The 556,157-nt window shown below is 43.1% G+C and overlaps 6 protein-coding genes across 8 annotated transcripts; 4 read left to right on the top strand and 2 right to left on the bottom strand.

Moving 5' to 3' along the window:
- The first annotated feature begins 150,659 nt into the window (after nucleotides 1–150,659).
- mdga2a (MAM domain containing glycosylphosphatidylinositol anchor 2a) lies at nucleotides 150,660–240,413 on the top strand. Its single transcript, XM_079262764.1, has 17 exons — nucleotides 150,660–150,809; nucleotides 174,091–174,230; nucleotides 181,243–181,417; nucleotides 182,889–183,082; nucleotides 187,013–187,145; nucleotides 188,736–189,008; nucleotides 192,383–192,712; nucleotides 198,631–198,948; nucleotides 211,001–211,273; nucleotides 214,686–214,834; nucleotides 214,920–215,097; nucleotides 216,566–216,586; nucleotides 216,721–216,876; nucleotides 237,861–238,028; nucleotides 238,114–238,244; nucleotides 238,598–238,697; nucleotides 239,761–240,413. The coding sequence occupies exons 1-17, from the start codon at nucleotides 150,692–150,694 to the stop codon at nucleotides 239,841–239,843; spliced, it is 2,940 nt and encodes a 979-aa protein (XP_079118890.1). The 5' UTR covers nucleotides 150,660–150,691; the 3' UTR covers nucleotides 239,844–240,413.
- An 11,904-nt stretch (nucleotides 240,414–252,317) lies between these two features.
- Nucleotides 252,318–253,379, bottom strand: hikeshi (heat shock protein nuclear import factor hikeshi). Its single transcript, XM_079262192.1, has one exon. The coding sequence runs from the start codon at nucleotides 253,239–253,241 to the stop codon at nucleotides 252,648–252,650; it is 594 nt and encodes a 197-aa protein (XP_079118318.1). The 5' UTR covers nucleotides 253,242–253,379; the 3' UTR covers nucleotides 252,318–252,647.
- A 6,059-nt stretch (nucleotides 253,380–259,438) lies between these two features.
- Nucleotides 259,439–314,608, top strand: hectd1 (HECT domain containing 1). The gene is given in 44 exon segments (XM_079262223.1): nucleotides 259,439–259,662; nucleotides 262,670–262,802; nucleotides 264,118–264,267; nucleotides 264,381–264,615; nucleotides 269,260–269,487; nucleotides 271,888–272,166; nucleotides 272,254–272,524; nucleotides 272,679–272,755; nucleotides 274,049–274,147; nucleotides 275,007–275,121; nucleotides 277,372–277,546; nucleotides 277,690–277,828; nucleotides 277,906–278,076; nucleotides 278,472–278,694; nucleotides 278,774–279,037; nucleotides 279,762–279,973; nucleotides 280,062–280,208; nucleotides 282,342–282,436; nucleotides 283,161–283,266; nucleotides 283,373–283,507; nucleotides 283,846–283,985; nucleotides 284,553–284,765; nucleotides 284,871–284,981; nucleotides 285,127–285,293; nucleotides 286,410–286,586; nucleotides 291,004–291,978; nucleotides 293,429–293,650; nucleotides 295,271–295,440; nucleotides 295,442–295,634; nucleotides 301,780–301,850; nucleotides 302,154–302,305; nucleotides 302,417–302,471; nucleotides 302,547–302,763; nucleotides 304,660–304,742; nucleotides 304,874–305,001; nucleotides 306,097–306,298; nucleotides 306,378–306,515; nucleotides 307,483–307,985; nucleotides 308,322–308,480; nucleotides 311,975–312,053; nucleotides 312,130–312,223; nucleotides 313,435–313,585; nucleotides 313,668–313,812; nucleotides 313,932–314,608. Coding segments are annotated over 42 exon segments (7,794 nt in total). The 5' UTR covers nucleotides 259,439–259,662; nucleotides 262,670–262,802; nucleotides 264,118–264,127; the 3' UTR covers nucleotides 314,070–314,608.
- An 8,256-nt stretch (nucleotides 314,609–322,864) lies between these two features.
- Nucleotides 322,865–466,109, bottom strand: ehd4 (EH-domain containing 4). 3 transcript variants are annotated; one of them, XM_079262386.1, is made up of 8 exons: nucleotides 465,531–466,109; nucleotides 452,681–452,857; nucleotides 448,252–448,349; nucleotides 434,995–435,161; nucleotides 434,775–434,908; nucleotides 433,916–434,027; nucleotides 337,911–338,075; nucleotides 322,865–325,846 (listed from the first exon to the last, which is right to left on the bottom strand). In XM_079262386.1, exons 1-8 carry the CDS (start codon nucleotides 465,758–465,760, stop codon nucleotides 325,289–325,291), a joined length of 1,641 nt encoding a protein of 546 aa, XP_079118512.1. In that variant the 5' UTR covers nucleotides 465,761–466,109; the 3' UTR covers nucleotides 322,865–325,288. The 3 variants fall into 3 exon arrangements, with proteins under 3 accessions (XP_079118512.1, XP_079118514.1, XP_079118513.1); XM_079262388.1 differs by lacking the exon at nucleotides 465,531–466,109 and adding an exon at nucleotides 462,278–462,387; XM_079262387.1 differs by lacking the exon at nucleotides 465,531–466,109 and adding an exon at nucleotides 456,821–456,837.
- Nucleotides 466,110–471,453: 5,344 nt separating this feature from the next.
- On the top strand, nucleotides 471,454–483,036 carry g2e3 (G2/M-phase specific E3 ubiquitin protein ligase; the record flags this gene model as incomplete). Its single annotated transcript, XM_079261664.1, has 16 exons — nucleotides 471,454–471,511; nucleotides 472,427–472,524; nucleotides 473,356–473,457; nucleotides 473,540–473,664; nucleotides 474,757–474,925; nucleotides 475,090–475,196; nucleotides 476,038–476,154; nucleotides 477,547–477,671; nucleotides 477,754–477,847; nucleotides 477,923–478,093; nucleotides 478,173–478,327; nucleotides 478,804–478,988; nucleotides 479,068–479,240; nucleotides 481,043–481,082; nucleotides 481,192–481,363; nucleotides 482,750–483,036. 16 exons carry the CDS (start codon nucleotides 471,454–471,456, stop codon nucleotides 483,034–483,036), a joined length of 2,178 nt encoding a protein of 725 aa, XP_079117790.1.
- Nucleotides 483,037–489,623: 6,587 nt separating this feature from the next.
- scfd1 (sec1 family domain containing 1) lies at nucleotides 489,624–536,235 on the top strand. The gene is made up of 25 exons (XM_079262271.1): nucleotides 489,624–489,666; nucleotides 493,536–493,606; nucleotides 495,967–496,055; nucleotides 500,073–500,163; nucleotides 508,961–509,083; nucleotides 511,722–511,809; nucleotides 512,046–512,135; nucleotides 513,644–513,699; nucleotides 516,907–516,992; nucleotides 517,087–517,186; nucleotides 519,417–519,556; nucleotides 523,080–523,170; nucleotides 523,602–523,675; nucleotides 524,564–524,645; nucleotides 525,209–525,305; nucleotides 525,721–525,791; nucleotides 527,349–527,428; nucleotides 529,202–529,264; nucleotides 529,895–529,970; nucleotides 530,385–530,438; nucleotides 533,673–533,725; nucleotides 533,828–533,861; nucleotides 534,669–534,734; nucleotides 535,846–535,914; nucleotides 536,057–536,235. The coding sequence occupies exons 1-25, from the start codon at nucleotides 489,636–489,638 to the stop codon at nucleotides 536,078–536,080; spliced, it is 1,899 nt and encodes a 632-aa protein (XP_079118397.1). The 5' UTR covers nucleotides 489,624–489,635; the 3' UTR covers nucleotides 536,081–536,235.
- Nucleotides 536,236–556,157: the final 19,922 nt, after the last annotated feature.

Below are 556,157 nucleotides of genomic sequence, written 5' to 3' on the forward strand. Positions count from 1 at the left end.
ACCAGTCCACAACGTCCATGCTGACTGGCCGATACTCCAGCTCGCTGCAGACAGACACACAGCGCACAATGGCCGAGTCATCGGAGAACTTCTGGAGACGACCGCTCCGAGGTGTAGAGGGTGAAGAGGAATGGTGAGAGCACCGCTCCCTGAGGGGCCCCAGTGCTGCGGACCACCTCAGGCACACAGTTCTGCAGATGTGTGTTCTGAGGCTGGTTGGTGAGGTAGTCGATGGTCCATGCAGCTTCCTCCAGCTTCCCCTGCAGCAGCGCCGGCCGGGTTGTGTTGAACGTGTCATGACTCTCACAGTGCTTCGGACGGCCTCCAGGTGTGCCAGCACCTAGCAGTAGCTAGGCTCTGTCTGTTTTCATTCATGCTACGCAGACCAGAATCTGTTAGAAAAGAAGAAGTTAGACGGTAGGAACAAGACGAGGACATGGAGGGCTGAACGGTGAGACAAACGATGAACCACACAGATGGGAAGAGCTGATGGTGAGTCTGGAAATGAGGAGGGTGAAGGTGAAGTCACCTGCAGGGATAAAATCAGTCTGGTCCCAAAGGTCAGATGGACCACTGGAGGTCTGACAGGGTTTGTTCTCAACAGGACTGAGGCACAGATAGTCCAGCAGAAACCAGAAGGATCGGTGGACTGGGAGGTTCTCCTTCAGAGGATGGCCTTTCAGGACCTCAGGTCTGGAGGCCCTGAGCCAGAGGGCTCAGAGATTCTGTGGCCATGACACAATGTTTGGTGGTCTGGGGACGGTTTCTCGGGCGAGGGCTTTAGTGGAGAGAAGGTCGACATGCTGCAGGGTTGTTGAGGTGATGAGGACCAGCTACCTGCTCAGAGAGACCCCAGAAACCTTCTGATCCGTCTCCATCTGATCATATGTCTCCATTTTCATCTTCTCCTCATTGGCTCCCAGTTAGGAAGCAGAACCTTCAGTTACCAGACCCTGTCTGTGGAACCGGATCCCAGTCTGGGTTCAGGAAGCGGAACCGGATCCCAGATGATGGTGATGAGTCACCGAGGATGAAGCACACAGTCTGAAGGAGAATTTTATTTACAAACAACAAAGCAAGGCAGGAAAACTTCTCCCTGATCAACTCTGGGACGCATGAAAGAAAAATCCACTTGATATTTCTGCACAGTCCGGCGTTTAACACTCTGGGGACGCCGCCATCGTCGGCGATGCCTAGGACCATGTTGTGTTTCATCCAGCATAGCTGTCGAACCATAAAAGATAGAAATGTACTTTTCCCCTCTTAATCGGGAGACTCCGGGCTTTCAGACGGTAGTTCCGGCATCACTGTAGCCCTTTCATAGGTGATACAGTGTTGTGTCAAAATAGGTGTTCCAATCAGAGCCTTTGTCTTTGGCGCATGACACGTGTTTTTGTCCAATCAGAGCCGATGATGCCTCAGGAAACGCCTCCAAACAGTGTCAGACACTCTGCATCGGTGTCATTAGCAGTCAGATAGCTGCCTTCTGTATTTACAAGGCTGATAAATTATGAAAACAACAGCTTTTATGCACGCATACCATGTGTAACTGCTCAAACAAACATTTGCATTACTAAAGTAGTTTATTTCAACATAAACAACACGACAGCGTCGTAACAGATGTATAACTTGGTAACAGATACAGTGTGTGCAGCTGAAAGCTGCGGTGCTTCAGTCCTCTTCAGTACCTTTAGTCGTGCTTCGATATTAGAATGCTCTTTATTTCAAGCAAAGGAGCCTCATTTACATAGCAGTTTATGATATTTCAATTCAAAATTAAAAAAAACAAGGTACAGGACATTATGGGGCATTGAAAGGTGGTGTTTATTAGCATTTAAACTAAAAAAAAAAGTCAGGTTTATTTCTCTAAAATACCCTTGGTCCCCAGAGGGTTTACAGAGGAAACCTGCCAGCCGAGGGACGGTGCAGACTCCAGTGAGGATGAGGAGGTCGTAGAAGGAAGTAACCTGAAAGCATGTCCTCCCTCTCCCAGCAGGCTCTGTCTGTGGGGAAGATGGACCAGTCATGGAGTCTCTGCAGAGATGCCTCCCTCCCAAAACAACGACAGAAACAGACTATAAATACATAAAATGCTAAACATTTCCGTCCATTTTTCCAGCCTTATTCCAACCATGTAGATCAGAGGTGTCAGCAGTCCTGGAGGGCCGGTATCCTGCAGGTTTTTGTTGTCTCCATGCTCCAACACACACCTGACCGACACTCAAACAGGTTGACGAGAAGCTGCTGGATCCATTGATTTGAATCAACTGTGTTGGTGGAGGGAAACAACAAAAACCTGCCGGATTCTGGCCCTCGAGGACTGGATTCTGACACCCTCTGATGTAGATTGTCCGACATGTAATCTGCTTCATGCTTTCGTTTCAAACAGAGTAGTTTTGTTCCACAGTCATCACATAGTAGCATGTCTACCCTCAGGCAAAGGCCGCCTCCCCATCCCCATCCAGCCCTCCTGGCCCCAGCCTGCCAGAGGAGACGGAGGTTGATGCCAGCCAGGCCAGCTGTCTGCACAAGTCCTGGCAGATGGCCCGAGGGCAACATGGTGCAGGCAGGAAGCGTGGAGGCTGACTGGAGGGGCAGGAAGCTGGAAGGAAAGAGTTGCTTCTCTACTTTTGGACCGAGAACATTACCAGCGTAACCAGTACAGCACCAGTACAGGATGAAGATAAAATATGCCTGGCTCGCCTTCTGCCCTTCATGTGTCTTCAGACCACGAGGCTAAAGCTACACAAATCCTCACGCAGCACACTGAACCTCAGGATTGAACGTTTTATCTCCTTCCTTTGGTGTCTTCTCCATTGTCCTGACGGCGGCTACAGCTGGCGTTCCCCGCCGGTCTTCCGACCAGTCTGCAGCTCCGTTTGTGATCTCTGACTGGACATTAACGGGGCCTCAGAAGGACCCGAACCTTTTGACGCTGGTAACAAACACGCTAGGTGTTTGCATTAGCACCACGCAGCCAAACATCACGTTATGAAATGCTGCTAATATTGTCTCTTTAGATTTGAGGTTCAGATTCGGATCATGTTTTTGTGTGAAGCTTCATTCGGTTTGGATGTTTTGCAGGGGAGTTACCCACTTAACCAGCTGAACTAACCTAACGCAGCCATCTGAAGTGGCTCCTTGCCGCCAGAACGGACACAGACGGATTTAAACGTCCGGCTTTTGTCTCGTTCTTGTTCAGCCATGAATCTCCTGCATGTTGTGTCCTCGCTGCTACCGTGGTAACAGCCATCATTTTGTTCCTGTCTTCATGTTTTTTCCATTTATTCACAACCGTGTGTCAGTGTAGAGTCCATTCAGTCAAAACGCACACACAAACACACACACACACACCTACAGGTGTTTATTGGAGCTTCCTCTGGCTTGTTTATTTGTACATAAGATGGTAGAAGAGAAGAGAATAGTGTTAAAGGAGCAGTTTGTGTGATCTCCGTTGGCTAACACACTGCATCCTCTGCATGACACATACATACCAAGAGACATTAGAGACTAATAATAATGTTTGTTTGTTGGTTATAAAATATCAGGTAATGACTCATAATTTATTTATTATTCGAACCGCTTAGTCCGATGAAAGGAGGCGTGAAGCTGGAGCCTATCCTGCAATCATTGGGTGAGAGGCGGGTACACCTGGACACGTCACCAGTCCATCACATGGAGACACAAAGAGACAAACAACCATTCACACTCACACACACTCCTAGGGACAGTTTAGATTAACCAACTAACCCAACATGCATGTCTCTGGGTGGTGAGAGGAAGCTGATACAATACAGCCAATACAACCCCCCCAAAAAATAACATAAAATAGCGATAGAAAATGACACCCGCTATTCAAACTAGCGTAACTCCGCAACCATTTACGCTATCAACATAGTTCCAACAGATTCTAAAAGCTGAGAAACGTAGCTTTCTGTTGTTTTGTGACATGCTATGGTTTTCGTGGGGGTGCACACGAGAGGGCGGGGTAAAGTGAGCAGCGCGGGAAGCAGCGGCAGAGACTGAGCTAACATCTGCAGCATCGTAGCGGTGATTTAGCAGTAATTTAGCGGGTATTAGTGGGTTCTTTCCAGTGTTTTTGTCCAGATACCTCCTGTAAATAATATTTTGTAATCATAAATAATTTGATTATTTGAGATTACTGGAGGATGGAGAGGAGGAGTCAGCTGCAGCATCTCAACCACATAATACAGTTTGTATACACTGAATATTCCCAGGTTCATCACAGCAATGTGTTTTCATTTTCTAGTCCATGTTTTTATTGGCTTTGTCTGAAATGTCTTCATCTCTACTTGATAAGTTTTCCCTATTCTGTCTATTCATGAAGGCCTTAATTATTCTCTAGAAGTCTTTTCTGATTTCACGTTATGTTCATATTTTTTAGATATTACTCTGATAAACGTCCATTCAGTAATGATGACAAAAGGCAGGGACAAAGTCAGATCCGTGGCTAAGGCTGAAGGAGCAGAGGTGATGATGCTGCTGGTGATGCCCATCGTAGCAGGTCACCACATCATCATCAGGCCTGGAAAACGGAGGCAGACCATGACACTGGCAACCCTTACCCACCCAGATTTAGCACAAAACGTACCACTGGTGTCCAACCCCCTCTGACCACTGGCACACATGCACCAGATGATATTTTTTCCCTTCTTTTTTGTCACTGAGGTGCTCCGGCTGTTGTGTGCAAACACAAACAAAAATGTCCAGAAAAATTTGGAGAGAGGGAAGAAATTTGTTTGGGCTGACCTAACCATACGGGAGCTCTCAAAATACCTGGGCATGATGCTGTTTATGTCTGTCTGCAACCTCCCAAAATGTCTGACTATTGGAGGACGAAAACTATTTTTCATGTGGCTTTTCCTGCTTCAGTCATCTCAAGAGACAGGTTTCGAGCAATCACCTCTAACTTGCACATAAGTGATCCAGAAAAGGACGCCATCAACGAACTGAAGAATGGTACAGAGGAATATGACACCCTGCAAAAGGTCAGGCCTCTCATGGAAATGATCAGAAACCGATGCAAGGGTGTGTACCATCCAAAGCAGCACATCTCGGTTGATGAAAGCCACAAAAGCAAGGCTCAAACTGAAGCAATAAATGAAAGACAAACCAACAAAATGGGGAATTAAAGTTTTTGTGTTAGCTGATGTAAACTGGTACACAGTTGACTTCAAGCTGTACCCAGGGAAAAATCTGGATGCTTCAGGTAATGGGCCTTCTTTTGGTGTGGTGACAGAGTTGGTGAATAAGGAGTACCTGGGGAGTGGCTACATTGTTTACTGTGCCAAGCCCTCTCCTGTTCCGTTATCTCAGCCGGCAGGGGTTTGGGGCTGTGGAACCCACAGGCAGGGCAGAGCTGGAGTGCCAACGATTCAGGAGGACAAAAAATCTAAGAGAGGCTCCATCAGGTGGATCAGGGATGATGACCTCTTCATAAAATGGATCCATGCCACTCTCCATCCTGTCTACATGGAAAAGTGTTGTCGAGACTTTTGCTGTATATAGTTTATTGGTGTCAGCATGCAACTGGTTTAACTTGAAAGTTTTTGATTTTTTTTTATTTATAGTTGACACAAGCACAAAATCAGCTGAGTGGAAGCTGCCATGGCCTTGCTAGCTAGTGCCTAAATCCAGCACGACGTACCAGTCATTACTTTGTCATCGTGGCATCAATGGTCAAGTACACAGCTGCAATAATGTCAAGTAAATCACAGTAAAAGTACCACTATAAATTTCTTATACAGACCCACCAAATTACCTGGACTGGTTTTGAAAATGTGAAAAATTAAACAAGTAAAAAAACAGGCAAAGAATACAACCCCCACAATGGTGAACCCAAAGTTACGCCCTTGTGTAGATGCATAAAAATAACTCATTACTAAGTACAGAAAGACACATCTAACTTTTCCCAAGATGGTAGGAAACTGTAATTACTCATTACAGCTATTCTATTAAATAATCTCTTTAAATAAAAGCGTATCTTCAAATTATTCAGCTGTTCACAATCTTTGACATCCGACAGTCGAATCCAGTCACAACAGAAACATGAAACCATGACCTGCTCCAGTAGAGCAAAATGAACATTTCAGTGCAGGTTAGAACCGCTGTTAAGACAGATGTTTGCTTAATAAACGGAATACAATCTACTCATATTTTATTCCCAGTAGAAGACCAGCAGCATCACATCTGTACGCAGCTAGAACAGCAGCGAGAAAAGCTGGGAAAGTGACTGGTAAGAATCAGAGGCAACTGTAGGAGCAGTTAACAAACTGGTTTAACTGGGAACAGCTCAGCTCCACACAGCTTTATGAAGTCTTTTAAACTACCACAGCTGAAGCAAAATGCTGCACATAATAAGACAAAGCATCATATCTGGGTATAAAAGGAGCATTTCAGTGAGGCAGAGTGTCTCAGACGGAAAGACGGACAGAGATCCACCAGTCTGAGACTAACTGGGTCTAAAATTTGTGGAACAATTTCAGAAAAAGACTTTGAAGATCCCAACTAATGCTGGACATGAGTATGCAAAGAAATTATTTTTTTAAAAAAGGCAGTTATTTGTGCAGGTTTTTATTGGTTGCTTAACTCGGGAAATGTACTGTTATACCGGTAGTTGGATATTTTGCATTATGTTTATTGTTATGTTTTAAAAAGATCTGAACTGCAGAAAGTGTTGTCTTCACCATGGTGAAGACTTGTTCAAGCTGAAGTTGAATTTCATTTATCGTCAATGAAGCTACAAAACTGTAATAAGCCTGTAATCAAGACGAACAGGGATCCACAATAAGTAAGGATTAAACAACAAGGAGCCGTGCACGACACGCAGTCTAGAACACCACAACGTGCAGTGATTCCTCTGCAAAGTGCAGTGAAACCGCGAAATATTGTTTCATCTGCTTATACCACAGTCCCAACATTTTAATACTAATGTTTGTTTTTTACAGCACGTCCTAATTATGCTAAAGTACAGGAACTATTTTATGTTGGCCTTGATTTAGTTTCAATGCTAAACAACCGTTGTCAAGCTACAGCGCATCTCTCTCATTCACTTGTCAAAAGCAGCTGATCTGAACCAGTTGTATATCGTGTTGCTATGGTGACGCCTGTAACAGAGTGATATTACAGGGATTTAACTTGCCGAACTACGTCTGTGTGTATACACACATAATGCACACCAGATGGTGTGTATTATCACTGACTGAGTATAAACTAAACTACTCCATCCAAAGTTTATAACGTCATCTACAGATTCAGAGAATCAGAAGGAATCTCTGTATGTAAAAGGACAAGGCTGGACGCTGGTGATCTTCTGCATTATAACATGATTCTCTACTGGAAACCAGTGCATGGACTCAGGAAGCTTCCAGAAACCAGTGTGAACCCAGTTCAGGCTGAAATCCAGACATGCAGGTTAAAGCTCCATCATATGTGAAGAGGATCCAGAAACACGCCGTCTTCTCTGGACCAAAGCTCATTTAAAATGTTCTGAGTGGAAACCTGGATGAAGATGTGGAATTGTTTGTGGACAGCATGGACGGCGTGTCCTGCAGACTAAAGAGGAGAGGGTGCATCCAGCTTGTTATCAGCCTGCATCTCTGATGGGATGGGGTTGCATTAGTGCCGATGGTGTGGGCAGCTTCCACATCTGGGAAGCTCCATCAATGCTGAAACATCTGCTCCCATCCAGACAACGTCTCTTTCAGGGAAGACCTTGCAGGTTCCACCATGCTGAACCACATCCTGATGGTGGAACAGGAGAATTGGTCCAGCGGGACCACGCTGAACCACATCCTGATGGTGAAACAGGAGAACTGGTCCAGCGGGACCACGCTGAACCACATCCTGATGGTGGAACAGGAGAACTGGTCCAGCGGGACCACGCTGAACCACATCCTGATGGTGGAACAGGAGAACTGGTCCAGCGGGACCACGCTGAACCACATCCTGATGGTGGAACAGGAGAATTGGTCCAGCGGGACCACGCTGAACCACATCCTGATGGTGAAACAGGAGAACTGGTCCAGCGGGACCACGCTGAACCACATCCTGATGGTGGAACAGGAGAACTGGTCCAGCGGGACCACGCTGAACCACATCCTGATGGTGGAACAGGAGAACTGGTCCAGCGGGACCACGCTGAACCACATCCTGATGGTGGAACAGGAGAACTGGTCCAGCGGGACCACGCTGAACCACATCCTGATGGTGGAACAGGAGAACTGGTCCAGCGGGACCACGCTGAACCACATCCTGATGGTGGAACAGGAGAACTGGTCCAGCAGGACCACGCTGAACCACATCCTGATGGTGGAACAGGAGAACTGGTCCAGCGGGACCACGCTGGACCACATCTTGCATCATCACAGCAACATGGCTTCATGTAGTTTTAGAACATTTTTTCTGAAGGTCGTTTGCAGGAGGAAATATTTCCTCTTGTAAGTTCTGAAATTTTCAATCATCTAAAAAATTAGAAAACATAATTGGAGATCTTCGTCACGGCAGTGAGCATGCTCAGGACTCTTTTTATACTCACACACACATACATGGACACACTCTCACTCTGGTTATTCACACGCCATTATGGAAAAACAAGCACACACTGTTTACTCACATACATGAACACACTGCTTTTTCACACACAGGAACACACACACGTTGTCAGGACAAACACACTGACAGATTTGACACCCGCCACCCGTTGTTAGAGTTTTGCAGCCCCCTCCTCTCTCCATGGGTGTTATTCCCGTCACTGTGGGATATGTGAAATGCAACCAAGTGCTAAAAAGCTGCCGTCTCTTCCCAGTGAATTTGGTGTATTTGTTGTATGTTGTTGTGCAAATGTTTTGAGGCCTTTGCGTGGTGGTGAACAACAGTAGTCAGAGGGCAGCAGTTGGAGGAAGCTGGATGATGTTCATCTGTGGTCCAAAGGTCACACCTTCCACATGCCAGTTCAACAGAAACTTACTTTTACAAATCAATAAAAACATTGTCAGTGTGTGACTGCAAGCATTTTTACACAAAAGAATTCTTCAAGTTGACAACTGCTGCAGCACTCCATCATACCTAATCACAGCGGAGACGTCTCCAAACAGAGCCTCGTTTCTCCATTTCGACAGGGAGTCGCTTCCTAACGAAGGCTGATTCTGCATCCATCTTCTTCCTGTCTCTTCTCTGAGCCTTCTCAGAGAAAGCCACTGTTGCCTTGCCTCTTGCTTGTTGATATCTAGTTGATAGCCAGTGAAACATCGGGACGCTGCAGTATGACAACGGTCCTATTTATACTAAATAAATTCTATTCTATTCTATTCTATTCTATTCTATTCTATTCTATTCTATTCTATTCTATTCTATTCTAGAGTCATTTAGCAGACTCTTTTACCCAAAGCGACTTACATATGAGTGAGAACAACACAAACACAAAATTAAACAGTAGAGGACATGGTAGGAAGATGCTAGTGGACTGTCCACTTGGATGCAGATCCTTGCATGAAGTGCTATAGGCTTTTTTTTTTCTTTTTTTTTAAAAATGTTACAGTGCCAACAAAAGGAGTGAAAAGCCCTGAGATTTAGGTTAGAAATGATGTCGTGCTGCTTTAACAAATACATATCAGGGTGTGACAGCACATGAACCCAGATTCAGATTTTTCTGTGCAAAAAGAAGCATGTCGACTTCCCACAGGGCCTTGCACGTGCTTCCTCCTAAAACCGCGAAACATCTGGGAGAAGGTCATCTGGTCAGAGGAGACCACCCAACATCTAATCGCCGTGCAGAAAGGTGTCTGTCAAATCAATCAGAAATACTTTCATAAAGTGTCCATTTCTTTTCTAATGTGACATTTACTTCTTGACCGTACAGGCGGTTGCGGGCCACGCGCTTCTCGACTGACGTCTTTTCAACTTTATGACGCTCGTTAACGTGAATGACAAAAACAGAGCCAGTGTTGAAGAGGTTCAGGATATGATATCTTATGAGGCGAGACGTGGAGGCTGAGACAAGCCTCAGTGTGTGTAGAATTCATTTATTTTAACTGTCTATTTTAATAGCCTGTACTGTTTTTCCATTAATATGATGTATAATATATGTATTTAGATAATTATTAGGGATTAAGGAAGTATTTAGGGGGGTTTTAATGGTAAAAATCTGACTTGGGCTGATTTCCGGGTTACACTGCTGTTTAGGAACGTTAACCGAAGACCGCCTGTATGTATTTATGGCATTAATATTCAGATTGGGGAATGAGCAGCAGGAAAAGATCCATCCGACACATCCGTTAGGTTAGTCCTGGTAATGGACTTAGACCATTTACATTTTTATTAAATCTAAAATAAATTATTTAAAAGGTTTCATTGCTCACGTGAGATGGCTACTTGTTAGCTTTAGCATCGTTTCTCTGTGCTCACTAACATATACATCATGCTACAATTTCTAGTGAAGCTTCTCTCATTCGCATATTTTTCTCTCTCTGCAATCAGTGGAACAAATCTGTAAATGTTTAGTAAAACGTGTCTCATTAAGGCAACGTGTCCACCTGCTGTCCGGCTCGGATCCATCCGGGACGCTTGTTCTGTGGCATCATTGTCATGCATCTTCTCCGGCTGTGGATTCTGGGTCCACATCATGCTGGGAGGCACTGTTGGAGTTTCACTTTGTGCTTGTTTTGTTGTTTCCATGACAACAGGATCTTACAGCCGCTCCATAGCCTACATCTTTACGTTTAACTGCTGTTAACCACAATCCAGCTTGACGTGTATTTATCAGTTGCATATTTTCCACAACGAGCATCAAATGCAGGAAATTTGGGTGTTAACTGAAAAAAATGAGTATCAGAGCAGATGTCTGACCTGCTCAGGAAACTAGCAGCTGCAGAAAACACAAACATTTCAAATGGAAAGTGTAGAAGAGACAAGGCCCAATGCAGGATCCCTCTGAATGTGTTTGTGCACATCTTCAGAAATTAACGCTGCAAGTTCACAAACTGCAATATGAGAGTGGCCATAGGGGGCGGTGTGGGCACTGGTTTGACCACATGTTAGGTCACTGGCTGGTCAGCAATAAATATGAAAAATTCTGACACAAACCAGCAAAGTCGGTTCCATGCCACTGCTGTTACTTTCTCTGCTGTGATTTTAAAATGAACAGAAATGAGCCTTAACTCTCAAAGCTCCAAGTTTTTTTTTTTTATTTATTTCCATGCAGACATGATGTTTCCATGCAGAAGTGATGTTTCCATGCAGACGTGACGTTTCCATGCAGATGTGATGTTTCCATGCAGATGTGATGTTTCCATGCAGACGTGACGTTTCCATGCAGAAGTGACTTTTCCATGCAAATGTGACATTTCCATGCAGATGTGATGTTTCCATGCAGATGTGATGTTTCCATGCAGAAGTGATGTTTCCATGCAGACGTGACGTTTCCATGCAGAAGTGACTTTTCCACGCAAACGTGACATTTCCATGCAGATGTGATGTTTCCATGCAGACGTGATGTTTCCATGCAGATGTGATGTTTCCATGCAGACGCGACGTTTCCATGCAGACGTGATGTTTCCATGCAGACGTGACGTTTCCATGCAGACGTGACGTTTCCATGCAGACATGATGTTTCCATGCAGACGTGACGTTTCCATGCAGACGTGATGTTTCCATGCAGACGTGACGTTTCCATGCAGATGTGACGTTTCCATGCAGACGTGACGTTTCCATGCAGATGTGACGTTTCCATGCAGACGTGACGTTTCCATGCAGATGTGATGTTTCCATGCAAATGTGATGTTTCCATGCAGACGTGATGTTTCCATGCAGACGTGATGTTTCCATGCAGATGTGATGTTTCCATGCAGACGTGATGTTTCCATGCAGATGTGATGTTTCCATGCAGACGTGACGTTTCCATGCAGACGTGATGTTTCCATGCAAATGTGATGTTTCCATGCAGACGTGATGTTTCCATGCAGACGTGATGTTTCCATGCAGATGTGATGTTTCCATTCAGACGCGACGTTTCCATGCAGACGTGATGTTTACATGCAGATGTGACGTTTCCATGCAGACGTGACGTTTCCATGCAGACGTGATGTTTCCATGCAGATGTGATGTTTCCATGCAGACGTGACGTTTCCATGCAGATGTGATGTTTCCATGCAGACGTGACGTTTCCATGCAGACGTGATGTTTCCATGCAAATGTGATGTTTCCATGCAGATGTGACGTTTCCATGCAGATGTGATGTTTTCATGCAGACGTGACGTTTCTATGCAGACGTGATGTTTCCATGCAAATGTGATGTTTCCATGCAGACGTGATGTTTCCATGCAGATGTGATGTTTCCATGCAGACGTGACTTTTAAAATGCCGATGTGACATTGACGAGCAAATGTCACGTTCCCATGCAGATGTGATGTTTCCATGGAGGGTCACATTTCCATCCCAGAGTTTCACACTGCCGTTCCTGAGACGCTGATGATGACATACATGATAATGTTTATGTCTTGTCAGCCGTGTTTACCACCACATTAGTATGTAGCCTTTTTCTTTTTTTTTTAATCAAAGTCGACAGGCTCCAGTTTATCCTTTGATTTTTGTTTTTTGTTTATCAGTTGAATGTGTATTTCTTGTTTTTGGTTGTAAGTTAGTCTCACAACTTTGAACCTGTCAGCCCTTCAAGGAGCATGTGAAAGCAGCTAATTGTAGATGGAAGAAAACAGCACCATTAAAACAGGAGTTGATAAACACTCTTTCAGTCCTCAGGTGCATCATCCTGCAGTGGATGTGGAGTTGCTTCCCTGGTGCTCATGCAGACACACACAGCAGCATGTTTATCCACGCTACTGCCAGTGGATAAACATGCTGCCGTTTGTGTTTGTCTGTGTGTGTTGTCAGACAAACATCTTGTGGTGGTGAGCTTGTGTAGTGTTTTAGTGCCCTCTTCCGTTCACCACCAAAACTACCGCTCAGAATCTCAACTCACTCACACACACACACACACACACACACACACACACACACACAAACACTGATTTAGTGTGATTAATGATTAATTAATTGACTGAGACAAAAACAAGAAGTTTCTTTCCCATTTGATTCCACCAGAGCGAACAAAACATCATAGCTATAAAGACCAAACAACTCTTAGAAATGACACCCCGGGCTTGAACCCAGCAGGTGAAAAGTCAGTGAAGTAGACATTCAGGGAGCCTTTATAAAAAATAAGTTATTATAAATACTGACAGAGATCTTCATTTTCTGACCTCCAGCAACATCATTTATCCAGCAGGTGTTACTGAAAAGTGTGTGTATAAAGTTTGTAAGCTCTTTCACTTTTGACTTTAGGCTTAATAAACCTATTTTGGCTGCTAATCAATTCAACTCAGAAGCCGTATATTGATGCTGTAAATGGAATTAAACATCATCCATGTGATACCTGATTAACGTCCGGATCTACTGAAGGTTTGCATGTACATTTGCAAACTCACTGCATTTCGTGTCGTGTTGGGTCGTGTCTTTAAAAGATGCTAAATAGCACATCTGCCTCCGGGGAGCACATCTGCCACAATGAATATACAATACGAGGCGTTTACTTGCTACTCTGCGTGTTGGGAGGAGAAAATGTAAATATATTATTTACACAGCTGCAATCTGATCTATCAAACCTGAGATCAATGTTGTTGATAGAATCTGCATCTATATTTAACGCATTTCAAAACGACGTGTAAACAGTGTGTGTGTGTGTAAGTGTGCACACGGCTGCAGTTATCTTCACAAGAAGGAGACGTGGAAACAAAGCAAGGAGACGTAGAGAACACCTTTTCACCCTCATGGGAATATTTCTGGGATGAAGGAGGAAACAATCATCAAAACATATGGCTCATCCAGCATGTTGGAGCTGTTGGAGGAACTCCGGATGTAACTGGAGAGGAGTCCCGCATACCTGCAGATGACAGATATTACGTGTCAAAGCTCGGATCCTCCAGATGTGCTGTCTAAGTCGCCATGTGTCACTGGATGATCATATTTTTAGGTTTCTTCTCTGCATCATTTCCTGCGACCAAACACGTTATTTTCAGTCTCTGGATTTCTTAGAGTAACAGGAGCAAATGATGGCGCCCACGTACAAAATAGTTCAGGTCAGATCACGATTCTTTTTAAAAACAGTCTTCCGTTCTTTGAGCTGGTGAGTTTCAGACGGCGGGCTTGTAGGTGGGTCAGTTGATGAAATCTTTAGTAAAAATAAATGAGGCCTTTATTAAAAACAAGAGACTCATCGTATTCATCATGTTTTTTTTTCTTATAAGGTGACAGTACATCCACCCTACACCCCCACTTGGTTTATTCTTTTGTTCACCTTCTGATGTCTTTATATGTCTTTTACTTCATCCCCTGTTTGCATAATTTTACAGACAACATTAACTTTATCATAATTTTGCTCCCATACAGCATTTATTTGTGTCAGATTTCTCCATGTTTTCTCTCCAGACTCCCCATGATGCACACCATGTCACATGTAAAACCCTCATTTAAATAGCGTCTGCAATACGTTTGCACCTACTGTCCATTTATGTAATCACTCTCTGTACATATACACAAATTAGTACATGGAAGTTGGGATCTTAGTAGATCTGACCTGTTACACTCATTAACATACATTTTCATATATTTTCTGTTTCAGTCAGACTGATGCATTTAAGTTATTCTGTAAGTGAAAAAAAAGTAGAATAATAGAAGCATTCAGTGGGGAGCGTTGTCTGCAAGGCTATTTAAATCTTCTTCTCTCTTTTTTTTTATTCATTATTTCTTGGCCAGTGACTTTTGTGTGTCATTATAGCTTCTGCTTTTGTCAGAAGCTCTAATGACAAAGTTACCAGTTTGTCACTATACTGAAAAAATCTTGGAAGGAAACTCTGGGTTCAGACGTTGATCCTGATCACCTCCAAAATGTTTTGATTCCATTTCTGGAATTGCCTGAAAATTTTATCAAAATCCATTTGGAATAATTTTAGTTATTCTGCTGACAAAAAGAAAGATAGACAGACAGACCAAAAAACAAAAAGATAGACAGACAGACAGAAAAACAGAAAGATAGACAGACAGAAAAACAGAAAGATAGACAGACAGACAGAAAAGCAGAAAGATAGACAGACAGACAGACCAATGCTGCCGCCCTTCCCCAGCAGTTTACGTTGTATTGACGCTTCATGTCTCTTAACTAGCGATGCAGTGCTTCTAACCGGTGCTGGTTGTAACTTTGGCATTGAAGGGGTTAATCCTCATTTAACTCATTAATCCCATACACTGATCTACCTTCAAGAAATACATGAATACACAGATAAACAATGATTTCAGGAAATGGTTTCACCATCAGTCTCGTGCTGTGTGGTTTTGTTTGCTCGAGTTGCTTCATTGTTTTCACTCCAAGCAACAACAACAGCGAGTCCTGAAGTTTCAGCAGCACAATCTGCAGCGGTAACCCAGGGGCATGCAAATGCAGACACTCATTACTGTGAATATCAGGGTGACGACGACACCCGCTCCTCCATGTTAGCTGTTTCCCCTGTGAGTTTTATGTAAATATTGATGGGTGGCAGTGCCTGCAGCTGAGCTGCAGATCAGGAGCTGTCAGCTTCCATGTTTCACTTCCTTAGACATATGTTGATGCATGATGAGATGGAAATGGTACCTAGAGTGGTGACAAGACTTACAAGTGATTTGATCTTCTGTCAAACTCAATTTAGAGATGGACAAGTAGCTTCTGTTCATTTTCTCTGATATTTGCACTGGAGAATAACGTCGACATTCAGGCCGGCCCCTGATTTTCCAGTTTCTGTTGTTCTGAACGAAGTTCATTCAGCATGGGATTTATTATTCATAACTTTCCAGAGACAGTAAACAGCGGCATAGATAGAATAGCATATTATATTATATTATATTATATTATATTATATTATATTATATTATATTATATTATATTATATTATATTATATTATACACAGTGCAGGTCAGATAAAAAAATGAAATGAAATGAAAAATACTTTCATGGTCTGGCAGGGAAATTACCAGTGTTCAAAAATGTAAATCAGGTGTTGGGGATGTGCAGTTAATCAATGAGTTTGATTTGCTAATGACACAAAGAAGTCATCAGGAAACAAGCGGTCCTTCCCGGTTCGGTTCTTGCGGATTGTGCGTGAGGCAGGAAAGCAGAGGCACCAGTGTACCATCAGGTTTCTGAGTATGCGGTGATGCAACCGACAGCAGAAAAAGGTGACAGTCTCACAGCTGATTAAATAAAGGCTGTTTGGTAATTTATTCCAACGTGCTGCAGAGGAACATATGCTGTGAGAAAAAACTCTGAGTTTTTTTCTTAAGAGCCCTTTTGTTACAGACATGTTAATGGACTTTAAAAATAACAAGTGAGGACTAATGTACATGCACAGATCACGTCCTCGCCTCACATGCTGTTTAGTTATATGTTTCATACACTGTTAGAAATGTCATATCAAATCAAACTGTTTCAAAGATTTCAAATATCATTTTATTTCTTCATGTACGATTTATGTATCCTTTCTTTAGTGATCTGACCAGAAGTGTATTTATATCCTGACAAAGTAAAGTCTCTCCTCCTGAGTAAAATAATTAAACTCTAAAATAAATAAACGTTTAATTAAACTCTACTATTATTGTTCTGTGTAACACTGTAAGTAAATAAACTCATTGTTATGGATGATTTCTTTCATGCAACAGTTTTAACATCCATTTTTGGACATGCAGTGTAGCATAAAAGCTTTTTCCATGTCATCACACTCAGGCCACATTTCTGTAGTTTTTTGCAAACAAAATGTCTAAGATTTAGTTTCAAGCTCATCGGTCTTTTTCAGCTTTTTTCTGTTTTTTTGTGAATGTTTCAACCTAACATTTCTGAGTTTGCTGCAGCTATTGTGAAGTTGATTTGTAGTGGAGGGTTTTATCTTGCAAAAAAGGAAAAATCAAAATTTAGCAACTGAAATTCAAATTCTAAGATTACATAATAATAATAATAATAATAATAATAATAATAATAATAATAAACTGTTCAACAGTGAAGATGGAACTTAAATAAAACATCAGATCATTCTCTGGTCCTCATAAGACCTGGACTGTGTATGTGGTGTTGCAGCTCTACATGTCAGTTAACTTCAGTTTAGGATGGTTGGTCCTCTGATGCAAATATTGACCAAGGTTGTTCAATTCTGGTCCTTGAAGATGACAGGTCTGTAGGTCTGATGTGTCTCTGCTTCACTGGATGGAAATGAATGCATCATAAAAAGGCTGGTGGAGAACTTGACAACTGTCCTGGTCATTTCATTTAAATCAGGTGTTGGAACAAGGAAATATCTAAATCCTGCAGGACAGTTACTTTTGAGCAGTGGAACTGCACATCTCTGTGTGAAGTCCCATTCTGTGTCCATTACAAACATCACTCCTGTCATACTAAAATGCAGATTTCCACGTCCAGGTCCTCTATGTTGGATGTTGTAGAGGACTGGTGTCCAAGGTCAGTCCTCGAGGCCATGTCCTGCAGGTTTTAATGTATCCCTGATCCAACACACATGGCTTGTTGAGGAATTTTGTTAACCTCAATCAAGTGTGTTGGAGTAGGAACATGTCTATGACATGCAGGCCAGTAAGTCCTGAAGACTGCTGGTGGAAGTCCCACGATGTCCAACAGTGTCACATGTCACAAAGCTCACATCTCCACCATGACGATGAATTCCCTGTCCTCCAACGGCCTCCACAGTCACCAGATCTACATCCAGCAGAGCAGCTTTGGGATGAGGTGGAACGGGAGATTGTCATGGTGATGTGGTGGTACATCTCTGTGACGTCACCCGCAGGTTTCTGAAAAGCTGAATTGAAGCTCGGTGGGCGGTTCCTACTGTCGCCATCTTGGCAGGGACATGCGCGTCATCTTGCCCAGAAAATATGGGCAAAGAGGTGGAGCTGAGAGGGGGGCTGTGAGCGTCATGGTGGATGATTGACATCGAGCGAACACCGAGCTTTCTGTAGCTAAGAGCTAACCGAGCTAACCCCGAGATAACAGGAGCTAACCAGCTAAAGGAGGTAAGCGGACTAAAGCTAAGTCACGTTGTTAACCGGCCAAAAACCCCGGTTGTTCTACATTCTTCTTATTTGAAGCAGGAGATCGGGTACCTGTCAATCAAAAGGACACGTTTCTTAAATATGCGAATTTCAGAATTAAATTACTTTTAAACGGGCGAGTTAGAAAAAAAATTCACTCCCACCACAGTTGTCATGAAGGTAAACCTGACCTATTAAACCTAACGTGGATTTTTGAACCAGGCTGTGAAGTTGGTCTTTTGAACATGGGAGTCGATGGGGATTTGTTGTGTTTTGCAGCCCCTAGCGGATAAAGGGGGAACTGCAGTTTTATGCACTTCTGCATAGGCTTCACTTTTAACCGCCGGAGGTTGCTGCTTGGGTGGAATGAGAGATTCTCATCATGATGTAGTGGAATGGGAGATTCTCATGATGATGAGGTGGAACGGGAGATTCTCATGGTGATGAGGTGGAACGGGAGATTCTCATGATGATGAGGTGGAACGGGAGATTCTCATGATGATGAGGTGGAACGGGAGATTCTCATGGTGATGAGGTGGAACGGGAGATTCTCATGATGATGAGGTGGAACGGGAGATTCTCATGGTGATGAGGTGGAACGGGAGATTCTCATGGTGATGAGGTGGAACGGGAGATTCTCATCATGATGAGGTGGAACGGGAGATTCTCATGATGATGAGGTGGAACGGGAGATTCTCATGGTGATGAGGTGGAACGGGAGATTCTCATCATGATGAGGTGGAACGGGAGATTCTCATGGTGATGAGGTGGAACGGGAGATTCTCATGGTGATGAGGTGGAACGGGAGATTCTCATCATGATGAGGTGGAACGGGAGATTCTCATGGTGATGAGGTGGAACGGGAGATTCTCATGGTGATGAGGTGGAACGGGAGATTCTCATGGTGATGAGGTGAAACGGGAGATTCTCATGGTGATGAGGTGGAACGGGAGATTCTCATGGTGATGAGGTGGAACGGGAGATTCTCATGGTGATGAGGTGAAACGGGAGATTCTCATGGTGATGAGGTGGAACGGGAGATTCTCATGGTGATGAGGTGGAACGGGAGATTCTCATGGTGATGAGGTGGAACGGGAGATTCTCATGGTGATGAGGTGAAACGGGAGATTCTCATGGTGATGAGGTGGAACGGGAGATTCTCATGGTGATGAGGTGAAACGGGAGATTCTCATCATGATGAGGTGGAACGGGAGATTCTCATCATGATGAGGTGGAACGGGAGATTCTCATCATGATGTGCAATATCTGTGGGATTTTCATGTTATTATGCAGCAAAATCTCTCAAGGATGTTTCCACCTTTTTGAATCCATCTTTGCATGGCAAATTAAGGCAGTTCTGGAGGAAAAGAGGGGTCCAACCTTCTACTTAAAGATGGACGGTGGATCTAGTTTTGTTCAAAAACTTTCGAAGCTTTACAAATCACTGTTATTTCCTGTAACATGAAATGTCTGACTCATCTATTTCTAACAATGGCTGGCTGTCTGAACCTAGTGTATTATAAGCACTGAAAACTGTGATTCATCAAGATAACTCAGAGGGATGCTGGAGTTTGAGAAATTCTGTTTTCAGACTGACATCCCATGTGTACGCAGACTGAGTCACAGTAATTGTTTTTTTTACTAGTGTGTTCTTTGTGTTTTTTAGTGTGTAATTTCAGCTGCCCTGGGAGACAGGGTGTTCACAGCAGCTCCCAGTGGGGTCCACACATACAGCTACTGAAGCCTTGTTAGACCTTATAATGAGCCATAAAAGGGCTCAGCTGTATCCAACATACATGTGAATATCACCTGTCTACACACACACAGACACACACGGCTCCCCTCCAGGAATAAATAAAGGCATATTGTCCCTGGTCTTATTGCTGTGATAATTAATGTAGCATACGATGAGAAAAAACACACTGAGACCAATTAAATCAGAGAGGGTGAAGAAGACAGGAGGACATGGGGAAATGAAGGGTGGAAAAAGAGACAGGCTGAAATGGAGTGAGAAAAAGAAGGTTGTGAAAGAAAAACAGAAAAAAAACCTCTAAAAATTCATGTTTAACTAAAGTTTCTTCTTTCCTTTCACAACTAATGGCCATCAACACCAAACATAAAAATAAGAAGAAAATGAGAATAAATGTCTGGTTCAGCTTTGCAGTGTTTGGAACATTTATTGTGGCTCTGGTTTCCACCGATGTGGTCATCCCACTCTTCTACTAGGTCATTCCTAGATGTTCGGACTTTATCGTCCCCGTTACATGTTTGAATATCTGAGAAAGAAAGGAAATTATTCTGTTTCCACTTTACCACATCGTCGCTTGCTGTGGGCACAGTTTGTGAATCCTGATATGGCAGACTGGATCCTGATGTGGTAGTAGGGGATCAGGTCTGGTCTACTGTCTGGTGGTGGTAGACTGGACCCTAATGTGGTAGTAGGGGGATCAGGTCTGGTCTACTGTCTGGTGGTGGTAGACTGGATCCTGATGTGGTAGTAGGGGGATCAGGTCTGGTCTACTGTCTGGTGGTGGTAGACTGGACCCTGATGTGGTAGTAGGGGGATTAGGTCTGGTCTACTGTCTGGTGGTGGTAGACTGGATCCTGATGTGGTAGTAGGGGGATTAGGTCTGGTCTACTGTCTGGTGGTGGTAGACTGGATCCTGATGTGGTATTAGGGGGATTAGGTCTGGTCTACTGTCTGGTGGTGGCAGACTGGATCCTGATGTGGTAGTAAGGGGATCAGGTCTGGTCTACTGTCTGGTGGTGGTAGACTGGACCCCGATGTGGTAGTAGGGGGAGCAGGTCTGGTCTACTGTCTGGTGGTAGACTGGATCCTGATGTGGTTGTCATGACTTTTCCCAGTCATCCCTGAAGGCACCCTCCTGTGCTGATGAGCTGATAATTACCACCTGTGCCTTCTATTTAAGCAGCGGGCCCAGTATTGTTGGTTGCCAGATCGTCAGATTCTCTCTGTTCTTTGTGACTCAAGACAACCCTGTATTCCTGCCCTGTTTCCCTGTCTCCCGAGAACCTGCCTGCCCAGAGTTTTTCCCTTGCCTCTTCCCCTCGCGTTACTACTCGGTGTATGGACCTTGGACTGGACTTTGGACTTGGATTTTGGATTCTGGAGGAGCTGCGGCAGGTTTTTGATCCTAGGAGACCTGAATATGACGCTTCAAGAAACCTGTTCTCCCTCTCTCAGTCCGGCAGGTCAGGTACGGACTATATTATTGATTTTCACACCATTGCTGCAGATAGCAAGTGGAATGCTTCTGCATTGTTTGACGCCTTCTACCAAGGACTATCAGAGAGAATAAAGGATGAGCTCATGGCCAGAGAACCCCCTACTGACCTTTGTTCTCTCATGGATGTGGCTGCCCGTATAGACCAACGGCTAAGAGAAAGGCGGAGAGAGAGAGTGCTCGGGACTCCAGGGTAAGCCGATACAAATCACCGGTCAAAGCATTCAATCACCTCTCTACTGCTAATCCACCACCTGAACCGGTTAATCCCGAGTCCGTGGAACCCATGCAGATCGGCCGGTCTAGACTATCTCCAGCAGAGAGGGAGTGGAGGATGACTCTGTTTATATTGTGGTCAGCCAGGACACTTGGTGTGTATTTGTCCAGTAAAAGATCAGGCTCAGCAGGGAAAGAGAGGACCCTGCTGAGCCAAACTCTGTCGGATTTCTCCGTCTCTCGCCCTTTGTTCCACATAAAATTATCTGCTGCATCCCAAGAACATTTGCTGTCCGTTTTCATTGACTCTAGATCAGACACAGAGTTCATGGATAAGGAGTTGGCCGAACAACTAGGTCTAAGGGTCTCATCTCTGGACAAGCCCATATGGGTCCGAGCCCTAGATGATCACCTGTTGCACCAAGTAACCTCAAGAACTGAACCGGTCCAGCAGTTAACGATCATCAAGAGTTAATCAGCTTTTATCTGATTTCATCACCACGTATTCCAGTCATATTTGGTATTTCCTGGCTGCAGCGTCATAACCCACACACAGATTGGCGGAAGGGCAGAGTAATTAACTGGGGGGTGAACTGTTTGACTACTTGTTTACATTCCTTCCCTGGGACAAAAGAAATGTCCCCTTCAGTCTGAAAGTGTCTACCCAAGTCTCTCTAAGGTACCTCCCCAGTATCATGACCTGAAGGAGGTGTTCAATAAGGTACGGGCTTCATCTTTACCACCTCATCACACATACGATTGCGCAATTGATCTCCTTCCAGGTTCTTCACCTCCTCGGGGTAAGTTGAACTCATTGTCAGCTCCAGAAAAAGATGCCAAGGAGAAATGTATTACCGAGTCACTTTCCGCAGGACTGATTCGCCCATCTTCATCTCCAGCCAGGGCAGGTTTCTTTTTTGTGGAGAAGGATGGTTCTCTTCGCCCTTGCATTGATTACAGGGGTTTGAATGAAATCACAGTCAGGAATCGCTATCCTCTACCACTTATGTCCTCATTGCTAGAACTACTACAAGGGGCCACAATCTTCACCAAACTGGATCTCCGCAACGCCTATCACTTGGTACGCATTCGAGAAGACAAATGAAAAACCGCATTTAACACTCCCACAGGCCATTACGAATATTCGGTCATGCCATTCGGGTTGACTAATGCCCCTGCAGTGTTTGAGGCCTTGGTAAACGACGTGCTGAGGGATATGTTGAACAAGTTTGTCTTTATTTACCTGGACGACATTTTGATCTTTTCAGACCATGGAGGAGCACATTTTTCATGTAAGAACTGTGTTACAGCAACTTCTCCAGAACCAGCTCTAAGTAAAAGCTGAAAAGTGAGTTCCACTGCGCTACCGTGACCTTCCTGGGGCTGATAATCTCCGCTGGTAGTTACAGGATGGATCCTTCAACGGTCTCTGCCATCAGAGAGTGGCCTGCCCCAGAAAACCGTAAGCTGTTGCAACGTTTTTTAGGGTTTGCCAATTTTTACCGGCAGATCATTAAGAATTACAGTGCCATTGCTTCTCCACTCCATCAGCTAACCTCCGCTAAGGAGCTCTGCAGGTGGATAGATAAACTGGAATCTGCATTCTCCTCTCCCAAACAGCGTTTTTGTTCTGCTCCTGTGCTTCGCATGCCAGACCCTCAGGTACAATTCATTGTTGAAGTGGACGCATCAGACTATGGTGTTGGCACTGTCCTGTCCCAAAGGTTTCCCAACGACTCCAAGGTTCATCCCTGTGCTTTCTTTTCAAAAAGCATATCTCCCACAGAACGGAACTACATCGGTAATCGAGAACTCCTTGTAGTAAAGGCAACACTGGTGGAATGGCATCATTGGCTGGAGGGATCCAAACATCCCTTAATGTGGACCGATCATAAGAATCTGGAGTATTTGAAAACTGCTAAGAGACTCAATCCACACCAAGCCCGTTGGGCCTTAACAGGTTTAACTTTTCTTTAGCTTATCGTCCCGGTTCCAAGAACATTAAACCTTGTGCTCTTTCTCGGCAGGTTATTCCACTTGAAAAGGAGACTGAGTCTGATGATTTCGTTCTCCCATCCCATGTCCGTCTGCAAATAACCCGGGTACAACTTGAAGAAGAGGTCAAACAGGTTCAGCAGTCTCTTCAGGTGCCCAGTAGCTGTCCTCCTGGTTGTTTGCTTGTTCCCCCTGATCTCCGTTCCAGGGTACTCGAGTTCTGTCACTCCTCTCATCTGGCTTGTCACCCAGAGTTAACTCACCCCCTTCATCTGTTGTCTCAACGGTTCTGGTGGCCCACATACAGACGTGACACCCAGGACTTCATTTCTGCCTGTCCAGTGTGCTCTCAGTCCAAAACATCACGCCAGCGGCCAGTTGGTCTGCTCCATACTTTGTCTATCCCACGGTGGCCATGGTCTCATATCTCGATGGATTTTGTCTCTGGCCTCCCTTCCTCTGATGGCAAGACTGTGATTCTGACCATTGTGGATTGATTTTCTAAGATGGCTCACTTTATGGCGCTTCCCAAACTTCCTACAGCCAAGGAAATGGCTGATCTCATGGCAGCTCATGTTTTTAGGCTTCATGACCTTCCTCAGGATATCGTCTCAGACCGTGGTCCCCAATTCACCTCGAAGTTTTGGTCTGAGTTTTGTCGTCAGTTGGGGGTTAGCATTTGTCTCTCTTCTGGTTTTCATCCACCGTCAGATGGTCAGACGGAGAGGACCAACCAGGATTTGGAGACTTGTCTGCGTTGCCTGTGTTCTGGGGAGCCTTCCTCGTGGGCTAAGAATCTCCCTTGGGTGGAATATGCGCATAATTCTTTGCCTTCATCAGCTACTGGTTTCTCTCCTTTCCAGATAGTCACTGGATTCCAGCCTCCCCTATTCGAACCTCAGGAGGAGGAGGTTCGTGTTCTTTCTGCCCATGCAGCAGTCCTCCATTGTCGACGTGTGTGGCGCAAGGCTAGAGCTGCCTTGCTATGGTCATCACAGTGGTATATGACCTCTGCTAACCGCCGGCGGTCTGCAGCCCCTTCCTACCAGGTGGGTCAACGAGTTTGGCTGCCATCAAAGACCTCCCTCTACGTGTGGAAAATAGAAAGTTGGCTCCTTGATTTGTTGGTCCTTTCCCTATATTGAAGGTGATCAATCCTGTGGCGGTGCGTCTCCGCCTTCCTGGCTCCCTGCGGGTTCATCCCATGTTCCATGTCTCTAGGGTGAAGCCTGCTATTACCTGTCCTCTGGTTCCCCTCTCCAGGCCTCCTCCGCCCGCTCGGTTTTTTGAGGGGGGCCCTGCCATTCTCGGCGCCGGGGTCAGGCAGTCCAGTACCTGGTGGACTGGGAGGGGTATGGTCCTGAGGAGCATTGCAGGGTTCCTGCTCGCTATGTCGTGGATCCTGCTCTGCTGTCTCACTTCCATCGTGCTCATCCTGCTCAGCCTGGTGGGTCACCGTGAGTCGACCCTTGCGGAGGGGGTTCTGTCATGACTTTTCCCAGTCGTCCCTGAAGGCATCCTCCTGTGCTGATGAGCTGATGATTACCACCTGTGCCTCCTATTTAAGCAGCAAGCCCAGGATTGTTGGTTGCCAGATCGTCAGATTCTCTCTGTTCATTTCCAGCCATCTGTGACTCAAGATAACCTTGTATTCCTGCCCTGTTTCCCCGTCTCCCAAGAACCTGCCTGCCCAGAGTTTTTCCCTTGCCTCTTCCCCTCGCGTTACTACTCTGTGTATGGACCTTGGACTGGACTTTGGACTTGGATTTTGGATTCTGGACAAACCCCAATAATCTCGGGTGAGAGGAACTCCTTTTCTTCCTTCTTGGGCATTTTTCCCTGGAGTTGAATTCTCCCTGTGTGCCATCTTTCACTAACCCTCCTGTCATCACCAGAAGGACCCAGTTGGGATCCTCTAAAAGGACTTCAAGCCGTCCTTGCGTGAGCCTCCTGCTTCCTCATCCCCCGTTATTGTCAATAAAATCTGTAACCAGTCCTGAGGTCTTTTGGGTCCCATCTCCTGTGCCGTTACAGTACGATCTGGCCATAACCATGGACCCAACAGCACCTCAGGATTGGCATGCCAGGGTAGAGGCTGCCATCGGGCAACAAGAAGCCGGACTGAGTGAACTGGTCTCTAGTGTTAATTCTTTTGGTTCCTTTGGGTCCCATCTCCTGTGTCGTTACTTACAGTGGTAGTAGGGGGATCAGGTCTGGTCTACTGTCTGGTGGGGGTAGACTGCATTCTGATGTGGTGGTAGGGAAGCAGGTCTGGTCTATTGTCTGTTGGTAGACTGGATCCTGATTGGGTGGTAGGGGAGCAGGTCTGGTCTACTGTCTGGTGGGGTAGACTGTATCCTGATTGGGTGGTAGGGGGAGCAGGGCTGGTCTACAGTCTGGTGGAGGTCTATAGATGCATCAGGACTAAATTAAAACCAGCAGATTAACAGCAGCCAGTTTGTTTTGAACATGGCGTCGTCCACCTAATCTGTCTACATTTGAAAGCATTTTCAGTTAAGACTTTCTTGGGTATAATATAACATTTATAGAATTGTCATTTTCATTCAGAATAAGAAGTTAACAAGGTCATTTTCATCACTTTAAGCCGGATTTAACTATTATTCCAAATTAAAGAGGAATTAAAGCACTCATGTAATGTGATGTGCAATGTGATGCACCTGATGAAGATGCTGATGATGAGGATCAATGGGTCAGTCTCGCTCAGTCTAAGCAAATGTCTTAATGTCAGTGTTTTCTCTACATCTCTTCTTTGGTTACATTGAGGTTTTGGGACTGAAATCCAGGTGTAATTACAAACAGAAAAGCCACTTTAATAATACTGCCTTGAAACATGTGGCAACTTGTTAATTTACCTTCATCCCTCCTGCTTCGCTTTCCCCCTCACCTCCTCCCTCTAAGTCCCTGGAGAGCAGACAGATGGGCTGAGAAGCATCTGCACAAATGATTAAGATAATTCTATCTATCTATCTAGACGGTGTTTAAAGTTGAACTTAAGGGTTTAGGCTTTGAAATATTTCTGTATTTCATGTTTCTTAATTCTTCACAAAAAGAGAAATTAAATTGGAGGCTGTTGAAGATGATTTCTTAAAAATCAGTTAATATCAGTTATAATCAGTTATTTATTAAAAACTACTAAACAGAACTAAGTTATAACTGGATCATAATTATAAATTAATTTCATTTAGTTGGGTCTGAATTGAATTTGTTATTTTTTCTGACATGTCATGAGATTATTTTGTTCACATGTTGAGGGCACGCTTTTAGTCTTATTGAATTAGTTATGGAACCCCTTGCCAAAACAATGTGTATCCAGACAGACATATATGGATATGAGACTCAAAATACATGAACCAAAATGTCACTTTATGCTGATGATATGCTACTGTTCACCTTGAAGCCTCAGATAACATTTGCGACTTAATCAAAATCAACCAAAGTGTTCAGCTCTTTTTCAGGTTATAATAAAAAGTGAGTTAATGGCAATTTGTTGTAGAAATTTAGGAATGATAAATCATATTCAGTTAAAACTTAATGAAAATTTACATACTGAAGAATCTCAGAGACAAAAATTCAAATCATTTTATTAAAAATTAAGTAAAATACCTTGAGAATTTTGAGTCTCAATTAGAATACAGGAGAGCCCTCCTTGTATCACTAACTGAACGAAAGAGTAAATGCAGTTAAGATGGTTGTCCTCCCACAGGTCCTCTATTTGTTTCAAAATATCCCCACACCACTAACTAGGTTTTTTTTAAGAAGCTAGATTAATCACTCTTGGATTTAATATAGAATTATAAATATCATAGAATTAGAAAAGCACATTTGTGCAAAAGGAAAAGAGTTGGCGGTCTTGCCTTAGAAGGTTTTTCAAAAGTATTTAAAAGTAAATCTCCATAAAATGTCACTTTGGCTTGATGAATTCATTATTTCTTGTAGAAAGCTGGATTCAGAACAGGAAGACTGTTTAGCTTTTGTAGTAGGGACAGTTTTACTTTTTCCCCTACAACCCAAGAAAATTTGGTAGAACTATAATCCTATTATTGATTCTGTAATTCTAATAAATAAATCAATTAAAATTGAAAAACAAACATTTTATGATACACATTGGTGTTAATCCAGCTTCATTCCCCCTTCAGCACTGGATGGCGATGGACAGAAATAAAGCTGGAACAGACAGGTGACCTTTAAATTCAGGAGACCTTTGAATCGCTTTGGGAACCTGATTTATCCAGATACTTAGAGATGAGAAATTTAGTGAAGACACATTTAATTGGTCTTGAGCCATCTGTACTGGATAAATTAGATTACTGTCTGAAGGAGGTTCTTGACAGAAGCCATGTGTCATTTTTGTATGATTGACTGATGCACTGTAAAACCTGATGAGTTAGTTGAACTCAAATGGTTTGAGGAAACCGATTGCCTTAAATGATTTAAATTCATTAACTCAAATATTTTCAGTACAAAACACTTTTTTACTAGCATTAAAGTGACTTCAACCATTTAAGTTCTAAATACTTTAATAAATAAAGTTAAATAAAATACCTAACATATTTTATTTCTTCAACTCGTATGAATTTAGTTCCATAAACTTAAATGTGTCTCCTTTACCAAAATTATACAATTAAGTTAATCTGACTTTGTTTTTCTTTGTTAAGTTCAATCACTGCATTCTAGTTGTGACAACTTACTGTTGTGCTGTGGCTACTCAGTCCATTTAAGGAAACTGATTGCCTTAAACAATTTAAGTTGTATGAACACAAATAAAACAATACTTTGACCAAGTTTGACTATTTATTTAGTGAAACTGCAAGCATTCATTACAGGACATTCCATTTTCCCTGTACAAAACTCCTGGATGACTTTATCAAGTCAAAGTCCCCAAGCCAAAATGAACTTTTAGCATTTTGTTTATATGTATTCATTAACAATACCTATATAAAGTAAATGAAAGGAGGAGGAACCCAGATGTATTTAGCAAAAGTCCATATTCAAGCTACTTTTGACAAACATAAATCACATGTCCTTCTGAATATTTTTGGAAATAGCATGTGGAAAGATTTAAGTGCACGAGAGCACAAAAAAAAATGTTAGACTTAAATCCACCAGTTTGTTTGGCAGTGCCAACGTATTGCATTTAAATTGTAAAACAACATATTGACTGTAATGATCATAGATGTCCAAGTAAGCTAATCAACACACCTTTAACACAACAAAAACTAGTTTTTATAAATGGCAGACTCCAAAACACATTTTCAACATTTTTCATGGTGATCTTGCATTGATCTTAAAGAGATTTGGGTTAAAAAATAAACAAAAAACTTGTTAATTGTCCCTTACAGGTGTGTCAAAGTAAAGTGAAATGAGTTTTACCAACGCTGAAAATGATAAATCAACTGGAAAAAACAGAATACAAAATGGAAAATCTTTTCATGAGGTATTGGAAATAGAATTTAAACATTCTGTAAAAGCTGAATGGTGCAAACCTACAACTTGAACTGAAAGCATTTCCTTAAATGAGTTCTGCAGTGTTTTATCCAACATGCATCTACAAGAAGCTATTTAGAATGATGCATGTAGACTGGATGTTTTTTTTCAAAGTAAAGAACACTTTTTGATGCGTCCTTAAAAGCCAAAATCTACACCATTTTATTCAAGCTCATTTTTCAAGGCCTGCAACTTAGGTTTCAGCTCCTTTCTACCATCATCAAGCTTTAGGAGGACAATTTGTATAAACTCAAAAAAACCCAATCAGTTTTTGTGGGTAGTCCAAATGAAGTGCATAAATCAGTCTGAATAAAATCACAAGTGCATCAGGCCAAGATCTGTGAGACATTACAACCTGACCCTCGAGAATGACTGACACGTGTTGTGCTTCCAAAGGAATTCCAGCTTGTATGTCCTCATTAACCAGAGCCACCAGAGCCAATGCTTTGCCTTGCGTTGCCTCCAACTCATCCTGTAAAGCAAAAAGTTTTTAGTATAGCAATTTAGTTCATTTAGTTAATTATGTTTCAGCATCTATAAGACATTTTCAGAACATAAACATAATAATAAAACAAGCTAATTCAAGGGCTTGTGCTTTCAGACTATAAATTTGAAATATCAAATTAACTAATGAGCAAAAAAGAACATCTTAGGCTGTTCACAGAGAAAATATTAAATCTACTTAAAGGCAAGACTTTTGTTGTGTAACTTAACCATGCTTTGTATTTCTTAATAAACCAAATTGTATCATTTGGTTTCTGTTGGTGATTACCAATGAGTAGTGATTAACTTGGAAAAATAAAAAAGCTCAATGTATATGTGAAAGATGCTGTATAATACCTGGCAAGTTTTAAAGACCCCTGAAGAATCCTCCTTTAGGTGGAGTGGCCCTGGCTGCAACAATATTGTTCCTGTCCTGTATTACACATAAAAGACAAGATGTGCATATAAGGCTATGAAGTCGTGTAAAGTAGTGTTCAGTTGATTATTAAATTACTGTATATCAGTTACATCCGTACCTGCTTGCCATGTGCCATCAGAAGTTTTTGCATCTTCTCACCACAACTTTAAGCCATCTTTGTTTTGTAGAGCCTTAGAAGCCGAGGTGTATACTTGTCCAGTGCAGCAAAGAAGACGAATGGAAAATTCTGATTGGTGATCCTGTGGAATTCACAATAAAGCTGCATGGAAGACAAAAAAAAAAAATTCAAGTAATGAAAATGAATTTATTATTCAATTAAATGTCCAGTTAACCATTACATTTCTGTTGTTTCCCCTTGACACTATTTTCACTGTGTACTCTTGACAAATATACCTTCAAGGAATTAAAAGTACTAAATATACACATGCATTTGCTGTATAGGCATGGTAAGGTTGAAACCGTGGAATACTGGCCATGAAACAGTCTATAATGTCGCAATAACCACACTTTCATAGAGCTACAAAAATCACACAACTTACATTTCCACATAATTTTTCTCCAAGCCCAACGAACTCCCTCAAAGTTGAGGCTGCTGTGGTTGCCTTACTATCCTGAGAATAGAACATTTGTATCAGACTAAATATTTCCTCATTCACTTTTAAAGTTTGGCAAATCAAAACACATTGATAGTGACAAAATTTGCTACACAGGTTAAGGAATCTACAAAAGTCATTTAATGGATTGTTTATTAATATTTAGAAGCCATGGCTAAATTAGCCAAGGCACGTGCTAATTAGCGTTAGCACGCTAATCAACTTACTGGCCTTTAACAACATTTTCTCTTTTTTTTTTCCAATGAAACAAGGTTTTAGTTTGATTGCACACTAAATGGAATATATGCTAAACTATGGCAATTAGTTTTATGGTCTAACCTAAATTTAGTGAAAAGGCAGCCATTGAAAAAAAAAAAATAAAATAAAGGAGACTTTTTTCCTTGCCAAAGAGTAGGCCTGGTGGGAGCTGGTTTCCACAACATTGAAGAATATATTTAGCCCAAAACGTTGAGGGCAGTTTAGTTCGGGTATCCACTGTATTATGTTGATAAAATATTGAAATAGTGCATGAAATAGTGCTGCTGAGGCTGCGTGAGGGTGTGAACCGAGCAGGTGCAGACCGGTTCCACAGGTTCCAACACGTTCAGTTTGATTCTGTTCAGTATGGCAAAATCAAATTAGAGTAAATAAGTTAGTTTAACTACATGGATTTATATAGTCTCTACTTAAAATGCTTTGCAACTTTAAGTACACTAAAAATAATTGAGTTATTATAACGCTGGGTTAGTTTTAAGTACACTTAATGTATTTAAATTAATTTAGAGTAATTTTTTTTTTTAATTTAGCAAAGGTAACTTAATTGCTTTATTGAGATTTGCTGTTAGGTTATACAGCGTGGATAATGACCAAGTTTCAACAGAACAAACTAAAAATGGATGGGAACAGGAATGGCAGATTCCTATTACAGAAAAAATCCGGAATAAAATTTTGGAAAAAGTTTGTACTTGTTCAATTAATTCCAATAATGTTTTAATTCATCTTCCTAGAACTACAGGTTTAGTGGCAGCTATCTTTAAATCAGAGCTATGGATTAGTCCTAGATTAAAAAATAATGATAATACCCTTGAACACCTGACTCTTAGTCTATCCCACCCGAGATGGAAATCAGAGAAGCCACTTCTCCTAGTAGTAGTCTACCGTCCACCTGGATCTTCCTCACAGTTCCTAACTGACTTCTCAGACCTCTTATCAGACTTAGTGCTGAATACTGATAAAGTTATTGTTCTGGGTGATTTTAACATTCATGTTGATGATGAACATGACAGTTTAACCATTGCCATTAACTCTATATTAAGTTCAAATAGATTTTCGTAAAATGTCCACAGACCGACTGATTCTCATCATCACACAATCTTCTTCTGACATATGGCATCAAAAGTGATCAACTAGCAGTTTTTCTTCATAACCCTGTTCTGTCTGATCATTTTTTAAAAACTTTTGAGTTTACTTTGCTTGACTACACAATGGCTGAGATGAGAATTAATTATAGTCGATGTTTATCAGATAGGGTTGTTAACAGATTTAAGATGTCCATTTCAGCAGTATTTCCTACAATACCATGTGTTAATATGACAGAAAACATCCGTCCATGCTTTACTCCAACACAGGTTGATGAATGTGTTGCTATAGTGACAAAAAAGCCTTGCGTGTGGCTAGAACAGCTTATTATTCATCATTGATATAGGAGAACAAGAACAACCCCAGGTTTCTTTTCAGCACTGTAACCAGGCTGACTAAGAGCCATAGTGCCGTTGAGCCATATATTCCTTTGAACCTCAGCTGTGATGACTTTGAGTTTATATACTTATATATAATAGTTTATATACTTATATATAATAGTTTCTATTAGGAAGGAAATCAGTGATAACATTATAACTACTAATGCTATTTCATCTGCAGCAACCTTTAGAAGCTGATTTTCATTTGGACCATTTCTGTACAGCTCTCCGAGTTAACCAACATAATAACTTCATCTAAACCTTCAACCTGTGTTTTAGACCCCGTCCCAACCAGATTATTCAAGGAATAATCAATACATCTGTACTGGACCTGATCAAGTCATCTCTATTAATAGGATATGTACCTCAATATTTTAAGACAGCTGCCATTGCTTAAAAAAAAACAACAACTCTGGATCCAGGAGTTTTAGCTAATTATAGACCAATATCTAATCTCCCCTTCTGGTCTAAAATTCTTGAGAAAACAGTTTCAACCCAACCATGCGCCTATCTGAGCAGAAACAATCTGTTTGAAGAGTTTTAGTCAGGATTTACAGCTCATCATAGCACAGAGACAGCACTGGTGAAAGTCAGTAATGATCTTCTCATGGCCTCAGATAAAGGACTTCTGTCTGTACTCATTCTTTTAGATCTCAGTGCTGCATTCGACACTATTGATCACAATATTCTGCTACAGAGGCTGGAACATGTTATTGGGATTAAAGGGACCGCATTAGGCTGGTTCCAGTCATATTTATCTGATAGATTTCAGTTTGTAAATGTAAATGATGAGTCTTCCTCACACGCCAGGGTAAGTCATGGAGTTCCTCAGGGTTCTGTACTTGGACCAATACTTTTCACATTATACATGCTTCCCTTAGGAAATATCATCAGGCAGCATGGTATAAATTTTCATTGCTATGAGGATGACACTCAGATCTACCTTTCTATGAAGCCAGATGAAACCAATCAGTTTCTTAGATTACAAAGATGTCTTACAGACATCAAGATCTGGATGACTCTGAATTTTCTCCTTTTAAACTCAGACAAGACAGAGGTCGTTATCTTCGGGCCTGAAAAACTTAGAACAAAATTATCCAGTTATGTAATTAATCTGGATGGCATTAATCTGGCCTCCAGTACCACTGTGAGAAATCTTGGAGTCATTATTGACCAGGACTTGTCTTTTAGCTCACATTTGAAACAGGTTTCTAGAACCACCTTCTTCCAACTGCATAATATTGCAAAAATTAGGGGCATCTTGTCTCAGAAAGATGCAGAAAAATGCGTCCATGCCTTTATTACTTCCAGATTGGATTACTGCAATTCCTTATTCATGGGTTGTCCCAAATATGCCTTGAAAAGTCTCCAGATGATCCAAAATGCTGCAGTGAGGGTTCTGATGAGGACTAGCAGGAGAGATCATATTTCACCAGTTTTAGCCTCTCTACACTGGCTCCCTGTTAAATCCAGGATAAAGTTTAAAATTCTTCTCCTCACATATAAAGCTCTCCATGACAAAGCTCCATTGTACATAAAAGATCTTATAGTTCCATAAGTTCCAAATAGAGCACTTCACTCTCAGACTGCAGGTTTACTGGTGGTTCCCAGAGTCTCAAAGAGTACTATGGGAGGAAGGGCCTTTAGCTATCAGGCTCCTCTCCGATGGAACCAGCTCCCACCGTGGGTTCGGGAGGCAGACTCCCTCCACACCTTTAAGATCAAGTTGAAAACCTTTCTTTTTAACAAATCTTATTGTTAGGATATGAGCATCTCCTGAGTTGGAGTCTGCATGTACGGGACCCAACTGTCCAAGTTTATGCTCATTGCTCTTATAGTTATGGGTAGTCTAGCCAACCATTACTTATGTAGCAATGGGGATGTTACCTGATGCTCTGAGAAGTACCTCGCTCTATTTCTCTAATATATTAATGTATAAATATATGCCAATATTACCGTCTGTAACATATTTCTCCTTTTTTCCACAGGTCTTCCTGAATAAGTGCAGTTGTACATGTTGATCTGTCTTTCCTGTCCTCTCCACCCCAACCAGTCAAGGCAGATGACTGCCCTCTCTGAGCCGGGTTCTGCCAGAGGTTTTCTTCCTGTTAAAGGGGAGTTTTTTCCTTCCCACTGTCGCCGCGTGCAGCTCAGGATGGGGGATTGGATTGAAGTCACGATTCAGTGCAATTAGTTGGTTTCTATTATAGGATATTTATGAATTGGCTTAAAATGATGTGTATGTAAAGTGCCCTGTGACAACGTTGTTGTTAAGTGGCGCCATACAAATAAAGCTGAATTGAATTGAATAGAATTCCGTTCAAGGTTTCATGTAAGCTACAGGTTAGAATCCATAAAATCTTTCCAGAAGCTTGATGATGTCAATTATGTCACTTTTATGTTTTATACCACAAACTTTATAACTGTTGAGAAGATTTTTTGTATTTTTGTCTCAAACCCAGATGTCCCCAGACTCAAAGCTAATTGTTTTGGAGTGCTCAAAAATGGAAAACACTTTTAAAAATATTCAACTACTATTTATATAGTATAATCTGTGCATCTGGCTGGGAGTGGGTGACAGCAATGACAGAAACTCTTCATTTTAGAGAGTATAAGAAACATTTTCAGATGGATTTGAACATTTTAAAATTATTTGGAATCTATTTTTTATTTAGCTTGATATGTAGAAATCATGCACTTAGATATTATTTAGAAGAGGCATAAGCAGCACGTAGCTGGGAGTGTGGGTAGGGGAGTTTTTGTGATTGTTTTGTGTTTGGTTTTTGTAATGGTCAATGTCAATTCTATTTCAATTTTAATTTATTTTCTGTTAAAATCAAATAATCCAAAGCATTAAGTGAAAAGTCAGTTTAATTTGACTTTATTGTGCTTTGCTATAAAATATTTGAACTCAAAGCTTTAGAAAGTTGAGTTGAGAAGTCTATGAGTTTATGCTCCGTGTGGATGTGGAGACGCTCCCTCCTGACAGGTTAATGTCAGGTCATAAAGAGGGAGAAGGTGAACTCTTCGCTGTATATGAACTGGACCGGACCGATACAGATGCAGTTCACAGGCCAAACACAGGAAACACAGGTCAGCTGAACTTCAGGGTCCTTCTCTAGACTGTTGTGGCACCAACCACCTGGTCTACTGGACCAGCAACATTTTGATTCAGTCAGTCAGACTAGAGTTCTGTGGAAAAGGCAAAATGACAATCATATTTATGTTGACAACTGAGTGCATTGTATTTCCTGTTGGGTGAGCGAGGACATACTGGTTTCCACATGGACATAGCTGAACTGGCAGGCAGGTGGCCACACCATTTGCTGTTCAAGTTGATGACTAGCTGCAATCAGCAGCCCAATGCAGGTAGGCTGTGGCTGCTTCCTCTGCACTAACAGGCCTAGCCGTTGCTATTCACTTAGACAGGGCAAAGCCAGCAGCCAACAGCAGTGGTGAGGCCAGGAAAGCCATGAGCAACTTCGCCCTGCAGAACTTAGCCTCTCATTTCATGCTACGAGGTAAATCAGACTTAATGTAGCAAAAGAAGCACTCTGCTGATTCCCTGTATTTGTTCACTGGGAAACTGAAAGTATCTCTCTGTTTCTACAATACCTGGTTCAGAAACATGGAGTTACTAGCAAGAGGAACCACAACCGGTTTCACACATGAACCAGAGATTTTCAGGTTCAAGGTCCAGACAGGCAGATGATAGCAGGACTCTGCTGGAAATGTGCTGATTGGAAATGGAAGAGAGGAGATGTGATGGAGTTAGACTGTGCAAGAGCCAACACGTGCAGAAATTACACTGTGTAAATTTTTGCAATGTCTTTACAGCATCTCAAGGAGAGCGCATGAGACTGCCATGATAACATCAATGCTTCGTATTTTCTGCCTCAGCAGGCAAAGTTAATATAAACAACATTCACAAGATTAAAACTGAAATGAAATGCATGACTAGAATTCTGCGCAACTGTGTCACATGCAACAAACTCTGTGGCAGTTTTGCAAAGAACTTCAAATCCTTCTGCAAGATAAGAACAACGTATCGAGATATCTTAGTGTAGAAGGATGCACATGGTTTAACTCACCCCACTCTTCTCACATGGGAGGGGTGTGGGAGAGAATGGGGTTTCCAGATGAATCCTTGACTTGATGCTATCTCAGATCAGCCCTTCGCATCTCACCCATGAAGTGCTCTCAACCTTTATGGCTGAGGTTTCTGCCATTATAAATGCAAGACCTCTTACACCCATCTCAATGGATGCAGACTCCCCTTGTCTTTTGACTCCAATGATGATCATGACGCAGAAGGTCTGCACCCCTCTTTCTCCGCCAGAAACTTTTGATAATGCAGATATTTATTGTCAGCAGTGGAAGCGCATTCAGCACATGGAAAATGCCTTTTGGGACAGATGGAGGCGAGAATGTCTCTCCACTCTGGCAAGATACACATCCCATTGTCAAAGAAGGAGATCTGGTGCTACGCAGAGACAGTCAGGTGAAGAGAAGCCTTTGGCCCATCGTCATCAAAACTCACTGGCAGTGATTAAAAAGTCAGAAAACTTGAGCTGAAGGTAACCAAGGGTGAGACTGTGAAGACTTTCCTCAGGCCAGTGACTCAGGTGGTTGTACTTATGTCTTCCTAAGCTCCTGCCTCCTTCATTACATTGAATTTTATGACTGTTAGATTTCTTTTGTAAATTTCATGGAATTTTTATTTAATATTACTTATTACTTGTGTTTTTCAGTCATTGATGGTAGGAAACCATGGCTGTATATGACATATATATATATATATATATATATATATATATATATATATATATATATATATACACTGCTCAAAAAAATAAAGGGACTGTTTTTACTGTCAATAATTGCAGAAGCACCTCTGAAGCCAGTTCTCTTCCATTCCTTCCTTTCTTGCTCCACCACCAGCCACAGCTTGTTCCTTCCATCCTTCCTTAGTAAGCTCCTCCATTATTTTGATGTTTCTTTCTTTGAGTAAAGTGGAGGTTCTGGTGTCCTTCCAGACCTTAGCTCTGTGGAACTGAGAATAGAATCTGGACAAGGATCCGGCAAGTGGAGCGCACTTCTCCGGAGCAAGGACCCTGCCTGTGTGCGATGTCCACGGAGAATGGCAGCTGGTCTCTCTTCTCGGGGGAAACCTGGCTGAAGGAGTCGACAGTGATCTTTTTTATGTTTTCCCGGTCTGTTTGGGGATCCCTGCAATCCAGAGGTTCCATCTCCTTTTGTAGTCGTCAAAGTTTCTGTATTTCTCATAAAACATAATGAGAAATTATGAGCATATATGGTCTTTCACCATTGTTTCCAGTGATTACAGACATCTAAGGGATTCTTCTTGCAACTTTTCAGCTCTCTCCATAGCTGACAGCAGCCAGGAATTGCTTTTGCACTGTTCACCTTCCTTGTTAATGCGTGTCTTGGATTTCTTAGACAGTGGCAGCTGATTAAAAATGTCTGATAAAGAGTCTTGACATGGCTCATCCAAGTCCAGAATCTTATCCAGATGCTCAATCTGGTCTTCCAGTGCAGTTTGTGCATATGAGTGCATGTTGTCATAAAGTGGTTTCGTCTGCATGTCAGTGGTTTTTAGTCATCCGATTAGCAAGTAGACTATACGCAGGAGCCTGATGCAGGTAAAATACTTGGTCTGACCTCGTGTTCAATCAACTGTTCAGAGCCAGCTTTTCCCTTCAAATTAACAGATGAGATGGAATGAGCGCAATTTTGTTGTCAATCTTTAAGCATTTCAGGTACACATACTGAGCCCTCATGATAATAAAGTAAAGGTTCCATTCATCCTCCCATAAACCACTTTACTCCTCCTTAAAACCACAAACAAAACTCCAATCAAGAATCAGTCTTTTAGCTTGGTAAACCATTCTCTTGTCATAGAGAAAACAGGAAGTTCCCATTGCATCACTTCCTGTGGCTTACTGTTGGCTGAGTCTGTTGTTCTATCCTACATGAAAAAAGTATTGCAAAAAGACTGCCCCCTAGAGGCATGAACATATGTAAAACAAATTAACTGTTCCAATCCAACTCAACAAATTCTAAATCAAGTTGTCTTACTTCAGTAGAACACTGATTTCCCTTGTTGTGGTTCAGTCAAGTTAGGTGAGTCACTGCTTGACTTTTTGTTTTGGATCGGGGCAGGGGTGTTCAGCCCCAGTCCTCAAGGGCCACAATCCTGCAGGTTTTTCACGTATCCCTGTTCCGACACACCTGGCTTCTGTTCAATGGATCCAGCACCCAATGAAGTTCTGCACGATAACTGCTTAATGTGAGTCTGGTGTTAGTAAGCAGGGATACGTGAAAAACCTGCAGGATTGTGGCCAAGGACCGACTTTAGACACCCCTGATTTAGAGCTATTGTTAGCACTGCTAGTGTTGAGCTCTGTTGCTCGCACTTGTCTCTGCAATCTAACTACAGCTGAGTCCATGATGCATGTTTACTGCTCAGGGCAAGCAGAAAGCCATCAGCTGTGTCAACTCCAGGTAATTCACTGCTAAAGCATTAGCAAGGTGTCAGCCAATAGCTTGCAAGTCTAACCTGCGTAAGTCTACCAAGGAGTTTCATAAGATATCACCCCAGTAAAACAAAGTCAACGCACAATGTGCTTCAAACCTACAGTTGTCCTCATATTTATTCATACCCTTTATATTTTTTGTTATCAATATATGTTGCTTTCCAGGCAATAATTGTTATGCAACTAAATACATCAAAGAACTAATACACTTACCTGAACAAAAAGTGTGTTTTAGGGCGATTACTTTGAACATTTTGCTTTATTTAAAAGATGATGGGAAAAAAAAACATGTTCAAAAATATTCATACCCCTAATGATAACACTTCTTAATAATCAGTGGCAAAGCCCTTATTTGCAATCACAGATTCAAGACGTCTTCGGTAGTTCACTACCAAGTTCTGCCATGTTTCCACTGAGATTTTGGCCCATTCCTTTGAAAATTCCTTTGAAACCTTAGGTTCCTTCCACAAATTTTCAATAGGGAGGTCAGAGCTTTGACTTGGCCACTTCAAGACATTGATGGCATTGTTCTCAAACCATTTCCTAACTACTTTGGGGTCATTATCTTGTTGGAAGACCCAGTGTGACCCCAAACTCAGTTTTGCAGCAGACTGCTGGATGTTCTCTCGGAGGATCTTGATGTGCTGTTCCTTCTTCATGATGCCATCCACCTTAACAAGGTTCCCAGTCCCACTTGCAGAGAAATTGCAGAGAAACAGCCCCACATCATTATACTTCCTCCTTCATGCTTGACATTTGGCATTGTGTTCTTTGGTTTAAAGGCCTCACTCTTCTTTTGCCAAACATAGGCAACCTCTTTGTGTCCAAAGAGATCTGTCTTCATCTCATCACAAAACTGACAACCAGTAGGCCTCATCATCATCAAGGTGACCTTTGACAAAGTCCAGACGTGCTCTTGTGTGGCTAGGTTTAAGGAGTGGAGTCTTCCGTGGTCCATTCAGTGCTGCCCTGTTCATTGTCCGCTGACGTTTTTGCCTCAAGAACGAAGTTCCCTTGTCACAGAGATCCTGCAACATCTTATTCATTCATTCATTTTCCTAACCGCTTAATCCAATCTATCCCAGCAGTCTTTGGGCGAAAGGCAGGGTATACCCTGGACAGCTCGCCAGTCCATCACAGAGCCACACAGAGATAAACAACCACTCACGCTCACACTCACTCCTAGGGGCAATTTAGAGTAATCAATTAACCTAACATGCATGTCTTTGGACGGTGGCAGAAAGCTGGAGTACCCGGAGAGAACTCATGCATACATGGGGAGAACATGCAAACTCCACACAGAAAGGCCACTGACCAAACCCTGACCCAGCCAAAGATCAAACCAGCGACCTTCTTGCTGTGAGGCCACAGTGCTAACCACCTTGCCAACGTGCAGACCCTGCAACATCTCCTTAGTGGCAATAGGTGAGTTGATGGTGGCGGCCCGTACCAATTTTCTGTCAAGCCTGGCTGAGATTTTTTGCTTTCTTCCTGGTCTTTTAAGACTTTTCACTGTGTTGAACTTTTTGTACTTCTTAACAATGCTCTGCGCTGTGACTGCATGGACTTGAAAACGCTTTGATATTGCTTTGTAGCCCAAACCATCCTTGTGCGCATCCACAATACGCAACCTCAGGTCCTCACTCAGCTCTCTTTGCTTTACCACTGTGTAGACTTTGGTGCTAGCAATCATCTATTTGTGATCTGAACAAAGCCCCTCAATTTATAGGGCTGATTGATTAATTGAAAACCAACCTGGCTTTTAATTGATGCATGGCATTACAGGGTTTAATTGGACATGTGGTTTGCACGTGGAAAAGTAATTGAACAATGGAAAAATTTAGCCTAGTACTTGGAGGGTATGAATACTTCTGAACAGGGTGGACACTTATACATCAACAAATATAACATGACCAACTTGAGCACTTAATGTCAGATGTGCCCTGGATTGTTATGTGACACCTTTGCTTCCCCAAGTTTAGGTGTACTTGCAAAAATGAAGCTTAATTGTGGAAGAAAAGGGGGGTATGAATAATTATTGGCACAACTGTGCCTCTTTCAGCTATGGGTACAATCTGAGACGCATTGCCCATACACATCGGAACCTACAAAACCTGCCCTGTTCCACATCCTTCCTTATCTTCAGTCTCTGGAACTGTTTGTCTGCAGTAAAAACAGAATTCATCAGTTCGTCCATGAGTCTCTCAGACATTTAGGTCCTAGCCCTGATTGAGACCTTGATCTGTCCATAAAAGAACCGCGCCCCCCTTTCTGTCGATGCAGGATTCACCAAGACACGTCACCCTGCTGACAAGGAGGTGGTATGGGCATTTTTCTTTCAAAGAAGTGGAACTGTACCTCGCTCTGTCCTGTGACTATGTGCTTATCACTTGAGTAAAGGTCTCTACACCCATAAGTCCATACATTCTGGTCATATTTGGCCCCCAGGAGGCAAGATAAATGAATTCATCTGTGATCTGGACATGTTACTTTCTGACATACTTGACAGACACCACTAGTTGTCATGGGATACATAAATATACACATTTGCAAAACAGACAAATGACTTTATGGATATCTTTCAGTCTCAAACTGGTCCAGACTCCTCCAACCCACAAAGCTTGCAACACTTCGATTTGGTACCGATCAGAAACTGGTCCACAGCTGATCTGTCAGTCACTCCACTGCACCTCTCAGACCATGTCCTGGTCACATTCTCAGCCCTCCTTCCTCATGACACTCAAGAGGCTCCAAAACTGGTTTCCTACCACAGAAACCTGAGATGTGGCAGCCCTACACAGCTGTCTGACCAGGTTTCCCCTACCCTCCCTTCCCACTCAGGCTTAATCTAACTGTCACAGATGTCACAGAGCAGGTCTCAGAGCAGCAGAAAGAAAAGAACTCTCTGACTTGTCAGACTACCAGCAGAACATCTGTCTTCACATCCAGCCTAAAGGCTACCATGATAGACTTTTATCAGAACCAGATCCACAATGCTCTCAACACACAACAGCTGCTCATGGCTTTAACTCTCTTCTTTCTCCACCACCTGCTCAGCCTCCCACTGTGCTGACTCCAGAAATGTTTGCATCTTACTTTACCGTGGCTCAGTTGCTAGAGCATCTGCCTCGGGTGCTGTGATGACGAATGGGCTACTGGAACACGAAGTAGACAACACTGGACACGAGGCAAAAAAGGCTGGAGACTGAACAATACTGGAAAGGCATAAGGGAGAGGGAGGCATCACATAAAAGTGAAGCACCCCTGAACAAGGTCCAGTTAACATCTCGGTTGCAGATGTCCAGACTCTCAAGTATGAAGAACTGGTTAGCGCCTGGCCCTGATATGATCCATGCCTACTGGTTAAAGAGGCTGACTTCACTACATAAACACCTGGCAGCACGAATGAAACAACTCTTAAGGGATGGGACTCACCCTGAATGGCTGACCAAGGGACAAACAGTCCTGATACTGAAAGACCCCCACAAGGGATTGGTCCCATCCAACTACAGGACAATAACCTGCCTCTCCACGACATGGAAGCTCTTGTCAGGCATCTTAGTGGCTAAGGTAAGTGAGCACATGGCATAGACACAGAAAGGCATTGGCAGAGGAACCAGAGAAGCCAAACACAGGCTGCTGGTTGACAGAACAGATGCCTGAGACTGCAAAACCAGACAGACAAACCTGTGCACCGCCTGGATTGACTACCAGAAAGCCAATGACTCAATGACATACACATGGATCGTGGAATGTCTGAAGCTGTACAAGATCAATAGCATCTTTGTTGGAAACTCAATGAGGCTGTAGCAGACCAACCTGGAGGCCAACTTCAAGCCAACTGCACAAGTCTCCATCAAATGTGGCATATATCAAGGAGATGCCCTGTCCCTGCACAGAGGCACAGATCATGGCAGCACAGGAGCAGGCCCTGAGCAACAGAGCGATCGAGGCCCAGATCTACCATACCAGGGAGGATCCCAGGTGTAGACTTTGCAAAGGAGCTCTTGAAACAATCCAACACCTCACAGCAGGGTGCAAGATACTGGCAGGCAAAGAATACATGGAGCACCATAACCAAGTAGCTGGCATAGTGTATAGGAGCATCTGTGCAGAATATGGACTGGAGACCCCTAAGTCCCAGAGGGAAACTCCCCCAAAGGTGGTGAAGAATGAGAGGGCTAAGATCCTCTGGGACTTCCAGATCCAGACAGATAAAATGGTGGTGGCCAACCAAGCGGACATAGTGATCATGGATAAGCAGCAGAGGAAAGCTGTAGTGATCGATGTATCCATCCCCAATGATGGAAATATCAGGAAAAAGGAGAAACTGGAGAAGTACGAAGGCTTCAAGGAAGACCTGGAGAAGGTCTGGAGGGTGAAAACAACAGTAGTACCCATGATGATGGGAGCACTGGGGGCCGTGTCCCCCACACTGGAGAAGTGGCTCCAAAAGACACCTGGTGAGACATCAGACATCGCCGTCCAAAAAAGCTAAGATACTGCAAAGGACCCTCAAGTAGAGAACCCAACCTTGAGAGATGAACAGCCACCTGCGCTACCCTGGGGAGATGGGAGGGGTGGGTGAGGGAGGAGTATTTTTTATTTGTATATATATGTGTGACTGCGTGTGTGAGTTGGTGAGCTCTGACCACCCCTTAGCAGAGGAATTTGTTCATCTTTCTTCTGGGTGGTTTTTTAGGCATCCTAAGATTGGATGCAACAGGATTAAATTCTCTTAAAGTCCCAGAGTAATTCACGTTTTTCACTGTCAAATGAATTTGTCTGCAGTTTTGGAAAGTTTGATCTTGCCTTTTCTTTTTTTTTTTATCTATGGCTGTGTTATGTGTGTTGCTGTGTTTGACTGTATATTTTCACTGCACTGCAAACCAAATTTTCCCTTGAGGGATAATAAAAGTGACCTGAACCAAACAGTTTTAGGCATTTCTGCATAAGCTTTACTTTTGTTCACAGGAGGCTGCTGCTGGGTCTACACTTAAAAATATAATAAAAAAATATATAATCAAACCAGTTTTGAGAAACATAAAACATATTCAGTTCATTCAGACAATATTACCATAATAAGTTTTTATCTTCTGCAAGAAATAAAATTTGAGTGTTTGAACTTCTTAAGAATATTTCTCATAACATCTAAGATATTATTTCATGAATTAGGACATGCGACGCATGTTATCTTGGATTCTGTGGTGGAGTGTGTTCATTAACTTACAAACTGTGCTCTGCAGTGTCTCACTGTTCTAATCAGCAGTTATACCTTCCTCGTCCTCATTTCTTAGCATAGTAGCACTCCAGCAACAATCCTCAGTGATGAGCAGACTAAAGGTCCATTTTTTGCTCCATTAAGACTGTAAACAGGGACGTTTGCTTCAAACTTTGTCGTCCTCATATTCCTCACATCTTTCATGTTGCCATGGTTCTGCTGGGGGACTTCAATGCTCACGTGGGCAATGACAGTGAGACATGGAGGGGAGTGATTGGGAGGCATGGTCCCCCCCCCTCTGAACCCAAATGGTGTTTTGTTATTGGACTTCTGTGCTCGTCGTGGATTGTCTATAACGAACACCATGTTCCAGCATAAGAGTGTCCATATGTACACCTGGCATCAGGATTCCCTGGGCCGCAGTTCAATGATCGACTTTGTAGTCGTATCGTCGGACCTGCGGCCACATGCCTTGGACACTCGGGTGAAGAGGGGGGCGGAGCTGTCAACTGATCACCACCTGGTGGTGAGTTGGCTCAGATGGTGGGGGAGGAAGCCGGTCAGAGCTGGCAGGCCCAAACGTGTTGTGAGGGTCTGCTGGGAACGTCTGGCTGAGTCCCCTGTCAGAGCGAGCTTCAACTCCCACCTTCAGCAGAGCTTCGAACATGTCCCGGGTGAGGCGGGGGACATTGAGTCCGAATGGGCTGTGTTCCGTGCCTCTATTGCTGAGGCGGCCAGCCGGAGATGTGGCTGCAAGGTCGTTGGTGCCTGTCGTGGCGGTAATCCCAGGACTCGTTGGTGGACACCAGCAGTGAGGGATGCCGTCAAGCTGAAGAAGGAGTCCTATCGGGCCTTCTTGGCCTGTGGGACTCTGGAGGCAGCTGATCGGTACCGGCGGGCTAAGCGGCATGCGGCTTCGGCCGTTGCCGAGGCAAAAACTCGGGCATGGGAGGAGTTCGGCGAGGCCATGGAGAAAGACTTCCAGACGGCTTCGAGGAGATTCTGGTCCACCATCCGGCGGCTCAGGGGGGGGAAGCAGTGCTCCATCAATACTGTGAACAGTGGAGATGGGGTGCTGCTGACCTCAACTCGGGACGTTGTGGGTCGGTGGAGGGAATACTTCGAAGACCTCCTCAATCCTACCAACACGTCTTCCCATGAGGGAGCAGAGCTGGTGGACTCGCTGAAGTCGCTGAGGTGGTTAAAAAGCTCCTTGGCGGCAAGGCCCCGGGGGTGGATGAGATCCGCCCGGAGTTCCTTAAGGCTCTGGATGCTATGGGGCTGTCCTGGCTGACACGCCTCTGCAGCATCGCGTGGACATCGGGGGCAGTACCGCTGGATTGGCAGACTGGGGTGGTGGTCCCCCTTTTTAAGAAGGGGGACCGGAGGGTGTGTTCCAATTACAGGGGAATCACACTCCTCAGCCTCCCTGGTAAGGTCTATTCAGGGGTCTTGGAGAGGAGGGTCCGCCGGATAGTCGAATCCCGGATTGAGGAGGAGCAGTGTGGTTTTCGTCCTGGCCGCGGAACAGTGGACCAGCTCTATACCCTCTCTGGGGTCCTGGGGGGGGCATGGGAGTTTGCCCAACCAGTCTACATGTGCTTTGTGGACCTGGAGAAGGCATTCGACCGTGTCCCCCGGGGGCTCCTGTGGGGGGTACTCCGGGAGTATGGGGTACCGGACCCCCTTGTACGAGCTGTCCGGTCCCTGTACGACAGGTGTCAGAGCTTGGTCCGCATTGCCGGTAGTAAGTCGGATTCGTTTCCGGTGAGGGTTGGACTCCGCCAAGGCTGCCCTTTATCACCGATTCTGTTCATAACTTATATGGACAGAATTTCTAGGCGCAGCCGAGGGGTTGAGGGGATCCGACTTGGTGGCCTCAGGATTGGGTCCCTGCTTTTTGCGGATGACGTGGTCCTGTTGGCTTCATCTGGTCGTGATCTCCAGCTCTCGCTTGAGCGATTCGCGGCCGAGTGTGAAGCCGCTGGGATGAGAATCAGCACCTCAAAATCTGAGACCATGGTCCTCAGCCGGAATAGGGTGGATTGCCCTCTCCGGGTCGGGAGTCAGGTCCTGCCTCAAGTGGAGGAGTTTAAATATCTCGGGGTCTTGTTCACAAGTGAGGGAAGGATGGAGCGTGAGATCGACAGACGGATCGGTGCGGCGTCTGCAGTAATGCGGGCTCTGCGCCGGTCTGTCGTGGTGAAGAAGGAGCTGAGCCAGAAGGCGAAGCTCTCGATTTATCAGTCGATCTACGTTCCTACCCTCACCTATGGTCATGAGCTGTGGGTCGTGACCGAAAGAATGAGATCTCGTATACAGGCAGCTGAAATGAGTTTCCTCCGCAGGGTGGCCGGGCTCTCCCTTAGAGATAGGTTGAGGAGCTCAGTCATCCAGGAGGGGCTCAGAGTAGAGCCGCTGCTCCTTCGCATCGAGAGGAACCAGTTGAGGCGGCTCGGGCATCTGGTCAGGATGCCTCCTGGACGCCTCCCTGGTGAGGTGTTCCAGGCACGTCCCTCTGGGAGGAGACCCCGGGAGACCCAGGACACGCTGGAGGGATTACATCTCTCGGCTGGCCTGGGAACGCCTCGGGATCCCCCCCGCAGAGTTGGCAAATGTGGCTGGGGAGAGGGAAGTCTGGGCTTCCCTGCTTAGGCTGCTGCCCCCGCGACCCGACCCCGGATAAGCGGCAGAAGATGGATGGATGGATGGATGGATGGTTTCCGCCAGTTCATCCACTAGTGGGCAGTGCTGAGTTCAGAGTTACGGGTAGGGCACCCGTTTAGATTGTTTACAACTGTCTAACACCAGAAGAAGAATAAAACATCAAAGCTTTTTTTTTTTTTTTTTTGGCCATTCAGGGCTTCTTCTTCAGGTGCTTTTTCTTTGACAATTTTTTTCTTCCTTTTACTTCTCTTCTTTTATGGTTTGTGCCTTCCACTTGTTGTGTGTCAGCTACAGAATTTAATGCTGCCACCACAATACCTGGTTATGTTGCTCCATTTTCTGCATCAAGTGACGGATAAGTAAACCCTTTAAAACAGACCAATTTCCCTCCGCAACTGATGTAGGAGATGGCTGAAACTGTCTGTTCGTATGTTCATCCAGCATAAACGGGCCTTTCGACAGCAGACACAACCGTTACTGTCTGAAAATGTTTTACTTTCAGACATTCACTTTAAATTCATGTATTTCTGGGTGGAGGGATGAGTGACGGCAGCTTCTGAAGCCTGATGTGTCTGCTGTCGGCTTGAGGGTGTTTTAGCATCGAGCTGATCAGCAGCAGCCTGGAAGCTGCTCAGAGGACTAAAACACAAACATGTGGCCAGATGTGGAGCAGTTTACCTGATGTTGTTATACCTTCCCCTGACACCAGAAACCTGGTCCAGCTATTGAACTGCCCCCAGAAATCCTGAAGCAGCATTTCTGCTTGGAAGTGAGAAGCTTTGAATGAACAGGAGCTGTGACTGCAACTGTCATGATCTGGCACACACACACACACACACACACATACATAAATTGATGTAGACAGGGCTCTGACTGGATATTTCCCTTGCATGGTGGTGAAGGTTTGGAGCAGTGAGTTGGTTTTACTGGTTCTACAACAGAAACATGTTCTACAACTGATTACAGAAAAGTACATCATAGTTCTACATATACTACTACCGCAGTAGTTTTTTTCCCCGTTTTTAACAATTATTTCTGATATAATACTTCTCTATCAGAAAACAGTTGGGCTATAAGGACCTAATTTATTTTAACAGTCCTTCTCTTGGTCTGGTCTGACCAAACAAACTACATCCGGCAGTCTGCCAATCACAGAACGTCTAAACACAAAACCAGTTCCAAACAAACTGGTATGGTGTGTAAAAATATACTGGTGTTTAGTATTGTCAGTATCTCATCTAACATCTGTAAACATCTGGAAGTGAGGAGAGCAGCTGCTGGAATGTCGTCCTGTTCTGGTCTGATTCAGGATTCCAGCTGCTCTACTGGACCTTGTTGCTGGTTTCTGCTTCCATGATGCTCCAGATGTTTGTACTGGTTAAAACATCTGGACTGCAGCAGACCAGTTCTCCTGTTCCACCATCAGGATGTGGTTCAGCGTGGTCCTGCTGGACCAGTTCTCCTGTTCCACCATCAGGATGTGGTTCAGCGTGGTCCTGCTGGACCAGTTCTCCTGTTCCACCATCAGGATGTGGTCCAGCGTGGTCCTGCTGGACCAGTTCTCCTGTTCCACCATCAGGATGTGGTCCAGCGTGGTCCTGCTGGACCAGTTCTCCTGTTCCACCATCAGGATGTGGTCCAGCGTGGTCCTGCTGGACCAGTTCTCCTGTTCCACCATCAGGATGTGGTCCGGCATGGTGGAACCTGCCAAGTCTTCCCTGAAAGAGACGTTGTCTGGATGGGAGCAAAACATACAGAGATTCCTTCTGGTTCTCTGAAACTGTAGATGTAGATGGTCTGAGGAACATTTTTCTAAACGTTTGTCTCAGACTGGTGAAGCTCTGTCCATCTTTCCATCTAAGAGACTCTGCTTCTCTGAAATGCTCCTTTCGTACCTCGTCATGTGGCTGACCTGTTAATCATGAATCTAACTAGTTGTCGAAAGCTCCTCCAGATGTGACTTTTTCAGCTTTTTACAGACGCGTTTTCACAATTTTCCATCAGATGATAAAATGTCTCATTTTCATCATCTGACATGACGTTTATCTTCTGCTGGGAGGAAAAGATGTTGATGAGGTTTGGGAATCTCGGATTTAGTTTTTATACACAGAGTTCAGACTTTTTGGGAGTTGAGCGTGTAGATCTGAGGTGCTTCTGTATGCGTCCATGCCCTGGTGAGAGGCAGTGTGGGGGCAACAGAGTTGGCATGGATACTTCTGTATAACACCTGGGGAATCCAGGAATCGATCCACTGACCTTCCTGCTGCATCATGACTGCTTTTCCTGCAAAGAGCAGCTGCCTGTCAAGAACTTGTCTTTATCCACTCACTATATTATATTTTCTTTTCCTGTCCGTATCTCACCTAAAGTAAACTTCCCATTTTATGTCATTAACCTAACCTGGTCAGAATATAAAGGTATGATGCGTCTGAAGGTACAAGTTCTCATCACGTTGCCTGAAATCACTCCGAGTATCCGATCATCAGCAGGAAGGCTGCTGCATGAGACCAGCTGGGAAATCTTATTATGCTTTGATTTACTCTACTTTTAAAATGACTCTGTGAAATATTTCAGTATCTCTCTCTCTCTGTGTGTGTGTGTGTGTGTGTGTGTGTGTGTGTGTTGAGCATGTCTCTGTTCGTAGTGATTATAAATACACTGACATGTTGGCTGGTTAATTAAGGTGTATAATTCTTGTTTTTCAGAGCTGTCACATAAAGAGAGATGATAATAGATTGTGTGTGTGTGTGTGTGTGTGTGTGTGTGTGTGTGTGTGTGTGTGTGTGTGTGTGTGTGTATGTGTGTGTGTGTGTGTGTGTGTGTGTGTGTGTGTGTGTGCATGATGATAATTGGATGAAGGTTGGTGCTGTGGAATAATTGAACGCCTGAACTACAAACACAACAACAACAGCAGCGGCTGTGGGCTTTGTTTTCTTTGTTGTGAACATAAAGTGAACAAACAGCAGCAATGTTTTGTCCATCTGACTGTAAACACACAAAATAAACAAGAAAAGCCAACACACCACTCTGTGTCCCCGTCCTCCACGTCTGTCTTTGACAGAAACTGTGGAACAAAAACTGTTGACTAAAAAACCCTGAAAATGCAACAAATCTGTGAATATGTTGTTTACTCGTGTAAATAGTTCGCATTACATCATCACACATTTCTAGAGGCGAAAAAAAAAAAAAACAATCCAGCAGAAAAATCAGGCCTCATCAATGCAAATGTTCGTTTCCAATTTAAATAAACTCAATTATTTGCACACATAAATAAATCCGCAGCCTTTAACAGCAGATGTAAACATAAAATACGTCATGATGTATGAGATGATGATCAGGATGGATGTTATGCAAATAAGGGAGAAAATAAGTTGTTTAATATTGGAAGCGAAAGACTAGAAATGTCTGGATTGGGTTGGAATGCTGCTGCACGATTGTGTGTTCTCTGCTGCCATCTACAGGCTGAACCGTGTTTCCCTCCTCCAGCGACCAGCTGAGAGGAAAGATCTCGGCTTGCTGATGACTCAACACGTGTTTGAAGACTTCAGTCTGCACTGTGGACAGATTTCAGAGTCAAGCTGGAAACATGCTGATGTAGGATGATTCTGTGAAATCAGCAGGAACCATCACTGGATGTTTGGATCTGATCAGAAGTCTGCAGATGCGCCACAAGTCTCATTATTATTTCTTTTATTAGGTTTATATTTTGTTTTGATGCATGTGGTTGTTAGCGCTTCCCAGGTCATGCAGGGCGAACATGCTGCGGCTGAAGCCGGCTGCAGACTCCCAGGGTTAGCTTGCAATCTTTCAAGCTGACAGAAATGAGTGTAAATGCAGCAGACGCTGCACGGCGCTGAGAGGATCGTCATATTGATGAGGAGATTAATACACGCTGATTTACTGGGTTTAAAAGCTTCTGCTTGATGACAAAAGGGATTGTTTAACAGCTGATTTATATTTGGATGATGGAAGTGTGATAAAATTTCCTTTCTTGTCATCATGATTCATGACGGTGAGGACGGCGTATTGATCCAGTCGTGGCTTGGATCTGCTGTACTCATACCGCAATGCCATTTTGTTCACACACATCTGTTTTTTACTTGGAGAGTTCAGGCAATAAAAATTCCTGTATTCCCTTCACACGATTATGCCAGCCTATGAGATGAAATGGTGTCTTCATGATGATGATGATGATGATGATGATGATGCAAGTGGTAGTGATGATGATGTTTTGTTATATTTTACTGGTTTGATGCAGATTCTTGAACACCTTTAAGGAGCAAAAGAGCATTTGCATTGGTATCTGTATCTGTATCGGTGTTGGCGTCAGTATCGGTATCAGTGTCGGTATCGGTGTCGGTATCGGTGTTGGTGTCGGTATCGGTGTTGGTGTCGGTATTGGTATCGGTGTCGGTATCGGTATTGGTATCGGTGTCGGTATCGGTGTTGGCGTCAGTGTCGGTATCAGTATCAGTGTCGGTATCAGTGTCGGTATCGGTGTCGGTATCGGTGTTGGTGTCGGTATCGGTGTTGGTGTCGGTATTGGTATCGGTGTCGGTATCGGTATTGGTATCGGTGTCGGTATCGGTGTTGGCGTCAGTGTCGGTATCGGTGTCGGTATCGGTATTGGTGTTGATATCGGTATCGGTATCAGTGTCGGTATCAGTGTCGGTATCGGTGTCGGTGTTGGTATCGGTGTCGGTGTTGGTATCGGTATCGGTATCAGTGTCGGTGTTGGTATCGGTGTCAGTGTCTGTATCGGTGTCGGTGTTGGTATCGGTATTGGTATCGGTGTCGGTATCGGTGTTGGCGTCAGTGTCGGTATCGGTGTCGGTATCGGTGTCGGTGTTGGTATCGGTGTCAGTGTCGGTATCGGTGTCAGTGTCGGTATCGGTGTCGGTATCGGTGTCAGTGTCGGTATCGGTGTCGGTATCGGTGTCGGTGTTGGTATCGGTGTCAGTGTCGGTATCGGTGTCGGTATCGGTATTATATCTGTATTTGTATCTTATCAGTGAAAGATGACCAAAAACTAACAGTATAATAAAAAAGAAAATATTGCTGGTATCTTCCATCCTTGGTTGTTAAACAAATCGTCTCCTGCACATGAAACTTATTCTAAAGCATGAAAATAATAATTTCAAATGGAATTGTTTCTGTAAATAAAGTTTATCTACATGTGCGGCCTTGTGCAGTGATTTATTTGCAGGGGACGGGATCAGAGGATGAGACTGGACTGTCAGGGTTTTGTTTATGGTTTGTGTATTTGCTCCTGAGGTAATTTGTTTTTCCTTTTTTTCCCCCTCTTTGTTTTAGGCTGTGCAGCAGCCCTGGGCGTGTCAGCACACCTGCATTTCATCATTGCTCCCTCCAGTACTTAAGGAGGGCTGCCTCTCTCAGTCTTTGCCAGATGGTTGTCAGTGGTGCACAGCTCTTGGGTGTGTGTGGCTGCCCAGGACTGCTGCCTGCATTGCTCCTGTGTTAAACTTTGTTTTTCTCTAGTGTTTTGGTGATGTTGCTCATTTTTGTTTTTTTGAGCAATTAAAGGAAGTATTGCCCTCAGTAACCTTCTGTGGTTGTGTCTCTGTCTGGCATTTTTGGGTCTGGTTCCGGCAAGTATGACATGGACCCTGTAATGACCTGCTGCCATCGCTGAGCCATCAGAACCAAATGAAACCCGATAAAACGGATCCTGATGTCGGCTCCATCTTGATGTCGCAGAGTGGTTTCAGGAGGGAAACGTGTGCACATGAACTCTGAAGCCTCACAAGATTAGCAACCAGGTCCAGTCAGCCCTTAATAACCTTTTAAAAAGTAATAAATTCCACTTTTAAGGTTGAATGTTGTTAAAACCTGATAAAAACAACAAGAATTTCTGTTTTTCCTCTTTCTAAATATACACTTTTTCTTTTTTTATGGTTGCTTGGTTTCCACCTGCCACCATCTGTGTCATCCATATGATTATGTACCTTATTCTTTATGGTCAAAGGTGTCGTGTCAGGTGGGAATTGAACTGGCGGTCTCTGAGGGAGTGGAGGGCAGATTTCGCACTATAATTCCATTTTAAAAAGGAGCTCTGTCTCTATTTCTTTTACAGCTCTGATTAAAGGTGTCGTCACCATGTCATACCTATGATTATATCTGAAGTCAATTGGGGAAGTGTGTGTGTGCATTTCTGTGTGTGTGTGTGTGCATGTATGTCTGTTAGACAGGTCAGTCCACAGGGAACCTCTCCAGTAATGTGACCAATATATTGTGCATCACAGCGGAGTGAAGCTTGACAACATTAATAATAGTTTCTCCAGTCAGAGGAGGAGCGACCTGCCTGGATGGAACTGTAGACCTCCTCCAGACCTCCTGTAGACCTCCTGTAGACCTCCTCCAGACCTCCTGCAGACCTCCTCCAGACCTCCTGCAGACCTCCTGCAGACCTCCTACAGACCTCCTGCAGACCTCCTCCAGACCTCCTGCAGACCTCCTCCAGACCTCCTGCAGACCTCCTGCAGACCTCCTACAGACCTCCTGCAGACCTCCTGCAGACCTCCTCCAGACCTCCTGCAGACCTCCTACAGACCTCCTGCAGACCTCCTGCAGACCTCCTCCAGACCTCCTCCAGACCTCCTGTAGACCTCCTACAGACCTCCTACAGACGTCCTGCAGACCTCCTGCAGACCTCCTGCAGACCTCCTACAGACCTCCTCCAGACCTCCTGCAGACCTCCTCCAGACCTCCTGCAGACCTCCTGCAGACCTCCTGCAGACCTCCTGCAGACCTCCTCCAGACCTCCTGCAGACCTCCTGCAGACCTCCTCCAGACCTCCTGCAGACCTCCTGCAGACCTCCTCCAGACCTCCTCCAGACCTCCTGTAGACCTCCTACAGACCTCCTACAGACGTCCTGCAGACCTCCTGCAGACCTCCTGTAGACCTCCTCCAGACCTCCTGCAGACCTCCTCCAGACCTCCTGCAGACCTCCTGCAGACCTCCTCCAGACCTCCTCCAGACCTCCTGCAGACCTCCTCCAGACCTCCTGCAGACCTCCTGCAGACCTCCTGCAGACCTCCTACAGACCTCCTGCAGACCTCCTGCAGACCTCCTACAGACCTCCTGCAGACCTCCTGCAGACCTCCTCCAGACCTCCTACAGACCTCCTACAGACCTCCTGTAGACCTCCTACAGACCTCCTACAGACCTCCTGTAGACCTCCTACAGACCTCCTACAGACGTCCTGCAGACCTCCTGCAGACCTCCTGTAGACCTCCTACAGACCTCCTGCAGACCTCCTCCAGACCTCCTCCAGACCTCCTGCAGACCTCCTGCAGACCTCCTACAGACCTCCTGCAGACCTCCTGCAGACCTCCTCCAGACCTCCTACAGACCTCCTACAGACCTCCTGTAGACCTCCTACAGACCTCCTACAGACGTCCTGCAGACCTCCTGTAGACCTCCTACAGACCTCCTCCAGACCTCCTGCAGACCTCCTGCAGACCTCCTGCAGACCTCCTGTAGACCTCCTCCAGACCTCCTGTAGACCTCCTGCAGACCTCCTACAGACGTCCTGCAGACCTCCTGTAGACCTCCTGCAGACCTCCTCCAGACCTCCTGCAGACCTCCTGCAGACCTCCTCCAGACCTCCTGTAGACCTCCTCCAGACCTCCTGTAGACCTCCTGCAGACCTCCTGTAGACCTCCTGCAGACCTCCTCCAGACCTCCTGTAGACCTCCTCCAGACCTCCTGCAGACCTCCTGCAGACCTCCTCCAGACCTCCTGTAGACCTCCTCCAGACGTCGTGCAGACCTCCTCCAGACCTCCTGCAGACCTCCTCCAGACCTCCTGCAGACCTCCTGCAGACCTCCTCCAGACCTCCTGTAGACCTCCTGCAGACCTCCTCCAGACCTCCTACAGACCTCCTCCAGACCTCCTGCAGACCTCCTGCAGACCTCCTCCAGACGTCCTGCAGACCTCCTCCAGACCTCCTGCAGACCTCCTCCAGACCTCCTGCAGACCTCCTGCAGACCTCCTGTAGACCTCCTGCAGACCTCCTCCAGACCTCCTGTAGACCTCCTGTAGACCTCCTGTAGACCTCCTGCAGACCTCCTGTAGACCTCCTGCAGACCTCCTCCAGACCTCCTGTAGACCTCCTCCAGACCTCCTGCAGACCTCCTGCAGACCTCCTCCAGACCTCCTGTAGACCTCCTGCAGACCTCCTCCAGACGTCCTGCAGACCTCCTCCAGACCTCCTGCAGACCTCCTCCAGACCTCCTGCAGACCTCCTCCAGACCTCCTGTAGACCTCCTGCAGACCTCCTCCAGACCTCCTACAGACCTCCTCCAGACCTCCTGCAGACCTCCTGCAGACCTCCTCCAGACGTCCTGCAGACCTCCTCCAGACCTCCTGCAGACCTCCTCCAGACCTCCTGCAGACCTCCTGCAGACCTCCTGTAGACCTCCTGCAGACCTCCTCCAGACCTCCTACAGACCTCCTCCAGACCTCCTGCAGACCTCCTGCAGACCTCCTCCAGACCTCCTCCAGACCTCCTGCAGACCTCCTCCAGACCTCCTACAGACCTCCTCCAGACCTCCTCCAGACCTCCTGTAGACCTCCTGCAGACCTCCTCCAGACCTCCTGCAGACCTCCTGCAGACCTCCTCCAGACCTCCTCCAGACCTCCTGCAGACCTCCTCCAGACCTCCTCCAGACCTCCTCCAGACCTCCTGCAGACCTCCTCCAGACGTCCTGCAGACCTCCTGTAGACCTCCTGCAGACCTCCTGCAGACCTCCTCCAGACCTCCTGCAGACCTCCTCCAGACCTCCTCCAGACCTCCTGTAGACCTCCTGCAGACCTCCTCCAGACCTCCTCCAGACCTCCTCCAGACCTCCTGTAGACCTCCTCCAGACCTCCTGCAGACCTCCTGCAGACCTCCTCACGACCTCCTCCAGACCTCCTGTAGACCTCCTCCAGACCTCCTACAGACGTCCTGCAGACCTCCTGTAGACCTCCTCCAGACCTCCTACAGACGTCCTGCAGACCTCCTGTAGACCTCCTCCAGACCTCCTACAGACGTCCTGCAGACCTCCTGTAGACCTCCTGCAGACCTCCTCCAGACCTCCTGCAGACCTCCTCCAGACCTCCTGTAGACCTCCTCCAGACCTCCTGTAGACCTCCTGCAGACCTCCTGTAGACCTCCTGCAGACCTCCTCCAGACCTCCTGTAGACCTCCTCCAGACCTCCTGCAGACCTCCTGCAGACCTCCTCCAGACCTCCTGTAGACCTCCTCCAGACGTCCTGCAGACCTCCTCCAGACCTCCTGCAGACCTCCTCCAGACCTCCTGCAGACCTCCTGCAGACCTCCTCCAGACCTCCTGTAGACCTCCTGCAGACCTCCTCCAGACCTCCTGCAGACCTCCTGCAGACCTCCTCCAGACCTCCTACAGACGTCCTGCAGACCTCCTCCAGACCTCCTGCAGACCTCCTGCAGACCTCCTCCAGACCTCCTGTAGACCTCCTGCAGACCTCCTCCAGACCTCCTACAGACCTCCTCCAGACCTCCTGCAGACCTCCTGCAGACCTCCTCCAGACCTCCTCCAGACCTCCTGCAGACCTCCTCCAGACCTCCTACAGACCTCCTCCAGACCTCCTCCAGACCTCCTGTAGACCTCCTGCAGACCTCCTCCAGACCTCCTACAGACCTCCTCCAGACCTCCTGCAGACCTCCTGCAGACCTCCTCCAGACCTCCTCCAGACCTCCTGCAGACCTCCTCCAGACCTCCTACAGACCTCCTCCAGACCTCCTGCAGACCTCCTGCAGACCTCCTCCAGACCTCCTCCAGACCTCCTGCAGACCTCCTCCAGACCTCCTGTAGACCTCCTCCAGACCTCCTACAGACGTCCTGCAGACCTCCTGTAGACCTCCTGCAGACCTCCTGCAGACCTCCTCCAGACCTCCTGCAGACCTCCTCCAGACCTCCTCCAGACCTCCTGTAGACCTCCTGCAGACCTCCTCCAGACCTCCTCCAGACCTCCTGTAGACCTCCTCCAGACCTCCTGCAGACCTCCTGCAGACCTCCTCACGACCTCCTCCAGACCTCCTGTAGACCTCCTCCAGACCTCCTCCAGACCTCCTGCAGACCTCCTGTAGACCTCCTGCAGACCTCCTCCAGACCTCCTCCAGACCTCCTCCAGACCTCCTGTAGACCTCCTGCAGACCTCCTGTAGACCTCCTCCAGACCTCCTGCAGACCTCCTGTAGACCTCCTGCAGACCTCCTCCAGACCTCCTGCAGACCTCCTGTAGACCTCCTGCAGACCTCCTCCAGACCTCCTCCAGACCTCCTGTAGACCTCCTGCAGACCTCCTGTAGACCTCCTCCAGACCTCCTGTAGACCTCCTGCAGACCTCCTCCAGACCTCCTGCAGACCTCCTGTAGACCTCCTGCAGACCTCCTCCAGACCTCCTCCAGACCTCCTGCAGACCTACTCCAGACCTCCTCCAGACCTCCTGCAGACCTCCTCCAGACCTCCTGTAGACCTACTCCAGACCTCCTCCAGACCCCCTGTAGACCTCCTGCAGACCTCCTGCAGACCTCCTGCAGACCTCCTGCAGACCTCCTGCAGACCTACTCCAGACCTCCTCCAGACCTCCTGCAGACCTCCTCCAGACCTCCTGTAGACCTACTCCAGACCTCCTCCAGACCCCCTGTAGACCTCCTGCAGACCTCCTGCAGACCTTGCGGTCATCAGGACATCTTGGAGATTCCGAAGGTGAGAAATTTGAGTGGGCGGGGTTTGTGGCTGTTGGCGCCGTTTCCTCTGATGCATCCGTCACGCTGCGTCTGTTTTCTGCTTCCTCTGATCCACTTTCAGGGTTTTTTATACTTAAAACTGCAGATTTCCCTTCTTTCAACTTCGCTTTCTTGATTTTAGCTGAATCCAAAAAGCCATGAGATCATCATAATGCGCCCATGACCATCAAAGTACGGTAGCAGAAAGTAATCAGATTACTGCAACCATCTGAAACGTGAATGTGAGTTTGTACGTAGTGATGTAACTTGTTATTCTCAAAGCATCCCGTCTTTGCTGAACGGGTTGTTAGCATCAGCTGCTAATGTTGGAGCTGATAAACTGACGAGTCGACGTAACGTGTAACTTTCCTGTCGCCACGTTTCTCTTCACACTTCTCACAGGTCGGCGTCACTTCCGCCTTCATTCTTTCATTCGTACAAAAGGCAGACTGGATGCATCAGTGTGTGTGGTTTGAGACGGGAGTGGACGAAGCAATGCGTTTACATTTCCACAACAATCATCCACACACAACGCAGTAACATGAAGACGAGACAAACACACAGAGCCACAGGCCACGCCCTCTCCGGCCACGCCCCCCCATCTGTAATATATGTCTGTACAGTATACGGTCTCGTGCTAAAAGCATCGATCTCTCCTCCTGACACCCCTTCATGGCTTCCTTTTTAAACAGTCTGTTAAACTGAACACGGTTTGTACAATTTTTCATTTCTTCGTCTAGAATGACTCCGTTCTCTGTGACACGTAGATCTTAGTGGTTCTTACTTGTGTTTGATATAATTTATGCTTTCTTCTTAAATCCTACTCATGGTGTGCATCTCTGTCTTGAAGGAGGTTCAGAACACTGGCTGGAAGAGAGTTTTTGATGCTTTAAGCATCATTTGGGCAGTTTTATAATTTACCAAATTTCTTTATTTTGAACTAAATGTTTTGATGAAAACTGGATTATTATGATTATATTGAACCTTGTGAACTTTTCTGTCAGATCTTTTCTGTAGAGTAACTCATGGTAATAAGTGTGTCTTGTAGCAGTTGCCCCAGAAATCTAGACAATAGTTTAAATATGACATGACAAGTGAATGATGGAGAAGACCCAGATTCAACACATTACTGACTCTTTTCTTTACAGCAACACATTTAGCAGCCTGTCTGTAAATAACATTCATGGTGTTTCCAAGAGATCTTTTCATCCAGTTCAACTTCCACTGGACTTTTTCAGTGTTTATGTCATCAATAGTTGGTTGCACAGATATATTACTTGTCCCATTTCCAAATAAATTAAATTGAGTCTTTTTTAGGTTCAGTGATAATTTATTTGCATTGAACCATTTTTTTATTTATTAATTTTCCTTTATTTTCTTTATTTCATCCAAAAGTTGCTCCATATTTTCCCCTGAACAAATAATATTCATATAATCTGCAAACAAAACAAACTTCATGGCTTCTGATACTTAGTAAATGTCATTTATGAACAGTGAAAACAACATTGGTCCTAATATTGACCCTTGAGTTACTCCACATGTAATGTACTTATGTTCAGATTTATGCTGATCAATCTGGACAACTGCTGTCTTTCCTCCAAGTAACTTTCTAGTCCTTAATTATTCCTCTGAAGCCATGTTGCTTCAGTTTATGTATCAACATGCGATGATCGATTGTATCGAAGGCCTTTTGTAAGTCAAGAAAAATACAAATTACATATTTCTTTTTTCTATACAGTTTTTCATTTCATCTATTAACTCAGTAAAAGCAAAGCTAGTCGATGGATTGTGACTGAAACCATGTTGACTGTCAATTAACAAATGATGTTTTTCAGTAAAGTTATGCACTCCATAACTTCCTGATATCTTAGCAAACTGAGACAAAAAGGAGACAACCTTTTTCATGGAAGGCTCTGAGAAGAAGGAAGCAACTCGGTTTTCTTTACTTGCACAGATGTAAAAATCCTGAATAAATCCCACGCTTGGTTCTACGGTGTGTAATCGGTACTGGCTGGCTCCGCTCTCCCTCGATGACACTCTGCCATGTGTGTGTTAAAGGTACTGAGGCAGTGGTCTGGTCTCGCCTGCAGAGTACAAAGTTCTGGTCAGGCGTGGTTAACATGCAGTCGGGTGACATGACACCGTGAGGGAATGAAGACACTTAGACACGCAGCGCTAAACAAACCCGACTTGCCTCGGACGCATCTGTCCCAACCCTGGCGACAATCAGGCTTATTGATGACGCCAGTAAGCCAGCAGTCAGGAGGAACGAGAGCCACCACACGCACAGTGTGTAATGCAGCCCAATACGACGACAAGTGGAATACACAATACACACATGTTCCACGTGCACGGAGCGTTGGGGAGAAATCTAGGTGCATTAACCAGATTTCACATCATCTGATTACTGCTAGTACCATAATGGCATAATCAAAGTATACTGTGTGACTGATCACATGAGTAATCTGACCTCTAATCAGATTTTTAGTGTGCATGTAAACAGACTGAGTTGTCATGACAGAGCGACGGCTGACAGCTTCAGCTGAGCCTGCTGGAAGCAAACGGCCGCCTGCCTTGTGAGGAAACATCTGCTCCTCTCTGTGAACAGGGGCTTGCAGAAGTCTTCACACCGCTGGAACTTTTCCACATTTTGCCACATCATACGCCTCAAACATGAACACATTTTATTGGAATTTTATGTGAAAGATCAACACAAAGTGTCACACAGTTGTGATCACACGATTTCATTTTTTTTTTCCATAAATAAAAAGCTGAAAAGTGCAGTGTGCAAATTATTTTACTTTCCTTTATTTTAGTTTATTTATCTTATGTCATTTTATTTATTTAGTTAGTTATATAACCTTTTTTTTTAATTTATTTTATTTTATTTGAAGCACTGAATAAAATAATTTTGACAAATAAAATTATACATTTATTTATACATTTATTATGCAATTAATTATACTTTGTATTTTTCATTAAAAAAATAAATAAATAAGCGACTAAATCCATACAAGTTCATATCTCTGCATGAACTGCAGATGCAGAATTTATCCAAAGACAGATGAGAATTTAACCTCCGACCATCTTAATCGGATCAGGAATGAACTGGTTTGACTGGTCAGAAGAAAACGGAAAAGCTTGGAAGTTGCTCTTCAGAAGGCTGCGTTTGTGTCTGTGTGTGCATGCTGCAGCATGCTGGCTGCACATCACAGCAGTTGTCCAATCGCTGCCCTGGATTCCCAGGGTCTCTGGAGCATCGAATGAATTTGGGTTGTTCCCTGCTCAGCAGCTCGCGCCGTGCACTGCAAAAAGGAAATCTAAGTAAGATTAAAAATCTTAAATAGAGAACATATATGCTTTTTTTTTTTTAAAAGGTAAGAAAATTCTTTGTAGGGCTGCACGGTGGCGCAGTGGTTAGCACCTGTGGCCTCACAGCAAGAAGGTCACTGGTTCAATCCTTGGCTGGTTTGGTCAGTGGCCTTTCTGTGTGGAGTTTGCATGTTCTCCCTGTGTATGCGTGGGTTCTCTCCGGGTACTCCGGCTTCCTCCCACCATCCAAAGACATGCATGATAAGTTAATTGGTCACTCTAAATTGCCCCTAGGTGTGAGTGTGAGCGTGAGTGTGGTTGTTCATCTCTCTGTGTGGCCCTGCGATGGACTGGCGAGCTGTCCAGGGTGTACCCTGCCTGTCGCCCAAAGCCGGCTGGAATAGGCTCCAGCTTCCCCGCCACCCTGAATGGAATAAGCGGTTCGGAAAATGAATGAATTCTTTGTTTTTATGCCAGAGAATTTCTCTTGTTTTAAGAGTATTTTTTTTACTTGTTTTGGGAAGTCTTGACAAGTCAAATTTTCTTGTTCCATTAGCAGATAATTTATCTTATTTTAAGCAACATTTACCTAATTTTTTTGTTTTTTGTTTTTTAAGGCTGAGTTTTTGCAGTGTGTGGTCCAGTTTCCTCAGGGATCCGGGATCTGGTCTCCAGCTTGTAACCGGCTGAAATGTCAGAATTAAACCGGACGGCTGGTGTGTCGTCTCACGGATTCCTGGTAAATTCTTTTAGTTTTTGTTATTTACACCTGGATGTTTTTGTCATTTGAATAAATGATTAATTTCTGCAATTTATTTCCATTGACTCTTTGAATGGATTTATTAGTTTCTTTTTCTTCTGCATTTCTTCATTTAGTATTTTAAAGGAGCAGGTTTGACGTTAAAAGTCCGGATTTGAGCTGTGAAACGTGTGTTTCCATCAGACATGAGCTGTTGCCATGTTTGTCTTGTTGTCTGCAGCTCCACACACACAATGAAGAAAGGTTTTCGCTTTGACCTCGTTGCATGGGAGTGTGACAGCGTGCAGATGCTAACACGGGGAGGGTTTTGCTTTACATATGAATCAAACCTCTAAAACAGAATGAAAGTGTGGATGGGCCCCTGAAAAAGTGGCCCTGGGTGTGAAGTGCGGCCTGAGCTGGATGTGTTGCAGACATCACCGTCGAACTGTGAGAATTTATTGGTTCAGTGTTTTAAACGTTTCTATAGATCCGTTTTCAGCTGCTGGTTAAACGCCGTAGACACGGCGGTTCAGAGGGACCCACGGCTGCGAATGTTTAAAAGATGAAGAAAAGCTGAAGTAACATGCGGATAGGAAGATGGTAAGATGGAGAAGTCAGACGGATGAATAGCTCGATAGGATGAATAAATGGATGGATGCAGCTTGACTGCTGTGCCCTGCTCTGAATACTCATTTGTACTAAATTAGGGAGAGTGTGAAAAGAAAGAAGAAGAGAAAGTGGCTGCTCTCTCTTTTTGCTTCTTGTTGTGTGCTTTAATTTCCCCCAGCACCGGTGCTTCAGCTGAAATCTAATTTGAGTGAAAAATGGCAATCCAGCTGTTCCGTTGACAGAGCCCAACCAAAACATGGTTTTCTTTCAGCGCAAAAACATGCGGTGGCCATCTTCATCTGCACATCAATGATTGCTGAGCGGAGGCTGAGCTCCGCGCAGGGTACTAATTACAATGTTCCTGCATGTGTGCATGTGTGTGTTTGCGCTCTCAGAGTGTGTGTGTGTGTGTGTGTGTTGCCGTGACAGCAATTTGCAGCGATGCTCCTCCTCCTCTCTCAGTCATGGTGGATATGAAAAGTGAAGGAATACAGAGAGAGAATTGAGGTATTGATGCTGCAGTTATTCAGATGAGAAGGAATGGAAATTATTTAGTTGGTGCTCTCTCTCTCTCTCTCTCTCTCTCTCTCTCTTTTCTGCTTACCTCTCTCTCCCTCCTTCTTTGTCTCATCAGGCAGGATGAGTTGAAATTAAATAGCCCCCATCTACCTCCACCTCCTTTCCAAATCTATTATGCAAACAGAAGTGGTTAATTGTCCATATATTTGCATGCACCGGATATATGAATTATGAGGGGTGTCTGTTGCTTAGCAACAATCCTGGGTGAGAGAGGAAGAGGAGGGGGCCGGAGGGGTGGGGGAGTTTGTTGAGCGAGGTTTCAGAATGACATTAAGGTGTGAGAGAAGACGCCTGGATTTTTACATATGAAACCAAGAGAAGCTCAAAGTTTGGTTTGTTCTTCCACCTGTTAGCGATGAAGAAGAGGAGCGAAGGGGAAGAGAGGAAGAGGAACAGTCAGCAGGAAATGTAGGCTGTTTGTTTCTGTTATTTCCAGTAATAACCCATCCCTCCCCTCTCTAACCTGGTCCCGTCCCCCTGGAGGGGCCCTGCAGCCAATCCCCAGCTTCCAACACCAGCAGGTACGGCAGGCCCTTCCAGATGCAGCCCTCTGCATTTATCTGCACCTGGCCCGCCCCACAGAAAACACCTCAGGGCTGCAGCGAAGGGGGGCAGGACTCAAACCGCCGATCTTCCAATCACAAGCTCTACCACTCAAGCCACTGTCCTGATTGGACATTACCGTCAGTTTAAGCTCTCTGATTGGTGGGAAGTCTTCATCATCATGTCCAGGTGGAAATAGAGGTCTCTTAGCAACATGGTAGTGATGGTGATAAAAATGTGATAAATAATGATGTCATCATGGGCGATATGATGATATACACTATTCACAAAAAGTTAGGGATATTCAGCTTTTGGGTGAAATTTCACAACAAGCCTAAAATGCATTCAAACCTGTACAGGTGAACTTAATGTGATCTTCTCTAAGCTTTTAAATGCACATGTCCAATTGTTAAATGTTTCAATAAATTTTGCACAAGTTGCTGTTCTCTAACAAGGAACGGCAAAAATCACGGCAGGTGTGTGATCCTTGAATTGACCAATAAATGTCCTGGTTCAATTAGAGCTGGTGTTTAAACAGTTGTCCTCATCATGCTGTTCACATTTTGACATCATGAGACCAAGACGACACCTAACAATGGAACAACAGTCCCTTGCCATTGCGATGCTTCAAACAGGACGTTCTCAGACAGAAGTGGCCACTGAGCTTGGAGTGTCACAGAGTGTCATCAGCAGGTTGCAACAGAGATATGGAGAGACTGGAAGAGTCACAGAAAGGCCTAGAAGTGGACGTCCTTTGGCCACATCCCGTGCTGATGACCGCTACATTGTGAACACTGCCCTGAGAAACCGGATGATGAATGCCAGTCAACTCCAGGCACGTTTAAGAGAGGTGAGAGGCATCCAAGTGTCACGTCAGACCATTCGAAACCGTTTACATCAGCGTGGTCTGCGTGCTAGACGACCTGCACGGGTACCTGACCACACCAGCAGGCACAGGCATCATCGTCTTGCATGGGCCAGGGAGCATTTACGCTGGACGAGGAACCAGTGGGCCTCAGTGCTGTTCTCTGATGAAAGTCGATTCACACTGAGCAGAAATGATGGCCGGCAACGATGTTGGAGACGTCAGGGAGAGCGCTATGCATCAGCCACTGTTGTCACCAGGCGAGCTTTTGGTGGTGGCGGTGTTACAGTGTGGGCAGGGGTGTCCACTTGGTACAGAACTGCCCTACACTTTGTGAATGGTACAGTGACAAGTCCAAACTACCTGAATAACATCATTAATCCAGTGATTGTGCCCCTACATGAACAGCACAGGCCTAATTTCATCTTCATGGACGACAATGCTCCTACTCATCGAGGCCGCATCATCAGGGAACGGCTGTTGGAGACTGGTGTACCTCAAATGGAATAGCCTGCACTCTCTCCAGACCTGAATCCCATTGAAAACCTGTGGGATCAGCTGAGCCGTCGTGTAGAGGCTCGAAACCCTGCACCCCAGAACCTCAATGACCTGAGGGCTGCCCTTCAAGAAGAGTGGGATGCCATGCCTCAGCAGGCAATAAGTTGCCTTGTGAACAGCATGAGACGTCGTTGTCAAGCTGTAATTGATGCTCAAGGGCACATGACGAGATACTGAGACGTTCAAATTTTTTGTTGTGGTGTAACTACCATTGTTGTTGCCTTTTGTGTTGAATGAATTTTTTGAGATGAGGAAATCAGTAGTGCATCCTTCTACTTAAATGTCTTACTTTTATGATATTATATCACTGTAGCATGAACATATTGCATTTTCCATAAATTTCACCTGAAAGCCAAATATCCCTAACTTTTTGTGAGTAGTGTATATCATCGTCATCTTCATCTTCATTTTCAGACCTTGAACTCTGAATTTCCCCTCGAGGATGAATAAAGTATCTTTGATTTGATTTGATTTTGATTATCCGCGGTCGGGTCACGGGGGCAGCAGCCTAAGCAGGGAAGCCCAGACTTCCCTCTCCCCAGCCACATTTGCCAACTCTGTGGGGGGAACCCGAGGCGTTCCCAGGCCAGCCGAGAGATATAATCCCTCCAGCGTGTCTTGGGTCTTCCCCGGGGTCTTCTCCCAGAGGGACGTGCCTGGAACACCTCACCAGGGAGGTCCAGGAGGCATCCTGACCAGATGCCCGAGCCACCTCAACTGGTTCCTCTCGATGCGGAGGAGCAGCGGCTCTACTCTGTTCTCCTCCCGGATGACCGAGCTCCTCACCCTATCTCTAAGGGATATACCGGCCACCCTGAGGAGGAAACTCATTTCAGCCGCCTGTATATGAGATCCTGTTCTTTCAGTCTCAACCCACAGCTCATGACCATAGGTGAGGGTAGGAACGTAGATCAACTGGTAAATCGAGAGTTTGGCCTTCTGGCTCAGCTTGGTGGAGTCAAACCCTCGGCGGAAACGATCCGACTTACTACCAGCAATGCGAACCAAGCTCTGACACCTGTCGTACAGGGACCAAACAGCTCATACAAGGGGGTCCGGTACCCCATACTCCCGGAGTACCCCCCACAGGAGCCCCCGGGGGACACAGTCGAACACCTTCTCCAGGTCCACAAAGCACATGTAGACTGGTTGGGCAAACTCCCATGCCCCCTCCAGGACCCCAAAGAGGGTATAGAGCTGGTCCACTGTTCCGCGACCAGGACGAAAACCGCACTGCTTCTCCTCAATCCGAGATTCGACTATCTGGCGGACCCTCCTCTCCTGGACCCCTGAGTAGACCTTACCAGGGAGGCTGAGGAATGTGATCCCCCTGTAATTGGAACACACCCTCCGGTCCCCCTTCTTAAAAAGAGGGACCACCACCCCAGTCTGCCAGTCCAGCAGCACTGTCCCCGATGTCCACGCAATGCTGTAGAGGCGTGTCAGCCAGGACAGTCCCACAGCATCCAGAGCCTTAAGTAACTCCAGGCGGATCTCATCCACCCCCGGGGCCTTGCTGCCAAGGAGCTTTTTAACCACCTCAGTGACTTCAGGCCCAGAGATAGGTCCCCCAGCTCTGCTTCCTCATCAGAAGACGTGTTGGTAGGATTGAGGAGGTCTTCAAAGTTTTCCCTCCACCGACCCACAACGTCCCAAGTTGAGGTCAGCAACTCCCCATCTCCACTGTACACAGTGTTGACGGAGCACTGCTTCCCCCTCCTGAGATGCCGGATGGTGGACCAGAATCATCTCGAAGCCGTCCGGAAGTCTTTCTCCATGGCCTCGCCAAACTCCTCCCATGCCCGAGTTTTTGCCTTGGCCACACCCGAAGCCGTATGCCGCTTAGCCTGTCGGTACCCATTAGCTGCCTCCAGAGTCCCACAGGCCAAGAAGGCCCAATAGGACTCCTTCTTCAGGTGACGGCATCCCTCACTGCTGGTGTCCACCAACAAGTCCTGGGATTACCGCCACAACAGGCACCAACGACCTTACAGCCACAGCTCCAGCTAGCCGCCTCAACAATAGAGACATGGAATACAGCCCATTCGGACTCAATGTCCCCCGCCTCACTCGGGACATGGTTGAAGCTCTGCTGAAGGTGGGAGTTGAAGCTCGCTCTGACGGGGGGACTCAGCTAGATGTTCCCAGCAGACCCTCACAACACGTTTGGGCCTGCCAGATCTGACTGGCTTCCTCCCCCATCATCTGAGCCAACTCACCACCAGGTGGTGATCAGTTGACAGCTCCGCCCCCCTCTTCACCAGAGTGTCCAAGGCATGTGGCCGCAGGTCCGACGATACGACTACAAAATCGATCGTCGAACTGCGGCCCAGGGAGTCCTGATGCCAGATGCACATATGGACACTCTTATGTTGGAACATGGTGTTCGTTATGGACAATCCATGACGAGCACAGAAGTCCAATAACAAAACACCATTTTGGTTCAGAGGGGGGGAACCATGACTCCCAATCACTCCTCTCCAGGTCTCACTGTCATTCCCCACATGAGCATTGAAGTCCCCCAGCAGAACTATGGAGTCCCCAGAAGGAACACCCTCCAGCACTCCCTCCAAGGACTCCAGAAAGGGTGGGTACTCTGAACTGCGGTTCGGTGCATAAACACAGACAACAGCCAGGACCCGTACCCCCACCCGAAGGCGGAGGGAAACTACCCTTTCATCCACCGGGGTAAACCCCATCGTGCAGGCACCAAGCTGGGGGCTAATGAGAATGCCCACACCTGCTCAGCACCTCTCACCATGAGCAACTCCAGAGTGGAAGAAGGTCCAGCCCCTCTCGAGGGTTCTGGTTCCAGAGCCCAAGCCATGCGTCGAGGTGAGTCCAACTATATCTAGCCAGAACTACTCAACCTTGCGCACAAGCTCAGGCTCCTTCCCCACAAGAGAGGTGATGTTCCACGTCGCTAAAGCCAGTTTCTGCAGCCGGAGATCGGACCGCCAGGGTCCCCGTCCCTTGCTGCCACCCAGCTCACACTGCACCCGACCCCTACGGCTCCTCCCGCAGATGGTGAGCCCACGGGAGGTTCTACCACTCAAGCCACCGTCCAGTGTTATATATCGTATGGACGATAGAAAATGTCTCGTTTCATATGAGGCTCTATTGTTTACGCCACGATAAGCTGCTTTACTGCAGTAATTTACATCAAGATGCGCTTTACGGCACGCTGCAATATATAAACAAAATATAAACATGGAGGCAGACGGTAGCAGACGTGTTTCAAAGCAGGATAATTCACTAAAAGATGAGCAGCCAACCCAAACTGATGAGCTTGTTCCTAAAAAAGGGGAAATTTCTGTCTGGATGCGGTTGGGAGATAAAAAGAGCGCTGTGGAACCGACAGCAGACTAGCTCACAGTCCCAACAACGGACTCTGACACAACTAACTCATTTTATCACCTGCACAGGAATCAGGATAAAGAATACAGAATAAAGAATGGAGTCAACCAGCAAAAGCAGCGTCAAGTGGAGGAGAAAGCTCAGAATAAACTCCAAACGCTGCAGCAGGTATTTACCTGTGGAATGTCATACGGCCATAGTTTCCCCAGATGGAAGGCGATCACTGCTGCTGTTGCTTAGCAACATCTGATACATAACTGATGACTGACACAACATTACAGAGTTTATATCAGGGGTCGGCAACCCAAAATGTTGAAAGAGCCATATTGGACCAAAAAAACAAAAACAAATTTATTTTTTTTTTGCAAAAAATTAAAAGTCTAATATAAGCCTCATCATGAAGGCAACACATGCTTTATGTATCTATATTAGCTATATTAGCCTACTATCAAAATGACTAAGTTGGCTACAAATACATAATGAGCCTTAATGATGAAAATGTTTATTTTCCCCGCTGCACATCCTGTAGAGAATGTCGCACCACGTGACTTCTCTGTTGTACAATGCCGTCTCTTGATTAACTTCATTACTTTATTGATGAGTAATGTTTCGTTGCTTTGATGAAATTTAAAAAATGCAATAAAGAAATTTGATTTTTTTTTTAATGTAATTTTTATTTTGAGGATTCAAAAAAAAAACAAAAAACAACAAAATGGAATGTGCATAACGCGCCCCTTATCTGGGCAACAAACAGAGCACAATAAAACGCAGCCTGCATTTATAAAAAATAAACCAATAAATAAAATTAATACAGTTTGATTTCTGTGCAAATGCCAAGCAAGTCAGTGCAAGGGTAAAACGCAGCAGCATCCTCTTCTCTTTTGACACGCAACCAATGTAGCTATCCTCCGACCTGAGCACCATTACCAAGTTTCATTCCAAATATATACTGACAAAAATCAGAAATAATTTTATAAGAACATCCACTTTGTTACTCAGTCTGTGTCTATGAAGGATTATGTTCTTACCCGTTTAATGTGACTTCTGTTGTCGGACATCACTGGTCAGCTTCTCAACATCGGGCATGTAAGATGTAACTTGTGCTGAATTAATGTCCTTGATTTGCTGATTGGTGATGTTGCCGCCATTTTAATGGTCCTTTCCTTCACTGTCTTCGCGGGGAGGGGCATGTCTTTGATTTTCTGTATTATCTCGGTTTTGTTCTTGAAGTTAGCAAATACGTGTCCTGATATGTTGATGACTGACTCCTTCATGTAGTCACCATCTGTGAACGGTTTTCCACGCTTTATTATCTCCCGGGTTGCAACAAAACTTGCAGCAGTAGTGGAGTTTGGGGATGCAATCCACTTAAACCTATTTTTTGCACTTCTCTAATTTCTCCAGAAGTAATGCAATCGCACTTTTTGTGTCACTCCCAACATTCAGGCAATCCTTCTGCATTGGCAATGAATGCAAATGATTCGGTCCATGAAACGTTGAATCCTCTGTTCTCCTCGGTTATTTTTCTCTTTTTCCCTTTGGGATCCATGGCGCATCACACAGCCCCGGTTTGTTTACAACGCCACCTGCCTCCTCCCGCCCTGCTGATAGGCTGTGTGTGTCGCAGGCCATGACGCAAATCTTCCTTGACAGAAATGTTGAAATTTAATATTTATTCTACACATTTTTACAGCATTGGAAAACGTTAAGAATGTTTGTGCTCCTACAAAACCAGATCAAAACAAATACATATATCTTTTTCCATTTTTAAAAAAAAACATTTTTGAAAAAGCTCCAGGGAGCCACTAGGGTGGTGCTAAAGAGCCGCATGCGGCTCTAGAGCCGCGGGTTGCCGACCCCTGGTTTATATGGTTACTGATATTGTTGTGGAGAAGTAAGATGAGCAATATGAAGATAAGAGGTTCTGATTGTATCGCCTAGTCCTACGTGGATTGTGGTGGATTTACCATCTAGAGTCTCTGAATAAACACTACATGTTTTGTCTGGATTGTAAACCTCCTGGACAGATAGAAACACTGGAAAACCTCCGCAGACATAACCATTCACGATTGTTGACGGTATAGGTGATGGCGCTTGGGGCGCCGGGGCTTGGGTCGGGTCATGGGGGCTCCAGTGGAGGCTTAAAGGTGAGAATATTATTTTATATTGTTGTAAAACCTCCTCAGAAGATCATTCCAGGACTGGAAACTGGTCGAAACAACTGGTCCCAACATCTAATCACTTGTTTCCTGACTGACATGACCTCGAGGCTCCAGTGATGGTGTCCAATGTTTCGTCCATATCTTGTGACTGCTCCAGATGTGCTTTCAGAATCCTCACAGATTCTGGAGATCTGTTTTTACTCCCGAATCCAGAGATCTTTTGGCATTCAAACCATTTTCTTCTCCTCAGAAGTACACCGCGAAAGTTGTCCTTCATTCTTGTTTCCTCATGCGTATCCTCCGTGTTGGGGGCGGGGTCGTCCTGCCCCCCCCCAAACAAAGCGTTCCCACGCTACGTATCCTGCTACGTTGCCAAATCAGTAACATTCAGCTTTTTAGCAAGGAATGGTTATCCTAAATATTACACAGAGTAACGCCGTTCTTATGCAACAGTATATGGTGAAATACAATAAGGCCTCCAGAATGTGGGCGTTTCTTTTTAATTATATATATGGAGCTACCGACGGAGCAGCTCTTTGGCGGAGTTCAGTGCAGCTGAAATCAGCCAAAACTGGCAACTCTGACAGGGTCAGTTAGGGCCGTTAGGACAGCAAAGTTTCTGCAAGCAGCCTGCAGCTCTTGTTTGTGGAGAGAACTGCAGTGTTGAGGATCATTATGACTTGTTTAGATGCATTTTCAGAAAGCCAGCGGCTGCTTCACGAGCCGCAGGTCAAGAGTCGGTGAGCCGCATGCAATGAGGAACACTGGTCTAGAGGGTCAGGGGAAGGATGGGGTTGTGTGTGTGTGTGTGTGTGTGTGTGTGTTTTATGTTGTAAAGCACTTTGGAATGCATCTGTATGAAAAATGCTATGTAAATAAAGTTTTTCTTTGATTTAAAAATGTTGTTTTTTATTAATTTATGCACAATGATGCATGTGGGTTTTTCCCAAAGTCTGCTGCTCATCGGCTCTGAACAGGTAAACCTCATGCAGACCCCCCCCCATGAATTACCCATTCATGTGCTCTAAACTTCAACATGGCTGCTAGGTATTTATCTGGTTCCCATGCAAACTGCCACGCCATTACACGTCCTGACGGCACGATGGATCCATGTTGTCATGATGTTTCCAGCAGATTCTGATCCTACCATGTGAATGTGGAGCTGAAATGGAGACTCATCAGACCAGCAACGTTTCTTCTGCTGCATCCTGGTCCAGACATCTGCAGCTCGCTGGAAGTTTTGTCTTCTTCAGACCTTCTCTGGAAACCCTACAGATGGTTGTGTGTGAAAATCCCAGTAAATACTCCGAGCAACAACCTTAAATCTCCTTTCTTCCTCATTCTGATGCTCAGCTTGACCTTCACCATGTTGCGTTCACCATGTGACTGCATGCTGTCCTGTGATTGGCTGGATGGAGTTTCCAGGTGCAACAGTCTCATGATTTGTTTTGTCTCTGCTCAACTTCCTGAACATCAACAGAGAAGCGTCTCGTGCACACACAGCAGCCTCAGCATGGCACCCAAAAGAAGGTGGAGCCAAACCTGCACCAACAGGAGCCAATAAGAAGTGAACTAAATCAGTGTCCAGTCTAATCAGTAGAAAACTGAAAAACACATCCAGAAAAGCCCGCACACACACACCACACACGCTCAGCATCCACCTCCGACTGGGAGGGAAAAACACCACATTCCACACTATATGACTGGGTCAGAGCAGCAGGAAGCGCTGCACACCGACACTGCCGCCAGTTTCTCAGGCCTGCCGTCAGTCCGGCCCGTCAGTCAACCGCTTCCCTGAAAGGACATGAAGTCAGATGCTAGGCTAACGTAAACACACAGTGTTTTATTCCATTTGACTCTCTTGGGGCTGCAAGCCCAGATTGTTTCGGCTGCAGATGAACATGAAGAGCCACTTTTCTCATGTTTAAACAGCTCAACTGATCAGGTGCACGGTGAGCAGCAGAAAGAGCTTCTCTTCATCAGGATCACATGAGCTTTAGGCTGAGTTAACGTTTAGCAGGCAGTTCTGAAGGGTTGGGAAAAGCCGTGTGGAGCTTCACCACCTCGTTTCTTTGGCTTCGTATCTGGACCCAAGTCCTGATCTCTGTCAAAAGTCTTGCCTGAGCTGCTCATAAGTTCAGCCTTCAGCTGCATGTATGATGCTTTGTCCAAGATGAGACAATGGACTTTGCGTGTCAGTCTTTAGCACCTCCTAGATCCTCAGTTTAAAATGGCCGACGCTGAGCAGAACACTTGCCTGTTCTGTCGTGGCAGGATGAGGATGTCCACATATCAGCAGTCAGGGTAAGTGCTTCAGACTTCTCCACGGCTTTGATGGCATCTCCCTTTGCTTCTCAAACAGTTCTTCTAAAGCCTGGTGAGTCTGCTGCAATGAGACACAGGTCCAAATAAACGCACCGTGGTCGACAGATTTAATACGAAAAAACAATGTTTTGTTTAACAATTCCTTAAAATGAGGAATTAAAATTCCCCCCCATGTTAATTGTAAAAATAGCCCAACCCAGTTACTGCCCTGTGAACAAAAGAAGAATCATTCAAAAGAAACTAAACATTCACACATCAGCATGAATAAAGTGTGCAGGCAACAGACAAAACACAAGTCCTGTTAAACCCCAGGCTGCAACCCATCGATTAGAACCTGATCAATTGTCTGCATGAATAATGGTCAAGGGTCCCAGTGGAGACAAAACTTCAGCTCTTTCCTCAGGCCTGATGTTGACTTTCCCACATGGAGGAGAAGGGAAGCCAGGAGTACCGCTGTTCCGGCACCCGCTCCGATTCAGCCAATCCGTACACCTCAAAGGTGAAGCTGCCCAACTCCACTGATGCACAATTTAGTTGCCACTCGGATGCCACACTGCAGAAAGTAGCTGGTATGACACCCTGAACCCATCAAAACCAAAGTTGGCAAGAAAAGGATGTTGGTACATACATGCAGAGCAGTGGGGTTGAAGTTCAGGCTGCACCAACCACGCACCAACCGCACACCAATCGCACACCAACAACCGCACACCAGCCACGCACCAACAACCGCACCAACCGCACACCAATCGCACACCAACAACCGCACACCAGCCACGCACCAACAACCGCACCAACCGCACACCAACAACCGCACACCAGCCACGCACCAACAACCGCACCAACCGCACACCAACCGCACACCAACCACGCACCAACAACCACACACCAACCGCAGACCAACCGCACACCAGCCACACACCAACCGCACACCAATCGCACACCAACCACGCACCAACAACCACACACCAACCGCACCAACCACGCACCAACCGCACACCAACCACGCACCAACCACGCACCAACAACCACACACCAACCGCAGACCAACCGCACACCAGCCACGCACCAACCGCACACCAATCGCACACCAGCCACGCACCAACCACACACCAACAACCGCACACCAGCCACGCACCAACAACCGCACCAACCACGCACCAACCGCACACCAACCACGCACCAACAACCACACACCAACCGCAGACCAACCGCACACCAACCATGCACCAGCCACGCACCAACCACACACAAACCACGCACCAACCGCACACCAACCGCACACCAACCACGCACCAACCACGCACCAACCACGCACCAACAACCACACACCAACCGCACCAACCACGCACCAACCGCACACCAACCGCACACCAACCACGCACCAACCACGCACCAACCACGCACCAACCACGCACCAACAACCACACACCAACCGCAGACCAACCGCACACCAGCCACGCACCAACCGCACACCAATCGCACACCAATCGCACACCAATCGCACACCAGCCACGCACCAACCGCACACCAACAACCGCACACCAGCCACGCACCAACAACCGCACCAACCACGCACCAACCGCACACCAACCGCGCACCAACCACGCACCAACCACGCACCAACAACCACACACCAACCGCAGACCAACCGCACACCAGCCACGCACCAACCGCACACCAATCGCACACCAGCCACGCACCAACCGCACACCAACAACCGCACACCAGCCATGCACCAACAACCGCACACCAACCACGCACCAACAACCACACACCAACCGCAGACCAACCGCACACCAACCATGCACCAACTGCACACCAACCACGTACCAACTATGCACCAACCGCACACCAACCGCGCACCAGCCACATATCAACCACGCACCAGCCACATACCAGACATCAGTCTGCCTCAGACCAGGCAAGGGAGACACGCTGAAGGAGAAAACACCTGGCTGGATAAGAAGCAACCCAGCTCTGCCCAGTGTCAGTTAGCCGTCTGTCATATGATTAATATGAAGAGGCATGAGACTGCTTTATAATCCAACAATGAGTATGACTCTTTATTTCGATGTACTTTCCAACCAATAACACATTCCACACAGATACAGCAGGCTTTTACACTCTCTTGCTGTCAACCTTAAGAGATCAGCCCATTAAGGTGGGGCTACAATTACCAACCACAAAATACTAATACCTATTTAAAAGCATTAAACACAACAAAGCATAAATATTTACATATAAACATCTCTTTTTATATATACCCATCAGTCAGTGACTATCAAACCTTGTTACATACATAAAACTATTTAATCTTTAAACTACATCCCCCTCCTTGTTAATATGGTCCATTCCTGCAGCTCTTAAGCAGGTAGTTGAGCCTACTTCCCTCTTTTAGCTCCTGCGCTCCTCCAAGACCACAAGAGGTAAGTAGTAACTTTAGTTGTTAAGAAAATAAACAAATGTATAGGAAGTTTTCTAATCAAACAATGCTAACTAAAACTCTCTTCACAGAGGAAGGATGGCCAGTCCCGCTCCACAAACACCTATCAACATTTGATTTTAAACATTTTCAATAAACAATTGATCAGTGTGCTTACTCATTGTCATCACATCATTACCTTTTGCATCAACTATAAAGCAGTACTTGGTGATGGAGTCACACATGTCCATCACACCAGCAAGAATTGCTGATGTGCTGCAGGTTGGAGGTGCAATGTGGGAGGGAGGAATCCCACTCCACCACATTTTCTTATCCAAATGTGTGGTGTTCCTGGGACTCCTTCGATCTCTCCTAAGGGAGGAGTTGGAGGTGGGTTTTTCTGTGTGGGGTTTGCATGTCCTCCCCATACGTTCGCCTTCAGCTGCCTTCCACAGTCCAAACACATGTTAGCTTAAATAGTCTCTAAATTCTGGAGCGTGAGCATGACTGGTGGCCTGTCCAGGATGTAGCCCGCCTCTCACCTGGAGGCTGTTGGAATAGTTGCCTCATGGCAGGATTATGGAGGCAGTGAGTACCTGGACTAGACTACAGCAGGATGTGATTGTTTGAGTATTAGCATGTACAGTCATAAGCACCAGCTGCAGCCACATCTAAACAGGTTAGCATTTAGCCTGGATGCTAACTGCACTGCTGTCCATCGGGACAGAAGCAAGCGAGCGACTGTCCATTTACCATTTTCTGGGGAAGCGTTTGGACCCAAGTAGCAGACGGGAAACCAGAGTGAAAGAATAAAATCTATAGTTGTGCAGATGATTGCCCCGAGAGTTTCACTGAGTGGCGAGCAGGCAGACCGAGAGACACCTGGCGAAGACAGGTGTGGCGCAGGACTGGAATGAGGTGGTGAACGCTGGAAGGAAAGGATCTGACAGGATTCAGTGTGAAGAGCAAAACCCATGTTCAACATAGATCTTAAACTAGACAAAAACCTGTGATTCACCAGGACCAGATCCCACCGGTGGCGATTCACCAGGACCAGATCCCACTTGTGGTGAACAATCTGCCGTCGACTGCAGGATGAACTACATACTGCTGGAGGAATGGGCTGATGAAAGGCATCTGTGTCAGAGAATCTAGAAGAAAGCCATACCTGTATGCGCACACACACACACACACACACACACCCTCTGTGGAAAGGACAGACCAGTCTGTGTGCTGCTTCTACAGCAGCTCAGAAACATGAAGTGACTCCCACATCAGGACCTTTGTAGATGTTTGCAGCAGAGTGTTTTACCTCCGCTGGCATGTTGATACACTTCCCACACCTGCTTGTTTTCACAAAACATTTACCGGAAATGCAAGGAAACGTCATCGGTTTGAAGATTCGCCCGACGTCTGGTGGAATCCGCGCTGGGTCACGGTCCTGCTGGATTATGGATAATTACACTTCATATATAATTTCTCATTAAAAAGAAATCAGATGGTCAGCGGGACTTCAGGAGCTCCGGTTTCATGGTGTTTTACACATCTGTCAGTGTAACCGGGGAACTAAAGGTAAACCAAACACGTCTTATTGGTTGATGCAGTGAGAGATTAAAATACCGTGGAAAAAAAGAGCATCTCTTTAAAAACAACTTTCCTGTTTTCTTCACACAAACACCTGTCAGTTTACAAGACTTCTGCTGCATTTCTGCAGATGAGCAGCTCAAACTGTGTCTCTGCAGGTCTGCCAGCTTTATGAGCCTCATCACCATTAATGCCATCAGTCTTATCCTGCCTCTAATTGACTCTGCACCCCAATTAGCTCTGGCTGTTAGCACCTGCAGCTCCCCCAAACCACGAGCGGTGCTGACTTTAAGGCCCGACAATTAATGATTATTAAGGAGGAACGATGCTGCCACCGTGGGACTTAAGTCTGAGGTGTAACATTTCCGTCACCGTCGGAAGCAGTTCAGGTGTCAAACAGTGTTGAAATGTGAGTCATTTAGCAGTGTGAAATATGAATTAAAGAGAGAGGGTTACTGTTCTCACAGTGTAATCATTTCAGCGGTGAAAGCGTACTTAGTGATAGATTTGTCAGAGAATCACCAGCTGTGAGAGCAACGCTGCAACGCTTTGACTTGTGATCGCAGCTGATCTGGAGACTGCTCTTAAACACACCTTTTAATTCATTTTTTGTACAGGTTCATTAACTATCCCGACACTTCCGAGTAGAGTTCTGGTACATTTAGAGATCTTTTAAGGGAATTCTTATTTTAGATCAGGTCAGATTGTGTCTCTCAGTCTTCAAGTTAAACCATTTTAAACGATTTAATACCAATTTCCTTCAACGGCAATTTTTCCATCATTGTGGGCAAGCTGAAGAAAGAGCCTTTAACTTGGAGGTGTTACGCTAAGACCCCGCTCTTCCATACCTCAGAAATCATCTTTCATGGTATTTACATTCACCGTGGCTCCAAAGACACCTACGCCGGGTGTTTGGCAGGGTGGAGCATTTTTAGGTTTGTGTTTGGAAAGGTTTCACACGAGGTGGGTGTGGAAAGGGTTTGTCAGGGTTATGGGGTCTGGATTTCTGTGTGTGTGTGTGAAGGGATGTGTTTAGAACATATACACACATGCATACACATGCACTTTAGTATAGGCATATACTAAAGGCCAGGGCCCTGTGTACTTTTAATCCTGCCCTGCTTACAGGGAGCTCTTCGAGGGGGCGGGAGGGTATACCTCCCTACAGAGAGTCCAGGAGGAAGGTCTGGTCTCGTCAGTGGGATCCAGACAGAGATGATCCCAGAACCTGCAGGTTCAGTCATGTGAAGGTGATATGAGAGGAGGTGTGGTAACGTACAACTTTATCTGGAAATGTGGTTTTTATTTGCTTCCGTCATGAAAAAAAGAGCTGCAAAATGTAAAAATTGGCTTCATTCTAAAACATTTGAAACTGATTTTAAAATGGATTATAATTCCTGAATGAGTCAAAGATCAATCGTTTCTTCTGCTAAACATTTTTATTTCCAGCCACTCGGCTTGGCCCAGATCGGCTGCGAAGAGTCGCTGCAGGTCATTACTGTGGTTTTGTGCAACGTTTGCGCCTCCCTGAAAGCTCACTTACACGTGAACATCCTGGTTCGTAGACCGAAGACACGGACACTGAAGTTGACAAACACACATGCTGTAAACACACACATTTAGCTCAGATAGTTCCTGCTCCGCTGCTGCTGCACAAAGTCCAGGGAGGAGAGAGATTTTCTCCTCCCCTGCTTCCATCAACAGGCTTGTCAAACAACATCCACATCACTATCTGCATGTGTGTGTGCAGACATGCTGCGAGTCTGAACCGGATCACCTGCAGGAGAACTTTAACTGCTAAATACAGAAAAACACTTCCAATTTATTCTTTTTTTTATATACAATCATATAATTTGTTTCACAACAGCAAACCTTTTTCCAGCTCTCCAGAACCAGTTCTTGTCCTTGTTTGGTGTTTTTATACCAGTTTAATTTACTGTGGATCTGCAAACCTACTCAGATGAGCTTGATCTTCACTCTGCCGATCTCATCCTGAGGCTAGAAACAGTTTTTAGTGACCACACGGCTAAGGACAAGAAAGTTCACACGATCCCATCAGGAAAACACCCAGTGTGTCATGTGACTGTGCTAATCCGTCTGCCTTGTCTCTGCTGTTTTTCCTCCAGGTTAAACAGAGCCTGACTTATTATCTCTGACCTGACGTAGACCTCTCTCAGGGTCCACCAGCATTGGTAATGTCTCGCTGACTTCTTCCACTGCTGTGTTAGGAAAAGCTTTTCTCAATGGTATAAATTGGGTTTCTGTCTTTCCATCACTGCATGCCTCCATTAGCAGTGGATCTTGAGCTTTGGGAATGTGAACATCTAGTTTTAGATTCAGGTTTGGAACTTTCAAACACATAAAGTTAAGAACTTGGTTAAACTGTGATGGATTTTGTAGACTGTAGGTGAAGTTTTCCAGTGTTTCTATCCGTCCAGGAGGTTTACAATCCAGACACAACATGTAGAGTTTATTCAGAGACTCTAGATGGTAAATCCACCATTATTTATCACATCTTCATCACCATCACTACCATGTTGCTAAGAGACCTCTATTTTCACCTGGACATGATGATGAAGACACTTCCTGTCAGACTTTCCACCAATCAATTATAAATTCTGTTTTCTGATTTTGATTGTCTTTATGCTGTAGATATAGATATGTAATCTATATCTATATCTATATCCATATCGATACCGTAGACTGTATATAAAAGATGGGCGGAGCCTCCGTGACGCCACCCGTAGTTTTCTGAAGAGCTGAATTGAAGCTTGGTGGGCGGTTCCTACCATCACCATTCTGGCAGTGGCATGCGTGTCGTCTCACCCGGAAAATACAAATATGGACAAAAAAGTGGAGCTGAGAGGGGGGCCGTGAGCGTCATGGTGGATCATTGACATCGAGCGAACTCCGAGCTTTCTGTAGCTAAAAGTTAACCGAGCTAACCCGGAGATAACAGGAACTAACCAGCTAACAGAGGTAAGCAGGCTAAAGCTAAGTCACGTTGTTAACCGGCTAAAAACCGCGGTTGTTCTACGTTCTTCTGACTTGAAGCAGGAGATCGGGTACCTGTCAATCAAAAGGACACGCCCCTAAAAAAGCCGAACTTCGAAATTAAATTACTTTTAAACGGGCGAGTTAGAAAAAAAATCCACTCCCCCCACAGTTGTCATGAAGGTAAACCTGACCTGTTAAATCTAAAATGGATTTTTGAACCAGACTGTTAACATGTTTATTTCTGCTGTAAACATGTTTATTTCTGCTGTAAATATGTTTATTTCTGCTGTAAACATGTTTATTTCTGCTATAAACGTGTTTATTTCTGCTGTAAACGTGTTTATTTCTGCTGTAAACGTGTTTATTTCTGCTATAAATGTGTTTATTTCTGATGTAAACATGTTTATTTCTTCTGTAAACATGTTTATTTCTGCTGTAAACGTGTTTTTTCCTGCTGTAAACATGTTTATTTCTGCTGTACACATGTTTATTTCAGCTATAAACGTGTTTATGTCTGCTGCAAACATGTTTTTTTCTGCTGCAAACATGTTTTTTTCTGCTGTAAACATGTTTATTTCTGCTGTAAACATGTTTATTTCGGCTATAAACGTGTTTATTTCTGCTGTAAACATGTTTTTTTCTGCTGTACACATGTTTATTTCTGCTATAAACATGTTTATGTCTGCTGCAAACATGTTTTTTTCTGCTGTAAACATGTTTATTTCTGCTGTAAACATGTTTATTTCTGCTATAAACGTGTTTATTTCTGCTGTAAACATGTTTATTTCAGCTATAAACGTGTTTATGTCTGCTGCAAACATGTTTTTTTCTGCTGCAAACATGTTTATTTCTGCTATAAACGTGTTTATTTCTGCTGTACACATGTTTATTTCAGCTATAAACGTGTTTATGTCTGCTGCAAACATGTTTTTTTCTGCTGCAAACATGTTTTTTTCTGCTGTAAACATGTTTATTTCTGCTGTAAACATGTTTATTTCGGCTATAAACGTGTTTATTTCTGCTGTAAACATGTTTTTTTCTGCTGTACACATGTTTATTTCTGCTATAAACATGTTTATGTCTGCTGCAAACATGTTTTTTTCTGCTGTAAACATGTTTATTTCTGCTGTAAACATGTTTATTTCTGCTATAAACGTGTTTATTTCTGCTGTAAACATGTTTATTTCTGCTGTAAACATGTTTATTTCTGCTATAAACGTGTTTATTTCTGCTGTAAACATGCTTATTTTTGCTGTAAACATGTTTATTTCTGATGTGAAGTTGGTCTTTTTAACATGGGAGTCTACTGGGAGTTTTGGAGCCCCTAGTGGATGAGGAGGGAACAGTTTTATGCACTTCTGCATAGGCTTCACTTTTAACTGTCAGATATTGCTGCCTGATCTATATTTGTATCTGTATCAATATCTATATCTGTATCTTTATATCTAAATCTGTATCTATATCCACATCTGTCTCGATATCATCGGTATCTGCATCTTTTTCTTTATCTAAATCTGTATCTGTATCTATACATCTATATATATTTTTTTATCTGTGTCTATATCTGTATCATTATCTATATCTATATCTAACTCTATATATCGATATCTATAGTTATATCTGTATCTATATATAAATATAATCTATATCTGCATCGTTATCTAAATTCTCCCTCTCTCTCTCTATCTATATATACATATCTATCTATATATATATATATATATATATATATATATATATTTGCTGACTGGGTTTTTCTACTTGCTGGTTTTTAGATGTCTGAACAGATAAGACTACATCCAGATGGAGCAAAAGAAGCATAACATGGTGTGTTTTCGGGGTTTGTTTAGAGCGTGTTTCATAAGCCAACATGATGTCCTGAGAAATGATGAAGCAATGGTGTGTGTGTTAGTGTGAGCTCAAATACACGCAGGAGTTTACAGATTGAGCTTAAGCCTGAGGGATCACCATGTTTGTTTTCAGAGAGCTGTGCTGTTATTGTAGACACATACACTCACACACCTCTTCTTCTTCCTTCATTTCTTTCTGCCTGCTCTTAGCTCAGTTTTTATCCACATTTGCCAGTGTCGTGCACCTCCCTGACAGCAGCGTCCTCCCCCTCCATCTTTCCTGCAGCGTTGCGTGCTAGCTGCTCTCCTCTCTGCCCGGCCTGCTGCTCTGATGTTAACATGCTGTGACATGTTACACTGAAACTACTTTATAGAATCAATATTAAATTCACAGCCTATGACACTGAGGGCTAAACACACTGCCTGACTGCATGCGTGTGTGTATGCCTTTCATGTGTGTGTAACACTATTTATTCATGTGTGTGTCTGGGAGTGTAAAGAGACACTCGTGTCTTCTCTGTGTGTATTTCTTATTATTCTAAACTTATAAGGAAGCAATGAAATAAAGATGAGGAAAAACACATCCATGTTAGTATTTTTATCATTGTTTGTGTAAAAAGTGTAAATAAAAACAAGAGCAAAGGAAGAACAACTGAGCAGGCCCATCAGGAGGCATCGCAGGTTCATTCCAGTTTATTTCTTCTGTTATGGTCAGGAATGAACCTTTTAGCCTGGAGTAGCAAACCAGCTCCATCGTGAGCATCGTTGCTCACATGCTTGTGTACCACGTTTGTTTGCGAAGGATTCCACTAGGGGGCGCTCTCAGAAACTAAACCCGAATAGAGTTTATATGTAGGATGGAAACAAAACAGAAATGATGGAAATGGCAGATGAGGTTAATGTTTGTTAACTTTCTGGGTTGTTGTGTTGGATTTTACGTGCTGCGTTGTTTCATTCTTTCCAAAACAAATTCTGATGTGATTTTAGTTTTCATTTTGATATCTTGCATTGACACACTGGACATAAAATCACAAAAATTAAAAGTAAAAAAAACTGTCAAAACTGAACAGGAAACTGTGAAAAGAATAAGCATGTTAAACGAACCATGTTTATTTTAATTACAAATCAAATTCTGAATAGTTTGTTCATAAAAATAACAGCATAGCTACACACTACTACATTCCGTCTGAAAGCATGGCAGACATATTACCTTACATGTACTTTGGATAACTTTTCCAGCAGTACACTATCAACTGGATATCAACACACTGACCGAGATCTCAGAGACACGATGCCGGATTGACCGTCGTTAGGGGAGATCTCAGAGACACGATGCCGGATTGACCGTCGTTAGGGGAGATCTCAGAGACACGATGCCGGATTGACCGTCGTTAGGGGAGATCTCAGAGACACGATGCCGGATTGACCGTCGTTAGGGGAGATCTCAGAGACACGATGCCGGATTGACCGTCGTTAGGGGAGATCTCAGAGACACGATGCCAGATTGACCGTCGTCAGGGGAGATCTCAGAGACACGATGCCAGATTGACCGTCGTCAGGGGAGATCTCAGAGACACGATGCCGGATTGACCGTCGTTAGGGGAGATCTCAGAGACACGATGCCGGATTGACCGTCGTTAGGGGAGATCTCAGAGACACGATGCCAGATTGACCGTCGTCAGGGGAGATCTCAGAGACACGATGCCAGATTGACCGTCGTCAGGGGAGATCTCAGAGACACGATGCCAGATTGACCGTCGTCAGGGGAGATCTCAGAGACACGATGCTGGATTAACCGTTGTTAGGGGAGATCTTAGACACACGATGCCAGATTGACCGTCGTTAGGGGAGATCTTAGAGACACGATGCCAGATTGACCGTCGTTAGGGGAGATCTTAGAGACACGATGCCGGATTAACCGTGGTTAGGGGAGATCTCAGAGACATGATGCCGGATTAACCGTCGTTAGGGGAGATCTTAGAGACACGATGCCGGATTAACCGTCGTTAGGGGAGATCTTAGAGACACGATGCTGGATTAACCGTCGTTAGGGGAGATCTCAGAGACACGATGCCAGATTGACCGTCGTTAGGGGAGATCTCAGAGACACGATGACGGATTAACCGTCGTTAGGGGAGATTTTAGAGACACGATGCTGGATTAACCGTCGTTAGGGGAGATCTCAGAGACACGATGACGGATTAACCATCGTTAGGGGAGATCTCAGAGACACGATGACGGAATAACCGTGGTTAGGGGAGATCTCAGAGACACGATGCCAGATTGACCGTCGTTAGGGGAGATCTCAGAGACACGATGCCAGATTGACCGTCGTTAGGGGAGATCTCAGAGACACGATGCTGGATTAACCGTCGTTAGGGGAGATTTTACAGACACGATGCTGGATTAACCGTCGTTAGGGGAGATCTCAGAGACACGATGCCAGATTGACCGTCGTTAGGGGAGATCTCAGAGACACGATGCTGGATTAACCGTCGTTAGGGGAGATCTCAGAGACACAATGACGGAATAACCGTGGTTAGGGGAGATCTCAAAGACACGATGCCAGATTGACCGTCGTTAGGGGAGATCTCAGAGACACGATGCCGGATTAACCGTCGTTAGGGGAGATTTTAGAGACACGATGCTGGATTCACCGTCGTTAGGGGAGATCTCAGAGACACGATGCCAGATTAACCGTCGTTAGGGGAGATCTCAGAGACACGATGCCAGATTGACCGTCGTTAGGGGAGATCTCAGAGACATGATGCCGGATTAACCGTTGTTAGAGGAGATTTTAGAGACACGATGCCGGATTAACCGTCGTTAGGGGAGATCTTAGAGACACGATGCTGGATTAACCGTCGTTAGGGGAGATCTCAGAGACACGATGCCAGATTGACCGTCGTTAGGGGAGATCTCAGAGACACGATGACAGATTAACCGTCGTTAGGGGAGATTTTAGAGACACGATGCTGGATTAACCATCGTTAGGGGAGATCTCAGAGACACGATGACGGATTAACCATCGTTAGGGGAGATCTCAGAGACACGATGACGGAATAACCGTGGTTAGGGGAGATCTCAGAGACACGATGCCAGATTGACCGTCGTTAGGGGAGATCTCAGAGACACGATGCCAGATTGACCGTCGTTAGGGGAGATCTCAGAGACACGATGCTGGATTAACCGTCGTTAGGGGCGATTTTAGAGACACGATGCTGGATTAACCGTCGTTAGGGGAGATCTCAGAGACACGATGCCAGATTGACCGTCGTTAGGGGAGATCTCAGAGACACGATGCCAGATTGACCGTCGTTAGGGGAGATCTCAGAGACACGATGCTGGATTAACCGTCGTTAGGGGAGATCTCAGAGACACGATGCTGGATTAACCGTCGTTAGGGGAGATCTCAGAGACACAATGACGGAATAACCGTGGTTAGGGGAGATCTCAAAGACACGATGCCAGATTGACCGTCGTTAGGGGAGATCTCAGAGACACGATGCCGGATTGACCGTCGTTAGGGGAGATTTTAGAGACACGATGCTGGATTAACCGTCGTTAGGGGAGATCTCAGAGACACGATGCCAGATTAACCGTCGTTAGGGGAGATCTCAGAGACACGATGCCAGATTGACCGTCGTTAGGGGAGATCTCAGAGACATGATGCCGGATTAACCGTTGTTAGAGGAGATCTTAGAGACACGATGCCGGATTAACCGTGGTTAGGGGAGATCTCAGAGACACGATGACGGATTAACCGTCTTTAGGGGAGATTTTAGAGACACGATGCCGGATTAACCGTCGTTAGGGGAGATCTCAGAGACACGATGCCGGATTAACCGTGGTTAGGGGAGATGTCAGAGACACGATGCCAGATTAACCGTCGTTAGGGGAGATCTCAGAGACACGATGCTGGATTAACCGTCGTTAGGGGAGATCTCAGAGACACGATGCCAGATTGACCGTCGTTAGGGGAGATCTCAGAGACACGATGCTGGATTGACCGTCGTTAGGGGAGATCTCAGAGACACGATGCTGGATTAACCGTCGTTAGGGGGGATTTTAGAGACACGATGCTGGATTAACCGTCGTTACGGGAGATCTCAGAGACACGATGCTGGATTAACCGTCGTTAGGGGAGATCTCAGAGACACAATGACGGAATAACCGTGGTTAGGGGAGATCTCAAAGACACGATGCCAGATTGACCGTCGTTAGGGGAGATCTCAGAGACACGATGCCGGATTGACCGTCGTTAGGGGAGATTTTAGAGACACGATGCTGGATTAACCGTCGTTAGGGGAGATCTCAGAGACACGATGCCAGATTAACCGTCGTTAGGGGAGATCTCAGAGACACGATGCCAGATTGACCGTCGTTAGGGGAGATCTCAGAGACATGATGCCGGATTAACCGTTGTTAGAGGAGATCTTAGAGACACGATGCCGGATTAACCGTGGTTAGGGGAGATCTCAGAGACACGATGACGGATTAACCGTCTTTAGGGGAGATTTTAGAGACACGATGCCGGATTAACCGTCGTTAGGGGAGATCTCAGAGACACGATGCCGGATTAACCGTGGTTAGGGGAGATGTCAGAGACACGATGCCAGATTAACCGTCGTTAGGGGAGATCTCAGAGACACGATGCTGGATTAACCGTCGTTAGGGGAGATCTCAGAGACACGATGCCAGATTGACCGTCGTTAGGGGAGATCTCAGAGACACGATGCTGGATTGACCGTCGTTAGGGGAGATCTCAGAGACACGATGCTGGATTAACCGTCGTTAGGGGGGATTTTAGAGACACGATGCTGGATTAACCGTCGTTACGGGAGATCTCAGAGACACGATGCCAGATTGACCGTCGTTAGGGGAGATCTCAGAGACACGATGCCGGATTAACCGTCGTTAGGGGAGATTTTAGAGACACGATGCCGGATTAACCGTCGTTAGGGGAGATCTCAGAGACACGATGCTGGATTAACCGTGGTTAGGGGAGATCTCAGAGACACGATGACGGATTAACCGTCTTTAGGGGAGATCTCAGAGACACGATGCTGGATTAACCGTGGTTAGGGGAGATCTCAGAGACACGATGACGGATTAACCGTCTTTAGGGGAGATCTCAGAGACACGATGACGGATTAACCGTCGTTAGGGGAGATCTCAGAGACACGATGCTGGATTAACCGTCTTTAGGGGAGATCTCAGAGACACGATGACGGATTAACCGTCGTTAGGGGAGATCTCAGAGACACGATGCTGGATTAACCGTGGTTAGGGGAGATCTCAGAGACACGATGACGGATTAACCGTCTTTAGGGGAGATCTCAGAGACACGATGACGGATTAACCGTCTTTAGGGGAGATCTCAGAGACACGATGACGGATTAACCGTCTTTAGGGGAGATCTCAGAGACACGATGACAGATTAACCGTGGTTAGGGGAGATCTCAGAGACACGATGCTGGATTAACCGTGGTTAGGGGAGATCTCAGAGACACGATGACGGATTAACCGTCGTTAGGGGAGATCTCAGAGACACGATGCCAGATTGACCGTGGTTAGGGGTGATCTCAGAGACACGATGACAGAATAACCGTGGTTAGGGGAGATCTCAGAGACACGATGACAGAATAACCGTGGTTAGGGGAGATCTCAGAGACACGATGCCAGATTGACCATCGTTAGGGGAGATCTCAGAGACACGATGCTGGATTAACCGTGGTTAGGGGAGATCTCAGAGACACGATGCTGGATTAACCGTGGTTAGGGGAGATCTCAGAGACACGATGCTGGATTAACCGTGGTTAGGGGAGATCTCAGAGACACGATGACAGAATAACCGTGGTTAGGGGAGATCTCAGAGACACGATGACGGATTAACCGTCTTTAGGGGAGATCTCAGAGACACGATGACGGATTAACCGTCGTTAGGGGAGATCTCAGAGACACGATGCTGGATTAACCGTGGTTAGGGGAGATCTCAGAGACACGATGACGGATTAACCGTCTTTAGGGGAGATCTCAGAGACACGATGACGGATTAACCGTCTTTAGGGGAGATCTCAGAGACACGATGACGGATTAACCGTCTTTAGGGGAGATCTCAGAGACACGATGACAGATTAACCGTGGTTAGGGGAGATCTCAGAGACACGATGCTGGATTAACCGTGGTTAGGGGAGATCTCAGAGACACGATGACGGATTAACCGTCGTTAGGGGAGATCTCAGAGACACAATGCCAGATTGACCGTGGTTAGGGGTGATCTCAGAGACACGATGACAGAATAACCGTGGTTAGGGGAGATCTCAGAGACACGATGACAGAATAACCGTGGTTAGGGGAGATCTCAGAGACACGATGCCAGATTGACCATCGTTAGGGGAGATCTCAGAGACACGATGCTGGATTAACCGTGGTTAGGGGAGATCTCAGAGACACGATGACAGAATAACCGTGGTTAGGGGAGATCTCAGAGACACGATGCTGGATTAACCGTGGTTAGGGGAGATCTCAGAGACACGATGCTGGATTAACCGTGGTTAGGGGAGATCTCAGAGACACGATGCTGGATTAACCGTGGTTAGGGGAGATCTCAGAGACACGATGACAGAATAACCGTGGTTAGGGGAGATCTCGGAGACACAATGCTGGATTAACCGTGGTTAGGGGAGATCTCAGAGACACGATGCTGGATTAACCGTGGTTAGGGGAGATCTCAGAGACACGATGCTGGATTAACCGTGGTTAGGGGAGATCTCAGAGACACGATGACGGATTAACCATCGTTAGGGGAGATCTCAGAGACACGATGACGGATTCACCGTCGTTAGGGGAGATCTCAGAGACACAATGACGGAATAACCGTGGTTAGGGGAGATCTCAAAGACACGATGCCAGATTGACCGTTGTTAGGGGAGATCTCAGAGACACGATGCCAGATTGACCGTCGTTAGGGGAGATCTCAGAGACACGATGCTGGATTAACCGTCGTTAGGGGAGATCTCAGAGACACGATGCTGGATTAACTGTCGTTAGGGGAGATTTTAGAGACACGATGCTGGATTAACCGTCGTTAGGGGAGATCTCAGAGACACGATGCCAGATTGACCGTTGTTAGGGGAGATCTCAGAGACACGATGCCAGATTGACCGTCGTTAGGGGAGATCTCAGAGACACGATGCTGGATTAACCGTCGTTAGGGGAGATCTCAGAGACACGATGCTGGATTAACTGTCGTTAGGGGAGATTTTAGAGACACGATGCTGGATTAACCGTCGTTAGGGGAGATCTCAGAGACATGATGCCGGATTAACCGTTGTTAGAGGAGATCTTAGAGACACGATGCCAGATTAACCGTCGTTAGGGGAGATCTCAGAGACACGATGCCGGATTAACCGTGGTTAGGGGAGATGTCAGAGACACAATGCCAGATTGACCGTCGTTAGGGGAGATCTCAGAGACACGATGCCAGATTAACCGTCGTTAGGGGAGATCTCAGAGACACGATGCTGGATTAACCGTCGTTAGGGGAGATCTCAGAGACACGATGCCAGATTGACCGTCGTTAGGGGAGATCTCAGAGACACGATGCCAGATTAACCGCCGTTAGGGGAGATCTCAGAGACACGATGCTGGATTAACCGTCTTTAGGCGACATTTTAGAGACACGATGCCGGATTAACCGTCGTTAGGGGAGATCTCAGAGACACGATGCTGGATTAACCGTGGTTAGGGGAGATCTCAGAGACACGATGCTGGATTAACCGTGGTTAGGGGAGATCTCAGAGACACGATGACGGATTAACCGTCTTTAGGGGAGATCTCAGAGACACGATGACGGATTAACCGTCGTTAGGGGAGATCTCAGAGACACGATGACAGATTAACCGTGGTTAGGGGAGATCTCAGAGACACGATGCTGGATTAACCGTGGTTAGGGGAGATCTCAGAGACACGATGACGGATTAACCGTGGTTAGGGGAGATCTCAGAGACACGATGACAGAATAACCGTGGTTATGGGAGATCTCAGAGACACGATGACAGAATAACCGTGGTTAGGGGAGATCTCAGAGACACGATGCCAGATTGACCGTCGTTAGGGGAGATCTCAGAGACACGATGACAGAATAACCGTGGTTAGGGGAGATCTCAGAGACACGATGCCAGATTGACCGTCGTTAGGGGAGATCTCAGAGACACGATGCTGGATTAACCGTCGTTAGGGGAGATCTCAGAGACACGATGACGGATTAACCGTCGTTAGGGGAGATTTTAGAGACACGATGACAGATTAACCGTTGTTAGGGGAGATCTCAGAGACACGATGCTGGATTAACCGTGGTTAGGGGAGATCTCAGAGACACGATGACAGATTAACCGTTGTTAGGGGAGATCTCAGAGACACGATGCTGGATTAACCGTGGTTAGGGGAGATCTCAGAGACACGATGACGGAATAACCGTCGTCAGGGGTGATCTCAGAGACACGATGACGGAATAACCGTCGTCAGGGGAGATCTCAGAGACACGATGACGGATTAATCATCGTTAGGGGAGATCTCAGAGACACAATGACGGAATAACCGTGGTTAGGGGAGATCTCAGAGACACGATGACGGAATAACCGTCGTCAGGGGAGATCTCAGAGACACGATGACGGATTAATCATCGTTAGGGGACATCTCAGAGACACGATGACGGATTAACCATCGTTAGGGGAGATCTCAGAGACTCCATGACACCATGAGATTAGCTGTTAGCAGCAGCTTGGTACCAGATACACCGAGGACATGATCTTCAATAATGAGACAGATTTATGTATAATTCTGTCATGACGGGACCATTGACTTGTGCATTTTTTTACTTTTTGCAGTTAATGGCTCTCTGCAGCTTCGGTAGCCGCAATAACATACTATAATGGTGAGGCGTTTGAGAGCACAACTTAGTTGTTTGCATTAAATTAGCGCACTGCTAGATGGGAGTGATTCTCAAACTGGGACTTTAAGACTTTTCTTTCAAAGCAATCTTGTACATTTTTTTATTTTAATGTTGCAACATCTATTGATAACTTCATTTGACATCATTTTAGCCTCATAATCTGACAACTGAGGCTAAAAACATCATGTCTGCAGACTGACTGGGAGTAAAAGCTTCAGATTGAAGAAAAAACAAATAAATGGCTGTTTCATTCCATTCTACAGTCATTCAGCAGACGCTTTAATCCAAATCGACTTATATACACACTCATCTCCCAATAGGCACATCGGATGACAACTTGGGGTTTTTGTGTCTTGCCCAGGGACACTTCGGCACATAGTCAAGCCTGGAATTGACCTCCCAAATTTCCAGTTGGAAGACTACTGCTCTCCTGCTGAACTTAAGCCGTTTTAAGGATTAACAAGTGTTGGAATCTGGACTGAGGCTCGACGGAGTCGGGATCACATGTAGTTCATTGTATACTTATAGAAAAATAAATGTAAAGTCCTCACTGCTCTGATGAAAGTCTGCTTGCACAGATCACACTGTTTATGTGTGTGTATGTGTGTGTGTGTGTGTGTGTGTGTGTGTGTGTGTGTGTGTATGTGTGTGTGTGTGTGTGTGTGTGTGTGTGTGTGTGTGTGTGTGTAGAGAACTTGAAAGTGTGTCTGTGTTTGGAGAAAGAATGTGTGTGTGTGTGTGTGTGTGTGTGTGCGTGCGTGTGTGTGTGTGTGTGTGTGTGTGTGTGTGTGTGTGTGCGTGTGCATGTGTTCACTGAAGTGTGTGAGAAAGCGAGAAGCCGTGTGTATGTGTGTGGGTGTCCTGGGGGTGAATTAGAGCAGAGGCAGTCATGTTTGATAGCAAGGTCTCGACATCAATGAAAACACTCTAAAACGGCACGCAAACTTTGAGCAAAGAAAAAAAACGGCCACGAGGGCGAGAAAAAGAGGGAGGGCAAGGTAAGATGAAACTAGGAAGAAAGGAACTAAAACAAGGAAAATATGAAGGAACAGGGAATGGCAGGAAGGAAAGGAAAGAAGAAGGAACGTTAATGAGAAAATGATGGGATGAGGACAGAAGAGTCAGTTCCATCTGGACTGGATGCTCCCTCTCCTCTTTAGTCTGCAGGACATGCCGTCCATGCTGTCCACAAACAATTCCACATCTTCATCCAGGTTTCCACTCAGAACATTTTAAATGAGCTTTGGTCCAGAGAAGACGGCGTGTTTCTGGATCCTCTTCACATATGATGGAACTTAATCTGCATGAACTGGGTTCACACTGGTTTCTGGAAGCTTCCTGAGTCCATGCACTGGTTTCCAGTAGAGAGAGATCACCACCATGCAGCCTTGTCCTGTGCATACAGAGATTCCTCCTGATTCCTTGAATATTCTGATGATATTCTACATTGTAGATGTTGGATCTTTAATGTCTGAGGAACATTTTTCTGAACTTTTTGATCCAGTCTGTCTCATATTAGCGAAGCTCTGTCCATCTTTCCATCTGAAATGCTCATTTTACACTCAGTCATATTAGTAACCTGTTGCCAGTTAAACCAGTAAAAGCTCACCAGATGTTTTCCAGCCTTTTGTTGCTCCTATTCCAACTTTTCCCAGGTATGTTGCTGCATCAGATTCCCAGTCAGCTCACATTTTGCATGTAAAATGTCTCAGCTTCATCATCTGATATGTTGTTTATCCTCTACTGGGAAGAAAATATGACCTGATGACGTTTACTGATTCTGCATTTATTTACATTTTACCATGGGTAAATAACAACGGTCTCACGCAATATCCAGCAACTCCTGTGTTCCTGTGTTTTCTGTCTCACAAACAGCTGAAGGTTCAGTCCTCCCAGTTAGCAATATCACTGCTAAATGTTCTGATCCAGTCTGCTTCTCAGTGTCGGCTGTCCGAGCTGTCAGAGCGAAGCAGTGGTGTAGCCCAGGGTTTGTGCAGGTATGTGGGGTATTCCCACTTACTTTTCACTCAGCATTGAGTATACCTACTACTAAACGCTCCCCTAACCACATAAACGTGAAATGATTCCATGTGGGGATAGAATGGTGAATAACTTACCAAACATCCACCGTGGTCTCTCACTGGTCTGTGGGCCGGTGTAGTCGTCTCATCTTCCTCCTGGAAACTGAAGAGCAGAAATTATGTGACAATGGCCACATTTAATTCGGAGTTTTATTTCTTCTTTAATTCTGAATAAAAGTTAATACCACTTTAAAGAGATTAAAAATGGCCATGTAAACACCTAATTCCGAATAAAAAAGTCAGTTCGGAATTTAACTTTATTCTGCAGAAAGTGGCTGGTTTATTCGCATTTTAAATCTGAACACAGCTGTGAATCCGAAGTTAATTCCCAGCGTCCTGCATGCTCCGTACCTTGTCCCATGCCGATGAACGTTGTTCATTTCCGGTTAACGGAAGTACGTACGCCCGGCCCCTGTCAAATCAGAACCCTTCCCAACCCGCCCATCTGAATAGAAGTTAGAAAAATATCAGATCATCTCATGAGTGGATTTGTGGATTTATAGGTGTAAATAGCTACAGTTTATGAGTCATCAAAATATTGTAATACCAATAGATGAAATCAAACTTTATAAAGAACTTTCATGCCAAAGTTTTTTAAAAAGCATATTAAATAAAACAGGTTTTAACTCACCAACTCACAGAATATTGAAGACACAATTTTTATTTCACGCCGCTATACACAGACAACGTTTTTCCCCCAAAAAACTTAATGTAGATGAAAATACATAAAATAAAAATAATACATATCGGACTTGATGCAAATGTGACAAAACATATATTTCAGATCTATACACGCCAGAAGTCAGACCCCTATAGCCACAGAAGCTGTTGCCATAGCAACCACCCAGCTAAAAGCAGGTGGAGGTCCACACCTCAGCGGTAACATGTAGGACCCTCCACCACCGGACTTTACAGGAGTAATAAAGTAAATGGTGACTAAACACACTACAGCCTCTGGAACACAGATAGTTCACCAGCTATTTTCAGTCAGAATTATTAATTAGTCCTAAGCTCTAAATTAACTATAACTCCTTTGAATTCCTGACATTAAATTTATCTCATCCAAAATGGAATTCAGAGAAACTGCTCCTTTTAGCATTAGTCTATTGCCCACCTGGACCTTACTCAGAGTTTCTGACCAAATTCTCTGATCTCTTGTCTGAGTTACTGCTGACTACTAATAAAGTCATTGAACTAGATGATTTTAATATTCATGTTGATGATGAAAAAGATAGTTTAAAACTTTACAGTATTAACCAGCAGAAGCTAACATGTCTTCTCCTGTTTGAACGGAATCCGCCCAGATAAGCTAGCGGCTAGCTTATGGAGCAGTTCTGCTAACGACTGCTGAGTGAAAGCTGTTTGTGTTTAAATGTTGAAAATGTGTAGCTTGCCTCCTCCATAAATCTACAACATACTACACAACACTAGTCACCACTTCCCATACCATTTCAACTTAATTTAAATAAAAACTTACCTGCGTGGAGTCCAGCTCGAGGCAGCACAGCCAAGTGAGACTTCAAATGAAAATTGCAAACTCAAAAAGTTGGTTTTCCCGCATTTTACAACAAAGAAATTAAAGTTAGCAGAACTGTTGTCCCTTGAATTGAACTCCAACTTAAAGTTATCATTTTTAACAACTCACCTAATTGTTTTGGGACAAACAACTTGCTTGTTTTGTTGGGATTACTAACATTATTGCTTTAAATGCCATTAATACATATTTTCAAATTTTACCTACTTAAATGACTGTTTCAGGCCAACCAATACAAGTTGGATTTTTTGCAGTGTACCAATAAAATTCTGTGAATGCAAGTATTAGCCTTGGGTCCTGTTCATTCTGAACACTAACCTGTAGATTGGTGGGTGGGGACTAGTGTTATCTTGATATTACATATAATGTGAATTTGTTTTTTGTTTTTTTAAACTTTGTCAAATTAAAATTTGTTCTTTAATTGTGAATTGGTTTTGTTACTGAATATAACTGAATTAATACATCCCCCAAACAGGATGTAGACACAGGTTTGACCCTGGAAATATGAAAAGTGGGGCATACCCTAAAGGTTAAAGGCAGCTGAAGGCGCACTGCCACCAGATTAACTACCTTGGTAATCGGAAAGGACAGATGAACTGGGAGCCAACTTGCGAGTCTCCACACAAAGCGGAAGATCCTTGGTTGAGAGCCACACCTTCTGCTTGTCTTGATATTCCGGAGCGGGAATTCTCTGCCAGTTGGCAATCCAAAAATACACAGCCGAAGTCTTCAACAAGGCAGCGTGAGCTTGTCTCCAAACCCACTGACATTGCAGGGCTGCTGTGTGGGCAGAGGGAACTGAGGCGGTGCATTTCTGGAGGTCAAAGACAGATGACTGAAACCCATAAACAGTTTAAAATGGAGACAAACCTGTGACACTGGAGGGAAGCGAATTCAGAGTGTTTTCCACCCAAGGGAGAGTCTGCGACTATTTAGTATCCCTTTCACACAGCATACGGAGCTTAGTTTCCACTTCTTGGTTGAGACGTTCCGTCTGCCCATCAGTCTGTGTATGACAACCAGATGAAAAGCTCACCTGGACCCCCAACAAGTTCCAGAACTCCTTATAGAACTAGGAAATTAACTGAGGACCCCAATCCAAGACAATGTCTAGAGGCAGTCCATGTAAACGGAAAACCTCCCAGGCTAACATCTCCCCTAGCTCCTTAGAAGAAGGAAGCTTGACAAGAGGGACCAAGTGAGTCATCTTAGAGAATTGATCAACTATGGTAAGTATTACAGAGTAGTTATCAAAAATAGGCAGACCTGTGATGAAATCCATGGATCGGCGAAACCATGGATGACGAGGAACTGGGAGTGGTCGTAGGAGGCCAACCAGCGGGCAATAAGACTTGGCTTGGGAACAGACCCTGCATGTTGTGACAAACTGCTTGACATCTGTGACTAAGGTCTCCAACCAGAATCGGCCCTGGATCACTGACAGAGTCTTGTTCACTCCTGGGTGACAATACAGGCGTGAACCATGGCAAAGGGAAAGAACCTCCAGAACTAGATAATTAGGGATGAATCATCTTCTTAGGGCAGTTTTCAGAAATGGGGTGTTGCGGGTGGGCCTCCTGTATCTTCCTCTCCATGCCAAGTCTGGTGACACCCAACCACACAGATTGGGGAAGGAGTAGTCATTTTTGTCTTCTGCCTGCCCCTCTACAGAACCCTCATGAAGTCTTGAAAGGGCATCTGGCTTTGTGTTCTTAGATCCAGGTCTGTAAGACAGGGAAAAGTTAAATCTATTGAAGAACAGGGACCATCTTGCCTGTCTGGGGTTGAGCATCTTTGCGGATTTCAGGTATTCAAGGTTTCTATGATTTGTCCATATGATAAACAGATCCTTAGCTCCCTCCGACCAGCGCCTCCACTCCTCAAATACCAGTTTTACTGCAAGCTCACAATCGCCAACATCATAATTCTTTTCAGCTGCAGAGAGGCTTCTGAAAAAGAGAGCACAAGGATGAGTTTTGCAATCGGCCGATGTGAACAGTTCCTTCAATTGGGAGAAGGACTGATTGGCTGCCGGGGTCCAGACAAACCTGTTCTTGGAAGAAGTAAGAGCATGTAAAGGTGAGGCAATGGAACTGAAACTTTTTTTTCCATTGAATTTAATTGATTTCAAACATGTAAAGGCACATAATAGTTATACAGTATTAACAGACAAAATGGTAGTGCTTGGATAAAGCAAACATAAGTGACACAATTGACAACTACACATTCTCTTTACATATCTTAACAAGGACAGGCCCTTTCAATTTCCTCCCTTGTTTCAGCAGTGCAATCTTCTGTTTTCTGTTGACAAACCTCAAGATGACAGTTGGTTTGTCTCTGGCATTTCCTCTGGGCGGGAGGTGACAGGCCTCAATGTTGCCACAGTCCAGCTCTATGTCCCTGGTCTGCAAAAAAATGGCCACTTACTGTTCAATGGAGCTGTCATCCAGGTTGCTGGGTCCCTCCCCATTGTTAGCGGTCGCTGCCCGAGTGTATTTTCATGGTTTGAAATCAAGCCCAGTGACGATGATGTTGTTAATCTTTGTGTACTGCTCCAAGTAAGAAAGTCTGTTCTCCAGGAAAGCGATTCTCTTGTCCTTCACTTCATTCTGGATGAAGAGAAATTTTACCTCCTCCACCAGTGCCAAGATTTCCTTCTGCTGCAGCCTGGCAGCAGAAACTTCTTCAGAGAGGAAGTCGAATGACTTTTTAATGTCATTGACCTCCTCAATTACAGAAGACTTCTTAAGAACCATTGTTTGTCTGTTTGCACTAGTAGTCCTTAATGCTGTTGGCAGTTACCTTGGTCAGCTGAACAAGCTCTGCCATTGCTACTGTTATTGTCCTTACAGCCCATGTAAAAAAAAAAAAAAAAAAAAAAAATAGAAAGGATCAAACCAAGTGATCAAGCAATTAATCCAGTGTGCATAAAAAAAAGTCAAAAAGTAATCGAAGCAGTGCACCTGCACCACCCACAGCACCACCAACCTCAAAGTTTCTGATGAATCTGCTCTAGAAATTGGCAAAACCCAGGAATCTCTGAAATTCACATTTCTCTGCTATGATGAATAGATTATTTTGTAGGTGTCATAAAATAATGCGGGACCTCACTTCCACGTGTCTCACTTCTTTATTGTCAATTCCCAAAAAGCAACGCAGCCCCCCTACGGTAGTCCCACATACACATTAAACTATCTCACAAACTATCCAACAGTCGGAGACAGAGAAGGACGGTTCAGACATGTCTTTGGTGTGTGGGGGAGGTCCTTGGAAAAATCAGTATGTCATCGAGATAAACAAAAACAAACACCTCAACCATATCCCTGAGTACATCATTACATCAAGAGCCTGGAACACAGCATTAGTTAGGCCAAAAGGCATCAAAGGGTACTCTTAATGCCCTGTGGGGGTGTTAAAAGCAATCTTCCAATGCTCTCCCTCTTTGATATGCACAAGATAGTAAGCATTACTGAGATCGAGCTTGGTGAAGATGGTGGAAACCTGGATGAGATCAAAAGCCGTGTTCATAAGGGGAAAGAGGGTAGCGGTTTTTAATAGTAATATCGTTCAATCCTCTGTAGTTGATACAGGGTCTCAAGGTTTTGTCCTTCTTATTCACAAAAAAGAATCCTGCTCCAGCAGGGGATGATGAAAATTGTATCAGACCTGATTTTAGTGCACCTTCAATGTATTCCTTCATGGCTTGGGTCTCGGGCATGAACAGGGAATATAGCTGGCCTTTGGGAAGGAAAATGCCAGGTATAAGATCAATGGAGCAGTTATACGGATGATGAGGAGGAAGAGCAGTTGCCAGGTGCTTGTTTAAAACCCTCTTCAGGTTGTGATACTCAGAAGGAACCCTTGACAGAATGGGATAAGTTTCTAGGCTCACAGCAGGTTGAGTAACTGGAGAGTTTGCAGTCTGCAAGCAGGTGGCATGACAACGAGATGACCAGTTCAAGATCTCACTTGTCTTCCAGTCTATGTGAGGGTTATGGTCCGTAACCAGGAGCCACCAAGGACAAGTGGTAGGTCCGGAGAATGTACTGTATTATCAAAAAGGAGATGTAGTCATGGTGATTTCTCCCACATTAAACTTGATGGGGACAGTCTCCTGAATAATCTGGTGCAACACATGACCATCTAGCGCCAAGACATTCTGTTTTTTTGGAAGTGGATTGAAGTTGCACATTGAGAAATTAGGCTAACCCAGCATCCATACATTCAGCATCAGATCCAGAGTCAATAAAAGTTTTAACCTTCTGAGACTGACCATTTATTTGCAGTTGTGCCTTAACAGAAGTTAACAGGGAGGATTTGAGCTTTTCTGGCTCATTAGAAGCCTCACCCCTTCTACTGAGCCTGATATTTTAACAGGCAGTGGCAAACCTGATGAACCTCCTTTCCACAATAAAAGCACAAGGCCTCCCTCTTTGAGTGTCAGGCATGTTCAGCCAAGCTGCATGGATTTCACAGTCAGTCAGCAGAAGAGATGTCACAGGAGATGATGGCATGGATTCAGAATGCCTCCAGCTCCAGGGTGCAGAGTGAGGACTCAGACAGTTTTAACCCCTCTCCAATTGCTATTCGTAAAGTCTTTGATCAGTCCTGGAAGATAGTGTCTCCAACTTGGCTAGACTCCTGAGAGCGTCTCGGGTAGCAAGCTCATCCTTTATCTCCTCGTTCAATCCTTGGTAAAAAAAAACAAAAAAGCAAAAAAAAAAAAAAAAACCGTTACACAGGGCCTCATCATTCCATTGGCTGTCTGCAGAGAGAGTGTGGAAATCAATTATCTGTACTCATTGACATGTCGTTTGCCTTGTTTTAGTATTAACAAACCCCGAACTGCCTCTCTCTGACAGAACAATGTCCTTATAGCTGTAACAGACATGAGAGTCCCTCTGCCACTCAGTGGTTCCCAACAACTTAGCTTTACCAGAGAGAAGTGAAATTGCAAAAGCAATTCTTGTCCCGTCCATTGGGAAGGATTATGGCTGGAGTTCAAAATGTATCTCACATTGAGTGATTAAAGGGCGACATTGGTTTCGATCACCTGTACATACCTCAGGAGGGGTCGGATGTGGTTCATGAGCTGGTGAAACCTGGCAGAGATATGAAGCCTCAGGAGTTTCGGAGGAGGAAGCAGCCTGTGAATCAGTAGCAATCAAGAACTTGGTTAGCATGGTCATTATCTCCTGCATGTTCTAATCGGTTAATAGATCCTTCGACACATGAGCGCCACTCCTGTGTGATGGGTCCATGGTGGCCAGATTATACTGTAATAAGTGAATGTGAGGACCCGGAAATTCAACCACACACAGGAGTAGTTCTAGAAAAGACACAGCTTTATTAGAGCCAGATTCAGATGACAGCTTGTTTTGGGTCATGCTGAGCGTTGTTTGACTCCTTCTTTAGTCCTTAGCACTCACAATCTCCAAGATGTTCTCCAAGGAGGAAGTTCAGACCGCAGATATTAAAACACGGAAGCCGTTCACCATGCATGGAGGGTTCCACCCCAAGTCCAGTGTCCACAGACTATACGCTAAACACAAACAGGGAGGCCAAAGACTAGTGAGCATCAAGGCCCCTATCCAAGATGAAACATCCAAGCTCCATGAATACATCAGAAGGAGGGCCACAAGGGATGAAGCAAGGGGTGAATGTTTCGGACAATGGAGCCTGGAGGAGACCGAATTAGAGGAAGAACCATCATGGAAGAAAAACCCCCTGCATGGGATGTACCACCGACGGATCGTTGAAGTGGCGATAGGGCATAGTGTACAGGAACATCTGTGCAGAATATGAGACCCCTAAGTCCCAATGGGAGACACCTCTCAAGGTAGTGGAGAATGAGAGGGCTAAGATCCTGTGGGACTTCCAGATTCAGTTGACAAAATGGTTATAGGAGCCAAATATGTATAATGAAATGAATTAATGTAATGGGGTTCATGTACTGTGCACTGGGTGGCGCTGTCACCATATCTATATTGGTAAGTGCCAATGAGGTGGGGGCAGGTGTTGACCCGGAAGGGCGCACAGGTTTTTGACCGCTTCGGCGGAGTTATTTCATATATGCTCTCCTGATTTGTGGATTTTATCTTGGGATGATAAAATAAAGATCGCACTGTTTTGATACCTTTCTAATGGCCTCTGGATTTCCCTTTTTTGATGGACACGGAGAAGCAACAGGTAAACATAGCCGCCAGGCGCGTCAGACCTAGCATTACCGGCAACACTTCATTAGCCCAGCACTAGGCTGGCTATTATACTGTCAAAAACCTGCCCGATTGGACTAAGTTTGGAACCCCAAAGGGGCCTATCTTTTGAAGACGGCATGGGGACGAGCCGTGTGTGAGCCGCGGTGTGGAGACGCGTCCTACTATCACAGACTTTACAGCAGCCAGCTGTGGTGGTTGCTAACGTGGCTAATCTGAGGAGCGCTGGTGACCTGGAGCTGGACTGGAGCAACGCAGACCATCGCTTTGGATTAATAATAAAGGCGCCCAACGAGGTATGTGTAGCGCTACACCATCGATGGCCTAATTGTGTGCACACATTAAAATAAAATCCAATGCATTGGTGATAATCGCGCGTTTGGAATATATTGGAGAGTTGCGCTTCGCATATTGCGCCGGATCACGTGACTTATTGACCTACTTTTGCGTTCACCTTAATTGAACTCTGCCTTTCACGTACAATGGATGCGTGCGCGTTGGACACGGACATAAATACTGAAAATGAACAATTGTCTAATGGTACTGTACATCAAAAACGCATTGTGAAATTAACAGAAAGGGCATTGGCTGAAAAGCTTGATAAGCTACACAATACAAGAAAGTCTAAGCTAAATAAAGCAGGTGATATTAGAAGAGTTTTAAATGATTTGATGTCAGAAGGTAATAAAACAAAGGTGGTAAATGCTTTTGATGAACTAAAACTGATGTGTGATGATGCAAAATGTATACATGAATCATTGATTGGTTTAGTGTCTGTTGAAGAGGGTGAAAATCATGAAATATGGTTTAAAGCAAAAATGATTCCAAATAATGAGTGTTTTTCCAAGGTAAATCAATGGCTCTCTCAAACTGAAACACAAGGGCAAATAAATACACATGCACAAACAAATGGAAATACAAATGAAAATGTGGAAAACTGTGACAATGATGAACTCTCTCCAGAGGATAGTATGTCTAATTTCAGTAACAGAGGCAGTCAAAGGAGTAACAAATCCAGCACTTCATCAGCCAAGTTACGGGCAGCAGCGGACAGGGCTGCAGTTTTGGCCCGTGTTAAAGTATTAAAGGAGCGGCATGCTATTGAAGAGGAAGAACAAAAACTAAGAAGAAGAAAAGAGATGCTTGATTTGGAGGCTGAACTGGCGGCATCAGAGGCAAGAATGGAAATTTATGATGCCAAGGAAGAGTGCCAGTTACAAGCATACTCAAATGCCAACAGTATATGCAACAAAGGTGGAACCAAACAAGAACAAATGTTAATTCCCTCTGCCCAAGAGTTCATACCTCAAAATGACAATAACAAACAAATATTGCATCAAAAGGAGAAATCTAAAGTGTGTTCAATGGAAATTAAAACAGCGGATGTGAGACCAAAGCAATGGAATGCATCAAATACAAGACAACAGCACCGCCTAGTGGAACACGATGAACGTAAATGTGACACAAGTCAAGGACACCCTGTAATGGGACAACGTGGAAATCAATGTAAAACAAACGCACAGCACAATTTGCTGGAACACAATGGAAAAAGCATGCAAATAAATGATCAAATTAAACAAAATGAAACACAATCTCAGTCGCCAACCACTCTGCAGATGCCTGGAGACTTTCTTACCATCATGAGCAGACAAACTGAGATAACAGCAGCTCTCATGAACCAGCAGCGGTCAATGACACTTCCACCAAGAGACATTCCATTTTTTGACGGAGATCCTCTGCACTACAGGACATTTATAAAAGCATTTGAGCAAGGAGTGGAAAGTAAGGCCACTGCAGCAGACAGTTTGTATTATTTGGAGCAATTCACTCGAGGCCAACCTCGTGAATTGGTGCAGAGTTGCCAACACATGAATCCTGATCGTGGCTATGCTGTGGCCAAGGCTCTACTGCAGGACCACTTTGGAAACCCTTACAAAACTGCCACTGCATATATCAGCAAGGCTTTAACATGGCAAACAATAAGAGCAGATGACACAAAGGCACTTCAAAGCTATGCACTATTTCTGCGAGGTTGTAGTAACATCATGGAGGAGCTGGAGTATGTGCAGGAACTGGACATGCCTGTAAATATGAGGGCAATTTTGGCAAAGTTGCCTTACAAGCTAAAGGAGCGCTGGCGGAGCAAGGCTCTTGACATTATGGAGTCTACTGGATATAGAGCTGGATTTAATGATTTGGTGGAATTCATAGAGCGTCATGTGAGGATCCTTTCAGATCCCTTTTTTGGAGATCTGCAAGACTACAGCTCCAACACAACATCTTTAAGCCAGTCCAAGTCACATCCCAGCAATAGAAAGAAGGGTAATGTGGTGGCTAGTACAGTGACTGCTATGGACACTCATAAGGAATTTAAGCAGCCATGCTCACTCAAAGAAAATGAAAAGGAACTTTGTGTTTGCTGCTCTATGGAACACTCTTTGGAAAAATGCAAGCAGTTCAAGAAAAAGAGACACATGGATAAAGTGTTCCTTTTGAAAAGAAAGGGAGTGTGTTTTGGTTGCCTTCATCAAGGCCATATCAGCCGTAACTGTGGAGCAAGATTGAAGTGTGATATCTGTAATCAAAGCCATCCTACAGTGTTACACATAAATCGACAGACATCTGCTCCAGAATGTGGATTGGAATCACCAGAACCCAAGCCCATCTCTCACACAACTTGCGGGCATACAGGGGCCGGCAAAGGCCGCACCGTGCTGTCAGTGCTTCCTGTTAAAGTCAAGGCTGCCAAGGGCAACAGTGTGATCCAAACATATGCATTCTTGGATCCGGGCAGCACAGGAACATTTTGCTCTGAACAGCTGATGCATCGCCTGAACCTCTCTGGTAAAAGAACTAAAGTCCTGCTGCGAACCATGGGTCAAACAAAATTGAGTCCAGCCTTTTCCTTGTTCTGTCTTGAGGTGGCTGGCTTGGAGAGCTCAGAGTTCTATCCTCTCCCAGAAGTCATCACACAAAAACAAATGCCAGTTTCCACAGATGATATGGTAACCTCGCAAGATCTGTTGAAGTGGCCATATCTGTCAAAGGTTCATATGCCATCCATTCACGCAAAGGTCGATCTGTTGATTGGTACCAATGCACCCAAGCTGCTGGAGCCATGGGAAGTCATCAACAGCCAAGGAAATGGCCCATATGCTGTGAGGACTGTGCTTGGCTGGGTAGTTAATGGCCCGATGGATGGGAATGGTGAGTTTGACTCTGGAACAATATCAGTGAATCGAATTGCAGTCAGCAAGCTAGAAGAACTTCTGATGAACCAGTACAATCATGATTTCTGTGAGAAGCAAATTGACAAACAAGAAATGTCAAGGGAAGATCAAAAGTTTCTCAACATAATGGAAACATCCGTAAAATTACAGGATGGAAAGTACATTATGAATTTACCATTCAAGAAAAATGAGGTCTACTTGCCAAACAATTTTGCTGTGGCTCAACAAAGATTACAAGGTTTAAAGAAAAGGTTTAAGTTCAACCAGCAGTTCCATCAGGAATATGTAAATTACATGAATAACATCATTGCTTGCAATTATGCAGAACAAGTACCCGTGGAACAAAGAGACCTTCACAGTGGAAGAGTTTGGTACATCCCCCATCATGGGGTACATCATCCGAGAAAGGGAACCTTACGTGTTGTGTTCGACTGTGGTGCCACATTCAAAGGTGTTTCCCTCAATACTGAATTGCTGCAAGGCCCCAATCTCACAAGCACACTGCTGGGTGTTCTCCTAAGTTTCAGACAACAGCCAATAGCCTTTATGGGAGACATTCAAGCAATGTTTCATCAGGTGCGTGTGCCAAAGGAACATCGGGATTTCTTTCGCTTTTTGTGGTGGCCTGGCGGAGACACAACACTAGAACCAGTGCCCTACAGAATGATGGTGCACTTATTTGGAGCGGTCTCATCACCGAGCTGTGCAGCCTATGCTTTAAGAAGAACTGCCCGAGACAACCAGTTGGAGTTTCCAACCATTGTCACAGAAACAGTCCAAAAGAATTTTTATGTTGATGATTGCCTGAAGAGCTCAGTCACAGAAAATGATGCAATCCAGTTGATACATGGTCTCATTGCTCTGTGTGGAAAGGGAGGCTTTGCTTTGGAAAAGTGGATAAGCAACAGTCGTGTTGTTCTGCAAGCCATCTCAGAAGAGCAGAGAGCCAAAGAGCTGAAGACTCTGGATCTGGATATTGATAAGCTTCCGATGGAAAGAGCGCTTGGCCTCCAGTGGTGTGTGGAAACTGATGCTTTCAATTTTAGAATGGAAATGAAACATCAGGCCCTAACCAGGCAAGGAATGCTGTCAGTCAACAGCTCTGTTTATGATCCACTGGGATTTTTGGCACCAGTGACGCTGCAAGGCAAAATGATGCAACAGGAGCTGTGTAAAAGAGGCTGTAACTGGGATGATCCTTTGCCACAAGATATTTTAAAGCAATGGAGAAGGTGGTTGGAGGAGTTGAGCCAGCTCGCGGCATTCAGTGTGGACCGGTGTATCAAGCCAGCTGATTTTGGACCTGTGAAGCAGGCACAGTTGCACCACTTCTCAGATGCCAGCGAAGGAGGCTATGGAACAGTTACATACATTCGCTTAACGAATGAAAGGGACAGAATCCACATCTCCTTTCTCCTTGGTAAAGGCAGAGTAACACCTATAAAGGCTGTGACCATTCCCCGACTCGAGTTGTCTGCAGCTGTCCTGGCTGTGAAGATCGATGCTATGATCAAGGCTGAGCTGGGAATGCAGCTCAAAGAATCTGTGTTTTGGACCGATAGCACCTCCGTGTTAAAGTATGTAAATAATGAGGATCGGCGTTTTCACACATTCGTAGCAAATCGAGTTGCCACAATCAGAGAGTTGTCAGAACCTGGGCAATGGAGACATGTGAGAACGAAAGAGAACCCAGCTGATCATGTGTCCAGAGGACTGAAAGTCTCAGATTTCCTGAAAACCAAAGGATGGTTGAGAGGACCAGAATATCTGTGGAAGGATGAGGAAAGGTGGCCTGACACTCTGATGGATATCACACTGGATGTGGGAGATAAAGAGGTCAGAAGGGAGGTCGCTGCTGATTCTATCAAAATGGACACTCCTGCACCTACAGACCAGCTCATCTCATTCTTCTCAGACTGGAGGAGACTCAAAAGAGCAGTGGCCTGGTACTTAAAGCTGAAGTCGTGGTTGAAAGAGAAGTGCAAAGGAGTCAGTCAGTCACTTCCTCCAGGAGAACCAGCACCACGTAAGAAAGCCACCAGTCAGTCCCAAAGAAGCAAAGAAAGAGTCTGTTTGTCTTTTGAGGATTTACAAAATGCTGAAATTTCCATCATTCATTACTGTCAGCATCAGAAGTTCAAACAGGAGATTGACGCTCTTTTAAGTAGCTCCAAAGTGAGCCGCCACAGTCCTATCTACAGTTTGGATCCTGTATTTGAGGATAGGCTGTTGAGAGTTGGAGGCAGACTTCACAAAAGTGCGATGCCCGAGGAAGCCAAGCATCCAATTATTCTTCTTAACGAACAGCATATTTCCAGCCTCATGCTCAAGTATGCTCACCAAAGCCTTGGGCATGCTGGACGATCTCACACTTTGTCATCTGTGAGGAGAAAGTTTTGGATTACCAAGGGCAATTCTGCCATAAGAAAAATCATAGGAGAATGTAGCTTTTGTAAGCGCTACAATGGCAGACCCTTACAGCAAAAGATGGCCGACTTGCCTGCTGCAAGAATTTTACCCGACCATCCCCCTTTCACCAACACTGGGGTTGACTACTTTGGTCCAATCGAAGTAAAAAGAGGAAGATCTTGCTGTAGAAGATATGGTGTGATATTTACTTGCATGGCAAGTCGAGCTGTTCATCTCGAGATGGCATTTACACTGGATACTGATGCATGCATAAATGCCCTGAGACGTTTTATTAGTCGAAGAGGACAAGTTCAACATCTGTGGTCCGACAATGGAACAAACTTTGTGGGAACTGAGCGAGAACTTAAGAAAGCCCTCGCTAAACTGGACCAGGAAGCTATAGCAGGACACCTAGCGCAGGCAGGAGTTAATTGGACGTTTAATCCGCCTGCAGGCTCCCATTTTGGTGGTGTTTGGGAGAGGATGATCCGCTTGGTGAGAAAGGTCCTTGGCTCAGTGCTTCGCCAGCAGACCCTGGATGATAATGGGCTAACTACAGTATTGTGTGAGGCAGAAGCAATTTTAAATGACAGGCCGATCACCAAACTGTCAGATGACCCCAATGATCTGGAGCCGCTCACGCCCAACCATCTGCTCCTTTTAAGAGGAAAACCCTCCATTCCGCCTGGAGTCTTCACAACACAGGACCAATATGGAAGAAGGAGGTGGAAACAGGTGCAATACCTCGCTGATTTATTCTGGAAGAGATGGGTCCGGGAATATTTGCCATTGCTCCAGCAAAGACAAAAATGGAATGAAAAGAAAAAGAACGTTGCTGTTGGAGATATTGTGGCCATTATGGATCAAGCTGCTCCACGGGGATCTTGGCTGCTGGGAAGAGTCTTGGAAGTTTATCCAGATACAAATGGTCTAGTGAGATCAGCAAAGCTGAAAACTAAGTCCAATACAATTGAAAGACCAATTTCAAAACTATGTTTAGTGCATGAGGTCTAATTACTAATTTGTAAAGGTCAATGTAGTATTTGTCTCCTTGTCTGTGAAATTTTGAGAATTGCCATGTTTGAGTACCATGCCAATTAGGGGCCGGTGTATAGGAGCCAAATATGTATAATGAAATGAATTAATGTAATGGGGTTCATGTACTGTGCACTGGGTGGCGCTGTCACCATATCTATATTGGTAAGTGCCAATGAGGTGGGGGCAGGTGTTGACCCGGAAGGGCGCACAGGTTTTTGACCGCTTTGGCGGAGTTATTTCATATATGCTCTCCTGATTTGTGGATTTTAACTTGGGATGATAAAATAAAGATCGCACTGTTTTGATACCTTTCTAATGGCCTCTGGATTTCCCTTTTTTGATGGACACGGAGAAGCAACAGGTAAACATAGCCGCCAGGCGCGTCAGACCTAGCATTACCGGCAACACTTCATTAGCCCAGCACTAGGCTGGCTATTATAATGGTGATGTCCTACCAGCCAGGCATAGTGATCATGGATAAGCAGCAGTGATCGATGTATCCATCCCCAATGATGGAAATATCATGAAAAAGGAGCATGAGAAACTGGAGAAGTATCAAGGCCTCAAGGAAGACCTGGAGAAGTCCTGGAGGGTGAAAGCAACAGTAGTACCCATAGTGATGGGAGCACTGGGGACCGTGTCCCCCACCCTGGAGAAGTGTCTCCAACAGATACCTGGTGACATATCAGACATTTCAATCCAGAAAAGATCAGTCCTAGGAACAGTTAAGATACTGCGTAGAACCGTCAAGCTCCCAGGACTCTGGTAAAGATGAACAGCCCCCTGCCCTACCCTGGGGAGGGGTGAGGGAAGAGTTCTTTATATATGTACGTATGTATATTTGTATGTATGGATATGTATGTGTGATATGTATGTATATGTATGGATATATGTATGTATGTATGTATTTGTATGTATGCATGTATATGTATACATACCACTTGTATGTATACATACATACCACATGTATGTATGCATATGTACGTATGTATAAGTATGTGTACATGTGTATGTATAGGTGTATGCAGTGGTTAAAGTGGGATTTGGCGGGTGGTGGAGCCCTTAAATTAAATGTTGCCATGTTGTAGGGAAAATTACATAAATGTTTGCAAAAGTTCATATAGGCTATATTCTCAACAGATAAATACAGGCTGGATCAACAAGGAAAGTACACATAGAAAATCTAACACAGCCAACACAGAAACACAGCAAACTGAAAGCCTAAAAAAAAAGACTAAAGAGAAAACCAAACTTATAAAGACACACAGGTGAAAATAGACAGATGAAACATGTCAGATCAACTAAGGTGGGGGTGAACACAAGAAATCAAACTGACTACATAATCTACACAAGGACAAAGTATAATTCAAATTACAACAAATTAGGAAGGATGTGACGATGCAGCAATCGAAATTATCTCCAAACTGAACTGACAACACCTTGCTAAAAAGAAATCAGCACAAACTGGGCTGTAATGAACCGGGCCGACCCAGACCCTTTCTACTGCCGGGCCGACCCAGACCGGGCCGACCCAGAACCTTTCGCCTGCTGAACCGACCCAGACCCTTTCTACTGCCGAACCGACCCAGACCGGGCCGACCCAGACCCTTTTTACCGCCGGGCCGACCCAGACCGGGCCGACCCAGACCCTTTCTACTGCCGGGCCGACCCAGACCGGGCCGACCCAGACCCTTTTTACCGCCGGGCCGACCCAGACCGGGCCGACCCAGACCCTTTTTACCGCCGGGCCGACCCAGACCGGGCCGACCCAGACCCTTTCTACTGCCGGGCCGACCCAGACTCTTTCTACTGCCGAACTGACCCCGACCCTTTCTAGTGCCGGGTCTACCCAGACCCTTTCTAGTGCCGAACCGACCCAGACCGGGCCGACCCAGACCCTTTTTACTGCCGGGCCGACCCAGAATCTTTCTACTGCCGAACCGACCCAGACCGGGCCGACCCAGACTCTTTCTACTGCCGAACTGACCCCGACCCTTTCTAGTGCCGGGCCGACCCAGACCCTTTCTACTGTCGGACCGACCTGGACTGGGCCGACCCCGACCCTTTCTAGTGCCGGACCGACCCAGACTGGGCCAACGCAGACCCTTTCTAGTGCTGGACCGACCCAGACCCTTTCTAGTGCCGGGCCGACCCAGACCGGGTCGACCCAGACCCTTTGTAGTGCCGGGCCGACCCAGAATCTTTCTACTGCCGAAACGACCCAGACCGGGCCGACCCAGACTCTTTCTACTGCCGAACTAACCCCGACCCTTTCTAGTGCCGGGCCGACCCAGACCCTTTCTACTGTCGGACCGACCTGGACTGGGCCGACCCCGACCCTTTCTAGTGCCGGACCGACCCAGACTGGGCCAACGCAGACCCTTTCTAGTGCTGGACCGACCCAGACCCTTTCTAGTGCCGGGCCGACCCAGACCGGGTCGACCCAGACCCTTTGTAGTGCCGGGCCGACCCAGACCCTTTCTACTGCCGGACCGACCCAGACTGGGCCAACCCCGACCCTTTCTATCGCTGGACTAACGCAGACTGGGCCGACCCATACCCTTTCTAGTGCCGGGATGACCCAGACTGGGCCGCCCCAGACCCTTTCTACTGCTGGGCCGACCCAGACCGGGCCGACCCAGAACCTTTCGCCTGCCGAACCGACCCAGACCCTTTCGCCTGCCGAACCGACCCAGACCCTTTCTACTGCCGAACCGACCCAGACCGGGCCGACCCAGACCCTTTTTACCGCCGGGCCGACCCAGACCGGGCCGACCCATACCCTTTCTAGTGCCGGGATGACCCAGACTGGGCCGCCCCAGACCCTTTCTACTGCTGGGCCGACCCAGACCGGGCCGACCCAGAACCTTTCGCCTGCCGAACCGACCCAGACCCTTTCGCCTGCCGAACCGACCCAGACCCTTTCTACTGCCGAACCGACCCAGACCGGGCCGACCCAGACCCTTTTTACCGCCGGGCCGACCCAGACCGGGCCGACCCAGACCCTTTCTACTGCCGGGCCGACCCAGACTCTTTCTACTGCCGAACTGACCCCGACCCTTTCTAGTGCCGGGTCTACCCAGACCCTTTCTAGTGCCGAACCGACCCAGACCGGGCCGACCCAGACCCTTTTTACTGCCGGGCCGACCCAGAATCTTTCTACTGCCGAACCGACCCAGACCGGGCCGACCCAGACTCTTTCTACTGCCGAACTGACCCCGACCCTTTCTAGTGCCGGGCCGACCCAGACCCTTTCTACTGTCGGACCGACCTGGACTGGGCCGACCCCGACACGTTCTAGTGCCGGACCGACCCAGACTGGGCCAACGCAGACCCTTTCTAGTGCTGGACCGACCCAGACCCTTTCTAGTGCCGGGCCGACCCAGACCGGGTCGACCCAGACCCTTTGTAGTGCCGGGCCGACCCAGACCCTTTCTACTGCCGGACCGACCCAGACTGGGCCAACCCCGACCCTTTCTATCGCCGGACTAACGCAGACTGGGCCGACCAAGACCCTTTCTAGTGCTGGACAGACCCAGACCCTTTGTAGTGCCGGGCCGACCCAGATCCTTTCTAGTGCCGGGCCGACCCAGACCGGACAGACCCAGATCCTTTCCAGTGCCGGGCCAACCCAGACCCTTTCTACTGCCGGGCAGACCCAGACCCTTTCTACTGCCGGGCCGACCCATACCCTTTCTAGTGCCGGGATGACCCAGACTGGGCCGCCCCAGACCCTTTCTACTGCTGGGCCGCCCCAGACCCTTTCTACTGCCAGACAGACCCAGACTCTTTCTAGTGCCGGACCGACCCAGACTGGGCCGACCCATACCCTTTCTAGTGCCAGGCCGACCCAGACCGGGCCGAACCAGACCCTTTCTAGTGCCGGGCCGACCCAGACCCTTTCTACTGCCGGACCGACCCAGACCCTTTCTACTGCCGGACCGACTCAGACTGGGCCAACCCCGACCCTTTCTATCGCCGGACTGACGCAGACTGGGCCGACCAAGACCCTTTCTAGTGCTGGACCGACCCAGACCCTTTCTAGTGCCAGGCTGACCAAGACCGGACAGACCCAGACCCTTTGTACTGCCGGGCCGACCCAGACCCTTTATAGTGTCGGGTCGACCCAGACCCTTTCTAGTGCTGGACCGACCCAGATCCTTTCTAGTGCCGGGCAGACCCAGACCCTTTCTACTGCCGGGCCGACCCATACCCTTTCTAGTGCCGGGATGACCCAGACTGGGCCGCCCCAGACCCTTTCTACTGCCGGACCGACCCAGACCCTTTCTAGTGCCGGGCCGACCCAGACCCTTTCTACTGCTGGGCCACCCCAGACCCTTTCTACTGCTGGACAGACCCAGACTCTTTCTAGTGCCGGACCGACCCAGACTGGGCCGACCCATACCCTTTCTAGTGCCAGGCCAACCCAGACCGGGCCGACCCAGACCCTTTCTAGTGCCGGGCCGACCCAGACCCTTTATAGTGGTCTGGGTTGACCCAGATCCTTTCTAGTGCCGGGCTGACCCAGACCGGACAGACCCAGATCCTTTCCGGTGCCGGGTCAACCCAGACCCTTTCTACTGCCGGGCCGACCCATACCCTTTCTAGTGCCGGGATGACCCAGACTGGGCCGCCCCAGACCCTTTCTACTGCTGGGCCGCCCCAGACCCTTTCTACTGCCAGACAGACCCAGACTCTTTCTAGTGCCGGACCGACACAGACTGGGCCGACCCATACCCTTTCTAGTGCCAGGCCGACCCAGACCGGGCCGAACCAGACCCTTTCTAGTGCTGGGCCGACCCAGACCCTTTCTACTGCCGGACCGACCCAGACCCTTTCTACTGCGGGACCGACCCAGACCCTTTCTACTGCCGGACAGACCCAGATCCTTTCCAGTGCTGGGCCGACCCAGACCCTTTCTACTGCCGGACCGACCCAGACTGGGCCAACCCCGACCCTTTCTATCGCCGGACTAACGCAGACTGGGCCGACCAAGACCCTTTCTAGTGCTGGACCGACCCAGACCCTTTCTAGTGCCAGGCTGACCAAGACCGGACAGACCCAGACCCTTTGTACTGCCGGGCCGACCCAGACCCTTTATAGTGCCGGGTCGACCCAGACCCTTTCTAGTGCTGGACCGACCCAGATCCTTTCTAGTGCCGGGCAGACCCAGACCCTTTCTACTGCCGGGCCGACCCATACCCTTTCTAGTGCCGGGATGACCCAGACTGGGCCGCCCCAGACCCTTTCTACTGCCGGACCGACCCAGACCCTTTCTAGTGCCGGGCCGACCCAGACCCTTTCTACTGCTGGGCCGCCCCAGACCCTTTTTACTGCTGGACAGACCCAGACTCTTTCTAGTGCCGGACCGACCCAGACTGGGCCGACCCAGACCCTTTCTAGTGCCAGGCCAACCCAGACCTTTTCTAGTGCCGGGCCAACCCAGACTCTTTTTAGTGCCGGACCGACCCAGACTGGGCTGACCCAGACCCTTTCTAGTGCCGGGCCAACCCAGACCCTTTCTAGTGCCGGGCCGACCCAGACCCTTTCTACTGCCAGACCGACCCAGATCCTTTCTAGTGCCGGGTTGACCCAAACACTTTCTACTGCTGGGCCGACCCAGACCCTTTCTACTGCTGGGCCGACCCAGACCCTTTCTACTGGTGCCGCTACAGGCCATGACTTTGGCTTTCTTCCCTAACCAGAGCTAAAATATGGTATTAATCAGGTAATAGTATAGTAAATTTACTAAAGGAATACATTTTAAATTCACAAGAGCCAATGATAAATGAAAACATGAAACATTCTGTCCAAAGAAATTTGTGACATTTTAGTCAAGTAATGTCAATAACACACTTAAATATTTTGATAAGAGGTGGGACTCAATTAAAAGAAATAATCTTAAGTATTTAAATTGACACAGAGTTCACAATATGCTACAGGACATTTTTGTTTAATATTTTAATCACACACTTTATTTATACATACTAATATGTAACAGTCTGGTCCTATACATATATACATATATATATATATATATATATATATATATATATATATATATATATATATATATATATATATATATATATATAGAAAGAGAGAGAGAGAGAGAGAGAGAGAGAGCGAAGCAGTGGTGTAGATATACACACACACACACACACACACACACATATATATACATATATATATATATATATATATATATATATATATATATATATATATATATATATGTTTGTGTTTGCGTATGTGTGGTGAGAGGCTAATTTGTTGATTGTCATCCTGACTCTGGTCCAGATCTGTGTCTGGACTTGAGCATCACCTTTGAGGCTTTTTCTCTTGTTTCTACTCACCTTTTCAGAGAGGATCGCTACTGGTAGGGAGTTTTTCTGGAATAATTGGACAGAAACATTCCCAGGGAAACGGATGAGTCGTGTTATTCTGGATAAAATTCTGGAAAAACTGGAACGATGGGATTTTCTTTGGCAAACACAGCAAGTGGAAAGCCCACTCTGACAGCAGCCATTCAAACCATGACATTGTGGCGCCAAAAGAGACTAAATGTTTTTTCTCTCCCACTGAGGCATTATTTCATTTATACCAGCGACACACACACACACACACACACACACACACACACACTCACACACACACACACACACACACACACACACACACAGATCATTAATGACCAGAGGTCTGAGCTGAGAGCTGAAGAGCGCCAGACAGCTCGTTAAGATCGTCATCACGCTGAGGCCTGGACCTTGTTAGTGCAACACACACACACAAATACAAAACACACACTGACACACACACACTCACACTCAATTACAAAACACACTCACACACTTACAAAACACACTCAGTGTTTTTTCAGACATGCTGGGTTTAGGTCCTGGGCTTTGTTAGTTAGACTGAATAGAGGACCCCGAGGGGCCCGATTGTCTACGTGTGTGTGTTGGGTGTGTGTGGGTGTTTGAGTGTTTGTGTGTTGGGTGCACTTGTCTGTTCGTTATACATCTTGAGATGAGATACAATATTTTTGGACTGGGAAAGACAAACAAAGTGATTTTTTTTTCTAAATAAAGATAAAAACATTGGATTCTTTATAAAATGTGAATCCATCTGATCTGCCGATCAATAAATGTAATAAAGATGATTTATGACAAATGAGAGAAAAGGAACAAGATAAACAAACAAATAAAACATCAAATAAAAAGTTTATCTTTTATCTGAAACAAAAGAGACTTTATTGGGTAAAAACATGGATTATTTATTTTTATTTGGTTCAAACGTGAAACTTCTTTTATTTGTGGGACAGCAACGTTCGGGTCTGTTTGGTTGTTTTATTAACATATTTTTGTATTTATCCGTTTTGGGACATGTTCATATTTTATATTATTCTTTAAATTTCTGTCCATTTTGTTTTCTGTTTAATTTTGATAATAAATTTCTTTTTTTGATCATTTGATTGCTCTTAAATAAAATGTTTTTGTTTAATTTATTGAACAAAATATAGATGTTGGAGAAAAATTAGCTGATTTTTTTAGCATACAAAAACCGGAATCAAAAACAGGATCATCTTTTTTTTTTTCTTCCTCTCTTTTGATCATTTTTTGTTTTCGCTCTTGATGAAGTAAAACAGCAGAAATCAGATGTTTGAATTTACAGACGGGGTTTTGGAAAGATGGAGCTGGTCCTGTCGAGCTGCTCAACATTTCTACAACCTACATGATAAATGATATTATTAAAGATTAACTGTCTGCAGTTTAGTTTGATAAAAATTAAACTTAAACTAGTTGTTTTTATTTCATCTTCCAGAATAATTGGATGGTTTTTGTATCAGCTCAGATAAACATCTCTGTGTGACATCATACTTTATTTATAGAAAATTTAGAAGAAAAAGCAGATTTTCACACGATGAACAGTAAAAATTAATTTAATAATTGAAAGTTTTTTGTTGTTTTTTTACTTTAAAAATTATTGAAGCGTTTCACCAATTAAAGTTAATTTATCCATCCGTTTATACACACTCACACACATATGATTTTGTCTGCCCTTTCCCTCTCTCGCACTCTGTGTGTGTGTGTGTGTCCGTGTGTGTGTGTGTGTGTGTGTGTGTGTGTGTGTCCGTGTGTGTGTGTGTGTGTGTGTGTGTGTGTGTGTGTGTGTGTGTGTGTGTGTGTGTGTCTCTAATTGGATTGAGACATCAGGAGGTGTCAATCAAACGTCTTTTTAAACTGACAATCTTTTCAAAAAGCCATTATGTACACCAGTGGGCCCTAGAGGCCGACACACACACACACACACACACACATAGTAATGGTGAGAAAGGAAAGGAAGGTAATAATTAGTTGTTGGTGGTTTGATGGATCTCTTGACACCTTGAGGCCTCAAGAAAATATTCTCACAGCTTTTGGCCTTGTGTGTGTGTGTGTGTGTGTGTTTCTGTGCGTTTGTGTGTGATACCTCAGCCTATCCCATCTCTCTCACCAAAAGCCTCAAATAAAAGGTTCATATGTGGTTTTGGAAGTTGAGGCCGGAATCAGGTTGGCATGTGTCTCCACTTCTTAATATTATTATTATTATTATTATTATTATTATTATTATTATTATTGTTATTGTTATTATTATTATTATTATTATTATTATTATTATTATTATTATTGTTATTTTTTTATCATTATAATTGTTGTTGTTGTGTTCCCTGATACATTTTGACGGTGGATCAGCAGAGGTTCTGACTTGCCAATTTGGACCGTATATGGATGCTATGACGACCTCGCTGCTGCACCGTATGAGTGGAAATATAGATTGGACCTGGTTCGACCCTTCGTCTGTCCCTGCTGCCGTCATCCTGAGCTGAGTGGAAAACATTTCTACTTACAATATTTTTCTTGTTTTGCCCTAAACTAAACATATAAACAGAAGCTTGTGTTTGGAGGCTGTAGAGGTGTTTTGGACAGGGTGTTTGGACCAGACGGGATTTATCTGAAAGTAACGCATATCATTCCTCCTCCAACACAAAACCAAACCATCTTGGTTATTTTTACCCACAAACAGCAAGTTCAGTTCATTTTGCAGGAGTTTGAGTTGGCAGTGATGGCCTGGCGACCCGTCCAGGTGTACCTGCCTCTCGCATGGCGGGTGCTGGGACAGACTCCAGCTTCCCGCCACCCTAAATTGGACGAAGCAGTTGAGAAAATGGAAGGATTGGGAAATGAGATTAAATCTAAATTTGTCCAGTCTCCAATCCAGTCCAGTCTGTGCTGACGATGTGGACGTCTTCCGTCTCTGGTCCAGGATTTATCTTCCTGTTTCTTCCCTCCGTCTCATGGATATTTGCTGCTGACCTTCCTTCATGTCTTTGATGTGTCTTTGTCCTTCCTGTGGACCCCAGCAGCGAGCTGAGCAGCATTAAAACTGATCTGAGCCCAGTTGTCTCTAACGAGGACATACTGTGTTTGTAATGGCTGTGACTCCAGAGACACAGTGTTGGTCCACAGATCAGAAAGCTGCCACTTCCATGTCAACGGCATGCTTTTAATTACGATTAAGCTGAAAGAAAATATTGTTTTCCTGATCTGATCTTAATCTTCCAGCTGGCTGGAAACCTTTTCATCAAGGACTGTTAGTCTTCTTGGGACTAACCAGGAGACCTCTGGTCTCGATGGGAGGATTTTTCTTTAAACTTGGCTCTGTAGGAGACCGGGGAAAGGAAGACAAAACAGTAATCTTCCCAAAACAGCTTCAAAATATCAGACATTTAATATTTGTCTCCCTTTTCACTCAAATCCATTCATCAACTTGAGTCCCATTTAAAAAGTTAAAACTATGTAATTATTCATCCCGTCAGTATTTTGAGGACAAGTTAGTTTCCAGATAAGCATATTTGGAGGGTCTGAATTTAATTTCAACTCAGTTTGTCAAGAAAACGATTATTCATACTGAAGAAAAAAGCCAAAACAAAACGGGAAAGGATTGACAAACAGATGCATGAGAAAGATAGACACATAAACACACAAATACACAGTATTTTTTTTATTTTAGATAATTATAATAATAACAATAATAGTCCACCAGCATGTATTTTAGGGCTTAAAGAGTTTAAATAATTGAATTAAAGGTTTTGGTAGTTTTAATTCAGTTAATGAAAACATTTGAGCAAAATAACAGAATCTGTAATGTTTTCATAGCAGCAGAGGACTTACAGTATTAGTTTCCCTAATAACGGTGAGGGAGTAAATGAACGCGACCTAGAGGGGTTACAGCAGAATCCTTCCCGTTCTTCTCCTTACAGCCATGAGAGGCGCTTAGCGTGTTGAAACTAAATATGCCACCTTAAATCACCATGTTGCAGCAGCTGCAACAACACTTGACACAAACTAGCAGCTGCAGACATGTTTCCTAACAGACTGTCAGACAGAATCTGCTCAGCCGCACTGGCTTCAGAGCTGCATGACGGCGATGAAGAAGCCACTGTCTCCGTCCAACCACACGTCACTTCTGAGTCAGTCCGCACCACAGAAAGCCTTTTTAAATTAGACAGAGAAGTTGTTGCATGCAACCATGGCAACCAGCAGTGGCACTGGGACTGCTGATGGAAAACCACACAAAAATTAAACAAAAACCAAACATTCGATTACAAGCTGATGCAGATTATATGAGAAAAGACAGGCAGAGTCAGAGGAGCTGTTGTGTGTAACTACCCCCCCCCCCCCCCCCCCCCCCCCCCCCCCCAACATGTAGCATAGCAACATGTAGCATGCAGCATGCAAACCAAACACAGTTCAAACCCCAAACATGAGAACATCACTGTTACTTCAGGGCTTCTGATCTTTTCTCCACACGGTGTCACGTGGAAGCAGAGACTCTGCTGGTTACAAAGACGTCTGTCTCGTCTCTGTGGGACAGAAACTCTGGCAGCTAGCAGCCACAATCACACATCATGTTTTACTCAAAGACATACATGAAAGATGGACGGAGACTCAGGCGGTTAAAAGTGAAGCCAATGTGGAAGTGCCTAAAACTGCAGTTCCCCCTACATCCACTAGGGGCTGCAAAACAGAGCAAATCCCCATTGACTCATCAATTCATTCATCTTTCTTACAGCTTAATCCAATTCAGGGTCGCATGGAAGCTGGAGCCTATCCCAGTCGTCTTTTGGGCGAAAGGCAGGCTACACCCTGGACAGCTCGTCAGTCCATCGCAGTCCCCATAGACTCCCATGTTAAAAAGACCAACTTCACAGCAGGAATAAACATGTTTACAGCAGAAATAAACATGTTAACAGCCTGGTTCAAAAATCAATTTTAGGTTTAATAGGTCAGGTTTACCTTCATGGGAGGAGTGATTTTTTTTTCTTTTTTTTTTTTTTTTATATACTTGTCCTGTCCAGTGTCAGTACACAAAAGCAAAAGTAGAGAACATGCCACAGCAACTGTCATGTTTTCTCTACAGAACAAAATCTTTTACATTGTTTGAGAATCACGTATCTAAAATTTCAAAGAAAGCACAATAGACATCCTGAGTAAAAACCATAAGTAACTAACAGAGCAGCAGCTGGTATGTGTACAGGGATGTGGGTGTGTGTTACCGTATATGTATGTGTGTAGGGGAGCACTTGTGTAATTGGGTGTGTATGTGTGTGGTGTGGGTGCATGGATGTGTGTCTGTGCTCCCATGTGCATGGGTGTGTTTTTCTATATTTTAGGGATGAGCTATGTTAGGTGATCATAGCCTAATAGGGGATCAGAGTGAATTTTTTTCCAACTCGCCCATTTAAAAGTAATTTAATCTCAAAGTTCTGCATATTTAGGGGCGTGTCCTTTTGATTGACAGGTACCCAACTTCCTGCTTCAAGTCAGAAGAACGTAGAACAACTGCGGTTTTAGCCAGTTAACAACTTGACTTAGCTTTAGCCCGATTACCTCCGTTAGCTGGTTAGCTCCTGTTAGCTCGGTTAGCTCTTAGCTAAGAAAGAAAGAAAGAAAGCTCGGAGTTCGCTCGATGTCAATCATCCGCCATGACACTCACTGTCAAGGGGGGAAAAGGGGACCCAATCGCGGAAGCGTTAGCTTGCGGTAACAAAGACAGTTTATTTGCAAAAAGGTGGCAAATGGAGTCGGCGGAGCAAGTTGGCAGGCGGGCAGGCAGGAATGGCAGCTGAGGGACTGGTGGTTGGTTAACAGAAGGGTTTCTGAAACAAGAAGGCAAAGTTCTTTCAAACAGCAAGGACAAAAGAAAACACACGATCACAGAGACCAGACGTTACCAAAGAAGTGTATGCAACAATCCGGCGGAGAGTAGTGCTCAAACCAAGGTAGATATACTGTGGCCATAAAATGAGATGATTGCCTTCAGCTGTGAGGAACTGCTAACAAAGGCTCCACCTGAAACAAGACACACCCACACACACACACACCAGGGCCCTCAGACCCATGACACTCACAGCCCCCCTCTCAGCTCCACCTCTTTGCCCATATTTGTATTTTCCGGTTGGGACGACACGCATGACGCTGCCAACATGGCGACGGTAGGAACCGCCCACCGAGCTTCAATTCAGCTCTTCAGGAAACTACGGGTGATGTCATGGAGGCTCCGCCCATCTTTTTATATACAGTCTGTGGTTTTACTGCAGCTGTTTCTATTCCAGCTCTAAAATCTCTGCTAATGTGTCTCCTGTGAGTCTGCCTTTCTTTGACATGAACCATGAAGGTCCTGCTAGTTTCCATGGAGATGAAAGCTGGTGGCTTGTGGAGCCAGGCCTCAGACCTGGACGAATGTCTGGAGGGAGAGCAGGAGGATTTTTTCCTGGGGTGTTGGCTGAGTTGGTGGCCCGAGGCAGGAGTCCTTCTTCCCCACGTCCCTTTCCTCTACCACCACCCGACATCATACATGCCACACATACGGCATACGGTGGAGCCAGCGAGCCTGACCCAGTGGGAGGATCCCTATGTGGACCCCTGCGCCCCCCCCACTAGATTTTAATCGCAACATAAACTTCAATGTACATTTTGGGCCTCTTTGGGATGGGCTGTGGGTGGGTGGACAGCAGCCATGGTGGTGGCCCTTCCCCTATATCCTCCCTCTGTGGCCTATCGTGGTTTTGCTCTGAGCGGGCTGTTTTGTATGTTATGATGTTGGACAGAACTGGGTTAAAAAGAATCCTATACTTATTGTAAGATAACTTATTTTTATGGTTATTTTACTCATTACTACTCATATTCATACTTTCCTTGTAGTTTCTATCTTCTGGCTTTTACTGAAAGTAATGGGGTTCTCTTTAGGAAGGAGATAACTTTTACACATTTTACTGGTGAATTTAGGACACATCCACATGAGCCCTTTTGATCCAAATCTGAGTCTGTTTGTTTGGAAAGTCGCTTTGTTTGGGGACATGTGAATGCTCCAAATGAATTCTGATTCGGACCAAAGAAGCGGACTCGGTCTGCCTAAACAGAGGTCTCGGCCCGTTTCAATCGGACCAAATACAGGAAGTGGACTACAAAAAAAGTCCCTTCCAGCATTTGACGTTGCATTGTGGGTAAATACATCCACTGAAAAACGGAAAAAGTTGAGTGAACTTAAAATTTCAAGGCAACAAACTTCGATAAAATTTTAAATTGGACAGCTAAACTAAATATTTTAAGTTTTGCTTTTGAGTTTGCTCAACTCTAAATTAGGATTTTTTACAACTTAATTGTAAGTTCCACTAAATTATCATTTTATGTTGTAATAACTTTTCATCTTTAGCTCTGGTAACTTTTCCACAAGTTTTACCAATTTAAAAATGTACATGGTTATAACTTTTAATCCTTACTTGCTCTAACTCTTAAATAAGTTGTAATAATAGATCATTTTACGCTGTAATAACTCAAATTCATTCACAAAATCCACTTGAATTTGGTTAAGTTAGTAAAGCAGAATAATTTAAGAGTAATTTAAAATTGCACACTGCTAATGTAACTCAACTTCATAATTTAATTTCAGTAACTTCTAATCAAATGCATAAATAATTACAAATGCAACATACATCCTCAAGACCTTAGTTTAATTTAAACTAGCAGCACTGAATCCCTTCCAACTTGGGCGAGGCAAATGAAAAACAGCTTGTGCTTTTATCAATATAAGGAAAATGAAAGACAACTTGTGCTCATAAAAAAAGAACAGTTGGACAGTCGTATGCAATCTTGAAAGGTGTGATTTCAAGTGATGGTTCTGAAAGTGCAGCAGTCCCTGTTTGCAAACCCATGTTGACCCTCCATGATGTAGCCGGTAATGTTTCAGCTGAACGTCTTCCATGGCGTTGGTAAACCCGCAGAACATGAACTGCATTCATTTCAATCTGAAAAACAAAGATGACAATTTGCAGGGAATTAGTAAGGCTGTCAGTCGAAATGTTAAACATTACACATAACATTTTGTAAATTTAATGACGATGCAAAGACTAGACTAGACCCTTGAGCTGAAAAGAGTACACATTCAGTGTTTTTATTTTTAATACATTTTGCTGCAGTAAACATTAATTACAAAAAGCATATACTATTTAAGGTTATCAACCTATATCTATACCTAAACCCAACACCTACGTCAGTTTAGGTTAAGAAAGTCAGCAGTCAGTATAAAACAGGGCAGTCAATTAAATGCATTTCAATGTTTTTAAACAGAAGGAAAATATAACCAGGCCTGGGAGCCCACAGTGGGTCATAGTAGAAATATTTAGACCTTTTTTTAATCAAAAGCAATGTAGTAAATTCAGGGCAGGCCTATATTATGACCAACACAATGTTTTAAATAGGTAGATTGGCCTTTCCTACCATTACACTGTAATAATTTTATCAGCTCTGACATCTAATCATTTTTATATGTAAATGGTAGCAGCAGGAAGTGTTTTATTGAACTCGGCATGATGTAAATGTTACTACAAAGAGGTGTTACACAAACTGCTCCATGTTGTCCTGATACTTAGTACATAAAATATCAGCTAATGTGTTAGCATTAAAACCCTAACGGCTTCTCCTTTAGCTGCAGCTAGTAGGCGAGCATGAATTAACTGAATACTAACCAGTAGAAGCTAACATGTCTTTTCCTGTTTGAATGGTACTAACCAGTAGAAGCTAACATGTCTTGTCCTGTTTGAACGGTACTAACCAGTAGAAGATAACACGTCTTGTCCTGTTTGAATGGTACTAACCAGCAGAAGATAACATGTCTTGTCCTGTTTGAACGGTACTAAACAGTACAAGATAACACGTCTTGTCCTGTTTGAATGGTACTAACCAGCAGAAGCTAACATGTCTTGTCCTGTTTGAACGGTACTAACCAGTAGAAGATAACACGTCTTGTCCTGTTTGAATGGTACTAACCAGCAGAAGATAGCTTGTCTTGTCCTGTTGAACGGTACTAACCAGCAGAAGCTAACATGTCTTCTCCTGTTTGAACAGTACTAACCAGTAGAAGATAACACGTCTTGTCCTGTTTGAATGGTACTAACCAGCAGAAGATAGCATGTCTTGTCCTGTTGAACGGTACTAACCAGCAGAAGCTAACATGTCTTCTCCTGTTTGAACAGTACTAACCAGTAGAAGATAACACGTCTTGTCCTGTTTGAATGGTACTAAACAGTACAAGATAACACGTCTTGTCCTGTTTGAATGGTACTAACCAGCAGAAGCTAACATGTCTTGTCCTGTTTGAACGGTACTAACCAGTAGAAGATAACACGTCTTGTCCTGTTTGAATGGTACTAACCAGCAGAAGATAGCTTGTCTTGTCCTGTTGAACGGTACTAACCAGCAGAAGCTAACATGTCTTCTCCTGTTTGAACAGTACTAACCAGTAGAAGATAACACGTCTTGTCCTGTTTGAATGGTACTAACCAGCAGAAGATAGCATGTCTTGTCCTGTTGAACGGTACTAACCAGTAGAAGCTAACATGTCTTGTCCTGTTTGAACGGTACTAATCAGCAGAAGCTAACACGTCTTGTCCTGTTTGAACGGTACTAACCAGCAGAAGCTAACATGTCTTGTCCTGTTTGAACGGTACTAACCAGCGGAAGCTAACATGTCTTGTCCTGTTTGAACGGTACTAATCAGCAGAAGCTAACACGTCTTGTCCTGTTTGAACGGTACTAATCAGCAGAAGCTAACATGTCTTGTCCTGTTTGAACGGTACTAACCAGCAGAAGCTAACATGTCTTGTCCTGTTTGAACGGTACTAACCAGCAGAAGCTAACATGTCTTGTCCTGTTTGAACGGTACTAACCAGCGGAAGCTAACATGTCTTGTCCTGTTTGAACGGTACTAATCAGCAGAAGCTAACATGTCTTGTCCTGTTTGAATGGTACTAACCAGCGGAAGCTAACATGTCTTGTCCTGTTTGAACGGTACTAACCAGCAGAAGCTAACATGTCTTGTCCTGTTTGAACGGTACTAACCAGCGGAAGCTAACATGTCTTGTCCTGTTTGAAAGGTACTAATCAGCGGAAGCTAACATGTCTTGTCCTGTTTGAATGGTACTAACCAGCGGAAGCTAACATGTCTTGTCCTGTTTGAACGGCACTAACCAGTAGCAGATAACACGTCTTGTCCTGTTTGAATGGTACTAACTAGTAGCAGATTACACGTCTTGTCCTGTTTGAATGGTACTAACCAGCAGAAATAACACGTCTTGTCCTGTTTCAACCGTATCAGCCCAGATAAGCTAGCTGCTAACTCATGCAGCAGTTCTGCTGAGTGAAAAGCTGTTTGTGTTTAAATGTGGAAAATGTGTAGGTTGCCTCCTCCAAGGATCTACAACATACTACACAACACTAGTCAACAATTCCCATACCATTTAAACCTAATTTAAATAAAAACTTACCTGTGTGGAGTCCAGCTCAAGCCAGCAACTTCAAGTGAAAATTGCAAACTCATAAAGTTGGCTTTCCCGCATTTTACAACAAAGAAATTAAAGTTAGCAGAACTTTTGTCCCTTGTATTGAATTCCAACTTATAGTTTGTCATTTTTAATGACTCACCTAATTGTTTTGGAGCAATCAACGTGCTTGTTTGGTTGTGATTACTAACATTATTGCTTTAAATGCCATTAATACATATTTTTAAGTTTAACCTACTTAAATAACTGTGTCAGACCAAACAATACAAGTTGGATTTTTTGCAGTGTAGCGATGGTGTTAATGGTCCTCTGCGAGGACTGTGGCTTCCTTTAACTTCTACAATTTCCCAGCATTTCAGTTTATTAAACAGGTGAAACTTAATTGAATCAACTTGCATGTTTTAGTAAATCAATTGCTAATATTTTACAGTACATCTCCTTCCAAGCTATAAATCCAGATGTTTTCAACCTGTTAATCATTTCATGATCACCTCATAAAATGCCTCCACTTTAGTCCTTTGTGCTTTTTGCTTTGTCCTCTCACGCATTTAAAAATGAGGTTTGTATCAAAAGTAGGATTTGGTCTTCATGCAGGCCGTCTGTCCTGCAGTGAGATTGTGTTGGGAATCCAGTGAAGGAGAGATGGAGCGAGTGGGTGTGAGGAAGCACTGGGTCATGTGAATGTAAAACCCGACATGTTCCTCCACAGTGTCTGCAGAGCCACAGTGAAATCCCATTCTCATGCAGAAACAGGCTTATTTACATGCAGCTCCACCTGTCAGACACCATCCTGCTGTCTCCCGGAAGCGGATGGATCTTCCACTCCCAGTGCTCCCCAGTAAACCAGGAACTATTTTTCCACAGCGAGCAGCACGATGAGCAAATCTGTGGCATACGAAAGTGGAGGGGTCGTTTCATGTCTTGCATGGAGACAGAAAGTACTGAGAGACGCACAAGCACATTGTTGGTGTGAGACAATGAACACAGAGGAACACTCACTTGTATTACTCACACACACACACACACACACATCTGAGATCTGCTTCTCCACATAGAATAGTAGTTCAGGAAAAACTGTGTATTTGATGGATGTGATATTTAAATGTGTGTGTGTGTGTGTGTGTGTGTGTGTGTGTGTGTGTGTGTGTGCGTGTGTGTGTGTGTGCGTGTGTGTGTGTGCTGTTAAGATTTATGTTTGTGTGTGTTTCTTTGAGGCCACCTGCTGTGTGTATGCCTGTTCAGCTGCTCTCCCACTGAGTCTGCAGCCAAATAATACTTCATTAAAATACCAGTAAATGCTCCCAAAATCTCTCAAACTGCAAGCAGAAAGAAACTTAATTAAAATACCAATAAGCAATTAACTTAATTTCATCAGCCAGCAGATAATCATGAAAATACCAAGCAGGAGACGACTTCATTCAACAACATTCACTCAAAGAAACATGTGTTGGTGCAGTTTGTGTTTGTGCAACATCCCCTGACTGCATGGCGGCGTATGTGTGATTTACATGGTAATAACCGGGCCGTGCTCCTCCTGCAGGATGAGATCCGCTTCATTCTTCCTGCGTTCACTCCATGTTCATCTCACAGCTGGACCTTTGTGCCTCTGCATCGCCTCCCCCACCCGCTCTTTCTCTTCTTTCCTGATCTGTGTCGTACACACACATCCAGGCTGAAGGATCGACTGGTGTGGAGGAAAGTTAAATATATATCAGTCACATGTCAATCTATAGATGCTCTGCAGGAACGTGTGGAGCTTAATGAGGAAAACGTTACATCAGAACAGATGTTATTGTGGAGAGCAACAAAGATCTACAACCCAAACTGTGTCAAATGTCAATAAAAGCCTCATCAACTCATATTTTCTTTCCAGTAGAAGATAAACAACATGATGATGATGGAAAATATGAACTGATTGTGATGCAGCAATAATTCTGTAAAAGGTTGGATCAGAAGCAACAAACTGGAAACGTGACTGGGACAAATCAGAAACAAGTCGATGAGAATTTGACAATGACTGGGTAGAAAAGTCTCTTCAGAGCTTCACCAGCCTGACACAAACTGCATCTAAAAGTTCAGAAAAACGATCCTCAGACCATCTACAGTGAAGAATATCATTTTCTACAGGTTCAGAGAATCAGGAGGAATCTCTGTATGTTTGGGACAAAGCAGGATGCTGGTTGTGATCCTAAAGCAGACATGCTTCTCTACTGGAAACCAGTGCATGGACTCAGGAAGCTTCCAGAAACCAGTGTGAACCCAGTTCATCATATGTGAAGAAGATCCAGAAACACGCCGTCTTCTCTGGACCAAAGCTCATTTAAAATGTTCTGAGTGGAAACCTGGATGAAGATGTGGAATTGTTTGTGGACAGCATGGACGGCGTGTCCTGCAGACTAAAGAGGAGAGGGAGCATCCAGCTTGTTATCAGCCTGCATCTCTGATGGGATGGGGTTGCATTAGAGCTGATGGCGTGGGCAGCTTCCACATCTGGGAAGCTCCATCAATGCTGAAACATCTGCTCCCATCCAGACAACGTCTCTTTCAGGGAAGACCTGGCAGGTTCCACCACGCTGGACCACTTCCTGCATCCGTCACAGCAGCATGGTGGAACAATAAGAATGTGGCACCATCAATGTTTGGTCCTTCTCTCTCCGTCTCTCTCGCCCTATACACACACACACACACACACACACACACACACACACACACACACACACACACATATATATATATATATATATATATATATATATATATATATATATATATATGTATATATGTATATATATATATATATACATATATATATATATATATATATATATATATATATATATATATATATATCTATATATATATATATATATACATATATATATATATATATATATAGATATATATACATATATCTATATATATATATATATCTATAGATAGATAGATAGATAGATATAGATATGTGTAAATATACAGATCAAGGCTCTTAACGTCCTTCCCCTTCAGGTCCGTCCTGGACGTTTATGCTGCTGTAAGAATGGAGGGATGAAACGAAGGAATAGCAGATAAAAAGACGCAGACAGAAGCTGTTATGAAATACTTCCATTCAAACAAACACACTCAGGTCTCCATCAGGATCTCTGCAGTCGGGAAGGAAAAGCGTGTGAGGAAATAACGAGGGACTGATTTGACTTCATGGGGAATGTGTGTGTGTGTGTGTGTGTGTGTGTGTGTGTGTGTGTGTGTGTGTGTGTGTGTGTGTGTGTATGTGTGTGTGTGTGTGTGTGTGTGTGTGTGTGTGGGTGGGTGGGGTGCATACATGTGTGTGATGTTGCAGGTGTGTTTCAATCTCACAAAATCTCAGATCACATGAGCCACTAATCAGGTCCCCACACTTTTTACATAGGTGGTGGTTGATGGGGGACGGTGGGGGTGAGCGGGGGGGGGGTGGGGGAGGAACAGGGGAGTGCAGCTACGAGGTGGCAGAAGATAATGAAGCCCGGCCGTCTCCTGTGTTTGTGGTGAGTGCAGGCCTACAGCTGGAGCAGGAAGGCAGCAGCGAGATGACCCACGGCTGGTTTGAGACACTTCATCAGCAGACACACACACACACACACACACACACACACACACACACACACGTTTGTTTAAAAAACTGGACTATTTATTCATTTCAATGTGCATGTGTTTAAAGCTCGTTTGGGTGTGTTTGTGTCTGGAGAGGATGTGCATCCTGGTTCATTGATCGGCTCCTTTACCTGAAGTTTACAGCAGTAAACACACACACACACACACACACACACACACTGATTGGTCCTGACGCAGACCTGCCGTAACCTCTTTATTTATGTGAGCGGTGGGTCTCCGTGTGACAGATAGACTGACAGATCCATCTGTCTGGGAGTGAGTGTGGAATAATGCCTTCTGTATGGACAGTCTTCAGACGTCCATTCAGACACACACACTCTCTGACGGCAGGAATGTAGATACGGAGGTTACCTCCAAGTACCAATTTATTTTTCTTGGCAGGGTGGGAAGACCCCTGAGACATGTTTCATATTTCTACAGAAGTCTCAATAATGAAATCCTTTCAAAGTGTGTTTCTATCCGGACACATTTTAGCCCGGCGAGGTGACTGGAAGGTGGTCGCCTGGATAATGACCAACTCCATCAGCCCCCCTCTCATCTCGCCACCTTCTTTATTTTTCTCGCTGCTTGTGAAAAAAACAAGCTCGCCACACAGGCAAGGGCTTGTTTTGCACGTGCACGGCGTGCAGCAGGCTGTGGATGGCGGGAATGCAGAGGTAGGTGTTGCTGCAAATGGCAGCATGGTGCTTCTCAGGTTAGCAGGTTAGATGCTCGTTTTAACCCTTTAAGGCCTGGAACTAGATTTATAATCTGAAGTCTTCATTTTTTTCCCTTCAAAAAATGTAAAAAATGATAATTATCTAAATTATTTTGTGCATATTTACAGTTTATCACCATGTGAAGTGTTAACATCTTTATAGCACAGAAAGTGTCCACTGGAGGGGCAGAAGACGTGTTTTTGCTATAAAGCGATGCAGAAAGTCTCAGAAACCATGAATCAGATATGATCCAGGCATCATTAAAGGGTTAATGACAGGGTTAACGCTTTAAAACAGAGAGAGACGTTCACGGGAGGGAAAGCTGGACGGGAGAGGAGCCCGCCGTCTCGTTCTCACAGCGTTTCTCTTCAACAAATCTTCATTTCTACTATTTTTACAAATAAATGACAACATAAAGTGTTTTTGTGCCAATAAGACGACATCATTCCCAACAGGATCGAACATGTTTGGTACGCAGACACAGAGCAGCTGAAGAAGGATTTATTTACACCACTGATCCTTCCTTCTAAAAGCATCTGGAAGGTCAAATAAAATAAAATAAATACATTTTTATAACATGTTAAATAAAAATAATTGAAAATTGGTAAAAACAATTATCTAAAACTAGAAACTAAAAGAGAAAGCATTAAAATGATGATGATATGTTGGAATAAAAGAATAAAGATTCTTTCTGAAAAGCTTCATTAAAGGTCTTCAGCTTTCTGTTTTCACATCCTCCAGCTGTTCCGCAGACGACAGCGATAAAAACTTACAGCTTCTCTCGGCTTTAGGAAGGAATACGAGACCTGGATGGCGGTCTCTCAGCAGGCCCGAGGACGTCCCTGGTTCCAGCCCCTTCCTGCGACGGTTCCTTCACAACGCGGAGCTTCCTGCTTCCTCCGGCCTTCCTGCTGAGGAGCTGACCACGGAGCGGAGAACCCGGTGGCTCCTTCCCGTTGATTCCCAAATTAATGATGCATCTGCTCCATTAGCAGACGTGGATGTGTGCGCCCTCCTCCATCACACACTAGGCACCGGTGTTCCTGCAAACAGGCCTCTCAGGCCCAGTGAGACAATATGAAGTTCCATTTGATGATGCATGATATGTGTACAGACGTCGGTCTCTGCTGAAGGTGACTTGTCATGTTTGCTTGCTCCAGTATTTGTTGTCCTTTAAACGGAACAGCTGGGTTTATGAGGTTTATTTCAGCCGTAGCTCAGAGTTCAGACTCTAATGTTCACAAAACCAGAACAAAACACGGAGCATTCATGTTTGGTTGCAGAAGGACGTCTGTGTGGATGGAATCCTGTTGGCATGATGTCATTCTGGCAGATGGGGGGGTAGAAATGTCACATTCTCCCCGATGTTGCTGTAATTTACTCAAAGTGACAGATCCAACATTCCTGACTCTTAGACAGCGAGAACGTGATTATGGTGGAGACTTTCTTCCCTGACTCATTCCATGCTTTCCAGGAGGTTTTTCTGCCCTCAGGAGCTCCAGCTGGAGTAGTTTCATGTGGTCTTGGTGCATCTGCAGACGATGATGCTCCACCCTCGTTGTTTGTCAGTATTTCTGCAGAAACAGGGAAGAGTTGGAAAAGGAAGCTCCATCATGGCTCTGGTGGTGCTGCGGCGCTGCTCCAGCCTCGCCTGCTGACGATGAAGCCATCGCTTTCTAATCTTTCACGTTAACTCAGCTCGTTATTAAAAATCCTGGTTGGCTCTTTAATATCCAACTTGTTTGTGGGTTTTCCAGCTTTTGGCTTCTTTGTTTCGTGTGATGTGATATTACAGGAGCTGCTTGTGCAGAGACATTCTCCCCTTTCAGACGACTCAAACATTTATGGTGGCCTCTGTCTGTGCTGACTTCTTTCTGTTTTTTGAAAAACTCTCCTCCTCTCCTCACACAGTCTAACAATGACACATCCAACCCTGCCGCCTTTGAAAACAGCTTCACGTAATTATCCTGCCGCACCAAAAGTCTGTTTTCCTTTCTTGCAGTAAATTGCAGCGTATTGCTGAAAATCCATTGAAAGCTGCAAACAAAGAAGAGAAACTATGTCTGAAGCCTTAATTCCTCTACTTACACACTGATACATATACACACACAGATTGTCCACTGCCTTCTCTTGTATCATCAAAGCCAACAGTTTGTGTTTTTCTCTTTTCTGTGTGTGTTTTGTGGTGTCAGTGGAACCGACACCCAGTGGGAGAGCCCGTCTGCCTGCAGGGGGACAGATGAGTGTAATTATGCTATTTTTACCTCCTCCAGGAGCTGGCTGCCAGCTCGGGGAAATTAGCATCACACCTGCGTGTAATTGGCTAAATTAGCTTGTCAAGCAGCAGAGCTGAGACAGAGGTGGACGGTGAGGTGTGTGTGAGTGTGTGTGGGAGGCAGGTAAAATCAGGAGTTGTTTAGTGTGTGTGTCATCCAAGAGGCTGTCAGGGGAGCGAGATGTCACACCTGCGATGGAAAATGTCACCCGGCAGCTCAACACACTAAAACACACTTTGTCACACAGTAACACAACCGAAAGACGCGTTAAACAACAAACGAAGAAGAAACCGAACAAAACAAACAGAAACAAAAGCAGAGAGAGAGAATGAACAAGATGGATGGACAGAGCTGACCTCCAGTAGAGAGAGAGAGACAGAGAGAGGTAGACAAACAGACAGACAGATAGATAGATAGATAGATAGACGGACGGACGGACGGACGGACGGACAGACAGACAGACAGACAGACAGACAGACAGACAGACAGACAGACAGACAGACAGACAGACAGACAGACAGACAGACAGATCATTTAAAATGTTAAATATAAATAGAAAGGACTGAATGGATAAATGGACCTTCAACAGGACCAGTTTCTCCTGACTGACAAACGATCCTGCAACATGTCTGATCTGTTGGCGCCACCTGGTGGTGGCTGTGAGCACAGTTCATGCTCCACATGATGAAGCCAGTTTTTGTTCTTACAGAAACTATCAATGAGTTTCATCACTGAGGATTTTTGTGTTTAAAATGATGTTTACTTACAAACCCGGAGGCATGACAAAGATAAGACAGAATGACACAACATTGTGTTCAAGGATAGACGATTAAAAGACAAACGATGCAGAAAAATGTTTAATATCTGGAGGAATAATCCCACCATCCACTCTACCAGCTCCCCCTGTTCAACTTCCTGCTAACCAGCCAATCACATGACAGTATGTAATCATGCAATGTCAGAGCAGTTGGAGAACTTGGCCCAGTTCTTTGCAACAAATATTATTGTGTTCATTCTTTGTATTTTAGCATTTGGAACATTGCGGGGAGAGGGAAAAAAACACACAGCCTGTAGCTCTACATGTCAACACCTGCATCCAACTGGACTCGAAGCAGTAGAAGCTGAGCATCAGAATGAGGAAAAAAGGAGATTTAAGGTTGTTGCTCAGAGTATTTACTGGGATTTTCACACACAACCATCTGTACGGTTTCCAGAGAAAGTCTGAAAAAGAGAGATGTCTGGACCAGGATGCAGCAGAAGATGGAAAAACTGGTCTGATGAGTCTCCATTTCAGCTCCAGATTCAGATGGTAAAATCAGAATCTGCTGGAAACATCATGACAACATGGATCCATCCTGCCGTCAGGATCAACGTTTCAGGCTGCTGCTGGTAGGATAGTCCACTTTGGGCCCCTTAGTGCCAATATGAACCGACCCTGTCAGGCTTATTGTTGCAAATTACTTCATATTTTACATTTATCCAAGTACGGTGATGGACTGCAGCATGTCCAGGTGTAACTGTCTCTCACCCAGTGATAGCTGGGATAGACTCCAGCTTCCCATGACGCAGAATTGGACTAAGTTGTTCACAAATGACTGACTCAGATTTATCTATCAAAATATTTCTTAAATCATAAAAAAAAAAAAAATTATATGTAGAAAAATGAAAAAATTCATGTAGCTAACCCTAAACCCAAACCCTAATCCTTGAGGGTTAGGGTTGGCAGCTGGAGGTTTGGTTTTTGGGGTTGGGGTTGGAGGTTGTAGTTGGGGGCAGGGGGTTGGAGGTTGCGGTTTGGTTTTTGGGGTTGGGGTTGGAGGTCCTGCTCTACTCCGAGCAAGGCAACCCCCTGGTCTGAGGTTGTGGTCCGCAAACGCAGAAGGAATCCCGGTGGGGCTCCATACCCGGTGTCGTCGTCCTCCGCCATTCTCCTAAACAACAAATTCTCGGTTCTTGACGGGAATGTGGACACGCAGGTCCACCCGTCGGATCAGGGGATTTCCCCAACTTTTCCCCAGACCAACGTTGCGTCGGTCACTGCCGCCTTTCCCCCGCTTGCCGCTGTCCCCACGAACGGGGGTCCGATGCCGGGTCGCCCTCCGCCGTCCTCCCGCCCCTCAACCCACCGAAGGCGGCTCCTAAGAGACGCGGTTAGATGGCACTCCGGGCGTCCTCAGCCACGGGAACGTGACGGGGGGACTGAACCTGCAGCGACAACCATCCGACAACAAGCCACCACGCTCGTCATCGGAGACTCCATCATCCGGAACGTCCGTCTGAGGGGAGCTCTCACCCTGGTGTTTCCCGGCGCCACCGTGTCAGACGTGGCGGAGAAACTCCCAGACGTGCTGGATTCCAACCCTCAGGTAAAACGTGTCATCATCCACGTGGGCACCAACGACACCTCCAGGCAGCAATCTGAGCTTTTAAAGCGTGATTTCATGGAGCTTTTTAATAAACTGCCATCACTCCAGTGTAACGTTTTCATCTCCGGCCCCACCCCCACCTGCGGCAGAGGAGTGGGCCGCTTCAGCAGGTTGCTCAGCCTGAACACCTGGCTCTCCTCTGCCTGCAGCACCCACAACGTCAACTTTATAGACAACTTTGACGTTTTCTGGGAAAGGCAACATCTTTTTGGTGCAGATGGCCTCCACCTGAACCGAGCTGGCACCCGCGTTTTGTCCGCCAACCTGGCCTATGGATTACAGCATGCACGTTCCGCTCATCTTCCCACACCTGCACCAACTAACCCGTCCCCCACCGATTGATGTCCCCCAGGTCCCTGTTCCTATGTTTTCCACCTCTGGCACATATAATACTGGACTTGGATCTTCTGTTCTTATTCTTAATCATCCAATCCCTGTAATCATTACTCAAAGATATAAAACCAGATTCCATCATAGTTCCTCTGCTAACCTTAATAATCTCAGAACTCCTCCAAAGCATCAACAATTCAACCCTACAGTCCATAAGTCACCTGTCACTGTAAACATGGCACTTTTAAATGTACGTTCCCTTTTTAACAAGTCTTTTATTATCAATGACCTGATATTAGATAAAAAGGTTGATTGCTTATTTTTAACTGAAACATGGCTGGGTACAGATGCACCAGTTATTTTCACGGAGGCCTCACCACCAAATTTTAATTTTTTATTCTCCTTTAGAAGCAACAAGAAAGGTGGTGGTACTGCATCAATAACAAATAGTCTCCAAAATAATAGACAAATACTTTTAGATCAGTACACCACCTTTGAGCATCATGCTTTTGTTTTTAACAGTCCCCCAATCCTCTGCATCACTTTTTACAGACCACCCAAACATGATGCTGCTTTTATCAGTGAATTTTCCAAACTTTTATCAGCAATACATGCCGCCCACAATCTTATCATCATATCTGGTGATTTTAACATACACATGGACAATCCCTCTGATTCAATGACAAAAGGGTTTTTAAGTCTATTAGATTGTTTTAACTTTACACAACATACTAAACAGCCGACTCACAACCGAGGACATACATTAGATTTAATTATTAGTTATGGCTTGTCAGTTAGTGTGTCTTCTATCGTGGATTTAGCCATATCAGACCACTACTGTGTTTTTTAACGTCACCAGTTTTAACCAGCAGGGGGCCCCAGTGAGAACCGTTAGGAAACGATGTATTACTTCTGAAGTGGCTGAGAATTTTATTGAAATTTTATACCAAACACCTTCTGAGATCTTACCTGCTTCCTGCGATTCAGTTGTTGATCAGTTTAATAATAGGTTAAAATCAGCAATTGATACAGCAGCTCCACTTGTATTGAAAACCGTTAAAACCAAACTGAAGCCACCGTGGAGAACTGAAGAAATAAAAAAGCTGAAACAAAACTGCAGGAGAGCAGAAAGACGATGGAGAAAAACTAAACTTGTAGTGCACTATGAAATCCTGCGTGATCACCTAAGAATCTATAATAACACAATAAAACAGGCAAGAACTGATCACTTCTCAAAACTCATAACTGTCAACAAAAGTAATCCAAAGTTCCTTTTTAAAACCATTGATATTTTAATAAACACTGGTTTTAATAAGTCCTCCATGCAACCATCACAAACAGCATGTGAGGACTTTGCAGACCACTTCAGAGGTAAGATCAATGCTATCAGATCCGGTCTTTTATCTAAATGCAGTGTTGATTTTAACAGATCTGAAGCATTGTTTTTACCCGAGGAGAAGCTGGAGAGTTTTGTCCTGGTTGATACAAAGATGCTTGGTCGAGTTTTCTCCCAGCTGAACCCAACAACCTGCCTTTTAGACCCTATTCCCACATCACTGTTCAAGAAATTTTATGGCTTCTTTGAGTCTGAGTTTTTACTTATCATAAATTCCTCTCTTCAGACGGGTGTCTTCCCCACTGCCTTTAAAACAGCGGTGGTGAAGCCCCTTCTGAAGAAGAGTAATCTGGATCCCAACATTCTTGATAACTACAGACCTGTATCCAACTTGCCGTTTCTTAGTAAAATGATAGAAAAAGTTGGTTTTATTCAGCTAAATGAGTTTTTAAACAGGAATAATATCTTAGAAAAATGTCAGTCTGGTTTTAGGACAAACCACAGTACTGAGACGGCCCTTTTAAAGATTGTGAACGATCTAAGAGGCAATCTGGATGCACAAAAACTTTCTGTCCTGGTGCTGCTGGATCTCAGTGCCGCTTTCGATACAGTAGACCACCAGATTTTATTAAACAGACTCAGATGTCTGGTGGGCCTCTCAGGTACTGTTTTAAAATGGTTTTACTCCTATCTCACAGATCGACAGTTTTTTATAAGTATGGATACATGCTCCTCAAAGACCCATAAAATAAAATGTGGGGTTCCCCAAGGATCAATTTTAGGCCCATTACTTTTTAACCTGTATATGTTGCCACTTGGGGACATCATCAGGAGACACGGCATTGATTTCCACAGCTATGCTGATGATACACAGCTTTACATCGCCGTGTCTCCTGATGACCTGGAGCCAGTCAACACCCTTTTAAACTGTATTTTAGATATAAAGTCATGGATGGCAGAGAACTTCTTACAGCTCAACCAGGACAAGACTGAAGTTTTAATCATCGGTCCTGAAGAGAGAGATAATTTCATGCAAACTGCAGAGTTTTAAATCCTCCCAGTGTGTACGAAATCTGGGTGTTATTTTTGACTCTGAGCTGAATTTTATTCAACATATCAGAAATGTTACAAAGACAGGATTTTATCATCTCAAAAACATCGCCAGAGTCCGCCCATTTCTCTCTCTTGCCAGCACAGAGGTACTAATGCATGCTTTTATTTCTAGTAGACTAGACTACTGTAATGCCCTGCTCTCTGGTCTTCCCAAAAAGAGTATTTCTAGTTTACAACTACTGCAGAACTCGGCGGCACGAGTTCTGACAAGGACCAGGAGGCGGGAACACATTACACCAGTTTTAAAGTCGCTGCATTGGCTCCTCGTGCAATTCAGGATTGATTTTAAGGTTCTTTTAGTGGTTTATAAATGTCTTAATGGTCTTGGGCCTTCTTATTTATCTGATCTGTTTTTAAGGTATGAACCCTCGCGGACCCTGAGGTCCTCAGGTACCGGCCTTTTAGTTCTTCCTAAAGTTCGTACCAAAACATATGGCGAGGCCACATTTCAGTATTACGGGCCTCGCCTATGGAACAGCCTGCCTGAGGGCCTCAGGGCTGCAGAGACTGTTGATGTTTTTTAAAAAAAAGCTCAAGACCTACCTTTTTAGTTTAGCTTATAACTAAGTTTTAACATTCTTATATTAACCCATATTTATCTTTCTTTTTAGTTAATTTTATTTATTTATTTATATATTTTATATATTGATTTACATAGTATAGATTTTATTATTTTATTTTAATGGATTTTATTTTTGTTTAGTTATCACTCCAGCTCTCTCCTCATCGGGGTCCTCTTCGCCGAGGGCTGCCCCTGCTCTGACTGCATGGGTGTTGCTGTGGGGGCTGTCCCTGTCTGGTGGGTCGGGATCCAGCGCTGCAGCTTTACGGTTGTGGCGTGGGTCCTGTCTGCCCGGACCCAGGTGGCCCCCATGGTGATGGCCTGGGTGGTCTTGGTTGGGGGTAGCCCTTTGTGTAGAGGCTCCCTGAGAATACCGTTTCCTTATCTGGTGCACATCTGGTGCAAATGCACCTGGCCATTCATTCATCTTCTTTTAACTGTTACAGGGCAAATAGGGCATGGGTGAGGGTGGTTGTGGGTGGGTGAAAGGGGATGTGTATGTGTGTTAGTGTTTTATCTATTTTGATGTAAATTGTTTTATAATGTAAAGCACTTTGTATTGTTTTTAAGCACGAAAAGTGCTATACAAATAAAGTTTGATTTGATTTGATATGATTTGTAGTTGGGGGCAGGGGGTTGGAAGTTGCAGTTTGGGTTTTGGAGGTTGGAGGTTGTAGTTGGGGATTGAAAGTAGGCAGTTGGAGGTAGGGGGTTGGAGGTTGCGGCTTGGTTTTTGGGGTTGGGGTTGGAGGCTGTAGTTGGGGGCAGGGGGTTGGAGGTTGTGGTTTGGTTTTTGGGGTTGGAGGCTGTAGTTGGGGGCAGGGGGTTGGAGGTTGCAGTTTGGTTTTTGGGTTTGGGATTGGAGGTTGCAGTTTGGGTTTTGGAGGTTGGAGGTTGTAGTTGGGGATTGAAAGTAGGCAGTTGGAGGTAGGGGGTTGAAGGTTGCGGTTTGGTTTTTGGGGTTGGGGTTGGAGGTTGTAGTTTGGGTTTTGGGGTTGGGGTTGGAGATTGCAGTTTGGGTTTTGGAGGTTGGAGGTTGTAGTTGGGGATTGAAAGTAGGCAGTTGGAGGTAGGGGGTTGGAGGTTGCGGTTTGGTTTTTGGGGTTGGGGTTGGAGGTTGTAGTTGGGGGCAGGGGGTTGGAGGTTGTAGTTTGGGTTTTGGGGTTGGGGTTGGAGATTGCAGTTTGGGTTTTGGAGGTTGGAGGTTGCAGTTGGGGATTGAAAGTAGGCAGTTGGAGGTAGGGGGTTGGAGGTTGCGATTTGGTGTCTTTTTTGTTGGGAAGGTGGCAGAGTAGTATATGTATGGGTCTTTGGTGGAGTAGGGGGGGGTTATTGCATTTAATTGTTACTTGAGATTTATTTATGAGATTAAGTTATTCTCAGTTTTTAGGTAGTTTTTGGGGGGGAAACGTTTTAGTTGATTCTTTGGGATTAAGTTAGGTTTTACTTTTACATGGTAACTTGTTTTGGTAAGTATGTTTTGAAGGGGATTCTGTCAGAAGTTAAATAACTGAGGGGAGAGAATAAATTAATGTTTGAATTCTTATTTTTTTCTAAGGGGGGTCGTGTCTATTTCAAATGAGTGATGTGTGTTGTGCAGTCAGCAGTTAGTTCATGTTGGTGGAAATATGCTACTTGTGCATCTTGTATGCGTTTTCATTCAGTCCCTCTGGGAATTTGGTTCCGAGTTGGAGAAGTCATTTGTTTTCCGTTTTTCTCCTGTCTGTTGTAGTCCAGTTGGGGTCATGGTCCACGCCTCTGATTGTGCTTGTGTAAGCCGTGTGTCCTGAAGTGTCAAACCAAGTGGGCGGGTCTTCAGGTTGTGTCTGTTGTTGGATCTGTGTGTCTGCAGTCTGGGGAAGAGGAATGTGTTCTGTGGTCAGGTGAGATTTGGTGCTTCCTACAAGGATTGTCCACCGAAGAGGGAGTGTCCGCTAGGTGTATCAGCCACATCGTAGTGAAATAAACTAAAGTTTGACTCTGCCGTGGTTGTTGTGCAAGTCTTGTTTAAAAATTTCACGGCCAGTCCTGTGAAGGGAATCAGCCACTTCTGAATCTGAGACCATGGTCCTCAGCCGGAATAGGGAGGATTGTCCTCTCCGGGTCGGGAGTGAGGTCCTGCCTCAAGTGGAGGAGTTTAAATATCTCGGGGTCTTGTTCACGAGTGAGGGAAGGATGGAGCGTGAGATCGACAGACAGATCGGTGCGGCGTCTGCAGTAATGCGGACTCTGCGCCGGTCTGTCGTGGTGAAGAAGGAGCTGAGCCAGAAGGCGAAGCTCTCGATTTACCAGTCGATCTACGTTCCTACCCTCACCTATGGTCATGAGCTGTGGGTCGGGACCGAAAGAACGAGATCTCGTATACAGGCGGCTGAAATGGGTTTTCTCCGCAGGGTGGCCGGGCTCACCCTTAGAGATAGGGTGAGGAGCTCAGTCATCCGGGAGGAGATCAGAGTAGAGCCGCTGCTCCTCCGCATCGAGAGGAACCAGTTGAGGTGGCTCGGGCATCTGGTCAGGATCATAAATCAAGGCAGGAGAGAACACACACACACACACACACACACACACACACACACACACACACACACCCTGCATTATCCTGCATGATTGGAGTTCTTCTCTGGGTTCAGAGCTTTGAATCTGAAAACTGTTGTATAAGTTTTTATAACAGTAGAATGCTGAAGAATTCAGATTTTAATCACAGATTTCTTAATAAAATCTCTAACTTCATAGTGCTTTGATGGATTTTGCATTTCAGAATTTATAGAAATTCAATTAGAATTTTCCTGCAGATATAAATGTGTGATTTGCATGTTCTACCACTAGGTGGAGTACCTCTGCAGGGAAAACAACATCCAGGCTGAGTTGAGTCTGAGTTGCACATTAAACTACTGGTAGGATGAGAAAGCATTCAGCTCTTCTCATGGTAGTGAGTTAAACATGTTCTGCAGGAGATCTCTGGATGCTTGTTAGTCCCTGTTCTGCTCTTTACTTCACTGTCACCAACCAGACAACGTCTCCTTGGTCCTCCCATCTGTACAACCTTCAATGTTTGAATTTACCGGATGGGAAGATGCCACATTCAGATGAACAGAACAATAAACCAAAAATTAATTCATTAAAAATATAAAAAGTACTTCAACTTAATTCTCTGGAAGTAGAAAACTATCCCAGATCAACAGCCATTTGACTCTAATTTAGTTGAGTATTGTCCGAAAATGATCCACACTCTGCCACTAAGTACATATTATTAAGTAATTTCTTTCAAATATTTAAGGAAAAAGTGAGAAAGAAAGTGAGATATTTCCAGATAATTCGTGTTCAACGTCTGAAAATTATTCCACATTAAATTTCCATTCATTTCTGCTACAGATCAGCAACATAGCGCAAGATGTTGCCAGTATTTCCAGTAGAGTACTACAGATGCTAGTACAGAGAGTAATACAGAGGCTGCATCTCCAGTCTGGTTGTAGACAAGGACCTTTTCAAGTCCTTGTCAAGCTGTTTGTGAACCAACATTATTTATAAAACACTTTATCATGGTCTCATGAACTGAACCAAAATGCTTCACTGAGTCAGAAACAAATATGAAAGAACCAACAAGTAAATCAAATCAAACTCTGCCCTTGGGGTTGAGTTGCTTTTAGGCTCCTGGGGCCCTGCCCACCTCTGGTTGGCTGATGCCTGGCGGGGCCAGCGGCTGCTGTCCTCTGGGCTGGGCCTCTTTGGGCTGGCTGGGGGTCATGCCTTATTACAATACATGATGACTACACTTGATGTTTAGGAATGTCTAAAACACTGTAAAAGTTAAATGGCCCCACCATGAGGTGGCTCTGTGGAAGACCTGGCAGGGACCATGTCTCTCGGTTGGCCTGGGATCTCATCGGGAACCTGCAGGTGAGCTGGAATGGGATGGGGAAGACTGTTTAAATTGCAGCTTCCACGATCTAAATTCAGATAAACGGCAAGAAAATTGATTTTTCACGATCAGGTATTTAATATTTAATCAATAAATTTCATTATTAGAGGTATTTTCGTTTTGATTCACATCACAACAGAGATAGGTTTGGTTTACATTTATGATTTATATTTTTTATCATAAAACTCAACAGGAAAGCTCTTTGTCATATTTACACATCATGTCTACATGCTGCGCTGTGCACACAGGGAAGCTGCACTGGCCAGCAGACCGGCCAGGTGTTGTGTGGAGATGTGTTTCCCCGCCAGCTGCACCAAAGTCCCCATCCCGTCCACAGAGGAGATAGCTGCAGACTTCCTGCATGTTCAGTGTAATGTAGAAAAATGTTGCTGTGGTTTAAAAGTTTATGTTTACAATGTTTTGTAAAACAATTTTTTACTTTTTGTAAAGATGATTTCACTACATCATTTAAGGTATTATGATGCCATAGCATCTATTTACAGATGATCTGCTCATTTGTTAGCGTTGATTTGCTCCCTCAGGCTGATAACTGGTCTGTTCTAGTGAGAGGACATCCCAGTGGATGGGAATTCACTGACTGATGTTCCTATGTTTAGGAGGCATTCCTGCTGCTCACTTTTAACTTTTTAAAAAATAAATTCAGAATTTTTACCCTGGGTGATAACTGGTCTGTTACAGCAGAAGGAGTACATCTCGGTGGGTGTGCTTTGGTGGAGCTGGAAATGGGAAAACTGGCCTCGATACAACATGAGGATCTAAGAACTGCATGTCTGTCAGGGGAACATGCAGAGCTGAACAATCACAATCTCCTTCAGGTCTCCATACTTCTTTCCTATTGGGTGCCAAGTGTTCCAAACTTTGACTGCTAGTGTGTATAAATGTATATACATATACATATATTTATATTTATATACATATATATATATATATATATATATATGTGTGTGTGTATAGTGTATATCCCTCCACTCACGGACAACGAGTTGTCCATTTAGTGTGTTGTCCATCGTCTGAATTTGTGCTTATGCTTAGAGGTGTGTTGATTTTTTTTGTTGCATCTTTAGGTGCACCCCCTTTAGGTGAAGTGTAGAGATACTTCTTTTTTTTCCAACAGCCACCCATCCTTCCTCATGTCATCTTTCCTCATTTATAAGGCGGCGCCGCAAAAAACTCGCAACAGGGCCTAAGTATTAGTTTCGTTCGAACTTGTCAAATGTAAATATCTGTATGTCTAACCTTGGACCAGCTGGCTTGAACCTTGAATTTCTCCTTGGGGATAAATAAAGTATCTTTGATTCGATTTGGATTTGATATATATACACTGCTTCAAAAAATAAAGGGAACACTTAAACAACACGATGTAACTCCAAGTTAACCAGACTTCTGTGAAATGGAACTGTCCACTTAGGAAGCAACACTGATTGATAATCAGTTCCACGTGCTGTTGTGCAAATGGAATAGGCAACATGTGGAAATTATAGGCAGTCGGGAAGACACACCCAATAAAGGAGTGGTTCTGCAGGTGGTGACTACAGACCACTTCTCAGTTCCGATGCTTTCTGGCTGATGTTTTGGTCTGAATGCTGGCGGTGCTTTCACTTTAGTGGTAGCATGAGACGGAGTCTACAACCCACACAAGTGGCTCAGGTAGTGCAGCTCATCCAGGATGACACATCAATGCTAGCTGTGACAAGAAGGTTTGCTGTGTCTGTCAGCGCAGTGTCCAGAGCATGGAGGCGCTACCAGGAGACATACAGTACATCAGGAGACGTGGAGGAGGCCGTGGGAGGGCAACAACCCAGCAGCAGGACCGCTACCTCCTTCTTTGTGCAAGGAGGAACAGGAGGAGCACTGCCAGAGCCCTGCAGAATGAGCTCCAGCAGGCCACAAATGTGCATGTGTCTGCTCCAACAGAAACAGACTCCATGAGGGTGGTATGAGGGCCCGACGTCCACAGGTGGGGGTTGTGCTAACAGCCCAACACCGTGCAGGACGTTTGGCATTTGCCAGAGAACACCAAGATTGGCAAATTCTCCACTGGCGCCCTGAGCTCTTCACAGATGGAAGCAGGTTCACACTGAGCACATGTGACAGACGTGACAGAGTCTGGAGACGCCGTGGAGAACGTTCTGCTGCCTGCAACATCCTCCAGCAGGACCGGTTTGGCAGTGGGTCAGTAATGATGTGGGGTAGCATTTCTTTGGAGGGCCACACAGCCCTCCATGTGCTCGCCAGAGGTAGCCTGACTGCCATTAGGTACCGAGATGAGATCCTCAGACCCCTTGTGGGACCATAGGCTGGTGCGGTTGGCCCTGGGGTCCTCCTAATGCAAGACAATACTAGACCTCATGTGGCTGGAGTGTGTCAGCAGTTCCTGCAACACGAAGGCATTGATGTTATGGACTGGCCCGCCTGTTCCCCAGACCTGAATCCAATTGAGCACATCTGGGACATCATGTCTCGCTCCATCCACCAATGCCAAGTGGCACCACAGACTGTCCAGGAGTTGGCGGATGCTTTAGTCCAGGTCTGAGAGGAGATCCCTCAGGAGAACATCTGCCGCCTCATCAGGAGCATGCCCAGGCGTTGTAGGGAGGTCATACAGGCATGCGGAGGCCACACACACTACTGAGCCTCATTTTGACTTGTTTAAAGGACATTACATCAAAGTTGGATCAGCCTGTAGTGTGTTTTTCCACTTTCATTTGGAGTAGAACTCCAAATCCAGACCTCCATGGGTTGATACGATTTTCATTGATCATTTTAGTCTGATTTTGTTGTCAGCACATTCAACTGTGGAAAGAACAAAGTATTTAAGAAAAATATTTCATTCATTCAGATCTACAACGTGTTACTTTTGTGTTCCCTTTATTCTTTCAGCAATATATAAATATATATATATATATATATACATATGTGTATATATATCAATGCTATATCTTAAAGTTACATTTTTAATCTAAATGTTTATGATATACGTGAATGTTATAAGTCATATTTAAAGGTTAAATGCTAAACCCAAATGTTTCAAATGTATGGTAACTGACCCCTCAACCAATAAACAACCTGAGACACCCCAGCGCGTCCGCATGCATGCACAACCACTCCCACACGTCTTCATCGTCTACGTGTTGACAGTATAAACTTTGGGCAGCGTCGATCACGGCAGGTTATTCTAACTTTTGCAGTGGCTCAGGTGGTGGAGCTGCTTGTCTTGTGATCTGATACTCTGTGGTTCGAGTCCTGCTCCTCCTACACTTCCGGTCTCAAGCCTGGACAAATGCAGAGGGTTGCGTCAGGAAGGGCATCTGGCATAAAACGTGTGCCTAAAACTGCACTGACTTGCTGTGGAACTGATTCAGATGAGCTGAAAGGACAAGAAGATTCTAGCTTTTCAAACTATATTGAGGGGATTTATTGCTAGCTCGCTACTTAGCTTCATAGAAAGTTTTTTTTAGGATGCTTGGGATTCTGTGCATGGCACCACACCACACAGCTGTGATGTGATTTAAATATTATTCCAGAAAGGAAAGGATTACTGTGATGTAAAAAATAAATAATTCAAAGTCAAACCGGGCCTTTGTGCTCTGCTGGAAACACCTGTGAGTTTTCCTTGTTGTATTGACATGGAGGTGTGGACCCAAAAACAAGGGGAAGGGAGCCAGAGTTGCAGAACTAAGAGGGTTTAATCCAGAAAACGATGGAAGGCAGAACTAACACGAGGAACAGAATTAACACAGGGTTGTAACACATGGGAGATTAACAGAAGGAACTAAACTAATACACGGAAACCTGATTTAACACAGGGAGTTGACACAATGATCCAGTGACTGGGAACAGAAACCAACCGTACACAAACAGAACGAGACACTGGTGGAATGACTTAACTAATGAGACCAGGTGAGCTAATGAACAGGAAACTAGACATAAGGAAACCAGGAAACTACAAACTAAAACAGGAAAGCATAACTAAAAGACATACAAGAAACCAAGACTAAAACCACGGAACACAGAACATGACAATCCTGTTGTCCTAGGTTAGCATGTTAGCATTATCGGTTTCTTTTCTTTACTTTCCTTCCTTTTTCTATTAAAACATTGTCAAGGACAATGTTAATTCAATCTTCATATTGAATGTTATATTTGACGTCTAAATGTGTGAAAGTGTATATATTTAAAAATGTATGAAAATGTGCAAAATTTGAGAGAACTGAGATAAATAATGAAAATGTGTCTGCAATATGAGTATTGCTGTTTTTTTACACTTGGCCCCCCATACTTTCCCGACTCCTGAAACAACATGCATGTGGGACTTTTCCAGCTGGACGGGGGAGCGGGGTCTCGGCCAGCTGGAAGTGAGTGAAGCTAAATTACCAAGAAAACCAGGTGTAGACGGCTGAAGACACTGCTGTGGCTAGTAGTACACAATTTTCATCTATTGCATGCAGAGCAACTTGGGATACATGGAGGATATTCAGTAAAAGGTTCCTAGTTCCACCCACCATCGCTGCATTATGAACCTTTAAACATGCAAGGCCACAAAAGACCCCTAGTTCTCCGATCTTCTGATTCTCAGCCCAGGAGAAGAAGGATGCATTTGTAGGCTGCATTCAGATGATCCTTCAGCACAAGACAGGCGTCTCTGCAGAACAACCAGCCTTCAGATGCAGCTTAGCTTTTCCTGACCAGAAGCCTGGTGGAAGAATTATAAAAACTTACTTTGGTTCTCTTTCATTCATTCATTCCGTTTCTGTAACGCTTAGTCTGATTAAGGCTCGCAAGGAAGCTGGAGTCTATGGCAGCAACCATTGGGCAAGAGGCAGCTACAGCTGGACAGGTCGTCGGTCCATCACAGGACTGGTTCTCCTTCATCTTGTTGGAAAAGGTTCTGCTGGCAGAACATTTCTGAGAGATTTACAACCGACCAGAACAAAGTCCAGATACTTTGTTCTGGTCTTTTCCCACAGCTGCCGTTCAGACAAGTCCATCGCAGCAGGAGCCTTTCAGTGCCGTCTTAGCCAGAGATGTGTGGGAGGAGGTGAAGGGTAACAGCTGTACAGATGCAGCACATGATGCAGAAATGCCTGTTTCCTTTCCAACTCGCCGAGAACAGCAGATGAGGCTCCTCACTGTGCTGACACAAGTCCTGCATGTATCTGATTGTGTCCACAGCAGCAGGAAGGCAGAGGAAAGCAGCATGAACACACACACCAACACACAGGCCAGACTGGAGATGAGAGAAAGACACCAGGAAGTCCAGTCAGCACTGGTTCCGACCCAAATCTGCAGAACATCATGTCTGAACACGTCCAGCCTGGAAGCAGATGGTCTCCAGCAGCAGAAGACCACACCGGGTTCCCTCCTGTCAGTAAGAACAGGAAACTCAGGCTACAATTCCCACAGACTCACCAGAACTGGACAATAGAAGATGGAGAAACGTTGCTGGTCTGATGAGTCTCCAGTTCAGCTCCACATTCACATGGTACGATCAGAATCTGCTGGAAACATCATGACAACATGGATCCATGTGGGGGGGGCACAGTGCAGCATCTTCTGATGGAAACTTCCAGCAGGATGATGCACCATGTCACAAAGCTCACATCAACTCCACCTGCTTTCTTAACTGGGTCCAGCCTACTAGCAAGCAGCTGGTGATGGGATGTCATAATTTAACATAAAATATGATTTATTTTCATCTTTTATAATATGAGAATGGAGAAGCAGCCAAACTGAAACATGTTAATTAGGTCGTTCTCTCGGCTGTCTTCGAATTTATCCACCATAATGCAGCTAGTTGGGTTCCCTGCTGGATAAAGATCAGGAGCACGGCTTTGAAAGTTACAAATCAGTCGCTCTTCCTATTTTGTCATCTCCTCCTCAGCGGGGGTGCCTGGCTGGGACTGTCCTATTTTCAAGTGTTGCTGAAAAACAATGAGCTCCCTGCAGAATGCCTTCATGCAGGCAACTGTTTGACAGCTGATCTTCTGAGGAGCTTCATCTTTCACAGGATTCTCCTGATGTGCATTTTCAGCTGCTCTGAATCAACACAGAATGAAGAGAAGAACTTAGTAACTGCGGTCCAGAGTAAACATCATCACATATGAGCTGCATGTTTGTGTTGATGGAGGTTGTTGGAACTGCTGGAGCATGAAAAGATTTCTGTCCACATTTTCTTAACAGAACTTTTTTGTCCCTCTTGGGACTGCAGCAGCAGTAGGAGAGCAGGACTCTCTGTGACTGCAGGTCACTCGACATGCACCCCCACCACCTGAGCTTCTGCCAAGGAGTTTTTTTTAAAGAATGATGAAAAGTTTAAAAGCTTGAAATAAATTCCACAAACTGCTTCCTGCTGGTGTAAACTGGTACCAGTGTTCTCCTTTTGGTATTAATGTGCTAAATGTGGGTATGTTCTGTTCAGGCTCTGTGATGAGGGTCCACCTAAACAGAGTGGGTTGTTCTACTGCGTTTTACTTCAGTTTATTCATTAAAAATAGAAACTAACAAAAGGATGGATGGATGGATGGATGGATGGATGGATGGATGGATGGATGGATGGATGGATGGATGGATGGATGGATGGATAGATAGATAGATAGATAGATAGATAGATAGATAGATAGATGGACGGACGGACGGACGGACGGACGGACGGATTGCTGCAGTCAGTGCTCCATCACTGTTCAGTGGAAGTTGTCTCTCATATATTTGAAATGTAATGTTATTTTGTCCTTAGGATTAATTTACTTAGCTTGGTGTGTGTTTTATAGGCTCATAACTTAAGTATATTACTTTTTTATCATTTAAATAAATAATTGATGGAAATATTTCATGGTGTTTACTATTTTAGACTATTTTGGAAGTGAAACATTTATCTTAGTTTTATTACTTTAACTAGTACACTTAAAAGTGAACATTTTGTCTTGGGTAAAAGCTATAGACTTTATAGACTATATAAAAAGATGCCTCCGTGACATCACATGTAGGTTTGAAGAGAATTGAAGTTTGTTTTTTTATGAAAATATTTTTAATTCTGTAGATCCCTCCTCTTCATAACTCATACTTTATATTTTATTGTCACAAAACATTGTATCCTCTCATTTTTTGTTCTTAATTTAAGCTGAATTCTAATTAATTTATATATAACATTGTTTGTCTTATCTGTATTGACATATTGCACCGATTTTGCTCAATATTATAAATATTTTGTATTTTGGATTAAGCGGTTTGGAAATGAATGAATGTTTCAATAAAGTTTTGTTTAAAAAAATTAAAGCTCAGTGGGCGGTTCCTACCATCACCATCTTGGCAGGGGCATGCGTGTCATCTCCCCTGGAAAATACAAATATGGGCAAAGAGGTGGAGCTGAGAGGGGGGCCGTGAGCGTCATGGTGGATGATTGACATCGAGCGAACTCTGAGCTTTCTGTAGCTAAGAGCTAACCGAGCTAACCTGGAGATAACAGGAGCTAACCAGCTAACGGAAGTAAGCGGACTAAAGCTAAGTCATGTTGTTAACCGGCTAAAAACCGCGGTTGTTCTACGTTCTTCTGACTTGAAGCAGGAGATCGGATACCTGTCACTCAAAAGGACACGCCCCTAAAAAAGCCAAACTTCGAGATTAAATTACTTTTAAACAGGCGAGTTAAAAAAAAACATTCACTCACCAGTGTCATGAAGGTAAACCTGACCTATTAAACCTAAAATGGATTTTTGAACCAGGCTGTAAACATGTTTATTTCTGCTGTAAACATGTTTATTCCTGCTGTAAACATGTTTATCTCTGCTGTAAACATATTTATTTCCGCTGTAAACATGTTTATTCCTGCTGTTAACGTGTTTATTCCTGCTGTAAACATATTTATTTCTGCTGTAAACATGTTTATTTCTGCAGTAAACGTGTTTATTTCTGCTGTAAACATGTTTATTCCTGCTGTAAACATGTTTATCTCTGCTGTAAACATATTTATTTCTGCTGTAAACATGTTTATTCCTGCTGTAAACATGTTTATTTCTGCTGTAAACATGTTTATTCCTGCTATAAACATGTTTATTTCTGCTGTAAACATGTTTATTTCTGCTGTAAACGTGTTTATTTCTGCTGTAAACATGTTTATTCCTGCTGTAAACATGTTTATTTCTGCTGTAAACATATTTATTCCTGCTATAAACATGTTTATTTCTGCTGTAAACGTGTTTATTTCTGCTGTAAACGTGTTTATTTCTGCTGTAAACGTGTTTATTCCTGCTGTTAACGTGTTTATTTCTGCTGTAAACATGTTTATATCTGCTGTAAACATGTTTATTCCTGCTATAAATATGTTTATTTCTGCTGTAAACATGTTTATTCCTGCTGTAAACATGTTTACTTCTGCTTTAAAGTTGGTCTTTTTAACATGAGAGTCTATGGGGATTTGCTCAGTTTTGCAGCCCCTTGTGGATGAAGGGGGAACTGTAGTTTTATGCACTTCCACATTGGCTTCACTTTGAACCGCCAGAGGCCCCGTCGATCTTTTATATACGGTCTATGGTAAAAGTTTTAAAGTGAACTTGCAATCACAATGTGTAAAATAAAAACAAATTTAATTTTCCTGTATTACTGCAACATCACTGTAATAATAAAATAGGAATACACACTTGTGATCTGTTTTTCTTGATGATCTAATGAGCTTTACAGAATTCTAAAGACACTGATCCTGCACTTTGCCTGTGACTGTGGCCTCAGCAGGGAGGAGCTTCTCAAAACTGAAGCTCATCCCGACCTACCTAAGGTCATCGATGCCACAGCAGCACCTCACCCGTCTGGCAGTGCTCAGCATCAACCATGAGACGGGCAAACAGCTGTCATATGAGGACATCATTGATGACTTTGCAAATAAAACAGCCTAGAAACAGACATTTTGAGGATGACACACTGTAACTGTTACTGTGAATAATGTGTATTATTCACTGGTGTTATGCTCAAAAGTGTAAGACTCAGGTAATGAAGCATTATTTAAGAGTTGGTCTGTTGGATTTTCTCATTTAAATAAACATTTTTATAAATGCTTAATATTTTCTATATTGACATATAGACAACTGTTTTCCTTGTATTCTATTCTATTCTACAGTCATTTAACAGACGTTTTCATCCAAAGCGACTTACATATGAGTGAGAACAACACAGGCAGTAAATCAGACAGTAGAGGACATCGTCGGAAGGTGCTGGTGGACTGTCCAGTTGGACGCAGGTCCTTACATGAAGTGCTACAGGCTTTGTTTTTGTTTTTCTCCCTCCCCCTATAGGTAATAATATCACCTATGTTATAATACAAAGAATGAATACCATAAAGGTTGTTGCAAAGAACTGGGCTAAGTTCTCCAACTTTCCAACAAATACAGCTAAACAAAGTATTGAAGTGCTCCTTGAAGAGCTGAGTCTTCAGCTTGCTCTTAAAAGTAGACAGGGTGGACAGAGTTTTGGAGATCATTCCACCATCGTGGAACAACAGAGGAAAAGAGTCTGGCTGGTGATTTAGTCCCACGTATTGGTGGTAACACGAGGTGTCTTTCACTGGATTGTAGGTCTGGATTAGGGAGTGAAGGAGTGAAGGGAGACGGGAGCCGTTTGAGTTCTTGTTTTGGAAGCCATAGTTATAGTTATAGTGCTTTTAAAGACAGATTAATTTGCTGAGTGTCTTAATTTAAGATGTTTACCTTTACCTGCAGCCTGTTTTTCTCATTAAGTGTAACAGATGTCGACATCTTAGTAAACCATCTAAAGGGTTTGGAATCAGCGGGGCCTCTAACAGCATCTTGCCCAGGGCCCCCACGAGGCTAGAAACGGCCCTGTCCGTAATCAGTCATTCATCTCCGTATTTATTTTAATATTCATTCTAGATGGATTAGTTTCCGTTTACAGGAGAATAAGAGGATAATTCCAACCCTTGCTGTCCGGGTATTTATTTTGAAATTATAATCCCGGAAGCCCCCCGCCACGCCCCCTCCCTCCCCCGTTTGCTTAATGACGTCTTTGGCCAACCGGTAAAATCCACCGACAGATCCACGGACTGTGCCGGAACTCACGGCGTCGCACAGCCCGCCTCGCCCCCTCCCCTTGGCGGCCCGAGGGCTCGCGAACCTCCGCTGGCACCAGAATCCGAGCCGGTTCCGTTTCTCCGGTGATGCTGATGGATGAGAGGACCCGTCCGCCCCGGCACTCCGGGATCTGGTACTTCTGAGCATCTGGAATGACCCTGAACTCCTTCTCTCCCCGCTGAAGTGGCTACAATGTCACCACCAAGGAGACACCGGTTGAAGCACCGGATCCCTCCCGGTTCTCCTCCCGCTGGCGTCCCACAGCTGTTTGTGATGCTGCTGATGGAGAGAAGCGGACCTGCCCACCACGTCTGACCGGGAGAGCTGCTGGCTGGAGGGGAACGGAATCTTTTGGGTTTTTGGATGTGAACCGGTCCCCGAAGCAGATTCCTTGCGGACGGACCGTAGCCGGGGGAGGAGGGAGGAGGGAGAACCGAACCGACAGCCTCTTTCCCGGTGGAGGGGGGAGGATGGGAGGCGGAGAAGCGGCGAGGCGGACGGAGGAGGATGAAAAGATGGGTTTAGTTTTCGGACTTCTGTGGCTGTTTACGAGCTTCCTGCAGGGCGTGCACGGCCAGGGTGTGTACGGTAAGGCCCGACTGTCGGTTCCGCGCGCGGACACTTTCATCCAGGCTCCATTCATCCCGGAAAACCTCCAACACACACTTGACCTTGTCAGGGATTTAGAGCGTTTATGCTAAATGTGTGCGCGCGTGTAAAAGATGGAGGGAGAGAGAGAGAGAGAGAGAGAGAGAGAGAGAGAGAGTGAGTCATATCACATCCATGCCTGGCCTAAGGGCACAACAGGTAAGCTGCTGCACACACACCTGTGGTACCAGGAGAGATATCCTTCACATCTCACGCTGGTTCCTGAACATTCCCAGTGTGAAGGATCTTCCATGTTCAGGCTGGAGTGTGTGTGTGTGTGTGTGTGTGTGCGTGTGTGTGGTTCCACCGTTGGCAGCGTTTCTGTGTGAACTAATCTGAGCTCTCCTCCTTTCTGTGGGATTCATGTTGTCATCATGTTGCTGCTGTTGTGCCTCCACGTCTCTGGAGGTCCTGAGGGGACTGAAGACCACCTTCCTTCCTGTTGTCCCATCCACATGGCACTGTTCACTTTATCTCAACTACTCTGGCCGAAGTCTCCAGCCGTCAGCGTGATCCTGCTTTAATGTGGTCTCTGGTGGGGGGCAACTACAGCTTCCAGACTGTTAGCGTAACATTGCTTTAGCTTCAGCAGTAAAAACTTGTTTCTAAATGTTTTTTTTATTTGACAGACATTAAGCAGATAAACCTGGTAAACGCAGCCTGCATCCACAGTAAGATGTTGATGAGAAATCAGATTTTATGCAGCATCAGCTCACCTACTTGGGTGATATTTGTCTCTCCAATCTGTTTCATTTCATAAAAAAGATGTAGTCATCATAAAGCCCCCAGATTTAACCAACTGCAGTTAACCATAAAGTCCACTACAGCCTATATGCATATATAAATTGGCTGTATAATCTCAGTCCTTTTAAATCCCAGTCAGCATGTAGACGTGATGTTTCAGTGCAGACATGATGTTTCCATGCAAACGTGATGTTTCCATGCAGACGTGATGTTTCCATGCAGACGTGATGTGTCCATGCAGACGTGATGTGTCCATGCAGACGTGATGTTTCCATGCAGACGTCATGTTTCTATGCAGACGTGATGTTTCCATGCAGACATGATGTTTCCACAGAGATGTGATGTTTCCATGCAGACGTGATGTTTCCATGCAAACGTAATGTTTCCATGCAGACGTGATGTGTCCATGCAGACGTGATGTTTCCATGCAGACGTGATGTGTCCATGCAGACGTGATGTTTCCATGCAGACGTCATGTTTCTATGCAGACGTGATGTTTCCATGCAGACATGATGTTTCCACGGAGACGTAATGTTTCCATGCAGACATGATGTTTCCACAGAGATGTGATGTTTCTATGCAGACGTGATGTTTCCATGCAGACATGATGTTTCCATGCAGACGTGACGTTTTCATGCAGACGTGATGTTTCCAATCAGACGTGATATTTCCATGCAGATGTGATGTTTCCATGCAGACGTGATGTTTCCATGCAGACGTGATGTTTCCATGCAGATGTCATGTTTCCGTGCAGACGTCATGTTTCCATGCAGACGTGACGTTTCCATGCAGACGTGATGTTTCCACGGAGACGTGATGTTTCCACGCAGATGTGATGTTTCCACGCAGACGTGATGTTTCCACGCAGATGTGATGTTTCCATGCAGACGTGATGTTTCCATGCAGATGTCATGTTTCCGTGCAGACGTCATGTTTCCATGCAGACGTCACGTTTCTATGCAGGCGTCATGTTTCCATGCAGACGTGATGTTTCCATGCAGACATGATGTTTCCATGCAGACGTGACGTTTTCATGCAGACGTGATGTTTCCATGCAGACATGATGTTTCCATGCAGACGTGACGTTTTCATGCAGACGTGGTGTTTCCAATCAGACGTGATATTTCCATGCAGACGTGATGTTTCCATGCAGACGTGATGTTTCCATGCAAATGTGATGTTTCCATGCAGACGGGATGTTTCCATGCAGACGTGATGTTTCCATGCAGACGTGATGTTTCCATGCAGACGTTTGTAGAACTAACACACAGATTAGCAGTTACCAATCCTTTTCTCATCTGCGCATCATTTTGTCTTGTCTAAAACAAACTATTTACATATTTACACTTAAGCTATCTGTAACAATTTACACCACAAAGTTACAAACTACCATTTCTGAGACAGGGATGATGATATCAGCGATGGCACAAGTGAGGAGCTGGGGATCTCGTGCAGTCTTAACGGTTCACCAGTCAGTTATGCTGGTACACAAAATAAAACTTCTGATTTCTTTTAAAATGTTTCTTCGTGATCAGTGAATTAAGTGTTTGAGCAGCAGCATCGTCCTCAGTAAACAGTTATAGATGAAGAGTAATTCATAGATGGAAACTTCCATCATGGGATGATAGAGCTGCATTTTTTTCATTTCCTTTTTCATTATTTATTTCTAAGGTCTTGTGTAGATGTGCCATCTTTTTCCACCCTGTACCCCCCATCGAAAGGTTTCCAGGCTCGCCACTGTTTGAAGCTGCTAGAGACTGATTTGTTTCAGTGGTTGTGATCCAGATCTGATGCTAACTTCAGTGTAAACAAAACGTTTGTGTCAGGACCATCTGCAGGTATCATATAACTTACATATTATATTCGATATTCAGGTAAAAAACCTTTTAATGTGCGCTTTAACACAGCTGACAGTCTGTATGAGCAGATGGGCGTTGCTTCGTCGTGTATATATGACCTCAGTGAGACAATTTTATGGAGTGATATTTAGCTGCATGATTAGGGAACAACTGGTCTGACCATCTGCTGATCATCATGAAAAGAAGCTCAGAATTAAACGCTTACAGATGGAGCGTGCTGTAGTTCTGTTTGTTGAAATTATCATTTAGGCCAGTGTAGTTTTAAAGCTCATCTGACCTCTGATTATACAATCCAATTAAAAATGTCTTTATGTAAAATGTTAATAAAACCAGAATTAGCTGAATTCATCACCTCGTCTTTTTCCCAGCAGAAGATAAACAACATGTCAGGTGATGAAACAAGACATTTTGTCATTTCATGGAAATATGACATAAAACATGTTATTTCTCTGTACTGAAAAAGTAGCGATGCAGAAAATCTCTAGAAAAAAACATGTAAGTATCCCAACGTAATCTGCGTGAGTCATGCAGCAGAGGTGTGTGTAGTTGTATTTTCTGCTGATGTTTTGCTCTGCTGGAATTTCCATCATCTCTCCTGATTTTGCTGCATGTGGGATGCGTTTGTTCTGCGACACTTTGGTAGACGCCGTGCATAAACTAGCCAAACACACCCCAAGTGTCACTTTTATGAACACACACACACACACACACACGATTGTTGTGAGAACAAGTTAAAGGCTGTAATCTTCAGATGTGAAAGTCAGTGCATGTTAATCATGTGTCTGATTCTAGTGAATTAGCTTTAATTTTTCTGATTTATGATTCACTTACAATGTAAGCATATGAAATATAGAAATGAACAATAAGTTTAGTAATGAGTTGAATAAGCGTGTAGTGCAGATGGAACCAGGCAGATGTGCAAAAACAGAGAAGCAACGGCTCAATGTGCACAAACCAAAAAAACAGCAGAACAGCAGTAAAGCTCGCCGTGCACCAGACTGCTACCTGATGCCCACATGTCCACACCACAGCTGTCTCAGACTACCTCCACAAGGACATGGGACCAGTTTCATACGTCAAAATGTGTTTCAAGCCAACACATTTAGTCATATAAGTACACCAGTGACAAAAAATATTTGCTTTTACTTATGTATATGTGTTTTATAATAGTTTGATGTTTTTAGTGGCCTTTAGAAATTAATGTTGCGTGTTTTCAGAGTGCAACAACTGGTCATAACTCCTAGTAACCAGTAGATGCAGTGTAGCGACCAGTTTCACCAGAGGAAAGGTCACTGGATGGACTACGGTAAAAACATAGACATATAAAATATGTGCAGAGTCTCTGTGATGCAGAGGTGTAGAAAGTAGAAGTAAAAATAAAGTAGAAGTCCTGCCATGTTTTTGGATCTAGCGATGCTTTTAGAACAGGTGTTTCCACCAACAGGCTCGTCTACCTACAGTGGAGCTGAGCTGGTTACATTCAGCTGGTTAAGTGACTGGTTGGAACAGCTGCAAGACAGGACTTCGACTTTCTACTTCTACTTTATTTACCTTTGCCGAAATGTCAGACGTAGGTTTCTGGAAATCTGAGGTGAAGCTCATTGGATGGTTCCCACCATCATCATCTTGGCTTTTACACAAAAGTTGTGTTGCATCATGACATTTATTTCTGCAGGATTCTGAAAAATACAAACCGTTACAACAGCAGGGTGTTTGTCAAGTAGAAACATATAATATAACCTCTGTATTGTTAGCGATCTCCATTCCATTACTGACATTTGCAAAGTTTTTCTCATATAAAATTAATTTTTGCAAATTTCTTCCTGAAATCTGGCAAATTTGCTTCCTTTTAAAGACTTTCTTAAAACTCCTCGTTCGGTGACCCACATTTATAATGAGCATCTCTATAGCCGTTGCTGTCCAGCAGTGGTCTGAAGCTGAAAAAACACTTCATGACTTTATCTTCCGAGAAGCTGTGAGAATTTGCAGCTGAGCTGAGCTTTGTGCTCTCCATCACTTGTTAGCGATGGGATATAAAGACACAGACAATTCTGAATGCACAACGTCGCTGATTTAGCAAAGAAACACAAGCAGATGTTCACAGAGGAAGACAGAAAGAGAGAAAGCAGGATATAGGATAAGATTCAAGACTGACTTTTAATCACTGGAGAGATCTCAGAGTCCAGGTGGGATGAAGATAATGCTAGGTTAGCGTCAGAAGGAAAGTGCATTCCTGAGGAGGCCTGATAAAGTTCTGTAGTCCATTTCTTAAAACGGAATGCATGATATTTATTGCAGTATCTGAGATCTTTTGCATGACTTTGTGGTAAAAAAAAATAAATAAATAAAAATAAAAAATCTCTCTGTAAACCCTGTTGGACATTATCTGATGCTCATCTTCTGTCTCCTGGTGGACACCTTTTATACTACAATGATTCTGCTATTTTACATTGTATTAAATGCAACATATTATGCAAACTATACACTCATTGGCTGCCAAAGATGTCTTTCTAAATCCAAACGTGCACTGCAGAAGACACAAAAAGATGCCAAAAGATTCTGATTCTGTGAACAGAAAAGCGATTTGGACAGGTGCGCACATCAAAATGATCTCTGAGTAAGGTCCAGGCCGGCACTCAGCGATCACCCATTAAGAATGCGAGTTGTGCATCCCCAAAAGCACCACGACGCATGCACCCCGATCCTCCATATCGGCTTGTCCAGAACCCAACACAACACGGTCCTGAAAGATGAGCTAAAGTGCTCCAAAATGCCGGCTGGCAGCCAATGAATTCATTTTTTCAAGTGTGAGATGAAGAATTGAGATTTAAAAAAGGTATTTCTATGCTATTTCTTGAGTCAGGCTTTAAGGTGTAAAACAGTTCTCTCTGTAGTTTCAGAGGTGCAAATGTTTTTCTGACTCCATATCAAGTCTGAAATCCTGGTCTGGTAATAAGTTCAGTCTCAATCCCTGAACATTTTAATGAAACTATTTCTGGGACCAGTGAAGTAGTATTTATAAGATTAAGATGCAACCAGTGACTCTCCATTTAGCAAACCTTTCAGAGTAATGTCTGTTAGCAGACCACAGATTTTCTCTGCAGCACGACGGTAACTCAAAACAATGCAGTTTATGTAGCACAATGTTACCTGAGACATGTGGAACCTCGTTTTATCTGCACCCTGAGAGGAAACATAAGCAAACTGAAGCTGAGTGTGACGCTAGCTGAGCATTGCATAACACTGTAATCTGCCTGTGCTCAAAACTTCTCAGAAATATCTCCATAGCAGCTATTTCAATGACAAATACCCTTCGAGTTTTCTTTAAAGCCCAATCTGCTCCAGACAAGCTGTGTTCAAAGTGTGTCAGAAGTTGGATTAATGACAGCTGATGCTGGTAATGCTCCAGTTGACATTTTCAGAGTTATGGTCTTTCTGCAGGTATTTAGGCAGCAGCCTGCATGGTGACGGAGATGTGGAGGAGGGAGAATCAGGTGGATGATGTTCATACCGTTTCCTGGACTTTAACAACTCACACTGCTTATATTTAGCTTCAGATAGCTGAATCTTCTGTAAGTCACAGCGTTAACAGGCTGAAAATGTGGTGATGAAGAAGATGAAATAGAAAGCAGTCCCATGAAGCGTTTTGCTGTTGTAGTTCATGTGAACATCAGGGTCCTGTATGGATGCTGGGGAAGATATTAGGAATAATATTCCTTTCATTACACACAATAATGTTCCAATAACATAAGAGTGTCCATATGTACACCTGGCATCAGGATTCCCTGGGCCGCAGTTCGATAATCGATTTTGTAGTCGTATCGTTGGACCTGCGGCCACATGCCTTGGACACTCGGGTGAAGAGGGGGGCGGAGCTTCAACTGATCACCACCTGGTGGTGAGTTGGCTCAGATGATGGGGGAGGAAGCCAGTCAGATCTGGCAGACCCAAACGTGTTGTGAGGGTCTGCTGGGAACGTCTGGCTGAGTCCCCTGTCAGAGCGAGCTTCAACTCCCACCTTCAGCAGAGCTTCAACCATGTCCCGAGTGAGGCGGGGGACATTGAGTCCGAATGGGCTGTGTTCCATGCCTCTATTGTTGAAGCACGGAGGTAATCCCAGGACTCGTTGGAGGACACCAGCAGTGAGGGATGCCATCAAGCTGAAGAAGAAGTCCTATCGGGCCTTCTTGGCCTGTGAGACTCCGGAGGCAGCTGATGGGTACCGACAGGCCTATCGGCATGATCTCCCGCTCTCACTTAAACGATTCACAGCCGAGTGTGAAGCGGCTGGGATGAGAATCAGCACCTCCAAATCTGAGACCATGGTCCTCAGCCAGAATAGGGTGGATTGCCCTCTCCGGGTCGGGAGTCAGGTCCTGCCTCAAGTGGAGGAGTTTAAATATCTCAGGGTCTTGTTTATGAGTGAGGGAAGGATGGAGCGTGAGATCGACAGACGGATCGGTGCGGCGTCTGCAGTAATGCGGACTCTGCGCTGGTCTGTCGTGGTGAAGAAGGAGCTGAGTCAGAAGGCAAAGCGCTTGATTTACCAGTCGATCTACGTTCCTACCCTCACCTATGGTCATGAGCTGTGAGTCGTGACCAAAAGAACGAGATCTTGTATACAGGCGGCTGAAATGGGTTTCCTCCGCACGGTGGCCGGGCTCTCTCTTAGAGATAGGGTGAGGAGCTCAGTCATCCGGGAGGAGATCAGAGTAGAGCCGCTGCTCCTCTGCATCGAGAGGAACCAGTTGAGGTGGCTCGGGCATCTGGTCAGGATGCCTCCTGGACCTCCCTGGTGAGGTGTTCCAGGCACGTCCCTCTGGGAGGAGACCCCGGGGAAGACCCAGGACACGCTGGAGGGATTATATCTCTCGGCTGGCCTGGGAACGCCTCGGGATTCCCCCCCACAGAGTTGGCAAATGTGGCTGGGGAGAGGGAAGTCTGGGCTTCCCTGCTTAGGCTGCTGCCCCCGCGACCCGACCCCGGCTAAGCGGTGGAGAATGGATGGATGGATGGATGGATGGATGGACACACAATAAAGGAAATGCTCAGACACTGAATTCACCCCTTTGTGCTCAGACATTTCTCAAAACAAGAGGCAAGAAGCAGACTTGCATTTGTTTTCTCTGAATGTTTCTTGGAAGTGTGGATATTTAAAGATGAGTTTAAGGACTTTACATATTTTCTCTGCCCTTCACAGTTTTGCCAGCTGCGTTTGTGGTTGAAGAGAGATTGGAGCTGAGCTAGTTTATTTTTTTCATTCTTTCACCAAATAAAACAATCATAAATCTCAACAGCTGAATGAAAAAACCGAAAGAATAAAACCTGATTTCATCTGTCCATTAATGATTGGGCAGTCACTTGCTCATTCTCTTAACCGCTTAGTCCAAGTAAGGGTTGCAGGGAGGCTAGAATCTATACCAGCAATCATTGGGCAAGATGCAGGTACACCCAGACAGATCACAAGTCCATCACAAGGCCACACAGAGAAACAAACAGTGGTGTGCAGTCAGGGTAGGCAGGGTAGGCAGTGCCTACCCAAGACAGAAGGGATCAAATGAAATAATTTAACTGTAGTGATTCGATTTATTTTATTTTTAAAAAAAAAAAAGCTTTTATTTTATAATTACTGATCTTTAATATACATTTTCTAATTATAATTTCTTAATGCCTGTAATGCTTGAAAGTGCAGGCATTTAGTGCTCCTCATAGTTCAATAAAAATAAAAACCTCAACCGCACCCCCTTCTGGCCATGAAATGAAGTTGCATAAGTGACTCATTGCGCTAATGTGATCAGGCCACGCCTTCTATTGAAGGCACAGCGCTTCTCTGCCTTTACCTCCCATATTACCTCAGCGGTGTGTGTTCATGCATGCGCAGTTAGTTTCTAATATAAAGATTATATACGTAAAAAGGCAGATCACTACGATGCCTTTTTTACGTTAGGCAGCGTAGTGACTGTACGTTACTGTACTATGGAAATGATCTATGTATGTTAAGAGAGAATTTGTGAATTGATCCTCTGGTCTGGAATTTGCTGGCGGGTTCACCGGCAAAATGATTTCTCTTGAGAGGCTGAAACAGTTTTCACGTCTTTCATTTGAGGAAAAACGTAAACTTTTGAATGATTGGAGACCAACACCTGAGCTACATGATCTTCAGCAAAGGAAGGGTCAGAAAATTGTTCATACTTTTCAGAGTGAATGGTACAAAAGGAAGGATTGGCTGTGTGGATGTCCTAAGTTGAACCGGCTGTTCTGTTTTCCATGTTTGCTTTTTGGCTGCACCTCTGACAATGTCTGGAGTAATGCTGGATGATTTAAACAACTTGGCCTGTGCCATAGCCAAACATGAAAAATCAATGGTCCACATTCAGAGCCAGATTGCTCTGAAAACTTTTGGTCACAGCAGAATTGACCTGGCTTTGGATGAGCAAAGGTGGCTGGGCATTAGCATGCATAATGAAACAGTGAGGAAGAACGGAGAAATCCTCAAAAGTTTCATAGATGTTGTGTGTTTCCTGGGAAAACAAGAGCTGGCTTTCCGTGGGAACGATGAAACGGAAAACTCCTCGAACCGGGGAAATTACATTGAGCTGCTGCACCTGCTAGCTAGCAAGGATGCTAGTCTCTCCGCCCACTTGGCTTCATCCACGGTGTTTTCTGGAACTTCAAACAGGATTCAGAAGGACCTGATTGAGGCGATCGCAGATGTTCTGTGGGACAACATAACAGAAGAAGTGGGTGTGGCACCGTTTGTTGCTGTGGAGGTAGATGAAACCACAGACATCACAAATAAGGCACAACTCTCCATTATTTTAAGATATGTGTCTGGCAGTGAGGTGAAGGAGGCTTTTCTGGGCTTCGATGATGTCAGTGATGATTGGAGAGCGACAGCAATCGCCAAATATATCATGGATGTCCTGGACAAGCTGGACTGTGCACACAAGCTGGTCACACAGACATATGATGGCGCATCAGTTCTGGCATTGCAGCTAAACGGAGTGCAGGCAAAAATCAGAGAAAAAGTACCCGAGGCATTGTTTACTCACTGTTACGGGCACAAACTGAACCTCGTCCTCTCGCAGTCTGCACAGGTGATCCCTGACTGGAAAGTCTTTTTCAAGACTCTGGAAGGCCTTGCTGCTTCTTTCAGCGGCAATCTGCTGGATGAAGTGGTCAGAAGACGCATTCCATGCGCAGCAGCGACCCGGTGGACCTCCAGGCTTGTTCAAACCGTCTTGTTCCACTATGCAGAACTTCTGGAGGTGTTCAGGCTCATTCAGGAAAACCCTGATGACTGGGATGGACCAGCTCTGACAATGGCCTCTGGTTTCAGCATCTGACTCTCCAAAGCGCCAACCTGCTTCCTCCCCATGGTGTACAGCGCGGTTTTCACAGAGACAGACTCATTGTTCCATGTTCTTCAGGCCAAGGTGATGGACATAGGATTCTGCTCTCTATGGGTCAGAGACACAATGAAAGCCTTGAGGAACCAGTGCAAGTCTTTTGACTCATTTTATGAACAGTTTCAGCAGCAGTGCAAAGTGCTGAACTTGGTGCACAGCGACACCCGCAGCCAGCGGCTGGATGGAGCCACGTCAGCTGTTTTACCGCATCCTGGAAAACATCAACTTGCACATGGAGGCCAGATTCAAGAACTTGGGAGAGTTGGATTTTCTGACTTTAATCAATCATCGACATTTTGATGGATTGTCAGCCAAATTTGATGATGCAAAACTGCACAGCCTTGCTAAATATGGGAAGCATTTTGATTTTGTGAGGTTAAAGGCCGACCTTATTGGCCTGTACAGCTCACAGATGACCAGAAACATGTCACCTCATGAAGACGACCTAGAACACACTGTTCCAGAGGCTGCAAAACTCTTGAAGTTGGCGTTGACCATTCCAGCCACCACAACATCAGCGGAGAAGTCTTTTTCAACCTTAAAACAGATCAAAACCTGCAGCAGGACAGAGCGAGGAAGACTTTAATCTCTCGCTCTGATATCAGGTGAAAAGGAGAGGCTCATCAAACTGAAGAGTTTTACAACGCTGTGATCAGCAACGTTGTCCAGAAGGACAGGCGCATGGACTTCATCTTAATGTAACTCTTTATCTCCCTCCCTCTCTGTTGTCATGGCAGTGTTCATGTGTAAGCCATGTGGTGATTATGGTCCAACATCACCTTGTTGTTTTATGGATCTAAAATGCTTTAATACTGACATGAGTTTTTTTTTTTAATTCTTAAACCTTATAACCGTGTAAATTGCATAACAAAGGCACGAGGAGCTGCACATGGGTGCAGTAGAATATTCTTGTTTTTGGTGTTGCGCTCAAGTATCTTTACATTAAATGTCTATCTGGGGTGTGGACCCTTGAGATACCGACGTTTCAGCACTGCAGACAGCTCCGAGTTGTCAGTCTCTCTACTTATTGCATTTGGGAAAAAATCAGGCTGAGCTGTAATCAGTTGGATAAACGTGGACGGTCCATACGGCTCAGTTGAATTTGCTGAGCATTAAGGTCGTAAGATTCTCCGTTATGACTTACGGGAATTTGGAGGATGTGGCAACATGTAACTTGTATGTTGAAAAATTGAGCACTTCTGCTCTGTATTCTGTGTCCAGGTTGATTAAATTAGATTTCCTTTAGATGGCTGTGTAGAGGAAATGTTCTAAGAAATTGGGAATTTTTCAGGAATAATAGTTTTAAGTGCTCTTATAGTTCAAGCAATGATACGAAGCTTTGGCTGCTTTCCGCACTTGGGTAATAGTTTCTTAACCACAGCAAAGTGCGGAAAGGCTGGTTTGCTGGATCGGTATATTGCCAGTCACAAATGGCTGTGCATATGTATGTCCAAGCTCATGCGAGCTCCCTGCTGTGCGAACAAGCATGTCCACGAGTTTAGAGCGGGGATGGTGCGCACAAAAATATTTTCACAAAGGCATATAACCATAACGTTATTTATCGTACTCCTTGTCATGACGTAAAATTATTGTGAGAGTCTGACATCTTGTTAGATTAAGTAGGGAACTTTTATAAATGATAAATTAATTTTAAAAAAATTGTCCCTTGCAATTTGCCACTACCTACCTAAGCCTAGAACTCACGGCACGTGCCTGGAGACAAACCATTATTCATTCAACAAAATGTTTAATAAGATGAACTAGAAACATCAGCAGACTAACATGCTGCTGATTTCCAACAGATACTTTATATCGTAGGTTTCAGAGCAAAACCAACAGCTTTTCTTAACACTAGATGAGATTTTTCCTTCTTAAGTTTCTTTTTTTATATATATATAAAAGCTGATTCTTTATGCACAAACAAATGGTAGTGGTATAGGACTGGTTGGTTTCTTCACCAATCAATCCTTTACCACTTAATTTTCTGGGATGCTGTGAGACCCAGAAAGCCGACTTGGCTGGGTGCGCACATCAAAATGTACGGAAAAGGTGCTCCTCAGTCACGTTCCAAGCACACACCCAGCACTCAGTCAACATGTTGTGCTCCGAGTGTGCATCCGGAAGACGCCCTGATGCATGTACCCGTCCAAATCAATTTTCCGTGTGGGTCCATGTTTCAGACCCAACAAATGATAATCTGATTTAGGAGTATGCCATTCTCCACCATGCAAACTAGCATACCCTCCATAACCCCACCATGCAGACTACCATACCCTCCATAACCCCACCATGCAGACTGCCATACCCTCCATAACCCCACCATGCAGACTACCATACCCTCCATAACCCCACCATGCAGACTACCATACCCTCCATAACCCCACCATGCAGACTACCATACCCTCCATAACCCCACCATGCAGACTGCCATACCCTCCATAACCCCACCATGCAGACTACCATACCCTCCATAACCCCACCATGTAGACTACCATACCCTCCATAACCCCACCATGCAGACTACCATACCCTCCATAACCCCACCATGCAGACTACCATACCCTCCATAACCCCACCATGCAGACTACCATACCCTCCATAACCCCACCATGCAGACGAGCATAACATTCTTAACCCCATTATGCAGACTACCAAACCCCCCATAAACCCACCATGTGGACTAACCTAACCCCCATAACCCCACCATGCAGACCAACTCCATGCCCCACCTTGCAGACTAGTTTAAAACTGGGTAATTTCGGCTCAGATGCAGCCACGCCTCTCTCCTGCCTGCTACCGCCTGTGCTATTCACCCTGTCCTCTGATTGGTTACGCTGCAGAGGCAGAGCTTCCGAAGAAGAAGCTGTCCTCACACACTGGAGAGTGAGAGGAAAAGTTTTCTTGTGTGAGAAGATCCAGAGAGAAAACACGTGTCAAAGGTAAATGCAGAAAGCTCTTCCGAAATTGTAATAAACATCCCGGTACTCTGCGTCTCACAACTACTACTAACGTTACAGTGAGCAGCAGAATAACGGAAGAGCAGAGTAAACCTTAGCGGTAGCTCTGCTGACTCGTATTACGTCTCAACATGTCTGTGAATTATTTAAAAGAAGACTGCTGATAATATCAAGATGGAAACAGTCCATGATAGAAAAGCATGTGTGTGTGATTAAGAGAGAGTGCATAAAAAACTTAGTTCACTTGTTTATAGGAGCGCTAAGGTGGAGGCTGCCTAGCTTTTACCATAAAATTACTTCGTCGATATGGCTCCAAACGTTCTGCAGGCTTTGTATTAGCAAGGGGGAAAATACACCGTACTTTCCGGACAGTAAGCTGTTACTTTTGCTCACGCTTCAAACCCTACAGCTTATACAACGATGTGGCTAATGTATAGATTTCTACGGGCCAGCTTCATGCCGTCAATAAATACGTTCAGAAGGAACCTCGTCAGAATGAAATTACCGAACCGGTCACAGTGGACCAATGAAACTGTTCGTATTAAATCAAACGCACTTACACCACCCTCATTAGTCCCAAGTGGGCGAATCTTCAGTGAAGTTTCTACAATTTATGAACACAAGAGAAGCCGGACACTGGAGAGCACGCTGAACAACTTTTTTTTTTGCACCACAATCTTGTGCTGCTGATTGATTTGACACATTTCTGTGCAAATTTTATTTAACTTTGTTTTATTTTCTATTACTATAAAATCTCTGGAAGCAAGTTTTTATTTGCATTTACTAGAGACAATGCTGAGCCTGAGAACTTCTGCACTTTTTGGTTTTGTTTGAAGTTAAAACAAAGTTAAATTATTTCAGTTATATTGAAATTTTATTTTATTTATTTTGAAAAAATTCAGGGAGCTATTATCTAAGTTTTTATTTAACTTTACAAGAGGTGCTGCTGTGCCTGAGAACTGTATTCCCTGTATTTTTGTTGTGTTTAAACTTAAAACAAAGACAAGTAATTGTAGTTATATTTAAACTTTACTGTATTTTCTGTAGAAACATTTTAGAGTTATTTATTTAACCTTTTATTCAACTTTATAAGAAATGTTTCTGAGTCTAGGAAATTCAGGCACTTCTGGAGCTATTATTTTCTATTTGTGTGATTCCATAAACATGCTTTAAGCATTTCACTGGAGTTCAGTGTTTGCAGTATTCAATTTTTTACACTTTCACTGCAAATGAATATCGGCTCCAAATATTGGTTATCGGCCTCCTCTAACTACTAATAATCGGTATCAGTGCTGAAAAATCCATATCTGTCTATGTCTACCCTCCATACCCCACCCTGCAGACTACCATACCCTCCATACCCACCCTGCAGACTACCATACCCTCCATACCCACCCTGCAGACTACCATACCCTCCATACCCCACCCTGCAGACTACCATACCCTCCATAACCCCACCATGCAGATTACCATACCCTCCATACCCCATGCAGACTACCATAACCTCCATACCTCACTCTGCAGACTACCATACCCTCCATACCCCACCATGCAGACTACCATACCCTCCATAACCCCACCATGCAGACTACCATACCCTCCATACCCCACCCTGCAGACTACCATACCCTCCATACCCACCCTGCAGACTACCATACCCTCCATACCCCACCATGCAGACTACCATACCCTCCATACCCCACCCTGCAGACTACCATACCCTCCATACCCACCCTGCAGACTACCATACCCTCCATACCCCATCCTGCAGACTACCATACCCTCCATACCCCACCATGCAGACTACCATACCCTCCATACCCCACCATGCAGACTACCATACCCTCCATACCCCACCCTGCAGACTACCATACCCTCCATACCCTACCCTGCAGACTACCATACCCTGCATAACCCCACCATGCAGACTACCATACCCTCCATACCCCACCCTGCAGACTACCATACCCTCCATACCCACCCTGCAGACTACCATACCCTCCATACCCCACCCTGCAGACTACCATACCCTCCATACCCACCCTGCAGACTACCATACCCTCCATACCCCACCCTGCAGACTACCATACCCTCCATACCCCATCCTGCAGACTACCATACCCTCCATACCCCATCCTACAGACTACCATACCCTCCATACCCCACCATGCAGACTACCATACCCTCCATGCCTCACCCTGCAGACTACCATACCCTCCATACCCCACCATGCAGACTACCATACCCTCCATACCCCACCATGCAAACTACCATACCCTCCATACCCCATCCTGCAGACTGCCATACCCTCCATAACCCCACCATGCAGACTACCATACCCTCCATACCCACCCTGCAGACTACCATACCCTCCATAACCCCACCATGCAGACTACCATACCCACCATACCCACCCTGCAGACTACCATACCCTCCATAACCCCACCATGCAGACTACCATACCCTCCATAACCCCACCATGCAGACTACCATACCCTCCATAACCCCACCCTGCAGACTACCATACCCTCCATAACCCCACCCTGCAGACTACCATACCCTCCATAACCCCACCATGCAGACTACCATACCCTCCATACCCCACCATGCAGACTACCATATCCTCCATACCCCACCATGCAGACTGAAGCTCTGTTTCTTTTCCTGCTGCCAACTAATAAGCTGCTGGAAGTGATGAGGAACAAATCTCCTTGGCTGAGGCAGAAATGCTTTCTGACTGGAGTATTTGTCATGTGCTACTGTGGATCTGTCAGGTTGCTCAAGGTTTATTCAACAGATAGCTCTTTTTTTATTGGTGTTTAATGTGGAGCCTGGAATCTTCCATGTAGAACAGTGTTTCTTTTCACCAACCCTACCAGCCTTACCATATCATAAAGTCTGGTGTATACATTACAGCACATGCAGAATTACAAGGTAAAAGATGTGGGGGATCAGTGCAATTACTTCAGATGCAGTTAATAGTTTACTTTTTAAAGTCAGTTATCTGAGGTTGACAGCTTTAACCTTGATTTAAAACATATTTATTAAAAATGTATTATAAAGCAGCTGTTGGCAGCAGACACTACTGATGTTAGACGTCCAGTGTCAGAGATGTAGCTGCTTGCTGCTCGACAGGCTGAAACTTTTCTATTTTGAATTCATTCATTCATTCATTTTCCGAACCGCTTATTCCAATTCAGGGTCGCGGGGAAGCTGGAGCCTATCCCAGCCGGCTTTGGGCGACAGGCAGGGTACACCCTGGACAGCTCGCCAGTCCATCGCAGGGCCCTATTTTGAATAGATTTTATGGAATTTGATCATTGTTGTGTCTTTTATGTTTGAAACATCAGGCTGTTTACCAAACCAAAGCTGACTGTCAGCTCTATCATCATATTTGATTTTACGTAATTTGAACTGGTTCTCGTACCACCCATACTCGTTCCGCCTATGTTTAACAGGACTGTCATAAACTGTAACAGGCTAACGGAGGCCTGGAGCATCTGAGACAGAGCTGTGGGCTTTTCTCAGCCTGAACTTGCTGAATGTCCATCTGGGATGTCCTTTCCTCAACGTTTTCTACACGTTTGTCTGTAGAATGAATCTTATGTTGATGTTGTCTTAAACACATGAAGGCTACAGATGTGTGGACTACTAAAACTTTTTTTGGAACTTGTCTCTCTGATGATGCAGATTTGTTGTGTTTGATGGGCTGCATCAGGCTGAGCATTTCATTCCAGTGCAAACTCTGATGGTGGTCGCAGTTTCCTGTAATAAAGTTTAGAATGTCCCATGGTGTTTTCATGTCTTTTCGGGGAAGATGGTGGGCTACTGATCTCTCTATCAATGTATTTTCTCTCCCACAAGCCATTCAGACTGATGAAAGGTTGATTATTGACGAGTCAATGCATTCTCCTCCAGCAAACAGCTGAGCGTCGTGTTTATGTGTGACACTGCAGCAGCTGCAGTGTCACAAAAATAACAACAACTTTTTCGTATGAATTCTGTAATGATGAATTTAGTCTGTATTATTATCTGCCCAATGATAACTGATGCTGAACAGCTAACTTGCTCTGGATGGAGGACAAAAGCACCACCTCCTGACCAGTCATACCCACCCATCCTGTCGACATAGGTGCGTGGTTTGTGAGAGGAGCTGAGAAGAGGAGGAGCTTTTAGGGATAGATGCATCCTTTAACTGAGCATTTTGAAGTATGTTTTTCTTCTTGTTGTTGCTGTGTGACCAGTCTGCTTAGCTCCACCAGGGTTAGTAATAATGCTCACACATGCAGAACTCCAGAACCACGACTTTATGGAACCACAGCTCGTGCCGTCCTGGTGAGGAATTAATATTCCAACACAAAACAGGCGTGGGAGTAGAAGGAGGACCTAGAGTAAAATATTATACTGAGCTGAGGAAGCTCTACCTGCAACGTCTGGCACTAACTGATCAGAGGAATGTCAGCTTACATTGTGCGATGAATTAATCTTATATAATCTGACATTTATGCAGAATCAGCTATGTTCTGTCAGCACTCCTTACTGACTGTTTCTACGACAACAGTGTTGCTTTTGGCTTTGATGACGTGTTTAAATTCTTCCTATATGAGAAGAATAACTTTCTGCTCCTTCAAGGTGAAGTAGCTTCTCTGCAGGTTTTTCCATGTTTGAGTGGTCAGATGCTGCAAACTCTGCTTCTTTTACACACTCTGACTGAGATGAAAAACTGGGGTTGAGTGATCCTGGTAAACCCTGGCAGGTAACCTGCTTATCCAGATCCTGAATGTCTGGGTAACAGATAGCTAACAGATATCCAGGTACGGGTTTGATAGACCGACCGACCGGTAGCTAAGAGCTAACTGACCTAACTCAGAGCTCACCAGCTGCAGATAAATCGTGCTGTCATGCTGCTAAAAACCACTACAGTCTCCCATTCTGCTGTAAACATGTTTATTCCTGTTGTAAACATGTTTATTCCTGCTGTGAAGTTGTTCTTTTTAACATGGGAGTCTATGGGGATTTGTTCTCTTGTGGAACCCCTAGTGGATGAAGGGGGAACTGCAGTTTTTGGCACTTCTGCATTAGAGGTTGCTGCATGGCGTCAACCCAAACTGATGCTGAAAGATGATGGATATGATGGTCTGTACCAACACCGATGCTCTTCTTACTGAAAAGTGATCAGACACAGACTGAGTTCTTTTCCTGCATGCCTGTTAACCCTTTAATTCCTGTTCATTGCTTCTGAAGATGAGTAGGGCTCCAGAGTAATCAGGCTGGTCTGCATGTTTTTGGTGTCTGGGACAAGCAGGGACCTCAGAGAATGCATCCATGTGTCAGACCGGTTGTGTCTGTGACTGTGCCTGAGTAAAAACAATAACACAGAGGAGAAATGTGGAACTGCATTGTTGTTGCAAATCACAATCCAGGAGTGGATGAACCTTTTATTTTTCAGTAGATTTAACACTAGAGACATTATTCTGTGATTGATTAGTTTGGGTCTCATGTGGGTTTGCTCTTACTGATCAGAGTTGTGTGCTGAGTTCAGGCCCACACACACACATTTGCTCTGTATTTAGGACCTGATCAGCTGTTTCCAGCCTTTTGCAGTAACCTCTCATTAAGAACTGATCTTCCACAGTCCGGTCTGCTGCACATTGGTCAGGATAAAATGGTGCCAGCATGTGACTCTTCTGGCCAGCCTTGGGCTGTTTGACCAGTTTCAGCACCCCACCTTCGTCTTGATGTTCTTCACTTCTGCAGCCTTCATTCTGTAACTGGAGGACAGGACATCAGTTGGACAAATTTGTCTCGGATTTTGTGTCCTGTGGTCTTTTCTGGCACCCTGGAGACCATGTCAGCAGTTGTTTTTGGCCTGAACGTTCTGAGTCTCTACACATGTGGCAGTGGAGATGTGGCGTGGCCCCAAAGGCAGAGATGAGGGGGAAACCAGGATGCAGGTCAAAGATAGATTTATTCCAGGACAAGTTGAGGGCTGAACTAACAAAATGAACCAACAACCACAAACTGAAACAGAGGGGTATAAATACACTGGACAAAACGAGACACAGGTGAAACAAATTAACTAAATGAACCCAGGTGAACTAAATCAATAGGAAATCTATGAAGCTAAACAAGAACCAAGGGAACTAAACAGGAAAAACTACAAAATAAAACAGGAAACCAGAAACTAAGGCAGTGAATGAAACCACATCATGACAGGCGGTAGCTCATCCCAGAAGTTTATGGTCTGTTTTTATGTGAAAAATACGCCAGTCACAGAAAAAGCTTACATGTCCAAGCCTCTGGAATCTGTTTCGTGCTCTGGTAGAACTGCTTTCATGGCACCATCCTCTCGTGTCTGAAGTAGCTCCGAGTCTTTATGAAGCATCGGCTGAGACCGGGGTTTCAGAGCACCTGGTGCTTTGCTTTGCTTCACCCCATGTCCACACGTTTTCTTGCTGAGGTTTGGTCTCATGACCCAGGTGAAGTAAGTACTCGCCTGGGTGACTAAACATCTCGAGGAATCTTCTGATCTGACTGACATCTGTAGGCACCTCCATGGTGGTGACTGATCTTTGGCCGGGTCAGCCTTCGCTCCAACTCCATCGATGATCCGTCCCAGAAAGTTGAAGGAAGTTGTGAAAAACGCAGTTTTGCACCTGCTTGTTCCAGACTTCGCAGGACTGCTAGTGGTCTTCGCCATGCTGGGCTTGGGCTGCACACCCAGCACATCACCCCATCCAGGCCTTCCTGAAGCTGCGACATCCTCTTCTGAAAAGGTTCTGGCTTAGAGGAGATGCCAAAGCTGATTGAAGCAGCATGAAGGGGAGAAATAAAAAACGAGTGAAGCAAAAGAAATTTCTGAAATAACAAAGTTGCATCCGGTTTTAGGAATATTTTGGCTCCTTCCAGCTGTCAGCGTTCCACCGAAAGAAGCATGTGTCTCTTTAGAGAGAGAACCTCTTTGTCATGTGGTTCTGGTGCTGGGACCATCTCTGCATACCAGTCTTCTGGACCCAAGCAGCAGACAAACGCAGCATCATGAAAACAAAACTACATTTGTTCGCTCGATAAGCCTTCAGGTTACAAAACATCTGAAGAAGAGAATGAAGCAAGAGCAGAGAATGAAAAAGGCGAAGGATAAAAAAGGGCGAGTTGAAGACTACCTAGGGTTTGTTCTGAAGTCAGCATCAGGAGGAGTTCCAGGCAGGGATGGGGGTAGGTGTGCAGGCCAGAGGGCAAGCAGGTTAGCACATCTGAGAAGTCGCTTTCCAAACAAGAGGAAGCATGCTGGAATGAATAGGAAGATCCAGCGGGTCCTAAACACGCCATCCTAAAAGAGGAACAAGAAACAAGCGTGCGACAGCAGCTCCTGGACACCAGGTGAATCACATTTACCTGAGCTGCCGTAGCCAGTCAGAGTCCCAGAGCTGCACCTACAGAGCACCCTGTGTGGTCAGCCTGGCTCTGCACGCCGCCTTGTTCGTACTGAACCGGCTCAGCTCTGCGGTGAAAGCCCCTGTGACCGGGAGGCTGCAGCTTTTAGCCTTATATCCTCCTCTGGTAGCACGGTGACGTCTGCTCCTGGGACTATTTTTAGCTCACATTCTTGGTGATTTACTTTCACCGACGCATCATCAGTCTGTTTTTTCATCACGGATCCTCGTTTTTAGTTCCGGCCTCCCATCATCCCACTGTGCAGTTCTTCGTACGGCTGTGCAGTTGACACTGACTGATGTCTCACCAACAGAGATAGCTTCTCCAGACAGTCAGGACAGCATTTGGTGGGCGATGTTGGTGTTCTTCCTGTCGACCGTCACTCAGACAGGAAGCTGCAGCTCTTCCTGTTTTTCTTCTTCGTGGTTTGAGTGTGGTCATGTGACTCCATGGCTACGTCTGATTGGTTGCATGGTCTCTGGTTAAAACAAAGCATGTCTAATAAATTAGGTGGTAAAAACGTAGAAAGTAGTGAGCGTTGGCGATGTACAAAAATCGTTTCTTCACGAGTTGGAAAAATAAAAACTACTTGAGGACTTTTCCCTTCTAAAGTTACTCACGGAAATGTAACTCATCCCCCTTAGCGTACAGAGAACACCTGGAACCAGTGTTCCCAGTAACGGCCTCCCCAGCTGCATCTGGATGAGGTTCAGCCGATGCTTCTTCCATCAGTAACTGACTCGCTTCATGTTTTCTTCTTGTTGTCCCGCCGCCCGTACTAGCTCATTCCTTCTAGCGTTAGCTCGTCCCGCCTCCTGTCATCTGTCAACATGTGGCTGTCCTCCTGTTCTTCACCATCTGACGGAAATTAAGGGCATGCGCCTGACTGATCACCTTCTGCAGCATAATCCTTGCTAAACTTTTATGTTTGATCCAAAACAGACTGAAAAGTTTGCTTGCGTGAACATGGGGCGCTCGGCTTTGAGTTGAAAATAATCCCATGATGACATGAAGATGCAAATGAAATTGAGCTTTTTGCTTGTTGAGCTGTGGGATTGATCCAGCACAATCTGTGTTTTTCCTGCTGGCTTTTTCTGTGTGATGTCAGATTTCTCTCAGATTATCAGTAATCTTATTCATGTATGTCTCAGATTAAAGTCTGAGGAGACGTTGGGACATGTTGGCTGTGATGACGTGAGCGAGTCGCACTGCCAGAAACTCATTTCCCACCTGGAGCTGCCGTCTGTGTCGGCTGTCGTCACCAACACCAGCGGAAAGGAAGGAGGGAGAGGAGGCGAGGAGAGGAGGGAGGATGAGGCGAGGATTAGGATGCAACATCTGTGCATTAGTTTTATATTTAGCGAATTGTTGTTCTGTTTCTCTGCTGTTAACATGAAAACTGCAGCAGGAAGGACGCTGCAGGGTTTCCCTTCACTCCCACAAATATTGTCTCACTTCGTTCTACATGGAAGAAAAATGATTTATTGTAATGACAGCTGGTATTTTCATTTTTCCTGAAGACTATGTGTCCTCTGCCTTAGAGGGAAAGAGTTTCCTGTTGCCTGCAGCACAGCTTGGCTTGCAGATGTCAGCAGATTCATCGCTTCATTTTCACACACTTCGTCTAAAACTTCATGCATGACTTTCAGTTTACAAAATTAAAGTATGGACTTCGTACAGATTCTCTTCCTACAGAACAAAGCTGGCTCTTCCTCAGCTAATGGACAAACCAGAGCTCACGTTGAGGATTACTGGTGCGCAAACAAGGAAAAAGCATTTAAATTAGCATAAGGAGACAGGAAGGAAAGGGAAGGAGAAAAACAGAGCGGGGGTGTATCATCTAATGTAAGTGGAGCAGAACCCGGAAGCTGTGTGAGATTATCATGAAGACTAAGCCTGAAAGATATGGAAAAAAGCCTAATTGCAATTTAATCTGGAAAATTCCAGCTTCTGTTCCGTGTTCAAGCAGAAACATGAAACATGAGACATGAGAAATTCCCAATCTAAGCGAGTCGGGCGGACTATCCCGGTGTGAACGCATCCTAACTGTACCACCAGCAGGTACAGCTCAGTACGGGACAGTTTATCCACGTTGTGTTTCCATAGCAACCATACCCCCAGAGGCAGCATATCAGATAATGTCAGGAAAGATCTGTGGGATGATGCTGCGCAACACCAGCCTTGGATAGTATGATGAACAACGTGAAGAGAATAATGGACATGCAGCAGATTGTGTTCGGCAGGTAGCAGACTGAAGCATGTCGAGCTCCATCCTTCTGGACTGGACCCTGGATCGGGTCAGGACCCCAACAAGAAAGATCCTCAGAAAGTGGGTTGGTTTAGGCCGGATATTCTGGAACCCTTCCTGGTTCTGGCCATCATCCTGACATTACCGATGAAGATCTCGGTCTGAGGAAGCCGGTAGAACCACCTCATCTAGCAGAGATGAAAGCCTGAAGTCCTCCAGCCAGACTTCTCCTCCCCCTGAATGCACCTGCAGATGCATGAAGACCATCATGGGATCAATGGCATGCTGCAACCTTCATTCACATATTCATCCAGAGTGTGTGTGTGTGTGTGTGTGTGTGTGTGTGTGTGTGTGTGTGTGTGTGTGTGTATGTGTGTGTGTGTGTTATTGATAAGTAAAGGAGTGCTTATGTTCATCAGACTGAAGACTTAAATAATTTCAGATCAGTTTAAACCAAGCAGACAAAAATTAGCACGTTAAAAAGGATCCTGTCATCTCTCAGGTTTAACCCTGTGTGTGTGTGTGTGTGTGTGTGTGTGTGTGTCTGTGTGTGTGTGTTGTCATCCACAGCGTCTCCCACGGTGAGAATTGTCCACTCAGGACAGACCTGTAATGTGGAGGAGGAGCAGTACAGTGAGAGGGTGCACACCATCAGAGAGGGAGAGACGCTGGAGCTGCAGTGTCTGGTGACTGGACACCCGCGACCACAGGTAATCTGATTACTGGACACCCGCGACCACAGGTAATCTGATTACTGGACACCCGCGACCACAGGTAATCTGATTACTGAGAGGTTCGCTTTACTTCTGCTCATTAACTGGATTCCAGTTCAAAGACACCGAGCGATGAGTGGAGACAGTTCAGATTAATTCATACAGCAACTCTGTCTCTTCCTCTGGTCTGAAGTCATGTACCCAAAACTCCTATATGTGATGTGTGTGTGTGCGCATGTGCGTGCATGCATGTGTGTGTGTGGACAGTATGTCTGGTATTGTTCAGCATCAGTGGTCTGATGCCACAGCTCCAACAAACGGTGCTGCAGCAGAGATGAGACCACCCAAATTCCGTGTTTCCGTGTTTCCCATGTTCCCGTGTTTCCCATGTTCCCGTGTTTCCCATGTTTCCGTGTTTCCCGTGTTTCTGTGTTTCCCGTGTTTCCCGTGTTTCCCATGTTCCCGTGTTTCCCATGTTTCCGTGTTTCTGGTGTTTCCGTGTTTCCCGTGTTTCCGCATTTCCCATGTTTCAGTGTTTCCGTGTTTCCCGTGTTTGCGTGTTTCCGTGTTTCCCGTGTTTCTGTGTTTCCATGTTCCCGTGTTTCCGTGTTTAAATGTTCCCATGTTTCCCGTGTTTCTGTATTTCTGTGTTTCCGTGTTTCCCGTGTTTCCGTGTTTCCCGTGTTTCCATGTTCCTGTGTTTCCCGTGTTTCTGTATTTCTGTGTTTCCCGTGTTTCCGTGTTTCCCGTGTTTCCATGTTCCCGTGTTTCCCGTGTTTCCGTGTTTCCATGTTCCCATGTTTCCCGTGTTTCCATGTTCCTGTGTTTCCCGTGTTTCCCGTGATTCCGTGTTTCCATGTTCCCGTGTTTTCCATGTTTCCCGTGTTTCTGTGTTTCGTGTTTCCCGTGTTTCCATGTTTCCATGCTTCCGTGTTTCCATGTTCCCGTGTTTCCTGTGTTTCCCGTGTTTCGGTGTTTCCCGTGTTTCCCTTATTTCCATGTTCCCGTGTTTCCATGTTTCCTGTGTTTCCGTGTTTCCATGTTCCCGTGTTTCCCGTGTTTCCCGTGTTTCCGTGTTTCTGTGTTTCTGTGTTACCGTGTTTCCATGTTTCCGTGTTTCCTGTGTTTCTGTGTTTCTGTGTTACCGTGTTTCCATGTTTCCCGTGTTTCCATGTTCCCGTGTTTCCCGTGTTTCCGTGTTTCCGTGTTCCCATGTTTCCCGTGTTTCAATGTTCCTGTGTTTCCTGTGTTTCCCGTGTTTCCGTGTTTCCCGTGATTCCAGGTTTCCATGTTCCCGTGTTTTCCATGTTTCCCGTGTTTCTGTATTTCGTGTTTTCCGTGTTTCCCGTGTTTCCATGTTTCCATGTTCCCGTGTTTCCATGTTTCCTGTGTTTCCATATTTCCATGTTCCCGTGTTTCTCGTGTTTCCGTGTTTCTGTGTTACCGTGTTTCCATGTTTCCCGTGTTTCTATAATTACTGTGTTTCCATGTTTCCGTGTTTCCTGTGTTTCCGTGTTTCTGTGTTACCGTGTTTCCATGTTTCCCATGTTTCCATGTTTCCTGTGTTTCCGTGTTCCCCGTGTTTCCGTGTTTCCGTGTTTCTGTGTTACCGTGTTTCCATGTTTCCCGTGTTTCTATAATTACTGTGTTTCCGTGTTTCTGTGTTACCGTGTTTCCATGTTTCCATGTTTCCGTGTTTCCTGTGTTTCTGTGTTTCTGTGTTACCGTGTTTCCATGTTTCCCGTGTTTCCATGTTCCCGTGTTTCCCATGTTTCCGTGGTCCCATGTTTCCCGTGTTTCCATGTTCCTGTGTTTCCTGTGTTTCCCGTGTTTCCGTGTTTCCCGTGATTCCAGGTTTCCATGTTCCCGTGTTTTCCATGTTTCCCGTGTTTCTGTATTTCGTGTTTCCCGTGTTTCCCGTGTTTCCATGTTTCCATGTTCCCGTGTTTCCATGTTTCCTGTGTTTCCGTGTTTCCATGTTCCCGTGTTTCTCGTGTTTCCGTGTTTCTGTGTTACCGTGTTTCCATGTTTCCCGTGTTTCTATAATTACTGTGTTTCCATGTTTCCGTGTTTCCTGTGTTTCCGTGTTTCTGTGTTACCGTGTTTCCATGTTTCCCATGTTTCCATGTTTCCTGTGTTTCCGTGTTCCCCGTGTTTCCGTGTTTCCGTGTTTCTGTGTTACCGTGTTTCCATGTTTCCCGTGTTTCTATAATTACTGTGTTTCCGTGTTTCCATGTTTCCGTGTTACCTGTGTTTCCGTGTTTCTATGTTATCGTGTTTCCATGTTTCCCGTGTTTCCATGTTCCCGTGTTTCCCGTGTTTCCATGTTCCCATGTTTCCCGTGTTTCCATATTCCTGTGTTTCGTGTGTTTCCCATGTTTCCGTGTTTCTGGTGTTTCCGTGTTTCCCGTGTTTCCGCATTTCCCATGTTTCAGTGTTTCCGTGTTTCCCGTGTTTGCGTCTTTCCGTGTTTCCCGTGTTTCCATGTTCCCGTGTTTCCGTGTTTAAATGTTCCCATGTTTCCCGTGTTTCTGTGTTTCTGTGTTACCGTGTTTCCATGTTTCCGTGTTTCCTGTGTTTCTGTGTTTCTGTGTTACCGTGTTTCCATGTTTCCCGTGTTTCCATGTTCCCGTGTTTCCCGTGTTTCCGTGTTTCCGTGTTCCCATGTTTCCCGTGTTTCCATGTTCCTGTGTTTCCTGTGTTTCCCGTGTTTCCGTGTTTCCCGTGATTCCAGGTTTCCATGTTCCCGTGTTTTCCATGTTTCCCGTGTTTCTGTATTTCGTGTTTCCCGTGTTTCCCGTGTTTCCATGTTTCCATGTTCCCGTGTTTCCATGTTTCCTGTGTTTCCGTGTTTCCATGTTCCCGTGTTTCTCGTGTTTCCGTGTTTCTGTGTTACCGTGTTTCCATGTTTCCCGTGTTTCTATAATTACTGTGTTTCCATGTTTCCGTGTTTCCTGTGTTTCCGTGTTTCTGTGTTACCGTGTTTCCATGTTTCCCATGTTTCCATGTTTCCTGTGTTTCCGTGTTCCCCGTGTTTCCGTGTTTCCGTGTTTCTGTGTTACCGTGTTTCCATGTTTCCCGTGTTTCTATAATTACTGTGTTTCCGTGTTTCCATGTTTCCGTGTTACCTGTGTTTCCGTGTTTCTGTGTTATCGTGTTTCCATGTTTCCCGTGTTTCCATGTTCCCGTGTTTCCCGTGTTTCCATGTTCCCATGTTTCCCGTGTTTCCATATTCCTGTGTTTCGTGTGTTTCCCATGTTTCCGTGTTTCTGGTGTTTCCGTGTTTCCCGTGTTTCCGCATTTCCCATGTTTCAGTGTTTCCGTGTTTCCCGTGTTTGCGTCTTTCCGTGTTTCCCGTGTTTCCATGTTCCCGTGTTTCCGTGTTTAAATGTTCCCATGTTTCCCGTGTTTCTGTATTTCTGTGTTTCCATGTTCCCATGTTCCCGTGTTCCCGTGTTTCCCGTGTTTCCGTGTTTCCATGTTCCCATGTTTCCCGTGTTTCCATGTTCCTGTGTTTCCCGTGTTTCCGTGTTTCCCGTGATTCCGTGTTTCCATGTTCCCGTGTTTTCCATGTTTCCCGTGTTTCTGTGTTTCGTGTTTCCCGTGTTTCCATGTTTCCATGCTTCCGTGTTTCCATGTTCCCGTGTTTCCTGTGTTTCCCGTGTTTCCCGTGTTTCCCTTATTTCCATGTTCCCGTGTTTCCATGTTTCCTGTGTTACCATGTTCCCATGTTTCCCGTGTTTCCATATTCCTGTGTTTCGTGTGTTTCCCATGTTTCCGTGTTTCTGGTGTTTCCGTGTTTCCCGTGTTTCCGCATTTCCCATGTTTCAGTGTTTCCGTGTTTCCCGTGTTTGCGTCTTTCCGTGTTTCCCGTGTTTCCATGTTCCCGTGTTTCCGTGTTTAAATGTTCCCATGTTTCCCGTGTTTCTGTATTTCTGTGTTTCCGTGTTTCCCGTGTTTCCGTGTTTCCCGTGTTTCCATGTTCCTGTGTTTCCCGTGTTTCTGTATTTCTGTGTTTCCGTGTTTCCCGTGTTTCCCGTGTTTCCATGTTCCCGTGTTCCCGTGTTTCCGTGTTTCCATGTTCCCATGTTTCCCGTGTTTCCATGTTCCTGTGTTTCCCGTGTTTCCGTGTTTCCCGTGATTCCGTGTTTCCATGTTCCCGTGTTTTCCATGTTTCCCGTGTTTCTGTGTTTCGTGTTTCCCGTGTTTCCATGTTTCCATGCTTCCGTGTTTCCATGTTCCCGTGTTTCCTGTGTTTCCCGTGTTTCCCGTGTTTCCCTTATTTCCATGTTCCCGTGTTTCCATGTTTCCTGTGTTACCGTGTTTCCATGTTTCCGTGTTTCCTGTGTTTCTGTGTTACCGTTTTTCCATGTTTCCCGTGTTTCCATGTTCCCGTGTTTCCCGTGTTTCCGTGTTTCCGTGTTCCCATGTTTCCCGTGTTTCCATGTTCCTGTGTTTCCTGTGTTTCCCGTGTTTCCGTGTTTCCCGTGATTCCAGGTTTCCATGTTCCCGTGTTTTCCATGTTTCCCGTGTTTCTGTATTTCGTGTTTCCCGTGTTTCCCGTGTTTCCATGTTTCCATGTTCCCGTGTTTCCATGTTTCCTGTGTTTCCGTGTTTCCATGTTCCCGTGTTTCTCGTGTTTCCGTGTTTCTGTGTTACCGTGTTTCCATGTTTCCCGTGTTTCTATAATTACTGTGTTTCCATGTTTCCGTGTTTCCTGTGTTTCCGTGTTTCTGTGTTACCGTGTTTCCATGTTTCCCATGTTTCCATGTTTCCTGTGTTTCCATGTTCCCCGTGTTTCCGTGTTTCTGTGTTACCGTGTTTCCATGTTTCCCGTGTTTCTATAATTACTGTGTTTCTGTGTTTCTCTGTTACCGTGTTTCCATGTTTCCATGTTTCCGTGTTTCCTGTGTTTCTGTGTTTCTGTGTTACCGTGTTTCCGTGTTTCCCGTGTTTCCATGTTCCCGTGTTTCCCGTGTTTCCGTGTTTCCGTGTTCCCATGTTTCCCGTGTTTCCATGTTCCTGTGTTTCCTGTGTTTCCCGTGTTTCCGTGTTTCCCGTGATTCCAGGTTTCCATGTTCCCGTGTTTTCCATGTTTCCCGTGTTTCTGTATTTCGTGTTTCCCGTGTTTCCATGTTTCCATGTTCCCGTGTTTCCATGTTTCCTGTGTTTCCGTGTTTCCATGTTCCCGTGTTTCTCGTGTTTCCGTGTTTCTGTGTTACCGTGTTTCCATGTTTCCCGTGTTTCTATAATTACTGTGTTTCCATGTTTCCGTGTTTCCTGTGTTTCCGTGTTTCTGTGTTACCGTGTTTCCATGTTTCCCATGTTTCCATGTTTCCTGTGTTTCCGTGTTCCCCGTGTTTCCGTGTTTCCGTGTTTCTGTGTTACCGTGTTTCCATGTTTCCCGTGTTTCTATAATTACTGTGTTTCCGTGTTTCCATGTTTCCGTGTTACCTGTGTTTCCGTGTTTCTGTGTTATCGTGTTTCCATGTTTCCCGTGTTTCCACGTTCCCGTGTTTCCCGTGTTTCCATGTTCCCATGTTTCCCGTGTTTCCATATTCCTGTGTTTCGTGTGTTTCCCGTGTTTCCGTGTTTCCCGTGATTCCAGGTTTCCATGTTCCCGTGTTTTCCATGTTTCCCGTGTTTCTGTGTTTCGTGTTTCCCGTGTTTCCGTGTTTCCATGCTTCCATGTTCCCGTGTTTCCTGTGTTTCCTGTGTTTCCCGTGTTTCCGTGTTTCCCGTGTTTCCGTGTTTCCTTTATTTCCATGTTTCCATGTTCCCGTGTTTCCATGTTTCCTGTGTTTCCGTGTATCCATGTTCCCGTGTTTCCCGTGTTTCCGTGTTTCTGTGTTACCGTGTTTCCATGTTTCCCGTGTTTCTATAATTACTGTGTTTCCGTGTTTCCATGTTTCCGTGTTTCCTGTGTTTCCGTGTTTTTGTGTTACCGTGTTTCCATGTTTCCCGTGTTTCTATAATTACTGTGTTTCCGTGTTTCCATGTTTCCCGTGTTACCTGTGTTTCCGTGTTTCTGTGTTATCGTGTTTCCATGTTTCCCGTGTTTCCATGTTCCCGTGTTTCCATGTTCCCATGTTTCCCGTGTTTCCATATTCCTGTGTTTCGTGTGTTTCCCGTGTTTCCGTGTTTCCCGTGATTCCAGGTTTCCATGTTCCCGTGTTTTCCATGTTTCCCGTGTTTCTGTGTTTCGTGTTTCCCGTGTTTCCATGCTTCCATGTTCCCGTGTTTCCTGTGTTTCCTGTGTTTCCCGTGTTTCCGTGTTTCCCGTGTTTCCGTGTTTCCTTTATTTCCATGTTTCCATGTTCCCGTGTTTCCATGTTTCCTGTGTTTCCGTGTATCCATGTTCCCGTGTTTCCCGTGTTTCCGTGTTTCTGTGTTACCGTGTTTCCATGTTTCCCGTGTTTCTATAATTACTGTGTTTCCGTGTTTCCATGTTTCCGTGTTTCCTGTGTTTCCGTGTTTTTGTGTTACCGTGTTTCCATGTTTCCCGTGTTTCCATGTTTCCTGTGTTTCCGTGTTCCCATGTTCCCGTGTTCCCCATGTTTCCGTCCCACAGATCAGTCGGAAGCTTTCACACTGCGTTGCCCCACATCATGCTAGCAGGTCATGAAACCAAATTGTGTGGTGAGGTTCGGTCGACCTGCAGAGTCTTGCGTCTGATTCTAGTTCAGATTGTTGCTTCAGGAATGATGTTAGGTAAACTTATGTTCCACCTCGTTACAGGTTGGTTAGAAGACGTTTAGCTAGTCCTGTTCCCACTCATCACTTGGTTATGCCTGCATATATTTATGATGTTTGGAACCAGCTTCTTGACGTTTCGCCAAGTTCCTCCATTCCCCGGCCTCCAGAAAGTGTGTTGATCAGTGCTGCATGAGGCTCACAGGCGGGACCAGTCGGGGTCTATCTTTTCCATCATTATTTTTAACATCATGTTGAGGATGAAGAAGTGAAGTAAATGGAAAGAAGTCCAAACTTTCATGGCTGTGATTGGCAGATTCGTTGGACTAAGACAGCAGGTGGCACGTCGGACCTCCAAGGCAACTCCTCACTGCACAGTGAGACTCTGAGGATCGAGGCCATCAACCGCCACCAGGGAGGACGCTACTACTGCAAGGCTGAGAACGGAGTGGGATCTCCGGCCATCCGCTCCATACGAGTTGATGTCTACTGTAAGAACACACTCCAACACACACAGACCTCTGCAGTGTAACCACAGAGGCTAATAACAGTCAAATCCAATTAATATCACAATGACCCAGCTTTTCCAGCAGGACTTAAACGCAGCATGTATTTGCAGAATGTGCATGTCAGGCTGTGCATGCGCTCGCATTTCCCCGTCTGCATGCACAGAAAGCTTTTTATAGGATGAAACCTGCAGGGTTGTAAGTAAAAATGTATGTTTTCAATGTAAGTATGCATAAAGTTATTTTAAACGTTACTGAGACTAACTAGTCTCGGTAGAGGGAGGGGCTGTCTTCCTGCCTGCAGTGAAGCTGCAGGAACCAAGTCTTTCTGATGCTTATTTTTCATGCTGGTTTTTGGGACATGCAGTGAAAATGATGCATCATGATGTTTTGTTGGCGTCAGCAGAGAGAAAGGAAGCCTCCTCACAGCTGACCTTGTTTTTACATCTTGGTTCTGTGGAAACACGAGAAAAGTTGGACATGAAATTTGAATTCAGGCATTTGACAAAAACGTCTCCAGAGGAGTAGGTGAGGCAGAGCCCTTAGGGTCTTCAGAACTGGATGAGCACGGCCAAAGTGCTGCAGATCACGTCGACACAAGAAAAAAATAACTGTCACACTTTCACATTTAATATTAACATGTTGGTCCGACACAACTACAAAGCAATAATAATAACTAGATGTGAGTGGTGTGGAGGATGCATGCAGCTGCAGGGAGCAGATGTCCAGGTCCTGGGCCATCAGGAGCCTTCAGGAACCTTCAGGTCAACAATAAAACCTGACAATCTATCATGAAAAGAGCTTCTGCATTGTGGACCAGCTGCAGCTGGGAAACACAGGCCTGACTAACAGCAAGAAGCATGAATCACCCTGCCGAACCCATTCAACATCACAAAGGATTTCAGCTCACATAAAAGCCCAAAAGTTCAAACGTGACTCAAATATCACATCCAGATCCTTAACGTTGGACTTCTGTGGCCCCCAGATCCTTAGAGCAGAAAGACTTCAACTAGTTGCACCTGGACCCAAAAATAAGGCAAGAAACAAAATTTCTTCCTTTATTCCCACGTTGGGAAATGAGGCTCTGCTTTGTCTGTAGGTTGGCTTCCATGTCTACTTTCATGTCTGTGGCACTGTGAGGAGATTCAGCTCTGTAGTCCACCAGCCTGGATCCTCACAGATCAGGCCGGTTCCCTGAATGCTCCCCAGTGTTCCTCCATCTCTGCTGGCAGCTGCTGTTAACGGTCTTGTTATCTGGGCTGCGCAGCACACAGCAGGAAGCTCGAGGCTTCAGCTCATGGGAAGCCAACGCTTCACTACGTATGAGGATGCTCAGGTGACCTTACCTGGAACATCTCCCTGAAAGGGAAGTTTGTTTTTGGCAGAAATTTGGGGATTTATGAACATTTTGCTGTTGGTATGTTTTGCACCTCCTCCTCTCGCTCTGTCCTCCCAGACTTGGATGACCCGGTGATAACGGTGCATCAGAGCAGCGATGAAGCAAAGCAGTTCTACTTTGAGAGGACGGTGTTCCTGCGGTGCGTCGCCAGCTCCAACCCGCCTGCCGTCTACACCTGGAAGAGAGGCAGGGAGGACCTCTCCCAGAGCTCGGACTCAGGCGTGGAGATATACAAGCCCTTCTTTGCCGAGGTGAGCAGAATGAACCGGTGGAGGGGCTGCTTACTGAGCACCAACTCTCGGCTGGTATGACAGAATGTTTCCATGCAGATGAATAATAAAATGTGGAGAAAGCTGCAGATAAGCCTCATAACGGCGTTTCGTACGCCATCGCGCAGCGACTGACCATGGTCAGCTGACAGGAAGTGAGTCATCGTTAGGGTGCATAAGTCAGATGGCGACAGCCATGAAGGAGGTCCAGGTTTGGATCTTCCACCAGGGCAGAGGCGGAGCCTGGTGTTTGCTGCTGGCGAGCGGTCGCGGCTGCCCAGTGGCTGCTGGGACAGACTCCAGCTTCCAGTCACCCTGAACTGGAACCAGTAGGGAAACTGCAGGAATGAATATGTATAACTGTCAAAGCAAGCAAAGTATGCTGAAGTATTATTTACTACGAGGACAATAAATTATAGTTTCAAACTGGATGTAAGTCCTCGTGTGGAACCAGTGAAACCAGTAAGCAGTCCTGAGTGCCAGAACAGCAGACATCTGGTCTGTCCACATAGAACCCTGCAGCTGTTCGCTCATCGTGCAGCTGCCGCCATCGCCTGCTCTGTTCCCACGAAGCCCACCTGGCGGCGGTGGGAGGGGCCAGAGACTGGACCCGTTTCATCCACCTGGTGGCGGTGGGAGGGGCCAGAGACCTGACCCGTTTCATCCACCTGGCGGTGGTGGGAGGGGCCAGAGACCGGACCCGTTTCATCTACCTGGCGGTGGTGGGAGGGGCCAGAGACCCGACCCGTTTCATCTACCTGGCGGCGGATGTACATATGCATGATTACCGCGGTGCGTCCAGACTGGCAGACTATGACCGTCGGTCTCTGCGTTCAACCCAGACAAACCGTTCTAGGCATGAAAATAGAAAAGAAATGTCAGCAGCAGCAGCGAGGCAGGAAATAGGACAATAGCAGTGTCACATGGTGGTATGTCAGCGAGCACAGAGTGTGTGTGTGTGTGTGTGTGTGTGTGTGTGTGTGTGTGTGTGTGTGTGTGTGTGTGTGTGTGTGCTTTAACGTGGCATTTGCTGGGATTTGACCTAAGGCACATTCTGACCAGAATGAAGTTTGACAGACTGACCAAAACAAAAGAAAATGAACATTATGTTAAATGATAAAAATGTAAGTTAAATGATTCCAAATCACATAAATCTAATAAATGTACATTGTATTACAAAGAGGAAAACAAAATCATTTAAATTAAATCAAAATTGAAAACCTGCGATGAACTGGCGAGCTGTCCAGGGTGACCCCGCCTCTCACCCAAAGCCTGCTGGGATAGGCTCCAGCTTCCCCGCCACCCTCCATCGGTCTCTGCGGTTAGGATGATGAATGAATGAATGAATAAAATGAACATAACAAATTAAAATAAAATAAAGAAAGGATTAGTTTTGATTTAGTGTTTTGTTTCTGTGGTTTCTGGAGTCTGGAGGACGGCGTTCTTCTCCAGGATGTAGAGTTTATGTGTTCTTGCTTGCACCACATGTACCTGCTGCCTGTCACGCTACGACAGGACCGTCAAACTCAGATGTCCAGCGGGCCAAAATGTAAAATAGTTATTTTCAGGTTTCATTAGCTCACAAACTTCTTCACAAACATTCCCTCAGTGAAGGGCGGGGCTTATTTCGCCATCCCGGCAGCAGTAGCTTGAAGTTGCTATGACTACCGTCTACAGAGGAGGTCCTGTCCCGATCAACACGCCATACCACCACCGTTGCAGGTTTGTGAAATCGGCGGTACGTCATCTGTCTTGTGGGCCAAATATAAATACACTGTGGGCCATAATTGACCCACTGGCCAGAGCTTGACACCTCTGCAATAGATCATGAGACATTATCCCCATCATGTAGCTCTGGGTTCGGTCCCACCTGGCAGGGAGGACATTTTGTGACCCTGTGTTGTGGCACCCCGCCCCCACAGGAGGCTTCAGCTCTTATTTATTTCTTTTTGTTGGAAACTTCCTCCTCCAGGTTGTACTTTTAGAAATCATAAGTGCTCCCCATATTTCTGCCGCTGGGTGTACATGCCTCTGGGCTCCTACTGCGGGGCTTGTTGAAGCCTTGACGATGGCTCCTTCCCTGTTGGTCTGGGGCTTCTGGCACACTTTGTGGAAGCTATTTCCACCAGTCCAGTCGTGAAGTGAACTCAGACAGACAGATCAGCGCGGCGCTGAAAACGAAGACTTTCGAGTTGTGTCTTCAGTTCTAGTTTCCTAGTCCTTGGTATTTATAACCAAGGGCAACAAAACTAGACACAGGTGAAATGGATGAACTAAGGAGACCAGGTGAAAACTATGAACAGGAAGAAAGCTACACAGAAAACAAGGCAAGGGAACTGAACAGGGAAAACTACAAAATAAAACAGGAAACTAGAACAAAAGACACAACATGAAACACATGAAAACATCACGACAATCTTATTTTAGTCCTTTTTTATTTTGTTTTGTTGTTCTGTTTATTTTCCTTTAGTGTTTGATGTCAGAGTTCGGCGCTTTAGTCAGAACCTGTTGGTTTTTATCGATATAAAGTTGGATTGGCTCAGAAAAGATGTTTTTTAGTCATGTCGGCAGAGAAACATTTATTGCAGTTCAAAATAAGTCTCACCATGAGAACAGCAGATATATTGAATCATTTATATAATATATGTTTTATTAAGTTGTCCATTAAAACAACAAATACAGCTGAAACAACACAGTTGGGGTATAAAGAGGCTCCATGACACAAAGCAGACAATAAGAGTCAGACTCCGCAGCAGCAGGAGGAGAATGGTGTTTAATGCAACTCCGGAGTTTCGTATGAGTGGAAAGTTTTTATTTGGGACGACTTCATCCTGAAACGCCTGTGTTTCAGCTCTGAACAAGACGCAGCCTCACGGCGACGACTTGCTTCTGATTTTAACCCGAGCGGGTGAACAGAGGATCCACCTGATGCAGAGCTGAACTCTGTTCATGTTTCTGATGCTTTCATGATTCTTTTATTGAGTCTTAACTTTTGTTTATTATTTGTCAGTTTGAGACAAAAACAGATTCAACACCAATGTTGTGTTGTGTGACACCAATGTGTTTGACAATAAGTGGCATCCTGCTGAGAAGGAGGATCCTCACACAGAAACCGGCTAACTGAGAGAGCCAGATGCCGTCTGATTAACCTGACATCGTCGGACGCTGGCGCTTCCACTCACGCCGTCTGGAAGGCGTTTGCTCCATGTCAGGACCTGACCAACAGCCAAACTCCTTCTGCAGCTGTGTCTGATGGCACACTGGGTTGTGAAACTTCTCCAGGGCTACAATCCTGCAGGTTTTCCATGCATCCTTGCTCCAACACACCTGACTCAAATCAATCATTGTGCAGAACTTCATTGGTCGTTAAATCCATTTAATGGATGCTGTGTTGGAGCAGGGATACATGGAAAACCTGCAGGACAGCAGACTTATATGATCCCTGCCATGAGCTGCTGGTCTGCAGGCCCAAGCTGCCACACTGTACTGCGCACTTTGCTTGTGCTGATTGTGTTTATATTCTTCATTTTAAAGATGGTTATCATATGAACTGTCAAAGTGATTCACTCTGTAGGGAATAAAAAAGTTCTCTCCGAAGTTAGGATTGAGTGTGCATGTTATATATTCACTGGGAATACAGGCCGGCATCCCACTACAGTCCGGCAGGAACGGCCGGCTCGCCCCAGAGGGGCAGCAAATTCTTCCCAGCAGCAACAGTTGGGAAATCCTCTCGTGTTTCATGAGCTGACTACCCATCATTCCCAGTATAAGACACCTAAAACAGCAAACTGGACATTTACAGTGCACAAAGTCACCACTCCATCCTTTTAAAACTTAAAGCTTTATTTTAAAAATCCACAAATAAAACAAAATGAATGAATTGCATGGCTGAGAGAAGTAACTGTGTTTCAGGGGGAGACCAAGATCTTGAAGCTGAAGAATCTCCGTGTGCAGGATTATGCTGACTACACCTGCATCTCTTCTGTCAGAGATGTCTGCGGCATCGACGACAAGAGAACCCACTTCAGTCTGAACAACCGGACAGGTGCACAGACACACACACGCATGCAGTTTGCCAGATGTCGACATGAACGTCGGGCTTCTGGTCGTTGACGTGTTTCTGAGCGATGCTTCAGGCGAGGCTGAAAGTTTCCGCAGGATTTCACCTGCTTGCAGACGTGTTTCTGGATGTGGGATTAGTTCTGCTGAAACATGCAGAAGAACGATAAGGAACAGAAATAATGTTCATGTATGCATCCCACAACAAAACCATCATGTAAGATACCGTGGGCTTTTACACAATAATCCCTCTCATGAGTGTCTCACCTGTACGGTGGTCCTGCACCACTGGAGCTGATTAAATTTTCATGAGTTAGCTTAACAAAGGTCAGCTTCGCTATTTTTATCTCTTTCAGTATTATTTTCACATTTAGCTGCTTTATGCAGTTCCTAGTGTGCAACTGTTGGAGCAGCTCTGCAACACAGTGCTTTTATAGTGTGTGTTACTGCAGTATGGAGCATGTCAACATGTTTTATTCACATAGGAGAAAAGCTTTTAAAATATTAATATAGATCATTTTTTTCATTCATTTGATAATAGAAATCTACCTGGACGTTAAATATAATCAACATGGTTAAAGAAAGATCCTAATTTTTTATGTCAAATAAAATCTTGAAATGATAACCATTCATTTCCATTTAGTGAAGACCAGAGATCTGAACCACAAGGACAGCAAAACACCCTAACTTCAAATCAGCCACTACAATATGCCTGTTATTATATTTGCATTATTTTTATTTGGGATATTCCTCCCATAATCTGCAAGGAACTGAACATCATGTTATGAAATCCAGATAGCCGTCACCAGTTCCATCAAAAGTTTTAATTAAAGCTGTCAGTGTGAAAGCACCCAGACTCAGCACTTTTCTGTAGGGAGGGCTCGCACTTCATCACCCGGATCGTCTAGAGGACCGTAAAGCTAAAGAAAAAGTTATAGAGAGAAAAAAGTCAAGAAGAAAAACACAATGTCAGATGTTTCCATAAGGAGAGTAAAGAGAGCAGAGAGCAGCCCAGTGCATCATGGGACGCCTCCCAGTATACAACAGAACGCCTCCCAGTGCATCATGGGACGCCTCCCAGTGCATCATGGGGCGTCTCCCAGTACACAATGGAACGCCTCCCAGTGCATCATGGGACGCCTCCCAGTGCATCATGGGGCGCCTCCCAGTGCATCATGGGACGCCTCCCAGTGCATCATGGGGCGTCTCCCAGTACACAACGGAACGCCTCCCAGTGCATCATGGGACTCATCCCAGTACACAACGGAACGCCTCCCAGTGCATCATGGGACGCCTCCCAGTGCATCATTGGATGTCACCCGGTGGATTATGGATAATCTCCCAGTGGATTATGGGTCGTCCCCCAGTGGCTCATCATGGGACACATATTGATCATTCTACAGTTTTAAGATTCAGGACAGAACCTTAACCTTGGTTCTGACTGCCATTCATAATGTTGACTCGACTGAGAAAAATGTTTAGTTATCATTTTTAACTGAAATTTACATCACACTTTGCTATTTTCCCTTCTGATTGGGAATTGTTTTTTCTTTTTTTGGTGTTTTATCCCCATCAGCTCCTCCATCTATAAAACTCCTTCTGGATGACCCCCTGGTGGCCAACCCTGGAGAGACCATTACTTTGGCGTGTGTGGTATTAGACGGAGACCCTCCCCCCAAACTGAGATGGTTCAGGCTGGGAGGAGAGGAACTTCCAAAGAGGAGCATCGTCAACGGTGGCACGCTGACGGTCCCAGTTGTTACCATGGACGATGGAGGCAGCTACACCTGTGAGGCATCCAACAATGTAGGAAGCCCTGCTAAGAAATCCACCACCATTCTGGTAAGAGGTGAGACATGAGCTCTGAAACCGGACATTAACTAAACACTTTCCCTTGTTTGTGTCTGTTTTAACTAACACAAGGCTTGATACTCCTTGGAGTGGTCCTTAAAGTTGGGGTAGGTAATACTGGGGAGATAGCAAAATTTGAATGTGGCGCCCTGTATCGGCTCCTCCTCCGCTGGTTTTGCTTCTTGTGTGATCCAAACCTTTTTATAAGAAATTAACAACTCCTTTTCAGTTGGAGCATTTGAATTGGTCAGAGTTTTTACAGATTTACAGTAAACTGAGGGGTCTAAACTAGATTTCTTATTCTTCATGATTACAGAATTTATAGACTACTATCAGGACGAGGAACCACTTCACCCAGAGTTTTAAAAAAAATGTCCCTGAGCAAGATAACCTACCCCAGCTTTAACTGGTTCAGGTCCTTTTTAGAAGTTCAGACTTATTTTGTGACAGTGAATCAGAATAAATCAGTAGTAATCCCTTGCAGAGCACCTCAGGGATCAGTCATTGGACCTCCTCTGTTCAACATGTATCCGCTCCTTTTGGATGAAATACGACCAAACTTTTGTATTGATTATCACAGTTATGCAGACAATATACAACTTTAAGTGTCTTTGGTACCAGACGACTGCCGTCCAGCAGACTTACTGTCAGTGTTTGGAGCAAATAAACACCTGGAGGAGAGAATTTTTTTACAATTTCATCAAGATAAAACTGAGATGATTTTGTTTGGTAGCAAAGAGAAGAGTGTTAGTGTTGGTAAACACCTGGACACTCGACTCCCGGGTCTCGAACCTGGACACTCGGCCACCAGGTCTGGAACCTGGACACTCGGCTCCCGGGTCTCGAACCTGGACACTCGGCCACCAGGTCTGGAACCTGGAGACTCGGCTCCCAGATCTCAAACCTGGACACTCGGCCACCAGGTCTGGAACCTGAAGACTCGGCTCTCGGGTCTGGAACCTGGACACTCGGCTCTCGGGTCTGGAACCTGGACACTCGGCCACCAGGTCTGGAACCTGAAGACTCGGCTCTCAGGTCTGGAACCTGGAGACTCGACTCCCGGGTCTCGAACCTGGACTCTCAGCCACCGGGTCTGGAACCTGAAGACTCGGCTCTCGGGTCTGGAACCTGGAGACTCGGCTCCCGGGTGTGGAACCTGGACAGTCGGCCACCAGGTTTGTAACCTGGAGACTCGGCCACCAGATCTGGAAACTAGAGACTCGGCTCCCGGGTCTGGAACCTGGACACTCGGCCACCAGATCTGGATCCTGGAGACTTGGCCACCAGATCTGGAACCTGGAGACTCGGCTACCGGGTCTCGAACCTGGACACTCAGCCACCAGGTCTGGAACCTGAAGACTCGGCTCCCGGGTCTGGAACCTGGAGACTCGGCTCTCGGGTCTGAAACCTGGAGACTCGGCTCCCGGGTCTGGAACCTGGAGACTCGGCCACCAGGTCTGGAACCTGGAGACTCGGCTCCCGAGTCTGAAACCTGGAGACCCAGCCACCAGGTCTGGAACCTGGAGACCCAGCCACCAGGTCTGGAACCTGGAGACTCGGCCACCAGGTCTGGAACATGGAGACTCGGCTCCCGGGTCTGGAACCTGGAGACCCGGCCACCAGGTCTGGAACCTGGAGACTCGACTCTCGGGTCTGGAACCTGGAGACTCGGCCACCGGGTCAGGACCCCCATGTCATGACCATAAACTGTAAATAAAAGATGGACGGAGTTTCCGTGATGTTACCTGAAGTTCTGAAATGAAGTTCATTGGGAAGAAGGGTCTAAGATGGTTGCTAAGTAAGTTTAACTTAGCCGAGTTCTGGCAAAATAAATGCAGGTTAAAAGAAGGAAGCCCACTTGTAATTTGAGATTTATCTACAGTCTTCCCTCAGATAATAGACAGTGATTTAAATGTTGAGCTGTGACAGGAAAAAATGCAGAAAACTAAAACAAGCCTGTTTGAAGCTTCATCAAGCAACCCCCTGATATCCTTGTGCCATGACTATGCGACTATGCAACCTCCGGTTACCCTTCCCGCGTCAAACACCTTTACCGGTAACCCCCTTCCAAGTCTCCTGCTGCAACAAAAGCTCTATTTGAGACAAGAGAAGCTTCTCACAGCAAGATACTGTTGTTATCTCCAAGCTCATAAATGACCATTCCGACACCCTGGAGAAAATGGTGAGTGAGAACTCTAATAGATTAACAAACTTTGAAAATAGGACTAAAAAACAGTGGAATTTGCCTGTGACAACACAAAGAACACCCCAAAAAGGTCTAGATACTTAGTTAAAGGGGGAGGAAGGAAAGATGGAAAAATGTCACGTGTGCACGGACGAGCTGGAAACAATACAAGAAGATGGAACCTATGGATCTATGGAGTTGCTGAGGACCTAAATGAAAACGTAAAAGAAAAGGTTTGGAGCTGTGTCATGAAATTTTTCCAGAGACAAATGGTGCCATGGTGCTTCTGTGGTTGTGGCTCACTGCCTGGGTAAGCGCATGCCAAATGCTGCTAAACCAAGAGCTGTCAGTGCGTTTTTCCATGAGGTCATACAGAGAGGAAGTTTGGAGAGCTGCCAGAAATCATACAACTATGCATGGAACTAATCTTTGTTTTGCCGAAGATTTGTCGCAACAAGGGAAGGAGGCTAGTGTGAAACTGTGACCAGCATTGAAGCCAGTAGGGTGCCAAAAAAGCCGGCTGGAACGATCAGCATGTCCAGGATATCCTCCTTTTCTCTGTCAGATAGGTTAATCAGATTGAGCCATCTGGCCCGTTCCTGCAAAACCCGAAATATTGTTCCCACAGACATAGGAATGAGCCTCAGAGTCCCTGTCCCCTCAGGTGCGAGGGAGGTTTCAAGCCATTTAGAGATAGCAGGAGTGCTATTCTAAATTATTATTTAGCTGGTTTGCTACAGCCAGGCCAAAAATAACTTCACAGTTATGTGTCTCAGTCTATTGAGAAACCGGAAAGGTGCAGCTAGCGCTTGGCAACAGAAAACTTGGAAGAATCCGTCCATGGAGAGTTAAGCTAGCTAGCTGTCAACAACTTAGATATGCTCTGTCCGAAGCGAGAAGAGGTAATTGAATGGCGCTGCGTCGTAGTGCAAGCTACTTAAAGGTAGCGTAATGTAAATGTCACAAATACCAGCCAATCCGGATTGGTGTAATGAGACAGATGCTTCTGATGAACACGCAGGGAGGCGTGTCCCGTAGTGAGACATCGAAACGAAAGCAATGACTGAGAACACAGCAGATGAATAAATGAGCTGCTTTGTATTTTGACCCAGAATGAACCGAAGCAAATTTTTTAAAAACTTTTACTGCTCACCTCAAGGAAAACCTTTCCTTCCTTTTATCTCAAGGTCTTCGTAAAGGTCGATTCTGGATCACACCAGACCCATATCATAATGAAGACAATATTCAGATCGGTCGGGAGGTGAAGATCAGCTGCCAGGTGGAGGCTACACCCCCAGAGGAGCTTCAGTTCAGCTGGCTGAAAAACGGTCGGCCTCTGAGGAGCTCTGAGCGGATGGTCATCACCCACACAGGGACCAGCCTCTCACCAGGGACCACAAACCTTGACATCATTGACCTCAAGTTCACCGACTTTGGCACTTACACCTGTGTAGCATCACTGAGGAACGGTGGTATTCCAGAAATAAGTATCGATGTCAACATTTCATCCACTACAGGTGAGACCCTAACGGTTGTATTAACCGAAATGGAAGAAAGTTGGGTTACCCATATTTTATTCCCAGCAGGAGATAAACGTCCTATCAGATGATGAAACTAAGACATTTTATCATTGTAAGGAAAATATGAGCTGACTGTGGATCTGATGCAGCAATACATCTGTAAAAAGTGGTTCAAGGGTGATGTTTAGCATCATTAGCAGCTGTTAGTCTATGTAAAAAGGAATTCCAGAGTGATGTTTATCATCATTAGTAGCTGTTAGTCTATGTAAAAAGGAGTTCCAGGGTGATGTTTAGCATCATTAGCAGCTGTTAGCATATGTAAAAAGGAGTTCCAGGGTGATGTTTAGCATCATTAGCATCTCCTCTTATTCTAACATATGTCTGGCAACATTTGGGAAGTGAATGTTTGTTTACATTTTCACAGACCTAAATTTTGATGAACTGAGTTTGCAACATCTTTATTTCCTCACTGTGTGCTTACTTGGTATTTTTAAGTATTTAGAGCAATTATTATTAATTTACAATGTATTTAATTAACTGTAAGAATATTTTTGCCAATACAAAAAAAGTTTTCCTGCTGCACCAAATTTTTTATTTTACAAAAATTTGGACGATTAATCAGGTTCCTGTTTTAAAAACGTATTTAAAAAATTTTCTTTGTATTATTAGTAAGACTGCAACGATTTGTCGACAAAGTCAACAACATCGACAGTGAAAATTCATCTATGGGAAATTTCATTTTTGACACGTGGCTTTATAAACGCCCGTAACGGCTTTGCTAATAAAACACTGCACCAGGCAACTTAACGCCATTTACCAACCACGACTTTTCAGACAGTATAAGAACTCTAAACACCAAGCAAATGACACAAAGCACCACAGGAATTTTTTTAGGGCAGTATTGTCATTTTGTGCAACGTCTTTGTTTAAACAAAAAGGAAGAAACTGACAGCGGCGCAACCCAGTGCCATTTAGAAAGAGAGTTATGACACTCTTTGAACTTGCTGACACGCCTTCACGTGGTTCATGTAGCTCTCAGTAATTCCAAAAAGCTCAATGCTGTCAGTCCATTTCAATGAGTTCTGGCGGGAGTCAGCGCAAGTACATCAATTTTCCCCCCAATTTTTCCTCAGTAAGACCCAATAATGTGTATTGATTACTATACTGTCTATATAATTTATCAAAGCTTTATTTTTGGAAGCAGCAGAGACTAAATTAATCATATTCAACAGAAACGAGATGGTACACACCAGTAGTGTGTGTGTGTGTGTGTGTGTGTGTGTGTGTGTGTGTGTGTATAATATATATATACATATATATATATATATATATATATATATATATATATATATATATATATATATATATATATATATATATATGTATATATATATATATATATGTATATATATATATATATGTATATATATGTATATATATGTATATGTATATATGTATATGTATGTATATGTATATATATGTATATGTATATATATGTATGTATATACATATATATATACATATATATATATATATATATATATATATATATATATATATATATATATATATATATATATATATATATATGTGTGTGTGTGTGTATAATATATATACATATATATATATATATATATATGTATATATGTATATATATATATATATATGTATATATATGTATATATGTATGTATATATATATATATATATATATATATATATATATATATATATATATATACATATAAATATATATATATATATATATATATATATATATATATATATATATATATATATAGATATAGATATAGATATAGATATATATTCGCATTCCATTCTTTCTATAGAAGTCTAGGGGAGTGTCACAACTCTCATTGGAGGACTCTGGCGCAACCTATTTCCAAAGTTTGGGGATGTTTCACGCTAAAAAAAAGTGTCAAACAGGTGAAATGTGTCGTCTGCCATGCAGAGTTGGCGTACCACGGCAGGACGACAGTCATGCATGAGCATCTGAAACAAGAACACCCCGGAGTCATGGTGTCCAGCGTTACAGATGGCAAAGTTAGCACTAGAACCAGCTATTATTGAAACAATAGCAAATATGAATGCCCATTTATTGAACTATGTTGAATGATTGAAATGGAATTGCATGAGTATGAGAAATTGAAAAAAAAGCACATCTGACATTTTTTGCCTCACATCAGGTTTGAACCCATGAACTTCTGTATTGAAGCACACTGACTTACTCACTAGGCCACCAGCTCTCTTAGTTACACCTTGGAAAAAGCGCTCAAATTTTTTCCAATTGGGATGGGAATGCCTTTTTTTTCACTTCCAGCAGGGTGTAATTAGCGGGATTGCAAAAACATGTGCGAGGTTGATCTAAACTCCAGTAAAGATGTGACAGACTTTATTTAATGTAAACAACTCTTTTTTAATGTGTTTAAGATTTATCAAAGTCTTGAAATGTTGCAGGGAGCATTGTTGGAACAAATCCTTCATATTTAACTGTGACATTTGCAAATAAATTCCTTTGCTCCTTGAAGTGTGCAGCTGAGACCAATAGTTCACATTGAGCAGCCTGCAGAACTGCACACCATCACACAAGCAACAGTTGACAAACGACAACAGAGTTGTATGTTAAATGCTTCATTTGAACCAGTGCCTTGTATGTGTACCTGTGTACAAAATGGACCAATCGCTGAGCTGAATTCTGTTTCGTCCAATCACAGGAACGGATTTCAATACATTGACAAAAACTTGAAAAAATTAAAAAGTTTAAATGTTACAAAGACCAAAAGTCGTAGAACATACCTCATGAATGGGCTGAAGAGTTTGATACTTGAATGGTTGAACTGAAACAAACGGTGTAGGAGGAGTAGCGTTTCAAAGATTTTGCAAGAAAAGACAATGAAGACCGGGACCGAGACGAACCGGACACTGCAAACTGGTGCAGAGCTCCGAACCCCTGTTAAAGCTGTTTTCAGCTCATAATGCAAAAATTGACCAATCGCCGAGCTGAATTTTTTCAACATCCAATTTGGATTGGGTTTGAAGGACTTTCATCCAATCACAAGGCTGAATTTATTTTTACAAAATTCTAAATATCTCAAAAACTACAAAGATTTCAAATTTTAAAAAAAATCATAGCACACATGTCCTGAAGGAGCTGCACAGTTTAAGATCTGAATGATTGAAGTGACTTGAACGGTGCAGAAGTAGTAGCACGGCAAAGTTTGGCAGAATAATAATAAAAATAGCCGAACAGGATCTCAATAATGTGAGTGCCCCCATGGGCACATTAATTAGCAAGTAACAATGTGCTGTTGTTACCTCTGCCAAAGAGCTTCTGTTTTTACCGCCGTTTATCTGTTTGTGTTCAAGATATCTCAGAAAGTTATGGATAGATTTTTATGAAATGTTCAGGAGTTGTTGGAAATGTGAAAAGGAAGAAGTGATTTAATTCTGGTGCTGATCCGGATCACCGTTTGGATTCAGGAATGTTTTAAAGGATTCTGGCCCTTGTTTACCTACAAAGGCTTTTTCAGGATGTAAATAATCATTTCAATGCAATTCTACAAAAATTAAGATATTGAAATATTTTATTTATTTTGTTTTCATTTGATGCAAATTCTGTACAGCTTGGATATGACACTATAGCTGAGTTTGAATGTTTCAAAATAAATTAGTAGTAAGCTGTTAAGCTTAAACTTAATATTCAGCTGGTTCAGGAGTTGTTCTTTTAACTTCCTAAAGGACATCATGTTGGAACTGACTGGGAATCAGGGGATTCATATGATGCAGATAGAGAGAGTGGGGTAAAACATACTGGAACCAGTAAAAAGAGCTGCGTCACCTGGGAGCACAGATGGTGGGCGGGATAGAAATAATTAGGACTAATCGAAAAAAATATTTAGTTGCAGCCCTGTTAGTTTTCACTCTTCTGATTCTAACGCAGAAGTTTGCTCTTCCAGGAAATGTTAAAGTTTTGATCTGTTAAATAAACCACCACAGTGCCATTGCTTTGTTTTCCTTCCGTCTTTATGCAAGTAGCCGTCAGAGTCCGATTTCAGCATGTCTGCAAATGTGAGGATTTCTCCCTCTGCGTTTAAACGTCCTCGGTAATGGTTCTAGTCACATCTGGTGCAAAGCTGTATGCTTCAGCTGCAGATAAATTACTGCAGGAAACACTGCACTGCCATCATAACCTGCAGCTTAAAGCTCTTCACTGAAACTGGATTTGAACACAGTATCACAGAAAAACCTCTGAACTTCTTTCCTTCAAGGTTGTTAGTAATAAGTCGTAATCTGTCAAACTTGATATATATCCATACCTCTCTTCTCTGCTGGGTTGCCAGGGCAACAGATTCCCAGACCTCCGTCTCCCCCAGCTTTCCAGGGGGAAACACTGAGGTGTAGGAAGTCGCACGTCTGCCCTCAGGCCTCCTTCTGGTGGGACGCATCTGAAACGCCTTTATTGCTGTTTTCTTTGCTGTTGCATTATTACGAGAAATGATTTAATAATCATCAAATCAAAATGTCACAGTTCAAAGTTTATGAAACCATGTTATTAGGTTAACTTGAGTTTAGTTCACTTTTTTTTTCTTCATTTAGACATTTTTTGTACATTAGCTTGTGGTTTCTATATAGTCCAAGACATAAGGAAATATTCAGATCAGGGTGAAATGAATAGATGGTGTGTAGCGGTGTGACACAAACATTTATTATTCAACAGCATTCATCATGGTCCATATATCTATGAAATTATATTTCTCATCATACATTATAGATAGTGCCTTGAATGCACTATTCCACCCTGCAAGGCAAAAACTGGTCTCCATGTCCTACTGATGAATGCTCGAGGACATAGTCTGTATTTTACTGATGACAGTGTCGAACAAGAGGATAGAAATCATGAATAAAGATATCCAGTTTTAGTCAGAAATCCACAAACATCTTCATGTTTGACCGTTTTTTACCAAAACTATTTGGTGAATTTTTACTTTGTAACAAACCTTTTTAGTCATAAACCTGCTATTAAAAGGCCTGTTATTATTTTTCGGATTAGCAACCTAATCAAACAAACAGAAAGTAAAAGAATTAAAAAAATGTGAAAATAAAGAATGATGGGAAACAATGCTATGAAAATCCATCCCATCTCCGCTGTTTATAATTAATAATTAACTTTGTTTTTATCACATTTTCTTCATTTGCACACACACATACACATAAAGATGCATCTGAAAAATCACCAGAAAGTTTTGTTTTTGAGGGTTTTTTTGTTATGAAATTTATTCAAAGATAGAAACGCGCATATTATTGTCACTTACTGTTAAGTTTTCAGAAACTGTAACTTATAAGCATAAAGATGAAAAGAAATAAAGACCTGAAATCTACTGGTGTGATAAATCTATTTAAAACCATTTGTTTAGTTTTTTTAGATTGATTTACTGCTAATATCAGCATTTAATGGTATTCTATTCTATTGAGACGCACCTGGATGTACACAGAGTATACACATGCAGACTACATTTAAATACATACTTACAGTGTTGCTAGGGATGTAACAAAATATTGGTCTACATCTATATATAGATGAAATGGTCATTGAGCCGATGACCATCCTCTGTTGTCAGTGATATTGTTGGATTTGATATGAATTAAGATCATCTACAATATATGTTGTTTGCTGTACAAAAAGCTCCACTCAGACTTTGTTTCAAGCCATCTTCAAATGCTTTTTTGTTGATTTACCATGGTTTTTATTATTACTGTCATGCTGATTATGTAAAAAAAAAGAAAAACAGAAGTTAAACAGCCACGATGATAACGACAGAGATAGAAACCAAATAATAGAGAAAAATTGACATTTACAGGTTATTTGATTCTAAAATCTCCATTCTGTCCCTGTAGTTCCTCCTGAGCTCACCATCCCCAGCGGCCACTCCAAACTCGTCGCTCAGGAGGGCGACACCGTAGACCTGCAGTGTCTGGTCTCAGGAAAACCTAAACCAATCATTTTATGGTCACGTGTGGAGGAAAGCAGGGCTGCTGCCGCAGCGGCAACAGCTCTGATGCCTGACGGCTCACCTCAGATGGAGAGTTACGACGGCATCCTGAGGATCAGCAATGTGACAAGAGAGATGAGCGGGGTGTATCGCTGCCAGACCAGCCAGTACAACGGCTTCAATGTCAGACCGAGACAGGCCCTAATCCAGCTGCTGGTGCAATGTGAGTAACTGAAATACACAAATACACACACTGAGTTGATGCTCATTAAACCAAGTTTATCACTGAAGTCTGTAAAACTGTTCCGTAAAATAACGTGGGGCTTTGCTGAACAGCAGCACATCGTCTGCATACACTGAGACTTAGTGAATCAAATCTAAACTCTGTGATACCTTCAGAAACCTGTAAATGCAGCCACATTGTTAGAGCCTCAAATGCCTTTTCTGTCTCTGGAGAGAAAATGGAGACAGACTAGGATGAATATAAGAAAATATCATGATCATAGGTTTTTGTTTGGTATGATTATAGGCAGTGGAATAATCATGACATCACAATTATCACAATTATTCTGCCCTTATTATTTTACCAACACTACAAATTATCTAAATCAGATGGGCACACCTGATAGGTCTTTTAGTTTTACTTATTTATATCTTTTGATGCCATAATAACAAAAAAATGTAGAAGAAAAGTAGAGTAACCCAGAAATCTCATTCCAACTAAAGCTCCTCAGCTGTGGGCAGAATGAGTAAATCCTATATGTGTATTCTGGATTGGTAGCAGAGAAAACACATGGAAAGGCTAAGATCTCCATCTGGACTGGGGAGGCTTCTTTACGGAAACTACATTATAAATATCATTTTGAACAATTCTTTTCAAACTGAGTAGAGAATCTAGAAACGGAAGAAAAACATCTAGCACACTTCCAGTTGTCCTTTAGCGGAGTAGCTTCTGGCTGAAGCGTAAATAATAGTGGAAATAAAGAAACCACATATGTGGGATTAGGGCTGCTCGATCATGACAAAAACAAAAAAAAAAGATTATTTTTACTGAAATTGAGATCTCTATTATTTAACACAATTATCCAGTATTTATAAACAACGCCGCGCGTCGGGGTGTTCTAGACTCCGTGTCGTGCATTATAACTGTCTAATGCACGGTTCCGAGTTATTTAATCCGCTTTTACCGCTTATATAGGAACTATTTTACATTGGCCTGGATATAGTTTTTATGCCAAATAACCGCTGTCAGGCTGCAGCGCATTTCTCTCATTCACCTGTTAAAAGGCAGCTGATCTGAACCAGCTGGTTATCGTGTTGCTATGGTAACGCCCCGTAACGGAGGGACATTACAGTGTTTAACTCGCTGCAGTTATTCTACATTGACCTGCAGCCGGAGCCGACTGAGACTGGCCGCCTGGGAGTGCTTTAGGACGGGAGAGGCTCCCGCTGCTCCATCCTTACAGTAACTGCAGAACAATATGTGTCTTCAAGTCAGTCACCAAAACACCAGAAAAGTCACTAATAACTCCAGTAAAAGCTGCGAGATTTGTCGCTAGTCGCCTTTCACAAAAAAAGTCGTCAATGGGGTTTGGAAAGTTGGCAAGTTGGCAACAGTGTCTGAATGAAACCAAAGCAGCTGTGGGAGAAGTTTACAGCACAGCGCTGCAATGCCAGAGACGCTCGATTAGCAGCTGAAGACAGCAGGAGAGGAAACTGCAGAGAGAAAAATAATCACACCCTTTTAGTTTTATGATCGTTGAAAACCCAGATCGTAAATAATATTAAAAGCCGATTTATCGCCCAGCCCTACATGGCATGAACAATGCCGCTTTTACAAACTATTCTATAGCCTACTGGTGACTAAAAAGTGCCATTAACCTCACTCTAAAATCAAGTGTTGAAACTTTTTGGGTTTTTCTATCCATACAGTGTAACATTAAGTAAAAGCCACTTTAATCTCGACTGAACTTTAGATTTTAGTGTCTGTTAACCCAGCATCATCTTCATCAAGTCCCTTCTTGGCAATCTCTCCAGCCAGTTAAAGTCAGTCTGGTGCCGACTCTCGTCTTGTCTCATGCTCCGTCCTCTTCTCTCTTGCTTTTCCATTTTAATGTTCTGTTGGTTTACTTTGTTTCAGTTTCAAGCTTGAGTGACATGGTGCATAAACAAACTGCTGCTGTGGTTAGATGTGCTTTCTAAGCCTGGGGATGCTGCAGGACAACTACAGCTCCATGTGCATAATGAATGTCCCTGTGTCATCCAAAAAAAATCAGAAAAAGTTAGAAAGTTACATGGAGCTACTTTAAATCATTAGATTGTACTGAAAATTAAACAATTGTAATTTAAATGTGATGTTAGTTAATCATTAACAACATTTAATCTAGTTACAGAGCATTTACCTTTACTTTATCACGCAAAGCTGCTGGTTACAAAACATTTATGTACTTCTTCCTTTCACTCCAGCAACATTCCCACTGATTACTTCATCCATTTGTTTGGAGGGATTAACTCTCCATCTTGGCCTGCGATGGACTGGCGAGCGGTCCAGGGTGTACCCTGCCTTTTACCCTAAGACTGCTGGGATAGGTTCCAGCTTCCCCGCCACCCTGAAGTGGTTAGGAAAATGAATGAATGAATGAAGGAACTTTCCATCTTACTTTCCCTCTAACACACCTCTTCTGCAACACACTAAACAACAACAAACAACACAAGCGGTAGGACGAGTTGCTCATGGGCTTCACGCTGATCTAGTCCAACCCATGGCTTTGGTAGAGACGCTCCAGAGAAACAAAGGAGGAAATGCAATATGGAGGGAAAATCAATCAATAGATCGATAGAATGGCCTGGTCCATACAAACAAAACTCCATTCATGTATAGATCAGTTGGTAAGAACTCAAGTGGTTTTGAGAAGCTTTTACGCTTCTGGGATCCTCACAGCTTCATGTTAGTCGGTGCACCTAAACGCACCGAGATTTGGGTTTTCATCAGATTTTCTTCTCCAGTTGTTTCAAGGTGCGAAAGACGATAGATAGATAGATAGATAGATAGATAGATAGATAGATAGATAGATAGATAGATAGATAGATAGATAGATAATTTTATGATACATTTAATAATTAAATTATTTGATGCATTTATGTAATTATTTAATTGTATGATTAAACAATAAATTCTTATTGAAATATTGAATTAATTAATGACACATTTAAGTTTTTTTTTTTATTTAATAATGACACTTTTGTTCCCGCATAATATTGAGGAGTCTTCCAGCTCTTCATTTTTCAAACTAATAACATAAACTGACCCCAATGAAAGCTTCTGGTGCCTCCTGCAGAACTTTACAGTAGATTAGTTGGGATTTGGTTTCACTGGAATGGGATTTCTGACTGACTGGGAAGTGGTTGGTCCCATGACTGACAGCAGGCCTTCCAGGTGCTGCAGCTTAGCAATCAGGTAGTGGTTATACTGGGGTGAATCCAATATCTATAAACAAACCAGTGACTAAAGAAGAGGTTAAAGTTGGCAACCAAATCCATGCTATGTAAAAGAAGCCTGCTTAAATGACATGTGGCCCCCAATCCCTGTTTTAACTGAGGGTCTGGATCAGGATGGGACGGTTTGGTTTGATGTGGTTTGGTACAGCTTGGTTTTGGTAAATCCTGACTTCTGTTGTGTTTCCTCAGCAGTTGTACCCTAACCTCAAGGTGAGGTATCCACCAGATGGCCATTTATGCGTTAGCTCCATAACAGCATGATATTGTAGCAGTTCCACAAGTTGGATTATAAGGAAGAAGGTGGTGATCAGCAGCAGAGGAGAATGGTGGACAACCAGCAGATCCTTCCTTTCCTGCCTCTTCTGCTGATTCACAGGACAGGATGATTATTTCAATATTTCAAACAATGAATGGATAGCAAACTCCACCCTGTAGGGCTGGATTGGTAAGACTGGGACCTTGAAATGGATATTCTGGTACCTTTTATCTGGCTTTTAATCCGTTTAATTCATTATTTTATTGTGATTTTTTTTTGTTGTCTTTTATGCTTCTTTAGACAGATGTCAAGAGATAAAAAGAAACAGACATCCTCTGAGTCGGACTGTGGAAAGTAGAGAGCAGAGTGACTGTCCATTTCCTCTGATGGAGTCATCCACTGTCACTGTTTCATGTGAAAACAGATTGAGATGTGATGTCAGGACAACTGCTTTCCTTCAGCCCTCACAGTGGTTGTCACATTTGCTGATGGTAGGCAGTCAGCCTCCGCCTGTGGCTCCACCACTGAAGTGGTGACGTCCCTTTTGGCCAAGTTGTTGCCGTCTGTCATCCAGCTGACAGCTTCAGTTCATCATGAGACCATAGAATCCACCCTCTGTCCTCCAGTGTATTTTTGGCTAAGTCTGTGCCACTGGCACACTGAGTCGATTGTTCTGAGATCTGCTCACATCTTACATGCACATTGCTTACAAGGCCTTCCTTGTATCCATGTTTTTACCTGTGAATGGATGAGTATGGTATCTAGCCATCCATTAATGAAATGAAATGAAAAATGAAATGAAATGAAAAACACGTTATTAATCACCAAAGGGAAATTCAATATTGTAGTATATAATGATAATTAACTAGAGGAGGTTTTGTTCCGGAGGCTGATGGCTGCTGGCAGGAATGATCTTCTGTTTCTGTGTCTTACATGGGACCTGAAGAAGCCTCTCACTGAACACACTTTGTTGTTTCCTCACTGTGTTGTGGAGAGGGTGTGAAGAATCCTCCATCATCTTCATCAGCTTGTGCAGCATTCTTCTTTGGACAATCAGCTCCAGCGCCTCCAGAGTTACTCCAAGCACAGAAGCAGCTTTCTGGATCAGTTTGTTGATTCTCTTCAAGTCTCTGGTTCTGATGCTACTACCCCAGCAGATGCTGCAAAGCTGACTGCACTCTCCACAACAGACTTACAGAAGATATGCAACATCTTGGTGCAGACGTTAAACCATCTCAGCTTCCTTAAGAAGTACAGTCTGCTCTGACCTTTCTTGTAGATGTAGTCAGTGTTGCATTTCCAGTCCAGTTTGTTGTCCAGCTGAACTCCAAGATACTTGTATTCCTCCACCACCTCCACCTCCTCTCCCAGGATGGAAACAGTGCTTTGTTTATTCTTGTTCCTCCTGAAGTCAACAATCATCTCTTTTGTTTTGCTGGTATTTAATATGAGATGATTGTCACCGCACCATTTAAGAAACTGACTGACCAGTTCTCTGTACTCTGCTTCTTGTCCATCCCTGATACACCCCACAACTGCAGAGTCATCAGAGTATTTCTGCAGATGACAGGACTCCATCTCAGACACACAACCTTTCAGTCTCACAAACTGGGGTCTGTTTGTGAGGTAGTCATAGATCCAGGTGGTTGTGGAGGTATCCACCTGGAATTTATGGAGCTTCTCATGTAACAAAGCAGGCTGAATGGTATTAAAAGTACTTGAGAAATCAAAGAACATGACCCTCAGAGTGCTGCCTGAATGGTCCAGATGAGAGTGTGCTCTCTGGAGCAGGTATATGATGGCATCTTCAACCCCAAGTCCATTACGATATGCAAACTGTAATGGGTCCTGAAAGGTGTTTACTTGCTTGTTGAGGTGAGCCAGTAAGAGTCTCTCCAGGACTTTCATGATGTGAGATGTCAGGGTAACTGGTCTGTAGTCACTTGTTTCAGCTGGTTGTGTTTTTTAGGCACTGGGACAAGGCAGGAGGTTTTCCACAGCACTGGGACTCTATTTGGTCTCAGACTGGTGTTAAAAAGGTGCTGGAGAATCGGACATAGTTGTTTTGAGCAGGTCTTGAGAACTCTGGGACTGACACCATCTGGACCTGCAGCCTTGTTCTGGTTCAGTTTCTCAAGTTGCTTCATAACCTGATTGCAGGAGACAAACAAGGTCTGTAGTCACTTGTTTCAGCTGGTTGTGTTTTTTAGGCACTGTTTTTTAGGAGGTCTCAGGATGTCCTGATGTGGAGGGAGATGAAGCTGTGTTCTGGTCCATGACTGAGCTGCAGGGTGACAGATTGGAGGCGTGACAGGAAAGCAGTGGGCTTATGGAGGGTGTGTGGTCTGTTGGGCTGGAGGTAGGGGGTGAACTAAACCTGTTGAAGAATATGTTCAGCTCATTAGCTCTGTCCAGACCTCCATCAGGCTGGTCCCCCTTTAACTTGAAGCCGGTGATCTTCTTCATTCCAGACCACACATCCCTCACGTTATTCTGCTGGAGCTGACTTTCTAACTTCTTCCTGTAGTCCTCCTTGCACTTCTTAGTTTGTGTTTTAAGTTGTTTTTTTGTTGCCCTCAATAACTCCTTGTCTCCATCCCTGAAGGCTTTCTTTTTGATGTTCAGCAGCTTTTTCAGGTCACTGGTGATCCAGGGTTTGTTATTGGGGAAGCACCTCACTGCTCTTGTTGGGACGATGCTGTCCACACAGAAGTTTATGTAACCTGTCACACACTCAGTCATGGCGTTGATGTCGTCTCCATGAGGTTCACAGAGGACGTTCCAGTCTGTAGCCTCAAAGCCTCCTCTAAGAGCATCTTCAGCTTCAGCAGACCAGATTTTGATAGTCTTTGTGATGACTGGTTGCTGCTGAAAGATGGGCTTGTAGGTGGAGGTGAGAAGAACCAGATTATGGTCAGATCTTCCTAAAGGAGGCAGGGCAGAACAACTGTATCCATTATTCATATTTGCATAAAATAAGTCCAACATCTTATTTTCTCTGGTGGAGCAGCTGACAAACTGGTGGAATGTTGGTAGAGTTGCAGAGAGAGAGATGTTGTTGAAGTCTCCAGAGATCGCCATGAATGAGTTTGGATGCTGTGTTTGTAGCCGAGCAACAACGGAGCTGATGACCTCACAGGCTGTGTCTGGTGTGGTACCAGGTATTATATAAACCGCTACCAGAATAACACAGGTAAACTCTCTGGGTAAATGATATGGATGGAAGCTCACAGCTAACAGTTCCATGTCCCTTGTGCATATCTTCTCCTTGACAGTAACATGTCCAGGATGACACCAACACTGGTTAACCAGCACTGCAATTCCACCACCCTTTAGCTTTCCGCTGTGTTGTCTACTGCGATCTGCATGGATCATTTTAAAGCCCGGTACAGACACATTACAGTCAGGGATGTGTTCATGCAGCCATGTCTCAGTGAAGCACAATACTGCACTCTCTGTATTCTTTCTGAGACCTTGTTAGCATCTCAAGCTCCTCCGTTTTGTTAGCTAGCGATCTCACATTACCCTTTGACAACGGTAGGGAGAAATGGTTTAAATCTCCATCGCTGTCTTCGCTCTCTGACTCCCGCTCTGCATCCTCTCCTCTTTCTTTTCAACTCCATCAGGATTTGATGTGTTGTTTCACTGATAATCCTGATTTGGGAAAGGTTAATCAGTTGATCCCGATTGTAAACAAGTCTTTCGTTGCCATGGAGACTGATCATAACAAGCCTTGAAAGAGCAGAAATATGCAGAAAAATCTTCCTTGCAACACACCCTCTGAACTGGCATGAAATCCTCAGAAAAAAATACCTAATTTGAGGTAATATCTATGCGAGAAGACTTTGTACTTTCAAAAAAATCAAGATAGCAAGTCAGAACTACTACAATCCTTCCATTAAGTAATTAAATAATCATTCCTTTTAATCCATCCATCCATCCATTCATCCTTCCATCCATCCATTAATCCATCCATCCATCCATTAATCCATCGATCCATCCATTAATCCTTCCATCCATCCAATAATCCTTCCATCCATCCATCCATTAATCCTTCCATCCATCCATCCATTCCTCCATCCATCCATTAATCCTTCCATCCATCCAATAATCCATCCATCCATTAATCTTTCCATCCATCCATCCATCCATCTGTCTTGCTGCATTCCATCTTCTCCTGGGTTATCCCTGGGTGTTCCCAAATCAAAGAGGATATACTATCCGTCCAGCAACTCTGGGATCTGCCCCACTACCTCCTCGCCGTAGGACAGGATTTTTTAAAACAGCCCTACAGGGGCTGCTGTCCAGCAGGTTTTTGATGTTTTCGTGCTCCAACACCCCTGACTCAAATGAATGAGTCAGTGTGCAGAACCTCATAGACTGTTGGATCCTTTTGATGTGATGTTCCTGAACCACCTGAGCTGACTCCTTTCTATACAGAGTACCTCCCTCTCCTGATTATCCAGGCCCATCCCAGCTTCCTTCTGCAGGAAGCTAATTTTAGCTATTTGTCTATGCAATTTCATCTTTCAAGGCAGAGCTGAAATCTGGTGACTAGAGCTGCGGACTGAGACACTGCTAGACCAGTCAATGCAAAGCCTTGCCTTTCAGCTCAGCTGTCTCTCCATCACACTGCTGCTACAGCTCCCCACTGCTGCTGAAGAAGATCATTGGTTATGTACTGTAATCCAAGATTCTATGAGTATACACACAGCCCTTTAAGGCTATCACTCGTGGGTTCATCCAGGTTTATGCGCGTAGCACTGAAATCTTTAGTCCGCACCCACCTACTGGTGGAATATTTTGTGCCGAAGATGAGGATACAACTCTGATTTTGGATTTACAGTGATCTAATAGTCCACATCGGCGAGTCTGGTACCCCATATTTCCACAGAATTTTCTGAGGGGTCCAGTCTACATGTCCACACAAACAGAAACAGATGCAACCCCCACTGGTTTTTGTCTGAATGTACAAAACAGCAGCTGTTTGCAATAAACATCAAACAAGAACCATTTAAACTGCTCAACACAATATATGGTTTCTCCAAATTAAACAGAAAATGCCACTTTCAGTGACCACTGCCAAGTCAACATGATTCAGCCCCTTCATGAAGAGCATTTCTAGGAGTTAGTAGAGAACACCTTTGCTTTTATGACCCACTGCAGACATGCTGCATAGCCAGACAGCTAGTCTGGCAACGTTCCTGTGGAATCTCAGCCCAGTCCTCACGGACAAAGGTCTCCAGTTCGTTATGTTCTTGGTTCGTATGCTGCAACTGCTTTTTTCAAATCCCAGTCAATACTTTCAGACGGGTCGACTGCAATGGCCGCTCTAAGGTCTCCCAGAACTTCTTGGAAAACCCGGTTTTGGTGGACTTTGAGGTCTGCTTGGGATCATTGGAATGTCCAATGATGGCCAAGCTTCAGCTTTCTCACAGATGCTATTTTCCGCCAGTATTTCCTGATTCATGATTGAATCCATCTTGGTCTCTGCCTGAGGAAGCAAAGCAGCCCAGAGCATCACTGATCCACCGCCATGCTTCACTGTGCTTGTCAGCGTAGGCGTCTTTCTTCCTCCTCCAGATATACCGCAATGATCTCGCCTCTGAAGGCTTTGACAGTTCTCTTTGCAGAGTGTCTCAAACATGCAATCCATTATCACGGTCAATAGTCCAGGTATCTGAGGTGCAGGCACACCTGATGCACCAATGAATTGCTTATGGGGACTTCTGTTGAATTGCATTGAGACTGCAGTGGTCATTGAAAGTGGCGTTTACTGTTGAATTTGGAGAAATCACATATATTTGCTGTGTTGGGGTGGCAGTGGTTCCTGCTCCCCCACGCTGCTGCAGCCCCAAGATGGACATGGTTGTTCTCTGAGGGCCGGTCCTAAGCCTGAATAAATGCAGAGGGTTTTATCATTTCGTGATTCACTGTGGTGACCCCTTCAGAGAGACAAGCTGAAAGGGAAACAAGTTAAATTAGCTGGTTTAATGGTTCTTGTTTGATTCATAAACTGCAAACAGCTACTAGTTTGTACATTTTCCACTTAAACCTAATTGGCTGTGGGGGAATCATTTTAGTTGCAACTGTAGATGGTCAAACTCTGCTGAACCCTCAGCAACTTGGCAAGGATATAGATCTGGCCAACTGATCCGAGACCTGGATTCAACCCACACTCCTGAATCTGAGGTTGGACAATCAGCTGAACCCTCTTTGTCAACTCCCTGGAGTAAACTCACCCAGGCAGGTGGAGAGGTATGATGATCCCTCTGTGGCTGAACCACTTTCCCCGTCTGCCACTCCTCAGGTGTTGTCCTAGATCAGCTTTTCTTCAATTCGGGCCTCAGGACCCCCTGCCCTGCATGTTTTATAGTCAACCCTACCTGAACACACCTGAATGAAATAAAGGCTTGTTAACAGGCTGCAAAGAACTTGATGAGGAAGTTAATCTGACTCAGGTGCTCTGGAGAAGGATCACGTCTAAAGCTTGTTACGCAACGTTTTAACAAATAACATAACACAACAGAACGTTTCCACGAGAAGCAAGAACTGAGTTCTTGTTCTCGAGGCTGCAAGAACAAGAAAAATATTATTTTTCATCAGGTCCATCCATCCTCCAGGAGAAGCAGGTCTGCAGCGGGGAGGGATGTTTTAAAAGATTCTTTAACATTGTGCTTGGCGGAGGTTTCCGCTCTCCGAGTTTCTAGTTTCATATTTAATGAGCAACTTTGTCCGCGGCAGGGCGGGTCGTCATGCACGCGGCAGGGTGGGTTGTACACGCGGCAGGGCCCGAGAGTTTTAATGCCACATGTAAAAATGTTGGCACTTTCTCACCACCTTGATCAGCTGTTTTATCAAAACAATCCGTTTTACCTGCAACAGCAAAAACGCAAAAGCAGCAACTCCGCTTCATGCCTTCACCATGTTAACCACGCCCACCTCACATGTCTGACCAATCCCACGATACTTCTCGGAGCCCCGCAAGAAAAAGGTTCTGCCAGCCGATGGGTCATTTTCTTCTCAGAGCCTTGAGAACAAGAAAAACGTTCTTGCTTCTCATGGAGGATGGAACAAGCTTAAGACAGGCAGGTAAGGGGTCTGAAAACTGGACTTGAGAAACAAAAAGAAAAGGGGTATCATCCAAGACCGCCTACAATATGCAGAGCCTCCAGCATCCCAGAGCAGATATTGTCCACATCTGGGGCACTGCAATCAGGGATCTTTTTTTACCAACTAGACAGTGGCAGCAGATTAATGCATAGCCGGTGTCTTCTTCATCTTTCTGCTGCTCTGATCTATTTTTATTGTTTTTATCCACAGAGTTGGTTGTATTTCTGTTCTACACGCTGGAACAGCTCGCTAGTAAACCGTGGTCTAAATTTAACAGTGTTAACCAAAGGGCTATCTTTCATTTCTAATCTCTTGGCGGCTGTAACTTCCTGAAATAGAACATAAAATTAGAACGCAAAGACAGTGACAGATGGCAGCAACAGACTTTCGGCACCAGAAAAGGGATTTACAGGTTCATATTAGTTCTATTGTTGTTCTGTGTGACTGTTTTAGGTAAACAATGTGTGTGTAGTTCTCTGATAGTGTGGCGTAGCTTTCAGACAGAATGCTGACTCATCGATAAGCTTTTCCTCCACAGGAGCTCACAGCCCACTACTGCTGTGCTGCTTATCAGCCCATGCGCACCACATCCAGACAGGTGTGCTGTTCTTCTGTCTTGTGTTGGGAATAAAAAATCTGTTTTAAGATTTGTAAATCATTGCATTCTGTCTCGTGTATATTTTTCATCAAAGTAACACAGACATTAATTTATTTATTTATTTTTATTCTATTATACATTTATTATTTCATTGAAAAAAAAAAAAGTGCCAATGGCGTGGGCAGCTTCCACATCTGGGAAGCTCCATCAATGCTGAAACATCTGCTCCCATCCAGACAACGTCTCTTTCAGGGAAGACCTTGCAGGTTCCACCATGCTGGACCACATCCTGATGGTGAAACAGGAGAACTGGTCCAGCAGGACCATGCTGGACCACATCCTGATGGTGGAACAGGAGAACTGGTCCAGCAGGACCATGCTGGACCACATCCTGATGGTGGAACAGGAGAACTGGTCCAGCAGGACCATGCTGGACCACATCCTGATGGTGGAACAGGAGAACTGGTCCAACAGGACCATACTGGACCACATCCTGATGGTGGAACAGGAGAACTAGTCTGCTGCAGTCCAGATGTTTTAACCAGTACTAAACATCTGGAGCATCATGGAAGCAGAAACCCAAGGTCCACTAGAGCAGCTGGAATCCTGCATCAGACCAGAACAGGACGACATTCCTCTCCTAAAACTCCCGCGACGTCAGGGATTTCTTCAGATGAATAAATAACTGCAAAAGCAGCTAAATGCAAAATAAACTTAGAAACGTGTGGTCTTGTTGGAAACCTGAAACTGTTGAAGTCCAGTTAGTGGTCTTTATCAGACCTGTTTTTCTGTGTCCCCCCTGTGGTGCAGTCCCCCCCACCGTGGAGCCGGTGTACACGGAGGTCCGTCAAGCGTTGGGTCGAGCTTTCAGCCTCAGCTGCCGCTTGCTGCAGGCGCACCCTGCTCGCATCCTGCAGTACGAGTGGAAGCTGGGCTCTCGCCTGCTGACCGTCGGAGAGTTCACCGACGAGACGCACGACACAGAGTACCACGTCCGAGCGCTGAACCGAGAGGGCTACGGTGAATACACCTGCGACATCACCAACGAAGCTGGAGCGGGACGCTGCACCTTCCTCGTTACGGGTGAGACAGCTGCATGACTGGGCATAGATCTCACTTATTTACTCGCTTCCATTGTTATGATTGATTGATTGATTGACATGGGATATGATGGAATATTAACATGTCAATGACTTTTGGCTTTAATGAGATACCAACAGCTAAACAGAACAGGGACCAGTTGGAACTAGTTTAGGTTAGTTTTAGGTAAATACTGTGTAATTAGCATGGGTTTTTTTTTGTTACCTTTATGTGTTGAGTTAAACTCAATCCTGCTGTCATCATCACCATCATCATCGTCACCTTTCTGCCTTTGACAGACTGTGTCCATCGTTATTTCTTTTTAATCATCTTTATGTCTGTGGCTGCTTGTAACGTATGAAGTTTTAAGTAAACATCAGTACTTCTCGCCCTGCTGTTTTACCTTTAATCCTTTGAACATGTTGATTTGCAGAGTGTACATGTTGACTGTATTCTCAGTGCAGCTGGGATCTGGTGCACATGGGATCTGGTGCACATAGGATCTGGTGCAAGTGGCAACCTCCGGCGGTTAAAAGTGATGCCTATGCGGAAGTGCATAAAACTGCAGTTCCCCCCTTCATCCACTAGGGGCTGCAAAACAGAGCAAATTCCCATTGACTCCCATGTTAAAAAGACCAACTTCCCAGCAGAAACATGTTTACAGCCTGGTTCAAAAATCCATTTTCGGTTTATAGGTCAGGTTTACCTTCATGACAGCTGTGGGGGGGGGGGGGTGGATTTTTTTCTAACTCTCCCATTTAAAAGTAATTTAATCTCGAAGTTCGGCAAATGTAGAAGCGTGGCCTTTTGATTGACAGGTACCAATCTCCAGCTTCAAGTCAGGAGAATGTAGAACAACCGCGGTTTTTAGCCGGTTAACAACGTGACTTAGCTTACCTCCGTTAGCTGGTTAGCTCCCGTTATCTCGGGGTTAGCTCGGTTAGCTTTTAGCTACAGAAAGCTCAGAGTTTGCTCGATGTCAATCATTCATGACGCTGCCAACATGGCAACGGTAGGAACCGCCCACCGAGCTTCAATTCAGCTCTTCAGAAACCTACGGGTGACGTCACGGAGACTCCGTCCATCTCTTTATATACAGTCTATAATCTGGTGCATATGGGATCTGAAGCACATTTTGACTGTGTTCTCAGTGCAGCTGGGATCTGGTCTTATCTGTATAACTAATGATATTACTGCTTATTGTTCCTTTTTGTTTCAGTGCAGGGAAATGTTAGTGGATAAAACTGCCAAAACACCGAAACATTCATCTCTATTCAAAGATTTTCCACTTTCATGAAGTTTTTGTTTTATTGCATCAGTATCTGTCATGAAAACCAAAATATGATTCAAATTCAGACTTTCAACCTGCAGGTGGATAACATTAGTCTGTAGTGTCACGTGATCAAAATGTGGAGAGACCCTGTAGAAGTACCAGAGATGTTTTGTACTGGTGGGGACTGGTAGGGCCTGGTCGGGCCTGGAAAGGACTGGTGGGGACTGGTATGGGCTGGTAGGGCCTGGTCGGGACTGGTAGGGCCTGGTAAGGACTGGTGGTGACTGGTAGGGCCCGGTAGGGACTGGTGGGGCATGGTGGGGACTGGTCGGGACTGATGGGGACTGGTCGGGATGGTGAGAACTGGTGGGGCCTGGCAGGGATGGTGAGGACTGGTCGGGATGGTGAGGACTGGTCGGGATGGTGGGGCTGGTGAGGACGGTGAGGAGTGGTTGGGACTGGTGGGGCCTGGTAGGGATGGTGAGGACTGGTCGGGATGGTGGGGACTGGTGGGGCTGGTAGGGATGGTAAGGACTGGTCGGGATGGTGGGGACTGGTGGGGCTGGTAGGGATGGTGAGGACGGTGAGGACGGTGAGGACTGGTGAGGACGGTGAGGACTGGTCGGGATGGTGGGGACTGGTGGGGCTGGTAGGGATGGTGAGGACTGGTCGGGACTGGTGAGGACGGTGAGGACTGGTTGGGACCGGTGGGGCCTGGTAGGGATGGTGAGCACTGGTCGGGACTGGTGGGGCTGGTGAGGACGGTGAGGAGTGGTTGGGACTGGTGGGGCCTGGTAGGGATGGTGAGGACTGGTCGGGATGGTGGGGACTGGTGGGGCTGGTAGGGATGGTAAGGACTGGTCGGGATGGTGGGGACTGGTGGGGCTGGTAGGGATGGTGAGGACGGTGAGGACTGGTGAGGACGGTGAGGACTGGTCGGGATGGTGGGGACTGGTGGGGCTGGTAGGGATGGTGAGAACTGGTCGGGACTGGTGAGGACGGTGAGGACTGGTTGGGACCGGTGGGGCCTGGTAGGGATGGTGAGCACTGGTCGGGACTGGTGGGGCTGGTGAGGACGGTGAGGAGTGGTTGGGACTGGTGGGGCCTGGTAGGGATGGTGAGGACTGGTGGACATAAAGAATCATAGTGAAAGATCTGAAGCAGATAACAGACACATAACCTACAGTTCAGCTGAGGAAGAGGAGGCCTGGCTGGATTATCAGATTCTTTATTTTTTCTGTTGATTTATTTTATATATAGATTTATTAAATAGATTAATTACACAGTAATTAACTCACATCGGGATACAGTCGTCGTCCATGATGCCTGATAGGAAGACCTGGACTGACATGCAGGAACACGGTAGATTTGCTCATAGATGACTTCACCAACCAGATCGACCAATCAGAAGGCTCCATTCCATGCATCAGCTGTCAGGTTGTCAGCTGTAGTCAGATGAGCAGGACAGAAGGCCTGCTGGATCCAGCTGGATGGCCGCCCAGAACTTTCCACATAAAAAGGATCAGTTTGTGGAAAAGTCCCGTTTTCTGCTTCTGTGGTTTGTTACGAATCGTCTTTTTTTTACTCCACATATCCATGAGCTGGTGAAAGAGTAGAACCTGAAGCTGGACTCTGACTCCGGTGGTCTGGTTGCTGGATGCTGGTGATGTTTGGCACAGCTCCGTGTGCGGTGAGGTCTCTGTTAGACTACCTGCATCTGAAGAGTTTGTGTTAGCGGTGCAAACTGAGATGGAACAAAGACATGAAACCTCATGACGCTGGAAGAGTTGCATGCTTGTAGATGCTCTGCTGGATTTTGGATTCTAGATGGCTCCATCTGCAGATGGATATTTGGCCCAAAGCTGACCACCATGTGAGACCCACAACGGTGCTGACGTAGCTCCATGCAGCCTGGCTGCTTGCATCGGCTCCTTCATGATCCGGCCCAAACCTGCCTGCTGGCTGGCTCAGTGTGTGTGTGTGTGTGTGTGTGTGTGTGTGTGTGTGTGTGTGTGTGTGTGTGTGTGTGTGTGTTAGTACGTGGGACTGTGCTGCTGTTGTCTTGACCAGGTGAAGATATTTATATAAATGAGGCCCGTCCTTCAGGAGCCTCTGTGACCTCTGACCCCTCCATCTCCCCAGGGAAGGCCTACCCTCCGGAGTTTTACTACGACACCTACAGCAGCGTGTGGCAGGCCAGACCTCAGGTTTACAGCTTCAGGCTGCAGTGGACCCAGATGGAGCCCAACGCTGTGGATCGGATCCTGGCCTACAGACTCGGTATCAGACAGGTCAGTCCAGATCACATGAGACCCAAGACTCCGGGATCACACAGGGTCTGAGGAATCCTGAAAGTTCCTGTGTTGTGTGTTTCAGATGGGTCAGTCTCGTTGGTGGGAGCAGGAGATTCCCATGGAGGGAACCATCCAGAAGGGTCAGCTGCTGACCTACAACCTGACTGAACTGATCAAACCGGAGTCCTACTTGGTCCGCCTCACCCCCATCACCCGCTACGGCGAGGGAGACTCCACGGAGCGCATCATCACGTACAGCGGTGCGTCGCCGTGTGCTCGTCAGCGGGAAGTATCGCCCGTTTATCTTTGGACTGATTCATCTGCAAACTGTTTGCAGAAATGTTTTTGTTGTTTCCCTCAAAGTTCAGATCAGTTCGGTCTGCAGCTGCTGCTCTGCTTCTCCTCCCCATGAAAAGAAGACGGCAGCGTCTGTCAGACTAACCCATCCAGACCTGAAAACGAACAGTGTCAGAGGATTTCTGCCAACAGACAGAAATAATGAAGCGTAGCTTCCTCTCAGTCTGAAAAGAACTCAAACAACTTCAGCTTTTATCGTCTTAAAACATAATTTCCGTTCAACACATGAATGGTGGAGGAGGTTAACCCCCCTACATCTGTCTACCATCAGAAAAACAAATAACATGGAGAAAAATAAATAAATGAAGAATAGCTTCTTCATTTAAGTTTATATGTTTATTCAAATAAATTAAACATATTTATGTGGTTTTGATAAATAAACATATTTAAAGGTAGAATTCAGATTATAAAAACTAAGGTAACATTTCTTTAAAAGCTTTGCAGTGAACACAAACCTTTTGTCATGGTGTGAAGATGTTGGACCCACATGCACGATCAAGCAATCTGGAGAATGTGAAAATAGTTTATTGGAGAACTGAGGGGATGGTTCCAGAAAGACCCGAAGGCGGGGTTCTCTGCAAAGATAGATCTATGAGTAATGGAATGATGGAATGAATCTCTGGGAAGTGAAGGTGTCCTACTTGTTTCGGAGTTGCCGTGAATTTGGGTGGTGTCAGGAGGTCCGAGAGGATGGATGTTGGCAGTGGGTGCCAGTGAGGGTCCTTTCGGTGGAGGGCGGGTAGGCAGCGACAAGCTGATCGGATCCGGAGGATAGCCAGTGGAGAGAATGCCAGGTTATTGGTAGGGAGTGGTTGCTGGAGATGATTGGCCGCTGGGAGGAAAATCACAGGTAGCTCGGGAGAGTCCACAAAGGAGTGTCTCTGGAAAAAAAAACAAGAATTCTTAAAGTTTCTCAAGGGTTAGAGGACACAGGAATTCGCCGGAGGGCTTAGGTTTTACCACAGAGGCTCAACGCTGGCAATCAGCTCCAGATATAGTGCTGGTAGATGATCCCTAGTTCTCCACAGGTGTGGAAAATGGTTCCTCTGGCTCCCTCTGGTGGAAGCTGAAAAATGTATCAAAGAACCCACACCCCCTGACACCTTTAGCTTCCTTTCACCTGCTCTAAATGTTTATTTGTGTTTTATTTAATTGAAAATTCTATAAATCAATAAATAAAAGTGAGAGATAAAAGTAATAAAAGAGAGAAGTAATAAATATATTTCTAGGCTGTCGGAAGTGTTTTGCAGCATGTTTGCAACTGGCATGAAGAGCTTAAACTTCACCTTCACAGAAACATAAATCCAAACAGCTTCTGGTTTTACTGGTTTCACTGGTCTGATCCTGGTCTTGTTTCCTGTCCCTCCACAGCTCCAGTAAACCCACATCTCAGTGAGTATCTCCACACAAGCACAAAGTGAAAACTGAGCCCGTTAAGCTGCAGACATGTCTGTCATGTTCTAATATCTACTGTAATGTATGACTTTCATGTATCATCGAGTGTGTGTGTGTGTTTGTGTGTTCAGGGGAGTTCCAGTGTGGTTTTGAGGACGAGGCGTTGTGTTTGTTCTCTCAGGACACGGCGGATGACTTTGACTGGACCCGTCGCAGTGGTGCCACTCGGAGCAGCAAATCCACACCGAACACGGGTCCCAACGCTGACCACACTGGCTCCAAGCAGGGTACACACACACTCACACACACACACACACCACCCTTACATCTTGTATGCTAAAACCACTGATTTCATCAGAGGTGTTGCATGATGGAACATCTGGAAAATGCTTCTCCTCTTTGGCATTTTATTATTCACGCTGTGAAAACCTGCTGCGGGAGACTCAACCCGACCTGCATGCCACTGCGATCCAGGGGTAGAAGAAGACAAATGCATTCATTTTACAGGCGACAGACATCTCAGGCTCCTCCTGCATCTTTATTTAATCCACAGAATAATGACATTGTTTAGAGAAGGAAAAACAGACTAGCAGCTTGACTGGTTTGTGTACTGAGAAGACAGACAGATGAGATGACTGATCTGATGTTTTCCAGACGTTTCAGTTCTGCTCATCACATCGGATTCCTCACCTCACTTCTCACAACCAGCTGTTGTGTTGCTGAGTTGCACTAACTGCTGTTCTGCTGGGGAAACATCTGTCAGAAGGTTAGTCAATGGATCCCAGTTGGGGCCCCCCCAAAGAGCACAGGGCCCCCTGGACTTTGACTGTTCAGAGCCAGTGTGATATAAATGAAGACCACGTCCACATAGAGACGCCTCAGTTTTCATCGTGTTGGTGCTTCCTGGAAGCAGAGTTTTGGAGCCTGAAAACCTGGGCCATTAATGAAACATGTGAGGAACGCCACAGTGCAGATGTTCCCTTTAACTTGTAAAAAGGTGAGGCTGTAAGCTGGTGTTTAGCCTAAGTTTGGCTTTATGAAAGGAAAGGATTCAGAATGCATCGCTTACGGTGAGAGGCAGCTAATGAAGCATAAAACCAAGCACGGTTTTAGCATGGGGGAGGGGTGTCCACAGCTTTTGGCTAGTTGCATGAAGGGGATTCCTCAGGGAATAGAGCAGAGTGGTGCAAGTTATGTCAGATCAAGCCTCCTTCATCTCTGCAGAACATATAAAACAAACTGAGGTTAACCGCAGAGCTTCACAGGATGAAATGACATCATTCAGAGGTGGAAGTCTGGTAAGCCTGTCCTCCATCTGCCACAACTCCTTCTGACTGACAGTTTTCGTCCATTCCACTTCATTTACTGCACTTTTGTCCCTCTGCACTCTCCTTCATGGCTTCATATAACCTGGTCTCTGGTCTGGACTCTGCTCTGGACTCTGGAATCTGCTCTGGATGCTGGTCTCTGGTCTGGACTCTGCTCTGGACTCTGTACTCTGGTCTGGACTCTGGTCTCTGGTCTGGACTCTGGACTCTGGTCTCTGGCCTGGACTCTGGACTCTGGACTCTGGTCTGGACTCTGGACTCTGGTCTGGACTCTGGTCTGAACTCTGGAATCTGGTCTGGACTCTGGTCTCTGGTCTCTGGACTCTGGTCTGGACTCTGGACTCTGGTCTGAACTCTGGTCTCTGGTCTGGATTCTGGTCTCTGGACTCTGGTCTGGACTCTGGATTCTGGTCTGGACTCTGGACTCTGCTCTGGACTCTGGACTCTACTCTGGACTCTGGTCTCTGGTCTGGACTCTGCTCTGGACTCTGGAATCTGCTCTGGATGCTGGTCTCTGGTCTGGACTCTGCTCTGGACTCTGGACTCTGGTCTGGACTCTGGTCTCTGGTCTGGACTCTGGACTCCGGTCTCTGGCCTGGACTCTGGACTCTGGTATGGACTCTGGACTCTGGTCTGGACTCTGGTCTGAACTCTGGACTCTGGTCTGGACTCTGGACTCTGGACTCTGGTCTGGACTCTGGACTCTGGTCTCTGGTCTCTGGACTCTGGTCTGGACTCTGGACTCTGGTCTGAACTCTGGTCTCTGGTCTGGATTCTGGTCTCTGGACTCTGGTCTGGACTCTGGTCTCTGGACTCTGGTCTGGACTCTGGATTCTGGTCTGGACTCTGGACTCTGCTCTGGACTCTGGACTCTACTTTGGACTCTGGTCTCTGGTCTGGACTCTGCTCTGGACTCTGGAATCTGCTCTGGATGCTGGTCTCTGGTCTGGACTCTGCTCTGGACTCTGGACTCTGGTCTGGACTCTGGTCTCTGGTCTGGACTCTGGACTCTGGAATCTGCTCTGGACTCTGGACTCTGGTCTGGACTCTGGTCTCTGGCCTAGACTCTGGACTCTGGTATGGACTCTGGACTCTGGTCTGATCTCTGGACTCTGGTCTGGACTCTGGTCTCTGGACTCTGGTCTGGACTCTGGACTCTGGTCTGGACTCTGGTCTCTGGTCTGGATTCTGGTCTCTGGACTCTGGTCTGGACTCTGGTCTCTGGACTCTGGTCTGGACTCTGGACTCTGGTCTGGTCTCTGGACTCTGGTCTGGTCTCTGGACTCTGTTCTGGACTCTGGTCTGGACTCTGGACTCTGGACTCTGGTCTGGACTCTGGTCTCTGGTCTGGACTCTGCTCTGGACTCTGGAATCTGCTCTGGATTCTGGTCTCTGGTCTGGACTCTGCTCTGGACTCTGGACTCTGGACTCTGTTCCGGACTCTGGTCTCTGGTCTGGACTCTGGACTCTGGTCTGGACTCTGGACTCTGGTCTGAACTCTGGACTCTGGTCTCTGGTCTCTGGTCTGGATTCTGGTCTCTGGACTCTGGTCTGGACTCAGGTCTCTGGACTCTGGTCTGGACTCTGGTCTCTGGTCTGGATTCTGGTCTCTGGACTCTGGTCTGGACTCTGGTCTCTGGACTCTGGACTCTGGTCTGGACTCTGGACTCTGGACTCTGGTCTGGACTCTGGTCTCTGGTCTGGACCCTGCTCTGGACTCTGGAATCTGCTCTGGATGCTGGTCTCTGGTCTGGACTCTGCTCTGGACTCTGGATTCTGGACTCTGGTCTGGACTCTGCTCTGGACTCTGGATTCTGGACTCTGGTCTGGACTCTGGTCTCTGGTCTGTACTCTGGACTCTGGAATCTGCTCTGGACTCTGGACTCTGGTCTGGACTCTGGTCTCTGGCCTGGACTCTGGACTCTGGACTCTGGTCTGGACTCTGGTCTCTGGTCTGGATTCTGGTCTCTGGACTCTGGTCTGGACTCTGGTCACTGGACTCTGGTCTGGACTCTGGACTCTGGTCTTGACTATGGACTCTGGACTCTGGTCTGGACTCTGGACTCTGGTCTGGACTCTGGTCTGGACTCTGGTCTGGACTCTGGACTCTGGACTCTGGACTCTGGACTTTGGACTCTGGTCTGGACTCTGGACTCTGTTCTGGACTCTGGTCTGGACTCTGGGCTGGACTCTGGACTCTGGTCTGGACTTTGGTCTGGACTCTGGACTCTGGGCTGGACTCTGGACTCTGGCCTGGACTCTGGTCTCTGGACTCTGGTCTGGACTCTGGTCTCTGGTCTGGATTCTGGTCTCTGGACACTGGTCTGGACTCCGGTCTCTGGAATCTGCTCTGGACTCTAGACTCTGGTCTGGACTCTGGTCTCTGGCCTGGACTCTGGACTCTGGTCTGGACTCTGGACTCTGGTCTGATCTCTGGACTCTGGTCTGGACTCTGGTCTCTAGACTCTGGTCTGGACTCTGGACTCTGGTCTGGACTCTGGTCTCTGGTCTGGATTCTGGTCTCTGGACTCTGGTCTGGACTCTGGTCTCTGGACTCTGGTCTGGACTCTGGTCTCTGGTCTGGATTCTGGTCTCTGGACTCTGGTCTGGACTCTGGACTCTGGACTCTGGTCTGGACTCTGGTCTGGTCTGGACTCTGGTCTGGTCTCTGGACTCTGTTCTGGACTCTGGTCTGGACTCTGGACTCTGGACTCTGGCCTGGACTCTGGTCTCTGGTCTGGACTCTGCTCTGGACTCTGGAATCTGCTCTGCATTCTGGTCTCTGGTCTGGACTCTGCTCTGGACTCTGGACTCTGGACTCTGGACTCTGTTCTGGACTCTGGTCTCTGGTCTGGACTCTGGACTCTGGACTCTGGACTCTGGTCTGGACTCTGGACTCTGGTCTGGACTCTGGTCTCTGGCCTGGACTCTGGACTCTGGACTCTGGTCTGGACTCATGTCTCTGGCCTGGACTCTGGACTCTGGACTCTGGTCTGAACTCTGGACTCTGGTCTGGACTCTGGTCTCTGGTCTCTGGTCTCTGGTCTGGATTCTGGTCTCTGGACTCTGGTCTGGACTCTGGTCTCTGGACTCTGGTCTGGACTCTGGTCTCTGGTCTGGATTCTGGTCTCTGGACTCTGGTCTGGACTCTGGTCTCTGGACTCTGGTCTGGACTCTGGTCTGGACTCTGGTCTCTGGTCTGGACTCTGGACTCTGGAATCTGCTCTGGACTCTGGAATCTGGTCTGGACTCTGGTCTCTGGCCTGGACTCTGGACTCTGGTCTGGACTCTGGTCTCTGGTCTGGATTCTGGTCTCTGGACTCTGGTCTGGACTCTGCTCTGGACTCTGGATTCTGGACTCTGGTCTGGACTCTGGACTCTGGACTCTGGTCTGGACTCTGGTCTCTGGTCTGGACTCTGCTCTGGACTCTGGAATCTGCTCTGGATTCTGGTCTCTGGTCTGGACTCTGCTCTGGACTCTGGACTCTGGACTCTGTTCTGGACTCTGGTCTCTGGTCTGGACTCTGGACTCTGGACTCTGGACTCTGGTCTGGACTCTGGACTCTGGTCTGGACTCTGGTCTCTGGCCTGGACTCTGGACTCTGGACTCTGGACTCTGGACTCTGGTCTGGACTCTGGTCTCTGGCCTGGTCTCTGGTCTGGATTCTGGTCTCTGGACTCTGGTCTGGACTCTGGACTCTGGACTCTGGTCTGGACTCTGGTCTCTGGTCTGGACCCTGCTCTGGACTCTGGAATCTGCTCTGGATGCTGGTCTCTGGTCTGGACTCTGCTCTGGACTCTGGATTCTGGACTCTGGTCTGGACTCTGGTCTCTGGTCTGGACTCTGGACTCTGGAATCTGCTCTGGACTCTGGAATCTGGTCTGGATTCTGGTCTCTGGACTCTGGTCTGGACTCTGGTCACTGGACTCTGGTCTGGACTCTGGACTCTGGTCTTGACTATGGACTCTGGACTCTGGTCTGGACTCTGGACTCTGGTCTGGACTCTGGTCTGGACTCTGGTCTGGACTCTGGACTCTGGACTCTGGACTCTGGACTCTGGTCTGGACTCTGGACTCTGTTCTGGACTCTGGTCTGGACTCTGGGCTGGACTCTGGACTCTGGTCTGGACTTTGGTCTGGACTCTGGACTCTGGGCTGGACTCTGGACTCTGGCCTGGACTCTGGTCTCTGGACTCTGGTCTGGACTCTGGTCTCTGGTCTGGATTCTGGTCTCTGGACACTGGTCTGGACTCCGGTCTCTGGAATCTGCTCTGGACTCTTGACTCTGGTCTGGACTCTGGTCTCTGGCCTGGACTCTGGACTCTGGTCTGGACTCTGGACTCTGGTCTGATCTCTGGACTCTGGTCTGGACTCTGGTCTCTAGACTCTGGTCTGGACTCTGGACTCTGGTCTGGACTCTGGTCTCTGGTCTGGATTCTGGTCTCTGGACTCTGGTCTGGACTCTGGTCTCTGGACTCTGGTCTGGACTCTGGTCTCTGGTCTGGATTCTGGTCTCTGGACTCTGGTCTGGACTCTGGACTCTGGACTCTGGTCTGGACTCTGGTCTGGTCTGGACTCTGGTCTGGTCTCTGGACTCTGTTCTGGACTCTGGTCTGGACTCTGGACTCTGGACTCTGGCCTGGACTCTGGTCTCTGGTCTGGACTCTGCTCTGGACTCTGGAATCTGCTCTGCATTCTGGTCTCTGGTCTGGACTCTGCTCTGGACTCTGGACTCTGGACTCTGTTCTGGACTCTGGTCTCTGGTCTGGACTCTGGACTCTGGACTCTGGACTCTGGTCTGGACTCTGGACTCTGGTCTGGACTCTGGTCTCTGGCCTGGACTCTGGACTCTGGACTCTGGTCTGGACTCTGGTCTCTGGCCTGGACTCTGGACTCTGGACTCTGGTCTGACTCTGGTCTGAACTCTGGACTCTGGTCTGGACTCTGGTCTCTGGTCTCTGGTCTGGATTCTGGTCTCTGGACTCTGGTCTGGACTCTGGTCTCTGGACTCTGGTCTGGACTCTGGTCTCTGGTCTGGATTCTGGTCTCTGGACTCTGGTCTGGACTCTGGTCTCTGGACTCTGGTCTGGACTCTGGTCTGGACTCTGGTCTCTGGTCTGGACTCTGGTCTCTGGACTCTGGTCTGGACTCTGGACTCTGGTCTGGTCTGGACTCTGGTCTGGTCTCTGGACTCTGTTCTGGACTCTGGTCTGGACTCTGGACTCTGGACTCTGGCCTGGACTCTGGTCTCTGGTCTGGACTCTGCTCTGGACTCTGGAATCTGCTCTGCATTCTGGTCTCTGGTCTGGACTCTGCTCTGGACTCTGGACTCTGGACTCTGGACTCTGTTCTGGACTCTGGTCTCTGGTCTGGACTCTGGACTCTGGACTCTGGTCTGGACTCTGGACTCTGGTCTGGACTCTGGTCTCTGGCCTGGACTCTGGACTCTGGACTCTGGTCTGGACTCTGGTCTCTGGCCTGGACTCTGGACTCTGGACTCTGGTCTGACTCTGGTCTGAACTCTGGACTCTGGTCTGGACTCTGGTCTCTGGTCTCTGGTCTGGATTCTGGTCTCTGGACTCTGGTCTGGACTCTGGTCTCTGGACTCTGGTCTGGACTCTGGTCTCTGGTCTGGATTCTGGTCTCTGGACTCTGGTCTGGACTCTGGTCTCTGGACTCTGGTCTGGACTCTGGTCTGGACTCTGGTCTCTGGTCTGGACTCTGGACTCTGGAATCTGCTCTGGACTCTGGAATCTGGTCTGGACTCTGGTCTCTGGCCTGGACTCTGGACTCTGGTCTGGACTCTGGTCTCTGGTCTGGATTCTGGTCTCTGGACTCTGGTCTGGACTCTGCTCTGGACTCTGGATTCTGGACTCTGGTCTGGACTCTGGACTCTGGACTCTGGTCTGGACTCTGGTCTCTGGTCTGGACTCTGCTCTGGACTCTGGAATCTGCTCTGGATTCTGGTCTCTGGTCTGGACTCTGCTCTGGACTCTGGACTCTGGACTCTGTTCTGGACTCTGGTCTCTGGTCTGGACTCTGGACTCTGGACTCTGGACTCTGGTCTGGACTCTGGACTCTGGTCTGGACTCTGGTCTCTGGCCTGGACTCTGGACTCTGGACTCTGGACTCTGGTCTGGACTCTGGTCTCTGGCCTGGTCTCTGGTCTGGATTCTGGTCTCTGGACTCTGGTCTGGACTCTGGTCTCTGGACTCTGGACTCTGGTCTGGACTCTGGACTCTGGACTCTGGTCTGGACTCTGGTCTGGACTCTGGACTCTGGACTCTGGTCTGGACTCTGGTCTCTGGTCTGGACCCTGCTCTGGACTCTGGAATCTGCTCTGGATGCTGGTCTCTGGTCTGGACTCTGCTCTGGACTCTGGATTCTGGACTCTGGTCTGGACTCTGGTCTCTGGTCTGGACTCTGGACTCTGGAATCTGCTCTGGACTCTGGAATCTGGTCTGGACTCTGGTCTCTGGCCTGGACTCTGGACTCTGGACTCTGGTCTGGACTCTGCTCTGGACTCTGGACTCTGGACTCTGGACTCTGTTCTGGACTCTGGTCTCTGGTCTGGACTCTGGACTCTGGACTCTGGACTCTGGTCTGGACTCTGGACTCTGGTCTGGACTCTGGTCTCTGGCCTGGACTCTGGACTCTGGACTCTGGTCTGGACTCTGGTCTCTGGCCTGGACTCTGGACTCTGGACTCTGGTCTGACTCTGGTCTGGACTCTGGTCTCTGGTCTGGACCCTGCTCTGGACTCTGGAATCTGCTCTGGATGCTGGTCTCTGGTCTGGACTCTGCTCTGGACTCTGGATTCTGGACTCTGGTCTGGACTCTGGTCTCTGGTCTGGACTCTGGACTCTGGAATCTGCTCTGGACTCTGGACTCTGGTCTGGACTCTGGTCTCTGGCCTGGACTCTGGACTCTGGTCTCTGGTCTCTGGTCTGGATTCTGGTCTCTGGACTCTGGTCTGGACTCTGGTCTCTGGACTCTGGTCTGGACTCTGGTCTCTGGTCTGGATTCTGGTCTCTGGACTCTGGTCTGGACTCTGGTCTCTGGACTCTGGTCTGGACTCTGGTCTGGACTCTGGTCTCTGGTCTGGACTCTGGACTCTGGTCTGGTCTCTGGACTCTGTTCTGGACTCTGGTCTGGACTCTGGACTCTGGACTCTGGCCTGGACTCTGGTCTCTGGTCTGGACTCTGCTCTGGACTCTGGAATCTGCTCTGCATTCTGGTCTCTGGTCTGGACTCTGCTCTGGACTCTGGACTCTGTTCTGGACTCTGGTCTCTGGTCTGGACTCTGGACTCTGGACTCTGGTCTGGACTCTGGACTCTGGTCTGGACTCTGGTCTCTGGCCTGGACTCTGGACTCTGGACTCTGGTCTGGACTCTGGTCTCTGGCCTGGACTCTGGACTCTGGACTCTGGTCTGACTCTGGTCTGAACTCTGGACTCTGGTCTGGACTCTGGTCTCTGGTCTCTGGTCTGGATTCTGGTCTCTGGACTCTGGTCTGGACTCTGGTCTCTGGACTCTGGTCTGGACTCTGGTCTCTGGTCTGGATTCTGGTCTCTGGACTCTGGTCTGGACTCTGGTCTCTGGACTCTGGTCTGGACTCTGGTCTGGACTCTGGTCTCTGGTCTGGACTCTGGACTCTGGAATCTGCTCTGGACTCTGGAATCTGGTCTGGACTCTGGTCTCTGGCCTGGACTCTGGACTCTGGTCTGGACTCTGGTCTCTGGTCTGGATTCTGGTCTCTGGACTCTGGTCTGGACTCTGCTCTGGACTCTGGATTCTGGACTCTGGTCTGGACTCTGGACTCTGGACTCTGGTCTGGACTCTGGTCTCTGGTCTGGACTCTGCTCTGGACTCTGGAATCTGCTCTGGATTCTGGTCTCTGGTCTGGACTCTGCTCTGGACTCTGGACTCTGGACTCTGTTCTGGACTCTGGTCTCTGGTCTGGACTCTGGACTCTGGACTCTGGACTCTGGTCTGGACTCTGGACTCTGGTCTGGACTCTGGTCTCTGGCCTGGACTCTGGACTCTGGACTCTGGTCTGGACTCTGGTCTCTGGCCTGGTCTCTGGTCTGGATTCTGGTCTCTGGACTCTGGTCTGGACTCTGGTCTCTGGACTCTGGACTCTGGTCTGGACTCTGGACTCTGGACTCTGGTCTGGACTCTGGTCTGGACTCTGGACTCTGGACTCTGGTCTGGACTCTGGTCTCTGGTCTGGACCCTGCTCTGGACTCTGGAATCTGCTCTGGATGCTGGTCTCTGGTCTGGACTCTGCTCTGGACTCTGGATTCTGGACTCTGGTCTGGACTCTGGTCTCTGGTCTGGACTCTGGACTCTGGAATCTGCTCTGGACTCTGGAATCTGGTCTGGACTCTGGTCTCTGGCCTGGACTCTGGACTCTGGACTCTGGTCTGGACTCTGCTCTGGACTCTGGACTCTGGACTCTGGACTCTGTTCTGGACTCTGGTCTCTGGTCTGGACTCTGGACTCTGGACTCTGGACTCTGGTCTGGACTCTGGACTCTGGTCTGGACTCTGGTCTCTGGCCTGGACTCTGGACTCTGGACTCTGGTCTGGACTCTGGTCTCTGGCCTGGACTCTGGACTCTGGACTCTGGTCTGACTCTGGTCTGGACTCTGGTCTCTGGTCTGGACCCTGCTCTGGACTCTGGAATCTGCTCTGGATGCTGGTCTCTGGTCTGGACTCTGCTCTGGACTCTGGATTCTGGACTCTGGTCTGGACTCTGGTCTCTGGTCTGGACTCTGGACTCTGGAATCTGCTCTGGACTCTGGACTCTGGTCTGGACTCTGGTCTCTGGCCTGGACTCTGGACTCTGGTCTCTGGTCTCTGGTCTGGATTCTGGTCTCTGGACTCTGGTCTGGACTCTGGTCTCTGGACTCTGGTCTGGACTCTGGTCTCTGGTCTGGATTCTGGTCTCTGGACTCTGGTCTGGACTCTGGTCTCTGGACTCTGGTCTGGACTCTGGTCTGGACTCTGGTCTCTGGTCTGGACTCTGGACTCTGGTCTGGTCTGGACTCTGGTCTGGTCTCTGGACTCTGTTCTGGACTCTGGTCTGGACTCTGGACTCTGGACTCTGGCCTGGACTCTGGTCTCTGGTCTGGACTCTGCTCTGGACTCTGGAATCTGCTCTGCATTCTGGTCTCTGGTCTGGACTCTGCTCTGGACTCTGGACTCTGTTCTGGACTCTGGTCTCTGGTCTGGACTCTGGACTCTGGACTCTGGTCTGGACTCTGGACTCTGGTCTGGACTCTGGTCTCTGGCCTGGACTCTGGACTCTGGACTCTGGTCTGGACTCTGGTCTCTGGCCTGGACTCTGGACTCTGGACTCTGGTCTGACTCTGGTCTGAACTCTGGACTCTGGTCTGGACTCTGGTCTCTGGTCTCTGGTCTGGATTCTGGTCTCTGGACTCTGGTCTGGACTCTGGTCTCTGGACTCTGGTCTGGACTCTGGTCTCTGGTCTGGATTCTGGTCTCTGGACTCTGGTCTGGACTCTGGTCTCTGGACTCTGGTCTGGACTCTGGTCTGGACTCTGGTCTCTGGTCTCTGGTCTGGACTCTGGACTCTGGAATCTGCTCTGGACTCTGGAATCTGGTCTGGACTCTGGTCTCTGGCCTGGACTCTGGACTCTGGTCTGGACTCTGGTCTCTGGTCTGGATTCTGGTCTCTGGACTCTGGTCTGGACTCTGCTCTGGACTCTGGATTCTGGACTCTGGTCTGGACTCTGGACTCTGGACTCTGGTCTGGACTCTGGTCTCTGGTCTGGACTCTGCTCTGGACTCTGGAATCTGCTCTGGATTCTGGTCTCTGGTCTGGACTCTGCTCTGGACTCTGGACTCTGGACTCTGTTCTGGACTCTGGTCTCTGGTCTGGACTCTGGACTCTGGACTCTGGACTCTGGTCTGGACTCTGGACTCTGGTCTGGACTCTGGTCTCTGGCCTGGACTCTGGACTCTGGACTCTGGTCTGGACTCTGGTCTCTGGCCTGGTCTCTGGTCTGGATTCTGGTCTCTGGACTCTGGTCTGGACTCTGGTCTCTGGACTCTGGACTCTGGTCTGGACTCTGGACTCTGGACTCTGGTCTGGACTCTGGTCTGGACTCTGGACTCTGGACTCTGGTCTGGACTCTGGTCTCTGGTCTGGACCCTGCTCTGGACTCTGGAATCTGCTCTGGATGCTGGTCTCTGGTCTGGACTCTGCTCTGGACTCTGGATTCTGGACTCTGGTCTGGACTCTGGTCTCTGGTCTGGACTCTGGACTCTGGTCTGGACTCTGGTCTCTGGTCTCTGGTCTGGATTCTGGTCTCTGGACTCTGGTCTGGACTCTGGTCTCTGGACTCTGGTCTGGACTCTGGTCTCTGGTCTGGATTCTGGTCTCTGGACTCTGGTCTGGACTCTGGTCTCTGGACTCTGGTCTGGACTCTGGTCTGGACTCTGGTCTCTGGTCTCTGGTCTGGACTCTGGACTCTGGAATCTGCTCTGGACTCTGGAATCTGGTCTGGACTCTGGTCTCTGGCCTGGACTCTGGACTCTGGTCTGGACTCTGGTCTCTGGTCTGGATTCTGGTCTCTGGACTCTGGTCTGGACTCTGCTCTGGACTCTGGATTCTGGACTCTGGTCTGGACTCTGGACTCTGGACTCTGGTCTGGACTCTGGTCTCTGGTCTGGACTCTGCTCTGGACTCTGGAATCTGCTCTGGATTCTGGTCTCTGGTCTGGACTCTGCTCTGGACTCTGGACTCTGGACTCTGTTCTGGACTCTGGTCTCTGGTCTGGACTCTGGACTCTGGACTCTGGACTCTGGTCTGGACTCTGGACTCTGGTCTGGACTCTGGTCTCTGGCCTGGACTCTGGACTCTGGACTCTGGTCTGGACTCTGGTCTCTGGCCTGGTCTCTGGTCTGGATTCTGGTCTCTGGACTCTGGTCTGGACTCTGGTCTCTGGACTCTGGACTCTGGTCTGGACTCTGGACTCTGGACTCTGGTCTGGACTCTGGTCTGGACTCTGGACTCTGGACTCTGGTCTGGACTCTGGTCTCTGGTCTGGACCCTGCTCTGGACTCTGGAATCTGCTCTGGATGCTGGTCTCTGGTCTGGACTCTGCTCTGGACTCTGGATTCTGGACTCTGGTCTGGACTCTGGTCTCTGGTCTGGACTCTGGACTCTGGAATCTGCTCTGGACTCTGGAATCTGGTCTGGACTCTGGTCTCTGGCCTGGACTCTGGACTCTGGACTCTGGTCTGGACTCTGGTCTCTGGTCTGGATTCTGGATTCTGGTCTCTGGACTCTGGTCTGGACTCTGGTCACTGGACTCTGGTCTGGACTCTGGACTCTGGTCTGGACTATGGACTCTGGACTCTGGACTCTGGTCTGGACTCTGGTCTGAATTCTGGACTCTGGTCTGGACTCTGGTCTGGACTCTGGACTCTGGTCTGGACTTTGGTCTGGACTCTGGACTCTGGACTCTGGCCTGGACTCTGGTCTCTGGACTCTGGACTCTGGTCTGGACTCTGGTCTCTGGTCTGGATTCTGGTCTCTGGACTCTGGTCTGGACTCTGGTCTCTGGACTCTGGTCTGGACTCTGGACTCTGGTCTGGATTCTGGTCTCTGGACTCTGGTCTGGACTCTGGTCTCTGGACTCTGGTCTGGACTCTGGTCTCTGGTCTGGGTTCTGGTCTCTGGACTCTGGTCTGGACTCTGGTCTGGACTCTGGTCTCTGGTCTGGATTCTGGTCTGTGGACTCTGGTCTGGACTCTGGTCTGGACTCTGGACTCTGGTCTGGACTCTGGTCTCTGGACTCTGGTCTGGACTCTGGTCTCTGGTCTGGATTCTGGTCTCTGGACTCTGGTCTGGACTCTGGTCTCTGGACTCTGGTCTGGACTCTGGTCTCTGGTCTGGATTCTGGACTCTGGACTCTGGTCTGGACTCTGGACTCTGGTCTGGACTCTGGTCTGGACTCTGGACTCTGGTCTGGATTCTGGACTCTGGACTCTGGTCTGGACTCTGGTCTGAACTCTGGACTCTGGTCTGGACTCTGGACTCTGGACTCTGGTCTGGATTCTGGTCTGGATTCTGGTCCCTGGACTCTGGTCTGGACTCTGGTCTGGACTCAGGACTCTGGACTCTTGTCTGGACTCTGGTCTGGATTCTGGTCTCTGGACTCTGGTCTGGACTCTGGACTCTGGTCTGGACTCTGGACTCTGGTCTGGATTCTGGTCTCTGGACTCTGGTCTGGACTCTGGTCTGGACTCTGGACTCTGGTCTGGACTCTGGACTCTGGACTCTGGTCTGGACTCTGGTCTGGACTCTGGACTCTGGTCTGGATTCTGGTCTCTGGACTCTGGTCTGGACTCTGGACTCTGGTCTGGACTCTGGACTCTGGACTCTGGTCTGGACTCTGGTCTGGACTCTGGACTCTGGTCTGGATTCTGGTCTCTGGACTCTGGTCTGGACTCTGGACTCTGGTCTGGACTCTGGACTCTGGTCTGGACTCTGGACTCTGGCCTGTCTTCGTGTCTCACCAGGCAAATGAAAAGATCATCTGCGATGGCGCTGCGTCATTCTTCTTATAAAAATGAAATTTATTCCTTGAAATAAATCTCAGAATAGTTGTGATCTCCAAGTCGTTCCTTCGCACCAGTCAGCCTGGAATCACTGATTATTTACATTTTTAACGAACGCAGAGAGCCATTCTGTTTTTATCCTCTTCTACGTTCGTTGGACGCTTCAGTCGTTCCATCCACAACTTCTTCTCTTTTTACAGGCCTTTTTTTTGTTTCCCTCCTCTTCCAGAGAGATACCCACCTTCTATCCATGGACGTGTGTATTATAAATACCAAAACGGAATCTATGAAATGCACTTTATTTATCACTGGCATTTTCCACATAATCAGGACCAGAAAGATCTGCTTTAAATGCCATTATTGCTTCAGGCGTCTTCTCTCTAACCAAGTTATCTGTCCTCCTGGTTCTTAGAGCAAAGCTCCAACAATGCAGAGACAGGAAAACGATCGCTCACCAGTAAGCCACTTTTCATCTTCCCATCAGCTGAACTTTCAACACAATGTTAAAATCCTGTTAAACCAATCACACCTTGTCATTGTGACTTTCATATATCTCAGAAATAATATTGTTAAATTTAATAAGGTGGGATCCTGGGGTTCAATAGACACAACTAATCAATGTATTTTTTATCTCTCAACATTAGTCGCGATTGTTAAACATTCCATCAATAGCCTGATTCATATTTTCAATCAGTTTACATTTAAGAAGGCTCCTCGCCAGCAGTGCAACGCCACCTCCCCTTTTAGAGCCTAGTGCCAGTTTTGTGCCATCTTCTGGCCAGCCTCTTGTTTGGTAACGTGTGATGTGTTTGCTGAGAAATGCACATCATCTTGGGACATGTGGTTATTTTCATACGTTCTCTCTGTAAATTCCAAAACCTTTCGATCACCTGTAGCTGAAGGTATCGGCAGTTTTTTTTACTGTGAGTGGATGCTCTGGCTTCCTTGTCTGTCCAGGTGGTGGTCTGATGAGCCTATTATACTCCATCCTAGTTCGGATCTATGTGTGAAAAGTTTTGTCCCTGTTGTGTTTTCAAAATAATGGAAACACCTGCTCAGAAAGGTGTGTGTGTGTGTTGATCTTGTAAGTTGCAGAATTTTGGCTTCCCAACGGCCTTGGGCCGGTGCAAACCCCCCCAGAACAGAAGAAGAGATGTTGATAGACGCTCTGTCCCTCTTCTCATCCACCCCCAGTCCCCTCCCACATGGCTTGCCGCCTCCCTGGACTTTGTGTGTCTTTGTCTGAGTATGTGCTTCAGTGTACAAGATTTTTTTCTCTGTCTCTTCAGGCTGCGTCATCTAGTGGCACGGCCCGGAGTTACATGACCTTTTTTCCCTCGACCCCCATGATCCCATGTATCTCTGTTCTCATCTGTTCTAAGGCGGCGCCGGTAAAACTGGCTGCGTGGCCTGAGCTTTAGCTTGGTTCTGGATTCTTTTTTTGTCATTAAGGTTACATGTCTGTATGTCTAACCTTGGACGAGCTGGCTTGAACCTTGAATTTCCCCTCAGGGATGAATAAAGTATCTTTGATGTGATTTGATTTGATTTCCTTATGAACCTGGGTCCCAAGAGGAACTGAGTGCTGGTGACACTGCAAGTAGTCCAGCAGAAACTGGTCAGGCGATGATGTAGTTATAAAAGGAATTTATTACAAGGTTCAAGATGAGAGTAGAGTTTAGAGATGCGTTGTCGATGCGTTGTAGAGTGGAGTCTCCCCTCACCCGCTTCCAGCCATGTGCATGTGCGCACTTCTTTGTAGCTTGGTCAATGCCTTGAATGCACGTTTAATTAACATGTCCAGAAGGATGACAAGAAAAACCACACTTCCCAGGACTAAGAGCCAATGCTGATAGGACCCCTACATCACAGTCTTGAAGGGGTGGTAGTTTCTGAGGTGAGGCTACAGAAATTCTGTTTCTGTCGTTGGAAGGTAAGACTTGTCCACCGGTATAAAGTAACGACTAGAGACCGGCTGTAGTTGGATGTAGCTCTCAGAATGGAGTCCTCGAACTTGTAGACTATGAATGCTCTTGCTCGATATGATTGTGTCATGCACAATGTGTTGGGCATCCACAGTTTTTCCAAGTACAGATGTGGAGTCGCTGTGTGTCCAGTATTGCATATGTGAGTATTTCTCTGTGTGGTTCTCGTACTGAAGGCACAAAGATGGGACAATATTTGAAGCAGCAGAAGCCTGTTGTGTTGATGTATGGGACATGACCTTGTGTATATCCTGGCTTGCACATTCTGCTGTGGAAGCAGAGACATCTGTTGTTGCTTCCTGTCTTAATGCAGCCAGGTTGGATGAAAGCAGTTGCGCGTGTTAAACATGTGTCACCTCTTACAATCCTTGGTCATGTGACCTTTTCTCGAGCATCCGAAGCAGAGCAGATTTTCATGGATTAATGTCCTTTCATCGTCAGCACTCTTTGCTTTAAAGGTTGGACACCTTGTGATGCCAGGAGCTTCACTTTTACCAACAGAGCAAGGTGATTCTGGTTTACTGCTGTTCGTTTCTCGTTTCTCCTGAGTGAAACTCTTTGATTGTGTTTTTCTGTGGAAGGTTTTAGCTCTCTTTTAAGCTCAATCTTCTGCTGGTCTGAAATTTATCAACAGTGGAGAGGCAAAGGGTTACAGGCTCTTTGTGCCTTTTTGCTCAGAAATTCTGCAAAGCATGCAACATCTGGAGAGCTGCCAGATGTGTCAAGTTCATCCACAACTCTTTGACTCAATTTGCACACAATCCATTCTGGCATTTTTTTTTAGCATCTTGTGATTTTCTTCACAATCATTAAGGATAGCGAGTCGCTTCAGTGCACCCTTGTAGAAAGCCATCAAACTCTCATACTGTTAGTGGTTCGTTAGTGCTGATCTTTTTAAGAGGACACATGTTCCCACTTGGTGGGTGGGGTTTTATGTTGACAATGACATCTACCTATCTGCAAACCTTAAAGCGTCACCACTAAACGTGGTGGTTCAGGGACTGGCAAGCAGTTCATACTGTGCTAAACGGGTAAGTGTCATTTCAGGAACTGCTTGGCAAGGTTGGAAGGAAGCAGCATCTGTATTTAACTGCATATACACTGCTCAAAAAACTAAAGGGAACACTAAAGTAACACGTTGTAGATCTGAATGAATGAAATATTTTTCTTAAATACTTTGTTCTTTCCATAGTTGAATGTGCTGACAACAAAATCACACAAAAATGATCAATGAAAATCCTATCAACCCATGGAGGTCTGGATTTGGAGTTCTACTCCAAATGAAAGTGGAAAAACACACTACAGGGTGATCCAACTTTGATGTAATGTCCTTTAAATAAGTCAGAATGAGGCTCAGTAGTGTGTGTGGCCTCCGCGTGCCTGTATGACCTCCCTACAACATCTGGGCATGCTCCTGATGAGGCGGTGGATGTTCTCCTGAGGTATCTCCTCCCAGACCTGGACTAAAGCATTTGCCAACTCCTGGACAGTCTGTGGTGCAACTTGGCGTTGGTGGATGGAGCGAGACATGATGTCCCAGATGTGCTCAATTGGATTCAGGTCTGGGGAACGGGCGGGCCAGTCCATAACATCAATGTCTTCGTGTTGCAGGAACTGCTGACACACTCCAGCCACATGAGGTCTAGTATTGTCTTGCATTAGGAGGAACCCAGGGCCAACCGCACCAGCATATGGTCCCACAAGGGGTCTGAGGATCTCGTCTCGGTACCTAATGGCAGTCAGGCTACCTCTGGCAAGCACATGGAGGGCTGTGCGGCCCTCCAAAGAAATGCCCCACCACACCATTACTGACCCACTGCCAAACCGGTCCTGCTGGAGGATGTTGCAGGCAGCAGAACGTTCTCCACAGCGTCTCCAGACTCTGTCACATCTGTCACATGTGCTCAGTGTGAACCTGCTTCCATCTGTGAAGAGCACAGGACACCAATGGGGAATTTGCCAATCTTGGTGTTCTCTGGCAAATGCCAAACGTCCTGCATGGTGTTGGGCTTGAAGCAAAACCCCCACCTATGGACGTCGGGCCCTCATACCACCCTCATGGAGTCTGTTTCTGTTGGAGCAGACACATGCACATTTGTGGCCTGCTGGAGCTCATTTTACCTCCTTCTTTGTGCAAGGAGGAACAGGAGGAGCACTGCCAGAGCGTGCTCCTCCTGTTCCTCCTTGCACAAAGACTGAGGTAGCGGTCCTGCTGCTGGGTTGTTGCCCTCCCACGGCCTCCTCCACGTCTCCTGATGTACTGTATGTCTCCTGGTAGCGCCTCCATGCTCTGGACACTACGCTGACAGACACAGCAAACCTTCTTGCCACAGCCGGCATTGATGTGCCATCCTGGATGAGCTGCACTACCTGAGCCACTTGTGTGGGTTGTAGACTCCGTCTCATGCTACCACTACAGTGAAAGCACCGCCAGCATTCAGACCAAAACATCAGCCAGAAAGCATCGGAACTGAGAAGTGGTCTGTGGTCACCACCTGCAGAACCACTCCATTATTGGGTGTGTCTTGCCAGTTGCCTATAATTTCCACCTGTTGTCTATTCCATTTGCACAACAGCATGTGGAACTGATTGTCAATCAGTGTTGCTTCCTAAGTGGACAGTTCCATTTCATATTTCTGGTTTACTTGGAGTTACATCGTGTTGTTTAAGTGTTCCTTTTATTTATTTTAAGCAGTGTAATTCTGTTGTAAATCTTTTGTTTTTATTTGCTCAACACAAACTGCCGCTGAGGCAACCACTTTGGCCGCCTGTAACTGCTGCAGTTTTGCTCTCCTGCTCCAGCTGTTGTTGCATTTCCACTTCCTTTTTAAGTTTCCATTCATTTTCGAATATGTGCACAACTAAAACTTAGCTGTGCAAGATGTGCATGGAAGCAGAGTCAGCTGACTGGGAACAGGTTGGTAGCTGGATCTCCAATGACATGTAATGAGCTTCCCTGCAGGGATGGAAAGTCTGTTGCAATCAACAGAGTTTTCACTGTAGCAGCCACTTAGATTGACCACATGAAGTGCAGAGAGCTTCGACTGGTGCAGCTTTACTGATACATCATTTCTTCCTACTTCCTACTTCCTTCTGCTTTCATGAACACTAAGTTTGAGCTCTGCCTGCTAGTATTTTGTCTTCCACACGCGCATCTCGCAGTGGCAGCTTTTACACACGACATACAAATAATACAAAAAAACAGAAGGGAACCACAGTTACATTTCTTCTCAATTTCAATACAGAATGCAACAAGTAAATAATTTGTTTGATTTTTTTTTTACCAACTCAACAGCAACAAGACCTGCTGTTTTCATCTGGAGTGGGAATCTTATAAATACCATAACAAGATAGTCACATAACAGGAAGTAGTAACATACCAGGAAGTAGTAACATAACAGGAAGTAGTCACCATAACAGGAAGTAGTACCATAATAGGAAGTAGTCACATAACAGGAAGTAGTCACATAACAGGAAGTAGTAACATACCAGGAAGTGGTAACATAACAGGAAGTAGTAACATAACAGGAAGTAGTCACCATAACAGGAAGTAGTAACATACCAGGAAGTAGTAACATAACAGGAAGTAGTCACCATAACAAGAGTAGTCACATAACAGGAGTAGTCACATAACAGGAAGTAGTAACATAACAGGAAGTAGTCACATAACAGGAAGTGGTAACATACCAGGAAGTAGTAACATAACAGGAAGTAGTAACATAACAGGAAGTAGTCACCATAACAGGAGTAGTCACATAACAGGAAGTAGTCACATAACAGGAAGTAGTCACATAACAAGAGTAGTCACCATCACAGGAAGTAGTAACATACCAGGAAGTAGTAACATAATAGGAAGTAGTAACAGTTTATTTTGTAATAGTTTTGTTTTTTGTACCCAGGGACATTCTAAATATAATTTGTATGATTAAATTCAGGACAGTTTCTACAAATAACTAATAAACCTGAATCTTCTGCATCAGCCTGGTTGTGGTTCTGCGTCCCTAGCAGAAGCTGCATCTACAACTAACAGCCTCAGGGTTTCATTCCTAGTCACCTCTGTTTTCCAGGTAAAACCTCGGTATCTAAAGAAGTCCAGATCCAGAACTGAGACGTAGGATCAGACGGTGGGGCAGTCAGGGAGTAGCTTTTGGTCCAGAACAGCTGTGAGAAAAGGAGGAGAGAGCAGAGCATCATCCTGAGCTAAACTGGCTCAGAAATTAGCTTTGTGGCTCTGTCCATGCTTTCATCAGTCTGTCACTCCGTCACATCACACAGGATTTTTACAACAGCCAGTCCTCACCTTCATCCCAGCCTTTCCTCCCCACTGGACCTGTCCGCAGCAAACCCATACCTGATCAAGTATGAGTCGATTGTTGGTTAAATGGCACTGCAGGGGCCAAAGCGGTGAGTTGTTGATCTGAAGAGGTGGTGGAAGCTGGCAGGCCCTTCCCACAGCTGTAATGGACAGACTGTCTGCAGCCATGTTTGAGGAGAACACAGCCTGAGATGGACAAATGCATGGATTGTCATGAAGATAAAATCCCATCATTTCTCAATTATGTAGGAAAAGGTCCTGTCCGGGTAAGCAGCAGAAAACACAGTGATGAGTATTTAAGCATGTTCGCTCTTGTTTTTCTGCCTTGTTATATCAAGCTGGCATGAAGGGCAGCACTGAACTGCCAGACAATTCTAGGCCAACTTTGTCACGTTCCTCAATGTGTTCTTCATCTCGTACTACACCATTCATCACCAGGTGTTTTTGGGCCGTTTGCCTTCGGGCTTTTAGTATAGTATTTGTGTGATGTTGTCTGAGGACATGTCCTGCATCGCTGCATGATGACACTTCCCATGCGTTCCTGTTTGCATTTTCAAGAAGCTTTTCATTGGAGATGGTTTCTGGTCAGGGAAGTCTCAGCCTGGTCTTTGTGCCAGAGTGTATTGAGCTCCAAACATTTTTTTAACATTTTGAAAGCATTTCTGACCTTTTGCTTTCGTTGCCTGGCAACAACTGAACTGATAGTGTTACTTGGAGCATCAGTAGACAGTAAAGGCTAAATATACACCACTACAAAAAGCAATGTGTAAAGTTTCTGCATCAGTAAGATGGGTTTAAATATCTGAGCAAACAGCCTATTATCCAGAGTTGTTTGACAGCGACATACCGAAGGCTACACAATCATTTAGTAACAAGGTCTGCACCTTCTACCGCTTTACTTTCACTGCTTTGCCTGACTTCCCTAGCTACCCATATAGCCTGATATCCAGATGTGGCACTGGAAACTTGAGTCTGTACCTGCAGGTATTTCAGGTACTCTTCGTTGAAGCCTTCTGTCCAGCCTCTGACCTCAGCTTGTTGTGTCTTCTAGGCTTCTACATGTACATCGAGGCATCAAGGCCACGGCTGGAGGGGGACAAGGCCCGTCTGCTGTCCCCCACATTCAACAGGAACTCCAAGAGTTCCTCCTCTTCGTCATTCAGCTACAATCCAACCTACTGCTTCGCCTTCTACTACCACATGTACGGGAAACACATCGGTAAGAAATACGATGCTGCCTGTTGCAGATAAAGTTAAAATGAGGAAAGTAAATTCCCTGATTGTGTTGTTGGTTTGTCTTGTAGGAGCTTTGAACGTTTTCTTGCGTCAGAAAGGTCAAAAGGTGACGGACACCTTAGTCTGGAATCTAGTTGGTAACCAAGGTGACGAGTGGCAACAGGCCAGGATCAATATTAACCCAACCACAGCCTTTCAGGTACAGGAAATCTTCACCTGCTGCTGGAATGATTACTTATACTTTCCCTCTATGATCTTTAAGCTTTACTTTGTCCATTTGCATTATCCAGTTAAAAATCCAGATAAGAACCATTTAAACATTTCACAGATGATTGGTTGTCTTTCTTTTTCTGTGTTAGGTTAGCTGCGTTTAGATTCCCATAAATGTGTGGAAGTTTACTGTGTCTCCATCTGGACAATGGTGGTCCAGCCCACCAGTAACCCATAAAAACAGCAACTGGAAATGAAAATAATCAGATGTGTTACTTATTGATTACTGTTTTGTTCTGAGAGACATTTAGAAACTGTGCTTCCTGTCTCCTTTTTCTGTAGATGGTGATGGAGGGAGTCAGAGGCTCTGGTGTTGAAGGAGATATAGCAGTCGATGATGTCGCCATTGAGGAGGGTGAATGTAAAGACCCTCCGCCCAACAGTGAGCACCGTCACAGTTTGGTTAGGCAGCAAAATACAAAGACAGTGTTGCTCTTTCTGCCATGTTTTACTCTAACAAAGACATGTTGGCAAGCTGCTTTTATGAAATGTGTGATTTCCTTTATAAAGCCTTAGTTTGACACTAATCCCTCATAATCCACACAACGAAGCAAAAAAAGAAAAAACTCCACAGGATCCAGTTGAATAGTTTACTTTAAGCTTTGACAACAATTTGTTCAGTAGTTCCTCAAAGTATGAAAAACAAAACAAAAAATGAAATTAGAAGAAATAAAACGAGAGAATAAGGTAAAAAAAAACCGTGCGGCTCTCCTCCATACTTGCCTGACTGTCTGCACCGGTGATCACTCACCCACTAATACGCCATATTACCACCGTAGAGTCACAGCATCCTCTCGCAACTTACAAGCCATTCTTACATTAACTTAACAAAGCAGGAACAGGTTATCTCCTTTTTGAATCACATGAAATGACATGCATCTTCAATATAATGAAAACAAACACAAAATCTTTACATTCATAACTAAGTTCTTCATTTTGCTTTCTCCATTTATTAAAGATGCCATAAACTAATCCTCCAAAACACCTTCATAACTGCTGCATGTGGAACAGCCTTGTTTATTTTACACCACTAACTCTCCCAGTATCATAGATTCAGTCTGGGAAGGAGGCATTCAGCTTGCAGTCAGATTTAATGACAGATTTACCTGCTTTAACACCCTTTTTAACTCTGCGTTAAACATTGTTTGTAAATTAGCGTTTGGCAACATGACTTGTAATATTTTACCAACCATGTGGGTCGTGTTCTTAAACCTAACCATGAAGTTTTTACTGGTTAACCAAATTATGTCCTTTTGTTTCTTGAATAAAAATATATAGTTTGTAGATAACTAAACCAGGAAAGTGATTTTCCTGAATCAGTTACACAACTTTGAGCTGTGAAAGTGATTAGAAGTTAAACAACAGTGAAAAAGCTGCTGCTGCGACATAACTTTATGGATATAAAATATTTAACATGTGTTTTTCTTTCTTTTTGTCTCACACAGATCTCAGGTTGTTCGCCTCATCCTTAACACCCTCAACATGGCAACTTTGCATTAGCCTGGTTGTGATTGGCTGGCAGAGGTGACCACCCCCAAACCTCCTATCCTTCATCCCCCACCTTCCACCTGCCTACCCCACAGGAGGCCGTGACCTTTGGCTCCTCTGGTGCCCAAATCTCGCCATTCCAATACATTCCATGGCTGCAGAGCAGGTTAAGTTCAGCAGTGAGGGTTGAGCTATGGATTGCAGTTCACCCGGGTGGCCAACAGATGTCGCTGTGGGTCCCAATCAGCTACATGGTCCTCCAAGTGGAAAAGAAAAGGGGACAAATGCAGAGTCAGAGGAGGTGACTGGAGGTCTGGGGCTACAGGGGCACGTGGGCTCTCACGTTGGTAAGAATAGTTGTTTAGAGAGGACTGTCGAAGCCGAGGGTCAGTTTGTTTGGATCCATGACTAAATGCTGCTAAGACCACATGTTTACTGATCCACGTTTAAAATAAACAGTGTTTACAGAAGGGCATTAAACAGGGATTCAGATGGCTCACCGCGACGGGACCTCAGGATCCAGGTGAAGTCTCCAGACTGCTGCAGTCTGGACTCTGGTCTGGACTCTGGTCTGGTCTCTGGTCCGGTCTCTGGTCCGGTCTCTGGTCTGGACTCTGGTCTAGACTCTGGTCCGGTCTCTGGTCCGGACTCTGGTCTAGACTCTGGTCCGGTCTCTGGTCCGGTCTCTGGTCCGGACTCTGGTCCGGTCTCTGGTCTGGACTCTGGTCTAGACTCTGGTCCGGTCTCTGGTCCGGACTCTGGTCCGGTCTCTGGTCTGGACTCTGGTCTAGACTCTGGTCCGGTCTCTGGTCTGGACTCTGGTCCGGACTCTGGTCTGGACTCTGGTCTGGACTCTGGACAACTATCATGTGACTGATGGGAACCAGTACAGACTGGAAACGAGTATGAAGCTGTGTAACTGGTGTGATGCGTCCCCGACACCAACTGTCCCGTACGGCTCTTCGAGTCGCTCCCACGAGGCTCCTGCAGCGTTTCAGCGTCTCCCTGCTCCAACACACCTGGCCTGCCTCCACTTCCTGTGGGCCAGGTGTGTTGCAGCAGAGCGACACGTCCAGGTGACCCGGAATGGCCTCCGTCTGAGCTGCTCCTCCAGCAGAGAGGAGTCATCACCTTCCTCACCTACCTCCATCACCTCCCCCACCCGCCTCCCCTGCCTCCCTCACCTCCCCCACCTCCGCAGATCAGCTGAACCGCTGATGGACCGAGGCTTTTTAAAGAATCTATTTTCCATCCTCGTCTGGACTTGTGTCTGAGGGAGAGGAGTCCGCCCTCCGCCATGACATCAAAGTGCCTTCAGACTCAGAGGAACAGAGCTGCGAAGGACCACTATAATCACGGAACGCCGCTCCGTCTTCGTGGTCGGACGGAAAGCAGCCGAGAAACAAGCAGACGTCCAGCAGGCGCAGAGACGAAGCCTTTCCTCTGTCGGAAGGACTGGACGGTCTACGAGGCCAGAGTCTGGATTTTATTCATTCAAAGACTAAAAGAAGGAAAATCAGGGATTCTCTGAGAATCTGTGACTGGACACGACAGCAAAAGGACCATTTCCAGAGTCTCAGAAGCATGTTGGACACCTTCAGTCCCCTCGCACCACGAGGCGGCTGAGGAGAACCGGAATGTAGAATGGAATCTGAAGGAATCCGTCTTGGCTCTTCCTTACTAGGCAGGACTTATTTCAGTAATCTTTCCTTTTCTTTTAAGATTTATGTCAGAAAACCGGGACATGTTGAAAAAGGTTCCTGAGTTTAATGTGGGCCACGCTGCCAAAACTTCTCTTTTACAAGTTTAGGGTGAAACCAGTTTTTGAGAAGCACAAAAAATTTAGCAAACATGGAAATAAAGAAAGGAATTCATCAACAGCTAAATGAAAAACCCACTTCCAGGTTCCACGTTTCCATGGTTACACAGAGCAGGGAAGTGGAGACATGAGCGGAGCTCAGAAACAGTCACTCTGCTCCCGGGAAGCTCGGCTGCTCCCTCCTCATGCCTCCACAGATGCTGTTTCAGTTGAGATTATCTTTCTTCTCCATGTTTCTCCATCATGAGCTGGAGACCCATCCTGCTTTTCCACTTCCAGGTTGCTTTGCGGCAGTTCCCCACGCTTCAGACCAGGCTGGTCACGTGCTTCTTCCACATTTCATGGTTCTGTTTCCATCATGGCGGTTTGGATACGTGCACTACTGTACGTGTTTCTGCTGCGGTGGAGGCATTCATGGAAGTTACAACATAAAACATACAATCCCAACCTAAAACAAAGGGCCTCAACGTAAACCGCAGAGAAAACAGAATCAAATCTCATCTTTTCTTCCCAGCTGAAGATAAGAAACATGTCTGATCATGAAACGAGACGTTTGATCATTTCATGGAAAATATGAATCAGAAGCAGCAACACGTCTGTAAAAAGTCGTTCCAGGATGATGTTTAGCATCGTTAGCGTCTCCACGAAGTTCTGTAAACATCTGGAAGTGAGGAGAGCAGCTGCTGGAATGTCGTCCTGTTCTGGTCTGATTCAGGATTCCAGCTGCTCTACTGGACCTTGTTGCTGGTTTCTGCTTCCATGATGCTCCAGATGTTTGTACTGGTTAAAACATCTGGACTGCAGCAGACCAGTTCTCCTGTTCCACCATCAGGATGTGGTTCAGCGTGGTCCCGCTGGACCAGTTCTTCTGTTCCACCATCAGGATGTGGTTCAGAGTGGTCCTGCTGGACCAGTTCTCCTGTTCCACCATCAGGATGTGGTTCAGCGTGGTCCTGCTGGACCAGTTCTCCTGTTCCACCATCAGGATGTGGTTCAGCGTGGTCCTGCTGGACCAGTTCTCCTGTTCCACCATCAGGATGTGGTTCAGCGTGGTCCTGCTGGACCAGTTCTCCTGTTCCACCATCAGGATGTGGTTCAGCGTGGTCCTGCTGGACCAGTTCTCCTGTTCCACCATCAGGATGTGGTTCAGCGTGGTCCTGCTGGACCAGTTCTCCTGTTCCACCATCAGGATGTGGTTCAGCGTGGTCCTGCTGGACCAGTTCTCCTGTTCCACCATCAGGATGTGGTTCAGCGTGGTCCTGCTGGACCAGTTCTCCTGTTCCACCATCAGGATGTGGTTCAGCGTGGTCCTGCTGGACCAGTTCTCCTGTTCCACCATCAGGATGTGGTTCAGCGTGGTCCTGCTGGACCAGTTCTCCTGTTCCACCATCAGGATGTGGTTCAGCGTGGTCCTGCTGGACCAGTTCTCCTGTTCCACCATCAGGATGTGGTTCAGCGTGGTCCCGCTGGACCAGTTCTCCTGTTCCACCATCAGGATGTGGTTCAGCGTGGTCCCGCTGGACCAGTTCTCCTGTTCCACCATCAGGATGTGGTTCAGCGTGGTCCCGCTGGACCAGTTCTCCTGTTCCACCATCAGGATGTGGTTCAGCGTGGTCCCGCTGGACCAGTTCTCCTGTTCCACCATCAGGATGTGGTTCAGCGTGGTCCCGCTGGACCAGTTCTCCTGTTCCACCATCAGGATGTGGTTCAGCGTGGTCCCGCTGGACCAGTTCTCCTGTTCCACCATCAGGATGTGGTTCAGCGTGGTCCTGCTGGACCAGTTCTCCAGCCTTTTGTTGCTCCTGTTCCGTTTCATCATCGCTTGCTGTTTGACCGTACTGGGAAGAAAATACGACCTGATGGGATGTGGAATCACAGAATTCTAGTTTTATTTTCATTTTCAACTATTTTGGATTTTAGGTTGTAAAACTTTTAATTCAAATTCTAACTTTATCGGATTTTCAGTTTCATTTTATTAAACAACTTTATTTTTCTTGTGTTCCTTTGACGTTGTTCGTAGTTGAATGAATTATTGTTGTGGTGAGTAAATGTTCTGATGGAGCGATGGACCGGTGACCCGTCCAGGGTGTACTCTGATGGCAGCTGCATAGGCTCCGCCCCCTCGCCACCCTGATATGACAAAGATGGTGAAGAAAACAGACAGATGGAGAATTATTCAGATTTTATTTCTTAAATATTTTGTCTTGAAATTTGGGTTGGTTTTTTTTTTCTTCATTTTGTTCAGTAAAACATTTGTGGTTCAGCAGAATTTGATTATTATATTAAACTTCTAGATTTTGTTTTGTATTTTAAAAGTTTTATTAAAATTATAGTTGCTGATATATTTTCATGCTGGTGGTCTTGTTATTTCCTTTCTAAAGTTGCAGATGAATGTTACATTAAGGTTTAAAGGACACCGCTGCGGAGTGAATCCGGAACAAACGCCGCCTGGATTTGGATTGATTCACTCAGTGTAACATTGTTTTTAAGGCTTTGATGAGAAAATCTCGCACTTATCCTAAAGAGAACTTATTTGATTTATCAAAAGAAAGCACGAGAATCTTTTGAAATCCCTTAATTATGCTGCTATAAGTTTAGACTGCTGAGGGACATTTCCTGATACACTGAGCTTCTTTCTTTTTCTCTTTATCTCTCTTTTATTGAAATCAGCAGAAATCCCGAGATAAGTAGCTGAAACTGGATGAAGATTATTCTAGTCTGAACTCTGGATCAGCTGCAGGTGCTTCAGAAAACATGACAGCCAGGATTTTAAAGCCCATTTCTCTCCCTGCATTACTTTGGGATGAAGCTGCAGAGCCCCAGACTTCCTGCTGCAGGTTCAGGTAACATCCAGGACGTTGATGTGGTCACACAGAAACCCCATGAGCTGTTTTCCATCCAACCAAACAAGCTCTGTATGGTCAGAGTTCAGATGCAGAAGATAGCAGGTTACCGGGTTTTTCTGTCTTTCAGAGCTTCATTCTGACAGTGTTGTCCAGGGGAGACATGTCCAGAGGAAAACTGAACCTGAAACTCCACCATAGGTTCTACTGATGACTGGTGGAAGACATGAACAAACTGGGATCTGTGATTTGAACCAGTAAATTATCTTTCAGTCCCAACAGAAGCCTTCTGGCTGGAATCAGCATTATTCATTCATATGTGAATGTCCTTTTTCTGACGATAGCAGAAGAAAACAGATGTGTGTCTCTGCTGTGATCAGCTCTGAACCTTCACCGAAATATAGCAGATTTTTCCTGGATGTCATTTCGTTAGTAACGAAGCTCAGAAAGTGATGATCGTGCTGGGCCAAACCAAGCCATGACTGTATTTCTGGAGAGAAACCTGATCCTGCGTGTTGTTATCGAGTAATGGAAAGTAATGAGTGGTTCTGCTTTAGAGGAGGAACTTTCAAAGCTATGGGACATTACTGTCTTACTTTTGTGTTCATATTGAATTATCTGAGAGATTGGGTGAACAACTGAACGTTTACCATGAGGTTGGTTTTTAACTGGACAGTCGTGGGAAGTTTATTATAGGAACATATGCTGTCTGTCCAAAAACAGGAGTCTTCTATTTGACAATTCCTGTAGGGTGACTCATCTTTCAACCACAACAAGTTCCTGAACCTCAACTGATGCACGATCAGCTCCTCATTTCTTCTACAAGCATGTGGAAAGACGTGAAAAAAATGTTCGTCTTGGACTCTCCCATCATCATTACAAGGTCTTGGAGAAAAATAATGCAACACTGTCATCCATCCATCCATTCTGCCGCTTATCCGGTCGGGTCACGGGGGCAGCAGCCTAAGCAGGGAAGCCTAGAGTTCCATGCTTCGTCCTTGGTCTTCCCCGGGGTCTCCTCCCAGAGGGATGTGCCTGGAACACCTCACCAGGGAGGTCCAGGATGCATCCTGACCAGATGCCCGAGCCACCTCAACTGGTTCCTCTCGATGCGGAGGAGCAGCGGCTCTACTCTGATCTCCTCCCGGATGACCGAGCTCCTCACCCTATTTCTAAGGGAGAGCCCGGCCATCCTGCGGAGGAAACTCATTTCAGTTGCCTGTATGCGAGATCTCGTTCTTTCGGTCACGACCCACCGCTCATGACCATAGGTGAGGGTAGGAACGTAGATCGACTGGTAAATCGAGAGCTTCGCCTTCTGGCTCAGCTCCTTCTTCACCACGACAGACCGGCATCAGGACCTCCTTATCTGCAAAAAGCACGACCAAATCCTGAGGCTACCAAACCAGCTTTCCTCAAGACCTGCACCTAGAAATTCTGTCCATAAAAGTTATGAATAGAGTCGGTGATAAAGGGCAGCCTTGATAAAGCCAATCCAACCCTCACCGGAAACGAATCTGACTTACTGCCGGCAATGCGAACCAAGCTCTGACTCCTGTCGTACAGGGACCGGACAGCCAAAGTTCAACTCACACTAGACATCAAACAAACTATTCACATGACCCCTCTTTTTTAGGTCTGCCACCCAGCATGCAACAGGTGAGGGTCCCACGTTTACTTCCTGCAGTTTGCTCCACTGCCTAAAATGAAAAATAATCAGGGGTAAGTTTCACTGGGTTCAGTTTACAATGAGAACATAATAAAACAATACATAAACAGAATGTTCATAAAGGCCACTACTGGACAGTCCTTCCAATCCAAATTAAATTCCGCCCTCTGGAGTAGGTCAAAGTGGATTGATGATACAGATTAACTGGTCCTGGCAAAACAGCAGTCTGGCACTAAATCTGCAATGAGGGGAGCATGGTTAACAGTTTTGACATCAACTGTCAAAAATACTTGAGGGACTAACCCTCCTACATTTCCAGTTTGAGTTACCTTGCTCTCTTTCAGGCCCTGATTAAAACAAAGGAGACCGCCGGAACAGTCGGCTGACAAATGGCTCCACTATATAACCAGGATTACTTCCCTTTTCAACATGGGGTTACACACATACATCAGCCAGGATAAAATCAGAACATAAATTTGCAATTTATTACTCCAAGAAGTCTTACCACAGCGTCCACCCGAATCCAAACAAACAATACTAATTGCCCTCACCTGTTCTTATAAAGAGGCAGGAGGCTGACTCCTCCCTAAAGAGGGCAGTGCTTATCACCATGCCTATCAACCCTCACACATGCATTCCCTTATGTCAACCAGATGGCAAAACAGGTTGCCAAGAAGCTCTGGGATGTTGAGTCGATCTCAGCGAGTCGGAAGGCATCGACATCTTGCCTGGCTGCTCCGCCAAGTCCTTCTACCTGACTGTACCCCTTTGCTACATACCTAGCTTTATAGGTCTCATTCCCTTTATCATCTTCTTTTAGGGCATAAACCCACCTTCCCCCCACTGTCTGTCTACCCTCTGGTAACTCTACGAGTGAGAAGGTGTTGTTTTCTTTAAATGAAGCCATTTCTGCTTTCATTGCCTTCTTCCACTTGTCAGATATCGGTGATGCCATAGCCTCAGTATAGGTCTGTGGCAGCCCAACTGTAGCTCGGTAGCAATAGTCAATAGTTATCTTATTGCTCTGCACTGCACATTCATAGTCCTCCAAGTATTTTGGTTTCTGTCTGACTCTGCCTGTACTTCGAGTAGTCTGCGTGTCAGTGGTCAACTCTGTCTCACTGTCCGCGTTTGAGTCTAACTCATTGTTTGAGTCCTTTTGTTCTGTCTGTTCAGTCAGTGGTTGACTAGTTTGACTTGGTATAGCTACCCACTCTGAGTAGTGGTCCTCCTGTTGATCCGCATCTGTCTGTGTATGACTCTCAGTCACGTTCTTTGTAATGAAGTGGACCAGTCTGTGTTTTTGGACCTTGTTTGTCTCTGAAAAATAAACCATATAAGCCGGTGAATGCCGGTCATAACCAACAAAGACTCCCTTTTTGGCTTTTGGGTTTAGCTTTTTCTTATTCTGCTCATATACAAAACACTCTGAACCAAACTTTTTCATTTTTGACAAATCTGGTCTTTCTCCAGTGAAAAGGAAATAGGGTGTCTCTCCTGTTCTCTTACAGTAGCACCTGTTTCTTATGACCACAGCTGTTCTGGCTGCATAAGGCCACAACTCCTTGGGTAAACCAGACTCAACAAGCATACATCGAACCATTTCAAAGAGTGTACGCCAGTTCCTCTCCGCTGTCCCATTTTGATGGGGGGAGTAGGGCGCTGACCTCTCATGTTTTATAGCACTGTCTCTTAGCAGTGACTGGTATTCTTCTGACACAAACTCAGTACCGTTGTCTGATCTCAAACGTTTCACTTTACCATAAGGTGCTGTGTCAGCCAGGAACTGCTTTGTAGCCTCAACTGCTTTGTTTTTATTCCTGAGGAAATACACATACATAGCACCAGAGAAATCATCAGTAAAAGTGATAGCATATTTGTACCCGTCAAATGACACAGGGGAGATAGGCCCACTTAAGTCTGTATGAACCAGCTCTAATGGTTCTTTGGCCCTTACATCACTTTGCCGATTTCTACTTTGGGTAAATTTTCCCTGTATACAGGTTTCGCATTGAGTAGGTCTACATGCCTTATCTTTAATTTTCATACCATCAACAACTGTTTCAAGTTTTGCAAGATCACCATAGTTGCAATGACCCATTATCTCATGCCACGTTTTCATATCACAAGTAGCATTACATGAATCCTCACTGTCAACATTTTTCCCTGTTACAGTGTTCAGATAGTACAGTCTGTCTTTTACCTCCATTTTACATGTCGTGCCGTCTGGAAGGATCATTTTGTTGTTGTCCTTCTCAAAGTTGAACCTTGCTCCTTTCGAAGTTGCTGCCTCCACAGAGAGAATGTTCTGTGGGTACCCTGGAATCAGGAGGGCGTCTGTGAGCTTAACTCTCACCATCCTGCCGTCGCCGTCAGTCAACTTCATCTGGGCGTCTCCTTTCCTGAGGACGCTGCCAGTGATCCGGGTCCCGTCCGCCAGCTGCATGATGTGGTTCTTGGGCCGGAATGTGTTGTCAAACCTGATGAAGGCTCCCTCGTCGGTCACGATGTGGGCAGAGGCACCGCTGTCCACAAGTAGACCTTGCTGCTGCTTGCCATGGGGTTGCCATTCAGTCACCTGGAGCACAAATGTCTCTTCTTCATCCTTCGCGGGTTTATGTCGTTCTTTCTTGCGGGAAATGCTTTGTCCAGTGTCAGTAATGGTGGCCACCTTGTTATTGTTGTTTTGTGCACTGAACGCTCTCCGCTGTATTTTCTTGTCTTTACTTCTACAGTCTTTTGCTTTATGTCCCACTTTCTCACAAATAAAACATTCCCCATTGAAGTATTTCTTCTCCTTTTCTTTGTACTTTGGCTTGGTCGTCTTGAAGTTAGCGGCCATTACTTCATCTGTCCGGGGCCTGCTGCGGTAGCGCAGTGTGCATTCGAAACTTCTCAGCCTCGCCTTGAACTCGTTGAAGGTTAGCACCTCCTTCGTCTGAGTTACATGCACAGAAAATGGGTTGTATTCGTCGGTCAGACCTTTAAGCACCATCGCCACGAGGAGTGCATCACTGAGGGTCTCCTTAGCTCTGTTTAATGCGGCCACTATCTTCTCAACACGGGCTAGATAGTCCGCTAGCTTTTCCCCATCAGCCATTAGCACATTAGTTAGCTCTGTGTACAGCCCGACGATTCGCGGCTTTTCTTCTGACTCAAAATGGCGTCTCAATATGTCTAGGCTTTTCTTGCCGTCATCCGGTGCTTCATAGAGAATTAGCGTTAGCGTTTGGTCATCCAAGCAACCACACAGTTCTGCGTACGCCAGCTCATTTCTCCTAGCGATCTCCACAGCATCTTGTGCATTTGCTCCCATTGCTAACTCAGTTCCCAAGATAGCGTCTTTGAGGCCTATGGTTTTCAAGTACGCTAAAAACCTTGCCTCCCAAATGTGGTAGCGAGCTTCGTCTCCGTCGAACCTCAGCGGCAATCCCCTTCCGTGCATCGCTGTGCTCGGGACACGCCTGGGCCCATAACCTGTTGAGTCGATCTCAGCGAGTCGGAAGGCATCGACATCTTGCCTGGCTGCTCCGCTGTCTGTAGACATCTTTCAATGTGTACTAGTAGCAGCAAACATATGACACAGGAGACATGCTTTCTTTGTGCTGGATACCACCCGCCATCTGCTCTCCGTCACCACACACCACTGTACTCTTCACTTGCCACGAGAAGAGGGAGAAGAGAGAGAGAGTTCGGGGAGGCTCCGCCTTTATTTATGTACCCGAACCTGGTAACAATCCGCTGCACAAACTAGTGCCCACAAATACAATGCTGTGGCAAACATCGCTCTAACATGGGATAATGTGTTCTGTGTTTATGGTTTCCCGGAAAGAGTACATTCTGACCAAGGCACAAACTTTGAGAGCAACCTTATTTCGGAGCTTCTCCGGCTGGCAGATATTGCAAAATCCCACACAACAGCTTACCATCCAATGGGAAATGGGGTAACTGAGCGTTTCAACCGCACCTTAGGCTGCATGTTGCGTACCCTTCCTCCTAAGGAGAAACAACGATGGCCTGAACAAATCCAGTCCCTCACCATTCCCTACAATGCTACCATTCATGAGACAACTGGTTACACACCCTTCTTCCTCATGTTTGGGCGTGTCCCTAGACTCCCTGTGGACATTATGTTCAAACAAGTTCTGGGTGACCCCAAAGTTGCTGACTATGACTCATGCTAAGTCCCTCTTGTCATCACTGAAGAGTGCTATGGATGTTGCTCAGAGACACGTTTTATCTGAGGGGGGCAGTGATGTGTGGCGTAACAGGCGTCACTTATAGCTAGGGGAATTAGGAGGCCCGATCACCCTCTTGCTTCTCCAAACCATGTACATGAGGTGACTTTTCAGTTGACTATGGAGACTTGGTCTTTATTTTTACTTGTGCCAGTGTGAACCAGTATTGGACGTGTCCTCTTTGATTTACTGTGGGAAATCTCATCAGAATATTGGTGAATTTCACGAGGGGTGAATGTAACAATGTAACAAGATTCTTTTATGTTTGGTATTCCACCAAATCCTGATCTAAACCAGGAAATCTCCACTCTGTTAATGCTCAGATTGTCTTCAACAAATTGTCTATGCTCCAGTTTTAATACTGGTACTGCTCCAGACCATCTTGGCTCCAGATAAACCAGCTGGTAAAAACCATTATTCAGTCTGTTTCTTATATATGCATCAAATAAAAAAACTACTAAAACTGTAACTGGATTAAATTACATACGATTCCTTTTATAAATTTAATCTTCTGTTTTATTCAGCCGTCTTGTTGTCAATCAACGACCGAACTCATTTCCGTTCTGCTTCTACAAGCTGTAATTCAGGAAATGTAACGATTGTTTGTGCTCTTGTTGTGCAATAAAGTTTAAAGAAAAAAAAACATTTGTCCTCTAGCGTAAACATTTGCTTTAAAACGCTCTACACTCACAGCAAGGCTGAATAAAACTCTGGAGTTCCTGCACTGGACAAATCTGTAAAAGAAGAGAAACCATGAAGAATCAACAAGAAGGACTTCGGTAGGATAAAAACAGAAGAAAATATGACGGAGCATAACTGCCTCTGGTATTGATCAGGTAATAATCAATGGTGGGTAATGAAGAGACCAAAGTGTGTTGCATGGATCCAGATATTATGAAGCCAGACAAGGTCCAACACCACTTGGGGACTTTTCCCTCTGACCACGAAGAAAAGCCTGCAGGTAACTGTAGAAATAAACACTGACCGTCACATAGTTCCATAAATTCCAAATAGAGCACTTGGCTCTCAGACTGCAGGTTTACTGGTGGTTCCCAGAGTCTCAAAGAGTACTATGGGAGGAAGGGCCTTTAGCTATCAGGCTCCTCTCTTATGGAACCAGCTCCCACCGTGGGTTCGGGAGGCAGACTCCCTCCACACCTTTAAGATGGAGCTGAAAACCTTCCTTTTCCATGATTCTTATAGTTAGGATATGAGCATCTCCTGAGTTGGAGTCTGCATGTACGGGACCCAACTGTCCAGGTTATGCTCATTGCTCTTATAGTTATGGGTAGTCTAGCCATCCATTACTTATGTAGCAATGGGGATGTTACCTGATGCTCTGAGAAGTCTCTCGCTCTATTTTTTCTAATATATTAATGTATAAATATATGCCGATATTGCCGTCTGTAACATATTTCTCCTTTTTTCCGCAGGTCTTCCTGAATAAGTGCAGTTGTACATGTTGATCTCTCTTTCCTGTCCTCTCCACCCCAACCAGTTGAGGCAGATGGCTGCCCTCCCTGAGCTGGGTTCTGTCGGAGGTTTTCTTCCTGTTAAAGGGGAGTTTTTTCCTTCCCACTGTCGCCTCGTGCAACTCAGGATGGGGGATTGGATCCAAATCATGACTCGATGCAATCAGTTGGTTTCTATTATAGGATATGTATGAATTGGCTTGAAATGATGTGGATGTAAAGTGTCCTGGGACAACATTGTTGTGCAGTGGCGCTATACAAATAAAGCTGAATTGAACTGAAGATGCAGCAGGATTTTCCTAAAGCAGCTTCATCTCAGAGAAATCTCGGCTCCCTTTGCAGATTCCTGGTTTAAAACGGTTCACCTGCAGAAGATGGGTCATAACACTGGCACTATAGTTAGGGCGGGGGGCATGGATATCCTTTGTGTCTGCACTGCAGACGTGCTTCTAGTAATGAAAAGACAACAAAGGTCACAAACATCGTTTAATAGCAAAAAGACAAAATAATCCATTAAACCATCTCCTACACCTGCTTATTCCATGCGGTGGTGCCTAGAAGCTTCTACATCACTTCACCTTCCTGGTTTTATCTGCAAACATCAGGAAAACTGGCTTTAGTCGCACATTTCCATTGATGCAGAATGTCAGCTGGGATCAGATCCTGGACTCCTGGTTCTGGTTCCTTGTGGGTTTCAGTTAATTTCTTCTGTGCAGGAAAACGTTTCGAAGTCCAGGAGGCCCAGTAGAGGGGAAGTTCTGCAGCAGCTGGAGCTCACACAGCTGCCTGGTGCTCCGGGAGCTTCAGTTTTTCCAGAAGTTCGGGTTCTGGGCCATCCTCCTCTGGAAGTTTTCATACCACTTGAGGATGCAGCTGGATGGGATGAAGGTCTCCGTGGGGTTCGGCGTCATCTGCGCCTGAGTCACGGCAAAGGACGAGGCGAAATTGTAGAGACTGTCCAGCATCTTCTGGGTGAAGAGCAGGAACGAGTCCACGGTGGACACGGCGGCACTGGTCACCGGGGTCTGCTGGGCCAGCTGCTCCAGAGGCTCCACCGACACCCCGACCTGAGCCACGGAGGGGGACGCGGAGGCCATCATCCCGAACGGGTGCGCCCCCCCCTCGCCGCTCTTCAGCCCGGAGATCTTAAAGATGGCGCTGGGCTTGTCGTTGCTGAGGAAGCCCAGCAGCTGCCACACCGGGCTGCCGCTCACCGGCTCCGGGAAGGAGAAGTACACCGCCCCGCCCGTCCCGGCCGGGAACGCCACGGTCCCCAGCATGAACACCACCACGTGGTTCACCTGGTCGCAGTCCGACAGGTGGAACACGAACTTGTCCTGGGCGACCGGAACCGCGTCGGTCTGCACGAGCCGCCCAGCCACCAAACACCCGAACATGGTCACTGGTCAGGCGCGAGCTTAGCCTGCTGACTCCGCGCACGGTCCGGCCCGGAACCGCGTGCACCAGACACCAGTCTGACCAGAACCGCGTCCACCAGACACCAGTCCGGCCCGGAACAAAACCTGCAACTAGAAACTTCCTATAAACATATCTACATAGAAGCCGCATCACCCTGCCCATGGCTGACGTCTGATCGCGCCGCCATCTTGGATGGGTCTCCACGCGCCTCCAATCCGTTTATCTGTGGGGTATAGGTCAAACCACAACAATAACTTCACCAAGTTTTATCTGATTTTTCTCCCAGTTTAGTTTGTTACAAATAGCAGAGATATTGTTATGATACAGATCACTGTAAAACATTAAAAACAGCATGCTTTAATGCTAAAATATTTTTATATTGCTATTTAACAAAGACATAAGGTAGCTACAGTATAAATAAATGTATAAATGAATTTGATACTTATATGTTTGATTGTTTATCAGTGCATTTGGATTTATCTATTTTTATCTGGTCAAATAATAAATTATTATTCAACTTTGTGAAATGTAATTCCACACGTCCTGCTTTCAATATTTTGCCGGTTATTGCAACCGTATGCTGAACAAAATACGGGAATAGTTGCAGGTTTCTCTTGACTACAGTTGACTCTTTCTTTTATTTGCATTTATTAATTTATCAATATAGATATACAGTTGTACAAAGTCTGAAAATAAAGTATTGTATCAAAACTGTGCAATTCAGAAGTTACCCAGAAAAACACTCGGAGAAAATAAACCTCCACCAAGGTCTTTAAAAGGTTCCTGGATCCAAATGGTGATCCGGATCACCACCAAAATTAAATCAGTTCTTCCTTTTCACGTTTCCAACAAGTCCTGAAAATTTCATGAAATCCATCCATAACTTTTTAAGTTATCTTGAACACAAACAGATAAAGCGGTAAAAACATATAGGAGTAAAATTTATCATTTGCATTTAGAAGATTATTCACTGTGTTAACATTATTTATAAACCAGTTATGTGGAAAAGCGTTTTGTTTGTGTGTAATATAAACGTGTTGTTCCACAGAAAACAGTTATTTGAGGAAACTACGTTGATCTGCAGCAAGACTCGAAAGCAGAGACCCATCCAATATGGCGGCGACGGTGGTTCACTCTCCAGCGCTCAATGAGGCGTCTATGTGTACTATGTCTATGGAAACTTCTTCTGCATATATGGTGTGTGTGTGTGTGTGTGTGTGTGTGTGTGTGTGTGTGTGTGTGTGTGTGTGTGTGTGTGTGTGTGTGTTCTTCTTCGGCGTTTTGCAGAAGAATCGACTTGCTGTGCCCCCCCCTGTCGGGTGGAATGATGTCTTTATACTGGAGCTGACGACACCCCACAGTGACCCCCAGGGGTCGCAGGGAGGGGTTGAATTTCTTTTAAACTGCAGCTGATGGGAAGGAATAGCATGCAGCACCGCCTCACTGGGGTGGGTGGATGGATCCTTCACTCGGATGTGGTTCTCAGATTAAAAATGACCAAACGGTAATCATTTCATATGCAGGTCTTGTTGAGTTGGAAACTTATGTTTACACAAGTTCCCTCCACATTTAACCGTCATCTGGAATAATGTATGAAGACGTGTGGTATGAAGCAGCCATGATGACTGGACAGGGACACGGGTTGTATGAAAACTTCATCAACATGTGGTTTTGTGTCATCAGGTGATAAAAGCTTCTGCTAAGCAAATGATCCATGCAGTCAGCAGACTCCTCAGAGCAGACCAGAACTTTCATTCAGGGTTTATTAGCCGACATCACAACAAACAAACTGATCCAAAATCATCCCGAGTTTCAGTTAGAAATGGGAGAAAATGGAGAAGCCAAATGGATCCTCTGAGACAGGAGAGATCATTTTAAAACATGTTCATGCAGGCAGCTGCTGAAACTGACATTCACCATAACAAGCCTGACCTGTACTCATCCACTGATGTTTTAGCAGATTTCCAGACCGGTTATGACCCAGTATGGGCTTACAGGTCCATCTCCACACAGCGGGACAAATTCTGCATCCACTCAGCTGAATGAAGGAAGAAGAAACTTTGTGCTTAAAATAAACCTTGTGGATAATTATTTCAGAATGATAAAAGGGAAAAATGTCTCTGTTTTAAGATTCTCAGCAAACACGATGTTTAAATTATTCTCTGCTTCACTATTCTTTGTATTATTGCTCTTTTATTTACTTATTTCATTTTTGTAATTATTTTCCACAGAGTGTCCACAGAGCTTCATGTGAAACGTTGTGCTTTAATTAATTAATTACAGGTTTGTTGTGATCACACACGCGTCAGGATGCTGCTGCTTCGCTCTTTTGGCTGCGTGTGTTTTACATTTGTGCATATTTGTATTTGTGCATAAAGTGTAATTGATGTGTCTGTGATAAATGAAGACAGTGAAAACTGTTTATTATTGAGAATGAAAACATTGCAGATTGAGTCAAAAATGCAGCATAAGACAAACTTTTTTTGTCTTGTCCAGGATTTAAGCAGCAGAATGATTTTCTGGATGCTGTGTTCTGCTGAGCAAAGTTTCTTTCCCAAGGGGAGCATTATAGATATAGATATAGATATAAATATAGAGAGAGAGAGAGATATAGATATAGATATAGATATAAACATAATAGATACAATGCTACCCTTGATTTTCTGGATTCTTATTTAATTTTTCTATTTATTTTTCATAATTGTTTGTATAACAAAGTTTGTATTGTTTGGCCGGACCGGAGAGGACAGAAGAGGCACAGAAAGAAAATCGAAAAGAAGAGAAAACAGAAAAACACCTTGTAGAGATAAACAGAGAGAGAGAGAGAGCGAAAGAAAGAATAAGAGACAGTACAACCTACATAAATATGTATATACATATGCACACATGCACACCCATGTGTGTATATATATATATATATATATATATATATATATATATATATAGATATAGATATAGATATATAGATAGATAGATATAGATATAGATATAGATATACACACACACACACACACACACTGGAGTGTGTATATATCCCCCCCCTGCGGGAGGATGAAACCATCAACTGTCAGGAGAACCAGAAATTAACAAGTTAAATCAGACACACAGAAAGAAAACTAGCTGGTGTTAGTAACTAAACCTCAGTGACCGTGTCACATGCAGAACACACACTAGTTTTCTGGCTATGGAAGGATCACTGCCACCAGCTTACTTCGACACTGTTTTACCCTGCAAATGCTTCAGATACGTTAACTCTGGGTTTCTGAATGTAGACTGTAAGCTGTCATTTAATTTTTTAAATGCTTCTTCTTATTGAAAATGTTGGTGAAAGGAGTTAAAATGTACACAGACTTTTATTTCATCTCCAACCACATGCCGGTTCTCTGTGAAATGATTTACCGACGCATTCATCACAGCAGGACCTTAAAATGATCTGATTTCATCCAACGAGCTACATGGTTCAGATTAAAGGCCAGAAAGAGTCTGGCACCCACTTCCACATGGGAGCTAGAAGACGCTGTAGCTTGTAACTTGCCATGAAGTGATTTCAGCCCCAGCATTGTTCCTTCTCTCCATTCCTGACATGTGACCCTGTTAGTGTCTGCTGGCCGACATCAGCTGGACGGAGCCAGCCTGGCCTATCTGCACAAGCAAAGTCCTGTCTGCACACACCAAATCCTGTCTGCACACACCATGTCCTGTCTGCACACACCAAGTCCTGTCTGCACACACCATGTCCTGTCTGCACACACCAAGTCCTGTCTGCACACACCATGTCCTGTCTGCACACACCAAGTCCTGTCTGCACACACCATGTCCTGTCTGCACACGCCATGTCCTGTCTGCACACGCCAAGTCCTGTCTGCACATGCCAAGTCCTGTATGCACACGTCAAGTCCTGTCTGCACACGCCAAGTCCTGTCTGCACATGTCAAGTCCTGACTACACACGCCAAGTTCTGTCTGCACACACCAAGTCCTGTCTGCACACACCATGTCCTGTCTGCACACGCCAAGTCCTGTCTGCACATGCCAAGTCCTGTCTGCACACACCATGTCCTGTCTGCACACACCATGTCCTGTCTGCACACACCATGTCCTGTCTGCACACGCCAAGTCCTGTCTGCACATGCCAAGTCCTGTATGCACACGCCAAGTCCTGTCTGCACACGCCAAGTCCTGTCTGCACATGTCAAGTCCTGACTACACACGCCAAGTTCTGTCTGCACACGCCAAGTCCTGTCTGCACATGTCAAGTCCTGACTGCACACGCCATGTCCTGTCTGCACACACCATGTCCTGTCTGCACACGCCAAGTCCTGTCTGCACACGCCAAGTCTTGTCTGCACACACCATGTCCTGTCTGCACACGCCAAGTCTTGTCTGCACACAACATGTCCTGTCTGCACACGCCAAGTCTTGTCTGCACACGCCATGTCCTGTCTGCACACGCCAAGTCCTGTCTGCACACGCCAAGTCCTGTCTGCACACGCCAAGTCTTGTCTGCACACACCATGTCCTGTCTGCACACGCCAAGTCTTGTCTGCACACGCCATGTCCTGTCTGCACACGCCATGTCCTGTCTGCACACGCCATGTCCTGTCTGCACATGCAAAGTTCTGTTGGAGACAGTTTATCATACATCATATGTGGTCCACATGTTGGCCCCTTCCTTCACATGATGATAAAATGTATTCATTAGGTCCGTCTCCTGATTTCTGTCCTCCATTTAATCATCTGTCACAGTTGTCTCGAGCATCAAACCTGTCCCAACATCGTTTGGTTGGTTGACTGCACAGATGCAGCTTTTAATGGTCTATCAGGTTTTTCCTTCAAAAATCAAAGAAATCAAGTCAAAGGTCATTAAATCTTTGATTGATGATATGATCAATGAATAGGTACCAAAGAGTTCTTTTGTTTGTGAGAAACTTTGCCCCATTAGCAGCACAGAGTGGAAACCAGACAGATTTAATCACAAAAACAACCCATCAGTAAATACAGTTTAGAAAACTAATAAAAGGTACATTGTGTACAGCATGTAAAAAGCAGGTAAACATCTTTACATTAGAGGCAAATTTTTTTCTTTTATACACAGAATGCCATGATGAAAGATTATTGTCCTGAAGATGAATGCCATGTAGACCAGGGGTCTCCAACTCCGGCCCTCATGAGCTACAATCCTGCAGGTTTTAATGTTTCCCTGCTACAACATGCTTGATTGAAATGAGAGGGTTCCCCAACAACTTGCTCCCATTGTATGCAGCTGCCTGCTAATGAGGCATTGGTGTGTGTCAGGTGTGTCGCAGCAGGGAAACACTAAAACCTGCAGGGTGGTAGCTCCAGAGGACCGGAGTTGGAGATCCCTGCTGTGGATAAAAGATTGATAATTAAGAACAAACCTGTACAGCTACGTTGTTTGCACATATTACAATCATTGTGCTGTATTTGTTTTGCTTTCAGCAGCTCCTGCATGGTTATCTGTGGAAGACAGACCAATTCACAGCTGCTTGCTGACCGCTGAGCAGAAACAAGAGAAATAATGAGGCCAGGTGAGCAGCTGGAGCAGACGCTGAGCCAGTGGGAAGATCTCTTATCACACACAGAACACACACTCACACACATCCATATCCACTAACAAGCCTGCTTGCCTGCTGCTGTCTGCAGTCGGTTGAGCCCCCCAAACCTCAGTGACCTCTGTATGAGGGAAAACCCCAGTCAACATGAACTGGGAGGATTCCAGTGGGAGTCTAGAAGATAGTATAACATTATAATAGCATACTTTACCTTTTAGGACATTTTCATTCTATTCTATCAGATTTCCTTGTTATTTTTACCGTTTTATATTGGTGCTTTTATCTGTTCATTTCTTTATCTATTATTGTTCTTTATTTTATGGAGAAAATCTTTGCAGGGAAATGGAAAAAATATTTGCAGTAACTGTCAGAACAATTAGACTACAGGAATAATGTCTGTCATCAAGTATATCATTCTTTTAGTTTCCATTTCACATCTTGTATTAATAAACGACTGAGAAGTTCCCCGTGAACAGAAATATTGATCAATACTGTAGTTTATTACCAAAACAAATGAAAAGTTCGCCCCACGCGGGGAGAGGGAACATTCGTATTTCCGAGCTACTTGTGGGCCGTGAACGCGTCAGTCGTAGCTCAGCTCGCGCACCCAGTCCGGTCCGCTACCCGTTGTTTACCGGCCCACCTCTTGTGACCAGGTCAGAAGACATGGGAGCGACTTGATTTCTTCCTCGTCGTCGGTATCGCTAAAGGCTCCGGACACCTCCCTCGAAACCTAAAATATCGCTGCTCACGCGACACCCCGAAGGTTTGTGACGAAGAAGAACTTGGTCCGGACGGGGAGGGACGCCTGGGCCGTGACGCTCGTGGTGAGTATTCGAGGCTGCGGCGCGGCCTCTTCGCCCTCCCAGAACTCGAGACCCGCGGCTCGGATGAGGCGTTTCAGGCCGCGGGTTTTGCAGATTCTGTAAAACAACAACATTTTAACGTAATAAATCGTTTTATCCCGCGTATGTGGGTTAAACGGAGCATCCGTGTCTTCAGTTGCTCCGTGGTGCGGAGAAAAGAAGCTGTCACCGCGTCACGGTGCGGATTAGCGACGAGCTAACGCTGTTAGCCGGAGCTAAAGCTGTTAGTCGGAGCTAACGTTTGCTTGTGTTCGAGGCTGTCGTGCTTATGTAGACATGTTTACCGGAGGTGAAAATATATATGTGAGCGGTGTGACAGCAGTGAAATGTTCTGAATCATTTCCGTGAAATGTTAACTGTAGATGATCCTGTTAAAAACTTGTGTCCCTTACTCAACGGCTAGCTGCCTGCAACACGTCCCTGCTATATCCTATTACGATGAGTGTGTGTGTTCAACTAATCAGGTTCCCTGTGGCCCGTTAGCTTTGTCAAGTGTCTGCCAGCCTCTCGGTGTTTTAGTTAGACAGACCTGCTGACATCTGGTGAATGTAAAGTCCGGCAGGAAAACATGCAGATGTCAGCAGCTAGTAAGCACGACAGAAGCTTATTTAATTTCTTGGTTAATTCTGTGATTAGGTTTACTGACCTAACCTCAGTCCCTTTGTTATCACTGGCATACTGCATAGAAAATACATGTAAATACAGAAAAAATACATGTAAATACAGAAAACTCCTTTATGTTCATGGAAGTTGTAGTGGTGCAATGAGAAAAATCTATTCCTGAGAATGAAACAGAAATTATGTCTCACATGTAAAGGTAACCCAGGCAGATTCTATTCTATTCTATTCTATTCTACAGTAATTTAGCAGATGCTTTTATCCAAACCTACTTGCATGTGTCAGATGTGTCATTGCGGTAATCTTCTGTCTCTTCTAGTTAAGGAAACTGGGTGAGAAAAGCCCGGATCATCCTCCAAATAAAAAGTGACTTACTCAAAAAGTAAGCCCGAACCCATTTGTAGATAAACTTTAGATCAAAACGCTCCATTATGGTTTTATAATCCTGTGAATCTCCAGATAAACCAACAGTCCAGATGAAGCAGATTTATTTAGCATGGTTGTTATTTGAATAACTCCTCTGATGGCACACTGATATTCTGGTCCATCTGCTGGTCCATCTACCAGTTCCTCTGCTGGTCCCTCTGTGGACATTCCTGTAGGCTAAATGATCCATGATAACACCATTATTCATCACATTGTCATCACCATCACTACCATGTTGCTAAGAGACCTCTATTTTCACCTGGACATGATGATGAAGACACTTCCTGCCAGACTTTCCACCAATCAGAGAGCTTAAACTGACGGTAACGTCCAATAAGGAGCAGCCAAAGATCAACAAGTGATGAGAAAAGCAGAAAATAATGATCCTCAATGGCTGGATAAAAGCCTGTAAACGTCTAAATAAAGGTGTGAATATGTAAACAGGAAGCAGAGACTGTGAGATTGGAGAAAGGGCCAGTTCCTCTACTGTGCTTGTCCCTCTGCCAGTCCATCTACTGGTTCCTGTACCGGTCCCTCTGCCGGTCCCTCTACTGGCTCCTGTTCCGGTCCCTCTGCTGGTCCATCTACTTATTCCTGTACTGGTCCCGCTGTCTGTCCCTCTGTCGGTTCCTGTACTGGTCCCTCTGTCTGTCCCTCTGTCGGTCCCTCTGCTGGTCCCTTTGCCAGTCCCTCTACTGGTCCCTCTACTGGTTCCTGTACTGGTCCCTCTGCCAGTCCCTCTGCCGGTCCCTCTACCGGTTCCTCTGCTGGTCCCTGTACTGGTTCCCTTTACTGGTTCCTCTGCCGGTCCCTGTACTGGTCCCTCTACTGGTTCCTGTACTTGTTCTTCTGCCGGTTCCTGTACTGGTTCTTCTGCTGATTCCTGTACTGGTTCTTCTGCCGGTTCCTGTACTGGTTGCAGCCATTTTTAAAGACAAGTTAAGCATGCAGTGGAACGGTTCATGTAGCCGGGGTGCGGGCTGCTCCTCGGCTTTTCGGCTGCAGTTTTGGTCACATTCTGTGCATAAAGAGAACTTTTATTTTCTCCAAACATTTGATTAAGTCGGTAAAACAGAATTAGACGGTAGGAACGGACAGCATCACCGGACTAAACAGAAGAACACTCTATGAACAATGTAACACTGAATACCTAAACACTTCCATGCTCTTTGAACAGATATAAAATATGTGCAAGATCTCACCTGAAGAGGGTTAGGGTTAGGCAGGTCCGTTCAGAAACGTTCTACGGTGCGTCTTTCTACCGGGGAGACGGCTCGACGGTCCAGGAAACGCTGCGTCTGGAGCCTGGTGATGGAGATGCCTGAACATGTTGCATGTACCGGACTCTTCATTTCCTCGTCATCGTTCCACCGCAGCAAAACCCAGATGAGCCGACGGTGAGGTGTCTTCTGGCTTTTCACCTGCAGGTGTGTGCAGTGCTGCTGTGTGAGGACCGACGAGCCCCTCCCCTCCAGTAAGATGAGAAAAAGCTGCTAGACGGGTCTGAAAGCTGGGTAAATGTTTCAGCTGGGAACATCACCCCAGTGAGTGGGTGTGGGCAGAGCAGGGGTGGAAGACAAACACTCTGTGGCCTGTAAGCAGGCAGAAAGCAGCAACCAGCAGGCGGATTGTCCCAGGAGTACCGTTGCATAAATAAAAATGTGGCTTTGATGAAACGCTGAGGTTTCATCAGCCTGACTGGAAGCAGAGCGATGTCTCAGCAGGCTGCTGGGCTGCAGCAGGAACAGGTTTCTGGCTGTATTCCTGCTCTCATACATAATTATATTATGATCTATAACGATGTCCTTTCATATTTACTTTATATCATTTAATAAGCATTTAGCAGATGTTCTTCCTGTGGAACTTAAAGAACCGTTTCCTCCCTGCTTCCGGGTATTTTAACGTCTCTGCTCTTCTGCCACAGAAACTCATCTCTGACCTAAAGCAACCTCCTCCAAGTGTCGACCTCCCCCTCGGTCCGGTCGGTTGGATGAGTACCGAGCAGCGTCGTACCTGTGAGCAGTGATTGGGCGCCAAGCCGGACGGGGTAGCCAACGGTGAGCCGGGTCAGGGTTTTACCTGACTGGAACAACTTGCTCACATTGTGAATGTTTCAGCCTGACGCGAAGCACGCAGCGCCGTCTGCTCTGCAGCTGCAAAGCTCTTCGTACGGGTATGCTTGTGTCACACTGTGTGTGACACAAGCATATTTATCTAGCTCGTCATGTCTCTAGAAAGTACAGAAAGGAGTGGGAATCAAACCCTGAATTAAAAACTGGCTGAAGCCGTTTATTGGAGACGATACGAGGACATTCTGCCTGTATTATGAGACTGATTTCTATGCGAAACTCTGCTATTAAAAAAAAATACACGACAACTCAAAAACGTATCCATAAAGCAAAGCCTTATAATAGTTCATCATTTGAAAAGTACCCCCTAGAGCCCCTAGTTTCATACGTTGCATTTATTACATCATGCAAAGGCACTTTACTTTGTTTTAAAATGACATGTTTCTGCCACTGCTTTAACTGTTCAATAAATACGGTTTTGATCAGTTTGCTTCGTTACAATTTCATCCTTTTGGCATGAATGTTTAAAATCAGCATATCATAATGCAGTATGAGCAATTATGTTTTAATGGAGACACAAAGTCATCTTACTGATGTGATTGTAAGAACCAAAGCATTAATTCAAGGCTAAGGTAAATATCGAGATGTATATCGTGATATGGCATAAAAATGTCGGGATATTACTAAAAGGTCATATCGCCCAGCCCTAGTTTGGACTAAAACAGAGGAGAAATGTTACTGGTCCGACCCACTGGAGAGTTCTTAATGTTACTGGTACGACCCACTGGAGAGTTCTTAATGTTACTGGTCCGACCCACTGGGGAGTTCTTAATGTTACTGGTCCGACCCACTGGGGAGTTCTTAATGTTACTGGTCCGACCCACTGGGGAGTTCTTAATGTGACTGGTCCGACCCACTGGGGAGTTCTTAATGTGACTGGTCCAACCCACTGGAGAGTTCTGAATGTTACTGGTCCGACCCACTGGAGAGTTCTTAATGTTACTGGTCCGACCCACTGGGGAGTTCTGAATGTTACTGGTCCGACCCACTGGAGAGTTCTGAATGTTACTGGTCCGACCCACTGGGGAGTTCTGAATGTTACTGGTCCGACCCACTGGGGAGTTCTGAATGTTACTGGTCCGAACCACTGGAGAGTTCTGAATGTTACTGGTCCGACCCACTGGAGAGTTCTGAATGTTACTGGTCCGACCCACTGGAGAGTTCTGAATGTTACTGGTCCGACCCACTGGAGACCAGACGGAGCTGATCGTGGAGCCCGGACTGACGGCCACTCTTCCCGCAGGCGAGCCACCATGGCGGACGTGGACCCGGACACCTTGCTGGAGTGGCTGCAGATGGGTCAGGGCGACGAGCGCGACATGCAGCTCATCGCTCTGGAGCAGCTCTGCATGCTTCTGCTCATGTCGGACAACGTTGACCGCTGCTTCGAGACGTGAGTTTCCATCTATCCGTCGCCTTAACCGCGTTGTAGCTGGGACGCACAGCTGAGTGGACTCTTCCTTCTCCCTCTCCCTCCTCCTCCTCTCCTCCCTCCCCTCCCGGCAGGTGTCCTCCTCGGACCTTCCTGCCAGCTCTCTGTAAGATCTTCCTGGATGAGAGCGCTCCGGACAACGTGCTGGAGGTTACAGCTCGCGCCATCACCTACTACCTGGACGTGTCGGCGGAGTGCACCCGGAGAATCGTGGGGGTGGACGGGGCCATAAAGGCGCTGTGTAACCGGCTGGTGGTGGTGGAGCTGAACAACCGGACCAGCAGAGACCTGGCTGAGCAGTGTGTCAAGGTAAGGAGTGCACATCATCACATCTGCTCGTTCTGTTACAGCTCTTTATCTCCGTAACACACCCATCAGCGTTCTGATGGGTCTGAGGTTCTGTCAGAACCGCCTCTGTTCCGAGACCACATGGCTGAAGATGGAGCCGCAGTCCGGTCGCATGGTGCTGGCTGATCAGTACCCTCATTCTGGTAGAATTCTGACGGACAGAACTAGAACACCCGCAGACTTCTGGTTCCGGACGGCTTTTCTTGCAGGTGTGTGTTAAAATGAAACCAGCAGAAAGAGCAGACTTGGCGTAGTACTGCCGTCATGCAGGACATCAGGAAGGAGCGATTGTTGGCGTGTTTCTTCGTTCGCTGTTTGCCTTTCATGGAGAAGATCCACATTTCATTTTATTTAAGCAGGCTGGACTTGTTTCCATCTACCGTTCCTGACTGTCCACGTCACGCTTCTGTCACATCTGCATGATTAAAGTTAGAAACAGGAAGTAAAGATGATGATGCGTAAATATCGGCCAATTTGGTTGGTTAAGCTACATCTCGCATATCATTTGTATAAAACCACAGAAACACATTTCAGAAACACGATGTGGTGTGCCGTTTGTTCTGTCATCATCCCGTTGGCTCATAGAGCTGCTCAGCTCTGGCTCTACTCCGGTAAAACTGCAGCTGGTCCTCTGCTGCTGGGGGAAGCATGGCTGCATTGACGTCAGTTTTCATCCAGAATAAACAGTAAAGTGATGAAAAATGATCATGTAACCCTGAGTTCATGTAAACTGAGTTCTGAATGGGCGTCTGGTGTGTTTCTGTTAGTAATCCCATCTGAATAATTCCAGTTCGCTTGTTCTGCTCATGCTCGTTACCTCGTCCCGGCTTCCTCTGCAGCTGGGAGAAGTGAAGCAGTGTGGAGCTGCTGCTTCAAAGCCAAAATGCTTCGTACCGTGTGCTTTCCATGTTGGAGAGCCCAACCCAGTGAAGACAAATTTTTCCATGTAAACCTCAGTTCAGAATTATTTTGAATAAATCATTCCTAATTCAGAAAACATTGTGTAACCACGGCCACTGGGTGACACGTCCAGTCCACAGACCTGGACTCGGTGGGTCAGCATGCTCTGGACAGACCGGTGACATCATGACATCCAATCTCAGCTTTATTCATGCAGGTTGTTTTTTTCTGATGGAAATGATTATTGTAATTATGTTGGGATGTTATTTTTCACAATGCCGCATGTAAACGTTGACCTGGAGATAATCTGAAAAAGGAAACGTGTCCGATGATGAAACGAGACGTTTGATCATTTCATGGAAAATATGAATCAGAAGCAGCAACACGTCTGTAAAAAGTCGTTCCAGGATGATGTTTAGCATCGTTAGCGTCTCCACGAAGTTCTGTAAACATCTGGAAGTGAGGAGAGCAGCTGCTGGAATGTCGTCCTGTTCTGGTCTGATTCAGGATTCCAGCTGCTCTACTGGACCTTGTTGCTGGTTTCTGCTTCCATGATGCTCCAGATGTTTGTACTGGTTAAAACATCTGGACTGCAGCAGACCAGTTCTCCTGTTCCACCATCAGGATGTGGTCCAGCGTGGTTCCGCTGGACCAGTTCTCCTGTTCCACAAACAGGATGTGGTTCAGAGTGGTCGTGCTGGACCGGTTCTCCTGTTCCACCATCAGGATGTGGTTCAGCATGGTCCTGCTGGACCAGTCCTCCTGTTCCACCATCAGGATGTGGTTCAGAGTGGTCGTGCTGGACCGGTTCTCCTGTTCCACCATCAGGATGTGGTTCAGCATGGTCCTGCTGGACCAGTTCTCCTGTTCCACCATCAGGATGTGGTCCAGCATGGTGGAACCTGCCAGGTCTTCCCTGAAAGAGACGTTGTCTGGATGGGAGCAGATGTTTCAGCATTGATGGAGCTTCCCAGATGTGGAAGCTGCCCGGCTTTAATCGGCTCTAATGCAACCCCATCCCATCAGAGATGCAGGCTGATAACAAGCTGGATGCTCCCTCTCCTCTTTAGTCTGCAGGACACGCCGTCCATGCTGTCCACAAACAATTCCACATCTTCATCCAGGTTTCCACTCAGAACATTTTAAATGAGCTTTGGTCCAGAGAAGACGGCGTGTTTCTGGATCCTCTTCACATATGATGGAGCTTTAACCTGCAGGTGTGGATTTCAACCTGAACTGGTTCGGTTCACCAGTTTTAATCTTCAGCTTTGTCCTGTGCCTACAGAGATTCCTCCTGATTCTCTGAGTCTGCAGATGGTTGATCTGTTTTGAAGGTTTTTCTGAAATGTTTTTTTTAACTGAGTTTGTCTCAGATTGGTGAAGGTTTGTCCATCTGAGAGGCTGACCTGTTCTCAGTTAAACCAGTGACTGCTCCTCTACATGTACCTTCTCCAGCCTTGTTGCTGCTGTTTGAAGTGGTGTTGCTGCATCAGATGATAAAACGTCTGCTTCATCGTCTGACATGATGTTTATGTTCTGCTGGAAGGAAACGACGTTGACGAGGTTTGGAAATCTCTGCATTCTGATTTGATCTAAATCTTTTTGGGAATTGAAGGAAATTGTTGTGATGAAATAAGAACTGGAGTGATTAAAGTCTCGACATATAACCACAGGATATGAACTGCTGTTTGCAGTGTAGAACCTAAACTGATGATGTCATCAGCAGGTAACACAGGTGAAGCACCTGTATAGAAACTCCTCGTCTATGGTTTCCAGGATACAGGGATGATCTTTCTACATGACGTGTCCTGAATTCCATCATCTGTTGTTGGAAAGCTCTGTAATCCCTAGTCTTGCTCCTTCATCGCTGTCTCCTCTTCAGCAGCTCTGCACCTTAACCAGAATCCTCTTTCACAGATCCAATGAAGAGTTATTTCCCACTGTCCTGCTGTGGTCATTAGTCAGTCGTCCTCCACATGTTCTGTCCACGCGCTGCAAGTCCAAACTGGTCCAGAGCTGAAACGTCATCATGTTTGGGCCATCAGCTCTGCTGATGCTTCATTTTCAGTCTTTAGTGACTTTAGCTGCGTGCGGCCACAGACTCTCTGAAAGGCTAAAGAACTCGTCTGCTCGCCTCTCCTCCTGCATCTAGCTCATCCAGGAGACAATGTTGGACCGTTTCTGATGATTCCACAAGTCTCACCAGCAGGTCTGATCCCAGTCCCAGTCTCACCAGCAGAAATAAACATGTTTACAGCCTGGTACAAAAATCCATTTTAGGTTTAACAGGTCAGGTTTACCTTCATGACAACTGTGGGGGGAGTGAATTTTTTTCTAACTCACCCATTTAAAAGTAATTTCATCTCGAAGTTTGGCATATTTAGGGGCGTGTCTTTTTGATTGACAGGTACCAATCTCTGGCTTCAAGTCAGAAGAACATAGAACAACCACGGTTTTTAGCCGGTTAACAACATGACTTAGCTTAAACCCGCTTACCTCCGTTAGCTGGTTAGCTCCTGTTATCTCCGGGTTAGCGCTTAGCTACAGAAAGTTCGGAGTTCGCTCGATGTCAATCATCCACCATGACGCTCACAGCCCCCCTCTCAGCTCCACCTCTTTGCCCATATTTGGATTTTCCGGGTGAGACGACACGCATGCCCCTGCCAGAATGGTGATGGTAGGAACCGCCCACCGAGCTTCAATTCAGCTCTCAGAAACCTACGGGTGATGTCACAGAGGCTCCGCCCATCTTTTAATATACAGTCTGTGGACGGCGAGGCCAAGTCGGGTCCTCAGGAGCTGCAGTCCTGGACATGTTGGGAGTTTCTCTGCTGCAACACCTGATACACATCAGACTGAACCAGCAGACTGTCATGTCAAGCTCAACACAAGTTGGCTGACTGGAGTCAGCAGACTTGACTCTTTTCAAGCTTGATGCTCCAAACTCTGGATGCTGGACAGGAGTGAAAGGAGAAGCCGCGGAGGAGGGGCGGGGCCTCCATTTGATGTCTCGCCATCAAAAACTGAATAGATAGAAGTCCCCATGCAGGAAGATATCTGCGTGTAATGTGATGCATACAATGCCAGTCCCTTTCTGAACACATCCTTATGTCAAGGATTTGATTAGGAATTAGCCATCTCAATCGAGTCGCCATCAAACCTGGTTCCTCTTTATCTCCTGATCTGCTCCTGATTTGGGTCCTTCCGGTTCCACGCTGAGTCCAGCCGCATGTCTGCATGACGCCATGACTGCAGCGCTTCATGGTGTTGATGCTGGCTGAGGTGATGAGCGACTGGCCGAGGGGTGATGCTGCACACATCAGGGCGTGTAGCCTGCGGTGGGGCGAGCAGCGAGGTGGTCTTCAGGGTCCTGGCGGTGTCATTCAGTTTATCCTATTTTATCTCAATTCAAATGTAAGCTTTACTTTAATGTAGTTCATTTTCATTTAATCTAATTTCACCATTTTTATTTCTTTAAATTGTAGTTTGTTTTGATCTCATTTAGTTAAGTTTCTGTGAGACACGTCTGTCTTCTCGTTCAAGTTGCAGCAGATGAAACATGACAAGCGATCTGCTGGTGGTTTTAATAACTCCTTAGATGTTTTGGCGCATCCGGAGGAGGACGCAGATCCCGTCTGATCCTTCAGGCTGCTGAGGATTTCTGTGAATTTCTCTCTTGGTTTAAAGCGGTTTAACTGTGTGCAGGTGTTGGAGTTAATCTGTACCAGAGAATCTGGAGCCGTGTTTGAGGCCGGCGGCCTGAACTGCGTGCTGAGTTTCATCAGAGACAGCGGACACCTGGTCCACAAAGACACTCTGCACTCTGCCATGGCTGTGGTGTCCCGCCTCTGCAGCAAGATGGAGCCTCAGGACTCGTCTCTGGAGACCTGCGTGGAGTCTTTGTCCAGTCTGCTAAAACATGAAGACCACCAGGTAACGGGACCACACCACCAACCATCCAGCCGGCTTTATTCCTGATTTATCCAGCTTCCTGCTAAAACAGGCTGTTAAGCTGTTAGAACCAGCTGTTCTTCAAAACAAGAACAGCTGGTTTTGGTTTGGCTCAATCAGAGTATTTTAGATCTGAGTTAACCTGAGTTCCTCCACGACAAGCCACAGCTCTGCCTGTTCTCCAGGCCCCGAGCAGAAAAGGGCCTCGTTTTGTTCTGACGGACGTGTTTGAAGACACACCAGCTGCAGAACTTTCTTCTCCAGGGGCTTTGTGCAGTAGTATGTGATTGGTTGGACACTTTGGGGTTTAGGCCTGTCACAAGTTTTGCAATTAAATTAGAAATTATTGCCATTATTGACTGTCTTTGATCTCCTTCAGTCACTTTTCACGTCATTGTAAAGTTGTGGAAATGCTGTTTGTAACGAGTCTGTTCATCCCGGCAGAGTGTTCGTTTTCTTTCTAGCTGGGAAAACTGCAGTTGATGGTTGTTATGAGTGCAGATGGAAGCTTGTTGTGTTGCTGGGTTTAGTTGTTATTGTCTTCAAACAGATGCGGCTCTCGCTCGGAGAGAAAAGGAAGAAAGGAACATCACTGCGTCCGGTCAACTTATTGTGTGCATTTTTTCTGATGGTGCGATTAATTGACTTGTTGCAACAGGCCTCCGTGGTCGCCACGGGAAAGTTCCTGCTTCCACCTTTTATGCTGATGCAAAAAACCCAATTGTTTTCATAAAACCCGCCACGCGCACACCCCGCCTCGCGCACACCCCGCCTCGCGCACACCCCGCCTCGTGCTCACCCCGCCTCGTGCTCACCCCGCCTCGTGCTCACCCCGCCTCGTGTTCACCCCGCATCGTGTTCACCCCGCCTCGTGCTCACCCCGCCTCGTGCTCACCCCGCCTCATGTTCACCCCGCCTCGTGCTCACCTCGCCTCGTACTCACCCTGTTCACCCCGCCTCGTGCTCACCTCGCCTCGTGTTCACCCCGCCTCGTGTTCACCCCGCCTCGTGTTCACCCCGCCTCGTGTTCACCCCGCCTCGTGCTCACCTCGCCTCGTGTTCACCCCGCCTCGTGTTCACCCCGCCTCGTGTTCACCCCGCCTCATGTTCACCCCGCCTCGTGTTCACCCCGCCTCGTGTTCACCCCGCCTCGTGTTCACCCCGCCTCATGTTCACCCCGCCTCGTGCTCACCTCGCCTCGTACTCACCCTGTTCACCCCGCCTCGTGCTCACCTCGCCTCGTGCTCACCTCGCCTCGTGCTCACCTCGCCTCGTGTTCACCCCGCCTCGTGTTCACCCCGCCTCGTGTTCACCTCGCCTCGTGCTCACCTCGCCTCGTGCTCACCTCGCCTCGTGCTCACCCCGCCTCGTGCTCACCTCGCCTCGTACTCACCCTGTTCACCCCGCCTCGTGCTCACCTCGCCTCGTGCTCACCTCGCCTCGTGCTCACCCCGCCTCGTGCTCACCTCGCCTCGTGCTCACCTCGCCTCGTGTTCACCCCGCCTCGTGCTCACCTCGCCTCGTGCTCACCTCGCCTCGTGTTCACCTCGCCTCGTGCTCACCTCGCCTCGTGCTCACCTCGCCTCGTGTTCACCTCGCCTCGTGCTCACCTCGCCTCGTACTCACCCTGTTCACCCCGCCTCGTGTTCACCTCGCCTCGTGCTCACCCCGCCTCGTGTTCACCTCGCCTCGTGCTCACCCCGCCTCGTGCTCACCCCGCCTCGTGCTCACCCCGCCTCGTGCTCACCTCGCCTCGTACTCACCCTGTTCACCCCGCCTCGTGCTCACCCCGCCTCGTGCTCACCCCGCCTCATGTTCACCCCGCCTCGTGCTCACCTCGCCTCGTACTCACCCTGTTCACCCCGCCTCGTGCTCACCTCGCCTCGTGTTCACCCCGCCTCGTGTTCACCCCGCCTCGTGTTCACCCCGCCTCGTGTTCACCCCGCCTCGTGCTCACCTCGCCTCGTGCTCACCCTGTTCACCCCGCCTCGTGTTCACCTCGCCTCGTGTTCACCCCGCCTCGTGTTCACCCCGCCTCGTGTTCACCCCGCCTCGTGTTCACCCCGCCTCGTGCTCACCTCGCCTCGTGTTCACCCCGCCTCGTGCTCACCTCGCCTCGTGCTCACCCTGTTCACCCCGCCTCGTGCTCACCTCGCCTCATGCTCACCTCGCCTCGTGCTCACACCGCCTCGTGCTCACCCCGCCTCGTGCACACCCCGCCACGCGCTCACCCTGCTCACCTCGCCACGTGGTCACCATGCTCACCTCGCCACGCGCACACCCTCATTGTCGTGGACGATGAACAGACGAGATAGAAACATTTTTCTTGCGGCTCAGAGAGCATGCAGGATGGAACAAGGTCAACTGTCTCCTTCCCACTAGGTGTCGGACGGAGCTCTACGCTGCTTCGCCTCGTTGGCCGACCGGTTTACTCGCCGTGGCGTAGACCCCGCCCCTTTAGCCAAACACGGCCTGACTGAGGAGCTGCTGTCCCGTATGGCGGCCGCTGGTGGTGTTGTGTCAGGCTCCTCCTCCTGTAAGCCGGGCCGGCCCTCCACAGGCGCTACGCCCTCTGCCCCTGACTCCAAGCTGAGCAACCAGGTGTCCACCATCGTCAGCCTCTTGTCCACTCTGTGCAGGGGCTCGCCGCTGGTCACACATGTAAGATAACACATTTGGAAAAGGAATTAGCTTGACTGTTCAGGGATCAGGAGTGTCTGAAGCACGTTGCCTCTCTGGTTGCTGCAGGACCTGCTGCGTTCAGCTCTACCCGACTCCATGGAGTCAGCTCTGGGAGGAGATGAGCGCTGTGTGCTGGACACCATGAGGCTGGTGGATCTCCTGCTGGTGCTCCTGTTCGAGGGACGAAAGGCGCTGCCGAAGTCTACTGCAGGCTCGGCGGGCCGAATCCCGGGGCTGCGCCGCCTGGACAGCTCAGGAGAGAGGTCCCACCGACAGCTCATCGACTGTATCCGCAGCAAGGACACGGACGCTCTGATAGACGCCATCGACACTGGAGGTGAGACCGCAGCCGGCATCGAAGCGGCAGTGCTTCTGTCAAACTTTGATGGATGCATATTTTTACTGTTACAATCCCTGCTAAACGAAGACATTCTGATATGCACAACCTGTATGGCGGGCTTTCATGACTGATGATGCGTGTCCTCCTGCAGCCTTCGAGGTGAATTTCATGGACGATGTGGGACAGACGCTGCTCAACTGGGCCTCCGCTTTCGGCACGCAGGAAATGGTAAAAACAAGCAGTCACAGAGACGGAAGCGTCTGGTTGTTTCAGAGATTAAAATGTGAGGCAGCAGTGAGCAGAATCCATCAACATGGATTTCTGTTGTGGTTAGGGAAGTTACGATACTTCATTTACACTTGCAACGTCTGAAAAAAATGATAATTCTGACAGCATGGCGACTTTTATTTTGCCTTTCCAGGCATCTGCAATCGAAGCAGGAAAGCGTTTTCTAGAAGCAGAGAGCCGTTCGTTAGGAGGGAATAATTCCTCCTCTCCTTTATGGCTGGAAAACATTTGTCTGCAAATATTCTCATCATTTCTTAATTTGACGCAGAATATATTGTTGAGGTAAGAAGTTGCTGATGGAGAGAGGATTTTTTAAACTCCTTTTAAATCGGTTAGCACATGCTAATTCTCTACAGACGTTAGCCTGAAGCTAACTTGGTTTCACAGAGACAGTATTCACTATTTCTAGTGATGTATTTTCTGTATGTCTGCTGAGTTTTATTATATTCCTAAGTAGAAGTTCAGCCTGGGATCTTTCCTGGGAGAATTATCTGCTGTTGTGTTTTACTCCATAATGTTACTTTATGAGAGAAGTGTTTGTTTCTGCCCCACGGTGGAGGTGGACTGGGAGTGGAGCTGGCAACGGACTGTCCCCACAGAGGAGAACCCTCTCAAAGTCGATGATTTGCAGTTCCAAGGGTCTAGGAATACTCCATAAAACAAAGCGACACAGTAGCTAAGTTAGCAGCATTATTGGGGAGCCGTGGTGGTGGATCTACTTCCTGTATTTGACTGGATTCCCCTCCACATGCTGCCTGAGTGGGCTGTCTTTAGGAACATGATTCATTATTTTTATTCTTTGAAGCTGAAATCAAGGTCGCACTCTGCTTTGCTCAGCTCTGCTTCCTTGTTTGCTCGTTCAGCTTTACAGTTCTACACGGTTAGGATGCAGACAAATGAAATCCTCCATCAGAGAAAGAGCGATTATGTGACAACATATGAAATTTTCTACAGGTATGATAAATGAGCCGATATTAACGTGAATGATACGATTTTGCACACGAGAAGTCACTCCAAATGTTACAGCTGCAATAACTTGTGAAAGCAAAAACACAAAGAACAATGATGTAATGTTGAGGAAGCCGGTTGTCCGTCTGCCAGAAGCGGCCACATCTGTTGGGTTGGAGACACGTTCGCAGGGAACCAGGGTTGCTCTCAGACAAGCTTTCAGTGACACAATGATTCCTTTGCTTCCTCACTCTGGATTTGTTCTAACTGTTCTCTTTGTTCCAGGTGGAGTTTTTATGTGAGCGCGGAGCAGATGTCAACAGAGGTCAGAGGTCATCCTCATTACACTATGCTGCCTGCTTCGGACGTCCACAAGTAGCCAAGGTAACGCACTCGCACTCAGATATGCGTCCTGCTTAGATTTAACTCTAGAATTAGCAAGATTTTCAGCCTGCAGCCCCATGCAGGTCGTGTTCAGGGTTGTATTTATGACATATAAATGTCATATTTCTATAAGAAAGGTCAGACCAGGTTTAACGTCTGCACCAAGATGTTGCATATCTTCTGTAAGTCTGTTGTGGAGAGTGCAGTCAGCTTTGCAGCATCTGCTGGGGTAGTAGCATCAGAACCATAGACTTGAAGAGAATCAACAAACTGATCCAGAAAGCTGCTTCTGTGCTTGGAGTAACTCTGGAGCCACTGGAGCTGATTGTCCAAAGAAGAATGCTGCAGAAGCTGATGAAGATGATGGAGGATTCTTCACACCCTCTCAACAACACAGTGAGGAAACAACAAAGTGTGTTCAGTGAGAGGCTTCTTCAGGTCCGATGTAAGACTGAAAGATACAGAAGATCATTCCTGCTAGCAACCATCAGCCTCCGGAACAAGACCTCCTTTAGTTAATTATATGCTACAATATTGAATTTCCCTTTGGGGATTAATAAAGTTTTCATTTCATTCATATTGTCCCTTCAGTGTATCAGGAAACGCCTGATCTGAAAGTTACTAACTGGATGGGGTGGGGGGTCTTTTAGGTGCTGAGCAAATCCTTTGTGTCAATAATTTACATAAAACAAGATGATGAGGTGTAAAAATCCCTCCAGAAATTCCACCAAAACTTTTGCCAGACTGGTAATTCTTGTGTTTAAACCTGCTCCACTGGTATGCTAGCAGTTCTTCAGTGTTTGACATCAGCCTGGCTGTGTGTTGCTTTCATTCAATGTTGTTTTGTACCTCTGCTCAGACTCTGCTGCGGCACGGAGCCAACCCAGACCTAAGAGACGAGGATGGAAAGACTCCTCTGGACAAAGCAAGAGAGAGAGGACACAGTGAGGTGGTGGCCATCCTGCAGTCTCCTGGTTAGTTCTCCTCCTACGGATGTTTCAGACACCAGGAAGCTATGCTAACATGTAGCATCGCAAAATGACAGAGAAAAACTCAATTTAAACCAGACATCGTCATTCAGACCAAACACACTTTAGACTCCAAGCAGCCAAATGACAACATCACATCCACACATACGGGTGTTGTTTCGCCCTGACATACATTAACACATCTGGAAAAGTGCTTTACTCCTTCCTAGGATTACTTTACTCCTTCCTAGGTTTACTTTACTCATTCCCGGGATTACTTTACTCCTTCCTAGGTTTACTTTACTCATTCCTAGGATTACTTGACTAATCCCCGGGATTACTTTACTCCTTCCTTGGATTACTTTACTCATTCCTAGGGTTACTTTACTCATTCCTATGTTTACTTCACTCATTTCTGGGATTACTTTACTCCTTCCTAGGTTTACTTTACTCCTTCCTAGGTTTGCTTTACTCCTTCCTAGGAATACTTGACTCATTCCCGGGATGACTTTACTCCTTCCTAGGATTACTTTACTCATTCCTAGGTTTACTTTACTCATTTCTGGGATTACTTTACTCCTTCCGAGGATTACATTACTTCTTCCTAGGATTGCTTCTTCTCAGGATTGCTTTACTCCTTCCCAGGGTTACTTTACTCCTTCCTAGGTGTGATGGGCCGAGCAGTGAAGCAGTCAGGCACAGGTTTAAAGTTCTAAAAATAGGGTTTTAATGTTGACCCCCAAAAAAAGTTGTTTTAACATAAATGAATAAATCAGGCCTATAAAAGAGGTCAACTTAGCAAAACTATAATCAAAGAATTTATAACAGAAGTAACTCAAGCAACAAAATGAAACAAACTGACCTAACAAATGACACACAAGGGTAAACTTAAATAGTGGCTGATCAGCCCAAACAAAACAGACAAAGGGGATGACGCACAAAAACCTAACTAAATGAACAGAAGAAAACCCTAAATTCCCCCTTCCATTTCTGCCACTGGTTCGGTCCAATTAGCTGGCTCCACCCCGTGGCCACTTGCTGGTTCACAGCCAAGGGACTGCAGCCACTGAAACTCAAGGAAAAAAACAAATGAAAACCAAACCATCACAACATAAACTAAAATGCACGCTTTTACAGAATAGCTGTGATGCTACATGAAATGGATGAATAAAAATATTGGTCTGCAAATTAAATCCTGGTTAAACAAAATAAATTAAGTGTATGTGTAATGCATTTGGACATAATGTATGTGTGGCTGTAGACACAGCCACCAAACTAAGATTACTTTACTCCTTGCTAGGATTGCTTTACTCCTTCCAGGATTACTTTACTCATTCCTAGGATTGCTTTACTCCTTCATAGGATTACTTCTCATTCCTAGGATTGCTTTACTCATTCCAAGATTACTTTACTCATTCCTAGGATTGCTTTACTCCTTCATAGGACTACTTTACTCATTCCAAGATTACTTTACTCATTCCAAGATTACTTTACTCATTCCAAGATTACTTTACTCCTTGCTAGGATTACTTTACTCCTTCCTGGGATTACTTTACTCCTTCCTAGGATTACTTTACTCCTTCCTAGGATTCCTACCCTCACCTATGGTCATGAGCTGTGGGTCGTGACGAAAGAACGAGATCTCGTATACAGGCGGCTGAAATGAGTTTCCTCAGGGTGGCCGGGCTCTCCATTAGAGATATGGTGAGGAGCTCGGTCATCCGGGAGGAGATCAGAGTAGAGCCACTGCTCCTCCGCATCAAGAGGAACCAGTTGAGGTAGCTCGGGCATCTGGTCAGGATGCCTCCTGGACCTCCCTGGTGAGGTGTTCCAGGCACGTCCCTCTGGGAGGAGATCCTGGGGAAGACCCAGGACACGCTGGAGGGATTATATCTCTCGGCTGGCCTGGGAACGCTTCGGGATCCTCCACGCAGAGTTGGCAAATGTGGCTGGGGAGAGGGAAGTCTGGGCTTCCCTGCTTAGGCTGCTGCCCCCGCGACCTGACCCCGGATAAGCGGCACGAAGACGAGACGAGACAAGCCTTATAAATCTGAATATTAATTTAATTTATTCTGAAATAAAAAATAGGCGTCATGATGTTAAACTCATTGTTCCTGTTTACTCCTCTGCTTCCCTAATTTATCTGCGCTGTTCTGAATTGTGAAGTGTGTTTGACTCTTTTTGTAGGTATAACTGAATGAATCCAGACCTTCTCTATTCAGATGCTCTTATTGAAGAGACATCTTTGTGTTTCAGGAGACTGGATGTGTCCAGTGAACAAAGGTGATGACAAGAGGAAGAAGGATGCGAGCAAAGAGGAGGAAGAGGGCAGTGAGCCCAGAGGAGACCCAGAAATGGCTCCCTTCTATCTGAAGAGGCTCCTCCCTGTTTTTGCACAAACTTTTCAGCAAACCATGCTGCCTTCTATTCGGTAAACTGACTAGCAGTCACAGTTTCTTCTGCTCATCGCTTCTCCATTATTTCTTTATTTTAGAGATGGTAGAGTCTTTTCAGTGTCTGCATGTGAACCGTTTGGCTCAGATCGCATCACATTTGTGTGTTGGTGGGTTTTAGGAAAGCCAGCCTGGCTCTAATCAGGAAGATGGTTCACTACAGCAGCGAGGTTCTGCTGAGGGAGGTGTGTGACGGTGAGACAGGGCATAACCTGCCAACGGTGCTGGTGGAGATCACTGCCACCGTCCTTGACCAGGAGGTAAACACCCCTTTCAAATGGAATGTGTGCTGGTTGTTACGCACATGGATAAATAATGGCTGTTTCTTATCCATCAGGACGATGACGACGGTCACCTCCTGGCTCTGCAGATCATCAGAGATCTGGTGGATAAAGGTGGAGACGTGTTCCTTGACCAGCTGGCCCGGCTGGGGGTCATCAACAAGGTGTCAACTCTGGCTGGACCGGCGTCTGATGACGAGAACGAGGATGAAGCAAAACCCGAGAAGGTAACGGAAAAGAAGAATTCTTTCTTTCCAGCAGGTCTGAGAGGCTTGTTTTATGTCATGTTAATATCCTGAAGAGGACCGAGTCTGTGCATTTCTGAGACGTTCATGGCCAAAAACAATCTCCAGTTTTTAAAGTGACTTGTGGTCTGAACAGATCTCCTCTGTGGCATGCTGCAGATGCTTTGAGTTCCATCTCAGACTGTGCAGGATGCAGATTAATGTTTAACATGTTGAAATGAGCATGGCTCGAGAAAGCCGCGCCCTCACAACACTTGTTCCTTTGAATAGAATTCAACTATGAGGCACGGTAGTGGAAGCTTGATGATCTGGCCTCATTTCCATTTTTCCTCTTTACGTTGTGTTTCTAACAGGATATGATTGTGATTGTCATGCAGGAGGAGGAGGTGCAGGAAGATGCTAAAGAAATCCAGCAGGGGAAGCCGTACCACTGGAGGGACTGGTCCATCATCAGAGGCCGCGACTGTCTCTACATCTGGTCAGATGCCGCTGCCCTTGAGCTTTCAAATGGCTCCAACGGCTGGTTTCGGTTCATCCTGGATGGGAAGCTTGCAACCATGTACTCTAGTGGGAGCCCAGAGGGGGGGTCAGACAGCTCAGGTATGATCGACAGCCCACACCTCTCCTTCTGTCTGTTATTTCCTGGTCTGATGGACGGTCCATCTCCCTGCGGCTGCAGAGTCTCGTAGTGAGTTCCTGGAAAAGCTGCAGCGGGCAAGGAGTCAGGTGAAACCAGTAACAACCAGTCAACCCATCCTGTCCGTCGTCGGCCCCACTAAACTCACCGTGGGGAACTGGTCTCTGACGTGCCTGAAAGAGGGAGAGATTGCCATCCACAACTCAGATGGGCAGCAGGCCACCATCCTGAAGGAGGACCTGCCGGGTTTTGTGTTCGAGTCGAACCGAGGAACCAAACACTCGTTCACTGCGGAGACGTCGCTGGGTGAGTCTGAGGTCGCTGGGTGAGTCTGAGGTCGCTGGGTGAGTCTGAGGTCGCTGGGTGAGTCTGAGGTCGCTGGGTGAGTCAGAAAGGCGGGACTTACTGGAAACTGACAGATATTTTTACTGCCTTGACTCGAACAATATTTCCATGATAATAGAGATTTATTTGTGTGTTGTTCTGTGTGTTTTTTATTTAAAGGATAAAATAAAATATTTAACTATTTAAACATGAAATTACTTGCAAAGATAGAAATGTGCTAAATTGGTCTTAAATGAAGTAGTTTGGGAAGTCGGCGCCGGGTCCAGAGCCGCCGCACCGGCAGAAAATACATAAAAAATCCGGCATTTCTGTCTTTTGATGCCATAATAACAGAATATTGTTGAAACACAGTAAAGCAAACTTAAGTCCTTTCTGTTGTGTGCTGAATAAATAAATCCTCCACGTTAACTCTGGATGTCTCTCAGAGAAGCAGATGAAAAGCCTGGAGGACCGCTACCTGGACTCTGGGGTCCACATCTGGCAAGCGTAGACGTCCAGCTGCCCTTTTAGCACAGTGGCTGCTGTTTGATGATTATCTGTAATATTAGGAATGTTTCACACTGACACAGAAACAAAGGCATCGTATTCAGACCAAAGCAACTGTCTGTGAAAAAGACACAAACGCTGCCAGTAAAAGGACAGTAGAAGGATACGATGTAGAGTCAACTCTCTGATGTGTCGACAGGCTCTGAGTTTGTAACTGGATGGACCGGGAAGCGAGGCCGAAAGCTGAAGTCCAAACTGGAGAAGACTAAGCAGAAGGTGAAGAGCATGGCCAGGGAGCTGTATGATGACCACTTCAAAGCTGTGGAGAGCATGCCCAGAGGAGTGGTGGTCACCCTGAGGAACATCTCCACGCAGCTGGAGTCTGCCTGGGAGCTGCACATCAGCCGACAGGTACAGAAACCCACCACACACACGCAGACGAGCATACTGGGTGGATCACAGTTGTAAACATTGATGTGTCTGTGTGTGACGTTCACAGTGTCTCGAAGGGGAGAACACGTGGAGAGACCTGATGAAAACGGCTCTGGAGAACCTGATTGTAGTTTTGAAGGATGAAAACACCATTTCTCCATATGAAATGTGCAGCAGTGGCCTGGTCCAGGCTCTGTTCACCGTCCTCAGCAATGTGAGCATGCTTTAGTTTTCTCTTCATTAGCAGGGAGACAGAACAGCCTGAGGTTTGCTGTTGCAGAAACCCAGCTGTTGGAAAGCGTTGCTGCTTCTCCAGCAGGCTGATGGATGGGGGCAGCGGGCTGATTCTGTGGCATCATCATGCGGAAGGTTTCTTCAGGACAGGAAAACCTTTTAAAATTTGGATTTAATTAATATTTTTAAATCATTTTGAAAAAAAGAAGAAACTTTTAGAAATTTTTCCGTAGAACCCACATGGCTGTAGTAGGATGTACCTGCAGTAGAGTTTAATATAAAAAAGCACATCTTACTTTAAAGAAGAAGCCACTGCAGTGGGACACGAAGCAGATCCAAGGGCAGATGAGCCGAAAGGTGAGGCCTTGTCTACGAACCGCTGTGTTCACGCTGGTTTGTGTTTGAAAAGCTGAGAGCATCATTCATCGGTGTGCAATCCCCAAACGCTGAACAAGACCTCGCTAAGATCCAGCTGGAAACAGAAATCCTCCTGATTTACCTGTCAAAGCAGCTGTTTCCATGGAAACTATTCCAACCTGGTGTGTAATTCCGTGCGTTTACATGGGAGTTTTAATTCCTGTTTAATTCCGAATAAAAGTTAATTCCACTTTAAACTGATAAAAAAACGACCATGTAAACACTTAATTCCTGATGCTGATTTCTATTCAGAATTAAACTTAATTCCGATGTAAGCGGCTGGTTTATTTGCATTTAATTCCTCTGTCATGTAAACCTTCATTCCACTTGATTCCGGTCGTTCTGAGCATGCTCGTTACCTTGTCCTGTCCTGATGACGCGCGTTGTTTTGCCTCCCGTTGAGCTGGAACTTCACATTTATAATAAAAACAGCGGTGAAACTGGTACTTATTAAGTAGTTTTTACAAGTTAGGACTGAAAAGACGAGAAGCAGGGAGCCAACTTTGTTTATTTCCGGTATACGTCATACGTCACGTGCACCCTCTGTCCAATCAGAACCCTTCCCAACCCACCGCTCTAAAGAGGAATTGAGTAAGGACATGATTCATGTAAACCTTCATTCAGATTTATTATCTTCTTCTAAACTTTCATGTAAATACGTTCATTCCAAATTATTTAATTCTGAATGAAGAAACACCATGTAACCGTAGCCAGTGTGTGAACATTGAAGCAGAACGGTCCTGTGTGACGTGCAGAAGGATGCATCACAGATGCAGAGGGCTGCAGAGTAATTATCATATGTGGTGTTTGCAGAAGAAAAGGCCAAGTAGACGCAGCAGCGCAATACTCACGCAGTCCTCCTGCAAACAGCACGCTGCCATCTCCCCAAGTGGGAAAACGTGCCTTGTTGTGCGCTAACGTCTCGTCAGAGCATTGCCGATTCAGTGTTCACGTGATTCCATGATGGGTTGGGAAAATCCGTTTGGTTTGAGGCATACGGATCACTTCTATCCTTTGCAATCAGTATGTGTGGCTCCATGTAGCGAGTGTGACTGGAGAGAGTGGGCTCCTCCATCAGGGAGCTAAAAACCCGCCTCATGATCTGCTCGGGCTTCTCACAAACAGGCAGGCTGCTGGGCGTCATGTTTCACCTGGCAGGTTACAGCTGATCCTAGCTTCTAATGTATTTGTCTGATAGGAGCTAGAGCACTGTTTGGGATGAGTCCCACATTAGACTCCCCTGGAGGTATATAAAGGATTCATGTGCAAATGTTTAAACCATCAGAAATGGACGATCATGTTATACATCAGTGGTGGAATAAAGGTTCCTGGAAGCAGCCTGGCTGAGGAAACGTTGCCAGGAGGGTCCGAGTGGCCAGAGGGCTTGTAACTCTGGTCGCCTGCACTGAACCAACGCTGCTGCAACGTGGAGAAATGTTTCTGGGTATTTTTACGCTAAAGTCATCCAACTCTCACAATTCTCTGCTCGCATAGAGAAACATTGAACTGAAGTTTGTTTAATGCTTCCACATATTTCTCCTTTTCTCATCCTACGTCGGATCATTCTGGGAAGCATTAAAATAAAATTGTAAAAAGAAAAGATGTTTCCAGAAATATTTGTCTGTCCTGAAAGCAGCAGCTCTGCTCAGCCTCTCTGGTTTTACAGCTGCTTTTCCTCATGTGTGTTTTTATACAGAGTGTTGAACCTGACATGAAGCACGATTGTAAGCCTTTAATGGAACGGATCAATGTCTTTAAAGCGGCTTTCAGCGAGAATGAAGACAACGAAAGGTAACCAGACTCCACTCCTACGTTAGTATCTGTCTGTCTATCGCTTCAGTTCAATTCAGCTTTATTAGTACAGTGCCACTTAGCAACAAAGTCGTCTCAGGGCTTTACAGACACACCAGTTCAAGCCAATTCATAAGCAGCCGCTAATACAAACAAACGGATCGAGTCATGACTTGGATCCAATCCTGAGCTGCACGAGGCGACAGTGGGAAGGAAAAAACTCCCCTTTAACAGGAAGAAAACCTCCGACAGAACCCGGCTCAGGGAGGGCAGCCATCTGCCTCGACTGGTTGGGGTGGAGAGGACAGGAAAGACAGATCAACATGTACAACTGCACTTATTCAGGAAGACCTGCGGGAAAAAGGAGAAATAAGTTAATGATGGAAATACTGTCATGTATTTATACATGAGGGAAAAGGAGGAAGGTACTACTCAGATCAGGTGACGTCTCCATGGCTGCATGACTAATAGATGGCCGGACTATCCCTGCCTATAGGAGCATCACCTGGACAGGTACATGCAGACTCCACCTTATGAGATGTTCGTCTCCTGACTGTTAGAAAAACTTCTTTTTAATGAATCTATCGTTTCACACTGGTACTTCTACAAATCTGTCTGCTGCAAAAACTCCCTTACGCATAATCCAGTTTACCAGTCAGATTACAGCTGATGACGTGTGTGTGTGTGTGTGTGTGTCTGTGTGTGCGTGTGTGTGCGCACGCAGCCGACCAGCTGTTGCCTTAATCCGAAAACTGATAGCAGTTCTGGAGTCAATAGAGCGTCTACCTCTGCACCTGTATGACTCGCCGGGATCTTCGTACAACCTGCAGGTGAGTCGATGTCTTCTGCATCAAGGTGTGAGCTCTGAGAAGCTCCCATCAGCTTCAGCACTGTGTGCACGCTGTTGATGTGTGTGTGTGTGTGTGTGTGCATCAGATCTTGACAAGGAGGCTGCGCTTCCGCCTGGAGCGAGCGCCGGGGGAGACAGCGCTGATCGATCGGACGGGTCGCATGCTGAAGATGGAGCCGCTCGCCACTGTGGAGTCTCTGGAGCAGTACCTGCTGAAGATGGTGAGTCCATACTGAGCATGCTCGCTGACTCGGACCAGACCCAGTCTGAAAATGCACATGAAGCCAGACCAACGTTCCCAAATGATGTTTAGGTTTTAAATAAGTCCTGCATCCAAACACCGACAGTCCTGCTGCTCCTTGGTGTTGCTCATTAAGTAGATGTTATTCCAGCAGAATTCCCCGGAAACTCCCGTTCCCACACTTTCCTGCTGCTTCAGGCAGAAACAGGGAATGAAAAGCCACTCTGATAAAACATCTGGTTGAAGTCCGTTGTCTGGACTTCCATGATCTCCCACAGGGGAAGTAATCAGGCCTGCGTCTCCATCTTCCTCCTCCAGGTGGCCAAACAGTGGTACGACTTTGAGCGTTCATCTTTTGTTTTTGTGAGGAAACTGAGAGAAGGACAAACCTTCACCTTCAGACACCAGCACGACTTTGATGAGAACGGGATCATCTACTGGGTTGGAACCAACGCCAAGTAAGAGCCGCCGCCACAGACACCACAAGGTCTGGGACAGTTTTTACTGGGGCATAATGCAGACTCACGATAGAACAGGAAAAACGACACGGAGACTCCGTCTCAGCCGGACGGAATCTCCGTCCGGAATGAGTCGGAGACTCCGTCCAGACGGAGACCGACCGGAATGAGTCGGAGACTCCGTCCAGATGGAGACCGACCGACCGGAGTGAGTCGGAGACTCCGTCCTCTGGTGCGGCTACAGCAGGGCAAGAGGGACAAACTTACCAGTCGGAGCGCGGCCCTTCATGTTCTGATTTTTTCATTTCCAGCTTTATTTTGTGCAACATCAGATTTTACTTCGTTTTTTTTCTTAACATTTTGTGTGACATCTGGTTCCCAGTCCAGTTTTTACCAGTGGCCACTGGGAATCTCTGACTGGGAGACTCAGACTGGGAGACTGGCAATGTCAGACTGGGAGACTCAGACTGGGAACTAGAAGGTGGAGTGGGATTAGATGAAGATAAGTTCCTGGTTCCTGATGTAAAGTGTCCGTGTCATGACTCAGACTTGTTCTTGTTGCATCAGGACGGCCTATGAGTGGGTTAACCCTGCAGCTTACGGCCTGGTGGTGGTCACCTCGTCGGAGGGCCGTAACCTCCCATACGGACGGCTGGAGGACATCTTAAGTCGGGATAGCTCCGCCCTCAACTGCCACACCAACGATGACAAGAACGCTTGGTTTGCCGTTGACCTCGGCCTGTGGGTCATCCCGTCGGCATACACGCTGAGGCACGCCAGGTAGCCTAACACCCCGCATGCCAACAGAGACACAATGAGGACTTGATCTAACCTGTACTGCTGGGTTATTCCCTCTTCATCTTCCTCTGCTTCATCCCGTGTCAGGGGTTACGGCCGCTCCGCCCTGAGGAACTGGGTTTTCCAGGTATCGAAGGACGGTCAGAACTGGTCCACTCTGTACACGCACATAGATGATGGCAGCCTCAATGAACCTGGGTACGACCTCTCACCTGAACCTTACAGCTCCAGTCTGAAGACACGATGCACTGAATATTTCCTGTTGTAATTTCCTCGGTTTATAGCAGGCAGATCCGATCAGGCCGTGTATTTGCTTCATGCTGTGCTCTTGTGGTTTTCCCAGTTCTACGGCAACGTGGCCTCTGGACCCGTCCAAAGAGGAGAAGCAGGGCTGGAGGCACATCCGGATCAAACAGATGGGGAAGAACGCCAGCGGTCAGACACACTACCTGTCGCTGTCTGGACTGGAGCTGTATGGCACCGTCACTGCTGTCTGCGAGGACCAGCTGGGTGAGGACGTCTTGTGTGGTCAGAGCTTCAGGGACAGGGTCGAAGGTCAACACGTGTGTGGAGGTGTTTGGGTTGGAAGCCGACTCTTCAGATCTTCAGACGTGGCGTTTCTGTTGTCTCCTTCGCTCCACGCTTCAGTTCTGCAGACAGTTTAAACTGGAAGTCTCTATTTAGCTTTAGCTCTGCTCAGGATGAACGTTTGACCTCCATCACCCGACGGCGAGCTGGTCTCTGATCTTACAGCAGCTTTTCCACTTTAAACAGCGTCCCACCAGTCCCTGCTACATGTTTGCTTCCACTTTGCACAAGTGGTCCCAGCCTCCTCTGTGCCGGGGGGGAAGCGCCTCCTCTGGGCCTCCTCTGTGCCGGGGGGAAGCGCCTCCTCCAGGCCTCCTCTGTGCCGGGGGGGAAGCGCCTCCTCCAGGCCTCCTCTGTGCCGGGGGGGAAGCGCCTCCTCCAGGCCTCCTCTGTGCCGGGGGGGAAGCGCCTCCTCCAGGCCTCCTCTGTGCCGGGGGGGAAGCGCCTCCTCCAGGCCTCCTCTGTGCCGGGGGGGAAGCGCCTCCTCCAGGCCTCCTCTGTGCCGGGGGGGAAGCGCCTCCTCCAGGCCTCCTCTGTGCCGGGGGGGAAGCGCCTCCTCCGGGCCTCCTCTGTGCCGGGGGGGAAGCGCCTCCTCCGGGCCTCCTCTGTGCCGGGGGGGAAGCGCCTCCTCCGGGCCTCCTCTGTGCCGGGGGGAAGCGCCTCCTCCAGGCCTCCTCTGTGCCGGTGGTATGCGCCTCCTCTGTGCCGGGGGGAAGCGCCTCCTCCAGGCCTCCTCTGTGGGGAGATGCAGCTCAGTGCTGGCTCACAGCGGTCCAGCTCGGCACCGTCAGTGAAGGCGTCTCCCCCTGTAGTCCAGTGACCTTTACGGCTCAAATGAGGAGTTTTTACACCTTTATGGTGACGTTTTGTTACAGATGCGTTTCATTTACTCAACATGCCGCGATGCTGCGGTTCGGGTAGACCCACAGGAATGCTTTCAGGCATGATGGATCGGCTGTTTTGGTTCAGACACCATCTTTTATGGAATCTCTCACGTTAATGAGTCGCTGTAACGGACCCTTTGGCTCTGTTCTCCAGGTAAAGCTGTGAAGGAGGCCGAGGCCAACCTCCGCCGCCAGCGCCGCCTCTTCCGTTCCCAGGTCATGAAGTACATTGTCCCAGGCGCACGGGTCGTTCGGGGCATTGACTGGAAGTGGCGAGACCAGGATGGAAACCCAGCGGGGGAGGGCACCGTCACTGGCGAGGCTCACAACGGTAAGACACGCACCAGTTAACGGAAACTTGCAGACTGAACACTGGGACCAGCTGTGTTGTTCTGTCTGCCTGATGCAGGAAAAGCTCTTCTATTCAGCAGAAGTCAGAAATTTTTCTGTCTTTGGGACTCTGGATGTGGGCAGATGTTCGTCGCATCAGGCTTTCATTTGCACATACCGTTGTGACGCAGTGGCGTGAAGTCAGTAACACTAAGGGGTCATGCTGACCTGCAGCTGATGGTCGGCGTTCACGCCGTTCTGCACAGCCACCTGCTTTTATTCCACAAACACTGCAGGTTGTTCAGAGTGGAGCGGAACACGGTGTTTACCTGCAGCTCAGCGGAGTTTCACCATCGTCTGTAAAAGTAAAGCCACAACTAGTACAGTGTGGTTTATCTGAGACTGGGTCAGCAGCTCCTGGATGGGACTTCAGAGGTTTCTCTTCCCAGCAAAGTTTATCCTTGGATCTGCTCAGATGTTGATGAAACATACCTCTGACTCTCTGGATCTGGATCTGCAGGGACTGCTCCTCCAGAAGGCACACTAAAACCACTGCAGGGAGAAGAACCTGGATCTGAATCACCTGACACCTGAGTCAGGTCAGCAGATCTTCTCCTACCTGCAGCTGAGCGATCCAGCTCCTCATTGTGTCAGGAGATCCGTCAGCTGAACATCCTAAATCTACCCTGAACTTTGTTGGACACGCAGCAGACAGAGCTGAAATGATCTGTTTTCTTTCTTTACCTGTCCAGCGTTAGACAGGTTTACTCTGCCAAGGCTGGCATGAACACGGCTGCCCCGATGTTCTCGATATTTCTACTATTGTTTTTATTCACATCATCATCGGGCCTGGCAAGGAGGGAAAAAGAGGAAAGTGTGTCTAATCTGCTAAAAACACATTATTGGTAAAACAAAATAAACTACAACAGTAATACAACTACAGACAGAAAGTATAACGATATGCAAAGAGAAAATAAACATCAAAACGACCTGAACACACAATGTGTGGAACATCCTGCAGAGAGACCGAACACACAAACATTTAGTAGCAAGCAGGGGAGATGAAAGTCCAACCCAGGCCCCCCAGGAACCCCCAGGACCTCCAGGGCCCAGCAGGCCCCCCAGGACCTCCAGGGCCTAATGAACACAGATCCAGGCAGCCAAAGCAGAGAGCGCCGGCGTCCCCGAGCTGCAGCCCGTTACTCTCCTGGAGGAAAGTCATTCCAGCCCCGTCCTCCAGCTGATGAGGTCGGCTCCTCCTCCATCGCTCCACGACCACACCGTCCGGTCCGTTCCTGCTCCTCCCTGCTGTCGCCTAGCAACAACATCCGCCCATCCAGAAACTCACACCGTGTTACAGTTGGATTGTGGTTACGGCTGCAAGCCATCGTTTCCCTGCGGAGCAACCGATCCCCAGACTCAGACATGCTGAAAACGTTCAGGATGACCAGACTATCAGGAAAGTGATGGATTTAGCCGTTCCCACCTGGGAATGTTCACGGTCTGTTGTCATCCATTAAACGGTGGAGCCAGTCTGTTTGGGAAGCACCTGTTCATTTCCACCACCTGGGTCGCGTAGCGATTTCTTTCTGCTTGTCTTGTTTTCAGAAAGTCAGACCAAGAGGTCGCAGATAGATCAGGTCTAAACATAGATCTATAGATCATCTGGTTTAGGTCTGTAGACATTCAGAACATCTGGTTTAGATCTGTAGAACATCTGGTTTAGGTCTGTAGACATTCAGAACATCGGGTTTAGGTCTGTAGAACATCTGGTTTAGGTCTGTAGACATTCAGAACATCGGGTTTAGGTCTGTAGAACATCTGGTTTAGGTCTGTAGACATTCAGAACATCGGGTTTAGGTCTGTAGAACATCTGGTTTAGGTCTGTAGACATTCAGAACATCGGGTTTAGGTCTGTAGAACATCTGGTTTAGGTCTGTAGACATTCGGAACATCTGGTTTAGGTCTAGACATTCAGAACATCGGGTTTAGGTCTGTAGAACATCTGGTTTAGGTCTGTAGACATTCGGAACATCGGGTTTAGGTCTGTAGAACATCTGGTTTAGGTCTGTAGAACATCTGGTTTAGGTCTGTAGACATTCGGAACATCTGGTTTAGGTCTGTAGAACATCTGGTTTAGGTCTGTAGACATTCAGAACATCTGGTTTAGGTCTGTAAAACATCTGGTTTAGGTCTGTAGAACATCTGGTTTAGGTCTGTAGACATTCAGAACATCTGGTTTAGGTCTGTAAAACATCTGGTTTAGGTCTGTAGAACATCTGGTTTAGGTCTGTAGACATTCAGAACATCTGGTTTAGGTCTGTAGAACATCTGGTTTAGGTCTGTAGACATTCGGAACATCGGGTTTAGGTCTGTAGAACATCTGGTTTAGGTCTGTAGACATTCAGAACATCTGGTTTAGGTCTGTAGAACATCTGGTTTAGGTCTGTAGACATTCAGAACATCTGGTTTAGGTCTGTAGAACATCTGGTTTAGGTCTGTAGACATTCGGAACATCTGGTTTAGGTCTGTAGAACATCTGGTTTAGGTCTGTAGACATTCGGAACATCGGGTTTAGGTCTGTACAGACTAGAAGTCCTACCATCGGCAGTAGATCCAGTCTCTGGTAACGTCTCCATGGTTCACTTTAATCCCGTTGTTTCCCTGTCAGTCCAAGATGTTTCACGGCGTTTGGGTAGTTAAACAGAAAAGCCAAACTAGATGTGCAGTATTTTCACTTCCAACAACACAAGCAGAAATGGACAAATGATAAACTGGTATCACGGCTACAAAGAAACCAATAAAAGCATTTGTTCTGCTGCTGTTGACCAGTACGGCGGTGTTGGGATGTCCCTCTGGACGTCTCCTCCCGTCCTGAACACAAACACAAGTCAGTCGATCCCTTTGGGAGAACAGAGACTCTCCTGTCATAAATGAAATGAAGCCATAGTGCTGTGCGTTGGTTAGCATGGCGTCCGCGCAGCAACAAGACCGCCGGTCCCTGGTAGGTGTTGGGGTGGGGGCTGCAGAAAAAGGTTGGGAAGCACTGACCTGAAGGGTGACCACAGACTTGGCTGCTACCGTGCTGATAATGACAGACGGGACAGCAGTCAGGGACACCGGGGTCTGGAGTCGCACTCTTCACCAGCTGCTGGGTTGTTACCCCCCGACTGAGACGTCTGGGAGCGCCAACCACATTCTCAGAGTCATCAGGATCTCAGTCGGAGCTTTTCCACAAGTTTCACTCTGATGCACTTCAGTGTTTGTGTCTCTTATCGAGTGCACTTTCATCCAGTCTGTTGAATCATCTGAAGTCCTCGGATTCTTCTTTCATCCTTTCTTTCTCTTCTTTCTGTCTTCCTTTCTTCGTTTTTGTTCCTTTCTGCAGCTGGAATCTTTCCTTCCACAGTGAAACAGCGTCTCGTGGACATTCCCGCAATATTAAAGAAATGCAAAACAAAACCGTAGTCAAACTGCAAACAGGCGTGTTGCTGTCCACGTGATGCATTCAATGACCAGGATTTCTTTTCTCTGTGGCTCATGTGCTGGTCTGCAGCTGCAGTCGATGCCCATCATCCGGTCCGAGTGGAGTTTAGACAGAAGAGGAAAATAACAGAACAGAATTATTAAAGTTCTTGAAGAGCTGTCTGGAGAGGAAATGAGTAAAAGCTGCAAACTTGGCGTAACTGGAAAGCACTAAATACATTTATAGCAGCCTGCAGCGACAGCTTGACCTGGTGGTGTTTATTCATCCCCCACTGGGACAAGAGCTGCAGTCACATGACCAGCAGTGCTGCCTCCTAATGGAGCTTCTCGTAGTTAAAACGGTGGAAGGTTGATGCTGCGAGGACGTCCCTGCCATCAGTTTCATCTGTCTCACCGTTAAACACTGAAAGGTGAAAAGGTCAACAGCTACATTTCCTCCAGCTTCCATCTACCGTTGCTTCTTTCAACACAACCACAGCGCCTGTAATGAACGGATGTGCGTTGCTACGGCGACCAGGTGAGGGTTTCCGCCCAGAGCTTGAGTCACTGATGTACCTGTGGCAGGTGTATGAAGCTGTGATGTAAAAGCCGTGAAGACATGGCAGTTGTTTCCAGCCTGAAACTGGTCTTGGTTACTGGAAAAGGGATTAAATTCTCACCTGAATCTCCTGCCACTTTATGAACCGCTGATGTTTCCCGTTGTTCTGATCATGATGGTGAAAGAAAAGAAGAAAGTTGTTTGCTTTCATTGTGACTTTAGAGGAGAATGAATGTGATGTGGTACTCTGTGGAGCTGTTCTGACTGTAAGCCGCTTGTCTGCTGTCCACCTCCCTCTACCACTCTCTCTCTCTCTCTCTCTCTCTCTGTTTCCCTCTCTGCCGGTCTCTGACATCCATCCGTCCGTCTCCCTCCTATCTCTTTGTCCATCCAGGCTGGATTGATGTAACCTGGGATGCTGGCGGCTCTAACTCTTACCGTATGGGCGCTGAAGGGAAGTTTGACCTCAAGCTTGCTCCAGGGTATGACCCTGAGTCGGCTGCATCAGCGCCATCACCCAAACCTGTCTCATCCACTGTTTCAGGTCCCGCCTCCTGCACGGTGGGACCCTCTGTGACTCCGGTGGCCATCGGCGGAACCACCACCACTGCTTCCTCCTCGTCGTCCTCCACCTCGTCATCTTCACAGCAGCCTTCTTGGAGTAGCCTGGTGAAAAATAACTGTCCTGATAAGGGTGGGGCCAGCTCCTCCAGCAGGAAGGGAAGCAGCAGCTCCGTCTGCAGCGTGGCTTCCTCCTCTGACATTAGTTTGAGCTCTGCAGCCGGGCTGCCCGGCGCTGGGGGCCTGCAGCTGGAGAGGAAGGCAGAAGGACTGCTTCTGGACCAGGGTGTCGGGGTCGGGGTGGGGGTGGGGGGGTTGGGCTCAGAGGGACATCAGCAGGAGCCCATCGTCGTGCTGTCTTCTGCAGCGGAAGGTGAATCTGGTTCAGCGTCCAGCTCTGGCACACTGACTGCCGACGCATCCGCCGCTGCAGACGGACATCGCCCTGATGCCGGGACGGCCACCACTGACCCGGCGACGGCCATATCCATGGGACTGGTGAGCGTCAGCTCCCCGGACGTCAGCTCCGTGTCTGAGTCTTCCAGCAAGGACACACACTCTCAAAGGCCTCTGTGCTCAGCGGCAAACACACGGCTGTCCGTCAGCTCCCTGTTGGCCGCTGGCGCCCCCATGAGCTCCAGCGCCAGCGTTCCCAACCTGTCGTCCCGAGAAGCCAGCCTCATGGAGTCCTTTGTCCGCCGCGCGCCCAACATGTCGCGGACCAACGCCACCAACAACATGAATCTCAGCCGCAGCAGCAGTGACAACAACACCAACACACTCGGCAGGAACGTCATGAGTACCGCAAGTAAGTACTTCATCATGACCATAGTAGTAGTACCACAGTAACACTACCACCATCAGTAGTACCACAGTAACACTACCACCATCAGTAGTACCACAGTAACACTACCACCATCAGTAGTACCACAGTAACACTACCACCATCAGTAGTACCACAGTAACACTACCACCATCAGTACTACCACAGTAACACTACCACCATCAGTAGTACCACAGTAACACTACCACCATCAGTACTACCACAGTAACACTACCATCATCAGTAGTACCACAGTAACACTACCACCATCAGTACTACCACAGTAACACTACCATCATCAGTAGTACCACAGTAACACTACCATCATCAGTAGTACCACAGTAACACTACCACCATCAGTACTACCACAGTAACACTACCATCATCAGTAGTACCACAGTAACACTACCACCATCAGTACTACCACAGTAACACTACCATCATCAGTAGTACCACAGTAACACTACCACCATCAGTAGTACCACAGTAACACTACCACCATCAGTACTACCACAGTAACACTACCATCATCAGTAGTACCACAGTAACACTACCACCATCAGTAGTACCACAGTAACACTACCACCATCAGTACTACCACAGTAACACTACCATCATCAGTAGTACCACAGTAACACTACCACCATCAGTACTACCACAATACTTCAGTAGTACAGAGGAACATTGTGTGTCTGACGTCTGAGGCTAATTGAACCTCATGTTGACTAACTAGAAATTCGTAACTTATATTAAATATTAGTTCCGTTTATTAAAACGATCAACATGTTACTATCTTCTATGTTATCTTCATGTCCTGCTACTTGGTCCTGCGATCGGACCCTCTGGTGGGCCGTGTGTTTGGTTAGATCATTCTGCCGAGGACGGAAAGAGACTGCTGTTTGCCTCTCTGCCACAACATTAAAACTGCTGGCCAGTCATATGACTAGCTGGTTAAACTGGTAACCTTCTCCTCCTGGAAATGACCAACCCGTCTTCACAGGGTTACATGTTCATGTAGAGCCGCGTAACGGACCACGTGACATCACATCTGCACCCTCCCAACCAAAGATCATACATGTTTGTCTACATCCTGCACAAGTCAATATGTCTATATGCCAAACTCTGCAGCGGATCTATATGCCAAACTCTGCAGCAGAACTATATGCCAAACTCTGCAGCGGATATGCTCCTTCTCCGAGGCTGTAGTCCAGCTCCTCTGAGGCTGTAGTCCAGCTGGGAGTGCAGTGCGATCAGTCCCACTCTACCATTTCTACCTGTTAAACAGACGTGTCTCTGAGTTAACTAATGAGCTGCACCTCCTGGCTCCAGGTGAGGTACCTGTAGGGGGAGGTTTTAACGTTGTGGCAGACGGGTGAGTGGGAGCAGCAGGAGCAGCTGTTTCTGACCGGCTAACTGCTCTTTGTTCTGTTCGCAGCTTCTCCTCTCATGGGCGCTCAGAGCTTTCCTAACCTCACCACCACTGGGACCACCTCCACTGTTACCATGTCAACCTCCATAGTGACCAGTGGCAATAACGTCGCCACGGCAACCACAGGTCTGTCTGTGGGCCAGTTGCTAAGCAACACGCTGACAACGAGCCTGACATCTACATCTAGTGAGAGCGACACGGGACAGGAGGCTGAGTTCTCTCTCTATGGTTGGTGCACACACACGCACACACACACACACACACACACACAGCTCATGCTAATATACAGCCTGCTCAGTAGCTGCTAAAATCTGGTGGAAAGAGGAGTAAAACCTGCTGACTCATGCTAACATGTGACCTGTGAGTAGAGAGGCATGACTCAGCAGGAGTCCCAGGTTCTCAAAGGAAGGATGGAACAACGGATGTTCACACGGCTCACTTCTCTACGGAGATACAGGCTCAGTTTCATGCTGCGCAGCGGCTAGCAGCTGTGTGTTCATGCTCAGTCCTGCTGTGCCTGATGTTTCACAAATAAAAAAACTCACTTTCAAAGTTGAACGTTGAACTTTATTTCACTGACGCCATGTTAACCACATCTACACCGACCCCCTTCCTTCCGTCCACACCTTCAGAATAAAATAAGACTTCTACTCATTTCACAATAATACATATAAAACAATGAAACATGTACTAACCAAAACACAGTTACTGTATTTTAAACTTATCACCTGATGTCTGAACTCTGAACCAGTCAAATGATGTAAGAAGCCCGTTGTCTGACGTCGCCTGGAGGAGCCGGTGATCCCTGATGTAAAAGTTTAAAAAGTAAAAAGATGCTTTTTCACCAGATTTCGTGCAAAAGGTTTTATTTGCCCAGAGCTTCCAGTCTCCATGTTCCAGGAGGTTCAGCGTCTTTGTGTCGCTGTTCCACCAAACAGAGAAGCTGTCTGAGCTTTCTGTCCAGCATCGTGTTGCACCAGGAGTTTCTGCCGCAGTTAGATTTCGGTCCATCGCGTGAAGAGCGCCACATGGCGTGTCCTTTATGTGCATTAAGAGAAAAATAAACCAGAATTGGTTATGAACAATTTTTACAATATTCCTACCAATAAAAACGACAAGTATTAAAGAAAGAAAGATGAACTGCAACAAGATCAGCTCCAAAACTCCCAGTAAAGGTCCTGACACTGTTTACAGCAGAAGCAGAATGGAGCTGGAAGGAATGGTCCCTGTACACCGCTGCTTTCCTGCACGGAGACGTCCGGCACTTCTGCTGCCGACGTCAGGACACACTCCTCTCTTTTCACTTCATTATTGATGTGTTGAAGATTTTACTTTGACTCGATGATCATTCGCTACGGCTCCATGAAGTTTGGTCATTCAGAACTGGGATTCTAATAATTCTACAGTATTTTCCTTCGGTTTGCATGGAAACGGTCGTTATGAGGTTCACATGGAAATATTCTTTCACCTCCTTCCGCCTTTCAGTGTGCGGTTGGGAAGAGTTCTCACTGGACAGGATCCAGACGCGACGTACCCACCAGAAATAAACTAGCTCCACTTCCTGCTTCTCGTCTTTTCAGTCAGTTCAGATTTAACATGGAAATAAACCCACCGCTCTCTTCGGGATGAAGTTTCATTCCGAAATGTCTTTTTCATGCGGAATTAGGTGTTTCCCATTTTTCATCTGTTTGAAGCGAATGTACGTTTAACTGGGAGTTCAAACGGAGACGTGGCCAGTAGAAGTGGAACCAGTGTGGACCGCTCTGCTGCACAGGACCCGACGTAAACATCCTAGTTGTCTGACTCACCCTCCATTCTGGGAATAAATGGGACTTCTTCTTCCTGCAGACTTCCTGGACAGTTGTCGTGCCAATACGCTGTTGGCTGAGCTGGATGATGAAGAGGACCTCCCGGAGCCTGATGATGATGATGATGAGAATGAAGATGACAATCAAGAGGATCAGGAGTATGAAGAGGTCCTGGTGTGTAAACAGAGCTCAATGTGGTTCATTGTTTTGGTCTGCAGTCCATGACCATGTGGCTTTCTTCATCCAGGAGGAGGAGGAGTATGAGACCAAAGAAGGACGCAGGAGGACGTGGGACGACGACTTTGTCCTGAAGAGGCAGTTTTCTGCCCTGGTCCCCGCCTTCGACCCCCGACCAGGAAGAACTAACGTCCAGCAGACAACCGACCTGGAGATCCCTACACCTGGTACGCCTCACACACACACACACACACACACACACACACACACACACACCCCAGACCAGTGTCATTCATGTTCTGGCTGAGACGAAGGGTTGTGTGATCATAGTGAGACTGCAACATGTTTTATGACACGTTTCTTTCCAGTAAAGATATGGATCGCTTTTAGGGACAATTATTTATTAATAATAAGGAACCTGATAAGCAGGAAATAATTTGCAGTTGAATTTTAGTGTTAAAGTTAAGAATAACAGTGAACAACTGTGAAAATCTGATAAAAAAGGCTTTTAAGTCCCCCCAAAAAATGCAGCCAGTAGAAACAGGTTAAGCTGTGCTCCCAGTTTAATGACCAGTGGGTGCAGATTTCCACCGGTTTTGTTATTCAGACATAATCATCTAGGCTGCTTGCAAAGCGGTGATGTGAGCGTCTGCAGGCAGGTCCAGATGTGGACCTTTGGGCACCAGGGCCTCATTTATCAAACTGTGCGTAGCAACGCTGACTACTGGCGGCGTACGTACGGAAAACAGGAAATGCGGCGCAAAAAAACTTTCCAATTTACAAAGCAGCACGTCCCACACCTGTTTCGCTTCATAAATCAGGATCAACAGTAAATGTTGTGAACATCTTGTCACGCCTACATGTTGGCCATAAAAGATCAGGTGAACACCATGGTAAATATTAATCCATGTCATTTCCATGACGGTTCAGCAGGAAAAAAAAGCCAAAAAGAGGAATTTTCTGGAAAATGAAGAAGAAATTCTAATAGATAAAGTTGTAAAATGTAAAAGTATTTTATCTGGTGGAGACGGGATGAACATCACCACCACCAGAAAGACAGAGGAGGTCAGCAGAGGACAGATGATGTCAGCGTGTCTCATCAGACCACCGGACTTATCCAGAAAGGACAAATAAAGTGGTCAGACAATAAAATGTAGGGAGAAAGTGCATCTTGGTCCACAGGAGGAGGAAGGGGGGGCTGCTGCCCACTCCCACAGATTAGAAGCTGGTGGGAAAATGAAGGAGTCCAGAGATACGCTGGAACAAAATGCTCCAGATGATGCTGGAAGTGCTTTATTCCTTTGTTTCATATTATAAAATGAACGGACATAAATGAGACGTGTCTGACTCCAGTTTATTTACTGGGAACATACTGGTGTTCATGTGTGTCCCAGCTGGGTTGCAGCGCTGCAGATGTGGTCAGAGAGGGGGGGGCAGTGGTTCCACCTTGTGTCCTAGCTGCGGTGTCCTCGCAGAGGAACCAATAATTCCCATCAAGGAGGAGGTGCAGAGAGAAATAAACACCACCCTGACAGAAACCACACTAAAGATAAACGTGTGAATAAATGAGAATTCTCCTCCTCCGATGTGTTGCATCACTTCTAGACGTAAAGCAGCGGCATTTGGTTCCAACGTGAGAGGATGATTGACAACACAATCATTCAGATTGGATGATTGTTCAGGTGAACGCAGGCGAAGCGCTGACACCATTTAGTAGCATGTTATGTAGCGTCTCCACTGTCTGCACACATCTGCAGCTGTACAACAGGTTTCCTCCTGGGCATGGAGGCACCTCCACCTGCCTCCATCTGCCCGATGGCCGCTACACCACGTCTGGCTGTGGAGAACATAGTTCTGTTCCTCTGCTCTGGGTTGGGAAAAGGAGCGGACCCGACCTGTCAGTCCCTTCCCTTTGGAAGGTGCCGGACTGGAGTCCAGAGTCTCCATGTTCCATGTCCACCAGCAGGGACAGATAAGCCACATTGGGGAGCATTTTATATCCAACCATGACTTCATGTTCTGTATCTGCAGGTGGAGGAAACACCTGATCAGCCTGATGATGGGCTGTTGTCATGGCGACACGTCATTTTAATGCAATTATTCATTTAGACCTTTATTATTAATGCAGCTTCTGTATGACTTAACTGTGTGAAATGGTTTTTATAACATGTAGAACTGCTTCGTTTCAGAACAGGTTTTAGAGGTTGATGTTTTCCGTGATGGAGGAACAATATCAAGTGTGTTCTTTTTTTTTTTTTTTTTTTTGCACATGCTGTTAATGTCCAACATTCTGCATAAAGGTTTATATTGGATTTTGAACACGTGTATCAAATTTCACACCATTTTTTTGGTTTCATTTTCTGCCTTTGGTGTCGCCGTTTCCCGTTTCTCCAGATGTTGTCGTACACCAGGGTCAGAGTTGACGTGGAGGTAGGGACGTTTTACTGCCAAGTCGTGTTTTGATAAATCCCAAAAGTTTGGGGCGTAACCTGGTGTAATTGGCGTACGCCAGGTTTTGTGCGACAGCTTCGTAAATGAGGCCCCAGGTCATTAAAACACATCATCATAAGGTTGGTGTGCGTTTAAAACTTAAGCATAGAGGATTTTTATGCATCTTGGAGATTTTGTGTTGCTTTCAGTCGTCACGTGGTCCTCTGGTGTTGATTGGCTACACATCTACATGTGACAGCCAGTCAGCGGGGGCTGTAGGCGGGACATTTTTACACAGTCACGAGACTTCAGGCAGAGAGACCATTGTGCACGAGGCACAGAATTATGTTTAGAAGTTTCTTTCATTTTCTGAATCGCTTGTTCCAGTAAGGGATTGTGGGAAGCGGGAGTCTGTCCCAGTAATCATTGGGTGAGAAGCAGGTCACCAGTCCATCACAGGGCCACACAGAGACAAACATTCACACACACTCCTAGAGACGAATTATTGTAACCAGTTACCCTAACGTGTGTTTGGACGGTGGGAGGAAGCCGGAGAACCCAAAAAGAACCCACACATACACGATGCAAACCACCTCCGCACCACAGTGCTCACCAGACCCCGTGCAGCCCATCTGGAAGCGAGTCTGACCGCCAGTGTGTGTGGGGTAGAAGTTAATCAGACCAGGTGGTGAACAACCCCGGCCGCCACCAAACAGGTCTCCGCAAAGGACGAAGCTGTTGGAGTGACATGTGCAGCATGTCATCACACACCCTGTATGCACACACACATATATACACCAAAATAACTCAAAGATAATCAGTAACAATAAAAGAATAAAAAACAAAAGAGAAAAAAACCCAGAAATAATTAATTCTGCTCAGCCGAAGGGTAAACAAGCAGGTCTTTAGATGAGTTTTAAAAATTAAAAGGCTTTTTGCAGACTGTACATCCCGGGTCAATGAGTACCACAATGTGGAACCTACAACTGCAAAAGCTTGCTCCCCTCTAGATGTCATTGGGGATCTGGGAACATCCTCAACCATCTGGTCAGCTGACCTAAGGGTTCTAGACGGTTGATGAATGGAAAGAAGGTCCGATAGATACTGCGGTGCCGAGCCATTCAGAGACTTACAAACAAACAAAAGAATCTTAAAATCAATTCTAAACGAAGCGGCAACCAGTGAATAGAGGACAGCACCGGCGTTATAAGCTCACGTTTCTTTGTCCCAGTTAGGAGACGAGCCGCTGCGTCCTGAACACGCTGCAGACGACTAAGTTCAGACCAGCTGATCCCAGCATACAGGAGTTACAGTAGTCCAACCGCCATGTGATAACAGCTTTTCCAGATCATTCTTAACTGGTTTAACTTTGGCTCGGAGCTGAAGCTGAAAGCGTAGCCTTAACCACTGAGCTGATCTGCTTGTCTAGTTTAAGTCCCCATCAATAATAACACTCAGACCTCTGGCCTGTGGTCTCATATGGGGTCCTAATGGGGCCAAAGGAACTGGAAAGAACCTGGACTAGTTTGGGGCGACCAAACAGAACAGACTGTTTTATTTTCGTTTAATCTTAAGAAATTCATGTCCATCCATGTCTTCTTGTCCCTTAATGTCCCGGGATCCTTAGAAGGACCTTTAATGGGATGTAAACCTGCACATCATAGGCAGAGCAGTGAAAAGGAATACCAGGCTTTCTAGATACTGACCCCTGATGAACCCGGTAAGTCAGCGGGGCCACTGAGGAGGTAAACTGCCCCAGCTGCACACAGAAAGATCTGTCAGCGAGATCCCATTTTAACCAGTCCAAACCAGTGCCTTTAATACCTGCACAGTGCTCGAGACGTGGCAGAAGAATATTACGATCTACCGGATCAAATGCTGCTGTTAGGTCTAAAAGGTTTAAAAAGGCCCAGTTACCAGAGTCCAGGTCTAAAAGAAAGCCATAAAAGAATGCCAGGCTCAGTATGCAACCTCACACTCTTTCCCGTCATTGCTGCAATAGCCTAAAATCTGGGTGCAAAGCGAATGAAACTTTGCCACAGACATCCACACTGACTTCATCCAACTTATCTTGACAGTCAGAGTCTTTCCACGCAGCAGTAAGAGCCGTGGAGGAGTTAAACACGGAAACGGCCGCTGTCTGTGGGTAAGAGTGAAGGCAGTGAAGAGGAGAATGAAACAGGTAGATGGTCAGGTAAAAGCATACAGCAGATTATTTCTATATTCACTCCATATGACAGGTCCACCGGGTGGCCTTTTTTATGCGCTGGTTTGGAAACCGACTGCGTGAGAATAAAACCGTCCACGACATTCAGGACGTCCCAGACCAGCGGTTTGCTCTCAGCAGACGTGCACACTGGAATCACCAACTATTAAAAAGTGATTGTGATCAAGAACGACACCTGACACAAAGCTAACAAAGTCCTAAATATAGTGGGCCATAGTCCACTGGAAAGAGTTGGAGCTCAAGCTGGAGTAGTTGACAGCTGATGGCGGCTGAACATGGGAGGAGGATCTGAAGTGAGCTGGGGAAAGACGGGCGACATGACCTTCACATGGTTTCAGTCAAACATAGAGTCCCGTTTATGTGAGGAGAAGAACTTGTGGATGAAAAAAGTTTGATTGGTGACGGATCTCTCATTTAGTCGTGCCAAACGGAAAATACAGCATCAACAGATGAGGCAGGCAGTGTGCAGAGGTTCTGGCGGTCTGCTTCAGCTTTCAGCCGGCTCTGACCATCATGGGACACCACTGTGTGCGCCGTTGTGCGTTTGCCAACATGATGTCGTCCCCCGACACGTCTCTGGGACTGCACTCTGCCTTTCCAGCATCGCCATCGGGGGCCGGCTGCTGAGGAACCACAGACCAGGAAAACGACAGGAAGGAACGGAGCGGACGATGTGGAGCTGCTTGTTGGCCGCTTGGAGACTTCGATGAGTTCTGCAGCAACTGCTGCGGCATGTCGGCCACAGGCATCCCCTGGATGGTGCTGGCTTTGTGGTGGACCTGGGTCCCCTGATGGAGGACCCGGTCTACCTGTCCCCGATGGGGGACCCGGTCTACCTGTCCCCGATGGGGGACGTTCGCCGGAGCTTCTATCGCCGACATGTGGGTATGGCCAGATTTACAGTTGATCCTGATTTCTGAAGGAAACGGATGTTCTGCTTCAGAGATCATCCTGGATGTTTTCTGTCCGCCTGGAGTCATTGTTGCTGCACAGGGAAGAGATGAGGTTCTAGATGATTCCATTATTCAGTTCTCGTTGGGTTGATTCCAGAACGCAACAACTCGGGGTCATATGACCCCGAATCAGTAGCAGTGGTTTTTCTACTTTCACTTTATTTGTAGCCCTCATGGCTCACTGAATCTTTTCTTCTAGATATTTTCATCATAGATGAGCAGATGTAGTGAAATAACTAAAACTAAGAACACAGTTACTAGTATATGGTCATTTAATTTATATATTTCCTTTTATGTAAGAAAAATGAAAATTTGAAGCAATTTAAATGATTAACTCGAGCAACATGACATTGCTTGTTGGTTCTGGATGTCTGGTTCCATCGATGCCCAGTTAACTACAGCATCTGTTTATTGGTCACATGACTGTGATTCTGCCTGTAAGATTTCTGCACCGGTGCAACTGAACCGATTACAAGATGTTTTTATGGACTGAAGTGGTTTATTGTCGTTCAGACATCTGGATCAAAACCGACTGGGGTTCTGATCCAGTCCGGAACTCGGACCAGAGCCTCAGACTTCACCTGCAGTCACTCGTTCATGTGTCTGAGATCTTTTCAGAAGAAGTCAGCGGTATGGGAAGTTTCTCCTAAACACTCATAAAACATGTGGAGATCACACGTTGATACGCGTTCGGTTCATTCAGCTTCTTCTGTGGATCGAAAAGCTTCAATCGTAAATCGATTTCTGTCTCCTTTGGTTCAGGAACGCCTCGATCGGAAGTTCGGGAAGAAGTGGAGTGTGCTCCGTCTCCTCACCTCGTTCTCACTCTGAAGGTAAAACAGAATTTACTTTGTGGGAAGAAACCAGTAAACACAATATCAGGTTCTGGAATTAAAGTTTCACTCCCGTTGTAATTGATTTTAGACGTCTTTACCACCCAAATCAGTCCAGTTCAGTCTAACCGTCTTCCTCAGACACGCATGTTGGGTGGAATCAGAGGTTCCCAAACTTTTTCTGCAGGCAGATGTGCTCCGTGGTATTTTCTTCTGTTTTTATCCTCCTGAAGTCTCTGTTGTTAATTCTTCATCCTGTCCCATGTGTCCCAGTTTGATGTGTTTGCTGGTTCTGTGTGTCAGGTGGCCGGACTCGGAACGACCCGGGAAGTTGAGCTCCCGCTGTCCAACTATAAGCTGACCATCTTCTACTACGTGCAGCGGCTTCTGCAGCTGTCCTGCAGCGGTTCGGTGAAGACGGATAAGCTGCGCCGCATCTGGGAGCCCACCTACACGTAAGCGCTCAGACTGGTCCGGGTCGGGTCCGGGTCTCCTGGGTCCGGCCCGCGTGTGACGGAGTCAGTCTGATGGCGGGCAGGTGTGTGACTGACTGTGTTGTCCTGCAGGATCATGTACAGGGAGCTGAAAGACTCTGATAAAGAGAAGGAAAGCAGCAAGACGGTGAGTCCTTCGCTTTGTCACATGCCTCCAGCTCTGTTTCCCGGGAAACCACCATCTGATGTGTTTCTGTCGCAGGAGTTCCTGGAGCACGGCGTCGGAGGCCGATCGGGAGGTCTGAGCCCGATCTCAGCCAATCAGAGCAGTGAGATCCTGGGTTGGGCAAGAGAGGCGGCGCAGGCCAAAGCCGGCTGCAGCCAGAATGCATGCGGGGTGGAGGACGTCCTGCAGCTGCTGCGCATCCTCTACATCATCGGTCGGGATGCCGCCTCAAGTTCACGCACTTTACAGGAGGGTACGAACACGCTGGCGCACGAGATCCTTCTGACGTCTGCCTGTTGTCCGGTTGGCATGCCACAGAGACGGATGTCGACTGGAAGCGTGACTTTCAGCTCTACGTCGCAACACGTCCTGATGTGTTTTCTTTACATTCAACAGCGGGCCTAAATTACGTGCTCCCATATCAGGCAGCATCGTGCAACAGTTGCTGAACTTGTCAGCTTTAAAGAGACTTGTCTCACGTGTCCCTTTCAGGTGTCAAAACAAGACGAAACGCTGCAGCCTTCCACATCTAAGATCCGGCTGGGCGATTTGGCCCGAACATAAAATCTCCGACTTTTTTAAACCAAATCGAGTTCCCATTTTAATCTATTTTTTTCCACGTGCTGTATGGAGGAAAAAATAGAATTCAAATGTAAAAAATTATTCTTTTTTTCAAGAATGCTTTTATTGCAGTCAACCGAGGAGTTTTCCTGAATTTAAAGTGGAGCTAAACAAGCTGTTAAACAAGCCGGCGCTGCCACTGTTAACAATATCACACGTTTTCACTCAGTGCTTCTCCACACTGGCTCAGACCCCTGTGGCATGTGTCCGTGCCCCCTCCCACACTGAAAACCCTGTGTTTCTATTACACCTAGAACGCCGCAAAAATAAATAAATATTGCCATAAAAACCTGCTAATGCAAACATTTACATTTCTAAAAAAAAAAGTCTCAAATTTCGCTAAGTTTTTACGCTCTCATGAGGTGGTTTTTCAGACGTTTTGACATAAAAACATATTGCAAAAGTATAATGGAAAGGCTTTTTTCACATTTATGTGTCCCCGGACGAGACGTGGGGTGGTCATGTGACCAGTTCCTTTCCAGTAAAGATGGCGCGGTGCGTTTTAGAAAAGAAAACGAGGGAGAATAGCTTCGAAAAGCCGCAGCAAATTTTCCTCAGCAAGTAGAAATCCCCAAAATAACGCTGCGTGCCCACTTTGCATAAGACGCTATTTATGTACAATCTCGCCAGAGTAGCGAGATTTTACGAGACTTGAGGGAAATGCGCTGAACATTGTTCAACGGAAACAGCCACAAAGCAAGTATCGCTTATATTTGGCAAATAAAATGTCATGAAAAGGCAGATAGAGCTTGTTGCAGATATTTCCTGGCTCTTCCTCGCTAGCTGCCATGGCGTGTCTTTAAGCGGTTCTGTAACCAGCGGGAGTGCGCTGACGTCACTATAACGTACGGAAGTCCAAAAGATGCTGGCGGGACAAAAAAATGTCAATTTTCATCAGAATAAATCTTCATAAACAGCAAGTTCAGATGAATCGATTAAATACATTAACCAGCCAGTCTAATCTAAGATGAACGCCTTGTTGTCCACGGCGTGGCATGCCGGTGGCTTGGTGCCGGTAAGGATGAAAGGTGGTTTCGGAGGAAAGTGCAGTCTAAGCTGCGCACGTGTCCAGATCCACTTTGCTTTTCATCACCTTGATCTAAATAGTTTCTACATCATTTCTAAGTGGCAAAAATATAAGAGCTGCGAAGCGGAGAGCCTCCATGTTTCAGAACCGCACCACGCCAACAGCTGGTGGAGCCAGCGCCCAGACACCCAGCGGCGGAAACTCATTTCAGCTTTTAGTCATGATCTGGTTCTTCGGGTCACTCTTCCCGGCTGGTAGGAACCGTGTGAATCCAGAGCTGCTCCCTCCTCAGGACAAGCCATGAAGTGTTCACACCTGCAACATGTACATCATCTCAGAAACCGAAAAACCTTTCTGTGGTGTCAGAGATGGGGGGCGGGACCAGGTATTGGCGTGGGGGCACTCAGATCCCAGTCATTTCACAGCAGAATTACATGAAGCAGAAGCATCAGGAATCTTCTGTGTGAAAATATGGACTAAAATGTGACGTACTTCCGGCAGATGTGGACGAGCTGCAGTTCAACGCGCCGCTGGAGGAGTTCACCAGCAAGAAGATCACCACCAAGATCCTGCAGCAGATCGAGGTCTGCCTCTTCTCCATGCTTCACCATTTGTTGAGCTTTACCCTCAGTGTCAACACATGATGTGGTGTAGATGTCTCTCGTCTTCAGGAAGAGTTAGTGTGGACGTTCTCTGATCCTTTTCCGTCTTTCAGGAACCTCTGGCTCTCGCTAGTGGAGCGCTGCCCGACTGGTGTGAACAGCTCACCTCCAAGTGTCCTTTCCTTATTCCCTTTGAGACCAGACAGCTGTACTTCACCTGCACTGCCTTCGGGGCCTCCAGGTGAGCATGAGACTCAGGTATCCAACAGAGACCAGCGTATTCTGATTGCTTTAGAAACTGGTTTCATCTCAGTGTCCAGTGTCCCAACGACAACTGAAGCTGTCGTTGGGTTATGTGACACTGAACACCACATTTAAAGATTTTAACCCTTTGTTGTTTGACAAAAAAGTAAAATCAGACTTTTATCTAATGAAGAAGTAGAAAGAGAATACAGTTGTATTAAAATGAAGTCAGACATATTTTATGTGTTGTGCGACAGTTATGTTAGCGCAGAGCTTCCATGTGACCGGTCATCCATATGGAGGCTTTTGTAGAGCAGCTCTTGTCCAGCTGAAGACCCCGACTTTACACTCTGATGGATCTGAATAGAAATATTCAGCTTTTACAAACTTACTCTAACTTACTTCATCTCACTGACTTTCTCCGTCCAGCATTTTCTAAATTATTACCAATAATAGCTATAAAATTGCAAACAATTGTAAAAAAAAAAGACGGAGCAAAGAACTGAGCAAAATGTATATTAATAATACTAATACTACACGCGTAGTGTTGGCAAAGATCAATACTCCGATTCTCATCGATGTTAAAATGTAGGATAAGAAAACTTACCAGGACTTTTTACTCTACAGGGAACAGTTTGAGAAGACAGAACAGACAATAAATCTTTAAAATAATGCATTTATTCCACTTAATGTCTTTTCTCATGTTTATTTATACTTTCCATCCTGAAAGTTGTTGTTGTTGTGTAGTTCTGACTTTAATTCACTTCTAAAAGTGTTTTTCCCTTTGTTGCATCAGATAGTACATCCAGTATAAAGTATTTGATATTATAGTATTGTATGCACACAGCATTGCGCGCACACACGCACACACACATACACATACACACACAGGCACACATACATACACACACACACACACAGGCACACACGCACACACACATAGACACACGCAGGTAATCCTGCATGTATCCCAGTCCATCCAACAGGACTGGAAACCTCCAGCCTCTGGAACCGGTGGTCGGTGATTCTGGTGGTTTGAATCTCACCGCTGGCGCCCGGAGACCCCTCCCCTCTGACCTCTGTGTACCTGCAGGGCGATCGTATGGCTCCAGAACCGGCGCGAGGCGACCGTGGAGCGATCGCGGCCGTCTACCACTGTACGGCGAGACGATCCCGGAGAGTTCAGGGTGGGTCGACTCAAACATGAGAGGGTGAAGGTTCCCAGAGGAGACGCCATGATGGAGTGGGCGGAGTCAGTCATGCAGATCCACGCCGACAGGAAGTCTGTGCTGGAGGTGACGTAGATTCCCAGATACCTAGAGCCGGCGGAGAGACGGGGAGCCGCAGGAAACTGAGAACGTGTTTTGTGTTCAGGTGGAGTTCCAGGGTGAGGAGGGGACCGGTCTGGGTCCCACTCTGGAGTTTTACGCTCTGGTGGCGGCAGAGTTTCAGAGGACGTCTCTCGGCGTCTGGCTGTGTGACGACGACTTCCCCGACGACGAGTCGCGACAGGTCGGGATGCAGACGCAGCTCCTCCCACTGACATGTAGCGGCAGTCGCTTCGTTGTTACATGTTTGATGTTAGAGAGGCGCGGCGTAGCACCGACACAGATCAGATCTGCGACGCAGAGTTAGCGCCAACAGATCAGATCTGCGACGCAGAGTTAGCGCCAACAGATCAGATCTGCGACGCAGAGTTAGCGCCAACAGATCAGATCTGCGACGCAGAGTTAACGCCAACAGATCAGATCTGCGACGCAGAGTTAACGCCAACAGATCAGATCTGCGACGCAGAGTTAACGCCAACAGATCAGATCTGCGACAGAGTTAGCGCCAACAGATCAGATCTGCGGTGCGTCGTGTGGTAGTTGGACACATGTCTGGTCTGTAAACAGACTTGGAGTGCGTCTGAGCACGCTTCTTTTTGCTTTTCCATTCATGTAGAAGCTCAGAGACTCTGCAGACTGACTGAGGAAAGGATTCCCAGGTTACCTCGATGCTGCAGCTGCTCATAAAGTCAGTAGTTTATATCTGCCCTTCCTCTGGGTGTGCAGAGGAACCGGATCACGCTGCCAGCTGACTGGGATTCTGGACTCTTCTTTCTAAAAGTCGTCCTCCAGTAGTTTAGGATGAGGACAGAGGTGTACGTTTGACCACCGGAGAATAAAACCGAATGTGTCGTTTAACCAGGAGATCTGTTGGCTCATCTTTACTCGCTGGCTGCCAAAGACATGAAAACGCATCAAAAGACGTCTTTTCCAGTTTCTGTTAAGAGGAAGCAGATGTGGCCCGGTGCGTGTCCTCAAAGTGCACACTCTGCACGTGAACCACACATTGCCGACACACACTCCCAGCCAAAGCGGCGCTATAAACCTGTTGTCCCAGACCTCTGTGTTCTGTGGGTCCTGACAGATGATGCGTGTCTTTGTCCAGCCAGGCTGTGCTGGAAGTTGGACCTCATGCTGTGCTTGTTCTCCAGGTGGACCTCGGTGGAGGTCTGAAGCCTCCTGGTTACTACGTGCAGCGTTCTTGTGGGCTGTTCCCGGCTCCCTTTCCTCAGGACAGCGACGAGCTGGAAGGAATCACCAAACTCTTCAAGTTCCTGGGAGTATTTTTGGCCAAGTGCATCCAGGACAACCGGCTGGTGGACCTGCCCATCTCTCAGCCCTTCTTCAAGCTGCTCTGCATGGGAGACATCAAGTCCAACATGAGCAAGCTGCTGTACCAGTCTCGCAGCTCGCCGCAGGGCCACGCCCCCGACCGAGCCCACCTCCCAGACCGAGCCCACCTCCAGCCCTTCCTGCTGCTGTCCGAGCTGCAGTCGGAGGCGTCCACCGAGGAGAGCCAGGAGACCTACTCAGTCGGAAGCTTCGATGAGGACTCCAAGTCTGAGTTCATCATGGACCCACCCAAACCCAAACCGCCCGCTTGGTACCACGGCATCCTGACGTGGGACGACTTCCAGCTGGTCAACCCTCACAGGTCGGGAAGACTAGTTTTACATTTATTTCACCAGTTTATGAAGGTTTTTAATATATATAATGTAGTAGATTTTAACTTATTGTTAAAATTATTATTTTCATTTTTATAGGATTTATTGTTTTTTACTATTAATATTTCAAATATTAAATATTTGTAAAGACAACTAAAAACAGTTAAAAATTCAGCTTTTATTTAAAGTTTTTCATTTCCAGACTTTTTAAAACATAAATGAAAGTTTTTATGACGGTGGGACATGAAAGATCCACCTGGCGGAGTAAAGCAGCGCATGTACTTCCACCCCAGGCTGCTGATTGTTCCCATCTTCTCCGTCTGCAGGGCCAGTTTCCTGAAGGAGGTGAAGGACCTGGCCGTGAAGAGACGGCAGATTTTAGCCAGCAAGAGTCTGTCTGAGGACGACAAGAACACTAGACTGCAGGACCTGATGCTCAGGAACCCCATGGGCTCCGGACCCCCGCTCAGCATCGAGGACCTCGGGTAAAATACACGTTGTTGTGGGAAAGAGTCTGTCAATGATGAGGAGACTGGTTCTGAAAAGAAGGCATGTGAACAGGCTGCTGCTCATGTTAAGGCATGTGAACAGGCTGCTGCTCATGTTAAAGCATGTGAACAGGCTGCTGCAGTAGTCTGACCGCGACAACACAAATGCATGAAGGATCATTTACTGTTTACACACCGTTGGTCTCATCTTTGCAATATTACACAGTTTAAAAAGCAGTTTTTAACCATCTTAAATGATGCTATAATAACCTAGCCTCATCAAATATTACCCCAAATTGCTCAGCTTGGATTTTGCTGAAGAGCTCAGGTTGCCTAGATGTTGCTTAATGTTGGGGGTTTCACTGACAGCCGACAGGCTAAGCGGCATGTGGCTTCAGCTGTCGCCAAGGCAAAAACCCGGGCATGGGAGGAGTTCGGCGAGGCCATGGAGAAAGACTTCCGGACGGCTTCGAGGAGATTCTGGTCCACCATCCGACGGCTCAGGAGGGAGAAGCAGTGCTCCGTCAACACTGTGTACAGTGGAGATGGGGAGCTGCTGACCTCAACTCGGGACGTAGTGGGTCGGTGGAAGGAATACTTCGAAGACCTCCTCAATCCTACCAACACGTCTTTCGATGAGGAAGCAGAGCTGGCGGACTCAGGGGTGGACTCTCCTATCTCTGGGGCTGAAGTCGCTGAGGTGGTCAAAAAGCTCCTTGGCGGCATGGCCCCGGGGGTGGACGAGATCTGCCCGGAGTTCCTTAAGGCTCTGGATGCTGTGGGGCTGTCCTGGCTGACACGCCTCTGCAGCATCGCGTGGACATCGGGGACAGTGCCGCTGGATTGGCAGACTGGGGTGGTGGTCCCCCTTTTTAAGAAGGGGAACCGTAGGGTGTGTTCCATTTACAGGGGAATCACACTCCTCAACCTCCCTGGTAAGGTCTATTCAGGGGTCCTGGAGAAGAGGGTCCGCCGGATAGTCAAATCTCGGATTGAGGAGGAGCAGTGTGGTTTTCGTCCTGGTCGCGGAACAGTGGACCAGCTCTATACCCTCTTTGGGGTCCTGGAGGGGACATGGGAGTTTGCCCAACCAGTCTACATGTGCTTTGTGGACCTGGAGAAGGCGTTCGACCGTGTCGCCCGGGGGCTCCTGTGGGGGGTACTCCGGGAGTATGGGGTACCGGACCCCCTTGTGCGAGCTGTCCGGTCCCTGTACAGTTGGAGACTGTTATCATTTAACCACTGCTTTAAATGAACAGTACAACTGGAGGTCATCAGCAAACAAGTGATATGAAAACATCCTTACACTGCTGGATAATATGACCAAGAGGAAGGATGGACAATAAGAACTGGAGCGGTCCCAACACAGAGCCCTGAGGAACACCACACAACAATCTACCGGGCTTAGACAGTACGTGGTTGGCAGAAACACTAAAACTAAAACCAGCAGGGACACAGTAGAATTTATGGTGTCAAAAAGCACTTTAGGGTTTCTCTTATTAGATCAGCTGAGAGAAATATCTCACCACCTTAATTGTTTCATTTAGTGAGATCAATTCCCTCAGGTGTATTCTATGAACCTCTAGCTGAGTGGATTTTTAGAGACCCTCAGTTTTTTGACATAGCTTTCTCATCTTTTCATCAGTCCAGGGACATATAGTCTCCTGGTGATATCATTAGATTTTATCGGAGCAACTTGGTCTACAATGGAACCACAATGAGAAATAAAACACTCCACAAAGTACTCAACATCATCACAATGCTTAAGAACACAGGGATGGAACAAGGCACAGAATCTCTCTACTGTGCTTTCTGTAAGGATCCTCCTCTATACTCTGGCAGGAGCAGGCCTGGGCTCCAGGGGAACATTAAGACCAAAAAACACACAGCGATGGTCACAAGGATGGACATCGTCAACACAAACATTTCATCATGCAGGCCAAGCAAGAACACAAGCTCCAGGCTGTGACCCTCGTTGTGGGTGGGGCCTGATGCATGTTTAAAATGAAAAGATCATTGATAAAAGTTCCACAGCTTGGCTGGAAGAGACATCGTCAATGTGAAGGTTAAAATCCCCAAGAATTACAAGTTTTTCCAGTTTAATCAAAGATGATCAAAGATCATTAAAATCATTTAAGAAAACACCAGAAGGCTCAGGGGGGCGATAAATCAGACAACAATAAAATCTGTTGGAGGAACCAGTTTTGATCATTTGTGACTGAAATGAGGAGAGGTGATCCATATCCATCACTGTGCATGTGTATCTGTCCCGATACACCACAGCCACGTCACGGCGACAGGGGTGGGAAAACCAAGAGATGAGCATCCAGCGGGGCACAGCTCATTCAGATGGATAAACTCTCCATCTCTGCCACGTCTCTGTCAGAAATGAGACTCTGGTGAACAGCTCTTTTAGAGAAAAAGATTTGCTACAGAGCGAGCGTTCAGAAGACCGACACGACTCTGTGGTGATGACGTTGCTGTGGCCATGTCAGCTACGCACAGTAGGACTGTCCTCAACCACCTTTCACGGTCATGTGATGCCCAGCTAGTCAGGTGGTTGTTCCTTGATGTTGGCAAAGAGGTCATTGATGATCCCAGTGACCCGGTGGCTTGGTTCCAGTACTGCTCCAGATCGTAGAGAAACAGTGGCGGGGAAGTGTTTCTAAGCACACGTGGCTTGAGAGGGACCGGGCCCAACCACCTATAGCTCCCGTTTGGACGACAGTAGCCACTGGCCATCCACGCAGCTTGATTCATCTTAACCTGGAAACCAGACCTGCAGCCTCTTCTCGCCCGCTTCTTTGGATTACCTGGGAGTCCTGTAAACAGCAGGTACTCCGGGGGGGTGGGCACACACAGACGGTGGTGAGAAGGCTTATTTATAGCTGCTCCAGTCATTGAAAAGACACTCCAGTGACTCCTTAATGTTGAAAAGAGAGCTGCGATCGTCAATGGGATGCCATAAATCTGATACCCTAAAGGTGAGGCCAAACTAAGTTATAACCTCCCTAACGGCAGCGTAGTATCTGCCTTCCTAGCTGTAAAACTCTTCTAAGGAAGACTAGTTGACCAGAAGCCTGGCTGACGTCTCCTTCCAGACACGCCGTGTCTGGAAGGAGAAGCAGCCAACACTGTGGAACCTCTGGTTCAGCATGACCTCTTCAGACCTACAACAACCATCAGAAATGGTTGTTCATATAGTTTATAAGCTAACGATTATAAACTATATGAATATCGAAGCTAGAACATGAAACTTTCCACCACACCCATCATGTGCAGGTTTCCATGGAAACAGTCCAAACTGCTGAAAAGAGAAAACATCTGGAACTTACCAGGAAGTGAGCGGTCTAACATTTGGTAGAGACCACCGTATTTCTTCCTGTTGAAGTTAAGACGGTGGGATCGTCCTGCTGTCAGAGCCCTCCCCCCCCTGCAACGCTCCACGTTTTACACAAAAACTGACGTCTACACATCTTTCCTTCCTGCAGCTTGAACTTCCAGTTCTGTCCATCCTCAAAAGTTCATGGGTTCTCTGCCGTGGACCTGAAGCCAAACGGAGATGACGAGGTAAAAACCACTTCCACGCCTCCAGAACCAGAACACCTGGACCGGTTGCTTCTAGTTAGTCGTGTCATGTGTGCAGATGGTGTCCATGGAGAACGCAGAGGAGTACGTGGAGCTGATGTTTGACTTCTGTATGCACACTGGCATCCAGAAACAGATGGAGGCCTTCAAAGGTAAAACACACACACCCCTCTCTGAGCCTCGAATCGTGGTCCAGTCCTAAAGCTGATCCCAGACCAGGTCTGAGGCTGAAGGAGCATGTTTACCTGAGGCGATGATCTCCGTTAGCAGACCGGAGATCCTCCTGGATCGATCCTGTTTGACCTCTCTGCTGGTGCTCCGATCTGTCGGACATATTTCTGATGAATTTAACTGTTTTTTCTTTGTTCTTATTTACTCTATTTACTGAAAACTGTTTTTATTTCCATGAGAAGTCCTCCTTTGGTCCGCTTCTGAATGTGATCGATCCTCATGTATCGTTCCCTGTCAGCTCCTCTTCCTCTGGTTCACTTCATCTTCTCAGGAGGAGAGCAATCTGTCAAAATCCTGCTTTGACTTTGATAAAAACTCAGTCCGCTTCCAGTTCAGCCTGGTTTAGTCCAGTTTAGTCCAGTCCAGTTCAGTCCAGTTCAGCCTGGTTTAGTCCAGTTTAGTCCAGTCCAGTTCAGCCTGGTTTAGTCCAGTTTAGTCCAGTTCAGTCCAGTCCAGTTCAGTCCGGTTCAGTCTAGTTCAGTCTGGTTTAGTCCAGTTAAACTGGCGGAGGAGGAGTTTAAACTGGGGGAGGAGGAGTTTAAATTAGAGGAGGAGGGGTTTAAATTTGAGGAGGAGTTTAAATTGGAGGAGGAGGAGTTTAAACTGGGGGAGGAGGAGTTTAGACTGGGGGAGGAACGTCTGAAGGTCATCAGAAGCAGAATGTCGCTGCAGCTGTTGGGTCACATGGAGACAATAACTCACATTAATTGATCATAAAGCCGCCGATTCGATTTGAATTGCGATTCTCACAATTCTTCAATATTGCTGATTGTCGATTAAAAACAAAATAAATTAACTTTTTCATTTTTCTTTTATTTCAATTAGAAAAAACAACACAGCAGCCAGACCCTCATTCTGCCGCTGTCATGCCCAAGACATGACAGCGGCAGAAAAGATATCAATAAAAACAAAATAACAAAAAATTTTATAATGGATTTTTTTTTTTTTTTTTTTTTAAATCTATTTTAAAATTGTGAAGCAAAAAAATCCCGATTTTCGGTTTGATTTTCCCAACCCCATAAAGCAGTAAAAACATTTCCTGTGTAAAAAGAGGAAGATGTTCCTCCTCATCCTCACCGACTTCTTCAGGTGATTTTACGTTTGACCTCTGACCGACCTGTCGTCTCTTCAGAGGGCTTCAACCGGGTGTTTCCCATGGAGAAGCTGAGCTCCTTCAGCCATAAAGAGGTGCAGATGATCCTCTGTGGCAACCAATCACCTTCCTGGACGGCTGATGACATCATCAACTACACTGAACCAAAGCTGGGTTACACGAGAGACAGGTAGCGTACGCCGTTCGCTCGCCGTTCGCTCGCCGCTCTGTAACCACGTCCAGACGAATAACCAGCCGCTGCTCTTCCCCAGCCCTGGCTTCCTGCGCTTTGTCAGGGTGTTGTGTGGGATGTCTTCAGATGAGAGGAAGGCCTTCCTGCAGTTCACCACCGGCTGCTCCACGCTGCCCCCCGGTGGCCTCGCCAACCTCCACCCCCGCCTCACCATCGTCAGGAAGGTGAGTCTGATTGGCTCACAAACCCGTCTACAGGTTGGACTCTCAGCTGACCTCCTCTCCCTCTCTTGCCCCTCTCCCTCTCTCGCCCCGCCCCCTCTCTCGCCCCGCCCCCCTCCCAGGTGGACGCCACAGACTCCAGCTATCCCTCCGTCAACACCTGCGTCCACTACCTGAAGCTGCCCGAGTATTCGTCTGAGGACATCATGAGGGAGCGATTGTTAGCCGCCACCATGGAGAAGGGCTTCCACCTGAACTGACCCCCCCGCCGCCACACTGAGCATGCTCCTCAGATCGTCCCGTCCGTCTGGCCGCAGCTGCCGGCCACGTGGCGGTCGGACAGACGGACGGACTTCCTGCTGCTGGAGGAAGAGTTTATGTTGCAGAAATGACAGGAAGCTCCTGTCCTCATGTCCCCCCCCCCCCGTGACCTGCGGCATCATCCGTGGGTTTCTGGCTCCGACACTGCAGGCGTGTGTGTGTGTGTGTGCGCGCGTGTGTGTGTGTTCATCTCATCCTCAGTTCGCTCAGTTTAGTGCCTGCTTCGACTCATAGATCCTGTTTTCACCTCCTCCTCCTGTCTGCGTGTGTGTGTGTGTGTGTGTGTGTGGGCAGTTTTTGGGTTGTTTCTGACCAGATGAAAGGTCAAAGTTCAGAGAGCATGTGATGAAGGTGCAGACAGAAGCTCGCTGTATTTTCTTTGTATATTAAAAACTTTATTTAACTCCGTTTGAAGTCAGATATTTTCAGACTTATCTGATCAGAAATAATCATTAAAATGTTTGCAAAGTATCAATCACCTCCGAGTCCTGTAGTCTGTGGTCCGGACCCGACCCACGGCGCCGTCACTGGGGGGAGGAAGACGATGGAAGATGTGGGGTTCTGGTGGAAGTCGGACCGTGGACGAGGTTCTCGTCTCTAAACTGGTACCAGTCCAGAACGCCTCAGGGTGTCGCAGCTACAACTGGGCCTGAGGCGACCTGGACTGGATCAGTTGAAAGAGACAGTGATGCATGAGGAGTTCTGGATCTGGCCCTGGGTCTGGGTCTGGGATCCAGTTCTGGTTCTATTGTTTTTCTATAAAACTGATCAAATTTGAGGTGAATAAATTTTTCCATCAGTTTCTTCTAAATCTGTTGCTTGACGTTTTCTCAGCTTTCCTCCATCGGAGCCGCTTCCGATCCGTCCTGGTCCATGGACCGGGTTCTGGTCCATGGACTGGGTGTGTCCTGCAGACCTGGACTTCTCCGGGTCGGCGCCGTTAGAACCAGAAGCAGCTTGGGCTCGATACAGGAAACCACTTTAAACCAGCTTTAAACTGGTCAAAGATCCTAAAAGTTCTGGACTCAAGAGGAACCGCTGGACATTCAGGATAAAGATGATGATGATGATGGAGTGGCGGACCATCCCAAACAGGAAGTGGCTTCACTTCAGGCTTCCTGGTTGCAAGAGCTGCGAATGTTTTCACCACAGAAGAAGAGCAAACATCCTGCTGCGTAACGTTTAACCCATCAGCGTCTGCTGAAGAGTTCTGGTCTGTCCGGTTCTATCTGGGTCTTTCTGGGTTTGTCCGGGTCTATACGGGTCTGTCACAAAGCCTGTTCCCCAGACCTGAATCCAGCTGGGCACATCTGGGACATCATGTCTCGCTCCATCCACCAACGCCAAGTTGCACCACAGACTGTCCAGGAGTTGGAGGATCCTTTAGTCCAGGTCTGGGAGGAGATCCCTCAGGAGAACATCCACCGCCTCATCAGGAGCATGCCCAGATGTTGTAGGGAGGTCATACAGGCATGCGGAAGCCACACACACTACTGAGCCTCATTTTGACTTATTTAAAGGACATTACATCAAAGTTGGATCAGCCTGTAGTGTGTTTTTCCACTTTCATTTGGAGTATAACGCCAAATCAAGACCTCCATGGGTTGATACGATTTTCATTGATCATTTTAGTCTGATTTTGTTGTCAGCACATTCAACTATGGAAAGAACAAAGTATTTAATCAAATTATTTCATTCATTCAGATCTACAACGTGTTACTTTAGTGTTCCCTTTAGGTTTTTTTTTTAGCAGTATATATAAATATATTTATGTACACATTAAAGTTGGAGGCAAGTTGTGAACTTCATGGTTTTGTCTTACTGGAGATGATGGGAAGTGTGGATGGAAGGCTTCAGTGTGTGAAGATGATAAAAAGTCAGAAATAAGCCAAATGTGTGTTTAAAGCACAGATGTGGAGATGTGGAGCGGTACATGTGGACCTGGTCCATGGACCAGAACCTAGTCCAGTCAGGAGGAATGTCTGGACCAGCAGAGGTCGGTGATGTGAGGAAACAGACTGCTGACGGGTGAACTCTGACCTTTCCACCAACCACACATTCCTGTTTCAGAAGAAAATCACACAACAGTTTTCCTGAATTCCATGTCTTGTTCCTACTGCTGCTTGTTTCTGGATCATTCATTCTGTTTATCAATAAGGAAATCTGATCACACAAACATTTTGTCTCCAGATTATCCGTTTTTATAACATTTTACTTTTTTTCTGGCTGGAGGAACGTGAACCTGTTCCGGTGTGCTCATATCTACAATCTCACAGAATCCGTGAAGTTCTTAGAAAATGACTGAAAACAACCAAAGAGTCTTTTATTTTATGGCTTTTAACCTTTAAATGTCATTTTATTGTTTGAATTGTGTTTTTTAACCCCTAAAAGTGAAAAACTTGATTTTGTTAGTGCGATGTGTCATCGTGGCTGCTCTCTGCACGTACGTAAACGTCGTTCTACCCATAGACATAAACATAGACATAAAGATCATACATAGATGCCCTTGTCTTGTATGACAAAACTAATTCAGTAGTTACCCAGAAAAACTCCACCAAGGTCTTTTAAAAGTTCCTGGATCCAAATAGTCCATGGGCCAGACCAGATATCGGTACCACTCAAGGTGACGAAACTTACTTCTGATTTTTAAAAAGATCCATGTCTGTAGATGATATTTTGGTATGATAACCCTTTCTAACTGGCAGCTGTATCATTATTCAGCTCATGAAGTTGCCCGACCCCATTAGAAAATTACATGTAAACTCTGGTGCATATCCTAGTTACACTTTGGTATCAGACACCTGTCAATGTTTAACAATATTTGGTATCATTTTAAAGGGGGGGGGGTTTCAGTTTTCATTCAAGCTAAGATGTGAATCTCTCGGACCAACATAGAGGCCACTGTAGTTCCTTTAAACAATAGACAACACTCATTTTTACACAGTTTTCGCCTACATTATATACTATCTTTACGCACTGTGTCATCTGAGAAAAACAGGGAAACAAAATATATCTGGAATACTCCCAGGGTCATAAGGATTCAGAAAATGTATTATATGCTTATATTCTAATAATGCCAGAGGTGATTATTAACATTAAACCAGAAGATCTACTTTTGGAAGTTCATAAACTGTAACTATACAGCCATTAAGCTAATGTCACAAACGTTCATATTATGCAACTGTAGGACATGAATGACATCACAAAAACATAAGAAGCCAGCTGGGTTTAATAACAAACACTGAACCTATTTATTTAACAAATTTATGTAACAATATGGTGAACAAAATTAACTTCAGAATCACCACATATCACTCAAAATGCTCATCACTCTCTTCATCTGACTCATCAAGTTCTATGACAGGTTTTGGATCGTCCTGCAGTTTTTGGTTGCTGCAAGTCTGCAACTTGCACATGTTTGTGCATGCCAGTTCATTTGATAAGCATGTGCAGCTAGGCAGGGTGCATGAACGCACACATTTGCATGTTAGCAGCTCCAAAACTACATAAGGCGCAGGTGCAGAGCACATCCAGTAAATGGTTAGCTTCCCCTCATCTTTTCCATCCATGTTCTATAGGATTTGGGACCACAGGGTTAGCCTGCAGACTGCTCCTCCAGATGGCTGCCTGATAATTTGCTCGTTCAACATGCAGGAAGAGACAGTCCCTACATGGTGGCAGTAGGCTACACTCAATATTGCCCCTTTTAGAACAGAAGAGCTGGTTGCGTAGTTGGTTCACCTCACCAGTGCTTCTGTTACCATCATACATGTGCCGTAAACTCCTCAATTCTTTGAAACAGTTCCTCACTCAGATCCCATGATTGCCCAAGTTCACTGAAAGTTTTTTGTTAGGAAATGTCGTCCTTCACTTTCTTCAGGACATTTCTCTGTATTGTGGGACTTTCCACTTTTCCACTAGCAACTTGATGGGACTAGTCTTATTGGATGGACTGCACAGAAAAGTTCTCCACTGCTTGATGCAGTGCCCCCTTGCCAGGGTCTTATAGTGCATAGCGCTGTCTGCTCCCGAATTAAGTCTTTCAGCATTTTTAATTGAAGTCTGGTGGTACACATCAAACACAACATCAGTCCTTTGACTCTGTGCCCCCTCATGGAAGACCTGCTTGAAGACTGAATCTGTCACCTGTTCAAAGGATTTAATATTTCACCAACACTTTGGTCACAAAACGATACAATAACCAAAGAAAACCAGACATCCAAAGGCCAACTACAAGGGTCGACAAAGGCAGCAGCAACAACAACAAAATCAAACAGTCTCAAGATTTTCAAAGTGGCAAGTTGTTCCACGCCAGAACAACAGCTGCCCTGAATGTTCATCTGAAGCTGGTTTAAATAGGGAAGCTCCAGCCAGCCATCCAAGGAAGGGGCCAATCACAGGCAGGGGATGGCACAGCCGGGTGTATCCTGCAGAGGCCGCCAATTGCAGTGGTGTGATAGCTGCTTGTTGGAGTCTTGTGGATTTGGCCACAGCTCCTTACTTTAAGCTGAATCCCTTTGTTCCTCCAGCTGTCTGTGTGTCTTTGTTCACTGTTTCTTCTATAGCTTGGTCCACAGGGATCCGGCCAAACGGATTATTAGAACCTAGTTGAACAGAGAATCCTCCTGCCATGAATTCCATGTACCCATCTGGGTGTGTGATGGACAGCTGAGACATTTGGGCATAACACTAGGAGAGATAGCGTGTATAGTTCATCCTATCATATGCAAAGCACCATGGGATCATTACTTGAATACTTGCCAGATGTAACATCCAATCTCCCTCTCTGGATGCTCTGACAAATCCCACCAAGGTATCAACCATATCCAAATAGGACATCCAAAAGCTTAAGAGACTGCTGTTTTTACCTCTGAGTAACTTAAGGTAGTCTTCAAACAATTCCATGATGTGAGAACATGAGTTGTTCTCGAGGGCCTTCATTAAAGTGGCTTGTGACACATTTTTGATTTCTAATCGTTGAGACCATTTCTCTCGCAGGGAGTCAAAGTCTGTTGCCTTACAAACAGCACACCATCGATCAAATAAGCTCCCCTTTTCCCTAGCAAACTTACTATAAGTTTGATTTGGGGGTTTCTTATAAGATCTAAATTTTTGTCTGTAGGCCTCAAGAACAAGCTCATAGGCCTTCAGAACAGCAGACTTAACAACGTCATAGTTTAAACAATCACTGAGAGGGAGCGCTGCTACAACCTCTTGTGCCTTACCGTCAATTTTACACTGTAAAAGAAAGGACCACACATCTGGTGGCCAGTGCAAAAAGCTTGCGCTATGCACTTAAAGGCAGCAAAATAACAATCCGCTTCAATTTCCTGAAATTCTGGCACGAAAGCAATGTATTTAGTTATTGCACAGGGTCAGTCCTGTGAGGGAACAGGAAAGGAGGACACCCCTGAACCAGTAGGCACATCCTCAGCACTGGTTCTTGCTTGGGACTTAAGCACCAGCTGGCGTAACCGAATGGTTTGCTCCATTTCAGACTTTTTCACTTCCAGTTAGAACTGCCTCAATTGTGTTTTTCCTGAGCCTCTAACTGCAGTCAAGCAAGTTGGACTTTCAGCCGAGCATTGGCTCTAGACCCAGCAGAGCCACTATCAGAGAGAGGATCGAATCGAGGAAGCACAAAAGGAGTCTTGTTCCGATCACCAACCTCATCATCCACCTCAGGTTCCTCAGAACCATGCTGAGACACATGCTCAGTCTTGTGGCTAGTTGCACGGTCCGGCGACAGATCAACGGGCGGCAACACAGCAGATGCACCAGGGGCCTCATCCTCAGGCAGTGGAGACCACACCAACAGCTTAAGTTCCACCAATTTCCTCACAACCAGATCCCTAAGCTCTTTTTTAACATATTGCTTAGGATGAGAGATGGAGAAGTGGCTGCAATCGGAGCCAAGTCATCTTTGCGACATCACTCCAGCTGATCTTGAGAGGGACTTTTCAGGAACAACTCAAGATCAAACTGTGCCATGTTCAGTACCCACACTTCTACTAACAGCCGTAAAAACCACAATACAACAATCCCAATTCTTATCTTTACAGCTTACAAGGGCATTAATATGCCGGACAAGCCCCCATTAATGTTACAAACCCCCGGCTCTGCTAGGGGAAGGGGAACAGCAACATTAACGACATAAGATAAATTAGGGGGAAACAAAAGATTTAACATTTCACCAACACTTTGGTCACAAAACAACCTTGCTGGTTCACACCACAAAACAATACTATAACATCCAAAGGCCAACTTCAAGGGCTGACAAAGGCAGCAACAACAACAACAACAAAACCAGTCTCAAAAAATAGTATTATAAGAAATACCTTTTGCAAAACAAGTTTTGATATAAACTGAGTTTAGATCATATATCAGTATATGAAAGATGGACGGAGCCTCCGACGGAAAAAGTGAAGCCTATGCGGAAGTGCATAAAACTGCAGTTCCCCCCTCACCCGCTAGGGCTGGCTCCAAAACAGAGCAAATCCCCATAGACTCCCATGTTAAAAAGACCAACTTCATGGCCGAAATAAACATGTTTACGGCAGAAATAAACATGTTGACAGCCTGGTTCAAAAATCCATTTTCGGTTTATAGGTCAGGTTTACCTTCATGACAACAGTGGGGGGGAGTGAATTTTTTTGTAATTCGCCTGTTCAAAAGTAATTTAATCTCAAAGTTCGGCATATTTAGGGGCGTGTCCTTTTGATTGACAGGTACCGGACCTCATGGTTCAAGTCAGAAGAACGTAGAACCACTGTGGTTTTTAGCCTGGTTAACAACGTGGCTTAGCTTTAGCCCACTTACATCCATTAGCTGGTTAGCTCCTGTTATCTCCGGGTTAGCTCGGTTAGCTCTTAGCTACAGGCAGCTCGGAGTTAGCGCGATGTCAATCATCCACCATGATGCTCACAGCCCCCTTCTCAGCTCCACCTCTTAGCCCATATTTGGATTTTCCGGATAAGACGACATGCATGCCCCTGCCAAGATGGCGATGGTAGGAACCGCCCACCGAGCTTCAATTCAGCTCTTCAGAAACAATGGGTGGCGTCACAGAGCCTCCGCCCATCTTTTATATAGTCTATGGTTTAGAAAAACAAGTGAGGTGGAATCTCATTTAAAACATACTAATGTACTTGCATGTATGACTAAAAACGCATGACTAAAAACTATATGAGATGTGTTAAGAGATATGTTAAAAACAATTCTATTGTGTGATCATGCATGTGATTAAGAGGGTTTTGCAGAGAGAATCAGGTTTATTGGATTTCATTACACTGTAAAAAAACAAAAACAAAAAACCAAAAAAAAAAAACCAAAAAAAACCCAAACTTGTCAGTAGCACAACTGTGTTTTTAAGCTGGCTAACAGTGCACCTGTAGCTCCTATTAGCTATCCTAGGTTAGCTTGGTTAGCTCTTAGCCAAAGGTAGCTGGGAGTTTGATGGGTGTCAGTTATTCACCCCATACTCACAACCCCCCCACAACTCACAACTCACAACAAATGTGAAAGATAAAGCAAAAAACAGGAATATTTTAGACTGAATTGACTAATTCATCAGTCAAGTCAGCATCAGTTTGCAAGAAGAAGTACAACTGTTGGATATATCCTTTATGGAATATGGTAAAGGACTAATTTTTAGACAACAAATTTAAAGAAATTAATAATTTACTGTCAATTTGAAATATTTGTTTTGAGACTACAACTACACACATGGCTTGTACTTGAAAAGTTGTCTTGCCAAAAACAAACTACAAAGATTCTTCTAAACTGTGCTAATCTCAGGCATTAGCCTTAGCAATGTGAAATATTTTTAACTGAACATCATATAGTGTCTACAATCATATTTTTAAAAATTTTATGACATTTCATTTGAAAATATGATTTTATATTACCTTGTTTGATGACAGCAATTTCACTAGAGCACAGATTTAAAAAAAATGTCATGTTCTTTCCATTGTTTCTCATTCTACTCCTATTACATTTCAATCTAATAACAATCTGAAAATGTTCTTCAAGTTTAATGTTAATAATCACCTCTGGCATTATAAGAATATAAGCATATAATACATTTTCTGAATCCTTATGGCCCTGGGAGTATTCCAGATATTATATTTTGTTTCCCTGTTTTTCTCAGATGACACAGTGCTTAAAGATAGTATATAATTTAGGCGAAAACTGTGTAAAAATGAGTGTTGTCTATTGTTTAAAGGACTACAGTGGCCTTTATGTTGGTCCGAGAGATTCACATCATAGCTTGAATGAAAACTGAACCCCTGTCGTGGAATTTATCTGATGAGAAAAAAATCTATAAATCAAATGTTTTCTGTTCAATTTATTGACCATGTACAGATGTTGTGGGCGAGAGGTCTCGAGAGCTCTGCCCCTGCTCAGAGTGCTACAGTGTTCTTTAAGCATACACAAACAACCTTTGCCTGGCAGCACTAGTCAAAACAACTGCTAGCTTGGAGATAACAACAGTCAAAGCTGAAACAGGCCGTGAACAGAACACTTAGTTTTATGCATGAATCTGCTAAAGCAAGCTTACTGAACTACTCTAACTATGCAGAATATATATCTTGTACTACTTAAAAGAAACTTAATAAATGAGTAACATATTCAAACTACACTATACGCATAATTCCACCCCCCCCCCCCCCCCCCCCCCCCCCCCCCCCTTTAAAATGATACCAAAGACAATATTGTTAAACATTGACAGGTGTCCGATACCAAAGTGTAACCAGGATATGCACCAGAGTTTACATGTAATTTTCTAATAGGGGTCGGGCAACTTCATGAGCTGATAATAATGATACAGCTGCCAGTTAGAAAGGGTTATCATACCAAAATATCATCTACAGACATGGATCTTTTTAAAAATCATAAGTAAGTTTCGTCACCTTGAGTGGTACCAATTTGTAAAATTTTGAGCTCTGGCCCATGGACTAAAATGGTGATCCGGATCACCACCAAGAATAAATCAGTTCTTCCTTTTCACGTTTCTTTCCAAAGAAATGAGGCGTCTGGAGAGTGGGCCAGCGTCACCGCCATATTGGATGGGTCGCCGCCATATTGGATGGGTCTTGCTGCAGAGTCAACATAGTTTCCCCACAGAACTGTTTTCTGTGGAACAACGCGTATATATTACACACAAAACTGTGACCAGGTAAAATTAGATAAATCCAAATGCATCAATAAGCAATCAAACATGTTAGTATCAAATTCCTTTCGACATGTTATATTGTAGATACCTTATGTCTCAGTTAAATAGCATGATAAAAATAATTTAGCACGTCCTTTGTTAATGTTTTACAGTGATCTGTATCATAACAATATCTCTGCCCTTTTTTAACAAACCAAACTGGGAGAAAAATCAGATAAAAATGGTGAAGTTATTGTTGTGGTTGGACCTACACCTTACAGATAAATGTATTGAAGGCGCATGGAGACCCATCCAAGATGGTGGCGCGATGAGACATCAGCTCGTATAGGCAGCGTGATGCAGTGCCTATGTAGATATGTCTATGGTTATCCAGCTGTTAATAAAAAAGAGTGGCTCTTCTCCCTCCTGGTGGTAGTATGGTTGAGAGGAGGCCACGCAGCGAGTCCTCAGCACGTGTCTCCTGTCATGATTTTATGGCTGCGTCTGTGGATTCTGTAGAGGAATCCCAGATCTAAAGGAGAATGTCTGCAGGCGAATCAGCCATTTTATGTTTGCACATTAATCAAAGATAGATGAGTCTTTATTCATATATTCTCTACACTAGTAGTCCAACTAAGGATTGCGGGTGGTACACCCGGCAGGTACGCCCGGACTGGTACACCTGTCCATCTCTGAGACAAACCGCCAGCTGTGGACTGGTCCCTCTCAGTGAGAAGACTGTTTTTGCCCTTCTTTCAGAAAAAAGCCCAGAAAACGCTGTTTGAGAAAAAGTGACATGTAAGACTTATCTGTTTATTTTACCCTGAAAGTCCATCAGTATGTCTGCTCTTTCATTCCTTGTCCTATCCGGTCAGTCCGGTGAAGGGTCACAGAGACCTTGTCCCAGCAGTCTCTGGGTGAAAGGTGGGGAACACAGTGGACAGCTCGCCAGTCCATCCAGGGCAGGATGTCTGCTCTTTGTCACATTTCTGCTCTTCGGTTTCAGGAAGGAAGAGTTATGAAATGACTAAACCAGTACAGGCACACAGACTGGGGAGACACTGGCTCATAGACATAAATACATAGATCTGTGTTATGTCTATGTTCAGGCAGACGTTAATGCAGCTGATGGTGATTGCACCAGTGTAGCATACTGGTAACGTTATCCATGTGTAGGGATGTTTAGAAGCAGCACACATCTTATCCAGTGTCAGGTCCTCTGGTGACCTTCGCGCCCTTGGTCTCCTTTAAAACTTGTTTTAATCTGACAGTCATTCTAGCAAAAACAATCCTTCTGAAATGTCAGCTTCATTTGCAAAAACTCTTGGCACTTTTTAGGGTTTGAAGCCTAAAAATGACGTCATTTCCGGTCGTTTTCAGCAGGTTTTTGGTTGAAGTAAAAAAAAAAAAGAGCAAAACAAACAGTAGGGCAACTTTATGCGTGACGATGTTTTTGGCCAAAGGTCTGCAGATGGAGGTAATATGCGTTAAACTATGTAGATGAACCTGTGTATGTCATCAGGCCAAACATTTAGTAGGATTTGAAAAGAACAATAATTTAAACATGTATCAGACCCAGACTCTGGAGGAGTTAAACCTGAGAGCACAAGCGAGCTCTGGTCAGTCTGAACTGAAACCGCTTCGACTGAACGACAAACAGACAAAATATCTGGAATAAAGAGCTTTCTGGTTTTATTCCGTTTCCACTGAATCGCATTTTAATCATGTTACAGGTGGAGGTGAATTTCTGTCTGCGTTAAGGACGAGCAGAAGAAGAAGAAAGTGATTCTGCGGGAAATGAAACAAAGAAAAAGAAAAGTCTTCTGCTCCAAAGTCTTCAGAGTGATGATGATGATGATGGTTTCAGGGTGGATGAAGCAGCTGAAACCTTCATGAGAACTTGGTGGGTCGGCTGTTCAGTTTGTGGAAGTTCAGACCAACGTAAGACGACACCAGACCGAGTCTGATCTGGACCTGAGTTTTCCACTCTGCTTCAGCGTCCGTCTAGTCTTCGGCGTGGTTGTACAGGGCGTCCGCGGTGGTGTTCTTCCGGTGAGCCGGAGGCACCAGGTGGGCGGGCAGCTCGCTGGGCAGCTCGTAGCCCTCCAGTTTGACCTTGATGAGGTGCTGGGCCAGGGCGAACTCCTCGTCGTCCAGCATACCGTCTCGGTCGCAGTCAGCCAGTTTCCAGATCTTTCCCAGCACCGTGTTGGGAAGCCGAGAATTCATCATCTCCTTCTTGGCGTTGACGCCCGTGATCTTTCCGTTGACGGGCATCAGCGTGTAGAAGATCTCATCGTATCGGTGCTTGTCCCGGCTGACGATCCAGTCCTCGGCGTCGGCCCCGGCGCTGATGCCCTCGCCGTAGCCCTGACCGAAGGGCCCGTCCTGGGAGCCCTCGAAGGCGCCGCCCGACACCATGGCCGGAGGTTGGTTGGACTCTTCCTCCCGGATCATCGCCATCAGAACGGCAATCTTTGTGGCCAGCATCTTATCCACCGACTCGATGAGTTTAACCTTCAGAGATGGGAACTTGCTGAAATCATAGTGCTGCAGCATTTCCTGGAGAAGAAGAAGAAGATTTTTCTCAGAAGAAATAAAAACAATGATAGCAGCAGAATTTCTGATCATCTCAAAGTCTGAATGCACAAAGTCTGGAACGCCGAGATGGCGCTGCGGAACCCATCCGGCCTCCTCCTCCCCACCCGACCTCCTCCGCCCGGCCTCCTCCCACCCGGCCTCCTCCTCCCCACCCGACCTCCTCCGCCCGGCCTCCTCCCACCCGACCTCCTCCTCCCCACCCGACCTCCTCGCCCGGCCTCCTCCTCCCCGCCCGGCCTCCTCCCCCCGGCCTCCGCCCCGCCCGGCCTCCGCCCCGCCCGGCCTCCTCCCCGCCCAGCCTCCTCCTCCCCGCCCGGCCTCCTCCGCCCGGCCTCCTCCTCCCCGCCCGGCCTCCTCCTCGCCCGGCCTCCTCCTCCTCGCCCAGCCTCCTCCGCCCCGCCCGGCCTCCTCCCCACCCGGCCTCCTCCGCCCCGCCCGGCCTCCTCCTCCCGCCGCCAGCCTGTTCCAGCAGCAGCGTTTCCGAGCTGTGGGCGAGGTGAGGACTGTGGCATCGAGCTGGAGCTGCTTTCGGCCTAAAATGTTTAATAAAACAGCTTTAAAATGAACAACAAACCGGAAACTAAGGAGCCACGGAGTCTTCTTCTTCTGTGGTTTTATTTACACTTTCCAGACACGTCACTTTTAGAAACAGAAATGAAAATCAGAAGTTCTGCAGCTTTGCGGCTGAAGATGATGGTTCTGTTAAAGTCCATCCATCATTCTGCAACTGAGATCACAGGAAGAGGAGGAAGAGGAGGGAGAGGATGAAGAGGATGAAAAAGGAGGGAAAGGAGGAAGAGGAGGGAGAGGATGAAGAGGAGGAATAGGATCAAAAAGAGGAAGAGGAGGGAGAGGATGAAAAAGAGGAAGAGGAGAGAGAGGATGGAGAGGAGGAAGAGGAGGGAGAGGATGAAGAGGAGGAATAGGATGAAAAAGAGGAAGAGGAGGGAGAGGATGAAAAAGAGGAAGAGGAGGGAGAGGAAGAAGAGGAGGGAGAGGATGAAGAGGAGGAATAGGATGAAAAAGAGGAAGAGGAGGGAGAGGATGAAAAAGAGGAAGAGGAGAGAGAGGATGGAGAGGAGGAAGAGGAGGGAGAGGATGAAGAGGAGGAATAGGATGACAAAGAGGAAGAGGAGGAATAGGATGAAAAAGAGGAAGAGGAGCGAGAGGATGGAGAGGAGGAAGAGGAGGGAGAGGATGAAGAGGAGGAAAAGGAGGGAAAGGATGAAGAGGAGGGAGAGAGGAAGAAGAGGGAGAGAATAAAAAAGAGGAAGAGAGGAGGAAGAGGAGGGAGAGGATGAAAAGGAGGGAGAGGATGAAGAGGAGGAAAAGGAGGGAGAGGATGAAGAGGAGGGAGAGAATGAAGAGGATGAAAAAGAGGAAGAGAGGAGGAAGAGGAGGGAGAGGATGAAAAGGAGGAAGAGGAGGGAGAGGAGGAAGAGGAGGGAAAGGAGGAAGAGGAGGGAGAGGAGGAAAAGGAGGAAGCGGAGGGAGAGGAGGAAGAGGAGGGAGAGGAGGAAAAGGAGGAAGAGGAGGAAGAGGAGGAAGAGGAGGGAGAGGAGGGAGAGGATGAAAAGGAGGAAGAGGAGGAAGAGGATGAAAAGGAGGAAGAGGAGGGAGAGGATGAAAAGGAGGAAGAGGAGGAAGAGGATGAAAAGGAGGAAGAGGAGGGAGAGGATGAAAAGGAGGAAGAGGAGGAAGAGGATGAAAAGGAGGGAGAGGAGGAAGAGGAGGGAAAAGAGGAAGAGGAGGGAGAGGATGAAAAGGAGGAAGAGGATGAAAAGGAGGGAGAGAATGAAGAGGAGGGAGAGAATGAAGAGGATGAAAAAGAGGAAGAGGAGGAAGAGGATGAAAAGGAGGGAGAGGAAGAAAAGGAGGGAGAGAATGAAGGGGATGAAAAAGAGGAAGAGGAGGGAGAGGATGAAAAGGAGGAAAAGGAGGGAGAGGAGGGAGAGGATGAAGAGGAGGGAGAGGAGGAAGAGGAGGGAGATAATGAAGAGGATGAAAAAGAGGAAGAGAGGAGGAAGAGGAGGGAGAGGATGAAAAGGAGGAAGAGGAGGGAGAGGAGGAAGAGGAGGGAAAGGAGGAAGAGGAGGGAGAGGAGGAAGAGGAGGGAGAGGATGAAGAGGAGGAAAAGGAGGAAGCGGAGGGAGAGGAGGAAGAGGAGGGAGAGGAGGAAAAGGAGGAAGAGGAGGGAGAGGATGAAAAGGAGGAAGAGGATGAAAAAGAGGAAGAGGAGGGAGAGGAGGAAGAGGAGGGAGAGGATGAAAAGGAGGAAAAGGAGGGAGAGGAGGAAGAGGAGGAAGCGGAGGAGGAGGAGGAAGAGGAGGAAAAGGAGGGAGAGGATGAAGAGGAGGGAGAGCAGGAAGAGGATGAAGAGGAGGGAGAGGATGAAAAGGAGGAAGAGGAGGAAGAGGATGAAAAGGAGGGAGAGGAGGAAGAGGAGGGAGAGGATGAAAAGGAGGAAGAGGAGGAAGAGGATGAAAAAGAGGAAGAGGAGGGAGAGGAGGAAGAGGAGGGAGAGGATGAAAAGGAGGAAAAGGAGGGAGAGGAGGGAGAGCAGGAAGAGGAGGAAGAGGAGGGAGAGGATGAAAAGGAGGAAGAGGAGGGAGAGGAGGAAGAGGAGGGAAAGGAGGAAGAGGAGGGAGAGGAGGAAAAGGAGGAAGCGGAGGGAGAGGAGGAAGAGGAGGGAGAGGAGGAAAAGGAGGAAGAGGAGGAAGAGGAGGGAGAGGAGGGAGAGGATGAAAAGGAGGAAGAGGAGGAAGAGGATGAAAAGGAGGAAGAGGAGGGAGAGGATGAAAAGGAGGAAGAGGAGGAAGAGGATGAAAAGGAGGAAGAGGAGGGAGAGGATGAAAAGGAGGAAGAGGAGGAAGAGGATGAAAAGGAGGGAGAGGAGGAAGAGGAGGGAAAAGAGGAAGAGGAGGGAGAGGATGAAAAGGAGGAAGAGGATGAAAAGGAGGGAGAGAATGAAGAGGAGGGAGAGAATGAAGAGGATGAAAAAGAGGAAGAGGAGGAAGAGGATGAAAAGGAGGGAGAGGAAGAAAAGGAGGGAGAGAATGAAGGGGATGAAAAAGAGGAAGAGGAGGGAGAGGATGAAAAGGAGGAAAAGGAGGGAGAGGAGGGAGAGGATGAAGAGGAGGGAGAGGAGGAAGAGGAGGGAGATAATGAAGAGGATGAAAAAGAGGAAGAGAGGAGGAAGAGGAGGGAGAGGATGAAAAGGAGGAAGAGGAGGGAGAGGAGGAAGAGGAGGGAAAGGAGGAAGAGGAGGGAGAGGAGGAAGAGGAGGGAGAGGATGAAGAGGAGGAAAAGGAGGAAGCGGGAGGGAGAGGAGGAAGAGGAGGGAGAGGAGGAAAAGGAGGAAGAGGAGGGAGAGGATGAAAAGGAGGAAGAGGATGAAAAAGAGGAAGAGGAGGGAGAGGAGGAAGAGGAGGGAGAGGATGAAAAGGAGGAAAAGGAGGGAGAGGAGGAAGAGGAGGAAGCGGAGGAGGAGGAGGAAGAGGAGGAAAAGGAGGGAGAGGATGAAGAGGAGGGAGAGCAGGAAGAGGATGAAGAGGAGGGAGAGGATGAAAAGGAGGAAGAGGAGGAAGAGGATGAAAAGGAGGGAGAGGAGGAAGAGGAGGGAGAGGATGAAAAGGAGGAAGAGGAGGAAGAGGATGAAAAAGAGGAAGAGGAGGGAGAGGAGGAAGAGGAGGGAGAGATGATGAAAAGGAGGAAAAGGAGGGAGAGGAGGGAGAGCAGGAAGAGGATGAAGAGGAGGGAGAGGATGAAGAGGAGGGAGAGGAGGAAAAGGAGGAAGAGGAGGGAGAGGATGAAAAGGAGGAAGAGGAGGAAGAGGATGAAAAAGAGGAAGAGGAGGGAGAGGAGGAAGAGGAGGGAGAGGATGAAAAGGAGGAAAAGGAGGGAGAGGAGGGAGAGGATGAAGAGGAGGAAGAGGAGGGAGAGCAGGAAGAGGAGGGAGAGGAGGAAGAGGAAGAAAAGGAGGAAGAGGAGGGAGAGGATGAAGAGGAGGGAGAGGAGGGAGAGCAGGAAGAGGAGGAAGAGGAAGAAAAGGAGGAAGAGGAGGGAGAGGATGAAGAGGAGGGAGAGCAGGAAGAGGAGGGAGAGGAAGAAAAGGAGGAAGAGGAGGGAGAGGATGAAGAGGAGGGAGAGGATGAAGAGGAGGGAGAGGAGGGAGAGCAGGAAGAGGAGGGAGAGGAAGAAGAGGAGGAAGAGGAGGGAGAGGATGAAGAGGAGGGAGAGGAGGGAGAGCAGGAAGAGGAGGGAGAGCAGGAAGAGGAAGAAGAGGAGGAAGAGGAGGGAGAGGATGAAGAGGAGGGAGAGGAGGGAGAGCAGGAAGAGGAGGGAGAGCAGGAAGAGGAGGGAGAGGATGAAGAGGAGGGAGAGGAGGGAGAGCAGGAAGAGGAGGGAGAGGATGAAGAGGAGGGAGAGGAGGGAGAGCAGGAAGAGGAGGGAGAGGAAGAAGAGGAGGAAGAGGAGGGAGAGGATGAAGAGGAGGGAGAGGAGGGAGAGGAGGAAGAGGAGGGAGAGAATGAAGAGGATGAAAAGGGAAGAGAGGAGGGAGAGGATGAAAAGGAGGAAGAGGAGGGAGAGGAGGAAGAGGAGGGAGAGGATGAAGAGGAGGAAAAGGAGGAAGCGGAGGGAGAGGAGGAAAAGGAGGAAGAGGAGGGAGAGGAGGAAAAGGAGGAAGAGGAGGGAGAGGATGAAAAGGAGGAAGAGGAGGAAGAGGATGAAAAGGAGGAAGAGGAGGGAGAGGATGAAAAGGAGGAAGAGGAGGAAGAGGATGAAAAGGAGGGAGAGGATGAAAAGGAGGGAGAGGAGGAAGAGGAGGGAGAGGAGGAAGAGGAGGGAGAGGATGAAAAGGAGGAAGAGGAGGAAGAGGATGAAAAGGAGGAAGAGGAGGGAGAGGATGAAAAGGAGGAAGAGGAGGAAGAGGATGAAAAGGAGGAAGAGGAGGAAGAGGATGAAAAGGAGGGAGAGGCGGAAGAGGAGGGAAAAGAGGAAGAGGAGGGAGAGGAGGAAGAGGAGGGAGAGGATGAAAAGGAGGAAGAGGAGGAAAAGGAGGGAGAGGATGAAGAGGAGGGAGAGGAGGGAGAGCAGGAAGAGGAGGGAGAGGAAGAAGAGGAGGAAGAGGAGGGAGAGGATGAAGAGGAGGGAGAGGAGGAAGAGGAGGGAGAGGATGAAAAGGAGGAAGAGGAGGGAGAGGAGGAAGAGGAGGGAGAGGAGGAAGAGGAGGGAGAGGATGAAGAGGAGGAAAAGGAGGAAGCGGAGGGAGAGGAGGAAGAGGAGGGAGAGGAGGAAAAGGAGGAAGAGGAGGGAGAGGAGGAAAAGGAGGAAGAAGAGGAAGAGGATGAAAAGGAGGAAGAGGAGGGAGAGGATGAAAAGGAAGAAGAGGAGGAAGAGGATGAAAAGGAGGGAGAGGAGGAAGAGGAGGGAAAGGAGGAAGAGGAGGGAGAGGATGAAAAGGAGGAAGAGGAGGAAGAGGATGAAAAGGAGGAAGAGGAGGGAGAGGATGAAAAGGAGGAAGAGGAGGAAGAGGATGAAAAGGAGGAAGAGGAGGAAGAGGATGAAAAGGAGGGAGAGGAGGAAGAGGAGGGAAAAGAGGAAGAGGAGGGAGAGAATGAAGAGGATGAAAAGAGGAAGAGGAGGGAGAGGATGAAAAGGAGGAAAAGGAGGGAGAGGAGGGAGAGGAGGAAAAGGAGGAAGAGGAGGAAAAGGAGGAAGAGGAGGGAGAGGATGAAGAGGATGAAGAGGAGGGAGAGCAGGAAGAGGATGAAGAGGAGGGAGAGGATGAAGAGGAGGGAGAGGAGGGAGAGGAAGAAAAGGAGGAAGAGGAGGGAGAGGATGAAGAGGAGGGAGAGGAGGGAGAGCAGGAAGAGGAGGGAGAGGAAGAAAAGGAGGAAGAGGAGGGAGAGGATGAAGAGGAGGGAGAGGAAGAAGAGGAGGAAGAGGAGGGAGAGGATGAAGAGGAAGAAAAGGAGGAAGAGGAGGGAGAGGATGAAGAAGAGGAAGAGGAGGGAGAGGATGAAGAGGAGGGAGAGGAAGAAAAGGAGGAAGAGGAGGGAGAGGAAGAAGAGGAGGAAGAGGAGGGAGAGGATGAAGAGGAAGAAAAGGAGGAAGAGGAGGGAGAGGATGAAGAGGAGGGAGAGGAAGAAAAGGAGGAAGAGGAGGGAGAGGATGAAGAGGAGGAAGAGGAGGGAGAGGAAGAAGAGGAGGGAGAGGAGGTAGAGCAGGAAGAGGAGGGAGAGGAAGAAGAGGAGGGAGAGGAAGAAAAGGAGGAAGAGGAGGGAGAGGATGAAGAGGAGGAAGAGGAGGGAGAGGAAGAAGAGGAGGGAGAGGAGGTAGAGCAGGAAGAGGAGGGAGAGGAAGAAGAGGAAGAAGAGGAGGAAGAGGAGGGAGAGGATGAAGAGGAGGGAGAGGAGGAAGAGGAGGGAGAGAATGAAGAGGAGGGAGAGGAGGGAGAGGAGGAAGAGGAGGGAATGGAGGAAGAGGAGGGAGAGGATGAAAAGGAGGAAGAGGAGGAAGAGGAGGGAGAGGATGAAAAGGAGGGAGAGGAGGGAGAGGAGGAAGAGGAGGGAGAGGATGAAAAGGAGGAAGAGGATGAAAAGGAGGAAAAGGAGGAAAAGGAGGAAGAGGAGGAAAAGGAGGAAAAGGAGGAAGAGGAGGAAGAGGAGGAAGAGGAGGAAAAGGAGGAAGAGGAAGAAAAGGAGGAAGAGGAGGGAGAGGAGGGAGAGCAGGAAGAGGAGGGAGAGGAGGAAGAGGAAGAAAAGGAGGGAGAGGAAGAAGAGGAAGAAGAGGAGGGAGAGGAGGGAGAGGATGAAGAGGAGGGAGAGGAGGGAGAGGAAGAAGAGGAGGAAGAGGAGGGAGAGGATGAAGAGGAGGGAGAGGAAGAAAAGGAGGAAGAGGAGGGAGAGGATGAAGAGGAGGAAGAGGAGGAAGAGGAGGGAGAGAATGAAGAGGAGGGAGAGGAGGGAGAGGAGGGAGAGGAGGAAGAGGAGGGAATGGAGGAAGAGGAGGGAGAGGATGAAAAGGAGGAAGAGGAGGAAGAGGATGAAGAGGAGGGAGAGGAAGAAGAGGAGGAAGAGGAGGGAGAGGAAGAAGAGGAGGGAGAGGAAGAAGAGGAGGAAGAGGAGGGAGAGGATGAAGAGGAGGGAGAGGAGGAAGAGGAGGGAGAGAATGAAGAGGAGGGAGAGGAGGGAGAGGAGGAAGAGGAGGGAATGGAGGAAGAGGAGGGAATGGAGGAAGAGGAGGGAGAGGAGGGAGAGGAAGAAGAGGAGGGAGAGGAAGAAGAGGAGGAAGAGGAGGGAGAGGATGAAGAGGAGGGAGAGGAGGAAGAGGAGGGAGAGAATGAAGAGGAGGGAGAGGAGGGAGAGGAGGAAGAGGAGGGAATGGAGGAAGAGGAGGGAGAGGATGAAAAGGAGGAAGAGGAGGAAGAGGATGAAAAGGAGGAAGAGGAGGGAGAGAATGAAGAGGAGGGAGAGGATGAAAAGGAGGGAGAGGAGGGAGAGGAGGAAGAGGAGGGAGAGGATGAAAAGGAGGAAGAGGATGAAAAGGAGGAAAAGGAGGAAAAGGAGGAAGAGGAGGAAGAGGAGGAAAAGGAGGAAAAGGAGGAAGAGGAGGAAGAGGAGGAAGAGGAGGAAAAGGAGGAAGAGGAAGAAAAGGAGGAAGAGGAGGGAGAGGAGGGAGAGCAGGAAGAGGAGGGAGAGGAGGAAGAGGAAGAAAAGGAGGGAGAGGAAGAAGAGGAAGAAGAGGAGGGAGAGGAAGAAGAGGAGGAAGAGGAGGGAGAGGATGAAGAGGAGGGAGAGGATGAAAAACAGGAAGAGGAGGGAGAGGAGGGAGAGGATGAAGAGGAGGGGAAGGAGGGAAAGGAGGGAGAGGATGAAGAGGAGGAAAAGGAGGGAGAGGAGGAAGAGGAGGGAGAGAATGAAGAGGAGGGAGAGGATGAAAAAGAGGAAGAGGAGGGAGAGGATGGAGAGGAGGGAGAGGAGGAAGAGGAGGGGAAGGAGGGAAAGGAGGGAGAGGATGAAGAGGAGGAAAAGGAGGGAGAGAATGAAGAGGAGGGAGAGGAGGAAGAGGAGGGAGAGGATGAAGAGGAGGAAGAGGAGGGAGAGAATGAAGAGGAGGAAAAGGAGGGAGAGGATGAAGCACAGACCGCCGCATAGAATATAATAGACATGGGATATTATAGACATGGGATATTATAGACATGGGGTATTATAGACATGGTATATTATAGACATGGTGGATTATAGACATGGTGGATTATAGACTGGGGATATAATAGACATGGGATATTATAGACTTGGGATATTATAGACTGGGGATATAATAGACATGGGATATTATAGACATGGGATGTTATAGACATGGGATATTATAGACATGGAATATTAAAGACATGGAATATTATAGACATGGTATATTATAGACATGGTGGATTATAGACATGGGATATTATAGACGGGGGATATTATAGACATGGAATATTATAGACATGGGATATTATAGACATGGTATATTATAGACATGGTGGATTATAGACATGGGATATTATAGACGGGGGATATTATAGACATGGAATATTATAGACATGGGATATTATAGACATGGTATATTATAGACATGGGATATTATAGACGGGGGATATTATAGACATGGAATATTATAGACATGGAATATTATAGACATGGGATATTATAGACATGGTATATTATAGACATGGTGGATTATAGACATGGGATATTATAGACATGGTATATTATAGACATGGTGGATTATAGACATGGGATATTATAGACGGGGGATATTATAGACATGGTATATTGTATATAAAACTCTCCATGAGCAAGCTCCATCAGAGATCTCATAGTTCCATATGTTCCATACAGAGAACTGGCTCTCAGACTGCAGGTCTACCTCTGGTTCCAGAGTCTCTAAGAGAACGATGGGAGGAAGAACCTTCAGCTATCAGGCTCCTCTCTTATGGAACCAGCTCCCAGTCTGACTCCTTCTCTGTCTTTAGGATCCAGCTGAAGACCTTCCTCTGTGATAAATTTTATAGTCAGGAGACGAGCATCTCCTGAGTTGGAGTCTGCATGTACGGCACCCACCTGTCCAGGGGCCTCATTTACGAAGCTGTCGCACAAAACCCGGCGTACGCTAATTATATTCAACTTTTGGGATTTATAAAAGCACGACTTGGCCGTAAAACGTCCTCCACGCCAACTCTGACCCTTGCGTACGACAACATCTGGAAAAACGGCGACACCAAAGGCAGAAAATAAAACCAAAGAAATAGTGTGAAATGTAATACATTTGTTCAAAAATATAAACATTTACGCAGAATGTTGGACATTAACAGCATTTGCAAAAAAAAAAAAAAGAAGCACATTTGATGTTGTTCTTCCAGCACATAAAACATCAACCACTAAATGTGTTCTGAAACGAAGCCGTTCTACATGTCAAAAGGCCATTTCACACAGTTAATAAGTCGAACAGAAGCTGCCATACTATTCGTTCATTCATTTTCTGAACCGCTTAATCCAATTCAGGGTGGCGGGGAAGCTGGAGCCTATCCCAGCAGGCTTTGGGTGACAGGCAGGGTACACCCTGGACAGCTCACCAGTCCATGGCAGGGCCACACAGAGACAAACAACCACTCACTCCTAGGGGCAATTTAGAGTAACCAATTACCCCAACATGCATGTCTTTGGACGGTGGGAGGATGCTGGATAATTGGAGAGAACCCATGCATACACGGGGAGAACATGCAAACTCCACACAGAAAGGCCACTGACCAAACCCCTCCCCAGCCAAGGATTGAACCAGTGACTTTCTTGCTGTGAGGCCACAGTGCTGATCATTGTGCCACCGTGCAGCCGCTGCTGTACTAATAAAGCTCATCCAATAATTGCATTAAAATGACGCATCGCCATGACAACAGCTCATCATCAGGCTGATCAGGTGTTTCCTCCACCTGCAGATACAGAACATGAAGTCATGGTTGGATATAAAATGCTCCCCAATGTGGCTTATCTGTCCCTGCTGGTGGACATGGAACATGGAGACTCTGGACTCCAGTCCGGCACCTTCCAAAGGGAAGGGACTGACAGGTCGGGTCCGCTCCTTTTCCCAACCCAGAGCAGAGGAACAGAACTATGTTCTCCACAGCCAGACGTGGTGTAGCGGCCATCGGGCAGATGGAGGCAGGTGGAGGTGCCTCCATGCCCAGGAGGAAACCTGTTGTACAGCTGCAGATGTGTGCAGACAGTGGAGATGCTACATAACATGCTACTAAATGGTGTCAGCGCTTCGCCTGCGTTCACCTGAACAATCATCCAATCTGAATGATTGTGTTGTCAATCATCCTCTCACGTTGGAACCAAACGCCGCTGCTTTACGTCTAGAAGTGATGCAACACATCAGAGGTGGAGAATTCTCATTTATTCACACGTTTATCTTTAGTGTGGTTTCTGTCAGGGTGGTGTTTATTTCTCTCTGCACCTCCTCCTTGATGGGAATTATTGGTTCCTCTGCGAGGACACCGCAGCTAGGACACAAGGTGGAACCACTGCCCCCCCCTCTCTGACCACATCTGCAGCGCTGCAACCCAGCTGGGACACACAGGAACACCAGTATGTTCCCAGTAAATAAACTGGAGTCAGAGTTCATCAATCAATATATGCCAATCTTGCTATCTATAACTTATTTCTCCTTTTTTCCGCAGGTCTTCCTGAATAAGTGCAGTTGTACATGTTGATCTGTCTTTCCTGTCCTCTCCACCCCAACCAGTCAAGGCAGATGGCTGCCCTCCCTGAGCCGGGTTCTGCTGGAGGTTTTCTTCCTGTTAAAGGGGAGTTTTTTCCTTCCCACTGTCACCGCGTGCAGCTCAGGATGGGGGATTGGATCCAAGTCATGACTCGATGCAATCAGTTGGTTTCTATTATAGGATATGTATGAATTGGCTTGAAATGATGTGGATGTAAAGCCCTGAGACAACGTTGTCGTGAAGTGGTGCTATACAAATAAAGCTGAACTGAACTGAATTAAATGTCCTATATAACTAAAACTTACTTACTAACATGTAGCTTGAACAGACTAGCGCTATTCATGACGCTGCTTCTTGGTAAATCAATAAAAAACTTATTTTAGAAATTCTAACTGTTATGGCCTGATGTTCTGATGCTTCTTCGGGCTAAAAGGCAGAAACATGCTGTTTAATGTTGTTATTTGCATGTGTTAATGGGAGCAGACCATGTCCGAGTCAGGTGGAATTCATCGGTGAAAGACGTGGGAACAAGAGTACAAAGTGATTCATACATCAGGATTTTAAGTACTTTTCTACGTTTGGTTGTACGCCAGGTTTCTGAAGGAATCTTTGGAGGCCTTGGCTATGTTTTGGATATAAATGATTTACACACTTCTACAATGCTGAAAATGATTTTGGATATTTTCATAAAAGTGATGTTCTGGACTTGAAAAGGTCACTGACCGTGAACTGACCACACGTCTCACCAGGGGACTGAAACAACTCAAACATCCACTATTTATCTGACAACTACAAGTCCAGTTCAGGAAGACACACACACACACACACACACACACACACACACACACACACACACACACACACACACACACACACACACACACACACGGTGGGGAAGCTCTCAGTGGGCCCAGCAGACCAGCTGCAGACCAGCTGCAGTACCGACCGTCGCAACCTCCCTGAAATGTGGAAAACACATCTGATTTCATCATCTGTTCTTTTCTCACAATAGTGACTATCTGGTCATTTCATATCTGGGCATCTCTTGAAAAACCTGCAGGACAGCGGTCCTCGAGGACCAGGGCTGGTGATCCCTTCTCTAGATGGTAAATCCACAATGATCCTCAATAACACAACTATTAATCACATCTTCATCACCACCACAACCGTGTTGCTAAGAGACTTTTACTTTCAGCTGGACATGATGATGAAGACACTTCCTGCCAGACTTTCCACCTGGTCAGTGGACTTTGACCATACCTGCATTTTGGCGACGCTGGGGAAGTCTCCAGGGCTGATGTGGTGCTCTCTCTGAAGGATGGTGTAGATCTCTGGTAGCCTCATGATCAGCTCTTCCTTCTTCTTCTCTCGGCCAAAAAGAGATGGCATCTCCTTCTTCAGGTAGCTGATGATGTAAGCGTGCACCTGAGGGAAGAGGACCAGGAAAAGATGTGACCTTCTGGTTTTAACCCTAACCCTAAGTCACATTGTTAACCGGCTAAAAACCGAGGTTGTTCTACATTCCTCCTCAATGAAGCAGGATATCAGGATATCAGCAGATAGCAATCAAAAGGACAAACCCCTAAATATAACGAAATAATTAAATTACTTCTAAACAGATGAGTGATAAAAAAAAAAAAAAAGCCCCACCACACACACCCACACACACAGTTGTCATGAAGGTAAACCTTAGATCTTTTTTTGTACAAGGCTATAAACATGTTTATTTCTGTTGTAAACGTGTTTATTTCTGCTGTAAACGTGTTTATTTCTGCTGTAAACATGATTATTTCTGCTTTAAACGTGTTTTTTCTGCTGAAAACATGTTTATTCCTGCTGTAAACATGTTTATTCCGGCTATAAACATGATTATTTCTGCGGGAAACATGATTATTTCTGCTGTAAACGTGTTTATTTCTGCTGTAAACATGTTTATTCCTGCTTTAAACATGATTATTTCTGCTGTAAACATGATTATTTCTGCTGTAAACATGATTACTTCTGCTGTAAACATGATTACTTCTGCTGTAAACATGATTATTCCTGCTGTAAACATGATTATTTCTGCTGTAAACATGTTTATTCCTGCTGTATACATGTTTATTCCTGCTGTAAACATGTTAATTTCTTCTGTAAACATGATTATTTCTGCTGTAAACGTGTTTATTTCTGCTATAAACATGATTATTTCTGCTGTAAACATATTCATTTCTGCTGTAAACATGTTTATTCCTGCTGTAAACATGTTTATTCCTGCTGTAAACATGTTTATTCCTGCTGTAAACATGTTAATTTCTGCTGTAAACATGTTTATTTCTGCTGTAAACGTGTTTATTTCTGCTGTAAACGTGTTTATTTCTGCTGTAAACATGTTTATTTCTGCTGTAAACATGTTTATTTCTGCTGTTAACATGTTTATTCCTGCTGTAAACATGATTATTTCTGCTGTAAACATGTTAATTTCTGCTGTAAACAGGTTTATTTCTGCTGAAAACGTGTTTGTTCCTGCTGTAAATGTGTTTATTTCTGCTGTAAACATGTTTATTCCTGCTGTAAACATGTTTATTCCTGCTATAAACATGATTATTTCTGCTGTAAACATGTTTTATCCTTCTGTAAACGTGTTTATTTCTGCTGTAAACATGTTTATTCCTGCTATAAACATGATGATTTCTGCTGTAAACCTGATTATTTCTGCTGTAAACGTGTTTATTTCTGCTGTAAACATGTTTATTTCTGCTGTAAACGTGTTTATTTCTGCTGTAAACGTGTTTATTTCTGCTGTAAACGTGTTTATTTCTGCTGTAAACATGTTTATTCCTGCTGTAAACATGTTTATTCCTGCTATAAACATGATTTTTTCTGCTGTAAACATGTTTTATCCTTCTGTAAACTTGTATAGTTCTGCTGTAAACATGTTTATTCCTGCTGTAAACATGATTATTTCTGCTGTAAACATGTTAATTTCTGCTGTAAACATGATTATTTCTGCTGTAAACATGTTAATTTCTGCTGTAAACATGTTTATTTCTGCTGTAAGCATGCTTATTTCTGCTGAAAACTTGTTTTTTCTGCTGTAAACATGTTTATTCCTGCTGTAAGCATGATTATTTCTGCTGTAAACGTGTTTATTTCTGCTGTAAACGTGTTTATTTCTGCTGTAAACGTGTTTATTTCTGCTGTAAACATGTTTATTCCTGCTGTAAACATGTTTATTCCTGCTATAAACATGATTTTTTCTGCTGTAAACATGTTTTATCCTTCTGTAAACTTGTATAGTTCTGCTGTAAACGTGTTTATTTCTGCTGTAAACATGTTTATTCCTGCTGTAAACATGATTATTTCTGCTGTAAACATGTTAATTTCTGCTGTAAACATGATTATTTCTGCTGTAAACATGTTAATTTCTGCTGTAAACATGTTTATTTCTGCTGTAAGCATGCTTATTTCTGCTGAAAACTTGTTTTTTCTGCTGTAAACATGTTTATTCCTGCTGTAACCATGATTATTTCTGCTGTAAACATGTTTATTCCTGCTGTAAACATGTTTATTCCTGCTGTAAACGTGTTTATTTCTGCTATAAACATATTTATTCCTGCTGTAAACATGTTTATTCCTGCTGTAAACATGATTATTTCTGCTGTGAACATGTTAATTTCTTCTGTAAACCTGATTATTTCTGCTGTAAACGTGTTTATTTCTGCTGTAAACATGTTTATTCCTGCTGTAAACATGTTTATTCCTGCTATAAACGTGATTATTTCTGCTGTAAACATGATTATTTCTGCTGTAAACATGTTAATTTCTGCTGTAAACATGTTTATTTCTGCTGTAAGCATGCTTATTTCTGCTGAAAACTTGTTTTTCTGCTGTAAACATGTTTATTCCTGCTGTAAGCATGATTATTTCTGCTGTAAACATGTTTATTCCTGCTGTAAACATGTTTATTCCTGCTGTAAACATGATTATTTCTGCTGTGAACATGTTAATTTCTTCTGTAAACATGATTATTTCTGCTGTAAACGTGTTTATTTCTGCTATAAACATGATTATTTCTGCTGTAAACATATTCATTTCTGCTGTAAACATGTTTATTTCTGCTGTAAACATGTTTATTCCTGCTTTAAACATGATTATTTCTGCTGTAAACATGATTATTTCTGCTGTAAACATGATTACTTCTGCTGTAAACATGATTACTTCTGCTGTAAACATGATTATTCCTGCTGTAAACATGATTATTTCTGCTGTAAACATGTTTATTCCTGCTGTATACATGTTTATTCCTGCTGTAAACATGTTAATTTCTTCTGTAAACATGATTATTTCTGCTGTAAACGTGTTTATTTCTGCTATAAACATGATTATTTCTGCTGTAAACATATTCATTTCTGCTGTAAACATGTTTATTCCTGCTGTAAACATGTTTATTCCTGCTGTAAACATGTTTATTCCTGCTGTAAACATGTTAATTTCTGCTGTAAACATGTTTATTTCTGCTGTAAACGTGTTTATTTCTGCTGTAAACGTGTTTATTTCTGCTGTAAACATGTTTATTCCTGCTATGAACATGATTACTTCGGCTGTAAACATGTTTTATCCTTCTGTAAACGTGTTTATTTCTACTGTTAACGTGTTTATTTCTGCTGTAAACATGTTTATTTCTGCTGTAAACATGTTTATTTCTGTTGTTAACATGTTTATTCCTGCTGTAAACATGTTTATTCCTGCTGTAAACATGTTTATTCCTGCTGTAAACGTGTTTATTTCTGCTGTAAACGTGTTTATTTCTGCTGTAAACATGTTTATTCCTGCTATGAACATGATTACTTCGGCTGTAAACATGTTTTATCCTTCTGTAAACGTGTTTATTTCTACTGTTAACGTGTTTATTTCTGCTGTAAACATGTTTATTTCTGCTGTAAACATGTTTATTTCTGCTGTTAACATGTTTATTCCTGCTGTAAACATGATTATTTCTGCTGTAAACATGTTAATTTCTGCTGTAAACAGGTTTATTTCTGCTGAAAACGTGTTTGTTCCTGCTGTAAATGTGTTTATTTCTGCTGTAAACATGTTTATTCCTGCTGTAAACATGTTTATTCCTGCTATAAACATGATTATTTCTGCTGTAAACATGTTTTATCCTTCTGTAAACGTGTTTATTTCTGCTGTAAACATGTTTATTCCTGCTATAAACATGATGATTTCTGCTGTAAACCTGATTATTTCTGCTGTAAACGTGTTTATTTCTGCTGTAAACATGTTTATTTCTGCTGTAAACGTGTTTATTTCTGCTGTAAACGTGTTTATTTCTGCTGTAAACATGTTTATTCCTGCTGTAAACATGTTTATTCCTGCTATAAACATGATTTTTTCTGCTGTAAACATGTTTTATCCTTCTGTAAACTTGTATAGTTCTGCTGTAAACATGTTTATTCCTGCTGTAAACATGATTATTTCTGCTGTAAACATGTTAATTTCTGCTGTAAACATGATTATTTCTGCTGTAAACATGTTAATTTCTGCTGTAAACATGTTTATTTCTGCTGTAAGCATGCTTATTTCTGCTGAAAACTTGTTTTTTCTGCTGTAAACATGTTTATTCCTGCTGTAAGCATGATTATTTCTGCTGTAAACGTGTTTATTTCTGCTGTAAACGTGTTTATTTCTGCTGTAAACGTGTTTATTTCTGCTGTAAACATGTTTATTCCTGCTGTAAACATGTTTATTCCTGCTATAAACATGATTTTTTCTGCTGTAAACATGTTTTATCCTTCTGTAAACTTGTATAGTTCTGCTGTAAACGTGTTTATTTCTGCTGTAAACATGTTTATTCCTGCTGTAAACATGATTATTTCTGCTGTAAACATGTTAATTTCTGCTGTAAACATGATTATTTCTGCTGTAAACATGTTAATTTCTGCTGTAAACATGTTTATTTCTGCTGTAAGCATGCTTATTTCTGCTGAAAACTTGTTTTTTCTGCTGTAAACATGTTTATTCCTGCTGTAACCATGATTATTTCTGCTGTAAACATGTTTATTCCTGCTGTAAACATGTTTATTCCTGCTGTAAACGTGTTTATTTCTGCTATAAACATATTTATTCCTGCTGTAAACATGTTTATTCCTGCTGTAAACATGATTATTTCTGCTGTGAACATGTTAATTTCTTCTGTAAACCTGATTATTTCTGCTGTAAACGTGTTTATTTCTGCTGTAAACATGTTTATTCCTGCTGTAAACATGTTTATTCCTGCTATAAACGTGATTATTTCTGCTGTAAACATGATTATTTCTGCTGTAAACATGTTAATTTCTGCTGTAAACATGTTTATTTCTGCTGTAAGCATGCTTATTTCTGCTGAAAACTTGTTTTTCTGCTGTAAACATGTTTATTCCTGCTGTAAGCATGATTATTTCTGCTGTAAACATGTTTATTCCTGCTGTAAACATGTTTATTCCTGCTGTAAACATGATTATTTCTGCTGTGAACATGTTAATTTCTTCTGTAAACATGATTATTTCTGCTGTAAACGTGATTATTTCTGCTGTAAACATGTTTATTCCTGCTGTAAACATGTTTATTCCTGCTATAAACATGTTTATTTCTGCTGTAAACATGATTATTTCTGCTGTAAACATGTTAATTTCTGCTGTAAACATGTTTATTTCTGCTGTAAGCATGCTTATTTCTGCTGTAAACATGTTAATTTCTGCTGTAAACATGTTTATTTCTGCTGTAAGCATGCTTATTTCTGCTGAAAACTTGTTTTTTCTGCTGTAAACATGTTTATTCCTGCTGTAAGCATGATTATTTCTGCTGTAAACATGTTTATTCCTGCTGTAAACATGTTTATTTCTGCTGTAAGCATGATTATTTCTGCTGTAAACATGTTTATTCCTGCTGTAAACATCTTTATTTCTGCTGTAAACATGTTTATTCCTGCTGTAAACATGATTATTTCTGCTCTAAATGTGTTTATTTCCGCTGTGAATGTGTTTATTTCTGCTGTAAATGTGTTTATTTCTGCTGGAAAACGTGTTTATTCCTGCTGTAAACGTGTTTATTCCTGCTGTAAACGTGTTTATTCCTGCTGTAAACGTGTTTATTTCTGCTGTAAACATGTTTATTCCTGCTGTAAATGTGTTTATTTCTGCTGTAAACATGATTATTTCTGTTGTAAACATGCTTATTTCTGCTGTAAACATGTTTATTCCTGCTATAAACATGATTATTTCTGCTGTAAACATGTTTTATCCTTCTGTAAACGTGTTTATTTCTGCTGTAAACGTGTTTATTTCTGCTGTAAACATGTTTATTTCTGCTGTAAACATGTTTTATCCTTCTGTAAACATGTTTATTTCTGCTGTAAACATGTTTTATCCTTCTGTAAACTGGTTTATTTCTGCTGTAAACGTGTTTATTTCTGCTGTAAACATGTTTATTCCTGCTGTAAACATGATTATTTCTGCTGTAAACATGTTAATTTCTGCTGTAAACATGATTATTTCTGCTGTACACGTGTTTATTTCTGCTGTAAACATGTTTATTCCTGCTGTAAACATGTTTATTCCTGCTATAATCATGATTATTTCCGCTGTAAACGTGTTTATTTCTGCTGTAAACATGTTTATTCCTGCTGTAAACATGTTTATTCCTGCTATGAACATGATTACTTCGGCTGTAAACGTGTTTTATCCTTCTGTAAACGTGTTTATTTCTGCTGTAAACATGTTTATTCCTGCTGTAAACATGATTATTTCTGCTGTAAACATGTTTATTTCTCCTGTCAACATGTTTATTCCTGCTGTAAACATGATTATTTCTGCTGTAAACATGTTAATTTCTGCTGTAAACAGGTTTATTTCTGCTGAAAACGTGTTTGTTCCTGCTGTAAATGTGTTTATTTCTGCTGTAAACGTGTTTATTTCTGCTGTAAACATGTTTATTTCTGCTGTAAACATGTTTTATCCTTCTGTAAACTGGTTTATTTCTGCTGTAAACGTGTTTATTTCTGCTGTAAACATGTTTATTCCTGCTGTAAACATGATTATTTCTGCTGTAAACATGTTAATTTCTGCTGTAAACATGATTATTTCTGCTGTAAACGTGTTTATTTCTGCTGTAAACATGTTTATTCCTGCTATGAACATGATTACTTCGGCTGTAAACATGTTTTATCCTTCTGTAAACGTGTTTATTTCTACTGTTAACGTGTTTATTTCTGCTGTAAACATGTTTATTTCTGCTGTAAACATGTTTATTTCTGCTGTTAACATGTTTATTCCTGCTGTAAACATGATTATTTCTGCTGTAAACATGTTAATTTCTGCTGTAAACAGGTTTATTTCTGCTGAAAACGTGTTTGTTCCTGCTGTAAATGTGTTTATTTCTGCTGTAAACATGTTTATTCCTGCTGTAAACATGTTTATTCCTGCTATAAACATGATTATTTCTGCTGTAAACATGTTTTATCCTTCTGTAAACGTGTTTATTTCTGCTGTAAACATGTTTATTCCTGCTATAAACATGATGATTTCTGCTGTAAACCTGATTATTTCTGCTGTAAACGTGTTTATTTCTGCTGTAAACATGTTTATTTCTGCTGTAAACGTGTTTATTTCTGCTGTAAACGTGTTTATTTCTGCTGTAAACGTGTTTATTTCTGCTGTAAACATGTTTATTCCTGCTGTAAACATGTTTATTCCTGCTATAAACATGATTTTTTCTGCTGTAAACATGTTTTATCCTTCTGTAAACTTGTATAGTTCTGCTGTAAACATGTTTATTCCTGCTGTAAACATAATTATTTCTGCTGTAAACATGTTAATTTCTGCTGTAAACATGATTATTTCTGCTGTAAACATGTTAATTTCTGCTGTAAACATGTTTATTTCTGCTGTAAGCATGCTTATTTCTGCTGAAAACTTGTTTTTTCTGCTGTAAACATGTTTATTCCTGCTGTAAGCATGATTATTTCTGCTGTAAACGTGTTTATTTCTGCTGTAAACGTGTTTATTTCTGCTGTAAACGTGTTTATTTCTGCTGTAAACATGTTTATTCCTGCTGTAAACATGTTTATTCCTGCTATAAACATGATTTTTTCTGCTGTAAACATGTTTTATCCTTCTGTAAACTTGTATAGTTCTGCTGTAAACGTGTTTATTTCTGCTGTAAACATGTTTATTCCTGCTGTAAACATGATTATTTCTGCTGTAAACATGTTAATTTCTGCTGTAAACATGATTATTTCTGCTGTAAACATGTTAATTTCTGCTGTAAACATGTTTATTTCTGCTGTAAGCATGCTTATTTCTGCTGAAAACTTGTTTTTTCTGCTGTAAACATGTTTATTCCTGCTGTAAGCATGATTATTTCTGCTGTAAACATGTTTATTCCTGCTGTAAACATGTTTATTCCTGCTGTAAACGTGTTTATTTCTGCTATAAACATATTTATTCCTGCTGTAAACATGTTTATTCCTGCTGTAAACATGATTATTTCTGCTGTGAACATGTTAATTTCTTCTGTAAACCTGATTATTTCTGCTGTAAACGTGTTTATTTCTGCTGTAAACATGTTTATTCCTGCTGTAAACATGTTTATTCCTGCTATAAACGTGATTATTTCTGCTGTAAACATGATTATTTCTGCTGTAAACATGTTAATTTCTGCTGTAAACATGTTTATTTCTGCTGTAAGCATGCTTATTTCTGCTGAAAACTTGTTTTTTCTGCTGTAAACATGTTTATTCCTGCTGTAAGCATGATTATTTCTGCTGTAAACATGTTTATTCCTGCTGTAAACATGTTTATTCCTGCTGTAAACATGATTATTTCTGCTGTGAACATGTTAATTTCTTCTGTAAACATGATTATTTCTGCTGTAAACGTGTTTATTTCTGCTGTAAACATGTTTATTCCTGCTGTAAACATGTTTATTCCTGCTATAAACATGTTTATTTCTGCTGTAAACATGATTATTTCTGCTGTAAACATGTTAATTTCTGCTGTAAACATGTTTATTTCTGCTGTAAGCATGCTTATTTCTGCTGTAAACATGTTAATTTCTGCTGTAAACATGTTTATTCCTGCTGTAAGCATGATTATTTCTGCTGTAAACATGTTTATTCCTGCTGTAAACATGTTTATTTCTGCTGTAAGCATGATTATTTCTGCTGTAAACATGTTTATTCCTGCTGTAAACATCTTTATTTCTGCTGTAAACATGTTTATTCCTGCTGTAAACATGATTATTTCTGCTCTAAATGTGTTTATTTCCGCTGTGAATGTGTTTATTTCTGCTGTAAATGTGTTTATTTCTGCTGGAAAACGTGTTTATTCCTGCTGTAAACGTGTTTATTCCTGCTGTAAACGTGTTTATTCCTGCTGTAAACGTGTTTATTTCTGCTGTAAACATGTTTATTCCTGCTGTAAATGTGTTTATTTCTGCTGTAAACATGATTATTTCTGTTGTAAACATGCTTATTTCTGCTGTAAACATGTTTATTCCTGCTATAAACATGATTATTTCTGCTGTAAACATGTTTTATCCTTCTGTAAACGTGTTTATTTCTGCTGTAAACGTGTTTATTTCTGCTGTAAACATGTTTATTTCTGCTGTAAACATGTTTTATCCTTCTGTAAACATGTTTATTTCTGCTGTAAACATGTTTTATCCTTCTGTAAACTGGTTTATTTCTGCTGTAAACGTGTTTATTTCTGCTGTAAACATGTTTATTCCTGCTGTAAACATGATTATTTCTGCTGTAAACATGTTAATTTCTGCTGTAAACATGATTATTTCTGCTGTACACATGTTTATTTCTGCTGTAAACATGTTTATTCCTGCTGTAAACATGTTTATTCCTGCTATAATCATGATTATTTCCGCTGTAAACGTGTTTATTTCTGCTGTAAACATGTTTATTCCTGCTGTAAACATGTTTATTCCTGCTATGAACATGATTACTTCGGCTGTAAACGTGTTTTATCCTTCTGTAAACGTGTTTATTTCTGCTGTAAACGTGTTTATTTCTGCTGTAAACATGTTTATTTCTGCTGTTAACATGTTTATTCCTGCTGTAAACATGATTATTTCTGCTGTAAACATGTTTATTTCTCCTGTCAACATGTTTATTCCTGCTGTAAACATGATTATTTCTGCTGTAAACATGTTAATTTCTGCTGTAAACAGGTTTATTTCAGCTGAAAACGTGTTTGTTCCTGCTTTAAATGTGTTTATTTCTGCTGTAAACGTGTTTATTTCTGCTGTAAACATGTTTATTTCTGCTGTAAACATGTTTTATCCTTCTGTAAACTGGTTTATTTCTGCTGTAAACGTGTTTATTTCTGCTGTAAACATGTTTATTCCTGCTGTAAACATGATTATTTCTGCTGTAAACATGTTAATTTCTGCTGTAAACATGATTATTTCTGCTGTACACGTGTTTATTTCTGCTGTAAACATGTTTATTCCTGCTATGAACATGATTACTTCGGCTGTAAACATGTTTTATCCTTCTGTAAACGTGTTTATTTCTACTGTTAACGTGTTTATTTCTGCTGTAAACATGTTTATTTCTGCTGTAAACATGTTTATTTCTGCTGTTAACATGTTTATTCCTGCTGTAAACATGATTATTTCTGCTGTAAACATGTTAATTTCTGCTGTAAACAGGTTTATTTCTGCTGAAAACGTGTTTGTTCCTGCTGTAAATGTGTTTATTTCTGCTGTAAACATGTTTATTCCTGCTGTAAACATGTTTATTCCTGCTATAAACATGATTATTTCTGCTGTAAACATGTTTTATCCTTCTGTAAACGTGTTTATTTCTGCTGTAAACATGTTTATTCCTGCTATAAACATGATGATTTCTGCTGTAAACCTGATTATTTCTGCTGTAAACGTGTTTATTTCTGCTGTAAACATGTTTATTTCTGCTGTAAACGTGTTTATTTCTGCTGTAAACGTGTTTATTTCTGCTGTAAACGTGTTTATTTCTGCTGTAAACATGTTTATTCCTGCTGTAAACATGTTTATTCCTGCTATAAACATGATTTTTTCTGCTGTAAACATGTTTTATCCTTCTGTAAACTTGTATAGTTCTGCTGTAAACATGTTTATTCCTGCTGTAAACATGATTATTTCTGCTGTAAACATGTTAATTTCTGCTGTAAACATGATTATTTCTGCTGTAAACATGTTAATTTCTGCTGTAAACATGTTTATTTCTGCTGTAAGCATGCTTATTTCTGCTGAAAACTTGTTTTTTCTGCTGTAAACATGTTTATTCCTGCTGTAAGCATGATTATTTCTGCTGTAAACGTGTTTATTTCTGCTGTAAACGTGTTTATTTCTGCTGTAAACATGTTTATTCCTGCTGTAAACATGTTTATTCCTGCTATAAACATGATTTTTTCTGCTGTAAACATGTTTTATCCTTCTGTAAACTTGTATAGTTCTGCTGTAAACATGTTTATTCCTGCTGTAAACATGATTATTTCTGCTGTAAACATGTTAATTTCTGCTGTAAACATGATTATTTCTGCTGTAAACATGTTAATTTCTGCTGTAAACATGTTTATTTCTGCTGTAAGCATGCTTATTTCTGCTGAAAACTTGTTTTTTCTGCTGTAAACATGTTTATTCCTGCTGTAAGCATGATTATTTCTGCTGTAAACGTGTTTATTTCTGCTGTAAACGTGTTTATTTCTGCTGTAAACATGTTTATTCCTGCTGTAAACATGTTTATTCCTGCTATAAACATGATTTTTTCTGCTGTAAACATGTTTTATCCTTCTGTAAACTTGTATAGTTCTGCTGTAAACGTGTTTATTTCTGCTGTAAACATGTTTATTCCTGCTGTAAACATGATTATTTCTGCTGTAAACATGTTAATTTCTGCTGTAAACATGATTATTTCTGCTGTAAACATGTTAATTTCTGCTGTAAACATGTTTATTTCTGCTGTAAGCATGCTTATTTCTGCTGAAAACTTGTTTTTTCTGCTGTAAACATGTTTATTCCTGCTGTAAGCATGATTATTTCTGCTGTAAACATGTTTATTCCTGCTGTAAACATGTTTATTCCTGCTGTAAACGTGTTTATTTCTGCTATAAACATATTTATTCCTGCTGTAAACATGTTTATTCCTGCTGTAAACATGATTATTTCTGCTGTGAACATGTTAATTTCTTCTGTAAACCTGATTATTTCTGCTGTAAACGTGTTTATTTCTGCTGTAAACATGTTTGTTCCTGCTGTAAACATGTTTATTCCTGCTATAAACGTGATTATTTCTGCTGTAAACATGATTATTTCTGCTGTAAACATGTTAATTTCTGCTGTAAACATGTTTATTTCTGCTGTAAGCATGCTTATTTCTGCTGAAAACTTGTTTTTTCTGCTGTAAACATGTTTATTCCTGCTGTAAGCATGATTATTCCTGCTGTAAACATCTTTATTTCTGCTGTAAACATGTTTATTCCTGCTGTAAACATGATTATTTCTGCTCTAAATGTGTTTATTTCCGCTGTGAATGTGTTTATTTCTGCTGTAAATGTGTTTATTTCTGCTGGAAAACGTGTTTATTCCTGCTGTAAACGTGTTTATTCCTGCTGTAAACGTGTTTATTCCTGCTGTAAACGTGTTTATTTCTGCTGTAAACATGTTTATTCCTGCTGTAAATGTGTTTATTTCTGCTGTAAACATGATTATTTCTGTTGTAAACATGCTTATTTCTGCTGTAAACATGTTTATTCCTGCTATAAACATGATTATTTCTGCTGTAAACATGTTTTATCCTTCTGTAAACGTGTTTATTTCTGCTGTAAACGTGTTTATTTCTGCTGTAAACCTGTTTATTTCTGCTGTAAACATGTTTTATCCTTCTGTAAACATGTTTATTTCTGCTGTAAACATGTTTTATCCTTCTGTAAACTGGTTTATTTCTGCTGTAAACGTGTTTATTTCTGCTGTAAACATGTTTATTCCTGCTGTAAACATGATTATTTCTGCTGTAAACATGTTAATTTCTGCTGTAAACATGATTATTTCTGCTGTACACATGTTTATTTCTGCTGTAAACATGTTTATTCCTGCTGTAAACATGTTTATTCCTGCTATAATCATGATTATTTCCGCTGTAAACGTGTTTATTTCTGCTGTAAACATGTTTATTCCTGCTGTAAACATGTTTATTCCTGCTATGAACATGATTACTTCGGCTGTAAACGTGTTTTATCCTTCTGTAAACGTGTTTATTTCTGCTGTAAACGTGTTTATTTCTGCTGTAAACATGTTTATTTCTGCTGTTAACATGTTTATTCCTGCTGTAAACATGATTATTTCTGCTGTAAACATGTTTATTTCTCCTGTCAACATGTTTATTCCTGCTGTAAACATGATTATTTCTGCTGTAAACATGTTAATTTCTGCTGTAAACAGGTTTATTTCTGCTGAAAACGTGTTTGTTCCTGCTGTAAATGTGTTTATTTCTGCTGTAAACGTGTTTATTTCTGCTGTAAACATGTTTATTTCTGCTGTAAACATGTTTTATCCTTCTGTAAACTGGTTTATTTCTGCTGTAAACGTGTTTATTTCTGCTGTAAACATGTTTATTCCTGCTGTAAACATGATTATTTCTGCTGTAAACATGTTAATTTCTGCTGTAAACATGATTATTTCTGCTGTACACGTGTTTATTTCTGCTGTAAACATGTTTATTCCTGCTATGAACATGATTACTTCGGCTGTAAACATGTTTTATCCTTCTGTAAACGTGTTTATTTCTACTGTTAACGTGTTTATTTCTGCTGTAAACATGTTTATTTCTGCTGTAAACATGTTTATTTCTGCTGTTAACATGTTTATTCCTGCTGTTAACATGATTATTTCTGCTGTAAACATGTTAATTTCTGCTGTAAACAGGTTTATTTCTGCTGAAAACGTGTTTGTTCCTGCTGTAAATGTGTTTATTTCTGCTGTAAACATGTTTATTCCTGCTGTAAACATGTTTATTCCTGCTATAAACATGATTATTTCTGCTGTAAACATGTTTTATCCTTCTGTAAACGTGTTTATTTCTGCTGTAAACATGTTTATTCCTGCTATAAACATGATGATTTCTGCTGTAAACCTGATTATTTCTGCTGTAAACGTGTTTATTTCTGCTGTAAACATGTTTATTTCTGCTGTAAACGTGTTTATTTCTGCTGTAAACGTGTTTATTTCTGCTGTAAACGTGTTTATTTCTGCTGTAAACATGTTTATTCCTGCTGTAAACATGTTTATTCCTGCTATAAACATGATTTTTTCTGCTGTAAACATGTTTTATCCTTCTGTAAACTTGTATAGTTCTGCTGTAAACATGTTTATTCCTGCTGTAAACATGATTATTTCTGCTGTAAACATGTTAATTTCTGCTGTAAACATGTTAATTTCTGCTGTAAACATGTTAATTTCTGCTGTAAACATGTTTATTTCTGCTGTAAGCATGCTTATTTCTGCTGTAAGCATGCTTATTTCTGCTGAAAACTTGTTTTTTCTGCTGTAAACATGTTTATTCCTGCTGTAAGCATGATTATTTCTGCTGTAAACGTGTTTATTTCTGCTGTAAACGTGTTTATTTCTGCTGTAAACATGTTTATTCCTGCTGTAAACATGTTTATTCCTGCTATAAACATGATTTTTTCTGCTGTAAACATGTTTTATCCTTCTGTAAACTTGTATAGTTCTGCTGTAAACGTGTTTATTTCTGCTGTAAACATGTTTATTCCTGCTGTAAACATGATTATTTCTGCTGTAAACATGTTAATTTCTGCTGTAAACATGATTATTTCTGCTGTAAACATGTTAATTTCTGCTGTAAACATGTTTATTTCTGCTGTAAGCATGCTTATTTCTGCTGAAAACTTGTTTTTTCTGCTGTAAACATGTTTATTCCTGCTGTAAGCATGATTATTTCTGCTGTAAACATGTTTATTCCTGCTGTAAACATGTTTATTCCTGCTGTAAACGTGTTTATTTCTGCTATAAACATATTTATTCCTGCTGTAAACATGTTTATTCCTGCTGTAAACATGATTATTTCTGCTGTGAACATGTTAATTTCTTCTGTAAACCTGATTATTTCTGCTGTAAACGTGTTTATTTCTGCTGTAAACATGTTTATTCCTGCTGTAAACATGTTTATTCCTGCTATAAACGTGATTATTTCTGCTGTAAACATGATTATTTCTGCTGTAAACATGTTAATTTCTGCTGTAAACATGTTCATTTCTGCTGTAAGCATGCTTATTTCTGCTGAAAACTTGTTTTTTCTGCTGTAAACATGTTTATTCCTGCTGTAAGCATGATTATTTCTGCTGTAAACATGTTTATTCCTGCTGTAAACATGTTTATTCCTGCTGTAAACATGATTATTTCTGCTGTGAACATGTTAATTTCTTCTGTAAACATGATTATTTCTGCTGTAAACGTGTTTATTTCTGCTGTAAACATGTTTATTCCTGCTGTAAACATGTTTATTTCTGCTGTAAGCATGCTTATTTCTGCTGTAAACATGTTAATTTCTGCTGTAAACATGTTTATTTCTGCTGTAAGCATGCTTATTTCTGCTGAAAACTTGTTTTTTCTGCTGTAAACATGTTTATTCCTGCTGTAAGCATGATTATTTCTGCTGTAAACATGTTTATTCCTGCTGTAAACATGTTTATTTCTGCTGTAAGCATGATTATTTCTGCTGTAAACATGTTTATTCCTGCTGTAAACATCTTTATTTCTGCTGTAAACATGTTTATTCCTGCTGTAAACATGATTATTTCTGCTCTAAATGTGTTTATTTCCGCTGTGAATGTGTTTATTTCTGCTGTAAATGTGTTTATTTCTGCTGGAAAACGTGTTTATTCCTGCTGTAAACGTGTTTATTCCTGCTGTAAACGTGTTTATTCCTGCTGTAAACGTGTTTATTTCTGCTGTAAACATGTTTATTCCTGCTGTAAATGTGTTTATTTCTGCTGTAAACATGATTATTTCTGTTGTAAACATGCTTATTTCTGCTGTAAACATGTTTATTCCTGCTATAAACATGATTATTTCTGCTGTAAACATGTTTTATCCTTCTGTAAACGTGTTTATTTCTGCTGTAAACGTGTTTATTTCTGCTGTAAACATGTTTATTTCTGCTGTAAACATGTTTTATCCTTCTGTAAACATGTTTATTTCTGCTGTAAACATGTTTTATCCTTCTGTAAACTGGTTTATTTCTGCTGTAAACGTGTTTATTTCTGCTGTAAACATGTTTATTCCTGCTGTAAACATGATTATTTCTGCTGTAAACATGTTAATTTCTGCTGTAAACATGATTATTTCTGCTGTACACGTGTTTATTTCTGCTGTAAACATGTTTATTCCTGCTGTAAACATGTTTATTCCTGCTATAATCATGATTATTTCCGCTGTAAACGTGTTTATTTCTGCTGTAAACATGTTTATTCCTGCTGTAAACATGTTTATTCCTGCTATGAACATGATTACTTCGGCTGTAAACGTGTTTTATCCTTCTGTAAACGTGTTTATTTCTGCTGTAAACGTGTTTATTTCTGCTGTAAACATGTTTATTTCTGCTGTTAACATGTTTATTCCTGCTGTAAACATGATTATTTCTGCTGTAAACATGTTTATTTCTCCTGTCAACATGTTTATTCCTGCTGTAAACATGATTATTTCTGCTGTAAACATGTTAATTTCTGCTGTAAACAGGTTTATTTCTGCTGAAAACGTGTTTGTTCCTGCTGTAAATGTGTTTATTTCTGCTGTAAACGTGTTTATTTCTGCTGTAAACATGTTTATTTCTGCTGTAAACATGTTTTATCCTTCTGTAAACTGGTTTATTTCTGCTGTAAACGTGTTTATTTCTGCTGTAAACATGTTTATTCCTGCTGTAAACATGATTATTTCTGCTGTAAACATGTTAATTTCTGCTGTAAACATGATTATTTCTGCTGTACACGTGTTTATTTCTGCTGTAAACATGTTTATTCCTGCTGTAAACATGTTTATTCCTGCTATAATCATGATTATTTCCGCTGTAAACGTGTTTATTTCTGCTGTAAACATGTTTATTCCTGCTGTAAACATGTTTATTCCTGCTATGAACATGATTACTTCGGCTGTAAACATGTTTTATCCTTCTGTAAACGTGTTTATTTCTGCTGTAAACGTGTTTATTTCTGCTGTAAACATGTTTATTTCTGCTGTTAACATGTTTATTCCTGCTGTAAACATGATTATTTCTGCTGTAAACATGTTTATTCCTGCTGTAAACATGATTATTTCTGCTGTAAACATGTTCATTTCTGCTGTAAACAGGTTTATTTCTGCTGAAAACGTGTTTGTTCCTGCTGTAAATGTGTTTATTTCTGCTGTAAACATGTTTATTCCTGCTGTAAACATGTTTATTCCTGCTATAAACATGATTATTTCTGCTGTAAACATGTTTTATCCTTCTGTAAACGTGTTTATTTCTGCTGTAAACATGTTTATTCCTGCTATAAACATGATGATTTCTGCTGTAAACCTGATTATTTCTGCTGTAAACGTGTTTATTTCTGCTGTAAACGTGTTTATTTCTACTGTAAACATGTTTATTTCGGCTGTAAACGTGTTTATTTCTGCTGTAAACGTGTTTATTTCTGCTGTAAACATGTTTATTCCTGCTGTAAACATGTTTATTCCTGCTGTGAACATGTTAATTTCTGCTGTAAACATGTTTATTTCTGCTGTAAACGTGTTTATTTCTGCTGTAAACATGTTTATTCCTGCTGTAAACATGTTTATTCCTGCTATAAACATGATTATTTCTGCTGTAAACATGATTATTTCTGCTGTAAACATGTTAATTTCTGCTGTAAACATGTTTATTTCTGCTGTAAGCATGCTTATTTCTGCTGAAAACTTGTTTTTTCTGCTGTAAACATGTTTATTCCTGCTGTAAGCATGATTATTTCTGCTGTAAACATGTTTATTCCTGCTGTAAACATGTTTATTTCTGCTGTAAGCATGATTATTTCTGCTGTAAACATGTTTATTCCTGCTGTAAACATCTTTATTTCTGCTGTAAACATGTTTATTCCTGCTGTAAACATGATTATTTCTGCTCTAAATGTGTTTATTTCCGCTGTGAATGTGTTTATTTCTGCTGTAAATGTGTTTATTTCTGCTGGAAAACGTGTTTATTCCTGCTGTAAACGTGTTTATTCCTGCTGTAAACGTGTTTATTTCTGCTGTAAACATGTTTATTCCTGCTGTAAATGTGTTTATTTCTGCTGTAAACATGATTATTTCTGTTGTAAACATGCTTATTTCTGCTGTAAACATGTTTATTCCTGCTATAAACATGATTATTTCTGCTGTAAACATGTTTTATCCTTCTGTAAACGTGTTTATTTCTGCTGTAAACGTGTTTATTTCTGCTGTAAACATGTTTATTTCTGCTGTAAACATGTTTTATCCTTCTGTAAACATGTTTATTTCTGCTGTAAACATGTTTTATCCTTCTGTAAACTGGTTTATTTCTGCTGTAAACGTGTTTATTTCTGCTGTAAACATGTTTATTCCTGCTGTAAACATGATTATTTCTGCTGTAAACATGTTAATTTCTGCTGTAAACATGATTATTTCTGCTGTACACGTGTTTATTTCTGCTGTAAACATGTTTATTCCTGCTGTAAACATGTTTATTCCTGCTATAATCATGATTATTTCCGCTGTAAACGTGTTTATTTCTGCTGTAAACATGTTTATTCCTGCTGTAAACATGTTTATTCCTGCTATGAACATGATTACTTCGGCTGTAAACATGTTTTATCCTTCTGTAAACGTGTTTATTTCTGCTGTAAACGTGTTTATTTCTGCTGTAAACATGTTTATTTCTGCTGTTAACATGTTTATTCCTGCTGTAAACATGATCATTTCTGCTGTAAACATGTTAATTTCTGCTGTAAACAGGTTTATGTCTGCTGAAAACGTGTTTGTTCCTGCTGTAAATGTGTTTATTTCTGCTGTAAACATGTTTATTCCTGCTGTAAACATGTTTATTCCTGCTATAAACATGATTATTTCTGCTGTAAACATGTTTTATCCTTCTGTAAACGTGTTTATTTCTGCTGTAAACATGTTTATTCCTGCTATAAACATGATGATTTCTGCTGTAAACCTGATTATTTCTGCTGTAAACGTGTTTATTTCTGCTGTAAACGTGTTTATTTCTACTGTAAACATGTTTATTTCTGCTGTAAACGTGTTTATTTCTGCTGTAAACGTGTTTATTTCTGCTGTAAACGTGTTTATTTCTGCTGTAAACATGTTTATTCCTGCTGTAAACATGTTTATTCCTGCTGTGAACATGTTAATTTCTGCTGTAAACATGATTATTTCTGCTGTAAACGTGTTTATTTCTGCTGTAAACATGTTTATTCCTGCTGTAAACATGTTTATTCCTGCTATAAACATGATTATTTCTGCTGTAAACATGATTATTTCTGTTGTAAACATGCTTATTTCTGCTGTAAACATGTTTATTCCTGCTATAAACATGATTATTTCTGCTGTAAACATGTTTTATCCTTCTGTAAACGTGTTTATTTCTGCTGTAAACATGTTTATTTCTGCTGTAAACATGTTTTATCCTTCTGTAAACATGTTTATTTCTGCTGTAAACATGTTTTATCCTTCTGTAAACTGGTTTATTTCTGCTGTAAACGTGTTTATTTCTGCTGTAAACATGTTTATTCCTGCTGTAAACATGATTATTTCCGCTGTAAACATGTTAATTTCTGCTGTAAACATGATTATTTCTGCTGTACACGTGTTTATTTCTGCTGTAAACATGTTTATTCCTGCTGTAAACATGTTTATTCCTGCTATAATCATGATTATTTCCGCTGTAAACGTGTTTATTTCTGCTGTAAACATGTTTATTCCTGCTGTAAACATGTTTATTCCTGCTATGAACATGATTACTTCGGCTGTAAACATGTTTTATCCTTCTGTAAACGTGTTTATTTCTGCTGTAAACGTGTTTATTTCTGCTGAAAACATGTTTATTTCTGCTGTTAACATGTTTATTCCTGCTGTAAACATGATTATTTCTGCTGTAAACATGTTTATTTCTGCTGTTAACATGTTTATTCCTGCTGTAAACATGATTATTTCTGCTGTAAACATGTTAATTTCTGCTGTAAACAGGTTTATTTCTGCTGAAAACATGTTTATTCCTGCTGTAAACATGTTTATTCCTGCTATAAACATGATTATTTCTGCTGTAAACATGTTTTATCCTTCTGTAAACGTGTTTATTTCTGCTGTAAACATGTTTATTCCTGCTATAAACATGATGATTTCTGCTGTAAACCTGATTATTTCTGCTGTAAAGGTGTTTATTTCTACTGTAAACATGTTTATTTCTGCTGTAAACGTGTTTATTTCTGCTGTAAACGTGTTTATTTCTGCTGTAAACATGTTTATTTCTGCTGTAAACGTGTTTATTTCTGCTGTAAACGTGTTTATTCCTGCTGTAAACATGTTTATTCCTGCTGTGAACATGTTAAATTCTGCTGTAAACATGATTATTTCTGCTGTAAACGTGTTTATTTCTGCTGTAAACATGTTTATTCCTGATGTAAACATGTTTATTCCTGCTATAAACATGATTATTTCTGCTGTAAACATGATTATTTCTGCTGTAAACATGTTTATTCCTGCTATAAACATGATTATTTCTGCTGTAAACATGATTATTTCTGCTGTAAACATGTTCATTTCTGCTGTAAACATGTTTATTTCTGCTGTAAGCATGCTTATTTCTGCTGAAAACTTGTTTTTTCTGCTGTAAACATGTTTATTCCTGCTGTAAGCATGATTATTTCTGCTGTAAACATGATTATTTCTGCTGTAAACGTGTTTATTTCTGCTGTAAACATGTTTATTCCTGCTGTAAACATGTTTATTTCTGCTGTAAACATGTTTTATCCTTCTGTAAACATGTTTATTTCTGCTGTAAACATGTTTTATCCTTCTGTAAACTGGTTTATTTCTGCTGTAAACATGTTTATTCCTGCTGTAAACATGATTATTTCTGCTGTAAACGTGTTTATTTCTGCTGTAAACATGTTTATTCCTGCTGTAAACATGTTTATTCCTGCTATGAACATGATTACTTCGGCTGTAAACATGTTTTATCCTTCTGTAAACGTGTTTATTTCTGCTGTAAACGTGTTTATTTCTGCTGTAAACATGTTTATTTCTGCTGTTAACATGTTTATTCCTGCTGTAAACATGATTATTTCTGCTGTAAACATGTTAATTTCTGCTGTAAACAGGTTTATTTCTGCTGAAAACGTGTTTGTTCCTGCTGTAAATGTGTTTATTTCTGCTGTAAACATGTTTATTCCTGCTGTAAACATGTTTATTCCTGCTATAAACATGATTATTTCTGCTGTAAACATGTTTTATCCTTCTGTAAACGTGTTTATTTCTGCTGTAAACATGTTTATTCCTGCTATAAACATGATGATTTCTGCTGTAAACCTGATTATTTCTGCTGTAAACGTGTTTATTTCTGCTGTAAACATGTTTATTTCTGCTGTAAACGTGTTTATTTCTGCTGTAAACGTGTTTATTTCTGCTGTAAACATGTTTATTCCTGTTGTAAACATGTTTATTCCTGCTATAAACATGATTTTTTCTGCTGTAAACATGTTTTATCCTTCTGTAAACTTGTATAGTTCTGCTGTAAACGTGTTTATTTCTGCTGTAAACATGTTTATTCCTGCTGTAAACATGATTATTTCTGCTGTAAACATGTTAATTTCTGCTGTAAACATGATTATTTCTGCTGTACACGTGTTTATTTCTGCTGTAAACATGTTTTATCCTCCTGTAAACGTGTTTATTTCTGCTGTAAACGTGTTTATTTCTGCTATAAACATATTTATTCCTGCTGTAAACATGTTTATTCCTGCTGTAAACATGATTATTTCTGCTGTAAACGTGTTTATTTCTGCTGTAAACATGTTTATTCCTGCTGTAAACATGTTTATTCCTGCTATGAACATGATTACTTCGGCTGTAAACATGTTTTATCCTTCTGTAAACGTGTTTATTTCTGCTGTAAACGTGTTTATTTCTGCTGTAAACATGTTTATTTCTGCTGTTAACATGTTTATTCCTGCTGTAAACATGATCATTTCTGCTGTAAACATGTTAATTTCTGCTGTAAACAGGTTTATGTCTGCTGAAAACGTGTTTGTTCCTGCTGTAAATGTGTTTATTTCTGCTGTAAACATGTTTATTCCTGCTGTAAACATGTTTATTCCTGCTATAAACATGATTATTTCTGCTGTAAACATGTTTTATCCTTCTGTAAACGTGTTTATTTCTGCTGTAAACATGTTTATTCCTGCTATAAACATGATGATTTCTGCTGTAAACCTGATTATTTCTGCTGTAAACGTGTTTATTTCTGCTGTAAACGTGTTTATTTCTACTGTAAACATGTTTATTTCTGCTGTAAACGTGTTTATTTCTGCTGTAAACGTGTTTATTTCTGCTGTAAACGTGTTTATTTCTGCTGTAAACATGTTTATTCCTGCTGTAAACATGTTTATTCCTGCTGTGAACATGTTAATTTCTGCTGTAAACATGATTATTTCTGCTGTAAACGTGTTTATTTCTGCTGTAAACATGTTTATTCCTGCTGTAAACATGTTTATTCCTGCTATAAACATGATTATTTCTGCTGTAAACATGATTATTTCTGTTGTAAACATGCTTATTTCTGCTGTAAACATGTTTATTCCTGCTATAAACATGATTATTTCTGCTGTAAACATGTTTTATCCTTCTGTAAACGTGTTTATTTCTGCTGTAAACATGTTTATTTCTGCTGTAAACATGTTTTATCCTTCTGTAAACATGTTTATTTCTGCTGTAAACATGTTTTATCCTTCTGTAAACTGGTTTATTTCTGCTGTAAACGTGTTTATTTCTGCTGTAAACATGTTTATTCCTGCTGTAAACATGATTATTTCCGCTGTAAACATGTTAATTTCTGCTGTAAACATGATTATTTCTGCTGTACACGTGTTTATTTCTGCTGTAAACATGTTTATTCCTGCTGTAAACATGTTTATTCCTGCTATAATCATGATTATTTCCGCTGTAAACGTGTTTATTTCTGCTGTAAACATGTTTATTCCTGCTGTAAACATGTTTATTCCTGCTATGAACATGATTACTTCGGCTGTAAACATGTTTTATCCTTCTGTAAACGTGTTTATTTCTGCTGTAAACGTGTTTATTTCTGCTGAAAACATGTTTATTTCTGCTGTTAACATGTTTATTCCTGCTGTAAACATGATTATTTCTGCTGTAAACATGTTTATTTCTGCTGTTAACATGTTTATTCCTGCTGTAAACATGATTATTTCTGCTGTAAACATGTTAATTTCTGCTGTAAACAGGTTTATTTCTGCTGAAAACATGTTTATTCCTGCTGTAAACATGTTTATTCCTGCTATAAACATGATTATTTCTGCTGTAAACATGTTTTATCCTTCTGTAAACGTGTTTATTTCTGCTGTAAACATGTTTATTCCTGCTATAAACATGATGATTTCTGCTGTAAACCTGATTATTTCTGCTGTAAAGGTGTTTATTTCTACTGTAAACATGTTTATTTCTGCTGTAAACGTGTTTATTTCTGCTGTAAACGTGTTTATTTCTGCTGTAAACATGTTTATTTCTGCTGTAAACGTGTTTATTTCTGCTGTAAACGTGTTTATTCCTGCTGTAAACATGTTTATTCCTGCTGTGAACATGTTAAATTCTGCTGTAAACATGATTATTTCTGCTGTAAACGTGTTTATTTCTGCTGTAAACATGTTTATTCCTGCTGTAAACATGTTTATTCCTGCTATAAACATGATTATTTCTGCTGTAAACATGATTATTTCTGCTGTAAACATGTTCATTTCTGCTGTAAACATGTTTATTTCTGCTGTAAGCATGCTTATTTCTGCTGAAAACTTGTTTTTTCTGCTGTAAACATGTTTATTCCTGCTGTAAGCATGATTATTTCTGCTGTAAACATGTTTATTCCTGCTGTAAACATGTTTATTTCTGCTGTAAGCATGATTATTTCTGCTGTAAACATGTTTATTCCTGCTGTAAACATTTTTATTTCTGCTGTAAACATGTTTATTCCTGCTGTAAACATGATTATTTCTGCTCTAAATGTGTTTATTTCCGCTGTGAATGTGTTTATTTCTGCTGTAAATGTGTTTATTTCTGCTGTAAACGTGTTTATTTCTGCTGTAAACGTGTTTATTTCTGCTGTAAACGTGTTTATTTCTGCTGTAAACATGTTTATTCCTGCTGTAAACATGTTTATTCCTGCTATGAACATGATTACTTCGGCTGTAAACATGATTATTTCTGCTGTAAACGTGTTTATTTCTGCTATAAACATATTTATTCCTGCTGTAAACATGTTTATTCCTGCTGTAAACATGATTATTTCTGCTGTAAACGTGTTTATTTCTGCTGTAAACATGTTTATTCCTGCTGTAAACATGTTTATTCCTGCTATGAACATGATTACTTCGGCTGTAAACATGTTTTATCCTTCTGTAAACGTGTTTATTTCTGCTGTAAACGTGTTTATTTCTGCTGTAAACATGTTTATTTCTGCTGTTAACATGTTTATTCCTGCTGTAAACATGATTATTTCTGCTGTAAACATGTTAATTTCTGCTGTAAACAGGTTTATTTCTGCTGAAAACGTGTTTGTTCCTGCTGTAAATGTGTTTATTTCTGCTGTAAACATGTTTATTCCTGCTGTAAACATGTTTATTCCTGCTATAAACATGATTATTTCTGCTGTAAACATGTTTTATCCTTCTGTAAACGTGTTTATTTCTGCTGTAAACATGTTTATTCCTGCTATAAACATGATGATTTCTGCTGTAAACCTGATTATTTCTGCTGTAAACGTGTTTATTTCTGCTGTAAACATGTTTATTTCTGCTGTAAACGTGTTTATTTCTGCTGTAAACGTGTTTATTTCTGCTGTAAACATGTTTATTCCTGTTGTAAACATGTTTATTCCTGCTATAAACATGATTTTTTCTGCTGTAAACATGTTTTATCCTTCTGTAAACTTGTATAGTTCTGCTGTAAACGTGTTTATTTCTGCTGTAAACATGTTTATTCCTGCTGTAAACATGATTATTTCTGCTGTAAACATGTTAATTTCTGCTGTAAACATGATTATTTCTGCTGTACACGTGTTTATTTCTGCTGTAAACATGTTTTATCCTCCTGTAAACGTGTTTATTTCTGCTGTAAACGTGTTTATTTCTGCTATAAACATATTTATTCCTGCTGTAAACATGTTTATTCCTGCTGTAAACATGATTATTTCTGCTGTAAACGTGTTTATTTCTGCTGTAAACATGTTTATTCCTGCTGTAAACATGTTTATTCCTGCTATGAACATGATTACTTCGGCTGTAAACATGTTTTATCCTTCTGTAAACGTGTTTATTTCTGCTGTAAACGTGTTTATTTCTGCTGTAAACATGTTTATTTCTGCTGTTAACATGTTTATTCCTGCTGTAAACATGATTATTTCTGCTGTAAACATGTTAATTTCTGCTGTAAACAGGTTTATGTCTGCTGAAAACGTGTTTGTTCCTGCTGTAAATGTGTTTATTTCTGCTGTAAACATGTTTATTCCTGCTGTAAACATGTTTATTCCTGCTATAAACATGATTATTTCTGCTGTAAACATGTTTTATCCTTCTGTAAACGTGTTTATTTCTGCTGTAAACATGTTTATTCCTGCTATAAACATGATGATTTCTGCTGTAAACCTGATTATTTCTGCTGTAAACGTGTTTATTTCTGCTGTAAACGTGTTTATTTCTACTGTAAACATGTTTATTTCTGCTGTAAACGTGTTTATTTCTGCTGTAAACGTGTTTATTTCTGCTGTAAACGTGTTTATTTCTGCTGTAAACATGTTTATTCCTGCTGTAAACATGTTTATTCCTGCTGTGAACATGTTAATTTCTGCTGTAAACATGATTATTTCTGCTGTAAACGTGTTTATTTCTGCTGTAAACATGTTTATTCCTGCTGTAAACATGTTTATTCCTGCTATAAACATGATTATTTCTGCTGTAAACATGATTATTTCTGTTGTAAACATGCTTATTTCTGCTGTAAACATGTTTATTCCTGCTATAAACATGATTATTTCTGCTGTAAACATGTTTTATCCTTCTGTAAACGTGTTTATTTCTGCTGTAAACATGTTTATTTCTGCTGTAAACATGTTTTATCCTTCTGTAAACATGTTTATTTCTGCTGTAAACATGTTTTATCCTTCTGTAAACTGGTTTATTTCTGCTGTAAACGTGTTTATTTCTGCTGTAAACATGTTTATTCCTGCTGTAAACATGATTATTTCTGCTGTAAACATGTTAATTTCTGCTGTAAACATGATTATTTCTGCTGTACACGTGTTTATTTCTGCTGTAAACATGTTTATTCCTGCTGTAAACATGTTTATTCCTGCTATAATCATGATTATTTCCGCTGTAAACGTGTTTATTTCTGCTGTAAACATGTTTATTCCTGCTGTAAACATGTTTATTCCTGCTATGAACATGATTACTTCGGCTGTAAACATGTTTTATCCTTCTGTAAACGTGTTTATTTCTGCTGTAAACGTGTTTATTTCTGCTGAAAACATGTTTATTTCTGCTGTTAACATGTTTATTCCTGCTGTAAACATGATTATTTCTGCTGTAAACATGTTTATTTCTGCTGTTAACATGTTTATTCCTGCTGTAAACATGATTATTTCTGCTGTAAACATGTTAATTTCTGCTGTAAACAGGTTTATTTCTGCTGAAAACATGTTTATTCCTGCTGTAAACATGTTTATTCCTGCTATAAACATGATTATTTCTGCTGTAAACATGTTTTATCCTTCTGTAAACGTGTTTATTTCTGCTGTAAACATGTTTATTCCTGCTATAAACATGATGATTTCTGCTGTAAACCTGATTATTTCTGCTGTAAAGGTGTTTATTTCTGCTGTAAACGTGTTTATTCCTGCTGTAAACATGTTTATTCCTGCTGTGAACATGTTAAATTCTGCTGTAAACATGATTATTTCTGCTGTAAACGTGTTTATTTCTGCTGTAAACATGTTTATTCCTGCTGTAAACATGTTTATTCCTGCTATAAACATGATTATTTCTGCTGTAAACATGATTATTTCTGCTGTAAACATGTTAATTTCTGCTGTAAACATGTTTATTTCTGCTGTAAGCATGCTTATTTCTGCTGAAAACTTGTTTTTTCTGCTGTAAACATGTTTATTCCTGCTGTAAGCATGATTATTTCTGCTGTAAACATGTTTATTCCTGCTGTAAACATGTTTATTTCTGCTGTAAGCATGATTATTTCTGCTGTAAACATGTTTATTCCTGCTGTAAACATTTTTATTTCTGCTGTAAACATGTTTATTCCTGCTGTAAACATGATTATTTCTGCTCTAAATGTGTTTATTTCCGCTGTGAATGTGTTTATTTCTGCTGTAAATGTGTTTATTTCTGCTGTAAACGTGTTTATTTCTGCTGTAAACGTGTTTATTTCTGCTGTAAACGTGTTTATTTCTGCTGTAAACATGTTTATTCCTGCTGTAAACATGTTTATTCCTGCTATGAACATGATTACTTCGGCTGTAAACATGATTATTTCTGCTGTAAACGTGTTTATTTCTGCTATAAACATATTTATTCCTGCTGTAAACATGTTTATTCCTGCTGTAAACATGATTATTTCTGCTGTAAACGTGTTTATTTCTGCTGTAAACATGTTTATTCCTGCTGTAAACATGTTTATTCCTGCTATGAACATGATTACTTCGGCTGTAAACATGTTTTATCCTTCTGTAAACGTGTTTATTTCTGCTGTAAACGTGTTTATTTCTGCTGTAAACATGTTTATTTCTGCTGTTAACATGTTTATTCCTGCTGTAAACATGATTATTTCTGCTCTAAATGTGTTTATTTCCGCTGTGAATGTGTTTATTTCTGCTGTAAATGTGTTTATTTCTGCTGTAAACGTGTTTATTTCTGCTGTAAACGTGTTTATTTCTGCTGTAAACGTGTTTATTTCTGCTGTAAACATGTTTATTCCTGCTGTAAACATGTTTATTCCTGCTATGAACATGATTACTTCGGCTGTAAACATGATTATTTCTGCTGTAAACGTGTTTATTTCTGCTATAAACATATTTATTCCTGCTGTAAACATGTTTATTCCTGCTGTAAACATGATTATTTCTGCTGTAAACGTGTTTATTTCTGCTGTAAACATGTTTATTCCTGCTGTAAACATGTTTATTCCTGCTATGAACATGATTACTTCGGCTGTAAACATGTTTTATCCTTCTGTAAACGTGTTTATTTCTGCTGTAAACGTGTTTATTTCTGCTGTAAACATGTTTATTTCTGCTGTTAACATGTTTATTCCTGCTGTAAACATGATTATTTCTGCTGTAAACATGTTAATTTCTGCTGTAAACAGGTTTATTTCTGCTGAAAACGTGTTTGTTCCTGCTGTAAATGTGTTTATTTCTGCTGTAAACATGTTTATTCCTGCTGTAAACATGTTTATTCCTGCTATAAACATGATTATTTCTGCTGTAAACATGTTTTATCCTTCTGTAAACGTGTTTATTTCTGCTGTAAACATGTTTATTCCTGCTATAAACATGATGATTTCTGCTGTAAACCTGATTATTTCTGCTGTAAACGTGTTTATTTCTGCTGTAAACATGTTTATTTCTGCTGTAAACGTGTTTATTTCTGCTGTAAACGTGTTTATTTCTGCTGTAAACATGTTTATTCCTGTTGTAAACATGTTTATTCCTGCTATAAACATGATTTTTTCTGCTGTAAACATGTTTTATCCTTCTGTAAACTTGTATAGTTCTGCTGTAAACGTGTTTATTTCTGCTGTAAACATGTTTATTCCTGCTGTAAACATGATTATTTCTGCTGTAAACATGTTAATTTCTGCTGTAAACATGATTATTTCTGCTGTACACGTGTTTATTTCTGCTGTAAACATGTTTTATCCTCCTGTAAACGTGTTTATTTCTGCTGTAAACGTGTTTATTTCTGCTATAAACATATTTATTCCTGCTGTAAACATGTTTATTCCTGCTGTAAACATGATTATTTCTGCTGTAAACGTGTTTATTTCTGCTGTAAACATGTTTATTCCTGCTGTAAACATGTTTATTCCTGCTATGAACATGATTACTTCGGCTGTAAACATGTTTTATCCTTCTGTAAACGTGTTTATTTCTGCTGTAAACGTGTTTGTTCCTGCTGTAAATGTGTTTATTTCTGCTGTAAACATGTTTATTCCTGCTGTAAACATGTTTATTCCTGCTATAAACATGATTATTTCTGCTGTAAACATGTTTTATCCTTCTGTAAACGTGTTTATTTCTGCTGTAAACATGTTTATTCCTGCTATAAACATGATGATTTCTGCTGTAAACCTGATTATTTCTGCTGTAAACGTGTTTATTTCTGCTGTAAACATGTTTATTTCTGCTGTAAACGTGTTTATTTCTGCTGTAAACGTGTTTATTTCTGCTGTAAACATGTTTATTCCTGTTGTAAACATGTTTATTCCTGCTATAAACATGATTTTTTCTGCTGTAAACATGTTTTATCCTTCTGTAAACTTGTATAGTTCTGCTGTAAACGTGTTTATTTCTGCTGTAAACATGTTTATTCCTGCTGTAAACATGATTATTTCTGCTGTAAACATGTTAATTTCTGCTGTAAACATGATTATTTCTGCTGTACACGTGTTTATTTCTGCTGTAAACATGTTTTATCCTCCTGTAAACGTGTTTATTTCTGCTGTAAACGTGTTTATTTCTGCTATAAACATATTTATTCCTGCTGTAAACATGTTTATTCCTGCTGTAAACATGATTATTTCTGCTGTAAACGTGTTTATTTCTGCTGTAAACATGTTTATTCCTGCTGTAAACATGTTTATTCCTGCTATGAACATGATTACTTCGGCTGTAAACATGTTTTATCCTTCTGTAAACGTGTTTATTTCTGCTGTAAACGTGTTTATTTCTGCTGTAAACGTGTTTATTTCTGCTGTAAACATGTTTATTCCTGCTGTAAACATGTTTATTCCTGCTGTGAACATGTTAATTTCTGCTGTAAACATGATTATTTCTGCTGTAAACATGTTAATTTCTGCTGTAAACGGGTTTATTTCTGCTGAAAACATGTTTATTCCTGCTGTAAACATGTTTATTCCTGCTATAAACATGATTATTTCTGCTGTAAACATGTTTTATCCTTCTGTAAACGTGTTTATTTCTGCTGTAAACATGTTTATTCCTGCTATAAACATGATGATTTCTGCTGTAAACCTGATTATTTCTGCTGTAAAGGTGTTTATTTCTGCTGTAAACGTGTTTATTTCTACTGTAAACATGTTTATTTCTGCTGTAAACGTGTTTATTTCTGCTGTAAACATGTTTATTTCTGCTGTAAACGTGTTTATTTCTGCTGTAAACGTGTTTATTCCTGCTGTAAACATGTTTATTCCTGCTGTGAACATGTTAAATTCTGCTGTAAACATGATTATTTCTGCTGTAAACGTGTTTATTTCTGCTGTAAACATGTTTATTCCTGCTGTAAACATGTTTATTCCTGCTATAAACATGATTATTTCTGCTGTAAACATGATTATTTCTGCTGTAAACATGTTAATTTCTGCTGTAAACATGTTTATTTCTGCTGTAAGCATGCTTATTTCTGCTGAAAACTTGTTTTTTCTGCTGTAAACATGTTTATTCCTGCTGTAAGCATGATTATTTCTGCTGTAAACATGTTTATTCCTGCTGTAAACATGTTTATTTCTGCTGTAAGCATGATTATTTCTGCTGTAAACATGTTTATTCCTGCTGTAAACATTTTTATTTCTGCTGTAAACATGTTTATTCCTGCTGTAAACATGATTATTTCTGCTCTAAATGTGTTTATTTCCGCTGTGAATGTGTTTATTTCTGCTGTAAATGTGTTTATTTCTGCTGTAAACGTGTTTATTTCTGCTGTAAACGTGTTTATTTCTGCTGTAAACGTGTTTATTTCTGCTGTAAACATGTTTATTCCTGCTGTAAACATGTTTATTCCTGCTATGAACATGATTACTTCGGCTGTAAACATGATTATTTCTGCTGTAAACGTGTTTATTTCTGCTATAAACATATTTATTCCTGCTGTAAACATGTTTATTCCTGCTGTAAACATGATTATTTCTGCTGTAAACGTGTTTATTTCTGCTGTAAACATGTTTATTCCTGCTGTAAACATGTTTATTCCTGCTATGAACATGATTACTTCGGCTGTAAACATGTTTTATCCTTCTGTAAACGTGTTTATTTCTGCTGTAAACGTGTTTATTTCTGCTGTAAACATGTTTATTTCTGCTGTTAACATGTTTATTCCTGCTGTAAACATGATTATTTCTGCTGTAAACATGTTAATTTCTGCTGTAAACAGGTTTATTTCTGCTGAAAACGTGTTTGTTCCTGCTGTAAATGTGTTTATTTCTGCTGTAAACATGTTTATTCCTGCTGTAAACATGTTTATTCCTGCTATAAACATGATTATTTCTGCTGTAAACATGTTTTATCCTTCTGTAAACGTGTTTATTTCTGCTGTAAACATGTTTATTCCTGCTATAAACATGATGATTTCTGCTGTAAACCTGATTATTTCTGCTGTAAACATGTTTATTTCTGCTGTAAACGTGTTTATTTCTACTGTAAACATGTTTATTTCTGCTGTAAACGTGTTTATTTCTGCTGTAAACATGTTTATTTCTGCTGTAAACGTGTTTATTTCTGCTGTAAACATGTTTATTCCTGCTGTAAACATGTTTATTCCTGCTGTGAACATGTTAATTTCTGCTGTAAACATGATTATTTCTGCTGTAAACGTGTTTATTTCTGCTGTAAACATGTTTATTCCTGCTGTAAACATGTTTATTCCTGCTATAAACATGATTATTTCTGCTGTAAACATGATTATTTCTGTTGTAAACATGCTTATTTCTGCTGTAAACATGTTTATTCCTGCTATAAACATGATTATTTCTGCTGTAAACATGTTTTATCCTTCTGTAAACGTGTTTATTTCTGCTGTAAACATGTTTATTTCTGCTGTAAAAATGTTTTATCCTTCTGTAAACATGTTTATTTCTGCTGTAAACATGTTTTATCCTTCTGTAAACTGGTTTATTTCTGCTGTAAACGTGTTTATTTCTGCTGTAAACATGTTTATTCCTGCTGTAAACATGTTTAGTCCTGCTGTAAACATGTTTTATCCTTCTGTAAACTGGTTTATTTCTGCTGTAAACGTGTTTATTTCTGCTGTAAACATGTTTTATCCTTCTGTAAACATGTTTATTTCTGCTGTAAACATGTTTATTCCTGCTGTAAACATGTTTATTCCTGCTATAAACATGATTATTTCTGCTGTAAACATGTTTTATCCTTCTGTAAACATGTTTATTTCTGCTGTAAACATGTTTATTCCTGCTGTAAACATGTTTATTCCTGCTATAAACCTGATTATTTCTGCTGTAAACGTGTTTATTTCTGCTGTAAACATGTTTATTTCTGCTGTAAACGTGTTTATTTCTGCTGTAAACGTGTTTATTTCTGCTGTAAACATGTTTATTCCTGTTGTAAACATGTTTATTCCTGCTATAAACATGATTTTTTCTGCTGTAAACATGTTTTATCCTTCTGTAAACTTGTATAGTTCTGCTGTAAACGTGTTTATTTCTGCTGTAAACATGTTTATTCCTGCTGTAAACATGATTATTTCTGCTGTAAACATGTTAATTTCTGCTGTAAACATGATTATTTCTGCTGTACACGTGTTTATTTCTGCTGTAAACATGTTTTATCCTCCTGTAAACGTGTTTATTTCTGCTGTAAACGTGTTTATTTCTGCTATAAACATATTTATTCCTGCTGTAAACATGTTTATTCCTGCTGTAAACATGATTATTTCTGCTGTAAACGTGTTTATTTCTGCTGTAAACATGTTTATTCCTGCTGTAAACATGTTTATTCCTGCTATGAACATGATTACTTCGGCTGTAAACATGTTTTATCCTTCTGTAAACGTGTTTATTTCTGCTGTAAACGTGTTTGTTCCTGCTGTAAATGTGTTTATTTCTGCTGTAAACATGTTTATTCCTGCTGTAAACATGTTTATTCCTGCTATAAACATGATTATTTCTGCTGTAAACATGTTTTATCCTTCTGTAAACGTGTTTATTTCTGCTGTAAACATGTTTATTCCTGCTATAAACATGATGATTTCTGCTGTAAACCTGATTATTTCTGCTGTAAACGTGTTTATTTCTGCTGTAAACATGTTTATTTCTGCTGTAAACGTGTTTATTTCTGCTGTAAACGTGTTTATTTCTGCTGTAAACATGTTTATTCCTGTTGTAAACATGTTTATTCCTGCTATAAACATGATTTTTTCTGCTGTAAACATGTTTTATCCTTCTGTAAACTTGTATAGTTCTGCTGTAAACGTGTTTATTTCTGCTGTAAACATGTTTATTCCTGCTGTAAACATGATTATTTCTGCTGTAAACATGTTAATTTCTGCTGTAAACATGATTATTTCTGCTGTACACGTGTTTATTTCTGCTGTAAACATGTTTTATCCTCCTGTAAACGTGTTTATTTCTGCTGTAAACGTGTTTATTTCTGCTATAAACATATTTATTCCTGCTGTAAACATGTTTATTCCTGCTGTAAACATGATTATTTCTGCTGTAAACGTGTTTATTTCTGCTGTAAACATGTTTATTCCTGCTGTAAACATGTTTATTCCTGCTATGAACATGATTACTTCGGCTGTAAACATGTTTTATCCTTCTGTAAACGTGTTTATTTCTGCTGTAAACGTGTTTATTTCTGCTGTAAACGTGTTTATTTCTGCTGTAAACATGTTTATTCCTGCTGTAAACATGTTTATTCCTGCTGTGAACATGTTAATTTCTGCTGTAAACATGATTATTTCTGCTGTAAACATGTTAATTTCTGCTGTAAACGGGTTTATTTCTGCTGAAAACATGTTTATTCCTGCTGTAAACATGTTTATTCCTGCTATAAACATGATTATTTCTGCTGTAAACATGTTTTATCCTTCTGTAAACGTGTTTATTTCTGCTGTAAACATGTTTATTCCTGCTATAAACATGATGATTTCTGCTGTAAACCTGATTATTTCTGCTGTAAAGGTGTTTATTTCTGCTGTAAACGTGTTTATTTCTACTGTAAACATGTTTATTTCTGCTGTAAACGTGTTTATTTCTGCTGTAAACATGTTTATTTCTGCTGTAAACGTGTTTATTTCTGCTGTAAACGTGTTTATTCCTGCTGTAAACATGTTTATTCCTGCTGTGAACATGTTAAATTCTGCTGTAAACATGATTATTTCTGCTGTAAACGTGTTTATTTCTGCTGTAAACATGTTTATTCCTGCTGTAAACATGTTTATTCCTGCTATAAACATGATTATTTCTGCTGTAAACATGATTATTTCTGCTGTAAACATGTTAATTTCTGCTGTAAACATGTTTATTTCTGCTGTAAGCATGCTTATTTCTGCTGAAAACTTGTTTTTTCTGCTGTAAACATGTTTATTCCTGCTGTAAGCATGATTATTTCTGCTGTAAACATGTTTATTCCTGCTGTAAACATGTTTATTTCTGCTGTAAGCATGATTATTTCTGCTGTAAACATGTTTATTCCTGCTGTAAACATTTTTATTTCTGCTGTAAACATGTTTATTCCTGCTGTAAACATGATTATTTCTGCTCTAAATGTGTTTATTTCCGCTGTGAATGTGTTTATTTCTGCTGTAAATGTGTTTATTTCTGCTGTAAACGTGTTTATTTCTGCTGTAAACGTGTTTATTTCTGCTGTAAACGTGTTTATTTCTGCTGTAAACATGTTTATTCCTGCTGTAAACATGTTTATTCCTGCTATGAACATGATTACTTCGGCTGTAAACATGATTATTTCTGCTGTAAACGTGTTTATTTCTGCTATAAACATATTTATTCCTGCTGTAAACATGTTTATTCCTGCTGTAAACATGATTATTTCTGCTGTAAACGTGTTTATTTCTGCTGTAAACATGTTTATTCCTGCTGTAAACATGTTTATTCCTGCTATGAACATGATTACTTCGGCTGTAAACATGTTTTATCCTTCTGTAAACGTGTTTATTTCTGCTGTAAACGTGTTTATTTCTGCTGTAAACATGTTTATTTCTGCTGTTAACATGTTTATTCCTGCTGTAAACATGATTATTTCTGCTGTAAACATGTTAATTTCTGCTGTAAACAGGTTTATTTCTGCTGAAAACGTGTTTGTTCCTGCTGTAAATGTGTTTATTTCTGCTGTAAACATGTTTATTCCTGCTGTAAACATGTTTATTCCTGCTATAAACATGATTATTTCTGCTGTAAACATGTTTTATCCTTCTGTAAACGTGTTTATTTCTGCTGTAAACATGTTTATTCCTGCTATAAACATGATGATTTCTGCTGTAAACCTGATTATTTCTGCTGTAAACATGTTTATTTCTGCTGTAAACGTGTTTATTTCTACTGTAAACATGTTTATTTCTGCTGTAAACGTGTTTATTTCTGCTGTAAACATGTTTATTTCTGCTGTAAACGTGTTTATTTCTGCTGTAAACATGTTTATTCCTGCTGTAAACATGTTTATTCCTGCTGTGAACATGTTAATTTCTGCTGTAAACATGATTATTTCTGCTGTAAACGTGTTTATTTCTGCTGTAAACATGTTTATTCCTGCTGTAAACATGTTTATTCCTGCTATAAACATGATTATTTCTGCTGTAAACATGATTATTTCTGTTGTAAACATGCTTATTTCTGCTGTAAACATGTTTATTCCTGCTATAAACATGATTATTTCTGCTGTAAACATGTTTTATCCTTCTGTAAACGTGTTTATTTCTGCTGTAAACATGTTTATTTCTGCTGTAAAAATGTTTTATCCTTCTGTAAACATGTTTATTTCTGCTGTAAACATGTTTTATCCTTCTGTAAACTGGTTTATTTCTGCTGTAAACGTGTTTATTTCTGCTGTAAACATGTTTATTCCTGCTGTAAACATGTTTAGTCCTGCTGTAAACATGTTTTATCCTTCTGTAAACTGGTTTATTTCTGCTGTAAACGTGTTTATTTCTGCTGTAAACATGTTTTATCCTTCTGTAAACATGTTTATTTCTGCTGTAAACATGTTTATTCCTGCTGTAAACATGTTTATTCCTGCTATAAACATGATTATTTCTGCTGTAAACATGTTTTATCCTTCTGTAAACGTGTTTATTTCTGCTGTAAACATGTTTATTCCTGCTATAAACATGATGATTTCTGCTGTAAACCTGATTATTTCTGCTGTAAACGTGTTTATTTCTGCTGTAAACGTGTTTATTTCTACTGTAAACGTGTTTATTTCTGCTGTAAACATGTTTATTTCTGCTGTAAACGTGTTTATTTCTGCTGTAAACATGTTTATTTCTGCTGTAAACGTGTTTATTTCTGCTGTAAACATGTTTATTCCTGCTGTAAACATGTTTATTCCTGCTGTGAACATGTTAATTTCTGCTGTAAACATGATTATTTCTGCTGTAAACGTGTTTATTTCTGCTGTAAACATGTTTATTCCTGCTGTAAACATGTTTATTCCTGCTATAAACATGATTATTTCTGCTGTAAACATGATTATTTCTGTTGTAAACATGCTTATTTCTGCTGTAAACATGTTTATTCCTGCTATAAACATGATTATTTCTGCTGTAAACATGTTTTATCCTTCTGTAAACGTGTTTATTTCTGCTGTAAACATGTTTATTTCTGCTGTAAACATGTTTTATCCTTCTGTAAACATGTTTATTTCTGCTGTAAACATGTTTTATCCTTCTGTAAACTGGTTTATTTCTGCTGTAAACGTGTTTATTTCTGCTGTAAACATGTTTATTCCTGCTGTAAACATGATTATTTCTGCTGTAAACATGTTAATTTCTGCTGTAAACATGGTAATTTCTGCTGTAAACATGTTTATTTGTGCTGTAAGCATGTCTATTTCTGCTGTAAACGTGTTTATTCCTGCTGTAAACATGTTTATTCCTGCAGTAAACATGTTTAGTCCTGCTGTAAACATGATTGTTTCTGCTGTAAGCATGATTATTTCTGCTGTAAACATGGTAATTTCTGCTGTAAACATGTTTATTTCTGCTGTAAGCATGCTTATTTCTGCTGTAAACGTGATTATTTCTGCTGTAAACGTGATTATTTCTGCTGTAAACGTGTTTATTTCTGCTGTAAACATGTTTATTCCTGCTGTAAACATGTTTATTCCTGCTATAAACATGATTATTTCTGCTGTAAACGTGTTTATTCCTGCTGTAAACATGTTTATTCCTGCTGTAAACATGTTTAGTCCTGCTGTAAACATGATTGTTTCTGCTGTAAACATGATTATTTCTGCTGAAAACGTTTGTTCCTGCTGTAAATGTGTTTATTTCTGCTGTAAACATGTTTATTCCTGCTGTAAACATGATTATTTCTGCTGTAAACATGATTATTTCTGCAGTAAACATGTTCATTTCTGCTGTAAACATGTTTATTTCTGCTGTAAGCATGCTTATTTCTGCTGAAAACTTGTTTTTTCTGCTGTAAACATGTTTGTTTCTGCTGTAAGCATGATTATTTCTGCTGTAAACATGGTAATTTCTGCTGTAAACATGTTTATTTCTGCTGTAAGCATGCTTATTTCTGCTGTAAACGTGATTATTTCTGCTGTAAACGTGATTATTTCTGCTGTAAACGTGTTTATTTCTGCTGTAAACATGTTTATTCCTGCTGTAAACATGTTTATTCCTGCTATAAACATGATTATTTCTGCTGTAAACATGATTATTTCTGCTGTAAACATGTTCATTTCTGCTGTAAACATGTTTATTTCTGCTGTAAGCATGCTAATTTCTGCTGAAAACATGTTTTTTCTGCTGTAAACATGTTTATTTCTGCTGTAAATGTGTTTATTCCTGCTGTAAACGTGTTTTTTTCTGCTGTAAACATGTTTATTCCTGCTGTAAACATGTTTATTTCTGCTGTAAACATGCTTATTTCTGCTGAAAACTTGTTTTTTCTGATGTAAACATGTTTATTTCTGCTGTAAGCATGATTATTTCTGCTGTAAACATGCTTATTTCTGCTGTAAACATGTTTATTTCTGCTGTAAGCATGATTATTTCTGCTGTAAACATGCTTATTTCTGCTGTAAACGTGTTTATTTCTGCTGTAAACGTATTCATTTCGGCTGTAAACGTGTTTATTGCTGCTGTAAACGTGTTTATTTCTGCAGTAAGCATGACTATTTCTGCTGTAAACATGCTTATTTCTGCTGTAAACATGTTTATTCCTGCTGTAAACATGATTATTTCTGCTGTAAGCATGATTATTTCTGCTGTAAACATGCTTATTTCTGCTGTAAACATGTTTATTTCTGCTGTAAGCATGATTATTTCTGCTGTAAACATGTTTATTTCTGCTGTAAACATGTTTATTTCTGCTGTAAACATGATTATTTCTGCTTTAAACGTGTTTATTTCTGCTGTAAACGTGTTTATTCCTGCTGTAAACATGTTTATTTCTGCTGTAAACGTGTTTATTTCTGCTGTAAACATGTCTATTTCTGCTGTAAACGTGTTTATTCCTGCTGTAAACGTGTTTATTGCTGCTGTAAACGTGTTTATTTCTGCTGTAAACGTGTTCATTTCTGCTGTAAACGTATTCATTTCGGCTGTAAACGTGTTTATTGCTGCTGTAAACGTGTTTATTGCTGCTGTAAACGTGTTTATTTCTGCTGTAAGCATGACTATTTCTGCTGTAAACATGATTATTTCTGCTGTAAACATGTTCATTTCTGCTGTAAACATGTTTATTTCTGCTGTAAGCATGCTTATTTCTGCTGAAAATTTGTTTTTTCTGCTGTAAACATGTTTGTTTCTGCTGTAAGCATGATTATTTCTGCTGTAAACATGGTAATTTCTGCTGTAAACATGTTTATTTCTGCTGTAAGCATGCTTATTTCTGCTGTAAACGTGATTATTTCTGCTGTAAACGTGTTTATTTCTGCTGTAAACATGTTTATTCCTGCTGTAAACATGCTTATTTCTGCTGTAAACATGTTTATTCCTGCTATAAACATGATTATTTCTGCTGTAAACATGATTATTTCTGCTGTAAGCATGATTATTTCTGCTGTAAACATGCTTATTTCTGCTGTAAACATGTTTATTTCTGCTGTAAGCATGATTATTTCTGCTGTAAACATGTTTATTTCTGCTGTAAACATGATTATTTCTGCTGTAAACGTGTTTATTTCTGCTGTAAACGTGTTTATTCCTGCTGTAAACGTGTTTATTCCTGCTGTAAACATGTTTATTTCTGCTGTAAACGTGTTTATTTCTGCTGTAAACATGTCTATTTCTGCTGTAAATGTGTTTATTTCTGCTGTAAACATGATTATTTCCGCTGTAAACATGTTTATTCCTGCTGTAAACGTGTTTATTTCTGCTGTAAACATGTCTATTTCTGCTGTAAACGTGTTTATTCCTGCTATAAACATGATTATTTCTGCTGTAAACATGTTTTATCGTTTTGTAAATGTTTTTATTTCTGCTGTAAACGTGTTTATTTCTGCTGTAAACATGTTTATTCCTGCTGTAAACATGTTTAGTCCTGCTGTAAACATGATTGTTTCTGCTGTAAACATGATTATTTCTGCTGTAAACATGGTAATTTCTGCTGTAAACGTGTTTATTTCTGCTGTAAACATGTCTATTTCTGCTGTAAACGTGTTTATTCCTGCTGTAAACGTGTTTATTGCTGCTGTAAACGTGTTTATTTCTGCTGTAAACGTGTTTATTTCTGCTGTAAACGTATTCATTTCGGCTGTAAACGTGTTTATTGCTGCTGTAAACGTGTTTATTGCTGCTGTAAACGTGTTTATTTCTGCTGTAAGCATGACTATTTCTGCTGTAAACATGATTATTTCTGCTGTAAACATGTTCATTTCTGCTGTAAACATGTTTATTTCTGCTGTAAACATGTTTATTTCTGCTGTAAGCATGATTATTTCTGCTGTAAACATGATTATTTCTGCTGTAAGCATGATTATTTCTGCTGTAAACATGCTTATTTCTGCTGTAAACATGTTTATTTCTGCTGTAAGCATGATTATTTCTGCTGTAAACATGTTTATTTCTGCTGTAAACATGATTATTTCTGCTGTAAACGTGTTTATTTCTGCTGTAAACGTGTTTATTCCTGCTGTAAACGTGTTTATTGCTGCTGTAAACGTGTTTATTTCTGGTGTAAACGTGTTTATTTCTGCTGTAAACGTATTCATTTCGGCTGTAAACGTGTTTATTGCTGCTGTAAACGTGTTTATTGCTGCTGTAAACGTGTTTATTTCTGCTGTAAGCATGACTATTTCTGCTGTAAACACTATTATTTCTGCTGTAAACATGCTTATTTCAGCTGTAAACATGTTTATTTCTGCTGTAAGCATGATTATTTCTGCTGTAAACATGTTTATTTCTGCTGTAAACATGTTTATTTCTGCTGTAAACATGATTATTTCTGCTGTAAACGTGTTTATTTCTGCTGTAAACGTGTTTATTCCTGCTGTAAACATGTTTATTTCTGCTGTAAACGTGTCTATTTCTGCTGTAAACGTGTTTATTCCTGCTGTAAACGTGTTATTGCTGCTGTAAACGTGTTATTGCTGCTGTAAACGTGTTTATTTCTGCTGTAAACGTGTTTATTTCTGCTGTAAACGTATTCATTTCGGCTGTAAACGTGTTTATTGCTGCTGTAAACGTGTTTATTGCTGCTGTAAACGTGTTTATTTCTGCTGTAAGCATGACTATTTCTGCTGTAAACATGATTATTTCTGCTGTAAACATGTTCATTTCTGCTGTAAACATGTTTATTTCTGCTGTAAGCATGATTATTTCTGCTGTAAACATGATTATTTCTGCTGTAAGCATGATTATTTCTGCTGTAAACATGCTTATTTCTGCTGTAAACATGTTTATTTCTGCTGTAAGCATGATTATTTCTGCTGTAAACATGTTTATTTCTGCTGTAAACATGATTATTTCTGCTGTAAACGTGTTTATTTCTGCTGTAAACGTGTTTATTCCTGCTGTAAACATGTTTATTTCTGCTGTAAACATGTTTATTTCTGCTGTAAACATGTCTATTTCTGCTGTAAACGTGTTTATTCCTGCTGTAAACGTGTTTATTGCTGCTGTAAACGTGTTTATTTCTGGTGTAAACGTGTTTATTTCTGCTGTAAACGTATTCATTTCGGCTGTAAACGTGTTTATTGCTGCTGTAAACGTGTTTATTGCTGCTGTAAACGTGTTTATTTCTGCTGTAAGCATGACTATTTCTGCTGTAAACATGATTATTTCTGCTGTAAACATGCTTATTTCTGCTGTAAACATGTTTATTTCTGCTGTAAGCATGATTATTTCTGCTGTAAACATGTTTATTTCTGCTGTAAACATGTTTATTTCTGCTGTAAACATGATTATTTCTGCTGTAAACGTGTTTATTTCTGCTGTAAACGTGTTTATTCCTGCTGTAAACATGTTTATTTCTGCTGTAAACGTGTCTATTTCTGCTGTAAACGTGTTTATTCCTGCTGTAAACGTGTTATTGCTGCTGTAAACGTGTTATTGCTGCTGTAAACGTGTTTATTTCTGCTGTAAACGTGTTTATTTCTGCTGTAAACGTATTCATTTCGGCTGTAAACGTGTTTATTGCTGCTGTAAACGTGTTTATTGCTGCTGTAAACGTGTTTATTTCTGCTGTAAGCATGACTATTTCTGCTGTAAACATGATTATTTCTGCTGTAAACATGTTCATTTCTGCTGTAAACATGTTTATTTCTGCTGTAAGCATGCTTATTTCTGCTGAAAACTTGTTTTTTCTGCTGTAAACATGTTTGTTTCTGCTGTAAGCATGATTATTTCTGCTGTAAACGTGATTATTTCTGCTGTAAACGTGTTTATTTCTGCTGTAAACATGTTTATTCCTGCTGTAAACATGATTACTTCTGCTGTAAAGATGTTTATTTCTGCTGTAAACGTGATTATTTCTGCTGTAAACATGTTTATTCCTGCTATAAACATGATTATTTCTGCTGGAAACGTGTTTATTTTTGCTGTAAATGTGTTTATTTCTGCTGTAAATGTGTTTATTTCTGCTGAAAACGTGTTTGTTCCTGCTGTAAATGTGTTTATTTCTGCTGTAAACATGATTATTTCCGCTGTAAACATGTTTATTCCTGCTGTAAACGTGTTTATTTCTGCTGTAAACATGTCTATTTCTGCTGTAAACGTGTTTATTCCTGCTATAAACATGATTATTTCTGCTGTAAACATGTTTTATCCTTTTGTAAACGTGTTTATTTCTGCTGTAAACGTGTTTATTTCTGCTGTAAACATGTTTATTCCTGCTGTAAACATGTTTAGTCCTGCTGTAAACATGATTGTTTCTGCTGTAAACATGATTATTTCTCCTGTAAACGTGTTTATTTTTGCTGTAAATGTGTTTATTTCTGCTGTAAACATGTTTATTTCTGCTGAAAACGTTTGTTCCTGCTGTAAATGTGTTTATTTCTGCTGTAAACATGTTTATTCCTGCTGTAAACATGTTTGTTTCTGCTGTAAGCATGATTATTTCTGCTGTAAACATGGTAATTTCTGCTGTAAACATGTTTATTTCTGCTGTAAGCATGATTATTTCTGCTGTAAACGTGATTATTTCTGCTGTAAACGTGTTTATTTCTGCTGTAAACATGTTTATTCCTGCTGTAAACATGATTACTTCTGCTGTAAAGATGTTTATTTCTGCTGTAAACGTGATTATTTCTGCTGTAAACATGTTTATTCCTGCTGTAAACATGATTATTTCTGCTGGAAACGTGTTTATTTTTACTGTAAATGTGTTTATTTCTGCTGAAAACTTGTTTTTTCTGCTGTAAACATGTTTGTTTCTGCTGTAAGCATGATTATTTCTGCTGTAAACATGGTAATTTCTGCTGTAAACATGTTTATTTCTGCTGTAAGCATGCTTATTTCTGCTGTAAACGCGATTATTTCTGCTGTAAACGTGTTTATTTCTGCTGTAAACATGTTTATTCCTGCTGTAAACATGATTACTTCTGCTGTAAAGATGTTTATTTCTGCTGTAAACGTGATTATTTCTGCTGTAAACATGTTTATTCCTGCTGTAAACATGATTATTTCTGCTGGAAACGTGTTTATTTTTGCTGTAAATGTGTTTATTTCTGCTGTAAACATGTTTATTTCTGCTGAAAACGTGTTTGTTCCTGCTGTAAATGTGTTTATTTCTGCTGTAAACATGATTATTTCCGCTGTAAACATGTTTATTCCTGCTGTAAACGTGTTTATTTCTGCTGTAAACATGTCTATTTCTGCTGTAAACGTGTTTATTCCTGCTATAAACATGATTATTTCTGCTGTAAACATGTTTTATCCTTCTGTAAACGTGTTTATTTCTGCTGTAAACGTGTTTATTTCTGCTGTAAACATGTTTATTCCTGCTGTAAACATGTTTAGTCCTGCTGTAAACATGATTGTTTCTGCTGTAAACATGATTATTTCTCCTGTAAACGTGTTTATTTTTGCTGTAAATGTGTTTATTTCTGCTGTAAACATGTTTATTTCTGCTGAAAACGTTTGTTCCTGCTGTAAATGTGTTTATTTCTGCTGTAAACATGTTTATTCCTGCTGTAAACATGATTATTTCTGCTGTAAACATGTTCATTTCTGCTTTAAACATGTTTATTCCTGCTATAAACATGATTATTTCTGCTGTAAACATGATTATTTCTGCTGTAAACATGTTCATTTCCGCTGTAAACATGTTTATTCCTGCTGTAAACATGATTACTTCTGCTGTAAAGATGTTTATTTCTGCTGTAAACGTGATTATTTCTGCTGTAAACATGATTATTTCTGCTGTAAACATGGTAATTTCTGCTGTAAACATGTTTATTTCTGCTGTAAGCATGCTTATTTCTGCTGTAAACGTGATTATTTCTGCTGTAAACATGTTTATTCCTGCTGTAAACATGATTATTTCTGCTGTAAACATGATTATTTCTGCTGTAAACATGTTCATTTCTGCTGTAAACATGTTTATTTCTTCTGTAAGCATGCTTATTTCTGCTGAAAACTTGTTTTTTCTGCTGTAAACATGTTTGTTTCTGCTGTAAGCATGATTATTTCTGCTGTAAACATGGTAATTTCTGCTGTAAACATGTTTATTTCTGCTGTAAGCATGCTTATTTCTGCTGTAAACGTGATTATTTCTGCTGTAAACGTGTTTATTTCTGCTGTAAACATGTTTATTCCTGCTGTAAACATGATTACTTCTGCTGTAAAGATGTTTATTTCTGCTGTAAACGTGATTATTTCTGCTGTAAACATGTTTATTCCTGCTGTAAACATGATTATTTCTCCTGTAAACGTGTTTATTTCTGCTGTAAACGTGTTTATTTCTGCTGTAAACGTATTCATTTCGGCTGTAAACGTGTTTATTGCTGCTGTAAACGTGTTTATTGCTGCTGTAAACGTGTTTATTTCTGCTGTAAGCATGACTATTTCTGCTGTAAACATGATTATTTCTGCTGTAAACATGTTCATTTCTGCTGTAAACATGTTTATTTCTGCTGTAAGCATGCTTATTTCTGCTGAAAACTTGTTTTTTCTGCTGTAAACATGTTTGTTTCTGCTGTAAGCATGATTATTTCTGCTGTAAACGTGATTATTTCTGCTGTAAACGTGTTTATTTCTGCTGTAAACATGTTTATTCCTGCTGTAAACATGATTACTTCTGCTGTAAAGATGTTTATTTCTGCTGTAAACGTGATTATTTCTGCTGTAAACATGTTTATTCCTGCTATAAACATGATTATTTCTGCTGGAAACGTGTTTATTTTTGCTGTAAATGTGTTTATTTCTGCTGTAAATGTGTTTATTTCTGCTGAAAACGTGTTTGTTCCTGCTGTAAATGTGTTTATTTCTGCTGTAAACATGATTATTTCCGCTGTAAACATGTTTATTCCTGCTGTAAACGTGTTTATTTCTGCTGTAAACATGTCTATTTCTGCTGTAAACGTGTTTATTCCTGCTATAAACATGATTATTTCTGCTGTAAACATGTTTTATCCTTTTGTAAACGTGTTTATTTCTGCTGTAAACGTGTTTATTTCTGCTGTAAACATGTTTATTCCTGCTGTAAACATGTTTAGTCCTGCTGTAAACATGATTGTTTCTGCTGTAAACATGATTATTTCTCCTGTAAACGTGTTTATTTTTGCTGTAAATGTGTTTATTTCTGCTGTAAACATGTTTATTTCTGCTGAAAACGTTTGTTCCTGCTGTAAATGTGTTTATTTCTGCTGTAAACATGTTTATTCCTGCTGTAAACATGTTTGTTTCTGCTGTAAGCATGATTATTTCTGCTGTAAACATGGTAATTTCTGCTGTAAACATGTTTATTTCTGCTGTAAGCATGATTATTTCTGCTGTAAACGTGATTATTTCTGCTGTAAACGTGTTTATTTCTGCTGTAAACATGTTTATTCCTGCTGTAAACATGATTACTTCTGCTGTAAAGATGTTTATTTCTGCTGTAAACGTGATTATTTCTGCTGTAAACATGTTTATTCCTGCTGTAAACATGATTATTTCTGCTGGAAACGTGTTTATTTTTACTGTAAATGTGTTTATTTCTGCTGAAAACTTGTTTTTTCTGCTGTAAACATGTTTGTTTCTGCTGTAAGCATGATTATTTCTGCTGTAAACATGGTAATTTCTGCTGTAAACATGTTTATTTCTGCTGTAAGCATGCTTATTTCTGCTGTAAACGCGATTATTTCTGCTGTAAACGTGTTTATTTCTGCTGTAAACATGTTTATTCCTGCTGTAAACATGATTACTTCTGCTGTAAAGATGTTTATTTCTGCTGTAAACGTGATTATTTCTGCTGTAAACATGTTTATTCCTGCTGTAAACATGATTATTTCTGCTGGAAACGTGTTTATTTTTGCTGTAAATGTGTTTATTTCTGCTGTAAACATGTTTATTTCTGCTGAAAACGTGTTTGTTCCTGCTGTAAATGTGTTTATTTCTGCTGTAAACATGATTATTTCCGCTGTAAACATGTTTATTCCTGCTGTAAACGTGTTTATTTCTGCTGTAAACATGTCTATTTCTGCTGTAAACGTGTTTATTCCTGCTATAAACATGATTATTTCTGCTGTAAACATGTTTTATCCTTCTGTAAACGTGTTTATTTCTGCTGTAAACGTGTTTATTTCTGCTGTAAACATGTTTATTCCTGCTGTAAACATGTTTAGTCCTGCTGTAAACATGATTGTTTCTGCTGTAAACATGATTATTTCTCCTGTAAACGTGTTTATTTTTGCTGTAAATGTGTTTATTTCTGCTGTAAACATGTTTATTTCTGCTGAAAACGTTTGTTCCTGCTGTAAATGTGTTTATTTCTGCTGTAAACATGTTTATTCCTGCTGTAAACATGATTATTTCTGCTGTAAACATGTTCATTTCTGCTTTAAACATGTTTATTCCTGCTATAAACATGATTATTTCTGCTGTAAACATGATTATTTCTGCTGTAAACATGTTCATTTCCGCTGTAAACATGTTTATTCCTGCTGTAAACATGATTACTTCTGCTGTAAAGATGTTTATTTCTGCTGTAAACGTGATTATTTCTGCTGTAAACATGATTATTTCTGCTGTAAACATGGTAATTTCTGCTGTAAACATGTTTATTTCTGCTGTAAGCATGCTTATTTCTGCTGTAAACGTGATTATTTCTGCTGTAAACATGTTTATTCCTGCTGTAAACATGATTATTTCTGCTGTAAACATGATTATTTCTGCTGTAAACATGTTCATTTCTGCTGTAAACATGTTTATTTCTTCTGTAAGCATGCTTATTTCTGCTGAAAACTTGTTTTTTCTGCTGTAAACATGTTTGTTTCTGCTGTAAGCATGATTATTTCTGCTGTAAACATGGTAATTTCTGCTGTAAACATGTTTATTTCTGCTGTAAGCATGCTTATTTCTGCTGTAAACGTGATTATTTCTGCTGTAAACGTGTTTATTTCTGCTGTAAACATGTTTATTCCTGCTGTAAACATGATTACTTCTGCTGTAAAGATGTTTATTTCTGCTGTAAACGTGATTATTTCTGCTGTAAACATGTTTATTCCTGCTGTAAACATGATTATTTCTCCTGTAAACGTGTTTATTTTTGCTGTAAATGTGTTTATTTCTGCTGTAAACATGTTTATTTCTGCTGAAAACGTTTGTTCCTGCTGTAAATGTGTTTATTTCTGCTGTAAACATGTTTATTCCTGCTGTAAACATGATTATTTCTGCTGTAAACATGTTCATTTCTGCTTTAAACATGTTTATTCCTGCTATAAACATGATTATTTCTGCTGTAAACATGATTATTTCTGCTGTAAACATGTTCATTTCCGCTGTAAACATGTTTATTCCTGCTGTAAACATGATTACTTCTGCTGTAAAGATGTTTATTTCTGCTGTAAACGTGATTATTTCTGCTGTAAACATGATTATTTCTGCTGTAAACATGGTAATTTCTGCTGTAAACATGTTTATTTCTGCTGTAAGCATGCTTATTTCTGCTGTAAACGTGATTATTTCTGCTGTAAACATGTTTATTCCTGCTGTAAACATGATTATTTCTGCTGTAAACATGATTATTTCTGCTGTAAACATGTTCATTTCTGCTGTAAACATGTTTATTTCTGCTGTAAGCATGCTTATTTCTGCTGAAAACTTGTTTTTTCTGCTGTAAACATGTTTGTTTCTGCTGTAAGCATGATTATTTCTGCTGTAAACATGGTAATTTCTGCTGTAAACATGTTTATTTCTGCTGTAAGCATGCTTATTTCTGCTGTAAACGTGATTATTTCTGCTGTAAACGTGTTTATTTCTGCTGTAAACATGTTTATTCCTGCTGTAAACATGATTACTTCTGCTGTAAAGATGTTTATTTCTGCTGTAAACGTGATTATTTCTGCTGTAAACATGTTTATTCCTGCTGTAAACATGATTATTTCTGCTGGAAACGTGTTTATTTTTGCTGTAAATGTGTTTATTTCTGCTGTAAACATGTTTATTTCTGCTGTAAACATGTTTGTTTCTGCTGTAAGCATGATTATTTCTGCTGTAAACATTGTAATTTCTGCTGTAAACATGTTTATTTCTGCTGTAAGCATGCTTATTTCTGCTGTAAACGCGATTATTTCTGCTGTAAACGTGTTTATTTCTGCTGTAAACATGTTTATTCCTGCTGTAAACATGATTACTTCTGCTGTAAAGATGTTTATTTCTGCTGTAAACGTGATTATTTCTGCTGTAAACATGTTTATTCCTGCTGTAAACATGATTACTTCTGCTGTAAAGATGTTTATTTCTGCTGTAAACGTGATTATTTCTGCTGTAAACATGTTTATTCCTGCTGTAAACATGATTATTTCTGCTGGAAATGTGTTTATTTTTGCTGTAAATGTGTTTATTTCTGCTGTAAACATGTTTATTTCTGCTGAAAACGTGTTTGTTCCTGCTGTAAATGTGTTTATTTCTGCTGTAAACATGATTATTTCCGCTGTAAACATGTTTATTCCTGCTGTAAACGTGTTTATTTCTGCTGTAAACATGTCTATTTCTGCTGTAAACGTGTTTATTCCTGCTATAAACATGATTATTTCTGCTGTAAACATGTTTTATCCTTCTGTAAACGTGTTTATTTCTGCTGTAAACGTGTTTATTTCTGCTGTAAACATGTTTATTCCTGCTGTAAACATGTTTAGTCCTGCTGTAAACATGATTGTTTCTGCTGTAAACATGATTATTTCTCCTGTAAACGTGTTTATTATTGCTGTAAATGTGTTTGTTTCTGCTGTAAACATGTTTATTTCTGCTGAAAACGTTTGTTCCTGCTGTAAATGTGTTTATTTCTGCTGTAAACATGTTTATTCCTGCTGTAAACATGATTATTTCTGCTGTAAACATGTTCATTTCTGCTTTAAACATGTTTATTTCTGCTGTAAGCATGCTTATTTCTGCTGAAAACTTGTTTTTTCTGCTGTAAACATGTTTGTCTCTTCTGTAAGCATGATTATTTCTGCTGTAAACATGGTAATTTCTGCTGTAAACATGTTTATTTCTGCTGTAAGCATGCTTATTTCTGCTGTAAACGTGATTATTTCTGCTGTAAACGTGATTATTTCTGCTGTAAACATGTTTATTCCTGCTGTAAACATGTTTATTCCTGCTATAAACATGATTATTTCTGCTGTAAACATGATTATTTCTGCTGTAAACATGTTCATTTCCGCTGTAAACATGTTTATTCCTGCTGTAAACATGATTACTTCTGCTGTAAAGATGTTTATTTCTGCTGTAAACGTGATTATTTCTGCTGTAAACATGTTTATTCCTGCTGTAAACATGATTATTTCTGCTGGAAACGTGTTTATTTTTGCTGTAAATGTGTTTATTTCTGCTGTAAGCATGCTTATTTCTGCTGAAAACTTGTTTTTTCTGCTGTAAACATGTTTGTTTCTGCTGTAAGCATGATTATTTCTGCTGTAAACATGGTAATTTCTGCTGTAAACATGTTTATTTCTGCTGTAAGCATGCTTATTTCTGCTGTAAACGTGATTATTTCTGCTGTAAACATGTTTATTCCTGCTGTAAACATGTTTATTCCTGCTATAAACATGATTATTTCTGCTGTAAACATGATTATTTTTCTGCTGTAAACATGTTCATTTCCGCTGTAAACATGTTTATTCCTGCTGTAAACATGATTACTTCTGCTGTAAAGATGTTTATTTCTGCTGTAAACGTGATTATTTCTGCTGTAAACATGTTTATTCCTGCTGTAAACATGATTATTTCTGCTGGAAACGTGTTTATTTTTGCTGTAAATGTGTTTATTTCTGCTGTAAACATGTTTATTTCTGCTGAAAACGTGTTTGTTCCTGCTGTAAATGTGTTTATTTCTGCTGTAAACATGATTATTTCCGCTGTAAACATGTTTATTCCTGCTGTAAACGTGTTTATTTCTGCTGTAAACATGTCTATTTCTGCTGTAAACGTGTTTATTACTGCTATAAACATGATTATTTCTGCTGTAAACATGTTTTATCCTTCTGTAAACGTGTTTATTTCTGCTGTAAACGTGTTTATTTCTGCTGTAAACATGTTTATTCCTGCTGTAAACATGTTTAGTCCTGCTGTAAACATGATTGTTTCTGCTGTAAACATGATTATTTCTGCTGAAAACGTTTGTTCCTGCTGTAAATGTGTTTATTTCTGCTGTAAACATGTTTATTCCTGCTGTAAACATGATTATTTCTGCTGTAAACATGTTCATTTCTGCTGTAAACATGTTTATTTCTGCTGTAAGCATGCTTATTTCTGCTGTAAACATGCTTATTTCTGCTGTTAACATGTTTATTTCTGCTATAAACATGATTATTTCTGCTGTAAACATGATTATTTCTGCTGTAAGCATGATTATTTCTGCTGTAAACATGCTTATTTCTGCTGTAAACATGTTTATTTCTGCTGTAAGTATGATTATGTCTGCTGTAAACATGTTTATTTCTGCTGTAAACATGTTTATTTCTGCTGTAAACATGATTATTTCTGCTGTAAACGTGTTTATTTCTGCTGTAAACGTGTTTATTCCTGCTGTAAACGTGTTTATTTCTGCTGTAAACGTGTTTATTTCTGCTGTAAACATGTCTATTTCTGCTGTAAACGTGTTTATTCCTGCTATAAACATGATTATTTCTGCTGTAAACATGTTTTATCCTTCTGTAAACGTGTTTATTTCTGCTGTAAACGTGTTTATTTCTGCTGTAAACATGTTTATTCCTGCTGTAAACATGTTTAGTCCTGCTGTAAACATGATTGTTTCTGCTGTAAACATGATTATTTCTCCTGTAAACGTGTTTATTTTTGCTGTAAATGTGTTTATTTCTGCTGTAAACATGTTTATTTCTGCTGAAAACGTTTGTTCCTGCTGTAAATGTGTTTATTTCTGCTGTAAACATGTTTATTCCTGCTGTAAACATGATTATTTCTGCTGTAAACATGTTCATTTCTGCTTTAAACATGTTTATTTCTGCTGTAAGCATGCTTATTTCTGCTGAAAACTTGTTTTTTCTGCTGTAAACATGTTTGTCTCTTCTGTAAGCATGATTATTTCTGCTGTAAACATGGTAATTTCTGCTGTAAACATGTTTATTTCTGCTGTAAGCATGCTTATTTCTGCTGTAAACGTGATTATTTCTGCTGTAAACGTGATTATTTCTGCTGTAAACATGTTTATTCCTGCTGTAAACATGTTTATTCCTGCTATAAACATGATTATTTCTGCTGTAAACATGATTATTTCTGCTGTAAACATGTTCATTTCCGCTGTAAACATGTTTATTCCTGCTGTAAACATGATTACTTCTGCTGTAAAGATGTTTATTTCTGCTGTAAACGTGATTATTTCTGCTGTAAACATGTTTATTCCTGCTGTAAACATGATTATTTCTGCTGGAAACGTGTTTATTTTTGCTGTAAATGTGTTTATTTCTGCTGTAAGCATGCTTATTTCTGCTGAAAACTTGTTTTTTCTGCTGTAAACATGTTTGTTTCTGCTGTAAGCATGATTATTTCTGCTGTAAACATGGTAATTTCTGCTGTAAACATGTTTATTTCTGCTGTAAGCATGCTTATTTCTGCTGTAAACGTGATTATTTCTGCTGTAAACATGTTTATTCCTGCTGTAAACATGTTTATTCCTGCTATAAACATGATTATTTCTGCTGTAAACATGATTATTTTTCTGCTGTAAACATGTTCATTTCCGCTGTAAACATGTTTATTCCTGCTGTAAACATGATTACTTCTGCTGTAAAGATGTTTATTTCTGCTGTAAACGTGATTATTTCTGCTGTAAACATGTTTATTCCTGCTGTAAACATGATTATTTCTGCTGGAAACGTGTTTATTTTTGCTGTAAATGTGTTTATTTCTGCTGTAAACATGTTTATTTCTGCTGAAAACGTGTTTGTTCCTGCTGTAAATGTGTTTATTTCTGCTGTAAACATGATTATTTCCGCTGTAAACATGTTTATTCCTGCTGTAAACGTGTTTATTTCTGCTGTAAACATGTCTATTTCTGCTGTAAACGTGTTTATTCCTGCTATAAACATGATTATTTCTGCTGTAAACATGTTTTATCCTTCTGTAAACGTGTTTATTTCTGCTGTAAACGTGTTTATTTCTGCTGTAAACATGTTTATTCCTGCTGTAAACATGTTTAGTCCTGCTGTAAACATGATTGTTTCTGCTGTAAACATGATTATTTCTGCTGAAAACGTTTGTTCCTGCTGTAAATGTGTTTATTTCTGCTGTAAACATGTTTATTCCTGCTGTAAACATGATTATTTCTGCTGTAAACATGTTCATTTCTGCTGTAAACATGTTTATTTCTGCTGTAAGCATGCTTATTTCTGCTGAAAACTTGTTTTTTCTGCTGTAAACATGTTTGTTTCTGCTGTAAGCATGATTATTTCTGCTGTAAACATGGTAATTTCTGCTGTAAACATGTTTATTTCTGCTGTAAGCATGCTTATTTCTGCTGTAAACATGCTTATTTCTGCTGTTAACATGTTTATTTCTGCTATAAACATGATTATTTCTGCTGTAAACATGATTATTTCTGCTGTAAGCATGATTATTTCTGCTGTAAACATGCTTATTTCTGCTGTAAACATGTTTATTTCTGCTGTAAGTATGATTATGTCTGCTGTAAACATGTTTATTTCTGCTGTAAACATGTTTATTTCTGCTGTAAACATGATTATTTCTGCTGTAAACGTGTTTATTTCTGCTGTAAACGTGTTTATTCCTGCTGTAAACGTGTTTATTTCTGCTGTAAACGTGTTTATTTCTGCTGTAAACATGTCTATTTCTGCTGTAAACGTGTTTATTCCTGCTATAAACATGATTATTTCTGCTGTAAACATGTTTTATCCTTCTGTAAACGTGTTTATTTCTGCTGTAAACGTGTTTATTTCTGCTGTAAACATGTTTATTCCTGCTGTAAACATGTTTAGTCCTGCTGTAAACATGATTGTTTCTGCTGTAAACATGATTATTTCTCCTGTAAACGTGTTTATTTTTGCTGTAAATGTGTTTATTTCTGCTGTAAACATGTTTATTTCTGCTGAAAACGTTTGTTCCTGCTGTAAATGTGTTTATTTCTGCTGTAAACATGTTTATTCCTGCTGTAAACATGATTATTTCTGCTGTAAACATGTTCATTTCTGCTTTAAACATGTTTATTTCTGCTGTAAGCATGCTTATTTCTGCTGAAAACTTGTTTTTTCTGCTGTAAACATGTTTGTCTCTTCTGTAAGCATGATTATTTCTGCTGTAAACATGGTAATTTCTGCTGTAAACATGTTTATTTCTGCTGTAAGCATGCTTATTTCTGCTGTAAACGTGATTATTTCTGCTGTAAACGTGATTATTTCTGCTGTAAACATGTTTATTCCTGCTGTAAACATGTTTATTCCTGCTATAAACATGATTATTTCTGCTGTAAACATGATTATTTCTGCTGTAAACATGTTAATTTCCGCTGTAAACATGTTTATTCCTGCTGTAAACATGATTACTTCTGCTGTAAAGATGTTTATTTCTGCTGTAAACGTGATTATTTCTGCTGTAAACATGTTTATTCCTGCTGTAAACATGATTATTTCTGCTGGAAACGTGTTTATTTTTGCTGTAAACATGTTTGTTTCTGCTGTAAGCATGATTATTTCTGCTGTAAACATGGTAATTTCTGCTGTAAACATGTTTATTTCTGCTGTAAGCATGCTTATTTCTGCTGTAAACGTGATTATTTCTGCTGTAAACATGTTTATTCCTGCTGTAAACATGTTTATTCCTGCTATAAACATGATTATTTCTGCTGTAAACATGATTATTTTTCTGCTGTAAACATGTTCATTTCCGCTGTAAACATGTTTATTCCTGCTGTAAACATGATTACTTCTGCTGTAAAGATGTTTATTTCTGCTGTAAACGTGATTATTTCTGCTGTAAACATGTTTATTCCTGCTGTAAACATGATTATTTCTGCTGGAAACGTGTTTATTTTTGCTGTAAATGTGTTTATTTCTGCTGTAAACATGTTTATTTCTGCTGAAAACGTGTTTGTTCCTGCTGTAAATGTGTTTATTTCTGCTGTAAACATGATTATTTCCGCTGTAAACATGTTTATTCCTGCTGTAAACGTGTTTATTTCTGCTGTAAACATGTCTATTTCTGCTGTAAACGTGTTTATTACTGCTATAAACATGATTATTTCTGCTGTAAACATGTTTTATCCTTCTGTAAACGTGTTTATTTCTGCTGTAAACGTGTTTATTTCTGCTGTAAACATGTTTATTCCTGCTGTAAACATGTTTAGTCCTGCTGTAAACATGATTGTTTCTGCTGTAAACATGATTATTTCTGCTGAAAACGTTTGTTCCTGCTGTAAATGTGTTTATTTCTGCTGTAAACATGTTTATTCCTGCTGTAAACATGATTATTTCTGCTGTAAACATGTTCATTTCTGCTTTAAACATGTTTATTTCTGCTGTAAGCATGCTTATTTCTGCTGAAAACTTGTTTTTTCTGCTGTAAACATGTTTGTTTCTGCTGTAAGCATGATTATTTCTGCTGTAAACATGGTAATTTCTGCTGTAAACATGTTTATTTCTGCTGTAAGCATGCTTATTTCTGCTGTAAACGTGCTTATTTCTGCTGTAAACATGTTTATTTCTGCTATAAACATGATTATTTCTGCTGTAAACATGATTATTTCTGCTGTAAGCATGATTATTTCTGCTGTAAACATGCTTATTTCTGCTGTAAACATGTTTATTTCTGCTGTAAGCATGATTATGTCTGCTGTAAACATGTTTATTTCTGCTGTAAACATGTTTATTTCTGCTGTAAACATGATTATTTCTGCTGTAAACGTGTTTATTTCTGCTGTAAACGTGTTTATTCCTGCTGTAAACGTGTTTATTTCTGCTGTAAACGTGTTTATTTCTGCTGTAAACATGTCTATTTCTGCTGTAAACGTGTTTATTCCTGCTGTAAACGTGTTTATTGCTGCTGTAAACGTGTTTATTTCTGCTGTAAACGTGTTTATTTCTGCTGTAAACGTATTCATTTCGGCTGTAAACGTGTTTATTGCTGCTGTAAACGTGATTATTTCTGCTGTAAACATGTTTATTCCTGCTGTAAACATGATTATTTCTGCTGGAAACGTGTTTATTTTTGCTGTAAATGTGTTTATTTCTGCTGTAAGCATGCTTATTTCTGCTGAAAACTTGTTTTTTCTGCTGTAAACATGTTTGTTTCTGCTGTAAGCATGATTATTTCTGCTGTAAACATGGTAATTTCTGCTGTAAACATGTTTATTTCTGCTGTAAGCATGCTTATTTCTGCTGTAAACGTGATTATTTCTGCTGTAAACATGTTTATTCCTGCTGTAAACATGTTTATTCCTGCTATAAACATGATTATTTCTGCTGTAAACATGATTATTTTTCTGCTGTAAACATGTTCATTTCCGCTGGAAACATGTTTATTCCTGCTGTAAACATGATTACTTCTGCTGTAAAGATGTTTATTTCTGCTGTAAACGTGATTATTTCTGCTGTAAACATGTTTATTCCTGCTGTAAACATGATTATTTCTGCTGGAAACGTGTTTATTTTTGCTGTAAATGTGTTTATTTCTGCTGTAAACATGTTTATTTCTGCTGAAAACGTGTTTGTTCCTGCTGTAAATGTGTTTATTTCTGCTGTAAACATGATTATTTCCGCTGTAAACATGTTTATTCCTGCTGTAAACGTGTTTATTTCTGCTGTAAACATGTCTATTTCTGCTGTAAACGTGTTTATTACTGCTATAAACATGATTATTTCTGCTGTAAACATGTTTTATCCTTCTGTAAACGTGTTTATTTCTGCTGTAAACGTGTTTATTTCTGCTGTAAACATGTTTATTCCTGCTGTAAACATGTTTAGTCCTGCTGTAAACATGATTGTTTCTGCTGTAAACATGATTATTTCTGCTGAAAACGTTTGTTCCTGCTGTAAATGTGTTTATTTCTGCTGTAAACATGTTTATTCCTGCTGTAAACATGATTATTTCTGCTGTAAACATGTTCATTTCTGCTGTAAACATGTTTATTTCTGCTGTGAGCATGCTTATTTCTGCTGAAAACTTGTTTTTTCTGCTGTAAACATGTTTGTTTCTGCTGTAAGCATGATTATTTCTGCTGTAAACATGGTAATTTCTGCTGTAAACATGTTTATTTCTGCTGTAAGCATGCTTATTTCTGCTGTAAACATGCTTATTTCTGCTGTTAACATGTTTATTTCTGCTATAAACATGATTATTTCTGCTGTAAACATGATTATTTCTGCTGTAAGCATGATTATTTCTGCTGTAAACATGCTTATTTCTGCTGTAAACATGTTTATTTCTGCTGTAAGTATGATTATGTCTGCTGTAAACATGTTTATTTCTGCTGTAAACATGTTTATTTCTGCTGTAAACATGATTATTTCTGCTGTAAACGTGTTTATTTCTGCTGTAAACGTGTTTATTCCTGCTGTAAACGTGTTTATTTCTGCTGTAAACGTGTTTATTTCTGCTGTAAACATGTCTATTTCTGCTGTAAACGTGTTTATTCCTGCTATGAACATGATTATTTCTGCTGTAAACATGTTTTATCCTTCTGTAAACGTGTTTATTTCTGCTGTAAACGTGTTTATTTCTGCTGTAAACATGTTTATTCCTGCTGTAAACATGTTTAGTCCTGCTGTAAACATGATTGTTTCTGCTGTAAACATGATTATTTCTCCTGTAAACGTGTTTATTTTTGCTGTAAATGTGTTTATTTCTGCTGTAAACATGTTTATTTCTGCTGAAAACGTTTGTTCCTGCTGTAAATGTGTTTATTTCTGCTGTAAACATGTTTATTCCTGCTGTAAACATGATTATTTCTGCTGTAAACATGTTCATTTCTGCTTTAAACATGTTTATTTCTGCTGTAAGCATGCTTATTTCTGCTGAAAACTTGTTTTTTCTGCTGTAAACATGTTTGTCTCTTCTGTAAGCATGATTATTTCTGCTGTAAACATGGTAATTTCTGCTGTAAACATGTTTATTTCTGCTGTAAGCATGCTTATTTCTGCTGTAAACGTGATTATTTCTGCTGTAAACGTGATTATTTCTGCTGTAAACATGTTTATTCCTGCTGTAAACATGTTTATTCCTGCTATAAACATGATTATTTCTGCTGTAAACATGATTATTTCTGCTGTAAACATGTTCATTTCCGCTGTAAACATGTTTATTCCTGCTGTAAACATGATTACTTCTGCTGTAAAGATGTTTATTTCTGCTGTAAACGTGATTATTTCTGCTGTAAACATGTTTATTCCTGCTGTAAACATGATTATTTCTGCTGGAAACGTGTTTATTTTTGCTGTAAATGTGTTTATTTCTGCTGTAAGCATGCTTATTTCTGCTGAAAACTTGTTTTTTCTGCTGTAAACATGTTTGTTTCTGCTGTAAGCATGATTATTTCTGCTGTAAACATGGTAATTTCTGCTGTAAGCATGTTTATTTCTGCTGTAAGCATGCTTATTTCTGCTGTAAACGTGATTATTTCTGCTGTAAACATGTTTATTCCTGCTGTAAACATGTTTATTCCTGCTATAAACATGATTATTTCTGCTGTAAACATGATTATTTTTCTGCTGTAAACATGTTCATTTCCGCTGTAAACATGTTTATTCCTGCTGTAAACATGATTACTTCTGCTGTAAAGATGTTTATTTCTGCTGTAAACGTGATTATTTCTGCTGTAAACATGTTTATTCCTGCTGTAAACATGATTATTTCTGCTGGAAACGTGTTTATTTTTGCTGTAAATGTGTTTATTTCTGCTGTAAACATGTTTATTTCTGCTGAAAACGTGTTTGTTCCTGCTGTAAATGTGTTTGTTCCTGCTGTAAATGTGTTTATTTCTGCTGTAAACATGATTATTTCCGCTGTAAACATGTTTATTCCTGCTGTAAACGTGTTTATTTCTGCTGTAAACATGTCTATTTCTGCTGTAAACGTGTTTATTACTGCTATAAACATGATTATTTCTGCTGTAAACATGTTTTATCCTTCTGTAAACGTGTTTATTTCTGCTGTAAACGTGTTTATTTCTGCTGTAAACATGTTTATTCCTGCTGTAAACATGTTTAGTCCTGCTGTAAACATGATTGTTTCTGCTGTAAACATGATTATTTCTGCTGAAAACGTTTGTTCCTGCTGTAAATGTGTTTATTTCTGCTGTAAACATGTTTATTCCTGCTGTAAACATGATTATTTCTGCTGTAAACATGTTCATTTCTGCTTTAAACATGTTTATTTCTGCTGTAAGCATGCTTATTTCTGCTGAAAACTTGTTTTTTCTGCTGTAAACATGTTTGTTTCTGCTGTAAGCATGATTATTTCTGCTGTAAACATGGTAATTTCTGCTGTAAACATGTTTATTTCTGCTGTAAGCATGCTTATTTCTGCTGTAAACATGCTTATTTCTGCTGTAAACATGTTTATTTCTGCTATAAACATGATTATTTCTGCTGTAAACATGATTATTTCTGCTGTAAGCATGATTATTTCTGCTGTAAACATGCTTATTTCTGCTGTAAACATGTTTATTTCTGCTGTAAGCATGATTATGTCTGCTGTAAACATGTTTATTTCTGCTGTAAACATGTTTATTTCTGCTGTAAACATGATTATTTCTGCTGTAAACGTGTTTATTTCTGCTGTAAACGTGTTTATTCCTGCTGTAAACGTGTTTATTTCTGCTGTAAACGTGTTTATTTCTGCTGTAAACATGTCTATTTCTGCTGTAAACGTGTTTATTCCTGCTGTAAACGTGTTTATTGCTGCTGTAAACGTGTTTATTTCTGCTGTAAACGTGTTTATTTCTGCTGTAAACGTATTCATTTCGGCTGTAAACGTGTTTATTGCTGCTGTAAACGTGATTATTTCTGCTGTAAACATGTTTATTCCTGCTGTAAACATGATTATTTCTGCTGGAAACGTGTTTATTTTTGCTGTAAATGTGTTTATTTCTGCTGTAAGCATGATTATTTCTGCTGTAAACATGGTAATTTCTGCTGTAAACATGTTTATTTCTGCTGTAAGCATGCTTATTTCTGCTGTAAACGTGATTATTTCTGCTGTAAACATGTTTATTCCTGCTGTAAACATGTTTATTCCTGCTATAAACATGATTATTTCTGCTGTAAACATGATTATTTTTCTGCTGTAAACATGTTCATTTCCGCTGTAAACATGTTTATTCCTGCTGTAAACATGATTACTTCTGCTGTAAAGATGTTTATTTCTGCTGTAAACGTGATTATTTCTGCTGTAAACATGTTTATTCCTGCTGTAAACATGATTATTTCTGCTGGAAACGTGTTTATTTTTGCTGTAAATGTGTTTATTTCTGCTGTAAACATGTTTATTTCTGCTGAAAACGTGTTTGTTCCTGCTGTAAATGTGTTTATTTCTGCTGTAAACATGATTATTTCCGCTGTAAACATGTTTATTCCTGCTGTAAACGTGTTTATTTCTGCTGTAAACATGTCTATTTCTGCTGTAAACGTGTTTATTACTGCTATAAACATGATTATTTCTGCTGTAAACATGTTTTATCCTTCTGTAAACGTGTTTATTTCTGCTGTAAACGTGTTTATTTCTGCTGTAAACATGTTTATTCCTGCTGTAAACATGTTTAGTCCTGCTGTAAACATGATTGTTTCTGCTGTAAACATGATTATTTCTGCTGAAAACGTTTGTTCCTGCTGTAAATGTGTTTATTTCTGCTGTAAACATGTTTATTCCTGCTGTAAACATGATTATTTCTGCTGTAAACATGTTCATTTCTGCTGTAAACATGTTTATTTCTGCTGTAAGCATGCTTATTTCTGCTGAAAACTTGTTTTTTCTGCTGTAAACATGTTTGTTTCTGCTGTAAGCATGATTATTTCTGCTGTAAACATGGTAATTTCTGCTGTAAACATGTTTATTTCTGCTGTAAGCATGCTTATTTCTGCTGTAAACATGCTTATTTCTGCTGTTAACATGTTTATTTCTGCTATAAACATGATTATTTCTGCTGTAAACATGATTATTTCTGCTGTAAGCATGATTATTTCTGCTGTAAACATGCTTATTTCTGCTGTAAACATGTTTATTTCTGCTGTAAGTATGATTATGTCTGCTGTAAACATGTTTATTTCTGCTGTAAACATGTTTATTTCTGCTGTAAACATGATTATTTCTGCTGTAAACGTGTTTATTTCTGCTGTAAACGTGTTTATTCCTGCTGTAAACGTGTTTATTTCTGCTGTAAACGTGTTTATTTCTGCTGTAAACATGTCTATTTCTGCTGTAAACGTGTTTATTCCTGCTATAAACATGATTATTTCTGCTGTAAACATGTTTTATCCTTCTGTAAACGTGTTTATTTCTGCTGTAAACGTGTTTATTTCTGCTGTAAACATGTTTATTCCTGCTGTAAACATGTTTAGTCCTGCTGTAAACATGATTGTTTCTGCTGTAAACATGATTATTTCTCCTGTAAACGTGTTTATTTTTGCTGTAAATGTGTTTATTTCTGCTGTAAACATGTTTATTTCTGCTGAAAACGTTTGTTCCTGCTGTAAATGTGTTTATTTCTGCTGTAAACATGTTTATTCCTGCTGTAAACATGATTATTTCTGCTGTAAACATGTTCATTTCTGCTTTAAACATGTTTATTTCTGCTGTAAGCATGCTTATTTCTGCTGAAAACTTGTTTTTTCTGCTGTAAACATGTTTGTCTCTTCTGTAAGCATGATTATTTCTGCTGTAAACATGGTAATTTCTGCTGTAAACATGTTTATTTCTGCTGTAAGCATGCTTATTTCTGCTGTAAACGTGATTATTTCTGCTGTAAACGTGATTATTTCTGCTGTAAACATGTTTATTCCTGCTGTAAACATGTTTATTCCTGCTATAAACATGATTATTTCTGCTGTAAACATGATTATTTCTGCTGTAAACATGTTCATTTCCGCTGTAAACATGTTTATTCCTGCTGTAAACATGATTACTTCTGCTGTAAAGATGTTTATTTCTGCTGTAAACGTGATTATTTCTGCTGTAAACATGTTTATTCCTGCTGTAAACATGATTATTTCTGCTGGAAACGTGTTTATTTTTGCTGTAAATGTGTTTATTTCTGCTGTAAGCATGCTTATTTCTGCTGAAAACTTGTTTTTTCTGCTGTAAACATGTTTGTTTCTGCTGTAAGCATGATTATTTCTGCTGTAAACATGGTAATTTCTGCTGTAAACATGTTTATTTCTGCTGTAAGCATGCTTATTTCTGCTGTAAACGTGATTATTTCTGCTGTAAACATGTTTATTCCTGCTGTAAACATGTTTATTCCTGCTATAAACATGATTATTTCTGCTGTAAACATGATTATTTTTCTGCTGTAAACATGTTCATTTCCGCTGTAAACATGTTTATTCCTGCTGTAAACATGATTATTTCTGCTGGAAACGTGTTTATTTTTGCTGTAAATGTGTTTATTTCTGCTGTAAACATGTTTATTTCTGCTGAAAACGTGTTTGTTCCTGCTGTAAATGTGTTTATTTCTGCTGTAAACATGATTATTTCCGCTGTAAACATGTTTATTCCTGCTGTAAACGTGTTTATTTCTGCTGTAAACATGTCTATTTCTGCTGTAAACGTGTTTATTACTGCTATAAACATGATTATTTCTGCTGTAAACATGTTTTATCCTTCTGTAAACGTGTTTATTTCTGCTGTAAACGTGTTTATTTCTGCTGTAAACATGTTTATTCCTGCTGTAAACATGTTTAGTCCTGCTGTAAACATGATTGTTTCTGCTGTAAACATGATTATTTCTGCTGAAAACGTTTGTTCCTGCTGTAAATGTGTTTATTTCTGCTGTAAACATGTTTATTCCTGCTGTAAACATGATTATTTCTGCTGTAAACATGTTCATTTCTGCTTTAAACATGTTTATTTCTGCTGTAAGCATGCTTATTTCTGCTGAAAACTTGTTTTTTCTGCTGTAAACATGTTTGTTTCTGCTGTAAGCATGATTATTTCTGCTGTAAACATGGTAATTTCTGCTGTAAACATGTTTATTTCTGCTGTAAGCATGCTTATTTCTGCTGTAAACATGCTTATTTCTGCTGTAAACATGTTTATTTCTGCTATAAACATGATTATTTCTGCTGTAAACATGATTATTTCTGCTGTAAGCATGATTATTTCTGCTGTAAACATGCTTATTTCTGCTGTAAACATGTTTATTTCTGCTGTAAGCATGATTATGTCTGCTGTAAACATGTTTATTTCTGCTGTAAACATGTTTATTTCTGCTGTAAACATGATTATTTCTGCTGTAAACGTGTTTATTTCTGCTGTAAACGTGTTTATTCCTGCTGTAAACGTGTTTATTTCTGCTGTAAACGTGTTTATTTCTGCTGTAAACATGTCTATTTCTGCTGTAAACGTGTTTATTCCTGCTGTAAACGTGTTTATTGCTGCTGTAAACGTGTTTATTTCTGCTGTAAACGTGTTTATTTCTGCTGTAAACGTATTCATTTCGGCTGTAAACGTGTTTATTGCTGCTGTAAACGTGTTTATTTCTGCTGTAAGCATGACTATTTCTGCTGTAAACATGATTATTTCTGCTGTAAACATGTTCATTTCTGCTGTAAACATGTTTATTTCTGCTGTAAGCATGCTTATTTCTGCTGAAAACTTGTTTTTTCTGCTGTAAACATGTTTGTTTCTGCTGTAAGCATGATTATTTCTGCTGTAAACGTGATTATTTCTGCTGTAAACGTGTTTAATTCTGCTGTAAACATGTTTATTCCTGCTGTAAACATGATTACTTCTGCTGTAAAGATGTTTATTTCTGCTGTAAACGTGATTATTTCTGCTGTAAACATGTTTATTCCTGCTGTAAACATGATTATTTCTGCTGGAAACGTGTTTATTTTTGCTGTAAATGTGTTTATTTCTGCTGTAAACATGTTTATTTCTGCTGAAAACGTGTTTGTTCCTGCTGTAAATGTGTTTATTTCTGCTGTAAACATGATTATTTCCGCTGTAAACATGTTTATTCCTGCTGTAAACGTGTTTATTTCTGCTGTAAACATGTCTATTTCTGCTGTAAACGTGTTTATTCCTGCTATAAACATGATTATTTCTGCTGTAAACATGTTTTATCCTTTTGTAAACGTGTTTATTTCTGCTGTAAACGTGTTTATTTCTGCTGTAAACATGTTTATTCCTGCTGTAAACATGTTTAGTCCTGCTATAAACATGATTATTTCTGCTGTAAACATGATTATTTCTGCTGTAAACATGTTCATTTCCGCTGTAAACATGTTTATTCCTGCTGTAAACGTGTTTATTTCTGCTGTAAACATGTCTATTTCTGCTGTAAACGTGTTTATTCCTGCTATAAACATGATTATTTCTGCTGTAAACATGTTTTATCCTTCTGTAAACGTGTTTATTTCTGCTGTAAACGTGTTTATTTCTGCTGTAAACATGTTTATTCCTGCTGTAAACATGTTTAGTCCTGCTGTTAACATGATTGTTTCTGCTGTAAACATGATTATTTCTCCTGTAAACGTGTTTATTTTTGCTGTAAATGTGTTTATTTCTGCTGTAAACATGTTTATTTCTGCTGAAAACGTTTGTTCCTGCTGTAAATGTGTTTATTTCTGCTGTAAACATGTTTATTCCTGCTGTAAACATGATTATTTCTACTGTAAACATGTTCATTTCTGCTTTAAACATGTTTATTTCTGCTGTAAGCATGCTTATTTCTGCTGAAAACTTGTTTTTTCTGCTGTAAACATGTTTGTCTCTTCTGTAAGCATGATTATTTCTGCTGTAAACATGGTAATTTCTGCTGTAAACATGTTTATTTCTGCTGTAAGCATGCTTATTTCTGCTGTAAACGTGATTATTTCTGCTGTAAACATGTTTATTCCTGCTGTAAACATGTTTATTCCTGCTATAAACATGATTATTTCTGCTGTAAACATGATTATTTTTCTGCTGTAAACATGTTCATTTCCGCTGTAAACATGTTTATTCCTGCTGTAAACATGATTACTTCTGCTGTAAAGATGTTTATTTCTGCTGTAAACGTGATTATTTCTGCTGTAAACATGTTTATTCCTGCTGTAAACATGATTATTTCTGCTGGAAACGTGTTTATTTTTGCTGTAAATGTGTTTATTTCTGCTGTAAACATGTTTATTTCTGCTGAAAACGTGTTTGTTCCTGCTGTAAATGTGTTTATTTCTGCTGTAAACATGATTATTTCCGCTGTAAACATGTTTATTCCTGCTGTAAACGTGTTTATTTCTGCTGTAAACATGTCTATTTCTGCTGTAAACGTGTTTATTACTGCTATAAACATGATTATTTCTGCTGTAAACATGTTTTATCCTTCTGTAAACGTGTTTATTTCTGCTGTAAACGTGTTTATTTCTGCTGTAAACATGTTTATTCCTGCTGTAAACATGTTTAGTCCTGCTGTAAACATGATTGTTTCTGCTGTAAACATGATTATTTCTGCTGAAAACGTTTGTTCCTGCTGTAAATGTGTTTATTTCTGCTGTAAACATGTTTATTCCTGCTGTAAACATGATTATTTCTGCTGTAAACATGTTCATTTCTGCTTTAAACATGTTTATTTCTGCTGTAAGCATGCTTATTTCTGCTGAAAACTTGTTTTTTCTGCTGTAAACATGTTTGTTTCTGCTGTAAGCATGATTATTTCTGCTGTAAACATGGTAATTTCTGCTGTAAACATGTTTATTTCTGCTGTAAGCATGCTTATTTCTGCTGTAAACATGATTATTTCTGCTGTAAACATGTTTATTTCTGCTATAAACATGATTATTTCTGCTGTAAACATGATTATTTCTGCTGTAAGCATGATTATTTCTGCTGTAAACATGCTTATTTCTGCTGTAAACATGTTTATTTCTGCTGTAAGCATGATTATGTCTGCTGTAAACATGTTTATTTCTGCTGTAAACATGTTTATTTCTGCTGTAAACATGATTATTTCTGCTGTAAACGTGTTTATTTCTGCTGTAAACGTGTTTATTCCTGCTGTAAACGTGTTTATTTCTGCTGTAAACGTGTTTATTTCTGCTGTAAACATGTCTATTTCTGCTGTAAACGTGTTTATTCCTGCTGTAAACGTGTTTATTGCTGCTGTAAACGTGTTTATTTCTGCTGTAAACGTGTTTATTTCTGCTGTAAACGTATTCATTTCGGCTGTAAACGTGTTTATTGCTGCTGTAAACGTGTTTATTTCTGCTGTAAGCATGACTATTTCTGCTGTAAACATGATTATTTCTGCTGTAAACATGTTCATTTCTGCTGTAAACATGTTTATTTCTGCTGTAAGCATGCTTATTTCTGCTGAAAACTTGTTTTTTCTGCTGTAAACATGTTTGTTTCTGCTGTAAGCATGATTATTTCTGCTGTAAACGTGATTATTTCTGCTGTAAACGTGTTTAATTCTGCTGTAAACATGTTTATTCCTGCTGTAAACATGATTACTTCTGCTGTAAAGATGTTTATTTCTGCTGTAAACGTGATTATTTCTGCTGTAAACATGTTTATTCCTGCTGTAAACATGATTATTTCTGCTGGAAACGTGTTTATTTTTGCTGTAAATGTGTTTATTTCTGCTGTAAACATGTTTATTTCTGCTGAAAACGTGTTTGTTCCTGCTGTAAATGTGTTTATTTCTGCTGTAAACATGATTATTTCCGCTGTAAACATGTTTATTCCTGCTGTAAACGTGTTTATTTCTGCTGTAAACATGTCTATTTCTGCTGTAAACGTGTTTATTCCTGCTATAAACATGATTATTTCTGCTGTAAACATGTTTTATCCTTTTGTAAACATGTTTAGTCCTGCTGTAAACATGATTGTTTCTGCTGTAAACATGATTATTTCTGCTGAAAACGTTTGTTCCTGCTGTAAATGTGTTTATTTCTGCTGTAAACATGTTTATTCCTGCTGTAAACATGATTATTTCTGCTGTAAACATGTTCATTTCTGCTTTAAACATGTTTATTTCTGCTGTAAGCATGCTTATTTCTGCTGAAAACTTGTTTTTTCTGCTGTAAACATGTTTGTTTCTGCTGTAAGCATGATTATTTCTGCTGTAAACATGGTAATTTCTGCTGTAAACATCTTTATTTCTGCTGTAAGCATGCTTATTTCTGCTGTAAACATGCTTATTTCTGCTGTAAACATGTTTATTTCTGCTATAAACATGATTATTTCTGCTGTAAACATGATTATTTCTGCTGTAAGCATGATTATTTCTGCTGTAAACATGCTTATTTCTGCTGTAAACATGTTTATTTCTGCTGTAAGCATGATTATGTCTGCTGTAAACATGTTTATTTCTGCTGTAAACATGTTTATTTCTGCTGTAAACATGATTATTTCTGCTGTAAACGTGTTTATTTCTGCTGTAAACGTGTTTATTCCTGCTGTAAACGTGTTTATTTCTGCTGTAAACGTGTTTATTTCTGCTGTAAACATGTCTATTTCTGCTGTAAACGTGTTTATTCCTGCTGTAAACGTGTTTATTGCTGCTGTAAACGTGTTTATTTCTGCTGTAAACGTGTTTATTTCTGCTGTAAACGTATTCATTTCGGCTGTAAACGTGTTTATTGCTGCTGTAAACGTGTTTATTTCTGCTGTAAGCATGACTATTTCTGCTGTAAACATGATTATTTCTGCTGTAAACATGTTCATTTCTGCTGTAAACATGTTTATTTCTGCTGTAAGCATGCTTATTTCTGCTGAAAACTTGTTTTTTCTGCTGTAAACATGTTTGTTTCTGCTGTAAGCATGATTATTTCTGCTGTAAACGTGATTATTTCTGCTGTAAACGTGTTTAATTCTGCTGTAAACATGTTTATTCCTGCTGTAAACATGATTACTTCTGCTGTAAAGATGTTTATTTCTGCTGTAAACGTGATTATTTCTGCTGTAAACATGTTTATTCCTGCTGTAAACATGATTATTTCTGCTGGAAACGTGTTTATTTTTGCTGTAAATGTGTTTATTTCTGCTGTAAACATGTTTATTTCTGCTGAAAACGTGTTTGTTCCTGCTGTAAATGTGTTTATTTCTGCTGTAAACATGATTATTTCCGCTGTAAACATGTTTATTCCTGCTGTAAACGTGTTTATTTCTGCTGTAAACATGTCTATTTCTGCTGTAAACGTGTTTATTCCTGCTATAAACATGATTATTTCTGCTGTAAACATGTTTTATCCTTTTGTAAACGTGTTTATTTCTGCTGTAAACGTGTTTATTTCTGCTGTAAACATGTTTATTCCTGCTGTAAACATGTTTAGTCCTGCTATAAACATGATTATTTCTGCTGTAAACATGATTATTTCTGCTGTAAACATGTTCATTTCCGCTGTAAACATGTTTATTCCTGCTGTAAACATGATTACTTCTGCTGTAAAGATGTTTATTTCTGCTGTAAACGTGATTATTTCTGCTGTAAACGTGTTTAATTCTGCTGTAAACATGTTTATTCCTGCTGTAAACATGATTACTTCTGCTGTAAAGATGTTTATTTCTGCTGTAAACGTGATTATTTCTGCTGTAAACATGTTTATTCCTGCTGTAAACATGATTATTTCTGCTGGAAACGTGTTTATTTTTGCTGTAAATGTGTTTATTTCTGCTGTAAACATGTTTATTTCTGCTGAAAACGTGTTTGTTCCTGCTGTAAATGTGTTTATTTCTGCTGTAAACATGATTATTTCCGCTGTAAACATGTTTATTCCTGCTGTAAACGTGTTTATTTCTGCTGTAAACATGTCTATTTCTGCTGTAAACGTGTTTATTACTGCTATAAACATGATTATTTCTGCTGTAAACATGTTTTATCCTTCTGTAAACGTGTTTATTTCTGCTGTAAACGTGTTTATTTCTGCTGTAAACATGTTTATTCCTGCTGTAAACATGTTTAGTCCTGCTGTAAACATGATTGTTTCTGCTGTAAACATGATTATTTCTGCTGAAAACGTTTGTTCCTGCTGTAAATGTGTTTATTTCTGCTGTAAACATGTTTATTCCTGCTGTAAACATGATTATTTCTGCTGTAAACATGTTCATTTCTGCTTTAAACATGTTTATTTCTGCTGTAAGCATGCTTATTTCTGCTGAAAACTTGTTTTTTCTGCTGTAAACATGTTTGTTTCTGCTGTAAGCATGATTATTTCTGCTGTAAACATGGTAATTTCTGCTGTAAACATGTTTATTTCTGCTGTAAGCATGCTTATTTCTGCTGTAAACATGCTTATTTCTGCTGTAAACATGTTTATTTCTGCTATAAACATGATTATTTCTGCTGTAAACATGATTATTTCTGCTGTAAGCATGATTATTTCTGCTGTAAACATGCTTATTTCTGCTGTAAACATGTTTATTTCTGCTGTAAGCATGATTATGTCTGCTGTAAACATGTTTATTTCTGCTGTAAACATGTTTATTTCTGCTGTAAACATGATTATTTCTGCTGTAAACGTGTTTATTCCTGCTGTAAACGTGTTTATTCCTGCTGTAAACGTGTTTATTTCTGCTGTAAACGTGTTTATTTCTGCTGTAAACATGTCTATTTCTGCTGTAAACGTGTTTATTCCTGCTGTAAACGTGTTTATTGCTGCTGTAAACGTGTTTATTTCTGCTGTAAACGTGTTTATTTCTGCTGTAAACGTATTCATTTCGGCTGTAAACGTGTTTATTGCTGCTGTAAACGTGTTTATTTCTGCTGTAAGCATGACTATTTCTGCTGTAAACATGATTATTTCTGCTGTAAACATGTTCATTTCTGCTGTAAACATGTTTATTTCTGCTGTAAGCATGCTTATTTCTGCTGAAAACTTGTTTTTTCTGCTGTAAACATGTTTGTTTCTGCTGTAAGCATGATTATTTCTGCTGTAAACGTGATTATTTCTGCTGTAAACGTGTTTAATTCTGCTGTAAACATGTTTATTCCTGCTGTAAACATGATTACTTCTGCTGTAAAGATGTTTATTTCTGCTGTAAACGTGATTATTTCTGCTGTAAACATGTTTATTCCTGCTGTAAACATGATTATTTCTGCTGGAAACGTGTTTATTTTTGCTGTAAATGTGTTTATTTCTGCTGTAAACATGTTTATTTCTGCTGAAAACGTGTTTGTTCCTGCTGTAAATGTGTTTATTTCTGCTGTAAACATGATTATTTCCGCTGTAAACATGTTTATTCCTGCTGTAAACGTGTTTATTTCTGCTGTAAACATGTCTATTTCTGCTGTAAACGTGTTTATTCCTGCTATAAACATGATTATTTCTGCTGTAAACATGTTTTATCCTTTTGTAAACGTGTTTATTTCTGCTGTAAACGTGTTTATTTCTGCTGTAAACATGTTTATTCCTGCTGTAAACATGTTTAGTCCTGCTGTAAACATGATTGTTTCTGCTGTAAACATGATTATTTCTCCTGTAAACGTGTTTATTTTTGCTGTAAATGTGTTTATTTCTGCTGTAAACATGTTTATTTCTGCTGAAAACGTTTGTTCCTGCTGTAAACGTGTTTATTTCTGCTGTAAACATGTTTATTTCTGCTGTAAGCATGCTTATTTCTGCTGTAAACGTGATTATTTCTGCTGTAAACGTGTTTATTTCTGCTGTAAACATGTTTATTCCTGCTGTAAACATGATTACTTCTGCTGTAAAGATGTTTATTTCTGCTGTAAACGTGATTATTTCTGCTGTAAACATGTTTATTCCTGCTGTAAACATGATTATTTCTGCTGGAAACGTGTTTATTTTTGCTGTAAATGTGTTTATTTCTGCTGAAAACTTGTTTTTTCTTCTGTAAACATGTTTGTTTCTGCTGTAAGCATGATTATTTCTGCTGTAAACATGGTAATTTCTGCTGTAAACATGTTTATTTCTGCTGTAAGCATGCTTATTTCTGCTGTAAACGCGATTATTTCTGCTGTAAACGTGTTTATTTCTGCTGTAAACATGTTTATTCCTGCTGTAAACATGATTACTTCTGCTGTAAAGATGTTTATTTCTGCTGTAAACGTGATTATTTCTGCTGTAAACATGTTTATTCCTGCTGTAAACATGATTATTTCTGCTGGAAACGTGTTTATTTTTGCTGTAAATGTGTTTATTTCTGCTGTAAACATGTTTATTTCTGCTGAAAACGTGTTTGTTCCTGCTGTAAATGTGTTTATTTCTGCTGTAAACATGATTATTTCCGCTGTAAACATGTTTATTCCTGCTGTAAACGTGTTTATTTCTGCTGTAAACATGTCTATTTCTGCTGTAAACGTGTTTATTCCTGCTATAAACATGATTATTTCTGCTGTAAACATGTTTTATCCTTCTGTAAACGTGTTTATTTCTGCTGTAAACGTGTTTATTTCTGCTGTAAACATGTTTATTCCTGCTGTAAACATGTTTAGTCCTGCTGTAAACATGATTGTTTCTGCTGTAAACATGATTATTTCTCCTGTAAACGTGTTTATTTTTGCTGTAAATGTGTTTATTTCTGCTGTAAACATGTTTATTTCTGCTGAAAACGTTTGTTCCTGCTGTAAATGTGTTTATTTCTGCTGTAAACATGTTTATTCCTGCTGTAAACATGATTATTTCTGCTGTAAACATGTTCATTTCTGCTTTAAACATGTTTATTTCTGCTGTAAGCATGCTTATTTCTGCTGAAAACTTGTTTTTTCTGCTGTAAACATGTTTGTTTCTGCTGTAAGCATGATTATTTCTGCTGTAAACATGGTAATTTCTGCTGTAAACATGTTTATTTCTGCTGTAAGCATGCTTATTTCTGCTGTAAACGTGATTATTTCTGCTGTAAACGTGATTATTTCTGCTGTAAACGTGATTATTTCTGCTGTAAACATGTTCATTTCCGCTGTAAACATGTTTATTCCTGCTGTAAACATGATTACTTCTGCTGTAAAGATGTTTATTTCTGCTGTAAACGTGATTATTTCTGCTGTAAACATGTTTATTCCTGCTGTAAACATGATTATTTCTGCTGGAAACGTGTTTATTTTTGCTGTAAATGTGTTTATTTCTGCTGTAAACATGTTTATTTCTGCTGAAAACGTGTTTGTTCCTGCTGTAAATGTGTTTATTTCTGCTGTAAACATGATTATTTCCGCTGTAAACATGTTTATTCCTGCTGTAAACGTGTTTATTTCTGCTGTAAACATGTCTATTTCTGCTGTAAACGTGTTTATTCCTGCTATAAACATGATTATTTCTGCTGTAAACATGTTTTATCCTTCTGTAAACGTGTTTATTTCTGCTGTAAACGTGTTTATTTCTACTGTAAACATGTTTATTCCTGCTGTAAACATGTTTAGTCCTGCTGTAAACATGATTGTTTCTGCTGTAAACATGATTATTTCTCCTGTAAACGTGTTTATTTTTGCTGTAAATGTGTTTATTTCTGCTGTAAACATGTTTATTTCTGCTGAAAACGTTTGTTCCTGCTGTAAATGTGTTTATTTCTGCTGTAAACATGTTTATTCCTGCTGTAAACATGATTATTTCTGCTGTAAACATGTTCATTTCTGCTTTAAACATGTTTATTTCTGCTGTAAATGTGTTTATTCCTGCTGTAAACATGCTTATTTCTGCTGTAAACATGTTTATTTCTGCTGTAAGCATGATTATTTCTGCTGTAAACATGCTTATTTCTGCTGTAAACGTGTTTATTTCTGCTGTAAACGTATTCATTTCGGCTGTAAACGTGTTTATTGCTGCTGTAAACATGTTTATTGCTGCTGTAAACGTGTTTATTTCTGCTGTAAGCATGACTATTTCTGCTGTAAACATGCTTATTTCTGCTGTAAACATGTTTATTCCTGCTGTAAACATGATTATTTCTGCTGTAAACATGATTATTTCTGCTGTAAGCATGATTATTTCTGCTGTAAACATGCTTATTTCTGCTGTAAACATGTTTATTTCTGCTGTAAGCATGATTATTTCTGCTGTAAACATGCTTATTTCTGCTGTAAACATGTTTATTTCTGCTGTAAACATGATTATTTCTGCTGTAAACGTGTTTATTTCTGCTGTAAACGTGTTTATTCCTGCTGTAAACATGTTTATTTCTGCTGTAAACGTGTTTATTTCTGCTGTAAACATGTCTATTTCTGCTGTAAACATGTCTATTTCTGCTGTAAACGTGTTTATTCCTGCTGTAAACGTGTTTATTGCTGCTGTAAACGTGTTTATTTCTGCTGTAAACGTGTTTATTTCTGCTGTAAACGTATTCATTTCGGCTGTAAACGTGTTTATTGCTGCTGTAAACGTGTTTATTGCTGCTGTAAACGTGTTTATTTCTGCTGTAAGCATGACTATTTCTGCTGTAAGCATGACTATTTCTGCTGTAAACATGTTCATTTCTGCGGTAAACATGTTTATTTCTGCTGTAAGCATGCTTATTTCTGCTGAAAACTTGTTTTTTCTGCTGTAAACATGTTTGTTTCTGCTGTAAGCATGATTATTTCTGCTGTAAACATGGTAATTTCTGCTGTAAACATGTTTATTTCTGCTGTAAGCATGCTTATTTCTGCTGTAAACGTGATTATTTCTGCTGTAAACGTGTTTATTTCTGCTGTAAACATGTTTATTCCTGCTGTAAACATGATTACTTCTGCTGTAAAGATGTTTATTTCTGCTGTAAACGTGATTATTTCTGCTGTAAACATGTTTATTCCTGCTGTAAACATGATTATTTCTGCTGGAAACGTGTTTATTTTTGCTGTAAATGTGTTTATTTCTGCTGTAAACATGTTTATTTCTGCTGAAAACGTGTTTGTTCCTGCTGTAAATGTGTTTATTTCTGCTGTAAACATGATTATTTCCGCTGTAAACATGTTTATTCCTGCTGTAAACGTGTTTATTTCTGCTGTAAACATGTCTATTTCTGCTGTAAACGTGTTTATTCCTGCTATAAACATGATTATTTCTGCTGTAAACATGTTTTATCCTTCTGTAAACGTGTTTATTTCTGCTGTAAACGTGTTTATTTCTACTGTAAACATGTTTATTCCTGCTGTAAACATGTTTAGTCCTGCTGTAAACATGATTGTTTCTGCTGTAAACATGATTATTTCTCCTGTAAACGTGTTTATTTTTGCTGTAAATGTGTTTATTTCTGCTGTAAACATGTTTATTTCTGCTGAAAACGTTTGTTCCTGCTGTAAATGTGTTTATTTCTGCTGTAAACATGTTTATTCCTGCTGTAAACATGATTATTTCTGCTGTAAACATGTTCATTTCTGCTTTAAACATGTTTATTTCTGCTGTAAATGTGTTTATTCCTGCTGTAAACATGCTTATTTCTGCTGTAAACATGTTTATTTCTGCTGTAAGCATGATTATTTCTGCTGTAAACATGCTTATTTCTGCTGTAAACGTGTTTATTTCTGCTGTAAACGTATTCATTTCGGCTGTAAACGTGTTTATTGCTGCTGTAAACATGTTTATTGCTGCTGTAAACGTGTTTATTTCTGCTGTAAGCATGACTATTTCTGCTGTAAACATGCTTATTTCTGCTGTAAACATGTTTATTCCTGCTGTAAACATGATTATTTCTGCTGTAAACATGATTATTTCTGCTGTAAGCATGATTATTTCTGCTGTAAACATGCTTATTTCTGCTGTAAACATGTTTATTTCTGCTGTAAGCATGATTATTTCTGCTGTAAACATGCTTATTTCTGCTGTAAACATGTTTATTTCTGCTGTAAACATGATTATTTCTGCTGTAAACGTGTTTATTTCTGCTGTAAACGTGTTTATTCCTGCTGTAAACATGTTTATTTCTGCTGTAAACGTGTTTATTTCTGCTGTAAACATGTCTATTTCTGCTGTAAACATGTCTATTTCTGCTGTAAACGTGTTTATTCCTGCTGTAAACGTGTTTATTGCTGCTGTAAACGTGTTTATTTCTGCTGTAAACGTGTTTATTTCTGCTGTAAACGTATTCATTTCGGCTGTAAACGTGTTTATTGCTGCTGTAAACGTGTTTATTGCTGCTGTAAACGTGTTTATTTCTGCTGTAAGCATGACTATTTCTGCTGTAAGCATGACTATTTCTGCTGTAAACATGTTCATTTCTGCGGTAAACATGTTTATTTCTGCTGTAAGCATGCTTATTTCTGCTGAAAACTTGTTTTTTCTGCTGTAAACATGTTTGTTTCTGCTGTAAGCATGATTATTTCTGCTGTAAACATGGTAATTTCTGCTGTAAACATGTTTATTTCTGCTGTAAGCATGCTTATTTCTGCTGTAAACGTGATTATTTCTGCTGTAAACGTGTTTATTTCTGCTGTAAACATGTTTATTCCTGCTGTAAACATGATTACTTCTGCTGTAAAGATGTTTATTTCTGCTGTAAACGTGATTATTTCTGCTGTAAACATGTTTATTCCTGCTGTAAACATGATTATTTCTGCTGGAAACGTGTTTATTTTTGCTGTAAATGTGTTTATTTCTGCTGTAAACATGTTTATTTCTGCTGAAAACGTGTTTGTTCCTGCTGTAAATGTGTTTATTTCTGCTGTAAACATGATTATTTTTGCTGTAAATGTGTTTATTTCTGCTGTAAACATGTTTATTTCTGCTGAAAACGTTTGTTCCTGCTGTAAATGTGTTTATTTCTGCTGTAAACATGATTATCTCCGCTGTAAACATGTTTATTCCTGCTGTAAACGTGTTTATTTCTGCTGTAAACATGTCTATTTCTGCTGTAAACGTGTTTATTCCTGCTATAAACATGATTATTTCTGCTGTAAACATGTTTTATCCTTTTGTAAACGTGTTTATTTCTGCTGTAAACATGTTTATTTCTGCTGTAAACATGTTTATTCCTGCTGTAAACATGTTTATTTTTGCTGTAAATGTGTTTATTTCTGCTGTAAACATGTTTATTTCTGCTGAAAACGTTTGTTCCTGCTGTAAATGTGTTTATTTCTGCTGTAAACATGTTTATTCCTGCTGTAAACATGATTATTTCTGCTGTAAACATGATTATTTCTGCTGTAAACATGTTCATTTCTGCTGTAAACATGTTTATTTCTGCTGTAAGCATGCTTATTTCTGCTGAAAACTTGTTTTTTCTGCTGTAAACATGTTTGTTTCTGCTGTAAGCATGATTATTTCTGCTGTAAACATGGTAATTTCTGCTGTAAACATGTTTATTTCTGCTGTAAGCATGCTTATTTCTGCTGTAAACGTGATTATTTCTGCTGTAAACGTGTTTATTTCTGCTGTAAACATGTTTATTCCTGCTGTAAACATGATTACTTCTGCTGTAAAGATGTTTATTTCTGCTGTAAACGTGATTATTTCTGCTGTAAACATGTTTATTCCTGCTGTAAACATGATTATTTCTGCTGGAAACGTGTTTATTTTTGCTGTAAATGTGTTTATTTCTGCTGAAAACTTGTTTTTTCTGCTGTAAACATGTTTGTTTCTGCTGTAAGCATGATTATTTCTGCTGTAAACATGGTAATTTCTGCTGTAAACATGTTTATTTCTGCTGTAAGCATGCTTATTTCTGCTGTAAACGCGATTATTTCTGCTGTAAACGTGTTTATTTCTGCTGTAAACATGTTTATTCCTGCTGTAAACATGATTACTTCTGCTGTAAAGATGTTTATTTCTGCTGTAAACGTGATTATTTCTGCTGTAAACATGTTTATTCCTGCTGTAAACATGATTATTTCTGCTGGAAACGTGTTTATTTTTGCTGTAAATGTGTTTATTTCTAGCTGTAAACATGTTTATTTCTGCTGAAAACGTGTTTGTTCCTGCTGTAAATGTGTTTATTTCTGCTGTAAACATGATTATTTCCGCTGTAAACATGTTTATTCCTGCTGTAAACGTGTTTATTTCTGCTGTAAACATGTCTATTTCTGCTGTAAACGTGTTTATTCCTGCTATAAACATGATTATTTCTGCTGTAAACATGTTTTATCCTTCTGTAAACGTGTTTATTTCTGCTGTAAACGTGTTTATTTCTGCTGTAAACATGTTTATTCCTGCTGTAAACATGTTTAGTCCTGCTGTAAACATGATTGTTTCTGCTGTAAACATGATTATTTCTCCTGTAAACGTGTTTATTTTTGCTGTAAATGTGTTTATTTCTGCTGTAAACATGTTTATTTCTGCTGAAAACGTTTGTTCCTGCTGTAAATGTGTTTATTTCTGCTGTAAACATGTTTATTCCTGCTGTAAACATGATTATTTCTGCTGTAAACATGTTCATTTCTGCTTTAAACATGTTTATTTCTGCTGTAAGCATGCTTATTTCTGCTGAAAACTTGTTTTTTCTGCTGTAAACATGTTTGTTTCTGCTGTAAGCATGATTATTTCTGCTGTAAACATGGTAATTTCTGCTGTAAACATGTTTATTTCTGCTGTAAGCATGCTTATTTCTGCTGTAAACGTGATTATTTCTGCTGTAAACGTGATTATTTCTGCTGTAAATATGTTTATTCCTGCTGTAAACATGTTTATTCCTGCTATAAACATGATTATTTCTGCTGTAAACATGATTATTTCTGCTGTAAACATGTTCATTTCCGCTGTAAACATGTTTATTCCTGCTGTAAACATGATTACTTCTGCTGTAAAGATGTTTATTTCTGCTGTAAACGTGATTATTTCTGCTGTAAAGATGTTTATTCCTGCTGTAAACATGATTATTTCTGCTGGAAACGTGTTTATTTTTGCTGTAAACGTGTTTATTTCTGCTGTAAACATGTTTATTTCTGCTGAAAACGTGTTTGTTCCTGCTGTAAATGTGTTTATTTCTGCTGTAAACATGATTATTTCCGCTGTAAACATGTTTATTCCTGCTGTAAACGTGTTTATTTCTGCTGTAAACATGTCTATTTCTGCTGTAAACATGTTTATTCCTGCTGTAAACATGTTTAGTCCTGCTGTAAACATGATTGTTTCTGCTGTAAACATGATTATTTCTCCTGTAAACGTGTTTATTTTTGCTGTAAACGTGATTATTTCTGCTGTAAACATGTTTATTCCTGCTGTAAACATGTTTATTCCTGCTATAAACATGATTATTTCTGCTGTAAACATGATTATTTCTGCTGTAAACATGTTCATTTCCGCTGTAAACATGTTTATTCCTGCTGTAAACATGATTACTTCTGCTGTAAAGATGTTTATTTCTGCTGTAAACGTGATTATTTCTGCTGTAAACATGTTTATTCCTGCTGTAAACATGATTATTTCTGCTGGAAACGTGTTTATTTTTGCTGTAAACGTGTTTATTTCTGCTGTAAACATGTTTATTTCTGCTGAAAACGTGTTTGTTCCTGCTGTAAATGTGTTTATTTCTGCTGTAAACATGATTATTTCCGCTGTAAACATGTTTATTCCTGCTGTAAACGTGTTTATTTCTGCTGTAAACATGTCTATTTCTGCTGTAAACGTGTTTATTCCTGCTATAAACATGATTATTTCTGCTGTAAACATGTTTTATCCTTCTGTAAACGTGTTTATTTCTGCTGTAAACGTGTTTATTTCTGCTGTAAACATGTTTATTCCTGCTGTAAACATGTTTAGTCCTGCTGTAAACATGATTGTTTCTGCTGTAAACATGATTATTTCTCCTGTAAACGTGTTTATTTTTGCTGTAAATGTGTTTATTTCTGCTGTAAACATGTTTATTTCTGCTGAAAACGTTTGTTCCTGCTGTAAATGTGTTTATTTCTGCTGTAAACATGTTTATTCCTGCTGTAAACATGATTATTTCTGCTGTAAACATGTTCATTTCTGCTTTAAACATGTTTATTTCTGCTGTAAGCATGCTTATTTCTGCTGAAAACTTGTTTTTTCTGCTGTAAGCATGACTATTTCTGCTGTAAGCATGACTATTTCTGCTGTAAACATGTTCATTTCTGCTGTAAACATGTTTATTTCTGCTGTAAGCATGCTTATTTCTGCTGAAAACTTGTTTTTTCTGCTGTAAACATGTTTGTTTCTGCTGTAAGCATGATTATTTCTGCTGTAAACATGGTTATTTCTGCTGTAAACATGTTTATTTCTGCTGTAAGCATGCTTATTTCTGCTGTAAACGTGATTATTTCTGCTGTAAACGTGATTATTTCTGCTGTAAACATGTTTATTCCTGCTGTAAACATGTTTATTCCTGCTATAAACATGATTATTTCTGCTGTAAACATGATTATTTCTGCTGTAAACATGTTCATTTCCGCTGTAAACATGTTTATTTCTGCTGTAAGCATGCTTATTTCTGCTGAAAACATGTTTTTTCTGCTGTAAACATGTTTATTTCTGCTGTAAATGTGTTTATTCCTGCTGTAAACATGCTTATTTCTGCTGTAAACATGTTTATTTCTGCTGTAAGCATGATTATTTCTGCTGTAAACATGCTTATTTCTGCTGTAAACGTGTTTATTTCTGCTGTAAACGTATTCATTTCGGCTGTAAACGTGTTTATTGCTGCTGTAAACATGTTTATTGCTGCTGTAAACGTGTTTATTTCTGCTGTAAGCATGACTATTTCTGCTGTAAACATGCTTATTTCTGCTGTAAACATGTTTATTCCTGCTGTAAACATGATTATTTCTGCTGTAAACATGATTATTTCTGCTGTAAGCATGATTATTTCTGCTGTAAACATGCTTATTTCTGCTGTAAACATGTTTATTTCTGCTGTAAGCATGATTATTTCTGCTGTAAACATGCTTATTTCTGCTGTAAACATGTTTATTTCTGCTGTAAACATGATTATTTCTGCTGTAAACGTGTTTATTTCTGCTGTAAACGTGTTTATTCCTGCTGTAAACATGTTTATTTCTGCTGTAAACGTGTTTATTTCTGCTGTAAACATGTCTATTTCTGCTGTAAACGTGTTTATTCCTGCTGTAAACGTGTTTATTGCTGCTGTAAACGTGTTTATTTCTGCTGTAAACGTGTTTATTTCTGCTGTAAACGTATTCATTTCGGCTGTAAACGTGTTTATTGCTGCTGTAAACGTGTTTATTCCTGCTGTAAACATGATTACTTCTGCTGTAAAAATGTTTATTTCTGCTGTAAACGTGATTATTTCTGCTGTAAACATGTTTATTCCTGCTGTAAACATGATTATTTCTGCTGGAAACGTGTTTATTTTTGCTGTAAATGTGTTTATTTCTGCTGAAAACTTGTTTTTTCTGCTGTAAACATGTTTGTTTCTGCTGTAAGCATGATTATTTCTGCTGTCAACATGGTAATTTCTGCTGTAAACATGTTTATTTCTGCTGTAAGCATGCTTATTTCTGCTGTAAACGCGATTATTTCTGCTGTAAACGTGTTTATTTCTGCTGTAAACATGTTTATTCCTGCTGTAAACATGATTACTTCTGCTGTAAAGATGTTTATTTCTGCTGTAAACGTGATTATTTCTGCTGTAAACATGTTTATTCCTGCTGTAAACATGATTATTTCTGCTGGAAACGTGTTTATTTTTGCTGTAAATGTGTTTATTTCTGCTGTAAACATGTTTATTTCTGCTGAAAACGTGTTTGTTCCTGCTGTAAATGTGTTTATTTCTGCTGTAAACATGATTATTTCCGCTGTAAACATGTTTATTCCTGCTGTAAACGTGTTTATTTCTGCTGTAAACATGTCTATTTCTGCTGTAAACGTGTTTATTCCTGCTATAAACATGATTATTTCTGCTGTAAACATGTTTTATCCTTCTGTAAACGTGTTTATTTCTGCTGTAAACGTGTTTATTTCTGCTGTAAACATGTTTATTCCTGCTGTAAACATGTTTAGTCCTGCTGTAAACATGATTGTTTCTGCTGTAAACATGATTATTTCTCCTGTAAACGTGTTTATTTTTGCTGTAAATGTGTTTATTTCTGCTGTAAACATGTTTATTTCTGCTGAAAACGTTTGTTCCTGCTGTAAATGTGTTTATTTCTGCTGTAAACATGTTTATTCCTGCTGTAAACATGATTATTTCTGCTGTAAACATGTTCATTTCTGCTTTAAACATGTTTATTTCTGCTGTAAGCATGCTTATTTCTGCTGAAAACTTGTTTTTTCTGCTGTAAACATGTTTGTTTCTGCTGTAAGCATGATTATTTCTGCTGTAAACATGGTAATTTCTGCTGTAAACATGTTTATTTCTGCTGTAAGCATGCTTATTTCTGCTGTAAACGTGATTATTTCTGCTGTAAACGTGATTATTTCTGCTGTAAACATGTTTATTCCTGCTGTAAACATGTTTATTCCTGCTATAAACATGATTATTTCTGCTGTAAACATGATTATTTCTGCTGTAAACATGTTCATTTCCGCTGTAAACATGTTTATTCCTGCTGTAAACATGATTACTTCTGCTGTAAAGATGTTTATTTCTGCTGTAAACGTGATTATTTCTGCTGTAAACATGTTTATTCCTGCTGTAAACATGATTATTTCTGCTGAAAACGTGTTTGTTCCTGCTGTAAATGTGTTTATTTCTGCTGTAAACATGATTATTTCCGCTGTAAACATGTTTATTCCTGCTGTAAACGTGTTTATTTCTGCTGTAAACATGTCTATTTCTGCTGTAAACGTGTTTATTCCTGCTATAAACATGATTATTTCTGCTGTAAACATGTTTTATCCTTCTGTAAACGTGTTTATTTCTGCTGTAAACGTGTTTATTTCTGCTGTAAACATGTTTATTCCTGCTGTAAACATGTTCATTTCTGCTTTAAACATATTTCTGCTGTAAGCATGCTTATTTCTGCTGAAAACTTGTTTTGTCTGCTGTAAGCATGACTATTTCTGCTGTAAGCATGACTATTTCTGCTGTAAACATGTTCATTTCTGCTGTAAACATGTTTATTTCTGCTGTAAGCATGCTTATTTCTGCTGAAAACTTGTTTTTTCTGCTGTAAACATGTTTGTTTCTGCTGTAAGCATGATTATTTCTGCTGTAAACATGGTAATTTCTGCTGTAAACATGTTTATTTCTGCTGTAAGCATGCTTATTTCTGCTGTAAACGTGATTATTTCTGCTGTAAACGTGATTATTTCTGCTGTAAACATGTTTATTCCTGCTGTAAACATGTTTATTCCTGCTATAAACATGCTTATTTCTGCTGTAAACATGATTATTTCTGCTGTAAACATGTTCATTTCGGCTGTAAACGTGTTTATTGCTGCTGTAAACATGTTTATTGCTGCTGTAAACGTGTTTATTTCTGCTGTAAGCATGACTATTTCTGCTGTAAACATGCTTATTTCTGCTGTAAACATGTTTATTCCTGCTGTAAACATGATTATTTCTGCTGTAAACATGATTATTTCTGCTGTAAGCATGATTATTTCTGCTGTAAACATGCTTATTTCTGCTGTAAACATGTTTATTTCTGCTGTAAGCATGATTATTTCTGCTGTAAACATGCTTATTTCTGCTGTAAACATGTTTATTTCTGCTGTAAACATGATTATTTCTGCTGTAAACGTGTTTATTTCTGCTGTAAACGTGTTTATTCCTGCTGTAAACGTGTTTATTCCTGCTGTAAACATGTTTATTTCTGCTGTAAACGTGTTTATTTCTGCTGTAAACATGTTCATTTCTGCTGTAAACATGTTTATTTCTGCTGTAAGCATGCTTATTTCTGCTGAAAACTTGTTTTTTCTGCTGTAAACATGTTTGTTTCTGCTGTAAGCATGTTCATTTCTGCTGTAAACATGGTAATTTCTGCTGTAAACATGTTTATTTCTGCTGTAAGCATGCTTATTTCTGCTGTAAACGTGATTATTTCTGCTGTAAACGTGTTTATTTCTGCTGTAAACATGTTTATTCCTGCTGTAAACATGATTACTTCTGCTGTAAAGATGTTTATTTCTGCTGTAAACGTGATTATTTCTGCTGTAAACATGTTTATTCCTGCTGTAAACATGATTATTTCTGCTGGAAACGTGTTTATTTTTGCTGTAAATGTGTTTATTTCTGCTGTAAACATGTTTATTTCTGCTGAAAACGTGTTTGTTCCTGCTGTAAATGTGTTTATTTCTGCTGTAAACATGATTATTTCCGCTGTAAACATGTTTATTCCTGCTGTAAACGTGTTTATTTCTGCTGTAAACATGTCTATTTCTGCTGTAAACGTGTTTATTCCTGCTATAAACATGATTATTTCTGCTGTAAACATGTTTTATCCTTCTGTAAACGTGTTTATTTCTGCTGTAAACGTGTTTATTTCTGCTGTAAACATGTTTATTCCTGCTGTAAACATGTTTAGTCCTGCTGTAAACATGATTGTTTCTGCTGTAAACATGATTATTTCTCCTGTAAACGTGTTTATTTTTGCTGTAAATGTGTTTATTTCTGCTGTAAACATGTTTATTTCTGCTGAAAACGTTTGTTCCTGCTGTAAATGTGTTTATTTCTGCTGTAAACATGTTTATTCCTGCTGTAAACATGATTATTTCTGCTGTAAACATGATTATTTCTGCTGTAAACATGGTAATTTCTGCTGTAAACATGTTTATTTCTGCTGTAAGCATGCTTATTTCTGCTGTAAACGTGATTATTTCTGCTGTAAACGTGTTTATTTCTGCTGTAAACATGTTTATTCCTGCTGTAAACATGCTTATTTCTGCTGTAAACATGATTATTTCTGCTGTAAGCATGATTATTTCTGCTGTAAACATGCTTATTTCTGCTGTAAACATGTTTATTTCTGCTGTAAGCATGGTTATTTCTGCTGTAAACATGTTTATTTCTGCTGTAAACATGTTTATTTCTGCTGTAAACATGATTATTTCTGCTGTAAACATGATTATTTCTGCTGTAAGCATGATTATTTCTGCTGTAAACATGCTTATTTCTGCTGTAAACATGTTTATTTCTGCTGTAAGCATGGTTATTTCTGCTGTAAACATGTTTATTTCTGCTGTAAACATGTTTATTTCTGCTGTAAACATGATTATTTCTGCTGTAAACGTGTTTATTTCTGCTGTAAACGTGTTTATTCCTGCTGTAAACATGTTTATTTCTGCTGTAAACGTGTTTATTTCTGCTGTAAACATGTCTATTTCTGCTGTAAACGTGTTTATTCCTGCTGTAAACGTGTTTATTGCTGCTGTAAACGTGTTTATTTCTGCTGTAAACGTGTTTATTTCTGCTGTAAACGTATTCATTTCGGCTGTAAACGTGTTTATTGCTGCTGTAAACGTGTTTATTGCTGCTGTAAACGTGTTTATTTCTGCTGTAAGCATGACTATTTCTGCTGTAAACATGATTATTTCTGCTGTAAACATGTTCATTTCTGCTGTAAACATGTTTATTTCTGCTGTAAGCATGCTTATTTCTGCTGAAAACTTGTTTTTTCTGCTGTAAACATGTTTGTTTCTGCTGTAAGCATGATTATTTCTGCTGTAAACATGGTAATTTCTGCTGTAAACATGTTTATTTCTGCTGTAAGCATGCTTATTTCTGCTGTAAACGTGATTATTTCTGCTGTAAACGTGTTTATTTCTGCTGTAAACATGTTTATTCCTGCTGTAAACATGATTACTTCTGCTGTAAAGATGTTTATTTCTGCTGTAAACGTGATTATTTCTGCTGAAAACGTGTTTGTTCCTGCTGTAAATGTGTTTATTTCTGCTGTAAACATGATTATTTCCGCTGTAAACATGTTTATTCCTGCTGTAAACGTGTTTATTTCTGCTGTAAACATGTCTATTTCTGCTGTAAACGTGTTTATTCCTGCTATAAACATGATTATTTCTGCTGTAAACATGTTTTATCCTTTTGTAAACGTGTTTATTTCTGCTGTAAACGTGTTTATTTCTGCTGTAAACATGTTTATTCCTGCTGTAAACATGTTTAGTCCTGCTGTAAACATGATTGTTTCTGCTGTAAACATGATTATTTCTCCTGTAAACGTGTATATTTTTGCTGTAAATGTGTTTATTTCTGCTGTAAACATGTTTATTTCTGCTGAAAACGTTTGTTCCTGCTGTAAATGTGTTTATTTCTGCTGTAAACATGTTTATTCCTGCTGTAAACATGATTATTTCTGCTGTAAACATGATTATTTCAGCTGTAAACATGTTCATTTCTGCTGTAAACATGTTTATTTCTGCTGAAAACGTGTTTGTTCCTGCTGTAAATGTGTTTATTTCTGCTGTAAACATGATTATTTCCGCTGTAAACATGTTTATTCCTGCTGTAAACGTGTTTATTTCTGCTGTAAACATGTCTATTTCTGCTGTAAACGTGTTTATTCCTGCTATAAACATGATTATTTCTGCTGTAAACATGTTTTATCCTTTTGTAAACGTGTTTATTTCTGCTGTAAACGTGTTTATTTCTGCTGTAAACATGTTTATTCCTGCTGTAAACATGTTTAGTCCTGCTGTAAGCATGACTATTTCTGCTGTAAACATGCTTATTTCTGCTGTAAACATGTTTATTCCTGCTGTAAACATGATTATTTCTGCTGTAAGCATGATTATTTCTGCTGTAAACATGTTAATTTCTGCTGTAAACATGTTTATTTCTGCTGTAAGCATGTTTATTTCTGCTGAAAACTTGTTTTTTCTGCTGTAAACATGTTTATTTCTGCTGTACATGTTTATTCCTGCTGTAAACGTGTTTTTTTCTGCTGTAAACATCTTTATTTCTGCTGTAAACATGATTATTGCTGCTGTAAACGTGTTTATTTCTGCTGTAAATGTGTTTATTCCTGCTGTAAACGTGTTTTTTTCTGCTGTAAACATGTTTATTCCTGCTGTAAGCATGATTATTTCTGCTGTAAACATGCTTATTTCTGCTGTAAACATGTTTATTTCTGCTGTAAGCATGATTATTTCTGCTGTAAACATGCTTATTTCTGCTGTAAACATGTTTATTTCTGCTGTAAACATGATTATTTCTGCTGTAAACGTGTTTATTTCTGCTGTAAACGTGTTTATTCCTGCTGTAAACATGTTTATTTCTGCTGTAAACGTGTTTATTTCTGCTGTAAACATGTCTATTTCTGCTGTAAACGTGTTTATTCCTGCTGTAAACGTGTTTATTGCTGCTGTAAACGTGTTTATTCCTGCTATAAACATGATTATTTCTGCTGTAAACATGTTTTATCCTTTTGTAAACGTGTTTATTTCTGCTGTAAACGTGTTTATTTCTGCTGTAAACATGTTTATTCCTGCTGTAAACATGTTTAGTCCTGCTGTAAACATGATTGTTTCTGCTGTAAACATGTTTATTCCTGCTGTAAACATGATTATTTCTGCTGTAAACATGATTATTTCTGCTGTAAGCATGATTATTTCTGCTGTAAACATGCTTATTTCTGCTGTAAACATGTTTATTTCTGCTGTAAGCATGGTTATTTCTGCTGTAAACATGTTTATTTCTGCTGTAAACATGTTTATTTCTGCTGTAAACATGATTATTTCTGCTGTAAACATGATTATTTCTGCTGTAAGCATGATTATTTCTGCTGTAAACATGCTTATTTCTGCTGTAAACATGTTTATTTCTGCTGTAAGCATGGTTATTTCTGCTGTAAACATGTTTATTTCTGCTGTAAACATGTTTATTTCTGCTGTAAACATGATTATTTCTGCTGTAAACGTGTTTATTTCTGCTGTAAACGTGTTTATTCCTGCTGTAAACATGTTTATTTCTGCTGTAAACGTGTTTATTTCTGCTGTAAACATGTCTATTTCTGCTGTAAACGTGTTTATTCCTGCTGTAAACGTGTTTATTGCTGCTGTAAACGTGTTTATTTCTGCTGTAAACGTGTTTATTTCTGCTGTAAACGTATTCATTTCGGCTGTAAACGTGTTTATTGCTGCTGTAAACGTGTTTATTGCTGCTGTAAACGTGTTTATTTCTGCTGTAAGCATGACTATTTCTGCTGTAAACATGATTATTTCTGCTGTAAACATGTTCATTTCTGCTGTAAACATGTTTATTTCTGCTGTAAGCATGCTTATTTCTGCTGAAAACTTGTTTTTTCTGCTGTAAACATGTTTGTTTCTGCTGTAAGCATGATTATTTCTGCTGTAAACATGGTAATTTCTGCTGTAAACATGTTTATTTCTGCTGTAAGCATGCTTATTTCTGCTGTAAACGTGATTATTTCTGCTGTAAACGTGTTTATTTCTGCTGTAAACATGTTTATTCCTGCTGTAAACATGATTACTTCTGCTGTAAAGATGTTTATTTCTGCTGTAAACGTGATTATTTCTGCTGTAAACATGTTTATTCCTGCTGTAAACATGATTATTTCTGCTGGAAACGTGTTTATTTTTGCTGTAAATGTGTTTATTTCTGCTGTAAACATGTTTATTTCTGCTGAAAACGTGTTTGTTCCTGCTGTAAATGTGTTTATTTCTGCTGTAAACATGATTATTTCCGCTGTAAACATGTTTATTCCTGCTGTAAACGTGTTTATTTCTGCTGTAAACATGTCTATTTCTGCTGTAAACGTGTTTATTCCTGCTATAAACATGATTATTTCTGCTGTAAACATGTTTTATCCTTTTGTAAACGTGTTTATTTCTGCTGTAAACGTGTTTATTTCTGCTGTAAACATGTTTATTCCTGCTGTAAACATGTTTAGTCCTGCTGTAAACATGATTGTTTCTGCTGTAAACATGATTATTTCTCCTGTAAACGTGTATATTTTTGCTGTAAATGTGTTTATTTCTGCTGTAAACATGTTTATTTCTGCTGAAAACGTTTGTTCCTGCTGTAAATGTGTTTATTTCTGCTGTAAACATGTTTATTCCTGCTGTAAACATGATTATTTCTGCTGTAAACATGATTATTTCAGCTGTAAACATGTTCATTTCTGCTGTAAACATGTTTATTTCTGCTGAAAACGTGTTTGTTCCTGCTGTAAATGTGTTTATTTCTGCTGTAAACATGATTATTTCCGCTGTAAACATGTTTATTCCTGCTGTAAACGTGTTTATTTCTGCTGTAAACATGTCTATTTCTGCTGTAAACGTGTTTATTCCTGCTATAAACATGATTATTTCTGCTGTAAACATGTTTTATCCTTTTGTAAACGTGTTTATTTCTGCTGTAAACGTGTTTATTTCTGCTGTAAACATGTTTATTCCTGCTGTAAACATGTTTAGTCCTGCTGTAAGCATGACTATTTCTGCTGTAAACATGCTTATTTCTGCTGTAAACATGTTTATTCCTGCTGTAAACATGATTATTTCTGCTGTAAGCATGATTATTTCTGCTGTAAACATGTTAATTTCTGCTGTAAACATGTTTATTTCTGCTGTAAGCATGTTTATTTCTGCTGAAAACTTGTTTTTTCTGCTGTAAACATGTTTATTTCTGCTGTACATGTTTATTCCTGCTGTAAACGTGTTTTTTTCTGCTGTAAACATCTTTATTTCTGCTGTAAACATGATTATTGCTGCTGTAAACGTGTTTATTTCTGCTGTAAATGTGTTTATTCCTGCTGTAAACGTGTTTTTTTCTGCTGTAAACATGTTTATTCCTGCTGTAAGCATGATTATTTCTGCTGTAAACATGCTTATTTCTGCTGTAAACATGTTTATTTCTGCTGTAAGCATGATTATTTCTGCTGTAAACATGCTTATTTCTGCTGTAAACATGTTTATTTCTGCTGTAAACATGATTATTTCTGCTGTAAACGTGTTTATTTCTGCTGTAAACGTGTTTATTCCTGCTGTAAACATGTTTATTTCTGCTGTAAACGTGTTTATTTCTGCTGTAAACATGTCTATTTCTGCTGTAAACGTGTTTATTCCTGCTGTAAACGTGTTTATTGCTGCTGTAAACGTGTTTATTCCTGCTATAAACATGATTATTTCTGCTGTAAACATGTTTTATCCTTTTGTAAACGTGTTTATTTCTGCTGTAAACGTGTTTATTTCTGCTGTAAACATGTTTATTCCTGCTGTAAACATGTTTAGTCCTGCTGTAAACATGATTGTTTCTGCTGTAAACATGATTATTTCTCCTGTAAACGTGTTTATTTTTGCTGTAAATGTGTTTATTTCTGCTGTAAACATGTTTATTTCTGCTGAAAACGTTTGTTCCTGCTGTAAATGTGTTTATTTCTGCTGTAAACATGTTTATTCCTGCTGTAAACATGATTATTTCAGCTGTAAACATGATTATTTCTGCTGTAAACATGTTCATTTCTGCTGTAAACATGTTTATTTCTGCTGAAAACGTGTTTGTTCCTGCTGTAAATGTGTTTATTTCTGCTGTAAACATGATTATTTCCGCTGTAAACATGTTTATTCCTGCTGTAAACGTGTTTATTTCTGCTGTAAACATGTCTATTTCTGCTGTAAACGTGTTTATTCCTGCTATAAACATGATTATTTCTGCTGTAAACATGTTTTATCCTTTTGTAAACGTGTTTATGTCTGCTGTAAACATGTTTATTTCTGCTGTAAACATGTTTATTCCTGCTGTAAACATGTTTAGTCCTGCTGTAAGCATGACTATTTCTGCTGTAATCATGATTATTTCTGCTGTAAACATGTTTATTTCTGCTGTAAACATGTTTATTTCTGCTGTAAACGTGTTTATTTCTGCTGTAAACATGTCTATTTCTGCTGTAAACGTGTTTATTCCTGCTGTAAACGTGTTTATTGCTGCTGTAAACGTGTTTATTTCTGCTGTAAACGTGTTTATTTCTGCTGTAAACGTATTCATTTCGGCTGTAAACGTGTTTATTGCTGCTGTAAACGTGTTTATTGCTGCTGTAAACGTGTTTATTTCTGCTGTAAGCATGACTATTTCTGCTGTAAACATGATTATTTCTGCTGTAAACATGTTCATTTCTGCTGTAAACATGTTTATTTCTGCTGTAAGCATGCTTATTTCTGCTGAAAACTTGTTTTTTCTGCTGTAAACATGTTTGTTTCTGCTGTAAGCATGATTATTTCTGCTGTAAACATGGTAATTTCTGCTGTAAACATGTTTATTTCTGCTGTAAGCATGCTTATTTCTGCTGTAAACGTGATTATTTCTGCTGTAAACGTGTTTATTTCTGCTGTAAACATGTTTATTCCTGCTGTAAACATGATTATTTCTGCTGTAAACATGATTATTTCTGCTGTAAGCATGATTATTTCTGCTGTAAACATGCTTATTTCTGCTGTAAACATGTTTATTTCTGCTGTAAGCATGGTTATTTCTGCTGTAAACATGTTTATTTCTGCTGTAAACATGATTATTTCTGCTGTAAACATGATTATTTCTGCTGTAAACATGATTTTTTCTGCTGTAAGCATGATTATTTCTGCTGTAAACATGCTTATTTCTGCTGTAAACATGTTTATTTCTGCTGTAAGCATGGTTATTTCTGCTGTAAACATGTTTATTTCTGCTGTAAACATGTTTATTTCTGCTGTAAACATGATTATTTCTGCTGTAAACGTGTTTATTTCTGCTGTAAACGTGTTTATTTCTGCTGTAAACGTGTTTATTCCTGCTGTAAACATGTTTATTTCTGCTGTAAACGTGTTTATTTCTGCTGTAAACATGTCTATTTCTGCTGTAAACGTGTTTATTCCTGCTGTAAACGTGTTTATTTCTGCTGTAAACGTATTCATTTCGGCTGTAAACGTGTTTATTGCTGCTGTAAACGTGTTTATTGCTGCTGTAAACGTGTTTATTTCTGCTGTAAGCATGACTATTTCTGCTGTAAACATGATTATTTCTGCTGTAAACATGTTCATTTCTGCTGTAAACATGTTTATTTCTGCTGTAAGCATGCTTATTTCTGCTGAAAACTTGTTTTTTCTGCTGTAAACATGTTTGTTTCTGCTGTAAGCATGATTATTTCTGCTGTAAACATGGTAATTTCTGCTGTAAACATGTTTATTTCTGCTGTAAGCATGCTTATTTCTGCTGTAAACGTGATTATTTCTGCTGTAAACGTGTTTATTTCTGCTGTAAACATGTTTATTCCTGCTGTAAACATGATTACTTCTGCTGTAAAGATGTTTATTTCTGCTGTAAACGTGATTATTTCTGCTGTAAACATGTTTATTCCTGCTGTAAACATGATTATTTCTGCTGGAAACGTGTTTATTTTTGCTGTAAATGTGTTTATTTCTGCTGTAAACATGTTTATTTCTGCTGAAAACGTGTTTGTTCCTGCTGTAAATGTGTTTATTTCTGCTGTAAACATGATTATTTCCGCTGTAAACATGTTTATTCCTGCTGTAAACGTGTTTATTTCTGCTGTAAACATGTCTATTTCTGCTGTAAACGTGTTTATTCCTGCTATAAACATGATTATTTCTGCTGTAAACATGTTTTATCCTTTTGTAAACGTGTTTATTTCTGCTGTAAACGTGTTTATTTCTGCTGTAAACATGTTTATTCCTGCTGTAAACATGTTTAGTCCTGCTGTAAGCATGACTATTTCTGCTGTAAACATGCTTATTTCTGCTGTAAACTTGTTTATTCCTGCTGTAAACATGATTATTTCTGCTGTAAGCATGATTATTTCTGCTGTAAACATGTTAATTTCTGCTGTAAACATGTTTATTTCTGCTGTAAGCATGCTTATTTCTGCTGAAAACTTGTTTTTTCTGCTGTAAACATGTTTATTTCTGCTGTACATGTTTATTCCTGCTGTAAACGTGTTTTTTTCTGCTGTAAACATCTTTATTTCTGCTGTAAACATGATTATTTCTGCTGTAAACGTGTTTATTTCTGCTGTAAATGTGTTTATTCCTGCTGTAAACGTGTTTATTTCTGCTGTAAACATGTTTATTCCTGCTGTAAGCATGATTATTTCTGCTGTAAACATGCTTATTTCTGCTGTAAACATGTTTATTTCTGCTGTAAGCATGATTATTTCTGCTGTAAACATGCTTATTTCTGCTGTAAACATGTTTATTTCTGCTGTAAACATGATTATTTCTGCTGTAAACGTGTTTATTTCTGCTGTAAACGTGTTTATTCCTGCTGTAAACATGTTTATTTCTGCTGTAAACGTGTTTATTTCTGCTGTAAACATGTCTATTTCTGCTGTAAACGTGTTTATTCCTGCTGTAAACGTGTTTATTGCTGCTGTAAACGTGTTTATTCCTGCTATAAACATGATTATTTCTGCTGTAAACATGTTTTATCCTTTTGTAAACGTGTTTATTTCTGCTGTAAACGTGTTTATTTCTGCTGTAAACATGTTTATTCCTGCTGTAAACATGTTTAGTCCTGCTGTAAACATGATTGTTTCTGCTGTAAACATGATTATTTCTCCTGTAAACGTGTTTATTTTTGCTGTAAATGTGTTTATTTCTGCTGTAAACATGTTTATTTCTGCTGAAAACGTTTGTTCCTGCTGTAAATGTGTTTATTTCTGCTGTAAACATGTTTATTCCTGCTGTAAACATGATTATTTCTGCTGTAAACATGATTATTTCTGCTGTAAACATGTTCATTTCTGCTGTAAACATGTTTATTTCTGCTGAAAACGTGTTTGTTCCTGCTGTAAATGTGTTTATTTCTGCTGTAAACATGATTATTTCCGCTGTAAACATGTTTATTCCTGCTGTAAACGTGTTTATTTCTGCTGTAAACATGTCTATTTCTGCTGTAAACGTGTTTATTCCTGCTATAAACATGATTATTTCTGCTGTAAACATGTTTTATCCTTTGTAAACGTGTTTATTTCTGCTGTAAACATGTTTATTTCTGCTGTAAACATGTTTATTCCTGCTGTAAACATGTTTAGTCCTGCTGTAAGCATGACTATTTCTGCTGTAAACATGCTTATTTCTGCTGTAAACATGTTTATTCCTGCTGTAAACATGATTATTTCTGCTGTAAACATGATTATTTCTGCTGTAAACATGTTCATTTCTGCTGTAAACATGTTTATTTCTGCTGTAAGCATGCTTATTTCTGCTGAAAACTTGTTTTTTCTGCTGTAAACATGTTTATTTCTGCTGTACATGTTTATTCCTGCTGTAAACGTGTTTTTTTCTGCTGTAAACATCTTTATTTCTGCTGTAAACATGATTATTTCTGCTGTAAACGTGTTTATTTCTGCTGTAAATGTGTTTATTCCTGCTGTAAACGTGTTTTTTTCTGCTGTAAACATGTTTATTCCTGCTGTAAACATGTTTATTTCTGCTGTAAGCATGACTATTTCTGCTGTAAACATGCTTATTTCTGCTGTAAACATGTTTATTTCTGCTGTAAACATGCTTATTTCTGCTGTAAACATGTTTATTCCTGCTGTAAACATGTTTAGTCCTGCTGTAAACATGATTGTTTCTGCTGTAAACATGATTATTTCTCCTGTAAACGTGTTTATTTTTGCTGTAAATGTGTTTATTTCTGCTGTAAACATGTTTATTTCTGCTGAAAACGTTTGTTCCTGCTGTAAATGTGTTTATTTCTGCTGTAAACATGTTTATTCCTGCTGTAAACATGATTATTTCTGCTGTAAACATGATTATTTCTGCTGTAAACATGTTCATTTCTGCTGTAAACATGTTTATTTCTGCTGAAAACGTGTTTGTTCCTGCTGTAAATGTGTTTATTTCTGCTGTAAACATGATTATTTCCGCTGTAAACATGTTTATTCCTGCTGTAAACGTGTTTATTTCTGCTGTAAACATGTCTATTTCTGCTGTAAACGTGTTTATTCCTGCTATAAACATGATTATTTCTGCTGTAAACATGTTTTATCCTTTGTAAACGTGTTTATTTCTGCTGTAAACATGTTTATTTCTGCTGTAAACATGTTTATTCCTGCTGTAAACATGTTTAGTCCTGCTGTAAGCATGACTATTTCTGCTGTAAACATGCTTATTTCTGCTGTAAACATGTTTATTCCTGCTGTAAACATGATTATTTCTGCTGTAAACATGTTCATTTCTGCTGTAAACATGTTTATTTCTGCTGTAAGCATGCTTATTTCTGCTGAAAACTTGTTTTTTCTGCTGTAAACATGTTTATTTCTGCTGTACATGTTTATTCCTGCTGTAAACGTGTTTTTTTCTGCTGTAAACATCTTTATTTCTGCTGTAAACATGATTATTTCTGCTGTAAACGTGTTTATTTCTGCTGTAAATGTGTTTATTCCTGCTGTAAACGTGTTTTTTTCTGCTGTAAACATGTTTATTCCTGCTGTAAACATGTTTATTTCTGCTGTAAGCATGACTATTTCTGCTGTAAACATGCTTATTTCTGCTGTAAACATGTTTATTTCTGCTGTAAACATGCTTATTTCTGCTGAAAACTTGTTTTTTTCTGATGTAAACATGTTTATTTCTGCTGTAAGCATGATTATTTCTGCTGTAAACATGCTTATTTCTGCTGTAAACATGTTTATTTCTGCTGTAAGCATGATTATTTCTGCTGTAAACATGCTTATTTCTGCTGTAAACATGATTATTTCTGCTGTAAACGTGTTTATTTCTGCTGTAAACGTGTTTATTCCTGCTGTAAACGTGTTTATTCCTGCTGTAAACATGTTTATTTCTGCTGTAAACATGTTTTTTTCTGCTGTAAACATGATTATTTCTGCTATAAACATGATTATTTCTGCTGTAAACATGTTTATTTCTATCTGGGGAAATAAAATGTTCCATATATAAATCAATATTGCAAAAGAGCAATAAAGCCACAGTTAGAGGGGGAAGAAACAATGATTACAGCCACTAAACTGCAGCCAAGTACAACATGTCAACAAGAAGAAATTGTGCATGTTGGACAGGGCGAGGTGCTGATACTTAGTGGGACACATGAAGTTGGTCTGTAGACATCTCTAGTCTCTCCATGTTGGGTTGCACCTGGCTCACTGACAAGCTGAGGATGTCATTGAGATGTGTCAGTCAGGCTCCCTCTGGACTAAGTCTGTACTAAGTAGCTTGTGTTCATGACACTGACAGTACTGTCTTTTCATCAGGCTCTGCAGGGTATTAATATAAACAGTAACTGAAACCAAGTCTATGGACTTTTCTGGTCTTATTGGAGACTTCTGGTGAGTAACGTATCGTCCGCTCTGTTAGCAGCAGTGGCGGCTGCATAAGCCCCTCCCCTGTCTAGAAGCATGGTCAGAGCAGGAAGTGATCCCCTCTGCTGCAGGACTGAAGTCACAACACAGATTGGTTATTCATGTCTGTGTCTATTATTTCATTCAGTTTTCCACTAAAATCAATTTAAATGAAAAAAGTTGCTTTTTGGGGAAAATATTATGTGATTAAAATGCGATTGTGGGTTAGGAGTTTTTCTCGATGACTCCCCCCGAATCAGTTCATGAACGGAAACAGTTTGAGTAGGTAACCATAGGCAATGCACGGGCCGCCGCTTGTCACTCTGGGCTCCATTTCTCTGTGTGGTTCAACCAAGAGCATGTTGTGGTTGTGTTGGACTTGCTTTTCTGTTTTTAAGAAGTATAATCTTGATTATTTTGGCCAGTATCAGGTGAGTTTTGATTTTTGTTTGAGTATTTCCTCTGTTTTAAGGTTCTTTTTCCATTACTTGACATTGATAAGTATTTTGGTCTCTTGGTTTACTCTCTAGTTTGTTCTTTAATATTGGTTGTCTTTTACCTTTGTTTTAGGACACATCATCAGTAGTGGACCTCAGGATCACAGAGTGTTTCAGGCATTATCCGTTAACGGGACACCCTCCCCCAAGGAAGGCCCTGCCGAGGTCGATCAAGCCCGGGAGTGTGTCCCATCGCCAGTTGGGGTTACAGTCATTTTAAACTTACATATTTGTATCTGTTTCTTTGTTTGATAAAGGATGAATACTTAGGGTTAGGCAAAGGTTACTTGCTTCGGTCGGTATTGGGAGCAAATTGGTTAGGTTTAGAATAGAATAACTGGGTAAGGTAGTAATTTCTAAAAGGTTAGCTATTATGGTTGAATCGGTTAAGTTTAGGAAATAATTACTGGGCAAGGTAGCAAGGCTAGGTATCAGAGACAAGTTTGTTAATCCAGTCGGTTAAGTTTAGGAAATAGTTACTGGGCAAGGTAGTAAGGCTAGGTATCAGGGAAGAGTTTGCTAAGCCAGTCGGTTAAGTTTAGGAAATAGTTACTGGGCAAGGTAGTAAGGCTAGGTATCAGGGAAGAGTTTGCTAAGCCAGTCAGTTAAGTTTAGGAAATAATTACTGGGCAAGGTAGTAAGTTCTAAAGGGTCCGGTATTAGGGTTAGGGTTGGGATTAGCTTGTAATTGTTTAGATTAGTTTTTTGTTTTTGTTTTTTTCTCTCTATCAAGTCCCATGAAAACATTTATTTTATAGAAAATAAAACTTTTTTTTGTTTTGGTGTTCCTGCTCCGGAAGAAAAGAGGTTCGGACTTTCAGAAAACTGGACGACCTTGTCGCAGCGGGACAGACCTGGACCCTGAGGGACATTTTCCTGGTACTAAGGAGAGGGATCAAATTCCCAGAAGCTTTTAGGTTCGGCTGCTCAGCCAACATTCCTCCACATTTCAAGGTTTCCTGGAAGTTAATTCCGAGTACAACATATGACTTCCTGTCTCACCTTGGCTAACCGGGCTCGCTTAATGAGGTCGTTGAGTTTACGCAGAGCGGCGTTCCGAGGAAGACTCTGGATGTCTCGGAACAGGTCCTGGGACTCGGCCTCAAACAGGCGCCTGAAAGAGGAAGCCAAACATCAATGGTTCTGACCCGTTTCAGGTGTTCAGTCAGTGGTTCTGACGCGTTTCAGGTGTTCAGTCAGTGGTTCTGACCCGTTTCAGCTGTTCAGTCAGTGGTTCTGACACGTTTCAGGGGTTCAGTCAGCCGTTCTGACCCGTTTCAGCTGTTCAGTCAGCGGTTCTGACCCGTTTCAGGTGTTCAGTCAGCGGTTCTGACCCGTTTCAGGTGTTCAATCAGTGGTTCTGACCCGTTTCAGGTGTTCAGTCAGTGGTTCTGATGTGTTTCAGCTGTTCAGTCAGTGGTTCTGACACGTTTCAGGTGTTCAGTCAGCGGTTCTGACACGTTTCAGGTGTTCAGTCAGCGGTTCTGACCCGTTTCAGGTGTTCAGTCAGCGGTTCTGACCCGTTTCAGGTGTTCAGTCTGTGGTTCTGACACGTTTCAGGTGTTCAGTCAGCCATTCTGACCCGTTTCAGGTGTTCAGTCAGTGATTCTGACCCGTTTCAGGTGTTCAACCAGTGGTTCTGACCAGTTTCAGGTTTTCAATCAGTGGTTCTGACCCGTTTCAGGTGTTCAGTCAGTGGTTCTGACCCGTTTCAGGTGTTCAGTCAGTGGTTCTGACCCGTTTCAGGTGTTCAACCAGTGGTTCTGACCCGTTTCAGGTGTTCAGTCAGTGGTTCTGACCCGTTTCAGGTGTTCAACCAGTGGTTCTGACCCATTTCAGGTGTTCAACCAGTGGTTCTGACCTGTTCTCCGTGTTCTGCAGCGGTTTTGCCCAGAAGGAGCCCAGATAAACTCTGACCACCTCTGGAGTGTTGATCACCTTCCCCAGTGACCACATCAGGGCACCGTAAACCCGCATCAGCTGCTGTGTATCCACCTGAGGAGGAAGAGGAGGAGGAAGAGGAGCAGGAAGTAACACACATGCAGGTGAGCAGAGGTGATGGACCGTCCCGTCTGTCCTACCTGGTCGGCCTTGTTCAGGACAACTCGGATCTTGTCGTCTTGTCCCTTGAAGGCTTTGATGGCCTCTGAGAACTCGTCGGAGATGTCCAGTTTGTGGGCGTCAAACAGGAGGATGATCCGGTCAACCCGCTCTCCGAACCAGCGCAGGACTTCTGCAAAGTCATAACCTGAGGACGGACGGACACGACAGACGGTCACTTTCATCCAGGTGAAAAGCTTAAAATCTGCTGACGGTGGAGGTTCGGCAGATCGACACCTTGGGCCACTTTTTCTATTACAGACAGTCATGTCTCAGGTGGAGACCTTCTGCTGTCCAATCAGAAAAGAGAAGCCGTGTTGACGTCTCAGGAGAGCAGAATCCTCAGATTTTCTTACCAGAGCTCAAATTAAAGCCACCAACATGAAAAAATGACGAAATACTCAGTTTGTGGTCAACCACTTTGGTGGGGACATGGAATATGCACCAGCACGCAGGGGGTGGGACCTTAGTTTGATGGACACACGATGCAGCCAATCACATGCAAGATAGATAGATTGAGGTCCCGGTAATTAAAAGGACGGAGGCGACAGGACAGCGTGGTGGTGCTACACTGACAGTTTACATGCATGACAGGAAAAATGGCAGAAATGATGAAAAAATTCAGCATGTGGATGATTTTACAGACGGAAAAGCTAAAAACGGAATATGTACAATGAAAATATCTCTCGCTCCATCTAAAGTTCTGACTTTTGTCTTTTTTGTTTGTTCTGTTGTTGTATTCAGATGCTCATTTAAAGGTTTGATTTTAAGCATAAAAATAAGAATTCTATTAAAAAACCTCCATAAATGACTGTGTATCAGCATGTACACAGTACGTACCAGTATGTGTTCTCTCAGAGCTCCCAGCAGTTACTGGCTATAATGCCATCGGCACGCTGAACGTAAACATGTCATCATCCGTTTGATGTATCTGCTGCACCAGTGCTTAAAGAATACGAGAACTTTGCTGATCCTGGTGTAAAAATGTGTTTGTCTGGATGAGGATTATTGGAGCGCCGCTGGAGGACACGCTGCCAATCTCCTGCTGTTAAAACGCTCATGGCAGCCTGGGTGTGGCTCCTCTGTAACGTGTAACGCTGAGCTCAGATCTGAGACTCAGTGGACAAAAGAACGAAGGAAAACGCTGTAATGGGTTCAGCTCCTGCCCGTTCTGACTTCCAGACGGAAACACGCCTCTGCAGGAAGGAAAATAAGATAAAGTGCTGCTGTTATCAGAATAACTCGTGAAACAATGTTGAATATTTGCATGCTGGAAGGACTGGGAGTTGCAGCTGGTTTAACTCAGGTTTATCTCTTCAGTTCAGAGCTGAACGGCTTGAAAACATGTTCATACATCAGGTTCCGGCTGTTGTCATGGTAACGGCCCATCAGTCACTGCTGTTCCCGCATCGACAGAAGTTAGAAACCGGTCTGTTGTAAAAACTCCACCTTCCAAACACCAGCAGGTCTACCTGAAACCTGCAAAACCCCCACGCAGAACTGCCCTGATCAGTTCTCTCTACTGAATCTGGAACAAGGCATCAGTCCTCCCTTAACCAGTGGCGTAGTCCAGGGTATACAAGGGTATACGGAGTATACTTCTATTCATCAGCACTGAGTATACCCGCTTCTAAAGCATCTGTCATGCTGCTTTTACAATTACAAACATTCCCATGAATGTACGTCTACCAGCAGCTCAGCTAACGATACCAAATCCACAACGGTGCAGTTAGCCAGCTGCATTAATTTTAGCCTGAAAATAGACATATAAGATGTTCATATGTCTAGCAGCCAAACACCCGCTGCCACTCTTTTTTTTTTTTTAGAGTATACCCACTTCTTGAGGGACCACTACGCCACTGCTTATAACCCATTTCAACTGACGTGATTGGCTCGGTGCTGTCCTGCCAACGTGATTGGCTGTCTTCCATTGTCACACCAGGTGCATACAAACAATTGCACAAAAACTAAATATCACAATAAAAAATGCTAATGGAAACAACCATATTTTGAAAAAAGTCTCTAAAATCCCTAAAAAGTTTTAGGCTCTCATGAGGAAGTTTTTTAGTTGTTTAGATACAGAAATATATCACAAAAGTGTCATGCAAATACTGTGCTCCCGGACGTGGTGTGGGGGGTCGTGACCAGTTCAGTTCTGGTAAAGATGGCGCGGTGTGGAACAAACAACAGCAAATTTCAGTTTTAGAAAAAAACAATGAGGGAGAAAAGCTTCAAAAAGTCATAGCAAATTCTCCGCAGCCAGTAGAAAACCCCAAAATAACGCTACGTGGGCGTGGCTACCTCGCATAAGCGTAATTCTTCAATGGAAACACTCGCAAATCGCAACTGTTGTACGTCAAAGCTAACAAATATCGCTTTTATTTTGTGATTAAATGTAATGGAAAGGCAGCTGTTTGCGAGCCATCTTATCTAATCTGACGGGATTCTCAAATGAGGTATGATGATGATGATGGTGAAAGGATGATGATGTTTGATGTGTCAGCAATGTTTTTATGCAACTGTATATTTATTGTGCTGCGTGTTTTAATGTCAGCTCCAAGCTGCAAACCAACTCTACCTCCAGGTATAAATAAGTTTACCTGACCTGACTCACTGAAAGAGGAAGCACTAGCTAGCCCCATACAGCTAACGGTAGTTGTGTCTTCAGACAGAAATTCAGGAGCAGACAGAAGAAAGCAAGACATCAGAAGATATTTTAGAGAATCGGTGCAAAAGTCAAAGACACAAAGAAACTACTCTCATTTAGTCATTAATAATGGTGATTAATAACAGCGACTCTTCAGAAATATTTTTCTGTAAACATGAACTCCTGCTAGTTTCCATGGAGATGAAGCTCCCAATAGTTTCCATGGAGATGAAGCTCCCGCCAGTTTCCATGGAGATGAAGTGTTTTATAGTGAAGTATTTTCTCTTCCCATCATAAACTATGTTGGGCTTCGTGCCTTTTTGGACCCTCATGGGTTTGTAAGGTGAACGTGGGGTCTATCCCTGGATTCCTCTGACTCTGAACACTGACAGAGGTGTCCATCATCGTCATCATCAGCTGATGGCTGCCTTTATCTAAAAGTGACTAGTTTGATGCAGTTAGAATGAAGATGGTCACATAGTCAGTACTTGTTCTGTCTTCAGCGCATTACATTACAGAAGTGATGTGATGATGTTTAGATTTTCTTTCTGCTCTAAAGCAGAACAAATAATCATTGATCTAACTACAATATGAGCCTCTGTGGGTCAATTTACTGATGTTAAAATCAAAGCTAACACCCTGCATAAAAGAGGCTTCAGACTAGTCACCAAGCAGACTTTAACTCCAGCTGCATCGGACCTTCTTCATTCTCCGTTTGACTTCCAGTAATTATATTCCCATTTTACTGAGAACGGTTGAAAAATGTTTATCACCAAAGAAGCTGAGGAGAAGTCACATGTGTGAAATGAAATGTTTGGGATGAAGCAGAAAAGCTGAGTTGTGTCTGCTGAACCCAGAAGAACTAAAAGATGCCATTTAGATTTTTATCTATCTTGTTTTGTCAGCATTTAATAACAAAACAAATGTTTTGTTAACTAAACAAATATCCTGTTAACAAAACATTTTAGTTAACAGCATATTTGACAGCAGAGATGAATCAAGAAAGAGGCCTCCTCATACCTCTGCCAGTCCCAAACAGCCCCACATTATAAAATTATTCAAAAACAGAAACTAGAAAACTCTTTAAACACGCAGCCTCGTTCAGATCAGACTGTCCAGTTTCCATTTCCTGCATAAAACCCTGTCAGAAACTGTCCTGATGACCGATGATGAGAGACCGTGAAGCAGCATGCAGTTATCTGGACATGAACTGGGTGTTATGGTTGCTGACATTCAGACCAGGTTGTTACTGCAGTCGATTCTTCTCCAGAGGTTAGCTGGACTTTTTCCAGCCTGCAATCAAACATTCATGAGTAAATGAGGGCGTTGCCACTGACAACAGGGACAGACTCCCTCCCTGTCCCTTTGCGCTTCAAATTACACCGGTGGCTGTAGGTGTTGGCTCACGGCTGTCCCAGGAGACGTAACGCTGAGCTGTAAATACAACCACCGACAAGGACGTTTCCTGCACCCATGAGACAACCTGAGAGGACATGAAGCTGCTGTGATAAGAGCTGCAGATGGGTCATCTGGTTCTGTAACAGGCTGACTGATTACCTCTTATTTTCCATTTCCGTTACAAAGGGAAATGCCTTCAGCCGAACAATACTACTTCCCCGGTAGGGCTCCAACATGCTGTTTGCCCTTCTGAGGAGTTTAACCTTGAGACAAAATAGTGAGGAATTCTTTAGCAAGCTGCACCACCCTGAAAGTTCGTTCCACACACTGAACCCTCCCACTCAGACAAACTCCAGTAACGCTGAAGGCACAACTCTGCCAGCTGAATTGTTGTTGGAGGAATACTGCTTTATAGTAAAAGTTATACTGTTGGAAAATCTGTTTATTTGCTTTTTAACACTTGAAACTCCACCAGTGTTAAAACCCGGATTGTCCTCAGCGTCTCAGGAACGTAGCAACTCTGGGATGGTCATGTGACCCTCCAGCTGGTCTACAGAGGTTTTCTAGCGTTTCTATCCATCCAGGAGGTTTACAATCCAGACAACATGTAGTGTTTATTCAGAGACTCCAAATCAGCGGTTCTCAACCTTTTTGCAACACAGTACCCCTTGTAAAATATTCCCTAAACACTGCAAAGTATTTTTGGTTGAGAAAACACATGAAATACAGCATTTTGTCAGTTGTGTTTGGTTTATTTAACTTTAACTGTGCAAAACAATGGAAACACCTCTACTACGCTTCAAGCAGGACCGCGTTGTTTGCGTTGTCAAGGCGACAGTGACTGACGGATATGATTTAGCTCGTTATAGGCGGGGTTCAATTCACGTTGGAATGTGGGATTTTGGGAGGAATGAAATGGTGTAAATCTAAATGTAAATTCAGTTTATGAATGGACACATTTATTTAAATATATTAAATACTTATATATTATATTTATATTATTTTATTTAAGGATGTTTTAAAGAAAACATAAAAAGATATGCGTTTTTAAAAAATTTCAAGTACCCTCTGGAATGCCTTGAAGTACCCCCAGGGGTACCCGTACCCGCATTTAAAAAACGGTGCTCTAGATGTAAATCCAGTATGATCTATTACACCACCATTATTTATTACATCTTCATGAGCAGAAAGTTCTGTGTGGAAAAGCAGAAAAATAATGATCCTCTATGGCTGGAATAAAGCCAAGAAGACGGTTGGGATGCAGCTGAGGTGGAGGTGCTTTAGTGAGGATAGCAGGTAGATAGTAGCAGGAAGACGTATGGAAACATGGAAACAGTGTGTGTGTGTGTGTTTCAGACGTGAGAGAATGATGCGCAGATGAGAAAAGGCTTGGTCACTGCTGATCTATGTGTGTTATTTCTACAAACTTCTGGTTTCTCTTTATGCTGCTTTATCTGTTCATACATTCATTTTACATCATTTTAGCCTCAGAATCTGAAAACATCATGTCTGCATGGAAACGTCACGTCTGCATGGAAACATCACGTCTGCGTGGAAACAGCAAGTCTGCGTGAAAACAGCACGTCTGCGTGAAAACAGCACGTCTGCATGGAAATGTCACGTCTGCATGGAAACATCACGTCTGCGTGGAAACAGCACGTCTGCGTGGAAACAGCACGTCTGCGTGAAAACAGCACGTCTGCGTGAAAACAGCACGTCTGTATGGAAATGTCACGTCTGCATGGAAATGTCACGTCTGCGTGGAAACGTCACGTCTGCGTGGAAACAGCACATCTGCGTGGAAACATCACGTCTGCGTGGAAACAGCACGTCTGCGTGGAAACAGCACGTCTGCATGGAAACGGCACGTCTGCATGGAAACGTCACGTCTGCATGGAAACGTCACGTCTGCTTGGAAACGTCACGTCTGCTTGGAAACGTCACGTCTGCAAACAGGAAAGACAACAGTTTCATCAAGTGATCAAATTGCCAATAAAAACATTAAAATTCTGAAAGTATGTTTGGAAATACGCCTAAAGGTTTTTTTCATTTTAATATTCCTCCAAGAAGTAGGGATGCTTTTGTAGCCACTGGGCTAGCTGCCGGTCTGATGTTACAAACACAAAGACATGTTTCAAAGAAGGAAAAGACATTAGCTGAAGACTTCTAGATGTAAAATAGAGAAGGAGTTATGAGCTGTCTGTGGTTGTAGCTAACTCCTACCTCATCTACTTTGATCTTCTGAGGTTTAGCACGTCCTGCTAGGCTAAGTGCTAACAGTAGCGCACTGTTGAAGACAGTTAAGCGAGGGGGTTTGGGTCTGCAACACTGAGCCTGACGGATCTGCAGGTGACAGCTGGTGGATTCTGCTGATACTGCAGTTTGCAGTATGTTGTGTTGAACTCAACCAGGAATGACGTCTCCTGCTCTGCTAGGATTGCTAGTGCAGTCAGTTAGTACCTGTTGAGGTCATCTGCAGCTGGTGCTTCCAGGTGTGTGTCACGGTGTTGTCACAGAATGGGGAATGTAAACCGTTTAAGAGCTCAGAAAAGTTTGATGTTCCCCATTTTACAGCTGGGTTCATAAGTTCTCAAAAAGTTCTTTCCTCAACGTGGTAAAAGAAAAGGTAAATCAAATTTAGCTAAATAATAATCTAAATATTGATCCATTGATCTACAAAGATCAATGGATGCAGGCTAAAGAAGGAAAATAATGGAATAGCTTATGCAAAGACTATATAAAGGTGAAAAAAAAAAAGGAAAAAACTGACTGTATTCAAAGCAGAACAGTAACAGAAATCCCAGCAGACTGATCAGGAGGATGCGTGTTTCCCACTTCTGTGTTGATGGTTCTTTACTTTATGGTGTGCTTTAGTTTAAGTTCAAACAGACTTTTGTACCTACAAAAGTAAAAAAAAAAAAAAAAAAAAAAAAAACAGAACCAAACTTTGCACCAAAATCTAAATGCCATAAACTTTCATTAAATCTTTGTGGGTCGTTTTTGTGCAAATTTGCAACGAAACAGACCAACTGAACCACACAGAGGCTGCATGTTGAGAATCTACAACAGATTCCGACAGAGGTAAAGAAGCAGTAGGAAGTAAGAGCCATGAACCCTGCAGTGAGACTCCACCCTGTGACGACAGTAACAGAAGATCAGTATTCTGGAGCAGAGCCTGGTGGGCAAACAGCGGCCCCACCCTGCATACGAGCTGCAGCCAGAAGCTAAACATGCAGCTGGGACCACCGTACACACTGTGCTCAGCCCCTGTGTACAAAACATTAGCATGTACTTACAACAGCCAGACTGTTCACTCTCTCTGTAATATGGCAGTTTGTTCCTGATCTTCCTCCATCTGTAGGCACTACCAGCTCAGCAGCTGAGTCCCACAGTTTGATCATTTACAGCAGGGATCCCCAACCCTGGTCCTCGAGGACCGGTGTCCTGCAAGTTTTCCAAGTGTTCCTGCTGAAACTCAGACTCAGACAAGCTCTGCACATGTCTGCTAAATACATGTTGATTTGAATCAGGTGTGGTGCAGCAGGGACATTCGGAAAACGTGCAGGACACCGGTCCTCGAGGACCTGGATTGGGGACCCCTGATTTACAGTATTTAATACCTAAATGTGTAAAGAGGTAGTGATGTGTAACAAGCAGCTGTAGAACATACATGTTCAGCATGCCAAGTCAAAACAAGCTGCCAAATGTGCCTGAATCATCGGAGACATTCCTCAGCAGCAGCGATGACCTCACTGAACCGTCAGCATCTGCATGGCCATGCCGCCTCAGCCTGCATTTCTGTTCAGCAACGTCCTCAGGAGGAATTTTCCCTCAGCTGAGCAGATCTAAACACTTCCAGATGGAAGGAGGGGCTGTACTTCCTGTGGTCCTCTGTCCGTCCCTCTAATCCTCCCTCCATCCATCCATCCCTTCCTCCACCCGTCCAGCTGAGGCGTTTCACTGATGCCGTCATTTTTCCCAGCTGATTTATGCAGCGGCAACAAGGACAGAGTTCAGCAGGATTCCTGAACATTTCATGAAGTCTTCACAGCCCAGAAGGAACAGCTTTCAGAACTTTCCTGAAAGGATATAAAGTTCAGAGAAAAACACTGAAAACCAAAACATACTGGACTGGAAGCTGGGAAACCAGTCACTGGGTTTCTGCACTCCACTTTACCAGTTCTGTCTGCTATCACCACAGACATCTAACCAGCCAATCACACAGCAGCATGTAGTCACGGTGGAGACAACTGGCTGAAGGTCAAAATGAGCTTCAGAGTGAGGAAGAATTAAGATTTAGTTTGCCGCTCTGAGTGTTTTCTGATATTTTAACACACACAACCATCTGTAGGGTTTCCAGAGAAAGTCTGATGAAGAGAAAACATCCAGCGAGCTGCAGATGTTTGGACCAGGATGCAGCAGAAGAAACGTTGCCGGTCTGATGAGTCTCCAGTTCAGCTCCACATTCACATGGTAGGATCAGAATCTGCTGGAAACATCATGACAACATGGATCCATCCTGCCGTCAGGATCAACGCTTCAGGCTGCTGCTGGTGGAATGGTGGGGGGAGGTTTAACCAGCACAGCCTATCTGAATACTGCTGGTGACTAAGGCTGCAAAAATTAGTTGACAAAGTCGACAATGAAAATTTATTGACATGAAATTTCCTTGTCGACGCGTTGCGTTATAAACGCTGTAACGCTTTGTTAATAACCCGCTGCTCTAAACACCAAGCAAATGGTTAGCAAGCAAAGCACCACAGAAAGTGCTGGGGGCAGTATCGTCATTTTCTGCAGCGTCTTTGTTTAAACAACAAAGAGGAAACTGAGGGCGAAGGAACCTATTTCCAACATTGGGGATATTTCACGCTAAACAAAGCGTCAAACAGGTGAAATGTGTCGTCTGCCACGCTTTTCAAAAGGATTCTGGAAAGAAATTTAGGTACCTACAACATTTAACTATCTGTTTTACTGTTCGCAACTTTTAACTGAAACATTATTTCACATGACAAGAAAACAACCTGTGAAAACACGGGACTTTGCAGGAGGCAAATGATGCAAGTCCAGGCACATATCTCTGAAATTGTTCCACAACTTTCAGATAGTTTGTCTCAGATTGGTGACACTGTCCATCTGTGCTCCTTTTATATCCAGTCATGTTCTGTTCCCAATTAAACTGGTCATGTTACCGACCTGTTCCCAGTTAAACTGGTCATATTACTGTCCTGTTCCCAGTTAAACTGGTCATATTACCATCCTGTTCCCAGTTAAACTGGTCATGTTACCGACCTGTTCCCAGTTAAACTGGTGATAGTACCGTCCTGTTCCCAGTTAAACTGGTGATATTACTGTCCTGTTCCCAGTTAAACCAGTAGCTGCTCCTCCAGTTGTTTCTGACTTGTACCAGTTACTTTCCAGCCTTGTGTTTCTGCTGTTCCAGCGGTTTACAGTCGTGTTTCTGCTCAGATGATAAAATGTCTCAGTTTCACCATCTGACATGATGTCTATGTTCTACTGGGAGGAAAAGATGTTGATGAGGTTTGGTAATCACTAGTTTTCTCTGCATGTTCCCAGCGTCCAGAACTCGGGTTGTATTAACTGAGTGGACCGGCTTGTAACAGCAGATTCAACTTGATTGTGAAACATCTCAGCCGCTTCCTGCATCAACATCTCTGGTTTCACATCTGCATTTATAAGCTCTGCGGTTGCAATTCAGCAGTTCTGACTCACCAGAGGAAACAGATGAGGAAACAAAGCAGAAAATGCCTAAAAAGAGGGATGAAGACTTTCACATCAACATGTTACCGTTACCATGGCAACAGTGAGTAAAGTTAAAGCCGGAGATAAAACTGTTTGTCCTTAGTGAGGTGTTTCAGGTTACTTCTTCCAATCTGAAGATCAAATCTGTCTGCACAATGGTCTAACCAGGTCTTATAATCACACATTCAACCAACAGGTCGTGTTTATCTTGTTTACAGTGAAATAACTGGCAAGATCAGATTCATTCATAATGGGGCAGAAGACTAGTGTCAGATTCTGTTCAACAGGGTGTTGAGCAAAGTTTTTACCACAAATTGATACAAAAGGTCTCAGGAACTATATGAATCACATACGATGCACACAGTATTAAATGGTTAAATTATCTCACTGAGATTAGTTTTTTATCTTTCATGCCTACTTTTAGATGTAAAATATGTTCCACACACACTGCAAAGTTTCAGACGACAATTCAGAGAAACAATCTGCTAGCATACCGACTGATTACACTTGGTTATTTCCTGAAATAAGAAACATTCGGACCCAAGACAAGAAAAACGACAAGTGAAAGACTCATTTGAAGTCCTTTGTTGAAATCCTTCCAGCCACTGGAATGTGGAGTGAATAAATGGATTCAGAGCACTTCAGATGCCTTGAACCCGATAAATGTATTACTGTTGTTTTCATTTAGTGTAAATGCTTTCTCTACTAGCATTTTAATTTAGAAGAATCTGCTTGTTTAGTTTCTTTTCTCACATTTTCTTATTTAGGAAAGTTATCGAACCATCTGACATCTGACAGATTTCACTGGATTACAGTCGAAACTTTCTCATTTTAAGTGTTTCTGTTTTAATATTAACAACAGCTCTTGTGCTGGAATGTCTCTAAAAACCTTTCCCAACATGTTTAGCACATGTTTTAAATATCACCCACTTAAGTAGTTTTTTATGTTTGCTTTTATTGTCACCAAAGTTTATTTATTTCTATTTCTTATGTTTACTTTTACCTTATTGTTCTTAGCTGTTATTTATTGGTTCTAATTTTGTTGATCTTTTTTAACTTTGTTGATTCCAGTGTTTTCCTCATGGAGATCCTCCGCCTTGGGGGTTATACCGACTGGGTCTGTGGCCTTTTCGCTGTGCTGCTCTGAGTCGTGGCCGTTCCCGTGGTGACGCCTTCTACCATCAGGGGTGGGCTGGCCCCTGTTGTGAAAAGATCCCAAGGATATGGTTTCCTCGCGGTGTGCCAAGACAGATGTTCATTTCTTTCTTTATTTGCTTTTGGTTAAAGCAGTGCTTCTCAACGAGCCCCCCAGGGGGCATTCAGAGACTGTCAGGGGCTGCTGGGAGCAATATTTCAAAAGGGGGGCGTTGGAAATCAATTGTTCACTTTAAAGATTAGTCCATATAAGTCAGTGGTCGGTAACTGGACAATATCTGTCACAAGATTATATTGCTAAAAACTTATTGCTGGAGTTCTGTGTCAATGCGCAGAGTTAACAGAACAGCGTAGTCAAGCTAGAGAGGAGAAAAGGACGCACAGCACGTCAGTTGCGTCAACAGTAGAGGAAGTTAGCTTTGAGCAACTGCCTGTTTATTTAGCGGTGCATGTTTTGTTATGGGCGTAAAAACCACGTAGTTTTTCTCATTCCTGCGTTTGCTTCACCGCTGCTAGATGAAGTGAAGGGAATTTACCCGAAGTTAGCTGAAGCTAGATGCTGCTAGATGAAGTGAAGAGAATTTACCCGAAGCTAGCTGCAGCTAGATGCTGCTAGATGAAGTAAAGGGAGGTTACCCGGAGCTAACTGCAATTAGCTGCTGCTAGGTGACGTGAAGGGAGGTTACCCGAAGCTAGCTGCAGGTTGATGAAGTGAAGGGAATTTACCTGAAGGTAGCTGCAGCTAGATGCTGCTAGATGAAGTAAAGGGAGGTTACCCGGAGCTAGCTGCAATTAGCTCCTGCTAGGTGAGGTGAAGGGAGGTTACCCGAAGCTAGCTGCATCTGGATGAAGTGAAGGGAATTTACCTGAAGGTAGCTGCAGCTAGATGCTGCTAGATGAAGTAAAGGGAGGTTACCCGGAGCTAACTGAAATTAGCTGCTGCTAGGTGACGTGAAGGGAGGTTACCCAAAGCTAGCTGCAGCTAGATGCTGCGAGATGAAGTGAAGGGAGTTTTCCCGAAGTTAGCTGCAGCTAGATGCTGCTAGATGAAATGAATGGAGTTTACCCGAAGCTATCTGCAGCTAGATGCTGCTAGATAAAGTGAATGGAGTTTACCCGAAGCTATCTGCAGCTAGATGCTGCTAGATAAAGTGAATGGAGTTTACCCGAATCTAGCTGCAGCTAGATGCTGCTAGGTGAAACTTTAACAGCCGTTTCTGCCAGCGTTTTCACAGATAGAGGAGGCAACAGAGCAAAGCAACACGCTGTTAATAAACCATTAAAGAAATGTTGACGGTGAAAATGAAGACGAGGAAAATAACTGTTGTGTTTAAGTTGAATGCTCACGTAGGTGTTTAGTTCACCTGGAAAGCAGCTGGGTGTAATGTTCAATTCCTACATCTCCCTGACCCACTTTCTCATCTACTGTTGATCAATAAAGGACAGTAGAGCCTACACCATGTTAAAAATACAATACACACAGTGTACAAATAACGTACTACAGTTTCCATTTGAATATAATTTATAAATAAATGTAATTACAATAAAATAAATAGGATTTCTTAGGAACAAACAAATTTTATCTATGAAGAGGCCATTTTGGCCTATCAGTTGGTCAGAAAGATTTTGGCCCCACGTCTAGTTGCCCATCCCAGATATATCTAACAATTAATGCTGTGATTAGCAAGGTGCTAAGAGTGCAATTAATTTACTTTCCGCATTCCACTCATTCAGGTTTCATAAAGGCTGCATCCACTGTTTAAATTACTTCAGACGTATTTCCTGTTGTGTTTCTTGTGCAACTGCAGAGTCTCTTTTTGAGAGTTTGAAACCTACATCTGGGCTGATTCACCCCAACATACTACTCTGCAAACTCTCCCTCCTCACATATCAATGGCTGTATTGATTAAAAAAAAAAAAAAAAAAAAAAGAAAAAATCATTAGATTTTTTTTTTGTCTTTTAGGCATATTCAAAGCTCATGCATACACCTGCTAATACATTTAGCATTATATTCACTTCTGTGAACGGAGCACCGTGTGCATGTAATGTCTTCTAAGCATGTGGGTCACTTCTGGGGTGCAGACTGGAGTCTGATGAGGGTTGCATTTAAATTATGTAAACAAAACCAATAAATAGATAATATATGTAAAACACTTTGCGCTGTTTCGGGTATTAAAGGTGCTGCAACAATAAAATGTGATTAGATTTAATATGAACACAGGAGGTCATAGCTGCAGATGGTCCTGGATGGTTTACTGACCAACACGCAGAAAATACCTCTGCTGATTCGTTGTTTCTCTCCAGACAGGATACCAGGAGTGTCGATGATGCTGATGCTCTGGAGAACCTGATTGGGCATCTGGGAACAGATAAACCTGAACACACAGAGCAAAGAGTTCAAATCAAGCCCTTCCTTTTAACGTCCGACAGTTACACACAGACAGGAAAAGTTATTTTCTGAGTGATGTTGGAAGCTGAGTGAAAATCTGAGAATCAGAAGGCTGGAAGTGTGTAGAATACACATAATAGGAAACAAAAGGTACATTACACAGCCAAGACACAGTAAAATACAAAATAGTCTAAAAATGCATCAATGACAATAGAAATATCATCCTTTACATTTTTCCAGGTAAAGTAAAACACAACATGATTAAATTACTGCCGATATGTCTGGTTTTTGTTCTGTTAACATATTTTAGTTGTGTTGGAAGTTCATTTTTTTATTCTGATAATGTGTTAAATGAGAGGACAAACATTGTTAGGTTTTCCTTTTGGATGTGATATGTTGATTTTCTGCTCTTTTGTTCAGATTTAATTAATTTAATCAATGTTTGAAGTAGTGCAGGAACCGTGTTGTTGGTTATCTTGAGGAGTAAATGTATATTAGCTTGTTATATGTAAAGTTTAGCATCCTGAGTTTGGAGAGTATTGGACATTGATGATATGGTCTTGTTTCCTTGTCCAGAACAAGGTTTCATATAACTGGTGCCAGAATTTGGTCAGCATTGACGGCAGTAAGGACATATTCACGTCTGCCTTTCTGATCCGAATCAGAGTCCGTTTGCTTGGAAAGTCGCTTTGTTTGGGAAAATGTGAAAGCGCCAAACGAAATCTAATTGGGACCAAAGACGTGGACTTGGTCCGCCTACAAACCCAGGTCTCGGCCTGTTTCACGCGGACCAAATACAGGAAGCGGATTACAAAAAAAGTCTTTTGGACATTAGTTTAAAGCATCAACATCAGCATGCTCAGCTACCAGCATACATGTTTAAGCCTGTTAGCTAGTTAGCTCTATGTGATGTTGTGATTCATCTGTAATCTTCGTAGATTAACATTTCTGATGGAAATGTGCTTCTTTCAGTTTTACTCTGTTGAACAATGTGGTGATTAAGTTCCTGAAGAGAAACAACCTTTATGTTCTTTACCGGTAGTGTTAGCTATCAAGCTAGCTGCTTTGGATAATAGTGAGTGGTAGACCAGACGTGTTTGGTCAGAATGAACAACAATGGTGATCTGGACACCCCGTAGTCACTGAGTGAACCGCATACTCCTCTGGATACTGAAGTATTCTACATACTGATGTGAGTCCATCTGTCCGACTGCTAAAGCTTGTCTGGAACGGATTCATGCAGCAGGACAAGACCACAGTGCTGGAAAGAAGAGAAGAATTCCTCCAATCATCAGAGAAACTGATAACGTCATCTAAAAAAGCATCGCTACTGTTTGTGAACTGATGATTATTTTTTGTTTACTGATCATTTGAGCAGATATATCTCAGGCTGTGTTGATGTATCTCGACTCTTCCCAGGAAGATAAACTGAGCCAGCAGACAATAAGTGGCCTCACTGTGCCGGACTCCAAGATTGGCAGCAGGGAAAAAACAAATCCATGGAGCTGACACGTGGTGACGCATACACACTTCCCCCTGGAAACAATAAGTTATTGTGGAGTGTTTCTTTGCTTCATTGGGACAAGATGGAATTCCTGGTGTAAGGAGCTTCAGGTACATGGAGGGTCGCCTGTTCTTCCACTTCCTGACTGCCCAGGGGAAATGAGTTTGGACTTCGGCAAGTTTGGAACTAAATTTAACCTGATGTGTCTGAATCTGTCAGTGTGTGTCAGTGTACATCAGTGGAGGGTGTCGAGGGTCACTTCCCACTTTGGAGAAGCTTTGAGGAAAGCAGCGACAGTGGGAGGTGCCAGGATTTCTAAATTTGCTCACACTAAATTTGCCCCAAAAGGAAGGTAAAGGTCAGCGTTCAGGCCAGCAAAACAACACACAAGTGTGTTTTTAATTTCTATTTGTCAAATACTGACCGTCCATGTCTGAGTCCTGCAATGTGCCGATAGGTTTGTTTTTCTAAAACAGACAACTTTCCTTCATCAGAACCTGGACAGTCTGGATACCTCAGCAGTTTCGGGCTCACAGAGGATTCCCCAGAACATCCTTTTAAGCTGAGCCGCGGTTGGAGCAGAAGAAGAAAACTGTTTCCTCCACCTGTCAGTTAAACATGGAGACCAAACTATGGCTGTTTTGGGTTTTTATTGTGTCTTATGCAAGTAAACTGCAGAAATACACTGCAACAATGGACGCAGTATGAACACCAGATGAGGCAGAGGACCCTTACCACCATTGCTATGGATTTACCCACAATGCAATGCTACTCCAAATGCAGGAATGGACTTTTTTGTGGTCCGCTTCCAGTATTTGTTTTACTTAAGATGGGCCAAGACCTACATTTGTAGGCGGACTGAGTCCACTTCTTTGGTCCAAATCCAAATTTGTTTTCACATTTTCCCAAACGAAGCGGACTTTCCGAGCAACTGGACTCGGACTTGAATCAAAAAGGCTGATGTGAACGCGTCCTTACCACTGGAAATAAGTTCAGCTCTCCCTGCTTTTCTCACAGTTCCTGGAAAGGACTGAAGTCTGATTATTAAAGGTTTATTCTTCACTTCATGTTGATGCTGCAGCATCACTCAGCTCTTCACGTCTGAGGATCATCTTTTTAGAACAATATGGAGAGGAATTTTTCCAGATTTAGACATGGGCTGTTGTAGATGAATGACTCCAGCTTCCTGTCAGTCCTTCTGGACCTGGTTTTTGGGTGTATGTATGAACATAAATGAAGAAATGTTGATATCAGACTGTAAATATTTGGAATCATTAGGAAGTTTTCATTTGGGGATAATGGATTTAGAGGCTCAGGTGTCAAGGAACATGAACCTACCGTCAGACCTTTGCAATCACTATACAAGCTCTAAACATCCTTCATATGTCACTGCAAGATCCCTACTGAGTTATTGAGCTCTGAGTCTAGTCTAGATCCTAGATGGTCCCTGCATGTCTGCTGGAATTAGTCTGCTGTCATCCTGCTAGTTCTGCAGAACAGCTTCTATTTTTAACTGAAATGAAACTTCCTGCCACACAACCTCTGAACAATCTGTTCCTTTTTTTTTTTTAAAGCTACTACACAGTGGAAAACAATGACAGGTGACAAAAAGAGGTACAGCTCCACAAACTGTTGTCAGTTTCCAATGAAAACATTTCTGAAAACCACTTTTCATTGTGGCCTGCCATGCACATGCAGATATAAATGAGCCTTTCGGCAAACGCTTGTACAATTAATCACATGGCAACATTTACTTCATAAATTCTACATGGTTCCTAAGAAGTTAAATAAAATGTTTCCCTCTAAAACAGAATTTCATTTTGGTTCAATCAAACTGCAGAATTTAAAGTTTTATTTGACTCAGAAACCGACGACACAGTGACACGTTATAACAAGGACCACAAAACCTGCTCAGTTTCTCAGTAACCAATGAGAAACTAAAGCAAAGTGAGTCTGGGACTAAAGGTCAATTTCCACTCCCTTACGTACGTGAAAGGGACGTCCATTTCCAACATGTTCATATGTCGCCGTCTTGTGTCTTTTACATTTTTGCGCTTCTTCTCTGGTTTGTTCCTTTCGCTGGTCATGTGTCAGATGTACAACTCAACATTTTCCCTAGTGGTTTCCGGTGGTATTGCTTCATTTTCTGGATCAGGTGATGAATAACGATGCAGGAGATGGATGAAACTGTCCATCTCTGTTTCCACCTCTGTGTCAGGCATAAATGGCCTTAATTGTTCATTAATGGTTACCTGAGCTTTGTATTCTAGTGAAATTTGACAAATCACTTAATGGACCATTAAGTGATTTGTGGAACGGACCATGCTAACAATTAGCCTTAGCATTATTACTCATTAGAAAGTCAGTCTAGGTAAACAGACATGCCTCATATGCAGGGCTGAAGTTTCCAGAGGTGACACGATAATTCCAGCTTTACCACGTTGTAAAGCATCTGGGTTGCCTTGACATTAGAAAGCACGAGGAGTTTGTTGCATTAAAGGAAAAGTGCAACAAACCATAGCAACATCCACTGGCATATGCTTTTAGAAAACACAAGGAATTTGTAAAAGCAAACCAGAAATCCACCGCAATAACAAGGTTTTAGAATTATTTATCCTGGAGGAGCCGACCCAGTCCATCCCGGAAAACCTTCATGGTTGGTCCAAAAGAAATTTTCTGAACTGATGAAGGTTATTTATCCAATAATTCAAAATGTTCTGTTTTTAATCATTTAAGTTTGTCATTTAAAAAGTGCTTTTTTTTTTAAATGAAAATTCTTCAAACTTTAAATATATTTTTTTTATTTTTCGTACCTGTTGAGGAAAGAGTTTCCGAACGCATTGAGTTTCCTGAAGGGTTTCTTGGGGTCCACCACCAGAGCGTTCCCAGGGACCACACCCTCATTTTCACCGTACATCACTGCAATGAAGCCGTCCGTGGTGGGTTCTGGACCAATCCGCATCCCAGGAAAATCCTGCTCCAACAGATACCTGAAAGACATCAAACACAGAAGGTGGTTGTACTGAATATCAGGATTGGGTGAAGGGTTTGGACCTCAGCAGAACCATTTGGTTCACATCACAGAATAATCTGCTGCATCGTTTCAGTGATGATTGGTTTTCACAAGAACCAGAACAGCTGGCATCAGTTTCGTTATGTTCTTGTACAATACAAACAGATAATTATATAATTCACAACATCTTCAGAATATTCATCATGTACTTTATAAAAAGAAAATCAGTTTTACTGTAGATAAATGCAGCAATGGAAATAAAAATGTGCGTTTTGAGGCGTTCAGACGGAAAAGACAAAGAGGATGAAATTAGAGGATGCTGGAGACAAAGTTCATCAGTCAGTCAAGATAAAAATGGTTCATTCAGCTTAATGAAGATGTTTTTATCTGGAACTAATAAAGGATTAACTCCTGCAGATCACAGAACAAACATCCAGAGATGGTGTGCTTTCAGGATTTACACTAAGTTTACACTCTGACCATCTTAAACCATCTTTTAAGTACAAAAACTGTAATTGTAGTCATGGTTGGTGGTTGGGTGAAGCTGTTTGTTATCAATCATATTTGCTCTCAATCATCATAAAAACAGAAACTGTTTACATGATCTTCTTTCTTCTGTGCATTTCCTCCATCATCAGCTTAAAGTCTTTTATGGTTTTTGTGGACGACGTTCTTTATTTTCTCAGATGTAAATCTTTCCATTCATCTCTGCAAAAAGCCTCTAGTTCCTGTAAATTCCTTGATTGTCTTGCATGAGCTGCATGCTTGAGAACTGTAGCCAACAACAGGCCACTGTCTTGTGGTTGGGATCATTGTTGTGGTGGAACATCCCATGTGCAGCTTCCAGGCTAAATTATTAGCCAAGTAGTATTTTCTGGTAACATGCTCTCAGTTTGGATCACGCTTCCCGTCCATTTGTAGCTCAAAGGCACATCAACAAAACATAAGCAAACCGCCTCCGTATGTCACGTCTTTCCCTCATTTTTCCTTCTTAGAGTTTAATTTCACTGAAAAATGCCAAAAAAGCCATAAATTCTGCCCAGACACGTAAACTTTACAGACACAGACATGATCAACTGGTCATAAAAACAACCAGCTGACTGGTTTGTTCAGTGATGGTTACAGTAAGCCCTCAGTAATCTCAACCAGGAACCAGATTCTGGGTTTTCATGTAAACTTGCAGGTGATTCCGTTCAGCTGCGACATGTCGTCTACGAGATGAGGTTCCTCAGGTTAGCTTTATTACCCAGATGAAACAGAAAACTTAATGATCTTTTATGATCAGCTGTGGGATCAAATCCATCAGGCTGCTCTGGTTTCATCCTCATACGACGTTATGGTCACACCACGCTGCATGGATGCCTGTGTGCGAGGCATTTACTCCAACAGCAAAGAAAAGAAAGATTCCTGCAGAGCATCCCATCGGAGAGCAGGGGATCACATCAGACCACAGACAGTCTGACGCTGATCTTCACAAAGCTGGAACCAGAAGGTTTTAACATCTTAACTTGAAATGAGTAAAACTGATGATGATGAATCCAGTTTCTTCTCAGTTCTGGTTTATTCATCCTCCATCCAGCAGCTTTAGGATTCAGATCAATAAACTATTAATCTGTTTTCACATGACTGTTATTCAACTAACAAGTTCAGAGTTTGTGGAGTTTTTCCATCTCTCCTGGTAACAATTACCCTGTCAGCCTTCACTGGCTTCTTCTGTTGAAGAACAGCGAGAAAGGAAGGAAAAGAGGGCACACGGCCGCTGAGAGTCTCTGTCCTCCCACTTCCTTCCTCTCCTGATGGTGTGGACATCAAAGAGGACACAACGACCAGGGATTTGTGCAGAGGGAGACCTGAACCAGGTCCAGAGACCAGAAGGATCAGACAGATCTGGTCCGTTCTGACCCGGCTGTTTTCCGTTTTTCTTTTTGTATCACGCTCCTACAATATCTTAGACGTTTCCTTTTTCTATAAAACTATGCATGACGGACCGGTAGGCTCTCCCCTTCTGATTCACCCCATTTTTGACCAACTGGATTGATCCATGGTCCTTCCTTAGCTAATAATACCCACTGAATGTCAACCTAGGTGGTCTGACAATCACATACTTTTCCGCTTCCAGACCTCGCCCACCAGCTCTGATGCCAGTTCTGACCCCGCTGCCGTAAAGCCAATAAAATTCCCGTTATGGCGATGTGCAGCTTGTGTGTGTGGGATGTAAAATGGCTTCAGGGGGTCCGTGCGTTAACATTTGCAACAACGTGCGTATTTGTGTGCGTCCGTGCGCAAAAGCAGAGGAAGCCATTTTTGTCCACTTTTTCTTTGTATGAACAACTGCAAACACGCCAAAAAACAGAAATACACCCGCGAGGAGGTGGGGGAGTTGTTTACACAGAGGGACAGTGATTTTTACAGAAGAAGACGTCTCTGACTGCAGAAGAAGATGTGGTTCCTGAAGGAGAAGAGCATGAAAAGTAAGAACTTCTATATGCAGCTACGGTGTCTTTATAAGATGTTTAGATAAGTAACTCTGTTGTTTATGGGACTGGAGGAGGGGGGGGCTTGTTTACTTTGTGCGTCGGGATGGGGGAGGAGGGGTGGGGGCGCCTGCATTGTTTCTTTGTTTACGTTCTCACTGTTGGCGTATTTCCAGTGGTTCTGTTGGGTCTGCTAAAGACGTGAGGCCTGGTTTGTTAGAAAACTCGGGGTCTCGGCTCTAAAATGGAAGACCCCCGGTTCATGTGGGTTTCGTTCAGTCCAAGTGTGCGTGAAACGAAAAAGAGCAGTTATCGAAGAGACGCAGCGGTTCAACACCTATACTTTCTCCAGTTGTAAACATTTGTTCATAAATACAAAATCATAGAAAGAAAATAAGCTGCTGCTGATTTATCTGCGTGTGTGTGGACCGCTTTCATACTCTGTGTGCGCATGCGTGCAGTGATGCGTGTCTGTTAGAACATACACTTATTACAGTTGCAGTACTAATGTGGGATAAAAACTTCTTGTTTGTCTTTATTAGTCTGTCATCTGATTCTGAGCAGAAACCCAGCAGCTCTTCAGATGAAGAAGGACCAGCTCCTTCCAGAGGAAGAGGAAGAGGAAGAGGAAGAGCTAGAGGGACAACAGTAAGGGGAAGAAGCAGCAGTAGCACGGGAGAGTCATCAACTCCAGGTTTGGAAAGCTGACATGGTGTTGATGAGGCAGACATAACACCACCTCAGCCTACATTCCTGCCCTTCAGACCACCTGGACCCCTGCTCATCATAACAGCTACATATTCTGCTATTCCAGCTTTTTTACTTTCCTTTTACAAACACTCTTTATCAGACAATGGTTCAAAACTAATGTAAATATGTAAATTGTAATGTGTTATGGTGTTTTTATGATTCCATTTTGTTTACATTACATAACATGGCATTATATTGTTAACATATATAAACATGATGACCGCAAAACTTATTCTGACTCTTTTATTATAATGCAGAGTAGAAAAAATAAGCTTTTAGTGTGTCCATGCATCACCTGGTGAATTTCAACAATACTGATAGTAAATATGAATATACAATAAGATTCCTCTTGATACCACCTTTCATTAGAGTCTCATTGATGACTGTATGTTGAAGTGTTCTGGAGTTATAGCTTATTGAAGTTGGAGTATCCAAAGTGGCCATTTGGAGACTCAAAATGGCCACTTTGGGGAGCGCATGGACATACTTACAGTAAAGCAGGGGTGTCAAACTCCGGTCCTAAAGGGCAGGTTTTTGTTGTTTCCCTCCTCCAACACAGCTGATTCAAATCAAGTGGATCCAGCAGCTTCTCGTTACCTATTTAAGAATTTTGGTTGGGTGTGTTGGTGGATGGAGACGGCAAATCCTCATTGACACCTGTGCAGTAAAGCCCTCATAGAACAATAATTGTGGCTGCTATTGTCACCAAATTTTACCTGGTCATAGGAAAGGCTTCATGCTACAGCTCCATCTGATTTTCCAGTCCATATCTCCATCTCTCCATGTGCAGCATGTTGACAAAGTAGAAGAGAAATTCAGACGAGGGAAAAAACTGAAATATCCTTGTGTTCCAACTTCAATAACTTTATGCTGGTTACAGTTACAATAAATTTGAAAGCTCAGTGTAAAACTTGAGTGTGTTATCTTTATAAAGAGACCATGCTTTTGAATGTAATCCAAAAGGGTTCAAGAACAGCATCTAATTTAATTTGGGTATGTCTTTTTCAAGTGTATTTGGCATTTTTGGGGGTGGCTGTTAAGGGGTTAAACTAATTTATTAATTAAAATTCACTTAAAGTAAAACTTGTTTGTTCTTTGAGTTTCTAGTTTTTGTCAAAAATAAATATTTTAGCCATACAATGAGGCTGGTCTGATTCTTATTTAGTCAAACTGTAGCTTTTGCTTTCAGCCAATCGTACGGCTCCTTACATTTTCTCCACACTTTTAAACCAGTTGCAGAGCTACTGCTATTGAGAGACGGCAAGATCCAAAAACAGCAAAGGGCAATTGCTGATTCTGTAACGGCAAATGCTGCTGCAGATCACGTTACACATGCGGCAAAAATGCTGTTTTGTCAATGGCTGCTGTAAAACGGCCAACACCACTGCCCAACAACAAACTCCGCCTCTAACTGGTTTGCAGTGACAACTTTGTTTACAAAAAAAAAAAAACAACACTGCACAGATTCCTTTCACAAATGCAGGGATGTTCACAAATGAGAAGCAGGTTGTAACTGCACGCTTATATTATCTATGAATATACATTACAAGTGTACCTCAAAATTATATTTGTGAACCAGAGTGTGTATATTTGTGAAACAGATTGTGTGCATTTCCAAATTTATAATAAAAGTGTGCATCAACATTATATTTGTGTATTAGAGTGTGTGCAGTTGTGCAACAAAAAGTGTGCATTTCCCAGAATTGAGACTGATCTGGCCTCATAGAACAGTTGGATAACAAACTGCTGATTACCTGCAGGTAGCACAAACAAGAACCAAGACAATGAAACAGCACTGATCCAACCACACTAAAGAACATGAACAAAATAAAAATCACATTTACATCATCATCACCTCCACCTGTTCACCTGCTTATCTGACAATCCAATCACATGGAAGCAGATAAATACAGAAAAATTGGCAACTTGGCAATGAGTTCACTGTCCTCCAACGGCCTCCACAGTCACCAGATCTCAGTCCAGTAGAGCAACTTTGGGAGATCCTCATCATGATGTGGCGGAACGGGAGATTCTCATGGTGACGAGGTGGAACGGGAGATTCTCATGGTGACGTGGCGGAAGGGGAGATTCTCATGGTGACGAGGCGGAACGGGAGATTCTCATGGTGACGTGGCGGAACGGGAGATTCTCATGGTGACGAGGCGGAACGGAAGATTCTCATGGTGACGAGGCGGAACGGGAGATTCTCATGGTGACGAGGCGGAACGGGAGATTCTCATGGTGACGTGGCGGAACGGAAGATTCTCATGGTGACGAGGCGGAACGGAAGATTCTCATGGTGACGAGGCGGAACGGGAGATTCTCTTGGTGACGAGGCGGAACGGGAGATTCTCATGGTGACGAGGCGGAACGGGAGATTCTCATGGTGACGAGGCGGAACGGGAGATTCTCATGGTGACGAGGCGGAACGGGAGATTCTCATGGTGACGAGGCGGAACGGGAGATTCTCATGGTGACGAGGCGGAACGGGAGATTCTCATGGTGACGAGGCGGAACGGGAGATTCTCATGGTGACGAGGTGGAACGGGAGATTCTCATCGTGATGAGGTGGAACGGGAGGTTCTCATGGTGATGAGGTGGAACGGGAGGTTCTCATGGTGATGAGGTGGAACGGGAGATTCTCATCGTGATGAGGTGGAACGGGAGATTCTCATCGTGATGAGGTGGAACGGGAGGTTCTCATTGTGATGAGGTGGAACGGGAGGTTCTCATGGTGATGAGGTGGAACGGGAGATTCTCATCGTGATGTGGTGGAACGGGAGATTCTCATGGTGATGAGGTGGAACGGGAGATTCTCATGGTGATGAGGTGGAACGGGAGATTCTCATGGTGATGAGGTGGAACGGGAGATTCTCATGGTGATGAGGTGGAACGGGAGATTCTCATCGTGATGTGGTGGAACGGAAGATTCTCATGGTGATGAGGTGGAACGGGAGATTCTCATCGTGATGTGGTGGAACGGAAGATTCTCATGGTGATGAGGTGGAACGGGAGATTCTCATGGTGATGAGGTGGAACGGGAGGTTCTCATGGTGATGAGGTGGAACGGGAGGTTCTCATCGTGATGAGGTGGAACGGGAGATTCTCATCGTGATGAGGTGGAACGGGAGGTTCTCATGGTGATGAGGTGGAACGGGAGATTCTCATGGTGATGAGGTGGAACGGGAGATTCTCATGGTGATGAGGTGAAACGGGAGATTCTCATGGTGATGAGGTGGAACGGGAGATTCTCATCGTGATGAGGTGGAACGGGAGATTCTCATCGTGATGAGGTGGAACGGGAGATTCTCATGGTGATGAGGTGGAACAGGAGATTCTCATGGTGATGTGGTGGAATGGGAGATTCTCATCATGATGAGGTGGAACGGGAGATTCTCATCGTGATGTGGTGGAACGGGAGATTCTCATGGTGATGAGGTGAAACGGGAGATTCTCATGGTGATGAGGTGGAACGGGAGATTCTCATCATGATGAGGTGGAACGGGAGATTCTCATCGTGATGTAGTGGAACGGAAGATTCTCATGGTGATGAGGTGAAACGGGAGATTCTCATGGTGATGTGGTGGAACGGGAGATTCTCATCATGATGTGGTGGAACGGAAGATTCTCATCATGATGTGGTGGAACGGAAGATTCTCATCATCATGTGGTGGAACGGGAGATTCTCATCATGATGTGGTGGAACGGGAGATTCTCATCATGATGTGGTGAAACGGGAGATTCTCATCATGATGAGGTGGAAAGGGAGATTCTCATGGTGATGTGGTGGAACGGGAGATTCTCATCATGATGTGGTGGAACGGAAGATTCTCATCATGATGTGGTGGAACGGAAGATTCTCATCGTGATGAGGTGGAACGGGAGATTCTCATGGTGATGAGGTGAAACGGGAGATTCTCATCATGATGTGGTGGAACGGGAGATTCTCATCATGATGTGGTGGAACGGAAGATTCTCATCATGATGTGGTCGGAACGGAAGATTCTCATGGTGATGAGGTGAAACGGGAGATTCTCATCATGATGTGGTGGAACGGGAGATTCTCATCGTGATGTGGTGGAACGGGAGATTCTCATGGTGATGTGGTGGAACGGAAGATTCTCATGGTGATGTGGTGAAACGGGAGATTCTCATGGTGATGAGGTGGAACGGGAGATTCTCATGGTGATGAGGTGGAACGGGAGATTCTCATGGTGATGAGGTGGAACGGGAGATTCTCATGGTGATGTGGTGGAACGGGAGATTATCATCATGATGAGGTGGACAGTTACCAAACAATAAAAAAAATTGTCTATATTTACAACACACTACTTAATAAAATGCAAAAGATGGTATGTAATCTCATTCTTCATCTCTGTCAGCTTGTTTCTGAAGAAGAAGAAGAATTGCTGACACTGTAGTTTAACTGATTCAAACATTCCTCAAGACTGGGTGGGGCTGAAACATATTTTTTTTAAGTTATATTATTTCAACACCCCCTTTGGGAGAAACCCCTATCTGACTCTCTGATTATCCTGCTGGGAGGAACCAGACTATACAACCCTGTTGTTCCAAATCAACCATACCAGATGTTCTGATTTCTCATTTATCATAGATAAATTCATAGTTCTCCCTCTCAGATCAGCAGTCCGGGGGCCATCCTCAGGACGAGAAGAGGTTATAAAAACACATCAATATTTTGACTGTCAGCTCATTTTTATTTACATACTGTTGTCTTCATTCTCTTCTCCACCAAACTGTGTTGTCATGCTCGTCAATACTCTCATCCTTTATTACTCCAGCCCCGTTTCCTCAGGGACGTCATTATTACTTCACTTCACAAGTAATCACAGTATTTAACATCATCAGTAATTTATAAAGATTCACAGCATCACTATTTTCCACTTGGGATCATGTGTGAACCATGTGGGACGGGAAAGAAAAAGTTAAACAACATGCGCATATTTCTACTTGTGTTGCTTTGTTTTCATAAGGAAGTAATAACAGTAACAGGTTAAATTATACTGATGTTTAAAAATATCCTTGTGTCTGCAATTTTATAGTTACTTACTATGGTACTACTGCATACATTATCATTATTTACTGGACATTGCATTATGAGGATGACAGAAAAAGGAATATATGTAGAAAATATAGCTTTGTTGCATCCAAACATTCTTGTTATATTATTTTATGTTGCTATAAAAGCTACAAATAAATAAAACTTAAAGACCTTTAAGAAGTGTTCATGTGATTTTGAACATGTATATTGTTGAGAAATTAATCAAAGCAGGATCATTATTAGCATTTCTTTGACCAAGAAACTGATAATCTTAACATGCCTAGTTTCAATCAGCAGGCCTAGCTTGATTCGGACGGGCCGGTGCAGCATCTTTTTAGTTTTTCACTGGCAGAAACTGGTAAAGGCACCAAAGAATCGATTTTATGACATGCAGATGGACTTTTATTGGTTGGAGAGATCTCAGAGAAGAGAAGAGATGAGATGAAGACTCTGCCGGTTTAACCGTCATTAAGGGAGATGTCAGAGAAGAGATGGGAATAAGACGGTGCTGTCATCATTAGGGACTCACGGAGAACACCTGAAAGTTCAGTAGCAGGGATGTAACTTTCTTGTTTAAATAACATTCTTCCTTTCCACTTTAAATAACTTAATACATTTGAAAAGAACTGAAGTGATATCTCTGGGAGAGTTTAGGAGAAAAACCTTGTTTGCTGATGTGACCATTTCAATACTTTCCATAACTCATGTAAACCCAACTAGTTTTCTGTCTGTTTACCAAAAGAAATGTGGATTTAATAAAATAAGGTGTATTTTAGTATTGTGATCGCTGCCCACACATAAAACTGATTATTGTTATTAATGGAGAGTACTAATGGGGGGGAATGTAAATTTAATATTTTTGTTGGAACTTTGTGCTGCAGATAAATACATGAAGTCTGCGTCATACCCTATTGAAATAATCTCACGACAGATTGTAAATAGTGATCTTGGTCCGTGTTTGTGGAGGTAGTATGTGGATTCAGACTCCAAATATCTGAAAATAACATTCAAACACGCTGTTCACACCTACTCAGGGACATAAAACCTGTAAAATCAACTCTTCATCGATAAATCACAAGATTCTTTTTAAACATGCTCACTCCTACCTCACCTCATGCAGATGAACTTCAACCCACAGGGATCGAATCAGCTGATCAAAATCCACAATCAGGACATGCATAAACACACATCATCTGTCTTTGTTAGGACAAATAACCTGACTTCATCTAGCATGGACTACCACACCTAGTCTCTGTTCAAACCTTAGTTCTGACCCTGGTCAGGGACCCAGAAATTGTTGGTCTCCATAAGGGTTGGTGGTGCCGATGAGGTCAGTGATTATATTGGAACAGGTCTTCATGAGCAATAAAAACCAGAACACACACACACACACACACACACACACACACACACACACACACACACACACACACACACACACATTACCAAGTGTCACGATTTTCTGCAACATGATGATGTAACCTGACAGCAGTTTGGATCAGCTGGTTTTATCTGCTGCCAAAACATTTAGTGTTTGCACACACACACACACACACCCTTACCCACACACAAATACACCTACACACAGACACACTCACCAAACACAGACTCTGAAGAGCTACGACTGTGTTACAATGAACTCTGCTCTCAGTCTGTCCAAACATGTGATTCACTCTCCATGAGGCCTTGTGTGTGTGAAACCGGCTGCAGACTAGTGGAATATTGACGTTGCCATTCATACTGCACTAAAAAGTATGTTAAGAAGGTTCCAAAAGGAAGTCGATGTTTGGTATAACTCTGGAGAGTAGAGCTTCCCAATATGAAGTTTGCAACATACATGTGTGCACTAGTCACATTGTAGCTTCTGCAATGTAGGAAGCAAATTAACTCAACATTTTCATTTGTCAATCAATCCATCTACAACATGTTTACAACTGCTCCAATGTGGTCAGTTGTAAACAAAACACGACACAATGAAACATTTACTTAGGACACAACAAAAGCAAGCAATAAAAGTCCATGATAAGAATAACTGTCAAATACAGAAAAAAATAATCACCTTCACAAACAGAGGTGAGATTGGTGCAGGTTAATCATCAACCAGACGGCACAACTTAAAGAGCTGTTCAAGACATCTGCTGAAAATTCCTGTACCTTTTCACATTGTATCAGACGGTTAGACCAAAATCCCAATGTCAGTTTATACCAGTATCGTGCAGCACTACTGGGGCCTCACACTCATCTTTGTTTAGGTTCCACATTCAGCTCAGCCTGGTCTTCAGAGGGTCGGACCAGGAAAACAACAAAGAAATAATAAAAATAACTCATTTTAACCTGGCTTCAGAAAATCATGAAAAGCCTGAAATTTATGGAGAAAAATAAGTTATTATGATATTTTGACAAAGTTACATACATTCAAATCGACTTATTTAATTTGTATTAATTTAAATATTCATTTCATGTTTTTATCATTGTGTCAGGATATTAAATAATGATATTTTAAATAGGTATATTTTTACATAAATATATAATCTATAAAAATAATTTAATAAGCTGGATTCCATTTTTATACAAAATTTCAGATTTAGTACATTTTTTTAAAAGCTTTTTACATTTTATAATATATAAACATTTTAATTGTATTTATATGTATTTTATTTTATTACATTTATTTATTTTATTTTACATTTTTGCATGCACAACTCCCAGATCCTAAAACATTTAATGCCAGGTATCTAAAAGTTAAAAAATCCAGTTATTCAGATGATGATGATCAGAGTAACTTTTGCAGTTGTAGAACTTATTCTAAATGTACGTATGTGTACATTGTCACACGAGTAGTAATCCTGACATGAACTCTAATGACAAAAAACATCGAAACAAAAATCCACAGTATTTATTTACAGCACTTATTAACATACAATGAGGTCCGATCTGAATACAAAACATTTTATTCAAGGCCACGTGTAACTGACAGTACAGGACCTGAACTAAACACTGAAGTCAGCATTACTGACTGCAGGTCAGTAATGCTGGTAATGCAGGTCACAGCCCGTCTCTGCTGTCTGAGCTCCGGCCAGAAACTCTTCTACACACCTCATAACAACCCCAGGTGTAACCAGCCGTTACCAGTACAGAGACATGACTTCCTGTGACTTATTCTCCAGCAGCAACATGCAAACTTCCTGCATGAAATGAAAAGCTGTCCCATCCCAATATTAATGCTTCACCACCTTCTGGTTCAAAGCTCCGGTTCACACACAAAGCCTGGCCCCTGCAGCATTCACACAATGCCGAGGAGGAAAGACATCAGTAATGACCTTAGAGAGGCACATCAGTGGAACATCATTTTGGAAAGACTAGAAGGTTTTTTTTTCAAACAAACTATGTGGAGTCAGGAGCTACATCTCAGACTCTCCAGGCCTCAGTTCGCAGGTTAAATGTTGATGACAATCCAGTTAGAAAAATACTGAACCAGTACGGCTTAGTGGGAAAGTTGCAGGTGAAAAAAAAACAGCATGGCAAAGCTGCATCTGAACAAACCGCCAGACTTCTGGAACAAAGTCCCCTGGAAGGACCAGAGCAAAGAGGACATGTTTGGTCAGAATGAACCAGTGATGATCCTGAAGTCACAGAGTATTCTGGAGTCAGATGTTTGTCCGTCTGTCTGACAGATAAAGCTGGCTGGAACTGAATGCAGTTCAGCTCTGGATAAAATTACATTTATACTGTTTAGACTGTGATACATGCATGAACCTGCAGTATGACTGTAGGTCCTTCAGTTTAAAAAAATCAACTTATCACAGGCTTTGTGAATAATTAATCTTGATTAATCACATTTTAAATCACACAATATTTGCCCCAAAAAGCAACTTTTTCCATTTAAATGGGTCTTGGTGGATGACTAATCAAATAAGAGACATTAATATTATAAACTTGAGATCTATTAATGTCTTATTTTATATTAGAAATAGTAGAAAAAATAGAAAATAGCGCAAAACAGGACAGGTGTCCTTTTCAGGATTTTTAACTAGCAGCTCCAGTCTCCCACATGTCCCAGTAACTTATAACATTTTCCATGTTTCCTCCCTCTTCATCGACAGACGTCTATGTGTCTGTCTGTCTATGCGTCTGTCTATATGTCTGTCTGTCTAAATGTCTGTCTGTCTAAATGTCTATGTGTCTGTCTGTCTATACGTCTCTGTGTCTGTCTGTCTATACGTCTCTGTGTCTGTCTGTCTATATGTCTATGTGTCAGTATGTCTTGGTTATATTAAAAAGTTAGTATCTTTGCTGATTATCAGAGGAGATTAAAAACCGGGTCTCGCGCGCTGCCCTCCCAGCTGTCCGGGTTTCAGACTCACCTGATGAAGGTGGTCTTCCCAGTGGAGTACTGTCCCACCAGCAGGACCATGGGTTTGCTCTGGAAGTCTGCGCCCTCCAGGGCTGGGGAGTGGAAGTCATGGAAGAGGTAGGTCTCCTCCAGCGGCAGCAGCTTCTTGGTGTAGAGGGTCTGCAGTCCCTCGGTGACGGTCTGGTACATCTCTCCTTCCTTGTTGCGGCCACCTTGCTCTTGTTTCACCCAGCTGAACATACTTCCTACAGCAGCCCGACGCCGCGCAACAACTTCCCTGTTTCGGTGTTTCCAAACGACGCGGATGTTTGCGGCGCTTCCCGCGAAGCTGGCGGAGGAGGAGTGTGTCCTGCTCCTGGACTCTGGGAGTACTGGGAACACTGGGAACACTGTTGCTTGTGTGTGCAGCTGGTTGGGCAGTTTCCGCTGGTGATGAGGATACCTGAGGGCGCCGCCCTTCCCCGTGACGCCGATCTTTCCCTGGATGTGAAAACAGCAGCAGGAAACTCGGGTTAGAGGTCCAGCCTGGGTCTGATCCGGACTCAGGACAGAAACATGGCCCCACAGCCGCCATCAGTCATTATCACATGGACCCCAGAGACTAAACTGTGTTGGAGCCCTGAACGCTTCCTAGTTTTATTTATTCAATGACATGAAAAGTCATTTTAAAAAGGAAATTACTTTTTTTAAAAATAAAACTGATTTAGAGTCATAAAGCTCTCTCCTTTCACACGTCTGTCTCAGCAGCAGGAATGACCTCTAACATTCTTTATGCAGCAGACCTGAAGAAGCCTCTGACTGAACAGACTGTAGGAATGTTCCTTATGTCCAGACTGGGAACAGCAACACAGATGATTCTTTTTAAACTTTTATTTGCCAGCAGCAGAATCTGAGGAGCAGATGATAGATGGTCAGAAAACAATTTCACAATTTTCTCTGAAACTGATTTTTATAGTTTTCCCGTTTTATCTCCATCAGGATCCTGTTACATTCAGAATAAACATTTCAGATCTCACAGAACTGGTGACCAACTGGACCCAAAACAGATTTTCCATCACAGCTTCACTTATACTGCCCAGCAGAACCTTCAGACTCTCTTTAACCGGATCCCGGTCTGGCTTCAGGTAGGCAGAACCCGATCCAAGTCCATCACAAGAACTCAAACGTTATTCCTCATGAAGCTTCTAGTCAGGTTGGCGACCGTGATCCATGCTGCTGTAGGCCCAGTCTGCTGGGAGACATCCCGCGATGAACTTTTATGTTGCAGCACATAGAATAATAACACATAAAAGTAATAAACAAAAATATGTGTGTAAATCCGCTGAGTCATCCCAGTCAGTCAGAAACACAACAGCAGAGGTCTGTCTGAAGGTCACACAACAGTTTCAGATTAGTTATGTATACTTTATTGGTTTAAATAAAATGGATTTCTCTCTAAAGTGACAATCATCCCGCTGTCAGTTATCCCCCTCACAACTGGACAACGCAGACCAGTCAGTTTCCTCCACGCAGGCGTCAGCCTGTGGACTCCTCTCGATTCCGTCCAATGTATAAAAAGACAGAGGCAAAGCAGAAGCCATGTTCCAGCGGCCCACTTCACGAGCCACAGCCCAGGAACTTGCTCGTTAGGCTTTTATCAGCCAGGCCTTCAGTCCCTGTGGTGCATGGAACAGGTCAGTCATACAGAGCAATACTAAATGATCAGCAGGGGTGAAGGAGACCCACAGAGGGATTTATCTGGAGGAAGGTCAGCCAGTAGAAAAGTGCACTCAGGTATTTTCAGAATGATGCTGTGTGCAGCACTGCCTTTATACCAGTCAGCAGGTGCTAATCAGACTGATCACCAAATGCCAACACCTGGAGAGGTTCTCTCACCACACAAAGAACTGGGCTAAGTTCTCCAACTTTCCAACAAATATAGCTGTACTAAGTGTTGAAGTGCTCCTTGAAGAGCTGAGTCTTCAGCTTGCTCTTAAAAGTAGACAGGAACTCTGCAGAGCGGACAGAGTTTGGGAGATCATTCCACCATTGTGGAACAACAGAGGAAAAGAGTCTGGCTGGTGGTTTAGTCCCACGTATTGGTGGTAACACGAGGCGTCTTTCACTGGTGGAACGTAGCTGTGGAGAGGGAGTGTAGGTCTGGATTAGGGAGTGAAGGTAGTGAAGGGAGACGGGAGCCGTTTGAGTTCTTGTTTTGGAAGCCAGAAGCAAAGCTTTTTATTTTTATCTTAAACTGTTTCAGATTGATTAAAACTGAAAATAGACACTCATAAAACACATGATTACGGTCTGATATTAAATTAAAAATGTTAAAATACCTTAGATATCCAGAAGTTACAATTTAATTGTGATTAGAAGTTTCTTGGACGCCCTGCTATTACATGATATTACAGCCAGAGAATTGTCCAATTATTGTGATCTGTTGGATTAGATTTTAAATAGATTATTGCAAGACTTGTTAAGAAGCAAATCATATCATCAGCATGCAATAATATCCTGTGTTCAGTTTATCCCTTATGTATTCCCCCTTTGCTTGAATTTGATCTATAATCACAGCCAGAGGATCGATGGCCAGTATGAATAACACTGGCAAAAGGCTGGCATCTCTGGCAAGGTGACCTTTCCGGAATGGCTCGTCATGTAATTTGTTAAAATGAACACCTCTTGGCATGGATACAAAATTTTAATCTACTCACCAAAAATTGCTCCAAATCCAAGAATGTTAAATCTCAGTTTAGCAAAAAGATGCATCATCACTATCTCATTAATTCAGATGAATGGAAAATTAGTTTCATTCCAAAATTATCTAAGTATTTGAGAATGCTTTAATTTTCTGTTTAGGTCAGTAAAATGGGATTATATAAGCCTCTACATATTTTTTTTTCTTTTTCTCCTGCTTTTAAATTTGTATTTAAAGTTAAATAGAAATAAAGAAATCAACTTTTTTTTTTATTATTTCAAAAATTGCGGTTATTTGCCTCTTTTTGCGGTTATTATCTCCTATTTTGTAGGATGTTTCCTTGTAGTTTTCTGACTCGCTCGGCGCGGCAGTAAAACTACAACAGATGAAGAAGAAGAAGAAGAAGAAGAAGCGGGCGGAACCGGAAGCGGAAATAAGCGTCTTTGTTTTGAAAGAGGGAAATTTAAAAATCGGAGCTGCGAGAAAAAAGACGATCTGCGGAGAAAATCTCCAAAAGAAGAGAGAAAATGTCCTCAGACTGATCTTATTCACCATCAGCAGAAAGTAGGTCGACAGAAAACAGCTCTGAAGCGTTTCTCTGGTTTAATTCTCATGGTTTTTGTTTGTATTTTCAGTATTTCTACGATTAATATACTGGAAGTTTCTCAACATGTTTAAATTCCGTCTTATTTTATTTTCTTTTAGTTTGTTACTTTTGTAAATTCATATTCAAATACGTTAAGGATGGTTTCATATAACCTGACATATAATTATAACAGGATTGCTTGTGTAGAATTTCAATAAATTCTTTGATAATCATCGATTAAAAACTAAATATATGAAAGTTATGCAGCCGATTAATTAAGACTCATTTAAATTTTGCATGAGACATTTAATGGACTTATTGTCAGTAAACTGATCTTAGCTTTGATCAGAGAAATGTACCTGCTGTATGAGTAAGATCCTGAAGAACCAAACATTAGTAAATGGATCAATCGTTTCTTTTAAACTGGTTAGGACCTAAAAGAAACAAAATTAAAAGACACAGTGGTTTTAATAATTAACATACAAAAAAGAAAACATGAAAAAGCACAAGTGACTTTAGTCCCACCAATTTTTGACAAATAATAAATAATGATTATTTGTGAAACTGAACCAGGATATACGTTATCTCTGACCAGGCTGCTTATAAAACTCATAACTTCCTTTTTATTACATAATAATAATATTAATAATAATAACGAGTTGTGCTCAGAACGAGGAGAATAATAATAATAATAAACATTACAATAACAATAGGGCCCTGCCATACTTCGTATGGCTCGGACACTAATAAACATTTCTATGCATTAACCCAAACTTCTGCACACTAATACAACTTTAGTCTGGAACGGATCTGGTTCAGAATAGTTTTATTCAGTTATCCCTTCCTTTTAGAAAAACAAGGTTTCAACTCATTTTATCTTTTTTTTCACCCCAAGAATGTAATTTTCATGAACTCCATTTATAGTTTCACCAACAAAGATCCTTTCTGCCATCTTGCTGTCTGTAAACTGACCAACAGAGAATATTTAGACACAGTTTAGTTTTGCATTAAAGGAAGTCATTGTTAACTAAAAAGATATTAAATTTAATGAAAATACTTTATTAAACCCCAAAGGGAAATTCAATATTGTAGTAAATAATTAACTTGAGGAGGTCTTGTTCCGGAGGCTGATGGCTGCTGGCAGGAATGATCTTCTGTATCTTTCAGTCTTACATCAGACCTGAAGAAGCCTCTCACTGAACACACTTTGTTGTTTCCTCCCTGTGTTGTGGAGAGGGTGTGAAGAATCCTCCATCATCTTCATCAGCTTGTGCAGCATTCTTCTTTGGACAATCAGCTCCAGCGGCTCCAGAGTTACTCCAAGCACAGAACCAGCTTTCTGGATCAGTTTGTTGATTCTCTTCAAGTCTCTGGTTCTGATGCTACTACCCCAGCAGATGCTGCAAAGCTGACTGCACTCTCCACAACAGACTTATAGAAGATATGCAACATCTTGGTGCAGACGTTAAACCATCTCAGCTTCCTTAAGAAGTACAGTCTGCTCTGATCTTTCTTGTAGATGTAGTCAGTGTTGCATTTCCAGTCCAGTTTGTTGTCCAGCTGAACTCCAAGATACTTGTATTCCTCCACCACCTCCACCTCCTCTCCCAGGATGGAAACAGTGCTTTGTTTATTCTTGTTCCTCCTGAAGTCAACAATCATCTCTTTTGTTTTGCTGGTATTTAATATGAGATGATTGTCACCGCACCATTTAAGAAACTGACTGACCAGTTCTCTGTATTCTGCTTCTTGTCCATCACTGATACACCCCACAACTGCAGAGTCATCAGAGTATTTCTGCAGATGACAGGACTCAGAGTTGTACTGGAAGTCTGAGGTGTACAGAGTGAAGAGGAATGGCCAGAGTACAGTTCCTTGTGGAGCACCAGTGCTGCTGACCTCCATCTCAGACACACAACCTTTCAGTCTCACAAACTGGGGTCTGTTTGTGAGGTAGTCATAGATCCAGGTGGTTGTGGAGGTATCTACCTGGAAGTTATAGAAATGGTCTTTTGTGTAGGTTGACTGGATGGGGTTTATATGCACTCTTCATTTGTTTCCATCTTTACAGCAATGGGACGTAAAATAAGACAAAATTCAATATTTATACAATCTGCAATGGTCCTGTGATGGACTGGCGACCTGTCCAGGTGTCTCTCGTCCAGTGACTGCTGGGATGGGCTCCAGCTTCCCCGTGACCTTCGATTAGACAAAGCGTTGAAGACAATATCTAACATTTTGTCAGCATTTCTAAATGACAATAATATTTGTTAAAGATTAGTTAATTACCAGATTTTTAAAAGAATGTCCAGTTGTCACACAGAGACGACTGAAGATCTATCCTGGAAAACGTCAACCTGCGGATCTTAGAGGTCTGAAGGAAACCAACAGATCAATGAATCAGATATTTGTTTGGGCCATTTGAGGCTTTCAGATGTTGGGATCAATATGAAATGTAAGAGGACGTTGGTGGAGGGAGGAGGTTGTCTCGGTGATCGTGTAGTTTTTGTCACATGATTCAACAGATAACCTGAAGGTGTTGGACCTTCGTCACCGTACCAGTCAATGATGTCTCTCTAAGACTGTGGCAGCATGTTGCTGGTTGAAGCACATCATGTGACGGCTGTCCTCTGTCTTCACGCTCCAGCAGGTTTGACTGATAAAAGCATGAAGAAGAAGACTAGGAGGCCGCAGAGCGCTGACGTATCCAGCAACAGCGAGAATCGTAAGTGATGGACGCACGTTTAAACCTCCTCACCAGGGAATCAAATCATCTCAGTTCAGGCTCAACATTTGGATCAGTCTGGTATCCAGTTCGGGAGGAACAATACATCCACACATAGATGATGTGATCAATAAAGTCAACCCAAATTTGAGTTGTTGGGAAACATGGAACTTGTGAAGGTGGTGCTCTCCAGTGGGTCGGACCAGGCACACAGCAGCATGATGACCTACAAATAAGGAAAATTACATTTCTCTCATTGTTTTAGTCCAAAAATGTACAAGAATGTTACCAAGGTGTTTACCTGACCGGCTGCCAGCCGTTGTCAGGGCAGATGCGCCACACTGCCAGCGTTCTGGAGCTTTTTAACTTAACTTTCAGGACCCACAGGGTATCCAGTCCTGGGACTCCAGATGTGGAGGGTCGGTTTGGCCGGGTGTGTGTGCGTTGGGGCGTCTTTAGGTTATGCAACCGCGTTCACAATGTGTTCGGTGTGTGGTTGGAGCGTGCATTTAGAGGATGTTTGGACACACACTCCATGTTCAAAACCACTAAAGATGTGTTTTTGGCAGTAAAAGTTCCTGAGCCGCCACCAGGGTTGGGGTGCCCTGTGATCTGCTAGACGGGGACCGTGGCAGTCTGATGCGGCAACTGGCTCCAGGGACATGCAACTCTCTGAGTGTTCATATGTACACCTGGCATCAGGAACCTCTGGCCGTAGTTTGTAGTAACGAATAAAGTCACAGTGTCCACTGCAATAACTTAAAACTTAAAGTCATAATGAAATAAAATGTAAGAATCGGACGTCGCCCCTGATTCAGATGCAGCTGCCGCATGTGGTGGTTTTATTATTCCTGCCATGTTGGTGTGTGAGGAGCGATGAAATACGGAGGAGAATAAAGATGTTTGTCTGTCCAGGCTGCGCTCTCTGCAGGTTCAGTGAGGATGATCCTGCCATGTACGGGGAGAAGGTCACCCTCAAAGAGCACAAACTCTCTGTCCACTACTTCTGCCTGGTAAGTCCACAACCACGCTGGTGCTCACATCCACCAGGTCTCTGCAAGTTTATTTACTGTTTATGGAGTGACTGACAGATGACCTGCAGTGCGGTTTAATAACACGCTGATGGACTCGGGATATTTATGGAAAATACTAAAACACACACATAATGCATGGAAAGGGCAGAACTGGTCCTCCAACCTGCAGCCCCCCCATGTTCGCTGATAAACCGAGGTAGCAGTCGTCTCTGCCCAGCGTCAGTTGTTTTCTGGTGTTTTTGCCGTGGAAACATTCCGGTCTGTCGGGGAAGATGTTTAATACAAACTGAAGTGAAAACCAGAAGTGAAGCGATGAGAGGAGCTGCTTCAGGGCCTTCTCTGATATCCCCTCACCATCACTGAACCTGGAAGTTCATGGATAGTTTGTGTCTGGATCTCATTAAGGAGACCAGAATGTCCTCCTAAAGCTGCTGTTTGGAGGTCTACTGCCCCCCCCCATAAGGATGTAAGGGTGCTCTGCAGGTTCTCGGTGGATTGAAGGTCAGGGGATGATGGTTCACCGTGAGATCTTCTCCCTTCATACCCAGAGATCCTGCTGGTATTCCTGCTTCCTACTGCAGAAGGACCGCTGGACCTCAGCAGGAAAAGCTGTCCTGGAGGTGGCGGACACGTTAAAGTCCTATTTATGCTCATGACTGGCTCAGTTAGTCTCTGAGGATCAAGGATTAAGGATATCAGTTTTTATTATTCTGTTGCAGCTCGACATTTAGATTGGTGGTAAACACAAGTTCTGTCTCAGTGTGCGACTAACTGACAACGTGTGTGTGTGTGCGCGTGTGTGTGCATCAGCTGACGTCGTGTGGAGTTTACCAGCGCGGAGCAGAGGATGAAGGCATCTTCGGGTTCCTGGTGGACGACATCAAACAGGAGATCCGGCGGTCGGCTCGGCTGGTGAGCAGGATAAGGAGCCATGCTTGTCTGCTTGCGGTTTAGTGGAAGCTGAGGAGTGTCATGCTTGTTGCTGTGTGAACAGACGTGTTTCGGCTGTAAGGGGAAGGGAGCGTGCGTGGGATGTAACGTCAGGAGCTGCAGGAAGACCGTCCACTTCCCCTGCGGGAGGAAACAGATGTTCATCTCTCAGTTTACCGGACTGTTTCCGTGAGTGTCGACACATCATCAGGAGGAGGTTAACCTCATGATGGATTTACAGCTTTTACCCAAACCTGCGCCAGTTTTAACTAAATACTGTAAACTACACGATCTAAGTACTAAATGCATCGTGCATTATAACCGTGTAATGCACGGCTACAAGTTGTTGAATCCGCTTATACCATGGTCTCACACAGTAAACATTTTATAACAAATGTTTGTTTTACAAAACTTGCTAAATATGCTGTAGTACAGGAACTGTTTCATGTTGGTCTTCATGTAGTTTTTATGCTAAACAGCCGTTGTAAAGCCACTGCGCTCTCTCTCATTCACCTGTCTGAAGCAGCGGATCTGCACAGCTGATTAACGCGTTGCTATGGTGACGCTTCCTAACGGAGTGATGTGACAGTATCCATGCAGCCAGTTGGCGTCATCACTGACTAGACTGTAAAATGCTGGAGGAACCAGAGAGACTCTGATATGTATGTTTTATGGATGTCAAACAGTCGAGAAGTATTGGACTAGTGTGGTGGAGTGTAGACAGGATTTGTTCAGGATAAAAAATGCTCAGCATTGTGTATATTAACTACAGGCCTAGAGAAGATGAAGCTGCCATTCTAACAGACTCGCTTTAGTCATAAACTGTAGGATCGTTCTGAGACATTGGAAAAATAAAACCGTTGTTTATTACAACAGATGGTGGGAAGAAAGGGTTAAAATGAGCTGCTACAAACGGTTAACTTTTAACCTGTACACCAACGAGACATTTTGGAAAAAATTAGATCCATATAACCAGCGAGGACAACTTAAATTTAATTACAGCAAATAACTGAGGACGTGTTTGAATGCTTCAATGCTTAATGTTTATAAGCTGAATGTAAGATGTAGAAATGTAGAAATGTAGAATGGGCAGTGATGTATCCATGTAACTGTTTCCCAGTGGTATTACCCTGTAGTTATTATCCTGAGTGTTGTTTATTAAAAGATTATTACTAGAATTATCTGTGACCATGGTATAATGCGTTGATAAACAGGTAACTTGTCTACGTTGTTGTATTATAACATCTATGAGGAGACAGATTACTGTGAATGTCTGTTCAGGTCTTACTGTCGGGACCACGGACCGTCCCAGTCGCTGTGCGTGGCCTCGGACATCAGCCTCCCCCAGTCCTGCTCCGTCTGCTTGGACTCCATGGAGCCCATCCTGTCCTACTCTGTGCTCAAGTGTCCGTCCTGCCACACCAGCTGGTTCCACAGAGACTGCGTGCAGGTGCTTCATCTTTAAACGTTCAACGGTGGTTTTAAATGTTTCTCGAGGAAATACTGCTGGTAAACACAAGTTCTGTCTCAGCTTGCATGTGGACTAACTGGTAACGTGTGTGTGTGTGTGTGTGTGTGTGTGTGTGTGTGTGTGTGTGTGTGTGTGTGTATCAGCGTCAGGCCCACAGTGCCGGCCTCTTCTTCTTCAGATGTACTCTCTGTAACAACAAAGAGGAATTCCAGCAGGAGATGCTTCGGATGGGGATCTTCATCCCAGAGAGGTAACACGCCCATCTGACAGTAGCACGACTGGTTTAACTGGGAACTGGTCAGTAGCACGACTGGCTTAATCCGAGTCTGTTAGCTGGGAAAGTCGCTTCGTTTGGGGAAATGTGAACCCGCCAAACAGATTCTGATCCGGTCCAAAGAATCGGACTCAGTCCGCCTACAAACGCAGGTCTCGGTCCGTTTCAAGCGGACCAAATACAAGAAGCGGACTACAAACCAAGTCCCTTCCTGCATGGCGCACCATTGCATTGTGGGTAAATCCATAGTGATGGCGTTAAGGGTCCTCTGCCTCCTCTGGTGTTCATACTGCGTCCATTGTTGCAGTGGATTTCTGCAGTATACTTGCATAAGACACAATAAAAACCCAAAACAGCCATAGTTTGGTCTCCATGTTTAACTGGCAGGTGGAGGAAACAGAGTTTTCTTCTTCACGCCAGTCTTGTCCTCTCTTCTGCTAAATACAAGTGCAGCGCCACCTCTGGTGAGAATGGGGATATATTATTCTAATGGTTTGGCTGGTTTGACCAAAGTGCAGCGTGAACACGATCTGCATGGATACACCCCCCTACAGCTGGACCGAGTCCCCGACCGGGAGATGTGAAAAGAAGTGATGCCAGCCTCAGATTCATATTGTCCATGAAATGATAAAATGTCTGGGTTTTATCGTCTGATAGCAAATACCAATTCAACTGATGTTGAATTGGTATTTGCTATAAATGCTGTTTCTGTTATCCCGGTGCTTTCTGCACATAAAACAGGATGAAACACAAGAAGATGGCATCACTTCATGATGATCCAGATACTGAACTGAGTGATGTGTTTGTGTTGATGCAGAGATGCTTCATGGGAGTTGGAGACCAATGCGTATTCAGACCTGCTGGAGGTTTACACCCGCTGTGACTCTCTCACCTGTCTCTGTGACGGCGGACGCACACACTCCACCAAGAGCGGGTACGACATGTTTTTCTCCCATCTGCACATAAAAGGCAACGCTGAAGCGCTTGTGGTGTAAAAACACTCAGTCACGCTTAGAGCTCTTTCATGGCTTTAAAGGTGAGAGTCTTCTGGATGATTGTTCACACCAGTCTAACCGTATGAAACAAACATGAATGTTCAACCGCATCAGGACGTGCTGGTTGCAGCAACATCACCACCAGACAGAACAGAAGCAGCAGCGCATCTCTTTCTGGCCTCAAAATAACATTAAACAGCATTTTATTCTAAAGAAACGAGCCAAATCCCTGCTTGCCAGAAATCCTAACTCTCCTGTATTTGTGCTGAGATACAGGCTCGATCTCATCACAGCATGTATCGTATCGTATCATCCAGCGTGTCCTGGGTCTTCCCCGGGGTCTCGTCCCAGAGGGACAAGCCTGGAACACCTCGGGAGGTCCAGGATGCATCCTGACCAGATGCCCGAGCCACCTCAACTGGTTCCTCTCGATGCGGAGGAGCAGTGGCTCTACTCTGATCTCCTCCCGGATGACCGAGCTCCTCACCCTATCTCTAAGGGAGAGCCCGGCCACCCTGCGGAGGAAACCCATTTCAGTTGCTTGTATTCATGATCCGTTTTTTCCGTCACTACCTACAGTTGCAGAACTGCACGCATCCTCCTGTAGATCTCCCGCTCCATCCTTCCCTCACTGCTGAGCAAGACTTGCACTTTCTGGATCTCCTCTTCCTGGGGCAGGACCTCGTCCCGGACCCGGAGAGGACGCTCCATGCTTTTCCAGCTGAGGTCTTTGATTTGGAAGTGCTCATTCTTGTCAAACCACTTTACCTGTGAATCGCTGCAGTGAGAGCTGGACCTCACAACCTAATGAAGCCAACAGAACCACATCTCCGACCCAACCTGGGTCCCTCAACCCCTCGACTGATCCTACAAATCTTCATGAGTAGAGTAAATGACCAGAAACAGTTCAGCCTTGGAGGATTTTAACCCTCACAGGAAACTGATCCAGCTAACTGCCGGCGATGTGGACCAACCTTGGGGTTGGGAGACGGGTCCGGACTGCTGTTTCTAGACTCAGACCCGGCATTCAGCCGCATCCCTCTGGGACCCCTGTGGGGGTTGTTCCAGGGGTATGACGTACTGGTCCCTGGTAGTCCCTGTGCATTTTAGGTATAATACTGACATGTTTGACACATGTAACTACGGTGTGTAAAGGTGCAGAGTGATGGGTCATTTGGGGGAATAAAACTTCCAGTTAAACAACTGACTTTTTCATCTTGATGAACAGACATGAACATCTTTGTATTCAGTGAACTGCTTGTGTTTTTTTTTTGTGAAGCGCACCTGCGAGGTCAGAAACCATCAGAAATGTGCTGTTCCGTCTGTTCCAGCTGGTTTGAGGTGATCCGGTGTCGGCTGTGTGGATCCAGGGGAACTCACAGGAAATGTTCTGGGCTGAAGCTCAACGCCAGAGACTGGACCTGCAGTGACTGCAGTAAGGCCACAGACGGGAAAGGTTGGTGTTCATGTTGGTAAAAGTTGGATCTTCTGCTGGTCTGCTGCCTCTCAGCTTTGTCTCCTTGTGTTTTTTGCGCCAGCATCCATTCTCGCATCACCTCAGCCGGTTCAGAAGAGAAGCTTGGTCTCCAAACGGTACCTGTCTCCCATCCGCTCCTCCATCAGCTGTAAAAGGTACGCAAATCTAACGCACCCAAGCCCCGCCCACATCCACAGATCATCACCGAGTCTTTGGTCCGTCTCTCTCAGACCATCCTTACCGGTCAGATCTGGATCACCGGAGGAGATCCTTCAGTCTCTGGTCCCTGAGCTTCATCCTGTCAGCATCCAGGTGGAGGTAGAAGGGGACCAGGTTCTGTCAGCTGGCCTGAAGCTGGTCCGGAGGGCTGACTTCGACCCCACACACACTCTGTTCATCAGGTCAGTCGATGAAAACGTTAGGCTTCCTCCTGGGTTTCCTCCTGGGTCTCCGTTTTACATGCTGACCGTCTGTGTCCAGGTTCAAAGACCAGAATCAGACTGTTTTTCCCGGCAACCTTCAGGACCCAAACACAGCAAGGCAGTACTTCCTGAAGCTGCTGACGCAGCAGATCCAGGACTCTGTGGTGTTTGAAGGTCCATACGGATCTAAAAACCTGGCTCTGGACTATCGAGGTAATGGCGGTACGGTCTCTGCTGGTGAGGCTCCTATAAAAGCAAGAAAGTTGCAACAGCCAGGCGAATTTGGCAGCTTGTTTTCTAGATGAATAAAAACACAGACACGAGTCCTGCTGGGAAGCACAGAACAACCCGAGCCCAAACCAGCAGCGTGAAAAGAAAAAGATCACCTGAATCTTATTTCATCCATCGTCCAGTCACATTGGTCCAAATCAGCAGCTTAAAAAGCAGTTTAAAGCAGGTGTGTCAAACATCCGGCCTGGGGGCCGAATCCCGGCCCGTCAGAGGGTCCACTCCGGCCCCCAGGAGCCGTTGGGTAAATACGAGAAGAACAGAGATCATTTCAACTGTAATATTTAAATAAAAGTAACCGTAATGGTCGACACGTGCAACATTTAGTGCTTTTATCACACATTGAACAAACAGTGATGCTGCCCTGTGATTGGCTGTCTTCTGTGTCTTGTGTGGCGCAGCGCTGCGTGAGGATCTGTACTTTGACATGGGCTGTCTGCTGGCCATGTCTCTGGTTCACGGCGGTCCACCTGCCTGCTTCTTCTCCCGCGCTCTCTACCAGTGTCTGTTCAACCACCCAGCCAACCGCCCACTCGCCGTGGATCACATGACCCCGGAAACACATTTCACCCACCAGGTCACTCAGGTATGTGCAGGACAAGGCTCCACAGGTCACAACAGCTGGTTTCAGTCAGAAAACACAACGCTTAATATTCTAATTTCAGATTGCAAAGGCGGAGACTTTAGAGGAGCTGAGGAGAGTCATGGCTGACAGCTGGGAGTACCTGGAGCTGGCTGGCTGCAACCGACCAATCAGCAGCCTGCAGGAGAAAGCGGCTCTGGTGGAGGATTTGGTCAACTTCACCATGATCACCAGGATGCAGCTTCCACTGCAGAGGTAAAATGAAAAGAACCCAAAACCTTCAGCTCATACAACGTGGTTCCAGCTCCAAGCGTCTTCTGTTAACATCTGGGAGGCGAAGAGACCAGTGTTGCACACAAAGGACTCATCTCTGAAGCTAAACACTGACTTTATTCATCCTGAATGTCCCAACAACAGGACTTCCACCTATTTAACAATGTCAGCTTAGTGGTCCAGCATGGTGGAACCTGCCAGGTCTTCCCTGAAAGAGACGTTGTCTGGATGGGAGCAGATGTTTCAGCATTGATGGAGCTTCCCAGATGTGGAAGCTGCCCGGCTTTAATCGGCTCTAATGCAACCCCATCCCATCAGAGATGCAGGCTGATAACAAGCTGGATGCTCCCTCTCCTCTTTAGTCTGCAGGACACGCCGTCCATGCTGTCCACAAACAATTCCACATCTTCATCCAGGTTTCCACTCAGAACATTTTAAATGAGCTTTGGTCCAGAGAAGACGGCGTGTTTCTGGATCCTCTTCACATATGATGGAGCTTTAACCTGCAGGTGTGGTTTTCAGCCTGAACTGGGTTCACACTGGTTTCTGGAAGCTTCCTGAGTCCATGCACTGGTTTCCAGTAGAGAAGCATGTTTGCTTTCGGATCACAACCAGCATCCTGCTTTGTCCCAAACATACAGAGATTCCTCCTGATTCTCTGAACCTGTAGAAAATGATATTCTTCACTGTAGATGGTCTGAGGATCGTTTTTCTGAACTTTTAGATCCAGTTTGTGTCAGACTCCGTTCATCTTTCCATCTGAGAGACTCTGCCTCTCAGAAATGCTCCTGACCATGCCGTGTTGCTGACCTGTTGCCAGGTAACCCAGCTAGTTGTCAGAAGCTCCTCCAGATGTCACTTTTCCAGCCGTGTGCGGCTCTTGTTCCAGCTGTTTACAGATGTGTACAGGTTGACAGTCATGTTTCCATCCGGCTTGTAAAATGATCTTTCTGACAGAAACAACTCTGTGGAGAATAAAAAGTCAGAACCAGATGTTCAGAACTCCATAAAATGAATCATTTTTAACCAGATGTTTTATGAAAAACTCCATAAAATGAATCATTTTTTGTCTCAGATCAGGTGGAATAAACCATGGAGACATGAACGGAAAAGAAATCTCATCTCCTTCTTAGTTTCAGCCTCTCTCTGTTTTCTTTGATCAATCAAATCAATAACAATCATTCAGCTGATGGATCAGCTCTGCAGGAGGATTCTGCTCGTTTCCTCAGTAACCTGAACTCTGACTGACGTCCAGACTGCTGCTGAGAAACAGTCTGGATGCTCTGTGGAAGTGTGCTTCATCATCTGCTCCATGGCTGCTTCTGTTCAGCTTCAGTCCGTTTGGTTTTCACTTCTTTACTTCTGTCCTGATGAAGCGCCGTCCACCTGGATGCTTCCCAACCTTCCCAGTCCCACAGCTGACTGGAAACCACCAGCATCGTCATCTTTGTTTGTTTATTCAACCAGATAAAACCTCGCTGAGATGAACGGTTTCTTTTCCAGCACAAGCCTGTTTGTACCAGCTGAGAACAGCCGGAGACGCGACAGGAAAGCAGCCGCAGCACAAACCGTGATGTAAGGCTGGGAAACGGAGTGACCAGGAAGCTGATTGCTCGTTTTCTTCAGGTTTTCTGTTGACTCAACTCGTCCCAAAGCAGGGATGCTATAAAACAGCAGGAAAGTCTCACCACAACGTGCCAAACGCTGACGTGTCCTGCATCCCTCTGACAGCCTCACACAGAATCTGAGTAAAGCAAGACTGAAGCTTTGTTTTTGTCCTGCAGGTTTCAGGGGGGTCTGCAGACTCTGGGTGTGTTTGAGCAGGTAAGGCAGCTGCTGAGGTTGTCGTCAGACCCGATCCCTTCCTCACATCACGTTGGACTGGAGAGTCTGCAGCCGCCATTTCTAGTTTGGGCTTTTCTGTCTGCTCCAGGTCCAGAGCTTCCCGTCGCTCTTCTGCAGGGTCTTCTGTGAAGCTGCAGATCGTCTCACGGCTCAGGCGCTCACTGAGGTCTTCACCGTAAACTTCTCCCAGCAGGAGGAGAAAATGAGCGCAGAGACGCCCGTCATCAGCTACTGGAGGCACTTCCTGCTGGAGTGTGAAGGTACGCCGTGGATCTCGTAGTTTTTATCCAGAGTGATCATCTGGAAGCATAGATGCACAGATTAGAGGAGAACAGGCGCACCATTTACTACCACCACAGTTGTCTGAACCATAAAAACTACACAATAAAATCAGAAAAAAACAAATGACTTCAGGTTGGAATGAGAAACAAAAAGCAATAAAACTGTTGAAACACCAGTGTGAAGATGTGTGTCCTCAGCACACTCGCCGTTTTATTCAAGTTCACAAACACAGTCAGGTCCACGAGCAAAGAGAGAAAGGAAACGCACAAATTCCTATTTCATGTTCCAAACTGGGCTTGTTTTCAGACCGCATGAACGAGGCCGGCGAGACGGGGCCACGCCCCCTCAGACAAACGCCTCAAATCAGATCCACCAAAAATGCATAAACTACCGAAACTCTCTCCCCTCTGCACCGAGCTGCGTGCTGGTTGTACAGCGTTGCATTGTGGGACCCCTCTTCCTCCTCCCAGTGAACAACCAATCAGCATTTAGTATGCAAATGAGTTGACAAGCGGCCTGGTGTGTCAGATTTCTCCTCCTCGGTGGCTGAGCTGCTGCAGCGGTAAACATACCTAGTAACAATTTATATGGTGAGATAGGCTACTTAATAACTAATTCAGCATAAATACAGTGGTATAAAACATGAATTTGTTCTGTGGGAGCGTTGCTCCATCACACGAGCACTGGATGTGTGTGTCCGCTCAGAGCCAATTAGACGGAGGGAAAATGACATGTGTGTGTGCCAGAACAAGAAAACAGTTCTCGCTTGTCGTGGAGGATGGAAAACAACGTCGCCACACAACGTAAAACAGTCCAATAAAAACACAGTTAGATGAAAGGCCCCATCAACACGACCCGTCACACAAACAGATGCTTACATGACGGAACATAATGTTAATATTTGTTCTCCTGTGCAGTTTCTCTGGACCCAGACAGACTTTTATTCATGGTTCTGCAGAGTTCTGATGGTCAGATTTAACTCCTGCATACTCATTAGTTTATAGTCTGTACTGAACAGAAGGATTGAATATTAAACAAGTAGAAACACAACCCAGAGAAGGAATCCAGAAGAAATGCTGCCGTCGGGTCAGACACGGAAACAAACACGCCATCAGCATCTGTAACTGTTAAAAACCCTAAAAATGCTGTTTTTGTCTGTTTTTCTGTAAACCGTCCTGGAGAAGCATGCAGACATGTTTCCATGCACACGTTGTCCTGGTTCTCCTGCAGTCCCACCAGGTCAGAGGTCGCCCCTTTCCAGCCAGTCGGGACTGAAAGGAGCAGGAACTCCTGCAGCATCAGATGTTGCATCAGGATGGGAACCATACTGGCTCAGATAATCACCTCCCCTTCTCTCTCCTCAGTTGGACGAAGCTCCGTCTCGCTGCAGGACATCCTTCACTTCACCACCGGTGCTGAGGAGCTGCCAGTAGCGAACCTCCTCCCTCCTCCCTCCATCTCTTTCCTCCACCACCCCGCCTCCTCCCACCCAGGAGTCAGAGAGGAGTGGAGGGATGAAGGCCTTTTCCCTCAGAGCAAACCAGAGACCCGAGTCCTCCTCCTGCCCGTCACCTCCTCCTACCAGGCGTTTAAAAGCTCCATGGAGCAGGCCGTCAGCCACCATGTTCACCTCCTCCCTTCAGACGGCTAGACGAGGAGGAGTTTGGACTCCAGAGTCTTTAACCTTTCTGGATTCAGATGAACAAACTGTTTGTTCCTCGTTCTGAAGAGCAGACCTTCCAGATGCTTCTTGTGTTTTTGGTGAATCATGTTTGGTGCTAAACAGACGCAGGGCTGCTTTCCTGCATCTGTTTCCATGGTGATAGAGGAGGAGATGCCGCAGCAGTTAATGCATGGGTGTCAAGCTCTGGCCCACGAGCTGATTTTGGCCCACAGTGTAACTATACTACGTCAACCACACACTGTGTAGAGCAAAGAGAATCTTCCGTCCGTCGTTATTTAGCATTAAAGCTCTTCTGACTGGACGTCCAGCTCGGGACTAAATGACTGTTTGCTGGTTTATGTCTGCATCGTTCTCACACTGATACGCGTTTCCCCTCAGGTTTACGGTACCGTTTATGTTTCATTCTTTCTTCCTCTGCTCGTTGTTTGTTTGTTTAAGCTCCAAATTATTATAAAACTGAAAAGCTGATCAGAGTTGACTGAAATATAGAGATCTGTGTCTGTTTCTGAGTGTTTCAATGTGCTGTTCCAGAAATGTTACTTCCTGTTGAAGGTGGGGAGGGAGGAGGGGGGGGGTCACCGGCAAGAGAACTCTGATCCAGGATCCTGCTGAGAAAGGAGAAGAGAAACATGGCAGAGTTTCTACATCACAGGTCTCCAGCTAGGGTTGGGGGCACTAAAAGATGGACAAGTTCAATTACTGTCTTATCATCCCGTTGGGCGTTACCATAGCAGCGCGTTAATCAGCTGCTTCAGATCAGCTGATTTTTGACAGGTGAATGAGAGAAACGTGCTAATTGACAACAATAAAAGAAAAAGGAACAGAAATAAACGTTTGTTATAAAATATTTAGTGTGGGACCATGGGGATGACGTCATGTCCCACGTCGTGACGTGAAATGCGGCTCCTCGTTGTTTAATCCGACGTGTTGGACTGTTTCTGTTTGCTGCTTCATGACTTGAAGTGAACCCATGTCATCACAAGGTTACAACTCTAATAGATTTTTTTTTTTTAAAGAAAAAAAAGGCTCATTTATTGAATGATCACTTTCTACAGTTTCCTTAAAAATGAACTGAAAAACATAAAGCTCTGAACATTTTAATGCATTTAAAAATAAACGTTTCCCTACAGCTAGGCTATATGTATTTTTATGTGGATTTATTAGCTTCTCATCCATTGAAATTACGTTTTTAATGGCTATATATATATGTATATTGGCTAATGTAATTGTAATTCTATGCCTACGGTATATAAATAAATGATCCTGCTGTCCTGATGCTGTCAGACTGTCCACCGACTGTACAGTCACTGACACGTTGTACAGTCCGACTTAGAAACATCTTCACGTCTGTTTCACATGGCCTTTTTATTTCCAGGAGCTACAGAACCAGGAACAGTTTAACTTTTTAAAAGGCGACGAGGCTGAAGTTAGTTTGCGATTCGTAGTATGCGTAAAGGGCAATTCCACTGAATTTTTCGGAAACTAGACCACATTAGACCAGGTTCTGACAAAAATCTACCACACTTAGACTCTTCCAATCTGAACTGAAATATTCTAAATAATATACAGATTCATTCAAACAAAGTGTCTGATTTGTGAAACCTTTATTCTATTTGTGAAAATGCACATTCGGCTTGTTTCATTATATTTTTGGCATCTGGGCCACATTAGACCAGATCCTGACAATAAAAAACTACAACACTTAGACACCCCAGACATTAAAACCCAGGATCAAACAGCAGTTTTAAACAAACCTTTATTTTACTTGTCAGCGTGGTATTACATGAAATTCTCATGTTGCACAAATCCGATGTTAGGTACTTTTTTTTTTTTTCACCTCTGAAATAGAAAGAAAGCAAATTGGATAAGATCACATCAGAATAAACTGGATAATTGAAGTTGTCTAATTGTATTTTCTGGTTATTTCTGATTGGATCAGAATATCCATGAATATACTGTTCTCAAACGGGGGTATGGTACCCCTGGGGTACCTCAAGGCAATCCAGGGAATACGTGATTTTTTTTTTTTTTGAAAGCCTATGTATTTTTATGTATTCTTTAAAACATCCTTGAATAAATTTCTATAAATATATTTAAAATTTTCAATATATTTCAGTAAATGTCAGTGTAAATTTATAAACTGAATTTAAATTTAGATTTACATCTTTTCATTCCTCCCAAAATCCCACATTCTGACGTGACTTGAACTCCACCCATTACGAGCCAAATCATATCCGTCAGTCACTGTCGCCTTGACAACGCAAACAATGGCGTCCTGGTTGAACCTTAGTGGAGATGTGGTTAAAGTTTAACGAACCAAACACAAATGTGTTGTATTTCATGTTTTTTCTAAACCAAAAATACTTTGCAGTGGTTCGGGGCTACTTGGATAAAAAATGTTTTACAAGGCGCACTGTGTTGCTGGCCTAAAGAAAAACCTGTTTAGTTCTCATGAAATAATCTTTTGTCTTTTGCCTTGAAAGCCTTCTGCAAGTAAAATATAGACATCATGCTGGAATTAAATTATATTGATACGAGCCTGGGGATCTATAATACTGATTTAGGATCAATCGGCCCACTCTTATGAGCCACTGCTAGCTAGAAAAAAACTCTCAATAAGTGTCTGATGACAGTATCAGATCAATTTTATAATCTGTTTCTTACACAGAAGCAGTGTTGCTCAGATGTAAGTGCGTTTTCAAGCCAGTGAAGATTACATGCAAAATAAATGCTTAAAATTATTTCAAGCTCATTTGCAAGGAACCAGTTGTCCACCCTGTATGCCTCTGATCCTGTAGCATGTAGGCCCACCGACTGCAGCTCTAAGAATAAATAAAAGCAAGGTTTTAATATGTTACGGTTCCAGATATACTGGGGCAAACAAGTAAGAATGACATTCAACTCATAAGATTTTCTAATAACTTTAAAATATATTTATCTCCAAGAAATAAAGACTGGTGTCTTCGATGTACTGCAAGAGAGCGATAACATCAGTTGCCTCATACAGCTACTGTCTGTTACATAGTGGAATAAAAAGATTACTTATAGTATAAAAAAATGACATGCTGGCTAATGGGGGAATTATTTCAAACATTTTTCAGGATTCACATAATGTAAACATTTACATTTAATTTTCTTGTTTCAAAAAGAGTAAAGAAAAGTATGACTTTGTCTTGTATAACAAAACTATCATTGGGTACTGCCCAGACAAGATTATAATCTGCAAAACAAAATATCATATGGGTTGAAGTTCGTACAATATAAAAAGATCCATAATTTGGCTTGTCACAAAATAAATCATAAAAAAAGTTTCACAAATCAGACACTATGTTTTCATGAATCTGCACAGTATGTGGAATATTGTAGTCCAGGTTTGAAGAGTCTAAGTGTTGTACCTTTTTTGTCTGGACCTCGTCTAATGTGGTCCAGATGCCAAAAATGTCATAAAATGAGCCTTATTTGCTTTTTCACAAATAGAATAAGGTTTCACAAATCAGAGACTTTGTTTTCATGAATCTGCATAGTTCATTCATTAATTTTCCTAACTGCTTAATCCAATTCAGGGTCATGAGGAAGCTGGAGCCTATCCCAGCAGGCTTTTGGGCAACAGGCAGGGTACACCCTGGACAGCTCACCAGTCCATCGCAGGGACACACACAGACACACAACCACGCATACCCACACTCACTCCTGTGGTCAATTTAGAGAAACCAATTAACCTAACATCATGTCTTTGGACGGTGGGAGGAAGCCGGAGAACCCGGAAAGAACCCACGCATACACGGGGAGAACATAAAAACTCCTGAATCGACATAGTATGTGGAATATTTTTTTAATTTCTTTATTTTCTTCAAACCTGGACTAAAATATTCAGAATCTGCATAGTATGCGTAATATTTAGTCCAGGTTTGAAGAGTCTAAGTGTGGTAGATTTTTGTCAGGACCTGGTCTAATGTGGTCAAGTTTCCGAAAAATTCAGTGGAATTGCCCTTTACACATACTCCGAATCGGAAGCTAACTTCAGCCTCGTAAGGCGCGCGTCTTCTGAGGAGCGTGCATGAGCGTACATATCAAATTATTGTTTAATAGTTGTTATTAGGGGATTAAAGTTTTCACTAGTCCTCAATTTTTCATCTTTGAAAATAGATATTCCCAGGTATTTAACTTTAGATTTACTGGGACACTTAATCAAATTCACAAGAATGTCATGATTAATGATTTAAACTCTGGTGGATTTAATGCTTTAGATTTTTACACACTACATTCTTCCTTTAAAATAAAATGGATCAAACGGTATTTGTTAAATTTAAAGTCATTATGGACTTTTATCCCACATCATGTTTTTGAACCCTTCGGTGGTCTTAACTTTCTATTAAGGTGCAATTACAACATAGATAAAATACCCATTAAATTATCCAACTTTCACAGGCAAATGCTTCTTTCCTGGTCTCTAGTATACAAACAAAACTTTTCTCCGCACTCTTCTTACATCTGGAATAATCAGGATATTTGTTTTAAACATAAGTCTCTGTATTTAAAAACATGGGTGGGACATGGGATTCTGCTTGTCAATCAGTTGCTTAATAGGGATGGTCATTTACTTACATATTATGAGTTTCTTGAAAAATTCCATTTTCCTGTTACTCCTAGAGAATTTGCCATTGTTAATGATGCCATTCCCTCAGGAAGCAAACATCTGGTCTCATCTGCACCTAGAACTGCTCCACCTGATGCTCTGCCACAACTTTTTATTGGGAACTCAGAGCCCTTTCTTAGAACAAAAACTAATAACAAATGCATTAGAGAATTAATTCAAAGAGATGTGAGTTGTAAACCAGCCTCTGTTTTTATCTGGAATAATGAATGTCCTGATATAAACTGGAAAAAGGTCTGGTCCCTTCCCAGACAATTTTTTATTACCAACAAAGTGTGAGAAGTGTCACTGAAAATTCTACACAGGTGCTATCCAGGTAATGTTTTTCTGGCAAAAATCCATAAAAATGTTGAGTATCTCTGTTCCTTCTGTCAACAAGCAGATGAAACTAGATGTCATCTTTTCTGGGAGCGCTCCTATTGTCAAGTCTTCTGGAATGATGTTAATCTGTACCTCAGTACCTCAGTATCAAGTTAGAAAGAAGCTTGATTATGTTTTATTTGGGTGTTTTAGTTGTCACCTTCCACACAAAATAAGATTTGTAATTAACCTCTTCACTCTACTTGCTAAATTTCATATACATTGTTGTAAATTCGCTAAGCAAAAACCAAATATGTCAGTTTTCCAATGTTATGTCCATATGTACATGAAGTCATTGAAATTTTGCACTAATTCAAAAACTGTGAAAACCAGAATGATCTATGATGCTGCCCCTGAGCTTGAGTTGTGAGTGAAATTCTCCTGTATATCTGTTGTATTGTATTGTAAATACATTTCAATTAAAGAAAAAAAAAGATCAGAGCTGGGTTCATTGATAAGTTAAAGGAATAAATCCACTGTGTGATTCTTCCCATCAGAGACAAACTAAACTAATATCTCTGAGTTGACTTCCTGCCATCACCATGTAGATCATTCTGTTTATTATCAGGTATTTTAGACTTGTGTTTAAACACTTTACAGGTTTTAAGTTTGTTAAATAAGTGGTGATAACCCCAACCTATGTTTTATATGACTGGTCGACCTTTGAAGGAAACTACTGATTTATGTGTGAAAGTAGGGCCAAAATATCTGTCAAAATATCTCAGGAGACCAGATGCCACACTTCAGAGCAAGAAGCCCACCCAGAAGATGGCAGAGGCAGACCCCTGCCAAAGCACCCCAAGCCATGAGGCACACGCCCCAGGGATGACCATGAGGCACACGCCCCAGGGATGACCATGAGGCACACGCCCCAGGAGACGGCCCCAAGGATGACCATGAGGCACACGCCCCAGGAGACGGCCCCAAGGATGACCATGAGGCACACGCCCCAGAGAGGCACAGGCATCAGGTGGCAAGGTGACGGCAACCAGAGGTTACAATGGCAGACAGGGCCCAGGAGCCACCAACCACACAAAGCAGTAGAGACCCTGCCCAATGCCCTAGAGGACCAGGGCCCCATATGTGGATCCCCACAACCCAACCCACCAGACCCAGTTCCTTTGCTTCTTAGCAGAGGAGCTGCTAATCTCATATTTTATTTCTAGTATTCCAACCATAATCCAGGTGGAATGGATTTTCCAAATAATTCTGTTATTTTCAGGTTGGTTTTTAATAAAGTACTTCAAATATGGAGGAAAAGACATAACTCATACCTTCAGTCAACATAAACAATATTTCTCTGAATAAAGTCTAGAGATATTTGTCGAAAATGTTGAGACCAACGCATCAGCCATGTCGAGCTCGTCGATAGTGATGTCAGAATCACTCCGTTGGAAACATGAGATCGCTACGCCTCTTCTTCTTACCTTTTGTAATCGGTTTTCTAAAAATAGAGACGGAGTGAGACTTCTTCACTATCCGCTGATGTAAAGTGGTGTGACGTTGTTCCGCTGCCACGTCATCTTCTCCGTCACTACTAACAACATCAACAATGGCGACGTTTGTCCGGGAGAAGCAGACAGGTGTGTGAAGTTCTCGCTTTCTTTCAATAAACTTGACTTTCAGCCGCAGCAAGCAGATTTATAGGACAGTGGAGGGCTTACCTGGCCCGCGTACGAGCGTGTCAGTCAGCGATGTCAGACACCGCAGCCGGTTGGGCTGCTGTTCTCTGTTTCACTACATCAGATCCGTCCTCCTCCTGAAGACCGTGTTCCAACAGACACGGTGTTAACCAGGCAGCTGGCTGCTGTGGTGGAGCGTCAGGTGTGCATGTAGATGGAGCAGCTAGCATGCTGCTAACTGTGGAGACTGTCCAGGTGAAGCTAGCATGCTGCTAAGTGTGGAGACAGTTCAGGTGATGCTAGCATGCTGCTAACAGTGGAGACTGTCCAGGTGAGGCTAGCAAGCTGCTAATTGTGGACAGTGTCCAGGTGAGGCTAGCAAGCTGCTAATTGTGGACAGTGTCCAGGTGAGGCTCTCATCCTGCTAACTGTCTAGGTGAAGCTAGCAAGCTGCTAACTTTGGAGACTGTCCAGGTGAGGCTAGCATGCTGCTAACTGTGGAGACTGTCCAGGTGAAGCTAGCATGCTGCTACCTTTGGAGACTGTCCAGGTGAGGCTAGCGTGCTGCTAACTGTGTAGGTGAGGCTAGCATGCTGCTAACTGTCCAGGTGAGGCTAGCGTGCTGCTAACTGTGGAGACTGTCCAGGTGAAGTTAGCACGCTGCTAACTGTGGAGACTGTCCAGATGAGGCTAGCATGCTGCTAACAGTGGAGACTGTCCAGGTGAGGCTAGCACGCTGCTAACTGTGGAGACTGTCCAGGTGAGGCTAGCGTGCTGCTAACTGTGGAGACTGTCCAGGTGAGGCTAGCAAGCTGCTAACTGTGGAGACTGTCTAGGTGAGGCTAGAGTGCTGCTAACTGTGGAGACTGTCCAGGTGAGGCTAGCGTGCTGCTAACTGTGGAGACTGTCTAGGTGAGGCTAGAGTGCTGCTAACTGTGGAGACAGTCCAGGTGAGGCTGGCGTGCTGCTATCTGTGGAGACTGTCCAGGTAAAGTTAGCATGCTGCTAACTGTGGCGACTGTCCAGGTGAGGCTAGCGTGCTGCTAACTGTGGAGACTGTCCAGGTGAGGCTAGCATGCTGCTAACTGTCCAGGTGAAGCTAGCAAGCTGCGAACTGTGGAGACTGTCCAGGTGAGGCTACCATGCTGCTAACTGTGGAGACTATCCAGGTGAGGCTGGCGTGCTGCTATCTGTGGAGACTGTCCAGGTGAAGTTAGCATGCCGCTAACTGTGGCGACTGTCCAAGTGGGTCTAGCATGCTGGTAACAGTGGAGACTGTCCAGGTAAGGCTAGCAAGCTGCTAATTGTGGACAGTGTCCAGGTGAGGCTAGCAAGCTGCTAATTGTGGACAGTGTCCAGGTGAGGCTCTCATCCTGCTAACTGTCTAGGTGAAGCTAGCAAGCTGCTAACTTTGGAGACTGTCCAGGTGAGGCTAGCATGCTGCTAACTGTGGAGACTGTCCAGGTGAAGCTAGCATGCTGCTACCTTTGGAGACTGTCCAGGTGAGGCTAGCGTGCTGCTAACTGTGTAGGTGAGGCTAGCATGCTGCTAACTGTCCAGGTGAGGCTAGCGTGCTGCTAACTGTAGAGACTGTCCAGGTGAAGTTAGCACGCTGCTAACTTTGGAGACTGTCCAGATGAGGCTAGCATGCTGCTAACAGTGGAGACTGTGCAGGTGAGGCTAGCACGCTGCTAACTGTGGAGACTGTCCAGGTGAGGCTAGCGTGCTGCTAACTGTGGAGACAGTCCAGGTGAGGCTAGCGTGCTGCTAACTGTTGAGACTGTCTAGGTGAGGCTAGAGTGCTGCTAACTGTGGAGACTGTCCAGGTGAGGCTAGCGTGCTGCTAACTGTGGAGACTGTCCAGGTGAAGTTAGCACGCTGCTAACTGTGGAGACTGTCCAGATGAGGCTAGCATGCTGCTAACTGTGGAGACTGTCTAGGTGAGGCTAGAGTGCTGCTAACTGTGGAGACTGTCCAGGTGAAGCTAGCACGCTGCGAACTGTGGAGACTGTCCAGGTGAGGCTAGCACGCTTCTAACTGTGGAGACTGTCTAGGTGTGGGCTAGCATGCTTCTAACTGTCCAGGTGAGGCTAGCAAGCTACTAACTGTGGAGACTGTTCAGGTGATGCTAGCAAGCTGCTAATTGTGGAGACTGTCCAGGTGAGGCTAGCAAGCTGCTAACTGTGGAGACTGTCCAGGTGAGGCTAGCACGCTGCTAACTGTGGAGACAGTCCAGGTGAGGCTGGCAAGCTGCTAACTGTGGAGACTGTCCAGGTGAGGCTAGCAAGCTGATAACTGTGGAGACTCCAGGTGAGGCTGGCATGCTGCTAACTGTGGAGACTATCCAGGTAAAGCTAGCATGCTGCTAACAGTGGAGACTGTCCAGGTGAGGCTAGCACGCTGCTAACTGTGGAGACAGTCCAGGTGAGGCTAGCAAGCTGATAACTGTGGAGACTCCAGGTGAGGCTGGCATGCTGCTAACTGTGGAGACTATCCAGGTAAAGCTAGCATGCTGCTAACAGTGGAGACTGTCCAGGTGAGGCTAGCACGCTGCTAACTGTGGAGACTGTCCAGGTGAGGCTAGCACGCTGCTAACTGTCCAGGTGAGGCTAGCACGCTGCTAACTGTGGAGACTGTCCAGGTAAGGCTAGCACACTGCTAACAGTGGAGACTGTCTAGGTGAGGCTAGCACGCTGCTAACTGTGGAGACAGTCCAGGTGAGGCTAGCAAGCTGCTAACTGTGGAGACTATCCAGGTGAAGCTAGCTCGCTGCTAACTGTGGAGACTGTCCAGGTGAGGCTAGGACGCTGCTAACAGTGGAGTCTGTCTAGGTGAGGGTAGCACACTGCTAACTGTGGAGACTGTCCAGGTGAAGCCATGCACATATCTACATAGACGCTGCATAGTATCACGCTGCCTACACGAGCTGAGGTCTGATCGCGCCGGCATCTTGGATGGGTCTCCATGCGCCTCCAATCTATTTATCTGTAAGGTCTAGGTCCAACCACAACAATAACTTTACCAAGTTTTATCAGATTTTTTTTCTCCCGGTTCGGTTTGTTACAAAGAGCAGAGATATTGTTCTGATACAGATCACTGTAAAGCATTAAAAACACGTGCTTTTATGCTAAAATATTTTGTAATGCTATTTCAGACATAAAAGCTACAATATAAATAAATGTATAAATGAATTGGATACGAACATGTTTGATTGTTTATTAATGCATCTGCATTTGTCTATTTTTTATTTGGTCAAATAAATGTTCATTTAACCTTGTGAAATGTAATTCCACACTATCTGATTTTAATATTTCAACCGTATGCTGAACTAAATACAGGAATAGTTGCAGGCTTTCTCTTGACTATGGTTGATTCTTTCTTTTAGTTACATTGATCAATTTATCAACATAGAGATACAACTGTACAAAGTCTGAAAATAAAGTATTGTATCAAAACTGTGCAAATCAAAAGTTACCCAGAAAAACACTTGGAAACCATAAACCTTCACCAAGGTCTTTAAAAAGTTCCTGGATCCAAACGGTGATCCGGATCAGCACTAAGATTAAATCAGTTCTTCCTTTTTACTTTTCCAACACATCCTCAAAATCTCATGGAAATCCATCCAGAACCTTTTAATTTATCTTGAACACAAAAAAATAAAGCCGGTAAAAACATAAACTCCTTGGCGGAGGTAATTATGCTTCCATGTAAAACTCTCTTTGTGAAGCATCAATATCATATTTTTCCATAAACACCTCATAGGAGTAAAATTTATCATTTGCATTTTAGTAGATTATTCTCTGTGTTTACTGTCTTTTCTGTCTCTGCAGTTGCTCTAAAGCGCATGCTGAACTTCAACGCTCCTCCTCTGAAGAACACAGCAGCCGAGCCAGTATGGAAGGTAACACTTTCCTCTGATGGTTGATTCACAGAAATAAACATCTCTTTATGCTCAGAGGGTGTAAAACCTCCTGCTTCCACAGCTTTTTATCCTGTTTGTCACCTGTCAAACCTCCTTGTGCATGGAGAAAGACCTGAGAAGCCTGAGGAAGGGACATTTATCTCAACATGTTGGACACACTCATTTAAATGGTCATCGGAAAAATGGTAGAAATAAGATCAGATTAAAATGACACGTCAGTGACTTTGCTGGACAACTGAAAGAAACTTTCAGGTGATTTTCAGTGAAATATGAAAATCACCTAAAATTAATTTCTTCTTCCTCCATATTTCCCGTCACTTCCCGAATCGTGCCTGTGAATATGAGCCGATGGTGCAAACTCCACCTAAACGGTGATTAAAATGAAGATGTGTCATGTTGAACAGTTTCTGTCAGAACTACACAACACAGTTCACCACAAGTAGTTTAATACATAAGAATATGAACATTTTTAGATTATTGCTTTGATTCTTTAGTCAGAAAACTTCATATAGTTTGTAAATTATGAAGGTTATGAAGCAACTTGAGAAACTGAACCAGAACAAGGCTGCAGGTCCAGATGGTGTCAGTCCCAGAGTTCTCAAGACCTGCTCACAACTATATCAGATTCTCCAGCACCTTTTCAACACCAGTCTGAGACAAAATAGAGTCCCAGTGCTGTGGAAAACCTCCTGCCTTGTTCCAGTGCCTAAAAAAAAAAAAACAACCAGCTGAACCAAGTGACTACAGACCAGTTGTCCTGACATCTCACATCATGAAAGTCCTGGAGAGACTCTTACTGGCTCACCTCAACAAGCAAGTAAACACCTTTCAGGACCCATTACAGTTTGCATATCATAATTGACTTGGGGTTGAAGATGCCATCATATACCTGCTCCAGAGAGCACACTCTCATCTGGACCATTCAGGCAGCACTCTGAGGGTCATGTTCTTTCATTTCTCAAGTGCTTTTAATACCATTCAGGCTGCTTTGTTGTGTGAGAAGCTCCATAAATTCCAGGTGGATACCTCCACAACCACCTGGATCTATGACTACCTCACTAACAGACCCCAGTTTGTGAGACTGAAAGGTTGTGTGTCTGAGATGGAGGTCAGCAGCACTGGTGCACCACAAGGAACTGTACTCTGGCCATTCCTCTTCACACTGTACACCTCAGACTTAAATACCAGCAAAACAAAAGAGATGATTGTTGACTTCAGGAGGAACAAGAATAAACAAAGCACTGTTTCCATCCTGGGAGAGGAGGTGGAGGTGGTGGAGGAATACAAGTATCTTGGAGTTCAGCTGGACAACAAACTGGACTGGAAATGCAACACTGACTACATCTACAAGAAAGGTCAGAGCAGACTGTACTTCTTAAGGAAGCTGAGATGGTTTAACGTCTGCACCAAGATGTTGCATATCTTCTATAAGTCTGTTGTGGAGAGTGCAGTCAGCTTTGCAGCATCTGCTGGGGTAGTAGCATCAGAACCAGAGACTTGAAGAGAATCAACAAACTGATCCAGAAAGCTGGTTCTGTGCTTGGAGTAACTCTGGAGCCGCTGGAGCTGATTGTCCAAAGAAGAATGCTGCACAAGCTGATGAAGATGATGGAGGATTCTTCACACCCTCTCTACAACACAGTGATGAAACAACAAAGTGTGTTCAGTGAGAGGCTTCTTCAGGTCCGATGTAAGACTGAAAGATACAGATCATTCCTGCCAGCAGCCATCAGCTGGAACAAGACCTCCTCTAGTTAATTATTATCTACTACAATACTGGATTTCCCTTTGGGGATTAATAAAGTATTTTTCATTTCATTAAACAAGCATAAAGTAAAGGATTCATGGACACTTTGGTTAAAACAGACAGAAAAACACAGAACAATGAATCTAACAGTAACAGTAACATAGAAGGTAAATGGAGAACAGGAGCATTTACATTGTGTCATGCATGACCAGTCTGTGGGAAGGAAAATGGCTGCTGGGTCTTTACGGTTTCCTGGCGCCAACAGAAACATGGTGGTACCTCGAGCTCAGAGCTCCACATCGGGATCTGCAGCACAGCAGGATGAAAAGGATGCAGCGATAGTTCAGCTGATCTGGAATCAGACCATCTTCATCCTGATGAAGACCCCTGACAGGCAGGTGAGACTCTAACGATGGACGTTTCCAGAGTCACCATGAGATGCTGTGGCGCTCTGTCCGCTGATGGAGCGCTCCTACCAGGGACGAAGACGTGTCGTCAGCTGCTTCTCATCGGGTTCAGATGGTTTTCCAGCTCAGAGGACAGAGGAGATGAAGAGATCCTGGTTTGATATTCTTCCTGGATCTGTCTGCAGGTGTTGGTGTACGACCGCTTCGGCCAGGACATCATCTCCCCGCTGCTGTCTGTCAAAGAGCTGCGAGACATGGGCATCACCCTGCATCTGTAAGTAGCTGATGGAGGCAGCAGCTCCTCCAGGTTTGTTTATTTCTGCGCTGGACTGAAGACCTGACCCTCCTCCTCGGCTGCTCGTGGATCTTTAACATGTCATGAATCAGTTCACCAGGCAGATGATGCAGAACGGCAGGCTGGTTCTGTTTGCGACTCCTGCAGAATGTTCCAGCGCACCGGACCAGTAACATAATAACCTGTATGGCAGCTTCTGTACGACTCATTAACGGTGTGAGCTGGTTTTCATGTTTCAGAACAGATTTTAGTCTCAACGTTCTTATTAATAACATTTCTGGTGGAAATCCAGATTCTTGTCGTGGTGGAGGATCAATATCAAACATTTTCTTCATTTTGTGGGAAAGTTTATATTAGATTTTGCTCCACCGTGTCGAACTTCACACCATTTCTTTGGTTTTATTTTCTGCTGTTGGTGTCGCCGTTTCTCCAGATGTGCTACGGCAGGTCAGAGTTGGCGTGGAGGTCAGGACGTTTTACCGCCAAGCCCTGTTTTTAGAAATCCCAAAGGTGTCTGGAGCTGGCGTACGGCGGGTTTTGTGTGCAACAGCTTTATGAGGCCCCTAGGGTGTTCCCTGAAAGGTTTCATACGCTAAAAACAGTAAGATGAGATACAAGATAAGCCCTTATTAGTCCCACCGTGTGGAAATTCCAGTGTTGCTCCGCATAGAGAACAGGAGAGTGTAAAACATGAAATATCCAAGATAATAGCTCTAAGAATAACTTTAGCAATAGACCTAAAACAGACTTAAATGTGACACAGCATTCAGGTGGAGCAGAAAACATAAAATGAAAGATTGTTTTTTGCAATCTATCATGTATTATTCTAGTATTATATCCAGCAACATGACTATGCACAGTTCAGCATACCAGTCATAAATGTCAGTAGTAATATCAGTAAAGTGACCTTAGTGAGCTGTACCAGACACGGTTCTCTCTGTTGCACATGGTATCTGGGTGCTGATGGCTCCGGTTGGACCATACGGAGTTTAACAGTGTTCAGTCTGACAACAGCAGCTCTGCTTCACGCAGCCAGGGCACATCAGTCTGAGGCTGCTCTCCAGAGCAGACGGAGTCCTGGACGGGGAGGGGACTCATGGTCCAGCATAGACCATGAGCATAGACCTGAGCTCAGCCAGGACCCTCCTGTCCCCCACCTCCCACTGTCCAGAAGACAGCCCAGTATGGAGTCATAGAAGGTCCCCAGGAGAGGTCCTCTCACTCTGAAGGACCTGAGTCTCCTCAGGTGGGACAGTCTGCTCTGAACCCAGGTGATTCTCCAGGCGAGTCTCCAGGCGAGTCACCAGGTGAGACGGAGAGCGGTGCAGGATGACGGGGTCCTCCACCCTGATGCCGAGCCGGTATGCGAACTGCAGAGATCCAGCGGTTGAGCCGAGGTGGCCGGGGGTCAGATTTATACAACCAGGCTCCTACAAGCCGTTTCACCTTTATAAATCCCACCTGCACAATCACACCTGTTTGTGTGCAATGTTCCGCCCACATTCAGCCAGAAATGGTCGATGCAAAGCACCTCATGAATAACAATGGACTGGGTGCCGTTCCATGAATGCCGCAGCGTCCCGAACGGTTAGAATTTCTAAAATGCGTTTTTCATTGATTTTTCAGACAAGCAGCATCATGAATAGCGCAGCGAGTCTGTTCCCTGCGTAACATGTACGGGACACGGGAACGTGGACAAACCGTCCAGAAGTCACATCATGCAGAACTCTGGAGCGGTTCTAATCTGAGAGATGACAAGAACCTCTTTAAACCTTAGGAGAGAAACGTTACATGGTCGTCATGAATCCGTTTCTGGATTTAATCCAAGGCTGACTGCCTTACAGAGGTCCCTCATCAGCTGATGAGAAGGTTAGACTCCTTCTACATAAACAATCTCTATTGCTACTGTTTACCGCTAGTTACTGGTGATCTGAAGAGTCCCAAACAGGCTTTATGTCAGGCAGGAGGACCAGATTGATGAGTCGTAGACATGGTGTCCTGCTAAAAGCACCGAGGTCAACCTGACCTCATGTTTAGGGATGTACCAGAAGAGAGGCCTCCTAACATGAGCAGTAGAATGATGCTTCAGGTTCAGTACAACCATATTTATATATTTTTTCCAGTACTAACATGTAACATATGGAAACCCAGTGGTTAACACCTATAACTGACCATGGATGGTGCGGTTCTGGCAGGTCGGTTTCTCCAGTACGGGACCCGGTTCAGCACATCGATCCAGGAGCGATGCTGTAAATCTGTATATCAGCCAGTCTTCATGGTGGAGCAGGATCCCTGAAAACGTCTGCCGTCTGCAGCGTCTTCCAGCAGAGCCGCTGTGTTTACATGTCTACAGCTGCCAGTCTGACTGGCTTGTCCCAGTTCATGTTAGTCTGTGGCCCACATCACCCTGGTGGTCGTCTGGGAGGAAGATGATGATGAGAACTCTGATTAAATCTTCTGCACACTTTGATTTAATATTTAGAAAGACTTATAGATTTTTATGTGTTTTATAGAAAGGTTCTGATGTGTAGTTCTGACCCAGTACACCGCTGTTGTTAACATTTGTGATGAAGCTGATCGATGGGGGAAAATGAAATGTCAGAGGAATCATGACTCCATGGGGCTTCAGTTCTGCACCTCGCCATCGCCACCGCCAGCCTTCGTCTGGTGAGGGACCGCATGTCCTCCCTCAAGACTGTTTTATAAGTTACACAGTTCACCTGTTTCAGAGCCTGTTTGGTGTTCACTGGCTGGAACCACATACTGGTCTGGCTGGAACCACATACTGGTCTGGCTGGAACCACATACTGGTCTGGCTGGAACCACATACTGGTCTGGCTGGAACCACATACTGGTCTGGGTCTGGCTGGAACCACATACTGGTCTGGGTCTGGCTGGAACCACATACTGGTCTGGGTCTGGCTGGTACCACATACTGGTCTGGGTCTGGCTGGTACCACATAATGGTCTGGGTCTGGCTGGTACCACATACTGGTCTGGGTCTGGCTGGTATCACATACTGGTCTGGCTAGAACCACATACTGGTCTGGGTCTGTAAAAACCGTTTTGTTCTGTTTGTCAGAAATTTGTTGTGGACCGAAAGGTTGGGTTTGGACCATAGGGGATTCATGGCGAGCATGGTCTTGGTGATGTCATCAGATTAGCGTCCGTCTGCCACAGTGAAGAATTGTGGGACGTTAATATTCAATTCATTTCAACACAACTTTATTTATATAGCGTCAAATCACGGCAATGCCATCCCAAGACGCTTTACAGACAGAGAAGAAAACATAATGAAGGCCAATTCACAACAGCCTATATAAGGAAACCAACAGATTGAGTTGGAGGTCCAACTCAATCTCCCATCCTGAGCAAGCACACTGGCGACAGTGGGAAGGAAAAAACTCCCTTTTAACAGGAAGGAAACCTCCGGCAGAACCCGGCTCAGGACAGGCAGCCATCTGCCTCTGCTGTGTGGGGGGAAGAGGACAGAAAGTCAACAGACAACAGGAACTGCTACTCCCGGCCAGGGAGACCTGCTGAGACAGGAGACATACATGTTAATGATGCAACACTGTTATTGGGGGAGGGGGGGGGGGATAAAAGAGAGAGAGAGAGAGAAAGAAAGAAGCTCAGTGTATCAGGAAATGTCCCTCAGCAGTCTAAACCTGTAGCAGCATAACTAAGGGATACTAACCATCCCTAGTTATAGGACTTATCAAAAAGATAAGTCTTCAGCCTAGTCTTAAAGGTGGGGAGGGTGTCTGCTTCCCTAACACTAACTGGGAGCTTATTCCATAAGAGAGGGGCCTGATAACCAAAGGCTCTGCCTCCTGCTCGGCTCTTTCCAGCGGGATAATAAAAGTGCAGGTGGACCCAACCTGGGTTCTGGTCCGCCAGCAGTTCTGACAACCAATGCAATCACAACAAGGACAAAGATGAGACCAAGGAGGTGGGTTTGAACGCTGTTCCTGGCTGATGCTTGTTTGTGTTCAGGCTCCTGCACTCGGACAGAGATCCCATTCCAGACGTTCCAGCCATCTACTTCCTGATGCCCACAGAGGAGAACATCGACAGGATTTGTCAGGTACTTTCCCTCTTCCTGATCCAGCAGCTGGAAGGCTGGAAGGGTTCGGCTTATTTTATAATACACATTTCTCTTCGTGTTTGCATCTTTACCGAATAAAGCAGATCCAAAGCAGACATGTGAGATGAAACTCTGCCCATCTGATTACATACATAATGAGAAGTTAATCCTCTGATCTGATGGAGGTAAATGTTACCCTGCGGGATGATCGGGGTCCTGATAGTCCCCTTTTTGTGTCTCTTTATGCCACCTGTTGCCACCTGTTGAACTTGGAACAGACTAAAGTTTAGCAGGGTCATGTGACCTGCAGCTCGGTAGTTTCATGCTTTTAGTACAGTTAATCTTTTAGAAAGTTTGATCTGATTACGATTTAATTACTAAACGTTTGTCAGGATTTTCATGCATCGTTGAGGGTGGGTTACATGTATACGACTTTATACTCCATTCATTGTCCAAAAAATGAAGAAACCACATTTATCTCCTTTTATCTTTTATTGATGTGGAACCAGAAATAACTGCAGCACATCTCAAACTTACTTTTCACGTTGTTTTAAATGTTTCCCTGGAATCTTGTGAGCAGTAGTTAGGAATGAAAACCTCTTCTAAGCTGGACTGGAACAAAGCTGTTCGCACATGTTTTTTGTATTATTAATATCTTTATTTTAGCTTTAAACAACTTACATATTGATTAAGTCTAGTCTGTTCTCATGTCCGTAAAAACCAAAATGTTTAAAAACCGTGACCTTTGGACCCGATGAGTAAATCTCAAGGCTAGCTGCTAGCTTACTGCTACCTCTGTTGTTTACTGTTTCTGCTCCGTTTGTCATTTATTTTTCATTAAAACTGTTTCTGTTATTTATTTGTAATAAAAAACCATCCGTTTGTTTTAACATTGTATCTTAATAGAATCTGCGCGTGTTGCTTTGAGAGAAACGGTTAAAAGTTACAGATTTCATCAGAAAAATGTTTTAACCTGAATATAAAAGTGTCGACATGTGGTGAAAATTCAGCTTTATTTTTATAGCGCCACTTCACAACAATGTTGTCACAGGGCACTTTACATACACAAATCAACATCATTTCAAGCCAATTCATACATATCCTGTAATAGAAACCAACTGATTGCATGGAGTCATGACTTGGATCCAATCCCCCATCCTGAGCTGCACGCGGCGACAGTGGGAAGGAAAAAACTCCCCTTTAACAGGAAGAAAACCTCCGGCAGAACCCGGCTCAGGGAGGGCAGCCATCTGCCTCGACTGGTTGGGGTGGAGAGGACAGGAAAGACAGAACATGTGGACCCTGGTCTGGACCCTGGTCTGGACTCTGGTCTGGACCCTGGTCTGGACTCTGGTCTGGACTCTGGTCTGGACTCTGGTCTGGACTCTGGTCTGGACCCTGGTCTGGACTCTGGTCTCTGGTCTGGTCTCTGCTCTCTGGTCTGGTCTCTGGTAAGGACTCTGGTCTGTGGTCTGGTCTCTGGACTCTGGTCTCTGGTCTCTGGTCTCTGGACTCTGGTCTGGTCCCTGTCTGCACCCTGGCCTCTGGTCTGGCCTCTGGTCTGGACTCTGGTCTCTGGACTCTGGTCTGGTCCCTGACTGGACTCTGGTCTCTGGTCTGGTCTCTGCTCTCTGGTCTGGTCTCTGGTCTAGTCTCTGGTAAGAACTCTGGTCTCTGGACTCTGGTCTGGTCCCTGACTGGACTCTGGTCTCTGGTGTGGACTCTGGTCTGGACTCTGGTCTCTTGTCTGGACTAGTTGACGTGAGTGTTTGGATCTATAATGTCTGCTTGGTTTACATCCCAGATGGATTCTGTGATTTGTGAACCATCAGAAAGGTTTAAAATCCACCCTGAGACTGGAAACCTGGTTACCAGTCTATACTGGTTCCCAGTTTATACTTGTTCCCAGTCTAGACTGGAAACCAGTCAGACTGGTTTCCAGTCTAGACTGGGAACAAGTATAAACTGGGAACCAGTATAGACTGGTAACCAGTATAAAGATGTTAAACCTGGTGTGATGTGTTCAGATCTTCCTGGTTAAAGCTCCCGCAGCATCTGGATGAGCTGCAGATGTTTCATGGTCTTTGTAGAAAGTCATGTTAAAAGACCATTCCAGTCATCCAGTCTACTGGTTTTATTGGGAAGTACTGTTAAAAGACAGTTTCAGTGAGCCACCCAACTGGTTTTACTGACAAGTAACAGTAACTAGAAAAATTGCTGTTCTTGCAGAACAGCAGTGTGAATGCTTTCATGCTGAAACGCTTGAACTGTAATGCTAAACTGTAATGCTAATAAAAAAAAACAGAGTTAAAAGAGTTTAAACAGAGTTAAAATTGCTGAAAGCTGAGCTAAAATTAGTTGAATGTGTTTGAATATGGCTGAAATGTGGTTGTGGAAGGATTAGATGAAGAAGTTGTACAGCTGAGGTCAACAGTTGAAAGATTTATAGATCAAAATGGTGTTTCAAGGTGTTGAAATTGTTTGAAGGTTGTGAAATGAGTGCAAGACAGTAGAACTTGGCTGAAAAATGGGTGTAAAACAGTTAAAAATGGCTGAAATATCCTGGTTGAAGCCTTAAGCTGAACTATCAATGAAGATGGAGAAAGCAGTACAAGTGCTGAATCCTGAAATGGTGTTAAAAGGAGTAAAGAGGGGTTGAAAGTTGAACTGAAAACAGTGGAAGACAGTTGAACATGGCTGAAATGTTCTGGTTGAAGCCTTTAGCTGAAGTATATATAAAGCTGAAGCCATTAGTACAAGTGTTGAAGCCTGAAATGGTGTTTAAAAGGAGTAAAGAGAGTGGAAAGTTGAACTGACAACAGTGGAAGACAGTTCAACATGGCTGAAATGTCCTTGTTGAAGCCTTTAGCTGAAGTTACTCTCAAGCGGAAGCCATTAGTACAAGTGTTGAAGCCTGAAATGGTGTTTAAAAGGAGTAAAAAGGGGTTGAAAGTTGAACTGAAAACAGTGGAAAACAGTTGAACATGGCTGAAATGTCCTGGTTGAAGCCTTTAGCTGAAGTATATATAAAGCTGAAGCCATTTGTACAAGTGATGAAGCCTGAAATGGTGTCTAAAAGGGGTGAAGAGGGTTGAAAGTTGAACTGAAATGAGTGCAAGACAGTTGACGACAGTTGAAAAATGAATAAAAGACAGTTAAATGTGGTTAAAATGTTCTTGTTGAGGCCTAAGCTGGACAGGAGACATAAACAGCTCTGTATTAACAGTGCTGAATCATCACTGAACACCTTTGACCTATTAGTTGCCATGACAACGGCCCCTCCCTTCACTCACTGTAGTTCCAAAATGACACGCTGGGGCTGAGAGGGGGAAACTTTTTGCTTCGCAGACCCTCTGTGAGCCTTCCGAACTGCTCGACGTTACACAAAAACCGTAACAGATATCAAAATAATTCTTTCACCGTGAGTGGCAGAAGGCTTTCAGGAACACAGGGATGTAATTTATTTGATCCTAGAGCGAACTGAATTTAAATGACAGCGAGTTAAAAAAAAGAGGGGAGCTGAGAGGACATTTTTCCATTGTCTATGGCAGCTTGAATGGGGAAAAAGCAGAGTTTAGGTCGCTTGGAGGGCCGTAGTTCAAAATCTGTAGATCCGAGCTCTTTCATTCTTTGACTGAGTTAAAGCCAGGAAGATTTCCAAGGTTTTGATGTATAATATGTGTCTGTAGGGCAAAAGCTTTAGGAGTTATGAGAATTTGTTCGAGGAGCGAAAAGTTTTAAAAATTTAGAGTGGAGCTAGAGTGACAGCAAAAATCTGATTTTGAAAAAAGTTGTATTATTTTACAACTGCGATATTTCAAAAATGGTAGAACATATGGACAAGAAAAGTCATTTTTAAATAGCTGAATTTCTTGTGACTTGTATAAAGTTTGAATGGTGTTTCTAGGTGAAAATTTGTGGAAGGAGTAGCGTTTTGAAAGGGCGAACGTTTTTGTGGAATTTTCAGCTGTTTCCATTCATTTCAATGGTAGAAAAAAAAGTAGAAAAAGTAGAATATTTTAAAAAGTAAAACAGTTACAGAGTAGAAATTTGTTTCCCACCTTCTGCTGAACGAGCTGAACGTTTTGATACCAAACTTGTTGAAATTGGTAGAACCTAGCGGAAAGCAGTGAACGAAAACAGGAACAGGAAAACTATTGAGGGCTGCACGGTGGCACGGTGGTTAGCACTGTGGCCTCACAGCAAGAGGTTCACTGATTCGATCCTTGGCTGGGGAGGGGTTTGGTCAGTGGCCTTTCTGTGTGGAGTCTGCATGTTCTCCTCGTATATGCATGGGTTCTCTCCGGGTTCTCCGGCTTCCTCCCACCATCCAAAGACATGCATGATGGGTTAATTGGTTACTCTAAATTGCCCCTAGGAATGAGTGTGAGCGTGAGTGGTTGTTCGTCTCTCTGTGTGGCCCTGCGATGGACTGGCGAGCTGTCCAGGGTGTACCCTGCCTATCGCCCAAAGCCAGCTGGGATAGGCTCCAGCTTCCCCGCGACCCTGAATCGGATTAAGCGGTTCAGAAAATGAATGAATTCAGAAAATGAAGGAAAACTGTCCTATTATTGTGTGAATGCTTTTAAGCACTTTAAGCACCAGCTCTATTGGATATAGATTATAGATACTTCTGTAGCTGTTAGAGACAGGTCCATAGCTGGTTAATTCAATTCAATTCAACTTTATTTATATAGCGTCAAATCACGGCAATGCCATCTCAAGACGCTTTACAGACAGAGGGGAAAACATAATGAAGGCCAATTCATAATAGCCTATATAAGGAAACCAACAGATTGAGTTGGAGGTCCAACTCAATCTCCCATCCTGAGCAAGCACACTGGCGACAGTGGGAAGGAAAAAAACTCCCTTTTAACAGGAAGGAAACCTCCGGCAGAACCCGGCTCAAGGACAAGCAGCCATCTGCCTCTGCTGTGTGGGGGGAAGAGGACAGAAAGACAACAGACAACAGGAACTGCTACTCCCGACCAGGGAGACCTGCTGAGACAGGAGACATACATGTTAATGATGCAACACTGTTATTGGGGGGGGGGGGGGATAAAAGAGAGAGAGAAAGAGAAAAAGAAAGAAGCTCAGTGTATCAGGAAATGTCCCTCAGCAGTCTAAACCTATAGCAGCATAACTAAGGGATGCTAACCATCCCTAGTTATAGGACTTATCAAAAAGATAAGTCTTCAGCCTAGTCTTAAAGGTGGGGAGGGTGTCTGCTTCCCTAACACTAACTGGGAGCTTATTCCATAAGAGAGGGGCCTGATAACCAAAGGCTCGGCTCCTTGAGACTCTAGGAACCACAAGTAAGCCTGCAGTCTGCGAACGAAGTACTCTGCTTGGTATATAAGGAACTATGGGGTCTTTGATATATAGTGGTGCCTGGTTGTGGAGGGCTTTATATGTGAGGAGAAGGATTTTAAATTCTATTCTAGATTCAACAGGCAGCCAATGAGGAGAGAGGCTAAAACTGGAGAAATATGATCTCTCCTGCTGGTTCTGGTCAGGACTCTGGCTGCAGAATTCTGGATCAGCTGAAGGCTTTTCAGGGCATATTTAGGACAGCCCAGTAATAGAGAGTTACAGTAATCTAGTCTCGAAGTAACAAAAGCATGAACCAGTTTTTCTACATCACTCTGAGACAGAATGTCCCTAATTTTGGCTATATTACGTAAATGAAAGAAGGCTGTTTTAGTAACCTGCTTAATATGTGGGCCAAAGGACAGGTCTGAGTCAAATATTACTCCAAGGTTTCTCACTGTAGCACTGGAAGCTAAAGTAATGCCATCCAGGTTCATTACAAAACTGGAAAATTTAGCTTGAGTTTTTCAGATCCAATGAGAATTACTTCAGTCTTATCTGAGTTTAAGAGGAGAACATTTCTAGACATCCAAGTCTTTATGTCTATGAGACAATTTTGTAGCCTATTGGGCTGATTTGTTTCATCTGGTTTAAAGGATAAGTATATTTGAGTATTATCTGCATAACAATGAAAGTTTATTCCATGCTGTCTAATAATTTTGCCTAAAGGGAGCATATATAGTGTGAAGAGTATTGATCCAAGTACAGAACCTTGAGGAGCTCCATGACTTACTGTAGTTTGTGAGGAGGACTTTACATGAACGAACTGAAGTCTATCAGATATACATGATTTAAACCAGCTTCACGCTGTACCTGTAATTCCAACCACCTTCTAGTCTCTGTAACAGAATGTTATGATCGACTGTATCAAATGCAGCACTAAGATCAAGCAAGATAAGTACAGACAGAAATCCTTTGTCTGAGGCCATATGAGGTCATTAGTAACTTTCATCAATGCCGCCTCAGTGCTATGATGAGCTCTAAAACCTGACTGAAACTCTTCGCATAAATTATTTCTGCTCAGGTGGGCATGTAGCTGAGCTGAAACTATTTCTCCAGAATTTAGGACATAAACGGGAGATTAGATATAGGTCTATAATTTGCTATCACCTCTGGATCCAGAGATTGCTTTTTAAGTAAAGGCTTGATTACAGCAGTTTTAAATGATTGTGGTACATATCCTGTCACTAGACATATTGATAAGATTTAATAGTGATGTATTAATTAAAAGGAAAATGTCCTTAAAGAGGCTCGTTGGGAGAGGGTCTAAGATACAGGTGGATGGTTTAGATGAAGCTATTATTTTAGTTAATTCAGAGGGTTGGACAGGACAGAAATTATTTAGACACAAGTCAGATCCTGGTTCTAAGGATGCTTCCACAACAGGCTCAACATTATAGGTAGAAGGAAGAATATTGTGGATTTGATCTCTAATAGTATCAATTTTATTCCTGAAAAAATTCATGAAATCATCACAGCTCAGGGAGAAAGGAATACATGGCTCAACAGCACTCCAACTCCTAGTAAGCCTGGCTACAGTGCTGAAAAGAAACCGAGGGTTGTTTTTGTTTTCCTCTATCAATGATGAATAATAAGCTGTTCTTGCCGTACGTAAGGCTTTTTTGTATACAATTAAACTTTCTTTCCAGGTTAAGCGAGACTCCTCTAATCCTGATGATCACTATCTGTTTTCCAAACACCTTGACGCCTGTTTTAGAGCTCGAAGCTGGGAATTAAACCAGGGAGCCTTCATAATCTTACCTAATTTCTTCTTCTTTAGGGGAGCAACATTATCCAAGGTTGTACGCATTGAAGCTGTTATAGTATCAGCATGTTGATCAATCTGAGCAGGAGTAAAGCTTAAAGGGGGACTCTCAGTCGTGCTAACACACGGTAGAGGTGAAAAATTGATTCAATTGATTATTTAAATTTTGCAATATTATTGTCTGATAAACATCTACTATAGTAGAATTTATTTTTGGTCAGTGAGTAATCAAATAAAGTGAATTCAAAGGTTAATAAGAAGTGATCAGACAATACAGGGTTTTGAGGAAATACTTTGAGCTTATCAGTCTCAATACCATATGTTAGAATAAGATCAAGAGTCTGACCATGAGAGTGAGTGGCTCCATGGACATTTTGTGAAAACCCAATTGAGTTTAGAATAGAGCTAAAGGAAATGTTTAAACTATGATTTTCATCGTCAACATGAATATTAAAATCACCTAGTACAATGACTTTATCAGTTATCAGCACTAACTCAGACAAGCGATCAGAGAATTCGGTCAGAAACTCGGAGTAAGGTCCAGGTGGGCGATACACTAATGCTAAAAGGAACGGTTTCTCTGAATTCCATTTTGGATGAGATAAATTTAATCTCAGGAATTCAAAGGATTTATAGATAGTTTTGAGTTTAGGATTAATTAATAATTCTGACTGAAAAATAGCTGCAACACCTCCTCTGCCTGTAGTTCTAGGAATGTGAAAGTTTAAATAGTTAGCTGGCTTAGCTTCATTAATACTAACATAATCCTCTTGCTGTAACCAGGTTTCCGTAAGACAGAATAAATCAATATGGTGATCACTTATCAAGTCATTGACTAATAAAGACTTATGTGGGAGGGATCTGATATTCGGTAGGCCACACTTTGTCTTATTTTCAGATTTTATTAGATCTATTGTTTTTATTTTTGAGGTTTTCACGATTAACCTTAAAAGTGTTTTTGTGTTGTTTAATTCTTACTGCTGGGGAGTTGTATAAGGTCTGTAGCTGGTTAGAGACAGGTCCATAGCTGGTTAGAGACAGGTCCATAGCTGGTTAGAGACAGGTCCATAGCTGGTTAGAGACAGGTCCATAGCTGGTTAGAGACAGGTCTGTAGCTGGTTAGAGACAGGTCTGTCTTCATGAGCATGAATGGCAGCTGTCTTTACTTACTGATGCCAGTGAGCTGTTAACCTACAGTGTTATAAAAATTACGATGGTGGTGAGATGGTAGACCATGTCAGAAGGTTTGAGGTTGTGGTTCAAATTTTAATCCCCAGTCATTGGTCTTTGTTACCTTTAAAAAAAACAAAAACAAAAAACATTCACCATTCTTGCCTCCTGTGTCGAGATCGCTGGTGTATGAATACATATGAAGGTTGAGAGGTGATCGGAAAGGCCATTGGCTGCCGCATGTCATTCTGCCCTACAGCAGCTGTACTGACACAAGTAGCTCAATCACCATGTGTGAATGAGGAGTGGATGAATAATGGATCCAAGTAAGCACTTTGAATGGCATCAGCAGTAGAACACAATATAAGTTTGATCCATTATTAGTATTATAAATCAACACTAACTCTAATGCTGTGTCCTCTCTCTCTCTCTCTCTGTCTCTCTCTCTCTCTCTTTCTCTCTCTGTCTCTGTCTCTCTCTCTGTGTGTGTAGGACCTGAGGAATCAGTTATATGAGGCGTACTACCTGAACTTCATCTCTGCCATCAGTCGAAGTAAACTGGAGGACATCGCCAGCGCCGCTCTGGCTGCTAACGCAGTCAGCCAAGTCACCAAGGTTACCATGGTTACATTCATCAGTATTAATCCTGATCGTGTTTCCAGTTCAGTGTGACTGGTTTTGTGGAAGTTAGCTGTAACCACACTAACAGATGCATGAAGCAAAAAGAGCTCTGAGGAGCTTCGTTATCTGGGGAGATTTCTTTCTCTGGTCTTCTGATGCACAAAGATTTACTGCAACCTGACTACACACACATATACGAAACAGAGCAAAGGTTGTGGTGTTTTTTTTCTTCCAAAATCAGATGTACCACAGGACCATCTGATGGTTCCAGTCCTCTTAGGTTACAGTATTTATTTGAAGAACTCAGCAGGCATTTAGGTGGAAGCAGCTGGCAGTCCGCACAAAGTCATGAAGACATCAACTCTGCTTTATTAACATGTACTGAAGGGACGCTAGTCCAGAGCAGACGGGATGTACCGTTAGTTCAGAGCAGACGGGACGTACCGCTAGTCCAGAGCAGACGGGACGTACCGCTAGTCCAGAGCAGACGGGACGTACCGTTAGTTCAGAGCAGACGGGACGTACCGCTAGTCCAGAGCAGACGGGACGTACCGCTAGTCCAGAGCAGACGGGACGTACCGCTAGTCCAGAGCAGACGGGACGTACCGCTAGTCCAGAGCAGACGGGACGTACCGCTAGTCCAGAGCAGACGGGACGTACCGCTAGTCCAGAGCAGACGGGACGTACCGCTAGTCCAGAGCAGACGGTACGTACCGCTAGTCCAGAGCAGACGGGACGTACCGCTAGTCCAGAGCAGACGGGACGTACCGCTAGTCCAGAGCAGACGGGACGTACCGCTAGTCCAGAGCAGACGGCAGACGGGACGAACCGCTTATTCAGAAGCAGACAGTCGCAGCACACACATGTGAGTGAAACCCAAAACAAGCGTTGCAGCTGACAAATGGAGATGTAACACCACACTTAGAAGTCCAGCCGTGGACTTTTAAGTCTGGTGTTGTGTAATGTGGTTCTCCATGGATCCAGAGAATTTACACTAACTATAGATGTTTGGGAGAAAATTGCTTCTGGAGAAAAAGAGCTAAATAAGGATGTCAGTTTATTATTAAATAATAATTTAGTTCAGGGGCGACCAAGGCGAAGTTCGTGTATGCAGCAGTATGTATGCCCTTTATTTTAGTACTAAGAAGTACATTATCAAGAGATCTTTTCATTTAACAATCTGTCCTTTTAGAAACATCTAAAATGTGTATGTATACACACACACACACACACACACACACACACACACACACACACACACACACATGCATATATATATATATATATATATATATATATATATATATATATATATATATATATATATATATATATATATTAAAAAAAAAAAAAAAAAAAAAAAAAAAGAAGAAGGTGTAAAGTCCATTAAAAGTGCAAACAGTTTGAAGCTGATCACAGTTTTAGCCTTCCTGATGAACCGCCTCGTTCATGCAGGTTTACCACAGCTGGACTTTCTGACCCTGTCTGTTTGGTTTGGGTCTAAATGAGAATCTCTCTGGAGGAAAGTTAGACGACACTGTGAAAACAGAAAATCTGAGTCGCCTCTCTGACTGGTGTAGGATTAGATATCTGCTCTGTCTTCCACTCTGTGGTCAGAAAATGTCAAGCTGTTGCACACAGTCGTATTTTCAGGAGCAACCACGACGACTGCTGACAGTAAAAACACAGAAATAACCCAACACCACAATACTGTTGCATAAAGAAAAATGCTCATCCAGGATTATAGACACTGGCAGAGGACAGTGTGGTAACTTCATCAGAACCTCAGCAGGTAACTTTTCCATGATGGTGTCAGACATTTGGAATGTTTTTCCTCTGTCATTACACAGCAGCCAAGTCAGGCAGATGAGTGCTACAGTTTTACTGCATTCAGTTCCAACATCGCAGATTTATTCGAAGAAGAACACATTAAAAAGTTGTTTAATTCTGATGAGAATAAACTCAGCGACCTGCTGAATGATGAACCAGTTTCTCTTCAGTCCTGTCCAGATCATCATAATCCAGTTATGATCCAGCTAGACCTAATCCATCCTGTGATCCCCGTCAGTCCAGTTTCTAACAACTGTTCATAAAAACCAGCTTTACAACCAAACAAACCTTCATCATAACCAGAACCAGAAAGTAAAACCTCCTTCAGTATGAACCAGAAGGAGGTCCATCTTCCTGGACCAGTTGGGGTGGAGAGGACAGGAAAGAGGGTCACCAGCAGCAGAACTCTGATCCAGGATCCTGCTGAGAAAGACAAAGAGAAACACAGATGAATGTCAGATGTTTCTACATGGAGAGGAAAGAGGAGCCCAGTGCATCATGGGACGTCTCCCAGTGCATCATGGGACGTCTCCCAGTGCATCATGGGACGTCTCCCAGTGCATCATGGGACGTCTCCCAGTGTATCATGGGACGTCTCCCAGTGCATGATGGGCCACCTTCCAGTGCATCACTTTAGAACCACTTGGAACCAGCAGTATGGCTGCAGTCTGAGGAAATCTCTGAGATCTTTCAGGTTTGGTGGATCACTAAGAGTTTTTGATTTGAGGAGAATTTAATTGATAGTTCGTGGTTCAGATGTTCAATATTCTAGCTTCAGAAGTGATCTGTGTCTGTGTTTCAGGTGTTTGATCAGTACCTCAACTTCATCACGCTGGAAGATGACATGTTCGTCCTCTGCCACCAAAACAAGGAGCTCATCTCCTACCACGGTAACACAATCATGTTTCTTACATCATGATCACACATGTCCAATCAGCAGCATCCCAGTGGATCTGTGAGGACAACAATGTATTTATAACATACAACATGAGTGTCGTCATAAAAACAAGACTGTTTTTTACTCTTTTATAGAGCAACTTTAGCTTTATGTAGCCAGAAAATCCACATTGATCAGCTGATCAGATTCTGCTCTGAGATGAAGTGTTTGCATCTCTGTGGTGTGCAGCCATCAACAGAGCCGACATCCAGGACACGGACATGGAAGCCATCATGGACACCATCGTGGACAGCCTCTTCTGCTTCTTTGTGACTCTGGGTGAGTTCAGATCTGAGCGGCAGCCTGACTGACAGATTACCAACATCATGGAAGAAGAAACATCACAGTTTATTATTTAAAACAAACTCGCAGAATTAATGTCTGAGTCTCACTTTTTTATTTATATGAAGATTTATTTGCTTTTAATGGGACGATTTGATGACAGAAGAAAAACAAATGTGGACGTTCCTGTGAGCGACGCACGAAACATTTTTTCTTTTCAAACAACCAAAAAAAAAAGAAAAACTAACTAGATCAGAGGAAAGGACATCTGTCAGACTATGGCGACTTATCCACCCATCCATTCGTCCATCCATCCGTCCATCCATTCATTCATCCATCCGTCCATTCGTCCGTCCATCCATCCATCCATCTGTCCGTCCGTCTGTCCATTCGTCCGTCCATTCAGCCATCCATCCATCCATCCATCCATTCATTCATCCATCCGTCCATGCATCCGTCGGTACGTCCATCCATCTGTCCATTCATCCATCCATCCATCGACCTATCATCCATCCATTCATCCATCTGTCCGTCTATCTGTCCGTCCATCCATTCATCCATCCATCCATTCATTCATCCATCCGTCCATTTGTCCGTCCGTCCATCCATCCGTCCGTCCACCCATCCACCCACCCATCCATCCATCCATCTGTCCATCCGTCCATTCAGCCATCCATCCATCCATCCATTCATCCATCCATCCATCGACCTATCATCCATCCATCCATCCATCCATACATCATCCATCTATCCATCCATCCACTCAGACCAACCATCCATCCACTCATCATCCATACATCCATCCATCATCCACTCACCAACCATGCATCCACTCATCAGCCATTCATCCATGCATCCACTCATCATCCATCCATCCATACATCATCCATCCATCCGTCATCCATCCACCCATTCATCCATCCTTCGACCTATCATCCATCCATCCACTCAGACCAACCATACATCCACTCATCATCCCTGCATCCATCCATCCACCCAACCATCCATCCATCCAACCATCCATCGACCTATCATCCATCCATCCATACATCCATCCACTCAGACCAACCATCCATCCACTCATCATCCCTGCATCCATCCATCCATCCACTCCCAACCATGCATCCACTCATCAGCCATTCATCCATGCATCCACTCATCATCCATTCATTCATTCATCCATCCACTCAGACCAACCACCTTAAATCCTCTTCCTTCCTAATTCTGTTGCTTAGTTTGAACTTTTAGCAAGTCGTCTTATCTACGTGGTTACTTGTTGCTGTGTGATTGGCTGGTTTAATATTTGTGTTAACCAGCAGGTGGAGTGGATGAAATAGGCAGTAAAATGATGAATAAATAGTTAATCCTTTACAACATTTTAATGGAGTTGGACATGTCTTCTCTGTGTTTTGATCCTTTTTAGCCAAAGATGAGCTTCAGAGCTGATGTTCGCGTTTGAGACGTTGTCATGACATCATTGTGATACTGCTCTTGTTTTTGTTCAGGTGCGGTGCCAATCATCCGCTGTCCTCGGGGGAACGCTGCAGAGATGGTGGCTGTGGTGAGCTCACTCAATGGATGATATTTATAAAATATGAACACGTCTACATGCCTCGTCTGGTGTTCATACTGCGTCCATTGCAGTGGATTTCTGCAGTTTACTTGCATAAGACACAATAAAAACCCAAAACAGCCATAGTTTGGTCTCCATGTTTAACTGGCAGGTGGAAGAAACAGAGTTTTCTTCTTCACGCCGGTCTTGTCCTCTCTTTAGCTAAATAGTAGTGCTGCGCCACCTCTGGTGGGAATGGGAATATATTATTCTAATGGTTTGGCTGGTTTGACCAAAGTGCAGCATGAACACGGTTCACATGGATACACCCCCCTACAGCTGGGCTGAGTCCCCAACCGGACAGAGTCTAGCGGACTGTCCTGATGTGAATGCAGCCTTAAATGTCACTGATAAAACCCGATCCAAAGTTTCTTTTATCAGTTCTTACTGACTGTTTGACTTCAGCTGTTAAATGTGGTGGTTTTATGGCTTTGACATCTTCTTTATTAAACATGAAGAGTTTGAACACAGATTTTCAGTGTGTAGGTTGATGAGATGATGCTTTATGAATGCTGCATTATAATCAATAACATGGTAGCATTGATGTAGGACAACATATGATGCATTCACTTGGATTTAGATATTTCAGCTTTATCGGAATAAGGTTAGAAAAAAAAAACGTATTAATTAAAAACCAGCAAGTTATCCTTTTTGTTTGTCAAATAAACAGTTTAAATTTAATGTGAGAGTATGTGTCAGTGTTACATCACCCTTCATCCTTCTCTTTTTGCTGATGTTTTTAAGATAGTCGTCTCAAACCTGTCTTAAACTTCCTGAGAGACGCCTTAAACATTCTCAGAGACAACTTGTTTGTAATTAAAGGGATACCGTGTAACTTTTGGCTACTAGTAGCGCTAAACCTGTTAACCTCCTACAGACCACATGACACTGTCGCAAGATTAAACAGTCTTCATTTGTCACACTCACAAAATAAAAAACACCCACAAAAAGCAAAAACTGCCCAAAACATGATTAGAAATTATAGTTTCAAAAATCAAATGAAGCAGTAACTTTTTCTGTTAAACAACTTATGAAAACCATAAGACTAAACCGGGCCAGTTACTCATCGCTCTGTTACTTTGATATTTACATGAATTATCAAAAATGCATTTATTCCTGCAAAACCAGCTCAACTTGAACTAAATGTTTGGGAGTCATGTTAGCTGTGATCTGTAGCCGATTAGCTTCAACTAAACATCTAAATAAAGGCAGAGATGTGTACTGCAACGTTCATCAGACTTTCTGCCATTGTTCTGAACCAACGCTGCTGGAAGAAGTGAAAATGTTCTTTATGTTTTGCTACGTTTGCACAACAGCCACAGCACTAACCTAGCAATCTGATAAAACTGAGGCAAACATAGTCGGTTTTAAACAGAAAAATAGAGCTGTCATCCTCATAAAAAAAGTTTGGGCCTTATCACGTTATAACCTGATAAGTTTTATTGTAAAAACACATAAGCACTTGAACGCTGGAGGGATTATATCTCTCGGCTGGCCTGGGAACGCCTCGGGATCCCCCCCGCAGAGTTGGCAAATGTGGCTGGGGAGAGGCAAGTCTGGGCTTCCCTGCTTAGGCTGCTGCCCCCATGACCCGACCTCGGATAAGCGGCAGAAGATGGATGGATAGATGGATGGAACCAGAATGCAGCTAAGATGATGTAGTTTGTATTCATAGCGATTCTCATGCCGCTCAAGTTTCAATCAAAAATGATGCCACGTCATGAGGACCGGACTCATTCTTCCTTCTGTACAGACCCATGCCTTTTAAAAGTATCCTTAAAGAACGCATATTTATTACAATGTCATCCAAAGTATTCCAAAGCACCAAAATTTCACAATGTCTCAGCCCAAGAAGGGAGAAAAACTCTATCAAGTCCTGTAAATGAAACATTTGTGATCTCCTATCCACCCCGCAAACAATTCCCTCATCTAAAGTCGAAAATTACCAAGTTCACATTTTCAGATACGTGATAGTTTTAGTTTTTACAATAAACTTGTGTAATAACGTGATAGTTTCACGTTTTTACAATAAACTTATCATGTTATAACAAGATAGTTTTACGTTTTTACAATAAACTTGTTATAATGTGATAGTTTCACGTTTTTACAATAAACTTATGTTATAACGTGATAGTTTTACGTTTTTACAATAAACTTGTGTAATAACGTGATAGTTTCACGTTTTTACAATAAACTTATCACGTTAAAACGTGATAGTTTTACGTTTTTACAATAAACTTGTTATAACGTGATAGTTTCACGTTTTTACAATAAACTTATGACGTTATAACGAGATAGTTTTACGTTTTTACAATAAACTTATGTTATAGCGTGATAGTTTTATGTTTTTACAATAAACTTATGTTATAGCGTGATACTTTTACGTGTTTACAATAAACTTATGTTATAGCGTGATAGTTTTACGTGTTTACAATAAACTTATGTTATAGCGTGATAGTTTTACGTGTTTGCAATAAAGTTGTGTTATGACGTGATATTTCTACGTTTTTACAATAAACTTTTTATAACGTGATAGTTTTATGTTTTTACAACAAACTTGTCACGTTATAATGTGATACTTTTATGTTTTTACAATAACGTAAAAGGCCAAAACTTTTTTTTTATGAGGATGACGGCTCTACGCTTCCATAGTTTTAAATCCACACAGTTCCTCCATCAGACTCCAAGCCACCAATTCTTTACCTAGGTGGACTCGTTTCTTCCCTCTGGAGTGATCCTTTCCTGTTTTCTCTTTCTGGCCTTCTCTAACACCGCTTTCACCTCCTTACTTCAGCCTGGACACACTTTGGTTGGAAGAGGAGGAAAACGTTGCACAATGTCTGGTTTCAGGAGAGTGCAGCCTCCTCGGAGCCCCGACACATGTTAAGACCCCAGAAATCATTAGGCTGATGATTTGCTCAAATGTTACTCAGTATCCCTATAAAATCTGAGGATTTAATTATCTCAAATGATTGTGTTTTTTGTCTCGTCTTGCATCAACCTGTTTGAACTCAAACATGGAGCCTTTTTAGACAAAGCAGTGGTTTTATTTCATGCTTTCACTCTTGTCTGCAAATGGATCAATTTACAATTCTATGGATTTTCATCACATGCTTGTTTTCCTGAATTCTTATCTGCTGAATTATGTGTTTGCAGAAACTGGATAAGAAGCTGCGAGAGAACCTGCGGGATGCCAGAAACAGCCTGTTCACCGGAGACAGCATGACTGCTGGACAGTTCAGGTGATTTTCATTCAGCTTCTCGTCGTCTTCAAAGTCAAATTCCAGACTACTGCTCCACTAAACCATGAATATTTCCGTGTCGTGTCCTTTCCAGTTTCCAGAGACCCCTCTTTGTCCTGGCAGATCGTAACATGGATATGGCCACGCCCCTTCACCACACCTGGACCTATCAGGCGCTGATCCACGATGTTCTGGTAAGATTCAAACACATCCATTAAAGAATAAAAACCGTTTTATTGTCAACAGTTGTGCAGATGCAAACCTGTCTCTTCATCATCATCATCCTGTGACTTGAAGCAAACATCAGAATTTTCCAACGGCAGCTTCATAGAAATGTGATTTTCACTTATTTATCTGCAGTAGCTGTGATATTCTCTGTTGGAAAGGTTTAGTTCTTTTCCTGCCACCCCTGAAACGTCAGAGTAAGATGGAAATGGGACCACTACGGACTGAACGTGAACTCAAACTCAACTCTGCACAAAATGGAAGAAAATTAGTCTTTGGTCAATTATTTCTTTATTGAATTAATAGTTAAATTACTAATATGACTTGTTTCTTCAGACTTCAATCATCCTGTTATTAAAAAATGTCAGATTTGACAGCAGAATCCGATGATGTTGATGACAGAGAAGATTTGTCAGGTTTTTCATGGATAAAACCCGCCTTCTCCTCTGCTGCTCATCCCACACATGCATTTTCCTTGCTTTTCCTTCAATGTTTTCCTTCCATCCGTGTCTCCATTTAAAAGGGAAATGAACAGACTTCCCAGCAGTGCCGAGTTATAAGCAAGAAGCATCATTACAACTAAATGATCCACCAAACTCCCATTTAATGGCCGTTTCTGATGCATTTAGGTCTGTAAATAAATCTAAAACTAAATCTCTTAAACAAATAATGATGTTATGTCACACTGGTGATAAAATTGAAATAATGTCAAATCTTTAAAAAGGTCCATCTTAAAATCAATCTTTGGGTCAGTTTTAATAATAATCCGTTGGTGATACTTGAAGCCAGTTAAAAGACGAGCTGCAGCTGGAGGAAATATTTTCAAACTATGCAGTGAAGAGAGGTCCGTTCCTGTCCGCTCCACCCCAAGCCGCCCGGCAGATCCCGGACCGGGGACTCAGCTCTCCCTGAAGCCGGGTTCTGCTGGAGGTTTTTTTTGGATCCAACCCTCATGCAGCTCAGCGTGGAGGATTGGATCCAAAACAAGATTCCATGCTGTCTGTTGGTTTTTCTCAACTAGGCTGTTTATTGATCAATTGACCTGTGACGACATCGTTGTAAAGTGGCGCTAAGCACAAAGAAGTTCAGGCTGACGTGAACTTCTTTCTGATGACTAAACCTCCAGGTTTACCTCAGAAAGGGCCCGAAGGCTTCACAACCTGGCTGCTATCAGCTACGCTAGTGGTTCCCAAACTTTTTCTGCAGCACAATAATGTCTCTGTTTGCATTCAGGATTTACCATGAGGGATGAGATTGAAAATAAGAGGGAACCACATCTGTGTAGGTTACTGTGGCAACGGTAATATTATGGTTTGTTTTCAGTGGGTTTAACAGCGGTGATGATGAACTGCTGAAGCTCTGAGTGAAGCAGCACTCCTGCTGCTCTTGGACTGAGTTTTGTTGTTTTCTCTCCAAACCTGAGCTAACATGAGGTGATGCAATCAGTTTGTGATCGCAGTTTGGAACCAAAAACCTAAAGATGGATTCAGATCATCGACACCAGAAAAAACTCTGAGTGGAAAATAGGAAGTCAGTAATGACAACTTAATATGATTTCATGGAAAAAAGAAAAACTGCTCAGCTGAGAAGCTGTGAAGCAGGAGATTAAAATCTGACCACATCTGACTGAAAAGTAAAGTTAAAAGTTCAGATCAGTCCTTAAAAAATGTAAACACTTTTATGCACTTTTGTTTTTATGCAGCAAAAGTTAAAAAGAGCAACTTAATGGAAAAAACTAAATGAGGGTTAGTGATGAGAGACCTGTTTTACCAAACGTATAATATGTGACACACACTTTCCAAGACATTGTGCATCACTTCATGGCGACACCTTTGTTCCAAACCCTTATTGAACACAGTCTGGTACTTACCTCTGGCCACGAATGCAAACTAGGAAGCAAAAGATTACACTGAAACCATCTTGACCTATCACATTGTGATAAATAGAAAAATACAAAGAAAAATGAAGTTACATTTTTTCCATATTTTGTTAAAAAGCCAAAAAAAAAAGGCTTCAAATTAAGCAAATTGGACTTTTCTCCCAGTTTTTCTGTGGTTGGAAACGTAACAGCCGTACTTCCGTCAGAGTTGTAATGATTTACTGGTTTGAAAATCCAGTAAAATGACCACACTGGAGCACTTTTCAGAGATCAGTCACAGCTTCATCCGCCACTCACACACTGTCCTGTGTGCCCACCAGGACTTCCATCTGAACAGGGTGATGATGGAGGAGGGCAGCGGCTCGGAGCCATCACCTGCTGGCGCCAGACCCAAGAAGAAGAACAGGAAGATCTACGACCTCACTGCTGCTGACAGGTTCTGGCAGAAACACAAGGGCAGGTCAGTTCCTGAACTACAGACGTCGGCTGGCGTCCGTTCTGCAGACATTTATCCAGTCAGTGTTTAACGCAGCTGAAGATCCGTTTTTTCCAAACACAGTAAGCGTGGACGGGATGAAACCACAAAACTCCACATATTAACCCTTCAGCCTTCTACTGGCTGCACACACTTACCTTTCTTTTACTTCCTGGCAGGAAACAATTTGTTCCAGCGTCTCTTAAAAAAACCCAAAATAAAACGTGCTTCCTTTAGCAACAGCATTGACAGCTGAAATCACCAAGAACTATGAACGTTGTGCATCGATAAAAGCCAGCTTGCTGAACAGAACTGCTCAGGTTCTGACATACCTGGTGAGATCAGCCGTGTTCTCCAGCTTCCTCCCAACAAACACAGGATCTGAAGCAGGTTAAATCATTTTACTCATGTCTCTGTGGTGAACCAATGGCCTGTCCAGGTGATCTGATGTCATGACAGGAAGAAGGAACTGGTCTGCAATCATTTTACTGAAGTCTTATATTCCTATAAATTGACTTCCTCTAATGAATGTTTTAAACACCTTTTAAAATTAAACAAATAAGCCACGTCAGTAACATTACATTTCTGGTAAAATGCTTCAAAATCTTTCTTGAACAGAAGTTTATGCTAACAAATATAAGTAAACATTATTAAAAAGCCCCAGCAGTGCGCTGATTGAATGCCAATAACCGAGTAGATCTTGGGCACGAGGAGAGGATTCAAATCCAAAGGAACTGGACAAAAAAAATCCAGTTCCAGACACTCAAAGTGGTTAGAATAGAAAGGCCTTCATAAAAATGGGCAAGAATCAGTAAAAATGCACCAACATTTATCAACTCATGCCTTCTTCAGCGTGTGTAAGGACAAACAGCCAGAGTGGTTATAATTATCACAGGTGTGCATGTTTGGCACCATGTAGGACCATATTAAGGCCTCTAGGGGCATCAAACAATAAATACAAGAAGGAATCACAACAATCAGAATCTTCCACAAGCAACAATTCCCTCTCGGCTCTAGGGGGACATAGAAATGCAGACATTAGAATAAAAACATACCACAAAGTTTTCTTACTCTGTGAAAACCCAGCCATGAATATGCAGAGGGCAACAAAAATCCACAGACAATACATGTAATTCATTGAGAGATTTAAAAATAATATCAAAAGATAAAAGCTATAAAAATGAAGCTAAATAAGAGTCCTCATTTAGACCTGGATATCTGGTACCATTGAGGCTCTAAATCCAGGATGCCTCTCTTTGTTTGGGGCGTCTAACCTTGTCCCCACCCCTGACATCAGAGCTAATGGCTTCAATGCTATAACACTCAGTTTTATCACAAGTATGTTGAGCTTCCATAAAAGTGTTTGGCTGTAGGATAGTTCACATTACGAGATGAGATTACATGTCTGTGTTCAGCCACGTGTTAGCCTTCGTGTGGTCAGACTTATAGAAACAACCACAAAGCAGAACATGGCTGGTTTTACAATTAAACTGGTGGCAGGAAAGGTTTTGTTCCTGAACCTGTCTCTGAAAGTGTCTGTTTTCACCATAGTTTCACAATAATTGCAGTTACCACAGCAGAAATTGCCCCGAGTTGACAGTTTGGAAACTCCTGACCCGTCCAGCCATAATGCAAGAACCAATATTCTGTATTTGTGCTTCTTTCTTGTGCTGTCCTGAAGGTAAGAGGGCAGTCTCTCAACAAATTTAGGAGAGGTCCTGTCATGGAATCATTCCCACTGGTAATCGGTCTGCCTGGTAGATTTAATTCTTGTGGACTTTTGGGAGCATGTAGACAGAAGGAATGTTGACATAATAGTCATGTTCTTTCTTGGAAATCCAGTCATTGTTTTTCACCATGTTGAGTAGCTCCTCAAGCTCTCTTCATGTGATCCAATGGGTTTGATCTGGGCATAGAAACCTCCACCAGACCCAGAATATTGGGTATATTCAGATTGCTGAAACGCCTTTTCTGCTTCGTAAGACACCTTCTTAGTAAACGTAGCAAGTGTGGAACTGGTAATACATGGTAAAAAGGTAGATTTGGGCCAGAAAGGAGAGTTGAATCTGTGTAGTTCATAATTACACATATTTCTGCTATCAGGGCTAAACAAAGCTCTGTTTCTGTCATGGGAGGAGAACTGGAGGTGGTGGAGGACGACAGGTACTCTGGACGTTCAGCTGGAAAACAGACTGAATGAGAATAATGACACAGAAGCATCTAGAAGAAAGGACAGAACAGAGGAAGCTGAAGGTCTACAGTGCCTGTTTCTGGTTCTAGCACACAGAATGTCTTTTTCAGAAAGCTCCCATCTCCAGGAAAACAGAAATAAACAGGAAATAGGTTGAGATGGAGACAAAGTCCAGACTGCAGCTGGTCCTGCAGGTGTCAGCAGAAGCTTGTCCACTCTGACAGAAGTCTCTCTAAAACAACAGGCCTGAAACTGGACTCTAACAACACAATACCGAGACGTCCACTGTCCTGCGGTCCCACAGCAGACTGGAGGGACGGAACCTTTCTGATAGAACCAGTTTCTGTTCCGTTCAGTCCAGATCACAGTTTAGAACACTGTGTTCAGAAGATCAAAACCCACAGAAAGATCAGATCATTGATTCAGTCCTTGGTTCTGAGCTGGACCGGAACCAGGAGTGAAACCCTCCACCCGAACCAGAACCAGGAGGGAAAACCTCCACCAGAACCAGGAGGGAAAACCTCCACCAGAACCAGAACCCAGAGGGGAAAACCTCCACCAGAACCCGACCCAGGAGGGAAAACCTTGTTCTGGTTCTGGTTTCTGGAAAACCAGAACTCTGATCCAGGATCTTGGATAAACTAATGTCATATGGATCTACATGGAGAGTAAAGAGAGGAGAGGAGCCCGATGCATCGTGGGGCGTGTCCCGGTGCATCGTGGGGCGTGTCCCGGTGCATCGTGGGGCGCGTCCCGGTGCATCGTGGGGCGTGTCCCGGTGCATCGTGGGGCGCGTCCCGGTGCATCGTGGGGCGCGTCCCGGTGCATCGTGGGGCGTGTCCCGGTGCATCATGGTGCGCGTCCCGGTGCATCGTGGGGCGCGTCCCGGTGCATCGTGGGGCGCGTCCCGGTGCATCGTGGGGCGTGTCCCGGTGCATCGTGGGGCGCGTCCCGGTGCATCGTGGGGCGCGTCCCGGTGCATCGTGGGGCGTGTCCCGGTGCATCGTGGGGCGTGTCCCGGTGCATCGTGGGGCGTGTCCCGGTGCATCGTGGGGCGTGTCCCGGTGCATCATGGTGCGCGTCCCGGTGCATCGTGGGGCGTGTCCCGGTGCATCGTCCCGGTGCATCGTGGGGCGCGTCCCGGTGCATCGTGGGGCGCGTCCCGGTGCATCGTCCCGGTGCATCGTGGGGCGCGTCCCGGTGTATTGTGGGAATTTCCCAGCAGTCTCAGCTCCTGGTTTCAGATAAAGCCAGAATGCGCCCACTGAGCCTGTGTGTTGTTGTGTTGAGAGTCAGTGTGTTATGTGTCTGTTCCAGTCCGTTTCCAGAGGTGGCCGAGTCCGTTCAGGAGGAGCTGGAGGCGTACAGAGCCCAGGAGGACGAGGTCAAACGTCTGAAGAGCATCATGGTGAGACACGCTCACACGGGGGGGAAGGGCAGGTACCAGGTGAGAGTACCTGCCTCTCACCAATGCCTTCCGGATGATGTTGAACCGTTTTTATCTGCAGCAGGTTTTATTCCAAGTAAACCTGTAGACTCCTGCAGGTCCTGATCTGATTTATGACCACACAGATCTGAGAAAGACCTGCTTCCAATCAGAGCTGCTGTTGAGGTCAGGAACATGTTCTTGCTTGTATCAGCGATAGCTTGTGATGTCCAGCAGTCCTGCAGACACCTGCTGACCAGTTCTGGATCCTTGTGGTCCAGATAAGGCTCACACGTGGTTTTACTTCCCAGCTTCTGATCCGTTTCTCAGCTAGATATTCCCGGTTTCAGGGTTTTCTGTTCAACAACTTCCTCATGACGCTGAGCATCGAATCCTCTTTGTTCCATGTCCAGGGTTTAGAGGGGGAGGATGAAGGAGCCATCAGCATGCTGTCGGACAACACCGCCAAGCTCACCTCTGCTGTCAGGTAACAACCTCGCTGCTGTAGGATCATCTCTGCAGGAGCCTTCGTCTCCATCACAAGAAGAAGTGGTGTTTCCACATGCTACAGATTTTATCTATGAACATGTTTAGAACACGCAACAGACTCATATCAGTCTGTAAACCCTCGGGGTCTCTCCACCAAGCTGGCAGTCGTCCGGTCCACCTGCATCTTCGCCTGCCCCCCATCGGCGGCTAACCCAGCCTCCATCCTACCTGACCTGTCAGCTCTCTCCAGCCAGCGGAAGACCATCTCACCACGACTTTTTTCTCTCTCTTTAATCTCCTTGTTTCTTTGCTGAATCAGCGCCGTTGCGTGTTCAGAACATCCAGTTCCTCATTTTACCGTGAAGTAAGGCTGGGTGATACGACCAAACCCTCGTATCCCGACATCGCTCATCTTATCTCCCCATAACGACACACATAACCATATAAACCTGTTTGTGTCTGAAACACGACTGCTACCGTCTTCCTCCATGTTCGTTTATGTACTGCAGCGTACCGTAAAGCACATCTTGAAGTAAAATACTGCAGTAAAGCAGCGTATCGTGGCGTAAAAGATAGAGCCTCGTATGAAACGATGGAGGATTTCTATCGTCCAGACGATCATCGTATCACCCAGCCCTACCATGCAGCCAAACATCATGTCGGATGTAAACCTTGTATCGTGTCGGTTTGTCAGCCTCAGGGTGCTGCTGGGCAGCAGCGGCTCTAGAAATGCACATGATAGATGCAGATGATAGATAGATGAGGAGGTTCAGACTGAAAACGTGTTGCAACCGCTCCGATAACCGCTGAGCTGTTAGTGTTTGTGGTCTATGAATGTTTCCGTCCAGTTCTAACCAGGAACCTTTCTACTTCCTGTTTCCTGTAGTTCTCTGCCTGAGCTTCTGGAGAAGAAGAGACTGATTGACCTGCACACCAACGTCGCCACCGCTGTTCTCGACCATATCAAGGTACAAAACACTCACCGTTACCTCGGGATGAAATAAACCTGCCAGACCTGGACTTGGAGGTCTACCTGGATCAGGTGGACCTCCAGGTCCAGGTAGACCTCTAGATCCAGGTAGACCTTCAGGTTTAAGTGAACCTCTAGGACCTCCAGGTCCAAGTGAACCTCCAGGTTTTGGTGGACCTCCAGGTCCAGGTGGACCTCCAGGTTTAGGTGGACCTCCAGGTCCAGGTGGACCTCCAGGTTTAGGTGGACCTCCAGGTCCAGGTAGACCTCTAGATCCAGGTAGACCTTCAGGTTTAAGTGAACCTCTAGGACCTCCAGGTCCAAGTGAACCTCCAGGTTTAGGTGGACCTCCAGGTCCAGGTGGACCTCCAGGTTTAGGTGGACCTCCAGGTTTAGGTGGACCTCCAGGTTTAGGTGGACCTCCAGGTTTAGGTGGACCTCCAGGTCCAGGTGGACCTTCAGGTTTAGGTGGACCTCCAGGTCCAGGTGGACCTCTAACAGAAGTATCTTCTGGAGGTCAGCGGTTGAGCTGCAGTAACCAGAAGTTATTTGTTTCCTCAGAGTCGTAAACTAGATGTTTATTTTGAGTATGAAGAGAAGCTGATGAGCAAATCGACCTTGGATAAATCCCTGCTGGACATCATTAGTGACCCTGACGGTACACACACACACACACACACACACACACACACACACACGCACACACACGCACACACACACACACAAACGCACATACCTACACCTACACACACCTACACACACCTACACACACACACACACACACACACACACACACACACACGCACACCTACACACACATACACACACACACACACACCTACACACATACACACACGTACATACACCTATACACACACACACACCTACACCTACACCTACACACAGCACACACACACATACACACACACCGTAGCTGAAAGTGAAAGTCACGCTGCCAGCGTGTCGTCGTGACGTCAAGCTGCAGATCATCTCATAATTGCAGATGCAAACGGTGAGAAAACACGCCTGGCAGAAACGTTCTCACCGTGTGTGTAAATGTTTGTGTTTGTCAGCTGGAACTCCGGAGGACAAAATGAGACTCTTCCTCATCTTCTACATCACTGCTCAGCAGGCTCCTTCAGAGGTGAGAAACCCCCCTTCATGGTAGAAACAGTGAACGAGGCACGTTTAGCTTCACGCCGCGTGCCGCCGCTGTCAGATGTCCACTTTTAAAGTCATAAGAATGATTATTTTTAATGAGGCAGGAGGTGTTTTACTCCACACACATCCCCGCAGACCTCCATCCATCCTCCTGTAGATCTGCCGCTACTTTCTGCTTCTCTCTCCTGAACGAGACTCGTCATTCCTTCCCCACCCGGAGACGACACACCGCAATTATTTTTTTATTTTTTTTTATTTTTCAGTGTGAACTGTTCCAGCTGAGCTGGAGATCAGTTCCTGATGAAGCCAACAGAGACCCAACCTGGTCACCTCGACTGCTCTTGGAACTTCTGTCCTTGTCCAGTAGAATCATGTGTTAGTCGTCATGACTCCTGTTGCTGTGACGCCGGCTCCCTGTGTGAGCAACCTGTGGACACGGCGAGGGCGGTTCTCCTTAGGGACATGTTGCCGGAGCGGTCCGAGACCACCGCCACTGCTGGATGAACTGGAGACGTCACCAGTCACATCTGATGTGGATCCAGTGAAGGCAGACTGGGAAGTCCACGTCACTCAGCGCAGGATGTCGGTGCTTTAGACGTCCTCAGACTGCAGCATCCAGCGGGGAATACCTCACTGGGTCTCAGCATTAAGTTTATTCCCGTGGGGTTCGATCTTGAACCGTGGAAAGCTGAGACTCAGGAGAAGCGGAAACTTTGTGGGATCCTCCTGCGGTTCCGTGTTCTTCTCCGAGAACAAAACAGGAACCGAGATGAAGCAGAGCGTCTGAGAAAAGGAAAAGCGGCACACCTTTCTGGAGTAACACACCTGTGGCAGCATCAGCCTGGAAGAGCCTCATTAACATGAAGCTGACCAGTGTCTGCAGTTTAGCAGTTCATCACACAGATTAGGATTAAAGCTGAATGAGGAATCAGAAGGAGCAGATGACGTATTCATCTGTAAACATCTGTAAATGTTGATCTATCAGTTCACCTAAATTTTATAATTCTTAGGAAAACTTTTTTTTCCTGAATTCGTCCCATGTGAGGCGAGACGGGTCAGAAAATGTCCTGAAAGGACGTCTCTGCTGGAGAGAAGGGGGATAAACGGTGTGACTGTACAGGGACATCATGTAGGATGAAGTCCAGCTGAGAGGACTTTATAAACCTGGGAAGTGTTTATAGCAGACCAGTGTTCCCAGTCTGAATGAACCTCCCAGCTCTCGGCCTCCTGTCTGTTTCCTCGTCTTCTCTGTGCTGCAGACTCTCCAGGCTGCCGCTGGCTTGGTGGTGTGGTGGGATTTTACTCTCATACACACACAGATCACACGTTGTGTAAGCTTCTCCAGCCTGAAGGCTCCGTGGAGACACACCCACAGTCCAAAATGGCGCATCGTTAATGTGTCTGCTTGCAGGGCTTCCTCTGGTCGGCTGCAGACCTCAGCCGTGTGGATTTCACCTGCAGCTTGTCTTCCCAGTGTGCCGCTGGGATTTAGTGGTTTTAGTGTTGCTCTGTGTCATTCTTCTGTGCTTGTGTGTTTCAGTCTGACTTGGATCAGTATAAAACCGCTCTGATGGACGCCGGCTGTGACCTTTCTCCTCTCAACTATATCAAACAGTGGAAGTAAGTCTCAGTTCTATCTTTTACCCCTTCCCCTAGCCCTATCCCTCGGCCCCCCAGTGGAGGGGTAAGTGTCAAGTGGTGAAAATGTTCCCCTAAGAAATGGGACACCACTCCACCGTGACGACGTCATCAAGCTGCGGCACTCTAGCTGCTACGCAAACAGAGGCGACGAGTGATTGTTTTCCAAGATGCCGTTGTCGTCAGCCGTGCTACTTTCTGTTGTCTGGCCAATCGTTATATCTCCCATAAAAGTCACCTTTCCTTCCAACCACACCTCTTTTATGAATGTTCTGTATCAAAATTAGAGTTTTTTTTGTTTGTTTTCATTAGCCCAATGCATTCCGTTTCAAGTGTCAGATACAAGTTGTCTATGAGGTACATATGCATAGCTTGATTTTTTTTTTTTTTAAATGTAGATGTAAACACAGACTGTATTCGTAATTGTATAAAAATGTTAATGCTGTGTAAACTGCATAAACGGGAACTACTGTCCATTGAACGTTGTTTTGCAGACATTGTATTCACAACATGGGAATTGAACGTGTAACTTCTTTATGTAATTCTAACTTAATAGAGGCTTTTTAACAGAAATTAGTCCAAGAACAGGAACGTAAACAATAAACTTGTGTGTTCTGGCGTCCCTGGTTAAAACATATGATACAATTTAGCACTGTGCACAAAAGTAAAGGAAATGCTATACTATACTTGTTGATCCATTGTTTCACATTTACATCCTAAAAAGATCCATATTCCTACCAAGTTAAAAAGAAAAGTTTATTTACACTCCCAGCAAGAGATTATCGGAGCAAAGAGCAAAAATAAAACACAAAATACAGTAATAACTAGAAAAGCACTCAGAGCGCAAACCTCCGCCAAGGCCTTTACAACGTTCCTGGATCCAAACAGTGATCCAGATCGCCACCAAACAATTAAATCAGTTCTTCCTTTTCAGGTTTCCATCAAGTCCTGAAAATCTCATGAAAATCTATCCATAATTTCTGAGTAATGTTTCACACAGACAGATAAACGCCGGCTAAAACAAAACCTCCTTGGCAGAGGTATTAAGACAGCGACAAAGGACAAGTTCTGTTCTGAATGCCGATGTCTGTAGTCTCATATTGAACACAGTTCTGGGGGTAATAAGTTCTTTTGGACCTGTTTTCCGTTCTGGGTCCTGGGACCTCAAGCAGATTGTAACCTACAGAGCGCAGCGCTCTTCTGTTCCTACCCTCACCTATGGTCACGAGCTGTGGGTCGTGACCGAAAGAAGGAGATCTCGTATACAGGCGGCTGAAATGAGTTTCCTCAGGGTGGCCGGGCTCTCCCTTAGAGATAGGGTGAGGAGCTCGATCATCCGGGAGATCAGAGTAGAGCCACTGCTCCTCCGCATCGAGAGGGACCAGTTGAGGTGGCTCGGGCATCTGGTCAGGATGCCTCCTGGACACCTCCCTGGTGAGGTGTTCCAGGCACGTCCCTCTGGGATGAGACCCCGGGGAAAACCCAGGACACGCTGGAGGGATTAAATCTCTCGGCTGGCCTGGGAACGCCTCGGGATCCCCCCCGCAGAGTTGGCAAATGTGGCTGGGGAGAGGGAAGTCTGGGCTTCCTTGCTTAGGCTGCTGCCCCCGCGACCCGACCCCGGATAAGCAGCTGAAGATGGATGGATGGATGGATGGAAGGTTGGATGATGGATGGATGATGGAGGGATGATGGATGAAGAGATGGATGATAAAATCCAGAGTAAATTCATGTTTTCATCTCTTTCTCTTGCAGGGCGTTTACAAAAATGGCTGCCACCCCGGCTAACTATGGAAACAGTGGTGTCAAGCCGATGGGGTAAGAAGAATGCCGCTAGTCCTACTGTTGGATACCACTGATCATATTTTTATATGAAAATGATCAGAAACAGCCTGTAAGTGACTGTCTGGTGGAACAGTCTGATCATTTCCTCAGCATTCAAAGAGAACGAGAACATGTTGAGTTGGGGATGAAAAACCGCCTAAATGCTCTTTTTCAGCCCACATGCTCCCTGTCCTGCAGGATTTCCTGCAGAAAACGGCTCCATTTCAGAGGGAAATGCAGGCAGGATGTCAGGATTCCTTCATCTCACAAGAAGATGGAAATAAATGCAATTTAAAGGCTGTGGGTTTAAAATGTTCATTGTATTGGAAACGAAATAAAGCTGAAAATCTCTGATCATTTCCATGAAGATATAACTATCAGTAATCTGTATGGATCTGTTATGAGTATCTGATGCATTAGAATGAAATAAATTTATACTGAAGCTGTTTATGTTTGTTGGAAACGTTCAGTAAAGCTCAGGAAGGATGTATTCACAGATCCTCCATGGCTTTCATGTCCTTAAACGTTCAGCTCTTCGTAGCTCACCAGGTTGGGTTTTCCTCCGACTCCCATCCTAACCCCATCCTAACCCCGTCCTTCCCTCGCTGTTTTCCTCTCCTCTAGGCTCCTCTCCAGAGTGGTGAATACCGGCTCTCAGTTCGTCATGGAGGGCGTGAAGAACCTGGTGCTCAAACAGCATGTGAGTCAACCTGCTCCTCAACGTCTCCACACTCTTCCAGGGAAAAGCCCAGGAAAGGGAAGGATAAAAACCTCCTGCTTGGCTTGAGACGGGCGGGGGGAGGAGGAAGCTCCTGCATACTAAGGCTGTAGGAGCAGAAGTATGTATGTAGCACGTTGCTCAGAGATGCATGGAACGCCACAGAGTTGAAGGTGTGATGGTGTGTGAGGATCTAAGACCTGGACTAGATGTTTGTCCTCCATATTTTCCACTTGACCGTCATTCACACAGAAGTTCCCAGATTATGTTCTGTCTCTACAATGTGATGTTGGTGTCGGAGGTGCGACACGCTGTCTCACCCCAATTTCAGTCATTTGATAAAGTGGCTGTTTCCATGACGATGATCTCACAGCTGCGTTTCTCCTCTCGTTCCAGAACCTTCCGGTGACCCGGATCCTGGACAACCTGATGGAGATGAAGTCTCATCCTGTGAGTTGTGTTTGCATGTGGGAAACGTCTCCCTGAGTTCAGTGAAAACTGGCTGGAAGTAGAACCAGCAACCACAGCACAGGTGCAGGAAGGTGTTTGTAGAGCTCCGTGTTGTTTCCACGCTTTCTGACACCATCAGGATCTGAGGAATAAACTCTGCAGATCCGTTCGGACGAGTAGAAACAAGAACTTTTTGTGGAATGAGGCGTCGTTTTGCTGAGCTTTTGCTCCGGATCTCAGACACTGGTCTTCTGGATGTTTCTGAATGTTGGAAGGAAACAGTTAGACACATGACGTGTGTTCGATCCACAGGGAGCCTGCAGGGAAATACTCATGTTGTTATTTGTCTGTTTTGACTTTGCTGTGTTAAAATGATGAAGTGAGAGATAAATCCAGGCTTTAGTAACATTCCTGGCAGAATTTTAAACCACTCTCTGCTGCCAGGAAACACATTGATTCTTTCTGTTTGCAGAGCAACACAGTTATACTGATGCCATCTCATTGATTTCCATTCAATCTGGTTTCTCCATCAGCTGATTTTCTTCTTTTTATTTAGTATGGTCAGCACCGTGTCGTTTTTCCTGTTCAACCCTGAGTTCAGGGGTATCAGGGTTCGGTTTCTGGTGTCAGTCTGATTTGTGGTTTAAGTCTTGTCGCCGGTATCAGTCTGGTTTATAATATGGGTGCTGGTATCGGTCCGGGTGCTGGTATCGGCAGACCAAACCTGCTGGTATCGGTCCGGGTGCTGGTATCGGCAGACCAAGGTGCTGGTATCGGTCTGTCTTCACTCCTGCAGACCTCAAACTGCTTCTAGCCTGAATCCTGAAACTACCTCTGAACCTTCCACCAGCTCCATGAATGTCCTGAAAACCAACCTGGTCCTCACAGTGAATGACATTCATGTGCAGACACACACACACACACACACACACACACACACACACACACACACCTGCAGGTTTCTCATCGTCTGGAGTTACAAACGAGAACAAAGATCCTGTTGTTGAGGATGAGGAGGGTGGAGGACAGGACCAGGAGGATGATAAAAGAAATAGAAGAGCACATTCTCCCTCTATCAGATTGTCCTCAGTGTGTGAATGTGGTTCCTGTTGCATTGTGGGATTGTGTTCGGGTTGGGGTTGAACCAAAACTTGGAGAATTGCCGGGTCAGACACGGCTGAGCTTCATCTTTTTCTGTCAGAAAATTCCTCTAATCTGCCGGAGAAACGTTGTTCCTCTGTCCCTTAGCCAATCACCGCTGCGTGAATTGGCACGTTTAACGGCTTGGGACCGGTCCCCAGAGGTCTGCAGCAGCGTAGGGAGCAGGAATCGAACCGCTGATCGTGAGGTCACAAGGTCACTGCCACCCCTAAACTGGGAAAAGTGAAATGCTTTTCCCAGTTTTCTCACACATTGATCTGTGTGCTTCAGAGCCGAGTTTTCCGACTGGATCAGAATAAATGTATTTATGTTGCACATAATGTGTGTGTAAATATTAATGTTGATCTGGATTCAGTTCAGAGACTCCAGACATCATTACATGTCAGGGGTACACGTGGGGGGGTCACTGACTGACTGACCCCTCAGATGCCTGCAGGATGGATTTAAACTTTCTCCACCTAAATAAGGAAAAAGCTGATGTTGTGGTGTTTGGAAGTTCTGAGCTTTTAACCGGTCCTGTCAGTGTTCTTGGTCTGCTTTCCTCATATCGTCGTACTCATGCAAAAAGTCTGGGTGTGATTATCGATAATTCCTCTAACTTCCACCTGCTGGTTAATGCTGTACTTAAGTCTTCTCTTCCATCTAACGCTGGTTGGCCAGTTAAAGCCTGATCGCCCCAAACCTGCCCGACACAGTCCTGCTCATCATCCGCATACACTACTGCTACTCTCTGTATTACCTTCGCCAAGGAGGTCATGTTTTTACCGGCGTGTCTGTCTGTCTCTTGGTCTGTCTGCCTGTCTGTCTGTCTGTTGGTTTGTCTGTCGGTCTGTTTGTTTGTCTGTCTGTTGGTCTGTCTGTCTGTTGGTTTGTCGTTCTGTCTGTTGGTCTGTCTGTTTGTCTGTCTGTTGGTTTGTCTGTTGGTCTGTCTGTCTGTCTGTAGGTCTGTTTGTTGGTCTGTTGCTTTGTCTGTCTGTCTGTTGCTTTGTCGGTCTGTCTGTTGGTTTGTCGGTCTGTCTGTTGGTTTGTCTGTCTGTCTGTCTGTTGGTTTGTCTGTCTGTCTGTCTGTTGGTTTGTCTGTCTGTCTGTTGGTCTGTCTGTAGGTCTGTTTGTTGGTCTGTTGCTTTGTCTGTCTGTTGGTTTGTCGGTCTGTCTGTTGGTTTGTCTGTTGGTCTGTCGGTCTGTCTGTTGGTTTGTCTGTCTGTCTGTCTGTTGGTTTGTCTGTCTGTCTGTCTGTTGGTTTGTCTGTCTGTCTGTCTGTCTGTTGGTTGGTTTGTCTGTCTGTCTGTTGGTCTGTCTGCCTGTCGGTTTGTCGGTCTGTCTGTCGGTCTGTCTGTTGGTCTGTTTGTCTGTCTGTTGGTTTGTCTGTCGGTCTGTCTGTTGGTCTGTTTGTCGGTCTGTTGGTTTGTTTGTTGGTCTGTTTGTCTCTCTGTCTGCTTGTTGGTTTGTCTGTTTGTGTTCAAGATAACTTAAGAAGTTCAGGATGGATTTTCATGAAATTTTCAAGACTTGTTGAAAATGTGAAAAGGAAGAACTGGTATAATCTTGGTGGTGATCTGGATCACCGTTTGGATCCAGGAACATTTTAAAGGCCTTGGCGGAGGTTTGCGCTCTCTGAGCGTTTTTCTAATTTGGTGTTGACTTTGCACCGACTGCAGTTGCCCAAACCCTGCGGCTCTGCGATATGATGACATCACCCCCGTGCTCGCCTCTCCGTGTTGGCTTCTAGTCAGTTTTTGGACACAGAACATGTTGTTATTAACCGTTTTTAAAGCCTTTAAATGGTTTGGCTCTGTCGTGTTTATCAGAGTTGGTCTGAGGTCCTCTTCACAGCGCTTCCTGAAGGTCTCATCTTCTTAATCCAGGGGGACAGAGCTTCTCTGTTACAACATCAGAGCTGCCCAGTCCAGCTCTGGTTTTATGTCTCTACTTTTCTTTATGCGACATGAACAAACTTGATCCTGAAGGATGGAAGACGTTCTCCTGCTGCCATAGAAACGATGATCTGGAAGATGGAGCGGAAACTGAATGTTGTCACTGGTTTTTGTGACTTTTTTTCTCTGGTTTTTCCAGGAGACGGACGATTATCGGTACTTCGACCCAAAGATGCTGCGCGGCAGCGAGAGGTATTAAACACACCTGTTCCTACTGGGAGCCGAACCTTCCCGGCACACTGGCGTTCGCTGAGCGATGGAAATGTCTCATCATATCTCCCTCCTCTTTTTCAGCTCCATTCCCAGGAACAAGAACCCTTTTCAGGAGGTGAGTCTGGTTCTGGACCAGCGTCTGATTGATGAGATCTAGAGCCATTTACGCGTCTAACACGATGAAAGGAAATACAGGACAGATTAGGAATGACGCTGTGCACCACAGATCCTGCCTGCTTCATCCTGGACCCACTCACAGACCTACACAATTATGTATTATGTTTTCAATCTGAACTTTATTAATCCTGTGGATTGTGACAGAGACAGCAGCTCCGGCTGTGCAGACAGCAGAGCTAAACATCAGAACGTCGTTTTACACCAGTCAGTAGCAGCTCGGTACCGTTGGTGGTACCAAGAAGCAGTTCCTCTGCTGTTCTACCTTAAAAACCAAGGAACCACATCAGCAGTGATTCCTGCTGTTTCCAGAGCAGTTCCAGATTTATGTCTAGATGTTTCTGTGGGAGACTTCCTCTCCACTGGTCCACCTCTGCTGCTGGTATTACGGCCATGTTTGTCTTTATATTTATTTCTGCAGTTTTTCAGCTTTATTCCATCTTTTATGTTGTAAAAGAAGGTGGAAAACGTCAGTTTTTAGACGGTAGCTTGATGTTTTTACCAGAAAACTGGTGGAACTGGTGGACATGTCAGATGTGTTCTGTGACAGCTGAACTGGGCACATCCTGTTTTTACTTCTGCTTTAAGATTTCCTTCATAGCTACTTTTCTTTCCATCCTGAAGATGATTTTTCTGGTGTTCTGGCAGTTTTCATGTTTTATTGATCAGCGAGTTATTAATCCCATCAGCAAACAGATGGGATGCGTGGAGGTGGTCCAGTCAAGTTTAACCCCCTGCTGTGTTTCAGGCCATCGTGTTTGTGGTGGGAGGAGGGAACTACATCGAGTACCAGAACCTGGTGGACTACACCAAGGTATCAGTACAGATGTTCCTCTGAAATCTGTTTACAGAAAATCCTCCAGAAGAGAAGAATAACTTTTTACACACTGTTGATATTTTTAAAAGATGAATCACTATTAGGAAAAAAGTCTTAATATGAATTTATATAAGTCCTGTGATGGACTGGCGACCTGTAGAGGTGGGTGCAGGTCTGCTGTAGTCTCCAGCTTCCCGTCAACCTGAACTCAGTGGAATAGAAAATGAATGAAGGAAATTTTCCAAATCACATCAAATCTGAAGCTTTCATCTTGCAGTTTTTTCTTATTTCACTAAACCTTTAATGGACTATTATTCAGAAATCATAAAGTTTTTATAAAAAACTGAATTTTCTGCTTTTCTATTAAACAACTTTATTGACTTTCTGAAAACAGAAAACTTTCATGTGCTTCCATATAATCAGTTTCTTTGACATAAAATGCTTTTTAAAGACCTGCAAGTTGCTTAAATGTGGACACAAACATCCCGCTTGGAATAATAATTTATTTCCGTTATGACAAACAAAGTTCATGTTCAGGTTTTTTATGTTAGAAAAGTAAAATCTATAATGTTCTTTGAGCTTGGTTCAATAAATTCGGAATAAATCCTCTGATTCTCAGTCCGAGAAAATACATTAGTGACAGGTTGTCATAGCAACCCGCTGAATTGATTATTCCTCCATGTTTAAAACATTTTAACACCTGTTTGCATCCTTACATGGTAAAAAAAAACGTGTTTGTGTTTTCCTGTAATTTTATCTGTAATGACGTCATCCTCAAAGTCTAATTTGGCCCAAAGGCCTCGTAAGCTGGATCTCCCTATATGCTGACCACATGTCCCAACCTGATGAAATAGGTTGGTGTACATAGGAGTGTAAGTTTTTCTGATAATCTGGAAGGACATATTCTCATGATTCATTTAAGAGTCAGTAACAGGAACACCCGCAGAAGGAGAATATTACATCTGATTTTTATTCATATTTATAGTTATTGTGCTCAATAGCTCCTCCAGTTCTCCCTCATGCACCAACTTACCGTGTAGACAAGTACTGGAGGTGATCGTGGCATATGGTCCACATTTAATGTAGAAAATGTTTTGTGTATTTTCAGTCTAAGCAGGGGAGAAAAGTTGTTTATGGATGCAGTGAACTCTTCAATGCTGCTCAGTTCATCAAACAGGTGAGAAACAAGCCTGTTAATGGTGAAAGTTTGATGATTTTTCATACATTTTGAATTCTAGCAAAATAGATGATTTTTGTTTTTAACGTGTGAATGTGCTGAGAAGCTTCCCTGCTGCTGACCACCTCTTTTCTCTCCACAGCTCTCCCAGCTTGGTCAGAAATAAACTGGACGTCAGCAGTCTGTGAATCTTCCTCTTCGTAGCTGAATTCTTTTTTCCACTTTGTTTTATATCAACTCTGTTCTCTGGACTAAAATCTTTCTCTTTGTAAAATCTGTTCATCTGTTCAGTGCTAATAAAGTTTAACATTCTTGATTCACCATTTCCTCATTATTTATCTTTTATGTTGTTGACATACACTGCTAAAAAAACTAAAGGGAACACTAAAGTAACACGTTGTAGATCTGAATGAATGAAATATTTTTATTAAATACTTTGTTCTTTCCATAGTTGAATGTGCTGACAACAAAATCACACAAAAATTATCAATGTAAATCGTATCAACCCATGGAGGTCTGGATTTGGAGTTCTACTCCAAATGAAAGTGGAAAAACACACTACAGGCTGATCCAACTTTGATGTAATGTCCTTTAAACAAGTCAGAATGAGGCTCAGTAGTGTGTGTGGCCTCCGCGTGCCTGTATGACCTCCCTACAACGCCTGGGCATGCTCCTGATGAGATGGTGGATGTTCTCCTGAGGTATCTCCTCTCAGACCTGGACTAAAGCATCCGCCAACTCCTGGACAGTCTGTGGTGCAACTTGGCGTTGGTGGATGGAGCGAGAAATGATGTCCCAGATGTGCTCAGCTGGATTCAGGTCTGGGGAACGGGCGGGCCAGTCCATAACATCAATGTCTTCGTGTTGCAGGAACTGCTGACACACTCCAGCCACATGAGGTCTAGCATTGTCTTGCATTAGGAGGAACCCAGGGCCAACCGCACCAGCATATGGTCCCACAAGGGGTCTGAGGATCTCATCTCGGTACCTAATGGCAGTCAGGCTACCTCTGGCGAGCACATGGAGGGCTGTGCGGCCCTCCAAAAAAAATGCCCCCCCCCACCATTACTGACCCACTGCCAAACCGGTCATGCTGGAGGATGTTGCAGGCAGCAGAACGTTCTCCACAGCGTCTCCAGACTCTGTCACATCTATCACATGTGCTCAGTGTGAACCTGCTTCCATCTGTGAAGAGCACAGGACGCCAGTGGAGAATTTTCCTCTTCATCAGCTCCACCTTTTTAACGCAGATATCTAACCAGCCAATCACACAGCAGCATGTAGTCACGGTGGAGACAACTGGCTGAAGATCAAAATGAGCTTCAGAGTGAGGAAGAATTAAGATTTAGTTTGCTGTTCTGAGTGGTTTCTGATAATTTAACACACACAACCATCTGTAGGATTTCCAGAGAAAGTCTGATGAAGACAAAACATCCAGCGAGCTGCAGATGTTTGGACCAGGATGAAGCAGAAGAAACGTTGCTGGTCTGATGAGTCTCCAGTTCAGCTCCACATTCACATCGTAGGATCAGAATCTGCTGGAAACATCATGACAACATGGATCCATCCTGCCGTCAGGATCAACGCTTCAGGCTGCTGCTGCTGGAATGGTGGGGGGAGGTTTTCTTGTCCCATTTTGGTCCCCTTAGTACCAACATGACCTGGTTTAACCACCACAGCCTACATTTATAAATATGGATGTGTCACATTTAATTTAAAAAAAAAAAAAAGATTTTGCAGGTTGAAAACAAACCAGTCAGCACAACGGGGGTGCTAACTGTGTTACAGCTCTGTGTTCCGCCAACATTTCATTATAAACCCACAGCTCATCTGGGGATTATCTCAGTTTGGCATTTTAATCTGAGTGTGTGTGCTTGATCGTGTTTGTAAGGAACAGGGAATGAGGGTCTGACTTAGTTTCAGGATGAAGGTGGGAGAGTGGGTCATATTTGTGTGAGTGATGCTGGAAAATCATTAATCTGTTTGCACAGTTTTTGTGTGTTTTATTGAATGTGAATTAATTTTGGTTTAAAACAAAGATTTGAATTGAAGGTCTCATGAATCTAAACTGAAGTCCATCATCAGCAACAGTTTGATCTGGAAGAGTCGAAGCTGGAGGTCATTCTTCAGGAATTTTTTCTCTACATTGTTCAAAAGAGTGAAACTGAAAAACACATTTCTATCAGAAGTGTCCATCTATGAAGATTACAGAAGAATCTCAACATCAAATAGAACTAACTAGCTAACAAGCTTAAACATGTACGCTAGTAGCTGAGCATGCTAACACTTTAAACTAATGTCCAAAAATTTTAGAACAGCTGACACCATAAAAACCCCAGTTTTCAGCATAAATATGAAGAAGACATCACAAATTTACAACCATTTGAAAACTTTATCCTCTGAGACAAGGAACTTGGACCTTTTTCCAGAAGTCTGTTTTGTTCAGATGCAGCTTCGCTAACAGAAGCTGCCATGTTGCTTTTTTTTTTTTTTTTGCAACCTTCCAAACAAGCCATGCTGGTTCAGTATTTTTCCAGATTGGACTGTCTTAAAGTTTATGTTTATGATTAATGTTTATGTTAGAGAGCAATTTGTGTGTCATCATAGATGAGCGCTACATGTACTTGCATAAATGTTGTTCTGCAGCTGTTAATAAAAAGAGCAGCCTCTCCTCCAGCCTGCCGATCGGTAGTGTGGACGAGAGGAGTGTCAAGTTCTCAGCATGTGTCTCCTGTCGTGTTTTTATGTTTGAGGAATTTTGACACACACCAAGAATTTGGGAGAGGAATCCCAGATCTAAAGGGGAATGTAGGCTAATAAACAGTTTAACCTGCTAACAAGGCCTGGAGAATCTGAGATGTAGATCTTGTTTTTTTTTTTTCTTTCTCTGAGGGTGGTCCTCTCAGGTTGTTCATACAGATTTCTATAAATAAATTGTTGCTTACTGGACCAGTCATGCTTCTCGACACATGTGTTTTCCTTGTGATGGTCAGCAGCCTACTGCTGGTGTGGGAGCTCAGCTTTTCTCTGCTGTGTGAGTAAAAGTCCAGAAAGTCTCTCTGACTAATAAATTCAGCCTATCAGAGCTGGAAAAGCAGACAGGAGAAGAAAGTCTTGAATGGTGTGTTAACAGAGCTCTGATCGAATCAAGGTTTCACCGTTACATAAAAAGTCTTCAAAGGCTTCAGAGAGTGGATTAAAGTCTGAATCCTTGGCTCTGCTCCTAGAAGTATTACCATTAGAACAAACTGGACTATACTCAATAGCCCATTGCCAATTATTTCATTTATTTAGTCTGACTGTTCAAAGGAAGTTTTTTTGTCCCCCTTTATCTTCATAAAATCTGAGTTGGCATCTTCAGGCTGTACAAGCAGAGACGTAATTTAGCACAGGGATCAGTACCACACAAACCTGAGCCCCTCTGACGATCCTCAGGATCTGCTGGATAACATCTCATCTCAGATTTTATCATCATATTGACTCGGTTTTATATCTCTGAACATGCACTTACATGGTTAAAATAATCCTCATCCCGCAGGAACCATTATATATTGGCGGATGGTGTTTGGAGTGAGGTGTTGATGTTCCACAGGGGTCGATCAATGGACCATGTTCATTTTCCCTCTCTCTAGCCACATTTGCCAACTCATCAGGAGGACCTCAAGGCATTTCCAGGCCCGTCAAGTGATGTAATCCCTCCCGTATGTCCTGGGTCTTCCTCGGAGTCTCCTCAGAGGAACATAACCTGAACACCTCACCCAGGACAGTTTCAAGGAATTCAGGGGCCCCAAGCAAAACAGAGCTGGAGGCCTCCTCTTCTCACCCTACAAAAGTATCTCACGAATCTAAACCCGACTGGAACCACTACAGGAACACTGTTTAAGTAAACTCAAACTTTATATAAATTTTCTGTCGGTGCAAATCAATTTTCTTTCAGTTCTCCCTTGGCAAGAGCCAAAGGACCTGTTGAACTCACCCCAGTCACCAAAAATGTCAGTTAAAAAAACAGAGCAGTGGGATTGAAGCTAGTCTAGCCACAGCTACCAGTCTGTCTCAATCCAGGCAAGGAAGATGCCCTGAAGGAGAAACCACCTGGCTGGATATAAAGGCATTCAGCTCCGCCCAGTAATAGTTGCTGATACGCTGCAGCTTGGAGGTTCAATTTGAGAGGGAGGAATCTCATTCCACTACACCACAAATATATTAGCCTAAAATAAAGTGCAAGGTTTTGCAAGTAAAAATCTAATGAAATAATAATAAGTTCCTTATTTTTAATGGTTCTCCTGTAATCCTCTGCGATGAATCCTCTTCTGTTTAATTTTGTGCTTGTGTTGTTCTCACTCATATGTAAGTCGCTTTGGATAAAAGCGTCTGCTAAATGACTGTAGAATAGAATAGAATAGAATAGAATAGAATCTCCTCAGGGGATTCTCAGAATTTTGGGGAAATTCAATGTTTGGAACCTGCACTACTACTTTTCTCACAATATGACAGCGGACACCATCAGATAGGACTCTTGGCCACAGTGCAGGATCATCACAAACATCAGGATTTTCAGGTCCTGTGCCCTCTTGTGCAGTTGAAGTAATATTAGTGACAGAAAATGGCAGCAGTGGAAATGGTACCTCTCATGTTGCCTTCATCCTTTTCTTCATGTTTGAGAGCTGGAATTGATGGCACACCAGGGAATACAAGTTTTTATTTATATAACACATCTCTTATTCACAAAGTGGATCACAAAGTGTCTAACATACTTTGACATTAGCACAGGGTTCATATTCAGAAATCTAAATTCTACATGGGCAGAGTGACTGTAATTTTCACAGTTTTGTGAGAATTAAACTTGTGTGATTTATTCTGGTCTCTTTCTGACAATGCAACAAAACAATCCATTAGTTAAGACTTGGGCAACAGTGCAGAAAATAAGCTATATTTATAAAGCATTTTGTAACTTGTCCTGTAGAAGTACTAGGTATTGGTACTGTTACATTCTGTTAAAAATTGTTCTATGGTGGTACTCTATATAGCACTTCCTGCTTGGCTGGAGGTTCTTCTGGAGGAGTTTAAAATTGTGTTCCAGATGTGGTTGCAATGTATTTGTGTGAGCAGAGAGTCAAGACTGTAGAGGAAGCTGCTGTATTGGCTGAATATGTATTGGCTCACAAAGTTGCATTTAGTTCTAAGGCTTGTTTTAAGCAAGAAGCAAAAGTCTAAGCCGATGGCTTTGATTGGTTCTCCACTTCCTCCTACTGATTCTTATTTCGCTTCACTCCTGTTATGCTGTTGATTCTGCATCCACAGGCTTTGGACCCTTCATTATGGGGGGTCATGTTGCTGTATCAGAGTCTGATGCTGCTGTCCCTATCCGCATTTTGCGTGACACAGGTGCTTCACAGTCAATATTGTTGGAGGCCATGTTGCCTCTTAGAGATGACACGTTCCTGGTGGTGATGCCATAATTCATGGGTGTAAGAAGTTATATGTCAGAGCACCACTTCACACTGTATTTGTAGTGTGAATTGTTCTCTGGTTTTTGTCTGTGGGACTCCGCCCTTATATTCCAGTAGAGAGAGTGAGTCTTATTTTAGGCCATGATCTTGCTGGTGAAAAGACGTTTCCTACAACTGTTATGAATAATCCTGTGCCCCTTGATCCTGGTGATCAGCATGGTTCATGTCAGGTTTTATATCCTGCTTGTGTTGTGACCCCTGCTCGTTCTCAAAAGTCTAAGTGTTGGTCTTTCAGATAACTTCATGGCTGAAACTTCAGATGTAGAGGCGTTGAACATGTCAAATGTGTCTGCTGCTGAGTCTCAGAACTTGAGTGATGACGAAGGTTGTAAGTCTGCTATGTTACCAGAGGTCGTTGAACTGGCCTTGTGTGATCCTGTGCTGGCTAAAATGCCATTGAGACTTGGTTGTAAGGAGTTGGTAGCATCGCAGAGGGCTGATCCGTCGTTGCATAAATACTTTGCCTCTGTTGTGTCAAAGGAGGAAAACAAGGAAAAGATGTACTGGGAGCCCGTTTGGAAAACTCACTTATTCTGCCTAATCTGGGAAATAGACTGTCCTATTTATCTATAAATAAAGCCCTCAAAAGAACGATGGTCTTAAGCTGATACAGAGCCATCTTTGTCTATTTTCTGATGTCCCTACACGTACAACTGTATTGCAGCATGATATTGATGTTGGTTATCATTGTCCAACCAAGCAACATCCTTAATGTGTAAGCCCCTTTAAACGTGCTGCAATGCAGAAGGAGGTTGAGTATTTACTGGCGAATGGTTTTGCAGTTCCAAGCATTAGCCCATGGAGCTCTCCTTGTTTGTTAGCTCCAAAACCTGACTTGACTTCTTGCTTTTGCACAGACTTTAGAAAAGTGAATAATGTGACAAAGCCTGACTCTTTCCCCCTTCCTCGTGTTGAGGACTGTATTGATAAGGTGGGTTCAGCCCAGTATGTGACAAAGCTAGATTTGCTTAAAGGCTATTGGCAGGTGCCACTGACAACAAGAGCCTGTGACATTTCTGTTATGTCACGCCAGATAACTTTCTTCAGTATACAGTTACGGCGTTTGGCATGCGTAATGCACCAGCCACTTTCCAGCGTCTGATGTGGAAGGTGTTGTCTGGCATGGCTAATTGTGAATCCTATTTGGATGATGTTGTATATGTACACAGGGTGGCCGGGGCATGTTAAAATAAAATAAAGAAAATAAAAACAGGTAAAACAGGGTCCTCCCAGCCACCTTGGTTCTTTTAAAAATCAGGGAGAGCAGAGTCAACCACATTAAATCTCAATAAAAACCAGTTTAATAAAAACAAGATTTAAAAAGTCAAAAGGTTAAAATATTAAAACCCTAGTCCTTTAAAATGGCCCTAAAATGTCCTTTAAAAACGTCCTTTAAAATGTCCACTGTGTGGCTTGGGGTGGTTGGGGTGGTCTGCAGCGACGGATCCCGTCTTCTCAGCCTTCATTTGGTGACATCACGTCCAGGACCTGTAGAGAGGAGCATACACGGCAGTCTACAATCTTTAGAGGGGAACCCTCCTGCCTGGCCCTGTAGCCAGCCTCTCCTTCTAGACCCTAAACTAAGCCATCTATACTCACGCTTGGTCCTGGGCCAGGAGTATCCGTAGGCCCAGGACTGAGTAGCTGCGCCTTAGGGTCCAGACCAGCTGCTGCACCTCAGACTACGCCTTGCCACCACCAAGCCGCGGTGGGACCAGTTGTCACTGGCCCCTCAGTTCTTCTTCTTCTTCTTACCTAAATGGGTAAGTAGGTGGGCCGTGACAGGTTCACCCTATTTCTGCTAAGATCAGTGCTTATATTAATTACCCAGCTCCTACTATCAAATGTCAGTAGGCGGTTTATTATCGAGATTTCTGTCATAACTTTGCCGCCATTGTATCCCCCCTGACTGATCTTTTGACTTCCACCAAGGAGCTGGTGAGGGACTCTCTGAATGTGAGCAGGCTTTTCAGGCAGTGAAAGCTTTGTTGAGCTGCTCCCCCGTGCTTGCTGCTCCTAACTTTGCTGTACCTTTTAAGCTTGGAGGTTGATGCTAGTGGTACAGGTGCTGGAGCTGTCTTGATTCAAGAAGATGCTTCTGGTGTTGACCACCTTGTCTGTTACTTCTCTAGGACGTTTTCAGGGCCGCAGAGAAACTACAGCACCATTGAAAAGGAAGCCTAGGCCCTATCTTGTGCACTACAGATTTTTTAAGTGTATGTTGGCTCTTCCTTACAGCCTGTGGTCGTTTATACTGACCATAATCCTCTTGTGTTCCTACATCACAAGTACAACAGTAACCAAAGGTTGATGTGTTAAGCTAATATTGTCCAAAACTACTATCTGGAAATTATTCACAAGAAGGGCCAGGGAAACATTGTTGCTGATGCCTTATCACGTGTTTTTGAGTGATGTCATTTATAGGGCATCATCTTTATAGGGGGAGGTGTCACATTCTGTTAAAATTGTTCTATAGTGGTACTTTATATCGCGCTTCTTGTTTGGTTGTTGCTTCCTGTTGCATTAGTTAAATCATTAGCACCTGTGATCCACAGGGTGAGTCTATGGGTGTTTCTCAATTCAGGGTCTGCGCACTTGGAAGTGTGCTTCCTGCCAGTAAAATGAGACGGCCTATCTAGTGTACGAGAATTACCCATAGTGCTCCAGTCCTCCGTTGCCTGGCAACTACATATGACAAGTTAATCTAATTACTGATCCCATTCTTTCACAAAAAGACACAAAAATAGTTTTAAAATGACAGAAAATGGTGCCAGTAATTTAACTTTGATTTATTGTCATTTTCCTTTGTGTGTAAATAACAAACATGATTTGGTTTAGACGAGCTCTCCTCTGGCTGACAGCTCATCCTGTCAAGCTGACGAAAATAATCCTTGTTAGACACATATACAGTCGTCCTCATATGTATTCATACCCTCCCATTAAAGAAGGAGAAAACAGCTGCCTGGGAAATAAGCTGAAATTGACAATTGTAATAATAAATATAAATGTTATGAAAACCATGACATTATTTTCTAATTCTGGTTCAATAGAGATATTTTTTTAAAAGCAAACCAATATGATAAAATAACATATAGTACATCACTCAAACTAATATTATATATAAATATATATACATATATATATATATATATATTTTTTTTTTTTTTTTTTTTTTTCTTTAACTCAATTAAATGACAAAACAGTGTCTTATATCACTGGATTATAATTTATCACATTTTTAATTATTGTTCATTTTCAGTCTCCAGTTATCATCTCCAGAGTGACTGTAATAAATTCAGCATTTTGTTTTTTAATGAAAGCTGACGAAGACATTCTGGGATAAGACAGGGTGCAAAGGATACATCTCTTGTATCCTTCGTTTTAAGCTAATCTGGAGCCAAACGAAGTGCGCATTTGAAGGGTGGATTCTAAGGAGCCTTTGAATTGGGACAGCACTTGGCGCGCCACGATGACGCATGCAGCCGACGAATCCGCACTTCGAAGTGTGCAGACCCTGAATTGAGAAACACCCTATAAAGGACCCTGGTTAATCTCTCTCTCCCTCTCTCTCCATACAGCTGCAGCACTACCGTTTGGTAAACTCTCCATTTTCTTGTCCTTATTTTTCTTTTTTTTTTTTTTTCGTCTTACCTTTTATAATAAATTGTGGTTACAAATCTCATCCCTGGTGTGGTGTCCATTATTATGTTCGGTGCTTGAGCCAGCCGTAACAGGTACAAATTCAATTTGTACCAATGTTGAGGCCATGGTACCACTGGATGCAGACTCGCTGGTGTTTTCTTCTTGCAAAATATATATGTTCAATCCTCAGCATGAAGGAAGAGGTCACTGTTATCAGCTCATTAATATAAACAATCAAAATGAAAATGAAGTTAGAGAAATTCAAACTACCTTCATCAGTGGAGGCAGGAAGCATGAATTAGAAATTTCAGCAAAGCACATTGAAGGACAAAGAAAAGAATGAAATTTAGGCCAACGTTTCCCATGTTGTTGGTTGTAATAACTTTTAATATTTAGAAGAAATTCTAGCAGCAAATGTCAGCAGTAACCTAAAACACAGCAAGACACTTACATCTCTGTCTAGTTAAAGAAAAAAAAAGTGGAATAAAACAAATACCTCAAGAGCAAAAAGAGTTGCATAAAATCAAGTAGAAAAATAAATTAACAATATTAAAGTAAACCTGTTCATTTCATTACAAGAGATTCATATGGCTAGATCTACAACAATAGATGTACTCAGATCACCTCAATTGCTTCATATATTCCCAGCTTGTTATAACTCTAGACAAAGAGCTGTAGCCATCCTCTTAAATAGGAAAATTAATTTTACCCTAAACAGCACAGTGTCAGACCCTGAAGGTAGATTTATCATAGTTAACTTGTCTATTCAGAATCTTAAAATATGCACGTTTACAGTCCAAATGTTGATGACTCTTCCTTCTTCCATTCCTTTTTTGCTGCAATCTCAAACCACCTATATGATATTGTCATTGTGGGAGGAGACCTCAACCTTGTCTTGAACTCTGGTGTGAACAGGCTCAATGCTACTGGAAATGGCAGGAATTGGCAATCTGTCAATATTGTCAAGCAATACATTGACATGCAATAAAAGCTCCAGGCCCAGATGGTTTTCCTGCTGAATTTTATAGAAGGTTTTGGGATATATTAGCACCTACTTTTCATAAAATGACATCAGAAATTAAGGAAAATAATAGATTACCTCCAAATATAAACTTTGCTAACATTAGCCTCTTATCAAAACCAGAAAAAGACCCTACACTATCATCCAGTTATTGAGCAATATCACTAATAAATCTTCCAGTCCTGGGGGTGCTTGGGTGGGTCAGCGGTTGGAGTTGCCTCGCATTGGCAGTAGGGCTATATGTATGTGGGAGCGTAGGGGTGCATGTGTGTGGAGGTTAGGGGTGTGTATATGGGGAATGCTATGGTTCATGAGTGTGTGGGGGGGTAGGAATGTGTGTGCAGGGAAGTATGGCAGTGCAAAAGCATGGGGGAGACAAGGGTGTTTGTATGGGGAAGGGTGGGGGTGTGTGTATAGGGGAGTGTGATGGTGCATGAGTGCGTGACGGAGTAGCAGTGTGTGTATGGGGGAGTGGGGTGGAGCATGCATGGTGGGGTATTGGGGAGTGTGTAGACATATGGGGAACGGGGTGTGTGTATGAGAGTACTTGAGTGGTTGTAGTGGTAAGATAGTGGGAGAGATGGAATAGAGGGAGGAGAGGGGCAGGGCATTTTTGAGTGACAGGGGTGTGGGTGGGTGTAGGGGTATGGGTGAGATATAGACATCTGGAGGATGATTTTGGAGAGTGAACTCAAAGTTTGTGTGTGGGCTTGTATGGGCTAAGATGTGGATGTGTGTGCCTGTAGGTACATGTGTGTTGTTGTGTGTGTATACAATGATGATGGTAAGTGTGTGTGAATGTACTGGTGTGTAACTGAGGAGAGACCAGAGCCGGATTAAATAAATGGACTACACTAGGCACACTGCATGTTTTGGGCCCCCTTCCATCGATGTTATTCATGAACTGAAATCCGAAACTTACCAACACTAATAAAAGTTAATTCACATTTTACATTGCATGTCTTTGGTTAAGAACTGGCTGTTTGTATGCCAAAATAAGTCATGTGCTGAATGTTAAACAGACTTTTTTTTCATTTTCATTATTTATATGTTATTACACAGCTGGCTCTACTAAATGCCATTAAATCCATTGCGAGTGCCATTGTTGAGGCAGTAGTATCAGTAAATAAGTTATAGGTGTCAGTAAACTATGCAAACAGAGCAAATAAGATAAATGTTTTAAGCTATAGCATTTTGCAGAAAATCTTCATTAAATGTGTTGATCAGATTGAATTGTTACATAAGTAGTGAAACATACAAAGATCAATAAAAAATTTGCAGTCAGAGAAACTGTGCTGTACTGGTAAAGATGTTTATTTTCATGGACAAGCATCACCTCATTTCCATTTTCTGGTATTTATCACTCAGCAGCTCATCTGGACCATTCAGCAGTTCTCTCCACTGGTCTGGATGGATCTTTCTACTAGACTGCATTCTAAAAGCAGATTTCATCACAGAAACATGGTAGCAAAAAGCAATCATTAAATAACTTGATCCTTATGTTTTATCCGGGAACACATTTTTTCACAGCCAAGGAAATGAGCCTGAATTGGGTGAACAAAAATTCTTGTCCCTTCTTCTGGAGCCCATATTCACACTTGTGATTAAGTATAGGAACAAAAATGCAAACATGAACCCTTCACATTTATCAAGATGAATTAGAAACTGTCCAACTATAAATAATAAACAAAACCAGCAGCACTTACTGAGGAAACCATTTAGCATGCTCCTCTCAGGGATCATCTTCAGCCTTGCTGAATCACAGGCATCCATCGCAGCAGAAACATGTCCTGATGACATCATCATGATCTTGTGGAGAAATAATCAAATGTACACATAAGATGAAATACAGCAGTTTGAGATTTGAGATTTTTCAATGGAAAACTTACATTTAGAGATATTTTCACCTGGGTTTTGTTGAGGTCCTCAATAATATCTTCAAAATCCAGGCCGGTTGTAAATCCATTCTCAACTGCCAACAGGACAAAGGCATTCAGTTTTTTTTTCTGTGATTGTTGCTTTCCGGTATGTTTTCACTCGTTTCAACAAGAAAAATGAACTTTTTCCTGAACAGTTTGCAATCAGTAATGTAAGATACATGTGAAGGCAAATGTCCACATTCGGGAAAGCATCCCTCAAACCTAGCTCTAGGAGCTTCTTGTACATGGTCATGACTGATTTTTCATCTTTTACCATTGAGATTAGCTGGCAAAACTCTGTTGTAAAGTCCTCTTCAAGATCCTGAGGGTATATTTTCTTTAGCTTTTCTGTAGCTGCACGGATTTGTTCAGTGTCCATTGATTTTGTTTTGGTAAGGAAACCAAATTACTCCTCCACATTTTTGCATGCATCTTAGCGTTGTTTCAGTTCTTGCGACAGTCACAGATGACATAATGTGTGTCAATCAGAAATGCTTCACGGCCTGAGCGACGCGCTTCTGGACCAGCAGACTCACCGAACATAACTTTCCTCTTTGACTATCTGCTTTGTATCCCTCTGTTGCTGTGAGGGTCTTGGCCTCAGCTTCATAGATGTCAAAATCATTTCTGGCGGCTGCGGTGATGCTGAGGTTGATGGCGCCAGCCGCGCCACAACATCCTCCGCCGCATCTTCGGGCCGTGTCTCCCGGCCTGGCTCAGCCTCTGGTGACTCCAGCAGATTCACAGCTGTCGGACGGCTGTGCGACAGAAACTTTCGTAAAGCCCTCCGCAGTCTCTTCTTTTGTTCCTCTTCATTTTTTTTTCTTTTTATGTTTTGCTGCACCTGAAAGCATCTTGAATTGAATTGAAGACGACCTGCCTGCTACCTTTATTGTCCCGCTCAATGTCTCGACCTCTGTTCGCTGCTGATGTCCCGGATGTTATGTAAGGTTACATTAAGATAAACAGCGTCACTATTTTAGTTAATAAATAAATACAGGAAAATCAACTGTGGAATAAATTTTAGATGGAACATTTGCATATTTTATTTGATAAATTATATCTTATTTTTTGTCCCTCCGTCTGGGCCCCACACTGCCATTCTGGGCCCTAGGTATGTGCCTAGTTTGCCTTTGCGTTAATCCGGCTCTGGGAGAGACTGCAGCATGTCCTCAGATGGTGGTGTCTCCTGTGGGTGTGGAGGCGGTGGACCTATGATCTGGGGTCTCCCTCCGCCACCGCTCCCCACTGTGAAACTAGCACAGTGGGGAGCCTGTCTTAATAAGATATTACCCCAAATGTGACTAAACACGTCTTGCTTTAAAAAAGTTGCAGTGACTTTTATTGTTACCAGCACTCAGGGCTGGTAAAAAAAACTGGCCAAGACTGGTCCCACAGGTATTGATGGGCTCACCATTGGTGGAAGGAGCCATAGGGGTCGGGTGCAATATGAGCTGGGCGGCAGCAAGAGGCGGTGACCCTGGCGGTCCGATCCCCACCTGCAGAAAGTGGCGCGAGGTCGAGCGGTTCTGGTTAGAAATAGCTGGAGTCACCTCGATGCATGGCTTGGGCTGTGGAACCAGTACCCGCGAGAGGGGCTGGACCTTCTTCCACTTTGGAGTTGCTCATGGTGAGAGGCACTGAGTAGGTGTGGGCATTCTCAACACCATGTTCGAACATATTCAAACCAGGCATCAGGACTCCCTGGGCCGCAGTTCGATGATCGACTTTGAATTTGTATCGTCGGACCTGCGGCCACATGTCTTGGACACATGGGTGAAGAGGGGGGCGGAGCTGTCAACTGATCACCAGTGTCAGCATAGAGGCGTGCAGGAGGTATCCTAACCAGATGCCAGAGCCACCTCATTTCCCTCCCGGATGACCGAGCTCCTCACCCTATCTCTAAGGGAGAGCCCGGCCACCCTGCGGAGGAAACTCATTTCAGCCGCCTGTATACGAGATCTCCTTCTTTCAGTCACGACCCACAGCTCATGACCATAGGTGAGGGTAGGAACATAGATCAACTGTTAAATCAGGAGCTTTACCTTCTGGCTCAGCTCCTTCTTCACCACGACAGACCGGCGCAGAGTCCACATTACTGCATATAGTGAACCAGGTCTCCTGAAAATCTCCCGCTCCATCTGAACCTGAGATACAAAATAGCCTCCATTTAGAACAGGACATTTTCCGGACCCAGAAAGGACAGGCCGCCCTCATTGGAAACAAATCTGACTTTACAGTAATGCAGACAAAGCTCTGACACTGGTTGTACTGGGACCAGAGAGCCCATACAATGGATCTGGTATTCTACACTTCCAGAATCTTCCCCCATCCCAACACACACAGGGTTCCCCGGGGGAAGTTGGGCACACTCCCCTGACCCCACCAGGACCCTGAAGAGGGTGTAAAGTAGGGGTGTAAATCAACTGTTTGAGCATGATACAGTATTGATTGATTTAATGTGTAGGGATTCAATATTTGCTGATATGTAGAACTTATTCATAATCTGATTTCAGTTTGATTTAAGACCCGCAGATTAATGTGAAATGACATCACACATGGACACATTTCCATTTATATTAACATTCCTGTGCTCAGACAATTAAATCAATTAATTTTAAATCAATTTAAATCATTTTTACAAGACAAAGTAATAATAAAATAAAATGATGCTCCAGTGAAATTAAAGATACTGCCATTTTTAATATAAGTGTTTGTTACATGGTTTTAGTTTCAGTCTTTTTCAGTGTTTGTGTTTTTGATTGACGTTATTGGCTCACTGACCACATGATCTAGAAATTGATATAGATCGATGTATTTTTACATCTCTAAAACAGAGCTGGTCCACTGTTTCATGGCCAGGATGAAAACCACACTGCTTCTCCTCTGTCTGAGGTTCAGCTGTCCAGCAGACCCTCCTTCCCAGGACCCCTGAAGAGACCTTACCATTAGAACTGTGGAGTGTGTTCCACCTGTCACTGGAGCAGACCACCTGGTCTCCCTTCTTGAAGAGGGTGGCTCACCCCCTATGTAAAACATAACTGCCCTTTATTTCAGAAACACAAGCACATCAGCACCTGACTGTGTTCTGCAGGTTAGAGAGATGGAGAACATTTGTGCATCAAGCGCACAGTACATCATCCTAATTAAACTTTGATAAATATGTAAGACTTTTGTGTTTATGAATGAATAATCCTTGTTGGTGTTGTAGTATACATGGTTGGAAGCCAGATTAATTGTTTTTTTCATGGTTCTTTTGTGGGAGCAGCATAGCAATGTGTAGCAAATAGAAAAAATCTTTAAGTCATTGATGGACCTGATGAGAATTAACCTGATCTAGTCTTAAACTTCCCACCATCAAAAACGTACATACATTTCATGATCCCAAACCAGCTTCATGATCCCAAACCAGCTTCATTATCCCAAACCAGCTTCATCATCCCCAACTGGCTTAATTATCCCAAACCAGTTTCATTAAAACAATTTTCATCCAGCCAGAAGCTAAAAAAAAAAACCCCAACTAATTTTCATCCACTCAGAAAGCAAGTTTTTTTCGATAGCACAATTCAACGACAGGGTGATTCAAAGTGATTTACAGAGACAATAAAACATTAAAAAATAATAATAATAATTAAAGCCGCAAGAGGCATCCATCGGGTCCTCGCCTCATGCCGAACCCTCCACCCAAAAGCCACAAAGCTTCCGGGTGGATGTGAAGTAAAAGGCATGAATCCAAAACTAGTTTGTTAAAAAACAATGCACATACAGTGCTAAAGGGGCGTAAACGCCAAGATGGTGGACACCCCGTTGCCATGGTAACAGGTGCTTAATTGAGTTTTTTACTTGTCTAGGGTTGATACACATGTGTGCCGAATTTCATAGCCCTAGGTCAAAGTAGATGATTGGGCCCCTAGGGGCCCCCCCAAAAATGTGAGTGAACCGTGTTTCATGGCGAGAACGCTTTTTTCCATGGGTTGCCACGGTAACATGCTTTGTCCAGTTGGAAAAATTTCACTAACTTTTCCTCCCCATCTTGTCACGAAGCTTCCTGCTGAGTATGGAGACAATCGCATGAATCCCCTCGGACTAGTTCGTTCAAATACGATACACTTAAAGTGATAAAAAGGGCACAAACGCCATGATGGCAGACACCCCGTTGCCATGGTAACCGGTGGTCAATTGAGTTTTTTGCTCGTCTTGGGGTGCCACACATGTGTGCCGAATTTCGTAGCTCTAGGTCAAAGTAGATGATCGGGCCCCCCCAAAAATGTGCCCCCCCCCCCCCCCCCCCCTCCCCACAATACATATTACAATGTGTTAAGGACCTACCAAATATGAATTATTTTAAATTTTGTTCCAATCGGATGTATTTCTGCGAAGATATGAGTGAACCGTGTTTCATGGCGAGAACTCTTTTTTTCCATGGGTTGCCACGGTAACACGCTTTCTCCTATCAGAAAGATTTGAATAACTTTTTGTCCCCATCTTGTCACGAAGCTCCATGGCGAATGTGGAGCCAATCGCATGAATCCCCTCAGACTAGTTCGTTCAAATGCGATGCGTCCAAATCAGAAAAAGGGGCAAAAAAATGGTCATAAACACCAAGATGGCGGACAGCCTGTTACCATGACAACAGGTCTACGATTGACTTTTTTGGTCGTGTTGAGGTGATAGACATGTGTACCAAATTTTGTCGTCCTACGTCAAACTAAATTTTTTTGACCCCATTCTAGTGGCCATTTTTGGCATTTCTAGGGGGCGCTGTCGAGGCATTTTTGCATTGGCGTGTACGCGGAACCCAGAATATTGCTATTTTCGCCGGGCTTGAGGTGTGTGCCAAGTTTCGCAACTTTTCACGGGGGCTAAGGGGGTCAAAAAGGGGCGAGTTTTGGTGATAAGAATAAACATTTCAACAACAATAGGGCCCTGCCATACTTCGTATGGCTCGGACCCTAATAATCAAAAAAATTAAAACATGAAAGCAAGGAAAAAGAAACAACATTAAATAAAGAAACGTGCAGATTTTACTTAAAAAACACAAAACAGCTTTGGATAAAAACTAATGACCTTCAGCAGAAAACAGGAGGGTCTTTAATCGGTTTCAGCTGATCTGAGACTTTCTGGGAGCTTGTTCCAGACATGTGGAGCATAGAGGCTGAATGCAGCTTCTCCAGGTCTCGTCTTTACTCTAAGAACTGATGAAAAACTTGATCCAGATGACCTGAGGGGTCTGGTAGGTTCATACTGACACTGACACCGAACCATTCAGATCTTTATAGACCAGCAGCAGAACTTTTAAGTCCATCCTCTGGCAACAGGCAGGCAGTGTAAAGACCTCAGAACTGGACTGACGTGGTCCATTTTCTTGGTTTTAGTGAGGAATGGAGCAGCAGAGTTCTGAATTAGCTGCAGATGTCTGATAGAGTTTTTAGGAAGACCCGTAAAGACCCTGTTATAGTAACTGAAGATGAAGGCCTGGACCAGTTTTTCCTGGTCATGCAAGCTACAAGAAAAATAAAAAACATGTTTTAACTCTGTCATAAGCTAAAAACAGACATTTTCACTCAGTCTGAAGCTAAAAACAGACATTTTTACTCAGTCTGAAGCTAAAAACAGACATTTTCACTCAGTCTGAAGCTAAAAACAGACATTTTCACTCGGTCTGAAGCTAAAAACAGACATTTTCACTCAGTCTGAAGCTAAAAACAGACATTTTCACTCAGTCTGAAGCTAAAAACTGACATTTTCACTCAGTCTGAAGCTAAAAACAGACATTTTCACTCAGTCTGAAGCTAAAAACTGACATTTTCACTCAGTCTGAAACTAAAAACAGACATTTTCACTCAGTCTGAAGCTAAAAGCAGACATTTTACTCTCCTCCTCAGGTTACGCACCCTCCTGACGGCACATTTCTCTCTGCCAGCTTCATGCTGGGATTCAACCTTGCTGAATTCCTGACTGTGCAGGCTGTTTAGCATTCCATTTCACAGGTAGGCTGCAACTTTCCTGAACTCCCCAGAGAAGGAAAAACAAGGCTGGCGATGTCAGAAGACTACTGTGCATCTGCACTAACAATGGGTGGATTTGTCAGGGTCAGAGACGGAGATGTTGATGCTCTGCAGGCTGGAAAAGGTTAATTATTTTCATAATCATACAACTTTTAAATTTGTTTAATTACCAATATTTTTATTATTGGTAATAATATTGATAATATTTTTATAATATTATCAATATTTTATTATTCAACATTCACAAACATCATCAAATTATTGTATTTTGAAAAATGAAGTCGTTTTAATGATAAAAATCAGTACTAAGGTAATCTAAGGGAGAAAAACATTTCAACCTATTTCTGCTCCTTCTGGACCATCTGAGAAACTGCATCATCCCAGTTAAACCAAATAGCTTGAGAAGTTTCCATACTTCTGTTTTCTGTCTCAGGTTTAGTTGATCCTTCCAGTCCTGTAGGATTTATTACCATAAAATGTCTGAAAAAGCCTCAATTTTGTTACAAGCTGAATTTGATCTTTAAAAAAAAAAAAAAGAAAAAGAAATCCATTAAAATTTTTTGTAATATTGAAAAGATTAGGAAAGTGGGGGTCGTCCTCTTGCCTACTGCCAGTGCCGGGGGGGCCTTGGACACCCAGCGGATTATGGCTAGGGGATCTGGGTGGCCTCTGCCTTGGGGGCTTGATTGCCCTCAGGCCCTTTTGGCCCTCTGCTCTGCACTCTGCCTGCATCTGGAGGTACCTGGCAGGGCCGGTGGCTGCCGTCCCTGGCTTCTGGGGGGGGCGTGTGCTTTGTGGCCGGTCTGACTGCAGCCCCTCCCTGCTGCCCTTTGGATGCGTGGTCTCCTTTGTGATCGGTTGGCTGGAGTGTGTGCCCTGGGATGAGGCTGGTCTCCTGGGCCCTGTGGGCCCCTTAGTCCACCTCTGATACTTTGGGGGGGGGGGGGGGGGGGGGGGGTTTGCATTTATATAGTCATTAATCAATATTTTGCTCCACATTTACAAACCTGCAGCTGATCCAGTTGTTACCATACAGCGGGTTTCACTTCATGTGAAACGTGGACGACGGTTTTGTTGTTGTGATTAACATTTTATTCTTTCTCCCCCACCTTTTGAAGTCTGGATATTTTTCTTTTCCTGCAGGTTGTGTTCTGTTTCCTTGGAGGTGTAGCAGCTGCATGTCTGGTTTTCTCTGTTTAGATCTATTAGAGATGTGCATCTCATAATGTTGACCTCTGTCTGTCTGGTGTGAACTTGTCTTTTTTCCTCTCGCTCTCTCTTTCTTCTCTTCGCTTTCTTATTCTTTTGCCTTTATTTCCTCCCTCCCTTGTCCCCAACCTTATTGTCCATCATTGATATGCACTTTCAACAAAAGGTAAATTAAATAATAAAGAATGATACTTAAATGATTAATCAGGGCCTGATAGCCATAATGTTCCTCTTGGCAAAGCAAATTTGTTTGGCAGCACACAGCAGCCAGACCACCACTCTTCTGATATGATGCTGCACAGACAGGACAAGCCAAAATAAAAAAAAACACGCTTTAGTTTCAATAGCAATTATTGAAATTTAGACAAAAAGCCAGCCTATTTAGAAAATACCGCTCAGGCCAATTTTTACCTAGTTTTAATAGGTTCCTACTTAATGACATTAATTTGTTAACATTCAAAATGAACAAATTGAATAAAGCAATACTTTTTTTTAATAGCTATTCAAATTGATATTTAGAGTAATTTAATATGTACTTAATCAAATATACAATGAAATATCTTTATGTGTTAGTAGCTAATATGAATATTAATAATAATTCATTACTAAACAGATAAAGCAATATGTATAATTTTTTTCAGTATTTACTTAATGTCCTCAGTTGTACAAAATATTAACATAAATGGTCTCTGCAGCTCATCGTGGCATCTGATTGGTTAGGCTGCTCTTCAATTTTATTGTCAACATAGTAAATTAATAAGGCATTTAATTGTTTATTCAGTACTATATTTATGTTTTTAATTGCAGCACTTTTCTCCCTTCAGACACCGACTTCATCATTTATTTGCTTCAACTGTTTTGAAATTCACTTTATTGATCTGTTAGGAGCTTTACATGCAAAGGAGATGGTACTGCAGACACCATGAAAACATTA

This window comes from Telmatherina bonti (genome assembly GCF_933228915.1).
Source record: "Telmatherina bonti genome assembly, chromosome: 22".
Lineage (NCBI taxonomy): Eukaryota > Metazoa > Chordata > Actinopteri > Atheriniformes > Telmatherinidae > Telmatherina > Telmatherina bonti.

Coding starts and splice junctions, on each gene's coding strand:
- scfd1 (XM_079262271.1), top strand. CDS start 489,636: ATGGCGACGTTTGTCCGGGAGAAGCAGACAG. Junction 519,557..523,079: donor TGGCAGAAACACAAGGGCAG/GTCAGTTCCTGA, acceptor TGTCTGTTCCAG/TCCGTTTCCAGAGGTGGCCG. Junction 534,735..535,845: donor ACCTGGTGGACTACACCAAG/GTATCAGTACAG, acceptor GTGTATTTTCAG/TCTAAGCAGGGGAGAAAAGT.
- hikeshi (XM_079262192.1), bottom strand. CDS start 253,241: ATGTTCGGGTGTTTGGTGGCTGGGCGGCTCGTGCAGACCGACGCGGTT.
- ehd4 (XM_079262386.1), bottom strand. CDS start 465,760: ATGTTCAGCTGGGTGAAACAAGAGCAAGGTGGCCGCAACAAGGAAGGA. Junction 448,350..452,680: donor GGAAACTCTTTCCTCAACAG/GTACGAAAAATA, acceptor CTGTGTGTTCAG/GTTTATCTGTTCCCAGATGC. Junction 325,847..337,910: donor CCAGCGTCGCCAAAATGCAG/GTATGGTCAAAG, acceptor CTTCTTCTCCAG/GAAATGCTGCAGCACTATGA.
- mdga2a (XM_079262764.1), top strand. CDS start 150,692: ATGGGAGGCGGAGAAGCGGCGAGGCGGACGGAGGAGGATGAAAAGATG. Junction 198,949..211,000: donor AATCCAGCTGCTGGTGCAAT/GTGAGTAACTGA, acceptor CCTGTGGTGCAG/TCCCCCCCACCGTGGAGCCG. Junction 238,245..238,597: donor ACCCAACCACAGCCTTTCAG/GTACAGGAAATC, acceptor CTTTTTCTGTAG/ATGGTGATGGAGGGAGTCAG.